This window comes from Phocoena phocoena, chromosome 15 (assembly GCF_963924675.1).
Source record: "Phocoena phocoena chromosome 15, mPhoPho1.1, whole genome shotgun sequence".
Taxonomy (NCBI): domain Eukaryota; kingdom Metazoa; phylum Chordata; class Mammalia; order Artiodactyla; family Phocoenidae; genus Phocoena; species Phocoena phocoena.
In genome coordinates this window covers 5,499,699-5,986,579 of record NC_089233.1, presented here as the reverse complement: position 1 = coordinate 5,986,579, position 486,881 = coordinate 5,499,699, and the positions used below count along the sequence as shown (strand labels likewise).

Here is a 486,881-nt window from a genome sequence, read left to right as displayed (position 1 = left end):
GGGACAGAGGGGCAGTCCCTCGTCTGTTACCTGGTCCTGGGATAATTAGGGCAGGGAAATATTGCCTCCCAGAGTATAAGAACTGAATAGAGGAGGTGGTTCAGAGTTTGGGCTCCAGATTGGTTAGTCTGTGTATGAGAGCTGTTTGCTATCCCTAAGAATTGGCAGTCCTGGGAGAGGCAGTGTCTCCTCAGATGCCAGACCTTCAAGAATATAGAAAATAAGAAAATATACTTAATACAATCAGTGATAACAAAATTTAGCAGCCTTGAAAGCTATCCCAAAACATTTAGCAAAACCATCTAAATAGTCTTTGCTCCATTTACTCTACAGAACATGGTGCCAGTGCCCTGATATCAATCATCGTGGATGCCAATTACATATTATTATTTTGTAAGGCCATATAGATTATACCCTTTTAGGCCTTTAAGCCATTCTGAAATTTCATGTCCTTAGGCAAAAAACAGCATATGTGGCGAGGTGAAGTCCGTTTTCTTGTAAACACTGGGTCAGAAACCTCACCTCATCTCCTGCCACAAAGAATTATTTCTGTCTCTGCATTAACTGAATGGTCTTGGGCAAGTCACTGAGCCTGTCTACTTCTGGGCCCCCACCCTCCCTGGCAAAGTCAGGAGCTGCTCTGAAATTCTCTGAGGTGGGGGGACCAAAAGTGGACTGTCCTCCAGGAAACAATGATGAGGTCTTTCAACCTCATGGAATGCTCCTGGCATCTCTCCAGGAAGAGGCTCGCTGCCATCAGCTACTAGACTGACAGCCCAGCAGAGCCTCCCCCAGGAGGTCAAGTGTCGGAGTCCTACAGAATGCTAGAAGAAACTTGGCGAGTGTCTCAGTGCCATGCATAATGGGCTCCATGCCAAGTTATCTTGTTTAAACTTCACATTCCTACGAGGCAGATGCTCTTATTATTCCTCATTTAATAGTTGAGGAAACAGGAGATAAGATAGGTTAAGTTGCCCAGGGTCACACTGCTGGGAAAGTGGAACCCATATCTGACTTCAGAGCATAAAATTAGACTTATTTTATGTAATTACTGAGGTGAAGACTAGATTAAAATAAGGGCAAAATAGAGGAGACATATTTCGACTCAGTACTGGGTGGGGCTTTTGAACCATGATTGTCAGCCAGAACTGCAATGGGCTGCCTTTTTTTCACTGGAAGAGTTCAAGTTGGATTACCATTTTTTTCAGGGATGCTGTGGAAGGGAATCCCAAGCTGGCTGAAAGTTGGACTAGACACCCTCCAAATGTCCCTTTGAGCCCTAAAAATTCTAATATAATTCTAAGATTGTGTGATTTGGTGTCTCACAGGAAATTCACATACAGCAGTTGGAGACCCCACCACCGGAGGGCAGCGTCTTCACATTTGGTGCATTTGCACAGAAGGACGCAAACCCCGTTCCCTCCGAGGTGCCTAGAGAGTGTGAAGATTAGAACCATCATGGGGATGATGTGGGCCCGTGTGAAGACGGAGAGGGATCCACCACCAGCATATTAATATCCCTTCTTCTACCAGCCTGAACAATGATTTCTGTCTGCTAGTGCATTGGAGAGGTCAGGGTGCTGAAATTCAAAGGGAAGACCCCATTTCCATGAAGCTGGGGAGGAGGGGCGTTCTGAGGGCTGCTCCCTCTGCCCCTGCACCCCAAAGACTAGGACAGTGAGGAGAGAAACAGGGTCGAGGAGTGTCAGAAGGTGACAAAGAAATCCTGTCACACTTGGGAAGATGGAAAGACCCAGGAAGGGAAGAGCAACTTGGAGGGACCGTGAGACCTGCCTTCCATTCAGGTGGTTCTGTAGGGTCCTGGGTGTCAAAACCAGGGTTGACAAGTGGATTCCACCAGGGGGCAGGGCTCAGCCTGATTTAGGGAAGCTCTTTGTGCAATGTCAGGAAGCACTGACATTCACTCCAAACGTATTTACCGTATTTACTGTGTTCTCCCTTCAGGCTGGGCGCTATCTTATTGCTGAGAAACAGCAGTGAATAAAACACACAAGATACACTTTGCCTGCCCTCACAGAACTGACCTACCTGTGTCTGAGCATCCAGGGAGATGCTGAGGCGTGGCGTGGGGGGCCTTTGGGTCGTTAGCCTGGATGGATCTTAACATCCTTTTAGGGGGTCCTGTAACTATCTCAGCTTTACGAAACCTAGTTTGTCTTCATATCTCTGATACACCCTTTCACAATTTGCAAAGAACCTCACCATGACTACATAGGTTTCATGGTTTCCAATAGACACAAGCCTGTGAATGAGGTCACGGACACAACAGAGCTCTGATATACTATAAAATTGCCTTTGGATTAGGAAGTCTCAGAAAAAATTCTTCACTTAAAAACAATCTCGGTCTATTTTTCAAGTTTCTTTTATTTAAGATGCATGGGGACAAGGTATTAAAATTGTCCACACGAGGAATTACTTCTAGAGAACAGCCAAGTTCCACAGATATTATTACATATTCCGTCCTTGACATGAACATGTAGAATCTCAACTAAATCAGACCCACTCTTACTGTTATCCAAGTGCTTGACAGGTTGATGCCATCTCGGAGAAGCCATGCTAATTTAAATTCCTGTAATGGCTGGGTATTTACATCCCCAAGCCCATCTCCCCCACAGCTATCTTTATTCTTTTGCACCTATCTCTTTCTGGCTTGTACTTTCCTTTGCATAGTAAACATTCTCAGGATAGACCCGGTTTTCCATTTTCATATATTTTTCCTCTCAGTGGTCTGCTGTTGTGATCTGTGTCACCCTGGAAGAAAAAAGAGAGAGGGTGAGAAGACCCTTGTGGACCAGAGCTGGAAATTCTGACATCTTTGACCCCTTCTTGCTAGAAAGACAGTGCCCTCAGGTTCCTGGGCTGCTTCTGCACAGGTTTCCTTCCTTGTAATGGACACCACTGGGCCATACCTGGCTCATTCTCTGCTAGGTTGTGAGGGTTTAGGGACACCTTCTTTGGGCCTGGCATGTCCAGGTAGGCCTGAACTCTAGTCGGGCCATTGAGAGGGCCAGAGTGCGATGCCCTGGGATGCAGTGCTCACCATGCACTTGTCTGCAATGTCTCATGAGGGGCCAAGAGGCTTCTTTTGCCAACTTGATGTGTCTTCCCAAGAAAGAAAAGCTACTACTCATCACATCCCACAAATGGATTTTAAAAATTAGCAAGATTTCCTTGTGGAGATTATGGAACACTTGCTCCCAGCAGGGCCCTTCACACCCACCCCCCACACCTGTCCCACCAGCTTGTCTCCCACCCTGTCCAGCACTCTGACCTCATCCTGAGCCCCTCTTCTCCAGTCATGCTGTACCCTTGTGCGCATCCCACCTCTGCACTTTTGCATGTGTTGGGCCTTCTATCTGGAATTCCCTTCTTTCCCTCTCTACCTGGTGAGGGATCCATTTTATTTATTCTTTTTAATTTCGATTCTATTATTTTTACTTTTCATTTTTGTTTATTTTAATTACTATCTGAGATGAATACTTTTATGAAATACACTGACCATGCCCTTGGATGTCATGGCAGCATCCAATTGCTCTTGAAATTTCTAAACGCTTCCTCTCAGTTTCTGCAATGGAGACCACCCACTGAGTGGCGCTGCTCTAGACTCTCATACGGGTCATGTCCTCCATGGAGCTGCTCCCTAGCCACCTCAGGTTGAACCAGTCGTTCCTCCCCTGGAATCCCCTCCTGTGAGAAGCAAACACTGCAGAACAGTCGCTCACAGCCTAATGGTGATTGCTGTGTGCGTCTGCCTCTCCACTGGATTCTGAGCTCCACGAGGGAGGATGTTGTTTCTTATTCATCTCTGTATCCCAGAGTACAGGCCTATTCCATATTCAGAGCTTGGTCAGTATTTGTGATTGAAGATAATGCCACTTTGGAAAACTAAATTCCTGTGGGATTTTGGCTTAGTGCTAACCCATGTACTAGTTTGCTTGCAATATCTCATGGCCACAATGGCATATCTGTGACTGATAAGGGGAAAATGGGGTAAAAGAGTGAGGATGGACCAGGACACAGAGAGCAGACCCCAGGGGCTCTGCCTCTGGGCACTGTTGGCAGGACTGTAACCCAATGACATGAAGACAGAGCAGTTGGACCAGGGCCAGCAGACCCCAGGAATAAACAGTCACCAAGCTGGAGCAGGGGATCTGCTTTACAAGGTACCTAATCCTGGAGGCTAAGACTTAGCAGGCAGAAGGAGCTGAAATGCCTCCCGAGTCTGGGTGGTGCAGGAGGCCTCAGGAGTAACCCCCACCAAGAGGGGAGCTCAAAGGAAGGGACCCCTTTGAGGGTTTTGCCCTGCAGGGAGGGGGTTACATGTTAATTGTAGGACTCATCCAGAGGCAAGCCTCTGGTTTCCTTAACTTCCTGAGCTAACCATTATTTAAGAATTAGAGAATTAAAAAGAAGATTCTGTGTCCTATTTTTTGCTCCCTCCCTAAGCAAATGGTGAGAAAAGGCTCAGCTTGAATTCAGAGGTCAGTGGGGTTATCCCTTCTGGCTACAACCCAAACTGACCCGGTCCTGAGAGAGAGAGAGCTGTGAGTGGGGGACCTTACCCTCACCAAGGGCTGACTCAACTGGATGCTTGAACATGAGGCCAGAAAAAAATTCCCAGAATCCGTGGAGATTGACCATCAGCACGTGGCACTGAGACTCCAAACCCCTGCCCCTCCCAACCTAAACCAAGTCCTTGATCATGAGTTGTCCCGGTTCATCCTAATCAGACGGTAACCTTATCAATCTCCACAGCAATTAAAATAAAGGACAGCCTGCCTTTCCACAGCACAGGGCTTGCGTGACCATGGGCGTCACTGAACTTCCCTGAGCTCATTTTCCTTACCTGGCAAACGCAGATATTTATACCTACCTCACGGTATAAATTAGAGTGAAAAACATTTACCACATGTCTGGCTCTTGTGGAAGTAGAAGAAACCTGCATTCCCTGGCTCCTGTTTCTGTAAGGGGAGATTTCTGCTGCAGCACTGGTTCTCCAACTTGCCCATATGTCTGAATCACCTGGAGGGCTGGTTAAACCTCAAATGCAGGGCCCACCCCCAGAGCTTCTGCTTCAGTAGGTCTGGCGTGGAGCCCAAGAATTCGCATTTCTAACAACTTCCCAGGTGATGCTGAGGTGGCTGCTGGTCCAAAGGACCACATTTTGGGAACCACTGCTCTAGAATAATGTTCTTTGCTTCTCACCTTTCCCTTGCTCCTCTCATGGGAAGAGGAGTGGTTTATCCTGTGCTTGGAAGAAGGAACCAGGATGGCGGGGATGAACCCCATCTGGTCTCCTTTTGGATCTACCTGCAGGGTCGATGAGCTCTGGTCATTCCTGCCCTTGGAGTAGGGGCTGCTCCCCAGGGAGCAGGGCTGTGGTTGTTCAGTTCTGCAGGTACTTTTAATTCTGGGGTGAAGTACAAGGATGCTCATGGTGGACACCCATGAATTCTCAATCTAGAACTGTATCATAATAAAACTAGCATTGTGACTTTTATGTAATTGTCTCCTGTATTTCTTCTCAATTGGTTCTGGATTAAGGAAAATAATAAAAGACTATTAAAAAAATTTCCCCTAAAATCCCACTGGTGCTCAGTGCTCAAGAAATGGTAGTTGTGATGATGATTTCCTTGATGTTAGAAACCTGAATTCAGCCAGCATTGATGAAATCCTCAGGGATGATACTGTGGGGGATATGAAAGATGAATACACACCACCTATAAACTTGCAAATGTCCCTACAGTTCTCCAGTGAAAACAAGCATGTACTGAGCACCTATCTGCCAGGCCTAGTGTGAAGGGGCAGCAGACGTGGAACCTGCCTCCCAAGAGCTTCCACTCAGATGGGGGGAGCATCACGACCACCAGCACCTGTGACACAAGTGGACGGCATCACACCTGAGAGTGCTGAGGGGGTGTTGCAGCTGAAGGGACGGGAGGCTTTGGGATCCCCATTGCATAAGGTCGGGGCATGGCAGACAGGAAGCAGAGAAGTTGGAAAGAGCAAAGCAAGAGCAGGGGAGGTGAACTTGGAGCATAGAGTCCACACCTACCGGCTGTGAGCTGGGACACGTGGCACCTCACTCCTCAGAAAGGGTTTTGGAGGTGCCTGCCTTGGACACCTGGATGATCTCCACAGAGGTGATGCCTTTGCCAGCCACGCGGTGTCTGGTGCGCAGCTTGTTCAGGGCGGTCTCCGCCATGCCGGCCCGCTCCTCGGCGTCATCCAGCTCATGTACCGTCTTCCTATAGCGAGCCAAGGTCTGGTTGGCCTGCTCCTCCTGTGACAAAGGCACAGTGGAAAATGGGGCATAAACCTGGCTTGTTCTGGCTAAACGTGCATTGTTTTCAGTTCTACATGGACATCTTAAAGAGTCCAGTCGTTCTGTAAGGCTTATTAGGAAACACAGCTGTCCTGGGTCGGGGCATCCTCCAGGTCACCACGGACACCCACCTTCAACACTTTTGGCTGATTGTTTTTGGCTTTGACGTCCATATTTCTAAATAAAATGTGCTCTGTTGCGGCTTCTATAATGTGTGGTTTTAGGCATTAGCTATTGGTACCCCACCATGGGAGATGTGGATTTGGTGCTTTCTTGAGCCCCTGTCACACATTTCCCACCCCCTCATCTTCTCAAGAGAGTAATAGTGTCATTTTGGTTAGAACCGTACTTCCTGTAAGCCTGGCCTTTATTGAGCGTTTTGGGAACAGTGTTAGGTGTGTGGGTGGATGATGTAGTCAATGTGGTGGTCCCAGAACTGGTGGCAAATGACAGCAGAGTCAAATATCTACATCCTGGGTGGGGGATGATGGTGGCGGCAGGTGGGCGTGCGGTCTAGGGTTGAGACTTGAAGCTGCCATTTGCTAACCATGTGACTTTGACTGAAATAACATAAGTACCCTACTCTGGGCTGTTTCCTCACCTGTGAAATAGATTAAGAGTATCAGCCTTCCTGCCTTGTGTCAAGGGGATCAAAAAAGGGAAGGTCCTGGTGTTTAACCTTCTGACCAGGAGGGAGAGGCCACAAGGGGCAGTGGAAGCAGGACGGAGGCACCCGAGACCTTCCCTGGCTTTAGATCCCTCCGAAGTAGGTGTTTCAGTTAGCACGGGTGTTCTCGGGATATTTTCATTTTTTACACGTTCTTATCTCCAGTGTGTCATGTCTAGTCCACTCCCCATGTGATAGCGAGGATGAAGTGCTGTGGACAAGAAGCCATCTTTTGGCCAAGACTTAAGTCCTCTCCTGTGGTTCATTCTAACCAAGGCTGGAAACCTGGGCTGGGAAGGGGGGAGAATTGGGGCCACGTGGCGGGCACCCACCGCCTCCTCGATCTGCCGCTTGTAGACCTTCAGCTTGTTCTGCAGCTTCTCCACCAGCTCCTGCATGCGCTGGTTGGTCTTGTGGTCCTCCTCCGTCTGGAAGACCAGCTCTTTGAGGCGCCGCTCATTCTTCCGCAGCGTCTTGACCGTTTCCACATGCTGTTTCTGCTCCCCGTCCAGCTCCGTCTCCAGTTCTTTGATCTGGGGGAGGAGGAGAGGAATGCGGCTGGGGGAACGCAGGTTTTTGAACTTCAGAGCTCAGTGGCCTTGGGCAGGGGTGTTGCGGTGTCCACTTCCTGCCCAGAGGTGAGCCCTGCCCAGGAGGGTTGGGTGGGCTCAGCCTTTCACCAGCAGGTGGTCAGATGCCTTGAGCCTCAAGTTTCCTCCTCTGGAAAATGGGGGAGGCAGGGGTGGGACAAGGTGACCGACCCCCTGGGCCCTTCCAGCTCTGACATTCCATGAGGTGAAGACGGAGGCTCGTTTTAAGTAAGTAATAAGAGAGGAATAATGTTGGAAACAGAGACTGGGAACAGAGACAGAGAAGAATGTGGGGAACCACTCTGCTTGGGGGCTAAGGACACTCTGTGGGGAAGATGACAGGGAGAGGAGGAGGAGAGGAGACCGTTGTAGAAATAGATTAGAGGCCCAGCTCCTCATCAGATGCTTGGCACTTTTGGGGGGAAAAGACCCCCTTCCCATCTCCTTTTTCCCTCTGGTTCAGTGCCGCCCTCACCCTGGCTTCCAGCTTCATGATTGTGCGTTTCCCTCCCTTGAGAGCCAGCTGCTCAGCCTCCTCCATCTTGGCCTGCAAGTCCTTGATGGTGACCTCGTAGTTCTTCTTGATTTTCTCCAGGTGCATGCAGTGGTCCTGCTCTTGCCGGAGTTCCTCGGCCATGCGGGCAGCCTGGGGTGGGGGGTGGGGGGGGCGGGTGGAAGCACTGGAGCTGGAGCTGGGCTCCCATCCAGGCTCCTAGTGCCTTTGAGAGATGAGGGACCTTGTCTCCCAGCCTCTGGGACACCAAGCAGTGGACAAGAGGACCCTGGCTGACATGCTGCTGGGGTGTGGTAGAGGGGGTGCCCCATGCTCCCACATCCCTCCGAGTGACGGGAGGAGGCAGGCACCTGTGCTCAGACCCAGGCCACCCAATCCCATGGACCCGCCAGCCGGCGCTCTCCAGCCAGACTCTGCTGTCTCCTCCATGAGGGGCACAGCACAGAGAGCGGGAAAAACACAGGTCTGAGTAGAAAGTCCAAGGTCTGCACCCAGCCCCAGTCATTTAACCCACTTGTTCTTGTGTAAAATATTCATGGCGGGCTTACAGCGTGCCGGGTACCAGTCTATGATCTCAGAACACAGCACCAAATAAGACCAACAATGTTCCTGAGCTCCTGGCCTTTCAGTCAAGCATAAGGAGCTTGACGATAAAATCTGTATTTCCTCATCTTTAAAGTGGGGCACGTAGCATCCACCACTGAGCACCCAAAGGGATACTAGGGTGAAAACACTTGAAGGCCTCCCTTGCTGACCTCCAGCCCTGAACCCCTGGGCACAGCACCCATCTTCCTTTCACTAACCCTCCCCTTAAGGCTGGTTCAAGGCTCCTCTCCTTGCCAAAATACCTGCCCAGATGAGCCCACTTCAACGGCTCCTTTGGTCTGTGTCCCCAGGCCTCATGCTCTAATCTCTTGGCTTTTCAGAAACCAAAGGAGGCGGCCTTCCCTGCCTAGTGTGGCCTGCTGGCCGGCAGGGGGCCTGGCTGGGGTGGGGGTAGGGTGCCCAGGCCCCGCCCGGCTGCAGCAGGCCGTGCATGCACTTACGTCTGTCATGGCTTTCTTGGCCCTCTCGTCGACCGAGCGGAACTCACTGATGAGCTCCTCATGCTCGTTGGAGATGCGCTGGACATCAGACTCCAGCTTACGCTTGACCACGAGGAGGCTTTGGTTCTGGAGGAGGAAACGAAGACATTGCCATGAGCCCAGAGTCTGCACAGCCCTTCCTGTGTCCAGGAAGAGACACCCTCTCCCAGACCCCCAACAAGAAATGGCCCTGGGCCCCCTGCTTGGGGTGAAGGTCTCTATCCTGCATTCTTCTCTGAGTTTTAGATTAGAATTTGCATCACACGGAGCCTGGGAAGAACATCATTTAGGCCTGGGGTGGGTGGTATCTCTAGTACAATCCTGAACTTGGAGCTGGGAAGACCAGGTTCAAGCCCTAGTGCTTCTGCCTATGTGTCTCCTTTTTACCCCTGGGATTGGTCTTTTTATCTCTAAAGTGGGGTTGTAATCCCTATATGTCCCATGTACATTTTTTTCTTTCGGTGAATTCGCATGAGATGGTGAGTAAGGATGAAGCCGTGCTGGTAAAGGACTGCATTGTGAGCGGCAGGAAGCACCTGCATCACCGCTGGGGTCCCTGGTGTTGACCATGGGTGAGCCACTCAACTCTTGGCCACAGTTTTTCATTTGTACCACGAATGTCGGACTTTGGAATATTCTAGATCCCTTCCAGTTCTGAAGTTCTATCTTCAGTACACTGGGCGGGGTGGGGGGATGGGGGGTGGTAACGTTGTCCTTAAAATTGGCTAAATCATCAGAATTTCATGAGGAGTTTCTAAAAGTTAAATTCTCGTGGGTCCCACTACAGACTCACTGGATCAGAATCTCCAGGGGGGAGTCGTGGGAGTCTGTCTTGAAAAGCTCTGCACTGAAAAATGGTTAAGATGGTACGTTTTATGTTATGGGTTTTTTTGTTTTCTAACCACAACAGAAAGAAAGCTCTGCAGGTGCATTCTGAGGATCTACCGAGTGGGCCTTTGAGGGGAGCCCATGAGGTTTGGGCGCCGCCCTGGCCTCACCCCAGCGCCCCGAGTGGGAGTCCATATGGCCGGTAGCTGCCCCCACCTGGACGTTGAGCTCGTTGTGCCGCTCGGTGACCTCCACCACCTCCTGCTCCAGCAGCTTGCGGGAGCGCTCGCTGCCCTCCAGGGCCGAGCGCACCTCGTCCATCTCTGTCTGCAGCAGGCTCAGGCGCCGTTCCTGCAGGTTGTACTGTTCCCGCAGCTCCTCGTGCTGCCGGGCATCTTCGTCCATCTGGATCTGCAGGTCCTGGTGGACGAGAGACCCTGGCCTGAGCCCTTCTCCCACGGCCAGGGGTTGCCTAGGCCTGAGGGTGCTATGACCTTCCTGGACCAGGCTCAGCGGGGAGCTGGGGTGAAGGTGGGGAGTGCAGGCCACAGGGGAAGAGAGTGCAAAGTGCAGCCCTGCCCTGGGGAGTTCAGGGTCTGGTTGATGCAGGGCCCAGGTGTCTGGAGGATCTGTCCAGCCTGATCAGCATGAGGTCAAGGATTTCCTGATGACGAGGACCTGGTGTTTCCAGCAGGGTCTTCTCAAGGAGGCCTTCCTCAGTGACCTTTGACAATTACACCCTGCCCTGGCTAATTCCCGGCTCCCTTCTCCTGTCTTTCTTGTTCTTTCTCCATAGCACTTCTCACAATTTTTTTTTTTTTTTTGCTGTATGCGGGCCTCTCACTGTTGTGGCCTCTCCCATTGTGGAGCACAGGCTCTGGACGCGCAGGCTTAGCGGCCATGGCTCACGGGCCTATCTGCCCTGCGGCATGTGGGATCTTCCCGGACCGGGGCACGAACCCGTGTCCCCTGCATCGGCAGGCGGATTCTCAACCACTGCGCCACCAGGGAAGCCCTCTCACCATTTTTAATACTACAGTTTTATTTATTTGTTGCTTATTATTTGTCTGCAGGGAAGTTTGTTTGTTTTATCCATTCTTGTACCCCTAGCACCTAATACAGTGCCTGGCCAGGGCGGGGCTCCAGTAAACACATGTTGAATGCGTGGGTCCAGCTATGCATGTGCTACAGACCAGGCTGATGACAGCAAGTGATAAAGCTGGCCTTCAACTCTATTTAAGATGAGTGGTCGGTATATGGGTGTTTGTTGTGTTCTTTATTTTTCTGTGTCTGTAATCATTTCTAATAAGTCAAAAATGATTTTAAAAAGCAAGACAGGCCCAAATTCCTGATTCCCTCCTTCCCTCTTTCCAGTGGTCCAGGATACGGATCTTGGTAGTTGGGGTCTCTCATTTATACAGTCCCCAAGTCTCCTGCTCCCTAGACTGCCAGCCACCCCACGTTCTCGCTCTCATGCCTTTATCCTGGCTGGACAGGCATGTCATTAGCTCCCAGTGAGCCTGCAGGCTCGGGGATGGCTGGCTTTGTGATTAGTTCTTCCTGCTTCCAGATTGCTACCTTGATTTGCTGTTGCAGCCTTTTCAGCGTCTTCACAAGTTCGCTGTTGTTCTTGTTGGCGTGGTCCAGCTGGATTTCCATCTCATTCAGGTCTGTCTCCATCTTCTTCTTGAGCCGAAGTGCCTCTGCCCGGCCCTTGGCCTCTGCCTCCAGGCTGGCCTGCAAGGATTCGATGGCCCTCTGGTGGTTCTTCCTGCAAGTCCAAGCAGAGAAGGCCTTGGCGTACTGGGCCCACTTTTCAGGATGTGCTAAACCTCTCTAGATAAGAAATCTCAGCAATAATGTGGATACGGCCACCGTGCTGTGAGATTAAACTGTATCTCCTCTTAAAGTCTTTAAGTGGGGGAGCATCATGCTTTGGGAAAAGGAATGGAAGGTCGATGTTTACCATGTGTCTTTGTGATCTCAATTCATTTAATATGCAAAACAGCCTGGCAAGGAAACTGAGGCTCCAACATGATGAAAAACACGCCAAAGATCACCCTTTAGTCCACAATGGAGTCAATTCAAGGCCAGATGCTAAGGTCTCCGCTGTTTGTTTTCATTATAAAATGTGAGCTTTGGCTATACAGGTCAGAATCTCTCTTTTCAAAGCAACAGTTAAGTGACCAAAGAAAAAACAAATAAATTGGACTTCATCAAAATTTAAGACTTTTGTGCTTCAAAGGATATTATCAATAAAGTGAAAAGACAACCCACAGAATGGGAGAAAATATTTGCAAATCATATATCTGATAAGAGTCTAGTATCCAGAATAAATAAAGAACTCTTAAAATCAACAATAAAAAGATAAATAACCCAGTTTTTGGGAAAGAACTTGAATGGGCATTTCTCCAAATCAGACATATAGCTGGTCAATAAGCACATAAAAGATGCTCAGCATCATTAGCCATCATGGAAATGCAATTCACGTCCACCAGGATGGCTATAATCAAATGGGTACTCTAAGTACTTCATATAAATGGAATCATACAGTACTTGTCTTCTTGTGACTGGCTTATTTCACTTAGCATAATGTCCTCAAGTTTCATTCATGTTATAGCATGTGTCAGAATCTCCTTCCTTTTTAAGGCTGAATAATATTCCACTGTATGGATGGACCACATTTTGTGTATCCATTCATCACTGGGCATTTTGGTTGCTTCCCCATTTTTGCTATTATGAATAATGCTGCAATGAACTTGGGTGCACAGATATCTCTTTGAGACCCTGATTTTAATTCTTCTGGGTATATACTCAGAAGTGGAATTGCTGGATCATATGGTAATTCTATTTTTAAAAATTTGAGGAATCTCCATACTGTTTTCCACAGCAGCTGTACCATTATATTACATTCCCACCAACAGTGTACAAGGGTTCCAGTTTCTCCACATCCTTGCCAACACTTGTTATTTTCTGTTTTTTGGATAGTAGCTATCCTAATGGAAGAGAGGTGGTATCTTGTAGTTTTGATTTGTATTTCCCTAATGACTAACGATACTGAGCATCTTTCCATGTACTCGTTGGCCATTTGTATATCTTCTTTGGAGAAATGTCTATTTGAGTCCTTTACCCATTTTTTTAAAAAAAAATATTTTATTGAAGTACAGTTGATTTACAGTGTTGTGTTAATTCTGCTGTACAGGAAGGTGATTCAGTAATACATATATATACATTCTTTTTCATGTTCTTTTCCATTATGGTTTATTACAGGATATTGACTATAGTTCCCTGTGCTATACAATAGGACCTTGTTTATCCATTCTGTATGTTTGCATCTGCTAATATCAAACTCTCAATCCATCTCTCCCCCACCTCCCCTCCCCCTTGGCAACCACAAGTCTGTTATCTATGTCTCTGAGTCTATTTCTGTTTTGTAAATAAGTTCATTTGTATATTTCAGATTCCACATGTAAGTGATATCATGTGGTATTTGTCTTTCTCCTTCTGATTTACTTCACTACCCATTTTTGAATTGGGTTATTATCTCATGGGGTTTTGTGATGAATCACTAAAGTACTATATTTCTAAGTGCACACCAGAGAGTGCCATATTAGTATGAGGTACCATCATTATTACCATTTCACAGATGAGGAAACAGGTTCAGAGAGGCTCACCTAAATTGCCCAAGCTCACACACGACTGGTATGTGGCAGAGACCCAGGTTTCTGGACTCTGCTCCATCATGCTACCTAGACTCAGTCTCCTGTCCCATCAGCCTCATACCTTGTAGCTTCAAATTCCTCTTCTTTCTCGTGGATTCTCCGGTCAATATCAGCTTTCACCTGAGCCAGTTCCAGCTGAATTCGAATCACCTTGCTCTCTTCAACCTGCCAGGAATGTAAACATCAGTCTTCCTGGCCCAGCAGGTGTGTGGTCCCTGGCCAAGGTCCAGCCCCCAATGTGATGACCACATGGTTACCTCCAGGGAAGACTCAGCTTCCTCCAGGGCCACCTGGAGTTCTTCCTTCTCAATCTCCAATTTTTTCTTCATTTTCTGCAGCTCATGTATACTCCGTCCTCCCTCACCCAGCTGATCAATCAGTTCCTTTATCTCCTCTGAGAAAGGAATATTCTTGTTAACAAGAAGCAATATTCTTGTTAACAAGAAGAATATTTTGTTAACAAGAAACATGAGGACTATCGGCTTCCCGGGGTAATGGCATGTGACACAATTATTCCTCTATCTTTTCTCACCTGCACCAGGAGCTGATAGGGGGTGGTAGGCAGGGACCCTCAGCAGCACCTGATCACAACCCCCCCCTCCTCTTTTCCTTCCTCTCCTAGTCCAGTCAACCTATATCTGGTTCAGCTCTTCCTCCCCAATCTTTAACTTGTATTTACTTTATGCCCAAGTCCTTCAGTACTTACACTTCTGAAATTAAGAAAGCAGAGGCCTCAAACAGTTGACTCTCAAGATTATCTCCTGTAAGCAGAGAGCTCCTCTGGGAGTGACTCATAGGACCTTGGGCAGCTTTGGGGACAATCAAGGACCATCTTTTTCTACCCTCCGTTGCAGTGATGCTACATCAACCCCCCCGCCCCCGCCAGGACTCAAATACAACCCTGGGGAGGAAGCAGGGTGGGGCAGCCCAGATTGAGGAAACCCTGCATTGGCTGAGTTTTCATTTCTGCTGCTCAGCAGAACAGGGACCCCAAAACAGTTCTTCAAAAACGGAAAAAAGTGACATCTCTTGAACACTGAGTTTGTGTTTAGGAAAACCACAGAAACAAATAATACAAATTTCATGTGGCAAGATTAGATAACCAACACTTTTCAAGCAATATCCAACAGAATGAAATTCCAGCCTGAGACTCCTATATGTAAGAAACACATATGCATACACATATTATTTACATACGGTAGATGGAAGGGCTCAATATCTAAAATCTCCTGAGCCCTTATTTGACTAGCTACTCTACTGAGCGAAGACTTAAGACATTTTTATCTTATTTCATTATCGCAACAGCCTTACACCGAAGGCAGTATTATTTCCCCATTTTACAGATGAGGCACAGAAGAACTAGGTAACTCACCTGCCTGAAGTTATACTGCTGAATGCCCACATGCTTTGACCAAGTGCTTGCCAGCCAGTCAGCAAACACTGATTGTGCACCTACTATGCGCTGGGTGCTCAGACCCATGACAGGAGGTGGGGGGGTCCGGCTGTGTCCTCGTCCCTGCAGGCCCGTCCACCTGCCCCCAGACTCACCCTGCAGGGTCTTGTTCTCCTTCTTCACCGACTCTAGGTGCTCCAGGCACTCCTCGTAGACGGTCTTGATCTTGAAGCTCTCGGTCATGTACATGCGGCACTCCTTCTGGGAGGTGTCCACCTCCACCTGCAGCTCCTCGCACTTCTGCTGCCACTCAGCCAGCATCTTGTCAAAGACTCGCTGCTTCTTGTCCAGGGCTGCAGCCGCGGCGTTGGCCTGGGGTAAGGAGGGGATGGTGTCAGGGGTCTGCCTTTCCTGTGCCTTTCCCCTCCTTCTGCCCCCTCCTTCCTTCCCTCTACCTCTCCAGTAACTCTGGTGACCCCAGACTTCTTCGAATGGGGATAGAATTCAACATTTGTGGCACAAGCACAGAATAGGGAGTCCAGAAATAATTATGTTTCGGTTCCAAAACATCTACTACTAGACATGTGACCTTGGGCCGCCCACCTTGTCTTCCCAGGTGAGGGTTTCCTCAGGTGTAAAAGGAGGGATCTGGGCCACAACAGCCTTCCTAGATTTATGACGTTCACCTAACTCCCCATAACGTATTTCTCTATGACATACTAATATATATCATTGCCCAACCCAGAGATGGGTGGGTATTATTTTTCTTGTGCATCAAAGCTCATTATTCTTAGATACCATTCTCACAGTCCTTCCATCTTTTTCATAACTCCCCGCAACTGTGTATTTGCTGCTGCACAATGTTAGACGTTGTTAATTTCTTCTTCTTTTTTTTTTCTGCTTAACTTCTTAATTTGGAGGGAGCAAAAACCTTGGGGTTTTAGGACTTTTTCCCCCCAAAGCCTCTCACATGGCTATGACCTTATCTGGACCAAGACTGGGTTGGTGTGTGCCAGTGGAAATCTTATTTAATTTTGCTAAAGACTGGCGAATCAGTCTGAACTAGGGATGCAAACGGGAATATTTAGCCACACAAAGTGTGTGGAACATGGTTTGCAGAAGAGGAAGGGGAACAGGGGCAATAGGTTCCTGGACTTCCCGGGACTGAGTTTTATCCTTGTCACGGACCTATTTAAATAGTGGCTGGTTGAGTTAAGATCTCAGAGTCATGAGCGTGTTGACACATGTTCAAGCAGTGAACAGTGGGCCTGACTGCAAACCCTGTTCTCCACCCTCTTGGGCCACCTGTTCCTTCTTGCTAACCCAACATGTGACAGTCTCATCCAGCTTCCCGTGGGCTGTTGGACCCAGCAAATGGTCAGCCTTGGAGCATTTGGCCCTCTGACCTTCTCCAAGTCGATGGTGAGGTCCTCAACTTCTGCCTGGAGTCTCTGTTTGTTTTTCTCGAGGGAGGCGGCTCGGGCCTGGGCGGCTTCAGCCGTCTCTTCTGCCTCCTGGAGCCTGGCGGCCAGTTTTCTCCTGTGGATGAGAGCAAGAGAGGCCATCAAGGAAACATAGGCACCCACGGGCAGGGGAGCCCAGCATGGCGCTGAGCTCTGGTGTCACAATGGAAAAGATGCAGATAAAAACAGGGGTGTTTGGCACAGAGCAACCAGTGTCCAGTCATCCATTCCACAAATATTCATTGTTTCTACTCAGTGCCAAGTCCTATTCTAGGCATTAGGGAAACCTCAGTGAATAAAACAGACTAAGATCCCTGCCCTCAAAACTTCTGTTCTAGGGGCTTCCCTGGTGGCGCAGTGGTTAAGAATCCGCCTGCCAACTCAGGGGACATGGGTTCGAGCCCTGGTCTAGGAAGATCCCACATGCCGTGGAGCAACTAAGTCCATGTGCTGCTACTACTGAGCCTGTGCTCGTCAACAAGAGAAGCCACCGCAATGAAGACTGAACCCAGCCTAAAATAAATAAACCCAGCCTAAAATAAATAAACAAATAATTAATTATATAAAAAAAAACTTCTGTTCTAGAGGGGGGACAGAAAACACAACAAAGTGACATAAGCACTATGGGAAAATAAAGCAGGGAGGGGACACATGTGCAAAGGCCAGGACCCTGTGGGTGTCTGGGGAAGAGGTTCCAGGCAGAGAGAGGGGAGGGTTTGAAATGGAGGTTTAGCTCGGAGTGAGAGCCTGGGGTGGGACCAGGCAGCCCCCGTAACTCTCAATAGAAAATATTAGAAAAGGGCTGGAGGGCAGGAGGTGGAGCTGCAGGAAGGCAGGTGTAGGCTCAGCGAATAAAGAGTGCCAGATAAAGATTGATGTCAGCTGGAAGGCACTGCGCTTATGCTGTCACCACAAATTCCAGTGGATGGAAGGCACCAGTGGCAGGCTGGGGTTCCCTCCCTGCCTGGCACCAGGGGCTCACACGCAGGCCTTCCCTGGGTGCCCTGGCCCACGGGCACCCACGCCAGCCTCTTGTGCAAGAGGGCAGCTCTGAGCCACGTTCATGTGTCCACTCTTGTTTCCTCAGGCCCGTCAAGCAGAGCGTTTGTGTCTCTAGTTTGTGAAGGAAGAAAGCTCAAAGGACTTGAGGGCATTCGCCACAGAGCTGGGGAACTGGCCGAGGGGGGACCTCTGCCACGGAGTGTGGCCCGTGTCCTCTCAGCATCACCGAGGGGCCTCACCCCAGTCCCACCAGGCCCATGGAAGCTTTCTGAGCACTTCAGAGGCAGAGAAGCCCTGCCTGGAGGCAGATCCCGCCCCCCCACCATCCTGACTTCCCTGCAGGGAGCCTGAGCATTTCTGGGCAGAAGATGTAGGTAAGAGAGCCCTTGAAGAGGGAAGCTGAAAGCAGTGGGGCATGCAGTGCGTGACCTGGTGAGGGCACGAAGTGGGCTCCCTGTCCTGACACTCGTTCCCCCCTTTAAGAGGAGCCCCTGAACTGCCCTCTCCTGGGTGTGGCCCTGGCGTCAGCTGTGGCTGTGGTGCTCAGACCCCCACCTTGCACCCACCCGCCAACCCGCTGGCCTCCCCGGCCCTTCTGGCGCAGGGTGACGCTCACTTGGTCTCCTCCAGCTCCTCGGTCCTCTGGATGCCGTCCGTCTCATACTTGGTCCTCCAGGTGGTCACCTCAGTGTTGAGTTTGGACACAAGGCGCTGCAGCTCCGACTTGCCTCCCTGCTCCTCCTCCAGCTGCTCCTTCAGCAGGTCCAGGTCGTGCTTGGTGTTGGCAAGACTCACCACGGCCGTGCTGCGGGACTGCGGTGACCAGACCAGCCTGTCAGGGCCCCCCAGCCTCTGTGGCACCCAGGGCCATCACTTAGAGATACACGACGTTGGATCAACAGTACAGCGGGGTAAAGGCAGGGCGGGGGGCGGTCGGGGAGACACAGGAGTCTACAACCCAAACCACCAGGGTTTAACTTTCCTTGATTTCTTCCAATTACTATCCACAAGGATACGTAATTCCGTTAATTTCATTTAGTTGCACATATAGTGTACTCTGGTTTTGTTGTTAACTCTTTTACTTGCAGTGGAATCAAATATTTTTCATGTTCCTTCTACATCTTCATAACATATGACTTTCTTCAAGGAGGCAGCTCTGTCACCCCCTACCTCACCCCCAAACCAACCTTGGACTCTTCATCCAGCTGCCTCTTGTAATCGTCCACCTGTGACGTCAGGGACGTCTTTATCCTCAGGATCTGATTAAGCCGGCTCTGGGATTCTTCATATTCCCGGCTCAGTTCACTGTTTTCAGCTGGGCGAGAAGGGAACGGGAGAAGCGTTGGGTGAAGAACTAGCTCCCCTGCCAGATCCTAAGCCTTGCTCCCAAAGTGCCCATCAGTATAGTGGCTTGGCCAGCTGAGCTGGAATGGGGAGCAGGGCGTCCACCACATCAGCTGCCCAAATCTAGTGGGCCCAGGAGGGGAGCAAGTGCTCAAGGGTCGCCACCATCCAGGTGATTTGCATGGGATAAGCGGCTTCAGATAGCGAAGCCCCTGGCAGGAGATACAGCAAAGAAGTTTGGAGAAAACAGTCGGGCGGAGAGTGTTTACTTTGAAAAAAAATGCATTTGTCACGGTCCCAGAACCTACACTCCTGTCATTTGTAGACTGCTCTCCGGAGCCAGAGGCCAGGAGAAGGTGCATGAGCCAGAGAACCAGCAAGGGTTCCCAGTTCTGCCCTGTATCTTTGGTTTTGTGACCATGGGCAAGTCACTTCACCTCACTGAGTTTCACTCTTCTTATCCATCAAATGGGGATATTGATTTTAAAAAGTATTCAGAATGTGGAAAGTAAGGCCAAAGGAGGTTCTCTGGTGTCAAACGAGAGTGTTGTCTAACTGGTGCGCCTCAGGAGCGTTAACTTCTCGAAAGAAATGCATCTTTGCTTGACTTAACTGCTGACCCCTCTTTAGAGCCCGGACTCTGCGAAGTCAGATGTTAACTTGCATATTGATGAGTTGCAAATTATTTTTGACCTAGAGATGCAGAGAATTTCTTCTGGTAGAAAAAACCCCAAATCAAACCTAGAGGTTGCAGTATTATTGCCGCATAGGACATGAACCGGTTTTGCATCTAACTCAGCAGAGTTACTGAAACATTCCTTTCCCGACTGGCTGTGTAAATCTCGGCCCCCTCAGGTGCTTTTCAAAGGCAGTTCTCCCATTTTTCTGGTTCCCTCATTAGTGACACGTGTTCGCTTTACGTGAGTAGGCAGGTCATGTTTGAAAATGTTTGAAAATTGTGTTTTGTTGGTATTGCTGCTCCTCCTGCTGACCTCACGGGGTGGCTGAGAGAACTGATAGGAAAACGTTTTGGACAGTGTTCCCTGTTTTACACTGTAAAGATGTTACTTGGAGCACTCAGTGGGAGGAAGAAAATCTTCTCGTCTAGTCACAGGGGATGTGGGATGTGGATTTTCCAAGGTCAAGGAAGCTCTGGGAGGGCACCCAGGTACTCTTTCAGTTTCCTTGAGGATCCCCACTCCTTTCCATGCACTGTTCCTTAGGAAGCTGTGGGGAGGGGAGAGCTCACCTTGGAGGCGGGTCCTGATGGCGTTGATTTCCGCCTGGTTCCGCTCCAGCTCAGCCACCTTGGCATTGGCCTCTGATAAGTTATCTTCCAGCTTTCGAACGTGGGCCTCGGCATTCATCTGCTCAGGGAGAACGAACCCAGTGGGGAAATGGGGAGGACCAGGCCAGGCCCTCCTTGCTTCCCAGCTGCGCTGCCCTAGTGCAGCCTCCCAGGCCACCTACCTCATCCTTCTAGAACATCCCTGTCTCAGAAACCTCCAGCGGCTCACCATTTTCTATTAACGTAAGCCCAGAGCCTTTGGGTTGGCACACAGCCCCTCACTTCCGGGCCCCTGCTGACCTCACTCGATAGGAAAATGCCGGGAGCCAGTTAATTTAAGGAAAAACACCAGCATTAGAGCAGGCGTCTGCAGATAAAACAGGAACTATGAAGATGCCTCGTGAGTGTCTGAAGTTTGGAGACACTAGTTGGCTGGGACCTGGACCCCCAAAGCATCATCCCTGCTCACCTTTGGAGCACCACCCGCCACTTCCCTTGTGTCACAAGAAGACTCTTCCTGTGGCAGGGGCTGGATAAATGCATGTTGACTGGCTTAATTTTACTTTAATTGTACTTAATTTTCTTTCTTGCTACATATCACTTTTTCATTGTGGCGATGATTGTTTCTCCTACTAAGTCTCCAACTCCTGGAGGATATAGTCATACTAATGTCTTGATGATCCTAATAGCTCACATGTATTGAGCTTTTCTTACGTGCCAGGAACTGTCGTAGCCCTAACAACAGCACTATGAGGTGGGGATTATCATTATTCCCCATTTTACAGATGGGGAAACCGAGGCACGGTTAGGTTGTGCACCTTGGCCGAGGTTATACACACAGCCAGTGGGGTCTGTGACGGGTCCATCTTGGTTCCCTTCACAGCATCTAGAATGGACCTCGGGCCTGTCGGGGGACTCGGGGGATATTATTCGTGAAGGCTCTGCGGGGTGTCCCCCCTCACCTTGGACTTCTGTATGGTCTCCACGCTGGCGTTGAGGTCGTCGATCTCGGCCTTCATGACCTGCTTGTCCTTCTCCAGCTTGGACTTGACCCTCTGCAGGTTCTCCACGTGCTCGGTCAGCTCGGCCATGGAGTCTGTGTGCTTCTTGCGCAGTGTGGAGGCCGCTGCCTCGCTCTGCAGGGCCGCCTCCTCCAGCTCCCGCCGCAGCTTCAGCAGCTCGGCCTCCCGCTTGCGGTTCTGCTCGATCTGGGGCGGAGCAGAAGAAGGGCTTGCGGGCTGGCCGGTGCTGGCCTCCCTGGGGCATTCAGTCCAAATCCCACCTGCATCCACTGAACCGAGGAGCCCCAGAAGAAAGTGGACTGAACCAGCCCCCTCTTGCCTATCCTTTATCATTGATTGGTTTCTCCTCAAGGGAGCCCCAGGAATTCGGCAGGAACTAACTGGTCCTTATCCCCCTGCTCATCGTCCAGCATTTGTTTCTCCATGCAGGCAGGCAGGCAGGAATTGGGGTTCCTGGACACCCCGAGGATGGTACCTGAGCAGATGTGGCTCCCCCAGCCTCTTCCAGCCTGTCACTGAGGTCTTCGAGGTCTCGGGACAGGTCACTGCGTTGTTTCTCCACCTGGGGGGAGATGGGATGACACTGACCTTGGCCGTCCAAGAACCCCTGTTTCTCTGGTAAGGATTGTGATCACCACGTGGCGTCTGTGAGGCCAGGGGCCTGTGCTTGGGGAGCTCTGCACTCTGCCCGTCACCCCCCCACACTCAGCAGAGGATGCTGTCTGTCCTTTTCCCTGCACTGGGGGGGCCTTAGTGCCCATCCTGCCACCCAGCCCAGCTGGGCTGAAGCTGGAGTTAGGTGTGTTACGATCCATCTCCCTACAGGATCCCTGCCCTCAAGCCTTCCTCCACTCCTGGCTCTTCCTTTCACACCTTTGTACCTGTGCACATAAGTGCTATTTGGTTCCCTTTGCCTAGAAACTCCTCCCCGCCTCAGCCTGTTGAATGCAGTCTTCCAGTCCCCAGGCTAACACTGCCCACTCTCCTTGGACCGCACAACAAAGAGCATCTGTGCCTCTTACGTTGTCATTAATGGGCACGTGTAGCACAGTGCCTGGCACACAGTAGGTGCTCAAGAAACAACAAGTCTTTTCCAACCGGAACCCCATCCTCCTCCCTACTGGTTTCTCAACAGGAGTTTCTGCTCGTTGTTGGATTGTGGCTTCACTGGGTCCTTTGCCTCAGGAAAGGAGGGAGGAAGCGTAGACGCATCTCACTTACCTTGGCTCTCATTGCCCTCTCAGCCTCCAGCTCTTCCTCCAGCTCCTCGATTCGGGCCTAGCAGGCAAAAAGGCAGACAGAGCGGGGCATTTCTCTCTCCTGGGTGAAGTTAGAGACCCACCCACTGGCCTTTTAGAATGAAAATGATGGAAGGCAGCTAAGTGTATGGGGGACGCTGTCAAAAGCAGAGGGAAGTGGGCCACAGAGAGTGTGTGCAATGGTCCTGAGGCAGGAGGGAGGCTGGGGTGTGTGAGACCCCGCAAGGGGCCAGAGGGGCTGAACGGAATGGTGGGTGACAAGCCAGGGAGGGAGCAGGGGCTATTGTGGAGGGCACTGTGGCCACTGTGGGGACTTGGAATTTATCCCAGCATGAGGTGGACATCAGTCAGTCTCTGAGGACTCTGTGGCAGCAGCAGATCAGCTGATGTGAGCAAAGGTGCAGGCCAGTGCATTTCAAAAGAGGATCTGGGTCTCCTCCATCCCGCACAGACAGACCTGGTGTTCCTTTAGTTTCCGCTGCAGCGTGGAATTCAGAGACTGCTCATCCTCATATTTAGAGTTGACAGAATTGATTTCCATATCTCTCCTGCAAGAGAAGGTTTGACCTCCTGAGGAAAAGCTCTGAGGCTAGACCAGCAAGCTGGCACGGGAATGGAGCTGGGGCTGCCAGGGGAGACCTTGACCCTGCTGAGACCCACTCAGCCCTGACCCCTGGCCTTCTCACCCTACAGATGAGTCGCCCTGCAGAGCCCCAGGATTTGCTCCACTGGTTTTTCACTCACTCATTCATTCACTTGTGCATTTATTAATTCGCCTTCAATTTATTGAGTCCCTCCTGGTGCCAGACATTGTCTGGGGTTCCAGGGACACATCAGTGAACAAAACGGACAGAAGCCACTGCTCTGGTGCAGCTTACAGTCTAGGGGCTCCAGAATCACACAGGTGCTTGGCCTTTTTAGGGAAAACGTTCCTCCAAAATCTTTCTGCAAAAGGCTGTCTCCTGATGTGAGTTCCACGTGTCAAGAGCCACGTGTGAGAGGTAAGATGCCAGAGACCAAGCAGGTGGGGAGGATGGGCAGGGTCACCCGCACCTTCTGGGTGTGCCTCCCAAGAAATGTGCTGAGATGCAGATTTAGCTGTGCACGCCCTCGTGGCAGCCTGTGGTACTTTAGAATTGCCCCAGCAGAATGTACTTCAAAGATGCGTTGTCCAGGGGACTTCCCTGGTGGCACAGTGGATGAGACTCTGTGCTTCCAATGCAGGCGGCCTGGGTTTGATCCCTGCTGGGGGAACTAGATCCCACATGCATGCTGCAACTAAGAGTTTGCATACCACAACTAAGGAGACCATGTGCCACAACTAAGGAGCCCACCTGTCACAACTAAGACCCGGTGCAACCATATAATTAATTAATTAATTAATTAAATATTTTTTTAAAAGATGCATTGTCCAAATTCTGCCCCCTAAAAGCTTTCCTTACCTGCCTCCTTATCACCATCCCTTCAGCCTCTTACTCAGTTCCGGTTTATGCTTGGACGATTGCAGTAGTTGTCTTCCTGCTTTCTCCACCCCACATGTGCTCCATGTTATTACCAGGGTGATATTGCTAACATATCCCCTCAACTCTTTGTGATCTTTGAGAGCCCAATTTTCAGGTTTCTGCAAAGACTCCCTGACCTCTGGGGTGGGTGCATTGCTTAGTACCTGTGTCCTTCCCAGCGCCCAGCAGGCCCTGTGTGAGGCTGGGAACTCCCTGAGAACAGGGAAGCACCTGCTCCTCCCTCCCTAATCCTCCGAGCTGAGCACAGTGTCTGGTACAGAGCAGGTTCAGGGGACATGCACTGATACACATGAAGCCCTCAGCAGAGTGCCTGCCACCGGGTGCCATCCAGGAAGTGCTAGATATTGCTAACACTGCTACCGGCAAAATGAAAGACTGCGTACTTTTTCACCACCTCCTCGAGATCTAGCTTGGACCGCTCCATCTCATTGAGATTGTCAATGGTCATCTTCAAGTCACTCTCAGCTTTCCGGCGAGCTTTTTCCACTTCCGCCCGGATTTTCTTTTCCTGTTCCCAGTTATCCTCCAGCTGCGGAGACAAAAAATACAAAAGAAAGTAGGGTGTGTGTGTGGGGGGAGGGTTGTCTGAGGCCAGAATGCAATAAAGAACCAGACTGGGCCTGGTTCCTTAGCTGTGGCATCAGAAAGGGCCTCACTTCCCAGTTTCCCAAAATGTATCTGAGGTCCCTGTGACCTGGGACAGACCTGACCGTCGAGCTATAGAATCAGACCCAACGACGGGGCATTACCTCATGGATCTGGGTGCTAAGCTTGCTGTTGTTCTTGGTCAGATGGTTCACCTTGTCCTCCTCGGCTTGCAGGTCATCAAGGGTTTTCTGGAAGGAAAGATACACGTGTGTGTCCTGTGAGGCAGGCGGGAGCAGCTGAACAGATCTGGTTCTCTGTCATCACTTCCGAGCTGAGTTGATGATGTCAGTGATCAGTTACAGAGCACCTGCTCCTGGGTGGTGGGTGAGGCCACGGTACACTGATCACCCGTCAGCCACAGGTGGGCCCCTAGGGGTCTTTGGGGGGCTCTGGTTCTCCACGAGGCATATAGGAAATTTGGGGGGTGCGGTGCTTCTGGTTGTCACAATGATTGGGGGCCTCACTGGTACTTTGTGGGTGCTTCCAGGGACGCTGGACATCTGGCCTTGCTCTGGATAATGGGTGCCATGAAGAATAATTCTGCATTTCACACACTTGCTGTCCCATTCAGCCATTCACGTAAGTAAACAACTATTTATACTTTTCTGAACCTAGAACCTAGTACCTCTTCGCACATAACTCAACATTTTTTTCATTTAGTATACACTACAATTTTAAAGAATGATCTACCATGGAAACTAAGAGAAGATTTACTTCTTGTTGTTAAAATCTCCCTGAGAATTATTCACTGTTTTGTAAAATTGCATCACTGGTAGCAACCGCACTTGGCTACCTGAGTCACCAACACGCCCTCGGGTGCCCGTCTACAGCTGTCAAAGACGGGCTTGGGCAGGCAGCCCTCCTAGATCTGCCTGAGCTTTTACACTTTGACAGCCCCATTATTTATTACAAATTACTTTCATTCATTTCTCCTTTTATATGGAAGGGCACTCTCTTGATTTTTCTGAAGTTATATATTAGTTACATTATTATAATTTTCAATTCAGGATAGTAAGAGGGCGTTCCAAAATACAGTTGATCTTCATTATCCGTGAATTATCTATTTGCCGGTTTACCTACTCGCTAAAATTTATTTGTAATCCCCAAATCAATACTCATGGTGCTTTCGTGGTCATTCGTGGACATGCGAAGCGGGGCATGTTCCCAGCTGAGGTCGGATAAATGATGCTCCGTCTCCTTGGTTCGTCTCAGACTGCAAACACGTGTGCTTTTCCCAGTCTATGTAGTGCCACGTTTTCTACATGTCAGTGCTCTTTGTTGGTGATTTCACTGCTTACAATGGCACGAAGCACAGTTCTGCAGTGCTGTCTGGCATTCCTGACGCAAGAAGGCTGTGATGTGCCTTGCAGAGAAAATCTATGTGTTGGATGAGCTTCATTCAGGCCTGAGATACAGGGGCTGTTGACTGTGAGTTCAATGTCAAGGTATCAACAATATGTACTGGGGCTTCCCTGGTGGCGCAGTGGTTGAGAGTCTGCCTGCCGATACAGGGGACACAGGTTCGTGCTCCATTCCGGGAAGATCCCACATGCCGCAGAGTGGCTGGGCCCGTGAGCCATGGCCACTGAGCCTGCGCATCCGAAGCCTATGCTCCGCAACGGGAGAGGCCACAGCAGTGAGAGGCCCGCGTACCGCAAGAAAAACAAAACAAGAAAACCCAAAAAAACAATATGTACTAAATAAGATGTTTTTCAACAGAAACACACATAAAACAAGATAATGTATTGATCACCATCATATGTATGATGTATTGATGGGTTGACGAAAACGCTGTGACTAGAGGCTCACAGGAAGATAACCCTGTATTTCCCCGAGAGCAAAGGTTCAGTATTTGCTAATTCAATGACTCTATAGAACATCGCTACCCCGAATAATGAGAACTGAGCATATTTGCTATAACAGGGGGTTCTGGGTTTGATACGATGGAGAGTCACAGTCTAAGGGGAGGTGTTTCCAGAGACGACAGAGAAATGTGCTCGGGGGACATATTGTAGATTCATGATGTCAGCAAACACAGGGATGAGGGTCCACTGTCTAGTTCTGGGCTTCAATTTGCTCCCGGCACCTGTGTCTAGGCCAGGAGGTGCTCCACGCCATGGTCAGCACTGTTGGGTGGTCAGAGTTGGCTCCACACTCAGGAGCAACTGAAACAGTCGGGTGGGCTCCCCATGACCTCAGGAACTCATGCCTGTTGTTGCCGCAACGAATCAGGGTTCCCTGGTGCTTTAGAGCTCACAGGGCACTTCCATACGCCCACTTCATCCTTATGACTCTGGGAGCATCCCTCCCAGTGTGCCTGGACCATTCTGACACATGCCTGCTGTCCCCTTTCACTCTGAAACCTGTCCTAGTTTGGGTGATAAATGATATGTTCACCCCACTTAACAAACCTGGAAGGAAGGTAGCAAGTGACTGTGTCCACTTCACTGATGAGGGCATTGTGATGTAGGGAGATACTGTGACTTCCCCAAGGGCCCCAGCTGATGGGCGGCAAAGCCGGGATTCGAATGAGGGTCTCCTGTCTCCGAGCTCCATTTGCTTCGCCAAGAGGAGAAGTGGCTGGTGCCTACCTGGTGCAGCTCCTCCAGGGCCCTCTTCTCCTTCTGGAGCTTGGCGATAGAGTCTTCTCGAAGCGAGAGGTCCCCAGTCAGGGTGCGGACCTTGTGATCCAGGGCCTGGAGATGGGGCGGCAGGGGAGAAGCTGGACTTTAAGGCTGGGAACACCCTCAGGGGGAGAAGGGGAGGAGAGTACTTGCCCCGAGAGAGGGTTCTCAGCTTGGCTGTTCCCCAGAGCCACCTGGGAGCCTAAGAGATACCGATGCCCAGGGCACAGCCCAGCCAACCACGTCAGAATCTTGGGGGTGAGGGGGCAGAGAGAACACCGTCAGGCCTTGGCTACTCAGAGCCTGGTCCTTGGACGGCAGCCGTGCCTTCGTTGGGGACTGTGTTGGAAATATAGCCCCTGGGCCCCGCAGGACCTGCTGGCCCAGAGCCTGCGTCTTATTGAGGTCCCTGTGGTTCGAGTGCACATCAAAGCTGCAGGTGCCCCGGCTTAGGCAGCATCCACCTCCCCCTGCTCGGGGACCCCACCCACTGTGAGATAGGAAGGGGGCCTGGGACCAAGGGCGAGCCAGACGGTACCAGGAGTCAGGGAGCCACTTGGAAGGGCAGCAGCTGCTTCTTTGGGCAGAAATCCAACAGCTAAAGGTGACCCCACCTTACAATATGGTTGCTTCCTCTGGGAAGGGGGAGGGGTGGACATGGTGCTGCAGAAGGATGTTCTGTGAGGGGCCCCAGGGATGCTGAGGCTGAGTGGGCAGAAGGCCAGGCAGACGCCCAGGAATCCCAGGCACGAGGAGAACCAGCCAGGCCTGGGCGTCCCCACGAGGGGAACAGCTCTCAGCCCCCTGAGTCAGCTGCTCTGTCCAAACAATGGACATGTGCTCCGTCTGCTCTATCCGACATCGTAGCACTTGCTGCGAGCGGCTACTGAGCCCTCCACATGCAGCCAGGTTGACCGAGGAACGACATTTGAAATTGTACTGAATTAAGTTAAAATAGCTGCATATGGCTGGTGGCTCGGGTCCCGGGCAGCATAGCTGTATGGGCTCTGGGTGTGGCCCCTGCAGGGCAGCGGGCTGGGGGTTCCCTGGCCCTGGGAGGAGCAGGGTCTGGCCCAGGGGCCTCCCCACCTGCTTCTCCTTCTCCATCTTGGCCAGCGTGGTCTCCAGGCCCTCCAGGTCCCGCTTGAGGTCACTGAGCTCTCCCTCCAGCTTGCGCTTGGTGGCGCTCAGCGAGGCCGATGTGCCCTCCTCCTCCTCCAGCCTCTCCCGCATGTCAGAGATCTGGCTCTCCAGCTCCATCTTGGTCTTCATCATCTGGGTCAGGCGCTCCTCCGCATCTATCAGGTTCTCTTGTTCCTGGTGGAAGAAAGAGAGTATTGGTCAAGGGCAGGGGCCGGGCACCTGCAGGGGAACGTGCTGATGGATAGGCCTCAGGCTGATGGGCCCCCAACAAACGTGTCCTGGGGGCTGGACAGGGACTGGCTATCTCTGAGCTTCTTGGTGACGAAGGCTCGTCCAGGAGTGTGGTCCCCAGACCAGCAGCAGCAGCATCGCCTGTGAGCCGGTTAGAATGCAAAATCTCAGGCCCCACCTGTGACCTGTTCATCTGAATCTGCTTTTTAACGAGATCCCAGGTGATCAGATTCACCTTAAGGCGTTAGCAGTGGCCTAGGAGAAGCCCGGGCCACTCAGGCAGGACGCCTCTGTCCGTTCAGGCTCTGCCATCTCATCCACTGATCCCATGTGGGCCTGTGCTTGCATCCGCCAACGTGGAGGGGCATGTCCACCCAAATAACTCCCAGCATTGATTTAGCACTTCCGTGTTAACAAACCCATTTCCCGTCCCTGGTTTCTCCTTATAACAACACTGAGAAGCAAGGCAGACAGGTGTCATCTATAAGCTAGGGTTCAGAGATGAGGGAACCGATATGCAGAGGGGGCGGAGTTGTCAAAAGTCACACAGGCAGTAAGTGGCAGAGGAGGGACAAGCGGCGTGTCCACTGGGGTCTCCCTGAGATGGGGTCAGTGGTGTAAGACAACAACTGGCCATGGAGTCAGAAGACCAGACCAGCTAGATGACTTTCGGTTCGTGGCATAAATTACTGAAATTCAATTCTCTGCAAAATAAGGGAAATGATCATCGTGAGGCATAAAGGGATGGAGCGCATGTGGCACTTCTATAAACGGAAGATTCTTTTATCCTTGTAGTCACGCTCGGCCTCAGCCTCCCCAAACATAAAACGAGGGTCCTAGCCTGAGCAACTTCTCGGGGGGGTGGAAAGGATGGGAGAAAAGATGTCAGAGACAGCTTGGGGAAAATGGATAGCTAATGCAAGTGGCTGACACTCTCTCGGCTGAGGAGACATGGCTGTGACAGAGCAGGAATGACCAAGATGGGACTGGACCCCTCCCAGTTGTGGGTCTTCTACTGACCGGCTTGCAACCTTGATCAAATCTCTAAAGGTCGGTCAAGTGGAGTTTCCTACCCTGAAGATACACATGAAAATCGGGCGTCTTATGAGGTGGTTGTGAAGCTCGAATCAGAGAAGGAAGGACCCTTGTAAACCAGAAGGGTCACGGCAGTGAACCTGCTCATCGTATTGGGAGTCAGGCTCCCCACAGAAACTAGGTCATATGTTCTCCCCTCTGTGTTTGCACTTGATGGGCGAGGAAAAGGAAGCAGAGAAAAGAGGGCAAGTTCCCTAGGTCCCCAGGGAGCCAGGCTCACCCCAGAGGTGCTCCTCCCACCATCTCGTGGCCCCCATGTCTGGACGATCCCCCAGGTCCAGCATGTACTGTATGTGTGTGTGCTCAGCCTGCTGCTGTGGGCGAACAGGAATTTGATGGAGACTTTTTGGTAGTTGGGTCCAGGATGACATGGTAATGAAAGAAAGAGAAGGCTGGGAATTCCCCAGCGTCTGGAAGGACACAGCTTCTTAGAAGGCCACTCTCCCTTCCTTCTGTGGGTCTGACTCTTGCCAAGGCCCCCAGCTCCTGCCGCCGCCCCCAGGGCCCCACATACTGCCTGCAGCTGGATGGTGAGGTCATTCTTCTCCTGGCTGAGCGTGGCCATCTTCTCCTCCAGATCCTTGATCTTGTCTAGCAGCTCCTGCGTCTTGGCCGTGGCGTTCCTCAGCTCCTCCTCCTTGGCCTTCATCTCCTCCTCTTGCCGAGCCACATTCAGGAGTGGCTTGACCTGGGTGGCGAGCAACACTGCAGAGTGTTAGGGAGATGGGCTTTGCCAGGGGGCTAGGTGGTGGGCTGCTTTGCCTTCAGCCAGGAATAGTCGCTCCTCTTCTGCACCCACAGCACGTGTCTGGACCTCTCTGTGCATTTGGCACTTCTCATCCTGCAAGAGTGCCTGGGTCCATTGGGTCCTCTGCCCTGCTAGACCACGAGCCCTGCCCTCTGCCCCTCCCCATCTCCCTCCTGCCCTCCGTGTCTCTACAGCACCAAGCAGAGCGGGCAGGACAGGCCCTCGGGATATTTCCTGATCTATGGATACATTATTCGGGAGCGCAAACACCATGGATTGGGGAGAAGGAATCACCTCTCTTTGAAGATGACAGATGAACCTGTCATCGCCAGCCTGGTCTGTGGGGATCTGGGATACTGCAGTGCAAAATTTGCATTAAAAGGTGATAGTGGGCTTCCCTGGTGGCGCAGTGGTTGAGAGTCCGCCTGCCGATGCAGGGGACACGGATTCGTGCCCCGGTCCGGGAGGATCCCACATACCGTGGAGCGGCTGGGCCTGTGAGCCATGGCCGCTGAGCCTGCGCGTCCGGAGCCTGTGCTCCGCAACGGGAGAGGCCACAACAGTGAGAGGCCCGCGAACCCGCCAAAAAAAAAAAAAAAAAAAAAAAAGGTGATAGTAAGTAGCACTTGCAACTGTGTTACACTTTTTATCCAGTGAAAGCCTCCCCCAAGGTGTTTTTTTCCATTGATTCAGCTTATCTGACTTAGTTAAATAAGATTAGAGCTCACTTAACACGCTAAGAGTAAAGGATTTTAACTTAATTTTATGTTTTTACTTATTGGAACAGGATCTTGCTCCGCTATGTTTAATTGGTGAAGTTTTACTTTCTGGTAAAGAGCAGAGAAGTTTCTAGGCTCTGTCTCCTTGTCATCTGTGGTCACTTATGTCTGGCTTGGAAGGAATCTTAAAGGCCGTTGGTCTGGGGCTTCCCAAAGGGTAATACGTACACTGAGGGGGCAGGTGAGATGGATTCAACCTTTGCACGGAAACCTTTTGATTTTCATTGTTACATGGTTACTTTAAAAATAATCTTGAAGAGTAATAGTTTAATACATGATTTTGAAAAATAATTTTTAAAAATGAAAAGAACTCGTGAAATCCACAGTTTTATGCATAACGTTTGCTTAGGATGAGACAGGTAAGGATGTGAAGTTTCCTTTTAAAATAAAAATTTCGAAATAAAAAACTGAGTTGATGTAAAGAAAGAAGGTCAGTCATAGAACAGGTGGGGAAAGTGCCATACTGACTAAATTTGAGAAATTTTTGTTTAGATCCCTCTGCCGTCTCAGGCCCTCCAGTGGGCCGGCCTGTGCATGGGTACCGCTGGGGATGCAGAACTTACTATCCCTCCCTTTCAATTTGTGGTCAGCATGGATTGTTAGAAAGTTCTTCCCTATGGGGAGGGGAGAGAAGCTTCTGCTTGAGTTGTCGGGGGCTCAGGGCCCCCTAAGATGACCTGGAGCCTGTGCCAACCTTCCACATAGCTGCCCTGAACACCCCGCCCCTCAAGACAACACTGCCCTCCGGCCCCCTGAATGCGGCAGCCCTGCCCCCGGGTCCAGTGCCGTGCTTCCTTGTAACAGGGACCCCAGGTGGGACGCCATAACCCCAGCGCCACTGGAGCCTCATGCAGTAGGTTGGTTCGTGGCCTCCTGCATTTGCTGAGGGTGGACTGGTTACTTGGGCGCCTGCAGCCTCCCCTCCTGGCTGACTCACTCACCCCCACTGCTGCCTCAGAACAGCCTGGGAAAGGAGAGGTCGGATCCCATGATTTCCTAAAGTCCAGGACTTCACTGAAGGAGTTGAGATGCTCTGACATGCCCAGGGGTGAGGCACTGTGCACCAAGCCCTTTTGTGGGGAGGGGGCTCTCTGCATCCTAAGTGGGTTTTATTTTGAGAGATGAGTTGAAAGGTGGGAAGACACACTATCGTTTTTCTCAGGGAGGATTCAGCCCCCTCCTGGAAGGAGGCTACACTCTTCCTCCAAGGTGCCCTCATTTTCAGACTGTCCCTGCAGCATCCCGCGGCCTCCCATCCCCAGGAGGCCCCTCCACCCAGGACTGCGGCCCCTCAGTCCTCACCTTGTTGTAGAGCTTCCACCAGCCCCAGAAACGCAGCTCCAGGAACTTGCGTGTGTTCCGCTGGATGACCTTCAGGCCAATTCTGCAAAAAAAAAAAAAAAAAAAAAAAAGAAGGGAAGAATCCAGCATTGCATGGGTTAAAATGAAGGCATGGGGGGTGGGGTGGGGGACGGGAGACTGGCCTCCCCGATGGAACCAGCTCCTCCCGGACAGCTCAGGATTGAGCTCATTTCTTCCTGCATTTCCCTCCTTCTGCTCCCTCACCGGAAATCATCCGTTAGTCTCCAAATCCCATCAGTCTGCGGTCTCTGGAATCAGCCCTCCTTGTCCCTGACAGCTTCCTTCAACTGTCATTTACTGAGGATCTTCTGTGCACTGAGTCCCACCACTCAGCCCCTAACTGGTGTCCCTGCCTTTGGCCGGGGTCACAGGGGCCCTGCTGGTGGATATCAGGACTTCATTACTGTTATTATTTATTCATTACTGTTACTATTACTAATACTATGACCACAAGAGCCAGAGTCAACCACAGGGCAGCCAGGGCAGCCAGAGCCATTTTCTAATGACCATTTTAGGGAGATGGCTGAGGAGCACAATTCTGAGGGCAGCGATTTGGGACAAGGATTTCTGGCTTCTAATCCTGACTCTTTCTGCATGGACCTGGCCCAGTACCTTAACCCCTCTGATCTCAGTTTCCACATATGTAAAATGGGGGTGCTGATCCTACCACATCCCTCTCATAGCATCTTCGTATGGATCACGTAAGGGGAAGGCTGTGAAAGTGACTGTAAAGAGAAGGGTTTATATTAGGTGGTCCCTGTTAGGAGTTGAATTGTGTCCCCTCTGAAAAGATACGCTGAAGTCCTAACCCCCAGAACCTGTGAATGTGATCTTATTTGGAAATAAGAGTCTTTGCAGATGGAATTAACTTAGTTTAAGATGAGGTCATATTGGAATAGTGGGGGGCCCCTAACCCAAGATGACTGGTGTCCTTATAAAAAAAAGGAAGACCATGTGAAGACAGACACAGAAGAAGACCTTGTGAGGACAGAGGCAGAGATTGGAGAGATGCAGCCACAAGCCAAGGAGTGCCTGGGGCTACCAGGACTGGAAGAGGCAAGACAGGCTTCTCCTCTCGAGGCTTTGGAGGGAGCTTGCCTGCCAACACCTTAATTTCAGACTCCTGGCCTCCAGAATCATGGGAAAATAAATTTCTATTTTAAGGCACCTGGTTTGTAGTACTTTGCTAATGGCAGCCCCAGGAAACCAACACAGGCCCCAAAGAGGGTTCTTTGGGACAACAAAGACATTGGCACCCTCCCTATCTCACTGCCCAGTGTCACTGGTGGAGCTGAGCACTGTGTGTGTGGAGGGGTCCCTGGTCATTCCATGTGGATGGTGTGGCTTCAGTGGGCCTGCCCCACTGGTGCTACCTTCGTTCCAGCATCTTCTTGAACTCAACCCTCATGAGGAAACCCCGGAGCCGACATTGAAGCATTGTCATGATCTTGGCCAGACGCTCGTCCCGCATGTCCTCGAGCTTGGCCAGGACGCCTGCTCGGAAGAACACCTGGGGGAAAGACACATGGATCTGAGAATAGCCCCTCTGTCACCAAAGCAGCTGCTTAGCGGGATTTCACAATGAAAGAACAAGAAGTTCCGACGGGTCCTTCAGAGTTCAGAGACCCTGGGAAACAGCTGGCCCTGGCCTGGACATCTGCACGGCAGGGCATGCCAGCCTCAGCATCTATTTCCTCTCGCTCTTGGACACTCCTGTGGGCTCTAGTCCTGGCCTTGCAGTTACTAGCTGGGTCACCTTGGACATGCCTCCTCACATCTTAGGGCCTCAGTGCCTCATCTGTGAAATGGGGTTGTTGATCCCTCTCTTAGAGGGTTGCTATAAAAATTAAATGAGATAACAGGGAAAGTACTTCTGCAAACTGTGAAGCTCTGAGTAAAATGTGATAGATCGTTTGGATCGTCACTGCTACCTATGGTGACTGCCTGGCAGCAGGGTGCCAACGGGCCTTCCTTTTTACCACTATGCAAAGCAGCCTTGGGACAGTCATGGTCCCACGTGATATGGGAGTGGGAAGAGGGAATAGTGGTTCAGCAGGGGGAGTTGACTTTCTAGAAGGGGGACAGAGTTTTCCCAGTGGTGCACAATTTCAGGCATCCGGCTCTGTTCTATGAGTGGGACTCGTCCCCAGGAAAAGAAGAACAGCTTTGCAATGCACGTTAGAAAGGGCCAGAAACACCCAACCTCAGGGCAATGCGAATTAAGGTCACAAGATACCACTCCCCCTCCCCCGCAACCTGCAACACTGAAGACTTCTGATAAAACAAGTGTTGGCAAGTATGTGAATCAACGAGGGGGTGGGTGGTGAGTAAGTACAGTTTTGGAAATTGGTTGTCACTCCCTCAGTGTGTATCTCAACCCTGGCTGCACATCACCCCCACCTGGAGGGCTTTGGAAAGATGCCGTTGCCTGGGCACAGGTGACTTCAAACAGTTTCTGGGGTGGGGAGCTCAGGCATCGGTGTTCCAACCTCTCTGCCCCCACCCTCAGTCTAGGTGATTCTCATGTACAGCCAAAGTTGAAAACTTCGTTCTAGAGAAATTCTTGCATAGGGCCATGTGTGAGGATGTTGATAGCAGCATTGTTGGTAACTGAGAAAAGAAGGAGCAATCCAATTTCCAAGGACAGGAGACGGGACAGGTGTGGCATGGCCATCAGAAGTCCTATGATACGGCTGTGACCATGAACAAACGTCACATACCAGCCAACAAGGATGAATCTTAGAAACATGATTAAGTGACAAAAGCATGTCAGATAAGAGTATATCAAGTGTGATACTTTCATGAAGCTCAAAACCAGGCAAACCTTGGGCTATGTGCATATGTGATAAAACTGCTTTTGAAAAAACAAAAAACAAAAACTTTTTGAAAAGGCAAGGGTACAGTTAACATTCAGGACAAAGGTTATTCCTTGGGGTGGGGAGGAAGGAGAGGAAAGAGATGCAAAGATGAAGTTCTGGGTTTTTAAGTGGGCTTATGGGTGATCGCTTTATCAGTGTGTTTTATAATGCACCATATTTTTATAGGCTTCTAATAGGACATGATAGAAACTTCTGGCCTCAACCTGCTTTGGATGTGCTAGGGCACCTTGGTTAAGTCACTCTCCTTTGGGGGAACGTGGTCTCGTCTCCTGTCCAGTGGGAGTGCAGGACCCCAAGTCCTTTCAGTGCTGGGAATCTCTGATTCTACACGTGGGGGCAGGGATTAGAGTCCCCAGATGAATATAAAGATGTGGATGCTTGGATACTGACAGGGAAAGGATGGAAAGGGATGCTTCTTCCCTCTGCCCTCTCCCCACCAATCGTAGGGTAGAGACATTGGGCTTGATATTTCCAGATTAATTGTGGTTGAGGTTTGGTCTTTGAGGAGCAGTGAGGCAAGCATGTGGCTGGTGGGGAAAGCCCACGTGAGCCAAAGCCAGGGATGGGGACACAGTGTACAGGCGAAGTCATTCTGTTCTCTGTTCTGCCCCTGCCGCCAGAGCCTGCCTGGCACCGGGGAGCAGAGCAGTCCCCAGCAGCCCCAGGCCTTTACCTGGACCTGAGGTGCCCCATGCAACCCTTGAACAACAGCAAGATCAGTCTGTCTGCCCAGGGGTAGCTGTGTCAGATACAAGTCACATGACATCCCTGATCCCATGACGAGGGGCCTGAGGCCTGCCCTGTCCTGCCTAGTTCTGTGAAATTGGGCATGTCACCTCTATGTCTTCTCCAGGCTTTCTTAAGTTTCCCACCCATCAAAGGTGGGGTGGGGGAAGGAGCTGGTCTCTGAGGTTCTCTCCAGCTCAGGTATTCAGTGATTCTGTGACAAAGCCTGAGAGTTCCCATAAGTCAATTTATTTCCACACAGCACGTCTCAGTGGTGCAGGAGGCCAAAGCTAATGGTTCTGGCAGGTTTGAAGGCAGTATTACAATCCTGCTAACACCAATGGCTACAAAGCAAGCTGTAGGGAGCTAGGGACTCTTTCTGTTCTGTCCACCTGCATATCCCTAAGCCTAGAACTGTGCCTGGCACGCAGGAGGCACTCCGTACGTGTTGGATGTACATGCAGCTGGGAGCTTCCCTGGGCATTGTGCCACACCAGGCCCACAGAGAAGCTGGGCCTGCCTATGCCCCCCACGAGACCAGGACGGTCAAGTGACCCACTCCATGCTGCACGGCAGCAGGCTCCGAGCCTGAGGCAAAGCCAGGGCCCCTCTTGCGTCACCCTGACTGTCACGTTAGGGTGCAGTCTGGTTCGGCAGGTGTCGATGGGCACCTCCCACCATCAGCCTGGCCCTTACAATCCTGACAGGACTCTGCGGGACCAGGAAGTGGGACAGACATGGGCCCCATGAGTCAGGATCAGGCAGCCGCTCGGTCTGAGTCAACCCTGACTTGCCTGCCAACTCAGGGCTGGGACTCGTGGTGTGGGTGGGCTGGGATTAGGGTGCTTCACCCCCGGACCTCACCCACACACGTACCGTGGTGCCCCGGTCCAGTCCAGGACCTTGATTCCGATCGGCTGCTTTTATTCTGAGAAATCTGTGGCCCATGCAGTCCTAATATTCTCCTGTTTATTGAGTACCTCTCTGTCTGAGCTGGGTTCTCACGCACGCTACTCCCAATCCTGTGAGATTGGCTTTACCAGCCCTGATTTTTCAGAAGAGGGCACAGAGGCTCTCAGCAGCTGAGGGGCTTGACCACCTGGTCTACGGCTGAGCTGGAATTCACACCCTGACACCCACCTTCTTGGGACAAGCCTGAGTGGGAAGACCCTACCTTGGTGTGTCCGATTTTGTATTCATTCACATCCAAGTCGATGCTCCCGAGCAGCAGCTCTGAGGCCTTCTTGTTGTCCACGAACCCCTGAGAAATCACGCTGGGGTTCAGCACTTGGTACCTGTTGGGAGAGACGATGGCAGTCCCCATCATCCCCAAGTTGGCAGCCCAGGAAGTCTACCCTCACAGTTATCATCGACCTGTGAGATGGCCTTCAAATCAGGGATTAGACTTGTTTTGCAGAGGCCCATGGCAGGCAGAGGGAGGGGACTGACAGGAGACGCTGGGGAGTAGATGTCGGTGTGGGTTGGAAGTTCAGCGGGGAGATGGTCTTAGAAATGAAGGTACCAAAATCTTTCCTTCTTCATCTTTTCCTCCAGACATGGGAGAACTGCTTCTTTTCCTGACCTGCCAGTAGCTCCCTTAGTCCTTCCCCAGCTAGGGACTTCAGAGGGCTTGGACAAGATGACCTCTAGTGACCCTTCTTGCTCCATCAATCTGCGGTCCTATGTTCTAGCAATTAGGGAAGGGGTCGAAGTAAATTAACCTCTTAGGTGGAGGTCTCAGTTTGGGTTCCCCCAGAATCAGACCTTGAGACCAGGATTCAAGTGCAAGTAGTTTATCTGAGAGGTGGCAGAGTTGGGGAGTGGGTCAGGGAGGCCAGCAAAAGGCATGTTATCAAGCCAGTTATCAGAACAGGTAACTGGGGCTTCAGGCTGCTGGGGGACCCTTGTGTGCTTGGAACAGCTTCCCCTGGCTCACAAGCGCCTGTGTGCATCTCTCCCCAACCCTGCATTCAGTGATGTCATATTGGTAGCTTGAAGTCAGCCATGGTGGGAGTATTTATACCATGGAAATCGGAAGATATTACAAATCAGGGCTTCTTTTTTTTTTTTTTTTTAATTTTAACTTGGAGGACCCATTGTTAAACATTTACCAACACACAGCTGTCTGAGAGCCAGTATAGAACATGCCTCAGAGTTAGCCCATCATCAGGGTGAGGGAGCTGAAGCATTTATATGCCAAGTGTCCTTAGTCATTCGTCGAGGGCTGCTCCTGGGGAGGCATTAATTCCTGATACTTTCAGCCTGCCAAGTAGCAAAGCAGGCTCTAGCAGCCAGAGAGAGCCCTCGGGCAAAGAAATGCAGGTGCTGGCTATTCAAAGTTGGGCCATTGTGTACTGAAGTAGACAGTGAGATAGTGTCCATCACTGTACCCATAGTGTCTGCTCCAATGGGACTACACTTATCAAGAGTCAACCCCTGGAGACCGAGAACTGTACTCAAGGTATCGGGAAGACACCACTCACCTCTGTTTGAACTCTGGGTACTGCAGCCTGTTTGGGAAGCCCTTCCTGCAAATACGGATGCCTTCCAGGACTCCATTGCAAGCCAGCTGGTGCATGATCAGGTGGGCGTCCACCACACCTGCCAAGAGGGAGGGCGCAGGGTGGGGAGTCACTACCCTAGGGTACCCTAGGCCACTCCTTGCCACTAAAGGAGGCTGAACTGAATATCCAGGTCTTCAACCCTAATCTCCTCCAGTCACTGCCTAGGGTGTCCCAGGTCCCCCACAATTCAGCCAAGGCCCAAAGGCTCTCCTGAGTGTGACTTCTGCCTAGGTGGGCACCACTCTGCTTTACAAAGTAGCTAGAACATGCTGTTTGGATGATTCACTGTTGGAGGTTCTTTCAATGCCCCATTTTACCCCAGTCATTCCTGGTGATTAAAAAGTGGACTTAGGGCTTCCCTGGTGGCGCAATGGTTGGGAGTCCGCCTGCCGATGCAGGGGACGCGGGTTCGTGCCCCGGTCCGGGAGGATCCCACGTGCCGCGGAGCGGCTGTGCCCGTGAGCCATGGCCGCTGAGCCTGCGCGTCCGGAGCCTGTGCTCCGCAATGGGAGAGGCCACAACAGTGAGAGGCCCGCGTACCACAGAAAAAAAAAAAAAAAAAAAAAAAAGTGGACTTAATTTGGAGGGACCCCCAACTTCACACATCCCGAGGACTTCCAGCTGGGAGACATGTCCCCACGATGTACCTGATTGCTTGAACTCATTGGGGACAATACAGCGGACAAAATGGGGGGAGGTGCTGTGGAGGGTGGCCATCAGCTTGTTCAACTGCTCCTGGGGGTAGAGGGAAAGAAAGAGTGAAGCTCGGTGTTGGTGTTGCAGGACACCCATGCTCAGGAGAGGTATTTGTTTGGAGTTTAATTAATTTAATTACAATTACGATTCAGTGCTTTGGTCACACCAGCCACTTTTCAGGTACTCACTAACCACGTGTGGCTAGTGGCTGTCGTACTGGACAGCATATTGGACAGTGGCTGCCATATTGAACAGAAGAGAACATTTCCATCATCGCAGAAAGTTCTGTCAGATAGTGATGCTCTCAAAGGTCCAGTAACTTGCCCAAAGTGACATGTTTTACAGAAAGAGGGACCCTCTGAGTTCAGTGCTGGCTCATCGTAGAATCTTGCTACTAGAAGGAACCGTAGTGCCTGTGTGGACAAATCCCTCACCATTTTTAACTTCCCTACTAGATGATCCCTCCTCTTCCACTTGGATACGTCCAATGAGGTGGCCCACTCTGCCTCAGGACAGCTGGATCCTTGGGAAGTATTGAAATCATTCTTTGTGCAACATCTCACCATTGGCTACATTTCTGCCCTTGGAATATGTTGCTAGTAGTGCCCAAACTTTGTGGAAGTTGTGCCCAGCCCAGAAGACCTGCCAGCACAAGATCTTAGGCACTGATATTTCCACTTGTTATGTTGGGCACGTCCCATCATCCTCTGGGTTTCAATCTGAAACAACGCAGTTAGACTGGACCATCTTTAAGGGTTTTTTCTGCCCTATGGTCCTGTGGTTCTGCGCCCTCTTCAGAAGGAAACGGACCCCTGAAATGAAAGAGGCAACCATAGGCATAGAAATGAAATCATCTTGTCCTGAGCCATGAGGTGGCAGCCAGACCACTACATCATTGGAAGGGATGGTTGGGGGCAGTGGTCACAAGGTGGCCTCTGGGGCAGACCCTACTTACCCTGTAGAAGTTGGAGACGGTCATGAAGGAGGACCCTCGTTTCTGCTTCTTGCTTCCAGCTGAGGAAGGGAGAGAAGCATGTTTCACATCAGTACCCAGCACAGGGGCAGGCAGCCCCATTCAGTGCTCTGTGTTAAGGACGTGCATTCTCTGTTTTGAAAAGACTTGTCTGGGGACTAGATGAGGTGGGACCCCCACACCAGGAAAATGAGATCTACCAGGGAGAGGGTGAACGGGCTGACTGTGGCATAACAGTCAGAAGGTGTGCTGTGCTTCCTGGAGGGTCTGTAGCCCTTTGCGATTTAGGGCTGGCCCAAGGCAACACACTGCTGTCATTGCCTGGGGAGGAGGAAGAACCCACACCATCTGGAGGAATTGCATGCTGGCGACGCACACATCTCTGAGCCCAAGGAGATTTGCAGTTCTTGTCCCTCTAAGTGGCGGCCCTGTTGGGTGTTCCCCTATGGGTCACAGGACCTCTACTGGGTAGGAGGCAGAACTGAGCTTGACATTTGGCTCAGACAGGAGAGCAGGGAGCAGAAGATAAGCACAGAGCTTTTGGGCATCAACTTTTCCAAAGCAATATCGCTCCACCTAGACATGATATGGGCCCAGTGATCGATTCGGTTGATGGAAGAAGCTCCCAGGATGCATCTGTACCTCTTTATTGCAGTAGCATCCATAGCCGATCTCAAGCAACTTGTCATTCATTCATTCATTCGTTCGTTCATTCATTCATTCAACAAGAGTCAAATATGAGAGTTTTTGTTTTCTTTTTTTTCTACTTCTGGCCGCTAAAGGGTATCGGCACAGAGAGACTGGACACACGAGGGGTCAGCCATACTTGGAGCCTCCTCTTCTTTGAAGAGAAGGGCTAGGAGCCCCAGGCTTGATTTCTGGAACAAGCCCACCACTGTTTCATTCAGGGGGTCTTTGTTCTTCTCCAGCCAGCCCGTGATGTTGTAACCCACCTGGAAGGGGGCAAATGCCAGTGGTTACATTTCAGGCCCAGATTCCACCTTTCAGGTCCCACAGCCAGAACCTCGACCTCCATCTCTGTCTACTCTGGGTTCCCAGGACCAACCTTCAGCCCCATCTCCTGGGACTTCAGTTCCTGTCCTGATGACTTGCCTGGAGTCCTGGGATGTCCATGAACCCCCATCTCTTGGGCATTTGCAGTTTGCCTGTCTAGGGCACCCTGTCTCTGAGCTTACCCACACACCAGGACTCCCCAGCTACTCTTTGCCAGGTGTGACCTTCTTTTACATGTCTTGCTTTGCTGGCCACACTGAGCCTCCCTGACCCCTGGGTCGTCTTCTACCCAGGTTGGCTGATCTTATTCCTGGCTCAGTGATTGACCTTGACCAGTGGCATCCCAAGCAACATGAAGAACTCCCTACAAGGGCATCTGTTCTCTCCTTGCTGAGAAGCACACATCCCCCCGCCATTGCCTGGTGGGAGTTGGGCTCCATCCATCCAAACTGGGGGCTTCCTGTGTCCAAGTAACTGGACATCCACTAATTTCTGGTTCCCATTTTGCCATGTAGCCCCAGCTGGAGAGGCAAAGAGGAAGGTGCCTTTCAGATCCTTCCGTTGAGCACGGAGAGCCTAGGGACACAGATGAGAAGACAAAACCTTTGGGCTTTCCTTCTCCTATGTGGTGTATGACATTCATAACCTCTGGGCCTCATCTTAGAGCCTTCTTGGAAGTGCATAGGCCCCATTTGACTTTGGATGTCCCATTGCTACAAACACCGAGCCCTTCTCATTTCATCGTGGAGGGTGCGGTGGAACACTGCAATTTGGCCCCAAGCCCGTTTGCTCTGGGTAGCGGCACAGTCCATTTGGCCAGTAGTTGGCATTATCATGGTTGTTGAGATCATAAAAGCCCCGATGCCCAGTCCAACAGCAGCTTTCCTGACAGCTCTGTCCTAAGCCTGCCATTTCCCCGCAGCGAAACCCAGAGAGGCTCAACGAACTCCTTGGTAACAGGAGGCATTGGCATTGATGGCAACACTGATTGTTTCCCCCATCAATTATTCAAATAAACCTGAGTCCTGGCTGCACTTAATTTCCCTCTTCCCCAAGGACTAGGTTTGTCATGAGTGAAAAAGCCACTCCGTAAATGTCACCTTGTTAGTTTGGTGGCCACGTGCTGTCAGAGGGATGAATGAGTCAACTGGGGAATAATTGATGGACTCATGGACTTTTTTTCCTTCTTTTTGCAAGTTTTGTCTGGTTTTTTTTTTTTTTTTTTGGCCTTGCTGTGTGGCATGTGGGATCTTAGGTCCCCCAACCAGGGATTGAACCCGTGCACCCTGCAGTAGAAGCACGGAGTCCTAACCACTGGACCGCCAGGGAATTCCCTGCAAACATCGCCATTTCTGACCAAGATCGAAGTTCAGCCGTCAAACGAAGGGCCATAGACAATGGCATGGCCCTGGCGGGTCTGAGGGCATGAACTGCTGGGCATCCTTGGCTAGATTGCTTTGGAACTCCCAGAGGGAGAAGTGAGGAGGAAGTACAAGCCAGAGGTCTTTTCGATCAACTGATCACCCTGTTCGATGGTGGCTGCGTTAGGGGGAGGGAGGAGGCCTCAGCGAGGGTGCGGCAGGACAGACCTACATTTGTGGAAGCTGGAGGCACCAGGCAGGTGGACACAGAGGGTGCCAAGGAGGTACTCACAGTGCCTGCATAGTGGACAAGCTCGAAGTGGGCCTCGGGCCCCTTGCCCTTGCTCCCCTTGGGCTTGAGGAAGTTGCTGGACTTGCCCAGGTGGTTGTCGTACAGGGCTGCCTTGAATGTGGCGTCGGTGGCCTTGGGGAAGACACACTGTTCCTCCAAGATGGAGAAGATGCCCATGGGCTAGAAGGGAAGAGGAGTGGATGGCATTGGAGGGGGCCAATGGGGTGACTCTGGTGCTGGCCTGTGGCTGGTGGGAGGGGTGCCCCAGACCCCACGTGGCCGGCCAGGACGCAGAACTCTGGGCAGTGACCTCTGGGAATGGTCTAGTCTTCCATGGCCTTAGAATGCCACGACCTTTTAGACTTGAAAGAGGCTAGAATTCATCAGGTCCAAGAGAAGGGAAGACTGACGTCAATGAGGGGGCTACATAGCTCCCCAAATGCTAATCCCACCCAAACAGTGGTGCCAGGCAGGCTTGGCTCTCAGAAAAATGGTGACATCATCAATGACACCTGTTTTCTCTTCTAAAGCAGACTCCTGGAAGAAAGCAACGCTTGATCCCAAAGCTCCAGCATGAGGGCATTTCAGGCTCTGTGACAGCTGGACAGGCAGGTATTTGTAGGTATTGCAGGACAGGCAGTCCACTGCCTGTTTTGGCGACTTTTCCAGGGAGATAAGCCTGGCCCCTATTGAAGACCCCTGGCTGCCTGGATGATAGCTTCTCTATGACGGGCCTGAGGGTGAACCTCGGAGACAAGGTATGTTCTTTCTTTATTTTTTAACTTTTTACTTTGAAATAATTTCAGACTTGCAAAAATGGTGCAAAGCATTCCTGTATATCCTTCATCCACCTTCTCCAAATGTTACCATAACCTCTGTACATAATGATGAAAACTACGAAATCAAACTAAGAAATCAAAGTCTGTTCGGACTTTGTTCAAATTTTGTCATCTGTCTTGTTAATGTCCTTTTTCTATCCCTTTTCTGCATTTAATCAAACAGTATACATTATTTTTTCTTTTCTTTTAAATTTTTTTAAAAGATTTATTTCATTGAAGTGTAGTTGATTTACAATTTTGTGTTGATTTCTGCTGTCCAGCAAAGTGATTCAGTTATACGTATATATATATATATATATATATATATATATATATATATATATATATATATATATATACATACATTCTTTTTCATATTCTTTTCCATTATGGTTTATCACAAGATATTGAAGATAGTTCTCTGTGTTATACAGTAGGACCTTGTTGTTTATCCATTATATATATAATAATTTGCATTTGCTAATCCTATATATTCCTGAATGAGGCCATTTTTTAAAACATTCCCTATGGTGTGATTACAGGGGAGGCTATTAGATGGCCTTGGTTAAAACCCAACTCTGCCACTCATAGGATGGATGACCTTGGATAGGTGACTTCCTTTTTCTGTGCCTCAATGTGAAATGTTTATAATAAATTCTGTGAAATGGTTATAATAAATTCCTCCCTACCGTTGGTAGCTTGTGATGATCCAATGAGTGAAGGCATAAAACAGCCGAACTAACAGTGGCCATTGCAGTGACTGTTGTACCCATTTTGCAGAGAGGAAGCTTGAGGTCAGATAAACTGAGGTCATCTGCCATGTTGCTGACTCCCCCGAAACCACAGGCCCCAGTGAAATCCCTTCCTGAGATGTGCCCCAGAGTCCCGATCTTGCTCCAAGCCCCTCCTTTGAGAAGCGTGGTACCTTTTCCAGGAGGTCGATGCAGGCCTGCAGGTCAAGGCCAAAGTCGATGAAGACCCAGTCGATGCCCTCCTTCTTATACTCCTCCTGCTCCAGCACGAACATGTGGTGGTTGAAGAACTGCTGCAACTTCTCGTTGGTGAAATTAATGCACAGCTGTTCGAAGCTGTTGAACTGTGGCAGGAAGACAGAAAGAGGCGCATTAGCCCGGATGCAGACACAGTCTCTCCCCGGATTGAGAGCTGGTCCACAAGCAGAGCTAAAGCTTGCTGAGGGCCGACCAGTGTCTGGCATTTCCCCGGATGCACCCACCACCCGGTCAGTGCTCCCATCGGCCCTGCAAGAAGCCCTTCTCAGCTACCCTCCCCTGCAAAGGCACAGAGCCCGGGCCACCCACTGCTGCTGCCAGCACCCAAAACTCAGACTCTGGCCCCATGTGGTTAATGAACATCATTTTATTTCTAGAGATGGATCATTTGAGATGCTTTATGGGTTTGACCTCCTGTGTGCCTTTAGACAGTTCTCTCTCTCTCTGGTTTTTCTCATCCTCATCTGGAGGATGAAGCTGTTTGAGGGGTTTATAATCCTTTTTATTTTTTTTAAACCAGAGGCTGCTTTCTCTGAATGAAACCCCCTGCTGAAGCCTCATATGAAAAACAGGTCAAAGGAGAGGTGCCATTGTCATCACAGAGCAACCTGCATGGAGCAAGTACGTGTGTCAGACCCTGACTAAGCTGCATCTGCTCAAAACCCTTACAAGACAAGAATGATGAGTGTCCTCATCAAAGATGGGGACACAGAGGCACACAGCTTGGAAGTGGAGGAGCTGGGATTCCAGCCCCATTTGTCTATTGCACCTGCCCTGCTGTTGACACAGGTGTCCTCCTCACTCCCTGGCCTCACCCTGCTGGCCATCAGCGGCTGCCCAGAAGTCCAGGCGGCGTGGTTTGGAAACTCTCTCTAAGGTTCTTTCCACCTATGGAATTAAATGATTCTACTGTAGACAGCAGCCACATTAGCCTTTTAGAGCCTGAGAGAAATTGGGCTAAACTATTTTTTTTTAACCCATCTGTGGCTAGTAGAAATCTTAGAATAATAGGACAGTGGAGCTGAAAAGGACCTTAGAGGTCATCTCTTCCAGCCTGCTCATTTTAGAGTTGAGACAACTGAGGCTCAGAGAGGGATCACCACTGTCCGAAGGCCACACAGCTAGTTGGTGGCCAACCCGAGTCCAGAACTAGGTCTCCCGACTCCTAATCATGCTGCCTCCAATTACAAAGGTAAAATCTTCCTGACCCACGGCACTCGTCTTATGATGAGACCTGAGCCTCATTTTTGTGGGCAAGAGGTGGGAGCCACCAGTAGTGTGCTCTCCCTCTCAAAAAAAAAAGCCTGATTTGTAGTGTTGGCTGATCTCCATGGTGTAAATACACCTCGGACCTGTGTCAACAGGATGGCAACTGGTCACAGAGTTCTTGAAAATTCACCAGTCAGTTCTGGTGAGCCAGTACAGGCTGGATCCAGCCAGCACGGCGCTCATTCTATCTGTTATGTTCTCCCCGTTCTTTGTGACTTGGCACCGTACAAATGAAGATGGAACTTTCCGGAGGCCAGAAGCCAGAAGCCAAAGAGCCAGGAGCAGACTGAGATCGGCCGGCCTCAGGTCCAAGGAAACAAGAGAACCTTGGTGAAAAGTCACTTATCAAAGGAGGGTGGCCACCCCAAAGCAGAGACGGAATGCGAGGCCAGACACACCTCAAAGATCTCGAATCCGGCAATGTCCAGCACCCCGATGAAGAACTGCCTTTGCATCTTGGTGTCCAAGGTCTTGTTGATCCTGACCACCAGCCACTTGAACATCTTGTCATAGATGGCCTTGCCCAGGGCCCCGATGGAGTTCTGGCACTGTTCCATGTTCTGGCCCTTCTGCACAAACTCGTTGCCTACTTTGACCCGGGGCCTGGTGATGCCCTTCTGGAGCTCCCCAGAATTGAGACCCATGAGATGGGCGACTTTGTCGGCCACTGAGTAGGGATGGAAGGAGCAGGTGAGTGAAAGAAAGATGGTGCCCTGCCCCAGAGAACCCCAGCACTGTATCGTGTTTAGAGAAGGGGTTGGGGGAGGGGGAGGAGACCCCCATGTTGCCAACAAGAAAACAGAGGTCTGAAGCTGTGCCATAGATATACCGTGGAATACTATGCAGCCATAAAAAGAACAAAATTTTGGCATCTGCAGCAACGTGGCTGGACTTGGTGATCATTATGGTAGGTACAATAAGTCAGACAGATAAGGACACGTACTGTGTGATATCACTTACATGTGGAATCTAAAAAATACAACAAACTAGTGAATATCACCAAAAAGAAGCAGACTCACAGATATAGAGAACAAACTGATGGCTACCAGTGGGGAGAGGGAAGCAGGGGAGGGGAAATATAGGGGTAGGGGAGTAAGAGGTACAAACTATTAGGTATAAAATAAGCTACCAGGGTATATTGTACAACACAGGGAGTGTAGCCAATATTTTATAATAACTATAAATGGAGGATAACCTGTCAAAATTGTGAATCACTATATTGTACACCTGTCACTTATAGAATATTATACATCAACTATACATCAATTAAAGCAATTTAAGAATGAGGGAAGAAAAAAGAAAACAGAGGTCTGATACGGTTTCCACACTTGCTCGAGGTGAAGGGGCAAAGAAATATAGAAGCCAAAATTATGTCTCCGACTCTGTCATGCCTTCCCAAGGATCTTGATGTCTGGATATCGAAGGAACATTCTCGGTTTACAGCGTGTCTCTGAAATGTGCAGGAAGCCCTAGAGAGCCCCGAGCCCCTACCCCCACCGGCTGCTTCCTCCCTGCATGGCCCCCGCCCCACACCTACCCTCCGTGGTGTCCACTTCAGCCTGCTCCTCTCTGGGCTTCTGCTTGAACTTCATGTTGCCAAAGTGCATGATGCCCCCAGTCAGCTTATACACGCCGATCTTCTCCTCGGAGCTGAAGCCCAGCACGTCAAAGGCTACCTGCAAGGCCACAGGGAGAAGAAAGCCAAGAAACTCCTGGCTCCCTGTTCCACAGAGTGGAGGCCACCATGGGGTGGCACCTATGGGCTGCTGCGGCACGCTGTGGACTCTGGAGGTCAGACACACCCTGACCAGAGAGAGAGAGGACTGTTTTCCTCCAAGGAGTCCAGACCAGATGCTCCATGAGATCGTCGTTGTATTTATTTAACCTCTCTGGCCTCAGTTTAGTCTTCTGCAAAATGGGTGGTGGTAGGTGATCATTAGGATAAACCAAAGTGATGTGTAAATGTTTAGTCCTGTGCTTGACACATAATAATAACCAGGAAGTAGTGTTATTCTTCCCATAATTATTACTGTTTAGGCTCCTAGCTAGGTACCAGGAGAAGGGGAAGGCAAAGGTGCATCAGGAATCAATTCGGCTGTCAGGGAGGAGAGAGTACACAATATTCCTAACAGAATTCTCAGGTGCTCCATGTCACAAAGGAGAGAGAGGGTGCCGTGGGAACTGGTGGGACTAGAGGGTCACATCTAGCTGGGCTGGGGAGGAGGAAAAGTCACTTGGAGTAGTTGGCCCCCTTAAGTCCCTATCGCATTCCAGTTCAACTCTGCAAAGAGAAGCTGCTTGCTACGACAGCCTTGGGAAAAATGCCAGCTGCAAACCCCAGAAATCTCCATGGGAGAATCCAGGCTGCTGCCTGGTGGCTCTGAGTGTCCCCCCCGATCCCCGACCCACCCAGTACTGGTGGCAGTGCCTGCAGGGCCCCAAAGTTTCCCTGTCTTTCCCCAGCCACGCTGAGTACTCACGTCTGTGACCTGCAGCTCCTCCCCGTCGTCCATGTTATCCACGGTGGTGACACCCTGGCTCACCCAGAAGTACTCCTTAGGGTTGGGGACCAGCAGCAGACTCTCTGCCAAGAGCAGGAAAGCAGGTTAGCAGCTTGGTGACACGTGGTTTTCTTCTTCTTCATTTTTAACCCATATCTCTACATGCCTCCCGTGTGCCAGGCATGGTGGTGTCATCATGGGGGTTACAGGGCTGAATACGACATGGTCCCTGCCCTCTGGGATCACCCAGAGTCAGGAGGGACTTGAACAGGGCATATGAAGAACTTTAGAGTGGCAAGAGGGTCTCTGGAACTTCGTTGTGCCCTTTGTCACTTGGCCCAGTACCTGGCACCTAGTAGGCAGCCAGTAGATATTTTTGGAATAAACGAGTGCATATCTTTCTCCTTTCTCTGTCCTGTAAAGAGCAGGTCGCACTCAAAGGCAGAAGTTAACAGGACAATTGCAGCAGGCAATAATAATCACTTGCATATAATATGCATGGGATGTTGTCACTTTTACAAAGAAATATGCTCACTTCTATTTTTCTTCAAATACGTGCCCCTCTTGGTCTATGTTTGTTTTTTCACTCTTGGCAGAGACATGGATGCAAGAAATGGGTGGGGGATGATACTCAATGCCTTAGTCTCTGGCTAGGTTAGGAGGTGTGTATGTGGAAGATTGAGTCTTCATCCCTCTCTGGACCTTAGATCCTGAGCAGGTCTGCCAGGGACAGTTGAGCAGGTTGTTGCTTGCACAAGGGCATCAAGCTGAGGGGGTGAGTGCAGTGTGCTTGCCAAGCTGTGTACTCAGTGGGCTACGTCCACTCAGAGGGGAGCCTGTTACATGCAGTCGTCCTGGGCTGACATCTCCGCTGCTGTCCGAGCAAGACGTGGGGGGTCTAAAGCCCTATATCCCAGGTCCATGTCTCAGCCATGAGTTGCAGGCATCTCAAGGCCCCATCTGTGAAATGGGCCAACAATAGTGTGAAGCCTCATAGTCTGTTGTGAAGATGGATGTGAGTAGAACTTTGAGAAACTTCCCAAAACCCCTTCACATAACTCTAAACTAAAGGGATTCATGTAGAACTGCAGGTATGACACCGAACCCTCCATACATGGGAATTCTTTCATTATTGAAAATAGAGGAAAAGCGAGTTAAGGGACAGTCAGACAGACATAAAGATCTTTACCGACAAGCTCAGGCTTCTTGTTAGAGAGAATCTGGTAGAAAATGTGGTAGCCCCTCTCAGCTGCTTGCTGTGAGATGACACGAGATTTCTCTAAGAGATCTGGAAAAGAATAAGACATGCCCATGAGTTCAGCCCATTCTCCTGGAGTTCAGGGCTCCATGAAAAGCAGGGCTCCCCTCCCCATAAATCCCAGTGCCATGGCCAGTCATGGGTCCACTCTTCTTCTGCCCCAGACCCACGGCCTGGGCGGGGGCCTGGCTCCTGATGGGGGGGAACTCGGGGCAGGGCCGGCCTCCTGGGTGTGGCAGGCTGTGTTCAGAAGGACCCCACACTTGAGTCCCTCTGCTGCTGTTTTGAAACTCTTAACACTTTTTGAACAAGGAGCCCCGCGCTTTCATTGTGTGCTGTACCCCACGCATTGTGTAGCTGGTCCCAGCCCCAAGAACCCTCCAAAAGCAGCCTGACTCACAGCTCTCGATGTCAGCTCCGGCCAGCTTGCCTGTAGTTCCGAAGTGGATCCGGATGAACTTTCCCTGAGCAGGGAGGAGAGGGGAGGGTCGTGAGGGAGCTCTAGACCAACCTGCGACCCGGGTTTGGCTGCTCCGCCCCCCGAATTCTAAGGGCACTGCAGGAAGGTAACTGGGCCAGAGGCGGCTGTATGTGGAGTTGTGGGTTTCCCAATCGGATGGGCAGCGAAGGAGGGTGTTGGAGCTAAATCTAGGGTCTGGGGGTAGCCTGCGGCTTTGGGACCTTGTGGGGCAGACGAGTGCCCCACAGGAGGGGTTCGGCTTTGAGGTAGGAGTGGTGGGAATTTGACCAGCCACATATAGGGGGCGCTGTACCACGTCTCCTTATGGAGAGACACCACATCCCTCTCCCTGACCTTTGGCAGAACCAAGGACAAACTCTCCTGGAAATAGGACTCTCTGTATCTCCATCACCTTTTGCCCTCACCTCTACTCACCTGCCCCCACCTCCTCCTTGCCCAGCCCTGTTTCCCCAGGCAGTGAGAGGCCACAGCCAGAGATGGGGGTTCAGCAGGGAAAGGCGGGGCACTACAGAGCTCCTTCTATGACCCCAGCTCCCACCAGACCAGCTTCAGAATCCACCAGGGCCCCGGGGACAGCGCCTCTCCTACATCCCACTAGCCATGGTCCCCCTGGTCGGGGGCAGGACGTTGTCAGCTTCCAGCCATTGCAAATCTCTGGCTCTCCTGTTTTAATTTCTCAGCCCCTCCATCACTGTGTACCCACATCTCTGCATTCAAGCGCCTGGATTTCAATACTGAACTGGACTCTAGTTGATATAGACCCTGACGGATAAAAATCTCTGGGAAGGAGATGCCATGACTTGACTCATCCCATTGGTAAGTTTCAATCAGCCCTGATTTCCTTCCTTGGAATGGGGTGATAATGCCTGTCCTGCCACCCCCAGGGCCACCACTGCCGCTGTCACACTTACGAAACGGGAGGAGTTGTTGTTTCTGGTGGTCTTGGCGTTCCCGAATGCCTCCAGCACAGGGTTTGCCTGGATGATTTGATCCTCCAGGGACCCCTGACCCAGAGAGAAACACAAGGTGGGGTGGCCTTTCGGCTGCTGCCTGGGGACCCAGGGCTTTCACATGACAGTGGTGTATGTGCCAGGAACCCAGGAGGGGCACAGCCTTGGGGAGGCAGGGAGAGCGGGACTAGAGGGGACCTGGGAGGAGGGCCACCGCCTAAGTAAGGACTGTCCCCCTGCAGACCCTGACATTGGAGGGCCCCTTCCAGATGAGAGGCTTTGACTCTTAGCTACTATTTCTTCCTTTTGCTCTTGGTGGAGAGATTCCTATGTGAACCTGAAAACCCTTCCTTGGGCATCCCTGGTCTTCCACCGAAGTCTTCCTTTCCTCTTTGTCAGCTTTTTTTTTGCGGTACGAGGGCCTCTCCCGTTGTGGAGCACAGGCTCTGGACCTGCAGGCTCAGCGGCCGTGGTTCACGGGCCCAGCCGCTCCGCGGCATGTGGGATCCTCCAGGACTGGGGCACAAACCCGTGTCCCCTGCATCGGCAGGCGGACTCGCAACCACTGCGCCACCAGGGAAGCCCCTTTTGTCAGCTTTTTACAGCTGCTGCTGGCCCAGCTAGTGCTCCCTGCACTCTGGGGCTGCCAGGGCCTGCAGAAGCAGCTTAACCAGGAGCTGGCATTCCCCTTTCTACCCCGCTAAGCACAAGGGGCTCTAGCATTGGCACTTCTGGGAGCAGACGTGGCCTGGGGTATCAGAGTCCATCCAGTGGGTCAGATCTGGGACTGCAGCCACCTTCTCCCTATGGGTCCCCACCCAAGTCGCTTCCCTCTAAGCCTTCGTCTCCTCATCTGTAAAGCGGCCCTAACCCAGAGAGCAGCTGTGCCCAGTCGGCCCTACCTTCCCATCCGAGGACTGTTTGCCAGTTCCTCCGATGTTGGCAAAGTACTGGATGACCTTCTTCGTGTTCTCAGTCTTGCCTGCACCAGATTCTCCACTGCAGGTGGAAAACGAGAGCAGACGAGTGAAGGACAAAGAGGAGATTGCCCGCAGAGAAGCAACACGATGAAAGGTACGGGCTGGGCATCATCACATCTCACCCATCAGGGACAGACAGGGTAGGGCAGAAGGGGACTTGGGGACATGGAGGCCCCCACCCCCCCACACTCGGTTTAGCAGATGCAGCCTTAGTCGTCCCCGCTAAGCCCACTCGCTCTCTGCCTGCAGATTTCCATACAAAGTCCCGCCAATTAATTCTAAGAAGGCTTACTGACATGTGTAAGACACAAACCTAATTATTTGTCTATAGACTGAGAGGCAGGAGGGACACTTACGTGATTAGCATAGACTGATTTTCACGCTCTGTAGGGAGGGAACCGTCAACAGGACGATGTCATTAGAAAACACTTAGAAACTCGGCATTTGGCATCACCCTAACCACACCATCTGCATCTCCCTGCATCCCACCCGGCTTGAAGAATGGCTGCAGTGGCCCACAGACACCGAAGACCTAGGATCCCATGGGGTCTGAGGCTACACGCCTGCCTCTGCAGCCCACATCCTTGCAGAACGGGCCAAAAATTTACCAACCACTCTTTCTATAAGCACCGTCCCATGAAGCTGCCTAGTCGTAAGCAACATAAAGAGAAATAGTAATAAAAATCACATTGTACTGTATGGTGAAGATTGCACAGGGAATGGTTAAGGGTTGACTTGAGTTCTGGACATTATTTAGCTTGGCATCCCATGTTTTTGTGATGCTTAGATGAGATGGGGTGTGAGGTAGGGCAGATACTTAGCAAGTGCATTCACCGAGCAATATTTAAAAAAATCTTCAACGGGTGATGAGGGGGTCAGGGTTGGGATTGGGTAGCACATGGGTCTAATACACCTGGAGCCCCAATGGCAAAGGGACTTTTCTTGCCCTGCCATGACAGCCCCAGCGGACCCCATTGCACGCACCCATGAGCATGTCGTGGTAGGCGACGTCTGAAATGGAGAAGAGGTGGGGCGGCATCTCTGTACGCTTCTTGCCTCTGTACATGTTGGCCACGCGGGCCCCATAGATGGGCAGCCACCGGTAGGGGTTGACTGTCACGCAGAACAAGCCTGAGTAGGTCTGGCGGGAGAGAAGGAAGATGGTTAGCTGGCCCTCCCTCCTGATGCCCTCTTCCCTCCGTATCCTGGCCCATCACAGAGCATCCTGGCTGGATCATCCTGTCAACCTAGAGAAGTACAGTGATGTTCTCTCTGGGGGCAAAATCTATGTCTGAGTCTTTATTCAGTCAACAAAACCAGCCTTCTCTTTAATATATACCTCTTTCATTTTCTTTTGGCTTAATTATCTGAATCCATAACATAGTCATTTGTATGGATAAATAACGCAGCAAAAAGTCCCCCAGCTGCTCAGTGACCGCCCCCTCCTCCCACAGGGAAGCTTTGTGTTGGTTTCTAATACCCCTTTCCACGGTTTTTGATGCACATATACAAACAAATCCAGAGACACGTTCGTATCCCCTCACCTTGTTTTTAAAACAAGCAATAGTATTCTATGATACTGATTTATTTTTATTTTTTTAATTAAAAAGTTTTTTGAAGTATAGTTAATTTACAATGTTGTGTTAATTTCTGCTGTACAGCAAAGTGATCCATTATACATATATATCTATTCTTTTTCATATTCTTTTCCATTATGGTTTACCACAGGATATTGAATACAGTTCCCTGTGCTATACAGTAGGACCTTGTTGTTTATCCATCCTATGTATATTAATTTGCATCTGCTCATCCCAAACTCCCAATCCTTCCCTCCCCTCCCCCTCTCCCCCTTGGCAACCACAAGTCTGTTCTGTTTGTGAATCTGTTTCTGTTCCATAGGTATGTTCATTTGTGTCGTATTTTAGGTTCCACATATAAGTGATATATGATACTGTTTTATATCTTGCTTTTTCCACTTACTATATGGGGGAGATTTTCCATGAGAGTTCATGGAGTCCTCACTATGTGGACACAATCCAACTGGTGGACAACTGGGTTTGATCTACTCTTAAGAAGAGACACCACCTTCTCTTTTCACCCCATGGCAATTTTTAAAGGAAATTATCCCAGTTTTTAAAAATCAGAGAAACCAATGAGGTAGTGAAAGAAATTATTTGAGGGCAGGAAATGGCCAAATCCATGGGTCCCAAACTTCTCCTGCTGGACACTCACATCGACCTCTGGTGCCCCCTCTTTTCACGTAAACTTTAAAACTTTCCATTTTGGTCCAAGTGGGGATACCCGCCCCCAGTTTCTCCTTAGCAGAGCTGCAATATATTGCGTTTTTAAAGGGAACCTTATTAAATAGAAAGTGATCCAAAGAAAGGGGAGCAAAGAGAAGAAGAAGAGAACCCACGTAAAGACTTGAGAGGACCATGCACTGTGTCTTATCCTGGGACCCAGGCACTGAGTCACTCTTTCCCTCCAGCCCTGTCTGCAGGGTGGGGTGGGGCAGATAGTGGACCAGAAGCTAGTTCTGTCCCTGTTTGGGTCAGAATGTAAAAGAGAGGTCCCCCGCCACCCTTGCAGGAGGGACACGAGAGGGCAGCAGTCGGGACCTTGGAGCTGTCCTGCCTGCCCCAGTTTTTCAATCAGTGGTTCAACTGAGGCGTTTGGATTTGAGAGGAGACTCCTGCCCTGGTCCCTCAGGCCACACTCCACAGAGCCTGCAGCCCCTTAGCCCAAAGACATGATGTGGCCACCCACAGGAGCAAGGGCTCAGCTGCATGGGGGCCCTGAGTAAGCACCAGCCCTGAGCTTGGCCATTGAGCCCGCACGGACATTCTCAGCCAAAGCTCCAGGCTCAGCCAGGGGCAGATGTGGCTCTTCCCAGGCTGAGGCTCAGGGACGCCCCACTGGCCTCCAGGGCTCCAGTGCAGTCCTCCAGCACTGCATGGGGCTATGGTGCTGCTGAGGGTCTGAATCTGGAACTAAAGTAGTATTGAGGAGGATAAGGCGGGGAAGCATGGGGCAGTCCTCTTGGCTGTCACCAAAGCCCAGAAGAGGAAATCCCCAGCGGCCTCTAACCTTGAAGTCAGGCTCCAGCTCACCTAGTCCTACCGGATAGCCTCTTTCCTTTTTAGTAAAGACATCTAGAGAGGCAAACACCAAAACTTCCTCATATCCCATTTTAAGTTTAGCCACCAGCACCTTCGGGAAGTCTTAGGATTTCCAAGATGGTCAGGGAGACTGATGGTAACCCGCTTTGCTTATCCTAGCACAGGGCTCAGTGTTCGTTGAATGAATGAATGGTTGGATGGAATTGGCTAGAAGGAAAGGAGAAAGGAGGGATGGAGGAAGGAAGGAAAGGGGAGATGAGTGGATGGACGAAGGGTGGAGGGACAGACAGGGAAGGACCTCTACTGAGGCCACATGAAGTCACTAGGGGGAAAATGATGTTTTGATTGGAGAGTTTGCAGGGGTGGGGTCAGGAGGAAGACTTCTGGATGACAGCCTCAGCAAAAGGTGTGTCAGCTGCCCATGGGGATCGTACCATCACTGAGATGCCAAAGCCTTGGGGTGGGAATTCTAACACGTCAAAAGCGTGGTCCCTCTGCCCTCATCCCAGACATAATGTGTATGGGTTGCTGGGGAGGGTAGAGTAGCTGCCCCCTCTCCATCAGGAGAGGGGCAGAAGATCTGCAGCCTCCCCTTCCTCCCCACGTCCAGCCCTGGCACTCACATAGATCCTCATGCTGACATAGCGTTGACGTAGGTTGTCCAGGACGCTGGCCTCATTCAGGAAGGTCATGTTGGCCATGTCGCTGACTTGGTAGAATTTGGGTGGGTTCATCTGCTGGATATCATCCTTCTTCATGGTGAGCGTCTGGGGGGGTCAAGACAGCAGCACATGCATTAAGACATAGTACTGTCACAGCCACAGTGGCATCGGGCACAGGGTACTACCCACTCTCTGGTGTCCTGCAAAAAGCTGGAATCAGTGAGTCCACCTGCTGGTCCAGCTGTGTCTCATTGACTTGGGATGGGGAGGAACTTCCAAGGCCATATGAGCCCTAACTGCCTCCCCTCTGAAGTAGGGATGACAGTGGCTTCCTTGGCTGGTTGCTGGGAGGACTATATGAACTTAAGTGGCATCAAGTAAAAAGACCTTGAAGTTCCTCCCCTACATTCAGAGCACCTCCAACCTGTGTTTCTCTTCCAGCCAAGTCCATTCTGGTAGCTGATCAGAACTTGCTCACTGATCCCAGGGACCCTTTGCAGAGATATGACTCTTGGCTCTCTGCCTTGAGAATTAGTAGTGGTTTCTAAATAGCAGTGAACTTTCCCATTAAAAATAAAAAGACATTCCCCTGCTCCCACCAAACCACCTTGAAGTATAAAATTGAAAGCAAGCAAGCAAGCAAACAAGAACAAACAAACAAACAAAAAAGACAACAATGATGAGCAGTAGATGTTTTAAGGTGAAAATAATACAGCATTAAGAGTCTGGAGCTCCTGTGCACAGGCAGGCAAATCCCATCCCCGCTCTGCACCCCAATTTTTCCTCTGTAAATGAAAACTCATGCCAGCTCTTAAATGGCAGTGTCTGGGTCCGAAGCTCAAGACATGTGATCCAGAAAACAAATATCTTTCAGCTGCCTGAAGCCTGAGATGTGAGACTTAAACACCTACTGGGATTTCTGGGACTTTAAATAATTTATGAGTCCAACAGGCAGATAATTTGAAATCTTGACAGTTCTGGAAAATCCACCCAGTAATGGTCACCACACCCCTAGTAAGTCAGGCTAGGTTTCATTCAGAGTCCATTTCTGGTAGTTGCTGATCTCTGGTCCTCGCCACAGGCAAACTCTTCTCTTACAGCCCCAGCAGAGAAATGGAAGCCTGTGCCTTTATTGCAGGAGCCAGACGAGCTGGTCTTTTCTGTCCCAAACCCGGCTGGATGGCCTGTCTACCGCAGATGCTCACAGAAGTTGTGTTGTCCTTAAATTGTACACAAACTGGGGCCTCTGGGGCTCCACTCTCATCATCCATCATTCCTGGCAACACTGCAGTGCCCTGCCTTTCTGAAAAGGATGTTTCTCCTGAGAGTTAAGCTTGACTTCCATGTTCAAACCCACTTTACCACAGCTATAGCCTCATCTTTCTGTGGCCACTCCCCTCAAAGGGAGGGGAGGCACACAGTAAAGCTTAGACGTTGCAAGTTCTGATCATGGAATGTCTCTGTTCTTTTATTTGTGAAATTAACCAAGGATTGACTTCACACTCCCCGGATGCAGGCCAACCATGGAAGATGAGGTGGTGCAGTAGAGGGGTCATGGGTACTGGAGCCACGTACAGCAAGCTTTGAATCTGAGTTCATCAATTTCTGTCTTTGTGACTGTAGGCAAATTACCTAAAATCTCTTTGATCCTCTGCAAAATAGGACCCATACATCCTACTATATCAAGTTATTGAAAGCATTAAGCAAAAGGTCTAGCGCCTCCCCAGGAGTCTGCCCCAGGGGAGGGGTTTCATGAACCAAAATTTCTATCCACTCTCTCAAGTCACGCCTTGTAGCTGAACACTGTGGACCAGCAGAGAGTGGTGTGCTAGTAAACCAGCTGCATGGGAAAAAAAAGAAAAAATCCCTGATTTGTACCATTTGTCAATTCCACCATGGCTGACATCAGGCCGCCAAAGGTTTAACAACCAGTTGCAAAGCCCCCGAATGTTTAGTGTTAGATCCTTACAAGCCAGGGCAAGCCAGCCCCAGCACACCACCTCAATACAGCAAAGGGCTTGGTGCCACCATCTGTAGCTCATGACGCTGGAGAGCTCACTTAGGTTGGCCAGGGTGTCCCGGGGCCCTGTCTCGCATTCCTCATGCCATCACGGGCACATAGCGCCACTCCTGATGGGTGGGATGTTCCTTCTCATTCTTAGAAAATAGATTCCCCATGAAAGGGGAATTAAAGATAAGATAATTTGGGGCTTTAAAGATAAGTAACTCTCCTGATAATCTGTCTCACACATGCACTGTTTTAGAGCATACAAAGTACTTTCATGTCCTATCATGTTGGACTCTCTGTTGTAAGAGAGCCAAAGCTCAGAGAGGGAAAGTGTCCTGCTTAGGGCCCCACAGCTTGAGTGTCATTGAGTCTGAACTTGAACCCAGAACAGGGGACTCGGAGGCATCTGCTCTTTTTGCCACCTTGCCTCTTGAGCCCGGGTGTCCACCACTCCTAAAGCTCAATTTCATCCTGGGGATTATTCCCCTCCCACCTGGTTGGTGATCGTCTTCACGGTGACCTGGTCGCTCTGTTCGGACTGGATCTCCCCAGAAATGAAGCCCTCCTTCTCATCCTTGACCCAGCAAGACCTCTTGATGTCATAGGGCTTGTTCATGGCTTCCATTCTCTCCTTTTCGGAAGGTGTCAGGAAGGGCATTGGATCCACGTCATCCCCACATTCGCCTCTGGATGCACTGGGCATTGTGGCTTGGCTGAGGGAGGAGCGAGAAGGAACCACGGGCGGGAACCAGGACTTCCCTGGGTGCTGGAGGGGAAAGAGAGGATAGTTTGCCAAGACTGTTGTATGGCCTGGGGCAAATGCCTGGGAGAGACATGGGGCTGCTTCTCTCATGTCACTTTGAATGTCTTGCTGCTATTAGATCTTAGTAACCAAGAATAAGAAAGAAGCTGATAACTCCTCAGAGTTGTGTACCCCTAGCCACCACAAAACACTTCTGCATCTGTGGTCCCATATGCCCGTCACACTAAGGCTGTGAGGTAGGGATCAGGGAGTCCATTTTATGGAGGAGAAGACGAAGGCCAAGAGAGGTTAAAGCATGCACTTTTAACCATGAACTGGGACGAGAAAAGAATTACCACTTGGTTTTCATTTTCCCTTAAGGTCTGAGCAGAGGCCACAAGCCACCGTAGTACCAGCACTGCTGTGGCTTGTCCCCAACAGAAATCACAGCTATTCTCCTTTCATTGTAGCAGGCATCTCCAAATATGACTTACCCTCATCTCAACTTTGAAGTGATGGTCTTATGAGACCCTCGGTTAGAAGTTGTTATTTAAATCTACTAACAAAAAAGTACACTTTTAATTGCTATATCACAAACTGATTTTGTAATATTTTGATAACTGGATTTTAATACCATTGGCTTCCTTTGTGACCCTACGTAGTTTATTTTATGCATTTAAAAACTCCAATCTGAGCAGAGGTCCACAGGCTTTACCAGATGCTAAGCGAGTCCCTGGTGCAGAATAATTGCCCCCGGTTCAATGGTTACCTCTCTTAAGATGAGGCCAGCCTGGGGTCAAGGCTGGACCTCTTGGTTTCCAAATGCAGACAAACTAGGAAGGAGGGGGACTGGGGACTTTCAGTAGCAAAGAGAGAAGTCAGGGGCGTCGCAGTTTGTCTTGGGGGTGAAGAAACTTCTTGGAGGTTTGGGGAGGATGTGGTTCTGAGCCCCATTGTCAGCAGTGCTGTTCTCAAGCCAAGGGTACAGCCTCCACCTTTAAGTAACCCAGCTGGGGATGGAGCGTCTCACGACCTATACCTATACCTATACCTATACCAAGGTATCCTCTGGGGAGCTCCAGTGTTTCCTGCCAGGGGTCGTGGTGTTTCCAAAAGAGGCTGAGCCAGGACAGGCAAGCGATGGAGGCAAAGCCAGACACTTTCTCCTCTTCTCATCTCGCTGTGGGGTCCAGCTTAGAGTTCTGATTGGAGCCTGGGTTCCCCAACCCCAAAGCTGGTCCATTTTGCAGAAAATAAGAATGAGAGAAGGGGTATGGGTGGGGTGTGGGGAGGTAGGGGTTCTGTGCCTTCATGGGCCACTGACCTTTTTGTCCATCTGGTGATGTCTGTGGTCTCACTGGACAAAATTTTAAATTCAGGTAATAAACTGTATAAGATCACCAAGGAAACAAATGATATTGAAATGTAATTAACACAGTATTAAACATGCATGATACAGCACTAGGTGTGCTTCCTAACGGCAGGTCTAATAACCACTTTAGTTTTGAAGCAACCGTGAGAGTTAACAATCTTTTGACCTCTCTGCAACAATTGTAATATGATATGAAAATATCAGTGACTTCCGTTGCTGACAGTCACAGGTATTGCTAATACGACTGTGTTAAAAAGGGGAGGAAATGATACATTTTCAGTTAAGGGTAGTGAACATCACGATGCAATTGTTTTACCACTGGAGACCCCCCAGCCCAGGGTAGGAACCCTACCTGATCCCTCCTGGGTCCCGTCTCTGGGGAGCACGGGGCTGGGAGTCCTTCGTTTCTGCTGGTAGCTTTGGACAGTATTTGTCCAGCATCCAGGGGACCAGGCTCTCACTCAGCTCTGCCACAAGTCACCGTGGGCAGCTCAGTGGTTTCGTTGTCCCCCACCCCCTTTCTGGAAGATATGACTGTGCGACATAAACTTCCTCTTGCCATTTGTTGTCCCTGATGACACCAAAACATTGCCTTTTTGTGGTCTCATTTTTGTGGTTCTGTTTGACATAGATGGAAGTCACCAGGGACATGAGACCAAAATCCACATGAAAAGAAAATGTGAGTATCAGCAAGGTCAGATTTTTAAAAATGCATTAGGCTTGTCATTAAAACAGAACAACTGCTCCTGTCTCAACGCTGGTTCCTTTTAAATTGTCCTAGTGGGGGAGGAAGGGCCAGAAATTCTCCTTTGTTTATTCCAATTAGGCTGCTTGCTTTTTTTTTTTTTTTTTTAATGGTGGTTTTGCCGTGAACCACAGGCTAAGGTGTGATGGCTGTTGCCCTGGCCTGGTGGCCTGGGGCACAGACCCCTGGGACCAGGCACTGCCTGAGGGCTGTGCAGGCCACTGACACTAGGTCCCACCCCTCTCAGTGGCCACCAGCCTCCTGCTCAATTGTGACCCCACCTTCCAGGGCACCCTGTATCCAAACCACTCCTGCCCCCTACCCCCGCCCCCAGACAACTGCTTTTCCAGGCATCTTTGATAACCAAGACCCATTTTTCAAAATCATGAACCAGAAAACATAGAAAAAATTCAGCTTGTGGAATGCAAAAGCTAAAAGGGTCCTCAGTGGGGAGAGATGCATTACAGAGTGTGGGAAGGGGGTGGTGGGGATTGAACCCAGCGTGACTCTAGCATCCCTTCAATCCCCTGGGGGGAGGCGGGTGGTGCAGTGAAGTGGGGTTGATCTGGGTTCAAATCCCGTCTCTCCGTGGAACGAGGCAGCTCTCTCCTGCCCCGTAGATCCAGATCCCGTGGAGCATTGAATGATATGCCCACTCTGCAGCCCCTCAAGAAATGCCCGCCCCCTAGTCCGCTTTGCAAATCTCTCATCATTACATCTCTTTTCCTCTGGAGGCTTCTCCACGGCACCCCCTCCCCGTTTCCCATCTCCCCCAGCATCCTCTATGGTACCTACCTGAGACCACACTGGAAGAGACTGGGTGCCCAGCAGAGGCTGGCCATTCCCTTTTATACCTGCCCAACAGGTCTGAGCCAGCAAAACTTAAAAAAGAAAAGAACCTCCCAGGTCTCCAGTGGCTCAGCTGGCCTCACCTTCCAGGGCTTGACTGAACACTCCCGGGTCCCTTAGGGGGGATCAGTGAATGCCTTGATTCTAGGACATTTGCTTTCCTCCCATTGCCCTCGTGGGGAAACTGATGACCTCAGCTCAGGGATGCAGGCTGTGGGCAGAAATAGAACAGCTGGCTAATGAGTTTTCCTCTTAAAGCTGTAACTGCACCATGGAGGAGGCTGATGATCAAGGAGTAAGGCCCTGGGTGGGCTTATCCGAAGCCTTGGGCATGGATAAGCCTGGATAACAATTGGTTGATGACTTTGTCCCTTTCACAAACTCAGGACAGAAATACGAACTTGGACTTCCCTCCCTTGATGATGGCTGTGGGCCCCCTCCAGCCCACCATGGCACCTTGGTGTGGTGCCAGAGCCCATGGGGCACCTTGGTGTGGTGGCAGCTTTGAGTTCTAAAGCCTTACCTCTAATTTTTGCGTGGTTTTCCATGCATTTCATGGCCTTGAGCAAGTCCCTGTCCTCTCTGGGCTTGTCTTTCCCATCTATAAAATGGGATGGATGGATTCTAAGAGTCCTTTGTGCCCTTCTCAAGCTTGGAGATGGCCTCTGGGGGACTTTCTTCCTGGCATCTGCCATCACCCCATCTCCACCCCCAGGTCCCTAATTCACTATTTTTTTAATTGATAAAAAAGTAACATAAAATTAACCATTTTAAGTGAATAACTCAGTGGCATTTAGTATATTCACAATGTCATGTGACTGCCTACCACCTCTATCTAGTTCCAAAACATTTTCATCAGCTCAAAAGGAAACCTACAACCCATGAAACAGTTTCTCCCCCAGCCCTTGGCAATCACCAATCTGCTCTTTGTCTTTATAGTTTTACCTCTTCTAGGGGTTTCATATGAATAGAATCATAACAATATATGACCTTTTGTGCCTGACTTCTTTCATTTAGCATGGTTTCAAAGTTCATCCACATTGTAACATGTATCAGCACTTCATTCCTTTTGATGGCCAAATGATCGTCCTTTGTATGGATGGACCATAGTTTCTTTATCCATTCATCCATTGATGGACATTTGGGTTGTTCCCACCTTTTGACTATTGTGAATTGTGCTTCTGTGAACATATATGTGCATATATTTGTTTTCAATTCTTTTGGGTATTTACCTAGGAATGGAATTGCTGGGCCATTTGGTAATTCTCTGTTTAGTTCTTTGAGCAATCACCAAACTGTTTCCACAGCGGCTGAATCATTTCACATTCTCACCAGCAATTCACAAGTGTTCAAATTTCTCCATATCCTCACCAACACTTGTTATTTTCCTTTTTTAAAAAAACTATGGGTGGGGCTTCGCTGGTGGCACAGTGGTTGAGAGTCCGCCTGCCAATGCGGGGGACGTGGGTTCGTGCCCTGGTCCGGGTAGATCCCACTTGCCGCGGAGTGGCTGGCCCCGTGAGCCATGGCCGCTGAGCCTGTGCGTCCGGAGCCTGTGCTCCGCAATGGGAGAGGCCACAACAGTGAGAGGCCCGCATACCGCAAAAAAACAAACAAACAAACAAAAAACCTATGGGTGTCCTAGTGGGTGGGAAGTGGTATCTCATTATGGTTTTTATTTAGATTCCCCTGATGACTGATGATGTTGACCATCTTTTCATGTGCTTGTTGGTGATTTGCATATCTTTGGAAAAATGTCAAGTCCTTTGCCCATTTTTAAATTGGGTTGTTTGTCTTTCTGTTCTTGAGCTGTAAGAGTTCTTTATATATTTTACATACTGGGCCCTTATCAAATATGTGATTTGCAAATATTTTCTCCCATTCTGTGGGCTTTTTCAATTTCTTGCTAAGTCCTTTAATGCACAAAAGTTAATTATTTTTTTAGTTTTATTTTTTTAATTTATTTTTAAAATTTTATTGATGTATATTTGATTTACAATGTTGTGTTAATTTCTGCTGTCCAGCAAAGTGACTCAGTTATACATATATATATATATATATATATATTCTTTTTCATATTCTTTTCCATTATGGTTTATCACAGGTTATTGAATATAGTTCACTGTGCTATAGAATAGGACCTTGTTGTTTATCCATCCTGTACATACAAGTTTGCATCTGTTAATCCCAAACTCCCAATCCTTCCCTCCCCACATCCCCAAAAGTTAATTTTAATGAAGTCCAATTTATTTTTTATTTTGCCACCTGTGCTTTTGGTGTCATATGTAAGAAACCACTGCCAAATTCAAAGTCATGAAGGTTTGCCCCCGTGTTTTCTTCTGAGTTGTATGGTTTTAGCTTTTATGTTTAGGTTTGATGCCTCAATTCACTCTTAAAGGAAAAAGGAACCCAACTGAGTACAGAGCTGATTTCCCTTTTTGTCTCTCTGGGTTGGGGCCCAGGAAGCAGCTACTTTAAACCCAAAGAATCTTTTATTTAGTATATAGTAATGTTCTGCAGATGTCTTCTATTATCATCTGATCCCTACAGCATGTTATGGTATTCTGAAAACCGGAATCTAGCAATGAAGAATCATATTGATAAGCAGTGATGACATTGACCTTTAGCAGCACCTGCTTCACGCCTGAGGATGAACCTCACTTCTCCCATGTGGGACCTCAGTTTCCCCAAAGGTAAAATCAGATTTTGACTGAGATGCCTTCATTCAAGCATGGCTGTCCGCGATGCTGCCGAGGCACCATTCCCGCCCCTTGCTGCTCTCCAGAGTCTGATCCCCTGACAGGGTTGTTTTTCATCTCTTCAGCAGCAGGACTTTTTTTTTTTTTTAACATCTTTATTGGAGTATAATTGCTTTACAATGGTGTGTTAGTTTCTGCTTTATAACAAAGTTAATCAGTTATACATATACATATGTTCCCTTATCTCTTCCCTCTTGCGTCTCCCTCCCTCCCACCCTCCCTATCCCACCCCTCTAGGTGGTCACAAAGCACCGATCTGATCTCCCTGTGTTATGCGGCTGCTTCCCACTAGCTATCTATTTTACGTTTGGTAGTGTATATATGTCCATGCCATTCTCTCGTTTTGTCCCAGCTTACCCTTCCCCCTCCCCATATCCTCAAGTCCATGCTGTAGTAGGTCTGTGTCTTTATTCCCGTCTTACCCCTAGGTTCTTCATGACCTTTCTTTTTTTTTCTTAGATTCCATATATATGTGTTGGCATGCGATATTTGTTTTTCTCTTTCTGACTTACTTCACTCTGTATGACAGACTCTAGGCCATCCACCTCACTACAAATAACTCAATTTCGTTTCTTTTTATGGCTGAGTAATATTCCATTGTATATATGTGCCACATCTTTATCCATTCATCTGTTGATGGACACTTAGGTTGCTTCCATGTCCTGGCTATTGTAAATAGAGCTGCATATGACCCAGCAATCCCACCACTGGGCATATACCCTGAGAAAACCATAATTAAAAAAGAGTCATGTACCAAAATGTTCATTGCAGCAGCAGGACTCTTAAAGGGCAGACCTTTGTGCAGAAGTCTGGTTTGTGCAGGATAAAAGTGGAGCTTTTCTGGGTAGAGCAGGGGAGGAGGCCTCCCCACCTCCATCCTCCCTGGGGCCTTTGAGGACGGCACCCAGCCAGCCAGGAGAGGCAATGGGGGGAGCCCTCCCCTGGCAGTGGTGGCCTAGAGTCCATCCTTGGAATGCAGTGCCCCACCCAAAGCCCAGGGTCCTACTAGCTTCTTCCCGTGATGATCTTGATGACCATCATCGTCTGGCTAACGAGCAGTGAGAGTGGCAGTGAGAACTGGGACCCGGCCCTGCCGTGATTCTGGGAAGGCATGTTCCCTAACAGGAGGTTTTCAGCCCGGGCCCCAGCGGGAAAGAGCCCATTCCAGTGGGATCACTGTGTAGAGTGTGGTGAAGAGACTCTTGACTAATTGGGGCAACCTTAGGGGAAACCAATGGAGGGTGGTGAGGTACCCTCCCTACCCCTAGAGAGGTGACCGCAAAGCCACCACACCCCAGATATGGCTGTAGGAAAGGCGTGGCCCTTAGGAGCTGGCACAGCTACTGCCCAACCAGACCCAGCAGCAGAGTGGGGACCTGGGGAGGCAGCGGGGAGCAGAGGGGAAGGCCAGCCTCCTGGGACACGGAACAGGGTGGTGAAGGATTGCAAACAAATCTGGAGCAAATGTAGGACATCCAGCACCTGTCTCTTGGTTTGAGCTTCTCACGGCGGAGTTTTTAATGGTCAGCATTCCAGAAAGTTCCATCTCAGTAGTGTGCTTGGGGAAGGCCTTTGAAGTAACTGTCAGGTGACTGCTACCTCCCAAGAGTAGGTGAGCGCATGCATTGTTCTCTGCCTTTAAAAATACACTAAGAGGGGCTTCCCTGGTGGCGCAGTGGTTGAGAGTCCGCCTGCCGATGCAGGGGACACGGGTTCGTGCCCCGGTCCGGGAAGATCCCACATGTCGTGGAGTGGCTGGGCCCATGAGCCATGGCCGCTGAGCCTGCCCGTCTGGAGCCTGTGCTCCACAACAGGAGAGGCCACAACAGTGAGAGGCCCGCGTACCCGCAAAAAAAAAAAAAAAAAAAAATACACTAAGAGGGACTTCCCTGGTGGTGCAGTGGTTACAACTCCGTGCTCCCAATGCAGGGGGCCCGGGTTCGATCCCTAGTGAACTAGATCCCACACGCATGCCACAACTAAGGGAGCCCATGTGCCACAACTAAGGAGCCCACGTGCTACAACTAAGGAGCCCACCTGCTTCAACTAAGACCCAGTGCAACCAAATAAATTTTTTTTTTTTTTTTTTTTTTTTTTTTTTTGCGGTACGTGGGCCTCTTACTGTTGTGGGCTCTCCTGTTGCGGAGAACAGGCTCCGGACGTGCAGGCTCAGCGGCCATGGCTCACAGGCCCAGCGGCTCCGCGGCATGTGGGATCTTCCCAGACCAGGACACGAACCTGTGTCCCCTGCATCGGCAGGTGGACTCTCAACCACTGTGCCACCAGGGAAGCCCTGAATAAATATTTTTTAAAAGATACACTAAGAATCACATTGGACTTGGAGTCATCTAGCCCCTAAAGATACCAGCGGGAAGTCTAGTGATGTCTTTCTATAGAAGGCAAGCTGACCTGAATCCCCTCGGGCGAAAAATTCCCTGGAGTCATGGGTTGGTGTTGGTTCAACCACGAAAACAAAGGCCTCCCTTGTCCATGAGCTCATTTTGATCCTTCCAACAACCCAGGCAGGTGCATAGGGCAGATGAGTAATGACCTACTTTTAGCAGATGAGAAAACAGAGGCTCAGAGTGGTGAAGCAATTTGCCAGAAGACACACAGCAAGTCAGTGTCTGAGAAATGACTTTGTTTTTCTTCCTAGCACTTAACTCACTCTCCAAACAATGCATTATAGATCTACTGGATGATTTTGGGGGTCTTGCCTCATAGAACATAAGCAAGGTGAGGGCAGGGGCTTGGTCTCTTTACAGAGAGGCACTAGAGTGTGGTGGTCAAGAACTTGGACTCAGAAACCAAATTCTCTGGGTTTGCCCCTTATGAGCTCTCTGTGCCTCAATTTTCTCATCTTGAAAATGGGGAAAGTGGTACCTACCAAATAGGCTTGTTATGAGAATTAAATGAGCTCATACAAGTGCCTGACATCTATTAGATGGTCGATAAATATTCGCTGAATGAATGAAAGCCCGAACCATGTATGGGAAACAATGACACCAAGTGCAGTACTCTGTTCGGGGGGTTGTCCAGATGGAAGTTGTTCTTGTCATCTACATCCAGAAACCCCTGGACTTAGCATACACAGAGGGCTGGGCCCTTCCCCCAAGCAGCCGGCTTAGGAAATAGGCTTGATAGTCCTTATGTGTCAATCTCTCCCCCCATCCCCCTTCTTTCCTTTCCCCAGTCCTTTGAGGTCTGTGCCAGGTTCTTTGCTACCCTAGCAAAGACACACAGTTAACTAGACTCTTTCTCTGCCTCCGAGCAGTTTGCTCTGTTGACTCTGTGCCTCTGGTGGGGAAACACTGTGCTGAGTGCTATAGCAGGAGAAGGGCTGGGGAGGGTAGACGAGATTGGGAGATAAAGGCGGGGGAGTAGCGCCATGTTCAATCCTTCTGTTCTTTTACAGCCTGAGGACCACACCCCCAACCCTGGCAGTGCCCCTGGAGGGCCCCCCAGTGCCAGGACCAGGGCCCAGCACCTCGGATGGAACAGAGTTCTCACTCAAGGTAAGTCAAAGTAAATGGGACCCCCGTTCAGATCCGCAGTCAGGAAGCCAAAGCTGTAGATTCCCTGCCGTGTGCTAGGCCCTGGGCAGGAGCCAGCTGCTCCTGGGACAACGCCCCGCCTTCCTGTGAAGCAAAGCGCCAGCTCTGGAAGACCCACAGGGTGGGCTTTCCCAGCCTACGCGTGCCACTGCTGTTGGACATTCAGTGGTCACCCCCTCCACACGTTTACTGTACACTCCGAGGGGCCTCCTGCTTATGAAGCTGGTCTGTCCATCCATGATGGTGGGAGTTTGTGGGTGGGTGTGGTCTTCTCTCCTTGTTTAAAAAGAGAAGTGTGCCCTTGTCCAATTGGATACAAAGTGTTGGCTGCTAGAACATTCTTAGAATGCAGAGACCTCCCAAGTGGAAAGAGTTCCATGACTTTGAGTCTCAGTTTTGACCTTGAGTAAGTCTTTTAACCTCCATGAGCCTCCCAGTTCTTCACTATTAAATGGGAAAAATAATAATAACAACAGGACTTCCCTGGTGGCACAGTGGTTAAGAATCCGCCTGCCAATGCAGGGGACACGGGTTCGAGCCCTGGTCCTGGAAGATCCCACATGCCGCGGAGCAACTAAGCCCGTACGTCACAACTACTGAGCCTGCGCTCTAGAGCCCGCGAGCCACAACTACTGAAGCCCACGTGCCTAGAGCCTGTGCTCTGCAACAAGAGAAGCCACCACAATGAGAAGCCCATGCACTGCAACGAAGAGTAGCCCCCACTCGCAGCAACTGGAGAAAGCCAGTATGCAGCTACAAAGACCCAATGCAGCCAAAAAATAAATAAAAATTTTTAAAATTAATTTAAAAAAAGAATAATTATTATTAAAATAATATAATAGTAATAACAACAACTACTAACTTCACAGAACTGATGAAATGATCAAATGGATTGTGGACTCGAAAATGCTTTTTTAAAATTTGTGACTAATCATCGTTAATGCAGTATATTGAGCATCTTTTCACATACTTATCTTCCACCTACGTATCTTCTTTGGTGAGGTGTCTGTTCAGATCTTTTGCTCATTTTTTTTTAAAATCAGGTAGTTTGTTTTCTTATTATTGAATTTTGAGAGCTCTTTATATATTCTAGACACAAGGCCATTGTTGGATATGTGCTATGAAATTATTTTCTCCTGTGGCTCGTCTTTAAATTGTGTTTAAGTGGTGATACGCTGCCTACATGTTAAGGATCTCCCCACGTGACTCAGAATGGAGACCCCAAGAAATTCCCCCTTCCTCCACCTCTGCTTATCTCTGGGGAGCTTCCCTGCAGCATGTTGGGCTCCTCTGAGCAAGGTCAGGTGTTGGAGCCGTGAGCTCTGAGAACTTGGCTCAGGGCTGGGGCTGGGGGGGGGGGGTGGCGTGAGGACAGAGTTGGAATATATTTATCATGCCTGGTAATCCTCAGCCGGTTTCTGCCGGTGTCGGCAGAGTCGTCGGCAGCCCGATCCCCACTCTCTCATGGGAGCGTCTCATTGCCGCCTCTCTCATCGTCCCAGCTTCACATTCCACACAGTTTGGATGTATAGGCTGGACACATGCCTCTAGGGTATCCAGGTTCTGGAACCCTCCGATCTGAGGAAGGTCAGCTGAGTCAAGCCTGAGGCTTCTGGCCCCAACTTCCCACCTTGGGCCTGGAGCAGCCCCTCACCAGGCACTGCTCACCCAGGCTCCCATCTCAGCTCCTCAGGGGAACCTCTTTAGAAGCCCAAATGCCGTTATTCTGTCCTCTCCTCCTCCTTTTTTCTCTTCTCTTTCTCCTTCCCTCCTTCAGGCATCTCTGAGTTAGCTTTGCATAGAAGGGAGCAGAAGGGGAAATTCTGCAGGAGATTGCTATTGGGATGGTCAAACTGTGAGGATGAAAAGTTGGAAACAACCTAAATGTCCATCCATAGGGGATTAGTTCATAATCTAACGAATTATGAACTAAAATAAAGTGAAATAAAGGCACAATGGGTATTTTTTAAACTGATGATGCAAATTCATATTTACTGGCATGGAACAAGGCTCACAGCAGACTGTTGGGTTTTTTTGTTTTGTTTTGTTTCTTAAGAAAGGTTATAGAACAGCTTGAGCCCTTTTTTGCAAAATGGCAGCTGTGTAAACAGAGGCACCAAGAGCTTACCTGAAAGGATCCTCAGCCAGGTGGTCAGACCCATTAGCTCTGGGCGGCAGAATTTCAGGTGATTTTTGTTAAATCTTCTTTAAATTTATCAGTGTTGCCTAAAGTTTCTCTCAATGAGAAGGACTGTTTTTAGGATCTGAAATTATTTTTTAGCATCAAAAAGGTAACAAATGCCTGTCAGAGATATCTCAAGATCCTCCCTTCGGTTTTTTGCCCCAGGGTGGTGGTTGGAGGGTACTTCCTGGCAGCTCCTGGAGCTGCATTCCCAGCTGCTGTTTGATTCCTTGGAGGAAGGGGGCGGAAATCAGTGCCCTCCCAGGAGGGTTGCCGGTTGAAACCTTGGCAGGTGCAGGAAAGTTCACAGTGTGCTCCTTGAAGGCCAAACATGGACACGGAGCCTGGGCCCAGAAATAGCCCATCGCCCCAGAGACCCTTGGAATTCTGCAGGGTCATCTTAGGGAGGGGAGAGCCCGAGCAAGCCACTGCTGGAAACTTCCTTGCAGACTCTGAAATGGAAGATGAGGCCTAAGACAGGCTCCTCTAACACAAGCTGGACCTGGGCAAGGAGTTCTCCAAAGTCAGCCCAGCTTGACAAGTCTCTGATTCCAAGTCAACTGGAGATCTCCTAATTAATCGTGAATTCTGTGGAATCCCAGAAACATGGTGGTCAAGCTTGCTGCAGATAGATTTCTCCAGCTGTGTTTCTTTCTCTTTCATACTGCATTTAGACCTATATCTCAATTTGATTTTATGTGCCATTTTCATTTCATTATCTCAAAATAGCTAAAAATTGTTTTCACTTTTTATCCCCCCCGGCATCTTTCTTCTTTGTCAAGAAGTATTTATTCTTATTTTTCTGAAGGAGAGAATCTCTGCTTTCTGTGGATCCCCCAAGGTCAAATAACTGGTGAATTCAAACCTCAGCTCAGCTGAATAATCTCTCATCCATCCATCCATCACTCACTCATTCATCTATCCAGCATCCATCCAACCATCCAGTCATGCATCCATCCATCATCCATCCATCCATTTGTTCATTTATCATTATCATCCATCCATCCATCCATTCATCCATCCATCCGTTCAACACGTATTTATGTCACAACTCCCTTTGGGGCCCCAGACTGGGGTGGCGTGAACCTTGGCCTTATTCTTCTGTACTCTGTGAGGACAGCATGTCCCCCACAGAGCCATCACAGGGAGTGGGAGTACCGTGCTGGACACACAGTGCTGTCTTTGAATACCTCCCTCCCTCCTTTATCTGGGATGATGATAATATCCATCTCACCCAGTTGTCACATGGTGAGGTGATGATGGTGGACCAAAGACCCTATGTGATTGTGAGAGCCTCGGTGCTCGAGCGATGACAACTGTGATTCTTAGTTTCTCGGCAGCAGGGACCCTGTCAGGTTCACTCCTGCACCTCGCAGAGGCCAGCACAGAGTAGGCACCCAGGAGCTGCTCCCAAAGGAGCCGTGTCCACAGCCCAGTTCCTGAGGTCACGTGGTGTCGGGGAAAGCCACACACAACCCTGGACCCTGGGTGCGACTTGTGCCTCTGCTATTCAGCGGCCCCAACGAGGAGAAAATTCACCCCCAGAAAACCAAATGCTTAGGACAATCAGGTGGATGAGAAACTTGGGAGGGATGGTGCCGAACAGCCCAGAAAATACAAATGCTTTGAGGAAATAACTGCTGTGTGGAAGGATTCAGACCTGATTTTACTGGGGAGCCTCAGACTTGATAAATAATCAATGTGGGTTCCTTTTTCTGTCTTCCTTAATATCCCCTTTCCTCCTCTTCTCCTGATTCTGGGCCAAATAGCATTTCCCAAGAATCTGAAATGAACTCCTTAAGCGTCAGCATCCTGGGAAGTTAGAGTTCCCCCAGGATCTGGGGACATTCTGACACATGTGTGCACACACACAGACACACAGGGACACACACAGACAGACACATGGACACAGAGACACACTCAAATACACACAGATACACAGACGCAACACAGACACACTCACAGACATACACAGATGCACACATACACACAGACACAGAGACACACACCGGCATACCCACACAGAAACACAGACATATACACACATACACACAAGCTCGCATGTGCAGAGGCCAAGGACGGTGACAGCTGCCTTTGTCAGGAGCCATGGATTCCCACGGAGCTGTGGATTCTCAAAGACTGACCTCAAGGACAAAACCTTCCCTGGATCCCCTGAGGAATTGTGACATCAACTCTCCAATTCTGGGGTTCTTTTTTTAATCCCTTTTACATTATTAATATAAATGAACGGGCATTTATAAATAACCAGTGATGCACGGAGTTGGGGGATGATGGAGCAGGTGGCGAGGGACATGGGTAACAAGGAGGGTCCTGACTGCAGAGGATTTAAAGACAATGAAAACCGAGTAGAAATCAGTCTGCGTTTACTAGAGCCCTGCGCTGGCCGGTGTAAACTGTGTCAACGGTAAATACTCCTCCCCCTCCCCCACCACTTGGGGGTCCACTGTAAATAACAGTATTAATGATGCTACGTGAACATGAAAAACATGTTCTTGTTTTAAAGAAAGAAATCAGAAGGAAGGAAACTCTGACCACTGCTACAACATGATGGACCTTGAGGACGTCACGTTGAGTGAAGTAAGACAGTCCCAGAAGGACAAATACTGTGTGATTCCACTTATATGAGGTCCCTAGAGTCATGACATTCACACAGACAGAAAGTAGAAGGGTGGGTGCCAGGGGCTGGGGAGTCAGTGTGTAATGGGGACAGAGTTTCAGTTTGGAAAGATGAAAAGAGTTCCAGAGATGGACGCTGGTGATGGCTGCACAGCAGCGTGAGTGTACTCAAAAATGGTTAAAACAGTCAATTTTATGTTATGGTTTTTTTTTTTTTTTTTTGGTACGCAGGCCTCTCCCGTTGCGGAGTGCAGGCCCTGGACGCGCAGGCCCAGCAGCCATGGCTCATGGGCCCAGCCGCTCCATGGCACGTGGGATCTTCCCGGGGCACAAACCTGTGTCCCCTGCATCGGCAGGCGGACTCTCAACCACTGCGCCACCAGGGAAGCCCTATGTTAAGGTATTTTACTACCATAAAAAAAGAAAGAGAGAGACAGAGAAAGAGAGAGAGAAGGGAGGGGGGAAGAAGGGAGGGAGGGAAGGAGGGAGGGAGGAAGGAAGGGAAACAGTTGCGACCCCAGCACAGGCAGTAGCACACACTGAGGCAAAGATGGGGCCACACAGACCCGGTCTTCCCATCATGTAACCTCAGGCAATTCACATCGAGGTTGGCAGCCTCAGTTTCCCACTCTGTGAAATGCGATTGGTAATTCCTACTGCATCAAAGGAGTCAAGGCAGGTTAAACAAACCAGGTAAACAAACCCATCCAGGTAATTCAATCTCAAGAATTTAACGTAAGAGTTTGTTGGAAAGGTGTAGGAACCTGCCGTCAGACCAGTGGGCAAGTGGTCCCCAGGGGTCAGCCCCGAGCAGAGTTCGGGAGGGTCGAGGAAAGGGGCTCAGTGGAGGGTGGGGCTGATGGAGGAAGGAGATGGAAGCGGGGAGCTGAGGTCATGCTCCCAGCCTGGGTGGACGGTGTGGCCCTTGCCAGTGATCGGGGCTTAGGAGTCGGAGAGGATGAAGTGACCTCCACTTGAGGACTTGGATTCCATCTGAAGTGATCTTCCTGCTGCTTTTCTGAGTCCTCTGGGTGGCGACTGTGTTCTCTGTGTGGTGAGCTGATTCGATTTACTCAAAGGATGCCAGTTCAATGCTTGGCTCGGGAAGGGTATTGAACACGCCCACCGTACACCCTGGGTACTTCCTGGGTGATGGAGGGGGGAACGCCTGGAACACAGTGGGGGCAGGGGGAGAGCCTGGCTCTGGGGCCAGCACGCCCACTTATGCATTCCACAAATATAATGAGCAATGACTCTTCCTGGCCGTGGGGATAAAGCGTCGAGTCAAACAGACAATGCCCCTACCCTCATAGAGCTTATGCTCTATTTCAGGGGTGGGGATGGGAAATAAACAAGTGAATGCATTGCATTTCAGTTGTTAGCAAGTGCTGCCCGGGAGAACATCAGAATGAAGTGAGTCAGGTGGGGATGCAAGGATGGGGTGAGGTTTGATTTTAGACAGGGTGACCAGGAATGGTCTCTCAAAACTGACACCTGAAGGAAGTGAGGGAGGCACAGGGAACAGCAGGTGCAAAGGCCCTGAGGCCAGCGTGGTCCTGATGTGTTTGCAGGACTGAGAGGAGGCCAGGGTGGCTGGAGCCAGAGTGGAGGGAGTAAGGTCAGAGGACGAGGATGGGAGGCAAGGCAGAGCATGAAGGGCCTCACGGGCGATTGTAGGGATGTTGGGAGCACTGGAGCGTTCGAGCAGCAAAGTGGTGTAACTTGACTTAAATGTTTAAAGGATCTGTGCATGTGTGTGTGTGTGTGTGTGTGTGTGTGTGTGTGTGTGTTTAAAGGTCAAAGCAGTGATGGCTGTGATGAGGTGGGAGGGTCGCCGGTCCCAAGTGGAGGTGGAGAGAGGTGGGTTGTCTCAAATGCCTTGGGCAGAACAGGGAGGCCTAGGGCAATCTCTCTGCTGGCCTTGGATCCTGTGGGAATCAGGCCTCCTGTAAGCCATCCTGACTCCCCCTTTTCTGACACCATCCCTTACCAGCCACCCCAGCTTGAAACCACAGCTTTAACTTATATCTCTGTGTCATTATCACCCACCACTGCCTCGAGTGGCTCACCGGGTCCCACCCCAGTTCTGAGCTGACGGGCCTTCGCTGTATCCCCACCTCGATGTTCTCCAGGCACCTGGATGTGCAGGTCCAACCCTGAACCCCATGCTTCACCAACTCAGAACCCCGACTTCTCCGCCCCCATCTCCTGCTGTAACCAGGGTGTCCTGGGGTCGGATACCTCCTCTTTCTAGCCCCACCTGGGAAAGAATCCTCCTCTTACCCCTTCCCTCCAGGTTAGCCTAAATATTCTAAAATGACCCACTAAGAATGTTGCTTTTGGTAGGTGTGATCATGGTATTTTGGTTTAGTTTTTAAGTCTATCTGTTAGAGATTCATTCTGAAACTTTATGGATGAAATGATATGCCTGCGATTTCCTTTATAACACACCAACCAAAATCAATAAATACATAATAAAAAAGATGGGGGGAGAAGAAAGAAAGGTGGAGTTGGTAACTGTTGGACCTCGGTGTCCTCAAGGATTCGTTTGTACTCTTCTCTCCCCTTTTACAAATTTGGAATTTTCCATAATAAAAAAAAAGAAAGTAAAAATAAGGCAAATAGGGACACAACCCTGCTGGGACCTTCAGGGGCTGCCTGCTGCTCTCCGCACAAAGTCCAAACACCTTCAAAGAGTGAGTAACAGGTGGGTGCAGCCCCCTGACACTCTTCGGAATTCCTGGCTCAAAGAGCAAACAGACGTAATTGGTTTTATCATTGATTAAAAATCCCCTACAGGGCTTCCCTGGTGGCTCAGTGGTTAAGAATCCACCTGCCAATGCAGGGGACATGGGTTTGAGCCCTGGTCCAGGAAGATCCCATGTGCTGCAGAGCAGCTGAGCCCGTGTGCCACAGCTACTGAGCCTGTGCTCTAGAGCCCACGAGCCATAACTACTGAGCCCACAAGCCACAACTACTGAGCCCGCAATCCACAACTACTGAAGCCCGTGCACCTAGAGCCCGTGCTTCGCAACAAGAGAAGCCACCACAATGAGAAGCCTGCGCCCTGCAACAAAGAGTAGCCCCCGCTTGCTACAACTAGGGAAAGCCCGTGCACAGCAACAAAGACCCAACAGCCAAAAATAAATAAGTGAAATAAATTTATTTTTAAAAAATTAATTAAAACTAACAAACGTAGTAAGGTAGATAGCTAGGGGGAAGCAGCCGCAAGGCACAAGGATATTAGCTTGGTGCTTTGTGACAGCCTGGAGGGGTGGGATGGGGAGAGTGGGAGGGAGGGAGACGCAAGAGGGAAGACATATGGGAACATATGTATATGTATAGCTGATTCACTTTGTCATAAAGCAGAAACTAACACACCATTGTAAAGCAATTATACCCCAATAAAGATGTTTTAAAAAAAATTAATTAAAAAAAAATCTCCTACAGACAGTGCAACTTCCTACTGCCTGGACCAGAGTGGATGGCTCCCTCTGCCCCTCCCCTGTCACCAGGCCATCTTTGACCAGGCACCTGACCCCATCGTCCCTCTAACAATCCTGAACAGCCTCTGTTCCCAAGTGAACCATGGCTGGGTTTTCTTGCCTCACTGCCTTTTCCTATGCTGTTCCCTCTGACTGGAGCATTTTTCTCACAATTTTTCACCTGCTGACTTCTTTTCCTACAGACGTGGCTCTAGCATCACCTCTTCCAGGAAGCCCTCCCTGACCTCCCCTGTCCTGTGTTGTTGCAATTACTCTCCTGTTCCCACTCTAGGCCCATCTCTGCTCCTGATGGGAGGGCGGGAACCAAGTCATCTTGTTCACTGTTGCACACCAGGGCCTGAAACACAGTGGGGACAATAAATATTTGTTGAAGAAATACATGAAATTTTGTTCCTATTTCCATTTCGATACGAGGCAGACCTATTCCCGCCACCACCCAATCTTTTGCCTGCCTTGGGAAGAAACATTTGTTAACTGTTCGACAGCAGCTTTAAGCCTAATCCCTCAATTTTAGGAAGAGGCCACTCAATCCAGCTGAATCCCGGAAGCCTTAAAACACCCAGAATACAAACCCTTCCCTGGAGGTAGATGCCGCCGCCCCTCGCCTATTGATCAGCCATCTGAGGGTCTCCAAGGCTGCAGCTGCAGAGCCTGAAGGTCCGCGGTGCCTCTGAGGCTCCCATCTGTACCTTGTCGGTGCACGAGAGTCACCTGGAGACCTAGGCCTCCCTCCGCACCCCACAGGCCAGCTCAATCAGTCTCTGGGGTGGGGCCCTGGCGGCAGGGTGGGCGGAGCTCCCCACGTGATTCCAAGAACAGTTGACATTGGTCAGAAACCAGCCTGGGGATGGGCCAAATGCCCCTAAAGACATGCCACCTGCTGAGAGCATTTAAGGCCAACCAGGGGGCTGGAGACTGTGGCTCCCTGTCAGGTGAGTGATGGGTGGGTGGAGGGTGCCGGGGACCTTAGAAGCTGTTTGGGGGCCCCAGAGAGGTTGCTGTGGTCATTCCCTCCCCCAAAGCTGGTGGCCTGCCTGGAGCAGTGGCTCCCAGGAGGCCCAGGCTGGGCCTTGCCCTGTTGAACTTCAGTCTTGGTCGACAGAAGCTGTGCTAAGCGGTGCTTGGCTTGTTTTCAGGATGGGTGAGGAGGGGGTGGTAGTTGGTGGGGACCTTTCACCGTCCAGAGCCCAGGCGGGGTTGGGGGGATGGCAGGGGGCCTGGGGCTGTGTCACCCGCACGGCAGCCGGCAGCCTGTAGATCCGTGTGCCCTGCGTCTTTGCTGGTGTCCTACTCCCGGAAATATCCCTCGGGATGTTCTCACCTGGGGAACAAAGCCTTTCCAAGCCTTGGAGGTGGATCATGGGAAGAAGGCCTGGTTGCTTGCTTCCTTCTTGCTTTGACACGTGCATCTCATCTTGGCCAGCATGGGCCGGGGAGGGAGGCATGGCTGTGTGTCTTCCTGCCTCCAAGGTGGTGTCAGGACACGTCTATTTGGTAAAACCGTGCAGGGAGCTGAAGAATGCCGATGGAGGGGGCGGGGGCCCTGGAACTGGAGACCACCCCCCTTCCCCGGGGGCCCACTCCAGCCCCAGCGGTGTCTGCTTGCTGACCTTGGAGCTGAGGTCGGCTCAGTCTTCCGAATAAGCCTCACTCACTCCAACCCAATGCGTGGTTTTAGCTTAAAACAAATCCCACTTTGTTTGAACAAGGGGCTGTTAGTGATGTAGATCTGAACACACCTCAAAAGATGTCCCCGGTACAGGTGAAGTGAAGAAGCACGCTGCCAAACCCTGTCTGTGATCGGCTCCCCTCCTGCAATCAGCACCTTGGGGCACGTGCAGAGTGGCTGGGACATGTAGAGGGTGGTGTGCGTTTTCAGAGGTTAACTTGGAGGAGGAGGGGGGTTATGGGGAGTTAATGCTCAGTACGCTTCTGAAGTATTTCATTTTCTTAAGCCGTGAGCATGTATTAAAATCAGAAAAATCCTGCTTTATAGAAGCCAGCTCTGGGGTGATGAGACATATCTTAATTTAAAGCCGGTTTGGGTTCATGAAAGATGCTCACAGTGAAAGTTTGACTAGACCTAGGGAAGGACAGAAAAAACCAAATGGCCTGTAATGCTCCCACCAGAGAAAGTGACCCCATGCCATTACTAAGGCGTGGCCAGGGAGGGTCCCTTGGGTGGGCTTCTGCCACCTGACACCCAGGGCAGGGGGTCTCATAGTGTGGGGAGCAGCAGAGCTGTCCTGAGGCTGCGGGGGTGGTGTCAGCCCCTACATTGATGGTGTTTGCCTATGTAACTAGTCTGGCTTTCTCTGGATCTCAAATTTAGAGAATCAATGAAGAAAGGTACTGACTTTGAGTTTGTTGCATAAGTCAAAGCCTCCAAATTAGCGTTCTCATTATACTACTGGTAAAGGATGACGGGGTAGCCAGCTCTCCTGGTGCTAGAAATAGCCATGTGAGGGGAAGGAATCACGTTTGAGCTGTGAGTAGAGAAGCCTGTGAAAGCCAGAAGGATCTGCTTTGCAGCTGGCTTTGTAGGATGTCCCCAAATGAAGTGGCGTGGCCAAATCTGTGACTTTCAAACTGCTTTCAGGGACAAGGGAGGACTCTGATCTGAAGTCAGGCTTTCCTGATTATGCCGCCTGATACAGGCCTTCCACTTGATTTTCGGTTTTTGGTTTTTGGCTGCGCCACGCAGCTTGTGGGATCCTCGTTCCCCGACCGGTGATTGAATCCCGGGCCCATGGCAGTGAAAGCACCGAGTTCTAACCACTGGACCTCCAGGGAATTCCCATTCATATTTGATTTGAAGGAAAGTGGCGGCCCTCTGAACCCCTGGATCCACTTCCCAGGTTCCTTATGGCCATACCATCTGAGATGTGGCAGAAGCATGCATGGTTCCCATGGCAACAGTCCTAGAACTAGGCCCTGCCTTGGGTCTCTCAAGGAGCAAAAGCATTTCATCCCCGTGTACCAAACCGGCCTCTGTGCACATTCAGACAGTCTCATGAGCTGAGTTGGTCAGACCCCTAACAGTGAGTGAGACGCAGCAATGAGGTGGCAACAGAGTGTTTCCAAAGTGGCCTCTGTTGTTTCCATTGGCTAAAACGGTGCGCTTTCCTGTTTTCCAACATCTCACCCATATGTTAAGTGCCACCCACGGTGGAGACTTGGTGTTTCCTAATCTGACCTTGTTACAGATTACGGCTGCAAAGTTTAGTGATCCAAAGCATGACGCAGGAGTCAGACATAGGCTGATTCCTGGCTCTGAGGCTTAACAGCTGTGGGAACTTTGGCAAATGGCATCTGCAAATGTTTCCTCACTTGCAAAATGGGGCTCTTTCTCCCTTACTGCTAATGTTGCTTCATGTTTTTTGAGTTTTTTATTAATTTATTTAAAAAAATTTTATCGGAGTGTAATTGATTTACAGTGTTGTGTTAGTTTCAGGTGTACAGCAAAGTGATTCAGTTATACATATACATATATTCATTCTTTTTCAGATTCTTTTCTCATATCCTTTATCACAGAATATTGAGTAGAGTTCCCTGTGCTATACAGTAGGTCCCTGTTGGTTATCTATCTTATATATAGTAATGTGTGTATGTTAATCCCAAGCTCCTGATTTATCCCTCCCCTCCACGTTTCTCCTTTGGTAACCATAAGTTTGTCTTTGATATCTGTAAGTCTGTTTCTGTTTTGTAAATAAGTTCATTTGTATCTTTTTTTTTTTTTTTTTTTGCGGTACGCGGGCCTCTCACTGTTGTGGCCTCTCCCATTGTGGAGCCCAGGCTCTGGACGCGCAGGCTCAGCGACCATGGCTCACGGGCCCAGCTGCTCCGCAGCATGTGGGATCTTCCCGGACCAGGGCACGAACCTGTGTCCCCTGCATTGGCAGGAGGACTCTCAACCACTGCGCCACCAGGGAAGCCCTGTATCATTTTTTTTAAATTAGATTCCACATATGAGTGATATCGTATGATATTTGTCTTGCTCTGCCTGACTTCACTTAGTAGGAAGTGAATTTCTAGGTCCATCCATGTTGCTGCAAATGGTATTATTTCATGTTTTTTAAAATGACTGAGTAATATTCCATTGTATATATATACCATATCTTCTTTATCCATTCCTCTGTTGATGGACATTTAGGTTGCTTCCATGTCTTGGCTATCGTAAATAGTGTTGCAATAAACTTTGGGGTGCATGTAGCTTTTTGAATTAGTTTTGTCCAGATATATGCCCAGGAGTGGGATTGCTGGTTCACATGGTAGTTCTATTTTTAGTTCTTGAAGGAGCCTCCATACTGCTCTCCACAGTGGCTGTATCAATTTACATTCCCACCAACAGCATAGTAGGGTTCCCTTTTCTCCACACCCTCTCTAGCATTTGTTGTTTGTAGACTTTTGATGATGGCCATTCTGACTGGTGTGGGGTGATACCTCATAATGTTGCCTCATTTAATCCTAAGTGTCCAATGTTCCTTGTATGTAATAAACACATTTTGGCCATTGCTGTCTGAAATAGGCCCATAATACTATCCTGCTCCTAATTTATATTGCCATATGTCTTACCTCTCGGAGATGTAGCATATAGCTCCTTATTTAAACCCAAATCTCGGGTTGCAGCTGATCATCCTTTTGACCTTGGCTATTACAGCAACTGGAAAACTCTTTTGCAATGGTGTTTTCAAGGGTGTCATGATGAATAGCAATGATTTACCTGTGGGTCACTGGGTCATAAAAAGCAACTTTCTTTCCTGATGGGGCAGGATTGGAGATGACTTTAAAGTAGATGAAGGGATGGGACATGGTTACTCTCTGGCCTGAGCCTCCAGGGCTGAGTGAGGTTGTCCTGCAGCATCATTCTTTCCTCTTCCTGATGTGCTGGCTTCTGGTGTATTGTTGGAGGTCGGTCTACCTCCAGCTTGAACTTTTAACCGAATTAATCTAAAGCCTGAGATTGTCTCAAGCCAACTTATACGTGGTGCTTCTCCTGGTAAGTACACAGCAGTGGAAGGGCTATGGATGTCACTGAGGCTCCTTGACTCTCTGGGGGTCGGGGTGGTGGAGGTGACCAGTGTGACTTTGTTAACGAAATGTTTAGAGCTTCGCAAATGTTCCTGTGACCCATTGTGTGACCCATTGTGTCACTCTCCACCTCTCCAGATGAGATGTGCTGTGGGGAGGGAGCAACTGGTCAATTCTGGGAAGTAATTTGCATTTCCCACTCTCAGATTTGCACACATTGTCAGCTATTCTTGCCCAAGCTCCTAAAGAGACTAATGCCTTAGAACAAGCAAAGTCACAGCAGTGAAGCCTCAGCTCTGAGGCTTAGCTGACTTGCTCTCCTATCTGTCTGGGGCTGGTGGTGCTTCTTTTTATGGATTTGTCCCTGGCATGGTAGCCGCTGTTAACCGGTAGTGCCTTTGAGGCTGTGCTTCTGTTGTTCTGTCTCAAATTCCCTCCTTTCCCTGGTCCCTTGCTGGCTCTTTGTTTTCTTGGACCCTAATACACAGGTCACCAAGACTCAATTCTTGTTCTGTTCTCAGATAGAGTTCCTCTTCTCTCTCCTTGGCTCTCTCCTCACAGAATTCTCCAAGTTGTCTACACCGTCCCATCCAAACTGATATGTCTGAATTAGTCTTTCCTACCAAAATTATTCCCAACTGCTCTGCTCTCAAGAAGAGAGTCTGTTGGTCATCTTTATCCAGTTTTCTCTTTGGTAGAATGTAGTCTGGCCCATCCTGTATACTTAGAAACAGACGAATATTCATTGCATGCTTGTAAGAAAGGTTATTCCCTGCTGCCCTGTAGGAAGTCCAAACTTGCCCTGATCTGAATAACCTCCTCTAATGGAGGGCTAACTTCCTTTGTGAGCTTATCGCTCACCACCCTCTTCTAACAAATATTTGAGTACCTACTTACTACATGCCATGCATTGTGAAGGGGCTGAGGAATCATAACTAAGACACGCATGGTCCCATTGTCCTCGGGAGTATGGAGGGGAAGATGCACTAACAAGAATATATTGAGTTGTGGTAAAAGCTATGGAGAAAATGAAACAGACAGATTGGGAAGATACTTCGCTTCTTAGATAGGAAAGAATCGTTGGGTAAAAGTGGGCTGAGGCCAGCTCACGTAGGGTGGGCATCATGGTGAACTTGAGTTTTCTTCTAAGATCAACCAGCCACTAGAGGGTGGGAAAAGAGTGGGGGACATTACATGGTCAGTTTCATTTTAAAAGATCACATGGCTTTGTGTAGAGAACAGATTGGGATAAGGCAATGGTAGAAGCAAGGAGTAGAGTTTGGAGGCAGTTGCCATAGTGTGGGTGAAAGATGATGGTGGGCTGGACCAGGGTGGAGGAAGTCCTCTAAAAAATTAGGAGTGGGACATGCTTGAGACAGTCCTCTACTAATGTGCTGGTGGATTGGATGTAGGAGAAGAGGACCATCTTCCTGTCATAGCCTGGTTGGGCTCCTCAGCATCCTGTACATATGCTCTGAACAGAACTCCTTGGACCCAGCCACATGGAAGGGTTCTGTGCTTTCCTTCCAGCCTACCCTAGCCATCAAAAGCCCAGTTCAAGCCAAACTGCCCCTAAAAAGATATCCCTTACTCCTGTAGCCCAGGGCTGGTCCCCTCTGAGTTCCCATGATGCTCATTGCCTGTTGAACTGGCATGTGATGCCTGTGGATGCTGCTCTCTGTTCCACCGTGGGTCCTTTAAGGGCTTATAGCCCGGATGGCTTTTACATAGTAACCACATACTGGGCACTGAAAATCTCTTTGGAACTGTCTTACCTACAGGTGCTTTACTTCTTCTAGTCAATATGCCGACTTCAGAAGCTCCGGAAGAGAGGCTGAGAAAATTTAAGTATCGTGGCAAAGATGCATCTGTGAGTATGAAGCAATACCTTACTCTATCAAGGATGGGCGCAGTAAAAAGCACATGGTTGAAATGCATTAAAAATATTGGAGGGCTTCCCTGGTGGCGCAGTGGTTGAGAGTCCGCCTGCTGATGCAGGGGACGCGGGTTCGTGCCCCGGTCCGGGAAGATCCCACATGCCGCGGAGCAGCTGGGCCCGTGAGCCATGGCCGCTGAGCCTGCGCGTCCGGAGCCTGTGCTCAGCAACGGGAGAGGCCGCAGCAGTGAGAGGCCCGCGTACCGCAAAAAAAAAAATTGTGGAGAGTGGGCTAGATGGGGTGAACAAGCAAGTATAGCAGAATGTTCATTGTGGGTAAGTGCATGGATGTTCATTGAATAATCCTTTTAACTTTTCTGTATATCTGAAAATCTCATAGTAAAATATTGAAGGTGGGGAGGATCAAACCTCATGGACTTGGTCGGACAACTGTAGACTCAGATCAAGGTCTCCATGTGATCTTGAAACTATTGAACTTCAGAGCCTCAGTTTCTTCATCTATAAAACAGGGCTGATACCTACCTCTTAGGACCTGAGTAGCATCATCAAGTACCTGGTATATAGATGCTTACCTGCAGCTCTGCATGTCAAGGGGGCTTACCAAGGAGCTAAGATGTTGGGAATACAGGTACCAACCAGCATGCCTTGAAGAGAAATAGGACTCAGAAGTGAAAAGTCCAGACTGCTTTCTCTACTGGGATGAGCACGAGGGCTGGGCCAGGGAGGCTGTGCTGTGTGTGAATCTCTCATTCAGCTTCTCTGGTCTCCAAGTTTTCTGTCTAGCTCTGTGTCCTATATCTGTGTATCTTGACTGACATATCAAGTTGGCTACGCCTTGGGAATCTGAACGGCAGCTGTGGATAAGGAGAGCACAAGGGCATAGCCACCCAGTTGAACACCGTCCAAAGCCAAATCCCTCTTACTTACACCCTTTCCAACAAGCTTGGCTGTCTGGCTTCCAAGACCACCGCAGATTAAAGGAAACCAATTAGAACAAAGAAATCAAACCCTCTATGGGGACAGCAGCAGGAAGGGCCAGGAAATGAGAAGGTAGAAGCCAAAGGTACCAAATGCTCTATGGAGAAGGGCCGCTTAGTGATGGGAGCAACACGACAACTGGCTCCAGAGGCCCCCAGTGTGTCCCCACCTTTCCAGATAACACCACAATGACCCTATTTTCTTTTCTTTTTTTTTTGGCTGCGCCGCATGGCTTGCGGGATCTTAGTTCCCCGACCAGGGATTGGACCCCGGTCCCCAGCAGTGAAAGCACCAAGTCCTAACCACTGGACCACCAGGGAATTCCCATTGACCCTAGTTTCACGCAAGGCTCAAATAGCTCCTTTAAGGAACCAGAAGTATCTAATACACACTGACTTCCTTATAATTAATGTTTTAAAGTCTTCAACCCAAAACTCATCTATCCATAAAGATTAGGTCATTTCCCCAGGATTCTCAATACTGTAAGGTCTGAGTTTTGCCTGATAAAAGAAGAAAAGGGGGGTTTGTTTTTAGAATTTCCATCTTCCTCAGTCTGGTGTCCAAGTAAAACTCTTGGGATTGGATCAAGGTTTGAATGACCTATAGGCTGATTCCCAACAGTGGAAATGGTCAAGGACACCTGGAGCCAGGGTGCTCCCTTCAGGTCCCTGCCCCACCTGGGTGCCCACAGCTAGAAGGCACAGGCCTGCTTCTCTGGAAGTAATCAGCAGCAATGAAGATGTGCTCAGATTCAGGGCAATGGGATGCTTTGTTCAGAGGTATCTACACCTGAGAATCCTGGCTGGCCAATGGGTGTAAATGGTCTTCCTTCACTTTGGGAGGAAGATTGGTGATCTCTCTAGAGGTGGTAGAGGAGGAGAAAGAAGCAGAGGAGGCTAACTGAGCTGACTGTTGACTAGCTGTGTGATCTGAACTCTTCCAGCCTGTTGCATCTGTAAAAGTGAAATTGGATGCTTTGAAGTGTGCTCTAAAGGCTAAACAGGGTGACAAGCTGACTTCCCAGCTCTAAGGGCTCCCTTTCTTTTCCTCCTTAGATGAGGCGGCAGCAGAGGATAGCAGTCAGCCTGGAGCTCCGCAAAGCCAAGAAGGATGAGCAGTCCTTGAAGAGGAGAAACATCACGGATGTCTCCCCTGACGCTTCTGAGCAACAGACCAAACGGGTACGTCGGGAACATGGCATTTAGAGCAGTTGGGTATAAAACACATCCTTAGTAAGTTTCTCTGCGTTGAAAATGTTTGAGTCAGAGCTTGCAAGCTCTAATGGAGTTCCTTTAAGGAAAGGGGTAGAGAGATGGTGATTAGAACTAAACTGGTGTTTCCAGAAAGCTAAGTGTCATTAGCTTTGTGGCCGTGAGTCTGGGATCTATGTTCTAACGGGGTGGAGAAGATGCTGCCTCTCATTGAAAATTCACTTGCTGCCATTCAGCTGGAAACAGGAAATGAGGAGTCATGGAGGTTCTCCCTCACTGGAGGCACAGTCACTCGACGTGTCACGTCTTACCTAGGACTTGAATGCTGTCATCTAGCTTCCATTCTCCATGCGCCCCAACCTCACTCAAGGCAAATCCTGGGGTACTTCCAGGCCAATATTGTTGTGGTGAATCTTTTGCCGAATGCCCTGACTTAGGAGGGTTAGAACTCTGATGGTGTTGTGTCTTCATGTCTTTTATGATCTGTTATGTTAACTATCCATGTGCATCCTTGCATCCTGCTAGGATTAAGCCTCTTAGAGGGCAGAGATTGGTTCAATCTGGGCAAGTGGATCCCATGATGTTCTACTGTCCACCAAATGGGATGGCTGTGATCATTCTTTGAATTGTCCTAGGACTCTGAACCCTACTGCACCCAGCTTCATTCGTCTAGAGGAGTCCCTAGGATTCCTGCCACCCAAGGAAGATGAAACTATGAAACACAACTATGAAAGAGTTTTCTTTTTTATCCTACATTAGCATGTTCCTTTTAAAATTCGAATTCACATACCACAGAATTCACCCTTTTAAAGAATATAATCAGTGGTTTCTAGTATGCTCACAAGGTGGTGAGACCATCACCACTTACTAATTTAAGAACATACTCATCACCTCAGTAGAAACCCCACACCCACGAAGCAGTCAGTCCTTACTCCTCCTTCCCCCAGCCTCTGGTGACCATGAATCTACTTTGTCTCTGTGGATTTACCTATTCTGGGTATTTCATATAAAGGGAATCATATAATACATAGCTTTTTGTGCCTGGCTTCTTTCCATCAGCAAAATGTTTGCAAGGTTCATTGATGTTGTAGCATGTGTCAGTACTTTCCTTTTTGTGGGTGAATAATTTCATTGTATACCACATTTTGTTTATTCATTCATTAGTTGATGGACATTTGGATTGCTTCCATTTTTGGGGTGTTATAAGTAATGCCACTATGAACTTTTTTTTTTCCTTAAAAAATTTTATTTTTATTTTTTATTTTTTTAAATTTTCGTTTGCACTGGGTCTTAGTTGTGGCATGCAGGACCTTCCTTGAGGCATGCGGGATCTTTCGTTGTGACACGCTGGCTCTTTGTTGCGGTGCACAAGCTTCTCTCTAGTTGTGGCGTGTGGGTTTTCTCTCTCTAGTTGTGGCGTGTGGGTTCTCTCTCTCTCTAGTTGTGGCGTGCAGTCTCCAGGGCACGTGGGCTCTGTAGTTTGCGGCATGCAGCCTCTCTTGTTGAGATGCGCCAGCTTAGTAGTTGTGGCGCATGGGCTTAGTTGCCCCGTGGCATGTTGGATCTTAGTTCCCTGACCAGGGATCGAAGCCTCGTCCGCTGCGTTGGAAGGTGGATTCTTTACCACTGGACCACCAGGTCCCTGCTATGAACGTATTATGCACAGGCTTTTGTCTGGACATATTTTCAGTTCTGTCAGGTATACGTAGCAGTTGAATTGCTGGGTCGTATGATAATTCTAAGTTTAACTCTTTGAGGCAGTGCTTGTGGTGAGCTGAATAATGTCCCCCCACCCCCAAAATCTCCCTACCCTAATCCCCAGAACCTGTGAATGTTACCTTATATGACAAAAGGGATTTTGTAGATGTGGTTAGATTAAGGATCTTCCTTTTTTTGGCTGTGTTGGGTCTTTGTTGCTGTGCACAGGCTTTCTCTAGTTGTGGCAAGCGGGGGCTACTCTTTGTTGTGGTGCGCGGTCTTCTTATGGCGGTGGCTTCTCTTGTTGTGGAGCGTGGGCTCTAGGCACGCTGACTTCAGTAGTTGTGGCACACGGGCTCAGTAGTTGTGGCACACAGGCTTAGTTGCTCCACGGCATGTGGGATCTTCCCAGACTAGGGCTCGAACCCGTGTCCTCTGAATTGGCAGGCGGATTCTTAATCACTGCGCCACCAGGGAAGTCCCCAGATTAAGGATCTTGAGATGTGGAAATTATCCTGGATTATCTGGATGGGCCCAATGTAATCCCATCTGTCCTTATAATAAGAAGGATGAAGGACAAGGCAGAGCAAAAGCAGAGATGAGCGTGTAGTGCCTTGAAGATGGGACGGGTCAAAGGCCAAGCAACACAGGAAGCCCCACTAGAGGCTGAAAAAGGCAAGAAAATAGACTCTCCTCTCAGAGCCTCCAGGAGGAAACAGCTCTGCCAACATCTTGACTTTAGGCCAATGAAACTGATCATGAACTTCTGACCCCTAGAACTGTAGGCTGTAACTTTGTTTTAAGCTACTAAATTTCTGGTAATTTTTTACAGTACAAATAGGAAACAGATAGGCTGCCAAACCTGTTTCCAAAGCAGCTGCATCCCTGTACATTCTTACATCCTTACCGACACTTGTTATTTTTCATTTTTGGATTAGAGCCATTTTATGGGTGTGAAAGGTTGTATTGTTGTAATTTTGATGTTTTCCTAATGATGATGAGCAGTTTTTCATGTGCTTACTGGCTATTTGTATATCTCCTTTCGAGAAATGTCTATTCAAACCCTTTGACAATTTTTAAAATCAAGTAATTTGTCTTTTTTTTTTAATTTTTTGAGGTATGCGGGCCTCTCACTGTTGTGGCCTCTCCCGTTGTGGAGCACAGCCTCCGGACGCGCAGGCTCAGCGGCCATGGCTCACGGGCCCAGCCGCTCCGCGGCATGTGGGATCCTCCCAGACCGGGGTACGAACCCGTGTCCCCTGCATCGGCAGGCAGACTCTCAACCACTGCGCTACCAGGGAAGCCCAATTTGTCTTTTTATTGAGTTGAAAGGGCTCTTTATATATTCTGAACATTAGACCCTTAACAGTTATGTGATTTGCAAATCTTTTCTCCCATTCTGTGGGCTCTCGTTTTACTTTCTTGATAGACTCTTTGAAACACAAATGTTTTAAATTTTGGAACAGTCCAATTTATCTATATTTTGTCTTTGGTTTTCTTGTGCTTTAGGTATCATATCTAAAAATCCATTGCCTAATCCAAAGTCACCAAGATTTATGCCTATGTTTCCTTCTAAGAGTTTTATAGTTTTAGCTCTTATGTTTAGGTCTTTCATCCATTTTGAGTTAATCTTTGTAAGTGGTATGAGTAGGGGTCCAACTTCATTGTTTTACATATAGATGTCCTGTTGTCCCAGCACCATAAAGGCTATTCTTTCTCCATTGAATGGTCTTAACACTCTTGTCAAACATCAGTTGACCATAAATGTGAGAGTTTATTTGTGGACTATGAAATTTCTACCATTGATCTATATGTTTATCCTTATGCCAGCACAACAGACTTGATTACTGTAGCTTTGTAGTAGGTTTTGAAATTGGAAAGTGTGGGTCCTCCAATTTTGTTCTTTTTTTCCCCCAAGATTATTTTGGCTCTTTGGGATCCCTTGCATTTCTATATGAATTTTAGAATTGACTTGTCAATTTTTTCACTAAAGGAAGCTCAGATTTTGATGGAGATTGCATTGATCAGTTTGTGGAGTATTGCTATCTTAACAATGTTAAGTCTTCCAGTTTATGAACATAGGATATTTTTCAATGTACTTAAGTCTTCTCTAATTTTTAAAAATAGTTTTCAGCATATAAGCGTTGTGCTTCTTTTGTTCAATTTACTCCTAAGTATTTTATTCTTTTTGATGCTACTGTAAATAAACTTATTTTCTTTATTTCAATTTTGTATTGTTCATTGCTAGTGTACAGAAATACAACTGATCTTTGTATGTTATCCTGAAACCTAGCTGAACCTTGTCTGTTAGCTCTAAATTTTGGTGTGTGGATTCCTTAAGATTTTCTATATTCAAGATCATGTCATCTGCACACAGAGAGAGTTTTACTACTTTCTCTCCAATCTAGATACCTTTAATTTCTTTTTCTTGCTTAATTAACCTGTCTTGAACTTCAATACTGTGTGGAATAAAAGTGGCAAGAGTGGATATCCTATGCTGTTCCTGATCTTAGGGGGGAAGTTTTCATTCATTTACCATTGAGTATGAGGCTAGCTGTGAGTTTTTTGTAGATGCCTTTGTTAGATTGAGGAAGTTCCCTTTTATTTCTAGTTTGTGTTGAATGCTTTTCTATTTTTTTAATCATGAAAGGGTGCTGGATCTTGTCAAATGCTTTTCCTGCAGTTGTGGAGATGATCGTGTTTTTTTTCCCCGTATATTCTATTGATATGGTGTGCTACATTGATTTTCATAGGTTGAACCACCCTTGCATTCCTGGGTTAAATCCCAGTTGATTATGATGTATAATCCTGTTCATGTGTTGATGCATTTTGTTTTCTGGAATTTGTTGAGGATTTTAAGATATATTCATGAGGGATACTGATCTGTACTTCTTGTAATATCTTTGTCCAGTTTGATATTGGGGTAATACTGGACTCATAGAATGAGCTAGAAAGTTCCCTCTTCTATTTTTTGGAAGCATTTGTGAGGGAGTGCTGTTATTTCTTCTCTAAATGTTTGTAAAAATTTACCAGTGGAGCCTTTTTTATCTGGGCTTCTCTTTGTGGAATTTTTAAAAAATTAATAATTCAATCTCTTGTTATAGGTTTATTCAGATTTTCTATTTTTTAACCACTTTTGTTTTGTGTTTCTAGGGATTTGTCCCTTTCATCTAGATTATTTAATTTTTTTGTATACTTTTCTCATAGTGTCTCTAATCTTATTTATTTCTGTTAATTCAGTAGTAATGTTTCCAATTTTATTCCTGGTTTTAGTAACTTGAGTCTCATCTATTTTTCTCTTGGTCAGTCTAGCTAAAGATTTGTCATTTATGTTGCTCTTTTGAGCCAACTTTTGGTTTCATTGATTATTTTTTTCCTCTCTATTTTTTTCATTCTCTTTCATTTATTTCCACTCTAGTATTTAATACTTCCTTTCTTCTGGTTTTTTTTGGGGTTTGATTTTCTTTCATTTCTAATATTTTAAAGTAGGAAGTTAGGTTATGGATTTGAGAGCTTTCTACTTTTTCAATACTTGCATTTATGGCTACATATTTCCCTCTGTGCTCTGCTTTATTTACATCTCATTGGTTTTGGTATATTGTATGTATTTTTTTTCCATTCATCTCAAAGTATTTTCTAAGTTCCCTGGAATTTTCTTCTTTTTATCCATTGGTTATTTAGTTTGGAGTAATACCATTTTAATTTCAATAGTATATAAAACAATACTCCTATATAACTTTATTCCCTCCCTGCTTTTGCTCTCATTATCATCCAAGTTACCTCTTTACACATCATGTGCCCATTAATATAGGCTTATAATTATTGCTTTATGCAGTTGTCTTTTAAGTCAGAAGAAAGACTTACAATAAAAAATACATTTATACTGTCTTATTTATTTATTTTTATTTTATTTTATTTTTTTTGGCTCCAAGCTGTGTGTTGGATCAGGTCTGTTCTATGCATTTCCTCATTTTTCTTTTTTTTTGAATTTTATTTTATTTATTTTTTTATACAGCAGGCTCTTATTAGTCATCCATTTTATCCAATCAGTGTATGCATGTCAATCCCCCAATTCATCACACCACCACCCCCCACCCCCTGCCGCTTTCCCCTCTTAGTGTCCATACATTTGTTCTCTACATCTGTGTCTCAATTTCTGCCCTGCAAACCAGTTCATCTGTACCATTTTTCTAGGTTCCACATATATGCGTTAGTATACGATATTTGTTTTTCTCTTTCTGACTTAATTCACGCTGTATGACACTCTCAAGATCCATCCACGTCTCAACAAATGACCCAATTTCGTTCCTTTTTATGGCTGAGTAATATTCCATTGTATATATGTACCACATCATCTTTATCCATTCATCTGTCGATCGGCATTTAGGTTGCTTCCATGACCTGGCTATTGTAAATAGTGCTGCAATGAACATTGGGGTGTATGTGTCTTTTTGAATTATGGTTTTCTCTGGGTATATGGCCAGTAGTGGGATTGCTGGGTCATATGGTAAATCTATGTTTAGTTTTTTAAGGAACCTCCATACTGTTCTCCATAGTGGCTGTATCAATTTACATTCCCACCAACAGTGCAAGAGGGTTCCCTTTTCTCCACACCCTCTCCGGCATTTGTTGTTTGTAGATTTTCTGGTGATGGCCATTCTTACTGGTGTGAGGTGATACCTCATTGTAGTTTTGATTTGCATTTCTCTAATGATTAGTGATGTTGAACATTCTTTCACGTGTTTGTTGGCAATCTGTATATCTTCTTTGGAGAAATGTCTATTAGGTCTTCTGCCCATTTTTGGATTGGGTTGTTTGTTTTTCTGATATTGAGCTACACGAGCTGCTGGCAAATTTTGGAGATTAATCCTTTGTCAGTTGCTTCACTTGCAAATATTTTCTCCAGTTCTGAGAGTTGTCTTTTTGTCTTGTTTATGGTTTCTTTTGCTGTGCAAAAGCTTTTAAGTTTCATTAGGTCCCATTTGTTTATTTTTGGTTTTACTTCCATTTCTCTAGGAGGTGGGTCAAAAAGGATGTTGCTCTGATTTATGTCATAGAGTGTTCTGCCTATGTTTTCCTCTAAGAGTTTTATAGTGTCTGGCCTTACATTTAGGTCTTTAATCCATTTTGAGTATATTTTTGTGTATGGTGTTAGGGATTGTTCTAATTTCATTCTTTTACATGTAGCTGTCCAATTTTCCCAGCACCACTTATTGAAGAGACTGTCTTTTCTCCATTGTATATCATTTCCTCCTTTTTCATAGATTAGTTGACCATAGGTGCATGGGTTTATCTCTGGACCCTCTATCTTGTTCCATTAATCTATATTTCTTTTTCTGTGCCAGTACCATATTGTCTTGATTACTGTAGCTTTGTAGTATAGTCTGAAGTCAGGGAGTCTGATTCCTCCAGTTCCGCTTTTTTCCCTCAAGACTGCTTTGGCTATTCAGGGTCTTTTGTGTCTCCATACGAATTTTAAGATTTTTTGTTCTAGTTCTGTAAAAAATGCCATTGGTAATTTGATAGGGAGTGCATTGAATCTGTAGATTGCTTTTGGTAGTATAGTCATTTTCACAATATTGATTCTTCCAATCCAAGAACATGGTATATCTCTCCATCTGTTGGTATCATCTTTAATTTCTTTCATCAGTGTCTTACAGTTTTCTGCATACAGGTCTTTTGTTTCCCCAGGTAGGTTTATTCCTGGGTATTTTATTCTTTTTGTTGCAATGGTAAGTGGGAGTGTTTCCTTAATTTCTTTTTCAGATTTTTCATCATTAGTGTATAGGAATGCAAGAGATTTCTGTGCATTAATTTTGTATACTGCAGCTTTACCAAATTCATTGATTAGCTCTGGTAGTTTTCTGGTGGCATCTTTAGGATTCTCTATGTATAGTATCATGTCACCTGCAAACAGTGACAGTTTTACTTCTTTTCCAATTTGTATTCCTTTTATTTCTTTTTCTTCTATGATTGCTGTGGCTAGGACTTCCAAAACTATGTTGAATAATAGTGGTGAGAGTGAACATACTTGTCTTGTTCCTGATCTTAGCAGAAATGCTTTCAGTTTTTCACCATTGAGAGTGATGTTTGCTGTGGGTTTGTCATATATGGCCTTTATTATGTTGAGGTAGGTTCCCTCTATGCCAACTGTCTGGAGAGTTTTTATCATAAATGGGTGTTGAATTTTGTCAAAAGCTTTTTCTGCACCTATTGAGATGATCATATGGTTTTTAGTCTTCAATTTGTTAGTATGGTGTATCACATTGATTGATTTGCATATATTGAAGAATCCTTGAATCCCTGGATAAATCCCACTTGATCATGGTGTATGATCCTTTTAATGTGTTGTTGGATTGTGTTTGCTAGTATTTTGTTGAGGATTTTTGCATCTATATTTGCATCTATATTCATCAGGGATATTGGTCTGTAATTTTCTTTTTTTGTAGTATCTTTGTCTGGTTTTGGTATCAGGGTGATGGTGGCCTCATAGAATGAGTTTGGGAGTGTTCCTTCCTCCATAATTTTTTGGAAGAGTTTGAGAAGGATGGGTGTTAGCTCTTCTCTAAATGTTTGATAGAATTCACCTGTGAAGCCATCTGGTCCTGGACTTTTGTTTGTTGAAAGATTTTTAACTACAGTTTCAATTTCATTACTTGTGATTGATCTGTTCATATTTTCTATTTCTTCCTGGTTCAGTCGTGGAAGGTTATACCTTTCTAAGAATTTGTCCATTTTTCCAGGTTGTCCATTTTATTGGCATAGAGTTGCTTGTAGTAGTCTCTTAGGATGCTTTGTATTTCTGCGGTGTCTGTTGTAACTTCTCCTTTTTCATTTCTAATTTTATTGATTTGCGTCCTCTCCCTCTTTTTCTTGATGAGTCTGGCTAATGGTTTATCAATTTTGTTTATCTTCTCAAAGAACCAGCTTTTAGTTTTATTGATCTTTGCTATTGTTTTCTTTGTTTCTATTTAATTTATTTCTGCCTGGCTCTTTATGATTTCTTTTCTTCTGCTAACTTTGAGTTTTGTTTGTTCTTTCTCTAATTCTTCAGGTGTAAGGTTAGATCGTTTATTTGCGATTTTTCTTGTTTCTTGAGGTAGACTTGTATAGCTATAAACTTCCCTCTTAGAGCTGCTTTTGCTGCATCCCATAGGTTTTGGATCGTTGTGTTTCATTGTCATTTGTCTCTAGGTATTTTTTGATTTCTTCTTTGATTTCTTCAGTGATCTCTTGGTTATTTAGTAATGTATTGTTTAACCTCCATGTGTTTGTGTTTTATACATTTTTTCCTTGTAATTCATTTCTAATCTCATAGCGTTGTGGTCAGAAAAGATGCTTGATATGATTTCAATTTTCTTAAATTTACTGAGGCTTGATTTGTGACCCAAGATGTGATCTATCCTGGAGAATGTTCCATGGGCACTTGAGAAGAAAGTGTAATCTGCTTTTTTTGGATGGAATGTCCTATAAATATCAGTTAAATCTATGTGGTCTATTGTGTCATTTAAAGCTTGTGTTTCCTTATTAATTTTCTGTTTGGATGATCTGTCCATTGGTGTAAGTGAGGTGTTAAAGTCCACCACTATTATTGTGTTACTGTCGATTTCCTCTTTCATAGCTGTTAGCAGTTGCCTTATGTATTGAGGTGCTCCTATGTTGGGTGCATATATATTTATAATCGTTATATCTTCTTGGATTGATCCCTTGATCATTATGTAGTGTCCTTCCTTGTCTCTTGCCACATTCTTTATTTTAAAGTCTATTTTATCTGATATGCGTATTGCTACTCCAGCTTTCTTTTGATTTCCATTTGCATGGAATATCTTTTTCCATCCCCTCACTTTCAGTCTGTATGTGTCCCTAGGTCTGAAGTGGGTCTCTTGTAGTCAGCATATATATGGGTCTTGTTTTTGTATCCTTTCAGCAAGCCTGTGTCTTTTGGTTGGAGCATTTAATCCATTTACGTTTAAGGTAATTATTGATATGTTTGTTCCTATTACCATTTTCTTAATTGTTTTGTGGGGTTTTTTGTAGGTCCTTTTCTTCTCTTGTTTTTCCCACTTAGAGAAGTTCCTTTAGCATTTGTTGTAGATCTGGTTTGGTGGTGCTGAATTCTCTTAGCTTTTGCTTGTCTGTAAAGCTTTTGATGTCTCCATTGAATCTGAATGAGATCCTTGCTGGGTAGAGTAATCTTGGCCATAGATTCTTCCCTTTCATCACTTAAAGTATATCATTCCACTCCCTTCTGGCTTGTAGACTTTCTGCTGAGAAATCAGCTGTTAACCTTATTGGAGTTCCCTTGTATGTTGTCATTTTTCCCTTGCTGCTTTCAATAATTTTTCTTTGTCTTTAATTTTTGCCAATTTGATTACTATGTGTCTCGGCGTGTTTCTCCTTGGGTTTATCCTGTATGGGTCTCTCTGTGCTTTCCTGGACCTGGGTGGCTATTTCCTTTCCTATGTTAGGGAAGTTTTCAACTATAATCTCTTCAGATATTTTCTTGGGTCCTTTCTTTCTCTCTTCTCCTTCTGGGACCCCTATACTGCGAATGTTGTTGCATTTAGTGTTGTTCCAGAGGTCTCTGAGGCTGTCTTCCTTTCTTTTCATTCTTTTTTCTTTATTCTGTTCCACAGCAGTGAATTCCACCATTCTGTCTTCCAGGTCACTTATCCGTTCTTCTGCCTCAGTTATTCTGCTATTGATTCCTTCTAGTGTAGTTTTCATTTCAGTTATTGTATTGTTCATCTCTGTTTGTTTGTTCTTTAATTCTTCTAGGTCTTTGTTAAATATTTCATGCATCTTCTCAATCTTTGCCTCCATTCTTTTTCCAAGGTCCTGGATCATCTTCACTATCATTATTCTGAATTCTTTTTCTGGAAGGTTGCCTATCTCCACTTCATTTAGTTGTTGTTCTCGGGTTTTATCTTGTTCCTTCATCTGGTACATAGCTCTCTGCCTTTTCATCTTGTCTGTCTTTCTGTGAATGTGGTTTTTGTTCCACAGGCTGCAGGATTGTAGTTCTTCTTGCTTCTGCTGTCTGCCTGCTGGTGGATGAGGCTATCTACTATACTGTCTTTTTTTTTTTGTGGTACACGGGCCTCTCACTGTGTGGCCTCTCCCATTGTGGAGCACAGGCTCTGGATGTGCAGGCTCAGCAGCCATGGCTCACGGGCCCAGCCGCTCCACGGCATGTGGGATCTTCCCGGACCAGGGCATGAACCCGTGTTCCCTGCATCAGCAGGCGGACTCTCAACCACTGTGCCACCAGGGAAGCCCTATACTGTCTTTTATATTTACCATTATATTTGCCTTTCTGGTGTTGCTGGTTTCTTCATGTCTTTGGTTATTATCTAGTTTCTAGTACCTGAAGAACTCTCTTCTTGTAGAGTGAGTTTGCTGACAATGAATTATCTCAGGTTTTGTTTATCTGAGAATGTCTTAATTTCTCCATTTTATTATAATTTGCCATGTATAGAATTCTAGCTTGACAAACTTGCTATCAGCATTTTAAATATGTCATTTATGCTTTCTGGGGATAAATCAGCTCTTGATCTTGTTGAGGACTTGTGTATGGTGAGTTGCTTCTCTTTTCCTGATTTCAAGATTCTCTTTTTGTTTTTGGCTTCCAACATTTTATGATGTGTCTAAGTGTGGATCTCTTGGAGTTTTTCCTGTTTGAAGTTCATTAAGCTTCTCAGAGGTGTAGATTAATTTCTTCATCAAATTTGCGATGTTTTTGGAAATCATTTCTTCAAATATACTTTCTGCCCCTTTCTCTCTCTTTTCCATTCTATTATGCATATGCTGTTGATCTGTAAGGCTGTGTTAAGTTTAATCTTCATTTGTTTTTTTAATAAAAAACACAGTCTTTATTTCCCTCAAAGGGGGTGCACTATTCCTGGAAGTACAGTAATACCTGGGTCAATGCATGGAGTGGATGGAGCAAAGTTCTCTTCCATCTCCTAGTTCCAAAAATCCATTTAATATATTGTCCTTGGATAGAGGATGTGTCAGAAATTAAACTGATAGGAATAGCTACTATTCTTGCTTCTTGGCCTTTTGGCTAAGATCTATTCATTCTTTTTTTCCCTCATGCTGCTTAATCTCAATGGACCCATCTTTAAGTTCACTGATGATTTGTTCTGTGTCTAAGACATCATTCTTATGTCTCTAAGACATCATTCTTAGACTTTCCTTTAGTTCTTTAGACATGCTTTCGTTTAGTTCTTTGAACATATTTAAAGTCTTTGTCTAGTAAGTCCAATGTCTGGGCTCCTCAGGGACAGTTTCTATTAATTGCCTTGTTTTTTGCTTGTATACGTGTATACTTTGAATGTCTTGTAATTTCTTTAACAACTAGTCATTTAAAATAATGTGGCAACTTTGGATATAAAATCTGCCCCCCCACCCCTTGCCCAGGGTTTGTTGTTGTTGCTCATTGTTCATCCAGTGACTTTTGAGTTGCTTTTGTAAAGTTTGTATTCTTTGTCATGTGTAGGCACTGAATTCTCTGCTCAGTTAGCTTAGTGGTCAGCTAATGACTGGACAGAGATTTCCTTACACACTTGGAAGCAAAAGTTCACCCAGTCTTTGCCAAGGCATTCTGTGTGCATGTTGGGGCATGCCTTCAACATTCAACGAGGAAGTTGACAATGCTGCCTTAAACCTTCACTTCCTGCTTGCACAGAGCCTCAAAGTCAGCCAGAGGTGAGACCTCAGGGTCTTCTCCATTTTTTATGAGCATGTGCAACGGTTCTATAGAGGCATGTGACCTTCTAAATTTTCAGGAACATGTTGGAGTTCTCAAAGCCCCAATGAACATCTCATTCCCAGCATTGCCTTTTAAGTTTTTTGGTTAGTCTATTGTTTGCGCCCAACTGTTATCTGACCCCCCCACCCCCCACCCCAAGCAGCTGTGAAGTTGAACCACTTCCTCTAACTGTTTTTAACAAATACCTCCAGGGAAAAGACTTTTTGCATTGTGTGAGCTCTGAGTCAAATAAAATAGAATCTTACAAATGGGATCTCCCAGGAAACTACGAGAAGCATCGAATAATAATAATTCTCTGGGAATGAGGCTTTAAGGGAGCACCAACCTGTTCTGCCTCCTCCAGTGGCTGCTGGGCTGTTGGTTTTCAAAGCTACCACAGAGCTGGGGGAGGAGTGGGAATAAGGCAAGGCAAAATGCCATAAGCCTTGCTGTTCTTACTGAGATTTAGACATTTTTCTTGAATAAACCCTTTTCAGCTTGAATAAAACAAATTGCTGCAAACCTTTGGTCAGTTTCCAGAGTTCTAAAAAAGTTGATTCTATTTTTCAGGTTTCTTGTTGCTTTTCTGGAGGAGAGAATTTTGAGGTCCTTGTTCTCCCATTTTTGCTGCCACCCACTAGCATGTTCTTACTGCATGGGATAAAAAGGTGCGGGGGATCCAAGTGATGATAGGAATTACCTATCCCCCAGAGCATGGGGAGTATCCCACAAATCAGTGAGACCACCAAATGTTCTTCCTTCCCCTAATACAGACCAGCATACACATTGAGACTTAGTGTTCAAGCCAGCTTCTTCTAATCAGATAGATGGCTAGACTAGATGACCTGTGGTTCCTTTTGGCAGAGACTCTGACTTGAATGTATGTCTCCTTGCAGGTCAGCCTCACCCTGCAAGAAATAATCAATGGTGTCAATGCCTCAGATCCAGAACTATGTTTCCAGGCCACCCAGGCAGCCAGGTATCACCAAACAGACTTGTATTATTGACAGATGCATAGCTAGAAATGGGTTCCAGCAGCCTATTTGGTTTCTTGGCAGTGGCAAAATGCCCACACAATATAAGAAAAGGCCGGTCCATCCCAAAGTGAGATGAAATTGCTCCTCTACACTGTCCTTGAGAACAACTTAAGATATGCAAGTGTGGTCAGAGATGAATGGCTTAAGTTAAATTGGCCTCAACAGGAATGGCGGCTCATAGATAATAACTAAAGGGAAAAATATTGCTTCATCACTGCAGAGTGCTACAGGCTGAACTCTAGGATATGAAGGAGCTCTGGCCCAGGGGTTTGTTTCATTTGATAGTTAGGAATGCCAAGAACATCCATAAAGGAGGTTCTTCTTACCTGCCTCACAGGACATGTTCTTGTCTTTTCTCTTACACTGCGAAGGAAAATGCTGTCCCGGGAAAAGAACCCTCCTCTGAAGCTGATTGTTGATGCAGGGCTCATTCCCAGGCTGGTGGAGTTCCTGAAGTCATCCTTTCATCCCCGCTTGCAGCTCGAGGCAGCCTGGGCTCTGACCAATATTGCCTCCGGTACTTCGGAGCTGACTCGTGCTGTCGTGGACGGAGGGGCCATCCAGCCCTTGGTTGAGCTCCTGTCTTCCCCTCATATGACTGTGTGTGAACAGGCAGTGTGGGCCCTTGGTAATATAGCAGGTGAGCCTCTCCCCTTGGTGGGGGGCAGGGGGCAAAGAAAATGGTGGGCCTTGTGAGTGGCATGCGATGGGAATTCTTTGGGTAGTATTGTAGATCAGACGTTTTAAGTATAAATACCTAGCAATGCTGGGAAGAGTAGAACGGGCCTTTCCAAAATTCAGAGTCAAGTTCAGAGACCAAAAATTGAAGCTGAAGCTAGAAGGCATGGTATGTTCTGAAGCTCCAGGCTGCCTAGGGACACCTGCCAAGACTGGGGTCCTACAGCCTCAGGGCTTAGTGGCTTCAGGAACAAAAGACAAGTCTTTGGCTCATGCAATGTGGGGATTTTATGACAGACCCGTACATCACCCAGTACCCTAAAAGAATTCTACCTTCAGTGAAAGTTGCCCAGGGAATACACACGAAAATGTCTGCTTAGTTTAGGATAAAAGTCTCCCCTGAAAACGCAATCCTAAGACTGGCCTCATGGATTTGGGACTGGGTACTGTATTCCCTGCATGGTCTGGGAAAACACAAGCTGGGGAGTGAGTGCTGTCAGGTTAGGAACTCCAGGATGCCTGGCTGAATATAAATGTGATGCTCTCTGGGGGAAACAAACTCAGTCGGGCCCCTCAGGATTTTGACAAAGTAAGATCAGCCAAATATTAGCAATTTCAAGTTCAGAAAGTCAACAATCCACTATGACTGAGTCAGCAGAAGCAAACAATGTGATTAGACCTCCAAGGACTTCAGAGGATGGAATTAGCAAACACAGAATATAAAATAAGTCTACTTTTTAAAAGCTTGCAGAAATAAAGCAACTATTACAGAGATTTCGTCTCTCATTATGCTTAGTGCAGTAAGGAACAGGCAAAATCGGGGGGTGTAGTATAACGTATACCGTGCCTGATGATTGAAGAATTACAGGCCGAGATGTCTAGGGTCTAAAATTGGTATTCTAGCCAAAGTAGCAGAAAACTGATGGCTAGAATCTGTCCATCTCCCAGACTTCGTTCTGAGTTGCATTTGGAAGTTACTGCCCCATGTCAAAGCCTTCTGGGAAGACAATTTGGTCCATAGTGGCCTTTGTCTCCTGAGAACCATGCTGTGAGATGCCACCAGCATTTAGAGCGCGCTGCCTGGGCCCAGTTGGCTGGCTCCTTGATGGGTCCAGAGACTCTGCTTATAGCAATCCCTGCTGTGTGGTGCCTGATTTCCACATCAGACCATCTATTCAACCAACATGTCAGAGACCCAGGGTCTAGTTCATGGCTATACTATCTACTTGCCCAACCCAGGAATGAGTTTTGGCCTCTCCCCCTTTGCAGAGACTTGTGAAGAATTACTCACCCACCCCAGGACTCTCTCTGTTCCCTCTTTGAGTGTCATGTTCTTGTCTATTTGTAGGTGATGGACCAAAATTCAGAGATGACGTTATCTTGAGTGATGCCATTCCACATCTGCTGACCCTGGTTTCATCAAGTATACCAGTGAATGTCCTTTTTTAATTAATTTTATTTATTCATTTATTTATTTGGCTGCGTTGGGTCTTAGTTGCGGCATGCGGGCTCTCTGTTGCGGTGCGCAGGCTTCTCTCTAGTTGTGGTGCATGGGGTCAGTAGGTGCAGCGTGCGGCTTAGTTGCCCCGTGACATGTGGGATCTTAGTTCACTGACCAGGGATTGAACCCGTGTCCCCTGCACTGGAAGGCAGATTCTTAACCACTGGACCACCAGGGAGGTCCCCAGTGAGTGTCTTTTTAATGAGGTAACCTAGTTAGGTAACAGGTTCCCAAAGTTGGGAAATGGGGTATGTAATTCCAAATCAATGCTAGGCCATGTTGTTGCTGCCCGGCCCCCTAACAATAGTAATGATGAACAAGGCCTAGGACTGAATATTACTTTGGGTAGAAGTTGATCCAAATTTGTCCTCAAGGGCAGAAGTGCTGATCTTTCTTTGCGGGGGGCATTGGGGATTAGAAGAGACCCATTCAAGTTTTTCTAAGCTTACAATCCTGCAAAAGTAGATGACCGAGCTCTCTGTTCCAGGAGTACAGACAGAAGTAGTGGCTCACCAGTTCTGTTCCTGGGTAATAAACAGGGTCTAGGTTGGAAGCTTAGGGTCCAAGTTGATTGCTATGGCAACACTAGAGGACTCCCCGGGTTAGGAATGGAATTTGGGTTCTAGATTTGCCTCAAACAAAAATGAAGAGAAGGCAGCTTCCAAAAGTCAAGGGAATAGATGCCCTGCCTTCAAGGTGAGAGAGAACCTGATATGGTTGAACCAGAAAAAGGCTGGCATGACCAAGGGAGCTTGCAAGGAGAGAGCAATATAAGATGACAAGTAGGGCAAGGGACTTAGACATCATCTTGGTGGCAAAAGGAAGGCTTTGGAGGGTTTCAAGGCAGGAAGTAAAGTGGCCTGATTTTCCAGAAAGACCATTCTGGCTGCTTGCTGTAGGATTATAGCAGAGGGAGATGGAGAAGCAGATGGACCTGGGTTGCTGCTGTGATGGGCATAGAAGGGGGAGACAGAAAGAAGTGAGGATGCCCTCGGGTTTCAGGTTAGTTTGTTTAGAGCACTGTCCTCCTAGAGATGTGGGGAGGATTGAGGGAAGAAGGAATCGGAGCCTTAGTTGTACCTATTAAGTTGAAGCCTGTGAGAGGCACCATTGCAGCAACAACAGATAGATAGATATGCAGGTCTATCTAGGTGATTGTGCATGTATGTGTCATCCAGCTGGGCAAGGTCAGCCAGAGCAGGGATCAGCCAATCTAACCTGGCCAAGTGCTTGTTTTTTTAAATAAAGTTTTATTTATTTGAAATAAACAGCCACACCCATTCATTTACATACATATTGTCTGTGGCTTTTGCAGTGTTAGAGGGCAGAATGGATAAGTTGCAACAGAGACCACGTGGCCTGCAAAGTTGAAAAACTTTATTATCTGGCCTTTTACAGAAAAAGTTGGCTGACCTCTGCTCTAGAGTGTGAGGAAAACCAAGACCAAGTCCTGAGGGCTCTGAAATTCAGAACTCAGTAGGACCTGCTAAGAAGAATGAGAAGAAACAGCCCATTTGGCAATACAACACCAGGCTTGGTGTCACAGATGGCAAAAAGAGCTTTTTCGAAAAGCTTGGATTTGGTGACTTGGAAGGAGCTGATTTCATCACTAACTCCAAAGAAGTAGGGGAAGAAACCAGACTAGAAGGGGTAGAAGAAGAAGATAGACAGTGAATACGGATGCCTCCTTGAGGATGGATTCTGAAAAATAGAAGTGGGGTGATGGCTGGAGAGGCACCAAGGGTAGGGGTTGAATGTCGCAGAGTGTGTTTCTATACTGGTGGGACTGATCCAGAGGAGAGAGGTGATCCTGGGGACGGATGGGAAGACTGATCTTCAAATAGAAGGTCAAAAACGTGGTTAGGACATGTTGGTAGAGTTCATAGGCTGGTGGGAAGACCAAGTAACCCCTGCTTGATCTCTGTTTCATCAATGAGAAATGAAATTAGGTCATCACTCCAGTCAAGTGGGGAAGGACATTTTGAAGAATATAAGGAAACCTCCATCTGACGTTTGCATATAAAACAAAGCTCATTCTCTGCGTTCCTCCTATACTTATTACCTAGAGTAAATTCCTGTTTGAAGCTCTAAGGCTTGGGTTCATGCGGGTCGATCCTACTGATCAAAGAGGGTCAGGACACATTGCCATTGGTGTTTTCCTTCTTTGCACCCCTTGCTGGAGACAGTCTCCTCGTTACAGGTCACATTCCTGCGGAACATCACGTGGACCTTGTCCAACCTGTGCCGGAACAAGAACCCATACCCTTCTGATCACGCAGTGAAGCAGATGTTGCCCGCCCTCTTCCACCTCCTGTGGCACCCAGACGAAGAGGTTCTCTCGGACACCTGCTGGGCTCTGTCCTACCTCACCGATGGCTGTGATACACGCATCGGCCAAGTGGTGGACACGGGGGTCCTGCCCAGGCTGGTTGAGCTCATGAGCAGCTCAGAACTCAATGTCTTGGTAAGTGTCCCGGGTCGTGTCGGTCTCTGTAGAGGCCTTCAGATTAGAGTCTGTGGGTCATCGTCACTCGAGCAGGTTCTGTTCTCTCCTACCCCCAAGCCTTCCCCAGCTGACATTCATCCTTTACCTGGAACAAAGCTGCTCATATGCATTTCCCTGGTCTCTGCTACTCTGTAGCCAAAGACTTGAATCGGCTTTGATCCAAAATCCTAGTGGGTATTCAGTGTCTTACTTTTTCTTGGTCTGATAACTAGAAAAGATAGAAGAGCACCAATTAAAATTGCTTATAATCCCTCCACCCAGTGAACTATTCTTTTGTGGCCTTTCATTCTACTGGTCTATGCATGTAGACGTTAACAAGTTGGTGTGCATGTTTGTGTGTCTGTGTGTGTGTTTTAACGCGAAGCTCGTAACATTTGAATTTCTTACTCAAGTATAAAAGATAATTCCCCCTTATCCTCTCCCCAGCTGGTTCTCTTAGACTACTTCAGATATAGGTGAAAAGTAAGTAAAACCAAGGTCAAATACTTGACTCTGAGACATATGTCACTTACATAATATACTTCTTGAAAATGTAGTTTGAAGCATGGGTACCCCTTTTGATTTCTATGCCTAATATTGTATATTATGCAGTCTTAGCCATCATCTGTTCTGAGATGAGGGTAGCATTCCTCAGAAGTCAAGGTTAGTTTGGGGATAGTGCCGGAATCATGGAAGGTGTGAAGACAACATCTTCAAGAAGTTGTTTATCGTGGGGGCTTGGGGCCCAACTGCGGCAGTCCTGGCAAGGCTGTGATTGGCCTATGGCACTTCTAACATCTCTCACTCGAGTAGCAGATACCTAGCATGATAGGCTAGGAAAACTCTAGAACTGTTGATGGGCTGTGCTGGGGCTGCCACTACCATGCAGAGAAACCAAAATAAATCCACAGTCAGCCCTCCTAGGACAGTTGTCTTAAGCCCAATCATAGACCCGTTCTGGGGACCTTCAAAGTTATTGAGAGAAGCTTTATGAATACACCAAAACAAAAAGGCCACTGAGATTTCACTAGCTCTAATAACATATACAACAGAAACTTTGTTTTTAAATGAGGTTAATTATAGGGACCAGCCTCATTCCCAAAGTGGTTTGTGGTGGTTGACTAGTTATTTATTTTAATTAATTTATTAATTAATTTATATTTTATTTTTGGCTGCATTAGGTCTTTGTTGCTTCGCGCGAGCTTTCTCTAGTTGCGGCGAGCGGGGGCTACTCTTGGTTGCGGCGCACGGGCTTCTCATTGCGGTGGCTTCTCTTGTTGTGGAGCACAGGCTCTAGGCGCATGGGCTTCAGTAGTTGTGGCTTGCGGGCTCAGTAGCTGTGGCTCGCAGGCTCTAGAGCGCAGGCTCGGTAGTTGTGGCGCACTGGCTTAGTTGCTCCGCAACATATGGGATCTTCACACCCTAGGGCTGGAACCCGTGTCCCCTGCATTGGCAGGTGGATTCTTAACCACTGTGCCACCAGGGAAGTCCCTACAACAGAAACTTGATACTCGTGCTAAATACAAATTCAGTAGAAATTATTACATTGTAAAGGCAACCATCAATTTACCAATTTTCCCAATGTAAGGATATGAAAAGGACAGCATCATTTGATAATATATCTCTTGACCTCTATACCACTTGAGCTGGAACTACTGGGAGGCTAGCGAGTACCTTTAAACTATGTAAACAGCCATGGATGCACAGAATTAATAAGGATCGTGGATATAATCATTGTTCACAGGCTTCCAGAAAACCATCAGCACAGCATGATGGATGTTTGGGAAGGCACGGAGCTTGATGCAATGGTCACCTTCCACGGTGATGAATTCATGGTACTTGGTGACACTTTCTCACCTTGTTCTTCCAGACCCCCTCTCTGCGCACCGTGGGGAACATTGTCACAGGGACGGACCACCAGACCCAGCTGGCCCTGGATGCGGGCATCCTAGCTGTGCTGCCCCAGCTCCTCACACACCCTCGCTCCTCCATCCAGAAGGAGGCAGCCTGGGCCCTAAGCAACGTGGCCGCGGGGCCCCGCCAGCACATCCAGCAGCTGATCGCTTGCGGTGTGCTGCCTCCCTTGGTGGCTGTTCTAGAAAACGTAAGTGGCCCACGTGACAAAAGGTTACTCTCCAGCGGGCCCTGTGTTGAACTTCTTTAGCTCTTCAGAGGCAGGCTGAGAAGCAAAACTAATTGAGATCACGACGAACCTATGAAACATTAAGTTTCCTAACTCTCCCTGAAAAAAAGAAAGGGGCATCCCATTTTGAACAATCCATTAAAAATTTAGAAGTCTCAGCAAGAATTGGCCAGTGAAAAGGTGATCCCACAGCTCAAATACCCAGAGGAATCTTGAGCTGGTAAATACTGGCTCATCTCTAGGGTTAAAAGAATGTGCCATCTACTCTCCTTGGCAAAAAGGGATGAGGTTGGCTTGGTTTTGTTTTAGGAGGAAAAACGTATCGGGTTACAGTGATATTATACACTGAAGACAGGTGGCCTTTGCAGTGTAAAAATCACATTGGTGAAAGGGGTAATATATATAGAAAATCCAGATATAACAGTAGAAATACAATAAAGCTTCCTTCTTCCTCCTGATTCCCACTTCCTTTCCCCAGGACAATTACGAGGGTCAGCATTTCTTTTTGTCACCTTTTAGTGGATGAGCTATGTTTAAACCATCGACTTGTGAAACAAGTCAGGAGTGGTGACCTGGGGTTGCAGACAGAGGTTACTGAGTAGGATGGGGAAAAGGAGGCACTGGCCGTGTCCTGCTCTCAGGTTGGCTGGTGGGTTCCCAGGTGTGCATTAGGTACAAAAAGGTAGCCCAGGTTTGCTACCCAAATCATGGCATCTTCCAGTCTATCAGACACTTCCTATCCTGCTGTGAGTCTGTACATACTCTAATCAGAAACATCTAGTCAGAATCAAGGAGTAATCTTTTTTCAAACTGTGCCTTTTGAACTATAGCTTGCTTGGAGCCATAAGTTTTTTGTTTTGGTTTGGTTTTTTTGGTTTTTTTTTTTTTTAACTTTGTTTTAAACTGAGTCAGTTTTCCCCAGCCATAAAATGGGAATAACTCCTCCTTCAAAGGGATAGAAGGATCTGTGATAAATGACTCCCTTCTCTCTGGGCCAAGTGCTTTTTATAAATGTAAATGATGCATTGAGTGATATTTCAGTGGCTTTCCTCTGTCCCCTCCAGACTGTGTGCTCAACTTTGTAGCTCTGGAGCTTCTTGTCCAAAGTTTTACTGGAGCAGAAAGACTAGAAATGTAGCCATGGGTCGCTATAACCTAAAATCCCTAATTTGTATTGATTGGGTGATGTTGGTTCTCTTTTTCCGATAACCTGACTTAAGAAAGTGAGTGTGTTTGAATTTAGAACCTCCCTCTAAGACCCCACGTGAGTCTGCCTTTCCTCCTCCTTGGCTTCTCAAAGATGCTGTCTTCTGCTCAAAAACTAAAGGCAGGTTGCCAACGGATTCTGTGTAAATTGCACGTATAGTCCTGGGAATTAGGTAGTCCAGCCTACCTAGAAATTGAACCATGTTTGCATCACTATATTTAAATTCTTCAGGATCTGTCAAGAATGGAAATGTTCTCTCTCTGCAGGGAGAATTTAAAGTCCAGAAAGAGGCTGTCTGGACAGTGGCTAACTTCACAACTGGGGGCACCGTGGACCAGTTGATCCAGCTTGTCCAGGCTGGAGTCCTGGAGCCACTAATAAATCTTCTCACCATCCCAGACACCAAAATTGTTCTCATCATTCTCGACATCCTCTTTTTTATCCTCCAGGTGAGCTGTTCTGAACAGGTGGGTTTCTAAATAGCAATCTCTTAATTAAGATGTTTAATTTGGTCCTTAAAACCTAACTAGGGGCTTCCCTGGTGGCGCAGTGGTTGAGAGTCCGCCTGCCGATGCAGGGGACACGGGTTCGTGCCCCGGTCCGGGAAGATCCCACATGCCACGGAGCAGCTGGGCCCATGAGCCATGGCTGCTGAGCCTGCGCGTCCGGAGCCTGTGCTCCGCAATGGGAGAGGCCACAGCGGTGAGAGGCCTGCGTACCACACAAAAAGAACCAAACAAAAACAAAAAACCTAACTAGGATTCTCTTTTCCTCTCTACTTCCTCACCCCCTCCCTTTGTCCACACATCCTGTGGATGACAAGACAAGAGGCCTTTCAAAGAAGGTCCATCATCTTCATTTTCTCAGATAAGTGTTTGTGTGCCCAGCACTGTTTTAGATGTTCAGGAAATGACAAAGCAAAGTCCTTGTTCTATAGAGCTTTTGTATTAGCGGGGAGGGGAACAGACACATCAGATAGAGAGTTATGGGTAAAATATATCTGAAAGAGGGGTAGTTACTGATGGCCCAGAGTGGAGAGGGGATGGTGATCTCTTATATGTAGTAGTTAGGAGAAACTTCACTGAGGAAGGACATTTGAGCAAAGACCTGAAAGAAGTAAGTGAGTCCTGTGGATACCTGGGAAAGAGCACTCTAGGTGAAGGAAACCTTAAAAAGCAAGGAGCGGGGTGTGGCCAGAGCGGAACAAAGGGATGAAAGGTGGTGGGAAACAGGCTCAAGGGACCCAGGGGCCAGATCACGGAAGGTCTGTGAGAATGTGGACTTGCTCTGAGTGAGAAGGAGAAACCAATCAAAGGTCTGAAGCAAGGAAAAAAATAGTCAATGAGCCACGTGGCTGGCTCTTTTGGAAGACTGAAACATAGAATATACTTGAAGGAAGCAGCAGGACGTTAGCGATGATAGATCTCGAGGGACCATACTAGAGTTCCTCTTCCATTCGGCTATGTGGCTGGGAAAATGGACTACAAAGGCTTGAATTAGAATTCTAGAAAAGTCTTATTTCTGAAATGTAAGTTAAGCCAATATTTACATACTATTTGTGTCGGTTGTATAGTGAACAACAAATTACTCCTTGGTGGCTTAAAACAAACATTTATTATCTCATATTGTTTCTGGGGTTAGGAATCTGGAGGCAGCATAGTTGGATGGTTCTGGCTCAGGGTCTTTCATGAAGTTCAAGATGGAAACTGGGGCTGCAGTTTCATCTGAAGGCTTGGTGGAGGCTGGAGGATCAGCTTCCAAGATGACTCACTCACATGCCTAGAAAGTTATTCTTACCACATGGATTCCCTGGGACTGCTTGAGTGCCCTCACATCATGGCAGCTGGCTTCCCCTGAAGCAAGTGACCTTAGAAAGCAAAGTGGAAGCCCCAATGTCTTTTATGACCTGTGAAGGAGGTTATTTCAACAGCATCCTATTGGTTACACAGATCAGTCCATTTCAACATGGGAGGGGGCTACACAAGGGCATAAATACCCAGAGGCTGGGATCATCTCAGGCCATCGTGGAGGCTGGCAATATTCATTTGATTAAGGTCTTTTTATATGTGACTAAGCCATTTGAAAAGTTTTAAAGTAACACCAGAGGACTCCTTTTATTTATTTATATTTATTTATTTTTGGCTGTGTTGGGTCTTCATTGCTGTGTGCAGGCTTTCTCTAGTTGCGGCTACTCTTCCTTGTGGTGCATGGGTTCCTCACTGCGGTGGCTTCTCTTGTTGCAGAGCATGGGCTCTAGGCGTGAGAGCTTCAGTAGTTGTATCACATGGGCTCAGTAGTTGCGGCACATGGGCCCCAGAGCATGTGGGCTTCAGTCGTTGCGGCTTGGGGGCTCTAGAGCACTGGCTTAGTTGTGGTACATGGGCTTAGTTACTCCGTGGCATGTGGGACCTTCCCGGACCAGAGCTCGAACCTGTGTCTCCTGCATTGGCAGGCAGATGCTTAACCACTGGACCACCAGGGAAGTCCCCAGAGGACTCCTTTTAAAAGCTCACTTAAAGCATCCTTTTCATGTAACAGTCCTGGAAAGAACTGACCTGAGTCAAGAACAGATTGGAAACAGCCCAATTAGACGCTTAGACTTTGAGCAAATCACAGACACAGAGTACCCACTTGGCAGCCAGAGGCGAAGTTGGACATAAAAAATGTGTGAAAGCACACTTGGGGGGCTATAGAAATTTAAGTTGATCTCATTCATTTGAATTAAACACTTGGGATTTTTTTTCTTGGGAGAGTCTGGGAAAATCCCATCTGATGGACCAGTGAAGCCCCTACATCAGATAGTGGCACGTGGGACACTGAGAAAAATCAAGATGAGATAGAAAACAGTTTCAAGTGGGCAGCAGAGTGCAGTTGTGGTTCTCTGAAGTAACTTGGGGGCCATCTGCTGTTCTGTCAAAGTCCAGAATCCTTCTCCAGGGCTCCTACTGCCCTGGGGCATCCCCCACTTCCCAGTTTTCTTGGAGGCTCACCTAGCACATTGGTTCTTACCTCCATTTTTTCACTGAAAGCTAAGAGCTCATTTTGGATGTACAGATAGGACTAGAAGGTATCAAGGCTTAGATAAAAGTGAAAACTCTCATCAGATAAATTATGGCCTAAACAATATTTAATTTGATCCATAGGAAGGTTTGGGATTTTTGTTCATTTGTTTGTTTTTATTACTGTTCACAAAATAGTCAGCAGAACCTACAGGATGCCAAAGTTGTTTCTTTCTCTCTCTCCACTTCCCCCAAACATTCTGTTTATCTGGACCACTCCCTTTTCTATAAATATGCAGCACTTATTCCCTCACAACTTTGTCCTTGCCATTCCTTCTCTTGGGGATGCTGTTACCCTGTGATGGACCCTGGCACCGTACTATCCATTAAGAACTTGATACTTTCCAAGCCTCTTGTACACATCTTCTTTCTATAAATTAAAACTCTGATCGTTTATTATACTTTCTTTTTTTAATTAACTTTTTTATTGAAGTATAGATGATTTACACTGTGTTAATTTCTGCTGAACAGCGAAGTGATTCAGTTATACAAATATATACGTTCTTTTTTATATTCTTTTCCAATATGGCTTATCCCAGGATATTATACTTTCTATACTACAGCAAGTATTGTCTCCCCTGATAGTGTGAGTTATGAAAAGGCTTTCTCTAAATCCTACCTTTATTTCTAGTTTTGTGTTCCTTGCTCGTAGTATATGTACAAATGTTGAGTGAGTGAATACCCATGGATGAGAAATCCAATGATCAGCATTGGATGAAATCAGATCACATCATTTGTTTCCAGGGACCTCATTAGTTGCCATGGTGTGGCTTCTGTCACCCAGGGTCTCCTGCCCGACCCCTCAAGGCTTTCCAGGGAGTGCAGGGCCAGAACATCTGCATTTACATAGCATCACCTGAACATTCTTTTCTCTGTTTTTAAAACAATCTCTATTAATTAGAAGGGAGATACCTACCAAATAGTGTTTAGTGATGGATATATAGATGATGGCATATTCAGCAAAAAAAAAAAACAAACAACTGTATTTTGTGCAATGAAGATAAACCTCAATAGACAGATGACAAATATCCAAAATGAGAGGAAGACAATGCAATTTTAAGTCAGTCTGGGAAAATAACACTACAACTGCCCATTCTGGAGTGGGTGGCTTTCGTCCGATTCTGCTGAGGTGAAGCCCCACGTCCTAAGCGCTTTGGTGCAGAGTCTCACTCTTCTACGGCCCACAGGCAGCAGAGAAGATTTCTCAGAAGGAAAACATGTGTCTGCTGATAGAAGGACTCGGTGGGATTGATAGAATTGAGGCTTTGCAACTTCACGAGAACCGTCAGATTGCCCTGACTGCTCTGAACATTACTGAGAGACACTTCTCTGAGGTAAGTGCCCAGACCTCCTTGGCAGCTGATTACCTGGCAGGTACCTGAGCTGTTCCTGGGATGTGGGTGATGAACAGGCGGGCTTCTCTCATGACTCGGCCCTGAGTTTCTCCCCATCCATGTTATCCAGGCCACCTTTGAGTGGCAGCTTCCTGGCTCCTGGAAGCTGTTCTAGACCCATTAATCTCTTAGAAGTTTGTCCTGCTCCCTCTGGTGTAGAATTTCACTCGTTTTTGTTTTTGTTTTCCCCTACTCGCCTCTCTTAGGGGAGGGAGAGGGGGAAGAAAGGAGTATGATGCTAAAGTGACTTTGTACTGAGAAATACAAACAATGAAGGCAGGCCCAGCTTTTGAACAAACTTTTTTGCTACTTACTGCATTTTGTCTCTTTCCAGAATACGTTGATTGGGAATGAACTCAACAAAAGGCTCCCAGAATTCCTGCAGGAGCAGGGAATAATGATCAGAGAGCATTAGATACTTTAAAAAAGCTTTTTATTATAGTAAAACATATGTAACATAAAATTTACCTTGTAAATCTTTTTTTTTTTTTTTTAATTTTTGGCCACACCCCACAGCATGTGGGATCTGAGTTCCCTGACCAGGGATCACACCGCAGCCCCCGCACTGGAAGGCAGAGTCTTAATCACTAGACCGCTGGGGAAGCCCCTACCATGTAAATCATTTGTAGGTGTACAGTTCACTGGCATTAGGTACATTTCACACTGTTGTGCAACCATCACCACGTTCCATCTCCAGAACTTTTCCAAAGGAAAACTCTGTCCCCATTAAACAATAAATGCCCCGTTTCCCACCCCCCCACTCCCCGCCAGGCCCTGGTAACCACCATCTTACTTTCTGTCTCTGTGAATTTGACTACTAAGTGCCTCGTAAGAGGAATTGTATGGTATTTGTCCTTTTGTGACAGGCTTTTTTCACTTAGCATGATGTCTTCAAGTTTCATCTGTGTGCTGTAGCATTTGTCAAAATTTCCCCCCTTAAGCCTAAGTAATACTCTATTGTATGGATATACTACATTTTGTTCATCTATTCACTGATGGACACTTGGGTTGTCCTTTTGGCTATTATGAATAATGCTGCTATGAATATGGGAGTACAGATATGTCCGAATTCCTCCTTTTATCTCTTTGGGGTAGATACCCAGAAGTGGAATTGTTGGATCATATGGTAATTTTGTTTTTCATTTTTGAGGAACCACCATATTGTTACCCATAGTGTATATACCATTTTACATCAACACACAAAGGTTCCCATTTTTCAACATCTTCACCAATGCTTGTTTTCTGTTTCTTTTTGTTGTTGTTGTTTTGTTTGTTTGTTTTCTTGTGTTTTGTTTTTTGATCATAGCCATTTTAATGGGTATGAAGTGGTATCCCATTGTGGTTTTTCTCTTCCAGTTTTATTGAGATATAATTGACATAAAGCACTGTATACGTTTAAGGTGTACAGCATAATGATTTGATGTACATACATCATGAAATGATTAGCACAATTAGTTTAGTGAACATCCATCATATCATAGGTATAAAATAAAAGAAAAGGAAAACATTTTTTTCCTTGTGATGAGAACTCTTTAAGATTTACTCTAACAACTTTCGTATATAACATACAGCAGTGTCTTTTTAATTAATTTATTTATGTATTTTTGGCTGCGTTGGGTCTTGTTGCTGCGTGCAGGCTTTCTCTAGTTGTGGCGAGTGGGGGCTACTCTTTGTTGTGGTGCATGGTGTCCTCATTGTGGTGGCTTCTCTTGCTGCGGACCATGGGCTGTAGGTGCGTGGGCTTCAGTAGTTGTGGCTTGTGAGCTCTAGAGCGCAGGCTCAGTAGTTGTGCACACAGGCTTAGTTGCTCTGCGGCATGTGGGATCTTCCTGGACCAGGGATCAAACCCATGTCCCTTGCATTGGCAGGCAGATTCCCTTGCATTGGCAGGCAGATTCTTAACCACTGCACCACCAGGGAAGTCCCAGCAGTGTTAATTATATTACTTATGTTGCACATTACATCCCTAATAACTATTTATCTTATAACTAGAAGTTTTTACCCTTTGACTGCCTTCATCCAATTTGCCTTCCCCCCCCCACCTCTGGTTACCACAAATCTGATCTCTTTTTCTATGAGTCTGCTTGTTTTTGAAGTATAATTAACCTATAATACTATGTTAGTTCCTGATACACAGTATAGTGATCTGATATTTCTATGCCTTTTTAAATGTATAGGAAATGATCAAGGTAAGTCTAGTTACCATAGGTTGCCATACAAAGATATTACATATTACTATATTCCCCATACTGTATATTTCATACCCATGACTCATTTATAACTAGAAGTTTGTACTTCTTAATCTCCCTCACCTATTTCTTTCACCCCCCTTCCGTCTGGCAACCACCTGTTTGTTCTCTCTACCTATGACTCTGTTTCTGTTGTGTTTGTTTTGCTTTTTAGATTCCATATATAAGTGAAATCATACAGTATTTGTGTTTGTCTGACTTACTTCACTTACCACAGTGCCCTGTAGGTCCATCCATGTTGTTGCAAATGGCAAGATTTCATTCTTTTTATGGCTGAGTAATGTTCCATTGTGTGTGTGTGTGTGTATATATATATATATATATATATCATATCATATCATTTATCCATTCATCTATCAGTGGGCACTTAGGTTGCTTCCATATTTTGGCTATTGTAAATAATGCTGCTATAAACATTGGGATGCATGTATCTTTTCATATTAATGTCTTCATTTTCTTTGGGTATATACCCAGGAGTGGAATTACCATATCATATGGTAGCTCTGTTGTTAATTTTTTTGAGGAACCTCCATACTCTTTTCCACAGTGGCTGCACCATGTTACATTCCCACCAGCAGTGCATGAGGGTTCCCTTTTCTCCACACCCTCACCAACACTTTTTTTTTTTTTTTTTTTTGCGGTACACGGGCCTCTCACTGTTGTGGCCTCTCCCGTTGTGGAGCACAGGCTCCGGACACGCAGGCTTAGCGGCCATGGCTCACGGGCCCAGCCTCTCCGCGGCATGTGGGATCTTCCCGGACCGGGGCACGAACCCATGTCCCCTGCATCGGCAGGCGGACTCTCAACCACTGCGCCACCAGGGAAGCCCCCTCTGCCCATTTTTAATCAGGTTTTTTTTTTTTTTTTTTGATGCTGAGTTATATGAGTTGTATATTTTGGATATTAACCCCATATCAGATATATCATTTGCAAATATCTTTATCCATCCAGTAGGCAGCTCTTTTCATTTTGTTGGTAGTTTTCTTTGCTATGCAGAAAGCCTTTTCATTTTCTATAGTACCATTTGTTTATTTTTGCTTTTATTTCCCTTACCTGAGGAGACCTATCCAAAAAAAATATTACTAAGACTGCTGTCTGTGTTTTCTTTCAGAAGTTTTATGGTTTCAGGTTTTATATTTAAGTCTTTAATCCATTTTGAGTTTATTTTTGTATATGGTTTGAGAAAGTAGTACAGTTTGATTCTTTTGTATGTAAACTGTCCAGTTTTCCCAACACCCTTTTTTGAAGAGGCTGTCTTTTCCCCATTGTATAGTCTCGCCTCCTTTGTCATAGATTCATTGACTCTGTAGTTTTCCATTAGATATTTTTCATATGAGGAAGGTGAGATCAAAGTTCCTAAGTGGCCAGGTAAACATGGGACTAGGGGTTTACACTCTGTTAGGTGTCAAACTTGAATCATTAGCAAAATCCAGAGCCATACAGTAAATATGACCAGATTGGTAGCTCTTCCTAATGAGTGGCAGCTAATCTTAGTTTGGGACCAAGAGGATGCTCTCAAAGCAGAGAAGACCCAGAACAGTGATTAGCATCTTCTGGGTTAAAGCCTCCTAAGAAAACCTTGTAATTAGGAAACTCATCCCTTAAAGGGGAGACGGCTCCTGAGGACTCCTCCAAGGGCTCCAAGTTAAAGACTTCTGACCTAGAAACAATTGCTACACCTATCATACCCTTAACTCAATGTAAGGTTAATGTTCTTTATAGCAAAACTGCTTTTAAAAATAAGCCAGACACAGGGGACTTCCCTGGAGGTCCAGTGGTTAAGACTCTGCCTTTCCAATGCAGGGGGTGCAGGTCTGATCCCCGGTTGGGGGAACTGGGTCCCACATGCCACGTGGTGCGGCCAAAAAAAAAAAAGCCAGACACAAAAGGACAAATACTGTATGATTCCACATACATGAGGGACCTGGAGTGGTCAAATTCATAGAGATAGGAAGTAAAAGCGTGGTTGCCAGAGGCTGGGAGGGAGATGGGAATGGGGAGTTGTTTAATGGGTACAGAATTTTGGTTTGAAATGATGATAAAGCTCTGGAGACAGATGGTGGTGGTGGCGAAGTAATGCCACTCAATTGTCTACTTCATGGTGAAAAAGAGTATATTTTACGGGATGTATGTTTCACCACATGCCCAAACTGCATTTAAGGTCCATCCTGAGCAATAGTTCAATGCTTCTCTCCTTTGATCTCTCCTCTGAGGGAGCCTCAAGTCTGACAGGGCAAATTCTAATCCACAGAAGATGTGAAGGAGTCAATTGTGCAGGAATAATGTGCTGAGAGCCTGGAGGTATAACAGTGTCTCTTCTCCCCTGAAGGAAGAAGAAACTGGCACAACCTTACCAGCCCGGGACCAAGGTCACGAATTCTTAAAGCACTTAACAAACACATACCAAAGCTCCACAACTCCTAAATCAGGGACCAGACCCTAAGAGTCACCTCTTTAAGAACCCTTCCCCTTGGTGTACCACAGGTATAAAGCTTTTAAAATTTGAATGATAATAAAAATTTCCACACTTTCACCTATTTTTATTTGCCTATTGTACATAGTTTGGGTGCAGAGAGATGGTGTTAGTCACCTTCTGGCTGGAGGCCCGCGTGCTTGGACTAGGGATGTTGCAGTGACTGGCAGAGAAACAGACAGGAAGGAAGGGATAACTGGCTCTGTCAATTTCACTATGTAAAAGCTAAACGGAAAAACTCTGACCCTCATGCATTTACCCCCAATTTGTTATATACCGTAGAAGAAATGTCAGTCTCTTGGTTAACCACGTACGATCCATAATTCATCTGCTGTTTTTCTGAAACGTGGAGTGACTGTTTAACCATAATAGCACGTGACCCTTTAGGCATAGCAGAGAAGATAACTGGACTTGAAGTCGCAAGCTCTGGACTCCAGACCTGGCTCCTTTTCTAAATCCTCTGCTCTCTTTGTGCCTCACCCGTCAATTCTTCTCGTTCCTTTGGTCTTCAGGTTTTCATCTGTGAAATAAGGATTAGATAAGTTAATAGTCATATAATGTTTGCATGTATTTTATCTTACATGAGACTCATGACCTGAGAAGTAGGTGAGGCAAAAATGATCAATTTCCAAGTAAAGAAGCTGGAGCTCACAAGGTTATCTAATTTGTCTTGCATCTTTTAGTAAGGGACAGAGCAGGGCCTCAGGTACCACCTGACCGCAGGGCAGCTTGCTTCTTCCGGAACAAGTGATCTGAGGGTGTGTGCATGGGAGAGAAAAAGAGAGAGTGCCCAAGACAGAAGTCACAGACCTTTATAACCTAATCTCAGAAGGGATATAGCATCCCTCCTGCCATCTGCTATTGGTTGTACAAACGAACCCTCATAGAAAGTGGGAGGGGCTGCACAGGTGTGTGCGACCAGGAGACAGGGATCACTGGATGCCACCTTGGAGGCTGGCTACCACGTTATGCTATGCTACCATGTGTTCGCATTTTAAAAGACCTCATTTAGGTGATAGCCTAGAGCCCGTGAAGTCTCAGCAAAGAAATAGAAGAGATGAAGAAGAACCAAATGGAAATTTTAGAACTGAAAAATACGATAACTGAAACAAAACTTTACTGGATGGGCTCAACAGCAGAATGGAGGAGACAGAGGAAAGAACCGGGCGACTTGAAGAGAGAACATTAGAAAGAAGCACCTAGAAAGAAGCACTTGAAGAGAGAACATTAGAAAGAAGCACCTAGATCCAACTACCAGTTTACAGGAAATCCAGAGGACAGAGGAAAATGTGAAGCTGCACTTCAGATATGCCCTTGGCAAAATGCAGACGGGAAGAAACTCTGCAGGACAGACAGCTCAGTTTCCTCATTTAATAAATTTCAAATAAAAAATTGCACATTGAGGGAACCTATAAAAGACATATTGACCAGCTGGAATGTGTATTTGTATTATTTGTATTCTGATTACAACAAATGTAAAAATAAAACACATTGGACATTTGAGACATTGGAAACTTGAACATTGAATTGAGGTTTGATATTAAATAATTGTTAATTTTTTAGGTTTAATATTAGGGTTATGTTAATTTAAAATGTCATTTTAAAGAGATATGTACTGAATGATTACAAATGCAATGATGTTTGGAATTTGCTTCAAAGTAATATGGGATAAGGGAAATAGAAAAGAAATATATTTTGTGCATCTGACAATGTGGTGATAGCTGGTGATGGGTCCGTGGTAGGGGTAGTTATTATACTATTCTGGGTATTTTTTTGCCCTGTGTGGATATTTGAAGTTCTCCATAATTAAAAGTTAAAAAGAAACCCTTATGTCCTCTTACTCCAGGGGGCTGAGCATCTGACCCTTCCCCTGGCAGTAAATTGGAAGTTTTCTCAATTGGGTAAAAAAGGTCTTTGTACTAGAATACATTGGGCAATGTTGAAAGCAGATTTATCATGCTGAATGCAGGGGAATTAAATAAATTACATAGGGAACAGTGAGCACCCCCTCATCCCCACACCCCACTGGTAAATGGAATGCTCTCAGCCAGGTGTAGATCCTCCAAGTAGGAGACTAGAAGATCCTTCTCTGGGAAATCTGACCACCCCAAGAGAAAAGACCTAAAGACACTGGTGCTGTGGGCTCCACAAGGAAACAACCAGTCAAATTATCCCAGGGTCTCAGAGCTTCCGATCAGCTTTTTAGCACCTCACTCTTAAATGAACAGGCCAAGGGCCACCAGGAATCATCAAACATTTGAGGAAGGTCTTTGACATAATAGAGGCAAAACAAATAGCACTGGTGGGAGATTTGGAAGAAAAGTCATACAAAGAAAAAAAATTAAACAATCCTGGTATCATTAGTATACTCAAGAGATTAGCTATTGCTTCCAAGAAGCAAAAATAGGATGCTATTTAAAAAAAACCCAAGAACAAAAAGTACTCTTAGAAATTAAAAATACGTAGTAGAAATGAAAAACTCAACAGTAGGGTTGGAAGATGAAGTTGAGGAAATCTCTCATAAAGTAGGGCAAAATGATGAAGATAAAATAAAAAAGGTTATATAAATCTTGGAATCTAGGAGGTCCAAAATCTGAATAGAGCTATTCCAGAAGTAGAGAATGAAAAAATACTGAAAAGAAAATTATCACAGAAATAATTCGAGTATTTCCCAAAGCAGAAGGAAACATTTCCAAACTGAAAGGATCCAGCAAAATGCATGAAAATTAACCTATGCCTAAAGCACATCACTGTGAAATTTCAAAACTCTGGTAAAAGAGAAGATCCTACAAATTTCCAGAGAGTAAAAATAAATCATGTATAAAAGATCAAGAATCAGAATGACTTTCTTCTTACTCAGCTGCTGGTCATGAAACCTTTTATCAGACCCAGTCAGCTAATCTATTCATGGGAGAATCCTAATGGGAACACATAGATGTATATATATAAGAAATCTGAGCCAACTGTTCAGAAAAATTAACCCAGGCTCCTGTTGTTAAATTTGCATGATCAAGAACAAGAAGAAAATCAGCATGATGAAACAGAAAGGCCAAGGTGAATGAAACAACAACTTTCGCTCGAAGACATATAATTCAGAGAAGGTAGGGGGAATTAAATCTCTAATTTATATTCTCAACAGATTTGAGAAGCTAGATATTGCAGCCATAAAACAAGAAGATTGTATGAACCAGGAACAATCTGAGAAATTGAATGATTGCCGGGAAAAAAAATCCAAGAGAGTGGTTTGAAGATAAAGATAAGGAAATCTTTCAGACTACTGACCAGAAAGTTACAGAGAGATGAAAAAGTTGGGAGAAAAATAAGAGACAGGATCGATTCAGGAGGCCCATCATCTGAGTACATGGAGTTCCAAAAAAAAAAAAAAGACAAAGGAGAAAACACAGGGAAAGACATTACCAGAGATATCATGAAAGAAAACTTATCAGAATTGAAGGAATCTCTAGGTTGAAGGGCTCACTGGATGCCAAGCAGAATAAATAAGAAAAAAGACCAATACCTACATTCAATGCTGTGAAATTTCAGAATGCCAAGAATAAACAGAAGATCCTAAAAATTTCCGGAAAGAAAAAATATTACCTTCAAAAGAATGAGAATCAGACTAACATCAGATTTGTCTCTGGGAACACAGAATGCTAGAAGATTATGGAAAAATGCCTTCAAAGTTCTGAGGGAAAATTACCTAGAATCGAGAATTCTGTATTATGATAAAGCATAATCATATTTTCAGATATAAACTCAGAGGGATTACCTTTCAAATACTAACAGAGCTGTTTGAGAATGTACTCTTTCAGAAAAGGATGAAAACAATCTATCTCCAACCCCCATCAGAAAAAGAGCAAGACATAAGATACAAAAAATGGTGGAACCAACCCAGAATTCCAATTAAAAGGAATCCCAGGATGAGAGTTATGGAGTGAAGCTGGAAAGCTCTTTGTGCCATATTAGAACAGAAAGGCAGAGACCTTCAGGTAGAACCACTTCAACAAGAGGAATGAAATAGATCCACGTAATAGGATGACTAAGAAGCCAGATGATGTTAATGACATGATGAAGAAAATATGTCTGTTTCTCATCAATAAGAAAGTAAGTAAGGCAATTAGAAACAACAGGGGAAAAATTGTGTAAGAAACTCATGACCAAATGTGAAGCAAACAAGATGTGGTGTGATTTTGATCTTGATTCTGAAACAACTCATGAAACCAACAGACAAAACAGGCAAGTAACTCTGCATGCAGAAGAGATGGTGAATGTTGTCCTTGACACTGTCAAAGTTCAGCAGACCAAAGATGCAGCTGGGGGACTTCCCTGATGGTCCAGTGGTTAAGACTTTCTGCTTCCAGTGCAGGGGACAGGGGTTCGATCCCTTGTTGTGGGAAGTTCCGCATGCTGTGGGGTGTGGCCAAAAATAAATAAAATTTAAAAAAAGATGTAGGTGGAGATGTAGAGGAGTGGAGCAGAAGGTAGAGTACCAATATCTTCCTTCATCTAACTTGGAGGGGTCACGTGTTTCAGGCTGACCGATTGAAAAGCAAAGACAGGTTCAAAAAATAATATTTAAAAGGACAAATAGAAGAACTGAAAACAGTAACTACAAAAGTGGGGGCAGGAGGAGGGAAGTGCTAGCTACCTAACTCCTCATCTTTCATGATCGGGAGTCAACAGATGAAGTCTTTTTTTTTAATTTTTAAATTTTTTATACAATTTTTAAAGGTTATGCTCCATTTACAGTTATTACAAAATATTGGCTCTATTCCCCATGTTGTACAACACATCCTTGTAGCCTATCTTACACCCAGTAGTTTACACCTCCGACTCCCCCACCCCTATTTTCCCCCTACCCGCCCACCCAGTTTGTTCTCTGTATCTGTGAGTCTGCTTCTTTTTTGTTATATTCACTAGTTTGCTGTATTTTTTAGATTCTACATATAAGTGATGTCGTACAGTATTTTTCTTTCTCTGGCTGACTTATTTCACTTAACATAATGCCCTCCAAGTCCATCTGTGTTTCTGCAAATGGCAAATTTTCATTTTTTATGGCTGAGTAGTATTCCATTGCGAGCACACGCACGCACGCGTGTGTGTACTACATTTTCTTTATCCACTCATCTGTTGATGGACAAGATGAAGTCTTAAACTGGTGGTGAATCAAGAAATACCAGCGTATATATATATGTTATTATTTGTAAGAATATTATATATCTGGTAGCATATGTATAGAAAAAAATTCTGGGAGACTAGTCACCAAACTGCTAACCTCTGGTAGGAGATAGACAGGATTCCCAATTTTGTCATGGGTGGTTTTTTTTAGTAATAATTAAAAATTTAAAAACCTCAGAGAATTAGAATTGTGTGATCTCCTGGTGTGTCGCGTGAATATGGATTTGAGTCCTAGATCCCTGAGGCACGACTACATACAATGAAAGTCTGATGAACAAGTTGGGAGTTACCAGTAATAAAAAGGCACTTTAGAGTGTAAGCGTCTCTCCTCCAAAGTAAACACCGTTTCACTCAGTTTGGGTGAATCATAATTGGGAAAATATTCCAAATTTGTGATTTGCTTGTCTTTGAAAAATGTGATTGTTTAGAAAACGTTTAAAGTGGTTTTCTTTGTGTGTGGTGGGGGGAGGGGGCAGAGAATCATAACATTTAACAATTATTAAAAATTAGGGGAATTTTTATTGTTTATAAAGTCCTGGTCATTACCTGCACATTCAATTAAATAAATACACTTAGGAAACCAAAATCCCTCTCTGGAAGCTTGCAGGTTTAGACACAAATGCCCCTAGATTAAGAACAATCACAGGACACCTTAACAGAGTATTTTTATAGACATGTTCCATACCGGTAATGCTGATAATAACAGTATGTTATTGGTATTATATCTATTTTATAGATGAAGAAGTTGAAGTTCAGAGATTTAAGGGAATCACCCAGGATCCCACAGCCAGCAAACAGGGGAATATTTAAACCCACTCTGCTGATACCAAGTCTAATCCAGCTCGTCTGCCTAATGTGGTGATTGCCAGGGACTTAATTGCTCTGGGGTTTATCCTGGTTCTTACATGCCTTGGGTTTTTAGTTCTCCACGCATTTTGAGGGAAGGAAACTCTGATGATTGTTAAACAATTCATGGCAAGTCTCTAGTTTTGAGGAAAGGTGGGGAAAGAAATGTTGGGGTGATCAAGAAATTAGAATCCAAAGGAGGCTAGAAAGTGATTTTCATGGGACTTCTCTAGAAGGATTTCTGAGGAGCATAGCCACCCTAATAACCCCGGTAGACTGTAGACATGGGCTTTCTCTTTGACCATGGCCATAAATCTGGCTTCTGAACTAAAAATACTCTTATATCTAAATCCGAGGAGTGGGAATTCCCTGGAGATCCAGTGGTTAAAACTTGGCTCTTTCACTGCTGAGGGCCCGGGGTTCAATACCTGGTCAGGGAACTAAGATCCCGCAAGCTGTGTGCGGCAAAACGAACAAACAAAAAACCAAAACAGCAACAAAAAATGCAGGAGTTTTCTCATCTGAGTGATCAGGGGCCAAAGCAGCAACTCTTTCTTTGAACTTCCAGACCAGGTCTTCCCAGTAGAAGAGAAATAGCTCTTTGGCAAAACAATCCAGTGCTACCCAAATACCATATTCCAGGCCAATGGCAGGTTCATAGCTTTCCTAAGTCATTCACTGTTGGCGCCGATCCCCTCTCACCCTCTTATCCCACCCACTTAGATACGAAGTATTCTGCAAAGGATTGCATTCAGGGGATGGAAACTCCTTCAGGGAAAGGATGTGTCAGCCAGATGAGTTTCATGAAACATCTCTAATGATACTTAGCCTCACCCTTTTTCCAACACAAGCTTCTCCTAAGACCAGCCCATTAGTATCAAAACATTCCATCCGGATGCAATGTGGTTTATTTAGGATAACATTCAAGTCTCTTAATTTTCATCCATGAGTTGAGAATCTAACCGGAATCCATAAATTCAACTGCAGTAAGGGCAGTCTGTTTTCTTTGCAGCGAGTACTTTCCAGAGCGAACATCTAACTGTTTTCCCACTTGATTCCAAGGACTCTCACTTTTAAAAGAGGAGTATGACAGCCTTGTCCTGTGCTCAGTTAAGACATCACAGGCTTTGCTCTCTGAGCAAATTGCAACGTCTACATTGATTATACCTCTAAGTGACAACCTGAGATGAGAATTCACGGCAGAAATAGACGTGGCTTGTGGAGAAAGCTGCTCAAGCCTTTTAAAAAGAAGCAAATGTTGGAGGGCTGCCTTATGAGAAATGAAGTTACCAACCATACCTCCCAAGTATATTTATTTATTTATTTTTTTAGCGGTACGCGGGCCTCTCACTGTTGTGGCCTCTCCAGTTTGTTTTAAATCACGGACTTCCTTTCTTCTTGTTAGGCTGTCTCCATCTTCCCATGAGTCAGTGTGTGCTTGGGGAATCAAAAAGCGAGCTCTAAATTATTGGTATCCGTTTAATCAAATAAGAGGGAATGTTAATCTGTGGCTCTCCTTCCCCCTTGTGTTCCTGAGGCAGACATTAGGCTTTTGGGGGCTGTTCAGTTCTCTTCCTATTAGGGAGAAAGAACCTACTGTGTATAGTTTGGGCAGGAGGCAGCACTCCAGTTCCCACTATGCAGGTAAAAGGGGCTTCGTTTTTCCTTCTCACTGTCCCCAGACAGCCAGGCTTTAAACTCAACCAGCTGGGAACTCCTTCTAGAGCATATAATCTTTTAAAAAATTTTTTTTATTGGAGTATGGTTGATTTACAATGTTATGTTAGTTTCAGGTGTACAGCAAAGTGAATCAATTATACACATATATATATATCTACTCTTTTTAAGATTCTTTTCCCATATAGGCCATTATGGAGTATTGAGTAGAGTTCCCTGTGCTATACAGTAGGTCCTTATTAGTTATCTATTTTACATATAGTAGTGTGTCTATTTCAATCCTAATCTCCCAATTTATCCCTCCCCCCTGGTAACCATACGTTTGTTTTCTGCATCTGTTACTCTCTTAGAGCTTATATTCTTGAAAGATAAGGACAGATGGCATTAATTCCTAGGGGATCAGGGGTGGCATCCTGGCCACACTGTTTCTGATAAAAGAATCTGCTTCTTGGCTGTTCAGATGTGTTGATCATGGCCCATTGTTTAATCACATTGTTTATAGAGCTACTCCATAAACAAAATTACCTTTTTAAATGAATAATAGCAGTTCAATTATTTTCTCATTTTCACTCATGACCTTACCTGTTTCTGAACATGGACTGTGGGGTTCAGCTATGGTCTTTAAAGAAAGACTTTGGAATTATTTTTCTGCAGTTGCCCCTAATTACTTGGCTGCATCTATTTGAAGAAATAATCTATATCTCAAATAATTCCACAGCCATAAAACAACTACACACCTATCAGGTTGGCTAAAAGGAAAAATAACACCACCAAATGCTGGCAAGAATGCTGAGGAGCATTGCTGGTAGGTAAGTGAAATGCTACAGCCACTCTGGAAAAGAGTTTGGTAGTTTCTTGTAAAACTGAACATGTAATTTCTTTATCACTCAGCAATTATACCCTAGGGTAGCTGTCCCAGAGAAATGAAAACTTCTGTTCACATAAATACCTGTACACAAATGTTCATAGTAGTTTATTTGTATTAGCCAAAAATTGGAGTTAGCTCAGGTGTCCTTCAAAGGATGATTGGTTAAACAAACGGTGATACATCCATACTGTAGAATGCTACATAGTAATAAAAAGGAGGGAACAATTGATACATGTAACTACCTGGATGACCCTCCAGGGAATTATGCTGCATGAGAAAAAACTATCCCTGAAGATTACATTCTATATGATTCTATTTGTGTAACGTTCTAAAATTGACAACATTTAAAAATGGAGGACAGATTACTGGTTACCAGGTGTTGAGAGTGGGACAAAAGGTGTGGGTACAAAAGGGCAACATGAGGGATCCATGTGGCATTGGAACTGTTCAGTATTTTGACCATGGTGGTGGATACTTAAACCTACACATATTAAAACTGTATAAAATTTAATACACACACACACACACACACACACACACACACACATCAGTATAAGTAAAACTGGGAAAATCTAAATATCACTGGATTTTATCAATGTCAGTACCCGGGTTGTGATATTATATTGAATACTACGAGTTTGCAAAATGTTACCATCAGGGGAAACGGCAAAGTGTCCAAAGGATCTCTCTGTATTATTTCTTACAACTGCATGTGAATCTACAATTATCTCAATAAAAATTTCAATTAGAAAAAACAAAACACCTTACCAATGATAATAATGTACTAAGACTTGCATCAAGTTTAAGTTTTAATTTAGAGAAAGATCCTAAAGGCTTCTGGGCATAAAAGAATAAATAAATGTGCTAATTAAACATGATTTTATACACCCTGTTGTTTTAAAAATCTGATGTTTAGGTGAAAAGTAAAAGAATACTAGATGCCAGATCTACGAAAGACCTTAAAGTCCAGTCTGATCTAGCCACTGGCCTCAGAGGCAACAGCTCAGGTCCAGACGTGTCCTCAAGAGGCATTTTTTTTTTGCGGTACGCGGGCCTCTCACTGTTGCGGCCTCTCCCGTTGCGGAGCACAGGCTCCGGATGCGCAGGCTCAGCGGCCATGGCTCACGGGCCCAGCCGCTCCGCGGCATGTGGGATCTTTCCGGACCGGGGCACGAACCCGTGTTCCCTGCATCGGCAGGCGGACTCTCAACCACTGCGCCACCAGGGAAGCCCCAAGAGGCATTTTTTATAGCTGTCTCTACTCCCACAAGGGATCCTCTGCACACTATTCCAAACAGATTTCCCTAGGGTAATAGAACTTGCAGGTTTTGGAGCAAAGACTAGCACATGCATTTTACATGTACTAATAAGAACTGCCATTTACCGAGTGCCTGCTGTGTTAGACTGCTAAATCTACACCCAAGATTTAACTTAAGCCTCATGATAACTTTGAGTGAGAGGTATTTTTATCTCCATTTTACAGATGAGCAAAGTGAGACTTGGAGATTTAATTAACTTGCTCTGGCACCAGCTGGTAATAGGATGAAGCTAGGGTCCATTGTAGGTCTGTGTGGATTATAGCTGCCCTCTTTTCGGCATACCCACTGTCTTCAAAAGGAGCTACTGCTCTGCAGAACACATACATATTGGATATTCCCAATGCTATTTGCTTGGTCGTTGCCTTTAGGTTAGGAGTTCTTAATCTAGGGGTGATGGGAAATTACAGGATATACAAATTGGCTTCAGGAGATCATGAACCCACTGAAATGGGATGCAAAATTTGGTGTGTATTTGCCCATATGAACTTTTCTGGAGAAAGGCTCCATTGCTGCCATCAGATTCCCAAGAGGTTTGGGACTCAAAAAGAGGTTAAGAACTGCTGCAGCTAGATCCAAAGAGATTTTTTCCCCGGCTGGAAAACCTTTCAAATGCCCAATAACACTGACTCAGGGAAGTGATACATCTGGGGCAATAAAATCAGCTACTAAATCCTACACAGAAAGCAGGGTCAAAACTACATTTTGTAAAGTCATTGCAAAGAGGATACTTGCAGAGACACTGAATTCCATCTCTGCCTCAGCAGAATTGTTTGACATTTCCCATCTATTTGTTCCAAATATCTTTAGTATAGTCATCCCTCCCTATCTGTGGATGATTGGTTCCAGGACCTCCTGCAGATACCAAAATTTTCAGATGCTCAAGGCCCTTATACAAAATGACGTAGTATTTGCATGTAACCTAGGCATATCCTCCCGTATATTTATTTATTTATTTATTTATTTTGTGGTACGCTGGCATCTCACTGTTGTGGCCTCTCCCGTTGCGGAGCACAGGCTCCAGACGCGCAGGCTCAGCAGCCATGGCTCACGGGCCCAGCCGCTCCGCGGCATGTGGGATCCTCCCGGACCGGGGCACGAACCCGCGTCCCCTGCATCGGCAGGCGGACTCCCAACCACTGCGCCACCAGGGAAGCCCTTTATTTATTTTTTAACATCTTTATTGGAGTATAATTGCTTTACAATGGTGTGTTAGTTTCTGCTTTATAACAAAGTGAATCAGCTATACATATACATATATCCCCATATCTCCTTCCTCTTGTGTCTCCCTCCCACCCTCCCTATCCCACCCCTCTGAGTGGTCACAAAGCAACGAGCTGATCTCCCTGGGCTATGTGGCTGTTTCCCACTAGCTATCTGTTTTACATTTGGTAGTGTATATATGTCCATGCCACTCTCTCACTTCGTCCCAGCTTCCCCTTCCCCTTCTCCATGTCCTCAAGTCCATTCTCTATGTCTGCGTCTTTATTCCTGTCCTGCCCCTTGGTTCTTCAGAACTAATTTTTTCTTTTTTTTTTTAGATTCCATATATATGTGTTAGCTTACGGTATTTGTTTTTCCCTTTCTGACTTACTTCACTCTGTATGACAGACTCTAGGTCCATCCACCTCACTACAAATAACTCAATTTCGTTTCTTTTTATGGCTGAGTAATATTCCATTGTATATATGTACCACATCTTCTTTATCCATTCATCTGTCAATGGACACTTAGGTTGCTTCCATGTCCTGGCTATTGTAAATAGAGCTGCAGTGAACATTGTGGTACATGACTCTTTTTGAATTATGGTTTTCTCAGGGTATAGGCCCAGTAGTGGGATTGCTGGGTTGTATGGTAGTTCTATTTTTAGTTTTTTAAGGAACCTCCATACTGTTCTCCGTAGTGGCTGTATCAATTTACATTCCCACCAACAGTGCAAGAGGGTTCCCTTCTCTCCACACCCTCTCCAGCATTTATTGTTTGTAGATTTTTTGATGATGGCCATTCTGACTGGTGTGAGGTGATACCTCATTGTACTCCTGTATATTTTAAATCATCTCTAGATTACTTATAACACCAAATACAATGTAAATGCTATGTAAATAGTTGCTGGTGCAGAGGAGTTTTGCTTTGGGGAACTTTCTGGAATTTTTCTTTCCAAGTATTTTCGATCAGAGATTGGTTGAATCCACAGATGCAGAACCCGTGGATACAGAGGGCTGACAGAATTTTTGACACATCTGATACAGAGTGAAAGGGTATCAAGGTACATCTTAAATTCAATATAAGGGCTTGCCTACAGCCTTAACACAAAATTGTGGGTGATAATTTTTTTTTGCGGTACGCGGGCCTCTCACTCTTGTGGCCTCTCCCACTGCGGAGCACAGGCTCTGGACGCGCAGCCTCCATGGCTCATGGGCCCAGCCGCTCCGCGGCATGTGGGATCTTCCCGGACCAGGGCATGAACCCGTGTCCCCTGCATTGCCAGGCGGACTCTCAACCACTGTGCCACCAGGGAAGCCTGGGTGATGATTTTTAAGTGGGCAAATATCTTTTATCATCTCTATCAACTTTTAATGGAGTAGGGTGTAAGGAGAGAAGATCCAGCAGCTACGTGACTGCACTTACACTGAAAACTGCGCTGGGAAATGCATTCACTTTCCTGCCTTTGCACATGCTGTTCCCTCTGTCTATAATGCCCTTCCCCACCTCTTTGCCCAACAAACTTGAACTTAAACTTGCCTCTAAAGCCCTAGATCAAGATCCTCTGTGACTCTTCTAAGCTCTTCCCATCTCTCTCCTCAGGTAGAATGGTCCTATTCCTAGCCTCTGTGCACATCTCTATCACTGTATCATTATCAGTTCTTGTCTGCTTCATCCAACCAACAGAGCCTCGGAAGTGCTGGAGCTCTGACTTACTTATGTTCCTTGTCCCTAGCCATGTATTACTTGTTAATGATAAACGAAATGCAATCCAGTAACCTCCAGAAGTGGTCTGACTCAGCTGTTGAGGAAACAAGAAAAGGCCCAGACATCTAGGAAGGTAAGAAAACAATGAGGTTAAGAAATGAAAAAAAAAAAAAAAAATGAAAGGTTTTCAGGTAGGAAACAGCTGAGATAAGAACAGGGTCCCACACTCAGGTAAGCAGAGAAAGAAAGACGTTTAGTCTGGTTTACAGAGAAGAGACTTCTTGAATATGCGAACAAAGCAGAGGGAGAAATACTGACTGGACTAAAAGAAGAATGGGGATTACTCGAGGCATTGCAGGCTCTAAATGGATTGATTCAGATTCAGGAACTCAGTGACAATTGCCTCAAAGAGAAACAGCTGGATTCTGGATCTACTGCTCTGTTGACTCAACATAGTTTGTATTCTTGGATATTTCACTAGAATCAAAGTTTGAGCTGCAAGGGGCCATAGAAACGATCTAGGTCTGTCCTTTTATGTCACTGACTGAGGCTGGGAGAGGCAGCCTTGAATCCAGGCTAGGAGAGAGTCTTGAGCTCAGCCTGAGTAGGTGGACATGTCAAGGGGCTCCAGGAAGAGGGATCTATTCTGAAGACTGTGACCCCAAGACAGGTCTCTGGCTGCAAGGGATGGCTGCAAGGGCTCAGAGCCTGGTTTCCTTAGGACACAAACCAAAAAAGGCATTCAAAGAATCAGGTAGTTGGTCAAAAACAAGTCTGATAAACAAACCCAGCTTTTCCTCTCTATCAACACAGTATTTCCTCTCTGTAACGGGTTAACAAACAGAGGAGTCTGTTTGCTGGAGAAAGCATAATGGGCTTTTAGTTCTACCCTGCGACTGTGGGAGAAGTGTTAACAGAAGGCAGGGAAACACAGGCCATAAAGCTGCCTTTTTGCTTGGCTAAACTGTACGCAGATTGGATAATGACAAACATCTTATCTACCTCTTTATCCATCTCTCGCATCTTGTTTACCGTGTCCATATATGGCACTTTCTGCGATTCTGGCAACTTTGTTATGGGTCAATAGAGCGCACTAGTTGCCCAGAACACACCTAGGGGACTTTGTCTCTAGAAGTTCCTCCCTTGAAATTGCGTTGTCTAGATGCTCTTTACTAAAAGTAAATAAACTGGGATTGCATGCCTATTCGTGCAAAGTGCTTGGTGTAGTAACAGGCCACGGTTTCCTGTAAGCCCCCCTTCAACAGCTCTCAGGAGCTCGGAGCCTTGAGTGAGAGACCTGGAAAATCGATTCCGTTCTCTGAACCTCAACGTCCGCATCGGCAAACCGGTTCCCTTCGAGAATGTGGCGAAGACCAAAGGCGACCACGCGCTGGCCCAGCCGTCCCGCCCGCCTAGGTGTGTGCCCGGCGCTCGCTCCCGGCCCCGCGGCTCTGCACACCGCGCCGGGTTCCGCGGGCCTCCGAAGCGCTCGGCCCCAGCACCCGATCTCCTCCTCCCGCCTCCCGGTCCGACGGGTGCCGGGAACCCGGCCACCGGCTCCGGACCCCTAGCGCCCTGGGCTGAGCGGGCGACGCAGCCGCGCGGCGCGCCCCGCCCAGACATCCCCGCGGGCGCGCGCACGCACGCAGGCGTGGGGGCTGCACGACCCGGGCGCGCGCAGGGCCGGGCCGGCACGACGGCGGGAGCGCGCGCGGCTCCGGGAGGCGGTGGCGGCGGCGGAAGCGGCGAGGGCGGCTGGCGTCCGGCTCTGAGGTGGTGGTGGTGGCGGCGGCGGCGGCGGCAGCGGTGGCGGCTCCGGACTGGGCTCGGCTGGGAGCGAGCGAGGGTCGGGGGCGCCGGGTCGAGAGCCGATCCCCCGGCTCGACCATCCGCCAGCCGCCCGGACGCCTGGGCCGCGGAGTTCGTGTCCCGGCTCGGACCCCGGCGCCCAGCCCGGAGCCGTAACCTTGAGGCGGCGGCGGCGGGGCCGGGCCGGGCCGGGCCGGGGGGCGGCAGCGCTGGATCCGCGGCTGCCCGATCGTTGGCGGGAGATGTCGAACCCCGGGACGCGCAGGAACGGCTCCAGCATCAAGATCCGTCTGACAGGTACGGCCGGCGGGAGGCCCCCGCCGACACCCGGCGCCCACTCGCACCCCGCACGGCCCCTCATCAGCCCCGGAATTTCCCGCAGGGCGCCCTGGGGAAGTGGCCCTCCCCCACGCCGGCCGTTGTCCCAGGACCTGGTCGCCCCCCTCGGCGAGTGCCCCTCGCTGCTCCCTCCGGCCCCGCCCCCTCGCTTCTCCCCGGCCCCGCCCCCTCGCTTCTCACCCCCACCCCACCCGCCCTCTCGCTTCCCTTCTTTCCCCCTCACCTGCCCCCTCCTCTCGCTTCCCCCCTCCTGGCCCCGCCCCCTCACTTCTCCCCTCCTGGACCCCCTCCGTCTCCCTCCCCTCCATTCCTCTCGCTCCCTTCTCCTTCTAGCCCCTCGCTTCTCCTCTCCTGGCCCCGCCCCCCGCTTCTCAACCCCTTCCTCCCTCAGGATTTCTTCCCTCTCCCCTCACCTGCCCCCTCTCTTTTCCCTCTCAGTCTCTCCCCTCGTTTCTCGCCACCTTCCCATTCTCTGGCTCTTCCCTGTCTCTCCCCCCACCTGAACTCTCGCTTCTCCCCTCCCGGCCTTGCCTCTCGCTTCTCCCTCCAGGTCTCTCCCCCAACCACCCACTGACTTCTCACCCCATCCCTCATCGTTCTCTTGCTTTCCCCACCCCCCACTTGCCCCCAGCTTCTCCCCTCCGGGCCCCGCCCCTTTCTTCTCTTCAGCCCCGCCCCCTCACTTTCCCCTAAACTCCGCCCCTTATTTTCTACCTAGTCCCGCCCCCGCTTATCTCCCAGCCCCGCCCCCTTGCTTCTGTCTGGCGGCCTCCACCCTTTCCTTCAGCCTCGAATTCCTGAATCCTATCTCGTAGCTTCTCCCAGTCCTGTTCTCATTTCCCCTCTGGTCCAGACCTCTTCAGTCTAGTCCACTTCCTTTCTCTCTCAGGCCAGGCCACTACCTACTCTTGACTGTGCTTCTTCAGTTCTTTCCTTTACCGTCACCCCTCTCCCACCCGCCAGCATCCTTGAAAAACCTCCCCCCCACCCCCGCCGCCCGCACCCCACGCACACTCTGGAGGCTTTGGCAGCTGCACTAACGCAGACTCCTTGATTCACTCTCATTGAGTCTTCAATGAAATGCCCGTGTCTCCTAGGTGGCTCATAGTGCAACCTTCAAGGGTGAGCGCGAAGCTCTGCTCTGGGCATGCGGCGTGGTGGTTCGGGTGTGTGTAGCTGCCAGCGGTGTCTGTCGGCTTGCCCCTCGCTAGCGGGCTCCAGAGATCCTGGACCAGTCTGCACCCTCATCTGCTCTTTCTCGCTCTCCCCATTCCTGCGGGTCTGCTGCCCCGTCTTCCGGTTTAAATTCACACCTGAGGCCAGATTGTAGTGTTACAAATACGGTTCTGCTGGGGGACTTTCCAAACGTGAATATTTCCCGCTCTGGAAAGGAAATAAAAAGTTCAGGCTAATCCCTGTTGGGGATTTTCCCCTGGATTTTTCTGTTCAGTGACTGGTCTGATGATGACTTAAAAGTCAGTCTGGTCAGATTCTTTGAAAAAGAGAATGATCATTTTGGACACTTTATGGCAAATGCATGGCCCTCAATCATTGGTGAAATCCCTGAAAACAGCAATGGGTGATTTTTTTTTTTCCAAACGAAAATTTCCTCTGAGAGTTCTTAGTTGTTGCATGATCCATTTTTTGTTTCAAGGAAGGGGAAATAGTTTTTTTTGTATAAAGATGTCAGATCAGGTTATGACCAGATAATACAATCACATCAGATAATGATTTGGACCCAAACCCAGACTCTGGTTTTGTAAGTGACAAGTATATCCTAGGGATCTTTGTTTCTGGAGAAACATAATTCTTTATTCCAGGGCTGGTAGGAAACTCTCACTCACCATAGATACAGTATATACATTCTTATTTTTATGGTTACATAAAAGCCACGTTTCTGACTTTGTAATGCTTGTAAAACTTTAATTACTGACAACTTTCATTTGGTTCTCATTTACAGTGTAATCTATAATTGACATCAGATTAGTTTCAGTTTTCTTGTTAAAAGCAGAAGTAACTGATTTTGTGAGTTGGGGTAGAAATGTGATTAATGTTTTAGAAGGACTAGGTTTTAATTACAACGTTTGTGTCAGGTGTATTTATATATTAATCAAGCCTAGTTGGCAGGTCTGGATGTGAGCCTTTTCCTCCTGTAGTGGAGGTTTTGTCCTTCCTCCCAAATTATTTTTGGACTCAGAAATTTAGATGTCATAGATGCAGAAATGCTTTAAAGAGTTTTTGGATGGTGTTTGCTATCGCAGGATCAGGTGATGAGTGTTCTTTCCAATACTCCTTTTCCCTTTCCCCCAGCTGACGTTACTCATGATCTAACGGGCTTTGTGAGTGTGGTCCTCCCTGCAGCAAGGTTGAGAATTTAGCATTGATTGCAGACACACTTGATGCCAGTTGTCTGATGAACGTTAATTTACGTGGAAACGTCAGAACTAGATATTTGTTGGCGGTAGAATAGGTTTTGGCCTCATCTTTGAGCTTGTCGGGGGGAGTTTGAAATCTCTGCACTTCTGGCATCTTGGGAAGCCATCTTTCAAGAGGTGTGTACTTTTGTTACGGGTTTCAGAGTTTATTTCTCTGTGTGATATTTGAAAAAATAATTTTTTAAAACGAGGGCTGTTCTAACCAGTCAGCGAATACCACACAGGGCACAGTTCAATGGAAAGTATGAAGACGTTGGATTATGAAAGAGTATTTAGAACTTTGGTGTCCACAGTTGTATTAGGCAGTTGGTGGGCTTAGAATTAGGAGACTTGATTCTGGTAAGATCAGCCATTAACTGCATGATATAGAATAAATTATTTAACCTTTCTGGGTTCTCAGTTTCCTAATATATAAAATGAGATTTCAACTCCATTATGATGTTCTTTCCTTCTCAAGGATATGTCAGTTTGTCTGCCTATTTATTCCAAATTACCGTTTGCTTATGCTTGCTTTTGTTAAGTGTCAGTCCTGATATTCAGAATTTGTGTTAAAACACAGCCCTCCTGTTTGATTTATGTCAAGCATTACTTTTGTGTATTGGTTACATTTATGATTTCTTCTTTTCCCCTTCCTCTGGAGCCCTTTTTGTTTTTGAAAGCTATTGGGTCGTATGTTGCACTGCTTTGGAAAGCTGGCCTAAACTAGTAGAAGAATGTGTGAGTCTTTATATTGAAATGACTATGATTTTAATGAGTGTCTTTGTGGTATTTTAACAGGAAAATCATTTTTAAATGGTTTCAGTAGGTTTGGGGCATAATATGTACAAAATCAAGTGATCTTGGTTGAAGAGCATTATCTTGCAGACATTGTAGAGTCCCCTGGCAAATCAAACACTTTGGAAACATTTTTATTTTAAATTCAAGCAGAATTTGCAAAAACTTTGTTCTTACATGGTGCACATATGAATCCCAGATACATTATTTAGGTCACTTTGGTAAAAATGGAATTTTGAGCTCAGGGTTCCACAGTGCTCTTCAAACAAATTAAATTTTATTCTAATGTTAACCAGTTAGTTGAAATACCAAATGCCTAAACTTTTTCTTTGGTGCTTTTATGCCTTGAAATACTCTCATATTTCCTTGTGTTTTTATATTTTTTGGAGTGTTGACTGTATATTGGGAAGGGAGAAAAATTCTAATTCCAAGTAGACAAGGGGAAACCTTCTTGATAGCCTATGGAAATAGAATAGAAAATAGAAACTATTTTTAGAGTTATAGCACATGTAACATAAGGCTGACTTGTTTTTGGCATCCAGATGATCCAGCTTGGAGAGAAGTAGTTTGTAGTCATAACTGTTTATAACGTTAATTGATCAATCACAGGTGACCTAATTGATTTGAAATAGGTTTTTCTTAAGAAAGATTAAGAAATCTGTGAAGATGTTGCCTGTGTCAATTTGTACCTGACTTATGTAAGGCGGGCAGAACTCTTGTTTTAACAACTGGAACTCTGATAAGAAGGAATAAGTCATCACTAGTTACCCAACATTCACCCTCCACCTGAGTTTGCCTAACATTTTCCTTAGAGTCGGCCTCAAGTTCATGCAGGTGCCGCCAAGGTACTACTTTGAGCCGAATCATCTAAGGATGTGGGATGGGCTAGATCAAATGCTACTGCAAAACCTATACTGCAGTTATACTTTAAAAGCAATAACCCTCTGCCAAGTACACGTTCTGGTATTGATTTTTGGGGGAAAATGTTTATTTGGCTGCTTGGGGTCTTAGTGGCAGCACACGCGGAATCGAGCACGGAGTCTTAACCACTGGACCACCAGGGAAGTCCCTCTCGTGTTGATTTTGTGATTTGGTCACATCTATGCTGTCTTAAGAAAAACCTTTTCCCCCCCCTCAAATCCATTAAAAAAGAATCTTCTTGACCCACCTAACTGGCTTGAGAAATGAACTATTTCATATGCTGTATCTCTATTTTTATAGTAGTTGTGGTTTATCAAACTAGCATTTTTTATTTCAATCCTATTTCTTTGTTAGTTCATAAACTCCTATTTTTGCAAACATGAAAGTTGTGTCTGAACTTCAGGTTTTTTCTTCTCTTCTGCAGATTTTCCTTTTCTGTTTGGTCACATTGGCCAGTTCTAATGTGGAACATTGGGTGACGAGGAGGGTCCTGGGGCCTGAGTCACTTGTGAAGAAGTATTTCCTCCTGAATTAAAAAAAAAAGACTGACCCATAATATTTCAACATCAGCTCACTGATCCAGTTCACTAGCCTGGCTGTTCTGTAACATGTTTGTGGGCACTGGTTAAAAGTTAAAATAGCTGAATCGTGCATTTTATTGAGTACTCAGAGCAAAAAGGAAGTTCAAAAAACCTTCTGAAATGGATGAAATAATTTGGTGCCTGTGCCATGCTCTAATTTTCTGGGTGAGAAACCCTAACCTTTAGGATTCTCACTTAAATCAATTTTTTGTTATTTCAAAACCATTTCAGTGACTAAATGTTTTTAAACAAAGAGTTAGTAAAAAATACGTGGGTTTGTTATGTTTGTTTTTTTGTCACCGAACAACTCAAATGACTAGTTTGCTTGTTTTGTAAGTGAATTTTATTGAGAGAAAGCCCCTCACTTAAAGTGGCTTGTTGTCGCGGCATCTAGCTGCCCAAAGTCCCTAAGGCCATTCTAGTTGAGAGCTGTCGAGCTCTCTCGAAAAAAACCAAAAGCTCATAACCCTGTGAATCAGACATATCTTGTTTTTAAAATGTTAGAATTCCTGTTGTGTCTACAGATGAAATCGAATCCATTTAGACACTTAAACTAAGCGAAATGGTGTTTCCATATTTCTAGATTAAAGGGGAAAAAATCCTCTTATTGTCTTAAAACAAGGCTTAAATAATGTACAATCAGTGCGTCTGGTGATGGCCCCACTCTGTAATTCCAGCTGTGTTCACCTCCATTGCAGCTGAAAGGAATTCTAATTGGCTGAGGAATGTCGGCAGCATCATGTATCACGGAGAACGGACCTATTATGCTGGCTGCTGGGTGATGCATTTCAGATGTTTTAGGCTCCTGAGTCCAACTTGGAGGTTGCTTACAGGGAGTCTGGAAGAGAATGTTGTGAAGCCGTAGCGGGGGTGAGGGGGTTGTAGAAGGCAGCCTGCTTTCTTCTTTGTACATTGGGCATCTGCTCAATTCTCTAAAGGCCTTGGTGCTTTCTTGTGGCTTAACCACCGGACTGGGATTCAGAAGGTCTGATTTTATTTCTAACTCCCAAAAGTGCCACAGTGAAGAAAGGGGGTGGGTGGAGTTATAATCTATTTGTGACTCAGTCTTCCTATCTGTAATGGGAAGTACCTGCCTTTTTATATCAGGCGAGGACTTGATACGGATTAAATATTTTGATGAGTAGTTTTGAATTATTTCTAGAGTAGACAGTGTAAATCCAAAGTCATAGATTCCTGTTATTTCTTATTCCTAAATAATCACGTAAGTGCTAAAGCTAGTGATGTATTTGACACTGAAGAAAATCAATGGAATCTACTGATAAACATGGAAAAATAATACTCAAGAATGAACTGTTAAATTCTCTATGCATTCAGAAAGTTCCTTAGAGAAGTCACGAGCCAAAGCCAGCATCATTTTTTTTTTTTTTTTTTTTTTTTTTTTACGGTACGCGGGCCTCTCACTGTTGTGGCCTCTCCCGTTGCGGAGCACAGGCTTCCGATGCGCAGGCTCAGCGGCCATGGCTCACGGGCCCAGCCGCTCCGCGGCATGTGGGATCTTCCCGGACCGGGGCACGAACCCGTGTTCCCTGCATCGGCAGGCGGACTCTCAACCACTGCGCCAGCAGGGAAGCCCGAGCATCATTTTTAATTGTGAAACCTTGGAAGCATTCCCATTAAAATCAGGAGCAACACGGATGTACACTGTTAACAATTGTTATGAACCAGAGAAAGACATCAGAAAGCAAAATTCCTATTATTTGCAGGCAGTATGATTTTATATCTTTTAAAATCCAAAAGAAGCAGCTGAAAAACAGGTATAAAACATAAAAAAACTTTAGTAGTTGGATAGAAAATTTCTCCATGGAAAAATAAAGTGGATAAAAATCGATAGCCAAAGACAAACTAGGAAAAACAATTTGTAATCTATATATTATGAAAGTCAAGCTTGTTTAATATATAAAGAGCTTTCACAATCAATTAGAAAAAGGCCAATAACCTATTTGGCAAAGGATGCGGACAATTCACAGAAAAGAATGAAAATGGATTTCAAGCATGTGAAGACACTCAGCCCTATTCAGTCCAAACAAAATACCAATTAAAACTAAGGGTGAGGGACTTCCTGGTGGCTCAGTGGTTAAGAATCCACCTGCCAGTTCAGGGGACACAGGCTCAAGCCCTGGTCCGGGAATATCCCACATGCTGCGGAGCAACTATGCCCGTGCACCACAACTACTGAGTCTACGCTCTAGAGCCCGCGAGCCACAACTACTGAGCCCGTGCACCACAACTACCAAAGCCCGCGCACCTAGAGTCCGTGCTCCAAAACAACAGAAGCTACCGCAGTGAGAAGCCCGTGCACCGCAATTAGAGAAAAGCCCGTGCGCAGCAGCGAAGACCGAACACAGCCAAAACAAACAAACAAAAAACAAAAAAACTAAGGGTGAAACAGTTTGTCATCTAGCAGATTGGCAGAGACTAGAGTTTGAAAATATGTCATGATGACAAAGGTGTGGAAAAGCAGAAACTTTTACACTGTTGGTTGAGAATATAAATTGGTACAATGTAGTAAGAAGGGCAGTCTGATATCAGATAATAAATGTATACATCCTTTGATCTGACAATTCTACCCTTAGGAATTTTTCTTACAGATATATTCACACACTTATGTAAAGGCTTATGTGCAAAGTCATTGTAGCACTGTTTGAAATTGTAAAAGACTGAAAACAAATATGCATTAATAGAGAACTAGTGAAATCAATTATGATATATCCCCAGGGAGGTGTAGCTGTTTAAAAGAATAAGATAGTGCTTTGTGTTCTGATATGGAATATTCTCCAAGGTATGTTATTGAGTGGGGGAAAAGCATGATTCAGAAGAGTGGAAATTGTACATACTATTTGAGTAATAAAACAAGATAAAGATAAAAGGGAAACTTATAGATCTATCTGCATAGATATCACTGGAAGGACTCTGTCGAAATATTGATTGTGATTTCCTCTGGGGAGGAAAACTGGGGTTGAGGGTCCAGATGAGAGAGAGAGACTTGGTTTTATTGTATTCCTTTTACTATTTCATCTCCCCTCCTGCCCCCTTTCTCTCCCCCACCCCTTGAGCATGTATTGCTTTTCAACAATTAAAAATGTGAAAAACAAACAAAAAAAAATCTACAACTCTTAAGAAGAAAAGAGTTTCTTAGAGCAACTAGTATATTAATTGCTAATTGTAATTGTTTTCAAATGTAGGCGTTCTGAAAATGCAAATTGTGCCAAATGTATTGTAAAGGGCTAAAATAGCATCTGAGGGTATATATCCATGTTTATATACATTGCATTGCAGGTCTGAACAGACATTCTTCCAGAGAATATGTTCATTCTGATACTGAGAATACTCCCCCGAAACAAATGCCCTTGTTCTAGCATATTAAAAACTTATTCCAGCCTGAATGATTCTTTCCAGATTCAGGAATCTAATCCTACTTAGACCTACTTTTTATAGAGAGCCTTTTGAAAGACTGGGGTCTTGATTCTGAATAATAGTGCTGGTTTATATCATTTATTTGGAATGTCACTTGGGGTTATCTCTGACCTGTTTTTGTAAAATAACCTCCTCCCTAAAGTGGGATAAAAATGTTGACTTGCATAAGCCAGCAATAATAATTTGGTATATTTCCCAAGTATTTATAATCAATACGTTTATTTTGAACTTTTAAAAAGGCCTGTTTGTTAATTTTAGTGGTGCCTAAAAAAGAAATATTGCTATCTGACTCTGTAGAAGTAGACAAAGTTATAGCCACATGTAATTTGTTGCCTTTTTATTCTCTTAGATCTTTGGGATCAAAATCTTAGTTTTACTGTATTGTATTTCTACATATATTACCTACAAATCATAGGTCTGATGATTGCTTGATGGGTGTTCGTACGTATGAGTATTAGTAATGCCTTATATTGTACGGTGTTTCATAGTTTCCAGAGAGTTCTCATAAACATTTCCTCACCTGAGGCAAGATACAAGCCAGCCTCAAAAAGTTTTTTTGGTTTGTTGTTTTTTTAAATGTGTTTTTGTTTCTAGGTTAAAAAAATAGCATGCAATTTGTTTTAGTCTTTAAAAACACATTTTACAGGAGAGAGAGGATAGTTTCTCTCATCCTAAATGGATAATCATTTCACGGGCCGATACAAAAATTCTCAGAAGCACACTTAATCCAACTATAATAAATTCGTATGCTTTACAATAATCAATACTCATATGCAGAAGGCCTGCATGTACTCATGGGATGTTGATTTAACTCTTCTCAGTCTTTATTGAGGATAATCCACACTCAAAAAATTAGGCAAGTTTTCTTTGGGGGTGCGGTAAGGTAGCATTTTTTTCTCCACAGTTATTTGAGGTTGGAAACATGACATTCTTCTTCTCCCCCAAACATGCCTAGTAGACTAAGCTTAACGTGTCCAAAACAGTCTTCTTGATCCCCTCTCCCCAGAAACCTTTCTCTCTAACAGTCATCCCCACTTCATTAAATCTACCCAGTTGCCCAAACCAAAAAACGAGCCTCATTGTCATTCTTCATATCTAATTTATCCTCAAGTCCTCTCATTTCTGTTACACAGTTTATCTGGAATGTGTCTCCTCTGGAATGTGTCTCCCCTTCATGTCCATTGCTCTCATCCTAGTTCCAGCTGCCACCATCATCAACTCTTGCTTGGACAGCTGCTGCTTGCCCTTTTTTATTCTAGTGTTACTTGTAACCAAAACCATCCGGCTGCAGTATTAGTTATTTCTCTATTTCAACGATGTTAAATAATTTATGATAAAAGTCCTTGCTTGGGGAAATCCTCAAGTGGAGACGGAAAGAGACTGGCTGACATTGCCCTTCCTCCTGGCCAGTGTGGCTCCTTCACTCCTGCTTCTATGTTCACTGCCTCCGGCTTCAGCTCTAGGCGCCTTGGTGAGGATGTCCAGTTGTCTCTGTCAGGGTTACATGGAGCTTCTCTTGGTCTGATGATTGAGGGATGGCCAGTGACAAGTTGAATTGTGTACTACGGTGGAGCTGGATCAGGAAACCCAGTTGAAGACTACGATTTGAAAGAGTGAAGAATGGGAAACATATAGTCTCTATGGTCCAGAGCACATGTTATGTTCTCCTGTACAAGAAAAGCACATTGGCTGCCTCTGGATAACTCACAATTTGATCACCCCCCGCAGTCATTCCCAAGATGCTCTGACCCTAGTCTGGCCCATCTTTGTGATGTCTTCAACCATTCGGCTGTTCAGACCAAAAACTTGGGTGTCTTCCTTGGTTTTCTTCTCTCTCGTCCTCTAGAAGTTGTCAGCTCTGCCTCATGTACTATCTCCTGCATCTTTCTACTACTATCCATCTTCACTTTTACCGCCCTAGTCCCAGGCATCGTCACCTCTCGTTGGATGCTTGCAATAGTCTTCCAAGTGGTCTCCCTGCTTCTGTATATTGAAATATCATATACATACAGAAAAAGGCAGTGTATGGTTTGTTGATATCTTATAAGCTGAACACACTTGTGTAACTATCTTAGATCAGCGGTTCTCAACTGGGGAGTAATTTGGCCCACCAAGGGACTTTTGGCAATGTCTAGAGACATTTTTGCTCATTACTACTTTGTGGGTGTTACTAGCACGTAGTGGATAAAGGCCAGGAATACTGCCAAACATCCTACGATGCACCAAACAGACCCTCACAGCAAAGAATTATCCAGTCCAAAATATCAGTAGTGCTGGAGAAACTCTGATCTAGATCAAGAAGTAGAATATTACCGGTATCTGGAATACCCACAAGCTACCTTCCCAGTTTCTACCCCCCACCCCCAAAGATAATCACTGCCCTGTTGTGACAGCCTGCTTTTGAACTTCATGTTAATGGCACCATACAGTAGACATTCTTTTGTGACTGACCTCTTCAACATTACATTTGTGAAATTCACCCATATTGTTGTGTGGTTGTACATTATCCATCCTTTTTGCGGTAGAGTATTATGTCAAACTAAATATAATTGATCCCTTTACCAGTCGATGGGCAATTGGGTAACTTCTAGTTTTAGCTGTTATGAATAGTGCTGCTATAAACATCTGAGTGTGCGTCTTCTGGCGAGAGTATATATGCATTTCTGTTAGGTGTATACTTAGGAACGGATTTGCTGGGTCACATGGAGTAGGCATATGTTCAACTTTAACAAAACTGCCAAACAGTTTTCCAAAGTGGTTGTACCAGTTTACATTCCCACGGGCAGTGTGAGAGTTCCAGTTGCTCCGTATTGTTGCCAATCTTGGTCTTTTCTTTTTTTCTTTTAACCCTTTGGGTGAGTGTAGCATAATATCACATTTTGATTCTGCTTCCGCTTTCACTTTTCTCCAATCCATATCTTAAATGGAAGCCTAAGACATCTTTCCTTTCTAACTTTTTTTTTAATTTCTTTTTTTTTTAGGGAAGGTAGAGCTTTGATATAAGCCTCATAAGCTAAGGTTTTTTTCCTCTCCCAAGAAACAATTTTCACACCCTTCTAGGCAATATTATCCTGTTGAGAATGAATGACCTACCCTAGTATGTGTCAGAATCGCCTGTGGGTTGTTAAATTTCAGATTGCTAGGGCCACCCTCAGCCACTAGCAAATATATGTTTATATTAAAAACTCTAGGTCTGTATTTGGATGTAATGTGAAAAAGGTAAATTTTTTAGTCAGAAACCTTAAAATCTTGTTTCTGTGAATAATTTGTAATTTATACGTAGGTAATATTTTGTCTACATACCAGGTTTCCTTCCTGAGATCTCCTGTGTAGGTTCAGACTTGTTTTCTTTGCAAATAACTTGTACTGTATTAAAATAATATTAACAGAGAACCATATAGACTAATATATTACAAACCTAAATTCAATATTCTTGTTCCAAAAAGAAATAGATGCACACTCTTCACACATTGCCACGTGAGTTCTATTTAATCTTTCATTATCATAAACACATTTTTTCTCCCTAAAGCCCCGAATAGAGTGACTTGCATTTTGTGAGTCAACTATTATGAGTTTTATCTTAGGATTTGTTTAAATGTGATTTAGTCATGCTTTTAGCTTTCTTATTTATTTACTTACCTAAATTGAGGTATAATTGGCATATAACACTGTATCAATTTCCGGCATACAATATAATGATTTGATATTTGTAGACACTGTGAAATGATCACCACACTAAGTCTAGTTAACATCCATCACCTTACACAGTTACAGAAAATTGTTTTTGATGAGAACTTTTAAGATCTCCTCTCTTAGCAACTTTCAAATTTGCAAAATATTTTAAACTTTTAATTGAAGTAACTGTAGATTCATAGGAAGTTGCAAAGAAATGTACAGGGAGGTCTGTGTACCCTTTACTATGCCTCCCCCATTTTTAACGTCACGCATTACCTATGGTATGATATCAAAACAAACTGACAGTCAGCATTAGTACAATCCCCAGGTCAGATTTCACCAATTGTATGTGCAGATTTGCATAACCAGCACCCCAATGGAGATGCAGACTTGTGCTGTGCTGTCCTTGGTGCTCTCCCTTTAAAGGCACATCCACGCCTCCCTCATCCCTGGGACCCCTGGCAATCACTACTCTGTTCGCCATCTCAAACTCTTTTCAAAGCAGAAATTAGATCATGTCATTCCCTTCTTTAAAGTCCTCCAGTGGCTTCCTACTCAGAATAAAATCAAACTCCCTGTGTGATTCTGCCCCGGCTGCCTCTCTGGCCTTGTCTGTGTCATTTTCTCCCTTTGTTCTCGAGGCTGCAGACACCCAGCCGTAAAACATGGCAAGCTTGTTCCTGCTTTAGGGATTTTGCATGAATTATTCCTTTATTTTTCTCTTTTCTTCCTTTTCTTCCGCGTCTTTGTTGTTGTCTTCTTTCTTAATGAAATGCTCGAATGCTCTTCCCTTGATTGTTTTTTTTCCATGGTTGGTCCTTCTTGTCATTCAATTCCCAGTCCAGGTGTCACCTCCTCAGGAAGACCTTTCCTGACCACCCCATTGAAGTAGCTCCCTCACTGTCACAGCAGCCTTACTTCCTAACCAGCAATCATCACTTCATGATATTTTTGTTGGGTGTTGGTATAACAGCTAGCTGTCTAGTCGACCGGATTTTCTCTCTGCTCCTAGTATGTAAGTTCCATGAAGCCCGCGGCCTTGCTTACAGACGTCTTGTTTATGTCTGTGTTCCCACTGAATGTTGCTTGGTACACAGCAGTGTTCACAAACACTCGCTGGTTTGAATTAATGACCTTCTTGTAGATTGGGTTCCATGGCCACATCTGAGTTGGACACTGGAGGAGACCCCTCTTGGGGGCAGAGTTTGTGGGCTGCTTCTTTTTGGCCACAGAGTGAGATAGCGGCTGGGAACTGGGCAATCAGAGCCTGCTGTCAACTCAGCTTGGGAGGTCTGTGACCATATGACACCCCCAAACCTAGTCTGCTCCTGGACTTTGGGCAATTCCAGGGGTTTGAACCAAGGCCTGAAATGTTCCCAAGTCTAGAATTTGGCCCATCTTCATAACGTTTGGTTTCCTCGTTTTCTCCTTTGCTTTTCCCTCAGGGCTGTTGGAAATAAGTGGTTGGATGGAGGGACATCATGAATTTGTCTCTTGCCCATGGGATGTTTTGCAGTAACATCTCGAATGATGTTTCCCATTTTCAGGCTGAGAATACCTCACAAGGGTGTTTGGGGGATGCCTGGGGGTCAGGATTCTTTTGCCCACCCTACCCCACAGTCTTATCTCTTGCCAAGGCTACCACTTCCCTCCCTCTTTATCCTGTTTTCTCTCTTCAAATCTCTCGGTCCCCTTGGATTGCGATTTGAAGCAGAAAGGCCCTCTTTTAGCAAAGGCATATTTTCCTCCCTTTTCGTTTTGTCTCCTCAAAGATCCTTACTAAATGCTGTGAGTAGTCGGAACCTTGCATCTTTCCTGTTGAGTGCCTTAATGTTCCTTGTAGTCTTGGTGGGCACAACAGGCCACAGGCCACAGCCTGATTGTTTCTTTTCTCAAAAATAGTTAAATGCTCAGGCTGGGTTCATGAGGTGTTCATTGAATTTTACCCTGTCTCCTTTCTTCAGCCAATTTCACATTTTTACTTCTGTCTTGTATTTACAATACCACACTTCCTGATACTGACTTTTTATTAGTTTTAAAAAACAGAATGCTTTCAGATGTAAGTAGCAGACAACCTAGCTTAAATTGTCTCAATAGAAAGAATTTCCTTCAGTAAATTAATAGAAAAGTGCAAAAGTAGTTCCAGTGGCATGGCAAGGACCTGGTTTTCCCATTTCTCAGTGCTGTGACCTCAGACCATTCTTGGCTGTCCCTTCCCCTTGTGTTCCAAAGGTAGGACATGGCTACCAGCAGCTCCCATGGCTGTTTGCTTCTGGCTTTAACTAGCAGAGATGTTAAGAGAACACTTCCCCAGTAGCTCATACCTAGAGTAGAAGTTCTGGAGTTGAATCTTCTTGTCTGATTGGCCTAATTTGGGTCACGTGTCCATCTCTGAGCCAACCACTGGCTAGGATGATGGGAATTAGGGTCCATCTTGGAATCCAGTAATGGTGTTAGTCTCACCCAACATATAGGACTAGGACATTTGAGGGAACAGGAAAAGAAATGCTAGGAAGGCAGCCAACAAATAAGTAGACAATACCATTTAATGAACTTCTGAAAAAAAGAATGCCCTCTTTGTAGTAGTGTGAATTAAAAGATGTATTTTTGTAGAAGTGCCAAACATTTTTGCCAGGTGTTAGGAATGGTAGCTTTATATGTGAACTTACCCCAACAAATTTCATTGTCGATTTGTATTATAGAATGTTTTCTGGTTTGTTGTATAGTGTTGTTTTATTTGGGACTATTTCAATACTGATTTAAATAAAATTTAGGTACAGAACATAGGAATGCATTCTTATATCATTTCTCTAGAGATAATAGAATATTTTTAGGGAAGAAAAATACATGTTAATTATAAGTTGAATTCAGGATGTATAAAAAGAGAAAAATTGGTTTTTATGCAAGAGTATAATTTTTCTCAGAAAGGTGATTACCAACCCTTCCTTATAATAAAGGCTTTGAATTAATTAATATCTGTTCTTGATATCTGGAGCTCTGTATTTTTACTCCTATATTCCTTCGAACCCATGCTCCAAGGAATGGTTGGGTCTCTCAGACCCTCAAGCTCTTCCCTCTGTGGAGTCAGTGAGGCCGGGTGGTTAAGAGCTGGACTGGAGCCAACCTCATCTCTTAGTTTCCCCAGCTATAAAAACGGGGAAAATAATTGAAGCCACATCAGAGTATTGTGAGTATTAAACAAAATAATCCACATGCAGTGTCTGGTACACAGTCAGTGTTCAATACATGTTAGCTAATATTAACATTGTCGTATTTTGGTGACTCTAAGATGACTTTGATTGAAAGTCACACCATTGTTTTATATACCACTAAAAAAGAAACATCAGTTTTTACACTACAATATGATTCATTTGAAGATTTCAGAGATGTTAAAATATGAAGAAATGTGTCTTAGAATCAATGATATATGGTATTACGGCTGCCTCTGACTTGAAAGTCCTGGAAATTGTTTGTATACCCACAAATTAATGCCATCTGTCTTCAGTTTAAACATAACACAGTGGGATCTAAAGTTTCCTTTCCTTTTTGTTTTTGTCCTAAACATATATTGTATTTGGTCTCACATGTTGCAATATTGGCAATTTCATGACTGCTAATTCATTACGCAGGTTGAATAGCGGATGCTACAAGACCCACCATAGGCTTTGCAAACTTGGGTTATTCTCTTCAGTGATTCAGAAAGAAATTTGAGATACGTTTTTGGAATTATTAATATTGGTTGAATAAACCTATTTGGAAGCTCAAGGCAGGTTAAATGGTAGTGCACATAACCTTCTAGAAAAGCACAAGTTGTAGGCAGAAAGCCAACTTAGGAAGGCACCTCTGGTACACCCAAACACATTCGGTTTAGAAGGAGTAATATTGCTGTTTGAAAGAAATGTGTGGTAGCTGATTTTCCACTAAAATATAAATGCGGACAGTATATTGTAGAACTTGAGAGACAGCCACAGACTATTTAAGCACCAACTTGGTGTAGTAAAAAGTAGCTATGTACTATGCTTAGCATAAATTTAGAAGTAAAACCCGTAAGGACATCACATAACTCGATAGAGTGCCATTTCTCTTGGAAATTCTCTGGTATTTAGAGTGTTGTGAACGGGGTTGTATAAGCCTATTTTTTTGTTTGTTTTTTTAAGGCCTGTTTTTGATATTAAAATTGAAATGAATGATAGAAGTCTTTTCGGAGACTCGACCTGTTTGCTTATTGCATTATTTATGGCTTACTTCATCAGCCGAATGTCAGCAGGATTCTACTCTTGTTGATGACAACTGAGTGAGTGGAGCAGATGTGCTGTTGGGTTACCTTGTCACAGCCCTAGAGGCAGTCCCCTGGCACATCTGGCACATGAAGTATTTAAATGTTATTTGAGGGTGTTGCTCGTGACTGGCAAAGACTGTATCTCAGTGCAGTCCGTATTTTAATGCGTTCTGAAACAGCAGTGTTGTTCTCTTTCAGGGAACCCAGGAGACTTTGTTTGCTGTATTTGGTATAGAATTCAGCGTAACAGTACCAAAAATAACACTTTTATTTTAGAAAAGGAGGTTTACTTTAGAAAATAAAGGGTACCTAAATTGAAATAACAGGAAAATTATTTCCAAAAGCAGACATTTGATCGGCTTCAGTACTTTTCTCATCACCTACATAGTAGTGATGTTTATATTTAGCATAGAGAGAAGCCAGTGCAAGATCTCTCAGCAAGGCTTTCCTAAAGGATGTGATTATGTCAGTGTTACTCCAGGTGTTTAATTTCAGGCAGTGTGAGTCAAGGATCTGGTGTTTCTTATGTTAGAATAGATTGGACTTGATTCAGAAAGAAAAAAATCCCCAAACAACCCATTAATTTGAAGTGTATAAATCACAGCCTAAAAATGATTTTAGTTAGAGTTTTAAAATAGATGACCCATGCATGTAATAGAAGAGGGTACCCATTAAAAATGCCTTTTCCTCCTCCCTGCCCCTTGCCAACCATCTTGCCTCCGGAGACGCAGCAATTATTGCCATGGTATTATTAATGTCTCTAGTAGCATTCTTTCAGAGGTTTTCTGTTCCCTTTTCTCTATCTCTTCCTCTCTCTTTCTTGTTAACACAGGTGACAGTGTACTATATGCACTGTTGTGCACCTTGCTTCTTTCACGTCATCAGGGACTGCTCTACCTTTGGAGCTCCAGAGCTGCCTCTGTGGCAGAAACAGCGCTGCTCAATGACTGTCCTTGTGCCCTTCAACTTTTCCCAGCTGCCTGGAGGTTATGTGGCACCACGTGATTGATTCTGGCTAGTGAACCGTGAGCAGCAGTGATCTGTCTCACTCGGGGGCCGAGGCCATAAGCACCTCCAGCTCTACCATGGAGTACCCTGAACCGTGTGTGTATCGTATGGGGGGGATGCTCCATCAGCCTGGGTCCCTGAATGATTATGTGGAGCAGAGGGTCCTCTTCTGCCCTGGCCTGAGCCCCAGAGCCAGGCTATGTTGGATAAAATAGTGATAGCAGGGGCTTCCCTGGTGGCGCAGTGGTTGAGAGACCGCCTGCCGATGCAGGGGACACGGGTTCGTGCCCCGGTCCGGGAAGATGCCACGTGCCGCGGAGCGGCTGGGCCCGTGAGCCATGGCCGCTGAGCCTGCGCGTCCGGAGCCTGTGCTCCGCAACGGGAGAGGCCTCAGCAGTGAGAGGCCCGCGTACCGCAAAAAAAAAAAATAATAAAAATAAAAAAATCGTGATAGCAAGGAATAAACCTCTGTTTCTACATCATATCAGCCTCTCCTGATGGATGTAGCCTGGTTCTTAACAGCGCTGAAATGCATAACACTTGAAGGAACCCAGTTCAGGGTATCTGATAGTTTGTTAAAGAATAAAAGGGCTTCTAATTAAAGAATCATCTTTTTAAATAACCAAATACCAGAGAAAAACATTTTACCCCAGTGTATTACTACAAAATGCAGCATATCTATCTATCTCTGTAGTATTTTTTTTTTGAGGAATATATAACTGTTGAAATATATGCAGAAGAAATATGCATTTGATTATTTTAATGAGGTTTGATTATTTAACATTGAAGCCCATAATTTTCGCATTCGAGTTTGATGTTGATTTTCTAGTCAGATTACTTCTAAAGGAAGATAAGCCTCAAGCCATCTAGACTAGCTTTACTCATTGTTGAGCATGGTGCTTAAGGATGGGAGAGGCATTGCAGAAATAGTCATCTCTGCCAGGAACCTAACAGTACCTAGGGAAGTGAGACGTTCTCTAGAAACAGTTAAGCTCTGTAGGAAAAGTGCCAGATTGAACAGGAAGCTCCTTGTGGGCCAGAGAAGTGCAGCTGCTGGGGAGGCCCAATTTTAAGTGGCTCTGGAAAGATCTGGATGGGGAGAGGGACCATGCGGTAATAGCACATGCAGAAACAGGTGGAATGGAGCGAGAGAGTGGCCTTTTTGAAGGTCAGACTGAAGTAAGAGATGCCGGACGGGTGGGCCTGGAGGACTCAGGCTGCAGTGGCAGCCTGGATGCGGGTGGGGTCTGGGTAGCAGTGGTCAGATGTCAGGTTTGATCAGGAAGTGAGTTGATAAATTCTAATTTCTGAGGCCTGCTGTGTACAAGGGACTCTTGTGCACAGAGGGCAGCACAGGGTCCAGTGAATGGACTAGGTGGTGGCTGAGAGCCTAGGTGAGGGAGGCCTGGGTTCCAGTCCTAGCTTTGCCACTTTCTTGCTGTGGAAAGTGCTGGGAAGGGTGCGCAGGGTAAGTGCTTAGAGAACATTAGTTGTGATGCCAACTGCCGCTGCAGCCTAGGAAGGAACTTGGTAACAGTGAGAACTGTCTAATGAGGGAATAATGAGAGGGGCCTCATTCTTTGGAGGCCCCTTCACAAAGTAGTTAGTGCTGCGTTACAATGTTTATGCAAATACTGGATGATAGTCTTTCTAGGGTGCTTGATGAAGGATCCTTCGTTGGGGCCAGGTTTAGGCTACATGGTCTTCAGAGTTTCTTTTAACCAATGTTTATTGAATAACTACTATGTGCTAGGTTGTCTGGCAAGTAGCATAGTGGACGTTCCAAAGGGTTAGAGGCCAGAGGAAGGAAATACATACTGTTTATGCAGTCTCTGCATTGTTCCAAAGCTGACATCAGATTCCCTACTTAGCCCTAGAAAAACCTTCCCAGCCAGAGGAGATACGAAGGGGCTGTGAAGGGAGTGGAGTGTTGTAAGTTCTAAATGATGTTGGATTCCCTGGCGGTCCAGTGGTTAGGACTCGGCAGTGGGCGCTTTCACTGCCGGGGCTGGGCTTCAAACCCCGGTTCCCCCAAGCCTCGCGGCGCGGCCAAACAAACAAAAATACACTAAATGAGGTTGGGCATCCTGATAAAATGCTGTGGGCATTCAGGTGTTTGTGTGGTGGGATTTTAAAAAAATTTGTTTGTTTTTTGGACACTGGGCCTCCTTCCATTTACAGTCAGGTACTGTTTAAAATCTTTTTGCAGGCAAAGGAGGTCAAACGTAAAGCACACAGGAGGGAATTGCACCTTGGTAGGGGGCAGACCCAGTGGAAGGTCCTGTCCTGTTTCCCTTCCCATAGCTCTGCCCTGGATTACATAGGCTGGGGCTGGGCAACCTTCACTGCCAAAGTTTGGAATCTGTCCCCAAATATTCTAGAATGCGTGTCTGCCAAGCGCTGGCTTTAAAGCGTCAGTGTTGGGATGTCATTCTTTGGAATGCCCCTTCTGTCCTGTGGCCTTTCTTATAGAAATGAGGTCAGGTATGCAAACTGCGTGCCGTGAAACTAGGGAGATCCCCGTGCGCAGAGTATGGCTTTTGGAGCACAGCTGACATGGGTTTCAGTTCCAGCTTTGCTGCTCAGGAGCTGGGTGACCCTAGGGAATAATAATCAAGCTATCTGTCCATTAGTGGCTTTTTACTACTTGCCAGGCGGACACTATGGTAAGCAGTTTTCATGAGGTCTGTTTCCTCCTCTCAATAAACTTACCAGGGAGGTACGAGTCTTGTCCCCATTTTGGAGATGGTGGAGTGCAGAGAAGTCAGCCAAGCCAGTTCTACTACATACCAGTGGCCTTGGGCAAATGACACCTTTCATCTTCTAGCTGCAGACAGTACCCACCTCCTAAGGTTGTTGCCAAGAGGAAATGAAGTAACCAGGTGCCCAGTGTGTGGTAGGGGCTACCTCCCTAAGGCTTCACTGAGGATCTAGTAACCGCACTAAAGTCTAATTGCTCTGTTACTTTGCATCCTACTTCACAAGTTGGTGTCAACGTTGTTTCTGAATCTGGTTCTTTTCCTTTTTGTCTCCAAATTAAGGCCTTCGTTAAACATCACTCCGTGAGGAACTCCCACCTTCCACTGACCTTCCGGAAAGCGATCACTTCAGGGGTTGTTATATGGAGGGGGAGATGGCCCTGGCGTTATTGTGACACAGATGAGTGACAATGTAAAAAGCAAAGAGTATATTTGTTCTCCCCAAATTTCCACCACCTCTTACCAACCTAAGATTTCTTTTTTATTAGCCATTTCCTCCTTGGCCTATACCCCTATTGATTATTTACTAAACATCAGCATCAACTGTGCCTTATTATTATTTATCACATATATATTACTGAAATGTTACTCTGTTATTACGATTCCACGGAAAAAATAAATTTCTGGTGACTTCCAGAAGCTTGCACATTCTTGGTTTAGGCTAACCCGGTGCTGTTTTTCTAATTGGTTTGGCCCCCAGGTCTCCCCACCACCCTCTCTCTGTGAAGGAACTTGGCATTCTGTTCAGTGTCATGAAGCTGGTGTCGCTCTGAGATCGAGCGTTCTGTGGTTTCACGTAATCTGTCTATGAACTCACGAACCAAGTGTAGGAGAGAATTTGCCAGTACGGATAATTGTTGGGTCTTGGAGACATTTTGAACAGCACCCAAACACAACACCAGAGGTGGTCCAAAAGACACAAGAGAAATGATGTGAAATGCTGATTCTGTAAAAAAGATGTATGGTGAATGTCAGTGTGACCGAGTCAGCCTTTTTAGTAGTGCAGGGACCAGGACATTAACATTTCAAAAACACTAAAAAAAACGGGTCATTCTAGTTGTTTTCATTGTGTCCTAACAGTATCAAGCCTCTACTGAGGTGACACCATAAAAGAAACATGCCCAGTGGCACAGAGAGTGGGGATTTCTTCCCCTCCCCTCCCTCCTTCCCGCAGGGAGTAGGTGCTGTTGGGAGCTCTTTTGAACAGTAATTTCCCCCTGAAGTTCGAGGAGCTTTCCTTGGGTGTGGTGCTTCCCTCCACCATTTGTATAGTTTCCAGCCTGCTATGATTTTATCTCTCAGCAATGTTCCAGGAGGTTTTAGTGAAAATATAAAATTGCCAAACCGCCTATCAAATGGAGTTTGAAAAGAGACCTCTTGGGAAAGGACAGACTGAGTATTCTAAGTGGTCTACGATCCAAAGCATTTCCTGGGTTGAGTGTTTATCAAGGCTGAGCTTTACTTCCAAACTAAGCTTGAGAAGAATCTGGGACTGCTTCCCAGCTGATTGGGGGCGGGGAGAAGAGGAGGATGCAAATCTGAAGGAACGAAGGAAATCTCACTCTCTGTTTGTCTCTTACACAGTTATCTGCCGAAATCTGTCTAGAGATATGGCTTGCAGAATAGAACCAGTTTTGGAGCATGAAGTAGGATGAGGCTGTTAAATGTTAATTTTAAAATTATATATAATATTTTAATTTTATTTTGGGAATGGAACATTGGAGAAGATTAGCTTTTAAATGGCTCAGCCTTACTCTTCAAGGTTAAAAAAATGCGTAGAAAAGAGCATTATCTCCCTGTTAATTGTCGTTAATCTCAAATCTTACCAGTTTTGTTTTCTTTCTTTTTTTTTTTGTTTTTTTTTTTGTTTTTTGCTGTGTCTCTTATCATCTTAGAGTTCAAGGTCTAAATTGACACATTTGGGAAGAGTAAGGTGTTGGGAAAGTAGTACTGGCAAGTAAGTAGATGGTTTTTCCTTCCTGTCTGACTCAGTGTTAGAGAACTTGTTTTCAGACAATATGTTGATTTCAATACCTCGATGCCAGATTATATCATGACAGACATCCTGATATATAGAGTAGTTCCTTGCTCTCTTAGTAGAAATCTTATAAAGAAAACCTGTCTCCCTTGTTTCACTGTTTCTTTCCCTACAGAAGTTTTTGTAGTCACTACTCCTTTATCGAGAATTAAGATGTTGGTGGTACCAGAAGAAAACTTCTTTGGGCTGATTAGTTCCAGCTTCACTTCCCTCAATGGTGACACATTTTTATGTATTTTAAAGTTGTTTAACCCCCCACCCCCACCCCCCGCTATGCTGCTGGGCATGTGGGTTCCCTAGCTGAAGAGGCTGGCATTCTTGGTGAAAGACTTCAATCTAAATTTAGCTTCTTTTCAGAGGTTTCATAGAATACTTCCTTAAATGAAGTCACAGACTACAAAAGCTGCTGCTACGTGGGGCTTCCAGGTTTGTTATTTTTTTCTGCTCTAGAAATAAAGAAGCAGGGCAGGAAGGACCAGCTCTCACTCCCAGCTGCTCCAGGAGGTTCTGCCGTTGTAGCCAGAATCACTAGCAGCCTCTGTAGGGAACTTAAAGATGAGAAGATTTGGTGGTAATCTGACAGAAATGGGAAACAGTCATGAGTCTCAGGGAGTCTGGGTGAAACAAGCCCTTTGTTTGGGTTGTATTGTAGGTGGTAGTGGACACCGATAGGACTTCTTTTTGTCTGACACCTGTCAATGTACCTGGAGACTCTTTAGCCATGAATTAAAGCAGTATATTTACTTCGGGGGGTTAGGTGATACAACTGGAAGATCTTCAGAATCAAGAGAAAGAGTTGAAAATAGGCCTTTGGACTGTAATTGTAATCATGGGTGTTTTATACAATCTGTCTTTCTTCTGGAATTACAGAAAAGGTCTTTTCAGGAAGGTTCCTTTCGGTATGGAGAGCTCCCTTACCTGTCAGTGCCTGAGGAGCCCAGGTTGAGATCTTAAGTGGGAGGAAAAAGGAGCCCAGGTTTCCTGCCCCGAGGGAGTCAGGGGTCCTAAGGATGGCTTGCTGTCACAGACTCAAACAGCCTTTCAACTTCTTATGTAAGCATCACGCTGTTTATATAATCTTCCATTTGGGAAATGTGTAATTATACTCTAAAAAAGTATTCCGATATCTGTCATTGTTAGATAACCACTTGTAGAATCTCATTCCCAGTTGTTTTCCACCCCCAGCATGGATCAACAACCTTTCCATAAGCATATTTTCATTATATAAGCACCCCTTTATTTAAATTTGTATTCTTTTAAAAAGGTTAATTTGTTTTCTTGGGGGAAAGGTAATATGTAGTGTGCACTTTTAAACTGCATGAGAGGGCTTCCTTTGAAAAGGAGAAGGTCCTCCACACCTACCCCTGCCCTCAAATTCTCTTCCCCAGGGGCAGTTCACCAGTAACAAGTTCGTGTGAATGTTTGCAAAGACGTGTTAGGTAAAAATGCTTATATGTATATTCTTCCTCTACCCTGCCCCTACCCACCTTTTCCAAAGGGAGACCATATTGTTCACAGTCTTGCTTTTTTCACTAAATACCACATCTTGGAGAGCTTCCCATATCAGTATAGAGAGAGTTGCCTCATTCTTTTTTTTTTTAATTGAAGTAAAATTCACTGTGTGTGATTCAGTGGCTTTTAGTACATTACCAGTGTTGTCCAACCATCACCCCCAAAAGAAACCCAGTACCCATTAAGCAGTCATTCTCCATTCCCCCAACCCTAGCCCTGACAACAACTAATCTGCTTTTTGGCTAAGACTTTGCCTATTCTGGGCATTTTATGGAATCATACACTATGTGGCCTTTTGTGTCTGGCTTCTCTCACTTGGCGTAATGTTTTTCGGGTTTATTCATGTTGTAGTGTATGTCAACACTTCATTCATTTTTATGGCAGAATAATATTTCATTGTATGGATGTAGTACATTTTATCTGTTCATTGGTTGATGAACATTTGGATTGTTTCTGGTTTTTGGCTATTATGAATAATGCTTCTGTGAACATTCGTGTCTGAGTTTCTGTGTGACCATGTGTTTCAGTGCTTTTCGGTATATACTTAGGAGTAGAAATGCTGGGTCATATGCAAGTCTATGTTTAAATTTTAAGGAACTGGTAAACTGTTTTCCACAGTGATTGCATAATTTTACCATCCCACCAGCAGTGTGTGAGCGTTCCAATTTCTCCATATCCTAGCCAACATGAATTTTAGGATGAGCTTGTCCATTTCTGTAAAAAAGGCAGTTGAGGTTTTGATAGGAATGCCTTTGAATCTGTAGATCCATTTTGGGGATTGTTGCCATCTTAACATTATTAAATATTACAGTCCATAAACATGGGATTTTTTCTATTTAGTTCTCTTAAAAATTTTTATAACAACGTATTGTAGTTTTCAGTGTATGGGTCTTGCACTTCTTTGGTTACATTTATTGCTAACTATTCTTTCTAATGCTAATGTGAATGGAACTGTCTTCTTAATTTTATTTTTGGATGTCCATTGTTGGCGTATAGAAGTACAACTGATATTAGAACGCTGATCTTATATTCTGCAATTTTGCAGAGCTCATTTATTAGCTCTAATAGTTTTTATGTGGATCCTTTAGAGTTTTCTGTATATAAGGTTATGCCATTTCTAAAGAGAGTTTTACTTCTTCCTTTCCAATCCGATGCCCCTTATATGGCAAGAGCAGCCATTCTAGTCTTATTCCTGTTATTAGGGGGAAACCATTCAGTCTTTGACCACTAAGTATGATGTTAGCTGTGGGTTTTTCATAGATGCCCTTTATCTAGTTGAGCAAGTTCCCTTCTGTTCCTAGTTTATTGAGTATTTTTGTTTTTGTTTTATCATGAAAGGGTATTGGAATTTGTCGAATGCTTTTCTTCTGCATCAATTCAGATGATGTTGCTTTTTTCATTTTATTCTTTTAATATATTACATGGACTGATTTTTTAAAAAATTTATTTTATTTATTTATTGGCTGTGTCAGGTCTTCGTTGCTGCGCACGGGCTTCGTCAGTGTGCGGGCTTCTCATTGCGGTGGCTTCTCTTGTTGCGGAGCATGGGCTCTAGGCACACGGGCTTCAGTAGTTGTGGCTCTTGGGCTCTAGAGCGCAGGCTCAGTAGCTGTGGTGCACGGGCTTAGCTGCTCCGAGGGACGTGGGATCCTCCCGGTCCAGGGCTCGAACCCATGACCCCTGCATTGGCAGGCGGATTCTTAACCACTGCGCCACCAGGGAAGCCCCTTGGGCAGTTTTGATGGTTTATGTGTTTTTAAGGATTTGTTCATTTCCTTAGGTTGTCTAATTTGTTGGCATACAATTGTTCATACTATTCTCTTATAATCCTTTTTATTTCTGTAAGATTGGTAGGAATGACCCCAGTTTCATTCCTCATTTTAGTGATTTGAGTCATCTCTCTTTTCTCCATGGTCAGTCTAGATAAAGGTTTGTTGCTCTTGTTGATCTTTTCAAAGAACAAACGTTTGGTCTTGTTGATTCTCTCTACTGTTTTATACTCTATTTTGCTTATCTCTGCTCTAATCTTTATTATTTCCTTCTACCTGCTTTGGGTTTAATTTGCTCTTTTTCTACTTCCTTGAGATGGAAGATTAGGTTATTAATTTGAGATCCTCCTTTTTCAATGTAGGCATTCAAACTATAAGTTTCCCTCTTTGCAGTGCTTTTGCTGCATCTCATACATTTTGATGTGTTGTATTTTCATTCATCTCAAAGTATTTTCTAATTTACCTGGTGGTTTTTTTCTTGACACACTTTTTTTTTAAGTGTGTTGTTTAATTTCAATGTATTTGTGAATTCCAGATTTCCTTCCTTTATTGATTTCTAGTTTCATTCCACTGTGGTTGTAGAAGATACCTGGAATTGTTTCAGTCTTTTAAAATTTATTGAGATTTGTTTTGTGGCCGAATATATGGACTGTCCAGGAGAATGCTCCACATGCACTTGAGAAGAATGTGTTTTCTGCCATTCTTGGATGGAATATTCTATATATGTCTGTTAGGTCTAGTTGGTTTACAGTGTTAAGTCTTCTGTTTTCTTGTTGACCTTCTGTCTAGTTGTTCTGTCCCTTACTGAAAGTGGGGTATTGATGCCTCCAACTATTGTTGTAGAACTTTCTATTTCTCTCTTCAGCTCTGTCAGTTTTTCCTTCATATATGTGGGGCTCCATTGTTAGGTGCATATATATTTATAATTGTTACATCTTGATGAATTGACTCTTTTATCACTATATAAGGTCTTTCTTTGTCCCTTGTAACAATTTTTTCTCTTAATGTCTGTATTGCCTGATACTAACATAGCTGATACTACAGCTGTCTTTGGTTACTGTTAGCATGGAATGTCTTTTTCTGTCCTTTCACTTTCAACTTATTCATGTATTTGGATCTAAAATGATTCTCTTGTATGGGAATTCCCTGGTGGTCCAGTGGTTGGGACTCGGTGCTTTCACTGCCCTGGCCTGGGTTCAATCACTGGTTGGGGAACTAAGATCCCAAAAGCCATGTGGTACAGCAAAAAAGAAAAAAGAGAAGGAAAAAAAAGAGTCTCTTGTAGACAGCATATAGTTGGATCATGCTTTGGTGACCACTCTGTTCATCTTTGCCTTTTAATTGAAGAATTTTTTAAAATTAATTAATTTATTTTTGGCTGTTTTGGTTCTTTGTTGCTGTATGTGGCTTTCTCTAGTTGCGGTGAGCGGGGGCTACTCTTCTTTGCGGTACATGGGCTTCTCATTGCGGTGGCTTCTCTTGTTGCAGAGCATGGGCTCTAGGCATGTGGGCTTCAGTAGTTGTGGCACATGGGCTCAGTAGTTGTGGCTCATGGGCTCTAGAGAGCAGGATCAGTAGTTGTGGCGCACGGGTTTAGTTGCTCTGCGGCATGTGGGATCTTCCCGGACCAGGGCTCAAACCCGTGTCCCCTGCATGGGGATTCTTAACAACTGAGCCACCAGGGAAGCCCCTGAAGAGTTTAACACATTTATATTTATCTACTTGCTGATAAAGAAAGCTTTCTACCGTTTTGATATTTGTTTTCTGTATGTCTTTTTTTTTTTTTTTTTTTTTTTTTTTTTTGCTGTACGCGGGCCTCTCACTGTTGTGGCCTCTCCCATTGCGGAGCACAGGCTCCGGACGCGCAGGCTCAGCGGCCATGGCTCACGGGCCCAGCCGCTCCGCGGCATGTGGGATCTTCCCAGACCGGGGCACGAACCTGTGTCCCCTGCATCAGCAGGCAGACTCTCAACCACTGCGCCACCAGGGAAGCCCTCTGTATGTCTTATGTCGTTTTTTGGTTTGTGTTAAATCAGTTGGATCTCTCTGATGGACATGTAGGATGTCTCTAGTCTTATGCTTTTACACATGATTCTGCACTGAATGTCCTTGAATATGTGTCATCTTACACATCTGCAGGCATATCTGTGGGTAAATGTCTGCAACTGGAAATCCAGTTGCTGTTGGAGTGATGCTGACAGAAATAGGAAAACAGGAAGTAAGCACTTTTTTCTTCCTTTCATCTTTTAGCCTTTCTCTAGGATTTCCCTTTGGCAGAAATGAACAGGGAGCCAGCCAGCATGGGGTCCTGGAAATGTAGATTACAGAGCTCCAGCCCCAGCTTCACAGAGTAGAGTATAGCAGAAGGGGCTTAGAGAGGTTAGAAGGTGGGTAAACAGTTGCACATAAGAAATCATCCTGTCCCCTTAACATCTTATTTCCAAATGTACAGACTGATTTCTAACTTCTTAAAATTCAATAATTTTTTAATATCATGTTAGGATAAATCAATCTCATAAATTACAGATCACATCACAGATTTGTTAATCTTGTTATTCTGAATCCTATCCCTTGTTCTTACTAACCTTCTCTCTTGATTCAAGGTGTGAATATTACTTTAGACTTGGCGTTTTGTCTTTTGTGACTGAATTGAAAAAATGACTCTGAAAAGTGTTATGCATCTAATTGCTACTGTGCCCCTTTTCAAATCAGGGATGAGGAAGAATGCTGTCAGTTCCTGCATTAGTTTATTGGCCGAACAATATATTTCAAGTCTCAGCTATATTTTACTTTCCTTTTCCCCCTGTTCCTATTATTCTGCCATTATCAAATACAGGCATACCTCGGAGACATTGTGGGTTTGGTTCTAGACCACTGCAATAAAAGTGGATATTGAATAAAGTGAGTCACGTGAACTTTTTGGTTTCCCAGTGCATATAGAAGTTATGTTTATACTGTACTGTAGTCTATTAACTGCAGTAGCATTACGTCTAAATAAACAATGTCATACCTTAATTAAAAATACTTTATTGCTAAAAAATGTTAACCATCATCTGAGCCTTCCGTGAGTCATAGTAACATCAAAGATCACTGATTACAGATCACCATAACATATATGGTAATAATGAAGTTTGAAATATTGTGAGAATTACCAAAATGTGACACAGAGACACAAAGTGAGCAAATGCTGTAGGAAAAATGGCGCCGATAGACTTGCTTGACACAGGGCTGCCGTAAACCTTCAATCTGTAAAAACAGGCAGAATCTGTGAAGTGCCATAAGGCAAAGCACAATAAAACAAGGTATGTCTGTAGCTTGCCTGAGGAGGTGACTTACTGCATGTTTTGGCATCTAGAGCACAGCAGAAATAATCTCTTAGACCTGGAAAAAAGTTTTATCTGGTGGGAGTATTCTAGAGCAACCATGCTTTCTGCTTCTGCCTGGAACAATTCTGCTTAACCTTTTGTTTAAACCTATTGTCCTAGCATAGTTAGGTACATAATAGTACCTTTTCTTTTTCTAAAAAGGGCTCCCATTTGGTTGATATGGTCACTTGATATAAAACTTACCTGACTGGTGATCAAGCCAATTTCTCTGGTATTGTTCTATTCTTAGAAATTCTGAAACTTAACTCCTCAGATGTTTAGCTTCGTCATAGATCACCATGCGAAGAAGTCATACAGAGGGAGCCTCAAGTCTGGGGTCGGGATTAACATAGGGCCTGAGGCTAAAGGTGTATGTAGATACATAGGCATAACATATACAAGATCTTCAACATATGTGCTTTGGCAGGATGTACACCCGTACATCCAAATACATGCACATCTCTATAAAGAGATTTTCCTGTCTTCAGTGTATTAATCCTTTAAAAATTGAAAGTCTTGGGCTTCCCTGGTGGCTCAGTGGTTGAGAGTCCACCTGCCGATGCAGGGGACGCGGGTTTGTGCCCTGGTCTGGGAAGATCCCACATGCCGCGGAGCGGCTGGGCCCGTGATCCATGGCCCCTGAGCCTGCGCGTCCGGAGCCTGTGCTCCACAATGGGAGAGGCCACAGCAGTGAGAGGCCCGTGTACCGCAAAAAAAAAAAAAAAAAAGAAAGAAAAAAAAAGAAGAAAGTCTTGAGTGCAGGGGCATATCAGGGAATACCTGGTATGGGCCAGTTGTGAAGACTCCACGCAGCAACAGTGGCCAGTGTTGTTTAGGTTGTGAGCAGGGTGTGAGTTCCATTATGGTTTGACGAGGTCTGCTCTCCTGGTGCCTTTCACATATTTTCAAGGGATTTTCTTAAACTTTTCAGTGAGTTTGGAGATGTCTGTTATGAATGATTTTTTAAAAATTAATTTATTCATTTTTGGCTGCGTTGGGTCTTCGTTGCTGTGCACGGGCTTCCTCTAGTTGCGGCAAGCGGGGGCTCCTCTTCGTTGCGGTGCACGGGCTTCTCAGTGCGGTGGCTTCTCTTGTTGCGGAGTGTGCGCTCTAGGTGTGTGGGCTTCAGTAATTGTGTCACTTGGGCTTCTGTAGTTGTGGTTCGCAGGCTGTAGAGCTCAGGCTCAGTACCTGTGGCGCACGGGCTTAGTTGCTCTGCGGCATGTGGGATCCTCCTGGACCAGGGCTTGAACCTGTGTCCCCTGCATGGGCAGGCAGATTCTTAACCACTGTGCCACAAGGGAAGTTCCCTGAATCAGTTTTTTAAAAGAGAGGAATGACTTTCATTTTTTAAATTGAAGCATGGTTAATTTACAATGTTGTGTTAGTTTCAAGTGTACAGCAAAATGATTCATATATATATATGTGTGTGTGTGTGTGTGTGTGTGTGTGTGTATGTGTGTGTATATTCTTTTTCAGATTCTTTTCCATTATGGGTTATTATAAGATATAGAGTATAATTCCCTGTGCTATATGGTAGGTCCTTGTTTCCTTGTTATTTACTATTTTATATATAGTAGTGTGTATATGTTAATCCCCAACTCCTAATTTACCTCCCCCCCAAAGAAAAATGACTTTTGAAAGTGTTCTCATATAGGCAAATTAGGTTAACAACCTTATTCTTCATCCTTTTCACAGTTTGGGGATATTTGTCACGTATTTTCTGGGTCAGCTATGGATAAATGCAAATAAGCTTGCTGTTGAGGTGTAATAAAATGTCTCACTCCCCTGATGTGGTTCCTCATACTCAAGAGGGCAAGTGAGATTTTGTTAAGGGTACTCTTTTCTCTGGGAAGACCATTTGATGCCACTTTGGAATTGGCTTTGGGAAGGCTGGGGCCAGCTTAACATTGCTTCCTTCCTATAACTGCCCTGTATTGTACAGGGCAGCCCTGCAGCCAGGACAGAATGATCCTTTCCAACCGGGACTGTTGGAGGCCATTATCCACCTTCCTCTGTGTCTGAGAACAGTTGTCTTCCTGTCGTTGTGTTCGGTGCGAGGGATTTCCAGGAACTCCTTATGAGTCTAGATCATGAGGAATCAACCAAGCCCAATCAGGAAGATCACAGTGTAGGTTTCATATTTTTTAAAGTAAGGCTTTCGTTTCCAGGAAAGAATGCATGCTTTGAGATGCTCCCACCGAGGGTTCCTCGTGGCAGGGGAGTTAATGGGTCACCCAGTGAGGGTGGGGAGAGCCCTTTCTGTGTTTGATGTGCAGGTGGTGTGGGCAGTGGGTTGTCTTTGTTAAATCCTGTTCCTTTTGGTGACACAGGACTGCACCTTTACCATAAACCGATCACAGAATCTGAGTAGATTATTTCCATGTGGTTAATAACTATAACTACATTTGGATTTCTCCCTACCATTTCCCACAATTACTTATCCAATCTGGGAAAAATACAAAGAATAATATGTCATCTTCACTGCAGTGATGAGCAGGTAACAAAAAACATGCCCAGAGCTTCTTAGCTTTGATTTAATCCACAAATCACTTGAGGAAAACCATCTGAAGGAAGAAAAGAGATCTCAGAAGGCAATGGATTCATCACTGGGGGGCTGGCCACCAGCCTGCTTTGCCTAAAGTGAAGACCCTCTGCTGGCTGGCTCTGGCGGCAGCCAGAGTGTAGGCTTTTTCCTTGTGGTTCGTGTGACCTTGTGTTCCCAATATTTACCAAATATTTGGAATAGTTTTCCAAAAAGTTTCCTCCTTGATTTCCCACGGTGTGCACGTTCAGACCATAGAAGCACCTACTGAGATAAAATTTCACAAATGAGAGTGTCTCCTAATGATAGGTTTTTAGATTTAGATTTACAGGGGCTTAGAGTAGTTTAACGATAGGCTAAGTTTTTCTAAGTCTTTGATAGTTTCCATTTGCTTCCTTAGATAATCCGTCTTGACGAAGAAGTCTTCACAACCTTGATTTATTTCCTTAACTTCAGTAGTCATGAATCGAGCATCTACTTCTTGCAATAACTTTTTTCTATACAGTGGAGGATACCAAACAATAGAAGGGAGTTGATCAGATGTAGTCCCTGCTTTCTAGACTCTTACTTGGGGAGGGGAGGGAAGGGGAGGAAAACTAGCAGATTGTAATACATGTTCCATTGGAGGTAAACAGAAGCACAAGTATATAGGGGGCCAGCAAATTCATTCCATCTGGATGGGCTTGAGGAAGCTTTGTGGAGGATGTGGCATTCAAACTTGGCATTGCGTTACTGGATGGAAATAGGTAGAAGGGTGAGGGGGTGGGAGGGCATTTAAAGTAATGGAAATAGCTTGAGTGAAGGCTTACTAGCGGAACAGCACTTGGCATTTGTTTGTGGGGAGGGGGATGATGAGTTCTGTGTGTGGGATCCTAGTCTTGGCCAGAGAAGCTACAGTAGAAGACGAGGTATTTATTGGAGTCCATATGTGTGGTAAGTATCCTCTTGCTGTTTTAAGTACCAACGATGACACATAATAATAAAAATGTAGGGGCTTCCCTGGTGGTGCAGTGGTTGAGATTTCGCCTGCCGACGGAGGGGACGCGGGTTCGTGCCCCGGTCCGGGAGGATCCCACATGCCGCGGAGCGGCTGGGCCCGTGAGCCATGGCCGCTGAGCCTGCGCGTCCAGAGCCTGTGCTCCGCAACAGAAGAGGCCACAACAGTGAGAAGCCTGCGTACCGCAAAAAAAAATAATAATAAAATAAATAATAATAATAATAAAATGTAATATTTGAGCAGAACTCAAACATCTGTCATTATAAGACAGAAATCAAGATGCAGTAAATATGGTGGTTAAGGACACAAGATTTTATTTATTTATTTATTTATGGCTGCGTTGGGTCATCGTTGCTGCACACGGGCTTTCTCTAGTTGGGACTACGGTCCGTTGTGGTGCGAGGGCTTCTCATTGCGGTGGCTTCTCTCGTTGCGGAGCGTGGGCTTTAGGCGCGCGGGCTCAGTAGTGGTGGCTCGCGGGCTCTAGAGCGCAGGCTCAGTAGTGGTGGCGCACGGGCTTACTTGTTCCGTGGCATGTGGGATCTTCCCGGACGAGGGCTCGAACTTGTGTCCCCTGCATTGACAGGCGGATTGTTAACCACTGCGCCACCAGAGAAGTCCCAAGGACACAAGATTTTGAAGCTGGATTGCCTGAGTTTGAATCCTGAATAGCTGTGTGGCCTTGGGCAAGTTACTCAGTCTTTCTGATGCCTCAGTTTCCTCACACATAACATGGGGATAATAGTAGCTACTTACAGATTTATTGCAAGGATTAAGTGGCTAATATGTAAAGCATTTACGACAGCGCCTGGCATGCAGTAGAGTGGTATATAAGTATTAGCGACGAGTAGTAGTAATAGTAGTGGTAGTGTGATGATAACATTAGTATCTTTTTTTAAATTAATTTATTTTTGGCTTCATTGGGTCTTCATTACTGCACGCAGGCGAGCGGGGGCTCCTCTTTGTTGTGGTGCATGGGCTTCTCATTGCGTTGGCTTCTCGTTGCAGAGCACGGGGTCTAGGCGCGTGGGCTTCAGTAGTTGTGGCTTGCGGGCTCAGTAGCTGTGGCACACGGGCTTAGTTGCTCCACGCCATGTGGGGTCTTCCCGGACCAGGGATCGAACCTGCGTCCCATGAATTGGCAGGCAGATTCTTAACCACTGCGCCACCAGGGAGGTCCCTGATAGCATTAGTATTTGGGTATAATGTGCAATTTGAGTTTTTTCCTCTGAGAAAGATTAGATTAGCCTTTCTGTAGGTGACATATTCTGTGTAATTCTGCATCCTAGGCCTGTAAGTGCACGAAGACTCTTGTGAAGTCTTTATTTACTGGAATAAAAATGTCTCTCTGAGAACCTGGGTGCTTCGCATTGCAGCTGTCTAGTTACCGACTGCTTCCTGGGACGCAGCCTCTTGTGAAGGTTGGTTGGTTGTGTAGCTTATTGTTTGTGTGTGTGCAATGGCATAATAAGGAAGAGAATGATGTTGTGTGTGTGTGTAAAGTGTTTTGGTTACAAGCAACAGAAACTGAGTTGGGCTAATTGAAGCATCAGATAATTTATTAGAAGGCTGCTGAGAACTCCTAGAATGGCTAGAAGGCTGAGCACCCAACTTGAGAAAAGGCAAGAACTGAGTAGCCTGGGTGTTCAGGAAGCACGACAGCCATTTCATAGGCAAATAGCCTGGTCTGTGTGCAGCCCTCGTCAATGTCACTGAGATTTAAGACATCCACCTTCCACTCCTTCCATCTCTTCGTGTAAGTGCCCCCTTATAATAGCAAAAAATTGGAAACAGTTTAAATATCTGGAGATAGGGATCAGAATACATTATAGAACAGCCATGTAATGGAATGCATTGTGACCCTTAAACATTTTATAGAAGAATATTTACTGACATGGAAACTGTCATACATTCTATTAAGTGAAAATGGCAGGTAGCAAAACTATATGGGTAGGATAATTATATTTAAAAATTCAGTGAAGTAGCTGCTATTATTATTCCTATTTGTCAGACGGGCACAGGGATAGTAAGTGGAAGAGGCAGGATTTAAACCTGGGAGCTCAGAACTAAGTGGCACTTGGCTACTTCATTGCATGCGCTCTGACAAGGACACACTCCAATTGAAAACAGTCATAAGGGTTGTGGCTAGGTGGTGAGGTTATAGGTGCTTTTATTATTTACTCTGACTTCTGTGATGAGCATATGTCACTTCTGTAGTGACCAAACTGACTCTTAACTTATTGTAAAAATTCTAAAGTTTTAGAAGACTTTTCTTCCAGTTATGTATCCAGAGGTGTCCACTGTAAATATGTTACAGATATGTTACAAGAAATCTCAAAAGTTATCTCCAGCAATTTGTGAATTCCCTCTTTGAACTTGTATGTGTTATACAGTGTGTGTTTACCATTAATAGAACAAGTGGTTACCATCATCAAAACCAGAAAATGTTATTGGGATTTTAAACTCAGCATTGCTGCATTTTCAGGATTATATCAAAGCATCAATAACATAGTTTGTGTTTTAAATGGAAGATTTAAATCTGTGAAGCTTTTTAAGATTTGTGTTTGTCACGTCTTGGCACGAGTTTCTCGTTTGTAGTCTGGTTATGAAAAGACTCCAGTTTCCATATGTATATTTAAAATACTCTGAGTCATGGATTCAGATGAGTAATAGACATTATATCTGTATCAGATTTCTGCTTTGTCATACCTTAACATGAAGGCCATGCATTTATTTTAGTACTTGGAATACCAAACATTGAATTGGCAAACTGGGATTAGTTTTAAATACTCTTCCCCATGTTTTTTTTAATTACTTTACAAAAATTACTTTGTTGGAATGAAAATTGATATTCAGTTTCACAGGAAGTCAGGGAAAGGGCCCATGTGTACATGCACACAGGCATATATATATGGTGCTGGGTGGTGTGGGCATAGTTGTTAGAAAATTAAAAGCAAATGTCTCCCATTTCCTCATCCTTTTTAATAAGTCTCAACTCAAATCTCAAACCAGATTGATTGTGAGATGTCATTATATGCACCACTAAAAGAGAAAAAATGCTGTGAATTAAATGACAGTGCTTTTTTATTATCTATAATTTTTATTTATACTATTGAAGGAGAGACTTAAGTATAGATTTTTTTATCATGCTGTATTCTGCATTATAATTAAAAAGTATAAGTAAAGTAGATTAAAGAATTCCTAAAATATCATCACATTCAGTGTTTACCTCTTCTGAGTGAACTGTTTGACCCAGAGTCAACGGTATTTGTGTATTTCTACATGCTAGCCATAAGGAGTGTTGGCAATGGAACTTTTTTGGAAGAGTGGTCCATTCTTTTTTGTTTTCCTCCCTCCCTCCCTCCCTCCCTCCCTCCCTCCCTCCCTCCCTCCCTCCCTCCCTCATTTATTTATTTATTTATTTATTTATTTATTTATTTATTTATTTATTTATTTATTTGAGGTATAGTTGATTTACAGGGTTGTGCCAGTATCTGCTATACAGCAAAGTGATTCAGTTTTACACATAGATACATTCTTTTTTTTTTTTTTTTTTTAATTTTATTTATTTATTTTTGGCTGTGTTGGGTCTTCGTTTCTGTGCGAGGGCTTTCTCTAGCTGCGGAGAGCCGGGGCCGCTCTCCATCGCGGTGCGCGGGCCTCTCACCGTCGCGGCCTCTCTTGTTGCGGAGCACAGGCTCCAGACGCGCAGGCTCAGTAGCGTGGCTCACGGGCCTAGTTGCTCCGCGGCATGTGGGACCTTCCCAGACCAGGGCTCGAACCCGTGTCCTCTGCATTGGCAGGCAGATTCTCAACCACTGTGCCACCAGGGAAACCCTATACGTTCTTTTTAAAATATTCTTTTCCATTACTCCTCCTGGTTTATCCCAGGAGGTTGGATATAGTTCCCTGTGCTATACAGTAGGACCTTGTTTATCCATTCTAAATGTAATAGTTTGCATCTACCAACTGCAAATTCCCAGTGCATATCTCTCCTTCTCCCCTCCCCCTTGGCAACCACAAGAAGAGTGGTCCATTCTTATGTCTAAGTTTTTAAAAACCACATTATTGAGATAAAATTCACATACCATACAATTCTCCCATTTAAGTGTGAAATTCAGTGCATTTTAGTATATTACATTATTAATTAAAAACTGTGGTAAAATGTATATAACAAAAGTTAAGTATACAGTTCAGTGGCAACCATCACCGCTGTCACCACTATCTCTTTCCAAAACTTTTAAAAATCACCTCAAACCATTAAGTAATACCATTTCATTTCCCCCTCTCCCAACCCCCCCAGGAACCTCTAATTTACTTTCTGTCTCTATGAATTTGCCCAGTCTAGATATTTCTTAAAAGTGGAACCATATATTATTTGTCATCTTGTATGTGGCTTCTTTCACTTAGCATAATATTTTCAAGGTTCGTTCATGTTGTAGCATGTGTCAGAATTCCCTTTCATTTTATGACTGAATAATATTTCATTGTATGAATATACTGTAATTTGTTTATCCATTAGCCAGTTGATGGAAACTTGGGCTATTTCCACATTTTAGCTGTTGTGACTAGTACTACCATGAACATGGGAGTACAAGTATGATTTGAGTCCCCGCTTTCCATTCCTTTGGGTATATATACCTAGGAGTAGAATTGCTGGGTCATATGGTAATTCTATGTTTAGCTTTCTGTTATCTCTCTAAGTTTTAATGCTGTTACTTTTGATCTCCACACACACACGGGTAATGACAACTACATCCTAGTTGTCACTGGCTGATTGTAAGTGCATCTCAACTTCAGAGACATTAAAATGCAGGTCTTAGAATTGATATAAATATTGTATTTTGATATTCTGTAAAGCTGAGTGCCTTTAAGGATATGGTGGGTCAACATGCCTGTATTAGAAGATTTTCATCTGAATATATTCTTTAAAATCATTAAAAATAATACGAGTTTCCCATGATAAAGGAATATATCCTCTTTGTACAATATTTGGGAAAAAACAGAAAAATATGAAGAAAAAAGTAACCTGCCCATTCTTCTCTCTCTCACCCAGAAATACTATTATTAACCTTTTACTGATTTTGTTTCAATTTTTTTTTCCGAGCATATATGTTTTAGTTAATATTCTTTATCGTTAGATTCCCTGACAAAAGTAATATACACTCAATTTTTAAATTATAGAATTATTTGCTATAGAAAGTGAAAGCTGCCTGCCTATCTTACCCCTGCCCCACACCGTCCCGCTATTAACCCATGACTATTGATTACAGAGTGAGGAATGTGAGCCTACAGATTTTGTTCTAGGCCTAGATCAACATTTATTGCTGTTATTTTGTCGTCACCATATTCTACTGTCATGGGATCATACTAATGTTTTCTAATTTGTTTTTCATATTAGAAACAGATCTATATGTAGGGAAATCTAGCAACTTCACTTTATTCTCAAAATTTCTATTTAAAAAAAGTTAATACCTTGCATGTGGTAATAAATAAAATAATAAAGAAGCACAAAAGAGATTAGGCTGAAAAATGGACAATATCGTGCTTCCCTGGTGGCGTAGTGGCTGAGAGTCCGCCTGCCGATGCAGGGGACGCGGGTTCTGTGCCCTGGTCCGGGAAGATCCCACATGCCGCGGAGCGGCTGGGCTCGTGAGCCATGGCCGCTGAGCCTGCGCGTCCGGAGCCTGTGCTCCGCAACGGGAGAGGCCGCAGCAGTGAGAGGCCCGCGTACCGCAAAAAAAAAATTAAAAAAATTGACAATATCTTTCCCTTCCTTTCTCCTCTTTGAGTTTTCTATTTTTAGTTCCTTTGGTTACTCCACATAATACAGTATACTTCTCAATGTCTACTTATTTTTGCAGAACAGCGTAGCTACGCTGTGAGAACTTCCAGGTTTGCATAGACTCGGTTTAAAGGTAGCAGGTGTCTGTAGTTTTAGCTTTTGTATGATTGTCCTCCACCCACTTTTGTTTATAAGTATCACATCTGCACATTAGACCAGGGTATAGTCCCTGCTCCATTATTGAATTTCTACCAGATCTTTTCCTCCCTAGTCCTAGGTTTCTTTAACCAGTGACTCCAGGAAGATAACACCCTTCCCGTCATATGGCATGCCTTTGTTGTAATATTCACATGACTATTGAGTAGACATTTTCTCTTTCAAAACTCTTTAGAGACAGATGTATAGGTTGTTAGTAATATATACAAAGAACAGAAAAATATTGAGATGATTCCATTAAAACATCAGCGAGATTTTAGAATTGGATATAGACATTTCAAGTTACTGTTTATAGAAGATCATATTTTGCCTAAATTTTGTGTAGATTATAGATTTAAATGGGATCAGAATCCTAGTATGTGCCTGTAAAAGGCAACTTGTGATGCTGTATTACAAATTTTCAAATGCACACCATAATATCATATTTTATTTACCCCCATAATAGCATATTAAAAGTCTTTGAACTTGCCTAGATATGGAAATGCAAAATGAGATAAACTGAATTATTCTGTATTTTTGTATATATCATTTTTTTCCCCTTTAGTGTGAGATTAAAATCTCTGGACTTTCAGATGTGGAATTGCTACCCCCATTTACAGAAATTGATTGTACCTCATACAATAGATTAAATATATGTATTGTGTTTCAGTTTGAAATTTAATTGTGCCTGTCTCCTGTAGTGTACTTATTTGTATGTCTGAACTTCCGATCCAAATGTGAGCCAGGAACATGGTACCTTAGTTTTTAAATTAGTGGAAACTGCATGTCACGTTGATGCGACATTCTCATCACTATCCCCCACCCTGGACCCCAGATTTCTTCAGGACATAGCATTGCTCCTCAACAAGAATCAAGTTCACTGGTAACTTTTCAGAAGATCGAACTGAATTCTAAAATGGAAATAAATGGCTGAAAATTTTATTGAGTGAGATTGAAAACTTCTTCCTCTAATTACTAAAAAAAAAAGTCTCAAAATCACTTTACTGAGAGTTCTTTTTCTTACCAGGTTTATCTCTGGCCATTGTTTCTTGGATCTGGATTTAAAATTTGATGCGGATTGTTTTATATCTCTCTCTGACTTTGAAAATTCTTGTTGCTTCACAGGGTGTGGCTGAATTTCATCTCTTCCTCATCCCATATCAGGAAATCTTCTGTTTAAGCCTCAGTTTGATCATTGATAGAATGTTTCTAGTATTAACTTCTAAACTATGGCTATGAGTTAATGATTGTTGTTCTAACAAAGATATAAAACATATTCAAATAAATGTGCTCCTTTATACACATCACCTGGGAAGGCTGGATATATATTTCTATGATGTTGGGCTCAGAACTTGCAATTCGCATTTTTATATTGAGGCTCTTGTTGCTCTCTTCCTTTTTTACTAAAGTGCAACATCTTTCCAGGACTAAATTCATAGATTTCCTGCCATCTGGCCTGTTGCTAACCTCAGTATATTCAAGTGACTATTTGATATTTATAAGCCTCAGTTATTAATAATGATCGTGGACCAATTGTTTAAAATAAAAGGCAAATAAAACTCTTTGAGATTTAAGCATAATTTGCTTCAAACCCTCTGAACAGAGGAAATAAATGGCTGTACTTCCATTCTGTCCCAACTGATTAAGTTGTTACAGCCCATGTCTTTACCACATACTTTTCTCCCCCTTTGTTGTTATTTAGCCCACATGCCTGAATAGCTCTGGACTTTGTAAAAACAGGGACTGTTGATCAAACTGAAGAGCTTAGCTTGGCAGTTTTAAAATAGATTTTATCCTATATATTTAGAATGAGTATAACATTCTTTAAGGTTATTTAAGGTTAAAAATCTTTCCTAGAGTCATATCTCTGTGCTGTTCACCTCACCTTTGTGATGATATTTTGGTTCCGTATTCTTCCAAATAAATCTTAAATTGATTGTTTATAGAAGGGAAAATAACCTATCAACACACGCCAATTTAGTTCATAAACAATAGGTGGGTACCATCAGATATATATAAAACAGCTTTACTGAGATATAATTCAGTACCATAAAATCCACCTTTTAAAAGTAAAAAGCATGCAATTCAGTGGCCTTTGGTATATTCATGGCGTTGTACAACCATCACCACTATCTTATTTTTGAACATTTTCATCACTCTAAAAAGAAACCCTGTACCCATTAGCAATCACTCCCTATATCCCTTCCCCCCAACCCCTGAAATCTATTTTTACCTTTTCTGGGCATTTCATATCAAGGGAATCATACAACGTGTGGTCTTTTTTTTTTTCATTTAGCATAATGTTTTCAAGGTTCATCCATGTCACAGTATGTATCAGCAGTCCATTCCTTTTTTTTTGCCAAATGATAGAATAATATTTCATTTTACGGATATGCCATATTTTGTTAGTTCATTCATCATTTGAATTGTTTTTACTTTGGGGCTATTATAAATAATGCTGCTAATGAAAATTCATGCACAAGTTTTTATGTTGACATACATTTTCAATTCTCTTGGGTATACACCTAAGTGTGGAATTGCTGGGTCATATGCAACTCAATGTTCAACATTCTGATGAACTGCCAAACCCTTTTCCAAAGTGGCCGGACCATTCTACAATCCCACCAGTGATGTTAAATGGTTCCGATTTCTCCACATTCTCATCAGTGCTTGTTAATGTCTTATTTATTGTAGCCATCCTAATGGTTATGAAGCAGTATCTAAATGGGGTTTTGATCTGCATTTCTCTGATGAACATCTTTTCCTGTACTTATTGACCATTTGTATATTTTCTTTTGAGAAATGGCTCTTCAGATCCTTTGCCCGTTTTTAAATTGGTTGTCTTTTTATTGTTGATTCGTAAGAGTTCTTTATATATTCTGTATACAGGTCTCTTATATATTTTCAGATAGTTTTGAAGTATTCTGTGGATTATCTTTTTACTTATAGTGTCCTCATACACAGAAGTTTTAAATTTTGATCAACTACAATTTATATATTATTTCTTTTGTCACTTTTGGCATCTAAATATTTATATCTAAATAACCACTGGCAAAACCTAAGGTCAGAAATATTCACTCCTATTTTTCTTCTAAGAGTTTTATAGTTTAACTCTTGCATTGAAGTCCATGATCCAACCATTTTGAGTTAATTTTTGTGTATGGTATGAGGGAAGGCTCCAACTTCATTGTTTTGTGTGTGGATATTCAGGTATCCCAGCACAATTTGTTGAAAGGACTATGGTCTCCCCATTGAATTATGTTGGCACTCTTGTCCTAAATCAATTGACATAAATGTAAAGATTTATTTGTGGGCTCCCAATTCTAGTCCATCGATCTATATATATGTCTACCTTATGCCAGTACCACACCGTCCTGATTACCATGGCTTAGTCATAAGTTTTGAAATTGATGTGAGTCTCCAGTTTTGTTCTGTTTTTCAAGATTGTTTTGGCTTCTAGGTCCATTGAATTCCCATATAAATTTTAGGCTCAGCTTGTCAATTTATGCAAAAAAAAAAGCTGGAATTTTGATAGCAATTACAATCAATAGTAGATTGCATTCAACTTCTGGAACAGGTCTTAGTTATTGGGAATATGCATAGGAGATTTGTATCTTGGTGCAAGTCCAAGTCTTTTGAAGAAACACTGAACTGGCATTATCTATGTATTAAACCCTTTCCTTGGTTTCATTATTAAAAATATAGATGTGGCATCTTCTGGTCAGGATATTTGCTTTGCAGGTTTTTTAACTCTTCCCACCGATATTTTGAGACGGTGAAAATGTGATAAAACAAAGGCGGAAAATTTGTGAGAAGCAGCGTTCTTCAAGGTCTTAGCTATGTATTAGAATGGTGTGAAAGGCATTGTCAGAGTGTACACCATGTGGCTTCTTCTTTTTTTTTTTCCTTATCTTGAGAAAGGATTTTATGCCTTAGAAAGCAGGAAGGCACTTCGTAAGAAAGTTAGGTCTTTTTCTCTTAGAGTCAGTTTAGTTCAACATTATCTTCTCTTACTATACCCAAGGCACTGTGCTAGCTGCCGCAGGGGGAGGGAAAAGTAGAATAAGACCTCCTTAGACTTTTCAAACAAACTCCATATAGGTCAGTCTTCCTGCCTCCTGCCTCTCCCCTTTCCTTCTCATTTTCTGCTCCAGTACCAGAGTTTATAGCTTCCTAACAAAGTCTGGCTCCTGGTTGCCCAGGTTCTAAAGTCTAAAGTCCTGAGCCTTGCAGATAAGACCTTTTTCAGTCTGGCTGTAGCCTTTCCTCTTGCTCCTGAACCAAGCGTCCCATAGAAGCACACACTTTGCCCTGAATGCACCGTGCCTCCCAAACATGTCTTCATGTATGTTCCTTCTCTGTAGAGTCCCCCCCTCCTGCTCTGCAGAGGCCAGTCCCCCTTCTCATCTTCCTACAGCAGTGTCTTCAGAACCTTATTTGTATTACCCATTTTCTTGTCTTTGCTGCTGCTAAAGAGGCAGAGACTCAATCATCTCTACTTCTCCAATGGCACAGGGTTTGGCCATTGACATCTTATTTAAGGTAATTGCCGATTCATTAACATTTAACTCATGGCCAACCCCTGTGTAAGTCATCCTGGATGAAGCTCATCTAGCACACGTGATTTTTCTGTAAGGCACATCACCTTCTTGAGTTTAGGAACACTAGATAGCACTTCAACACTATACCTCGGGGCTATTTTAAATAGCAAAATCACCAACAAAAGCACAAAAGTATGAAAATGTGGCACTAAATAGACCACAGAAAGGACACTCGTATATATTGATAGTATGACACTTGAAACAAGAAGGCAAAATATCACCTGTTCAATCTCAGCTGGGAATGTCACACTGGGTGACAAGTTACTGCTCATGTCACTCTGCGTGTGTCTATGAATGACAAGAAAAGTGCCACAGGTATTGATTTTGGGGTCACAAGCATATTTTAACAAGTAGGCGCATTCGCAAATACCGAATTCACGAATAATGAGGATTAGCTGTACTTGAAAGATTAGGATTGGAGTCTTGACCCCACCACTTAACAGATGTATTATCTTTTTAAAAAAATTTCTTTTATTGAAGTATAGTTGATTTACAATGTTGTGTTAATTTCTACTGTACAGCAAAGTAATTCAGTTATACATATATATATTCTTTTCTGTTATGGTTTATCACAGGATATTGAAAATAGTTCCCTGTGCTGTACAGTAAGGACCTTGTTTATCCATCCTATAGATAATAGTTTGCATCTGCTAATCCCAAACTCCCACTCCATCCCTCCTCCCCCTTGGCAACCACAAGTCTGTTCTCTGTGAGTCTGTTTCCATTTCATAGATAAGTTCATTTGTGTCTTTTAGATTCCACATATAAGTGATATCATATGGTATGTGTCTTTCTCTTTCTGACTTACTTCACTCAGTATGATAATCTCTAGGTCCATCCATGTTGCTGCTGCAAATGGCATTATTTCATTCTTTTTTAATGGCTGAGTAATATTCCATTGTATGTATGTACCACACCTTCTTTATCCATTCCTCTGTCAGTGGACATTTAGGTTGTTTCCATGTCTTGGCTATTGTGAATAGTTCTGCTATGAACATAGGGGTGCATGTATCTTTTTAAATTATAGTTTTGTCTGGTTATGTGCCCAGAAGTGGGATTGCTGGATCATATGGTAGCCCTATTTTTAGTTTTTTGAGGAACCTCCATACTGTTCTCCATAATGGCTGTATCAATTTACATTCCCACCGACAGTGTAGGAGGGTTCTCTTTTCTCCACACCTTCTCCAGCATTTGTTATTTGAAGACTTTTTAATGATGGCCATTCTGACTGGTGGGAGGTGGTACGTACCGCATTGTAGTTTTGATTTGCATTTCTCTAATAAGTAGTGATGCTGAACATCTTTTCATGTGCCCGCTGGCCATCTGTATTAGACGTGTTATCTTAAGCAAGTTACTTAACCTCCCTATTTCTCTTTCCATGTTTGTAAAACGGAGATAAATATAACCTACATCAGAAGTGTGTGAACTTCAGTGAGTAAGGTCACTGTCACATTGGGAGACATAGAGTAAGTCCTTGATAAGTGCTAGTGGTGTTAGTAATAGTTATTAAGATAGGTTAATAATAATAGCAGCTGTCTTTATTGAGTACATCCAGGTGAGGCTGGAGGGTGGTTAGGCAAAGAAGAATGCACTTGAGGGAGGAAGGTTATGCCTGTTGTCCAGAGGTGGAGAAATTAAGGGCAGAGGTAGAGCCCAGAGTGATCCAAGTGATCATACCTTAGATTGGGGTAGAAGTCAAGGGCGGCTAGAAAGAGTAGGCCTTAGCTAGGGTTCAGCTGGAATGGGGATCTGGGCAAGGAACATTTTGGTTTTGAGGAAGGTGGTGAATTTGAGACCCTTTGCTATCAGGTGCTTGTGTCGGTCATCTTCCTGGCTGTCCAAAACTGGACTTGTAAAGAACGGCACTTAAATTTGCCTTCCTGTATGTATTTCTGACCTTCTTAGGTCCTAACGTCTATAGGAAAGTTAGCATTTTGTGAGTGCTCTCTGTTTCTAAAGTTCTCCAAATGACTGGCTTGAGAGTGTTCTTTGCCTCAAAGTCTTACTTATTCCAGACAGGGGTCCTTTTTTCCGGTGATTTTAGGGAAGGGCTTCTCATACTCACACAGTGTTTTGTAGGTGAAATGAACTGGGAGCCGTCCCGGCTCTTGGAGAGCCCTAACTGGCCCTTTGGTAAGTGGAGGTCTCCCAGCGGCACTTTCTGCTCCCCGCTCCCAACAGCGGCAGAGGGGTTTTTCTGAGCCAAAACTCAGCAGGGTGCTTTGAATGCCCAGAAGCTCAGGGACACACATGGAAGTTTTCTATCATTTTCTGCTTGTAATCTGCAAACATTTTTCAGTAGACTACAACACAGATTGCTATGAAGATCGAAAGGAAGGCTTCTTGGTGTTCTTGGGGGACGATTATTTCTTACATCTGGTTCAGGTTTGGTGGGTATGTGCTGCATGAGTTTCACTGAATTTTGTTTGTATTTAACATCTATAGAAATAAATGAATAAGTAGAAGCCAGGGTAGTGTTTTGGGGCTATGTTTTTCTGACTCCATGAATCCCCAAGAAGTTTGTCCACCGAGGTTATTATGTATGTACAGTCAGTAGTACTGTGCATTTGGAGCAGGTGCTGGCAACCTTCTGAAAGGCCCAGACAGTAAATATTTTATGCTTTGCTGGCCAAGAGTTGGTCTCTGTTGCAACTCTTCAGTTCTACCATTGTAGCCACAGACACTGAGTAAACATACGGGCGTGGCTGTGTTCCAATAAAACTTTATTTACAAAAACAGGCAGTAGGCCTGTTCACAAAATTTGGCTTCCAGACCATAGTTTGCCAGTTTCTGATCTAGAGCATAGCTGTTATTTAAGACCTTCATAACATCTTTATAGGATTAAAGCCTAGTAGATTTTTGTGAATGTGGCATTTTAAAGTTGGCATTATAACCTTGGGCAGTGAAAATAATGTTATATAGAAAACCTATCATCTCTTATGAATTCCACTTTAAGAAAAAGATTCTAATACCAGGGTATTAAGTTCATTGAACCGTTTTTGGTTAGTGGTGAAATTAAATACCAGGAACTCTGACAACTTGCACACATCATATTCGTTTTTCTTCTAGTACAAGTTGTGCATTTAATGAAAATTTTGGGGGGTATTTAATATATTAGGACAGAAGGTGGAGAATGCTAATTTATTTCCCCCCTAAAATGTAGTGCAGTCTCTCTCCCCCTCTTCCCCTTCCCTTTTTTCCCTCTCCCCATCACCCCTATGTGCTGGGTTAGAGGGGTTGCCTATAAGGGGGTGTGGATTTATGTGGGAGGAAGAGACAAGGGGTCCTGACAGCAAGATGTCCCCACCTCCAACCCTGAGAGAGCTTTAGGCTGTAGGGGAAGAAAGGGGCAGGTTTCCAGCTCTCAACCTGTGATAAGTTGTTTCACCTCCACGGTGGTTTAATCATGATCACTTAGTAGAAGATCCATTTCTGAAGAGCTGTGTTTTCATGCCCCCTGCTCAAAACACTTGAGATTACACCCAGAGCTCAGGCCACCTGGTCTAGACCACAGAGAAGGCAGGGTGTGTGTTCAGCTGCTGCTGGGAAAAATGGCGCAGGGTCAAGGAGCATCAGCAGTTATCCCCGGGTTTCCCACCACCGCTTTCCAAACTGACTTTTACTAATTCATGTCCATGAACATGTGTGTGTGTGGTTTTTTTTGTTTGTTTTTTAGTTGCCAGGCTTCATAAATTCATGGTTTGGTTTTTTTTTTTTTAATTGAAGTATAGTTGACTTACAGCGTTGTGTTAATTTCTGCTGTACAGCAAAGTGATTGAGTTCTACATATATACATTCTTTTTCATATTCTTTTCTATTACAGTTTATCACAGGATATTGAATATAGTTCTCAGTGCTTTGTTTTATTGTTTTTTTTCTTCAGGGTGTAAGTCCTTTTATATGCTATCATGTGAAGGCCACACATCCTTTAAGCACTTGGGATAATATTATAATAGGAAGAATGAGCCTCTTTCTACTGCACACACACTCTCCTGTTGGAGATTTAAGTTGAGTGAGCAGAGAATAGTAGTGTGATAAAAAGATCCATGCAGGTAGGTTTGCAGAAAAGTTAACCCCAAATCCTATCACAGGTGAGTAACAGACTGAAAACAGACTTTTGATGGTGTCTGTGCAAACCTCGAGTTAAGTGGATCAATGCTAGTTTACTTTCCAACATTCTTTTTTATTTTTAAAATAAATTTATTTATTTTTGGCTGCGTTGGGTCTTCGTTGCTGCGCGCAGGCTTTCTCTAGTTGCGGTGAGCGGGGGCTACCCTTTATTGCCGTGCGCGGGCTTCTCATTGCGGTGGTTTCTCTTGTTGCGGAGCACGGGCACTAGGTGTGCGGGCTTCAACAGTTGTGGTTCGTGGGCTCTAGAGCGCAGCCTCAGTAGTTGTGGCGCACGGGCTTAGTTGCTCCAGCGGCATGTGGGATCCTCCCGGACCAGGGCTTGAACCCGTGTCCCCTGCATTGGCAGGCGGATTCTTAACCATTGAGCCACCACGGAAGCCCTTTCCAACGTTATTTTGAAGAATAGTGTAAAAATCTGAAAGGTTTCTGAAGACAAAAAAACTAATAAATTGCATTTTAAAGATTCAATCTGTATCTGTGTCTAGGTCCTCCTAGCGAAATGCAAGCAATTGACACATGGATCCCGGGTATGCCTCCTCGCGCCTGCCAGCCGGCTCTGATCTGACAATAATTCCTCTCCATAAATCCAAAACCTACCCATCCTTTGAAACTCACTTGTCTCACTTACACAAAAACAAACAAAAACCACCTTTCTTAGCATTCCCACAATAATATTGTGTTTCTCTGAATTCTTGTGATCTGTCTGTACAGCTCACTTTGAAATCTGATTCCATGTGGTGGAGTTTATTGAGTGAGATGTTAATCTTAGATTCATTTCTGTCGTGGATCCTGCTTTCAGTTTAAAATCTGTTTGGAGAGGTATATAAGTAACTAATAAAAAATGTAAGTAACTCAATAGGGCAGTAAACGATAGGGGACAGATGATAGGAGATGGGAGACTTGAACTGGAAGCAGAGATGTGGATGGATGAAGAGGAAGAGGAGGGCAGTGGGAGGGTCTCAAGCAAAGCAGAGCGTTAAAAAAATCACGAGGGGGAGGGGCAGTGGGGGAGGGGGGCAGTTTGGGATTGACAGATGCAAACTATTATATAGAGAACGGATAAACAAGTTCCTACTGTATTACACAGAAAACTATTTTCAATATCCTATGATAAACCATAATGGAAAAGAATATGAAAAAGAATATATATATATATATGTATAAGTGAATCACTTTGCTGGACAGCAGAAATTAACACAGCATTGTAAATCAATTATACTTCAATAAAATAATTTTTTTAAAAAGCTTGAGAGAGGGCTTCCCTGGTGGCACAGTGGTTGAGAGTCCGCCTGCCGATGCAGGGGACGCGGGTTCGTGCCCCTGTCCGGGAGGATCCCACGTGCCGCGGAGCGGCTGGGCCTGTGAGCCATGGTTGCTGAGCCTGCATGTCCGGAGCCTGTGCTCCGCAACGGGAGAGGCCACAGCAGTGAGAGGCCCGCGTACCACCAAAAAAAAAAAAGCTTCAGAGAGATCTGGAAGACAGTACAGTAGTCTGACCGAAGGGGAAGAGCTTTATGGGCCGGAGGGGTGATAAGACCAGAAAGTGGGTAGGACAGGATTATGGAACAGCTTTACATGCTAGATGCTAGGAGTTTATACTTTCTTTCTCTCTCTCTCACTCTCTCTTTCTTTTTGCGGGGGCAGGGTGGACGGGGAGGACTTTATATTTTATTTTGTAAGCAGTGCTGAGCTCAGAGGTTTATGTGTGGGGGGGGTAATAGTGTTTCATTCATTTAGCCAACAAATAATTATTTCATGATTAAAATGAATTCTAGAAAAGAGATGCGAGAGCCTATTGTCATAACCCAGACAGGAGACAAGAGTGGCTTGGAATTAGCAACAGCAGCGGGACTGGAAAGAACAGATTTCAAAGATACGACAAAGGATGAATTGATCTGACTTGATGAGTAATGAACAAAAGGGAACTGCTTTGCACGATTGTTTGTTTTTCTTGTTGATTTATTGTGTCTGTTGAGCTAGTTTAAAGAATTTATTGACACTTGTTACTCCATACAATGGGGCATTTTAAAACGGTGTCCTATAACTCCCTAATAAGATAAAGCTAAGACTGCAGGGTATGTCTTATGAGGAACAAATACCACTTCCATTAGTCCTCAAATCACTATTGCATTTAATTTTTTAATTGATATATAGTTATCATACCATCAACTTTACCCTTTCAAGTGTATGGTTCAGTGTTTTCAGTATGTCATGGAGTTGTATAACCAATTACCATCTAATTTTAGGATATTTTCATCACCCCCAAAAGGAACCCCCACATACTTTAGCAGTCACCCCTATTCTTCTCTTTATCCCCAGCCTCTGGAAACCACTAATCTACTTTCTGTCTCTATAGGTGTCCGTTCAGGCTGCTATAACAAAATGCCATAAAATTGGATGGCTTATAAACAACAGAAATCTATTTCTCATAATTCTGGAGTCTCGGAAGTGGCACCAGCAGACTTGGTGTCTGGTGAAGGCCCAATTCCTGGTTCATAGATGGCCATCTTCTTACTGTGTCCTTCTGTGGCTGAAGGGGCAAAGGAGCTCTCTTTTATTAGGGCACTAATCCCATTCATGAGGGCTCCACCCATGACCTAATCACCTCCCAAAGGCCTCACCTCCAAATACCATCACACTGGGTGTTAAGATTTAACATGTGAATTTTGAGGGGACACAAACATTCAGTCTGTAGCAATAGATTTGCTTATACTGGACACTTCATATAAATGGGGATCATGCAATATGCGGTACTTTATGTCTGGCTTCTTTCACTTATAAAATGTTCAGGGTGTATCTGTGCTGTAGCATAGATTATATATCAGTGCTTCTTTTTATGGCTGAATAATATTCCATTGTATGGCTGTACCACATTTATCTATTCATCAGATTATGGACATTTGGGTTGTTTCTACTTGTTGGCTATTAAGAATAGTGCTGTCATGAACATTCGTGTACAAGACTCTGTGTGGCCATATGTTTTCAAGTCTCTTGAGCATACCTAGTAGTGGAATTGCTTGTTCATATGGCAACTCTATGCTTAACATTTTGAGGAACTTCCAAACTGTATTCCACAGTGACTGTACCATTTTACATTCCCACCATCAACGTATGAGTGTTTTAGTTTCTCTACATCCTTGCCAACCCTTGCATTTGTCTTATCTTTTTTATTTTAGCCATCTTAGTGGGTGTGAAGTGGTATCTCTTTGTAGTTTTTATGTGTATCACCCTGATGGTTACTGGTGTTGAGCATCTTTTATGGGCTTATTGGCCATTTGTATATTTTCTTTGGAGAAATGTCAGTTCAGATCCTTTGCCTATATTTTAATTGGGTTGTCTTTTTATTGTTGGTTTGTAGGAGTTCTTTATATATTCTGAATACAGGTCCCTTACCAGATTTTATAAATACTTGATTTATATATATCTTCTCCCATTCTGTAGTTTGTCTTTTCACTTTCTTTTTTTAATTTTTTTTGCGGTACGCGGGCCTCTCCCTGTTGTGGCCTCTCCCGTTGCGGAGCACAGGCTCCGGACGCGCAGGCTCAGCAGCCATGGCTCACGGTCCCAGTCGCTCCACGGCATGCGGGATCTTCCCGGACCGGGGCACGAACCCGCGTCCCCTGCATTGGCAGGCAGACTCCCAACCACTGCGCCACCAGGGAAGCCCTGATAGTATCTTTTGAAGCAGAAAAGTTTTTAATTTCAGTGAAGTCCAACTTACCTATTTTTTCTTTTGTTGCTTGTGGGTTTGATGCTACATCTAAGCAACCACTGCTTTGTCCCAGATGTGAAGAGTTATTTAATCAGGGCTATGATTTCTTCTAACTTTTATATATAATGTGAGGTAGGGGTCAAACTTCATTCTCTTGCATGTGGCTACTCAGTTGTCCCGGCACCATTTGTTGAAAAGACTGCTGTCTTCCCATTGTAGTGGCTTGGCACCACTGTTAAATCTGAATTTTCATAAGTTTGACAATACATTCATGAAATAAGGTGCAGACATCAATTGTTTTACCATATTGACTTTAAGTAAAAATTATTATTTATTGGGTTTGAATTTTACAGAGCTTGCTTCAGTTAGTGGTTATTGCGGATTTGGAGAGTATTGGGACTTTTTCAAGCAACAGCACGAGAACTGCTGTTAGTGTCATGAAACTTGTGTTCCTTTCCAAAGCCACAGGATCGTAGTCAGGAGGTGTTATGGCACGAATCTCCCTGTGTTTATGGGTTGGCTTGGCGTTACCCCTGATTTCTTCTGATCTTTCTGATAATTTTATGGATTGCTTCAATGAGGATAACTTCAAAGAATTTAGTTTTGGAATTTTCACCAGTGTAGTAAGAGTTCAGGACTCGTAGGGTGCTAGTGGTGTCCAGTTCTGGCTCCATGTAAACTGCAGGTGGGTGGCACCATGATGGCTAGGTTTGCTGTGGGTTGCACACTTAGGAACTGGGCACTTGCATCCACTACAGTAGACACAAATCCAATAAATGACATAACCTGGATTAGCCTCGAACCCAGGTTGCATGCTTTATGGGACAAGGTTGGGGTTAGAGAGCTTGGGATACATGAGCCTCTTTCTCCTCCATAGCTCCCAGTACACTGCAAATCACCCATCTGGCTTAACTGATGGCTGCCACTAAACAGAAAGGCCACCCATTGTCTTCTAAATGGATGATAAGAATTTTCATTAAAGTTACTTTAAACATTAGGTAGTATTACTTCCCAAGGAAAGCAGTATGGCTGCTCAAAATAACTTTGAGTATATTTAAGCCCAATTTGTAAGACATAAAAATGTGAAAAAATAAAAAAACAATGCAAGGGCCACAGACAGGGAGAAAATGTTTGCAAGTGATATGTCTGATTGATAAAAGGACTGATAATCCAAAATAATAAAACTCTTTTATTTTTTCTTTTTCTTTTTTTAAAATTGAGTTATAGTTGATTTATAATATTAGTTTCAGGTGTACATAGAACGCTTAAAACTCAACAGTAAGAAAACAACCCACTCACCCACCCAATTAAGAAATAGGCAGAAGACCTGAACAGACATCTCACCAAAGAAGATATACAGGTGGCAAATAGGTGTATGAAAAGATGCACCACATCATATGCATCAGGACAATGCAAATTAAAACAACGATGAGATACCACTACACACCCATTAGAATGGCCCAAATCCAAAAACACTGACAACATCAAATGCTGGCGAGGACGTGGAAGGATAGGAACTCTCATTCGTTGCTAGTGGGAATGCAAAATGGTACAGTCACTTTAGACTATAGTTTGACAGTTTTTTTGCAACACTAAACATACTCTTGCCACGTAATTCAGGAGTTGTGCTCCTTGGTATTTAACCAAAGGAGTTGAAAACTTACGTCCACAACAAAAACCTGCACGTGGATGTGATGAAATAAAATTATTTTTGAGGCAGGACAAGAAAAATTTTAAACATAAAATTCTCTCTCTGCCCTTTTGAGCCACTGCCCCCTCCCCTTTAGTGAGCGCTGTGCCTCTGCATTACACATTAACCAGATCCCCTTAGAAGACACAGGAATGCCTACTCGCCAAAACAAAAAGCAATTTCCCCTGGCGCCAGCAAGGTAACTCCTTAGGAGATAACAGTCCGTTCTCAATCCTGTCAGGCCGGGGTCCCCAACCTCTGCGCCGCACAGCAGGAGGTGAGTGGAGGGCGAGCGTGTGAAGCTTCATCTGCCGCTCCCCATCGCTCGCATCACCGCCTGAACCATCTCCCCACCCCCGTCCATGGAAAAATGGTCTTCCATGAAACCGGACCCTGGTGCCAAAAAGGTTGGGGACCGCTGCTGTAAGGGGTCACAGTAACCCACTACTGGCCTTGTTGGACTATGAAACTGTCAATATGTTATTCTGATGTATAACCCTTCATCTCAAAAACTTATATAACTGTGCCTTGACCTCTAAAAGGTGGAACAGTCCTCATAGCTTTCTGAAAGACTGTCTCTTGGGTTATAATTCTTAGGTTGGCTCAAACAAAATTGTCTATTTCTTTCTTGGATTGACTATTGATTAATTCTTTTGTTGACAGTTGTTTATTACAGTTTTATTCATAATTGCCAGAACTTGAAAGCAACCGTGGTCCATCCAGACAATGGAATATTATTCAGTACTAAAAGGAAATGAATTATCAAGTCATGAAAAGACAAGGAGGAACCTTAAATGCATATTACTAAGTGAAAGAAACCAATCTGAATAGGCTACGTACTGTATGATTCCAACCATATGATATTCTGAAAGAGACAGCACTATAGAGGTAGTTAAAAAGATCAGTGATTGCCAGGAATTAGTGGGGAGGAAAAGATGAATAAGCGAAACAGAATTTTTCGGGCAGTGAAACTGTTCTGTGTGATACTATGATGGTGGGTATGTCCAACCCCGCAGGATGTACAGCACTGACAGTGAACTCTAAGGTAAACTATGGACTTGGGGTGATAATGGTGTGTCTGTGTGGGTTCATCAATTGTGATAAAGATGGCACTCTGGTGAGGGATGTTGATGGTGGGGAAGGCTGAGTCAGGGAGAATATGGGAAATCTCTCTACCTCCCACTCAATTTGGCTGTGAACCCAAAACTGCTCTAAAAACTAAAGTTTACTTTAAAAATACAGTTCAGGGTGGTACAGATATGTGTCAAAGGCAGGAAGTCCTTTAGAAGTTCAGAGAAAGGAGAAATCACTGATGGCCTAACAGGGAAAAAATAAGATTTGAGCTGTAACCCAAAGAATGAGTAGAATTTCAGTGACCAGACAGCGGTTCTTTGTGTGCAGTCTTGGGTAGGTTACTTCTTAGACCCTTAGTTTCTTCCTGGGGCTTGTGGAAGGATTACAGGAGGTTGCATAGGTGACGTGCTTAGGACAGAGTCTAGCATGAAATAAGAAGTAGAGCTCTCAGCGGGTACTGACTGGACACCACCTACTCTGGGCCATGCACTATTTTTTTTATTTGTTTTTTTGTTTTTGAATTTTTATTTTTTTATTGAAATATAGTTGATTTACAGTGTTTCAGTTGTACAGCAAAGTGATTATATATATGTAATATATATATTCTCTTTCAGATTCTTTTCCATTATAGGTTATTTTAAGATACTGAATATCATTCCCAACGTTTGTCTATTTTATATATAGTAGCGTGTATCTGTTAATCCCAAATTCCAGATTTATCCTTCCCCCCACCTTCCCCTTTGTTTGTTTTCTATGTCTGGTGAGTCTGTTTCTATTTTGTAAATAAGTTCATTTGTGTCATTTTTTAAAAAAGATTCCACATATAAGTGATATCATATATTTGTCTTTCTCTGTCTGACTTCTCTTAGTATGATAATCTCTAGGTCCATCTGTGTTGTTGCAGATGGCATTATTTCATTCCTTTTTATGGCTGAGTAGTACTCCATTGTGTGTGTGTGTGTGTGTGTGTGTGTGTGTGTGTGTGTGTGTGTGTGTATGTCATATCTTCTTTATCCATTCATCTGTCGAGGGACATTTAGGTTGCTTCCATGTCTTGACTATTGTAAATCATGCACTATTGTTGAACTCACATTCTGGTTCCGAAAAATACTGCTTAGATGTCACAGAAAGAGGACAGCATGCAACAGGAAGAAAGGCCCAGAGGCAAAAATTGCTACGTAGTGGTCTGGGTCAGGTTCAGTAAAACCACACTTGGGTGATAAATTTGGTAAAGTAGCTCAAGAGAAATTTTATTTTGTGTTTTGAACTCCAAAGAAAGCAGTCTGTGCAGTGGAGACCCTTGAGATATTATCAAAAAGGATTTTGATAATGTTTTAAGAATAATTTGAGTTTGAGTCAACATAGGAAGCAGGGATTTCAGTGGAGACTATTCCGATAATTTTGAAATCATTGTAGCAGTCTTTAGTTGGTTTGTTTAATGGGCAGGTTTTTTGTCGATCTAAAATGTACTTGATCAACATTATAAAAGTAAACAGAGGTGTTTTTTGTTGTTGCTGTTGTTTTTTTCTTTCCCTAGTTTAATATTATGGCAATCAGACTTTGTTTCAGACTAATTTAATGGGAGTTAATATCTCCAAGTGAATCATCAGTCTTAAGCACTGTCTTTGACTTTGGCCTGGGGAAATGGACCTCTTTGCTTCTGGGATAAATGAAAAAGTACAAAATGCAAAGACTTTATCTACTCAATAGGGTTCTCTCTCTGAGTAACGTCTTTAGTGAGAGAGAATTCACATATCATAAAATCTATCCATTTTAGTGTATCATTCAGTGGTTTTTAGTATATTCACAGACTTGTGTAACCACCACCACAGTCAATTGTAGAACTTTTTATGACCCCCAAAAGAAACCCTGTACCCCTTAGCTGTCACCCCCAAATCCCCTCATTTCAAGCCCCTTTGCAACCACTAATCTACTGAAAAAGAAATTTAAAAACAATTCCTTTTAAAGTAGCATCAAAAACAGTAAAATATGTAGGAATAAATTCAACAATAGCGGGGCAAGACTTACACCCTGAAAGCTATAAAGCATTGTTGAAAGGAAATGGAGACCTAAGACATGGAAAGACATCCATGTTTATGAATTGGAAGACTTAACGTTGTTAAGTGCCCAGGCTCATCTACAGATGCAGCATGGAACCCATCGAAATCTCAGGAGGCTTCATTTGGGGAATTTACAGAATTTGATCTTAAAATTCATATGGAAATGCAAAGGATCTAGAGTAACCAAACAGTCTTGAAAAAACAAGAACAAAATTGGAGACTCACATTTCCCGATTTCAAGACTTACTACTAAGCTATGGTAATTACTACAGAGCGTTACTGACAGTAAGGATAGAAGTACAGAGATCAATGGAATAGAACCGAGAGTCCAGAATAAACCCTCACATTTACATTCAACTGATTTTCAACAGTGATGTCAAGACAACTAGATGGGGGAAAGAAAGATCCTTGCAACGAATGGTGCTGGGACAGATAAAAATAATTGGTGGCAGGGATGCAGAGAAATTGGAACCTTTATACGTTGCTGGTGGGGATGTAAAATTGGGCAGCCACTTTGGAGGACAATTGGGCAGTTCCTCAAAATGTTAAACATGGAGTTACCATATGACCCAGTAATTCTACTCCTAGGTGGATACCCAAGAGAATTGAAAACATATGTCTACGTAAATCCTTGTTATGTGAATGTTTACGCATCATTCACAGTAGCCCAAATGTGGTAACAACTGAAATGTCTATTATCTGATGAATGGATAAATGAAACGGGATATATCCATATAACTGAGTAGTATTTGGCAACAGAAAGGAATGAAGTACTGATACTTGCTGCTACAACATGAATGAACCTTGAAATCACCATGCTAAATGAAAGAAACCAGTCCTAAAAAGCCACATATTGTATGACTGTTACCGAGTGCAAGCTCGCTCTGCTCGCCGCACGACAGGCCAGCGAATCTGAGACGAGGTGCTGAGGTAAGGAACACGACTTTATTCGGAAAGCCGGCAAACCGAGAAGATGGCAGACTAGTGCCTCTGAAAAACCATCTTAACGGGGTTTGGATGCCAGTTTCTTTTATAGCACAGAGAGGGGGAGGAGATGAGGAAGTAAAGTTAAAAGGCGGTAAGTTTTGCAGATATCTCCTGGAATGACCAGCCTCCCTGTGGGGATGTGTTAGTTTCTTTTTTGTTGCAGCCATTCACAGGTGGGCAAGGTTCCCTGAGGCAGGACATTATGTATGATTATAATAACAAAAGCAACGAAAAGCAAAGGTTAAAGTCAAAGAAACGATCCAAAGTGGAGTCGATTTAGCTCTTCCCTGTTACATGACCCTGTATATGAAATGTCCAGGGTGGGCAAACACATGGAGACAGAAAGTAGATTAGTGGTTGCTAGGGGTTGGGGAAGGGGGTAATGAGGGGAGTGACCACTAATGGGTACAAGGCTTCTTTGGGGGATTATGAAAATGTCGTGAAATTAAATGGTGGTGATGGTTGATCATTGAATTCATACTTTAAAAGCATGAGCTTTATAGTTGTAAATTATAACTTAGCAAGTTGTTGTATTTTAAAATGTATCCTTAACGAGATACCACTGCTTTGTAACTATTTTTTTCATTCTCTAGTTAGAAGTAGGATCTAGCAGAGTTAGTTCCCTTTTTACTTTTTTAAGTCATATTTGTTTGCTTTTTAAACAAAAATATGTTTCTCTAGAGTATTCTGGCTTCCTTATGTTGTATGTCAACTTGTCACCATAATTATACCTTTTTGAAACATACTGTATCAGAGTACATGCAGTAGAGAATCTGGGCTCTGGAGTCAGACTCAAGGAGGAAATTTACAGGCTCTCTGGTCTTGGGCAAGTAATTTAATCCCGCCTAATCTTGGTTTCCTTATCTGTTGTGAGTACTAAATAAGACATAATCTGTAAAGTTCTATTAATAATGTTGGCACAGAATAAGCTCAATAAATATTAGCTATTGTTACTGTTAGTTTTACAGTTAATCATTATTAAATCTCTCTCTAGATGTCTAGATGTATCTGTTCATATTAGGGACATGGCTTCCTACAGAATAAAACCTAGAAACTTTTTTGAAAAACAGATCTTATTGCATTTATTTTTCCCCTGGTTTAAAAAGAAGATAAACAGAAAAAGAAAAGAAAAGAAAAGAAAAGCACCAGTAAATAGTTTAGATAGCCTCATACCTGTTTAAAAGGGTGGTCTCAAGAGCTCTTCCAATCCAAGATTCTACGAATACTGAGATTCTTCTCCTGATGTTAAATTTTAAATTTCCTCCCTTTTCCCCTCAACTTTTCTTTCCCCTTTCAAGTTTTCCTTCTTCCACTCCTCTGTCCATTTCTTTGTCTTTTTTTCTTGGACCTATGAGATTTATTTTTAATTAAGAAACAATATATAAATGCACTCTCCGTAAGGAAGAACAAAAACCATAGGCTACAGACCCCCTTGCCCACCAGTTCCAGCCCTGGTGTTCTCCTGCACCCTCCCTTATACCCACCCCCATTCCCCAGGTAACCGTTATTGAATTCTTGCATGTGTTCATCGTGCACCAGTGGAGGCTGTTTTCCACACGGTTGTTAGGATATCAGAGCTGAGAGAGGCTCTACCGTTCCACCATACGGTGGCTTCAGGCTTCACCGAGGCACGAGATCTCTTACTAGTTATTCTAGACTTTGACCCGGAAGTGAGGATGCACACCGCTTCTGCTAGAAGTACTGCAGTCACGTGGTCCAAGCCAACTCGAACCTATACTTTTTTTTTTTTCTTTTCCTGTAGTTTCTGGTTTTAATGTGAGCCTCATAAACTCAGTTGGAGTGGCTTCTCCCCCCATTTTTTTTTTAATAAGATGGGAATAGTTTTTATGAGGTGGGAATTATCTGTACCTTGAAATCTTGATAGAATTCTCCAGTAAAACTATCTGGGCTTGATGCCTTGTTTTTGTGGGTAGATTTTGAATTACCATTTCAATTTCTATGGTTATTGGTCAGGGTTTTACTATTTGGGGGGGGATCAATTTTGACAATTTACATGTTTCTGAAAAAAATGTTCGTTTTAGCCATTGTTTTAAAGTTGTGCCTTTGGTGCATAGAGTTATCAGACTTTTTGACTTTAGTTATTCTAGCGGGCATGTGGTGGTACCTCATTTGTGGTTTTCATTTGCATTTCACTGATGATTAGTGATGTGGAGCATGTTTTCATGTGTTTATTGACCATTGATTCTTTGATGAAGTGCCTATGTTTTTTGCCCATTTTTAACTTGGGTTGTTTTTCTTATGATTATTGAGTTGTGAAGAGTTCTTTATAAATTCTGCATACAAGTCTTTTGCCAGATACACGCACTGTGAAGATATTCTCCTGACTGGGAGAATTTTCTCTTGCTGTTGCATTCTCTTTTTCTTTTTAAAATTTATTTATTTATTGGCTGCGTTGGGTCTTCGTTGCTGCGCGCAGGCTTTCTCTAGTTACCAGGAGTGGGGGCTACTCTTTGTTGCGGTGCGCGGGCTTCTCATTGCGGTGGCTTCTCTTTGTTGCAGAGCGTGGGCTCTAGGCATGCGGGCTGTGGTAGTTGCGGCACGAGGGCTCAGTAGTTGTGGCTTGTGGGCCCTAGCGTGCAAGCTCAGTAGTTGTGGCACATGGGCTTAGTTGCTCCATGGCATGTGGGATCTTCCCGGTCCAGGGCTCAAACCTGTGTCCCCTGCATCGGCAGGCGGATTCTTAACCACTGCGCCACCAAGGAAGTCCCACCTTTGCATTTTCTTAATGGTACCTCGTGTTTACGTTTAAGTCTATGCTCCATTTCAAGTCAATTTTTGTGTATGATGTATGGTAAGGGTTGTTTATTTGTACCGCGCCCCCCCCTCCCCGCCCCCCCCCCCCCCCCCCCCCCCCCCCCCCCCCCCGGCAAGGGTATCCCATTTATTTCAACTGGATGACCCATTTTCCAGTCTGGAAAAGACTATCTGTTTTTTGCTTTTTCCTCATTGGATTATCTTGGCACCTTTGATGAATATCAATTGATCTCATACCTATGGGTTTATATTTGGGCTTTGTATTCTGTTCTATTGATTTTTATGATTGATTTAGAAATATTTAAGTGTAAAGCTCACTGAATTCTCACAAACTGAACACACATGTGTAATCAGTGCCCAGATCAAGAAGCAGAGCCTGGCTAGTTCCCCACATACATTATTCATGATTGCTTCTAGTTATTACTTTTCCTGCTAAAGGATAATCACACCTGACTTCAACAGTATACATTAGTCTGACTGTTTTTGTGTTTTGTATAAATGACATCATACAATATATTTTATGTTTTTCATTGAATATTGTGTTTGTGAGACTCATAATTCTGTGTGTAGTTTGCTTTTCTCATTGCTGTATAATATTCTATTTTATGAATGCCACAACTTCTTTATTCATTGTACTATTGACGATCATCTCAACGGTACATGATGAACATATGTCTAAGTGTTTTTCTGTTAATTACATACATAAGTAGGCATTGCTGGGTCAAGATCTTTTTTTTTAATTTAAATGATCTTATGAATCCAATACTGACCATGTAGACTTAAAATTTTTAATGTTGTAACAAATTGTTTCAGTCTTAACACTCAGTCATCTTAAGGAGCATAATTCAGTGAGGTACGTGCATTTCATTCATGGATGGATCAAGTTCTTGTCTCCATCACTAACTTTTCAAGGTCACCTTGAGCAAGTTGTTCAATCTCCTGCTCTTCTATTTTTCTTGACTAAACTGAGCATGCTAACTTTACCCTGACTTATGTTGTGATGTGAATAATGATTCGCTTTATAATTATAGAAGATTTTATGATAAAACCATGCCAAATGATACCTTTAAATACTTCAGTACTTTAGAAACTAGCACTATAAAATGATAATAAGAAAGCAATGATACGGGACTTTGAGGCGATTGCGTATTGTGGGGTTTTCATAGCCATGTGTGGGGATATTTGCATGTGTTGCTTTGCTAAACTCTGTCCTCCTCTTTCGGTTTTCTGTTGACCTTTCTATGCATCAAATTAATAAAGCCTCATTTGTCAGCTCAGTAACTGAAAGGAAATGTGGACAGAACTTTCTCTGGCTATGATTTATTAATTAATTATTACTTTTTCCTTGCCTATTTGTTTTAGGTCGGGACTGATTATTAGGTTGTAGATGAGTTTGCTTAATTCTAGCTTTCTTCCCAGGAAATCCCTCCATTTCCCCTTTACCCTCAGCAGTTATCACCTTGTTTAAAATGACTTAGAAGAGCACAGCTTCATTGTATATTAACAGGTCTTTAGAAGTCAGGTGGGTGAGGATGTTTGGGGTTATGCGAGGTTCTCCTCCCTGTTAACCCTGGATTATCTCCTGTTAATGGAAATCGTTCAGTTTCCTTCTAGGGTGATAATCAAATATAATTCACTTAATGACAAGCTTTTTGGGGTTAAAATTCATCTCCTTCCTGACAAAGTTGAGTTTTATTTTACAGTGTATAGCCTTAGGGAGATAGTTCAAGTTTGAGAAGTCAATTTTAAGCAGTTCTTTAAAAGGGGAAAAAAAAGAAAAGAAAAGATGATCTTAGTTTACTTTCCTTAAAAGTCAAACCTTCAGGCATGAGAAGTATTCCAGGACAAGCACCTTTTTGTTTTGTTTTGTTCTTCATGGAATTCTCAGAGCTTGAAACAGGGCTTGGCCAATGGTGGGTCATCAGCGGGTGTTTGTTAAATGGATAAACGGATGCACCACACAGAAGCAGCAGCTTTTACTAACTGACTTTTGTTGGTCAAGTTATGTGATCTTGTAAAGCCCCAGTTTTCTCATCAGGAAAATGAATATAATAGTAACTATCTCATGGAATTGTGGTGTTGAAAAAACGGGATCATGCTTGTCAGACACTTAGGGTTGTGCCTAATTACCTTGTAAGCATCTGATACATTTTAGCTGCTGTTATTAGGTCTAGGAAGGGGAATTAGATTGTACTTTGAAAGTTTGGCAAAACAATGACAAAGTTTCCAAACCTTCCAAACCTCCCACTGCGATTCCATTGATAGATTTCATCCAGTGTTTTTGGCAGATGAATTGGTCAGATGGTTGCCTGGGAGACAGTCTGCTTTCCAGGGTGGCTTTGGAAGCTCAAGTTGCAAATTGCTCCTTAGTTCCTGGTTGTAAAATCACCATGAGCTTTTCAGGAAATGAGATACTAGACATCCGGGCTGAAGTCTTGGAGTTTTATTTTTTAAGTTTGGAGTTAATAAACGTTGTCATCACATATGGCTTTTGAATAAGGACACTTGAAAGAAAAGTGTCCTTATTCAAAAGAAAAACAAATTTAGGGAGACAACATTGATAATTAACTGATCAAAGGAACTGATTAATTTTGGAATATAACTTTAATTATTTAGATAAAACCTTCTCTAATGAAAACCTGAATTTTCCTATATTCTTAGCAGGGGAATATGCTTCTACCTAGAAAATCCCCCTAATTCTTCTTGAAGTCTTTGTTCCACTCTGATGTGGTTGAAAAACATCCCATTTGGTTTATTTAAGACAGAAACAGGATCTGGAGATAGAAATTAAATGAGCTATTTTTCTTATCTTCCAAGGCAAAGGTGCTTAGCCTGTAATAGTTGGGAAAAGAAAAATCAAACAAAAGCCAACAGTAGCTTTGGAAACAGCTAGCCAACAGTAGCTTTCCTCTGAGGCCTGTCGTCCTCCTTCACCCAGGAAGAAGTCATCCTCCTGTAGATTTTGTGGGGCAAATCCAGGATGTCAAGAAAAGCAACATTTTAAGATTAAAGTTAAAATTTTTTTAAAATTTAAGTTTAAAAAATTTTTTTAAATGTCCCTCAGTTATAGATTTTCTTGGAATGTAATATCCTCATCAGTCCTTGAAAATCATCCCTTAAGTTGTAAAAATGACTTCGTTCATTAATGAGGGCTTTGTGCAAATAAAAAGTTCCAAACGCCCTCTGGACTTCATTACTTGTTTTTAACATGTACTGCATTTCTCCCTCACTGTCATATAACCTTTGGCTTGGAACTGCAGGGGGACATTTTTATCCTTAGTGCCAACCAAATGTCACTAATGATACCTTATGAAATAGCATAAACTCATTCTGAAGAACACGATCTATCAGGTGGCCGAGTGTGTGAGCAATCTGCCAGGCCCTGGACCCCGGGTGGAGTGTGGGGTGGCAGTCAGACACCACAGTGGAGGCTCCAGCAAAACTATCTCATTCATTCATTCATTCACTCACTCATTCACTCACTCATTTATTTCAGCAAACATTTATTGAGCATTTAATTTATGCCAGGTCCCGTGCTCCATGCTAGGAATGTAATGGTTCAAAAAAATAGTTTCTTCCTTCTTAGTGCTTATGTCCTAGTCAGTAGTTAGACAGTAAAGGAAAGGCCGGGGCGGAGGGCGGGGGGGAAGGTTATTACCTAATAAACCTAATGTTTACTCAGCAAATATTGTAAAAGTTAACCTTTCTGTGCCAGGCACCATAACAAGCTCTGGACACAGTAGTGCCTACGAAAGACACAGTCTTTGTTTCTGTGGACGTTTTTGTGGGGGAGAGGCAGACATGAAGCGGCATAAAAATAATAGAGGATTTAGTTTCAAGCTCTGATAACAGTGACGATGCTGCTGTGATAGTGTAATATGGAATGGGGTAGAAGTGGGGCTGGCTACTTAATCTTTCTGAGTCTTAATAATTTAGCCAATGAAAGTGGAGAAAGTGACAGCTTCCCTCTACGTCCACTTGCCTCATCCTGTAAAGGTTAGGTGGAAAACAAAGTAGGTAAAAGCCCCAGGGGCACAGGCATAGGAGCGGGCACAGCCCCTGGTCTTTGGAGCTGAGCACTGCCCCATGAGAAGAGGCAGAGTCTCTGCCACAGCAGCCCTGCCTCACCCGCGCCCCCCGCCCCCAGCAGGGTTTGGGAGTATGGGCTGAACTCTGCCACACTTCTGAGCTCAAATAATTCACGGTATTTTGTCATTTATCTTTTATTTGAATACACGTATAGAAGATGAAGCTACAACACGTTTGGAAGCCCATCTAAGGACTGTCAGTTTCCCAGAGTAACCCTCACCTCCAAAGCCGACAGGGACAGCTTATGGTTGCTAAAGTGTGTTTTGTTAACTTAGACCATTTTCCCTGCAGAGAAGAAATCATTTTATTTATTTTTAAAAAATTATTTTATTGAAGTATAGTTGATTTACAATGTTGTGTTAATTTCTGCTGTAGTAGAATGATTCAGTTATACATATATACGTACATTCTTTTTCATTTTCTTTTCCATTCTGGTTTATCACAGGGTATTGGGTATAGTTCCCTGTGCTCTACAGTAGGACCTTGTTTTTTAAGAAATCATTTTATCATCGAATGGTATCTGAAGAGTGGAAACGTGTTTGTGTCTTGTGTGTGTGTCTAAACTTACTGAGAAGGATTTATTGGTAAGAAAGAGTTGTTTATTTCATTAAGCAAATAATGGAACAGAGTTCAGCTCTGTATGGATTGAAGACTTTGGCATTTTGAGTCTGTTGATATAACTGAAATGTGATTTTTTCCCCCCCACTTAATGTAAATTTGAGGATTTCCTAAAGTATGAGAATTGATAGATGAGTGACTCTGGCCTAGAAAATGGCATGTTAGTGAAAACACACTGATCAGGAAACCTTCCTCTTTGTCTTTAGCCAGGATTCTGTTTTTACCCCTTTTTGCAGTTTAAAGGATTTCCCCCCCAAGTTGATTAAAAAAAAGAAATGAGGGCTTCCCTGGTGGCACAGTGGTTGAGAGTCCGCCTGCCGATGCAGGGGACATGGGTTCGTGCCCCGGTCTGGGAGGATCCCGCATGCCGCGGAGCGGCTGGGCCTGTGAGCCATGGCCGCTGAGCCTGCCCGTCTGGAGCCTGTGCTCCGCAATGGGAGAGGCCACAACAGTGAGAGGCCCGCGTACCGCAAAAAAAAAAAAAAAAAAAAAAAAGAAATGAGTTTTAGACTTAAAAGTTAGATGAGGGAGGCTTCCCTGGTGGCACAGTGGTTAAGAATCCGCCTGCCAATGCACGGGGTACTGGTTCGAGCCCTGATCCGGGAGGATCCCACATGCCGTGGAGCAACTAAAAAAAAAGAAGTTAGCTGAGGTAGACAGGTAATAACATACATTAAGTGCACATTATATGCTGGCACCTATCCTAGGTGGGAAATTATATTTAATGAATGAAAATTTCACTTAGATGTTTAAAGTTATTGAGATACGTTAGTTTTCTATATTTTTATCACTGTTTCTCTCTTTGGCTTTTTGTTTCTGGTTCATCATAGTCTGTGTTACGTGCCTGTTGGGTGACCAGCACCACGTGAAGCCCATGTCTAAAGGGGTGGAAGACAGAGTCGGGGCAGGGGTTCCTTCTTCAGAAGCACTTAGCTGGGGGCACAAAGCCACCTGAATGCAGAGACCTTGAGTGCTCAGCTCTGTGGCCCTTCAAGTAAATGGGAGCAAAAAGAAGGAAGAGATTGCTGGTGGTTGGAGAAGGGATTCCCGGATCAGTCAAAACATTTATGTAGGGCTTCCCTGGTGGCGCAGTGGTTGAGAGTCCGCCTGCCGATGCAGGGGATGCGGGTTCGTGCCCCGGTCCGGGAAGATCCCACATGCCGCGGAGCGGCTGGGCCTGTGAGCCATGACTGCTGAGCCTGTGCGTCCGGAGCCTGTGCTCCGCAATGGAAGAGGCCACAACAGTGAGAGGCCCGCGTACAGAAAAAAAAAAAAAAAAAAAAAAAAAAATTATGTAATTGTGGCTATCAAGCTAAAATTGCCAACTTTTTGTCATACCAAGTCATTGTTGAAATTATCACCATTTTTTGTTACCTCATTTCATTAAGGGGAAGCTATTTTAACATGAAAAAAAGAGAAAAGACATTACACTAGAACAAAGGGCGGGCATTTAAAATAAATTAGTTCAGTTTTATGAAAACCTCCACGATAGCATCCTTATCTTTTTAATTTTGGCACTAGTGAAAATGTTATCACAGTTGGGAAACACTGGCCTGAATGAGACGTCACTGAGAAAGTGGGCTTTGCCCGGACCAACCACAGCGAAGAGAGAGGGATTGTCAAGTGCATCAAGGAGTGAGAATAATCACCTGGAGGTGGTAATGGCTGGGGCCCATAGGAGGGGCAATGAAGGATAGCGGAAATGTAAGTGATACTAGGGAATGGGGCACTTTAAAACCTAGGGAGAAATTCAGATTTGCCGTAGAATACAATGCAGAGCCATTGGAGCTTTTTGAGCCTCAGAACATGAAAATGGCATTTCAAAAGATCGATCTGGTGGCTTAATGTCCTGTGAACTTGGGAGGCTTGAGTGGGCCTGGGGGCCCTGTTGCTCTTAGATTAAGTTGCGAGTGGGTGGAGCCCAGAATAGGAGAGTGGGTACACAGGTAGGGGAAAGGTCAAGTTCAAGAAACTTCAGAAGAAGGAAAAGATAGGACTTGGTGACACACATAAACATAAGAGGAGGGAGGACTGAAAATTACAGCCAAAGTTTCTAGCCTTGGAGAAGTGAAAAATAGTGGAAATATTGACACAAATTAGAAAATATGTGTAATTTTATTTATTTATTGAAGTATAGGTAATTTACAAAGTCATGTTAGTCTCAGGTGTACAGCACAGTGATTCATTTATATATATATAGTTATGTATATGTACATATATATGTTCTTTTTCAGATTCTTTTCTCTTACAGGTTATTACAAAATATTGAGTAGAGTTCCCTGTGCTCTACAGTAGATCCTTGTTGGTTATCTATTTTATATATAGTAGTGTGTATTTGTTAATCCCAACCTCCTGATTTATCTCTCTCCCCGACAATTTCTTAGTTGATGTAATAAAGTACTAAATTTGCGTTGTTGTAGCTTATCCTGGGAGTGGGTGAAACCACAAATAGTATTTTCGGGACCCTATGCTTCTGTCAGGGACCTGGTAAAGAAGCTTGATTTACTAATTGAATGTTAGCAAAACATTTCCTTCCCATGTGTTTTCAGAAGCTAAGTGAACATTATGTACTTTGTTCTTTCTTTATCCCCCCAAATTAGGAAACTATGGTATGTGATTAGGAAATTAAGGGATTTAGACATGATTTGTCCAAAGTAGAGGGGCACTTCAGAGTTGGAGCTGAAGAAACCATGCGGTAGTATACTCTGAAAAAATAAGCTTCATTTTCTCTAAGAGTAAATGTCTCTTTTGCTCACTGTTGTAGCCTCAGAATCTCACTCATAATTGGTGCATAACATATTTCTTTAAAAATTAGTGGTAGATCTAGATAGAGTGGGATTTTATGCTGTGTAGTAAATTATCTTTTATCATATCTGGTAGAGAGGACAAAGAGAATTCTATCTCAAGATCACAAAATTTTTCTACTAGGAGAAATCATATGCCATGAACTAAACTCAGTGTGACCCTAAATGATCTTTGCACAAAATCGAGGCAAAGTTCTCTTTGTGCTGACTCTGTTGAAACCCTCTCCACTTTTTGATATAACCAAATTCTACTGGAATGACCCTTAAATCAAGACATTGCTAATTTTGTACATACGAACAATACATTGCTAGTCTTATACATGTGAGCATATGTACATAATCTTTTTGAGATGTTACCAGAATTCTTCCAGTCAGAAGCAATCCAGCATTAGCACCTTGGAAAAACAACAGGCCCAAGCTGGTTGGATAATGTTTGAGGCTGGAGGTGAGGGAAGCTGGGCTCAGAGCCTGACAGGTCTGGAGTTTTGCAATGGGAAACCACTGGGGAACTTCTAAAAAGGAAAGAGACATGAGATTTAAAATTTGAAGAGATGACTTTGTGGTAGCTGATGTTGGGAGCTTGAACAAGGGTGGAGATGGTGAGAAGTCAGCACCCCTGAGAGAGGCTGGGAAGTCAAAGCGTGGCGCACAGATTCTGGCCTGTGCAGCCGATGGTGTCGCTGATGATCTGAGTTCGTGAACCCTGGGCGAGGACCAGGATTCTAGGCAGATTGCGAAGATTTCAACTTAAGTTTTGGAAGCAGCTGTGTAAAAGCAAAGGGAAGTGGAAGGAAACAGGACATCACAGGCCTATTTGAGGAGAGTTGAAAAAGGTGGCAGATTTAGAATTATCGTAAGAAAATTAATCGCTTTCCTGTAACCAAATAACAATTGAAAAGTGCAATGAAAAAAAAAAAAAATAACAGGTATCTCGACGATTTAAAAAAGGAAAAAGAAAGTGCAATGAAAGGAACTCTCCCATTTACAATAGTAACAAAACCCGAAACACTTAAGAGTAAACCCAATTAGAAATGTGGAAAACGTTTATGAAATATACGTTATGAAAATGTCACTTAAAGGCATTAAAGAAGAATTTAATAAATGGATAAAAATGCTACATTCAAGAATGGGAATACTTAATACTGTAGAGGTAAATTCCCCTCAAATTTATTCATGAAGTCATTTCTTTTAAACTTGCTGAAAATAATTCTAAAGTTAAATGGGAAAAAATAAGCATGTGAGACTAGCCAGGAAAATGCTAAACAAAGAGTAATGATGGGGTTGTAGAGGCATGCAGTTTCTATTTACACATTTGTGAGTTTTCATATTTTCATAAGTACATATTACCTTTGTAATTAGAGAAACAAGAAATAAAACACTAACAGGAGCTGTAATAAATTATGATCTAGCCACAAAAAAGATGGAAGAGTTTGTGTGTGTGTGTGTGTGTGTTTCCACTGGAAAGCAATGGTATAAGGATTACACTGAGGAGGAAATATTAATACTGACTATACAGAAATAAAAAGGATTATCAGAAGATACTGTAAACAACTGTGTGCCAACAAATTGATAGGTGAAATCGACAAGTTTCTAGAAAGCCATAATCCTACCAAAACTGATTTGAGAAGAAATGGAAAATCTGAATAGACCTATAGAGAGTAAATAAATTATAGATTAGTAATTGAAAAACACTTTCTACAAAGAAAAGCCCAGGCACGGTAAAAGGATCAGTTATGCATCATATAAGGTGGGCTTTATTGGGTTGGCCAAAAAGTTCGTTTGGGTTTTTCCATAAGACGTTACAGAAAAACCCGAACGAACTTTTTGGCCAACCCAATATCTCAGACTGTTAGGTTGGTTTAACATTGAAAATCAGTTAATGTACTACATATATCAATAGGTAAAGGACAGACACCAGATGATCATCTCAAGAGATGTAGAAAAAGCATCTGACAAACGCTAACACCTCTTCATGATAAAAGCACTCAATACGCTAGGAACAGAAGGAAATTTCCCCAACCTAATAAACGGCATCTATGAAAAACCCACAGCTCCCGCCATACTCAATGGTTGAAAAATTGAATGCTTTCCTCCGAAGATCAGGAACAAGACAAGGATGTCCACCCCTTCTATTCAATATTGTATTGAAGGTACTGGGCAGTTAGACAAGGAAAAGAAAGAAAAGGCATCCAGATTTTGAAGGAAGAAGTAAAATTATCTTTATTTGCAGATGATGTGATCTTATATATGAAAATTCAAAAGTATTAGAGATAATAAAGGAGTTCAACAAAGTCGAAAGATACAAGTTGAATACACAAAAGTCAGTTGTATTTCTGTACACTAGAAATGAACAATCTGAAAATGAAATTAAGAAAACAGTTCCAGTTGCTGGCTTGCAACTTTGGGGAGTTTCAAGCAGCCGCAGCGACGGCAGCAACCCTGGACGCAGGAAACATCTGGTCCAGCTCTGGTAATGAGAGGCCCTGAGATCCCAGAGGTACCATATGAGAAGTCTGGAATGTGTTGGGGACTTGGCTTCCTGCAAACATGGGTTAAGAATCCGCCTGCCAATGCAGGGGACACGGGTTCTATCCTTGGTCTGGGAAGATCCCACATGCCGCAGAACAACTAAGCCCATATGTCACAACTATTGAGCCTGAGCTCTAGAGCCCGTGAGCCACCACTACTGAGCTCACATGCTGCAACTACTGAAGCACACGCGCCTAGAGCCCTGCTCCGCAACAAGAGGCCACCGCAATGAGAAGCCCGTGCACCACAACAAAGAGTAGCCCCCACTCGCTGCAACTAGAGAAAGCCCGCGCACAGCAACGAAGACCCAACGCAACCAAAAATAAATAAATAAATAAAATTGATTCTTTAAAAAAAAACAAACTGTAACTTTGCTTGAATTACTCCGAAGTTGATATCTTCTTCAAAAATAAGAAAGAAGAAATATTGCAAAATTAAAAAAAAGGAAAACAATTCCATTTATAATAGCATAAAAATAATAAAATATTTAGGAATAGATTGAATAAAAGAAATATAAAATGTATACTCTGAAAATTACAAAACAGTTAAAATTAAAGAAGACAAAATAAGTGGAAGAACGTCTCTTGTTCATGGATTTGAAGATTTAATCTTGCTAAGATGACAATACTCCCTCAATTCACCTACAGCTTCAGTGAAATCCCTATCAAAATCCAGGCTGGGCTTCCCTGGTGGCGCAGTGGTTGAGAGTCCACCTGCCGATGCAGGGGACACGGGTTCATGCCCCGGTCCGGGAAGATCCCACATGCCGCGGAGCAGCTGGGCCTGTGAGCCATGGCCACTGGGCCTGTGTGTCCGGAGCCTGTGCTCTGCAACGGGAGAGGCCACAACAGTGAGAGGCTCGTGTACCGCAAAAAAAAAAAAAAAAAAAATCCAGGCTGGCTTTTTTGTAGAAATTGACAAGCTGATCCTAAAATTCATATGACAGCTGAACAGATCCAGAATAGCCAAAACAGTCTTGAAAAAGAACAAAGTTTGAGCACTCATACCTCCCAGTTTCCAAACTTACCACAAAGCTATGGTAATTACTGTGGTCTGAATGTTTGTGTCCCCCTCAAATTCATAGGTTGAAACCCTAACCCCCTAAAGTGATAGTATTAGTAGGTGGGGCCTTTGGGGCAGGTACTTAAGTCATGAGGGTAGAATCCTAATGAGTAGGATTAGTGCCTTATAACAGAGATGCCAGAGAGATTCCTAGCCCCTTCTGCTCTGTATAAATAAAACGAGAAGTCTGCAAACTGGAGGAAAGCCTTCACTCAACCATGCAGGTACTCTGATCTTGTACTTCCAGCCTCCAGAACAGTAAGAAATAAATGTTTGTTGTTTATAAGCTACCCAGTCCCGTAGTATTTTGTTATAGCAGACCGAATAGACTAAGACAGTAATCAAGACAGAGTGGTCATGGCATGGGGAGAGACCTGTAGATCGATGGAATAGAATTGAGTGACCACAGATAAGCTCTCACATTTACAGTGAATTGATTTCCAACAAGGGTGTCAAGATAATTCAATGGGGAAAGAATAGGCTCTTTTTTTTTTTTTTTTTAAATAGGCTTTTTAACAAATGTTGCTGATACAGCTGGATATCCACCTGCAAAGGAATGAAGTCGGACCCCTTCTTCACATCAAATACAAGAACGAACTCAAAATAGATCATAGACCTAAATGTCTATTTAAGAGCTAAAATTATAAAAGAAAGCTAAAAGTATAAAACCCTTAGAAGAAAATATAGGAGTAAATCTTTGAGACTTTTGGTTAGGCAAAGTCTTACTAGACATGACACCAAAATCACAAGCAACCAAAGAAAATAGATGCATTGGACTTGATCAAAATTAAAAACTTTGGTGTTTCAAACAAAGTATAAAGCCAGCCCACAGAGTAGGAGAATATTTGCAAATCACATATCTGATAAGGATATTTTATCTATAGATACGTAGATATTTATATAGAGTTGTCTCTTGGTATCTGCTGGGGATTGGTTCCAGGACCACCCCCCCCCCGCCCCGATGGATACTGAAATCCATGGATGCTCAAGTGCCTTATATAAAATGGCATAGTATTTGCATATAATCTATGCATATCCTCCCATATACTTTAAATCATCTCTAGATTACTTATAATACCTAATACAATGTAAATACTATATAAATAGTTGCCCGGGGTACAGCAAATTCATTTTGCTTTTTTGGGACTTTCTGGAATTAAAAAAATATATTTTTTCATTTCATGGTTGGTTGAATCCATGGATGTGGAACCTGTGACATGGAGTGGTGGCGGGGTGCAACTGAATATAGATATCTATAGATAAGGGTATTTAGAATATACAAAGAATTCTCACAACTCAATAATAAAAAGGCAAATAGCCCAATTTAAAAATGGGCCAAAAAAAAAAAACTAAATAGAAATTTCTCCAAAGAAGATATATCAATAGCTAATAAAGCACACAAAAGGATGCTCAAAGTCATTAGTCATCAGAGAGATGAAAATTAGAACCACAGAGATATAAAACCACGGAGACCGACAATAACAAGTATTAGTGAAGATGGGGAGAAACTGGAGCCCTCATACACTGCTGGTGGGAATTTAAAATGGTACAGATGCTGTGGGAAACATTCTGCCAGTTCCTAAAAATGTTAAACGTATAACTCAGCAACTTCATTCATAGGTTTACAAGAGAAATAAAACTATAAGTCTACACAACAACCTGGACAACGTTATTCACAATAGCCAGAAAGTAGGAACAAGCCAAATGCCCATCACCTGATAAGTCGATAAAGAAAATATGGTATATCTATACAATAGAATATCACTCAGTCATGAGAAGGATTGAAGAACTGATTCATGCTACAACATGGATGAACTTTAAAAACATGTTAAGTGAAAGAAGCCAGTCACAAAATACCACATATTCTATGATTCCATTTATGTGAAATATCCAGATAGGCGAATCCAGAGACATAAAGTAGATTAGTGGTTGCTAGGACTGGTGGGGTTTGAGGTTAAATAAAGAGTGATTGCTGATGGGTACAGGATTTCTTTCTTGGGGATGATGGTTATACAACCCAGAGAGTATGTTACAAACCAATGAATTATACACTTCAAATGGATGAATTGTATAGTGTATGAATTATATCTTGATAAAAATTGTTATATAAAAAAATACTAAGTGAAAAGTTTGCAGAACAACATATAATATGAATATATTTTTGTGAAATAGTGTAAGTTCATAATAAAATATTATATTCTTAAAAATTAGCAAAATTTGTGAAGTTTGCGTAAGTGTAAGAGACATTAGTGATATAGTAGCTTTAATCATGTAACAAATCTGGTGACAAGATTTCTTACCAGTAATCGATCACCCCTCATTAATAAAATGCTAACAACACTTAGTACTTATTGCATTCTTTCTGTATGCCAACATTGTGCGAAATTCTTATCATGCATTTTGTCTTTGTTTTTCACAACACTTGATGATGGCCCCATGTTTTCTGTAACTCTCCCCTTTCTTTCTCCAACATACCAAAGTTTACATTTCCAAAATTGTATTATTTATCAGAATATCAAAAATGGACAGTTCCTTTTATTGTTAGCAGTAGCTATGAAGGTAAATACTGTAGGTCTTAATTGGAATTGGTATTAATGTGATCCTGTGAGTTTTAAGAGCACATTGATAAATCCATCTGCGTGTGTTTAAAGATTTTAAGTTTAAACTAAAACATTTTGCATTTGTTATAGTTGATGCCCAATGGAAGGAGAAAAGACTTTTTGTTACTTGTCAGCTTTTTGTTTAATGTGATGCTAAATTTGGAAGACAATCTATGGCAAAGATAATTTTGAGGGTTTTTTTCCCCATTGCAAATATAGGCTAGTGCCTCAGTCAGTTTGGGCCGCTATAACAAAATTCCATGAACTGGTGGCTTAAACAACAAACATTTATTCCTTGTAGTTCTGGAGGCTGGAAAAGCCGCAGATCAAGGTGCTGACAGATTAGGTTCTTGGGGAGGGCCCTCTTCCTGCCTTCTTTCTTGCTGTGAGAACAAGCTCTGTGGTCTCTTTTTTATAGGGGCACTAATCCCATCATGAAAGCCCCATCCCCATGACCTCATCTAAACCTAAGCACTTCTCAAAGACCCCACCTTTAAAAATATCACATTGCAGGCTAAAGCTTCATCATATGAATTTTGGGTGGGGATACGATTCCGTCCATAGCAACTAACTATGATGGAAATCTTGTCCATAAGTGCTAACCCTAGCATTTTTTTGTTTGTGTTTAGTATTATGTGCCAAGAACCTTGCAAAGAAAGACTTCTTCAGTAAGTAAAACACCCATTTTTGCTCTCTTACAATATTAATGTTCTTCACATATTTTTGAAATTTAAAACTTAAAAAAAAAGCAACCCTGGGAGTATTCTCCTAAAAGTCCTGCCCTTTGCTGACTAGAAATCCACAGTTTGACAAGCTTCCTTTCCCAGTTGACTACCACATAGAGACTCCGTAGCTCCAAGGCACAGAATTTATAACTCATACGAGAACAACTCTCTCTCATTCCCTATTCCGGCCACCACCCTGTTTTCTCTGTCTTTCCATCCATTAATGTATTGCTTTCTGCTGGGTGAAGTCTCCTCAGCTCCAATACAGACAAGACATTTTTCTATAAAACGTCTGGGTTTGAGTAAAATTGTTGGTCAAATTTGATCAATTAAATCAAACTTTAAAAGCCTTGTAATTAAAGGAATTGTAATAAAAATATAAATGGAGGGTCCTTTTCTAAAGGAAGGAATCACCTCATAGGAAGTTCACCTACTCTAAAGTAGGCGCCTGCAGCATGATATTTTTCACACTCTTTCTGATCCTCACAAGAATGCTGCTCCGTTCCTAAGTGGTTCGTCTCATGCTTTAAAGGTAAAGAGACTTAGGTTCGCAGGCTCTATTCAAGTAGCTAAGAAGCTCCAGAGTGATGGCTCACGTCCAGGTCTATCTCTAAAACCCTTACCTGGCCACCTCTCTGATCTTATAAACCTGTCTGATTCATACTCCAGCATTTAGCAACTTACCTAATTAAAACCCGGTGAATACTTGCTTCCAGAGGTAAAATAGACGAAGACCAGTAAACAAGATTTCTAGGTATTATTATTTTTTAGAAAGTATAAATATAAATAATTGTAGACACCTTCCCCTCCATTTAGCTAGCCCCACTGAGTGATCATCAGAAATGGAAATTTGAATTTAAGCCTATTTTTAGAGTTTTCATTTCTAGCCTCTAAAAATCTGAGGAGGATGTCATCCTGGGTTGTCTTTCTTAGAAAGCTTAATGGAAAGAATTTATTTTGCTGATTGAAACTAACCTTAAACTTGAGAAAAAAATATACCAGGGTAGTCTTCTTAGTCAAATAGATGACCTTGAAGCTCGCTTTACTTGCAGGACTGGGTTCTGTCTTCTCATCCAGTGTGGCTGTCCCCTCTCCTCTAGGACTCCCTGACCCCTTTGCAAAGATTGTTGTGGATGGATCTGGGCAGTGCCACTCGACGGACACTGTGAAGAACACGCTGGACCCGAAGTGGAACCAGCACTACGATCTGTGAGTTGGTTATCCTATAAGCCACTTGGGGAGCGGCAGGAAAGTTGGTATCTAACTTGTAAGAGAAGCATTTAATTATTTTTTTTAAAGGGATTATTAAACTTCTTACTGATAACAAACGTGGATGGCCAAACAAATACATACTGCCTACTTTTAGAATTCATATACTTGGAAGTTCTTGTGTTTGACATTTTCATATATTTTAATGGTTTGCTTCTGTAACTGTGGTCTTCAAACTTTCAATCTCCTGGCCATACTAACAGGAAAAAAGGGCCATAGTTCAGGTCCTCTATATGCTACTGTTTTTTTCAGCAAAACCCAGAACATGGTTGTAAAATGCATTATTTGAAATACATTATTATTATTCTTTTAGATGTTGGGGGTAGGAGTTTATTAATTAATTTATTTTTGCTGTGTTGGGTCTTCGTTTCTGTGCGAGGGCTTTCTCTAGTTGTGACAAGCGGGGGCCACTCTTCATCGCAGTGCGCGGGCCTCTCACTATCGCGGCCTCTCTTGTTGCGGAGCACAGGCTCCAGATGCTCAGGCTCAGTAGTTGTGGCTCACGGGCCTAGTTGCTCCGCGGCAGGTGGGATCCTCCCAGACCAGGGCTCGAACCCGTGTCCCCTGCATTAGCAGGCAGATTCTCAACCACTGTGCCACCAGGGAAGCCCCCGTTATTATTATTTTACGTATTTATGATACAAATATATAATATATATATATTTCTGTTGATTTTTTAAAAATTTTGCTTTTTAGTACAAATATATTTTCTGCAAGCGAAAATAAAGTTTGGTGTGACTGGAGGTATGTAAGCCCACACACCATCAGACAATTTCTTATATTCATTTGTTAAGTGGATCGCACTTTGAAAATCTATTTTATAGGCACCTATGTTTTCATGTCCCTGCTAAGAAATTTTTGTCCAAGTAATGCTGAGTGATTATTATTGGCTTTTTACTAACACAAATTGAACTGGGTTTGAGTGGGATTTTTAGTAGTTGGATCCTGAGGCTCATTTGCAGTTACACTGTGACACTGGAAGTAGCCTGGAAAGTGGTTGTCAGTCCATGTCCCGAAAGCTCCCTTCTGTGGTTGACCTCCACTGAGAGACAGTGGCAGGTTTCCTGTCTGAGTTAGTGCCCTTTTGTGTACTTTGGATGGATGTAAGTAGTCCTTTGTTGCAAATTAGTATTCTCTATTAAGCCTAATTGCTGGGGTTTTGTTTTTGTTTTTGTTTTTTTTTGTCCACACCACGCGGTATGCAGGATCTTAGTTCTCCGACCAGGGATTGAACCGGTGTCCCTGCAGTGGAAGTGCAGAGTCTTAACCACTGGACCGCCAGGGAAGTCCTGGTGGGAACTTTTGAATCCTGCCATTATCCTCTGGAACTATAAAAATATAGTAAATCTCTGTTATAAGATTATTATCATTATGTGGTTGTCTGCATGTGTTTCTTACATAACCGGTTGTAGTCCTTTCCCAGCCCATTGAAGTTAGTAGATATATACTTATTAAGCGCCTGTTAGCTGTGGATATAGAGCCAACATGATTTTAAAAGGATTCTTCTGGACTAACAAGTCAATCAGATAAAATCTCAATGGGCTATGGCAATTGAGAAATACAATTAAAAATGAGTTTGCATGTTGGTTTCAGATATGTTGGGAAAACGGATTCTATAACCATCAGCGTGTGGAACCACAAGAAAATTCACAAGAAGCAGGGAGCTGGCTTCCTGGGGTGCGTGCGGCTGCTCTCCAATGCCATCAGCAGATTAAAAGATACTGGATGTAAGAACCCAACGTTTTTCTGCCTCTTAATGCAACTGAAGAAGGCTTATGGGGCATCATTTTTTATTTTATTTTTTTGAATACTGAATACAGAATTCCTGCCTTCCTTTCTAGCTAACATTTCCCTGGGTTAAGTTTTGAATTGTTTGTTTGCAGACCAGCGTTTGGATCTATGCAAACTAAACCCCTCAGATACTGATGCAGTTCGTGGCCAAATAGTGGGTAAGAACTTTCTCATCTGTATAAAGAGATAATTTTTACAGACTTAACCTTCAGCTCTTCATCACTGAGAAAACACATAAAGGCACTGACCGATGGTGACGTACTTCGAAGGACAGGCCCCAGACAGGGGCCATCTCTCCAGGACTAAACAATTTCATCTTATGTGGTTTTTATTATTTTATCTAATTCCCTTCATTCTGTCATTCAAGGTGGAGTTAAAATGACTAAGGTACAAAAAGATGTAGGGTTATAATTTGTAATGTAATTTTAATCATCACATGAGTTGACAATTTGTCATATTATCCAAGTGCAGATGATAAAAATGGTGGCCACATATGCAAGAGTTAAGAAATAGTTTCTTCAGGAGGACCCATCATATATGTAAAAGGCAAAGAGAATTTCTGAAGACTTCCACGTAATATGATTTTACAGAGGACTGACTTATTTAGAATGAAGAAATAAAATGTGCTCATGTCATAAAGCGTTGACTGGAGGTATTCCATTGGAAGTAATTTATCTGTTAAGTAGCTCATCCTGTTATCCATCCCATTTTTATTAGCATTTCAGGGTCACCCAAATATTGACTGTATGCATTGCAAGCAGTCAAAGAAAACAGTATTTCAGCAGCACACCAGAGTGACTTATGGCCCCAAATCTTTCAGGTATTGTCTTATGTAGACCTGACCCAAGGTAAAAATGGACAGTGGATATCCATCTGAAAACTCCTGTCACGACAGAGTTCCCACTTACTGCCTTTCTTTTTGTGATTCCTTCTTTTCTTTGTGGAGGGATGTGCCGGGGAAAAATGAATAACTGGAAGCAGCTTCCTAAGTGTCTTTGTTGTTCATAGTAGGGACAGAGAATCGACACGTAGGTGCATCCAGGCCTTGCACATACTGACAGTGCTCTCTGTGTCCTTATTAAACATAAGTCAAAATCTTCTTAAAATATAAGGTACCTTGGAGGAAGTGAAATTGTGTTCTGTTATTTTGATGAAGAGCACAGACAACACAGCATCTCTTTCTGCTCCACGTTTACAAGGAGTGTTCCAAGTGGTACGCGTTCTGTGCAGCCAATGAGGGAGATGCTTCATACTTGAAAGCATAGGAATGTATATGTGTATGTATAGACATATGCCTCACTTTTTAAAATAATATCATACATAAATTACACATTTGCAATGGCTCACTGTGTTACAGTTGTATAAAATACCACTGGATTTTAATGCAGGATGTTCTTTTCTTTTTAGTCAGTTTACAGACACGAGACAGAATAGGCACTGGAGGGTCCGTGGTAGACTGCAGAGGGCTGTTAGAAAATGAAGGGTACGTATCACTGCAGCGATGCCCACTGAGTTCTCTGCTGCCCAGGCTCTCGCACTGTGTGAAAGTTTCCTTCACACCTTTTCAATGCGTTGAATACTTGAGGTGCAGTCTTGGGATAACACTGGGATCCGGTTTCCTCGTTTGTAAAGGAAGCTGTCAGAACTAGTGGGGTAGTGCCCCAAAGGCTCAGGATCCAATTTACAGAGGTTCCCGCTGGCCAAAGAGCATCAGTAAAGAATTATAACTGCAGTGGATTAAAGCAATCCATTGAGTTCATAATGATACAGGGGGAAATAAATTCTAAAAAACCCAAAAACCGAAAAACACCCTCAAAAATTCTCATTGGTCACTATCACAATTTTTCAATTCCCCAATGAGTTAACTATTAATGTCATTAATAGTTGCTGACAGCATCATGAAAGAGGGATAATCTGACACGAACTTACATCTTGGAGGTCCAGGGGACGGGAATGGGTTGCACAGCCCCGGGGATAAGCTCCATCCAGAGGGGGGCACCCTGTAGACTGTAGCAGACAACCTGGTGTCTTCAACAAATACACTGCAAGAAAAATAACTAAAAAGGAAGGAAGAGAACCTATAAGTTAATAAAAGAGATTTAAGGGACATACCTATTAAATGCGGTGTGTGGACCTCGTTTGGATCCTGATTAATGAGACAGTTGACTGGAGAAATTTGAACACTGACTGATATTTGATGATATTAAAAAAATTAACGTACATTTTTGGGGTCATGATAATGGTAAAAGGCCTATCTTCCAGAGGCCTGTGCTGAAATATTTAAGGATGAAATGGTAAAATGTTGGGATTGGTTTCAGAATAATCCAGCTCAGGGGGGAGGAGTTGGGCGCGTGGCCACGAGACAATCACTGGAGCTGGGTGATGAGTCCAGGGCATTCACTGAACTAGTCTCTCAATTTGTGTGTCTCTTTGTACTTTTTCAATGTAGAACGTTTTTCAGAAGTACTTGCTTATAAGGGAAGATAGCCTATTAAGGTAAATTGTCTCCACAATTGTTCAGGGGATCAAGATTTATGTTAAAAGTCACTTTTAAAGTCATTGTGGTATTTTATGTAACCAGGAGTTCTATTATAGAATAAAATGACAAGGAAAATGGAATGTTTGGATCTGATTCTGAGTCAAGAAAACCGAAATCTCACTTTCTGAGCTCCTTATAGAACAAGGTTGGTGTTTTCCAACCGTTTGCCTCTGCCTGAGGATGAAATCCTACGAGTGGCCTCAGTGGCACTTTACACATGGCTCCCTTTGGTCACTGGCTCCTCATGAAAAAGTCTGGCTTTCCAATTAAACAGGACAGGACGAATTATATGAAACTAAGCACTGGGGACATTCTATCATATTGCTCAAGAAAAGCAAAACAAATGGAAGTGAGAGTGTGGCATGGAACTTATGGGTGCTTCTTGGTCTTCAGCCGGTGTTGTGATGTGGGCTTTGGTCTTCCCCTTCTAGAACTGCGTATGAAGACTCAGGGCCTGGAAGGCCACTCAGCTGCTTCATGGAGGAACCAGCCCCTTACACGGATGGCACTGGGGCTGCTGCTGGCGGGGGTGGCTGCAGGTCTGTGGAATCCCCGAGTCAGGATCAAAGACTTCAGGCCCAGCGACTGCGAAGTCCTGAGGTCCGAGGGTCGCTCCAGACGCCGCAGAACCGACCTCACGGCCACCAGTCCCCGGAACTGCCCGAAGGCTACGGTGAGGGCATCCACCCCGCTGTCCCGAGAGCGATCGGTGATGTTTCAGACAGCTTTAATGTTTTCAGCTTTTTTTAGTGACTCGTACCTGCCAGAAGTGCTGATGTTTGCAGAGGTGTGCCCCACGATGGTTGTGTCAGTGTAAAGAAGAGTAACCCGAGATGGTTGACAAATCTTTCTTGTCATGAACTTGTCCGCAATTGCTCCCATCTCCCAGTGTAGCAGTTGTATGAAGATTTTAGGCAAATGAATATCAAAGAAAACCGAGAGGAGTGGGGCAGGGGCCTGGATGGGGGTATTTGTAGTGCCCTGGGATTTGAATGTGGGGAGGACGGCCTTGGGTACGAGTGAAAGGATGGGATATTTTGACAACCACAGAGGGAGCACCTAAATGCAGGAGGAATCCAAGTAGATGTGGCAGATCAGACCGGAAGTAAGAGCTAATGCAGGGGCGGAGGTCAAGGTAGGGTCGGTCCCGAGGTGGCAGGTCCAGGGGTGTGGCCGCCCCTCCAAGTGGGAACAGGAGAAGTAAGGCCCATCAGGGCTTGTGACTCGCAGATGCCAGGCAGAAGTTAACTGCTGCGCTTCAAACCCTTCTCTCGGTGCTTTTAAAGACTGTTGGAAGGAAGCTGGGACGCTGTGCTTACAGGATTGGTTGAAAACTCTCTTTGGAATTGAATGTAACTACCGTATCCCCCACTCTCTCATGCAGAACAGAGAACAACGGTGCAGGGGCAGGTTTACTTCCTGCACACGCAGACTGGAGTTAGCACGTGGCACGACCCCAGGATACCCAGGTAAGTTTCCTAAAATTCTCACCATCAAGGCCATTTTCCAGCAGTTGCCTGGACCCCCCACCCCGAACTGTGCGTGATAGAGCCCCTTTGGTGTGAAGATGTGAACTTGGAAGAGCAGCAGCACAAACAGAGGGACCTGTAACAGGGGTGCTGGACTCAGACTCTCTGGGCGACGGTCCCAGCTCTGATGCCACCCCCCCCCCCCCGCCCCCGACTCTCCAGCTGGTAGATCAGCAGCTGCCGTAATGCAAGGGGGCCCTTTAGAAAGCAGTCCTGGATCTTGAAATTAGATCATGTAACTGCAAAAGACCCTCACCCCTAGATTAAATCAAATGCACTTACTTAAAAAGCCGATAAACCCTTAAAGGTGTGTTGCTCTCATTCTAAACTAAAAATATTGCTGAGTGAAATGATGTGATGTCTGATGTGATGCTTTAAATAATCGGGGTGGGGAAGCCAATAGGGGAGCATTGGAAACAGGTTGGCGATAAGCTGGTAATTGTTAGAGTTGGTTATTCACTATGGTCTCTATTTTTTTTATATGCTTAAAATTTTCCACAATGAAAACCTAAAAAGGAAATATAAAGACCCTATTACCCTCTCTTCTACTTTACTCTTCCTATTGCCTCAGTCCCTTGGGGACTATTCCTGGGGGAGATGAAGCTTTTCTATACGAATTCCTTCTACAAGGCCATACATCTGAGCCCAGGTCAAAGAGACCCCAGCCCCACCCCCACCCTGTAATGGAGTTAAGTTTCTTTTTTTCTCTTTGCTTTGCTTTCCTTTTTTCTTTAAAAAAATTTTTCTTTTGTTTCAGAATAGCGTTACTTCCTAATAACGTTTTTAGTAATGCTCATTTCCTTTTTATTCATAATTTGTTTCATCTGAGAACAAGCTTCCTGTCTTTGATTTTCCAAATCTATGTTGAATTTACAATTCAGTATCTGTAATTAGAATGGAAATATTACCTGCAAATGAATGAGGTGTCTCTTTAGTACTCACTGGAAGGAATGTCAGGCTTTGGTCCTGATTAGAAAAGCATCTTGGTCAGTAATGCTGTGCTCCCAGATGACCGTGGAGTATACTGAAATAATCAATCAAGAGGTTAGAATTAGAAAGACTTGCTTATTAACAAAGCCAACTCAAAAAGGAGATGGCCTCTTCCCGGTGCAGATGTCTAGAATTGGAAGATTTCGAATGCATGTTCATACGTCCCCATTAGCTTGAAAAAACGTGTACTGTTTGGGAGCTTTTCCATGCAGAAACCTTTCTGACCTTGAGCATTTAATTGTGAATCCAGAGTTTTCCAGCAGCCTTCAGATACTTCCTACTATTTTGGCCCTCTTTCGTGGAAGGAATGGTACTCCCCGGGCAGACCACATTCCCTATCATGGTCACAGGCTCTGAGGGTTGCGGTTTATCTGCGGGACTGTGCTGCTACTTGCGGCACAGAGGCCTGGGCTCAGTGCAAGTCTGGCGTAAGTAGCGCCGCGACTGTCCCTCTTAGCAGGACCGGGACACGGCCCCTGGATAAGGGGATGCCCCGGGTTCTCTCACGGAAGTTTTGGTCTTAGGCCTCCACACACAGATGGACAAACCTCTCTGTATCTTCCATTTTGGTAGAGACCTTAACAGCGTGAACTGTGATGAACTTGGACCACTGCCACCCGGTTGGGAAGTCCGAAGTACAGTTTCCGGGAGAATATATTTTGTAGATCATAATAACCGAACAACCCAGTTTACAGACCCAAGGTTACACCACATCATGAAGTAAGACTTTTACCAAATCTTTGTTGACCTCGTTAAAATTTCATGTTTTCTACTAACTTTTTTCTTCATTTCTTGATTGCATTGTTGGTTAGCAGAGAATAAGCGTAAGCAAGGTATGATAAATACTTGGTGGACAATTGCGTTTTAAACTCCCAGGCCGCTGTGAGCAGTCCTGAAGCCCTATGTTGTTGTCACTCTGTTCTAGCTTGCAGCCTAAATAAAATCCCCTGAGCTGGCAGTATGGGGCAGCTTCACTCACGAAGCTTCCGTGGGCAGCACTCTGATGGGATACATGGCCTTAGAGAAGCAGTGAAGTGAGGCTTTCCTTGGTGCCCGCTCACCGCTGTCTGGGAGGGCTGGTCCAGAGCACTGCTTGCTGGAACCTCTTCCCGGGCCATCATTCCCAGGGGCTGTGGACCTGGGTATGACCTTGGCTCCCACACTCCACGTTCCAGGTTTGCTGTGTCCTCAGAACATGAGCGCCCACGGGGCACTTGTCATTGACAGCTGATACAACCGGCAAAACTTGAACAGGACAGATGCTACTGTGTCCAGGAGGTCCCTGGACTTCTGCCTTTGATGAGTGGGCTTGGAAATCTCTTGGTTATGAGTAGGGGTAGTTACCACTGCATTTCACTTGTTTGCTCCTGGGCATTTTGCCCCCCTCCACGGTCATCTGCTTTGAAAGTTCTCTCATCAACTCCGTTTAACTCTCACCCCCAAGGCACACCTAATAGCGCGTTGGTCAGGCTCACAGATATGCACTAGATGCACGATGAATGCTAGCAGTTTCTGTTTTTACTTATGGCAATGATAATGTATGAGACACGGAGATGGAGGGTCTCCTTGACTGAATCCTAGACATCTATTTAGCCTGAGGGTGGCCACCAGCAGTTTTTCCATAAGAAATTTTTTTTTTTTTTTTTAAACGTCTTTATTGGGGTATAATTGCTTTACAATGGTGTGTTAGTTTCTGCTTTATAACAAAGTGAATCAGCGATACATATACATATGTTCCCATATGTCTTCCCTCTTGCGTCTCCCTCCCTCCCACTCTCCCCATCCCACCCCTCCAGGCTGTCACAAAGCACCGAGCTAATATCCCTGTGCCTTGCGGCTGCTTCCCCCCAGCTATCTACCTTACTACTTTTGTTAGTGTGTATATGTCCATGACTCTCTCTCGCCCTGTCAAAACTCACCCTTCCCCCTCCCCATATCCTCAAGTCCGTTCTCCAGTAGGTCTGCGTCTTTATTCCTATCTTACCCCTAGGTTCTTCATGACATTTTTTTCCCTTAAATTCCATATATATGTGTTAGCATACGGTATTTGTCTTTTTCTTTCTGACTTACTTCACTCTGTATGACAGATTCTAGTTCTATCCATCTCATTACAAATAGCTCAATTTCATTTCTTTTTAAGGCTGAGTAATATTCCATTGTGTATATGTGCCACATCTTCTTTATCCATTCGTCCGATGATGGGCGCTTAGGTTGTTTCCATCTCCGGGCTATTGTAAATAGAGCTGCAATGAACATTTTGGTACATGACTCTTTTTGAATTTTGGTTTTCTCAGGGTATATGCCAAGTAGTGGGATTGCTGGGTCATATGGTAATTCTATTTGTAGTTTTTTAAGGAACCTCCATACTGTTCTCCACAGTGGCTGAACCAATTCACATTCCCACCAGCAGTGCAAGAGTGTCCCCTTTTCTCCACACCCTCTCCAGCATAAGAAATTTTGACTAGCAGTTTGGTGAAATGACTTCCCCTCTCAGTCCCTTTTGTGTGGGTGCACTGCTGGCAGCAACCTTGGCCGCCGCTCTCGGGGCGACCTCGATGCTTCTGTTCTTCTCCAGTCACCAGTGCCAACTAAAGGAGCCCAGCCAGACGCTGCCACTGCCCAGTGAGGGCTCCGTGGAAGACGAGGAGCTTCCCGCCCAGAGATATGAGAGAGATTTAGTCCAGAAACTGAAGGTCCTCAGACACGAGCTCTCGCTTCAGCAACCCCAAGCTGGTCATTGCCGCATCGAAGTATCCAGAGAGGAAATATTTGAGGTACGGGGCTCGGGCACAGAATCTTCCTCCCTGTCAGTAGACAGTGAGTTCTGCTTTCTGTCTGGTGTTTCGGAGATTGATTTTATCGCTCAGTGAAACGCAGTTCCCTCTCTCTGAAATGAAATGCAGAGAGAGGGAACTGTATTTCCTCCTGTGGTAAAGGTTTAAAAATCAATGACTTCTGAGTGAAAAGGTAGAGATCTGTACAGAAACCAGTACTAAATAATATTGTAAATCCCTGTGCGCGCGTTGTACAGATTCTACTTCCTGCCATCCGCACGGTTTCCTAGAATCAAGCATTCCTTCTGCTGCAGCCTTGCATGCAATTTCCCCTCGTGGCATTGCCTCCTCAGAGAAGCTAAGTGGCCTCCCTGTTGTCCCTTCTGGAAGGAGGAAGAACTGATGGTTCCGGGCAGGGTTCTGGCCTTTGTCCAGCTCCCCTGCGGGATCAGGGTCCCTAAACAGGCAGGGCTTTTGGTAGGCAGGGCCCGTTTCTCGGGCCCACGATCATGAGTAGAATCTCAGCTGTGTTTGGGCCTTTGTGGAATCCTTGGCAGAAATGATCAAACGAGACACAGATTCTCACTGGGCCACAGCAGCTGAGGGGGCCGCGGAGGGACGGAGGCTTGGGCACAGCCCGATGAGTGGATCAGCTGAAGTGCCTGGTTTTGCCCACTGAGCGTCGTAAATGTTTGTCGGGGATAGAGAAGAGCTGAATTCTTGAGGTGCTGCCGCCAGATCGTTTCCACTCAGCATCCTCTTGCCTCTTGGGATCCAACTTTTGAATTACATTAAATTTGAAGCAGGAAAAGATCCTTAAGTGCCTTTTCACTGAAAATACCTACAGACATTTAGCTGGTTCCACTCCAGATGCTGAATCTGAGGGACTATTAGGCTGACCACATGTTTTCTGTGTCTGGTAAGCTGCTTTATGTCTTACTTAAACTCTCCTTGTTTTTTTTTGACTCTGTGGGAAAGTGTGATTTTTGACTTCAGTTGTAAAAGCAGGCTCAGAATTCTTTTAGTATTCAGACTCTCTTGTGATGTCTTCATTTTGGTTAAAATATATCAATTATTTATAGGACACATTGGAATTAATTTGTGCAGAGAAAATCAACCCTAGCGAGGATGTTCAACTCTTAAGTCATGATTGTGCTGAGAATAAATGTGTGTTTCCTTTAGGTACAGTATCACCTGCCATGTGCTTTGCTGTTTCCGAGGGAGAAAAAGTGAAGGAAGCAGCAATGTCCTAGATGCCAACTAAACATTCTCAATAGGAACCAGACAAAAATCAGATTCAAAGGCTTAAAAATAAGCTCAGATGCTTATTTGTAATTGAGCTCCATTATAAATAACCTTTCATCATTTTATAACTTTAAAAATAAGATTAGGTCTTCTCCCTGAAACTGTAATTTTGATGTGCAGGAGTCTTATCGCCAGATAATGAAGATGCGACCAAAAGACTTGAAAAAGCGACTGATGGTGAAATTCCGAGGAGAAGAAGGTTTGGACTATGGCGGGGTGGCGAGGTGAGAGGCTCGCGTACCCCCCTCCCTGCTGCGTGGATTTGAGCGCACCTGTGAGCAAATATTTGCAGAGAAGTCGTTTGCCCCTTTCTGGTGCTGGTCTTGGAGCAGTCAGGACTTCAGGTGTTGCCATCAGAGAGCGTTCTTAGAAAAAGAATTCCTAAGAGCGTGTGCCACGCTAGCATCTTGCCATGACCCATCAGAACGCGCGTGCGCTTCACCATCACTTTCCTTCTTAGAAAGTATGAATTATTAAACTTCTACCCTTACTCCCTTCTCCATATGGCCCAACTGAACCCGAAGTTAACACGGAGGCAGCCTTGCTTCTCTCACTAGAGGACTTTCAGGGGTGGGAGGAAGGCATATACGTTGCATTTGTGTCAAACAAGTTTTGTAAAATGAGATTTTGGTCAAAATAGTTCATGCAAATGATTTTAAAGATAGTAGCTTTTCATGATTATATTCTGTTTCCTGTCTTACCTCTTTTCACCTTTGAGACAACTGTTCTTCTGCTCTTTAAACTGTTTCTTCTAATATAACCAACCATCTAGATCACCAACTCGATCAAGTTCTGATGTTATCTACTGATTTTATGAGGTATGGTCATAGGCACAGATAGACCAGGTAATGGTTGTGGTGAGGATCTAATTTAATACTCCTCAGTTTTGTAATATCAGTATTTTTAGTTCTTCTATCATTGTCTTTGTAACTTTACATAATGTTTTTTCACCATTATTTCTTCATGGTCAGCTAGAGGCATTATCTCTTGACCTCTCTTTTTCATACGAAAAGGATACGAATACTCCTGACTTTCCCTTCAGCATTCCAGCATTCCTTTCACCTCTTACCTCTTGCATTCTGTCATCTGTAGTATCGCTTGTATATTGTCAAGGTTGAAGATTTACATTTTGTTCTGTCACCAAAATTAAGTCAGTCTCTTGTGCTTGTCTACCTATTATTTATAGGAATTGAAAAATCAGTACATTGTTTTATATTATTATGACAATGTAAATATTGTTCATTGAGGGATTAAGTGGTATTCTATCATTTAGTTTATCCTTTCGAACAAATTTTAATTTTCCCAAGAATTTCTTCTTCTTTCTTCTTTTCTTAGAACCAGGTCTTGTCTCTGTTGCCCCATTAAACTTCACCTTTGGCCATCCTCACCCACCCCCTTTGCTCCATGTATCTCTCTTGTGGAGACTCTGTCCAGACTGACTGTTGATTCTCTGGACCTGCTGCAGTTGTCTTCATGGGACTTCACTGCTTTCTTGGCCTAGAGCCATTGTTGTACGGGTCCTATGGCTTCCTCTTTCTTGGCTTACTCCATTATGTTACTGGACTGTATCCTCAAGTAGCTTTCTTAGAAGGGGTGTGTGGGGGGGGGAGGGGGATTTTCCAAGATCGTGAGTCTGAAAATGTCTTATAATCTACAGTTTGACTGGTAGTTTAGCTCTTTATAGGCTTCTAGAAGGAAAACAGTTCTCATTCAGAACTCTGAAGACACTGCTCCGCTGCTTCTCAGCACCCAGAGTCACTGTCAGAGAACAGTGTGGCTTTGGGCACGTCTCATTTATTTGACCCCATCCATGGCCACCCATCATCCATAGGTTCCACCACCTTTTCTCTGTTTTTCACGCCCCTCCTGTCTTCACTTCCTCCTTACCCGTAATCCACCATCATAATCGCTCCCTTATGCCCCCTCATAACTTCCTTGCCTCTCTTTCCGTTTGCTGTGCTTACCTGGCAAAACCCCAGCTCTGAAGATCCCCTCCTCAGGCTGCTCTGAGCATTGCCTGAGCGGCTGAATGTGGCTGGAGGCGAACACGCTTCCATGCTGCTGGCCTTTCTCTGCATCGATGGCCACCGGCCGCGAGGAGGGTTCAGCACCTACTTCAGTTCCCCCGTAGTTCTCTTTCTCAGATCTCTGGCGTCACTTCCGCCCATCCTCACTCTTAGCTGCTGACTTTGCTTCCTATTTAACTGAGGAAACGGAAGCAATCTGAAGGGTCTTTCCTCACCGTCACCACTAGATATTGAGTCTGCCGTTGTCTGTACTCGTATGGTCAGACTTCCCTGCCGTGGCCCTGCGTGGCACATGCATGTCCCTGTATAAGAGCAATCCTGCCCCTGGCACAGTGCATCCCAGGCCCTTGTACTTCTCCTGTTATTTCACATCTATTTCTTTTCATCAAAATGTCCCTTTCTCTTGGGTCATACAAATGTGCTACGGCAACTCCCCTTCTTAAAAGAAACAAACATGCCGCCCCCCAACCTTTCCTAGATACTATGTCCCCTTCCTGTTGAAGCTACAATAAAGGAGGCAATAAAGGCAAAGAAAGCACAAGAAAAAGAAAAACAATTAGAAACTCCAGGAAAGACAGAGATGCGTTCAAGAATGCATAGCTCAGTCATCGCCCTGTTCCTCTGTTCTCTTTGTAGCAAAACCCCTCAGAAGAGTTGTGTGATCCCAATTCCCGCTTCCACATCCTCGTTTTCTCTTGAACGCATTCTGAGCAGATCTCTCTGCCCTCTGAAGCCCTTTGTGTCGAGGCCCCCGCCTGACCTGCGTCTCACCAAACCCAGTGATGACGACTCAGTCTTGGTCTGTCAGCAGGACTCGTTGTAGTCGGTGGCCCCCTGCTTCTCGAAACACCTTTGCCACTTGGTTTCCAGGGCACCTGGTTTCCCTCTAATCTCCCTCTCAGGCTCCTCTGCCGTGCGTCCCCCTCCTCCTTCCCACTGGACATTGCGGGCATCCGAGCGTAGCCCTGGAGCCTCCTGGCCGCCCCTTCTCGCCCCTCCTTCAGCTCCAGACTTGTTTACCAGTTGCCTCTCATCTGTGCTTGGGTATTTAGCCTCTTAAACCTAACAGTTCAACATTTCGGGTTGCCCCTCCCCCCAACTGCTCCCTGTTCTTTCCTGCCTCACTGAACTGCCCACCCAGTCCCTGTGGCTCAGATGCGGGTGGTCCTCACAGCCTCCCTCTGTGCTGCATGCGCCCCCTCCCCGCCGGAGCCAGTGCACCCTCGGGCCCTCAGAGGGAGTATTTTCTGTATTTATTCATTAACCAGTAAGCATTGAGACTCCACCGCAGACTGGAGTGAGCAAAGCAACGTGTCCCCTGACCCCTTCACCCCCCCTCCCCCCGTGCAAAGGAGTCCTCAACCTGACGAGGTCCAGACATAAATCATAACATTGCACAAGTGACCACACCGCTGGCAGATGCTGCCAAGGGGCCTCGTTCCCGAGCGGACGTGTGATAGTGGCCCGGCCTTGGGGGCCAGGGGACAGGAGAGCCTCGTACCCTCACAATTTAGAAAACACAAGTGGATTCTCAGCACTGCAGCAGTCAGCACCAGCAAAATTAGGTTCTGAGAAGCATTATAGGGGGTCTCACCAGGTTTCTGGGTGGAATTGGGATTTTTTTCAGCAGCCAAAAGTAAATAATTACAAAAGCCACGATGCGCCCTTGGGCCCCAGAACAGAATCAGTCCTCCAGCCTCTTCCCATCGCTGTGCTCTCAGGTGATCTTGACTCCGTCTGGGATGAGGGATGCAGAAAATCCCGGCCTTCCTGATAGCGCGCTTGCACTGGTACTGCCTCTCCATGGGAAATGCTTTTCCTTTCCAGGTTGTTCCAAGTTTCTTCCTTGATCTTCTCAATATTGATTCTAGGAACCATCTTTCTTCTGGCGAATGTAACTTCTGTTTGCCCTTGAAAACACGAATTCCGTTTCCTGACTAGGGGTTTAGGTTTTCCGTCCCCCTTTTCAGGGAGACTCTTCCTACTTCCTCATTCATATTTGTCCTAAATTCAAATCAAACTACTTCCATTTTCTCTTCTCTACCTTTTCCTTTGTAGTCTCGAGATATCTCAAGAGTCAGTATCCTGAACTGTTTTACTTTACGGTTGCTCCCAGGTACAGCTGGGGTTATAGGTTCCTAGGCGCGCACGTGAATAGCTGGGTTAGGTTTGGTCTGGTTAGGAGGTCGCTGTCCTCTGCATTTTCCGTGGTTATCAAGTCTTTGTGAAGCTCCTGTGATTAACATGATGCTACGGAGGGAAGAGCTGAGAAGCCCTGCTTTTCTTTTCTGCCTCCAGTCTGATCTCACGTTGTTTCAGCTGAGTCTTCCTCGTGGCTGAGTGGCTCACACCTGTCGTGTAGGGCTGAGGAGAGATGTCAGTTACATGTATGTTACACATACGTGTGTGTCTGTGTCCCTTATGTTGGTCGATGGGAATCAGTCTATGCTTATCTCCTCAGTGTTTGGCTCTGAACCTTTTCCTTTCTCTCCCTCTTCTGCCTGTGTAGTTAGCTCTTCCCTGACCACTTCCAGAACATACCTCGTGCTCTGTACCTTGTCCACAGCTCGGTCAGGATGTTTGCTTGTATTTTAATCACTTCCTGTCTAGACAGTGGCAGGTCCTTGGCATTTATGAAAACAATTCTTCGTAAATCCAAACTCCAAAACTTGGGGATAAATCAAAGCACGAGAGCTGGGAAATTCTGCCTTCCTAGTAAAGAGGCTTCATAAGATTTGGTGTCTGTCTCATCTCTTCTGGTAGTTCCTTCCTGTTCTTTTGAGTTGGATACACAGCTTTGTGTTGGTGTAATCATTTTGTGTGTATTTTCACAATTTTCTCAGACAGATGATTTGCACTTGTGCTTATTATCCTTTTCGTATTTTCTCAATTCTGTCTTTTCTGTTTGAAGGAGTAAGAAATTCCAGAGTAAAACTTGGGGCAGCTATCTTAATAAGATTCGTCCATTTAAAGGAGTTTTGAGTAGAAAGAATAAAAGGCTACACAGTGTTGTATAGACCCCCATACCCGGGCTTATCACAATCTGGCCACAGCAGCTGAGTCATACGGGTTCTGTTTAGAGTGCTTTTTTTTTGTTTGATTGGTTTTGATTTGGGGCTTTTTTATAATGAAATAATTCAAACACAAAGGAATTCAGAAAACAATCCATTTTATGTACCCTATCCAGATTTTTAAACTCTTAGAATTAACATTTTAAGATTTTAAACTAGTCCTTTAAATTGTAAAAGTGATAATGCTTATGGCAAAAAATAAGAATTCAACAGGACAGAAAATTATGAGGACAAAAGTCGTTCTTAAATAATCCCTGTCTCCCCAGACTGGGAAATGTTTTCTCCTTATTGAAACATTAATAACATGATACCATCAGAAATCTAAAAACTAGAAAGAAGTGAAAAAAAATTAGACGCCCAGAATGCAAATTCTCCAGTTACCTACTGTCAACATGTTAGTATAAATCCTTCCTGTCTTTCTTTACGCTCTGCATATATATTTTTTCTGTTTCGTGTATGTGCACACGCATTTTTGACAGCTTTCTGTTGCACTTTTGCTGGTTTTTACCACATTGTTAACATCGTCACCTGAGATCTTGATCTCTGCAAAGTAGCAGAGAAAACCTTAGCTGGGGTGCAGGAAAGCTGACAGACTGCGGAGCACACGGTGCCTCCGAGCTGGTACTGATTCCAGGCAACCACAGTTCTTTCTCAGCTTCAGAGTTACTGGACTTTTGGCCAGAAAATCCATTTCTGACACCACCAGAAGCAATTTTTTTTACTTCATTAAGCTTATTTGCCCAATCGGCACAAATCACATCCTCTCAGAGCCAGGCAGCCTTACCAGTTTGGCTTTCTAGGACATGGTGAATCAGTCCTTTTGTTAAGATCTGAAACTAGGAAGTCTTAAAATGTCTTGTTGTTGTTGTTTCTAGGGAGTGGCTTTACTTATTGTGCCATGAGATGTTGAATCCGTATTATGGACTCTTCCAGTATTCCACGGACAACATTTACATGTTGCAAATCAATCCCGATTCTTCCATCAACCCTGTAAGTATTAATGAATAGAGGTCGGAGACTTCGTTGGAGAATTTCTTAAAGGGATTTCCAGTTTCAATCTCAATTCTTGGTTGATTCATTGTAGACTTACTCAAAGTCTATGGTAAATAAAACATTGCAAGGTAGAGTGAGAGCTGGATTAAGATGGATGGTTTCAATCCCGTATCTTCAGTGACTGGTTATCAGTGAGTCAGTGAGTACGTCGTTTCAGGGGAACTCTGGCTTGACGGCTGTATTTGTTGATGGTGTCATTCTGAGAAGTGGGTTACGAGGTACATCCTCCTCCCAGTCGAAATGGGAATATTCCCATAATTGGCCTTTTTGGCCACCGGTGCTGATGCTCTTAGCTGCTTGTCAGAGAGATGAGGAAATAGGCGGTGTGTGTGTGTAACTGGTCCGAGGGTGGCCAGCGGGTAAGAGGAGGGCTCTGACATGGGGCCGCATCCTGCACGTGGCCCCTGACGAGCAGTCGATGTGACAGGACCTTTTACCAACATGGGAGCTAACTCTGAGTATAATTCCAACCTAAAAGTAGAAACAGGAGGTTCCCTGGTTACAAACCAGAACAGCGCTGGTTTTAAAGTGGTTCTCTTACTGGGGTTGTTCACAGTTATTTTCCTGTGTCCCTGCCTCAACTCCCTTGGGATTTTTTCTCTTCTCCTTTTTTGTGGGATGGGGGAGGGATGGCAGAGGAAGAAGGGGGATTACCTTTTGCCCTTTATTTCCTCTCGGTGCAGTGGGAGGGAGGGGCCGGCGGCAACCTGTGCTAGCACCGGGCCCTGTGTTGAGAAGGGACCAGGGTTGGTTGATTCTCTGCCATCACCATGTTGATATTCTCAACTTTTGAATAAGGGGTTCTGCATTTTCAGTTCGCACTGGGTCCCACAAATTAGGTAGCAATTCTGAGAAGGTGTTTGAATCAAGGGCATAATAGAAGGTATCCTTCGGATGACCTCTCCAAAAGTCATGCGCTAAATTTGACCTCCTATGTAGCCGTCTTTCATCGGGTCATGAGTGCAGCCTGTGAGTGACTGATTCAAGAAACCTGGAGAAAGTACAAGATACCCATCTGCCTTGGCCGGTCATTTTTCTCACGAATTCATGTTCTATGGTGCCCCCTACAGGACCACTTGTCTTATTTCCATTTTGTGGGTCGGATCATGGGTCTGGCTGTGTTCCATGGACACTACATAAACGGGGGTTTCACAGTTCCCTTCTACAAGCAGCTGCTGGGAAAACCCATCCAGCTTTCTGACTTGGAGTCGGTGGACCCGGAACTTCATAAGAGCCTAGTGTGGATTCTGTAAGTACTGACTCGGTTAACTGAAAATGCATCCATCGTCATCCGTCTTAGCGTGCCCCAAATCCATCTGTGTTGTGTAGCGTGCACGTGGGTGTGTATTTGGGGGATGGGTGTGAAATCAGAGAATAGAAAAACTATCAGAAACATAAAAGTAGATTCAACAACAATACTTAGCTGACATTTTCCGCGTAACGTCTGCCCAGTTTCTCATCATATGGACTCGTTTCTTTTGCTGTTTCCTTGACTTAAGTTATGATTGTGAATGTTAATCCCCAGGCCTGGTGGTTGGTTGGTTTGTGACACTCTGGGGTGTCTCCAGCCAAGGAGGTATCCAAAATCACCCAAATATTTAGGTGCCTTTGTTTTAGGATTACCCTAAAACTCTCTTAAAAGCAACAGGCACAGTTACATGGTCACCGTAGGTGTTGGGGGTCCTCGTGAGGACCGATTTCACGGGAATGAGAGGTCCAGGCTCTGGGACCGGGGGACAAGCCGAGGACTCGATCGTGTCCTGTGTTCTGTCCACCTCCTTCCACGTGTCCCAGCTTGAAAGGCAGGTCTGCGGGGGGGGGGGGGGGGGGCGGGGGGCAGGGCCTTCATGCTATAGAGAACCTCCCAGTCTGTGTTTCCAGAAACATGGCAGATGAAGGAGCCAGTTCTGACTTTCAAGTGCTTCCTTGGACTGATGCCCTTGGAAAGGCTGCCTGGAGAAGGGGGCGCCGTATTTTCTTGGCGAGGCTTCCCTCCTGTCCGCTCAGGGTACAAAGCAGTCGGCTGGCTCTGTCCCGGGAAGTCACAGGGTGGTGTCACTACTGTCACCCCTCTTCTGCAAAGGAGGAGCCGGTCCCTCTTCCTACCGATTGTTGATTCAATGTTCCATGTGCGCCCGCGCGGTGGCTGAGGCCTAAGTGACATTCATCTTCTATCCTAACTTCCCAGAGAGAACGACATCACCCCCGTGCTGGACCACACGTTCTGTGTGGAGCACAACGCTTTCGGGAGGATTCTTCAGCATGAACTGAAACCCAACGGCAGGAATGTCCCTGTCACAGAGGAGAACAAGAAAGAATACGTCCGGTAGGTAATGCTCTGGGGCACCTGGGGGGTTGCCGCTGGGACTGGCGGGGCCTGCGACTGTCCTGGGCACGGGGTGGGGGGGGGCATGTTTAGGTCGTTGGAACGCTTGGACCAGAGTCATGGTAGCGGCAGAGACTTCCAGAAACCGGCGGGGTCAGCGGTGGGCTCCAGGGTTGACCCGTTAAAGGGGGATTCATGACCCCAGAGCCCAAGGGGTAGCTTTCCAGTGACCGCCTGATTGTGGGTGTGAAGGTGGTATAGCCACAGGAGGGAGGAGTAGGCCTCCCTCAAGTTTGGGGCAAGCTTCCTTGAGCTTGGTGTGATGGAAGTCCACCTCTTTATAGTCTGTTTTCCCACCTCTTGAGGCAAATAAATGACTAGTGACTTCCATGGGAAATTTAGACACATGGGCATGTCTGTGCTCAGGCTGTCAGACTGGTGTGTAGTTCTCACTGTGCCCTGTATTTTCTTTTCAAACATATTTTTAAATTACGGCACCTGTAACAGGTCAGGTTACATCCTACTGCTATTTCAAGCAAAGAATCAGAACATCTGATTTAGTTTTAACCTGACTCTTAGGCTGGGTACTGCCCGCCAGTGGGGTTTTCCTCCCCATTAGGGGAGGATGGTGGGCAGAGTTCAGCGGATATCAGAACCAACTAATGGAGAAAAAAACGACGTTCACGAACCATTTGATACTGCTTCTGACGTGTGAATTTTTCTTTCAGGTTATATGTAAATTGGAGGTTTATGAGGGGAATCGAGGCCCAGTTCCTGGCTCTTCAGAAGGGGTTTAATGAACTCATCCCTCAACACTTACTGAAGCCTTTTGACCAGAAGGAGCTGGAGGTGCGTGAGCGCCTGCGGAGCCAGGGCGCGTGACGGGAGCTCCTCGGCTGCTCGATCCCCGCAGGCCCAGGGGCCGCCGGGGCTGCAGGAGAGCAGAGGCAGGGCTGGGGGCGGAGTGGGGGGTCGGGGAGGCCTGAGCAGTTGATGCCAAGGCCTGGTGCCCGCCTGGCGGCAGGGAATCCGGATAACTCTTGCGACATCCTGCCGGCGTTCCCAAGCTCCCCAGCAGCACAGCTTCCTAAGCCCCTCCTGTGGGGTCACCTCAGATGGAGGAAGTTATCATGACCAGCTGCTTTGTTTGATTCTGGCTGTTATTAGGCCCAGAACCAAGTATTACTGTCGTTTCTGGTCCCTCTTCATGGGTGTGAACAAAGCCGAATTCCCGCGCACCCCATCCGCTTCTGGTGCCAAGTAGCCCTTGCCTTTCAGGCTGTTCCCGGCCTTTCTGGCCCCAGGGCGGTGCCAGAGCTCTGGGCCCCGAGGTGCCTCCCCGGGGGGAGCGATGGCTCCAGAGCGGGTCGCAGCAACAAGCACGTCCCTGACCTGTTCCCTCCTCCTCAGACTTCAAGCCCCACGCATCCCTGGGAGGCGGCCCCACTTTACATGTGGCCCCGTGCAGCCGTTGTGGCTGGTCCTTCGGTCCTCCGTCCTCCCCAGTGCAGTGCACACATATGCACACGCACACGCTGCTAAGGAAACGTCACATGAGTAGCCACCAGTGTCCTCGGGGTGGCAGCCGGCCCGGAGGTGCAGACAGAGTATGGGCCTCAGGCCCGCTGTGTACCTGTCTGTCGACTTGTCTGAACGCGTGTCCGGTTTGTCGGGACGTGGTTTGTAACGCTCTCCGTGTCCTGGGAGCTGGGCACCCGTCGGTTTGTACGTCGGGGAGGTGACCTGCCTTCACGCCCTCATAGCTGATCATCGGCGGCCTGGACAAGATCGACCTGGACGACTGGAAGTCCAACACGCGGCTGAAGCACTGCGGGGCTGACAGCAACGTGGTCCGGTGGTTTTGGCAGGCGGTGGAGACCTTCGACGAGGAGAGGAGGGCCCGGCTGCTGCAGTTCGTGACGGGCTCCACGCGGGTCCCCCTCCAGGGCTTCAAGGCGCTGCAAGGTGACTGACGTGGTGGTGGGGCTGGCGCTGGGCCGGGGCGCGGGCGGTCGTCCTGGGGCGTCGCCAGGAGACGACATGGCCTCGGGTCCTTCATGACAGACACTCGGCGCTGCAGGGGTGTTGCCTGGCCAAGGGGCTGGAGAGACCCTCTTCCTTCCACATGAGCCATGGCCTTCCGGTTGCCCTTCTCTCTGCTGCCCCCAGGGCTCGAGGCTCTACTATCCTTTGCCCAAGGTGAAAGAAAACATCTGGAAAGATGTAGGAGGGCATGTCCATCACACAGAGCCCCGCCCACCTCAGACCACCTTTCCCAGGGCCTCTGAGCCACATGACACAGCAGTGGTGGGTGCCGGCCGGCTGGTGCCCACACAGGGCTGGGTCTGGAAAGACCTGAGCCACGAAGGCCCAGGGGAGCCGGGGCGTCCGCTTCCCTCCCTCAACAGAATTGGTGACAGAGAGGGGGTACAAAGAGCAAGGCTTTGGGGAAAGAAAGCCATTTAAAAATGCACCACGGGTTAATTTTTGAACCTTCTGACAGCAGCTCTCTAACTGCAGTCCTGAGTCTCTGAGAGCACACCGCTGCCGTGTGGGTCACAGCTCCAGAGGTCCTCCCGGGCCCTTGGTTTCCTCATCTGTACAAGGGGCCTGCCTGAGAGGCTCCCCTGTCCAGTTAGGTCCCCGTCCTCTCATGCATCCCTTTCGGCTCTGGCTGGGTCTCTGGCTCACCTGGGTCTGGAGCTGGGGGCTGGAGGAGGAGGGGGTGGGAGGCTGTCCACAACAAGGCTTCTGAGCCTCTGGAGGGGCTCGTGGTCAGCACAGCCAACTGGGAAAGTCCTTGAAGGCCTCTTTAGGGCTCTGTGATTTGTAAAATTTGGGGGTTTTGTCACCTGATAACCCTGACAACCGGCAGAAGGTGAAGAACCTTAATATATTAAAACTTAGTGGGAGCAGATAGATTTCACGTGTACGTTCCCTGTGGCCGACTCCTCCCTCTTGGAGTGAGAGAAGTTACTTTTCGTCCTAGGGCTTTGGTCCCAGCCTTTGTGTCTTTCTTTTGCCACTGGGCCTCTGCCTGGGGAGGTTTCCTGACTCCATATCCTGCTTGCTAGACATTTCTGTTAAAAAAAAAAAAAATCACTGGCGATTGAAAGATTTTGCTTTCAGATAAGTGCCCTGGAGCAGGCTCGTGGTCGGGTGAGAGGAGAGCGGTCCCTGCCTTTGCTCTGCCTTGCTCCTGTGATTTTCTAAAATGTCTGGTGTTAGTCACTTAATGGTCATGGTAGGTGCATCCTGAAAGCGGGCAGAGGCTCGTGTGGCCGTGTGAGCCCCATGACCTTCTGGCAGGATGGCCGCCTAGCACCAGGGCCTCGGGGTGGCGACAAGGGCCCAGCCTCGGCCTCTGAAGCGTGTTAACTAGAATGCTGTCTTGTAAGGCTCTACAGGCGCCGCAGGGCCGCGGCTGTTCACCATCCACCTGATCGACGCGAACACAGACAACCTGCCCAAGGCCCACACCTGGTAAGGACCAGCGCCCTGGGAGCCTGTCTCCGTGCGTGACTTTTCTGAGCTGTTTTCTTACTTGGACTCTGCAGTGGACAGCACGCACGTGAGGGTCAGCACAAGGCTCTTTCGTGAACCCAGTTTTGTCTGGAGACGTGACTGACGTTGGAGCCGCTCCCCGGCCCCAGTCGTCACCTCGCTGGGTCCTGCCGCACATGTGCGTGTGTGTGTGTGTGTGTGCGTGTGCGTGTGTGTGTGTGTGCGCGCACGCACGTGTCCAGTGTCAGGAGGGAGCACTGCAGTTTTAAGTTTGGAGTTACTGGTCTCCTCTCAGAACTCTGCGTATGACAGATGCACCTTGTGTATTGAAAAATGTTTCCTCCCTTGATTTTCACTTAAACAGTATCCGTAGTGGGTTATTTCCTTTGTGGTTTAAAATCAAATCACTTACATGCACTTTGGGAGCCATTTCTGGAGACGAGAGCCACCTCTGGTCCACGAGAGTCAGTTCCAAATGTTGCCGGGGTGCATGGTGATGTGATGGGAGGTTTTTGGTTGGGAACCAAGGCTGTGGGTTCCCACGCCGTCCATGACATCAAACTGGATTTCCATGTCCTTGAGATAGAGGACGCGCCCTCCCCGGGCCCAGGGTCTGCGCCCAGCATGGCCATCCCGGGGTGGCGCATGCTAACGCACAGGGCTGCTCCCACCCCAGCAGGCTGTGTCCTCTAATGGTTTAGTGCTTTGAGTAAAATGGACGTGAAGAACGTCCAGTGCTAAGCCCCCTGAAAAGCCCCCACACACTTTAGCCCGATTTCTTCTTGACAAAAGCCATCCTCAATCACTTAACCTCTGGTAATTCAAGAGGCACTCTATGTCCTCTCAGTCAGAATCTCGCATTGTTTGATTTGTTATGAGGTAATATTGTCTACAAAGGTGTCTTCTGGGCATAGCTTTGGGAATGAACTTCCCTGAGGAAATGCTAACCCGGTCGTTTAATCCTCTCTCAGGGATCTGACGTTTTATTATTTTTGAGATACAGTTTCTGTTTTTGCAGGAAATACTCCAGACTGCCCCATTTTGCGCTCAGATCTAAGTCACGGGATTAGATACACAGGCAGTGAATTGTTAGTGGTGATTTGATTGCAGCCAGCCTGGACTGCAGTGCTCTGCAAACGTGGTGTTCCTGGTCTGAGAAATAACTTCTCCCCAAAACAACAGTGAAAACAAGTTGAGAGCTTTGTCCTAATCTAACCAGTACATACTCACTTGGAAGATCTTAAAAGATTTGTTTTGCTGTGTGTTGACTGACTGAAAATCTTTGCCTAAGAAGCAGGAAAGCACCAAAGGAGAGGGGAAAACTCTCATCCATCTCCCAGAACTAGGTGGATGAGACGCTTTCCCGTCCTCTCTGCCCTGTCCCCACCATGTGTGTGCTTGTGGCCGCAAAGGCTCCGCTGTGGCCTGGCCCTGACCCTGTCCTGGGAGCAGGTCCTCAGGCCAGGCGGCACCAGCAGTGAGTCTCTCACCTTTCTGTCCCGTTCCAGCTTTAACCGGATCGACATTCCACCCTACGAGTCATATGAGAAGCTCTATGAGAAGCTGCTGACAGCAGTGGAGGAGACCTGTGGGTTTGCTGTGGAGTGAAATGCAGCCCAAGGCGGCAGATGCTAGCTCACGGCCACCAGACCCCAAGCGCCGCTCTCTGCGCCTCCGCGAAGCCGGCTGAGGCCCTGGAATCCTAGAACACCCGAGGGAGAGGCTTGTCTCCCCTGCTTCTCGTTGGGGGAGCAAAGGGGGCGGGGGGACTTCAGTTGGTGGCTCTCACCCATATTTTCCTCCTGACAGAACCCCCCCCACCCCTTCCATCACCCATCCAATAAACGCAGCCAGGTTTAGCACTGCTTCGGCCACACAGGATATTCTGCTGCGGCTGTAACGCTGCTGGGGACAGGCTCACTGCCCCGTGGGCTTTAGGGGAGTCTTGACCCACAGTTAGGGACCTGAGCGGGGCTGCCTGAGGGTTCGGCCCTGGTAGCTGGACTAGCTCTTCTGTCTCCAAGCAGACCTGAGGTTTTCAAGTTCAGCAGCCTGCTCTGGGTAGCAGAGTGATTTCTACCTGAACAATAACCGTATAACAAATGCTTATTGGAGTTCTGCCACTGCAGGAAGCTGGCATCAAAACTGTGCTTCCCTTTTGGAAAGGTGAGGGAATCGGGGCAGCTTGTGCTGGAGGCCTGGGTATTTATTTCTTTTCAGGGTTTCCTGGCTGAAAAATCTGTTTTGCATAAAGAAAAATGATCTTTCCTTTTAAGAGTCCCTTTAACCACGTTATCTATCCAGTTTGAAATATTTTCCCAGCGAAAACACCACATAACAGAGCTTATAAACAAGCAGCCCAAACCCAGCTTCAGATGCTCGCAGCCAGGCGCAGGCTGTGGCTACTGCCCCCACCTGTACTTGGAAGGGCGTCGACTGGGCCACGTGGATGCTAACAAACCATTCTGTGGAAAGCACTAAACTAATAGAACAAAATTCCATCATTGTAGCTGCTGGCTTGGTGCAAACTAGCTTGAAAGGGAGAGAGAGAACGGATAACCTCCATGACCTAAATCCACCCCAGGTTACTCGTTTACAAGAAGTAGGTCGTGGATGGAAACCCGAAGGCAGAGAGGGGCCACTCCACCGTGACACGTTCAGCCCACTTCCCCAACGTGTGATGGTGACACTAACAACTGCTGCCCCATTCACTTGTCCAGATACGAGCAAGGCCAAAGCAAGCCTTGACCCTAGGTTTCTACCACCATTTCCCAATTTGCACAGAAGATCAAAAAGTATTTTAACAAAGTGGTTTGATTTCAGATAAAGTTCAGCAGAAAAACAGCAGTGGCAGCAAGTTCTCCCGTATGGTGGTGGTTTTTGTTTGGGGGGGCGAGTGCAGGGTAATTCATTAGCAAGACCTTTCACTGTTGAAGTTTTGTTGTAAGGTTCCGAGTTCAGTGCTGGGATCCAGCTGTGCGTCTGAGGTGGGTTTGGAAGGAGCTTTCTGGCCGACTGTCCCGTCTGTTCTTTTTGTTACTAACGCCTGTGGACGGTGCTAGGTTTGGAGGCGCACTTACTTACCCTCTGCACCTTGCTGTGGTTCTTCGGCTTGACCGGGAAGCAGCCAGTGGTCTGACGTTTGGCGGGCCGGAGTTCGCTGGCTGGAGGTTCCAGGAGCAAGAGAAAGCCGTGCTTCTGGGTGACTTGCTGAGGTTCTAGAATAGGAAGGATGCCTTGGCTGCAGAAGGAGAATGTAATCCGTTCAGAACATCCAGGATGGACTGCGGGCTGAGTCTTTCCGAAGTCCCGCCTTGCCCGTTGGGCTTCTCCTGTGTCTCGTTTACCATGATACCTTCTGGCGTCCTGGAAGCTGGCTACCGTGGGTCCTCCTCTGGAGGAATGAGGAAATGAATGATACAGACAGACCCCCACGACTCTCACCCGCCAGACAGGTCTCCTCTGTAACATTGACCTAAACCGCAAGGAGGAGACTGCCATCTGGGAACTGAGGCCCTCAAGACTGAGGGGGGAAGGCCCACCCAGTTATCCTGTGGTGTCGGCCAAAATCCGCAGTAAGTTAGGAAGGAAACAAGGGTCTAGTGGTTGGAAAGACTTGGAAGCAGGAATGTGCCATTTGCCTCCTTTAAAGCTGCCTTCCTGCTGATGGCGGAGGCTGGGGGGTGGGGTGGGCAGTGCCCCTGCCGGCCCCAGGCCACCCTCACGTGTCAGGTGTCACCTCGGCAAGCTCCAGAGGCTCACGTCCTGGCTCCTCCACGGGCTGCTGGGGAAAGTCGACTTACCTGCCCGCAAGGCCTGGGTCTCCGCTTTCGTACTGGGACGCGGGTACCTCACCAGCTGCGTGGGTTGTTGTGGAGCCTGGCACAGCAGAACCTTCCGGAGCTCCAGGTCACTCCTGCCAAACAGGGCTGTCGGTGGCACTGCTCCTAGAACCGTAACTGTCCACAGTGGGTTGGGCCTTTGGAACACTCCCCGACCACCCCCACCAAAGAATAGTGTGGCAAGCCGTGGGTTTTGGGGTCTGCGGGAGCCTCGCCATCTGTCGCCCTTCTCGGGAACCCCAGCGACCCACCTGGTCCCCTCAGCTCTCTGCCCAGATGCTTCAGGGCCCGACTTCCAGGCTTGCCTCACCAGCGGTCATCAGCTGACCCTCAGGGATGTAGCAAACCACCGCTCTGCCAGTGCTGTGGGGAGAATGGAGCGGCCCCGGGGTGACAGTGGGCGGAGCTCTCCTGACTCCCGCAGGGAGAAGCGCCTGGAACTGCGGCCCCAGAGCTTGCCGGGCCGCGTGGTCCAAATGCAGGTCAGGTGGTCCTCCGATCGGAGCTGTCCGAGAAAACGCCCCTCCGCCCCCGTCCGCAGCCAGGTGTGTGCCGCACGGCAGCCTTCCCAAAACACAGTATGAATTTTAAAAATTTGTTTATTTTTGTTTCTCAACCACTTTATAATGTATTTTTTAATTTATTTTGTAATGTCTTGTTTTTAAGTATTGCTGCTATCCTTGTTATCCTTCCCACTGTTTTTATTGCTGATTGATTTATTTTGTGAAAGTTGTACACTAAATGTTCTGTTTTATGTCAAAATCAAAAGTATTTAAAGAAATACTAGTTCTATTTAATGTGGTTATAGAACCAGCTGGAAACACAAAACAAACAGTGATTGTACAGCAGGCTGGGCCCCGGCGGTCAGGTTCATTTTGTTACACATGCAATAAACTCACAACTTTACATTTTTGGCGTCTGATATTCGGTGTGGAACAGCTTTTTTTTTTTTTTTTTTTTTTAAATCCCATAAGACAGGAAGTCAGTGGTCTGGCAAGGGTCTTCTAAAGAAAAGGGGCAAACTTACAGTCAGAATTGTAGGAGAGATTGATAACACTTTGGAAAACAGTGGAGGGTCCTCAAAAAACTAAAAATAGAGCAATCCCACTCCTGGGCATATACCTGCAGAAAAGCAAAAATACCAATTTGAAAAGATACATGCACCCCCATGTTCATAGCAGCATTATTTACAATAGCCAAGATATGGAAGCAACCTAAGTGTCCACCAACAGACGAATGGATAAAGAAGACGTGGTACATATATATATATAAAATATACATAATATAATGGAATACTGCTCAGCCATGAGAAACCAAACTTTTGTGCCACAACTACTGAGCCCGCGTGCCACAACTACTGAAGCCCTCGTGCCTAGAGCCCATGCTCCGCAACAAGAGAAGCCACCGCAATGAGACGCCCGCGCACTGCAACGAAGACGAGACCCCACTCGCCACAACTAGAGAAAGCCTGCATGCAGCAACGAAGACCCAATGCAGCCAAAACTAAAATTAAAAAATAAAATAAAAAAGAATGCATAGTCTAGTGCAAAAGTAATAATGATGTATTGTGGAGTTAATATCATATATAGAAACAAAACATGTAAACAATAGCACCAAGGATGGGGGGTAGAAATGGAAGTCTACAGTTGCAAGATTCTTACATTATAGGTGAAGTATAATATTTGAAGGTAGACAGGTAGGTTCAAGATGAATATAGTAACTAGATAATTCACTAAAAAGAATACATGTTATGCAAAAATATAAAAAAGAATAACAACTAGGTTGTGTTGCACACAACTGTTTTATCATATTACAATTATGAAGCATAGGGGTAAAAATAGTCCTGAATTTTATTTGGTGGTGTTTTATTTAAGCTTTTTTATCTATACATATACATGATATAGGCCCACACATTTTTGGGGGGACTCTTCATTAGATTTTGGAATTAAATATAAGCTACAGGTGAAAAATATCTTACACTATTTTAGTGATAAGGAATCTCATATAGCCATGAGATGTTTAGACTAGTATTTCCCAAACTTTTCTGTTTTATAGACCAGCAAAATATACTTACCAGATAAAAATCATCTGTATCACCAACATTTCATTTAAAAAGGACATTTAACATCAAAACTTTTCACAATAAAAGACTATTGTTTTGGTTGTCTTTTATGAAGACCTCACTTTGGTGCACTGGTTTTTCTAATGATGGGTGAAAACTTCAGCACCAGCTCACGGTGGCTCATAATCCAGTGTTCGTTACCCGTGGTTCTGACCTTCTCCTCTCCCCTCCATCCCAGTTAGCTGGTTCATTAGCCAGAGGTGGCCCAGGTGCCCATCGAAATACTCCTTGGTCCCTCCTGAAGTATCTACCACCTGTGCAGACTGTCTCCTGGTTCGCTCCTGTCTTTTTCCATGTTTCTCAAGTCCCACCTTTTCTTCAAGACCCAACTTACATCTTTTATTCTATCCCCCCCCGCCATGATCCTCTTTTTAAGTGAAGCATTTCAGAGAGCTCTTACTTGGTTCTTATCATTCCTTCAAGAAACTAGACCGGGGCTTCCCTGGTGGTGCAGTGGTTGAGAGTCTGCCTGCCGATGCAGGGGTTCGTGCCCCGGTCCGGGAAGATCCGACATGCTGCGGAGCGGCTAGGCCCGTGAGCCATGGCCACTGAGCCTGCGTGTCCAGAGCCTGTGCTCCGCAACGGGCGAGGCCACAACAGTGAGAGGCCCGTGTACCGCAAAAAAAAAAAAAAAAAAAAAAAACTAGACTGAAGTTTCTCTTTTCATACTTTTTACCACGTTCATCCAACAACTAAAATGGTTTTTTTCCAAAGGAAAATTTTGCCAACACTATTTTAAAATAAATGGTTTTCTTCCTGACTAAAAACAAACCAAAAAACTGCTAACACTAAAAAATGAATTTAGCAAAGTTGCAAGATAGAAAATCAACAAACAAAAACCAACTGTGTTTCTATAATGCTAACAATGAACAATCTGAAAAAGAAATTAAGAAAACAATTCCATTTATAGTAGCATCAAAAATAAAATAGGAATAAACTTAACCAAGGAAATAAAAGACTTGTACACTGAAACTATAAAACTATAGGGGCTTCCGTGGTGGCGCAGTGGTTGAGAATCTGCCTGCTAATGCAGGGGACACGGGTTCGAGCCCTGGTGTGGGAGAATCCCACATGCTGCGAAGCAACTAGGCCCGTGAGCCACAACTACCGAGCCTGTGCGTCTGCAGCCTGTGCTCTGCAATAGGAGAGGCCGTGATAGTGAGAGGCCCGTGCACCATGATGAAGAGAACCCCGCTTGCCACAACTGGAGAAAGCCCTCTCATAGAAACGAAGACCCAACACAGCAAAAATAAAATAAATAATAATACAAAAATTTAAAAAAAAACCCTATAAAGCGAAAGAAAGGAGACACAAATAAGTGGAAAGACACTCTGGGATCATGAGTAAGAAGACTTACTAATGTTAAGACATCATTACCACCCAAAATGATCTACAGATTCAAACACAAACCTATATAAAAATCCCAACAACGCTTTTGCAGAAAGAGAAAAATCCACCCTAAAACTCACATGGAATGACAGCGGTCCCCAACTGGCCAAGACAATCTTAAAAAGAACAATTTGGTGGGTGGTCTCACACTTCCTGATTTCAAAATTTACTGCAAAGCTACAGTAGTAAACATGGTAGGATGCTGCCAAAAAGGCAGACATACAGACCAATGGAATAGAATAGATAACCCAGAAATAAACCCTCGTATGTGGCCAAATGACTTGACAAGGGTGCCGAGATTACTCAATGGGAAAGGACAGTCTTTCAACAAATGTTGCTTGGAAAACCAGATATCCACATGTGAAAGAATGAAGCTTACCTCACACCATGTATAAAAATTAACTCAAAATGGATCAAAGACATAAATGTAAGAACTAAAACTATAAAACTCTTAGCAGAAACACTTTGAAAAGCTTCATGACATTGGATTTGGCAATGATTCCTTGGATGTGAAACAAAAAAGCACAGGCAACAAAAGAAAAACTAGATAAATTGAACTTAAGAAACATTTAAAACTTGGGCAAGAAAGGACACTACCAACAGAATGAAAGGGCAACCCAAAGAGTGGGAGAAAATATCTGTTAAGTCATGTATCTGATAAGAGCTTAATATCCAGAATATATAAAGAACTCCTACAACTTAAAAAAAACAATGAACAATGGATTTGAATTTCTCCAAATAAGACACAAATGGTCAACAAGCTCATGAAAAGATGCTCAACATCACTAAAAATGAGGGAAATGCAAACCAGGCCCACAATGAGACAGATACTGCTTTACACCCATTAGAATGATTCTTATAAAAAAAAAAAAAAGGGGGGGTTTTATTTTTTTTTAAATCAGAAAACAAGTGTTGGCAAGGATGTGGAGAAATCGGAACGCTTGTGCACTGCTGGTGGGGATGTAAAATGGTGCAGTCACTCTGGAAATCTACATGGAGGTTCTTCAAAAAATTAAAAATACAACTACCTTATGTAATCCAGAAATTCCACTTCTGTATATATCCCCCAAAGAATTGAAAGTTGGGAGCTGAACAGGTATTTCGACTCCCCCCAAAACAGCCACGTTCATTCCAGCATTATTCACAATAGCCGAACGATGGAAGCAATCCAAGTGCCCATCGATGGATGAATGGGTAAAGAAAATGTGATATATATACACAACGCAACATTATTCAGCCTTAAAAAGGAAGGAAATTCTGTCACATGCTACAACATTATGCCAAGTGAAATAAGCCTGTCACCAAAGAACAAATATCCTGTGATTCTTATGTAAGATTACCAGAGTAGTCAAATTCATAGAGACAGAAAGTAGAGGGGTGTTTGCCTGTGGCTGCGGGGAGGAGGGGGAGACAGTGCTTAGTGGGAACAGAGTTTTTGTTTGGGATGATAAAAAAAAGTTCTGGAGAGAGCTGCAAGGTGGTGATGGTTGCACGATGATGTGAATGTGCTCAATGCCACTGCACCGTACACATAAAAATGGTTAAAATGGTAAATTCTGTTACGTAATATTTTACAGTTAAAAATTTTAAGTCTGATAATCGTACTAACTTTGAAACAGTGATCGGAGAATCAGAGGCATCCGTGTGTGGTTCCCCACACCACCTCTTTCTCTGACCTTCCTTGGTTCCTGAGGACCCAGGCCCCAGCAGTGCCACATTTGGGGAAGAATGCAGAGGCTCCTGGTCACTGAAGCACTGGCTCAGGACTCCCAACTCCGACTTACAGGCAGCACTCAGGAGATGCTGGGTCTCCAGTGGGGAACCCTCTCCTGCTCTGGCTCTTCAGAGGCTGGTTTTCCTAGGAACCAGGGTCAGTGCCTGGGACACAGTGTGGGCGAGCCTGGCATGGGACCCAGGCCCTTCTCACCAGGATACCGACTCCAGACTCCCAACTATCGAGGCTAAGAAATAAATGTTCCCTTCACCCAACTGCCATCCACACATCTACACAACCACCAGGCTCCGCGCCAACTCTCCAAGCGCACAAGGGCAACTCAGTGGCTTGTTTCAAATGAGTCCTGACCCCGGCTTGCGAGACCCTGTTACACAGTGAGGACTGTCAGACAGATGGGCGTCTTCCCCGTCCAGCCTGACGGCACGATGACACCTGTCATTTTAGATACAGGCTCCTGTCATCCTGCAATCCAAGATGCTTTCTCACAAAAACAGCCAAGTATTTGTAAAATGACTCATAATTAGCTCCAAAGAAAGAATGGGAGAGGGACTTCCCTGGTGGCGCAGTGCTTAAGAATCCGCCTGCCAATGCAGGGGACACGGGTTCGAGCCCTGGTCTGGGAGCATCCCACATGCCGCGGAGCAACTAAGCCCGTGCGCCACAACTACTGAGCCTGCGCTCTAGAACCTGTGAGCCACAACTACTGAGCCCACATGCCACAACTACTGAGCCTGCGCTCTAGAGCCCGCGAGCCACAACTACTGAGCCTGTGTGCCGCAACTACTGAAGCCCGTGCACCTAGAGCCCGTGCTCCACAAGAGAAGCCACTGCAGTGAGAAGCCCGCGCACCGCAACAAAGAGTAGCCCCCACTTGCTGCAACTAGAGAAAGCCCACGCGCGGCAACAAAGACCCAACACAGACAAAAAATAAAGTAATTTATGAAGAAAAAAAAAAAGGAAAGAATGGGAGAGTCCAGTCAATTGGGCAAAACCCGGCCCCTCAGCCTCCATCTGTGCTCTAGGGTGTGGCCTCGGGGGCCAGAGTCAAGCTGGATGAGGTTTAGGCTGTTCCTCCACGACTGGCTCTGGGACTCTGGACCGAGGAGGAGCTGCTCACCCTGATCTGCACCTCTCTGCAGTGGAGGGGCTGCGGGCCCACCTGTTTCCCAGGACCGGAGACCAGCACGGTGACCTCAAGTTGTAGCCGTCGGTCCCACCCACCCCAAATGCACTGGCACCCCAGCCCTAACCCAGCGCCACCACAGTCTCAAGCTTTCGCTGCTTCTAGCACGTTTGTTTACGCCCCTGGACTGGATTTGTAGTGAGGTTTGGGTGAACTCAGCTGCAGGCTTCACCCTGTGCTAGCCTGGGACACTGGGGTACAGGGCAGGCCTCGGGGTCGAGGGCCCCGACCCCGAGGGGGCCTTGCTGTCTGGGCCCTGAGCTGTTCAGAGGCTGTCCTCCTCACTGCACATGTGGTACACTTCCCAAAGGGGCGAGTCCTTCTAAATTCAGAATCGTAATTTTAAAGTCACAACCCCTTCCTCCGTCCTGCCTCAGTTTCTCGTCCTGCTGACAGCACGGCCTGTGCTGGGGAACCATCCCTCCAGTGTTTTCCAGGGCAGGGCTCTGCTTCTTGGTTCACTCCGTACCTGAGGTGCCGATGGAGGGAGGGGCTGAAGGCCAACGAGCTGGTGGAGCTGAGGCGAGGGGTGGGGCTCCAGGCACCGGGAACAGCCCCGCCAGGGACGCAGGTCCAGGATGAGGCCTCTGGGCGTCTCCCCTTCGCACACAGGTTACACAGCAGCAGCCCTGAAACACGTGAACACAGCTGAAGGGACCAGATCCCTGGGCATCTCTGACGCCATCAGTCGGGACCAGCACTTCTGGTCAGCATCACAGCACACGCCGAGTGGTTCAGACCCAAGTCCCAGCCAAGACCCTGCCTGGACGCACGTGACCGTCACCGTGGAGCCACACTGGGGCACAGGCCGCGCTGGCCTGGGGCCCTGAGGGGCAGAGGGAACACCTCACGGAAACAACTCATCCTTTTATAAAATATTTATTCTAAAAAAATCACACTGTACAAATTCAGATAGAACATTCTCAAGGCTCATATTTATAAAAATGTGAACATAACAGACCGGAGTTAACGAACAAACCTTCGTTGCTTCTTTCTAAGTTAAGAAGGAAAAAGTGTTCCTTTTTTCCAAGTACAGTGACAGCAAATGTCTAGAAGACATCCAAAGAGCCAGCCTGCAAAGTAAGGTTCACCGCCAGCTCTCCAGTTCTGTTTCCCCAGAGGAATCCGACTCCGAACGCAGGGGAAGTGGGCGGCCCTTGGGGCCCCGGGCCTCATCCATCCAGTCGGCTGCTCAGTGAGGCTCCCGAGGCTGGTTACGTACAGCGTAAAAGTTTGTGCTCAGAGAAAATCCAACACAGTTCGTTCGTAATTTCCTGTTCTCCAACTAAGTGGGTTTTCTGTACACTTGTTACGAAGTTCTGTACAAAAGCACGAAGCTCCTGGGAGGTGTAACTTCTGAAAGTTAAAAATGACGACACAGAAGCGTTTTCTACAGTTCAATCTGTACATTCACACGGAGGGAGGAACTCAGTAAAAAAGAATTCATAAATTCTGCACGAGGGAACCCTGGCGTCTTTACTTGAAAAGCTGGGGGTAAGTCTCAGCTCCCGCCTCGAACGGCCTCACCTTCCTGATGCTCGTCCCCCTCCAACTGTCAGGCGAGCAACCGCCCTCCCGGCCAGCTGCGGCCGCGCTCACAGCCAGGGGTGCCAGGCGGGGTCCATGCGGCACAGGTTGTCCAGGCTGTTGGCGGCGGCCACCAGGGTGTTCACTTTGCTCTCCCCGCCCTCGAACTGGGCAAGGTTGTGCAGGCGGGTCATGATGGCCGTGACGGCCTTCTGGACGAGGGAAACCAGCTGCTGGCTGTCCATGTTCTCGGGCTGCCCGGCGGCTGACAGAGGAGATGACGTGTCCTCCTGTGTCTTTTTGTGCCAAGCGATGATCTCGTCCCGAAGCACGGTTTTCAGGATGCCGTCCACCTGGGTGGGGAGAGAACAGAACGGTCCGTGCTTAACCAACAACAGCCCCGAGGGTGGCTCCCCAAGTGAGGGGCTCAGCCATGGCGGCCGACGGGCCATCAGCCTCAGCACCCGGGGCCAGGTGCCACAGGCACGCTGGTGGGGCCACTGCAGCCAGACACGCGTGATGACACCCCGTGGATTCTAAGCTGAAGAAAGAGGGAGGGGGAGGGAGGGAGGGGCCAGCGGCTGCCGCTCCCCCTGGGGTCAGGGAACTGTGGGAACTGGGTCCACAGGGTAGGGAGGTGGTGGCTGCAGCAGGAAGGTGAGAAGCACCCGGGGGAGGGGACTGGAGGAGAAGGGCCGGGGACCCAGAGGCCAGCGGTGGCACTGACATCACCGACAAGATGGCGTTCCCACGACGGACACACCGTGCACAGGTCCTCCTGAACCACAACATGGGACCTCAGCCCATCGTCACCATCAAAGGACGCGGGAGCTTCGTGAGGCACCAGGGCTGCTTTAAAGTAACTTCGACTGACATGCTGAGGGTTTTATTCTGTGTTACTTGGCCCCAACAGAATGTGTTTTTAAAGGAGATTCCCACACAGCATGGTCTCTATATTAGCCTAACGTAAAGGCAGTCACTACATTTGGGCCCAGAGTTTGGAGAAGGCCCAGTTCCCTCCCATCTATACCAGCTCAGACTGTGTAGAGTAACCCCCAGTGTTTTTCCAAGTCGTAACAGGTCTTTAATATATGGAGGGCCTTCTTCACTCTTTCTAAAGTTTTCAATTAAATGCCACTCTAAGAATTACCCTGATTGCGTAGAAACAGTTGTTCTGGAAACAAACGAGAAGTTCATATTTCAAGCCTTAAGCCAAAGTGGATAAAAGTGCACTGCTGTTCCCTGCATTAGAGCAGACTCCTTTCTCAAGAAGGAACCGTGGGCTCTTTGTTCTCACTCATGTTCATAACAGCTCATCACTGTATCCCCACAGCAGCACCCTGCACCGATGGGCACGTGCAACCGAAGATTAAAAAGAGCACAAAGTTCTGGTTCACAGTTAAGAGATTATCCCATAATGTAAAACCTGTTCTATGTAAGTGTTTTGCGAAAGCAACTGGTGTCTGCAGCCTTCTCTAGACACAAACTGCTTATCTGGGAAAAAAACAAACAAACCAATAGTTATACAGCTGGTCTCAGAAATTAAAAGAAAAAATAAATTGTGTTCCGTCCCCAACTGTGGAGAGACAGGATCAGGGTGAGAATGAACTGGATTTGAATCCCTGTCTGTCCTCCCCGAGCACAGCCCTGGCGTGGCCAAGGGCATCTGCCACGTGGCATCTCATAGGGGTTCACTATTTGCCTCACGTGTCATGTCTGTTTAGGGCCTGTCACCGTAGCCCCAGTAAGACAGGAGCCATCCAACACGGACACACCTGCCCTCTTAAGCAGAAAGGTTTGCAAAATGAGAAACTGAAGGTAGCTATAAAATGGAGTAAACAAAACTGACACACAGAGGTAGTAGCTGGGGAAACTACCCGATAGAGGCTTCTAGATTGCTCTTTGTAAACTGGTCCAGCATCCTAAACACTCATGCACAGAGAACATTTTAACCCTTTTCCCCAGTGAACGTGCTGTGAATGCTCTTCCCTCCTGCCTTGTCTGCAGATCCGGGGCTCCTGTGAGCCCACCACGTGCAGAGTTACCCAGTCTGTGCTCCTCACAAGACGACCCCTTACCTACCTTGAAGTTGGGCTGGGCAAAGCACCGGGCGACGGCGATCATGGATGCGGTCAACGGGCCAGAGACACCGATGGTGGTCAGAAACTCAGATATGTTGGGTGTGAGGCGAAAAGGGACAGGACGGTTGGCATCTAAGTCTCCAGTTGCATCGTTTATATCAAATCGAAAGTAGGCCACGTTCAGTTTGCCGGTGTCCTAAAGTTCAGAAGGAGACGCTTCAGACACTTAAAACAGTAGGACGCAGATTCTACAGGAGGGCTGGTCGCTCACGTCAGGTTACCTGAGCGATCTGCAGCATCTCGGGGTTGAGTCTATTGAGATGCAAGACGAACTCCGCAAAGCCGATGAGGGCAAGCTGGATGGTGAACATCTTCCGGAAGGTCCAGTAGTCGGTGGCGTTGGGGAAGGTGTGCAGAGCCCACTCCTTAAGCATGCTGCGTGGCACCATGTTGCTCTGAACTTCCTTGAGGATGTCTCGAAGGACCTGAAATGACACATCACTCCGTGACTCTTCCGTCTAATTCACTTACTTTTTTCCTTCAGAAAGAAAACTCTCATACTGTCATTTCCTTCTTGCTTAGCACCACCTGAGTGAACTCTGCTGACAATACGTATGCTGTCATCTGACTAACCACGAGGGTGCCCCAAATTGTCCATTTCCCTCCAAGGTTCCATGTCTTACGCCCGAAGCAACAAGGGAGCTCCGTGAGTAGAAGCCTCAGCTGCGTGATGTGTAATGATCCATTTCACCAAGAATTTAGGTCATTAGCTGAATACTATAACTCACCAACCACAGAACACACCAGGCCGATGGACAGAAGATCAGAAGAATAGTTGGATACTTCGTAACCAAGAATATTAAAGACAAAAGTTTTATAAACTGAAGGAGCTAGTCTTAAAATGAGATTAGATGTTACACAACACTTTAAACTGAATTCTACACTGGAAGACTCACAATACTGTTTCAAACATCACATATTTAGAGATGGTCTCAAAAGAGAGTTTGTTGAGTTAAGCTGGCTCCTGTTAGACCAACTGGTAAAGGTATACAGGTCTCTTCTGGGCTAAGCCACACCCATGTGCTCTGGATGACCGCTAGTATGCAGGCCGTGAGCAACCAAGAACCACGCAGACTTCCAATCACACGTTGTCTCTGTTCACTTCATCAGCAAAATGGAAAGAAGCCCTTCTGAGATAGCAGAGTGAGGACTTCCAAAATCTACTGCTCCGTAAATGCAATGAGAACACTGGCAAAAACCATCAAAACAAACTTTTCCACAACTCTGGAAATTAAAGGCTTGCGACAATCTGAGCAACTTTTATTCAAGAAAAAGAAGGCTGAATCTTGGTGAGAACAGTGAGCTTCATGGCAGTTTAATTGTCCTATTCCCATCCCTTCCTCCCCAGCTCCACAGTGGCCCTGAAAACCAACAGCCTTGTATCCTTGGCAGCTGTAAAAACAAGCAGGCTAACAGCCACTGGAGTGGGCAGAATCGGTGTGGTGACCCCAGAAAGGCCTGATCCCCAGAGGACGGTCACTGGTGACCTGTTGGCAGCCTCTGGAAAAAAAAACCCATTTACTGGGCTTGTCTGTTTGAACTCAGAGCACACAAGAGGGCGGCCAGACCAGGGAAAAGCTGGGGAGTGAGACGACGTGGGGGCTTTGAAAAGCTCCACCACATTCCTGGGAACCCTGAAGGCCAGCCTCATGCTCCTGAGAAACCTCAGAAGGCCACGCTCTCACTCCTGGTTGACGGCGAGATCCTGCACAAGCAGGCGGTGAAGGCTACGGCAGGGCTGTGAGCTACCCCCCCACACACACAGGGGCCCTCAAAAAAGGCCGAAAACCTATTGATTCAAGGCATTTGAGAAAATCTCTATATGTGACTGGTTCAAGATGGCAGAGTAGAAGGACGTGCTCCCACTCCCTCTCGTGAGAGCACCAGAATCACAACTAACTGCGGAATGATCACGGACAGGAAGACACTGGAACTCACCAGAAAAGAAACCCACATCCAAAGACAAAGGAGAAGCCACAGCGAGACGGGAGGAGGGGCGCAATCACAGTAAACTCAAATCCCATAACTGCCAGGTGGGTGACTCACAGACTGGAGAACACTTATACCACAGAAGTCCACCCACTAGAGTGAAGGTTCTGAGCCCCACGTCAGGTTTCCCAACCTGGGGGTCTGACAACGGGAGGAAGAATTCCTAGAGAATCAGACTTTGAAGGCTAGCAGGATTTGATTGCAGGACTTCGACACGTCTGGGGGAAACAGAGACTCCACTCTTGGAGGGCACACACAAAGCAGTGTGTGCACTGGGACCCAGGGGAAGGAGCAGTGACCCCACGGGAGACTGAACCAGACCTACCTGCTAGTGTTGGAGGGTCTCCTGCAGAGGTGGGGGGGTGACTGTGTCTCACCTTGAGGACAAGGACACTGGCAGCAGAAGTTTTGGGAAGTACTCCTTGGCGTGAGTCCTCCCAGAGTCTGCCATTAGCCCCACGAAAGAGCCCAGGTAGGCTCCAGTGCTGGGTCGCCTCAGGCCAAACAACCAACAGGGAGGGAACCCAGCCCCACCCATCAGCAGACAAGGGGATTAAAGTTTTATTGAGCTCAGACCGCCAGAGCAACAGCCAGCTCTACCCACCACCAGTCCCTCCCATCAGGAAACTTGCACAAGCCTCTTAGATAGCCTCATCCACCAGAGGTCAGACAGCAGAAGCAAGAAGAACTACAGTCCTGCAGCCTGTGGAACAAAAACCACATTCACAGAAAGATAAACAAGATGAAAAGGCAGAGGGCTATGTACCAGATGAAGGAACAAGATAAAACCCTAGAAAAACAACTAAATGAAGTGGAGATAGGCAGTCTTCCAGAAAAAGAATTCAGAATCACGATAGTGAAGATGATCCAGGACCTCGGAAAAAGAATGGAGGCAAAGATCGAGAAGATGCAAGAAATGTATAAAAAAGACCCAGAAGAATTTAGAAGAAACAAACAGAGATGAACAATACAATAACTGAAATGAAAACTACACTAGAAGGAATCAATAATAGAATAACTGAGGCAGAAGAACGGATAAGTGACCTGGAAGACAGAATGGTGGAATTCACTGCTGTGGAACAGAATAAAGAAAAAAGAATGAAAAGAAATGAAGACAGCCTAAGAGACCTCTGGGACAACATTAAACCCAACAATATTCGCATTACAGGGGTCCCAGAAGAAGAAGAGAGAGATAAAGGACCCGAGAAAATATTTGAAGAGATTATAGTCGAAAACTTCCCTAACATTGGAAAGGAAATAGCTGCCCAAGTCCAGGAAGCGCAGAGAGTCCCATACAGGATAAGCTCAAGGAGAAACGCACTGAGACACATAGTAATCAAATTGGCAAAAATTAAAGACAAAGAAAAATTATTGAAAGCAGCAAGGGAAAAACGACAAATAACATACAGGGGAACTCCCATAAGGTTAACAGCTGATTTCTCAGCAGACACTCTACAAGCCAGAAGGGAGTGGTATGACATATTTAAAGTGATGAAAGGGAAGAACTTACAACCAAGATTACTCTACCCAGCAAGGATCTCATTCAGATTCGATGGAGACATCAAAAGCTTTACAGACAAGCAAAAGCTAAGAGAATTCAGCACCACCAAACCAGATCTACAACAAATGCTAAAGGAACTTCTCTAAGTGGGAAACACAAGAGAAGAAAAGGACCTACAAAAGTAACCCAAAACAATTAAGAAAATGGTAACAGGAACATACATATCGATAATTACCTTAAATGTGAATGGATTAAATGCTCCAACCAAAAGACACAGGCTTGCTGAAAGGATACAAAAACAAGACCCATGTATGCTGTCTACAAGAGACCCACTTCAGACCTAGGGACACATTCAGACTGAAAGTGAGAGGATGGAAAAAGATATTCCATGCAAATGGAAATCAAAAGAAAGCTGGAGTAGCAATACTCATATCAGATAAAACAGACTTTAAAATAAAGAATGTTACAAGAGACAAGGAAGGACACTACATAATGATCAAGGGATCAATCCAAGAAAAAGATATAACAATTATAAATATATATGCACCCAACATAGGAGCACCTCAATACATAAGGCAACTGCTAACAGCTATAAAAGAGGAAATCGACAGTAACACAATAATAGTGGCAGACTTTAACACCTCACTTACACCAATGGACAGATCATCCAGACAGAAAATAAATAAGGAAACACAAGCTTCAAATGACACAACAGACCAGACAGATTCAATTGATATTTATAGGACATTCCATCCAAAAACAGATTACACTTTCTTCTCAAGTGTACATGGAACATTCTCCAGGATAGATCACATCTTGGGTCACAAATCAAGCCTCAGTAAATTTAAGAAAACTGAAATCATATCAAGCATCTTTTCTGACCACAACACTATGAGATTAGAAATCAATTACAAGGGAAAAAACGTAAAAAACACAAACACATGGAGGCTAAACAATTCATTACTAAATAACCAAGAGATCACTGAAGAAATCAAAAAATACCTACAGACAAATGACAATGAAAACACGATGATCCAACACCTATGGGATGCAGCAAAAGCAGCTCTAAGAGCGAAGTTTATAGCTATACAAGCCTACCTCAAGTAACAAGAAAAATCGCAAATAAACAATCTAACCTTACACCTGAAGAACTAGAGAAAGAACAAACAAAACCCAAAGTTAGTAGAAGAAATCATAAAGATCAGAGCAGGAATAAATGAAATAGAAACAAAGAAAACATTAGCAAAGATCAATAAAACTAAAAGCTGGTTCTTTGAGAAGATAAAATTGATAAACCATTAGCCAGACTCATCAAGAAAAAGAGGGAGAGGACTCAAATCAATAAAATTAGAAATGAAAAGAAGTTACAACAGACACCACAGAAATACAAAGCATCCTAAGAGACTACTACAAGCAACTCTATGCCAATAAAATGGACAACCTGGAAGAAATGGACAAATTCTTAGAAAGGTATAACCTTCCAAGACTGAACCAGGAAGAAACAGAAAATAGGAACAGACCAATCACAAGTAATGAAATTGAAACTGTGATTAAAAATCTTCCAACAAACAAAAGTCCAGGACCAGATGGCTTCACAGGTGAATTCTATCAAACGTTTAGAGAAGAGCTAACACCCATCCTTCTCAAACTCTTCCAAAAAATCGCAGAGGAAGGAACACTCCCAAACTCAGTCTACGAGGCCACCATCCCCCTGATACCAAAACCAGACAAAGATACTACAAAAAAAGAAAATTGCAGACCAATATCACTGATGAATATAGATGCAAAAATCCTCAATAAAATACTAGCAAACAGAATCCAACAACACATTAAAAGGATCACACACCATGATCAAGTGGGATTTATCCCAGGGATGCAAGGATTCTTCAATTTACGCAAATCAATGAATGTGATACAAACCATATGATCATCTCAATAGGTGCAGAAAAAGCTTTTGACAAAATTCAATACCCATTTATGATAAAAACTCTCTAGAAAGTGGGCATAGAGGGAACCTACCTCAACATAATGAAGGCCATATACAACAAACCCACAGCAAACATCATTCTCAATGGTGAAAAACGGAAAGCATTTCCTCTAAGATCAGGAACAAGACAAAGATGTCCACTCTCACCACTATTATTCAACATAGTTGTGGAGGTCCTAGCCACAGCAATCAGAGAAGAAAAAGAAATAAAAGGAATACAAATTGGAAAAGAAGTAAAACTGTCACCGTTTGCAGATGACATGATACTATATATGTAGAGAATCCTAAAGATGCCACCAGAAAACTACTAGAGCTAATCAATGAATGTGGTAAAGTTGCAAGATACAAAATTAATGAACAGAAATCTCTTGCATTCCTATACACTAATGATGAAAAATGTGAAAGAGAAATTAAGGAAACACTCCCATTTACCATTGCAACAAAAAGAATAAAATACCCAGGAATAAACCTACCTAGGGAGACAAAAGACCTATATGCAGAAAACTACAAGACACTGGTGAAAGAAATTAAAGATGATACCAACAGATGGAGAGATATACCACGTTCTTGGATTGGAAGAATCAATATTACAAAAATGACTATACTACCTAAAGCAATCTACAGGTTCAAAGCACTCCCTATCAAATTACCAATGGCAGTTTTTACAGAACTAGGACAAAAAAATCTTAAAATTTGTATGGAGACACAAAAGACCCCGAATAGCCAAAGCAGTCTTGAGGGAAAAAAGCGGAGCTGGAGGAATTAAGACTCCCTGACTTCAGACTATACTACAAAGCTACAGTAATCAAGACAATACAGAACTGGCACAAAAACAGAAATATAGATCAATGGAACAAGATAGAAAGCCCAGAGATAAACCCACGCACCTACGGTCAACTAATCTATGAGAAAGGAGGCAACGATATACAATGGAGAAAAGACAGCCTCTTCAATAAGTGGTGCTGGGAAAATTGGACAGCTACATGTAAAAGAATGAAATTAGAACACTCCCTAACGTCATACACAAAAATAAACTCCGAATGGATTACAGACCTAAATGTAATACCAGACACTATAAAACTCTTAGAGGAAAACATAGGACGAACACTCTTTGACATAAATCACAGCAAGATCTTTTTTGATCCACCTCCTAGAGTAATGGAAATAAAACCAAAAATAAACAAATGGGACCTAATGAAACTTAAAAGCTTTTGCACAGCAAAGGAAACCACAAACAAGACGAAAAGACAACCCTCAGAATGAGAGAGAATAGTTGCAAACAAATCAATGGACAAAGGATTAATCTCCAAAATATATAAACAGCTCATGCAGCTCAATATTAGAAAAAACAAACAACCCAATCCAAAAATGGGCAGAAGACCTAAATAGACATTTCTCCAAAGAAGACATACAGATGGCCAAGAAGCACATGAAAAGCTGCTCAACATCACTAATTATTAGAGAAATGCAAATCAAAACTACAATAAGTTATCACCTCACACCAGTTAGAATGGGCATCATCAGAAAATCTACAAACAACAAATGTTGGAGAGGGTGTGGAGAAAAGGGAACCCTCTTGCACTGCTGGTGGGAATGTAAATTGATAGAGCCACTACGGAGAACAGTATGGACGTTCCTTAAAAAACTAAACATAGAATTACCATATGACCCAGCAATCCCACTACTGGGCATATACCCAAAGAAAACCATAATTCAAAAAGACACATGCACCCTAATGTTCACTGCAGCACTATTTACAATAGCCAGGTCACGGAAGCAACCTAAATGCCCATCGACAGATGAATGGATAAAGAAGATGTGGTACATACATACAATGGAATATTACTCAGCCATAAAAAGGAACGAAATTGGGTCATTTGTAGAGATGTGGATGAATCTAGAGACTGTCATCCAGAGTGAGGTAAGTCAGAAAGAGAAAAACAAATATCGTATATTAATGCATATATGTGGAACCTAGAAAAATGGTACAGATGAACCGGTTTGCTGGGCAGAAACAGAGACACAGATGTAGAGAACAAACGTATGGACACCGAGGGTGGAAAATGGCGGGGGCGGGGGTGGGGGTGGGGGGTGTGATGAATTGGGAGATTGGGATTGACATATATACACTAATATATATATAATGGATAACTAATAAGAACCTGCTGCATAAAAAAATAAATAAAATTCAAAAAAAAAAGAATATCTGTAAATCACTGGCTGGCCGCTGGGCTAACTGAGGAGACACCTCAGTGGCTGCACTTGTGTGAGGAGTGGTCACGTCCTCTAGGGAGAGTTGATGAGTTTGGTTTTGGATATTCCTCAATGGCATCCTGGAGAGAATCAGCCCAGGAAAGTCACTAAAACAAACAAACAGCAACAACAACGAACCGTGGGGGGAAGGATGTGATTTCTAGAGTTGCCACATTATATTATCCAAAACATCAGTTTTCAATAGAAAGTTATGAGGCATGAAAAGAAGCAGGACAACATGGCCGATACACAGCCAAGAAGGTGATATCACCTGTATCAAGGCACTTACACCCAGAACATATGAAGAATTCTTAGAATCAACAATAAAAAGACAAATCACCCAATTTAAAAACAAGCAAAGGACCTGAACAGACTTTTCTCCCAAGAAAATATGCAAACAGCCAATTAGCAAATGAAAAAATACTCAGCATCACTGGTTATCAACCAAAATGAGCTAGCACTTCACACCCACTAGGATGGCTATAATCAAAAAGACAAAAAGACAGACAATACTAAGCACTGTTAAGAATGTGGAGAAATTAGAACCCTCATATATTGCAGTCACTTTGGAAAACAGTTTGGCAGTTCATCAGAATGTTAAACATAAGAGTTACCACATAACCCAGCAATTCTACTCCTAGGTATATACCCAAGAGAAATGAAAACACAGGCCCGCACAAAAACATGTACACAAATGCTCACAGCAGCATTAATCATAACAGTATAAACAAGCTAAAGTCTATCAACTCGTGAACAGATAAATTAAATGTGTTATATTTATACAAGGGAATAATCAGCAATAAAAAGAAACAAACTACTGACACATGCTACAACACAAATAACCTTGAGAACACGCTCAATGAAAGAAGCCAGACATTGAAGACCACATGTTGTATGATTCCGATCACATGATGCACCCAGAATAAGCAAATTCACAGAGACAGAAAGATCTGTGGTCACCAGGGGTGGGGACAGAGAAGAACAGGGAGTGACTAGAACAGGTATGAAGTTTTTTTCGGGTGATGAAATGTTTTAAAGATAGATAGTGGTGATGACTAACTGTGAATACTGAAAACATTAAATTGTACTTTTTTTTTTTTTGCGGTACGCGGGCCTCTCACCGTTGTGGCCTCACAGCACAGGCTCCGAACGCGCAGGCCCAGCGGCCACGGCTCACGGGCCCAGCCGCTCCGTGGCATGTGGGATCTTCCCGGACTGGGGCACAAACCCATGTCCCCTGCATCGGCAGGTGGACTCTCAACCACTGCGCCACCAGGGAAGCCCCTAAATTGTACATCTTAAAGGGGAAATTTTATGGCATGTGAATAATATCCCAATTATAATACCCAAAGGTGTTATAAAAAACTGCAAAGGATGAAGCAGCAGAGTTAATAACAAAACAAGCTAGGGGACAAAGACTAAGAAGAGGGAATCAAGCTGGGATTATTTGTATTGTCAGCATCTCCAGCTGGCCCAGCAGGACCCTAGCACTGTTTCTACACTGGACCAGTCATCAGCTCCATCTTTACAAAGCGATAGGGCATTCTGAGGTAGCCATGTATTTGCAGACAGGAGTTGATGGCTTTCACACTGTGAAAGGTACATGCAGCCTGAAGAATCCAATCCATTCATCTCCCACAAACACCCCAAAACTGCCCATGCTCCACAGAGGCCAAGCAGAACACAGGAATCCCACCTGCTTTACCGGCAAGAAGGTGGAGGCTTACACAAGACCCTGTGCCCTGAGCACTGCCGCAGTGGGTGAAACGAGCACCTGTGGGCTCCATCCTCCTAAACCAAGTCCTCTGGGACCCAGATTAATGTAGACCAGTCCCCGGGAGAACAGAGGCAAGTCACAGCTTCCAGCTCTGGGGTGTCTCTCCTAGAAACTGTGAGGCCCTCTCGGGAAACACAGGAAGGACGCCAGAGTCATCCAGAGAATGGCCCAAAGAGATGCCTTTTGGTGACGCAGACAATTCTGGATAAAACTTTCTCATCCAGGGGCCACTCCTGCCCTGCTATCCGTCAAGGGCAGGAACCTGCAGATGGAGAGGGACCTTCGTCCACCTGACGGGTGCGGCCGAGAGCCGTCCAGGACTCGGCAGGGGGCACTGTGCTGCCACCCTAGGCGACAAAAGCAGCCGGCCCGACGTGTTGCAGGGTTCCCCACTTTGTGTATTTTAGAACGTACATGTGGTACAGAGACTGTGTGGTACCTTAAGGCCCTGCAGCAAACCAGACAAACGTGAACACTACGTGGGGAGACAGCCTCCCATCACCTAGACCTGGTTTGTTGGCCAAATGAACCTGCCATGAAGTTACTCTTAAAATTCTGATATCTGGGCCTCTCTGCAAGTGCAGGTAAAGGACTGTGAGGCTCTGCAAGGTTGAAACGTACCTCTCTGTCCTGTTACAACAAATGGTCTGCGGCAAACGCCCCTTCACCAAGGCCCACGGCCACTTCACCAGTCCAACTGGACCCCCTGCCCGGCCCCGGTGCCCCCGCACCTGGTGGCTGGCCTGCGTCCCGCGCGCCTGCACGGTGGCCAGGCGGTCATAGTAGCGGGAGATGGGGTTGTCGTGCTCGATGCCCTTCTTGGCACAGCGCTGCTTGTAGATCTCCACCAGGGAGAGTGAGGATGGGTTGTCCTCCACCAGGCGCATCTGCGGGGACACGGCCACCACGCGTGGGACTGAGGAGAGAGGGGAGAGACGGGCAGATGAGAGCAGGGCTCACAGGCCAGCACTGGGGCAGAGGCGCGGGCGAAGCCGGGAGAGCGCGGTCACACGGCGCGGTGGCCTCAGCCCACAGCCTGAGGCTCTGTCTAGCAGGGCCGTAGCCCAAGCCGCCCGTGACCTGCGTTTAAGGCACAGGTGACCAGGAAGGCCTCACTAGGCAACCTCACGAGAAGAACAAGGAGGCTGTGCCGCCAAGTGCTCTGGAGCTGAGCGGCGCAGCTCTGAGCCGAGTCTGCCAGCCTGCGGGGGGGCGGCAGGCACACGACGCCTCTGCCTTCTAATCGAGAGTTGATTCAGTCTAACGCCAGTTAAAGCTTGGCTACTGGCCCGTTGCCATGGCTTCAACCCATGAAGAAATTCCTACAGGATTCCAGGGGACGTACACAGACCACCACCTGGAGCTAACCAGGAGCTTGTTTCTTTGGAAGCAGCAAAGAACAACCAACTAGCACAGCTGGGACCAACACGGTAGATCACGTTACATTCATGTGAAAATGCACACAGCTTTCTATAGACCTGTTTTTTTTTTTTTTTTAAATGTACTTCTTATTTTGGGGATGTTGAACTTAAGGAGATTTTAGGTCAGAATAGGCTGGATCACAACTTAGCTAGCAGACAAAAGTTCCATACAGGACCAGATAATGTGCGTTGCAATGGGCTCCAAAACTGGAGATTAATGCTGAAGTGTAACAATAGCTCCCTCCTCTGGGTGGGATTACAGGCAGCTCATCTACACCCCTTACTACAGACTCACAATTCACCCACGACAACTCGGTTCTGGGAAGACCTCACTCAACGTTGCTGGTTGCTGCCTGCCTGAGATTTCTGTGGCCTGCCCGGGGCTCCTTGACTCCCAGGCAGCACCTCAGGCGGTGCCCACACACTGCAGGCTGTGTCCCGGAGCAGATCCGAGACTGCACTTAAAAACTGCCACATGCCGTGAGCACACGCCTTGCAACAAGCCCTCTGCTCGGCCGGGCATCGCCAGAGCCTGGGAAGATTCCTGGGGAAGTGAGGAGGGCTGTGTGCACGGGCCCAGGGCCTCCTCCTCCAGACAAGTCCTCGTTGGGCGCCCGTCCTGCGGGGAGGAGCCTCAGGCCCCAGGGGTGGAGGTGTCCCCTCCCTCCAGGTGCAGGGCGCCTGCAGGCACCAGCCCTCAGCCTACCGCCTGCCCCCACCTGGCGGGCTTAGAGACTCGCAGTTGCTGACGCAGGCGGCACAGGCTGCCGGGCAGTTGCTGACGCAGGCGGCACAGGCAGCCCCTGGGCCGTGCTGGTACCTGTGAAGAATAAGTGCCTCTTGGTGGTTTCCTTCCTCTTTTCCAAGCAGGGGTTGAGCAGGCGGAGCAGCTGCAGCACGCGCTCCTCCCTCCGCGACTCCGTCAGGCAGGCGTCGTTCATGACCAGGTACGGGTAGATCTTTCCGTTGTGCCCGCGGATGTACAGCCTCCTGGCTGCCGTGTTGTGCTTCTGCACAATCTCCACCCGGGGCATAAACCTGCCAGGAGGAGTGGACAATCAGACACCAACGCCCCGAGCCGCAACTTCCAAGCCTTTCCTTTGAGAAGAAAATGGAGCTCTACAGAAGCGGCTGTCAGAACCGTCCTGGAAAACAGACTGTACGACAGTGGCGGTTTGTCATTTACACCCCACCTCACTGCGACAAGGTAGTCGTGCCACAGTATCGGAGGGAAAATGAGAGGAGGAAGAGAAGGCGAAGCTGAAAGTTTCAAACAGGCACGCCTAGGGTCCAGCCTCAGCAGCCAGAGACGGGCGCTAACCAGCCCAGAGGAGTCCAGCAGCCACGACGGCACGGGCCCCACTGGCTGGCGCTGGGGCAGAGGACCAGGTGCCCGAGGAGCGAGCGTGGGCCTAAGCACACTGACGACAGGAGGGGGAGGGGGCGGCCAGGACGGGTCAGGTTTGGAGGAAACACCTGACCATTAAGGGTCGCCCCTTCACAGCTCACTTTACATTTTAAATGAGATGCAACTTGCTTCGCTCTGGTAAATTTTTTTTTTTTTTTTTTTTTGTGGTACGTGGGCCTCTCACGGCCGCGGCCTCTCCCGTTGCGGAGCACAGGCTCCGGACGCGCAGGCCCAGCGGCCATGGGTCACGGGCCCAGCCGCTCCGCGGCACGCGGGATCCTCCCGGACCGGGGCACGAACCCGCGTCCCCTGCATCAGCAGGCGGACTCTCAACCACTGCGCCACCAGGGAAGCCCCGCTCTGGTAAATTTGACCATTGTCTGATTCTTTTGAATCCTGTGCTTTGAGTTTACAGAAGACTGCGAAACTATACTTTGTCAAGTTCCATGGGGATTCAGAAAGGGTTCTTTTGAGAGCAAACACAAGCTTGGCTCAAACAAGACACTGAACCCAGTGGTTAGACCAGACCCTTTAAAGGTACTCATATACTAGAGCAACACTGTGTCCTCTCCCGTTTCGGGGGAAGGAGTGCAGAGAGGAGGGAATTACAGTGTGACCCGCTGGCCAGGTCTGCCTGGGGGGTCTGCTGGGGAAGGTTTTGGTGATCCCGGGCCAGGTCAGGCTCACTCACCGAGCGATCTTGATGTAGTAATGTGTCGGCTTTGGCATCAGAAATTCCCCAGGAATTTCTACCTCAGCTGTCTGTGCTGAGAAATTGCTCAAAAACCGGCACTTTTCTTCTATGAGGAAGAATTTTGGAAGTTGCTTGGTTTTAGCCTCCAGAATTTTGATCCACTTTTTCAGTTTAGAAATAAGATTATGAAGCTTCATGGAACCTGGAACACTGAAGTCAAAATCTGCAAAATAAAATGATTAGAAACATTTTTAGTCATTTGGGCTATTTCTAATTCACTACAAAAACCACAGCTCAAGCACCTCCCAGGTAGGAAACAGACACATCTCACGTTGAGTCTGCAGCAAAGCACTGTAAGTCACGGGACGGATATAAATAGCATGGACCCTCAAGGATTAAGTTAAACAAGGTAGCGCGCGTTAAGGCCCTCAGCACAGCACGCGGCTACTCCAGCAGTTCTAATCATCACGCCCACACGTGACCTCAATTGTGTACAGGGTCATCAGTTTTATGAAAGTCAATGTACTTTTTTAAAAAAATTACATTTATTTATTTTTGGCTGCGTTGGGTCTTCGTTGCTGCACACAGGCTTTCTCTAGTTGCGGCAAGCGGGGGCTACTCTTCATTGCAGTGCACGTCGCAGTGCACGGGTTTCTCATTGCGGTGGCTTCTCTTGTGGTGGAGCATGGGCTCCAGACGCATGGGCTTCAGTAGTTGTGGCACACAGGCTCAGTAGTTGTGGCGCACGGGCTTAGTTGCTCCGCGGCATGTGGGATCTTCCTGGACCAGGGCTCGAACCCGTGTCCCCTGCATTGGCAGGTGGATTCTTAACCACTGTGCCACCAGGGAAGCCCCTGAAAGTCAATGCACTTTTATTGTGTGGGGTTTTTTTCACAGCATTTCTCTGGTTTCCCTTTAACTCTAGCATGACTTCACACAAGCGGGTGGCTGGAGAGGTCCCCATGCACCAACACGAGGAGGCAGGTTTCCACCCAGGCTCCCCAGCAGAGGCCACCCAGCCAGGACGCAGGCAGCTGCACACAGGGGCTGCTCCTTCTCAGCTCTGGATCAGGAAGGTGTTACCAAGCTCAGGCCTAACATTCATGTAATGGATTTTTTTTTTTTTTTTTTTTTGCGGTACGCGGGCCTCTCACCGTTGTGGCCTCTCCCGTTGCGGAGCACAGGCTCCGGACACGTAGGCTCAGCAGCCATGGCTCACGGGCCCAGCCGCTCCACGGCATGTGGGATCTTCCCGGACCGGGGCACGAACCTGTGTCCCCTGCATCGGCAGGCGGACTCTCAACCACTGCGCCACCAGGGAAGCCCCATGTAATGGATTTTTGTTTGTTACTTTTCGTTAACTTTTATTTTGAAATGAATATAGATTCACAGGAGTGCAAAGAAATGTACAGGGAGGGCCACACACCCCTTTCCGAAACCAAGGCATTGGCACAACCCCCAGGGCTGATTCAGATATGTGTCCTGTGTGTGCGCGCGTGCACGTGTGTCTCCGTGAGATGCCGTGTGGGGAGCGCCGAACCAGCACCGTGACCAAGATGCTCACCGTCCATCACCAAGGACGCCCGAAGCCTCTCAGAGCCACAGCCACCTCCCCCCCGCATCCCTGACGCCTGGCTACCACTACTCTGGCCTCCATCTTGATTATTACGCTATCTCACAAGTGTCTCATAATTAAGCAGCGTGCAGCAGGAATCCTTTTGAGGCTGGCTTTCTGCATCCAGCGTAATGTCTTTGAGGTCCACCTAAGCTGCTGTTAACTCCTCTTTATGTGCTTTACATGAGTATGGAAATACCACACGTTGTGTATCCATTCTCCTTAGAGGGGCATTTGGGTGGACTTCAGTTTGGAGCTATTACAAATAAAGCGGCTGTCAACACTTGGGTATAAGTTTTTGCTTGTAAATAAGTCTTCTCTGGGATAAATTTAATGTACTGTTTTGAACTCCCTTCTACCTCCTTAAAGACTTGGAGCTAGTAGCCAATGCATGCAGTGTTGCTGGAGATGGAGGAACAACTCTCCTCCACTTTCTAGCCCAGGACACAGTGCTAAAACCCAGAGACGGTCCTCCCTGGGGGCACATGACGAGAGGCGTTGGACAGCTCTTGATTTAAGTATCTGAAACTCGCTACACGTTGTGGTTGGTCAGAGCCTCATAGATGTCCTTCTTTCAAGTTTCAGTGTTTGTCATTTTTTTCGCATCAGAATCCGGATGATTTGTTCCACTTCTAATTCTCTATTTCAGACCACATTTGATTTAATGATCTGGACATTTTAAAATAAAGATACACTAAATATCACTTCTTTTAAGTAATATATGATGGTTTCCATGAAACTTTCATCTCAGACTCTTCCTTTTTCAGAGGATGACAGACCACACAAGCACGAGCTCCAGGGGATGCAGCTGTGCCTGTGTGTACACTGGGGGGACGAGGGTCCCTACGACAGATGAGGATTTGGGCTGAGGGAGACTGGACCGTTCACCTCAGATCATGCAGAAAGAGGTGGGGCTCCTGTGGGTCTGGGGAAATGCATGAGCCTGAACTGGGGACAGGATTAGAAACACAACCTCCTTATCATCTTGCCACCAGAATCCACTACAAGTCTGAACCTTACCTGTCACCTCAGGCCCTGCACCGTTGGGTCTTACTGCCTCACCTTACCCTGTTGCGTTTTCCCATGAAAACCAAGCAGAATAAGGGATGGGGGAGCAGAAGCAGATCTGTCCTAAAACCCTGTGTCTAACCTGACAGGGAGCCCGGTGCTCTGGCCCTGAAACCTTGACCTTTCACAGGAGGGAAGGACGTGCAGTCCCAGGCGGGGAATGTCAGTTTCCTTGTGATCCAGTCTGTATTTTAAACACAGTCTAACCAGCTCGCCCGGTACTGTGCTCATGAAAACGAATGGATGTGGTTAACTTAGATGCTAAGACAGAGGAAAAACGTTGAGTGGGAGCTCCCTTGGATCAGGACTCACCGGTTGTGAACTGGCCCTTCAGCTTCTGGAAGACAGGGTCCTGCGCGGTGGCCTGTGCGCGCCGGGCCAGGGACTCGGAGGCCGCGCTGGAGAACATGGTCGAGACGTTGGACACGTTCTCCAGACCCACCCCGAACGTGCTCACCAGCTTCTTGACGAAGTTGAGAGTATGGGGCGTAATCTTGGCATCTGACACTGCTCCGCTTTTCTCAAATGCAACAGAATAGCACTTCGCCAGGCCCTGCTGGAGCTGCCTGAGAACCTGGGGGAAAGAGACCCGAGGCAGTTCGCACAACAGAGCTCTCCATTCAAGCAACCCACCCACCAACCAAACAGCACCTGCCCCACCCACCCGGCCCCACCACTGACAAAGCTCTTCTCGGCACCTGGCGCACAGCAGGCGTCAGCACCAGACTGTGCGGAACCAGGGGTCTGCCCAGACACTCATGCCACGAGCTGTGTTCTTAACAATGAGAAGCAACTGTCCTGAACATTTAAAGAAAAAAAAAAAAAAAGACCCAAGACCCCACTTTTTGCATCATACACATACCTTTCTGTTGAGCAACCAAGGAAAAAAACCTATTTTCAGATCACTTCAGTGTACTCTGCACACACACAAAATAACACAGTACTAACGAGGGGGCTTGTGGCCGCCCAGACAAATATCTGGGCAACAAAGCCTGATTATTCTATCACCGCCACTAAGGTTGTGGCCTGAGAACCAGCTCCCAGCTCCTGAGCCCTGCCCACACCACCGCTGCTCCCTGGTCAGTGGTGGCATTTCAGTGATTAAGCTCATACATGCGAACAAAATAAGCATTTTAAGGCCAGAAGTGGCTTTCTCAATCTCATCTTCTTTTGAAGTCTTCTGCTTCCAATATTAAGGCAGCGCTAGCGTGCAGACATGAAATATTTGCTGTCCCACCGTTCAATCCAACAACAAACATACACACAACCAGGCAGGTAGTCTCAAGACAACACAGCCATGAAAGCATTCCAAACGATCCATCCCCTCCGCAGGATGCCAGCACCCCCGAGACCACATCACCTACCTCCTCGTGCCAGTTTTCCCGGAACCAGACCATCTGATCGACGATGCCTTCCAGGGAAGACAGCAGGGTCGGGTGCAGCTCCCGCTGCATGTGCATGATTCGGCTGCAGCGCCACATGGGGGCCGTGGCTCTTATGGGCCCTGGATCTGATGCAGAATGGGACTGGTTACCCACTGAACTTGGCTGCTGCTGTCCAGAATCTGAGAGCAACACACACAACGCCAATGTCAGCGCCAAACTGACCGATGGGAGAGTCGGTGCTCTAAGGACCCACCGGCCAAAGGAACGCTGGTTCCTGCCGGCGTGGGACACATCCCGGGGCGCTTCCCAGGGGCTGTGTGGGAGGCGCCCTGGCTCTAAGGAGAGGGCACTGCGGAGAGCGCAGCCCCTACAACTGGGCTTCCAGTGGTTCCAGAAGGCGCATGTGTTGAGAGAGAAAGCAGGTATGGCAGCACGTAACTGGTGGGTCTGGGTGAGGGTGTGCAGGCTTCACTGGACTCTCTAACTTCAGTGGAAGTCTGAGCATTTTTTTAAATGTCTGGCAGAACATTTCAAAATTCATTCCTTGTATTACAGCTCAGAGAATCTAGAAGTAGTTAACAAGTCAGCCTACATGTTTTCATCTAGGTAAGCCAAAACACATGTATAAAATGCCATCTTTGAAAAATACAGTCACTCGGGCTTCCCTGGTGGCACAGTGGTTGAAAGTCCGCCTGCTGATGCAGGGGACACGGGTTTGTGCCCCGCTCCGGGAAGATCCCAAATGCCGCGGAGCAGCTGGGCCCGTGAGCCATGGCTACTGAGCCTGTGCGTCCGGAGCCTGTGCTCTGCAGTGGGAGAGGCCACAACAGTGAGAGGCCCGCGTACCACAAAAAAAAAAAAAAAAAAAAAAAAAAAATACAGTCACTCACTATATAAGAAATATGTTGTAGGGACTTCCCTGGTGGTGCAGTGGTTAAGAATCCACCTGCCAATGCAGAGGACACGCGTTTGAGCCCTGGTCCGGGAAGATCCCACATGCCACGGAGCCCGTGCGCCACAACTACTGAGCCTGTGCTCTAGAGACCGCGAGCCACAACTACTGAAGCCCACATGCCTAGAGCCCGTGTTCCGCAACAAGAGAAGCACTGCAATGAGAAGACTGCACACTGCAAAGAAGAGTAGCCCCCACTCGCCGCAACTAGAGAAGGCCCACACGTAGCAATGAAGACCCAAGGCAGCCAAAAATAAATAAATAAATAAATTTTTAAAAAAAGGAAAAAAGAAATATGTTGTAGAACCCCCTTTGCTCATTCTTTTAGCTTCAGCTCTCTTAGAATAAAAAAATCTTAACTTTCAAATGACCAAAACACGAATCTACCCAGGTACCCAGGAGGTTGGAGCTAGCACGCTGTGCAGTCCTCACCCACCCCGCGCAGGACCAGGAGATGCTGCCACTGTCCAGTGGATGGAGTCACCTTCCTAGCCAGACTCTGGCCTCGCAGCATAAATGTCTACATATTAAAAACGTGGTAAAGCAAGTAAACGTGGTGTTTACAAAGCAGCATGCTTAGTGGGTAACTGAAACCATTAAATTATTTCTTTACGCGCCAGAGCTATTCAATATAGATTAAAAACCTCTATTTCGAGTACGTTTTTACATTTGGTGAGATTGATTTCTATGCTGATTCCCTGACAGCTGAAGATATTCCTTATAACATCGTAACTGACATTTATAATGTTTACCAGGATGCATTTATAACTAATGAGGCAAGTTCAACTTTATAATTATCTATACCTCAAAATTTCATATATTTTTTTCTATTTAGGGATCGAATCACTCAGGTAGATGAACACCCTATTACGCTGCGGCGAAGGAGAACCAGAAACTTCACTGGGAGATCAGGTTTTATCTTCCAGACCCACTGTCCTCTCAGGGACTAAACACAAGACCAGCCCACATGCTGGAAAGGAGCTGCAAGCGAGCATGTGTCCGCGGCAGTGGGGACCTGGCCACTGCACCCCCCGGAGACGTACCGCTCTTGTAGCGCTCCCGCTGCTCTATCTTCAGGGTCAGGTACAGGGTCCGGATGGGAAAGTAGACGGCTTGGGGATACACTCGTCCAACCTGCTCTGAGACAGTCAATCATGAGCGGGATGCTGGCCTGCACTTGGCCACACCACCGACCTAATACACACGAGGCCGGATTAAACAGCAAGTCAAACATCTAGTTTAGCTTTAAAATATCCAAGAAAGAGCAACGTGGTGTATTTCATCAGTTCTGCCCCAGGACTACTGATGACAGAGGGAAACCACACTTTCATTTGACTCAGTTAATATGAGGATGACAAACACTCAAGTCCCTGGATCTCACTCGGGCAAATGACAGGAAAACACAAAATGACACCAGTCTTTATTCACCGGGAACTGTGAGCTGATTCTAACTGACAACAAGGCTCACTAGCGAGTAACTTTACTCTGCATAACTGCAGGAAGGAGGAGACTGAACTTTTGCTCTTTAAGGTAAGACATGCCGGTTTTACCAAATTGGGGTTATATGGCTCCTTCAAAAGGGCTGAGCAGACATTACCCAGCTCTGCCACAGGGTGGCTGGCTAACGTCCATTAAGAGATATTCAATGAATGACAATACCAAATAAAGGGAGTCTACACCTTGACAGATCAACTCCAGGCGAAGTAACAGTCAGTACCCAGGAACATAGCTGCAAGCTCTCAAGGGAAAAATAAAACCACTTCTGGGTACCACGCAGATGACGCACCACATGTGAAGAACAGACAGAACGATGAACAAGTAGCATGTCCCCAAATGCTTGGTGACGACGCTGTTCACGTGTGAAAATTATATATATGACTCTGTAATTTTATAAGCAGCAGCACAGTCAAAGGCACTCGATCCCAGACCGACTGTATCCAAATCTCTATTGTTCAGGCCTTTCCCCTCTCGGTCTTTTTGCAGGAGAGGGACAATCTGGAGCCACTCTCAAAATAAGGGTAATGAAAGCCCTTCTACAGGACCCCGGGCCCCAGTCTGTCCGACTCCCCAAGCCCACCCAGTGCACACAACTTGCAGCCTCGACAGCTGCGGCTGAACAACTAACTGTACAAAGGGCAATAAATACCACAACTGGGCTGAGTTTTCTTCCGAAGGGAAGCTCTGAAGAGCAACTAGCACACGATGGGATTTCAGCCATAAAGTATCAACCAGATACACACTCACTGTGAGTAACTCTGAGTACTCACCAGTGACCTTATACTTTAAGAAAATGTTTATTTTACGTGTATCTTATGTGGCAACACGTTCAAGGAAAGAAATGGCCATTTTAATACTGTAACTCTAGCAGATTATTCCACGCCAACCCTGATATACTCTTCAGTCACTTTCAATTGTGCTTTTTATCAAGTGATATCTAATTGTGTACATCTTCCCATCTCTCTTTGAGCATGCGCATTTCCTTTCTGGAAAAAAAAAAGGATGTGAGATGAAGACAATTTTTTTGTGATCAAAGATGCCTTGCTATTCCCACCTGGCTAATCAGGTTCAAAAGCAGCTTTCCCTCGGAGCCAACCAGACAGGTGAGCAGCTGTGGGATCCAGGCCAGCCACTGGATGGGTGGCACACCGATGCAGTACTTGTCGACGGCATCTGCCAAAGTATTTTTGTCATCATCAAAACTCAAGAGCCACAGCACCTAAGACAGAAGGGAAAATTCTAGAGTTGAATGAAAATTCTAAGGCTCTGATCAAGTGACCTTTCCTCCCACATTAAAATACCACATAGAGTAACTTCACTGGCATTGTGGGAAAATATCTATAAAAGGCCCAACAATATTGCTAAACCTAAACGTAAATCTTATAAATAAAACTGAAAATTTAAATATAGCTTTCATCCAGACTTAGCTTTAATGCCCACTAGTAACTGACCCAGTCGGCTGACTAGTGGTGGCCAGTGTGACCCCAAGGGGTTTCAGCCTGCTACTCCACACTTGCAATCTCCCCAGAACAAAATGGGCTTCTGCTAAAGATCCCAGGTGACAACCACCCTAGTATCAGGTAGGCCCCGTGTTGGCAGCCTGGTGTCCAGGGACGTCTGAAACAATTAACATCTAAAAATAAGCAAACCTGGAGTCAAGACAGTGAGGTGGTTTCCTGGTGTGACTACAGTCAGTCTGTTTCTATAGTCGGCTTTAACTACTAGGTGCTGACGTTCAATCCAAATTTTGATGTTAAATCAAGGAATTCTAAAAACTCCTAACCTTTAATGGATAAAACATAAAAGCAGAACTTATTCTTAAGTTTCTGCAAGAATGGAGTCTGGGTTGTATTGATGTGTTTCCCGAGAGGGCTGAGAAGGCTCAATACTGGGGAGGACACTTGGGCTCAAGCGGCCCCCCATTGGGCCCAGGTCAATACCGGCCTTGTGCCCGGCACTGTACTGGGGGTCCCGCGGATGACACTGCAGGTGACTGAGACCTCACCCTGCAGTGTGTGCAGAAACCAGGGGATTCAACGTCACCTGTGACTAGAGCTGACAGGCTCCGTGACTGTGTGCATGGTCCCTGCAGGTGAGAGATCAGAATCTAACAGGAGTCTAGCAGGTAAGCTCTCTGGGCAGACCCCTCAGCAGTCTGCAGGAATCTTTGTCCAATGTGAGGTCCCACAGCAAACACTGGACTTGAGTCCTAAGACCTAGACTCTAGGTTCAGTTTTGCTGCTTAGAAGTCCTTTGACTCCAAGTATGTCCAGGCCTCCATTTTTCAGCTTGAAGTAGAACTGTGGACTATACTTCAAAAGGTGAGGGGAAATGAGAGGTAAGGCATGAAGAAATGCCTCATGCCCAGCACAGATCAGTAAGTTGCTGAATTTTCATCTAAACTTAAAGGCTACCGGGTGGTCTTTGGTCAAAGCTAATTCTTTCAGTCTCACCTTGGCTAAGTATTTTCTTGATTTGCTCTCATTCTGATGCCGGCATGCATGCAGGTAACAGGTAATGGCAGACACTCCAAGATGCAGCTGCCGCTCCTTCACAAAGATGTTTTCCAGGTAGTCGCCCCACATGGCCCAAGCTTTCACCAGCACATCATGCATCTGCACAGCTGCAGAAAAGGCTTTGTTTGCTTCCTCAGACCTGTGAAGACACAAAATCAAAACAAATTTTTTAGGTGAACATCATTTAGCATGAAATCAGCCATTTTAAAGTGAATAGTTCCATGGCATTTGGTACCTTTAAAATGTTGTGCAACTGCCACCTCTATGTAGGCCACAAACATTTTCATCACCCCAGAAAACCCCGACCCATGAAGCAGTCACTCTCCATGCCCCCAACCTCCAGCCCTGGTGACCACTGACCTGCTTTCTGTCTCTATGGATTTATCTACTCTGCACATTTTTTATTAATGGAATCATACATTGTGATATTTTTGTCTGGATTCTTTCAATCGGCATTGTGTTTCTGAGGTCCATCCACGCTATAGTACATGTTAACACTTCATTCCTCTTTATGCTGAATAATATTCTAATGTCTGTACACACCACATCTTGTTTATCCATTCACTTGAGTTGTTTCGATATTCTGACTATATAGTAAACAGTATAGTATACTGTTTACTATAGTAAACTGTTTAGTATAGTAACAGTATAGTATACTATGGTAAACAGTGCTGCTGTGAACCTTCACGAACAACTACCCGCTTGAGTTCCTGTTTTCAACACTTTTGGGTAAATACCTAGGAGTGGAATTGCTGGGCCATATACTTTTTTGTTTAGTTTTTTGAGGACCTGCCATACTGTTTTCCAGTTGACTGACCCCTGCTCTAAAGCAAGAATCATCTCCATAAAAGCAATCAACTCTGGGGGCTTCCCTCGTGGCACAGTGGTTAGGAATCCGCCTGCCCATGCAGGGGACACGGGTTCGAGCCCTGGTCTAGGAGGATCCCACATGCCTGTGCACCTAGAGCCTGTGCTGTGCAACAAGAGGCCACCACAATGAGAAGCCCACGCACCACGATGAAGAGTAGCCCCTGCTTTTCGCAAATAGAGAAAAACCCACACACAGCAACAAAGACCCAATGCAGACCAAAATAAATGAAATAAAATAAATTTATTAAAAAAAAAAGGAATCAACTCTGTTCCAAAATGGCATGCTGAGAAACTGGGGCAACGAATCCATGTAATCAGCAGTTCTCTGTTCAAGCAATTCATGTTTAAAAAGTTTTCTAAGTACTGCACTCAAGCTGGCCCGTCAATTTGCTGCAAGTTATTACCTTCCTAGAGGTGCAATATTTGAAATATCATCCCTGACAACTGTCACTAAGTCATATCAATTTCTAGCTTGATCTTCACATTGGCTTCAAATTATAAATAACTATTTAAATAATCTGATGAGTCTTTCTCTTACCCTCCACCTATATAACATACATACTTGTTGATCTGAGCCAAGAACATTCCCTTCAGTGCATAAAATTCAGCCGTCATCTCTTTCGTGAAGTATTTTAAGTTTGTAGATTCAATAACTTCAAGGCCCTGTTTATTAAAAACAGAAAAAAAGTTCTTGAATTTTCTAGACAATAATATAAAAACCTCATTAAAATACTGATCTATGTAGCAACTCCGAAAGGTCATTGACAAATATACTTTAAATTGACAACAGGCTTGCCCACCATGAATATTTGCTGACTAACAAGTAGTATTTAAACTCAATCACTAAATGCAAATTCAGTTCTAGACACCATAATGGTATTATTTTCTCCAAAGCTTTACCATATCTAGTCAGTTTCATTGTTTTTATTAATATTCCTCTGAACATAGCCCAAATCTACCATATACCCTCATAGTTCTGCAGTTTTTAATTTTCTTTCCGTAACTACATTAACCAAGTAGAATAGAGACCATCACATATAATTCATTCAAATACTCAAGCGGCTTCCTGTCCCTTTCTTGTTTTGGCAGGACTGTTCCCCAAGACCAGAGCTGTGTTTGTAAAGTTCTAGCCTCTTTCCCTGTTGTCGGGACCAGGCGTTTCCACATGGACCCTTCATTCCTCCCCAGACCTCCTGGGCGTGGGCGGGCAGGCACGGGGTCCAGCTGGCACTCTACCTGCATACACTCGTTCTTCCCCATGACGCCTGCCAGTTGCAGGTAGCATTTGACTTGCTGCCGAATCTTCTGGAAGCAATCCACGATAGGGACGGTTGGTATAGTATGAATACGACTTAATATATCCAGAGCTACGTTGACCAGTCCCTGTTTTCGGGCAATTTTTCCATACTGGATGATTGCTGAAGCCGATGCGTGAACCCCAAGCATAGCATTGTTTGAACTTGGATCATGCTGAGAACTATTCTCATAGGCAGTTACAATAGCTAGAGAGCAAAGAATTGAGTTTTCAGTCCATGTCAAACATTTTTCAAAGTGTTCCACAATAAGGCTTAAATAAAAAATGAAAAACAAACACACATGGCTTATGCAATGGGAAGCTCTGTGATAAACCCTCATTACTTTTCCTCGTATTCTGTATCAAAAGGAAGATCTAAGAAGCACTAACTCTTGAGTTGGGTGTTACCGTCTTGGCTGACTAAACCATGAAGGTCGCTCTGAACAAACAGATGCCTGGCAGGTTGAGGGGAAGAGCAGAGGGGACCAGGGAAGGCGAAAGAGGCTACACGCTGCCACCTGAGCGCAGCTCTCCCTCAGGGGGCTTCAAAACACAGAGGGCCACAACCCAGGCTGTGATCCCACTGGCCTGCGCCCCTGGTGCAACAGTGTCCAGCAGCACGTCTGTTTTAGCTGGAAAAAGGGAACAGGTAGGGGGAAATTCTTCCCATCTTTCACCACCTTCATCTTTACCCTGTCATAACAACCACCATCTACCATGCCAAAAAAGAGAAAATCCGGTAAAAGAAAAAAAAACAAAAACAAAAACAAAAACAACAAAACATAACCAAGACATGAAACCAGAACAGTGGGGTGTCTGGAAAATTACATGATGAATGCATGCCGGACCAGGTAGGTTTACCCTGGTAATGATGCTGCCGCCACATGAAGACGCTGCTCCAGTGGGACAAATCGTCAGACACGATGGGCAGCCGGTTCCTCCAGGTCTTCACCACTGTCTTCATGTCATGCAGGCTGTTGTTCCTTCCCAGGTTGGTGGGCTGTAAGCCTGCGTTAATTTGAGCGGCTTCCTGAAGTTCAATGATTTGCTGGGCTGCCTAAAAGGGACCAGCGTAAGAGATTCCACAGTGAGCAGTAAGATTGAAGGAGGATAACAAACCAGAGTCAGTCAGGAATCCTCATTGTGAAGAGCTCACGATTCAATTACCAAAGGAAGCGCTGCGCCTCAGATGCCACGTTTAACTTACTCCATACCTCAAACGCTACTCACGTGGTCCCTGTCCCCATCCCCCATTTTAACACCTTTGCTCTGTGGCTGCTGTGACACTGGGGCCTGGAGAACACCGACTCCCCCCGCCCCCCCATAACTATCCTTTTCCTGTTCCCTTTGCCACCAGCTAAGTGTGGCTCTTTGTCTACCGATGCCTAAGACCAGAACAGCCTGGTCCCCCTGCCCTCAAGCTTTACTTCCACGAACATTTGAAGCCCGGAGCCACGTCAAGCATCTCAGAAGACGGTTCTAATGATCTCTTTGGGCTGATACATGCATTTTCATCACATCCCTATAAATCTGTCCAGGTCACTACCCTTTAAACCCCAGATGTGCTGCTGGCTCCAAATTTATGGTGCCCTCTCCTTACGGGGAGGCCTTGGCCACAATTCCGAGCCTATTCAAACTCTACCTGTCAAGCTTCACCTTCTGCTCTCCCACAGGGATTTTTCCCTTCTCTAAATCCTTGTATTTATTTTCTGTCCTACCACATGGCACTGAATCATAGACTCCCTCTTAAAATTTTGCTTCTTATGGCTATGTCACCTCCCTCCAGCCTAATTCTCTTTGGAGGCAGAAAGTTTTAAATTGTTTGAATCCCCAAACACAGCACCAAGTTCAGTACTCAGTATCCTTCTGTTTCATCTTAATTTTAAAAATTTAGGAATTTATGCTTTCCATCTATACTTCATTACATTTAAGTTTAATTCATTACATTCCGGTTTCTGAAACCTTTATCTCATCCTTCCACCAAAAGCTTACCGAAAATAGAACAATGGGATATTTGTTTTATAACAGCTTTACTGAGGTATAATTGAAACATCATCGAAATCACCTTTTAAAGTGTACAGTTCAGTAGTTTTTAGGACAAATCTTCCTCAACTTACCATGGGGTTATGTTCCAATAAACTCATCCTAAGTGGAAAATACCTGAAGTTGAGAATGCATTTAACACACCCAACCTACCAGACATCCTAGCTTAGCCCAGCCAACTTGAATGTGCTTTCAAACATTCACACTCTCTAACCCAAAGTCTATTTAATACTAAAGTGTTGACTTTCTCTTATAATTTAGTAACAACTGTACTGAGAGTGAAAAACAGAACGGTTGTATGGGTTCAGAATAGCTGTAAGCATGTGCTGTTGACCCTCGTGACTGCATGGCCGACCAGGAGCTGAAGCTTGGTGCCACTACCCAGCACCACGTGAGTATCATACCACATACGCTGGCCTGGTCAAAATTCAGTGTTCAACGTATGGTTTCTACTGAATACAGATTGTATATATATGTTTTTTCACACCATCATAAAGTCAAAAAATTGTTTCACGCCATCATAAAGTCAAAAAATTGTAACTCAGCAACCATGTATATTTGTCCTAGAGCTATATGACCATCAACCCTATCTAGTTACAGAAAGAAGCCCCCAGGTAGCCTCTCTCCACTCTTCCTCCCCTAGAAGGTGACAACCACTAATCTGTTTATCTCTATGGACTTGTCTATTCTAGACATTTCATATAAATGGAATCATACAACACGTGGCCTTCTGTCTTGCTTCCTCACCTAGCATACTTTCAAGGCTTGCCCACGCTGTAACACACGCTGGTGCTTCATTCCTTTCTACTGCTGAGTGATACTCCACTGCATGAGTACCACTTTAATTTACTCATTCATCAGCTGATGGCCATTTGGAGTATTTCCACATTTTGACTATTATGACTATTAACACTATAGACATTTGTGTGCGGGTTTTTGTGGACATAAGTTTTAAGTTCTCTTGGATTTACACCTATGAGTGGAATTGTTGAGCCTATGGTAATTCCATGTTTAATATTTTGAGAAACTGTCAGACTGTTTCCAAAGAGCAAGCACTATTTTACCATCCTACAAGCAACATATGAGGATTCCATTTTTCTCCACATCCTCACCGATACTTGCTATTACCTTTTTCATTCTAGCTATGCTAATGTGTATAAAGTGGTATCTCACGGTGGTTATGATTTGCGTTTGCCTAATGACTAATGATGTTGAGCATTTTTTTCATGTGCTTACAGGTCAGATAAAACTTTTTCAAATATTCCTGAACTGGGCTTCCCTGGCGGTGCAGTGGTTGGGAGTCCGCCTGCCAATGCAGGGGACGCAGGTTCGTGCCCCGGTCCGGGAAGATTCCACATGCTGTGGAGCAGCTGGGCCCGTTGAGCCATGGCCACTGAGCCTGCGCGTCCGCAGCCTGTGCTCCGCAACGGGGGAGGCCACGATAGTGAGAGGTCCACGTACCGCAAAAAAAAAAAAAAAAAAAAAAAATTCCTGAACTACTTCTATAAAGTCTGTAGTCTTTGTAGAATGTAACCACTAGAGTCTCTGCTCAGTTAGCTTACTGGTCAGCAAATGATTAGACAGAGATTTCCGTAAAGACCTGAAATGATAAGGCTCTGTGTGCCTTTTGCAGCATGCCCTCATCCCTCAGTCAGGCAATCTTCAATTCTGCCTCAGCCTTTACTTCCCACTTATACAGAGCCCCAAGGTCAGCCAGAGGTGAAAGCTTAGAATCTTCTCAAGTCTCTCCTGAGCATGTGTGCACAGGATGTATGTGTATGTGGTCTTCTAGATTCCCAGGAATACGTTAAAGCTTTTCACAATATATAAAGACATCTCATTCTCTAATCTTCCCTTTCCTGGGACTGGTGTTGCTACCTCAGGCAGCTGTGATATTAAACAACTGCCAGGGACTATTTTTGACAAACGCTCTCACATATGACTTTCTCCACTGAGCGAGCTCTGAGTCAGGTCAAATAGAGACAAACCCTGTGAATAGGGTTTTTCTAGGAGCTGTAGTGCTGGTTAAACAGTGCCAGCATTCTGGGGCTGGGTTCTTTTTTGGGGGGGTCTCTAAATCTGTACTGTCTTCCACTGGTGGCTGCTAGGCTGGTTTTCACAGCTACTATGGTTGGAAGCCGTTGGCTTTCAAGGCAGAGCTGGGGAGAGGGGTAATGGGAACAGGACAGTTAAATGCCACAAACCTTGCTATTCTTACTGAAATACAGCTTTTTTCTTAAATGCTTCCTGGATTACTGCAAATCTTTAAATTTCAGAGTTGTGAAAGGTTGGTTTTAACAATTTCCCCCGTTGTGCCCATTGCTGCTATGAAGAAGTAAAACTTCAGAGGCCCTTATGCTGCTCTTCTGGACAACATGACAGCAGAGTCACTCCCTCTGCAACAGCGCTCAGACTCTGTGTTTCTTCCTGACTAGTGGCTGATCCAGGAGCCCAGTACTGGTGTTTTCAGTAGGCCAAAGGGGTAGACGCACCATCTAAAATCCCTATCATAAGTCTGGGGTCCTGGAGTCAGTTAGACAGGAATGTTGCTGTGCAAAAGCACCAAAACTTTTCCCCTCAGTGATTTTTTTGAGGGGTGGTAGTTGAGGAGGAGGGGGGACAGACACAAGCTGTAGTTCGAAATACATTATTTTATAACTTATTAAAACATGATAAATATTTCAAAAAATTAGGCATTGTTTTAACGTTTATACGTTTCGAAAAAAGGTACTTACATTTTTTAAAAATAAACACTTCTCTGAGCTCATCCTTTCTACCTCCTCAAACTCCTCAGACCCTAAAATTAATAGTTACTGAATGATCAAACTGAATCGTTTCCATAAAATCATTCTTATGTCTTTGTTTTCTATAAGATTTCTCAGCTATGCTGGTTGATAGTGCTACTTGGGGGAGGAAGTCATCTCTCTAAATGCAGTCAGCTTTATAACCAAACTAATCAACAAATAACTGAGTATCAACCGTGACCACAGCAGTGGAAGAGAAACTGCCTTTAATTTCACTTCCAAAATTCCTGAATCAAGATTGTCTGAAATACTGCATTTTATATTCTGTACTTTGAATATATAACCACACAATAATTTCTATTTATTCACAACTGTATTATTCATAGTAATACTTAGTCATTCATCCATAATAATACTCAGTCATTCTCAATATTTCTTGCATTGGCAACTTTTTCCTATGTTCATGCAATAACTTTTTTCCTAACAGCTACGACATGCAACCCATCTTTGCACTTTTAGAGGATGTGGAAGAAAAAGTCCACTTTAAATAAAGGCTTTAGAATATCTTAATAACCTAGATTAGAGATGTTATATACCTGCAAAATAACACTACCTTAGTGCACACCTTGAGAAAAAGCCAAAAATAATAGATACAAAAAGGAAAAATATCAAAACAAAGCGATTAATTGCTTCAATGAACTTGTGGTTCACTATGACAATGACAAAATAATCTAAGTATATTAATAAATAACTATATCATTTAAAAAATCTATAAAAAACTACACTATAAAAATCAACATAGCAGTTTAAGGCTCAAAACTACTCTTTCAAGAGGAAAAAAGTATGACCATTCTGCCTATAGTTTTACTCATTCAATAACACTGGGAGCTGCTCCATGCCAGGTGCCAGATAAAAGAAGCCAAGAGCTGACCCAGCCCTTCGTGTGTGTGTGTGTGTGTGTGTGTGTGTGTGTGTGTGTGCGCGCGCACTGGGGCTGGGAGGATGGGAAGAAGCATGTTCCATGGAGAAGGGCAGTGTGCACAAGGCGCCGTGGGGAGAGACCCTTTAGATCTGAGCCACTGAATGGTGGCTAGTGTGGCTGAACAAATTGTCAGAAATGGTGAAGACGATATACAAAGGAAGAAGCCAAGGCACAGCCTATTTCACCGCAGTCTTAAGAGTCTCAAGAGGAGGAGAGACCTTTTCAGACTGAACAGTGGCATCACACTGATGGTGGTACAGTGGGCATTAAAGAATATTCCTAAAGCAAAAATGAAAATCATCAAGATCACTCCTGTGGGACGGCTTCTGTCACTTAAATCCCTTGGAAGCACCAAAAATGAGACGCAACATTTTAGTCCTCTCCATTTTGACTCTGGCCTTCCTTTCACCGAGGATGAGTTTAAATGGGAAACGACAAGTGGAAGGAGTTTCCTCTCCCGTCCAGCTCAGCTTATGGACCTAAGCCTGGACAGGAGGAGCTCTGCTATGAGGGACCCACCTGGAGAAGAGGTGTGTGCACGTGGGACACCACATGGGGCAGCCGCCGCCACTCGCGGATGGCCAAGCTGCTGGCCATTTCCACCAGGCGCTCGATGAAGCTGAGCTGCTGCTCCTCAGGGTGGCAGATAGCCAGGTATCCACGGTACATGTTGACCTTCCACGCCATCTCCTTTGGACAACTTACTTCTACCTGGTTATGGAAGAATATCACATAGGAAACAAAGGGTATACTTCCTCTCAGTGGAAAGAGTCAGAAAGTAAAGTCAATTTTTTGGTAGCCAGTTTGCAAAGCAATAAACAGAAATTAAGCTATAAATAGATACTCATTTTCTTTAGAGACGTCATCATGCTTTAGATTTTTTCTGGACACTCTCCTTTGCCGAATACCAATGAGTGGCCAATCTCTCTATCTATGGAGGTGCCACAGACTCCTTGCTTTAAGGTCACTAGTAGTTCCAGAAAGGGGAAACCGATCAACACCATTATGACGGACCAGATGAATAACGTACAAAGTCAGCCAGTGAATTTTCAAAGGATTAAATATGTGCTCATCTCCTCTCTGAGAAATATCAGTATAATTTTGAATTGTTTCCAATTCACACTGTTATCCTGGGAAACTAATCTAACTTGTTCCACATTATATAAGGAAGCTGAAGGCAGCGATTCAGGCTTATAAGAATATGAGCGAACATTCATAAATTTTACTGTCATTTAGGGCTTCCCTGGTGGCGCAGTGGTTGGGAGTCCGCCTGCCGATGCAGGGGACACGGGTTCGTGCCCCGGTCCGGGAAGATCCCACATGCCGCGGAGCAGCTGGGCCCGTGAGCCATGGCCGCTGAGCCTGCGCGTCCGGAGCCTGTGCTCCGCCACGGGAGAGGCCACAACAGTTAGAGGCCCGAGTATGGTAAAAAAAAATAAATAAATAAAATAAAATTTTACTGTCATTTAAAAGCCGCACTTTATTATCTACTATAAACTTTCCCCCAGATTTCTCATATCTTGGTTATCAGTTCTGATGAAGTGGACAGAGCCCAGAGCCATCACGTTTCCTCCCACTGGCCCTAAGCCCAGGTAGAGGATCCAGGTGTGCCCAGGAAAGCACCTGTGTTTGCCCACCACTTTCTAAAGAAGGCATTAGAACTCATTGCATTTTATCAGCCTTTTACAGAGCATTTTTAAAAATGTAAATTAAAAAATTAAACTCTTTTCAAAAATAATCTCTTTGTGTATAAAAAAATGAAAGAATATAGAGATATTCTTAAAAGAATTTTATAGGACTTGCTGTAACAAGATCAATGAGACATTCATTGTGAAGCACCTTTGGGAAGTAACCATAGAAATTACACACGTCTTAGTCCCATGCTGCTCTCTGTACAAACGATGTAAGAGCAGTGATGGTAATAATAATGCACTGACATAACACCTGGCCTTGTTTTCTGACATCTGACTTTTTCACAGCAGAGTCACATCGATGGCCCCTCTTAGTTCTCAGTAATCCGGTGATAAAGAAATTCAGGGAGACAACCTTGTAAACACATCTGCTTCCTATATGATCCTCTAAAATTACACCTAAAATCTTACATTTTCTGGACTTAAACACTATTTAAGACAGACTTTTGTCAATCACACCTGCCCTCTGTAACATTAAGAACAAAGGCCTGTCTTCTAATTTCTCCTCCACTGAAAAAAATTACCCCATTTATTAAATCAAACCAAGAAATGAACTACTACAAGCAGCCCCATAATCGCAAGACCCAGGAGGAAAAAGAAAGGTAATTTGATTTTTTTTCTTTTAAATACTGGTAAATGAGTAAATAAGTTAGTACTATCAAGACCATTTGGAATTAATTTACTGCAGATTACCCAGAGTGCTTATTAATATACTTTGAGCTTTTTCTAACCAGTAAGTGCTTTAAAATTTTGGGAAAGTAATCAAGAATTTGTGAAAGAAGAAGTTCATTTGTCAGACCTATGGACGGTATGATACTGCACATATCCTGCTAAGTGAAACCTTGGAAAGGAGAAAAAGAAACCATTAGAGTGAGCTATAAATACTTATTTATAATATAAATATTTTTACACCGAGATAAAATAAAGGAGAATGTTTATCAGAATAAAGAACAATCAACTGTAAATGCAACCTGTCAGCAAAATATTTATTTCTGTTTACCTACATAAGTGATTGGTTATTTCTCAGAGTAACACCAGCTCCTATATCAGGTGAGCCATTTCCCAGGTCCCATCCTGAGAGCCCAGACCCTGGGCTCTGTAGCCACTCTGGAGTTAACAGCTTGTGACTACTTCAGTTCTTCGATCTTTTGCATTTTGTTTAAAAGCAGCAGAAGTAACAAAATAAGCATGGTATCCACAATACAAGTTAAAATTTTAGGTTAATCCTTTCAAACAAAGTGGCCTATAATCTCAATGTGCTTTTGAATCTCCATACTAAGGAAGGAGAATCATTGGTGTGACTGTAAATAAACCCTTACTAGGTAAAGGGGGAAGGTGAGAACAGGACAATAGTGTAAACCCCTAAACCCCATAACACTGACACCACATAGAAAAGGTCAAAAACTGAGGAGCAGCAGCAAAGAAAAGGGGCCAAGGGAGAAAATCACAGAAGGGTACAGATGCAGGAAAAAATAAAGAGCAACAAGAATAGCTGCTTTCACAGACCACCCAAGGCTTTGATGATGGTGATGATGGTGATGATGGTGGTGACAGTGATGATGATGATGATGATGACGATGACGACGACGACGACGACGTGGGGTTCAGACAACACAGCTGCACTGTCTGACACCATAACTTCTGATGCCCTGACACAGGCTTCCCAGTGTGAGAAAGGAAACTGTACCTCTGTGCCTGCTCTCCCGTCATGCACCGAACTCCTCTGGACGGAGTTTAATTTTTGAAAATGCAGCGCTCAACCACATCGACGGCTCACGTTCACTTACACTGCACAATTACCACTTCCGTAACGCAAGACATGCTTTGAACGTGCTACTGTTTTCATGTAACAAACTTACTAACAGCAGCTACTGTGCCAGGCCCTGGGCTTGTACAATTCACCTTTGCTGTACTCACTGCTGCAGAGCTTCTGCCAAACCAAGTCCACCTGTACAATTGCCTCTGTTTTTCCAAATTTCTCCAGACATTACTGTTTTCTCAGAGAATCCAAGGTCTCCACCTGATACTTTTTGTAAGTAACTCAATAATGAACTAATACTTAAGTTATAATTTAACTCAAACTCAGGAAAGATGTTCGTGATAACCCAAAATAACTCTTGCTTTCCAAGCGCTCTCTTTCATCTGTCAAAATGCCCAGCTTGCTGTGAGTGAAGGGAAATCTCCAGAGACTCACAGCTTTGGCAACAGGGCCCCACTCAGCTGTGGAGACTGTGACCTGAGCATGGACGAGTCACGGGGTGGGCAGGGAGGGGTGGGGTCTCACCTGCACCAGCGCCTCCTTCATGGCGGTCCAGTTGGACACCCGCCAAGCACACTCCAGGACCAGGTAAGGGTTAATGTGACCTTTGGACTGGCCGTACTCCGTCAAGGCTTCCCACTGGTTCAGCTCCTTGGAGCACCTAGAGACCAGGGATCCAGGGCCAAAGCTCAGTGACCACACCCACAGATGGGATTTTAAGTCACTTCCATTCCACCGAAAGGAAAAAGTGTTTCCCCCAAACAGAGAAGGGTGGGCTTCTGCGGGATGCTGAGGTGCCCCAGGGCAGTAAACTATGCGTGCCCCTGGAGCAGCAAGAACCGCAGCCCCTGCAGCACAGAGCTCAGAGCTCCGGAGCCTGTGGAGAGCAGGAGTCATTCACTGTTTCTCCAACACACTCTCAATTACTCAAGACTTTAAAAGCTATTTATAGGTTTTTGTTTGTTCTTTTCTTCACGGGGCCATAAAGAAAGCAGCAAAGTTCCCTCTTAAAAACACTCATTATGAGAAAATTTCAGAGATTCTCACTGGTTTCCTTAACTGATTCTTGAACACGTCACTGTTCAGCTTACCGAATCCAGTGGTCCTCCCAAAGCTGGTATTCCGGGAAAATAGCAGGGGAGGCATTACTCCTCTCATGTTCTTTCTTGGCTTTATCCATTGCCTTTTCATATGATTCTTGTGCCTAAAAAAGTTAAACTGCTTTCAAACTGCGGTTTAACTAGAAACTTTTACATGGCCATTGCTCAATTATTTAGGGCAAGTTGCATCACAGACCCAGGGGTGTCTCGCTGCTCTTCTCTAAGGTCACCCAACACCCAGAATTCTCCATTCAGAGAATAGAAGAGAGTGGAGGAGAAGGTGCACAATTCCCCACATACAACGGAAGGAGCGGGAGGGAGACTGCCCAGACCCTGGGTTCATTTTTCCATCCGTCAGATATGAGAGCAGGGGCCACAGCCCGTGCCTCTGCCTCTGGAGTTTCTGTGGCTCAGTGTCCTACACGCGGCTGCGACCATACCTGCGACAGTGACCCACACTACAGTGAAAGGACAGGCATGAGGATTAAAATCTCACACTGATCACAATCTACCTACTACTTCCAACAGGATCAATGACTGTAGATAAGAAGCATCCACATTAGCAACTAGCAGTAATGAGTCAGGACTGAGCTTTAAAAGTGTTCACGTCACATACGTATGTTTCTCTGAAATTGAGACTTTAATCTAAGAGTCTGTATGTGGATAAATAAATGCTTCAAAGAAAACAGTAAATATCTTATTTAGACACGAACTGACTGGAGGACATACTGAAGAACCACTATAAACGCCTTTCACCACCCATGCGACCTGGACGTCCCGCCCGACGGCACTACCTGCTCGAAGAACCCGTGCTGCTCATAGGCGATGGCCGTCGCTGTCTCCGAGTACTTGCAACGCTTCTGCCACAAGCCCGCCCACATGTCTTCCTCTTGTAACAGAGAGTAAAGCTCAGCGAGGGAATCCAGAATCTCCTGAAACACAGGTCCCAGTTTCTGAGTGCTCATGACAACTGCCTTCCCCCTGCCCCAACAAAGCAACTTCACGGTACCTAATTTAAAATCACTGGGGAGATGTTTGCTGGGACCACGAAGTCACCAGCAAGGAAGACGTGACCAGCAAAGCAAGGCGGGGCCTCACCTGCTGAGGCGGAGTGATGCTCTCCTGCTCATAAAACTCGGTCGTTTGCTTGGGCTTAATCTGCAGGCTCAGCCCTTTCTCAAAGGCCTGGTGCTCGAGCATCAAGGTGGAGCGGAACCAGAGGTTGTGGGTCTTCCCCAGGTACTTGAGCACGCAGGGCCGGATGGGGATGGGAGGGACACACTGGGACATGGCCTCCACAAAGCAGTTGAGAGCGCTGGGCTGGCAGTCCCGCTGCACCTGGTGGCTGCCGCTGCACAGGAATGGGCTGATCTCGCCCGCCAGAGCCTGAAACCCAAGAGCAGGTTGACCTGGGTCTCATGCAAAAATCAGCCTGTCTTTACTCTCTCACTCAGCATCTGGGATATTTTTGATAATTCACTCTTGGAGAATACTAGTTTCCTCAGCCTTTGAAACTTAATCAAATACCTATCAAAAGCTAAAACTATATTTTTCAAAAGAGGACTGAAAAAATAGACTCACATGCTGCTGTCTGTCAGACAGGATTTTCCACAATCTGGGGAAAAGCTGGACCCATGTCTTTTCGGCCAGCGTGGTGGAGATGTGGCACAGCTGGACGAAAGCGCTGAGCAGGGCTCCAGTCTGCAGAGAGGAAAGACCGGTGTAGCAGGCAAGGGCTGGTGCTGAAACCCCTGCCATGCGGCTGCCCCACACGTCCCCGGTCAGGAAACGTTACTGCCCCACCTTACCACACGCTCCTCCACTTCCAAACTTTCAAAGACCTGAACAAACGTCATGTCACAGTGAAACACAGATTCTGAGCACCACAGATCCCCGGTGTGCTTAGCAGCTGAGCCAGGACCTGGGTAAGGGGCTCACCAGTGACACACCTACATTTTTAACTTCCAAGGGCATTTCGTATTCCCGATTCCACCAGGCCCGAGAAGTACGAACACAATGCTGATGCTTAAAGTGCAAACGAGAGGCACACAGGCGCCATCAAAGCAGAGGCTACTGAAGACATGAAGAAGAAACAGGAGAAGCATACACATACGAGCTAAGCTATTTGCCAACAGGTGTAATTCCGAAGAACAAATCAAGAACCATGAAAGTTCAGAGTCTCTGCAACTGACAGCAGGCAAGAGTGGGAGAGGTGCCTGGAACGCACAGGGCTGAACCGGAACACCCCACAAATGGGGTCGGAGTTGGAAACCAGGGGCCCAGAGTGTATATCAAATCCACAGATGCGTTTGATTTTGTCCACAGCTCCGTGGTTTTTGAAGTATGAATTTCTTATAAACAGCCACGTTTCTGGCTGCTTGAAGCCCAGCTCCCCATGTGGCATCAAGAAGCCGGCGCTGAGGGGCTCAGGCACACACTTGCCGTCCCTCCATGGGCCCTGCTGCCCAAGACGGAGACACACACGTCACAATCACGTTGTCCTTTTTACCCAACAACAGGTCAAGAAGGGAATTCACTCTCATACCCACATCTCTATTAAAAATGCAAAACCCAAGGATACAAATATTCCAAGGAAAATGGAAGAAAACATTTAAGTGGAAAATACTCCTACTTGCTACTCAGGCTGCCCAGTGAGGAAGGCCATGATGAAACGAGCCTGGCTGACCTCATGTGGCTGCTCCCCTCACCCCGGTCAGGGCGCCAGGTGCCTCCTTGCTCCAAGTCAGCGTGGCAGAGGCCAAAGTACTCAATGGCCACGAGTATCCACAGACCTGGCTATAGAAACGATCACCTCGAGCAGTGAATGGGGGAGTCCATGGGTTCATGGACTGTTCAAAATGTTCAGGGGCAGGGGGAGAACCACAACTATCCCCCCAAATTTGCACACACCTTCACTTCCCGGAGCGTATCAAGAAATTTGTCGTGTCTGTTGGTTAACATATGCAGCTGGTTTCCAATGTCCTTTTCCGAAAGTTCTTTGGTTTTGGGCGTGCTGGTCTGATCTCCAGGAGCTAGTTCAATATCTATCTCCACATCCTAAAAAACAGAAACAAACATGTAAAACCAAAAGGTCAACTGAAGAAAATCAACAATCACAACTCCTGTAAACTTCTTGTTACACTTTTGGTAAATAAAATTTTAGTTTCTTGGAAGTTTATGATTAAATAATCTTGAATTCTAAAATAAAAAACAAGCAGATTAAACTAGAACAGACGTAGCTCTCTTTCTTACATGACACTATAAAAATGTCACCATTTTGCTTTCGTATGTGGATTATGGAAAGCAAAGTTAAAAAGAAATTACAACTTTAGGGATTTCCCTGGTGGCGCAGTGGTTAAGAATCCATCTGCCAATTCAGGGGACATGGGTTCGACCCCTGGTCCGGGAAGATCCCACATGCCACGGAGCAACTAAGCCCGTGCGCCACAACTACTGAAGCCCACACACCTAGAGCCTGTGCTCCACAGCAAGAGAAGCCACCGCAGTGAGAAGCCTGCAACCCGCAACAAAGAGTAGCCCCCACTCGCTGCAACTAGAGAAAGCCCGCGCGCAGCAACGAAGACCCAATGCAGCCAAAAATAAATAAATAAAATGCAACATAGCTGCCTGGCTGTCTTGCTCATTCAGATTAATAATACTGTCAGGCCAATGCACAGAACCTTGCTGGCATGGTGTTTTACACAACACATCCCCCAAAAAGAATGAACCTTATTTCCCTCTGAATTTTCTGAGAAGTCACAGTCAAAAGTCCAATCATCAGACTAGGCTCTAAGTCACGCTAGTGGCCATTTGGTGCGCGCCCTGAAAATGCAGAAGAATCACTTCAAAGCTGGCAACTTATTTCACACGGGAGGACAACAGAAAGAGAAAACGGTTCTATCACCAAATGACCTAGTGCTTAGCAACTAAGTGAAGAAAATTTTTATTTGTAAATAAAATAAGTGGATGCCTCACATACAGAAGAGGGTACCAACTACCCCTTTTAAAGCAAAGAGGGTACCCTCCTCCTTCAACACTGACTGGCTGTCTTCTAACACCCAACACTGCAGGCAGACTGAGCTTCCAGGGGCCAACACCCTAAAGGAAACAGCTTACAGACCAACACCCTGCGTGGTGTCAGCCACTCCACACGGGGTACTGACAGTCAGCAGGACCAAGGCTCTGCCCTGCCGGTCGGGTCTGGGCTCCACAGCCGCCCCTGCCAGGACTGGGTAGAGACACAGGAGGTTCACAGTAGGTGGACCGGGGAGCCAGCTAGAGCCACAGTTCCTTCATGACAGCGTCACTTCCTGGAGCAGTGCTTTGTAATAAACACGGGCTACTCCTGACTTGGGGAGAACAATTACCAAAGAGTCAAACACCCTTTGCTCAGCAGCGCAGCCCATGACAAAGTGATCTCCCTCAAAATTTAACGACGAGACAAGGTGCTTGTCAATTCTGCCTTTAAAAACATCTAACTGAATGGAAATAACCAAGTGTCCATCAACAGATGCATGGATGTTATTCAGTCATAAAAATGAATGAAACCTTGCCATTTGCGACAACATGGATAGGCCTTGAGGGCATTATGCTAACTGAAATCAATCATGTGATTTCAATTTTATGTGTAGAATCTAAATACACACACACAGGCTCCTAAATACAGAGAACAGACTGGAGGTTGCCAAAGGCAGAGGGTGGCAGGCAGGTGGAATGGGTCAAGGAGTCAAAAGGTACAAACTTCCAGTTATAAGATAAAGAAGTCCTAGGGATGTAACGTACAGCATGGGGACTGCAGTTAACAATGCTGTACTGCGTATTTGAAAGTTGCCCAGAGAGTAGGTCTTAAAAGTTCTCCTCACAAGGAAACACTTCTGTAACTATGTGTGACGATGGATGTTGACCAGACTTACTGTGATGATCGTTTCGCAGTATATACAAATGCCAAATCATTACACTGTACACCTGAGACTAACAGGATGTATGTCAATTATACCTCCACATTAAAAATAGGAAAATATAAGTATTGAACACAGTACCACGTTCAGAGCTTTCAGGCAGAGACAGGTTTTAACACATTGCTCTTGCCCTAAAAATATTCTAAGGCTGATACAAAATTCTCCAACAGGGATGGGAGCCCCGCGGTGGAACGGTGGCACTGTGCGCTGGGCGTTACCTCCTCCTTGGACTCGCTGTTCTCCCGTTCCCGGGGCTCCTGCTTGACGTGTGTGACCATGGCGAAGGCTGCGCGGTCGTGGCTATCGGCCAGGTTGATGACGTTGGTGATGGACGGGAGCATGGCGCCCTGGCAGCTGGTCCCGATGGGCGTGCTCTTCTCACATACAGCCAAGAGGAGCTGGACGGGGTTTGCGGGAGAGAAGACAAACCTGGGATGCACGCCTGGTGCTCTGGCGTGTGGACCCCATTAACCCCGAGTTGCCTCGACCAGCACATGCTGATGACCCCAGTCCCCAGTTCGCTCTACACCCTCCAGCTTCGAAAGGAGTCTGGCCCTCTCTCCCAGCGTCCCCACTCAGGTACCCCTGACTCTGTGTCTAGGCGTAAACTGGGCATCTCTCTCCCTACCAGACAGGACTCCTCCCCTTTCCTCTCAGAGGCGTCACCCAGGCAGGAGTGCAGCTGCTGTTGCTCCATCCGCCCATTTTCCCGTCTCTCTCGTCTCCCACCCACCTCACCGGGTCCTGCCGGTATCACCTCCTGAACAGCCAGGCAGCCGTCACCTCCTGCCCAGACACAGCTTCCTAACTCATCTCGACTTACTCTTCTCAAACTCATCTTATTCCACAAGCTGACCTCGGCACCCCCTCCCGACACCACCAGGGGCTCCGCACAGTCCGCAGGGGATGGTGTGAGCTCCCTAGCGGGGCACCCATGAGGTAACAGTCCCCACGTGCACGCAACACCCCCGAGACTATTCCCCGAAGCCCCGACCCGGCTCACACCACCCCCGACCCAGCCACTCTTGCATTCTTACTGAACACCCACTATGTACTGTGTAAGGCCCTGGAGATTCGTTTGTCAACTTCACAGAGACAGTGCCCCCGCCCGGTGAGGCTGGAGTGTCAGAGGGAAGGACGAGACCAACACCAACACATAACACACACACACGCTCATCGTGATGACGCAGCCCAGGGAATGGGCAGGCAACAGAGGATACAAGGGCGCCTGCTTCAGTTCAGCGTGGGTGTCAGGAACGTGGCATGTGTGAGAACCCGGGAGGCCAGGGAGGCTGGAGACTAACGAGCGGGGGCAGAGGGGCAGCACAGGGCTGGAGAGGGGCCAGCGAGACGGTATCCTGGAGGTGGGGTCTTGTGCTGGGTACAAAGGCAAGGAGCGACACAGTCTGCTTTACTCTATCAGAACAAGTTTGCAACAGTAAGAACTGTGGCGGGCAGGAGAGAAGGTGGGTGAACACTAAGGACACCATTCCTGTCATCTTCGTGAGCCAGAGAGGGGAGGGAGAAAAGCGAGTGGCCTTGAACTGGTAACACCTGGCGATGGACCAGACACACAGGACGAAGGAGGCAGGACAGCAGGTTCCTAGCTGCGCCCTTCAGCCTGCCCTGTCCTCTACATGGTCCAATGTCTTTTTCGTCTTTGTCACTTCCTACCCCAGGGCTTGGCACCTAATAGCAATCGGTAGTCTCGTGAAAGAATGAAGAATAAATCAGGGAACTCTGCCCACTGTGTTGCCATTTGTGAAGTTCCAGATACTGCTATTTACAGCACTAAGAAAACGTACACTCAGCACCAAAGGAAACACGCCAACAAGCTCTCACTGAAACCCAGGGCCACGATTCCCTTCTTTTCCCTCAAAGAGAATTTCACAACCTTGTCTCATTAGACAAAGTGGTCTGGTAACCTATTTGCACAGCATCGGTAACCTGCTTCAGAAAACCTAGGTGGCCTGATGCAGTATGTTTGTTGGTGATTAATCCAAAGAATGAAGCCAGAAGTTTGACTACAATCCCGTGAACAACATCAGAGACCATCTGAACTGCTGTCCACTGAAACAGCCTGACCGTTCACGCAGAGCCTCATCTCCAGCACCCTGGCCTCTTGCACTAAGGGGTCAGAGCCCACAGCGTTGTCAGGCTGGTCTGGCCTGGCTGCTCTACCCTTCCTGCTTTAAGCCTTTTCCCTTCCTACTAGAGATTAAAGCGGTCTTGTGGTAGAGATGTCTAATCTGTCTTTGCGTGTGTGGACACCCGGCCCCAGGCCCCCCACACGGACCATGAGCTGGGTCCGTCCTACCTCAATGCACTGCTTGATCCAGAAGTGGCTCCCCATGGCCTCCCAGTTCTGGGAGCAGGTCACGTAGAGCAGGCGCTCGTAGACGCGACGCTTCATAGAGTTGTCGAAAACCTCGAAAAACTTGGCCCTGATGAGTGGCTGGGCGCAGCGCAGCCCCGAGAGAAAGGCAGGCTCAAGTTTCGCAGTCAGCTCGCTGCCAGAAAGCGTCTCGTCCCTGCAATCCAAGGAACGACACCAAGATAGCAGAGCTACGCAGGACGGGGGACCCTCAGGCCGTAAGCAAACGAGCAGTGAACAAGTGGACACCAGCTTTCCGAAAAGCCTCCATGAAGGCCAAGAGTGTGTTCCAAATCGTCCTGGGCTGATGCAGCATTTGAGCAAAAAGGCTCATTAACGATGCCAAAGTATGTTATGTGATTTAAATGAACATTTAAAATTTAGATATAATGAGAGGATTAAAAAGTCACATTACTGGCTAGTCAGAGGGCAGGCCGGGGACTGACACGAGCAACATTTGATTAATTGCTGTGATTACCTGTAGACGTAGTTAACAAGGTCTAAAAACTGTGCATTTAGTTCGAGGTCTTCTGGAAAACGCTTTTCGATGTAGGTCATCATTTTCACAAGCAAAATGGACTTCTCCCGGAGTGTTGGTGTCTGTACAAATTTGTTTTTTTAAAAGAAAAGGTCAATTATTTCTGTTTGAAAAAAGACATGCTCCCAAGTATTTCAGCCATATGCTCTTCCAATTTTTAAGCTCTTACGATCTTGTCAGGTAAAATAAGACAAGGCTGTTTCTAAATGGTTCTTCGGATGCTTAAGATCAAGACAGGTGCCAACATAAAAGCAACTAAACTAAAAAACAAATCAGAAGTTTGAAAGCATCTTACTAAATCAAATAATAATCCCCCATCATTATTATTTTTGGCTTAACTTCACCACCATAGAAGACTAACAAGTAAGGTTCATTTAACATTTTAACAGAAGTAAAACCTTATAAGATAAGTGACCAGTTATTCCAAATTTCTGTTTAAAATCTGTTAAGCACAGTGAGAAAAATCCACCGTAAGGGAAGATTCGGTGAACGCAAACACTGGAGAAAAAAATGTTTTGTTTGAGAACTTGCAGAAGAGCTTAGAATGCGACACCTGAATTCCCTTTTACACACACAGGAAGATCACCTGGCCAGAGCACAGCCCCTCTTCGCAGCTCACCTGATTGGCTGCCATCGGGGAATTATTTTTAACCCATTCTTCCACAATTTTAACCACGGCCCGGAGCATTTTGGCATCGGGGGATTTCTCAATGAGGGAGGTCAGGATGGCCTGGATGAAGTTCTTCCTCATCTCCATGCTCATCACAGCTAGGCGCGTCTTCACCAGCTCCAGACTCAGCATCACCAGCTCACTGGTTCCTGCTCAAGCGGAGAAAGAGCCCAACGATCTCTACCAACTCGCCTGAGCAGGCAACCAACCACCCGCACTGCAAGGCACTCCGGATTCTGCCCATTTCCTCCCCAAAGTATCTTCTGCAACTAGAGCTCTGGGATTTGAAGTGCCTCATGGCTTTCTGACTACCCCGCCTTGCCAGGGGGGCCCTATAAGAGCCTCCTCACAGGGGAAGGGATGATGGAGCTGGTGGGACCACTGCAGGAAACCCCGCATACAGCCAAGCCCTGAAGTCACATGCATGGCACTGGTGCTCCGAGGGGCAACTGGCAGAGTGACAACCGCAGCTCCCTGCCGCACACCAACATTCATCGCCGATTCCTGAAGCTCACAGCTCAGATCTGGAACCAGTGACTTAATTCTTCTTCAGAGATAATAGTTCTGATAATAGCAATCTCTGTTTTATAGCAAAATTGTTAGATAACTCTCATCTAGTGATGAATGTTGCTCAAATTTCTTCATTCTGACATTCACAATCTTTAAAAGCAGTTCATTTTAAAAGTGACTCTTTTTATGGTTGTAAATGAAATGCTCCGAACCTCTTTGTGAAGAGCAAATGATACTGAACTGCATAAAAACAACAGACATTCGTGTTGGCTTTAGAATCTAATCACAGCCGGCACGTTTAGGTGTTGAAGCCTCAGGGAAGAACACGGGGCCGAGCCTGTCACCTGAGGTTGCTTCCGTGCTGCCCGAGGCGGCCTGCGGGCTCAGGTGCTCTCGGACCATCTTCTGCAGGGAGCGCATGAAGACCGAGATCAGCCTGTCGATGTAGCTCGGGTTGTTGCTGCAGGCAGACTTGAGGATCATCAGGGTCCCTGAAAGGTAGAGAGTGACAGGTGTTTTTTGAGAAAGGTCTTAAAAAAATTGAGTAATTCACAAAAACGTACAACTCAAAACATTAAAAAAATGTGCTAGACAAAAATGTGCCATTTCTGACAAAAGTACAGGTTAATCCCAAATGTCAACATTACAGGTGACCCTTAAACCACACAGGTCTGAACTGCATGAGCCCATTACGCATAGCTTTTTTTCACTAGTAAATACTACAGTGCCACACGATCCGGGGTCAGCTGAATCTGTGTACAAGGGGCTGCGGACACGAAGGAACCATGTAAAATATACAGAGAGCCGACTGTAACTCATAAGAAGATTTTCGCCTGCAAGGGGTCAGCGCCCCTCGGCCCCAGAAGGAAAAGCTCATCCAGTGCACAGCTGGACCACGCTGGGAAAACCACGATGGACACACGCTCACCAAAGAGCTGGGAGGGGTTGGCGCTGGTGGCCTTCTCGTAGTTGGTGAGTCCCTCATAGATGACTTTGCCCACCGCCGCGTAGAGGCACTCCAGCTCCTCGTACTTGGAGGCCACGCTCGAAGTGCCTGAAACAGTAGTGGGAACCTGGGCTCTGGGGTCCGGCTCGCGGGCCCGGCCAGGCTCTGGGACGCTAACTCTCCTCAGGCTAGCATTGAGCTTGGCTGTCTGGGACCTGCAGTGACTGACACAGGCACCTCTCACCGCAGGACGCGTGGTTCCCAGTTTACAGAGCTCAGTAACCACCTTTCATGCCACCAAGCCTCGCCTGAATACCCTAAATACACTTACATATGAGAAGCCAAAATTCTATCTTGTAAGCTGTTCAACAACTGACAACATATTTTAACCTAGCTTCCTTTAAATACCATATGGAAATGGTATGTTCAGCTGATGAAGAAAACTGTATTTCCAAGGCAGACACAAAACTGCTAATGCAGACTGCTACCATGAAGTTTTTATGTCAATTTCTTTTTTTTTTTTTTTTTTTGCGGTACGCGGGCCTCTCACTGTTGTGGCCTCTCCTGCCGCGGAGCACAGGCTCCGGACGCGCAGGCTCAGCGGCCATGGCTCACAGGCCCATCCACTCCGCGGCATGTGGGATCCTCCCGGACCGGGACACGAACCCACGTCCCCTGCATCAGCAGGCGGACTCTCAGCCACTGCGCCACCAGGGAAGCCCTCAACTTCTTTTAAAGAAAGTTTAAAGGTACAAAGAAAAGCAGAATAATAAAATGCTCACTATAGTAACAGGAGGAAGAGCATTCTCAGCTAACAAGCTCTGCGCCCACCCACCCACTTGGAAAGAAAGAAAGGTGCCAACAGCAAAGGTCACATACTTGGCTCCGTTGGGAAAATACTCATGAGGCGTGAAAGAAGGCTGTGGACGGCTCGTAACACTTTGGTGTTTCCGCACGTCATGCAGGCTGCGATTCCACGCTGCAGGGGTTTGAAGCTGCTCAGGATGGCTGGGGACTGCAGCACTGTCAGCAAGAAGCTCAGCACTTCCAATCCTGTGCATATGTTTCCATAGTTCACTTGACTGGGCTGCTCCTGGAACGGAGAACACAGGCCACACACAGATGAGATAAACAGTACAGCGAATTACAAACAGAAACCAAGCGAAATTAAAACTTCACGTGTCAATAAGTACTTGGAAATGAAATAAACAACCACTGAAGAATAAACACATTAGATATATAAATGACCACCATATTTTATTAACACAGTAGGATTTCATAATCTTCCTTTTAATAAGTTTGCTTTAAATATTTAGTCAAACTTCCCTTAAGCTCATGAAAGATATTAATATTCAATATTTAGTACTAAAATTTTGAAAATCACTAAAATCTGGTTTAAAAAGGCAACTATTGCAATGAATTTTGCTTTTTTCTCATGTTTTTAGTTAAAATACATATATCCTTCCAAAAGGAAGTATCTTTGAAACTGTGTATCATGAAATCAACCGAAGAGATTGTCAGCATTAAAAAAGAAAGAAAGAAAAAAAAACCAAAAGAATAAAATAGAAAATAGAGTACAAGTTTTACAGTAAGGATTTAAGTTTGGCCTCACAACACGTGTCTGTGGCTGACGCACACACATGCCCTGCAGGTACACCGTGTGTGTGCACTGCTGTGAGGCAGATCATGGGGAAAGGCAGGAAGTCAGTGTGAGCAGACCCATCGCCCTCAGAAAACGTCAGCCTGTGAAGGGGCTGAGCTTGATTCAATGGTGACTACATTTGATAGGAAAATAATTTGACCTTTCAAAGAGAAAAAGAGGAAAGAAATCTGCAAATAAGTTAAGCAGCAAGCATGTGCTGCAGACTCAGGGGGCCTATTACTGTTTCCATAACACAGGTTAACCTGTGTAACCTTTCAAAAAACTTGAGCAATGATGCTAATCTTTGCAGCACAAAACAACAAATGCTTACAGTAGGTATGATCATCCTGAGAGCAAAAGCTTTCAAATTTCACCACAGAACTAGATAAACTGAACTGTATCCTGGTAATGAAATGGATAAGGCAAGAGAACAGCTTCTGCAACCTCCAGAAAATTACAGAATCGTGGTTTTTACAGAAACAAAAACAACCAAAAAATCCAACAAATAATCAGCCATCTGGGGCTATCTCTAATTACCTGACTATACAGTGCTATGTCCATCATTCAATCTATTTTAAAAATTCAACTTAAATTAAAGGTGGTTGCATAAGTCAACTAAAAATGTTTATTCCATGCCAGCAGGTAGGTGGGTTTAAGAAATTAATCTGTGAAAGGCAAGAGAACTATTCTGTTTTCAAAACTCCCAACTCTCCCTGGGGTGGAGGTGAGAGCTGAAGATTTAGAGCCATTTTCAGCGAATGAAACTCCCTCCTCATCAGCCAGTGGCCAGGGGAAGAGGCGAAAGGGGCCATGACCAGCCGCGGGCAAGGAGATTGGGGTTGGTGGCCCGCCCGTGCCTGGGCCCTCGCACCTACCACGCTCATTAGCAGCTTGTCGAACCACTGGAGTTTGAGCTCCGACTTGGACCACATGTCTGGTCGCAAGGCTGTCTTCAGGAGAGTGACACACCGGCGGGACAGCACCTCCCCAGGAGACCCCGCAGTGCTGGTGTTGTCGTTAACCTGGAAGTTCACTCACGTTCAAGCCCGAGTTTCCCAGCACACGTGTTCACAGGCCTCTCGCCAGCTGCTGCCCCGCGCCCTCCCACCCCAGCGCTCCACCTCCTCTCCTCTCTGACTCAACCTTGCTTCAACCCAGCTGTCTCTGCTCCCCCTGGGGACACTCCCTCCTCCCTCACAGTGGGTCAGTGGTGATCTGCACTCATTTGTGCGATTAATCCATCAGCTGGGCCTCCCAGGCCGTGCCCAGCACGCTGCAGCACACAGGAAAGGACCGGTTGAAGCGTTTAGAAGACTGTTTTCAGTAGTTGGAGATCCTCAATAGTGTTGCAAGATATACTATTTTTTAATAATTATAAAAACTACTTTGTAAGGGAAATTTCAGTTACAAGCTTTTTTGAAATATAAAAATGAAGTTTCAGGAATTGATTCCCAACAACTCCATGAAAATATATTACTGATTTGAATGATAAATGCAAGTTATAAAGCAGCTGAATTACTAATGTTGTCCATAACTTATGTAGATTGGGTCATCATTGACACAGATAACTCGAAAGTCAAGTGATCTGCCCAAGATCACTGAACTGCCATGTTTCCCCAACACCAAGATGCTATTATAAGCTATACCATTACTTCATCACCACTAAAAAAAGAAATGTTTTTTTAAATCGTATTATAAAACACAGGCAGATTTCAGATATTAGCAAGCCACAAAATAAACGGAATTTGGAATGAAAGGGGCAAAACTAGCTCTCAGACCCTGGTTTGTCTATTTCTTTTTTGACCAAACCATCACAGACAATCAAACTCACTGGAGCCTATCAAGCAGCCTTGTTCGGAAGGATCCCCAACCTGAGACACGCAGATACCACACCTGACAGGCCACGCGGATGAGGAAGTTCACCACGGTGTCCGCGTGCTGCTTATCAATGGGCTTGGCAAGGAGGGAGTCCGCACCCGGCAGAGACTGGCTCCGCCCAAACACCTGGAGACAGCAGGAAGAGAGTTCTCAACAGCGCAGCCCACTAACTGCAGGCGGCCCTCCTCCCCGGGGCAGACCCCATCCTGGACGTCAGGGACACCACTGGTGGGCATGGTCTCTGCAGAAGAAGGACAAGCAAAGTAGCCGTGGAGAAAGTATGGGGTCACGTGCGTGAGACTGAAAGGGCCCAAGGTCCAGGAAGCCGGCAATGTGGGACATCGTGGGGTTTCTAGCTGTGGGCGCAGCCTTTCCCAGCTGTCCTGCTGGCGTGGCGCCGGGCACTCGGCCCACATTCAAAGTTTGTTGGATAAATGAACCCGTAAAAGGCGGCGCTCGCAGCCTGTGCATGTGCTCTTACTGCGCTGATGGCTCCCGTCGCCGTCCTGAAGCGCTTCACTTCCTGTGCAGAGTCCACCGACAGGCCTCTTTTAATGGAAGATGAGACAGAGTTGACTCCTTCTCCACTTGTATTTGGGTCCATGTCTGCATCCGGCTTAAAGAAACACACACACACTTAACCTTCCTGACTGTTCTCCAGGGAGAGGCATAAAGAACAGTCAGGGAAGACTCGAGGGGCTGACGCCCTACCTGCTGGTCCTTGATCCTCTGCAGCTCCCACTTGATGACGACTTCGGACAGGTCCACGGCCAGCCGCCTCTGCTCGATGGTGACGCTGGGCGTGAAGCCCAGCCTCTGCATGGCGCTGACCATGTGCTGTACCAGGTGGTGCCGCACCGGGTAGTACACCTGCGGGCGCGGGCCAGGTCACACCAGGGACACTGCGTGCCGCCCCGCACGCACGCCCACGTAACCCACCTCGGCCCCCACACACACAGCCCAACCTCCTGCCCAAGAACTCTGAACCGTAACTTTAGCAAAGAAATTCTCATCACCTTTTGTATGTGTGTTTGCCACTCCCCCTCCCCCCTACTGAGTCCCAACATAAGAGCGTGTTTCAGCCTTTTAGGACCATCTTTAAAAAACGCTGAACACCGAATTATCTTTAGGTAGGCAAGTCAGGTCACGTGTGTTAAGCTTCAGACTTGATGTCATACAAATTAGCCATGCCAAGAGGCAAATTCCCAACTCTAAAAGAGCTGGCTGTAGAAGAATTAGCTTTTAACTCAATCCCTTCTCCTTTACCCAAACATCTACAGGAAATATTTACATATAAATAAATCCAACAAAGGGGGTGATCTGGTTATAGAGAAGGAGGTGCCAGCAACACCTTCAAGCCAAGTTACCAAAATCTAGAGTTAATGACAACTACCTCCCACCTTAGAGTAACAACTCATCTGTATTCGTGGACAACTGAGTACAGCTGACCCTTGAACAACACAGGGGTCAGTGGTGCCCACCCCTGACAGAGTCACAAACACAAGCATAAACTTTACAGTTGGCCCTCTCCATCCGTAGTCCCACATCTACGGATTCAACCAAGCGCAGAGCATGTAATACCGTAGTACGTTTATTGAAAAATATCTGCATGTAAGTAGACCCACACAGTTCAAACCCTTGTTGTTCGAAGGTCAACTGTACTTACAAGAAAAATGCCATCTTAGCAAAAAGCTTATACCAGGGACACATTCTCTAAACTACAGCAATTTCCATGTTGATTAGGCCATACACATACCCATACTAACCAATGGATCAGAATTACCTTTACTGAAAGATGTATGACCACCTTATTATTGCAGAAAACGAAGACAGGTGAAACTTCAGAGCAAATGCCCGACAGGGTATTTGCTCTGAAGCAATCGCCATCAATCTGCAGTATTTCCTACACACCTTGAAGTGCTGCGCTATCAAATGCAAAATGTGAACCAGCTGGGGGACAGTGTGCCCCTCCTCCACGATGATCTTCCTCGTCCAGTGCGTCAGCATCTGGTGCCCGTCCTCCATTCGGGCAGGCACCGCTGGAGTCAAAATAGCCATCGCCTGCCTGACAATTGCTCGGGCTTCCATTGCATGGGCCTTGAGAAGACTGTGAAAGACCTAAGACAGGACAGAAGTACTGATAGAATGAAGGTTTTAAAAAACAAGATAAAAACAATCACTTAGAACTAAGGCATGATATTTCTGCAAAACAATTTAAAGAAATTCCTTAGGGCTCTCTTATTAGGAAAAACCGCAGTAGTTACGTTCTCTTTTCATTCGGTTTTGATGAATATGCTTGCTCTAACATTTTCTGAGCACCTACTATGTGCCCGTGCTGAACTAGGGTGGAGCATACAAAGACGAGCAGGACCCAGCTCCTCTGGCGTAAGCAGTGGGAAGTCGGTTGAGGGATACAGATCATTTTACTCCAGCCCCAGGGTAGAAAGTGGAGTGAAAGGGGCCACTCTCAGAGACAGTGCTGAATTAGTTCAAGTGAAGGTCGGATGGAAGTGAGGTCATGGGAACACAGACCAGCCGACTGGCACTGTGGGTGGAGGGGACAGGACGGGGGCTGGAAACAACAGAACTTGCTGAGCCTGCACGCCTGGGAGAATGACAGGGTGTCACAGATGCCCCTGGGGTCTCTGGTCCAGAGAAGTTCCCAAGAGGGAGTGGTCAGAGGAAACAATCAAGAGTGACTCACAGGACAGGACGAGAGCCAGCACTTACCAGGTGCTTAATGGGACAGACAGGCTGAGTGCTCAAGTGCATGATTACATTTAACTCTCACACAGGGACAGTGACGAACTCAGGAGTGGAAGAAACAAAACTCAAACTCAGCCTGCCTGACATCAAAGCCTAACCCACTGAGCAACGCAAGGAACAAGTGCTTCAGGTCATCAACCCGAAGAGGGGTTAGGAGACAAGGGTTCAAGAGCGCCTACTGTCTGTCTTTAGCTAAGGCGTGGGCCGGGGCCCTCGACTGACACATTTTCACGCAACGGGTAGAGAAGCATGAGGAGAACAAGGCAGACACTGTCTTATTTCAAAAGCAAGGCTGCAGAAGAAGGAGCGGGCAGAGCAGGAACAGGGAGGAAGGGTGAGAATGAATCGTCGTGGACGTTTCACAGTCACAAAAAGACGGCAGAGAGGAGCATTTTTTTTTTTTTTTTTTTTGCGGTACGCGGGCCTCTCACTGTTGTGGCCTCTCCCGTTGCAGAGCACAGGCTCCGGACGCGCAGGCTCAGTGGCCATGGCTCACGGGCCCAGCCGCTCTGCGGCATGTAGGATCTTCCCGGACCGGGGCACGGACCCGTGTCCCCTGCATCGGCAGGCTGACTCTTAACCACTGCGCCACCAGGGAAGCCCAGAGAGCAGCATTTTTAAATGTACTGGGAAGGACAATAAATAGGGAAGCAGGCTGCGGAAGCAGCATGTGCGCGTGGTGTCGGGTGGACGGGAGGGAGCCCGCTGAGTACCTGCAGGACTATCTTCTTGTGTATCGCGAACTTGGCGATGATGTGGGCCAGCAGCAAGTGCCCGCTGTACTTGCAGGCGGGGTCCACGCAGGCCTTGGAGAGCAGGCAGGGCCACGCGAAGGTCATGAGGCGGCGCAGCTTGCTGTTGCGGTTCTTGTTGTTGTCGTGGACGTGGTGGGGTGCGTGCTCCACCAGCAGCGTGGCAAACTGCAGCAGGTAGATGCGCAGCGAGTCCAGCATGTCCGCCTGCTTCTCCGGGTCCAGGACCTGCGAGAGCACGAGCACAGGATGCACTTCTGGTCTGCTACCTCTGAAGGGTCACTCGACAAGTCTAAGCCTTGAAACACACAAACTCTCTCTCTCTCTCTCTCTCCACACAAAATATTAAGCTCTACCGTGATGGACTCAATGACGTCACATCAATTTTCCTTTATTACATACAGATGACAAACGCGATACATTTATTTTAATGCTGAAAAAAGGGGCAGGCTTAGAAGTCAGAATGCAGTGGGCAAAGGGGCTTGAGGTAGAAAAGGAATACTAGCTCTTCAATGTAAGGTGATTCAGGACTGAGTTTCTTAATTTCCAAGTAATTGAGAATTTTTTTCTAGTCAACCATTAATTACCTTGTCCTTATTTTTTAGTATTATCAGAAAATGTTACCTACCAAAAAATCTGTTTTTTAAAAAATTGTTATGCTTTCCTATGCAATCAAGTATCTGACAGATTTTTACATGTGTTTCATGAATACAAGAAGAAAATGCGCACTCTGAGGAACATGTTACACGTCCCTAGTGAATCAAGCATACTGACTGCACCATCCAGTAAGTACCCTAACCTTCTGCCTCTCAGAGGACCTGCCAGAATAAAGTCTTCCACAATAACTGTGTTTTCACCAGGGCCCCCTCTCCCCTGGATGTGCTGCCTCACGGCAGCCCCTCCCAGGGCACCAGCCTGCCCCGCACCATTTATCCCCATCGACGCTTGAGATCCCAGCTCCTCACTTGTGCCGAGTCGGCAGCGTCTGGCCCCAAGGACACAGCCTAGAGAAGGCAGTACACGGGAGGGGCCGAGTCCGGGTCACCATCTCCCCACAGCTGCCCAGAACAAGGCAAATATCAGTATGTGGACCAAAGATAATTCCTTGGGCTCAGCTCTCACTTCCACAGGAGGGTGGGCGTGGGGTCAAAACTGCAGGAAGGAGGGCCATCCTAAGGGACAAAGACTACAGGAGGCCCAGGGACCTGTCCATGTGAACAGCACTCCCTCTGCCTGGACCCCAGGATGGAGCAGTGAGGAAACCACTGTGTCCTCTCCGAGGGTGGTGACTTACCGGTGGCACGCTACAGGCGGGAATGCCCACGGTTCACAGTGCTCCACCACCAACCGTGCACAAACACTCAGTGCAACAACCCCAAGGCACACTCGGCATCTGCCGGTTAAGTTCAATAGCCTAATGGCAGATGACAGCCGAGGCACCATGGGAAACACAGCACAGGCATTCCTCAAGCAGACACTTGATTCCAAAAGCCTCACTAGTGCAAACTGGAAACACTACTGTAAAAGTGCTGAGATCCAAGCTAACTTCAGACACCCTAGTGCCACAACGACGTTCATGAACTTGGCAGCAAAGGGGTACAGCGGCAACTGGATCCAGTCTAATATTCTCACTGGCTTCTAGGGGATTCTTTTGCAAAGCTAAAGATGTAAACAGATCTTGAAAACTCTACTGACCAGCAATAGAGGTTTCTACAAAACAAATATGACATCTGAATTTTTCACTGAGATATATTGTTTCTCACTGGAATCTATCAATGTGGAAAAGATAATTCATTCCAAATGGAGGCTGCCTTAATAAATTCACTAGTAAGAATTATAATGTTCTGCTATAAATTAACGCAATCATGAAAAATAAAAGCCTTAGGGAAATAAGCTTATTTCCTTGAACCTGTCACATCTCCCAAGTTACTTTTCAGGCCAATGCATGGTTAGTGATGTCACCTTGGTTATAAACACACTGGTGATGCTCTCCGGGTTATCGCCTTCTGGATTGGGAGGTCCTAAGAGCTGCTCTCCTTCCCCCTTCTCAAAGCTGTATAAGAAAGCAGGATTCAAGATATGCTGCAGAACCTACAAAAAAATTTTACAATGAAGGAGAAGGAAAACAAAGCCACGCTCTCTATCTCTTTCACTAGGTGGCAGGACCACCAGCTTGGCTATGCCACACCATCAAGTGAGACTTCAATCAAGAGAGCAGCTAATAATCCTGTCTTTTATTACAATGGCAACTGTAAAGGCAGGTTTAAAAACTTGAGGGAAAGAGACAGTGGCCTGGTTCACTCTTCTCACCTCAAACAAGCTGTTTTATAAAACCAAGGGAACTAACAAACTACTCGTCAACACTGGTTCACGGGCGGACCTGCCTTAGGTTTCCCAACAATGAAATTTTCCTCATAAACGGCCCAGACGAGGAAAGGCACAGCAGAACACGAGTAGTGCCCTTGGCTCCCTAGAAAATGAGCTCAAACGCCGTGGCCTCTCCCGCAGTAACAGGGGGACCCACCTTGGCTTTCAGTTCATCTCCGAAGTTGGGGTCATTGAAGTCCACAAAGCGAAAAAACAGGGCACGTTTTTGAGCAATGCTGTAATTTTTGGGAATCTCCTCCTCCGTATACTCTTTTAAGAACGTCATGTTGCAGAGGAAACGACCAGTGAAGGCCCGGAGCAGCTGGAACAGCAATTCTATGTCTCCGTAATTCCTTCTGAAGGGTCAAAATAAGAAGGCAGGTTAAATTATGGCAAATTTCATAACTATGTTTGATGTCCGACTTGCTTTTGAGCAGCTCAAAGTTACAGCCCGTCCTCTACAACAAACGCGATGACACACATGCAGTGAGCCAGCTATGCAGAGCTCAGGGAGGAGGCTTATCGGGGAGAGCAGGCCACTTGGTGCAGAGCGCCCAGGCGCACCCACTTGCAGTAATTCAGCAGACAGTAGGCCAGCAGCTTGGGCTCCTTCCAGTTGGTGGCAGCCATGTTCTCCTTCCGATGTCTTTCTTGGAAGGTTTCGCTGACCCACACACGTCTCAGCTGGCTCACCAGAGAGTGCTGATTGGCCAGCCAGGAGTCATCGTTTTTAACTATAATACTAATGATCTGTCAAAGAAGAGACAACGAGGATGCTGACAGGGTTCTCCCTGAGTCTTGACTAAACGTCTAAGACGTCGGGTGCCTGAGAGAGAGCCGTGCTACCTTGATGGCCTGGAACTGCAGGTCCAGGCGCAGGGTGCTGGTACTGGGTGAGCCAGGGCGCACGGCAGTCTGGGTGCCGCCGGGCAGCAGCAGCGTGATGAACCGGTTGGGGTTAGCCGCCAGCACGTCTCGAAGAGGTCTGGCATCTTTGTGCTTTAAAAAACTCTGAAAACAAAGCAAAATAAACAGCTGTTTTAAGTTAATCAAAACGCACAAAATGTAGAAATGATATAAACTCTAAGGTTCTTCCTAAATCTCTCAAGGCAGGCAAAAAAAAAATAAAATCACTGTAAGCACCCTCTTTAAAAAGTGCTTTTTAGACAATAATCACACCCTGAGTTTCATAATCCTAGCAGCTCATTCGTTCGTTACCACCACCAAAATCCTACAGAGAGGGATTCCTGGACTTGAGCTTTTCACATACACAACAATGTTTCTAATACTCAAATACATTAGAGAAAAATAAAGCCAGGACACTGAACAGCGATATATAAATTCCAGACTGTCGAGCATGGTGGCAGGGACCCCGACCCCAGCCCCGGGCTCCCACCATGAACATCCTGCTCCACTGGGGGTCGTTCAGCGTGGCTTCCATCATGAACAGCTCCACCGTCTGCGAGGGATGGCGGGTCAAGAACTTGATCAGAGGCTCTCTGAACGGACTGCCGGCCTAGAAAACATGTGGTGAAAACTGGACCTTCTGGGGGTTTGAGGCTTTTCTGTTCTAGCAACCTCACACGGTTCCAATGTGCATTTCTCCCCCTTGTAACTGGAGTGCACCCACCGTAATCAAATATTAACACCCAGTATCTTTATACTGTTAGATTAACCCATCTAAAATATGACAGTGAAAACATTACAAGCAACAGATGGAGGAAGAATTAGAATTAGCCCGTGTATGACCATTACCTCGATCAACATAGCACGTTCTGTTTTCATTACGACCTCTAACAAAGGCTTGACCAGAGTTTGAGGTGCAGCTGGGATCAGATGAAAAAGGTTTATGATTGCCGAACAAATTTTCATTTCCTAATGAAGAAGACCAGAAATTATAAAATAGGCCAATTAACTTTGCCAGCGAGAGATACCAACATCACTACAGACCCTGCTAGGCTCTAGCTACATTTGCAAGGTTAGCCAACAGAAGCAGAGTTAACATGTATCAATAGAAAGCCACAACTCACCAATCTCAGATTACAGCTGTGGCCTAAGGAAACTACCTGCCCTTGGCCTTCAGATTTCATCTGTCAGTGGAGGGGAGAGGGAGCTGACTGTGCACCTCGGTGATGGTGCTGCTGTCTTTGCTTTCACGCACACTGACAAGTGTTGGAAGTGACCTTTCGGGCTGCCGAGGTGAGCCCAGCAGGGGCGGGGGGTCATGCCCGTGGCCATGAGCATTAGGATTCCCTCACGTTGCCATGACATCACGGGGTCTTCCCAATGCACTAAGTTCTGAGGGCACAGACTTCTTTTACCCTCAAAACTTAGCACAAAGTCCTCAAAAAAAATACTTGAAGTATTTACCCTGGAAATTAATTATCAGCGTAAATAAATGACTGACTGTGGTTCTAAAAATTTATCAAGCAGGCCTGAAAATAAAGCTGACAAACTGCTTTACGGAATCATATGCAAAACGTGGGATGCCAAGAATTTTGCATTTTTTAACGTGCTAACAGCTCAGCGGCCAATTACTGAGTGTCATTCCGACTTTCCATTCACAGTGTCAGTTCCCACGGTTTTGTGTCTGCCATTCAGGCCACAGGGAAGGGAAGACTCCCTGATGTCCCATCCTGGGTGGCGGGTAATAGGATACCCGTGACTCTAAACCAGTAAAATGGGGATGATAAACGCCAGTCAGGAGGGACCACGTCCCGGCAGCACTGGAGATACTTCTCAAAATGTCTCTTTAAGCCAAAAGGCAAAACAGTGCGACGGGTAAGAAATGAGAAAAATCAGCTCAGCGTTGCTCCCATGCCTCCCTCTAGAGTTCTCTTCTACAGTGTTTCCAAGTTTTCAGGCAGATTAAGTTCTATCCTGAAATTAGAATAACCTTCTAACAATGGTACTTTCATCTTAAGGGTTTTCGTTTTCAAAGCACTGTCATGAAATCACTTCTGGCCTTCACGTCACCACCGGAAGGCAGGAATGACAGGTATTACCATCCCCATTTTACAGAAGAGGGAAAGCTCAGGGCTAGGCTGTTCAAAGTCAGTGTCGTGACCACCACAGTGTGGTATGCGTGAGAGACATACACAGGGGCCTGGGTGCAGGGGGAGCAAGGAGGTTTCAGTTTGAGGCAGCTGGTCAGTCAGAGGAAATAGAACTCCTCCCTATTTCTAGCAGGTCTAATGTATTCTTTGTGGCATTTCCTCTCAAGAGGTTGTTAGATGCATGAGTTCATACAAACATTATGAGAGCAAAACCCGGCTGGATCAGAAATATTGAGATATTGCAATTCTAGCACGTAGAAAACCAAAGAACTTAGAATCTTGCTTAAAGACGTCCTAATAGAAAACATGCGTGGCACCCGGACAGTTCACGGCAATGGTACTAATACAACTCCGCCACAGACAGACAGTACAGCTCACTGCACTCAAAGGCACGACACACTCTGTCCACCACAGAACCACAAGTCACAGCAAAACCAAGTACAACAACGACCCCTCCTGCACTTCCACTGAGATTCTCACCTCTACCCCTTCCACGGCAGGCTGAACCAAAACAAAAATCACAGCATGAAAAAAGGCAACGGAAAGGTAAAAAGAAAAGAAAAGAAAAGAAAAGAAAATATAAACTGTTCTTCACATTGCAAGTCATAAACTGACTTTTAATAGGTTGTTCTCACCTCAAACTGACAGAATGGAGACAAGGAACATCTCCCGCACTCTGAAATGCTTTCCTGAGGATGGGGAGGAAAATCATCTTTTTTTCTATTTATGTTATTTACACAGAACTTCCCATATACTCAATACACAGTAAGGATTATTGGGGTAAACAAGACAGTAAAGACACAATTATCAGAAAGCACATAATAATTAACAAATGCTCAACAGCAAAAAATACACCTTCCACCCTTCAGATGTCAAAACGGCCCTTCTGATGGTGTCACATGGAGTGTATTCTTCCCTGAATCAAATTTTTAAAAAAGGAGTTTTGGAATTCTTGTCTAAGAGGAGAAACTGTAAGACCCTGCTGTATGCAAATACATTAAAAAAAACTGTTTTGTTTACAGTGAATAATTCAAGATTATACGTGAAGTGCTGATATTTAAAAAAACCTCTTTCCCAGCTGGAGTTGGAAGAGGACCGGGGGTTTAATCCCCATCAATTAGGCATGTTTGAGGCCAGAAGAACCCAGAGGCCGTGATGCCACTCACTGGATACTTAGGCTATCCTGAGAAGGGGGTGTGTGTGTCTGTACACATAGTGTAACAGGTGGTCATGAGTTTTCCCCTGTAAGTTCAATGCCAAACAGGTAAACCTTCCTAAACGTGATGACAATGCAAAACTCTGATCATCAGGGGTACCCGATGTTATGGGGAGCTTTTATTTATTTTTATTCAACTTTTAACATGTCATTGGTTATAGTTTCTCAACTGGGCAATGTTATTTGGGGATCTGACCAAATAAACTACTTTCCAAGACCCATTCCTAATCTGTGGAGCATTCATAAAAACTATCAGAGCTCAAGGGCAGAAAGGAGGCTTGGCCCTGAGCTGAGGTCATGAAGCTGTGGCCACACTGTCTTGGACCTCAAACACCATAGCCCCTGAGCTGAGAGCCGCGGCCTTCCTCAGCAGTGGGATGTTCCCAGGCTCTCGGGGTCATGCTCATATGTTGATCGACAGGCTTCAGCAGGAAGGGGCTCAGGGACCTCCCAGTGCCCACGGCCCCACCCCCTATGCAACTGACCCCCCATCCCACATGAGCTGCAGTAAAAGTTTATCTTTTTGATCGAATGGAAGTCATTCATCTACCCACTAGGGTTTAAATGTTTATTCTAGAATTGGCTATATGTTTCAGAGAATTAACAGCTAACTGTAAAAACAAATAATAAATTTAGAGCAAAAATACCTAACAGATGAGAGATGGGGAGGGAAAGTACAGAGGCACTTGCACCTACGCCCAGGAGCTTAGGCTTTTAAAATACACTCTGCTGTCCCCCATGAAGATTTCCTGATTTTTTCCCTATATATATATAAAATAACAAACCTTCAGAGAGGTCATGGATGGTTTAACACTCCTAAAAAAAGTTTAAGATCCTGTTTTAGTTTTGCTTGTTGGCTGTTTAGAAGCAACAGGAAACAAGACTCACATAAACAAAACACCTTGACATAGAATGGTCAAGACAAAGCATAATAAAGCCAAAATAAATAAATAAAATACAAGATGGGATGAAACACAGCATCCAACAAATAGGCACAGGAGGACAAAAAGCCACATTAATTATGCCTCTGAAGAGCTCGAGGAATCCCCTCATTAGGTACTGCTGTACAATTTCACTGGGCGTAACAGGAGCTTGTGGAAAACACAATCCCACTGAGAGGACAGTCATCAAGTTTAAAAATATCTTAGAAGAATATTAACATATACAAATAAGATTAAAAACAGCAAGAACCATTCATTTTTAAGAGACAAAGTCTTTAGTGACCAACATCGGATACTGAAAAAGATTTAACTAAAGCGGTTTTCCCTCAAAACCGTAAAAAAATGTGTTTTGAAGTACTGGCCATTTGGACTTTCAGCAAACAACTGGGGTGGGGGATTTGGACCTAGAAAACATACATGCCAATATTTATGCGATGCTTTATTACATCCTCCTTAATGCTTTTATGAAGTCCTAAAACCTTTACTTGGTTTATGAGGCAATGATGACGGAAAGCAATGGAAAACAGCAGCTGAGGACTGTAGCCTGTGCAAACAAGAGCTGCCAGAACAGTCTAGAAAGTACACTTTACTCACTTTCAAGAAAAACTAATACAACTGAAATACATTTCAAGCTTCCCAGAATTCTCATCAACAAAAACATCATGTTAAAGTGAACAAAAGGGTGATTTTAAAGAAACATAAAAAGGAATGTTCAACAATTAAGAGAAATAAAAGCAAAATGTAATGCTAACAAAATATGTTTAACAATTTACATGGACCATAGTCACATAAAACTAGATTTCTGACCGGAATTTTAATTAAAAGCACCGCTCCGACATTAGCATTGGTAACGGCAGTGCACAGTGGGGCTGCCCTCCCAGAAACACACAAGTCACTCACGTTTCCGTCGCTCCTCTGGCCCCCTTTGTGGGTGAGGACCACCACCTCCATCCACTTTCGCAGATGTTGCTGTGAAAAAATACATCCTTAGCCATTTTTTCTTGACAACAGGAGCATCTCAACTTCAAAATGCAGTTCTTAGGTGAAAACTCATATGTAATCATTACTTTCCATGCTATTTAATGTGAGAATGGCAGTGATTCTATTACTGAAATAGCGCAGCCACCAAACCAGTGATGAGAGTAACTGGCATTTGTTTATGTTCTATAAATAGAAATTTACCCTGAATTTACCTGAATTTACCCTGATACAACAACAGAAAATGTCCTGCAACCCGGCCATTCCAATACCAGGACTTTTACTCCTGTTACTCTGTGCTGCAGCTGTTCCGGGAGCGCTGCCCTGAGCCAGCAACAAGCTAGCCGTCGGGGCAGAGACGTGAACAAGCAGGCATCATCCCTGTCCCTGTGGCGCTCCAGTGACAGCGGGGGAACACAGGTGCCTGCTGTGTAACAGAAGAGCAGGAACCAGCTACAGATGAGGGCCGAGGAGTCCGGGAGGGCCCTGCAGAGGCAGACAGGCCAGAAGCACAAGGAAGGGTACTCCAGGCAGAGAAAAGGAGGGAGGCCAGAAACGGAAAGGGTGGCCACTGTGGCCGAGGGTGAGTGGGCACAGGGGGAACCCCGGGGGACGGGCTGGTGAGATGAGCACGGACCCCACAGTGCATGCGGGTAGCAATTCCCTTCCATGCGGAATGAGGGCCCTCGTTCTGTGAAAAGACTGTGCTGCTGTAGGAGCAGAAGAGCGATCCCCAGGCCACAGCAACTCAGGCTGACCCAGCCTGTGGCAGCCAGGCTCCCGCCCTCAACGGGGTCCAGCAAAACCCAGCGACAAGCGCTCAGAGCCCACGCTAAACCACACAGGGGCATCCAAACAACAGCTTCATGATCCTACACTGTCCAAACCTGTTCTTCAAAACACTGCCCTGCAGGAAGTTAACAAGCTACTTTAAAAAGGACTCCTCAGTCACAAACAGGCTCGGGGACAGATGGTTCAAATACATCCACTTTTCTCTGAGCCTTTAGTGTCCACAGACCTTGTAAAACTTCAAGAGGGGAACACAGTTAAGTGGTGCTTCCCAAACTTACTTAGTTACTTACTGTTTTTCACAGAAACCCTATATCTTCTAAAGCCAGTGTTCCAAGGAACACACATTGAGAAACATTAAAATAATATACATTTCTTCAAAGAAACTAAATACACTCACAAGATTTTACCAGTAAAATTCCTTGAAGGATACCATCAGAATATATATTCATAAAACCTCTATTTTACTAGAATAGCTATTTATGCCAAAGATATGAGAGTAACAAAATTAAAGGTACAGAAAACGGCCAGATGCTTTCAGATTTCCCAAAGGAAAAAAATAACACTGATTGGTATATAAAGCTCACTTTTAGTTCAATAAGGAGATTTCCAAAACAACTAACCATATAAGAAACTTCAAGATCAAATGTCAAGCAGTTGAAATTATAAGAAAGGAAAATGTTCAGGGGTATCTTTACGAATGCCCACCCTAGACAGTAAGGTGTCCTAGCTCTTAAACTTATGCTGAAGGCTTGAGCTGTTCACCCCAAAAGTGTATCAAATGAGGGAAAACAGAGGCTGATGACTGAGCCCAGTTCTGAAGAACACGGCTCAGTAAGGACGAACGTGGCAGACCACAGGGTCCATGCGCAAGGCCAGCACCACAAACGCAGAAGCACCACAGCACAGGACCTGGCTGGACTTGGGCGAGATGGCTGGACAAACAGAAGCCTCAGTTATTCTGTATCCAAGTACATCAGCACTCTCTGCTTTCAGAGGCATTCAACCACTCAGAACGTGGCTAGAATGTCAGAGAAGGAAAAAGAAAAATCCCCTCAACAAACCAGAAACAGAAAACCCATGTACTTTAAGGAAGAAGACTCTTGGCCTCAGTCAGAAACTACAGATGTGATACAGTCCTGTTCTTTTTTTCTTTTCTTTTTTTTTTTTTTTGGCCGTGCTGCACGTCTTGCAGGATCTTAGATCCCCAACCAGGGATTGAATCCGCGCCCCCGGCAGTGAAAGTTCAGAGTCCTAACCACTGGACCACCAGGGAATTCCCTGTTTACTCCGTTCTAAAAAAATCTGGAGAACAATGTTTACTGAATGAATTCCCAGCTCACAGATCTAACGGGTTAGGCTGGAGTGAAAAAAAAAAAAACAACACACAAAAAGAAAGTTGTTTCAGGCAGGCATGCAAAAGCAGCAAGAAATGACAGCCTACAGAGGGTAGAGAGAGACCCGTTTTAAAAGGAGACAAACATAAAAACACTAGGAGATTAGAACACATGCACAGATCTCATACATGAAAGAACCAAAGGTCATAAGATGAGGTAAGATGTGTGTATTTGATGTGCTCTGACTGGGAAGTGATATAATTTCATTTACTTTAACCATGATTATGAATGTTTGTATGCATGTAAATTGATAGGTATGTATGTGTATTAGACATGGAAGCTTAAAGGGAAAGAGCCTTTCAATTTGGAAAATTACACTCTACTACTAGGGCATCACTTAAAAGTTTTAGGACCAATCATAATACTATCAATTCCCACTTAGGTATTTGGGCCATTGTTCATTTCTTAGGCGTCTGTAGATACAAAGAAACCAGCATGTGAGGTTAAAAAGCTGCATAAAAAACACATGCATGTTTGCAGTAACGTACCATGAAATTAAGTTAATAAATTATTTACAAACGTTTATTTACAGAATGCAAAATAAAGTTAATACTTGAAACCCCCTTTCATCTGTTTACACCTTACGTTTAAACACTGTCAGATCTTTTCTTTGCATAATTATTTCCTTGATAACTGTAAAAACTCAAAGGACTTCTAATGCTCTTACAAGTTTTTCACTGCATCACTGTCTATAAAGGCCAAAGGCTGGGAAAAAGCTAGATGTTCACCAAGTGGGGAATGATTCAGTACATTCTGGCATGTTCCCATCATGAAATATCATGTAGCCATAAGACAGAATGAAGAAACGCTTTATGTACTGATATGAAACGATGGGATGGTAAATGGAAAAAGTAAGATGTATGTATGTATTACACTTCCCTTTGTGGGAACTAAGAGACATATGTCCCACTACAAATGGGAAACATCTCTAGAAGGACACACAGGAAACTTAACACTGGTGGTCCCCCAGAAGAGGAACTGGGTGGCTGGAGGATGGGGGTGGGAGGGAGGCTTTTCACAGACACCCTTTTACACCTTCTGAGTTATAAACCATGTAAATGCATTACTCATTTAAAAAAAAAATTTAATTTTTCAGGTTTATCATAGAATTTGTATGCATTTGGCTTACCATCATCTGATCACAAAATTTATCATTGAAGGAGTTTGGGAAGAGCCTGGTCACCGAGGTCAGACGATTCACGACGTTCAGTGTCAAGCTCCGATAATCCCCCAGCATCATCAACAAAGGTCTCATATGAGTATGGATTTGATCTACTTCTATGGTAGCACCTTCTAAAAACTATTTTAAAAAAAGGTTACAAAGGAAAACATATCAGAGTATACTTCATAACAGAATGGAACTCATATTCAACTCTAGCAGCAAGTTTTTGCTTTGCTTGGGAAAATGGAGTATGAAACCGTATATATTCCAGAAGTTTATGATGAAATGAGGAAGACTAGTCATTACTGTTTACTTTTTAAAGGGCTCAGGATGACTATGAAACAGATAGAGACACTATTACAATCTGGTATGTTATTAACCACAGGCCGACTCCCAGGATACAGACAAGGTCAACAGGAAGAACTCAATGCAGAACTCACACCCGCCCAGCCCTCGCTCACCTTTCTCATACAGGCTTCCCCGGCCTCCTGGAGCTCACTGTTGGTTGAATTAAGGGCTTTGAAGAGGGCAGCAATGATCTTCTCTCTGGACTGAGGAAGGTAATTGCAGGCAGCAAGCGCATCTTTAGGGAGAGAAATCAATATAATTTTCATCGTTAGCCTGAAAAACGTACCATTTCCTAGTATAAAGGCTCTTACCAACCAACAAATATATGAGTCACTAAACTTCTTTCCTAGTATCTGGCCTCTTGAAAGACAAAAGCATGCACGGCCTTCTACTCACAGGCTCACTATTATCTAAGAGTGAACACTATTATCTAAGAAGGCAACAGCCTGCCAGAAAGTCCATGATAAATCTTACTGCCCAGATAAGATGAAGAAGGGCTGAAGGACAGAAACAATGGGAAAACAAGGGCTGAAGGGGGTCCCCAATGCACCCATGCCCCCAAGACATCCTCACAGGTGAGAGCACGGCTGACCTGTGGGCGGACACATGCTGAATTAGCCGAGGGTAGAGCCTCAGACTCTGGTGATGAAGGAAATAGACACACACAGCCCAGCGTGTCTCCACTATTCAAGTCTAATCAGGTGGTCTCCTCCCAACTTGGGGGGTTAAAGGCTTTGAAAATGCAAATATCCTTAGGCAACACGACATGCCTCCAGCCTCTATGTTAAAGGTTAGTTAAGGGGTAACATTGTAGCAAGAGCAATGCCCATGCCGTCTGACAGGAACGCCTGAGAGGCACCCACCAGGAAGCGTGAGAAGCTCCCAACGCCCCACCCACCCCAACTCTGGCTAGCTTGTCTTGAGCCCTATCCTCAAGCTCAAGTATTATGGTCTGCCTCTCAGCTCCTCTACCTCTAATTCAAGGAGGATTCTGGTAATATTTTATTAAGTGTATAAAAGTCAACAAGAGACAAAGTCAACTAAGCAACTTGTATTGGGTATTTATCAAAAAAGGGGGAAATGACTGTTTCTAAGCATGAGGGTGAGTACTGATCTAGTATACGTTCCTAAACTATGTACAATTCCTGTGCTAAACAATGATAACACATTCTTAATGAAAGCCTAGAGACAGCAGGAGTCTCAAATGCTTCTGAATCATTAAAAAATTTAAAAAGGTCTAAATACTCCAATTCAGATGAAAATGGCAAGATAGGAATGGTATGACAACTGTCTTAAACCAGTATATTAGAGAGATACATACTTTAGAGATATATATAGTTCCCATAAGACAGCTATAAAGAGCTTACTACAGAGTAAAATCCAGTTTATTAGGGTAAAAACAATTATTTAAATCCTAGCAATCTATATAATCCATTGACGTCTCACTATGTAGTCTGATAAATATACAAACATAATTTTTTTTTCCACCTTAAAAAGACCACAAAAAGTCAGAAAAATTAGACAACAAAAAAACGCCACTGTCTCCCTTCACTTTTTTTTTTTTTTGGCGGTACGCGGGCCTCTCACTGCCGTGGCCTCTCCCGTTGCGTGTGGAGCACAGGCTCCGGACGCGCAGGCTCAGCGGCCATGGCTCACGGGCCCAGCTGCTCCGTGGCATGTGGGATCCTCCCAGACCGGGGCACGAACCCGCGTCCCCTGCATCGGCAGGCGGACTCTCAACCACTGCCCCACCAGGGAAGCCCTCCCTTCACTTTTGTACCCGTAACTTGTCTCATATTTACATGAACTTACTTAAGGCTGCAATTCGTAAAGGTACGAGTGATGGAAGGCTTTTATAACAGGGCAGTTTTGTTAAAGCTGAATCTTCAGCCTCGCACAAATTCAAGAGCTGCAAAAGATAGAACTTAATTTAGCCTGCTCTCACTGTGAAGACACAATAACCTTGCAAGTAACAGAACACAGCGATGTGCCACACACAACATGATTAACAAACTAAACCCAAATCCCAAAGCATTTAAGTATCGAAATGTGCTTGAGCTTCCTTATTCTAAAGCAAAACTCAGTCAACCTCTGTGACACTTTCTGACCCACTCTGATACCGTAATGTTTTTTCTTTACACAGAGGATCACTTCATCTAAATGCAAATTCCAAGATGGCGGGTACAACTCCTCCTCGTTCAGAGCTGCTTCCCAATGCCTTGGGCCAGTGCCCAAGAAACATACATGTTATAATTCAAGAGTTTGAGCAGTAATCCTTTTTTTTTTTCTTTCTTTTCAAGTACAAAGTAGCATAAGCAGGAAGTATTTCGCTGGAAATACCATAACGCATACACTCCAGTGGCTAGCCTTCCAGATACTTTAACAGACCAGTACACATTTATATATCTAATATCTAAAATATTATATATGGTGTTCTATTACTACTTTCCCCTTCTGTTGACATCCTGGAAAATCGTACCGTTTTTTCCCTTAAAGTTTCCTACCTAGTAAAATATTTAAAACAGTAGAGGAGGATGTATAGATAAAAGCATTTCAACCACCCACCCTATTCCACTCCCCAGAGGAAACCTTCAGTGACACTCTCCTCATATATAACATATTTGTATACACACACATATATAGATCCCTCTATCTACATCTAGAGAGAGAGAGCATCAGAAACTAAATTCGAAAGCCAGACTTCCAAACGTGGCCACACCAGAATCACCTGGGAAGTTTTTAGGCAGTAGATTCCCAGGTCTGACCCCAAATCTACTGAACCTAAATCTTCGGGAAGAGGACTCAAGAGTTTCTATTTTCCGAAAGATCCTCACATGTTTTGATGCAGCTGGTATCCTGATGAACACTTTCAAAACCAGTTTAGATTCCTGAAATTTAAACACTCACTACCAGTTTCTGGTCTCCAGCTCCATGAGGAATTTTCCCCATAGGTTACAACACATCTGCCTCTGAAGCCCCCAAAGGAAGCTCCCCTCCCATTCTCCAGGGGCTCTCCTAGACCCTCCATCAAATCTTATGAGTGATGTTATACAAGGGATATAACAAGGTATAAATGATCTCAGCTAGAACACATGATCAATGACCTTATGTCCAAGCAAAAACATAGGACTTTAAGAATCAAGGGGTAAATTTTTCATAATCGGAAATTCAGACTTAGTGTGGATAAGGAGGAATTTGCTTCCTTACGACTTTTGCCTCAGTTCTCTGACAATGCCTCCAGAAGTATGATTCATGTCTCATAAAAATTTCAGATTAGGACTAATCAACAGCCCATTACAGAGTCTAAGAATTAATGCTTCTAATTTGACTGTATTTATAGTTTAATTTCTATTTATCACTGTCTAATTTCATCCCACACTGTAATATTTACGGTGACAAACACGTATAAAGTGCCACCCACCACTGCCTGTTACCTTGGGTCAAGGGGCAAGTCAAGTCCACTAAACAAGAGCCCAGCAGGACAGCGGCATGATTAGAAACCAGGCTCTACAACAACCGTGGTGGTTCCACCCTAAGCTCTCCAGCTCACCTGCTCTGTAGTTTTAGGTGTCTAACAAACCCTAAGGCTCAGATTCTGCATCTTCAAAATGAGAATCATCAGTATCTGTCCTTCATGGGGTGCTGCCAGAACTAGGTAAGGGCACTCACGTGAAGTGAGTTCTCAACTGCAAACGGCACGTTCAAGGGATTGATAAATTCAGTACACTGGGCACCTACTGATACGAGAGTGATTAAGGTAGATGCTACAGTCTCATCTCTAGAATACAAGCTCAAGGCTCCCTGTGGAGGGCTAAGAGAGCTCGACAGACTCAGAAACCCCCCACATTCTACCGGACATCTCTAGTCACCATGCCTACCTCCTCGCCAATCCCGGACGTAACATACCTGTGCCGGGGCCTGAGCCAGGCGATGGCCGGTTACCATGGTCACCACCCATGCCTTCTGAGTGCTGCCTGACCAGTCTTCGTGCACAAAGACAGGTTACCAGACACACGTCATCACCATCCACACCACGCCGCACCACCACCCCCCTACCTCTGTGTAGAACACCTTATGCTCCACCACGTTAAGGTCCATTGTGAAGAGCCTGGGCTGCAACGTGGTACAGAACGTGTTCCCCTCCATCAGGCCAATCTGCGCGTTGGCAGGCTGGTGTCGGAGCAAATGCTTCTTAGGTGGGACCATATCCTGGAGAACCTGGGAGAGGCAGGGAGGAAGCATCACTGACCAGCCGCCCCTCAGAAAGCAAACACCTCTCATCACAATGTTCTAAGCCAATTAGCAATTTGAAAACCATAAATGAGATCAAAAGTTACCACAGACGTCCTTTAGTTAGGAAAGGGAGGCCCTGTTTCATATGCTGACACTGGGTCATGGAAAGATGCACGTCAGATACGTTTAATTCCTACGGGTCCAGAGTAACCTCTCTCACAACCACCACCACCAAAACAAGAACAGGACCATCAGGTTGTGCTCTAGAGGCCCAGGAAACCAGCACTCTACTCCCCTGACACTCACAATTACTGATACAGACATAAACATAAGCATGTTGCTGTCTGCATGCTCTCAAAAAGAGCATATGTAATAGCACTGTTTACTGGACACAAAATTACAAATTCCATATCATCTACAAGTCAAATTTGAAGGAAAAAAAAGTCTTCAAAGGTTTCAAACTAGGTTTCAAACTTCAAACTCGGTTCCAATAACCCTAGTTTGGTGACAGACGTCTCACCTCCTTATGGGGTTCCATTATCACGGTCACGCTTTTCCCGGTGACCTGGGCCAGCACCTGCAGGGAGTGCATAGCCTGCTTCCTCACGGTCGAGTTTGGAGACGTGACTTCCCGAACCAGGTCATGGGTCACGTGGTGGAAGGACTTCTCCTGGGCCGCCATGATCTCCTCAGCCCTCTCCTCGTCCTTCAGGGGCGTCGCACACCTCATCAGAAGCTGCTCCAGGGTGGTCTTGGCCATGGCGACTGCCCCATTGGAAACCTGCAGGCCAGGGACTCCTTAGCACGAAAGGGGGCGATGCTGCCCACAGCACCCACATCTCCTGCACACACTACCCCCAACAAACGCTGTCACTGGGGGCACACGCCCCTCACGCCAGCTAATGTATCAAGTCTGCTTCATTAACGTCCGCGAGGTATTCCGGTAGCTAACTCTCCGGCTCATAGGTAATTTCTGTCTGTCATTCAGAAAAGAAAATGCGGATCTAGACTTGATCCTTATGTTTACCGAATGGATTTAAGCAGGCAATGCCCACCATCTTCTATTTGTTTGTGTTATATCTGCACAGAGGTTCATAAAGAATGTGACTCCTATAGAAACTTCTGGCCAGTTAAGTACTCTGGCCAGGGGCTGTTCATCAAGACAGACAAGTATTTAGATCCTCAAAGAAAGAGAACCTGAGGGCTCTGATCTGTCCTTTCATTAAAGATGCTGTAATGTTTTCTAAGCTTCTAGGAGAGCATATTTGCAGAACCGTCTGAAACCAACTGTGCTCCAGGCAAAGCATCATCTTGAACCAGGATGGTTAGGTCTGGGGTCACCCATCACCTACCTCTCCAGTCAAGTCCATCATGACAAAGAGAAGAGCTTTGAGGAAGGTTTGCTGGTTCTGCAGAACCCAAGTGAGAGGCAGCCGCTCCATGAGGAACTTAATGGACACCACACCCCCCAGCTTTGCGTACCAGGCCTGCTCGTAGCAGCACGCGCACAAGCGTTCCACGATATAAGAGAAGAGGGGCAACTGGCACGCCTGGAGAAAAACGCACACAACCCGTACGGCGTTACTCAGTTCTTACACTGTGAGTGATTTCCAGAACGACCACCCTCAAGCACAAACACGCCCACACAGACCTCAGTCCTTCCTTACCCTCTCCTTTGAGCCCAGGATGATACTCGCAACATCAAATATCACAGCAAGGGCCACCTCCCCGATCTTGCAAAGTTCCTTTTCTTCATACGCCATACAAATAGCTATCGCATCAATGAGGACCAAGGGGTCCATTCCTTTCGACCCGTTCTCTTCACTGTGAAACATGGCGGTACTGGGCTGGCTGCCCACCTGGTAGCAGGGGAGCAAGAAGGGACCTGAAAGGAGATGCAGAGGGCACGAGGGAAAGTCGAGTTTAGCTCCACATTCTCGTCCCTCAAATTGCAAAACTACCTCGTGTTTTTCCTTGAGGTGAGGAATTTAATAAAAGCCCAACCCTGGTACTCCAGACCAACTGCTGGTAAACTGCAGTTATTTATAAACTAAGTGATCTGACTTGCACTAAGGCTATTTTTCTGAATGTTTTCCATTACACACTGATATCTTCACCCTTTCTCAATCCCAATTCAAAGATGTATTAGTTTAAAATGAGAACCACAATCAAGTATCTTCTTTAAAAAAAATCATCAGCGAGGCCAATACGGGAACAATATGGGAATGACCATGGGTTATGCTCTGGACACTCCTGACATACAAGTAACAGTAAAAAGCACCAACATCCACCTGCAAAACCTAACCCCCACAGAGAACAGTCTGCCAGCAACCGTTCATTCATACCTGGCAGGTGCCCAGCATGAGGCAAAATGGGAGTTACTGAGAAGCATACAGGTCTGCTGGAAACACTGAGAAACAACCTAAGTGTTAAACTGTACAGCACTGACTGTCCAGGCAGGAAGAGTTAAAAAAAAAAGGAGGGGAAGTTCTGTGTTCTGCAGTGTCTGGATAAAACTACTCATCGATCGAGGGTGAGGGGCTCCAAGGACCCAGAGTGCTACTCAAGTGTGCGTGCCCACTGACCAGCACTGAGATTAAGATGAGATTAAGTGTTCAGAAACTTAGCAATTGGCGGTGTGGTGACATTTTTACTGTCTTTTCCAAAATCACCAGTCTGTAGTGGCTTAGAAACACAGAGACAAACAAAATGGGTCCTTCACCACCCAGAGCCTGAGAACCCGGAGCAGAGGTGAGGAGCGCCCAGGCAGGACGACGCCAGGGGCCCCAGGAGCAGAGCCTGGAGACCGAGGAGCGGCCAGCGGGTGACGCGGCAGAGCGGAGGTTGAGGCTTGGAAACACCGCCAAGGACAGGGGACCAGCAAGGGGTGCGACCACAAACTGTCCCTGTTCTACACACAGAGGGTCCAAAAGTACTCAGCCCCCAGGATGAAAAACAAAGGGCCAAAATGTTAAACTCGGTGTATTTTATAGGTAAAACTTGGTGACAATTTTCAAGTGAATACAGCACCCACCGCTGATATACCAACTATCTCCGTCAATACAATGAGTGGAAAACTATGAAACAAAAGCCAAAAACCAATCAGCCAAACTCAGCTTCTCTGAAACACAGCGTCTGACCGAGTTTTTGAAGCTCCCCGAAGGCCTCAACCCACCACTTCTCTGTCCCACTCACCGCACTGCTGGGCAACTGCCACCATTGTGTAGTGGCGAATCAAGCTGGCTACAAAGGGCAGGGCACTGGGCCGGAGGTCTTTAATGACAGCGGACATGAACGCCCCGGTCAGAGCCTGCTCAAACGTCTTCCGAGCTGGAGTGTCTTGAGCTTTGTAGCGATGTGATATGATGACACTGGGTATGGTCTTTTCTGTAAAGCTGCAAGACAACAATTAAATCCATCATCACGACAGTCAAGTCCTGAGCCAATGATTCCACTACAACTTACTTATTTTCAACCTGCCCACTTTCCTCTCGTGCAGATAGGCCTGAGTGAATTAATTTCTCTGCTTTAATTTCAGCAACACTTTGGAATCAAACATGATGAATTCCATGATGAATGTTTATAGCCAATGGTTCAAGAGACACCAAATACGTTCTACCTAATATGAGCACAGGTAATGAATCAGAGGTAAATTACAAAAGGAGAGCACATTCAATATTTTTGTAATTATTTTCTATTTTAAGAAATTTGATGTTTGATGTTAATCTTTTATAATTAAATAAGCCAAATTGTAAGAAGTATCAATGATCAAAGAGAGATGAAAAAAAGCTATTACTTAAAGGCAACTATATACCTTTTATATGTTGAAAAGTCACACCACTAGGTACAGAATCAAATGGGGCTATGGGTCTAAATGGATAAAGGATTTACTGCCAATTATATGAGATTAACTAAAACCCAAGAAAGCAGAGTCAGGGAAGCACACATCAAACACAAGGATAAGAAATGGTCATCAATATTTAAAAAATTTTTAGTTTCTTCCAACCATGAACTGGTCCAAGTAACAAATTTCTTTCTGTGACCAGAGTCTGCCTCTAATATTTGCCCACTCACTCTCTGGTTCTTCCCCCAAAACTAATAAAATACACAGGCCCTTCATTTCCACGTGCAACATCTTCAAACAGAGGGAAGAGTGGTGGTCACACTCCCCACCCCACACCTGAACGTCTCCTCAGCTCTTTTCCAGATTGTAATCATGCTCTTTAAAAGGCCACTGGGTCCAACTAACCCAGACAGACATCTGAGTCCCACCATCCCCCCGGCCTGCTCTTCCACACTGTTCCTGACACCCCAGTACATGGCTCCTCTGGCTTAAGCCAAGACAACCTGCGGTCAGCCAGAGTAAGTCATAGCCTTTCATCCACTTCCTGTGAAACACAGGGCGAAATCTAATGTCTTCTTGGTGTTCCCCTGAGGCCCTAACTCAGCCCCATCCCACCCCACACTCCCTCCCGCCCAGCGCACTACTTAGCCTGCGATGCATAGTAGCACTTATCACTAGCTGAAATACTATGCATTTGTTTCTTTCTGCTGTTGTCCGTCTACCCCACTAGAATATAAATTCCTTGAAGGCAAGAATGCAGTCTTCCACACAAACCTTGAACAGAGCCTGGTTCTAGAAGGTACTCAATCTGTGAATGCAGAGATGGAGAACAAACAGTCTTTATAAATAAGTGGGTCCTGAATATCCAAAGGGCAAAATATAAACATGGACCCCTACTCCACTCCATTCACAAAAGTTAATTCTAGAGGATAAAGATCAAACTGCAAAGGACAGAACTACAGAGCTTTTAGAAGATAATACAAGAGTATCTTCACGATGAGGATGCAGAAAATGATTTCTTACAAACAATATAATAAAAAGCATAAAACAAAAGGAAAAATTTATCACCTTGACCACAGTAATATCATGAACTTCTGCTTACCAAAAAATTAGGCTGAAAGGCTTAGAAACAATGAGCACACCTAGCAGAGAGACCTTGGTCTGTGTCCATTTCTTCAGGAGCCCTCATTCCTTTGAAAGGGAATGGTGACTCCAGGGCTGGGGGAGAGAGGGCACGAGGTGAGCCAGGAACATCCCGCTGAGCTACAAAGGATGCTCAGAAACCGATGGGGACACGACACAGGAATACAGGAGCCAGCCAGGAGGGGCTCTCAGTGACTCAATCTAGACAATCTGGTCACCAAATTAATGGACTGTCACCCTTTAAATAAATTAAGAATCCATGAGTCCATACTACTATAAACAAATATGAAAGGAGACAGAAAAAGCTCTTCCTTTGTAAAAAAAAGAGCACATGGAGGTAGAAAATCACCATTTTATATCCATACAAGAGAATATGATTCAGCAATGAAAAGGAGCAAACTACAAATTTTGCATCATGGATGAGTTTCAAAAGCATATGGGACTTCCCTGGTGGCGCAGGGAATCCACCTGCCAATGCAGGGGACACAGGTTCAATCCCTGGGCCGGGAATATCCCACATGCCGCAGAGAAACTAAGCCCATGTGCCACAACTACTGAGCCTGTGCTCTAGAGCCCACGAGCCTCAACTACTGAGCCTGCGTGCTGCAACTACTGAAGCCTGTGCCCCTAGAGCCGGTGCTCCACAACAAGAGAAGCCACTTCAACGAGAAGCCCGCACACCGCAATGAAGAGTAGCCTCTGCTCACCGCAACTAGAGAGAAAAGCCCGCACGCAGCAACAAAGACCCAACGCAGCCAAAAAAAAAAATTTTTTTTTCAAAATTATATTAGAAAAAAAGAACCGTACAATATGCAGCCCTGGGTTTGGCTTCTTTCCCTTAGCCTGGTGTTGGAAATGATCTATTCATCTTGGAACACGAGTCAGTAGTTAATTCCTTGTTACTGCTGAGATTTCGTTGTATCCACACACCACGGATGACAGACATCTGGACTGTTTCCAGTCTATTATGATTCTTAAGGCTACAAGTTTCCCTCAAAATATAGCCTTAGTTGTACCCCAATTACATCTGACCACATATTGCCCTTTTCTTCGCTCTTCATTCCTGTGGGACTTCAAGCAACTATGCCACTTGACACTATTCTACATGTCTCTTAATTCTTTTTAAAATTTTTCATCTTCTCTCTCTGCACACATTCTGGATAATTTCTTTTGACTTATCTCTTACCTAAAGATTCTCTTTCTCCTTTCTTTTCTTTAATCTGCTTGGGCAATTTTTATAAGGTTTGTAATTTCTTGGAATGTTTTCAAGTTTGTCTTTCATTTATTTTAAATACAGCAGAAGCACAGTTATAACCTAGCTGTGGAGATCCTCATATCTTCAGTCTGAGTAGATCTCTTTCTGCTGATTCTGTGGGCTCTTATTCATGCTGCCTTATTTCCTTGTGCACTTAGCTATTTCTCACTGCTCTCTCTCCAATGCTCTTTCAACAACTGAGCACCTACTATACATCTGGCATCATCTTTGATGCCGTGAGAAACGTAAAAATACAAAGAAAAAACCTCTTCCCTGAAACCTGTAACACAGAAAGATGACAAACATACATTACCACAAAAGATCATTATATAAAGGTCACAGCCTTAAGTGATATGAGCGAAATAAAAATGTCACACAAAAGGATCACTCTGGATTGGAAAAGCAAAAGATCCCCTGAACACCTATCATGTGCAGGTGCTGCAAATGTAACGGTGAGCCGAAGGGAGAGAGGACTGACCCTTGATTCCTGAAGCTTGCGCCCTAGTGGAGGAGGCAATACTAAAGGAGGATTACGACTGAGAGAAATTCTAACTCGCAAGCACCCAAGGTTCTTCCCGTTTTCTCTAAAAAGCAAGAGAAGCATTGCTAAGCAAACAACATGTCATTTTCCTGAACTGAAGAAACATACTTAAAACACTAAGAGATCTGGGAGGTCCTCTCCATCCCTAATTTTCTCTGCCCCAGCACAGAGAATTAAATCATCAGCATACTTAGGGTGTGCCAGGAGCTGGTAGAGTGCGTGTTTATTGTCCTCCAGACTCATCATTGCCACCAGGAAGCACCTGATCACTTCCCACGCCTGTCTCCGGTAGTAGGGCTCCGTGTTGGCGCTCTTCAGGCAGTCCAGAGCCGTTTCAATGGCCTACAGCAAAGAAACGCAAAAACTGTAGTCTGTGCTGAAATGACGTGACTCTGAGAAGCTTGCACGGAAAGCACGTGCACCACGCAGGAGAACCTGAATGCGTGCTTGCTCCTGAAGAGAGCACAGGGGGCCTGCAGACAGGCTAGCAGGTGTTCTCCAAATGAAACCTCCAGAAAAGGTGACAGAAGTATTATGACATCAAGAGCTGCCATGGTTCAAACTGAAATGGGACGTGGAGTTCACTAATTTCATGCTTAAGTAGCCAATGGGAGATTCCAGAGATTAAGTGAGCTCAGAAGGCCTCTTGTGGCAGATTTGCTGGATCAAACTACCATCTGAGTCGTCTCAGTTCAAAACTAAAAGATGGCTTTCCTAAGCTTTTACTAAACTCTCTCTTTAAAAGAGGGTTTACTTCATTTTTGCAGAAAACCTACAATAGCTACATACACATTTTAGCCTTTTCATTAGGTTGACCAGGAAGGCAGGGAAGGAACAATCACACACAAAAAAACACTTGGAGTCTTTAACAGCTAAGATGTTAATGTTAAAGATACTTATATACCTAGAAATCAAAGCCCCAATCTGTGTTGAAGATTAAAGATTTATCCCGGCCACGTGTGAGGAACCAGAGCTGACACGGACAGGGGCCCCACCCTCCAGACGCAGCCAGGTGACACAGCACAGAGGGTGACAAGGGCCCCTCACTGCATCACTCCCAGCTTGCGTGTCCGAGCTCTTCTGGGGCACCACAGAAGTGCCCTTTCTCCTGCTGCCTCTGACCTGCTCGGGGTTATGTAATAAATCATGCAAGGACAGTCTGAGAAGTGTTATTTTTAAGAATCAACATAACCTACGAGCCAATTACCTGTCCCTTCCCTGCCAAAAAAGGGATTGTAAAGTATGCCAAAAGCAGAACTGCTGTCATGTAAATACACTGGCACTTGCCCTGCTGGTCATCCCCTTCCCTGCTGGTTCCTTCAGCCCTGCAGGGTGTGCCACGGCCCTCAGGATGCTACCTGCTGGGAAAAGGGCTCCGAGAGCACCACAGAGTCCCTGGGAGGGTCCAGGAGGGCCATGGAAGCTTGTCTTCAAAACCTGGTTTCTTCCACGCTTTAGATGCTTTGGGGAAGAACTACTTCTACAGGGATTTTCTTGCTCTGCTTAATCTATGCAGAGGTCAAGTAAAAGTCAGATGTCTTAGTTTTCATTCTAATACCAACCCTGCCACTGATGGGGCTAAAGCAAATAGAATCCTAACTTAAGGAAACGACCTAAAACGTGGCAACGGGCTAGATTCACCGGTTCACTGTGGTAATTTTCAAGGTAAAGACAGAATTTTAGTTGTATTTTCTTACACGGAAACTAGTGTTTATTTGGCAAGTATTTAGATAAAGGTTTTGATGAGAAGCTAAGATTGGAAAGCGACACCGTTCTATAGGGTGGGGCTGGGAGAGGGGTGGACACAATTTGTGTGCTTGAGAAACTTGGGGGGAAAAGGTGTGTGTGTGTAGGGGGACAGGTGGACTGAGAGACGACGACAGGAAACGACTCCAGACTGACATTACCCATGCTGGGTACCCTTCCTCACAAATGTTCAGTAAAGTCTGGCTTAAAAAAAAGAATTACAGAAACCACTACTGTGTGCAAGCTCCCTATAGAGAAAGGTAAACAAGCTGAGTTCTACAATACAATGCATCAGGACGGAGTAGAGTGCGCCTGAGAAAAAGGAGGGCTTTGAGCGGTTCCAGGCCACAGGGTGCTGTTAAGACCAGGCCTGCGAGGAGTTCAAGAATCCCAGCCAGCGTCTGGCTCACTGAAATGGCTGAGTCACTCAGATACACGCGAAAGGCTTCTATAAAACCCTTTCCAAAAATGCACATTATATTAACGGCTAGATAAGTGTTCTGAAAAGACATGGTAACAATAGCTGTAACGCAGGCAGGAAGGCTGGTCATATAATAAAAAGGGGAAAGTCGAATGTGACAACGTAGATTGTAATAAATACAACCTTAGCTGTGTGACAAAGGACCAGGAGGGGTCAGTAAGGTGAAGGGGCGGTGTTCAGTAAGGATCGTGCAGAAGCAGCTGAGTGCTCTAGAACACGCTGGGGACAGTCTGCTGATTTTTATACAAGGGCAGAGGCGTTCTAAAGGGCACACAGAGAGAAACCAAAGAGCTGTCCGTGGTGGGCTAAGGAGCCATGTCTGGATAGAGACTGGGAGAGAAGCAGGTACTCAGGAGTGACGGGAATGAGACAGGAACGGGACTAACCTGGGTTCTAAATGACACAATGTAAAACCTATTGGACATCAAAACAGACTAAGTGCAAGGGTGGGGTGGGCTGGGCGACACCTCCTGGTCCATCAAGAAGGACAGTCCTGTCCAAGGGTCCAACGTCCTCAGGGGCAACACCACCCACTGGCCTCCTGGAATGATGGAAGCTCCAACCGACCAAGCTGGGCCCCAATAAATCTTCATCTCCTTTGAGTTAGAAATTCCCACCCCAAAAGTATATGTTCTATTTCCATGTTTTCAAATAGAAATTAAATGTCTTAAAATGAAACTTACTCCCAGAGACTCCAAAATTTACCTTCTCCATCGGGAGCTGAAGAGATGCTTTACAGTCAGAAAACTCCACTGTGATACTGGGGCCTTGAACTTCAGTCACGACGTAGTGCAGCTTCTGGGACTCCTTCAACATCTTCCTGTTACTGCCACCAAATTTACCAAGGACACGATAGGCCACGTGCGAAATGCTGTCTGCAGGGTTGCGTAAAGTGCGCCACAAAGCCTGAAAGTCAGTACACTTTCATTAACCCTCCGAGGCGATGCAGTCCCACGGTCCCCCAATCCCAACTCAAAAGTTATGAAAGACTACACGGCAAAAACTCCTCCTCCCGCCTCCGTCCCCCAAACACACAGTTCCCTTCTGGAAACCAACGATGTTAGTCAGGTGTGTCCTTCCAGAGAAATCGTATGACTTTACAGAAAATGCACATATAAATATAAATGTTCTTCCATGGAAGAACAAATGGTAGCATGTCATAAACAGTGCAGAGCTCAAAGGCGAGAAAACTGAACAACACATTGTTTGGGCAGATATACAAAATGGGATGGGGGAGCAGAGTGGAAAACACGATTTGCTGCCACAGTTCTTGGCCTGGGGCTAGACGGTGCCTTCTCAGGTTTTTACTTCTATCATTAGGCTTTATAGCTTACAAACATGATACACAACTACCTTTTACATTTCAAATCTGATATTACAAAGGACAGTGAAGAGGGAAAACAGTGATCATAAAGGGACCTGCATTACGGGAAAAATGAGTTACTGTGTACCTTGTACTCACAATTAGTATAAGGAACAGAGACGTACTCAATTGTTCCAAAACACTCTGTCAGTTTTCCCACACCTTTTCACCTAAATTATCATAAGCCCTGAAAATCACCATAGCTCACTATTTAAACCTATTTTCTTAGACCACCTTCTGTAACAATGCCAGGTATTAGTGTCCAACGACAGTCAACATAAAATCTTGGAATTCTTCTTAAAAGCAAAATTCCAATTTCTCTTACATTCCTGTAGGTCCAAAGAGGCTTCCCTTCATGACTGTCGAGAGATGTAGTCTAAGACTCCTTACCCTCCACCTGGCCCACCCAAAGCTCACGTATCCTCAGGAGAGGGGTCTTCTGTTTACCTCCCCAGGAGTGGGTGGCACTGGGAACGGGAGGGTCCAATCTCCCAGCACTCGCACAGGTTCGTAGCGGGTTGACGGTACTCTGCCAGTTGTCCAGCAGCTAGGGTAACTGTGCCTCCGAAAGCAAGAAGCAGCCCTGACCCAATTCTCCCTGGGGCTGTCTGCCTCACAGAAGGGCAAGAGGCCCAAGAACCCATCCTTGCCTCCTCTTCCCACAGGAAGCTCACCCAGGCTTGGGTCGGGCCCACGGCCTGCCTTCCAGAACCAACGGTCCTGTTCTCCGCTCAGGCTCGAGAGTCAGTCAAGCCTCCAAATGACTGGACTTGGACCTGGAGGCTCCAACCCAACCTCTAGGCCATGCTCTCCTGCCTAGATGGAGCCCAAGATCTAAATTTCAGGACTGGCAAGCGAGTCCTGGTCGCACCTCCAACCTACTGTCCAGAGACTCCTGTACTTGAGTTACTGCCCATCACAGAAAGCTGGCATTTGGACTACCTACTTGGGGCCAAATACTCTACACCAAAGGGGCAGGTGAGTAAGCAACAGGCAGCCTGAATCTCGAACAATTACCAACCACATTACAAATCATTACCATCAGCAAAACATGAAGGAATAACCTGATATCTGACACTGAGCTCTAATGACCAAAAATATAAAATGGCTTCAAAACTGCCTCCTTTCTTATCTGCTCTGTTTCCTTTGGGGGTGGCCAGACAGCTCTACTTCCTTTACAAGTTTGCATCTCTACTGTATAACTCAACATCTCTCCTGGATAAAGAGAGGATCTCCCTGGAATAAACAGCAGCCATTTAACACCTGCCTTCCCAAGTCATCAACTTCACGAGAACATGACACTGTGAAAGCCCTCTGAAAGGGGATCAATACTGCAAAACAAATATTCACTCAATACCTGCAATATTTCTTGACATCGTTTCATAAGCCAGAAGACTCACACAGCAAGTTGAAGGCTACACCAGTAGCCCACCAGAGAGCAGGGAGCCCACCACTCCGCACGGCGACCTCAACAGTGGCCAGTCACTTCTGAAACTCACAGCCTAAAATCCTCAGTGAGAACTAGATATGTAAGTCCTGGCGCCCTCTGCTGGCAGCACGGAAACGCAGACTTACCTGCATGAGCTCTGCGCGTACCGGCTGGATGTGGTCATAGAGGAAGTCGGGCTGCAGGTTGTCCACACACAACTCCAGAGTCCTCAGGCCTTGGCTGACCAACGTCTGCGACCCATTGAGAGCCGACACCAAGGGGTCCATCAACATGGGCAGATAGGGCAGGAGCGAGCTCAGCCGCACGGGCACCGTGAGACACAACTCCACGAAGAGGTCCTTCATGTGCTGCTTGTGGAGGCCACTCTGCAACATGTTCAGCCCTAAACACAGGGTGTGAGGCCGTCAGGGGGAAGTTACTTCCCAGACACATGCCCAAGTTAACTGTACAAAGTGACCCACCTTTTCACATAAACATCAACCCGATAGTAGGAAGGCTTTTTACGCCTTATAATTTCTGTATTAGCTAAATCTATTCTGTAACTGTACCCTGTGACCTCTTCCGTCTACCTTATTCGTGGTGACAACAGCAGGCTGCACAGAGTTTCAGTTACAATTAATACTATTTAATATTGATTAAATTAATATTAAGGACTAATAAATATTATACATCAAACTTTTAAAAATCATGTCATGCGATGAATAAGCCCAGTCTAAAGAAACAGACTCCAATATGACGTGTCCATATCAAGCTTGATGTTTATAACCTTACGTGTTTTTTCAGATTTCCAGTAAACCACAGGTGATGTCTATGCTCTAAAATAAACATTAAAAAAAAAAAATCCACTTTCGGTTTTTATAAATGGGAGGAGCTTCCTGCTCATAAACACAACCCCCCAACTTTTCACAAGGGTAACCAAGTATTTACTGAGCCCCTTCCTAAGACATGTCAGATCAGCACCTGCCCACAGAACCTTAAAGACAAGTGGAAAGAGAAAAGCAAGTAACAGTGGCCGCAAAGGCACATCCCAGGCAGCTGAGGCTGAAGAAAGAGGAGCTATCAGGGAAGGCCAAGGCATCACACAGCAGCCACACCAGATTCAGAATCCAAAGGAGAAGGTGGGTGAGGAGAGGGCACAGCTAAGTTCCCAAGGAGGGGATGTACTTGAACAAAACCAGGTGGGGAGAAGTAAGGCTGGGAAGAGCGCAGGAGGGAAAATCAGACTGATCAGAGCAGAGGGCGCAGGCTGGGGAAGACTGGGGACGGGGTCAAACACGGACGACAGAGCCTGACTATGGGCCTCTTTAAGCACCTGGCCTGGGGGATGTAGGGCCATGTTACATTCATCATTTTCAAGGATTTCCCAGTTGTGAAGATTCAATCCCTTGCCAAGCGCTCACCCTTACAAAAAAAAAAAAATTCCTAGGATAGTGTTTCTAGTCAGTTCATACCTGTAAACATTCACTGGACCCAATATCCCTTTTAGTTATATATACCTTGAAAGCATTCCTAACACACAGGAATAAAAGAATTCTGTCTATGCAAGTTAGCAACTAGATAAAAATATGAACATATTTTTATGTATTTTATATAAAGCTTATATCAGCTTTGTAACTTGTTTTTTTCCCTTCTTGTTCTGATTCTCTTTCAATCTAGGGATCCCTGACCTTACTAAACCACTTTCTAGAACTGCTTATCAAACGCTACAAAAATGTAACAAAGTCCTAACCGGGGTAACTAAGACCTTCCAACTCCCATTCAACTCTGAGCAGGGAGAAAAACCCATCCCTTTAAAGATGCACTGCCTTTAAAGAGAGGACACAGGGATGGACACACACATACACACACTGCAGGGGACATGTACATACATCCCCTCACCATGACCTTCACCAGGTGCAGAGCAGGAACCCCAGCAACCAAGGGAAGCAAGACCCATGCACGCACACAAGACTAAAAGGCAACCAACATCACTGCGCTGACCTTGCAGTAGGTTTGGAAGGAGAGGCAAAAATTCCTGATACAGGAGATCATGGCTACCTCCCCCGATGGAGCGGAACAAGGCTCGAAGCAGCAGGAAGTAGTTATAGGGTTCTTTGGCAGTCTGGGCGAGCTCCATTGAGCTGTTCACGATCTTGTGCAGGTGAGGCTGCAGGATGGAGAAAAGGCAGGTTAACAAGCTCTAAATGAGGAGGGTTCACTGCAAAAAGATAGGAATGGAAGGTAATTTTGATGAATTTATTCTAAAAGGAAAAACAAAACAAAAATTTTCCAACTGTTATTTGATTCAAATTAATTTCTTTTAAAACATATGTATGCTTCCACCAGTTTGGCTGTGGAAGAAGCATTTACTAGGTTCCCATCTTACTATGTAGGTACATGATGCTGAGCAGACACTTTGCAACAGGAACTGGAGGGCCTGTGAACTCTACTGTTCTTGTGAACAGTCCTTCATGAGACCAAATAATCAAGTAAGATGAGGGACTTCCCTGGTAGCACAGTAGTTAAGAATCCGCCTGCCAATGCAGGGGACACGGGTTCAATCCCTGGTCTGGGAAGATCCCACATGCTACGGAGCAACTAAGCCCGTGAGCCACAACTACTGAGCCTGAGCTCTAGAGCCCACGAGCCACAACTACTGAGCCCGTGTGCCACAACTGCTGAAGCCCGTGCACCTAGAGCCCGCGCTCTGCAACAAGAGAAGCCACTGCAGTGAGAAGCCCACGCACCACAACGAAGACTAGCCCCCGCTCGCCGCAACTAGAGTAAGCCCGCACGTTGCAATGAAGACCTAATGCAGCCAAAAATAAATAAATAAATAAATTTATAAAATAAAATAAACTTTAAAAAAAAAATCAAACAAAATGAAAGAAGCCTGTTCCTTAACTATCAGAATGCAAAATGCAACCTAAAGGAACTGAAACTTCACTACCAAATACCATACATGCAAAGTTTGGAAGAACCTCAAAAGACCATTTGAGATGGTAACATTTTAGAAGACTTAATCGAAAAACGTGTTCATGAGCATTTTATTAGCTTATAGTAAGTTTAATCAACATTTTAAGACAGATTAGTTTTTTATCTTGTACTTCAAATCCTAGTTTTGACATGTGACAGGTTAAGTTTGACGTGAATTTTTTTGCAGGTGTATTTAAAGTGAACTGTGAACTGTAAACTACCTGTATAGTCAGTGATACAATTACAAGTCTGTTACTGTATATGGCAAGATATATTTCTTTTATGGATAAGTCACATATATTAGTCTCATGACAAAACGTTCTATGAAATTATTCTTTGAACATCTTTCTTGAACAATATTCCAAAACCCCATCATTAGACTTGTCTAATCTATTAGATTTTATTCTTTTTTGTTGGTTGTTGTTCTACATAGTTGTCCCAGATATCGGCAAAAATGCAATTATTTGAAGATACCAAATTATGTGGACAAAGACTATTAAATATTTTATATCTTTCTAAAAATTTGAATATTTTCTTTTTATACTAACACAGAAGTAATGTCAAGGTTGTTGACAACTGATTACTATATAACTGAAAAAATGGAGGAAACTGTCACATAAAAGCACAAATTCCTGGTGCTTTATATCACCACCTATATATTTACTTCAGAAAAAAACAGATCTTTTCCCCTATGGGAAAACATCTCTCTTCAGACAGAACTGATGATAATATTCAACCTTCTACAGAAATTAAGTGGAAGAGAATTTTGATAAGGTTTTTGTTCCATCTACTGCCTTTAGTGGATGATGTAACCATGCATTGGTTTCTGCCATTTGCTAGAATCAAATAACTGATGAGATAAAATTACACGTATAGGATTAGTCATCTATAAAAATGTGTTATGAGACACATCCCTCCCAGATGGTCTTAATAAAGGACACAAATTGGCTAGAGCTCTTTATTCAGAGGGGAAAAATGAACAAATAGGCCTGAAATGGGATGTTTATGTGCTGCCACAGAAAATATGAACACAGAGAAGATGTGCTGTGGAAGATGGGTATGTGATGAGAACTGTTACACAGCCAACCATTTCCCATTGGATCTGAGAGGTAAGATGTTTTTTCCTCTTATATTCTTCTGTGTCACTCAATTTAAAAAAAAAAAAAAAAAGCACAGTGTGCTCCTACACTACTTGTGTGGTCCACACAAGAAATGAGTTTAAAAAAGAAAATCAGGGTGCCAAGACTAATGACAACCCCTGCCTACCACGAAAGCTCTGAAGTGTTCATTTTGGATTAGGAGACAAATAGATTAAGCTCTGCTTTAGAAACACATGAAATGTTTTCTACACTTGGCCCTGATTCGTTGTAAACATTTATTAATTCAATATTACAATATTTATAAATATAAAGAGCAACGCCAGTTTCTGTTCAAAATGAAGAAAATTAAAAAGCAACAACAAAAAAACCCAAACACAATGCACAGCTTGGATCTGAGTTTACCTTCAGCATTTGTTCGTTTTCAGCTGCAAAGAGGGAGACAGAGCCAAAGACCAACTTGAACAGCTTGAGGTACAGGTTGGAGAGTTCCACATTGGAGCCCATTTCTGGCAGGCGGTCCAGGAGATATTCCACCAGAATTGTAGCAAACAGAGCAGAGGTAGTAGGATTTGCCAAGAAGGAATTGGCAACAATCTGTCAAAACAAGAAACACATGTGACAAAAATCATTACTTCCAAAAAAAAAATCCCACAAGGACTCAGGGGCAAAAAATACACAAATCAATTTTCACTGCAAAGTAAAGGAGCTGTTACCGTGGAGGATTCCTGGACTGAATGTCAATATTACAACATAGTGTGAGTGTGTGAGTGTTTGGTAACTGCAGTCATTGTTGCTTTTGTTGTGGTCATCCATTTACAATGCTTGGTGTCAGTCTATTTATCTCTTGTAAAAATAGAATACAGTGTGTGTGTGTGAGTTGTGAGAAAAAAAAAAAAGAAAGAAAAGAAAACTACCATATGGCAATTGTATCAGTTACCTATTACTTTGTAACAAATTACCCCAAAGTGCAATGGCTTAAAACAACACACATTATTTCACAGTTAAAAAAAAAAAAAAAATCATTACTTCCCCAAAGCAGATTCAAGAAAAAATAATGAACTTTCCAAAATTACAAAATCAAATCTGTATCAGACACTTCAAGAAATGAATTATCCACCAAAAGAAAAAAAACAAAACCGATTTGAGCACTGAGTGGAGTTCACTTAAGTACTTAATCTGTCATTTTATTGTCACCATCAAGGACCAAGAGCCTACAGCTAACACGTATTTAATTTCTACTATGAAAGGAAGTGGTCCAAAGCATCTTAAACTTTTGAAATTTTTTTTTTTACTACAGCCTAATAGTTCTCTAAATTTTGCTCTACAGCACTATCCTCAGGCATATCACTTACAAAATAAAAGGAATACCAAGTACTCGACACATGCTGAAAGAACATAAGAAAAGAGTGTCATACCTGAAGAGCGTAATTTTTTGAGATTCTTTCCACCATATAAGGGACTGTAGTCTGAAAGATTTCTTTAAACGTTAATGGGTTCATCATCGTGAAGACGCCGGCAAAGTGCTCCAATACCTCCTTCTCTTCCTTCATTCTAACAGTTTGGCAGTTTGCTACTCGAATGTATGTCTGTCCATTTCCTGCTATCTGGACCTAGCATGGGAAAAAAACCACGGGAATTAAAACTGAATATCTCTGAATATATTCCAATACACAATCAGATCAACTGAATACTTAAAACAGAGTATTTGAATTAGATAACAAATCTCCGCCACCTCCCCCTCCCAAATCTTTTAAATTCTCTATTTTCACCTTAAATTTGCAGGGGGAAAAAAAAAGACCTCAGAAAACAAAAACCTTCATTAGGTGTTTAAAACAGTAAGAAATTTAGTAAAATTAAATATCGTTTCTATTGCGTTCCCTTTACACCATCTGCCCCTCAAAATACACTGACACTTATAGGAATTCTCACCATAAATGCAACCCTATGCTACAGAACAAAAGCAAACCTCGGTATATGAATACTCTAGACCATCCAAATAGTAACAGATTTCTGAGACCCCTTCCATCACTAGCACCTCTAATTCTAAGAGGCATTTTCCACACTCAGGAGCCTGGTTTGAGGGCACTCACTGCCTTACCTGATAAATATCTAAAGCCTGCATTGCATATTTCACAAGTTTTATGTAAATCTGAGTCTCTTTGGGCTGCAACTGCTTGTTGGGAATGAACTGAGCTTCTGGAAAAGAGAGCACAATAAGTTAATGTGAATAAAACCCACTCTATGAAAAACATCATTTGTCGAAGTGATTCAAGAGCACAATTACCACCAGGCGCTTTGCACGACGTTATGCCCCACGTGATTGTCTTGACGCCACAGACCAAGGTTTTTACCAAACTCCGGCAATCCGTGACTTGGAATGTCTGCTTGTCTTCCTTGTCCTTTTCTCCTTGCTTCTCAAAGGGAGGCACGGGGGCTGGCGTCACAGGGGTGGCAGGGGTGGGGGGCAGGGGCGGGGCCGGGGCTGGGGCGGGAACGGGGGCTGGGGAAGGGGCAGGGCCGGGAGCTGCGGGGGCCGCGGGCACCCCTGGCAGAGCTGCTTCCACGGCTCCGAGTTCCGACTGAGGCTTGCACTTCTTAAAAATGGCAGAGAGCTGGTACCTCGCAATGGTGTGGAATTTGAGAACAAAAACCTGTCAGGAAGAGAAAGTAGAGGGGAGACAAAAATCATTCCTCTTCAATAGGCCAACAACCCTTCCAGAAGACAGAAAAAAACTCTCTCTGAAACCACCTGCTGAAGTTGGTGCTTTTCCCCCACGGGTACTACAGCAGGTGTCACCACCTCCACTTCACCCGTGGAGAAGCAGCTCAGGAGAGCTGGGTGACTGGCCTGATGAGCAGGGCCTGGATGTGACCGGGGACTGCTCCGGGATCCACACTATCTACCTCTGACCCAGGCACCCTGGGTATCCCTCCAGAGAAGTTCACAGATAAGGTAGCACTTGGCTAGGCGGTGTCCCAGAAAACACCTCTCCTGATTACTCGCCAGGAACTATGCTAAGAGCTCACGCGCTGCCCTACTCATCTCAAACAACCCTAGGAAGCAGACACTGTGACTGTCCCTGGTTAGAAGACAGGCAGACCAGCAACAGGCAGGTCAAGCATCTCGCCCAAGGATCCTTGGCTAGTTGATGGGGTAGTGGGGGTTTGAACCCAGGTGGTCTAAACACCCAGGACCAAGCTGGCAACTGGGCGGCCCGTGAACGGCCAGCAAAGCGCTCATGTGAGTGGAGCGCCGTGCGGTGAAGACGCGGAGGGAACCGGTACCTCCAGCATCCGCATCAGCACGTCCCGCCCATTGCCGCTCTCCTGCTCGCTCTTGGAGCGGATGCAGTCCACCAGGTTGAGCAGGAGCTTGCAGGACATGGTCTGGATGCTGCTGGGCAGGGACTCGTCATCAATATTCTTGGCGAAGAGCTGGACGGCGAGGGAGAGGTCACTGAGGGGCAGGTGCTGACGGACGTGGTGCACAAGGTCGGCCAGCGTGCTGTAGGCGAGGGGCCTGAGGGCAGAGACCTCTGCTAGTTCGCATCTCAGCAGCCCCACCCGCCTCGGCTGTGGGCCACCATCTCCACCACTACCTGCGCCCCAGGAACACCCCCAGTGGGATGGCTCATCTGGGGCACGCTTTATAGGGTCCCAGTTTCCCCCTTGTTACTTCCTCCCAGCTACATGATTAGAAGGCTCAGGCCTTGTCTTTTTGCTTAAATCTTTACTTTCTAAATTAAAAAGGTTAACTTTGTGCGCATCATGTTTATACCAGCACATCAGTTAACCTGAGCAGAAGTGACTACCAGCTTGATTGTGCACTAAGTGGGTTCTGCGGCTCAAAGCGGAACAGCCTCTGTCAAGTAACACCTGACATACCATATATTTTATTGAGCCGCGACAGTAGTGTTCAGGCCACCCAGCACTTTCACTCACTGAACGTCTGGACACCTGCCATGTGCCAGACACTGCGCCCAGCACCAGGGATGCCAGTGACCCCAGTAAATAGAGCTCCTGTCCTCAGGAAGCTTATTTCCGGGGCGGGGGGGAACACACGAGTAAAGAAATCAACTGTGCAAGTTGCTAAGTGCTGCAGGAGATGTGAAAAGGCACAAGGAGAAAAACTGGTGTGGGCCAGAGAAAGCCCCTCCGAGGTGACATCGGCTCTGTGACCTCAGCCAGGGACATTTCCATCTGGAGGAAACTGGCAGGTCAAGGCCCTGATTGGGAACTGCCTGGGGGAGCCGAGGAGCCGCAGAGGCCCGCATGGCCGCAGCAGGTCAGGCAGAGAGAGCAGAGTCAAACCCCGCGGGGGGCCGCATGCCATGGTCAAGAGTCTGGGTTTTGTCTAAGGGCGACCGACAGAAACCACTGGAGGGTATCAATCTAACATCCATTCAGGCGGGTTCAACCCCAAGTTATAAAGAATGTCTTACTCGATATTTTACAACAGTGTTTTATACAGAAAACACAGTGAACCGTCTACACCATATTCAGAATATTCTGCATATTTTTCATACGATCAATCACACCTCCCTTGTTAGAACCAAAAAATGACTAATGTTGATCCATTTTACATTGTGAAAGATGATTAAATGTTAATTCTTTCCTTTAGAAATAAGAAGCATGATCACAACTATATTTATTTTATAAAATGCATGAGAAATAAAGACTAGGAGGAAACAGTTCAAAATATTAGCCACGTTAGTTGATCTCCTTATGGAGAACCAAAGTTTTCTCTCCTTTCTTCTTGGTAGGTTATCAAATACTCTTTTTTTAATAAAAAGGTGCATTTACTACTTAGAAAGCAAAACAACTAACTAGTCAGATAGTTCTACCTACAATTTAAATCAAGACAACTACTCTGATTAAGCCAAGGCACTAGAAGCAAACTAAGGCGTTTCCGAAACTTCCTGCAATTCTAAATCCAATGGGAGAGGAAAAGGCCCAACAGTCCACGCTCGTTGAAATGCTAAGGAAGTGTCAGGATCCACGGTCCCTGGCACTGAATAGACCAGATATCACGGGTTCAACATCATACCTGAGAGTCTCTCGAGCAGTATATCCTGAGCCAATTAGTATGGATTCATCGAACAGCTTGTCCATGCAAGGAATGAACTCTGGAACACAAACATCCATTGCATACATCACCAACCAAACCAGGGGTGTGGAAGTCACTTAATAGTACTTTCACAGGAGCCAGCCTGTACCAATGAGCAATCCAGATGTGGGGCAGCGTGAGGAACATGAAGGCACACGAGCTACTTTAGTCTAAGACGCTGGCTGTGCTGGGCCACACCAGCCACGTGTCACAGAGACGCGGTCAGGACCACATTCAGTGTCAGAGAATAAACTAAGAAACCGTGAGCCTCGTATCGCTGGAGGGGAACTCGCCCCCAATGCTTCAAGGGAGGTGCTGTCCACTGTCCTTAAAAGCTGGCATGATCCACCCAAGGGGACAGTATTCCCTAAAGGCCCCTTTATTCACTGCCCTGAAGTCGTCCTTCTTCAAGACTGTGAGGTTAGTCATTACGGAGAAATAAGGATACTTCTCCATAGGAATTACAAAGGTCTAGGACATCCTAGTGTTCTCATAGGCATGGGTCACAAGTTAGGGGTCCCAGGCAGAGCCACCACCAAACCTCCCCCCGCTCCTCTGCAGGCTGAGGCCCTCTCGGGGTGGAACAGCTGGTCCCCACTCAGGGACAACCGGCGTTTCCGAGGTTGCGCACACAGGGTGGCAAACAGTAGAGCAAACAGTACATTCTTCGCCAGCAAATAGCTACTGAGGATCAAAGGTACAAGACACATGCACACTGGAGAGATGCCTCCTACAGCCAGGCAGCACAGGAAGAAAAACGAGAGAAGCCACAAGTAGTCCCTGAGGTCGGAGGAGGGGACGTGCCCCGCTACCCACGGCGAGGTGGCCAGGAGGAAGGAGGCACAAAGGAAAGATGCAAAGGGCTGAGACCCCACATGCCGGAGGGCCGGCTGCGGGGATGAGTGATGCGTGCAGAGAAGAAATTAAGTTGCATGGCACTGGCTTCCAGATCACATTCAAGACCCAGAATCAGGGGCTTCCTTGGTGGCGCAGTGGTTGAGGGTCCGCCTGCCGATGCAGGGGATGCGGGTTTGTGACCCGGTCCGGGGGGATCCCACATGCCGCGGAGCAGCTGGGCCCGTGAGCCATAGCCGCTCAGCCTGCACATCCGGAGCCTGTGCTCCGCAACAGGAGAGGCCACAGCAGTGAGAGGCCCGCGTAAAAAAAAAAAAAAAAGACCCAGAATCAGATTTTCTAGGGAAACAGGTAAATCTGTTAAACAGTCAGGTTTTCCCAAACTACTGCTCCTCAGGATTAGCACAAATGGGTGACCGTCTGGTATCATTTTGGATGCCAACAAAGGAATGTTTTCACTAACATTTGGTAGTGGATGTGTAAATTTTAAATATATGCATGCATGTTTTGTATTTATAATATGGCTAACATTTAACATGATTCTTTATAGGTTTCTTTCAATGAAAACTTCTTGAGATGTCATGATGTTACCTGTTTAAGTCTGGGAACCACTACAGGCTTCAAAATAAAGCATCTTGTTTAAAAAAAAAAAGCAACAGCAGCCTTTAAAAGCTGAATTAAACCAGCCTAACACGATCTAACCTTGGAGAGTAGCATCTTGGATATCTGTCAATCTTTGTAGCGTTAACAAGACTGAAACCAAGCTTTATGGTCTCAAAAGAGGGCCTGGTCGTGTGTGACGGATCAGAGGTTATCTGATAACCATGAGAAGGGTTTTTAATCTGTCAGCACTTCAACAAGGAGAAACCTCCTGCTCCGTGGCTCCCCAATGCACCTCCAAAGTCCTTATTATTCCAATGGCAGGAATACCGAAAATTAATCTGACAATGGTGCTCCAGACACAACTCAGTCACTTCAGTAAACAGATTTTAAAACATCCCATTTAAAACTCTTCCATCATTTTCACAACATGGAGAAAGAAAACACTGTTTTCTTCTCACCTTTTAAAGATTGCTGGCTGTGAGTCAGAAAGCAAATGGCTATTTGCAATGTCAAAAGACAGGCAGTCAGAAGGCAGAGAAGTACTAAGAGATACCCAGACCATAAACTGTGCTAAGGAAATTATCACATTAATTATGAAACTGTTGAGAAGACAAAGGGAGAACCCTGGTGGCAGGCAAAAAAGATGGGGAGAGAGACAGAGAGAGAGAGAGAGAAGGAAGGAAGGATGGGCAGGCAGAGAGAGGGGGAGGTAGAGAGGCACATAAAGGAGAAAAAATACATCTAAAATAGCAATAAAGAAAGGACACACAGAGCCAAAATACTGAGCGAGCTGCAGGCTCAGCACACAATGGACCGCCAGCAGGCCCACATTCACAGACAGGCGAGTGGCCAGAGGCAAGACAGACGTACGGTTTCGCAGCTCGGTAGTGAGGATGTGCTTCGCGGCAATCAGAAGCTCCTTTCTGAGGTGCGCAGTTTCTGCTGGACAATTTGAAAGTAGCTGCAACATTCCTTTTACCATTTGCTGAGAGTACTTAGTCACCAACTCCTGCAAAAGAAAAAGGAAAACAACACAGTTATACTGATGGGCGGTTGTTAAGAAAAACCCAAGTTTTATAAACTTTTAAAAAATTCAGTAAGACTAAGCTTGGCTCAAAGGACCCTCAGAAAGTAATAGGCCTAACACACAAGTACTATCCGAAAAGTCTTAGCAGTTTGTGTGCACAATGCCACCCTGGGAGGAGGGGCAGCCACATGGAGCAGTTTCTTTTACATCATGGGATCATGGAGGCCTTCCTGTATTTTCTGTATTTTCCCAACTTTCAACAGTGAATATGTATTGCTTCCCTGTTAGAGGGAAGGAGGAAGAAATAAATATTGAAGTTAAAAAACAAAACTATTTACTGAGTCGTCCCATTGATGTAAGTTGTGAATGACACCAAAGACACCTTTAATCAGCTCAGAATGAGCTCCAGTCATAACTGCCTTTTGAGGTGTTTCAGGAAGTTATTCACAATAACTCAAGCTGACTAAAATATCAAGGGGTATCTAATTCAGATTTTTTTTTTTTTAACAAATGTTCCATTTTCTTAGTGTAAGTTATCATTATCGAGATAAACACATTAAAAAGGGAGGGGGGAGAAGGCTACAAATGTTTTCAAAGGTAGTTTAGAATAAAAACAATTGACACACACATTTTCATTTTTACTTTCCTGAAATAAAATCTTTAAAAAATTGATCAATTATAATACAATTCCATTGCTCTAGAATAGATCAGGACTAAATTTATTCCATACTTTAGAATAACCACCTCTATACAAGAGTTTTATTCAAAAAAACTGTAAGACTAATGAGAGATAAGGTATCAATTTTTTCCTTCAAGTTCTTATGATTTAAGTAAGAAGAGACCACAGCTCCAAGTGGGAAAAACAAAAATAAAACTACTCTACAGGTTCCTCAAAAAAGCCTCCAAAACCTCTTTATCAGTTTTACTTGATAATGCCATTTTTTGAAGTTCCAATCTCTCGCACATAATTTGCTATAACACACAACTTCCAATAACAGCAAAAGTCAATAAACCTCATACATCCGCATAAAAATCTGTGTGCAAATATTTATATAGCTTTATTAAGCCAAAAATGAAACAGGCAAGTCTATAAAGACAGGAAATAGTGGTTGCCAGGGGCTGGTGGGTCAGAGAAGAATGGAAGTCACTGCTCATTGGTACGGATTTCTTTTTCGGGAGAAAAAATTGTTCTAAAATTGAATAGTGATTATGGTTGTACAAATCTGTGAATAAACTAAAAACCATTGAACTGTACACTTTAAAAGGGTGAATTTTATGGTATATGAATTATATCTTGATAAAATGCTTTAAAAAAATTGGAAATGATCCAAATGTTCATCAGCTGATGAATGGATAAACACCATGATTACACCCATACGACAGAATACACCACTATGGCCTGAACTGTGTATCCCCCCCAAATTTCATATGTTGAAGCCCTAACTCCCATTGTGACTGTATCTGGAGATAAGAGTCTTTAGGAGGTAATTCAGGTTGAATGAGATCATAGGTGGGGCTCTCGTCCAGTAGGACTGTGGCCTTATAAAAGAAGAAAAGGAGATCTCTCTGTCCCCCTCACCACCATGGGAGGACACAGCAAGAAGGTGGCCACCTTCAACCCAGGAAGAAAGGCCTCCCCAGAAACCAAACTCTGCTGGAACCTTGATCTTGGATTTTCCAGGCTCCAGAACTGTGAGAAAATAAATTTTGGCTGTTTACACCTAGTCTATGGTATTTTGTTATGGCAGCCTGAGCAGACTAAGACAACTAACCACGAATAAAAAGTAACAAGCCACCAATAAAATAACAAGGATGAATCTCAGCATTACTGCTAAGTGAAAGAAGCCAGACTCAAAAGGTTACAAATACTGTCCACCAAGTGATTAATCTCTATGACATTCTGGAAAAGGCAAAACTATGGAGACAGAAAACAAACCAGTGCTTGCCAGGGACTGGAGGTGGGAGGAGGAAATTGACTACAAACGTATAAAAGGAATTTTTTGGATGATGGACATGTTCTGTATTCTGATGTACTGGTGGTTAGGTATGCATTTGTACTGTATACATTTGTCAGTCAGCGAACTGTACACCTACAAAAGGTGAATTTTACTGCATGTAAATTACATCTCAGTAAACCTGACTTAAAACAAAAGTCAATGAACTTACCTGGTAAATTCTGATGATATAAGCTAAAAATGACAACGTTTTGATCTGAGCAGCAATGAAATCAGCATATAACTCCTTGTTGTAAAGCTTATGTTGCCTAATGAGACATGAACAAAATTAACAATATTAGCTCTCAACTCTTTCAGTGATGTTACTATTAGTTAAAAGCCTATAGTAATTACTAAGCGCAAAAGGTTGATTTCTACACAGCAGCAACAGTAAACGCGCCTACACTTTTATGCAGTTCCAACTAACTTAAAGGCCTTAAAGGCATGAAGCAGGCAGATCTCCAGGCCGCCGGGCAGCAGCCACAATCTGAATCCCCACAGCCAAGGCGAGACTGACCTGCTTCCCCAGAAGACAGCACGAGGGCACCTGTCTGACCAGTGGAAGACCCCTGCTGTGGCCACAGAGGCTGTTAGGGCTGATTCACCCTCAGCTCTTGCTCTCAAGTGACTTAGAGACAGATAGGCCGCAAGTCAAGAGAGCAAGTGACAAAGATCTTAGGAGGAATGCTGTGAGGCTGGAGAAAAAGCTTCACTGGGAGGCTTCAAGGATGAGTCAGTGATTAAGGGTGATGGGTGAGGAAGAACGAAGGGGGTAAAGAGCTTCCTAGCCCTCATGCTGAGAGGAACAGCAAGAACAAAGGCTTGAAGGTGAGAGAGCCTGGAATATCCCAAAGCTGTAATTGAGGACAGTAATGCCTAATGATAGTTCTAAATTTACAAGACACCAAAGACTGAGACATGTCACCCATCATCGAAATACAACTTCAGGAAGCCAAAAATACATATAAGTTTAACCAAAATTTTATCACTCAAAATTTTCTTGTCTTACAAATGACGACAGCAAGTACATTTTTACTTGGATTAAAGAACTATGGTAGTCAGCTACATCACTGACCAAAGAAATCTCACCTGGCTTGTGCAGATACCTGAATTGCAATGGTATTCATGATCAAGGGCACAAATTCAGCAACAACATTGTGGATATTCAGTTTGTAGAGCTAAAAGCAAACATATCAGATTGTCATGCTTTGACACTCTGCTTATAGCAAAATAATTTGGCATACCAAAGAAACTGTGATGAGATTCATTAGTTAGCACATGTGTATCATACACATCTATTTGCCACAGAAAATTAGGTGTAAACTTTGTTGTAAAATAGGAAGCCCAAAACCCAAGAAGCTACTAAGCAATATGCATACCTGATACATTAAAACAACAATAATGGGCAATTCTGCCAACACTTTCAAAGAAAGAGATCCTCTTGGAATGATGGAATGCTGCAAGAGAGGAACAGGAGGACTGAGGTTATCCCCGTGGCACTTAGAATAGCCCTAATCAGTGTGCCACTACTGCACATCACCCCACTGAAATAAAGGCAAGGGAAAATACTGACACGCCTTCATAATTATCTGTGGTGAAATAAACTATTTTGAAAACAAAGTACATAGAACTGTTATTTAATATAAAGGTTTTCATATTTTACAATGTCATACCTGTAGTAAAAACCTCAGGAAAATTTGTCAAAACTTAAGAGATTCAAATCACAGGAGAAATTAAAAAAAAATTTTTAATCTATTATCTTGCTTACTTGCAAGAAAAAAGCAAGAAGTACAAGTTTACCTAGTTTTATTCATAGGTATTTATAAACAGGAAAAATGCTTACAATAAATATAAGAAAAAAATAGTCTTAATATATAAAAACTCAAACAGGTAAGGAAAATGTCAGACTCAAAATACAAATGCGTGATAAATGGATAGGAACAGACAAGCAAAAAAAGAAACACAAAGACTGATAAACAGAAAACAAGTTTCTAATTCAGGAAGAACAAAGGAATGAAAGCTTCATTCAAAATGTAATTTCCTGTTTATCCTAGCTCAAAGTGAAACATTCTGCAAAACCATTTCAGTAAAACAAATACAGATGATAGTCTTGATTCAATCATAAAAATACAGTCACAGTAAATGCTCATACATGTTCCCTATGGGGCAAATACTACAAATCTAATGCATTAGCTGCAGGCAGTACCAGCGTTACCTTCACAAAACTCCATGAGACTGATTTTTCAGATGAGAGGGAAAATAAGGTCAGAACTACGGTTCATGAACTTTCCTACAGTCAAAGAATGCAAGTGGTAGAGCTGTAACATCATCCCAGAACTTCTGTCCACAGAGCCCACACCGTCAGGCACTGAACTACAAATTTATATGTAGCTTAAAGGGACTTCACTAATGTTGAAGCTAAGGACAGAACGGAGGCCCCCTTGCCGGGTCAGCTGCTCTTTCTGGTTCTGGATTCCACCACGATGTTATCTTTGTATATTTGGTGAGCAACAGCTCACATGCATACCTGCAGAGCACAATCAGCGACACTCTCTTGCACGCGCACACACGTTTGTTTGCTTATTCTAAATCCCTCCATGTGTGTAAGAAAAAAACAAAAAACTTAAGTGGTCTAAAAAGTCAATACCTCATTTTTCCTCTACCAAGGGCAGGAGACGTGGATAAAAGCAAAGCAAAAAGCAAAACAACCGAAACACTTACTGTTCTCGTCTCACTGTCCTCACGCTCAGGATTGACTTTCACAGCAATCGTTGTGATCATTCCAACCATTTCTGGGGGGGGGACTGTGTTCTCGGGGATCACCTGAGGGTTCTCAAAGTAGCGGTTCTACAGAAAAAAAAAAAAAAAACAGAAGTCATTTACACCTGACATGTGGTGAAGAAATCGAATGTCCTACCCTTTTATACTGCACCAACCCCACAGTACTTGGTGTTCTTTTTTTCCAGGACTATGAAGATAACATGACAGACACACCCGCCGCCTCCAACAACAGAAAACAAACTTGCCTGCTGTATTTTCTACTATTTTTTCCTGGCTGATAAAAGATGAAATGTATGTCATGTTATATTACCACCTCAGTGAGGCGGAAAGGATGTAACCCATCTCTCCAGTGATAAGAAACTAGGAGCTGATCCCTACTGAATTAACTTTCCACATAGTCTCCTAAATAGAGATCAAGTATGGAACAGAAACAAAGTACAGAAAACATTTTAAAAGGCCAGGACCTCACTGGCATCCTTAGTTCTCAATAAAATTTGGGCTTCATGTTAAAAAAGACAGCTTCGTATGAAAAGCAGCTCTTCTTTGATCAAAATGGTAGTTGACACAATGATAACTTGATAACTCAGAACGCAACTTAAGTTTTATACACTATTAGCAGGTTAAAATCCTTAAAAAACCAAAAAGTCAATTTTACCATGTGTTAATTTAAAAAAAAATTTAAGCTTAAAAAAAAATTGAAAATAGAAACTCTGAAACATAAACACATTTATGCACAATGATTTTTACCAAAGTATAATTTGTGACAGTAATGAATTGAAAATGGGGGAAACCAGCAATAGGGAGATGGTCAAGGTACATGCATATGACAGAAAATTATCGGTCGCTAAAAATTATGACTGCCACAGAAGAGTCTTGAAGGACGTTCCCTTCTGTAACAGTGATTCCTTCCAGTAAATGAGAGCATGGTAGGGAGGAGCCTTTCCTCCTCCACTCCACACACTTTTATATGGGTGGCACTGCTTGGAAACAGTTTTTTCAATACAGGAAAAAATTTTCAAGATACAGAAAAATGCTGAAAGTATACACCACTCCCCCAAAAAGCTTCAAGAATATGAGGGCAACCATCTCTACAAAGCACAAAGTTAAACTCAAAACAAAACATCAACGTCAATGGTTGCTTATAAGTGAAAAAATAATTATGGATGATTTTCCTTTTTTGCAAAATTTCTACAATAAGAATATATTGCTTTTACGTCAAAAATACAGTATTTAATCTAAACAATGAAATGAAAAGAACTCTTTTTTTCTAAGGGCTAATTTATCAACCTAGATTTTAACCATCACTAAATATTCCCCATTGTAAAATTAGCATCCCTCCAATTATTCCTTCAACCCTTTGGAATGAGGAAGTAATAAATAAATATAAACAGTAAATTCAAATAATATTAAAAACAGCATACCACTACTTTTGGAAGCTCCTTGTAAATCTGTTTCACAAAATCCAAAAAATGATGAATCTAAAAAAAAAAACAGACCGTATTAGGAAGATATTTATAAACAGAAAATGCTTACAATAAATAAGAAAAACATCAATAGTTTCCATATGTAAGAACTCACAAAACAGGCAAGAAAAATGTCAGACTCAAGATACAAATAGGCAATGAATGTGAACACACACACAAAAAAAGACATAAACAGAAAACAAGTGTTCTAATTCAGGAAGAGCAATGGAATGAAAATGATAATAAATGTCACTTTTTGCCTTTCAAAAAGTAATAGCACACCATGTTGGAGGGAGTGCAAATAAGGAGACACCCCCCCCCCAACCATACTATACTATACTAAGGGAAGCTTAAACGGCTGAAGCCTTTCTGGAAACCAATGTAACAATATGTATCAGAAGCATTAAACATTAACACCTTTGATCTGGTAATTCTACTTCTATAAACCCAGTCTACAAAATAATTTGAATTGTAAACAGATATTCAGTTTTAGTCATAAAATAAAAATTTTGAAATACCCTAAATATCCAAGAATATGAAAGAATATTATATATCCATTAAAAATTAACTTTACAAAACATTTTTTATCATTGGGAAAACGCTTACATAGAATGTGAAGGGAAACAATCAGGATATGAAATGTCATCCACAGTAGTATTGTGATTATGTAAACATACAAATACATAAGGTGGGAAAAAGGAAAAGAAATCACCAAGACATTAAATATTGTTTTCAAGATGGTAGGAATTCTATTTCGTCTTTCAATTTCCAAATAATCTACAACAGGCATTTACCAAGATTATCATCAGAAAAGACAGTATGTTAATTATGGCTAACAGACTGTTTAATGCTGACTCTGCAGATGCCAATCACTGCGCTAAGAACTTTTTTTTTTTTTTTTGCGGTACGCGGGCCTCTCACTGCTGTGGCCTCTCCCATTGCAGAGCACAGGCTCCGGACGTGCAGGCTCAGCGGCCATGGCTCACGGGCCCAGCCGCTCCGCGGCATGTGGGATCTTCCCGGACCGGGGCACGAACCCATGTCCCCTGCATCGGCAGGCGGACTCTCAACCACTGAGCCACCAGGGAAGCCCAAGAACTTTAACTTTTATATTTAATTCTCCAAGCAATCTTTGAGGATATACTGTGATTGTCCCCATTTTACAGAAAAGGCTCCAAAAGGCTCAGAGCTTACCCACTGTCACACAGCTACTCAACTACACACTGAGATTCAAACCCAGCTCTGACTTCAGAACCCACATCTGAACCCTTGTATAAAAGCCATTGGAGCCTTGGGGCATCTCAGACTTGTAAGTACCAGAACCACCCAAAGAGCCCTGCCAGTTTGGTTGGTTAACACATTTCAAATACTGAACAAATTCAGCAAAATATTCATGTACACATTCAGAAAAAAGTCACTGTTTAACCCGCAAAGAATTTCCCCCAACTTAGGCGATATTTTTTATGACTGAAAGCAGCATATGTTCTGTCAACTCTAAAAGAGGGTAAAAAATTCACACAGAAGCAATTTGTCAGCACAGTTTATAAATGCTATCAAGATAAACACTTACTTCTTGGGTGATGGGTGGCCTGAACTGTTTGTGTAGTTCAATAATTATTCTTAGACAAATAAGAACATTCTCTTCATTTTCCGTCTTAAAAAAAAAAGCATTTAAAAAGAGTTATACTTCTGAAAACTTATTTTAATCTAAAGACTATTTTCTAAGCATTTTCTGCATATACACCCTCCATCAACCAACTTAGATTTGGTTTGTAGAAAATTCATAAACCCACAGAACACAGCTGTCCCAGAGAGGAAGCTTTCGCAGTCTTTGGTGGACTGTCTGAAGTATAGCCCGCCAGTAGGTCCTGTGAGAGTAACACTCAGACAAATGAGTAACTGGCAATTAAGGCAAGTCACACGACGAAGCAAGGTCTTAACGGCCCAGCAGACACGTTTCATTGTTTGAAAATATTGCCAAAAGAGCAATGAGTGAGCAGCCACCATGCACTGGGCCCTGTGCTAACACTTTACACTGTCTGCATGCGGGGTGCCTTCCACATCTTACTACGAGGAAGCGAAGGCTTGGGGCAGGAAAGAATGGGGCTGACATGACAGAGCTAATACATGGCAGAGCCAGGATCTGAACTCAACTCAGTCCCCCTACAGAGCTCATCTTTCCAAGGGGCCCAGAAACATGACAGAATTCTAAACACACCAAGACTAAGGACAACAAGAAAACAATTTCAGAGGTTAGCTTAACAGGTACCAAATGGATTAACCCCAAGAATTTGAGCAACTCTTTGACTACTATGCATCTACTGCGCCTGACACACAAACATAGAGGCACAAAGCCAATGACCCCTGTACTCGGAGTCTGTTGACCACCACCCACTTTCAGATTCCCACTATGTCTAGTCAATCCCTCAGTGACTCAAAAAAAAAAAAGATTTTCATTTAATAATCTTTCTTAGTAATCTGGTTGGCAAAGCGGAAGAAAATGGACATTAAAAAAATTTCTACTCAAGTGAATCAGAACTTTAGTGAAAAGGTTGTATAATGCAGGATTTTACAGTAAGAAAATCATTAAAAGTTTTGAATGTGGCCAAATAAAAATTCTCAAAAGTTACCTCCAGAAAGCGAAACATAACAGACAAAACATTTTTTGTATGAGGACGAAGATGTTCATTGGTTGGTATTCTATGAATTATTTCAAGAACGAGCTTCCGCAGTTGCTGTTGAAGAGAAACAAAAATGTAAATATGAAATCCTTCCAAGAGTTCCAAGGTAACTCTTTGGCATCCTACAAGTGTCACACAGCTGTACCCAGCACTGGTAACCACCATACAATAAGATGGAGCCCATTTTAGAAATGGTTCTGTAAATTATTTAAATGTAATCCAAAGCATGTACTGCAAACCAGTATTTTCAGTATTTCTACAACTGTGTACCAAATCAAGTAAGCCAAATTTTCCTCTTTTACACCTTATCGGTATTGCCAGGAGGAGGACACTAATGTGTGCATGTGGGGTGAATTTAAGATGAAAAGAGCAAAACACCAAGTGAACTTCATTTGCAGTCTCCCTTCATAAGCTCTGTTTAGCTCCTCTGACGTACTCTCCAATTACCTTGGGCCTAAGGACTAATTACATCATAAGCTGTGCTAATCTTTCATGATCTTGTCTATAGAACTGACAACTAAAAAAGTAGGTCAAATAGGTAGATCTTGAACTGGTACCACATAAAAGTGCTTTGTTTAGCAATTAACTTTCACTAGTGCTATGGTAATTTTTAAAGTTATTTTTAAGGGATACATGCCGAAATATTTATGGAAAGAAGTTATGATGGGACTGTTTTAAAATAATCAAGGCGAAGAGGGGGGAGGCAAAGAGTGGGTGGGGGTATAGATAAAACAAAACTGGCCAGAGTTACAAGAACTGAAAATAGTAAGATCAGAGCTGGGTAACAGGTATGGGAAGGGTCATGAAACTGTTGCTCCCTCCTATATATACACATGAATTTGGCTATAATACATAGCATATGCACACGTCACTGGTCAGTAAATGTGAAGAATTTAAATTGTGAAAGAGATGGCTATGAGGAAATAAAACCAAGATATTTAGCTGAGGAGGCAATGGCCTTGGACAAAGTTATCCTTATATGACAAAATTTCTTTTGTTTTTAAGGGGAGCCATAAGTTTTTTGAGTTGTTTTCATTCTTAAGTGCTTGCACTAGTACAGCAGGACATTTTTTTCTCATTATATTTTTGAACAGGTTTACCTGGGCTGGTTTCTCCTGAAGGAACTGAACTTCTCCATCTTGAAGAAATGTAAGAAATCGAGGGATGATGTGCTCCAGGAACGTAGAATATTGAGGAGATGAAGTGACATTCTAATTATGCAAAAATAAAAGAAAACCCCATAAAGGGTTGTGTACATATTCAAATTCACATATTATAATAACCTCAAAAGGAAAAAATTGTAGCAGAGCTGACAGTAATTTTTAATACTTTCAGATGCTTTAGTGATAACATAGTTTTAAAGAAGTTAAGATGATTGCTGCTTCTGATATCCAATTAGAGAGAACTAAACGCTAAAATTTACTGGTAAACCTAGAAACACTCGCACTGTGGAGAATGTTCACCTAACTAAGGGAACTGAACGATGGGGCATGACTGACTGGATGGAACCAATGGCAGAGACCACCTTCCCGAAGAAGTGATGCTGACACTAAAACCTAAAAGGCCAGCAGGAGTTAACCACGGGAGAAAGTGGGAAAGGTTCTAAGGAAAGCACATGCAAAGGCACAAAATGACGAGAAAGGCTGAGTGTAAAAGGTACATATTGAACTTTTTCTAGTTCAATATGGCAGGGATGGGAGTATAAGAGGAAGAAATTTAAACTTTTATTATCATGAGTCTGAGAAGCTGGTGAGTCAAGGCATCTGGGCAGCTAAATGTGTCTGGAGCTCCAGACACTGATCTGGGAGGAAGATAAAGACATGGGGTTGTCTATTACCTGAGTAGTCTATAAAGAAGGAAATACAGGCAAAAACCAGAAAAGAGTACGCTGCCACGGGAGCAAAGAAAGAACCGCCATTCTTGGGATGCGCACCTGAGCACTGGTCTCCCACGGCCAACCCGGAGCTCAATTCCAGGGGCCCCGTGCCCACAGCACGCTGTGTGTCAAGAGGCACCCCTAGGAGCCAGACAGCACCTCACCAGCCCCTCCCCAAGCAGACTGCGAATCCACTGGGGACAAGAACTGTATTTGTCACCTTTCAACCCCAAAGGGTAAGACTTTTTACGAAACACCCACATTCAAGGATTGAAGGAAAAGAGGGGTAAGAGTCATGATGGAACATTATCAAGGTTATCAAGAAATCAAGCTCATCTGCACGTCAGCCCATACCATCCAGATTCCACAGCCTTCAAACATCTAAGTTTCAAATTTCTCCCACAGTAAAGATTCAACAAGGTGCCCAGTTATTCTGCCAGTATTTCAACTTAGCCCCTGGCTTTTTGATCCATACGAATGCTTCCTGTGACTTCTAACTTCAACATTTCTTTATTTTCTGCCCTGGGAAATGGCCCATGTGATATTTACTTAGCCTGGAATCTTATCCCTAAGTGGTTAATGAAATGAATTTCTAAGATTCCTTAAACCACTGGGAATTTTTAATTTCACTTAAATATTTTGTTCTGGGATAACAGTGGTGGTAATTTAGAATTACCTACTGGTGGTCATTCTAGTATTTCATTCTTCGAAGGACTCAGTCATCTGAATTTCATTTAAGGTAAATGCCTATCAGATTTCAAAAGGCACTATTTGGAAAAGCCCCAAGTGTTATTACTTTGCTAACTTTTAATTCTGTTAATTTAATCAATGCATCTGAGACCAAAGCCAGGAACTAACTTGCTAACTGCCAGACCCTAAACAGGAGAGAAAGGGTTGAGACACTTAATTGAAAGAGCCCCACGCCCACACTCGGAGGATCTACAGGCAGCTCCACAATTTCAGCCTCTCAAATAAACTTTAAGGGCTGTGGCTCTCTCCTAGCAGTTCTTCCAATAAAATGCAGAATGCAGGCCTTTCCTGTTCTACCGCCCACCTCTTTTTTTTAGCTTTATTTATTTTTTTTTTTTTAACAATTTGCACTAACAGCTTGGGTGGAAGAGAAAGCTCTTTAGCTCCATCTCTAAATATCTCAGGATTTTTTTCCACCTCAGTTCAAGGCAACAAATCCTGGAAAACATCTATTTAAATAAAAACAAAAAAAACAAAAAAATTCCCTCAGCAAACAAAAATACCATCCATTACTATAGAGAGTAGGGTATCTAATTCGATCCCACAAACATTTATTTAATGTTTAGTGATTCAAATGACCATGACAGAGGCTAGGAAACATTTTATCTATTGTTCTTAATCATATTAACTCTGAGAAAGGTTTTATCATAGCCACACTAAAACAAAAGCGAGTTTCTCTTCGGCCTTTGAGACTAACTGGCACCAGACTAACCATAAAGTAGGACAAAATATGAGAGAACAGTTTCAGGTGCTGGACCAGAGGCAGTGCAAGACCATGATCTCTAGAAGAAGGGGAACTCACCAACTGTGCCCCACCTTGGCTCTCTGCCTGGGTACAGTTTCCCAACCAGGCTCAGCAGGCTGGAGCCCAAGGAAAGCGTGATGGTCCTGCTGAGCTGAGGTGCAAATACCAAAGTTTGCAACAGCTGAAGTGGCCGGAATCTGGCAAAGCCCCAGAGAAAAAGGAACTACAGAAGGGGGTGTGGATGGTCTCCTGTGAGTCCTTGACTGAAGACTGGGCTGTACTTATAGGTAAGGGAAGGTAAGACTATCTGAGGCTTACCAGGGAGTGGGCACTTGAGGACTGAGAAATGAAGAAAGACATCAGAGGTTTAGCAATGTCAGAGGATGTTGTGGGTCCAGCCTCGACACAGTGCAAAGACCTTAACACCTTGATAGCACCTCATACATTCAGCTGAGGAAGGACCGTGCCCCAGAGTAAGGCCTAGTTTAGCCCCAGCCCAAAAGAGTCTAAAATCAACCTCTGATGAGATCCACAGAAAGATGGGGTTTGGAGGTTGAATCCTACAAAGTCAGAGGGACTTGGGAAACCCCTTGGGATTCCCAGAGATCCTCTCTACCATGGCATAAAACCAAGCCTACACAAGTTCAGTGAGATCAGCCAGCACCTGAACTGCTGACTATAGTGAAAATATCAACACTCTTCCAAGGGAGATAACAGAATCCAGGGTCCTTACATGTCACACACAATGTCTGGTGTACAATCAAAAACTACCAGACATGCAAGGAAGCCAGATAACGTGACCTGTAGTCAATAAAAATCCACCTTTATAGAGGATTGTATTTAGCAAAGACCTCAAAGCAGTTATTATAAATACGTTCAAAGAATAAAAGGAAAACATGGTCTCAGTAAATGAAGATGGGGAATCTCTACAGAGAAGTGGCATCTAAAGAAGAACCCAATGGAAATTCTAGAACTGAAAGTACAATAACCAAAATTTTAAAACAAAAATACAAATAAACTGAAATTTAAAAATAACATCCCAGCAGATGTGGAGATGACAGAAAAACAGTGACTCTGAAGGCAGATCAGAGAACAAAGAGAAAAAAGACTGAAGAAAAATGAACAGAATCTGAGGGACCTATGGGTCAATATAAAATTGTAGAATGTAAGAGCCAGAAGAGAGAAACTGTTTGATCAAAGTTGCAGAAGTTATAAACAGGAGAGCCAAAACTGCCAGCCAGCTCTCATTCCCATACCATCCATTACCTAACATAACAAATCCACAACAAAAGTTTGAGTGTATCCTGAAAGCATATGCCTAAAAGGGCTACCATAGTTGAAAATGAAAAAAATGTCAAGGGGATCCCCTGGTGGCGCAGTGGTTAAGGATCCACCTGCCGATGCAGGGGACATGGGTTCGAGCCCTGGTCCGGGAAGATCCCACATGTCGCAGAGCAGCTAAGCCCACGCGTCACAACTCCTGAGCCTGCGCTCTAGAGCCCGCGAGCCACAACTACTGAAGCCCGTGCACCTAGAGCCCATGCTCCGCAACGAGAAGCCACTGCAACGAGAAGCCTGCGCACCGCAATAAAGAGTAGCCCCTGCTCGCCACAACTAGAGAAAGCCCGCGTGCAGCAATGAAGACCCAACGCAGCCAAAAATAAATAAAATAAATTAAAAAAGAAAAGAAAAGAGAAAAAGGTCAAATAACCAAAACAAAAGCAATATTCCTCAACACTGTTCGGGAGTCACTATCACCAGTGTGAAGAAACTGGAGAACACTGTACAAATTTCAATTTTGAAATACAACAAATTACATTAACAAAGATAATTTTTAAGTTACTAGTAAAAAGACTGACAGGGAAGCTGTAGGAAAGCACATGTGAATACTTATCTCAAAATGAAAAGCTCATATCTCAAAATTTAAAGCTTTATAAAATACAATATAAAATAAAATATAAAGCTCATACCTCAAAATTTTCACTAACTTCTTGCATCATTTTTAACTTTGTTTCATCAGCTGTAAATGGCAAAACAAACCATCAGATTAATTGAGAAATTATGTTAAGAATGTTCCTAAAATTACTGGATCTAATAATTTAAGAGAAGCAATCAGATCTTATCAGTTTGACTGTCATGGTCTAGAAGCAGGCACATAACTAGTTCCCTACAAACAGTCACACTCACTCGTACTCCCAAACATACACGTGCACGCACAAAGACACAGATACACACATACGCGCACCCACACGCGTGCCTCTTTGGGGCTCCAGCCAGAAATGCTCATCACTTTGCTTCTCCACGAGGTAGAGAAAGGGGAAATTAAGATAAAAGTTAATGTGACTACTTATCTCAATGTGCACATCATTTGAACTGAGATGAAGGAGTCACATCAACACATTTCTTAATGACGAAAAGCATCAACTCACGTGTATTTACATCCGTGAGAGCTGCCACAAACTGAAGGTATTTTTTCATCAGAGTGGTTTGGTCAACCACCGTGGCCCCTTGTGTTGCAACAAACGCCATTTTTCTTTTGAGCTAGTTTGTTTCTCAAGAGAAAAGTATTATAACCATGAGTTTGCCCAGCCTACAAAAAGAAGCATATGATTAACCAACTTACTGAGGGCACAGGTTCATGATCGCTAGGAAAATCTTACCTAAATGCCTGTGTTAATCTAAATAGTTTTCCATTAATTCAGAAAACAACACTGCTCCCTCTGCTTTTTTGAAAATAAAAGTTACTTAAGTCCATACTGTCTATTAATTTCTAAACAAGATTTTTATACACAGATGCTTTTCTTTCCTATGGTATGTCCGTCTTTCCCTAGGCTAGGGGCCAGCAAACTCTCTGTAAAGAGCCAGAGAGTAAATATTTCAGGCTCTGTGGTCTGTCCCAACTCCTGAGCTCTGCTGAAGGCACAAAATAGCCACAGACAACTTGTAAGCGAACGGCCATGGCTGTAATCCATAAATCTTTATTTACAGACACTGAAATGTGAATTTCATTTGAGTTGTATCATGAAACATTATTCGTCTTTTGATTTTTTTCCCCCCAACCGTTAAAAAAATGTAAAAACCATTCTTAGTTTTTGTGCTGTATAAAAACGGCCACCTGGCTGGATTTGGTCTGCTGACTGTAGTTGGACCACCTTAGGTGAGGGGTTCTCAAACTTCACTGTGCACTAAAATCAGGAGCCAAAGGTGGACTCCCAAGCACCATCCAGAGACCTTGGTTCAGGGAGGCGTCCAGGAAGCTGTAAATTCTGCTTGCAACTGACATAAAATAGGCTAAATGCTTCAAAAAGCACCTCAGTGAGTTGGAAACAGGTGTGGATGACCACACTTTGAGAACTGCAGCTCCAGGCTGAAAAACAGGAGACATGGTCTCTATTTTAAGAGCCCTCTTAAGAGAACCTAGTGAAATTGCTCTTACCCATCCTCCCCGCGAATGTAACAGTCACATTTCACTCTACATTAAGGAGCAGTTTCATGACTTGCTTTTCTTCTTTCTTCAACAAACACACCATTAACTCTTCTGCAGGCCTTTCAACGGCCCTGCCTACCAGATACGCTCCCTTGCAGCTCACACTCCTGCCCCAAGCAATGGGGACACCCTGACGCCACAGATCCTCTTCCGCCCGCCCTCTCGAGACACCAAAAGCAGAGAGGGTGCCTGCCGCTGTTCCCGCGCAGCCCGCCGGCTCCGGGGGCAGGAAGAGTCACTAACGAAACCAACCGGAGGGATTCTGGCAGCCCCGCTGGATGACCCGACTTCTGCTTCCTCTTCACCTCCCATCACCGAGACCCAAGACTCAGGGTCACGGCCACTCCCTACCTAAGAAACTTCGGGTGGGTCGTGCCCAAACTTTTTAAAGGCTTGGATCCACTTCTTCACCGAAGGCGTCAACCCCCCATTTTCCGAGACCCCGAGAGGCCAGGCTCCGTTATCCGCTGGGCCGGGGGGTTGGAGGCCCCGAGGGAAGACGTCCCATCCCGCCTCCAAGCTGGAGAGAAGCTCCAAGACCCCAGAAGCCAAGGGCCCGGGCCTGGCTTCGGTCCCGCCCCCGCGTCCCGGCCCAGGTTGTGCGGGCCGGAGCCGGTGCCCCGCCCGCTCCCGGCAAACGGCGCCGCCGCCCCGCCCCGCCCCGCCGCGCCAGGCCTGAGGCGGCGGCGCCGGGCCAGAGGGGGCGCTGTCGACGCCGGTACCTTCACTCTGCGCGCCGGGCCAGGCGAGCCAGGTGCCTGCGTGGAGGCCGAGAGGGGCCAGGGCAACAGGAGGCGCCTCCGGGGGGAAGGGGCCCCAACCCCACACTCTAGCTCCCCGGCCTCAAACAGCCCTCGGCTTCCCTCCTTTTGTCACCCTCTCCGGACACCCAACGCCCGCCTCCTGGGCCGGGCTACGGCGGGCGCCGAGGGTCAATTCCCGCGCCACTAGCCTTCCGCCTCCCGGCGATCCCCGGCCAGCCCAGGCAGCAGTGGCGGCGGTTTGAGAGCCGCCGCCGGGCCTCGCCACCCGGACTGGGCCCCGATGGGGGGCGGAGGGACCCCGGGTTGCTCGGAGCCTCCCTCCATCGCTCCGCTGACCGCGGCGCCGCAGAGGCCTCCCCACGCCCGGGCCCCGCCGCACCCGTTGGGGCCGCATCGCGCGCCTCCCGAGGCCGTACCGCCGCCGTACCGTGCCTGCCCACACTTACCCCGACATCGGCGGCCGGCTTCCTGCAGCCCCAGCCCGCGACCCCACCTAAGCCCTCTCAGCCGCCGCCGCTGTCGCGCCGCAGCACGCAGTCCCACCCCCGCTTAAAGCGGCCGCGCCCGCCGCCTGAGGAATAGGCCCCGGCGCACCGCCTCCAAGTGGGTGCGGCCTGGGCGGGCGGCGGGAGTGGGGAGAGGCGTCACGCCCGGGTGCGCCTGCCTGGCCCTTTAAACCTCTGTCCGCGTGGGCGGGGCCGTAGGCCGGGAGGGAGGGGCAGGCAGTGACAAGCGTCTTTGGTTCGGCTCTTTCTGCCCTAAGTATCCTGGCAGAAGCCTGGAGGCTGGAGAGGGACGCTTGGGGGTTGCTGCGAGGCGGTGGGCACCCGCGGGGCTTCCTTAGCAGACGGCGGACGGGCCCGGGAAGAGGCCACCCCTGAACTGAACGTGGCATGCTGGGCGGGGTTTTCTCCCCAGCTTGAGCCCTGGGGTCCTTCTTAGCCCGGGGAGGGGGAAGAGGTAAGGAGGGTCTTTGGGAAGGCGAAAGCTGCAGACAGATGGAGACCCTGTAAGCAAAGGAGAGCTCAGGTGTTCTGCCTGGAAGAGGCCGGCCTGGTCATCTGTTGCAGCTGCATCACTCCGAGGCTAGACCGCAGTGGACCGCTTTTCAGCGCCTACGCGACGGGGCAGGTGCCTTGGCTCAGAGCAATGATGAGAGGGAGGGGAAAGTGGGGCCCGGATGCCCAAATGAGGTGATGGCTGGACCAGGAGGCCCTGTCAGGCCTCACCTGCAGACTCCATCTATGAGACTGGTTGAATGATGAGCTGTTCCTGGAAACACGTGGTAATCATGGTAAATGGACAGCATGAAAGTGATAACCTGACCTACCTCCAGCCCCTCCAGGACCTAGCTCCACCTCCTGCCCCTTCCTGACAGTACTTCCCCATTGCTTGCCCCGCACCGCCCCACCGCCACCCCATCATCACTAACTCACCAGAATCTTTGTTTTCCCTTCTCAGACAGATATATTTCACACCTGGTAATAAATAGAGCTTGCAATTCCTACAAGATACGTTCAGAGACATGCTCCTTGCTTTTGTTTAATGTTGCCACTCAAGAACAAGCCTCAGCTGAAGCGCTGAGATTGTAAGTGGATATATATAGTGCCACTTATTTCTGCCGCAGGAGAAATATAGTGGGTCAGAACACTCCTTCCCCCATGGAAGAAGTTGCCCACCTGCAAGCAAAATCCTCTTTGCTCCTACCACCGCCAACCCCCAAATTTAGGAGGTCCAAAATTGGGTAAAGTTGAAAAATCTAAGGGCTGGAACCAATGTGCCATCCGAGGTTATTTAATATTGTTGGGGGAGGGGTCGAGAAAAAAAGCAGCAGTACACAAATCCTTTGATAAGTTTCCGTTTAATTGCATGTGATAAAGACCTACAGTTGTGGGGGCAGGGAGGGTAACATTGGTGAAATTCACATGCTTTCCCATGGCCTTAGCTTCTCCTAGAAAGTACCCATCATGCTGCTATGATTTTTGCCTGTTTTCTTGTCTATCTCCTGAATTAGATGTTGGGGACAGTGTCAACTTCATCTCTATCAGATAAATGAGATCATGCACCTCCTCTGCTTAAAACCCTCCAAAGACTTTTCAACTTATCCTCAATCCCTGGGCCTGTGCACCTCCCAGCCTCATTTTTCATGTTCCAGCCACAATGGCCTTGCTGTGCCTCCTGCCCACCTAGGACCTTTGTAGCTAATTCTCCTGTCTGGAATGTTCTTCCCTGAGAGGCACAAAGCTGGCTCCTTGTCATCCTTGATGAGCTCAAATGTCACCTCCTCAGAGAGGCCTTTTTAAGGCCCAATATAAGAAAACCATTGCCTGCCGCCCCCCCCCCCACTAGCTCTCATAATACTGGAATTTTCCTTAGAATCAGAAATTATATTTACTCACTTATCATCTTTTTTCCCTCCTAGACAGAAAGCTCCTTTTCTTTCTTTTTCTTTTTTTTAATATTTATTTATTTGGCTGTGCCGGGTCTTAGTTGCAGCACGCTGCATCTTCGTTGCCGCGTGCGGGATCTTCAGTTGCAGCATGCAAGATCTAGTTCCCTGACCAGGGATTGAACCCAGGGCCCCCTGCATTGGGAATGCAGAGTCTTAACCACTGGACCACCAGGGCAGTCCCTCTGTCTTTCTTTACCAATGTATTCCTTTTGCCCATTGGGTGTTGTCTTAGTCTGCTAAAGCTGCCATTATAAAGTACCACAGCCTGGGTGGCTTACCCAACAGAAATTTATTTCTCATAGTTTTGGAGACTGGGAAGTTCAAGATCAAGGTGCCACCAAGGTAGGTTTCATTCTGAGGCCTCTTCTGTTGGCTTATACGTGGCATCATCTCAGTACGTGCTGGCATCATCTATGTGCTCACATGACCTCTCTGTGCTCTCTCAAGAGAGAGATCTCTGGTGTCTGTTCCTCTTCTTATAAGGACACCAGTCCTATTGGATTCGGGCCCCACCCTTATAACCTCATTTAGCCTTAATTACCCCTTTAGAGGTACTGTCTCCAAATACAGTCACTTTGGGGATTATGCCTGAACATATGGATTTCTCAAGGGACACAATTCGGCCCATAAACAAATGTATAAATTTGTACCCTGTTTGGAATAATACTGTATGAACCCATAGGATAGGAACAGCTGGAACACTAAAAAGAATACAGGGAGCCTCAAAATATTCACTCTGGTGGGCAGGAGCAGTCTGCACAAGTGGTCTCTGCATGGAGTGGTTCAGGGCATGAGGCCTCAGTCTGACCTTCTGAGAGCCACCAAGAGGCCATCCTCCCTCCCCTGTCCCCTGGTGTGCTGGAGTCCCTGCTTACCTTTGCCTCACCTGTTGGGCTTCTTGGAGGCTGGCCCTAAGGGCTCCACCCCTATGAAGAACCTTTCCCCCGTGATGAATTAACAAATCCTCCCTAGGTCTCTTGTGGGTTTCAACAGGGTGGCTGGGTGTCCTGTGGTTGAAAAATTCCAGCAGAAAATCCGGTAAAGCTGAGATCTAGGCCTGGAGCCATGGTAAATTCAACAAGAGATCACCCTGAACTCCCTTTTGCCTACTTCAAACTACCATAGAATTTAACCCCCAAAGCCTCTCCAGAGCTGATCGGGGGTGATTGTTATCAGCTCAGTGGCCCCCACTTCCCACAGTTACATTTCCAATGCAAGATAATGAGGATTTGTGGCAGGAATATTAACACTAGGGCTGCTGCCCTTCTGTTACCAAAGGGAAATCAATTATACCATTTTGCTAGGGCCAACAGACCGACTAACCTGCTTTAGAAAGATTTTCAGTGACAAGAATTGACATCAAGACAGGTGCTGTGAGAGCCCAGAAGAAGGAAGGTTTCTGGGGGAGGTGATACCTGTGGGGAATTAGACAAAGAAGGGTCACATCAACATCAGCTTCAGAGTGGCCTTGCAGGTGGCTTCTGTTACATAGATGTGACCATCTATGGCTACTGTATAGTTATTCAATGTAATAATGTTACACATGAAAAAAACGTAATAAATGTTATTATTCTATTTATGCATTTAGTACATTACAAAAACCACTAACAACCAGACCTTTGAAAAATGTGAAATAGTCAAATATTTGAAACTCAATTTATAATCTTAATATACTATTTTCTTCTCAAGCACAATTTTCTTCTCAATTCCTGATGGACAAGTGAAACTCTCCCAAGTCCTTAAGCAATTCTAACGATGACAGCCAACACTGATTACTTACTATGTCCAAGCACTGTTCTATGTGTCAAGTCGTTTTATCCTTACCACAGTCTCATGGGGCATTATTATTATTTTAAAGAAAAGTGAACTGAGGCACCAGGAGAGTTATGTGACTTTCTCAAGGTCACATAACTCTCAGAATCCAAAGTCTCCTGGTTCCTAGGCCTGGTATTTGTCCCCACAATGGTGACTGATGCCACCAGGGAGTGGCTAGCACTTTTAACTTTCCTAAGGGGACTCACTCAAATCTGTTCTCCCCTCTATCACAATGAGATGGCAATGGGGCGTTCTCAGGGGACCCCACAGCTGTCCCAGAAGTTCTTTCACTCCCATGCAGCCCATCCTGCAATTGTGGTCGCATCAGTGCCGGCCAGGTGAGACCAGCCATCCAACACCCCCTCTGGGTGGGCTCCCTTGCCAAGGATAAAGTAGAGGCAGAGCTGGGACCAGGATCCAGGCTGCCGGTGTCCAGTCTTTAAGATCAGCCAGGCCGGCCACCTTCTAGGAGAAAAGACATGCTCTGTTCCGTTATGGCAGATGGAAGCCCCTGCTTAGGCCAAGGAGTGTCCAAGGAGCAGCCTGGTCACTCCTTATCTTGGTTGTCTGAGTGTCCCAAGGCCCTCAGTGACAGCGTTGTCGCTGTGGGCCCAGGTATGACCACAAACCCCATTTTACAGCAGGTGCAGAGAGGGTAAACTGAGGAATGGCATCAGTCCCAGCGCCTGCACCTGGGCACCTGCACCCAAGCCCTTCTCTCCGGAGGGACACAAGATGTTCCTAGGCCCACTGCCCAGCGCCTTGCACACAGTAGGTGCTACACTTTTCTTGAATGAAGAGCCGCATCTCCAAGCCGTGTGCGTCATGAGGGGAGAAGCCACCTGGAGAAAGAGCCCAAAGGGGCCTGCTCTGGGCTTCACACTGGTGCACGCTCCTCTAGGGACGCTGAGTCAGAGCCGGCGGACGCGGGCACAGACGCAGGGAGGGGAGGGGGCGCAGAGTGAAGGAACGGTGACCGGGGAGGGGAGGGGAAGGGAGGGGTCGAGGGGAGAGGAGGGGCGCGGCGAGGGGAGGGAGGGAGGGGGAGCAGATTGGAGAAGCGGAGACCGGGGAGGAGAGGGGAGGATCGTGGAGAGAGTGGAGGATCGTGGGGAGAGGCGGCGTGCGGCGGAGTGAGGGAGGGTGCGGGGAGGGGGCGCGGCGCGGCTGACGTGGGTCGGGGTCGGCGCGGCGGGCTGTGGCCGGCGGCGGCGCGCAGAGACACAGCGATCCGAGGCGAGGACGAGCCGGCGCCGCGCCCGTACCTCCCCGCAAAGCCCGTGCCGTGCGACCCACGAGCTGCAGCCGCCGCAGCCGAATCGAGCCGCGTGCCCTCCACGCTCCAGCAGCTCCCAGCGCCGCCATGGCCCCGGCCCTCTGGCCGCGCCTCGGCCGCATCCTCTGGCTGGCCTGCCTCCTGCCCTTGGCCCCGGCTAGGGTGGCTGCAGGTAAGGCGCTGCGCGAGCCGGCCGCTCGCCCTCCCCGAGCCGCAGCGCGCCCGGGGCCTCGGGGCGGTTCCGGGCGGGCGGCCTCGCCGGGAGCCGGGGCTGCGGAGGTGGCGCCGTGCGCCCTGCGCGCACCTCCCACCTCCCCGCAGGCAGCGAGCTGCGGAGCGGAGCACGGCCTGCCGGGCGCTGCGCAACCGTCTCCTCTGTCCCTTCTCCCCTCTCAAGTCACCGGCACTTGAGGGGGCTCCCCGCGCCCTCGTTCCTGCTGCCACCTCCAGATCGGCCTTGCCCTAGGGACCGCGCGGTGGTCGGCGCATCCATCCCGACGTTTGGAAACCTCGCAGCCGCTGGAGGTGGGGGAGGACGCTGAGGGGAATCTGGGAATGCTCGGGGTCGGTCTTCTCGCCACAGCCCCCAGGGAGCGCGGCCAGGTTGCCCGCGGAGCAGCGTTTTTGCCTTAAAATGTGGCCTTATCCAGAGAGGCTTTCTACCCTGCTTGTGTTGACTTCGGGGAGTATGCGATTTTAGCGCCCAGGAGGCCGGTCTGCCATTTCCTCTCTGGGAATGATTTCCAAAATGGAACCGGAGCTGGTTCCGCTGGGTCCTACCCGGTGTCCCCCGGATCGTGCTTCTAACATCCCCACCTCCTCAACGCCCGAAGGCCAACACCCACTTTCCTGCCCCATTTTGGCGACAAAGAAGGACCCAGGGTGGAGAGTTTTAAGGGGACAGTTGGGATGTGGGCAGCTATTGGGTGGGTGTTAAATATTATCCAAGATTTTCATTACCCCCCCCACCTTGAAAGAATGGTAGACAGAAGAAGAGATCTAAAGCAAACTTGTGAAATGAAAGCCACAAGGTAAAATAAAAAACCTGCATCTTAAGGATGAATTAAGGGAATTGTGGGAATTGGCTTGGTCAGGAGCATCTGCTTGCCTCTGGAAATGGGGTCTCTTGTCCATTAGGTTTACATGTGTCCAGAAATTATCAACACGGCCTAAATTGCCAAAAACAAAAAAAGGTGTGGAGGATTAATTCTTTGGAAGTCATGTGTGGTTCCCAGCCTGGCCTCTTGCATCCATGATACAGTCCAAATAGCTGGGAATGGGGTTGGGGAAAGCTCACAGGAGAAAAAGAGAGATTCAGAAGCCCTTTCCACCCTTCCTGGGTCTGGGTCAGCCTGCACGACATGCTTCCTACACCAGGGGTTGAAGTCAGAAGTCCGTGTCCTGGACCGTTCATTAATTCCAGGTTGTGTTGTCCAGACTTCAGAGGTACCTTGGGAAGTGTTTTGGGCTGTGTACATGTGCAGTGAGAAAAGGCTGATGCAGCCCTTTTCTAGACTGTTCTGGGGCCCTACAGGCTGTGTGGTCAGGGAGAATGTGCGTGCTCCAGGTGGAAGCCCAGGGAGCCTGCTGGTGGACATTCTTCCACGGGTCAAACTTTGCGGCTGCTGTCACTTCACTTTTTGCTTTGGCCCTTTCAGCTCTGGGTCACTGGGGCACCTGTGGCGCCCCTGAGCCCCTGACTGGGCTGCTCTGTACTCCAAGGCCATGTCATCTGGGCTCCCAAACTTGGAAAGATGGATTTGCATGGGTAGGTAACCAAACCTGGGCTTGGTTCCTTCAGCCACAGGTGGCAAAGCCTTCCCGGTCCATTTCAGCCTGGATGTTCTGGACGCTTTCTAGGCCCTGAGGACGAGGGGCAGCATCACCCGGGGGCTGTGAAATACCTGCTTTTTAAAAACAAGCCTGAGAAAAGTGCCCTTGGAGCCTCTGGCGTGTGGACAGGTCGGGATGGGGGGCGCTCCCAGGAGCCGGGCCAGCGTCTGCTGCAACATTGGCTGTAGCCACAGCCCCTCCCCACCCCCACCCCATCCCGCCTCCTGGCTGAGCTGGCTGCCCTCCTGATTCTGTTCCCCTGGCAACGGATCTGCGTCGTGCTGACATGCGCCTGTCTTGCTGCAGACGCTGGATGGCCATTAGCATGCAGCTGAATGTCCCTGCCACCTGCCAGCCTCACTGTGGCCCACGCTCCTCTCCTGGCGGGTGTGGGCAGGAGCAAGAGAGGGAAGGGAGGAGATGGCCTCTCCTCTAAGCACCTCTTTCTGCAGCAGCCTGGCCAAAGGCTGCCTCCCAGCCAGAGGGACTCAGCCTAGGGCAATGCAGATTGCTGTGTGGTCCCCGGCAGTAGCATTAGTCCCTGGGGACCTCTGGGGACTCAGGTCCTTCAGTGTAAAATACATACTGTGTTATCTTGGAGAAACTTACGTGTCTGGAATTCTCTCTTTGGGATTAAGGTGCTGCAGGTCCCTTTTGCAATGCTAGCCCAAATGACTTTATAATCCAAATCATGGCCCCAAGGAAAGGGATTCAGAACAGGGAACGTGTAACTTGGGTGAGCGAAAAGGCTGGAGCCAGAGTCCCCAGTGGGGGCAGGCAACATCGCCGCAAGGCAAATGGGGTGCAGTTAAGGACACACTCGCTCACCTCCCAGTTTTGCTGAGTCCAGCAGGTCTCTCGTGAGCCCCCTGAGAGCAGGGAGCACATCCTGTACTTCTGGGTCCCCCCAGCAGCTGCGGGTTGGGGCTCAGTCCATAGCACTTGGGTGAAGAGTTTCCTGGGGCAGTGCCGTGTGGCCTGGTCCCTCTGCCACACCCTTCTCTCCAGGTGCCTCTCCACAGCATAGTGTTGAACCCCTACTATGTGCCAAGCACCTGGCTAGGCTTGGGGGAGATGGGGATGACCCCTGCCCTGCCCTCAAGGAGCTTGCAGTGCAGTGGGGGAAATAAGGAAACCTTTATCCCAACCCAGGGAGACAACTGTGTGCTCAGGCTGTTGGGAGAGTGCCGAGGAGGTGGGGTGGGGGGGTGTCAGGGAGGGCTTCCTGGAAGAGGTTATATCCACAGACAGATAGGTGAAGAAGAGCAGTGGGGACAGTGTGTGCAAAGGCCCTGAGGCTAGGAAGGACAGAGCATGTTGGAGGGAACTGCAGGTGTTAAAGGGTTAAAGCTACAGCATGGATGTACTAAAATGTGAATGTGGTCTCCCTCCACCCCGAGGCTGGCCCATGATCAGATTAACTGTGCAGGAAGCTGCTTGTTGGGGTGGCTGAAGTTAGGGCAGGACTGGAGGCCAAGGGTCACGTTCAGGATGTATCGGTAATCCATCCGGATGGGGCAGAGTGCTACCTTAAGCAATGCTGGTAGTAACGGAGAGGGAGAATTAGTGGCAGAGGCCCGGGGGTTGATTCTTGGGACAGCTGGTCCTCTGACCCGGCAGAGAATGAAAGGTGAAGAGAATGGTAGGTTTGGGAGGGGAGAAATCCAGGGCGTCTAGAGCATCAGTGGCCAACAGAATTTTAGATGATGGAGGAAATGATCTATATCTGTGCTATCCGGGAGAGCTATGGCTGTTGAGCGCTTGAACTGTGGCTCTAGTGCAATGGGGGGACTGGAATTTTAGTATTATACATTGAAGTCATTAACTTTGATTAATTTAAATTTAATTGCATGTGGTTAGTAGCCATTGTATTCTTGCTCAGTAGAAATGAAGTCTGTTACTGGCTTCTATCAGCATTAAGGAGGTACTGGAAGCCAAGGGAGGGGGCGTATGTTGCCAGGAATTGGGGTGGGGGGGAGTAAAATGAGCAGAGGGGGGGCTTGTGGGCCCTCCTCCCTTCCTTCTGCATCACCTCTTCTGCCCAGGTGTGCACTGTTAGACATTCTCTAACCTCAGGCCCTTCAGAAGTCTCACCTGAAAAAGAAAATTACAAATCACAGGAAAATAGTTAATAAGACGTGCAGTAGTGCTATTGATAGGAGTGAAGGGTTCTGGGAATTAAGATATGCCTGCTTGAGGGATTATCATGCAAATCGTGAAGTTCACGTTAGTGCCGCTGCAGACATCCTTCTGATGTATTGTCAGGTAGAGATAAAGTAATTCAAAATTGTGTGCAGAGGCTGATTCTGACTAAATTTAAAACTTCCGTGCGTGAAAAAGAGCTGGAGGACAGCAATATGAGAGCAGCTGTTGTCTTTGGGGGGTAGGGTAATAGGACACTTCTAATATTCTTTATGCATATGTATTACTTTTATGATGGAAACAAATCTGATTTTTAAAATCTTACCTTCTGAGTATGATAAAATCTGCAGCTATCTAAAGCAGGTGAAGAATAATGACTTAGGAAAATGCCTATGATACAGAATTGAAAAAACAGAAACAGCAATGGAGCATATAATCTCAGAGTAAGCAGCATTTAAAAGAATAGTAGGAAATGACCCAATATAGTAAGTGGTTGTTACTAATTATTTAAAAACTATTTTTTAATTTTATACCTTTCTCTATTTTCAGATTACAATTAGTCTTACCTTCAATGTGTTGGTCAGATGGGGAGTGTTATTGAAAAGGCCTCCTATTTGGTCTCCATTCCATGTGCTCCAGGCCCTATTCTCTGCTTGCAACCTAGAAAACTAATTCCTGGGTTCCCTGTAAGAGCTGCATCCCCAGTATTTCAGTTCAGGTTCCCCAAGGAGTTGACCCAGCTGGAATCACAGAGCTCCAGCATTGGCCCCGGCAGGAATCCTGGAGGTTCCCTAGAGCAGTGTAGTCCAGTGGAACTTTCCGTGATAATGAAGATCTGTATCCACAGTGTCCACTATAGTGACCCTTGGCTACATGTGACTGGCCCTTGAAATGCGCCAGTGCAACCGAGAAAGTGGGTTTTAAGTTTGTTTCACTTTAATTGACGCTTAAGGAGCCACACGTGGCTAGTGGCTACCATATTGGACAGCTCAGATCTAGAAACTCTCACCTTACAGATTTATAAACTGAGACCAAAGAGAAGGGGGCTTGGCTTGGATCACAGTGGCCCTTCCTCCCAAGGCTGGCCTACCACCATCAAGGTATTAGGCCTTAACAGGGTCCAAACTCAGCTTTGTGTTTCCAGCTGGAATTTTGTTTCACATGTGAAGGTTAGTCCAAAAGAGTGGGCATTTCTTGGCATCAGCTGCAGTGGCCCCTCCTGTGACATGCACTGGCCATCATTTTCACAGCTACGAAGCGGGGCCAGGTCAGCATACACATGCTCTGTAAGGCCCTGCTTGGCTGGCATGAAAAAATAAAACAAACTGGAGACACGGGAAAGGGCGTGGGATTTGGAGTCAGTTGGGCCTGGGTTTGAATCCCAGCTGGGCAATGAACTAATCATATGACCCTTGGGCGGGTCACTTGACCTGCCTGGGCCCCAATTTCTCCACCTGTAAAAGAGACTCACGGAAGCCGGCCCAGAGGGTGGCGGTGGGTTTCCTGGCCACGCCCCTTCGTGAAATGCGGACTTTGTTGCCTTTGTTTCTGGGTTCCTAGGCGTGTATGAACTTCACCTCACCCCCGATGGCCCTGCCACCACGGGGGCAGAGGTGACCATCACGGCCAGCCTGGTGGCCGATGACAATGGCAGCCTGGTCCTGCCCGCCAGCACCCGCCTTTACCGCTTCCGCTGGATTCACACCCCATTGCTGCTCACGGGGAAGACAGATGAGGCTTTCAGCTCCACCATCCGCGTCGTGGGGAACGTGCCCGGGGACTTCCCGGTCTCCGTCTGGGTCACCGCCGCTGACTGCGGGATGTGCCAGCCTGTGGCCAGGAGCGTCCTCGTCCTCCCCATTACAGGTGAGGACCTTTCCTACTTGATTTGTCTTCAGACTCCTGGCTGGTAATCACATAAATGCAGATTAGACCCATGGTTCCTTCGCTGCTGTCAGTTAACAAAGGATCAGAAAACGGTAATATGCACTGCTGGCAGGGTTGTGCTGAAATGGACACTTAAAGTACCTATTGCTACTCGGGTGTAAATTAATACAACCCTTTGGAGAGCAGCTGATACATATGTATCAATGGTTATAAATTATTTTAGTCTTTGGCCTCTTCTTTCTCCTTCTCTCTCGCTCTCCCTCTCTCCTTCTCTCTTTCTCTCTCTCTCTCCCCCTTCTCCTCCCTTCCTTCCTCCCTCCCTCCCTCCTCTCCCATCTCTCTCTTTCCAAGAAGTCCCTGCTTTCTTGGAGTTTACAGTCTATTAAAGAACTTATCTTCAGGAAATAAACCTCCATTTGGGTAATGGTTTATGCACGAAGATGTTCATCACAGTTTTTATAACAACAGAAGAAAACAGAAACAAGCCAAGTATGCAACCATAAGGGGACTGGTTAAGTATACTGACACAATTTGTATAATGAATAATAATGACCTTTACAGAGAGTTTGTTGTAGCCTGGGGGAGTACTCATGGTTGTAAAATTTAAAAAATCAAAACAAAATTCTATAACCAGTTTGATCAACTGTGTTTAATATGTGTATACCTTAAATATGTACACACGTATACTTTGCAATTCTTCAAAACATCAACAATGCTTGTGTTTGCGTGATAAGCAGTTTCTTTTCTCTTCATTCCACTTTTCAGCAATTTCCAAATGAGCTTTATTGAGCACACCTCACTTTCTGCTTAAAAAATCAGCTTTTAATTTTTTTTTTTTAGAGGAGGCAGCATGGAATGGTGTTCCTCACCCAGCCCAGCCCATGGGGTGTGGACCTGCGGTCAGTAGAACTGCTCATTTTTTCTAGGCTCATCTAATACTTTGAAATATTTCCCAAGAGTTGCTTTCAAAGCCTGTGTATTTCCTTCTGGTCCTGGGCATCTTTTGTGCCAGAAAGTTCAGGGTCTTGGTGAAAGGGGTTCAGGAGCAGAGCTATGCATGTAACACATGGAGTGAGTCTTCACCAGCGTCCACGGAGGGGGCATATGCCTCTGTGTTTGGTGACCTGCAGCGTCCCCTCTTGCCACCACCTGGCTGTGACAGCCAGGAGGTCGGGTGGGGGAGAGGCTGCCCTGCCAACTGGCACGTGGCTCTGCCCTCCTCCACTTCAGTGGACTCACCCTCCCGTGGTCTCTGTCCCAGAGTTCCTCGTGGGGAACCTCGTTGTCACCCAGAACACCTCCCTGCCCTGGCCCAGCTCCTACCTCACCAAGACAGTCCTTAAAGTTTCCTTCCTCCTCCACGACCCCAGCAACTTCTTCAAGACCGCCTCGTTTCTCTACAGCTGGGACTTCGGAGATGGGTATGTCCTTACCCCCCTTGATGCCCCAAAGTCTTGGCTCATGGCTGGTGGCCCTGTCGTCCCAGGCGGGGTGCTCTGTACTCTCCCATCTTCACCTGCTCACTCTTTCTCACTCCAAACATGCCTTGTACACCAGCTCTGTGCCAAGCTCGGGGTCCATGGGGACCAGGGTGAGCCAGTCATGGGACCTGCCTTCAAGGTGCCTGCAACCTAGTAGAGGGGTCATTGGTGCCCAAAACAGCCCTTTAAGGCTGGTCAAGGTAGGTAGATTTTTCTCTGTTTGACTCTGGAGGGACCTGGCCAGCCAATGACACACGCTGTTATACTCACATGGTAGAATTCAGGTGTTCCAGCTTCATTCTCCTTACACCTCCTCTCCAGACAAGCCAATTGCGGGAGGCAGGTCGGGAAGTAGGGGCCGGTCAGGCATATCTGGAAATGGGCAAGATCCTGCGTGAAGAAAGCTACAGAGCTACTGAGAAGTAGCAAAGATTTGTTTTTTTAATTTGTTTCATTGAAGTATAGTTAATTACAATGTTGTGTTAATTTCTGCTGTACAGCAAAGTGATTCAGCTATGTACATATATATATTCTTTTTTAAAAAAATTTTTTTTGCGGTACGCGGGTCTCTTACTGTTGTGGCCTCTCCCGTTGCGGAGCACAGGCTCCGGACGCGCAGGTTCAGCGGCCATGGCTCACGGGCCTAGTCGCTCTGCGGCATGTGGGATCTTCCCGGACCAGGGCACCAACGCGTGTCCCCTGCATTGGCAGGCGGGCTCTCAACCACTGTGCCACCAGGGAAGCCCTATATATTCTTTTTCATATTCTTTTCCATTATGGTTTATCACAGGATACTGAATATAGTTCCCTGTGCTATACAGTAGGACCTTGTTGTTTATCCATTCTATATATGATAGTTTGCATCTACTAAGCCCAAACTCCCAAGCCCTCCCTCCCCCACCCGCAGAAGTAGAAAAGATTTGAGTAAATGGGTATGAACACCATGTCCGGGATGGTGAGTCTTAATATTGTAAAGATGTCCGTTTCCCCCCAGTCATTCTTTAAGTTTAATGCAAAACCAATAAAAATCCTAATAAGAATAATTTCTGGAACATGACAAAGATTTTACAGTTCATCTAAAATTTGTGTATAAATACACAGTTTTACACATATGTGCACATACATGTATACATATACGTCACATATACACATAATGTATATACATACATATATACATACATGTATACAAATACACATATACGCTTATATATATATGTATATATATGGTTTTATAACATAAAGAATATTTGTCTCAAACCAGGGCACAGCCTCCATATTTATTAGGGGCATTTATTTTCACGTTAAAGAAAGTTATATTCACTATTTCTTTCTCTTTTTTTTTTTTCTTTGGTTGCGCTGCAGCCTGCAGGATCTTAGTTCCCCGATCAGGGGTCGAACCCAGGCCCTTGGCAGTGAAAGTGCAGAGTCCCAACCACTGGACCACCAGGGAATTCACTATTTCTATTGCAATTGAACATTTTTGACTAGGCAATGAAATAAAATAAGAAAAGTAAATGAAATATAAATGTAAAGGAGGAGACAAAAGTCATTGTACACAGATGACAGTACTGTTTACCTGGAAAACACAAAAGACTCAACTGAAAAATCTTAGAACTAAAAAGATTTTAATAATGTGGCTGGTTACAAAACAAAGATTCTTATCTTCTCCATATAATGGCTGTCGAAAAAATCTTTCATAATATTTATAAAAACGGAGAGAATAAACTTAGCCTCAAATTGTAGGATTTATGTGAATAAAATCACAGATTGTACTGAGAACCTTAAAAAGACTTGAAAAATGATGAGAATTTCTCAATATTGTAAGAAGAAAGAGAAATGATCAGAAAAGCAGAATGATGATGAATGGTGATGGGGAAAGGGGCTAGAAATACATACATAAACGTATTTAGAAAGCTACAAATAATTTTCAGCAAGAAAAGGCAGCTCAATGGAACAGAATAGAAAAAGCAGAAAAAAAACCTAAGTTTATATACACATGTAGTGTATGATAACAATGTTACTTCCAGCCAGTGAATAAGGATAGATTGTTTGATAAATGATACTAGGGTAGCTGGTTAACTGTTTGGGAGAAAAATAATCTAATCCCTAACAAAAGCTATTCCAGATAGATTTAAAATAGTAAACATAATGAACCAGGACTAGATTGGAATGTAGATGATCCCCTGAGATTGGATAGTTTGGCGGTGGGGAAGGCATTTCTGTAAATAAAAGGCAGAAACTAGAATGGAAAAAATGCTAAATTTGGCATCATCAGATTTAAAATTTGAAATGAAAGAAGTAAATCAAACCAAAGGATAAAGGTTAAACTGGGAGAAAATATTTGGAAGATATGTAATAGGTAAAGGTTTGATAAACTTCATATATAAAGAGCATCAACAAATCAACAAAAATATTTTATTGTTACTAGAATTCCTTTTTTTTTTTTTGCGGTACGCGGGCCTCTCACCGCCGTGGCCTCTCCCGCTACGGAGCACAGGCTCCGGACACGTAGGCCCAGTGGCCATGGCTCACGGGCCCAGCTGCTCCGCAGCATGTGGGATCCTCCCGGACCGGGGCACGAACCCGCGTCCCCTGCATCGGCAGGTGGACTCCCAACCACGTGCCACCAGGGAAGCCCTAGAATTCCTTTTGAAGTGATTCAGGTAATTGTAGGGAAAAAGCATGATGTTACACACTTAATATGTTATATCATAACCTGTGATGGAGGTATGACTCTTCCTGTTTTTCAGATGAGAAAAGTAAGGCTTAGAGTTACGTAAATAGGAATTCTGGAGCTGAGATTTAAAGCCACGTCTGTCTGAACTCCAGAGTTCATACTTCTCCCCTCCCCAGATTGTCCTTGTCTAACACACAGCCTTTCCCAGTTTCCTGGCTCGGGGTGCAGAGCACTTCCTGGCAGGTGACAGGCACCTGTTGCTAGGAGTTCTCCTACCTGTAACTTACAAATACAAAGACAACCAGCAGCCACTCTACCAGGTACAGCTGACCTCATGCCCTGGCTGGCTCTGGGGACTGATGCTGGGATGATGTTTTTGCTTGCAAGGCGTTGGTCTGAATGTGTCACTGTACGACCACTCTAAGAGGGCACGTGAGTCACTTCTGTCATCTCCTCCCTGTCACCTTATAGCACCCAGATGGTGACCAAAGACGCTACAGTCTATTATAACTATTCCATCGTTGGATCCTTCACTGTGAAGGTCAAGGTTGTGGCGGAGTGGGAGCAGGTAACACCGGACGTCGGGAAGGGCGTTCTGCAGAAGACGGGCGACTTCTCCGCCTCGCTGAAGCTGCAGGGTGAGTCTCTGGGGGTTGGTGTGGGTTGAGCGTTTGGCCCATCAGGGAGCCCTGGGTACCACTCCTTCCAGGGCTGGGTCACTTGCAGATCAGGGTGGCTCCAACTGGGCACTGGGCTGAGCTCAGATGCACAGCCTCTCTTCTGTTCCCCTGGCAGCCCTCTGAGCGGGTCTGTCATTCCCTGCTTCCAAGAGGGCACTGCAGGCCATGGAGGAGGTCAGGTGGCCACCAGGTGGCAGAGCCCAGACACTGCTGTGATTTGGCGCATCCCCATCACTCCTCGTTCCCGGCTACATCTGCCTCCCGTCAAGGACCGTCCTGTTGGGGCTGGGACAGCCTCAGTCGGCTGCACAGGGAGGGAACAGCCAGACCGGCTTTGGCAAGAGGGGATGCTGGGGCAGCTGCAGCAGATTTCTTGGTCGTGCTAATGGGGTGCTGCTTCCCCCACCCCACACACGGAACAGATGATGCGGGGAGGCGGCGGTACCCTAAGTCAGCCCCAGGTCCTGCTCACCAGGGCCCTGCTTGCTTCCTCCGGCTCCCTCACTCTAAGCTGGCTCCAGCACCTGCTGCTGGCAGGGAGGCGGGACCCGGGTATGCCCCGGATGTGACCTGTGACCTGCCCTTGGGGAGGGCCAGGAGGAGGACGGGGTGATGGTCACACAGCCTCGGGACTCCACGAGCCCTGATACAGCTTTCGTCAGCCACCAGATATAATGAGGTCTTCTCTGCCTTTCAGAAACCCTTCGAGGCATCCAGGTCTTGGGGCCTACCCTAATTCAGACCTTCCAAAAGATGATAGTGACCTTGAACTTCCTGGGGAGGTGAGTGAAGCCCAGAGCACACTGCACGTGACCTGTGGTCCTGCCCGTACTCCCCCTCCGAGGCTCCTGACCTTTTGCTCCATCCCTGAGGGGCCCCAAGTTAAGGAGCTCACGGAGGGATGATGCCACCCTTGACTGTGCCACGGGAGAGTCACAGGCATGGCTCCATTCTCAGGGTCCAGAGGAGGGAGCAGTGGCCTTTTGGGGCTGTCGGCAACATGGGCATCAAGGCAGAGGCAGGTGAGAGACCACTCCTGTGAAAAGACCTGTATGTGACTTGGGCCTGCTTTCCAGCCCCCTGGAAAGCAGGCCATCTTGGGTAGGACCTGGCTCAGCTCCTGCCAAGAACACCATCAAGCTGAGTTTGTAGTAAGTGATGAGATGAGGAGATGCTGGGTGTGTTCTCCCCACAAGGGAGCCCCTCTCTGGGGCCACTGGGATGGACGGGGCTGCAGAAAAATAGTGGTCAGGGCCCAGCCCTCCAAAGACTCGAGTGGGGAAGACCAACCCCACCCAATCCCCCGACAAGGGGACATGTCAGGGGGAAATAAGGCTAGACCGGGAGGGGGCAAAGTAGCCAAGGAAGGAGGAAGACAAGCCAAGGGGCTGGAGGTGGCTCCTGAAGCTTTCAGGGGGCTTTGGAGATAAGAGCTCAGTACTTAGAGAGCAGAGGGGGAAACTACTTGTGCTTGGTGGACCTGATCGTTGAAGTGGCATGAGTGTGTGTTTTACTCTGGTCTACGTCGTGTGAGATAGGAATGCTCACTTGGAATTCTTTTTATGGACCTGCATTTTCCAGATTCTGAGCCTGTGCTGTGGCAGGTGGATAGTTTGGAATGCCCTCACCCCTTCAAACCTGTCAAAAGCCGACTTATCCTTTTAGGGCCTACTCAAATGCCACCTCCTCCAGGAAGCCTTCCCTGACTTCCTCATTAAGAACACGCTCCTCCGTCCCCTGTGCTTCCACAGTGCACCAAGTGCGTCACTGGGGCACTCATTCTGCCTCCTTCAGCAGTCTGTGTATGTCCCTGTTTGCCTCACTGACCCCCTCGGAGTCCCGAGCCATCTCTTATGTACTGTTTTGTTCCCTGGAGGCCAGGGAAGCTGGGTGTTCTGTCCTGGAAAGGACACTGAAGTTCATGACTGCCTGGGCTTTCTTGGACTTAGTCTATGCTCACACTCCTTTCTGAGCCATTGCTAAAAAACTGCCCCCATTTCCCTGCAGCCCCCCTCTGAACGTGTGCTGGCGTCTTAAGCCCGAGTGCCTCCCGCTGGGGGAAGGGGAATGCCACCCTGTGTCAGTGGGCAGCACGGCTTACAACCTGACCCACATCTTCAGGGATCCTGGGGACTACTGCTTCAGCATCCAGGCCGAGAACATTATCAGCAAGACACATCAGTACCACAAGATCCAGGTCTGGCCCTCCAGTAAGTGACACTTCGCCTCTGCTCTTACAAAGGCAGCAAAAACCAGTCAACCCTGCCACCACCGCCAGTGTGCTGCCACCAGCCAGCTCCACCAACAGCCATCAACATCAGTCCCAACAACACAAGCATCATCAATAACCCTACGGTCCCCAACCAACGCCACTGACTGACCACCCACAGCACTAGAAACTCTGTAGTGCCATCAACAACTGCTCTAGCCCCCACTACCAGAACCCCTCAGTTCCACCACCACCACCCTCCACACCAGCACCACTAGCAGTAACAACAGACAGCTCAGCTACTGCCGGCTAACTTGCCCAGCGCCACTGCCACCATCACCACATGCTACAGACAGTTCTTCTAGCATCTTCAATAGCCAGAGACGGCGCTGCCGTTGCGACCACCCTTACCACCATCAGCACTGCCGTTAACACCCCTGCCACCAGCCCCTGCACCGACCATTTGGACCGACACCATCCATCCCGTGCTACCCCAGCATCATCCCAACTTCAGCTCTCCTGTTGCCGCCACCACTGACAGTGGTCAGTGTCTCTCCATACGTTAACCACTGCCACACTTGTCCCCGACACGAACCCTCCCTCCTTCACTGCTATCACCGCCACCCCATCACCTCCATCTCGGCGCTGTTGCTGCCACTAAAACAGGCATATCCAACGGTGACGGTGCTGGACTCACAGGGCTGTTGTGAGTCTCCCAGGGAGGGTAACCAGCTCAGAAAGTGCAGTACAGTCTCTCTCGTTCATAAGGGTGCCCAACCATCGCCCCTGGAATACCCTTTCCCCAACACATCATGAGGTCCTGCCACTGGCTTACAGCCACAGGACTGGCTGATGACAGCGTCAGGTCCTACCCTTCATCTCCGGGGAGGGGGGCTGTTCTGTGACCCCAGAAAAGAACTTTCTTACGTAGAGGAGAAAGTAGGATCCCAGAACCCTAGGGATGGTCTTTCAGATGCCCAGCCAGGTTCCATGCCATACAGAACAAAAGGGGACACCCCGCCAGCTGCACTCATCCCCGAGGTTGGCCCTGTAAGTGCACCAGATGCTGTCACTGCCCCCTCCAGTCTTTCCCGTCCCTCTGAGACCTTGAGCAGACACCACTCTCCGCTCCTGGCCCCGGCTGATGTTGTGGGCCAGGCAGACTCTGTGACCTGTTGGCATCATCAGCGGCCTTGGGCCCCACCTCCCCCAACATCTCCTGGGCACTGGGTGTCTGGGATCCCTCTGAATTCTGCAGAGAAAGACAGCACTACAGGTAATCAATGCCGCCTTTTCTTGGGAGACAGATCCTCATGGCGTATGGCGGTGGCTCTACCAGGAGGAGGGTGGGGGAGTAGGGAGAAGGAACCCACACTTGCTGATCGCCTGCCTTGCACCTGCCTCACCTGGTTGCATTCCCGTGGCAGCCTTGTGGGTCAGTATTGCCATCAGGTCACTGGTCAGAACCAGGATTCGAACCCAAGACCCCCTGGGCTCTTCCTGCTCTGCCATGCTGCTTCTTGGTAACAGGATAAGGGAGTGAGCCCAGAGCTGCCAGAGGTCACGGGGCTGTTTGGGTGTCCTCACAACTTGGCTTCCCTTCCCCAGTGCAAGTCACCCAAGAGAGACCAAGGAGGAAGCTGCTGGGTCTTTCATGGCATAGGCTCAGAAGTTGTACGTCATCACTCTGTCTCATTGGGAGCAGCCCACACTCTGGTGGGAAATTTAGTTGCACCCCTTGAAAGTCACTCTCAAGTAAAACTTGAAAACCCTCACATACCCCAGCTTGGTTTTTGTGAAATCCTGGATTTGCCTGTTGGGGTTGCCTAGTTGGGATGCATGAACACAAGGAGGAAGACAGCTCTGGTGGGCTGTGTTCTCTCCCCTGTGTCATCTCCTCCTGAAGGCTAGTACTCGGCACCAACTACCCAGGCTCGTGACTTTAGCCTGTCTCACTCCCAGGCATCCAGCCTGCTGTCTTCGCTTTCCCGTGTGCCACACTCATCACCATGATGCTGGCCTTCATCATGTACATGACCCTGCGGAACGCTGCTCATCAGAAGGACATGGTGGAGGTGGGTGCTTGGTGGGGTGGGGGCTGGACTCCTGGGCCCTGACAGGAGAGGATATGCGGAGAGGGCAGAGGGGGCTAGACCAGGGAGCCTGGAGGTGGTCTGGATGTCAGAGCAAGGCCCTGAGGCTGGGGGTAATGTGCCCAAGAGGCATCCGTAGATGGGGCCCGATTGATGATTTAGCTGCTTGCCAATGTGACTTACCTCCTTCTATGCTCGCCCCTTGCTTGGCAGCTGTGCCCGTGAGCTGTTAAGGGAGAGGGCAACCGAAAGCAGGAAAGACCCACAGAGCAGAAAAGCCAAAGGCACAGGGAAGCGCTGCGTGGCTCCAGAAAGGTGTTTCTGTGCACGCTGCCAGCAGGCAGCTGAGCTCAAGGCCACCTAGCCAGGCAGCTGAGCTCCTAAGGCCACCTAATGGGACTCCCAGTGGGCGGGCGGGTGATTGACCAGTGGGGTTTTGTTCACCATAGGTGGCTGATTTTGACTTTTCCCCCATGTCTGACAAGAACCCGGAGCCGCCCACTGGGGTCAGGTGCTGCTGCCAGATGTGCTGTGGGCCCTTCTTGCTGGAGACGCCATCCGAGTACCTGGAAGTTGTCCGCGAGAACCACGGGCTGCTGCCGCCCCTCTACAAGTCTGTCAAAACTTACACAGTGTGAGCGCCCCCCATGCCCGACCCGGTTTCAGCGTTAACTGACTGCTGACTGGGAGTTTCGGGCAGGGCGGGGCAGGGTGGTGCACGCTGCCCAGCAGGAGGGGTTCATGTGTGCAGGGCTGTCCACCCTGGACGGCCATCCATTTTTACAGTCCAGCTGCCTCCACAAGCCCCCCTCCATCACACCCCCTAGCCATCCATCCATCCATCCACCTATACGGTTGTAAGCCCCTCTCAGTCAGTCCCACTCCTTGGCTTTGAAGAGGCCCCAAGTGGGGCTGCAACACCAGACGTGGTCCTTGTTCTCTCCTAAGTGTGCCTGGCTACTCCTCGTCCATTCCTCCCCTATTGGCACATTTGCTGTCTATCTTGCGTTCACAGTTCCCTCCCCCAGGCAGCACTGCCCAGGTCAGAGAGCTGGAAGGAAGGTCACAAATGGATAATTTAAGGCTGCATCACAAAAGGCCATACATACAGAGACAAGCGTGCACACACGCCACACAGACATTTCAGATGATTTCCTCTGTATCAATTAGGTGGTTGCTGGGAAGTACCCTGAATCAGCACTAAAATGAAATCTGACCTTTCCCACAAGGCCCTGACGGCTCCTGGGCCTGGTTCCTCCCTTTGTGTGCTGTCCCTGTGGCTACTGGGTCCCTTTCTAGGGACACCCTGTTCCCTCTCTGCTTGCTGGGGGTTGGGTGGGGGCAGGGCTAATGCTTTGTGAGTGCAAAGTGCTTTATAAATAGCACCTTCTTTTATTGAGTCCATGTTAAACTTTCATTGAAGAAACAGCTTTGCAGCAAAAAAAGAGTCAAGCCACGGGGACTTGGGTACCCGGAGGGGGAGGGGACAGTGTTCTTGCCGCCCCAGCTGCTCCCAGGGTGGCCTTGAGAAGGAAGAGGCAGGACTGGATGGAACCCGGGGCGGGGGACCAGCCCACTCCTCTTTCTTTGTTGGCCCAGCAGCCTGGGGGAGGCAGAGGATGTGCAGAGACTGTGTTATGGGTGCAGAGGGAGACCACGATTAGGCCCCCATCGAACTGTGCAGGATTAGGGAGCAACCTGGGCCTGCCTGGGGAGGGGAGGCAGGGCCGTGGGGGCTGAGCTTCGTTGCTGTCATCGTCTGCTCTCAGACTTTGTGCTGAAAACAGCGTTCCCACTGTCATGCAGCTCCGACTCATGAAATACTGCCATTATTGCCGAATAAAGCCTGTGTGCTCTGAGTATAGCCAAGCATATGCCAGGTGGCCCGAGTCTCTTTCTTTTCCGTGCGTGGATGTTTGGGCCTCGCAAGCAGCAAGAGGATTTCTTGGATGAAGCGGGACGTTCCGTCGTGTTCTCTGGCAAGTGCCCTGGATGGAGCCGCTGGCTACGACCTCAGGTCTGGGTCAGTGGTTTGGGTCAGTGGTTCTCAAACTGCCTCTTAGGCTGCATCACAGACAGTCTGGCTCCTGAGGGCCTCCCGGAAGTGGGTCCAGGCGCCCCAGGTGACTCCAATGTGTAGCCAAGTCTGAGACTCTGGGGTGGACTCTTGATCAGAGGGGGATGTAGGGCACACCTGGGAACTTGGAAATGCAGATCCCTGGGCCCCATGCCACACGTGAATCAGCTCCCGGGGAGGGGGCAGCCCTGGTGCATCAAGTGTGAGAACCTCCCATCTCCAGCAGGGCTTCTTGAACTTGGATGTGATGAGAGTCACTGGAGGTCTTGTTAAATGACATAGCTTCACGCAGGGTGTCTGGAATGGGCCCTGGGATTCTGCATTTCTAACAAGATTCCAGATGCTACTGATGGTGCCGGTCCCAGGACCTCACTTCGAGTTGCAAAGCTCTGAGTCTACACCCTTCCTGCGCTCTTTTTCTTCTATAAGAGGTTCAGGATTTTTTCTTAATTGCCTCTGCTCTCCCGTCGCCCCCACCACCCAGCACCCAGCGGGTGTGCACCAAGATTTGAGGAGCTGGACATAGGTGTGGGTAGACCCTGACCCCACCCCTGCTGTGCCACCCTGGAGGCCCCACTTTCAATGAGCAAAGTCATTTAGGGAACTTTCTTGGACTTCAGCATCGCTGGCATGTGGGGTGGATACTGCCACACACACCTTTCCTCTGGCCTCCCACCCGGGGGTCAGCTATGTCATGATTCAGGGCGGGAAGGAACCTGGGTATAGCAGGGCACCCTCATGCCCTGGATAACTGGTTAGAGGATCAAATGAAACCTTGAGTTACTTTAAAGTATTCTTAATAGACAAGGACAGAAATCATTTTAGAACCACTTCCTGCTGGCAGAAGACACAGCTCCCCATCTCCGCATGCCTTCAAGGGAACCAGGATAAAAAAATCTCAACTCACCCAGAAGAATTTAAAAGTGGTGTTTCACGCTGTAAAGGGAGCTACATCTCTGCAAAAATGGGGGTAATCAGGTGTTTGTCTCACAGAAGTTAAATTTTTTTTTTGAAAAACAAATTGTCAGCCACATTTAAGAGGTTGGGTAGAAAGAACCCTTGGGATAAAAAAAAACCCCAGAAACCTGAGAGCTGGGGAGGGAAGCTCACTTTGCCAAGCACAGATCCACCAGCTGCAATACAGTTCAGCAGAGTATTTGACTTGCAAAGTTTGGGAGCACGCAGGCTGTTGGGCAGTCGGCTGGGTCAGGCAGCAGAGTCAGGCTCTTCCAGGCTCCCTCCTAACCCCAGGCAAGGACACCTTCCAGGGCCGTGCTCACTGATTTGCTAGGCTGTCTGGAACGTTCCTCTGGAGGATTGCAGGAGGCTTCCAGAGCTGTAGCCCAAGTGAGGAGCCTGTAGGGAACTCACTGTATATCCTTACCAGCCCCTGGTCACCGGCCCATTCCAGGCCTGTAGCAGCGAGTGTCCAGCTCTGTCCAGCACAGCTACATCTCACCTGAGCATCCTTATAAGCACTGTCATGATTCTCTATTAGCCTGCCCCACAACCACACCCCAGGTCCAGATGGCAGGAGGGCTGGGCAGCTATTCCCATCAGCCTACAGTTCCAGGAGGGACCAGATTGTTGCTGATGAGAGGCTGTGGGTTCCCATGACCACGGGGTGTCAGGAGCAGAATCAATTGAATGTATTTTTGCCGGTACCTGATAAGAGCCATGTTTTCCTTTAAGAAGCCCATCACCCTGGACATACTCGGGTGTTTTGGAAGGGTTCTGAGGGTTTAAGCCTGATAGGATTAAAGTGGGTGTCCAAGGAAACGTACACGAACTCACCTATACTGGGTTGAATAGTGACTCCCCCTAAATTCATGTCCACCCAGAACATGTGAAAGGGACCTTATGTGGAAATAGAGTCTTTACAGATGTGATCAAATTAAGATGAGGTCATACTGGAATAGGGTGGGCCCTAAATCCAATGACTGGTGTCCTTATAAACAGAGAAGAGACACAGAACAGGCCACGTGATGGACCCAGAGGTTAGAGAGATGCATCTACAAACTAAGGAATGCCAAGGATTGCTGGCCACCCCAGAAGCTGGAAGAGGCTCGGAGCAGATTGCTGTGTGTTAATACGCTCCTGCTGCCATCCCGAAGTATCACAGTCTGCGTGGATTAAACAACAGAAATCAATTTTCTCACAGTTCCAGAGGCTGGAAGTCACAGATCAAGGTGTTGGCAGGGTTGGTTTGGTTCCTTCTGAGGCCTCCCTCCTTGGTGTGTAGACAGCCATCTTCTCCCTGTGTCCTCACCTGGTCATCCCTCTGTGTGTGTCTGTGTCCTAATTTCTCCTTCCTATAAGGACACCAGTCAGATTGGAGTAGGCCCACGCCAATGACCTCGTCTTAACTTAATTACCTCTTAAAAGGCCTTATCTCCAAATTCAGCCACATTCTGAAGTGCTGGGGGTTAGGACTTCAACTGATGAATTCTGGAAGGACAAAATTCAACCCATAACACCTTGATTTCAGACTTCTGGCCTCCAGAACTGGGAGGGAAGAGATTTCTGTTGTTTTAAGCCGCCCAGTTTGTGGTGTTTATTTCCGCCGCCTCAGGAAACAAATACACTTTGCAATGTCTATCCTGGCAGCTCTCTCAGACTCTGCATCCATCCAACAGGACGTCCTTCAAAACAGATCCAGAATCGAACCACTTCTCCCTGCTTCTGCCGCCACCCGCCTCCCTGGCGGGGCCATCCCCATCCTGTTGGCTTCCACTGCCCCTCATCTCACCCCAGCTATGTTCTCAGACCCACACGAAGTCCATGTCCTCTACCCAAACCCTTCAATGTCTCCCAGCTCAGGGGCCTTCCAGGGGCCTTCAAGGCCCGCACGACCTGGCCCTCTGACCTCACTTGCCTCAGCTTGGTCCTCCTCAGGGCTTCCCTAGGGCCGTTCCCCCTGCCGGGAGCTTTTCCCTACACATGCCTGGGGCTCCCTCCTTGCCTCCTTCACATCTGCTCCAAGGTCACCTGCTCAGTGATACCGACCCTGACACCCCCCCACCTCCCGTACCCTACGTCCCTTACCCCCAAGAGCACTGATCATTTGCTAACATACTATTAATTTTATGAATTTATTTATTTACTCTGCCTCCCTCCATAAAATAAAAACTCCAGGAATGGAGGGACTTTGCCTACTGTGTCCAATATTTCTATTTCCAGCACCTAGCATGATGTCTGGCACATAGCAGGTGTTCATTAAATATTATCGAGGAAAGGAGGAGAAATGCCACCTCCCCATTCAAATGCATGGCCTGGCAATGTCTAGGATTTAGGAGAGGAAAGAGAAAATGCTGAGGAAAGGACTCAGTGTCTCCCCAGATTGTCCAGAAGGACAAATGGCATGGAAGCCCTGGTTTGGGCCGTGTGGTGATGTCCAGGTGACAGGATGCTGAGGCCTCTGTACCTGTATCCTGGAGAGAAGGACCACTGTCTGGGGGTGTCCTTCCCTGCCCAGAGGACCTGAAGCTGCCCCAAAGTGTGATGGTGTTCCGGAAACCAGCTCTGGTGCTTGTTCATCATCAGAGTGGGAAGCCCCTGGCTGTCTTCTGAGTATGATGCCTCGTTCTGTGTTGGGGGGGGGGGTGTCAGAGGGTAGTGGGGAGCCAGGCTGTGGAGGCCACAGCAGGGGCCGAAGGAGCAAGCTGGGTTGGAACCTGGCTAAGGGGCTGAGGAGGAACTGGGGCCACCAGCCAGGATGCGGGCCAGGGGCTCTTAACCTGGGGTGCCCGACCCCCAAGGGATCCATGGAGAGAATTCATGAACTTGGATGGGAGAAATGACATCTCCATTGTTACAAACCTTCAATCCAATCGAGGCATTTCCTTCCACCATAGTGGCCCCAAATGGCAGTGTTGTCAGCAGTTCCTGTGACTTTGCCATCAGTAACAATCAAAAATATGTTCACATCACACTCCAGTTGTGAATCTCTCAAAATGTCATTTGTGCTGATCATGTGTTCAAAATTACCGTTGCTATTAGACTTGCTTTTGGATCTTATTTCACTAAGCACATATATTACAATTGCTATTCTGATAACTGGTTTCCTTTGAAATCCTATTATTTAATATTATGCTTTTAAAACCCTTATTCTGATGGCTTGATCTGACTGGAGGGGGGCTCATGGTACCAAGAAGGCTAGCAGGCCCCTGTAGCTGTTCTCTGGGGAGATCCTCAGGGGCACAGGGGTGACAGGAGACTTTGTTTTCTTCGGGCCAGAGGGAAGGATCCTTCCCTTGGGTATCTGACCCAGGAGACCAGGTGCCGGGTCCCCACAGGCCTGCAGTGCTCAGCGCAACCAGCAGGTGGCAGCCCCGCTCAGCCACGCTTCTGTAGTTTCCTCCTAGTGCTGGCTGTGGGCACCACAAGAATACAGGGGACACGGATAGCGTGGGTCCTGGCAGCTGTGGCACCCACAGACGCACACACGCTACATGCATGTGCACGCTCACACTGACAGCTGGAGAAGCCTACCTGGGAATCAGCTTCCAGAACATCCTGGCCCTTCCAGGACTCTTGCCTTGGGAAGTCCTTTCAGAAGAGGGGACCCCCTTTGTTCTTCCTCACCTTCTCCTTCCCTGATATCTTTTCTGAGGCGTCCACAGGTCAGCACAAGCCAGTAACTCCAGCCACAAAAATAATCTAGTTGCAGCCAAGGTAGGGAGTGGGTGGAAGAAGTGGAGATCTGAGGTCTTGCCCAGACCCTGGGCAAGTGACTTAATGTGTCCAAGCTCTAGTTTCTTTGTGTTGCACAATTTGTATAAAGAGTGAACTCTTACAACTCAACAACTATATGACAAACCACTTAATGAAAAATGAGCAAAGGACTTGAATAGACATTTCTCCAAAGAAGACATACAAATGGCCAATAAACACATGAAAAGATGCTCAGTATCATTAGTCATCAGGGAAATGCAAATCAAAACCACCCTTAGATACCACTTCACGCCCAATAGGATGGCTATAACAGACAACACAATCAAAGCGAAACAGAAAATACTAAGTATTGGCAAGGATGTGGAGACATAGGAACGTTCGTACACTGCTGGTGAGAATGTAAAATGGAAGACAATTTGGCGGTTCCTCAAAAAGGTTAAACACAGAATTACGATATGACCCAGCAATTCCACTCCTAGGTATACACCTAAAAGAACTGAACACAGATACTCGGGTACTTGTTCACGAAGGTTCATAGCAGCACTATTCACAAGAGCCAGAAGATGGAAAGAGCCAACATATACATCAACAGAAGAATGAATGGACAAATTGTGGTAATACACACAACGGAATATTATTCAGCATTAACAAGGAATGAAGTACTAACCCTGCTACAACAGGGATGGACCTCGAAAGTATTATGCTCAGTGAAAGAAGCCAGCCACAGAAGGCTACACACGTTTATATTAAGTGTCCAGAATAGGCAAATTCATAGAGACAGAAAGCGGATTGGCGGCTGCCAGGGGGTTGGGTGGGGGAGGGAGGAAGGGGAAGGGATTGTTTAAAGGGTAGTGGGTGTTCTTGGGGAAAGTGAAAAAAGTTTGGAAACTCCGGAGAGCTGGTTGCACAACACTTTGAATGCACTGAATGCTGCTGAACTGCTCACTTTAAAGCGATCAATTGAATGTTATGTGAATTTCATCTTTTTTTTTCAACATATTTTTTTTTCCCAACAAAATGAAAAGAACGAATGGGTGCGTTTTCCAGGCAATCATTGAGAGAACGTTCGGGCAGCATCGACAAGCCCTGCACAGGGGCCCAGCAGACCCCGGACACATGCCCTTCTTTCCCGGCACGCTGGGCACATTTCAAAGTCTGAGTCAGTGGTGAGCTAGGATTGTAGGGGCCGCGGCAGCAAGCGGTCCCGGCGCACCTCGCAGGGGGACGCAGCCATTGCTTTCTTTTCATTTTCTTCCCCAAAGCCCCGGTGTGCTTCCAGGAATGGGCAGCAGGGGGTGCTAGAAGCCAGCTGCAGAGCAGGGAATGGACGGCCTGACCACCCCTCTAGACTCAACTGCTCCGGCTCAGGCTGTAGTTTCTGGCTGGTCACCACACCCCCAGACTCCCAACGGGTGTCGACCGGCGCCGGACCACTCCTAGCCCGGGTGTGGCAGGTGCTGATATGCTGCGTCTTCTCTCAAACAGAAACCGCAGGCTTCTGGCCCCAAACAGGTGGGATCAGCTCAAAAAGCTCAAGGGCTCCCTACAACCTTTAACACCAAGTCCAAACTCTCCGCCCTCAAGCTGCTCCCACTTCTCTCTCCAGCCTTATTCCCTATAGTATGGATTCACCCTTTCCCCACGACGCATGTGGTCTAAGCACGACCCCCCGCCCCCCCTCCACTGCTGTCAGGGCTCACCTTCATCCATTTGGCACGTGTGCACGATGACCGATGCTGGGATGCAGCCGCCAACCAAGCGAACCCGGCCTCTTGGGCCCTCCTGTCCTGTAGATGACCAACATCCGGCCATAAACCACGGAAAGAGCCACCAGCTGTCAGGGGCTGGTGCCTCTTCTTCATGTCCTGCCTGGGGAACACGCCTGAAACCTGCCCAGTGGCCAGCATGAGGCCAAGTTTCCTGACTCCGGCCCAGACCAAAACCATGAGAGCTCTGGTGACCACATGTGGCTCTTCTGGCAGAAAATCACGAGGCTTCCCCGGGAGATGCTCTAGGATTCTGAGCTCGAGGGGGTGAAGCAGCAAATAGCCCAGCAGTGCCTCATTAGAAGCATCAACATAAGCTCTACCCAGGACGACTGACTGCGCTTCTGCCTGGTTTTAACGGTTATTAGCAAAAAGGTTATTGCCTGTGATCTATTTATTCTTCTGTTTCACCTTGGACACAATTAACATTCTTGCTACCTTCAGCTTCAACCCACAAATGACAATAGTGTCCTCATTCTTGACAATGTTAGATTTTACAGGAGCCTTGAGCTCCTGGGAAACGGCAGAGGTTAAAGGGACCCCACCCCTGCCCCACACTTTGCTTGGGGAAAATGGTTTATTGCAAAGACCCACCCTTCTCCGCCCTCCACCCGTTTGCCTGTGACAACACAAGGCTAGATGCAGATGCTCCAAATCCCTTTTCTTTGCCTCATAATGATTACCTGAATTGCTTGTCTCCGCTGGCCGATCCTTTTGAACAGAATCTCTCTTCCTGTCTCTGGATTTATTTTTATTTGACGTGCTTGGGAGACAGCTGCTGATAACTCAATGTAAGTTTCAGGAGGTCTGAGCAGGTGATGTCAGAACCCTGCCCACCCACCTTAGGTTCTAAACAGGAGCTTAGGTTGTTGGGGAGAAGTGCTTTTGTGTGGAAACAGGCAACGGTGCTTGATTCCTGGGAACATAGCACAGCTGAACTGCATCCACCCTCTCCCACCCCCATCTGCCCTGGTGGCCTGGCCCAGAACAATCCCCTCCCATTCAGCATTCGCCATAAAAGCCAGGAAGCAGGGATTGTCTCATACAAAAACCTGAAGGCAGAGGGACGCAGAGCCTGCTCTGTTCCCACAAGAGGGAAATTAACAAAAAGAAAACATAAATTAATTACTCAGTGATTTCTCCTGCATAAGTAGTTTGCACAAGTTTGCAGAGCCGGGCTGAGGCGGTGGGGCTGGGATTTGACTTCCTAGCTTGCTGGCTTCCACCCGCCCTGGTGGGCTCCCCAGCTGTTGGTCCTCAGGCTTTCAGAGGGGCCCACCTGTCCCAGGTGTGGCCAGGATGGAGGTGGAGCTGCAGGGACCGACCACCAGGGGACACCAGGGCTCCAAGGAGGGGGAAAGGAAGGCCCCTGCTGCTGGGCGGAAAGCAGAAGTGGAGAGTTCAAGGCCCCTCCCCCACATTCTCGCATCCTCCTAGCAGCCCTGCAAGATAACCCAGGTGGGGCTGCCTGGCTTCAAACCCTTGCAAGTATGTGACCTTGGACAAGTCATTTTGCTCTTCTGAATCTTGCTTTCCTTGTCTCCTTTGGGGGAAACAAGGGTGCCTTCCTAGAGGACTCTGCCACGTACTCTGTGGTTAGGACCCAGTAAATAGTAACTGCTATGTGTATAACTGGATCACTTTGCTGTACCCCTGAAACCAACACAACATTGTAAATCAACTAGACTCCAATATAAAATAAAAATTAAAAAATATATATAATAACTACTACTACTACTACTGTTATCAACCCACTCTACAGCCAAGGAAACTGAGCCCCAGAGAGTCAGGGTTACAGGCACACAAAAGCTGGAATTAACCTTCCCACCTGGATATGGCTCACTATCCCGTTGGCAGCACCTCCCAGGCACGACCTCACATGAAGTTCCAGAACCTTCCAGGTTCCCTGAACCAGAGATCTATGGAGGTGAGGGAGCTCCCTGCATTGTGTAAGGAAGGCTGGAACCACAGAGACAGAAGGAGCTCCGGGTTCTCCCCCCACTAGGGCACATGCAGCCGCTGACGTCTCTGAGCCTCAGTTTCCCCAGAGATAATGCCTGGGAAGTGGCTGGGAATTAGGTGCAGGGATGTGTATGAAATCCCTTTGTTCCCAGGAATGTTGACCCCACCTTGGAGCTCCAGGAGGGCAGGGACCAGGTCGGAGGTCTGGACAGGGCATCTGATGTGTGTGTGGTGACCAGGTACCAGTATGTGCAGCCACGTCCAGGGAGGGCAGAGGTGGGGAGTGGATTGATAAAGAGTCATCTGTGTGGCCAGAGGTGGGAACCTGGAGGAGAGAGGAATGTGTGGAGACAGTGGAGGGGGTGGGGCAGTTACAGCATCTCCTCTTGGAGAGCGTGCAGCCTGGCGTGCTGTCGAGGTCAGCAGTGTCTGGGGTCACAAAGTACCTCGGCCAAAGGGACACGGCTGGGGACACTGCAGAGAACAGAGGGCCATGGCGGGATGGAGCTGTGTTCTAGGAGCTGCACCCAGGACCTCTGGCTTCTGATGGGTCCCAGCCTGTGGGGTCCAGGAGGTGCCCGACCAGCTCTGGCTTTTCCCCTAAGTGCTGGGTGACCTTCAGAAGATTGCTCTCTGTGATTTTCCTCACAGCCTTGCCTGCAGCTCCATCTTTTAAAATAGTTGCAGAAAAGCCCATTGCTTATTCAATGAGTTCTTCTGTTAAGAGACAAAACAAAACTCTGCATCTTTGGTTTGTTTAGCTCGTGAAAGGCCCGAGTATTAAAGTCCCTGCTCATTAAAGAAAAATAGGATGCGGGGAAGGAGTGGGAGAGGGCGCGGGTCGGGGAGCCGGGCTGGGCTGTGGCCACTCAGGCTCAAGCCTCGGTCCTCTCTGGAAACTTGGGGCAAACGTCCCACCTCTTGGAGGCTTAGTCTTCTCACATGTATGTTGGGATGATGATAATAATGCCAAGTCCTGGGATTCAGAGCCGAAGAGGACACGATCCCTCCATCAACCGTCCTCTCTCTGGCTCTGCCCGCACCCCACCCTCCCATGCCCAGCCAAACTTCTGGCAAGAATTCCCTCCCCCATCCCCTCTGAAACTGCTCTTCCCAAGGTTATCAGTAATGTTCACATGGCTAAACCCATGTTATTCAACAAACACTTGTAGAGCATCCCTGAGAGTCAGGCTCTGTGCCCGCAGATTTCCCCCCTCATCCCGCCTGGTGCTCAACAGCATTGGGTTCTCCTGGGCAGCAGCTGGTCCTGCCTGAAACCCGCAGACCCTACGCTCTCCTTGGTTCCCTCCCACCCGGTTGGCAGTGCCTCCTTTCCCCTCTTCCTTGGCTTTCTTAATGGAGGTGGCCGGCTGTCCATCCAGCCTCCGTTCTTTCCATTTTCCTTAGGGCGAGGGTCCCAGTTTTGTTTGGAACAGCCTTGAGCCCAACTAAGTGACTTTTCCAGTCCCCCGTACATTCTGGGGGTGGCTGATGAGATAAAAGCAGAAGTTTTGGCAAAAAGGAACCAGAGACTAAAGGGAAATGGTATGATGGAATTTGCAGGTCAGCCTGGAAATCGGCAGAGGAAACTGGAGTCTGAATTAGTTTACCCCTTGCAAAGACCGAGTCTTCAGAGGATTCCATAAAAGATGGGTTCCCTGGGAGACCTTGAAAATATGAATCCCGGGAAAATTGGGAATCATGCCTTTCCCTGTTGAAAATACGTCTGGATGGTAATAAATATCTTCAGGAAACAAGAAAAAAAAAAAAGCAGAAGTTTTGGGTGAGATGTCTGCAAAACCCCCTTAAATGGGAGACAAGCAGTTTTTCTCCATCCCTGCAGCCACCACCCTAATCCAAGCTATGGTCATGTCTGATAAGCTCGATGACAATGGCTTCCAGTGGGTGTCCCGCTGCCCCCATTCCCCCCAAATCGACGGTCAGAGGGATCCTTGTGAGGCAACCATGTCTCATTGTGTCATTATTCTGCTCAAACACGTGCTGTGACTCCCCATTACCCAGGAAGATGTTCAAACTCTGTGTTGTTAACGAAAAATGAATCAATAGTCAACCCAAGAGAGAAATGGAAATTTTTATTCCAGGCAACTGGAGGATTATAACCCGGGAGACAGTCTTTCAGAAAGCTCCAAGGACTGTTACAGATCAAGGCACAGTTATCTAAGTTTTTGAGACAAAGTAATATAGTGACAGTTTACATAGTGTAACAAGGTGAGTAGTGAGTTATTGTGACCCCTTACAGGATTGAGAAAGGACTGTTACCTCCTAAGGAGTTACCTTGCTGGTGCCAGGAAGAAGTTTCTTTTTCTCTTTCTTTCTTTCTCTTCTTTAAAATTTTTTTTATTTTTGGCGAGTAGGCATTCCTGTGTCTTCTAAGGGGATCTGGTTAATGTGTAATGCAGAGGCACAGCGCTCACTAAAGGGGAGGGGGCAGTGGCTCAAATGGGCAGAGGGAGAATTTTATGTTTAAAATTTTTCTTGTCCTGCCTTAAAAATAATTTTATTTCATCAGTATTGAGCCAGCAAGACTTCCATACCTACTGCCGACCTCTCAGCTCACCATCTAGCTCCCTCCAAACCTTAGAAATACACTCAAGTCACATATGTTATTTTAAATGCTCTAATGTCCACACTAGAAAATGAAAAGAAACAGGCCAGATTATTTCAATTCTATCTTTTCTTTAGCACACTATACCCAAAATATTATCATCCCAGCATGTAATCAATGCAGAGTTTATTAACGAGGTCATTTAACCTTCATGGTTTTGTGCTGTGTCTTCACGGTCTGGTTGTGTACTTTCCTCTTATAGCATCTTCCAATTTGAACTGTGTTTAGATTTCATAAAATGTACAGTTGGAAAAGTAGATCCACATACCCGAGTTCTTCCAAATATAATGAAGAGTCTTCCAATGACTGCATTAAAGATCCATTTTAAAATGTTAACTAATTGAAATTTAATGAAATAAAAATTGAAATTCAGTCCCTCACTGGCACATTTCAAGCGCTCAGCAGCCCCACCTTGTGGCTTGCGGTTGTCACAATGGACAGGGCAACGTGGGGTCTCGCTTTCTGCAAATGACAAAAATGTTCAATACGAGTGGCATGGGTTTTGAGCACTGAGGAACTGAACTTTTAACTCTGCTTAATTTTCATTGATTTAAGTTTAAAAAGCCACACGTGGGCGTGGGTATCCTCTGGGGACACTGCTGTCATTTCTCAGTCTCTTAGCATCCCAGCCTTGGCTACCCGCTGCTCCCTCTATCCGACCTCCCCTGGTCTTCCTCTCTGCTGAGTTTTAAACATTAATTTGTTATGAGATCACTGCCCCTCCTCTGTGGTCCTCCATACCCTATTTTGTTTCCCATCCCAATAATGACATTTTTATCACAATTAATTATTTAATTTTCCATCCCAGGTAAAGAGTGAACTCCACAAGGGCATGGACCACATCTGTCTTGTTCATCACTCTCTGTGTCCTGGGACTAGTACAGGCTGACTTCAGAGATATTGTGGGTTTGGTTCCAGACCGCTGCAATAAAGTGAATATCGCAATAAAGCGAGTCACATGAACTTTTTGATTTCCCGGTGCATATAAAAGCTATATTTACACTATACTATAGTCTATTGCATGTGCTATAGCATTATGTCTAAGAAAACAATGCAATGCCTTAATTTTAAAATGCTTTATTGCCCCAAAATACTAACCATCATCTGAGCCTTCAGCGAGTCATAGTAGTAAAATCAAAGATCGCTGATCACAAATCACCACAACAAATATAAAAATGAAAAAGTTTGAAATATTGCAAGAATTACCAAAATGTGAGACAGACACGAAATGAGCAAATGCTGTTGGAGAAACGGAGCCGATAGATTTGTTTGACTCAGGGTTGCCGCAAATCTTCAATTTGTAAAAAATGTAGGATCTGCAAAATGCAGTAAAATGAGGTATGTAGTGGGCATTCCATAATAGTCATTGAATGAATGAATGATGGATGAATGAATATTCATGAATGAATGAAGTGCCACAGTGGCTGGAACCCACTCTTAGAGAGTGATTTACTTCACGGCTAACCATTGCCTTTCTTTTCCTATGAAACCCACGTGCTCCCTTTACAGGCCAACAAATTCCCAACACTATAATAATAGTTACTATTTACTGAGCACTTGCAATGTGTTAAGAGAATTGCTAGAAGCACTTTACCTCCATTAATTCACTTAATCCTCACATCAGTCCTATGGTGGGGCAGTATTATCAGCTCTACTGAGGCACAGAAATGTTTAGCAACCTGCTCAAGGTCACACAGTCAGTAAGTGGCAGAACCAGAACCAAGGCAATCTGACCGTGGAGGCCACGGTCAAGTCAACTACAAGAAATGACTTTCCAGTTCTTCTGATCATGATCCACAGTAAGAAGTACATTTTACATTCAGAGCCAGGACACCACACACATACCCCTGAAAAAAATTTTCACTAAGTATTACATTATTATATGTGTTACATTCTGGTATGTTCTAGCCTGTTCTATTTTATTCTATCTTATTTTTACTTTATAAATAAATCTATTTATTTATTTTTGGCTGTGTTGGGTCTTCATTGCCACGTGCGGTCTTTCTCTAGTTGTGGCAAGCGGGGGCTACTCTGTTGTGGTGCCTGTGCTTCTCATTGCGGTGGCTTCCCTTGTTGCGGAGCACAGGCTCTAGGTGCACGGGCTTCAGTAGTTGTGGTGGGCAGGCTCAGTAGTTGTGGTACATGGGCTTAGCTGCTCTGCGGCAAGTGGGATCTTCCCAGACCAGGGATCCAACCCGTGTCTCCTGCATTGGCAGGTGGATTCTTAACCACTGTGCCACCAGGGAAGTCCCTCTATCTTTTTTTAAAAAATGCTAGTTGTGACCCACTGCATTGATCTTACGACCCACTCCACTATACTATTTCTACATACATTTTACTAGAGAATATTTCAAACACATAAAAGTAGAAAAAAGTAAATAATGACAACCACCCCCCCACAAACCCATCGCCCAACTTCAACAATTATTAGCTTGTAGCCAATTTTGTTTCATTTCTACCCCCTGCTCACTTTCTCTTCTGTGTTATTCTGAAGCAACTTTCAGAGTTTGTTTCATTTAATTTGTAAATATTTCCATTCTTGTCTTAGTCTGCTAGGACTGCCATAACAAAATACCTATGATTGAGTGGCTTAAACAACAGACATTTATTTCTCACAGTTCTGGAGGCTAGAAGTCCAAGGTCAAGGTGCCAGCAGATTTGGTTTCTGGTGAGGGCTCTCTTCCTGGTTTGCAGATGGCTGCCTTTTCTTCTAACTGTGGCCTCAAATGGCCTTTCCTCTGTGCATGCATTTAGGGAGAGAGAGCTCTCTGGTGTCACTTCTTATAAGGGCACTAATGCTGCCAGATCAGGGCCCCACCCTCTGACCTCATTTAACCTTAATTACTGCCTTAAAGGCCCTATCTCTCAATACAGTCATTTGTGGGTCAGGGCTTCAGCATATGGATTTTAGGGGGACACAAACATTCAGTCTGTAACAATGCAATAGTTTTAGCAAAGATGTCCTCCTTTGAGGGGGAGGAGGATGGGGCTGTGGAGTACTTTGGGGACTGGAGAGAAGAGCACACAACAGGACAGGAAGGTACTAAGCTCTATCCACCTCACGGTCCCCACCCCTGCTGAGAGGGGAGTGTGGGGGCACAGGAGGCATCCAGGCAAGAAAAGCTGCTCACTAAGAGAGATGTTCTTAGAGGATTCAGGGTGTTTAAGGACCCCCATCCCCCTGCCACAGTCATGGCTCTGTGCCTGGGAGCACCTGCTGGCCCCACAGGCTGGGATGAAGCCCTCACGCTAAGTCAGGAGACCTGGGCTCCCCATTCCCTCGGGGAGACACTGACTCATGGCATGGCTTAGGCAAGCTTGTTCTCTCTCTGGCCCCCTCTGTAAGACGAAGGATTTCGGATCAGGTCGCCCGGCACACACATTCCTGGATTCCCACTACTGCAGCGCAAGTTTGGGACAAACACCAGCAGGTGGCTCCAGGTTGTTTCTAGAAGGACCAAAGGAGGAGGTGCCTGCAAGAGGGCTGGGAGGGCCCCCAGAGCTGGTCTGGGAGGGGGGCACATTTCCGACCCAAGTGGTTCACCAAGCTTGTAGATCAGGCAGATTCCACTTAGGGTTGGGATGGGGGATTGGAGGGGCAAAGGGCTGGGGATGGGGGAGGGACCGTCTTTGTTTTCACAAACCCCTGGTGGGCCATTCTGATGGAAAGAGCAGCCTTGGTGAGTTCTGGATGGGAGGTGAGGGTCCCTGGCCAGGAAAACTCCCAGAGGAGGATTGGCCATGGCACTTCTTGGGCCAGGGTTGCTTTGTTTCACTTTAAAGATGTCGGAGGCTGAGATGGAGGCTGGAAAATGCCCCCCACGGTAGTGACTCCCTGAAGCTGTGTGAATGTGATGCCTGGAGGAGAAGGGACGACTGGCACAGGGCAGGTGGAGGATTCAGAGAAAGCCGGAACTCGGCGCCAGGTGGGACTGGAGCCATGTCAACCTGCAGAGGATCCCCAGGGAGCGGCCGGAGGCTGGCGTCTCTCCCAGACCCTGGACAGGGGCCAAGGCCAATTTTGTGGAGATGTGACAGGACAAGGTGACCACAGCTGGTCAGTGGGCTTGGGGGTGATGGGAGAGGATGGCAGATGGGCAAACAGTAGAAAAAGCCTATGCTGTGCTCTCAGCTGGGCTCCCCACACTCGCCCACACGCTTACACCTGTGCAGGTGTGCGTACGGCAGGCACATCTGCAGACACGTGCAGACAGGCTCGGTGGCAGGCTCACCCCCACCCCAGCTACTACTGACATTTCTGTTCCTCGAGGCGTGCTGTCCTAGAAATCCCTTTCCATTCGAGGATTTCTTCGATGCTGCAGCCAATTTTCATTCCTGCCGTGGAGTTCCTCCGCAGACCCTGCCAGGAATGTCTCTTTTTCATTTATTTTGGGTGCCGGAGAGTCAGAGAAAGGAAGCGCCTCCCTGGTATTTTCATGCACACGACAGCCTCCCAAGCACGTACACCCTGGAAGCCAAGGCTGCTGCAGAACCGGGTCTTTCTGCCTCTGGACCAGAGCCTCTACCTGGGAGGCAGGGAAGCAGGGTGGAGGTGGGTGTCCCAGTGCCCAATACACCTCCATTCCCAACCTGATCCTCCCCACCTGCCCCATTCCCAAATCTTCTGTCCTGTAAGGCCAGGGGCCACATCTGCATGGTCCACATTTGTAGTTTCAGCACCTAGCACGGTGTCCGGCCCACAGAGGGTGTGTAAGTGCAGGTCCACTGGCAACCAGATGCCAAGATCGGGTTATATTAGGAAATGTCTGGGTAGTGGGTTGAATAGTGTCCCCTACCCCTAAAAAATTCATGTCCACCCAGACCTCAGAATGTGACATTTGGAAATACGGTCTGTGCAGACATAATTAGTTAAGGTCCTCAAGGTGAAATCATCCCAAATGCAATGACTGGTGTCCTTAGAAGAAGAGAAGATGATACAGAGAAACACAGGGGAGAAGGTCATGTGACAATGGAGGAGGGATTGGAGTGACCTGTCTACAAGCCAAGGAGCACCAGGGATTGCCGGCAGTCACCAGAAGTGAGGAGTGAGGAATGGGATAGCTTCCCCCTCAGAGCCTCCAGAAGGAACCAACCCCATAGACACCCTGACCTTGGACTCTGGTCTCATGATCTGTGAGATAATAGTTTCCTGTAGGGACTCCCCTGGTGGTCCACTGGCTAAGACTCTGTGCTTCCAAAGCAGGGGTCCCACGTTCAATCACTGATCTAGTCGGGGAACTAGACCCTACATGCCGCAACTAAGAGTTTGCATGCCACAACGAAAGATCCAGCATGCTGCAATTAAGACCTGGCACAGCCAAAAAAAAAAAAATTCCTGTAGTTTTAAGCCATACAGTTTGTAATGATTCATTATGGCAGCCCCAGGAGACTAATGCGGCTCAGATGAGAGGAACTGGGGAGGGAGCTGGAAAGGCTGGGATTTGTACAATCTGACCCCAAGGGAAGGGGAGAGGGCGGGAGGTTTGCAGGGAACTGTGCTCAACTGGTGTGCAGCCTCCGGAAGTTTCATTGAGGGTCTTAAGGAATCCTTGAGCCAAAGTTGGCTGTCGGCCCCAGGGTTGCCCCAGGAATGGGTCTGCTGCAGACAGTGGTGGCTGGGAGCCGTCTGTGGGAAGGGAGGCCTGGGCAAATGCAGCTGTGGGGTTCAGAGCATTGCAGCTGTTAGGGGCTTCCGGGCATATTCTCATGGCCACCACGGTCGTTGATCAAATGAAGGGGAGCTGCTGTTGGCCTGAGAAGGACTGAACCCTTTGGGGGCAGGGAGAGCGGCTATGGCAGAATCCACTAGAAGGGAGAGGGCTTGTATTTGTTTCCTAGGGTGGCCATAAAATTACCACAAACTCCCAGCTGGTGAGCTGCAGAGCTGCTGGGGTCCTAGCCCTGAGATTCTGTTGGCTTAAAACAACAGACATGTATTCTCTTCCAGTCCAGGAGACTCATTAGGGATCAGGTCACAAGTCCTCACCTCTGACCCCATGGCAGAGTCCAGGGGTCTCCAAGACCACTCTCATTTCTGACAACATTTGCAGATTTGAGGACCACAAGGCCACTCTCTGGTTTGATAATTTGCCAGAAGGACTCACAGAACTCACTGAGAGCTGTCGTGCTCACAGTTATGGTTTATTACAGCAAAGGATATAGCCAAGGGCAGAGATGTTCAGGGCTGAGTCCAGGAGGATGTGTGGATGTCCCATTCCAGTAGAGTCATAGACAGTGTGATATCTCCCAGCAGTGACAAGTGACCACACACGTGGATACAGCCCACCAGGGACACTCACCTGAGCTTGGTGTCCAGAGTCTTTACTGGCGCTCCATCACATAGCCACATGTGGTTGACCTCTTATGCGGCTGACCTTGTTTGCCAGCCCCTCTGGAGGTCAAGCTGGTATTGCATGCCTCAAAGCCCCCACCCTAAATCATGTGAGACTTTCTGACATGGTCCAAGGCCCCCAGGTAAACAAAGACACCCTTATGGGGCAGGACATTCTGAGGGTTTAGAGATCACCTTCTAGGAGCTGAGAGCAAAGGCCAGACGTCTCTTTGGATGAGGCTGATTCTTTACTAGACACCTGCCAAGGACCTCGGACGAGATACTAAACTTCATGGTACCTCAGTTTTCACAACTGCAGAATGGGCAGGCAGGCATCGTCCTTCCAGCGTTGTCAAGAGGATTATGTAAGATGGCATCTATGAAAGCCCCCAGCCCAGCCCCCTTGCACCCAATTGGTCCCCAAGAAGGGGAGGGTGGGCTGGCTCAGCCCCATGTCTGACTCACAGGTGATTCATCCCCGGCCTCAGGATGACAAGATCTAAGTGTCCTCAGCCAGGGTGTGGGGTTCTTAAAAAGTGAGCTGACAGCCCTGGCTGCAGAGTAAGCGCTGAGCTCATTATGTGTGGCCTTTTTGATAAATTATAAAGCGCCCGAGCCTCATGCTGACAAAGGAGAGGGAGAGATGTGAGGCCACCGGCAGACGTATACATTTTACTTCTGAAGCGAGAGGAATTCTGGTTCTCTACCGGGAGAGCTGCACCTTCATGCAGAATGACCGAGCAGGCTCAGGGCTGAGAGGGGCTGAGTCAGGAGAGAGGGGTCTCCATCAAGGGGAAGGCGAGAGGCAGGACCAGGTGTCAGCTGTTCCTTTTAGGGGACTCTTGCAGTGTCAGAAGTTCGGGCTGTGGTATCTGCTGGCAGTGAGAAGGAGTCACGGTGATCGCCTCCCTGAAGGTGTTTTTCTCTCTCCCTTGAGAAATATGCTGACAGGCATGGGCCTTTGCAGGAGTGGGTGGCCTTGGCCTTCTGGTGGGGGCTCCACTGGGCAGCCCTTCCTGAAGACAAGTGCTTAGAAGACAGATGGGTGGTGGGCAGTGGGCATCGGGGTGTCCTTGGAACTCCCACTTCCCTGCCCTCCACCCTCCTTCCTGTCCTGAAATGGGCTCTCAACAAGATCAGGGTGAACCCCTGGCCACCTTTCAGCTTTGGTCCCATGCGACCCGCTCCTCCCTGCCTTCCCATCCCAGTTGGTGGCAAGTCCATCTCTCCTGTGTCTCAAGCCAAACCTTCAGGTCGCCCTGGACCAACCTCTCTTTTTCAAACACTACATATATTTGTCAACAAATCCCAGTTGAGCATGGGGCTGGCTATGTGCCAGGCCCGTCACTAGTGTTTTTTTTTTAATAAATTTTATGTATTTATTTATTTATTTTTGGCCGTGTTGGGTCTTCGTTGCTGTGCGCAGGCTTTCTCTAGTTGCGGCAAGTGGGGGCCGCTCTTCATCGCGGTGCGTGGGCCTCTCACTATTGCGGCCTCTCTTGTTGCAGAGCACAGGCTCCAGACGCGCAAGCTCAGTAGTTGTGGCTCACGGGTCTAGTTGCTCCGCAGCATGTGGGATCTTCCCAGACCAGGGCTTGAACCCGTGTCCCCTGCATTGGCAGGCAGATTCTCAACCACTGCACCACCAGGGAAGCCCGGGCGCTACTCTTTGTTGCAGTGCGTGGGCTTCTCATTGCGGTGGCTTCTCTTGTTGCAGAGCACAGGCTCTAGGCACGCGGTCTTCAGTAGTTGTGGCGCATGGGCTCAGTAGTTGTGGCGCAGGGGCTTAGTTGCCCCACGGCATGCAGGATCTTCCCAGACCAGGGCTCGAACCCGTGTCCCCTGCATTGACAGGTGGATTCTTAACCACTATGCCACCAGGGAAGTCCCTACATGCTTTTTGAGATCCGTCTGCCTTAATCCTGACAACGACTCAGCAGCATGGGGGCGTGATCCCCATTTTACAGGTGAGGCGACTGAGGCTGGGAGAGGCTGAGTAATTTGCTCCATCGTCACTCAGCGGCAAAGCTGCAGAGCTGGCGCTGATTTCCACCTGCTCCCACTGGTCCTCACGGGGCTTTTTTTCAGAGGCAGAGAGACCTGCAAACTCACGGGTGTGCCAGGGACACCCCTCCCTTCCCCACTGCGGGGTGCTGGACGCACTGGCATTCCACCTCGGACCTCTCAATCCGTCTAGTCCCTTCCCTTCCACATTTTTCACAACCTGCCAAGCCCTGTGCTCCCAGGACTGCCCGTCACAGTCTTTTAGCGGCCTGGCCATGCCTTATCCAGACTCTCCAGGCTCTACCCAGGGACCAGTTTCCAAGAATCACATTGGCTCCAGCGTGTGACTGAAGGGCAGGGCAGCTGGGAGTGGGGGGCGGGGTGGGTGTGGGACTGTATGAGAGTCAGCTGGCAGCTCTGGGATGGGAAATTTTACCCAAACTCCCAGAGACCCGCTGGACCCACTCCCAGACTCCCAAGGACCCGCTCCAGACACCAAGGCCCATGTACGGGGATGGGTGGCTTGGACATCTTGTCTCCCAGGATCTCGCCTGTAATCTCTGTGGGTTCCAGCAACAGTGAGAGAGCTATTTCCCATTGTAAAGGCGGATCTGTGTGTGGCGCCATAAAATCTAATGCGTGAGCCACGGAGAAGACATTTTAATAAAAGCTACTACACACCCTTTTCAAGACAGGTTATTCTGAGGAATAGCTCGGAGCAGCCTAATAAAGTTGTAGGTGAATGGAAATTAGGCTTTTAATGTGTCCAGTAGCAGCTGAGGACGGTTCGCACTGCCTTTGTATGAGACTGGGATAGAACGCCCCTCCTTTATTTCTTCAGTTCCAGCCTGCTGCAAATGTTCAAACAGACCTAGAATGTTCCGTTAACCCTTCCCAATCCTCCAAGCTTCCATCTCCCTTTAGATCCAATGGGCCGAGGGGACGCTGTTTGTCCCAGTCTGCCTCTGACCAGCCCGTCCCGGCTTGAACAGCTACCGGGCTCAGCGCTCACAGCATCCTTTGCTGATGACCTGGCGAGAAGTGAATGGAGCGTGGGCTGCCGGGTGCAAAGGAGGAGCCGGTCTGCATCCACAAGAACTGATTCTGTTTGACCAACTCGCCCTGAGTCTCCACCACGTCCCGGGGCTGGGCCACACGCTCCTTGGCAGGCACCTGGAGGAAACCGTCCTAGACAGGAACGTTAGGGCCTGATGGACACATCAAGGCTGGAGGGTGAGGGCGTGGCTGGACTTTAGAGGCGCGCAGTCAGCTCAGAGCCCGGGTGGGAGGAGAATCCTTCCCCCACTTACTCCATGCATGAATATGGAGGATGCTGTCCATCTCCAAACCACTTTCAGGTGCTACCTGGATCCCCGCTGGGCTTTCCATATACAAGCCGGGCCCGAGGCCTCCTCTTCTCCTCCTTCAGCCGAAAGCAGGCCCGGGCACGGTGTTTGCAAATGTTCCGGCCAGTGGAGCCTCATGGAGCCGCCTATAGCCCGCGGAGTCGTTGTACGTGGGCACAATCGCGCCCCTCCCCCCAAGCACCCCAGGCGGCCCCTGGAGGAGAGTGGGCGTCTGTGTGCTGAGGCAGAGCCCGGGGCCGTAGAGGCAGGAAGTTGCACAACCAGAATCAAGACCTCGACCTTTCGGCTCTCCCTGCCCCACCGCACCATTGCCTTCCTGGCAGCGAGTTTCCTTTGATCACGCGAAGCCTCTGCTATTTTATATTTCCATTGAGTACTTGACACAGAGCCTGCGGTTTTGCGGGGGCATTGTGGTTGCTTGCTGTCTTTTGTAGACCCATCATCTTGACCCACTTGGGTTGCTGTAACAAACTACCAGAGACTGGGTGGCTTATAAACAACGGAAGTTTATTTCTCATAGTTCCCAGGCTGGGAAGTCCGAGATCAAGGCAGATTCAGTGTCCGGTGAGGACCTGCTTCCTGGGTCACAGATGGCTGTCTTCTCGCTGTGTCCTCACGTGGCTGAAGGGGTGAGGGAGCTCCCTGAGGTCTCTTTTATAGGGGTGCAAATTCACTTGTGAGGGCTCCACCTGTATCACCTAATCACCTCCCAAAGGTCTCACTTTCAAATACCATCGCATTGGGGGGTTAGGATTTCAACATCTGAATTTGGGGTGGGGACACAAACGCTCAGTCTGCAGCACCGCTAAAGCACTTTGTGTAAATTAGGGTGAAGGAAACTGGAGACTCTTCTTAAAATGACCAAAAGTAGCTACACACAACTTTTCAGAGCACAGATGTTCATAGGGCTTCAGTTCCCCAAAGGGTCAGAGGGTTTCAAAGCTCCTTCTTTTATGTTTGGGTAACTCAGTGGAGGTTGCAGAAAAAGGGAAGTTGAATGTTCTCCACTAGTTGAGAACTTCTGATCATTTAGATTTGACTCTGGAACTATCTATGAAGAGGCAGTCTGTCACGAGAGCGAATGGTGTAGACAAAATTGCAGGGAGAAGGTGCATAAGTTACTTTTTCTCGTTTTTTTTTTTGGCCACATAGCGTGGCACGTGTGATCTTAGATCCTGACCAAGGATTGAACCTGCGCCCTCTGAATTGGAAGCGCGGAGCCTTAACCTCTGGACCGCCAGGGGAGTCCCGAGTTGCTTCTCCTAAGGCAGTGTTTTCAAGCACCGTCGAGAACTTTGCAGTCAATGGATGAGGCCAGTCGGGGAGCAGGCTGGAGACCGGCAGCAGCAGAACGACACTGACTGCCCAGTGATATGATCTGAAGGTTGACAAAATCCCAACGCTGCTGTCCCTAAGAGACTCCGATTTCATTGGCCTGGGGAAGGGCCTGGGTGTTGGGAGTTTTAAAATCTCCCTAGATGATTTCACTGGCAAAGTAGAACAAGGCTGGTGTGGAAATCAGGACAGCTGTGTTCTTCCCCCTCTACCCCTGCCTCGCTGGGTGACACTGAGGACAGCTGGCGTCCTTTCTGAGGCCCAGTTTCCCTAATTTTCCCTACATGGAGGCAGAACTACATACACTGTGATCAGTTCTACATCACTGGAGACACTGATGGTCAGTCGCCCCCTGGCTACCAGAGACGGGCATTCGAAACCTCCCAGAGTGAAAAGCCCCAGGAGGCAAGGGTTTCTTTCCTCTTTCCTCCACCTGGAGATGCTCCCCGCTCAACAGCTCTGCGGGATCCCTTGCCTGCGCCCTGCTGCCATAGCCCGAGACTAGCATCCCTGCCACGTCATAGCTCACAGCCGTCTGGACACAGGGCCTGAGACCTCCTCAGGGCTCTGGGCTCTAAGAGCCTTCCCAGTGCCTGAGGAAGGGGGAGATGTGCTTTGGCCTACTTTCCACGGCTGCCCTGGGGCCAAGGGAGCTTGTGATCCAGTGCAGTGAGCCTTTGGTCTGCACCCTAGTTTCTCCAGCTTATGGGTTCCAGCTGCCCTCCCAGGGCCTGGAAAACCAAAGCCAGTGACCCCCTCTAAAGGGGTGGGTTTGGTTGCCACGGAGACGTTTTACCGCTCAGCCAGCTGATTCCTGAGCTCTGCCCCTTGCATCTTCCCAGGACAGAGTTGGCCCTGCTGGGCAGAATTCCACACTCAGATGTGGTCCCTGCCAGGGACACAGGGAGAAACATACGACAGTAGGGAGTCCAGCTTTGCACCAACGGCAACAGTCACGGTAACTCAGATGGGCTGAGTGCTTAGCCCAGGCCTGGCTCTCTGTAAGCACCTCTGTGAACTACCCGACGTGCTTCCCCTACCATCCTGGGAGGTGGGTGCCATCGGAGGACAAGGCTGCAGCCACAGACCCTGGCCAGTCTCCGCTATGGACACCTGGGGGACACTGCCCCGAGCATATTCAATGACCCAATAGCAATGCCCGGCCAGTGATTTCCCAGGTGAGATGTGGTCCTGGCGATTGTTAGAATGGCTGTGTGGGTCAATGGTGGGTGGGTTGTGCCTGCTCTGGGCCCTTTGTATATGTTCCCGTCCCTCTGGCCAGTGGGCAGGGGACCACATCTCATTCACAGTTCTTGTATCCTTGGCATGGGTAAGGGATGCAGGCTGAAGCTGAGTTACAATCTTCCCACAACATTGCCGCCACCTCCAGGGGAAGTCCCAGGCCCTCGGCAGCCTCGTCAGAGTGCCCAGAAAACCTCAGCTTCATGACCCTTGTGGCCACCAGGCAACCAGCTCCCATGCCCCACGGGCCTCAGTCTTTTGGAAAACTAGAAGTCGGATTTTTTTTTTTTAACCTTCTGTTGACAACCCGAGAATCCTGTGATTTATTTGATTAATATGAGAAGCGACATCATCACTCTGTTAATATATTATTCATTTCACTAGTGATCTATTCTCTCCACACCCAGCTCTGAGAGTCAATTTTCCCTCCCTGCTATTTTAATAGGCCCACATTTTAAATGGCGAGAAGAGTACATTAAACATGTAAAAGATGTAATCTCATTTGGGATGCGCTCTTCCAGCGGATCTGCCTCAGGGGCGTACAGACAACAATGCTGCCTGGTCTTGTTGGGGCCGCCCGGGTGGCCAGCTGGGAACAAAGTAGGGTTCTAATTAAGGAATGTGTTAAAACTTCCGATTTGGGCTTTAAGCTCATCCGCGGGCGCATCACCTCTATCCCCAGCTGCTGCGATTGCAGAGGTCCTGCCCACTCTCGATGTGGCCCCCACTCCTTGCCATCCGCGCCTCTGATGATGCCACGTTTTGGGGAAGAGGGAAGGAGGGGCTCCTCTTTAAGGGAGTTGGACCCTCATCTTTCGCTTAATTAAGAAGCAGTTGGGATGACTGTGGCCTTCCTGATGAGCTCTGTTCCCTCCCTTGTAAACCATAAATCAAATCATAAATCCAGCCCTGGGGCTGCATGGGAGCCCCGTTCATGCCCATCCAAACCAGCCTGTGTTGGTGGAGATGTGTTCTCCATGCAAGGTCAAAGGGGAGATGTATGGGAGCTTTGTAATGTTCCAGAAGTGCTGTTACATTGTTACTGCTGTGATGGGGGGATATGAAGAGCCCAGGTAATGGGTCTTGACCTCAAGGAGCTTCTGGTCTGACCCAGATTGGTGACTCACCCCAGTTTGGAGCTGGGCGGTGCCCTAGAGTCTGGCAATGGTGCTCTAGTGGCACAAAGATGAGAGCAGTGATTTTGAGGCCACCACTGAAGGCTTCCTGGAGGAGAGGGTGTTTTGATGGCACAGAATAGGACAGACAGAATTTTACCAGCTTGGGTTCACTGGGGAGGTCAGTAGGACAGCTGCAATGACATAAGTAACAGCATAGAAGTGGGGGCGGAGCCAGTTTACAAAGAGCCTCTCTCCATGAGCCAAAGAGCTTGGACCTGGTGCAGGCAAAGGGGAGACGTTGCAGGTTGCAGAGCTAAGGAGTGACCAGTCAGAGCCGTACAGGTTCACATTTCAGAATCCCACAGCTGAGTGACGGGTGCTGGTGCCCAGGTACATTGTGCAAATAGTTCAGGGCTAAGATGGGGGAGGTGGTGCTGCCGGGCTTCCCTCTCCACAGACAGACTATTTATCCTTCAAGACCTCGCTCGAGTGGTCCTCTGCTAAGCCTCCCCTAACTCCGTTCCCTGTTGCCTGTCTGCAGAGAGTGGCCAACAATCAACCCTGGCTCTCAGACTGTGATCCACAGAGCAACGGGTAACCACTGAGACCAACGGAGTCTCAGAATGAGGCAGGATGGGAGCCTGAGTTTGAGTCCCCCTAGAAGCAGACCTTGAGACAAGGAGTCGAATGCAAGTGGTTTACTTGGGAGGTGTCCCAGGAAACACCAGGAGAGGTGTTTGTGAGGCGGGGATTGGAAGGCTTCAATAAAAGGTGAAGTACCCAGTAAATGACCACTGCGGGCGTCTGAAGCTGAAAGCTGCTGTGAAGTCGTGGCAGATAGCATGGAGCGTGCACGTTGCCCCCACTGCAGGGCAGGAGAGCTGGGGTATTGATGCACTGACACTCTCAGGGCTCAGTGGTGGACAACTGCCCCTGGGGACTTCTGGCCATTTGGGTGTCCAAGAGAAAGCCCTCTGGCCACAAGACGCGGAGGCTGGCAGTTGGAAGCCTGCTGGCCTGCGTGGCAGTGGTAAGACGTGAGGGGACACAGGTGCGATGCTGGTAGCACCTGCCATGGAACCTCGCCGACAGCAGAAGGTACAAGTGTGCAGCCACCAAGCTGGGACTGTGGAGAGACACGAGCTGGGGGCACATGTCTAGCTCTGTCCTGCCCTGTCTGTGGCTTGGTCACCACACAACTGTCCTCTGCTGGGAAACTGGCCCAGCATGCCGGCCAGGACAACTCACCTCTCCCCTTCCAATGCCGGGTCCCACAGTCTCCTGCCCTGGAAGTGCTCACAGTGGCAGCCGGGCAGTAGCCAGCAGCCTCCCGACATCAGACGTGAGAGGGCTGACCTGACATCATGCTTCCCACGGGTGGCTCAGCCACCGGGCCTGTGCTCAGTGGCACGGCGGCTAACCGCTGTGATAACTCTGTCATCACCAAGCCCTCGGTTCAAAGCACGGTTCTCCCTTTTGCAAGCTCTGTGGCCTTTGGCAAATGGCCTCATTGGCTGTTACCAGTAAAGACGTGAGAGAATGGCTGCCCAGGGTGAGCAGGGACCCACTGTCTACCTGCAGTTCACCGGTAGGCTCCCTCCCTGGGGTGGGGTCTGCCCTGTTTTCAGGAAGTGTGAGGCTGTGGACCAGGGGGCAGGAGGGAATACCACAGGGCGTGGTAGTGAGGTTTACGTGGGCTAGACTGGGATCCTGGCTGTCCATGTGCCATGATGCTGCCAGCTGACTTACCAACGCAGTGTGTGTGCCCCAGGCAGATCTGGGGGAGGGATTTGTTCTCTGCTGGGCCCAGGCCGCGGGGGACGGGTGTCCCAGTGTGGATCCGGCCTCCTCTGGAGCCGGCAGGCCTGCACCCACCTGCCCACTGGACAGTGGTGAGCTGGAAGAGGCTTTGGTGGGTGAGAAGCGCCCTCTTCCTCTTGCCTTCCTGGCGCCACGTGGACCCACCGCATGACCCCGGGGCCCAAACTTTCCTGCTCCCCTGGGGAATGCGCTGTTGTACTGAGTGGCCTCTCAGTTGGAACCCCACGATCTAGAGGCCCCCCAGTTCCCCATCACTGCTAAAAGGCTGCATCTATGGGTGCAGCCCTGGGCTCGGGAAGTTTGGCCTCCTGGGTTCAGTAAGTGGCAGATTTGGCTGTTTGGCAGGAGAGACGCTTCTGCCCTGTGATCTGGGTTTGGAAGCCCCCGAGCCGGTCCCAGGGCTGCGCTGTCCCTCTAACTTCCTCCTCTCTCCTCCTCTCCTTTTCTCCCCACCCCTGCTCCCTCCCCATCACCCCCACTCCACCCCATTAAGGAGAGTCTAAGGAGATGCCTCGCCTTTCCCACTGGCAGAGGCCCTGAGAGACAACACTGCCCCCCCGCCCCTGCCCAACTGCGTGTTTGGCTCTGCTAAAGTGCGGACTTGACTCATGGTTTCCATGGCAATGGCACTCACATAACAGCATTGGCTTGTTGCCGTGGCAGATGACAACCACGACAGCAAGTCAGACCTTGTCCAGCTGCGCTCACAGCCAGAGGGGACAGGATGCTGACTGGGGGCGGCCCTCCTGCCTCTGTCTCTGCCCATCTAGGGTCCTGCCTGGAGTACCGTGCCCCAGGTGGCCACTCCTCTTGCCTGGACAACCTCAGCAGGGAAGTGAGGGTGCAGGAGGAGCCCTGGATGGGGACCAGGGCCTAGGAGCGGGCCAGACCGTGCCGCTGCCTTACTGTGTGAGCTTGGGCAGGACCGTGTCCTCTCTGGGCCCCGCTTATGCTACAAAGCTGGGCTGGGCCACCGAGCTGCAGGGCCCTCAGGCTCCTGGGAGGAACCACCTCCCCTCAGTGCAGATGTGAGCACTGTCTGTGCCTGCAGCCCTTTCTCCTCTGCCCAGCTCCAGGCTGGGCGTGGGCTGTGGCCCCTCCCTGTGGCCCCGGGAGGGCCTGGACCCGGGTCATTGGGCTGAGGGGCCTCTCTGTGACACTGCTGGCTCCAGTGGAGGAGCTACACCTCTTGATTCTTCTGACACAGCCCAGTGTCCCTGCAGACCCTCATCAGAAGGGCCACCTATGGGGTCACGCCAGAGCCCCCAAGCTTGCAATCTCTTTGGGCCCTGCTGCTGGCAAGTCCACAGTTCTTAGTTCTGAATGTCAGAAGGGAGAGCGGAGCGGAGGTGGTTGGAAATGGGAGCCTCCTACACCCGTGCCCTGTTCCGGACCCTCACATGCTTCTTGAACTCATCTCCCGTTGACATTTCACAGGTGTTCTGGCAGAATTCAGCCCTGTGGGACGGAGAGCATAAATCACTGCTGTTTCACTTACCTATGGCCACGTCACGGACCACCCCCAGCCGCATCCTTTTATCTCTCATGGTGCCGTGGGCTGGCCGGCCTCAGCATGGCAGTTCTTCCTCTGATCCCACTTCAAGCCTCTCATGTCGTTGTCAGACAGTGGCTGGGCTGGTGTCATCCGTAGGCTCGCCTGGGCCCGGGCACGGCTGGGCTTCTCTCTGCTCCATGTAGTACCAGAGTCTCGCCTCTCCATGCTGTCTTCCTGGAAGGGGCCTGGACTTTTAGGTGGTGGCCCTGAGCACCCCAATGTGCAGGACCCAAGAGGGAGGAAGCTGAAGCTGGCAGGCCAGACCTGGAATTGGCATACTTCTGCTGGTTTAGCGTGGGAAGGACCCGCATGAGGGTGTGAACTCTAGGAGGCATGGCTCACCCAGGCCGTCTTAGGAGACCGCCCACCTCCCCAGCCCATGCATGAGAGAACTGGGTGCAGATGGGTTATGTGATTTCACTCCTGACTCAGTGACTGGTGTCCCTGTGGGAGGGGAAGGGACCCAGACTCACGTGGGTGTGCATGCGTTCGCGCACAGGCGCGCGCAGACACACACACACACACACACACACACACACACACACAAAGCCGTGTGAGGGCAGAAGTCAAAGGTTAGGTGTCCAAAGTGAGTTGTTTGTGGAGTGTGGATTCCTATCCAGATTGCTCAGGCTCCCAAGCCAAGACTCTGCCACATCTCCATGGCGAATTTCAGGGGACCCTGTGGCAGCTGTTCTCTGCAGCATTTTGAAGAAAGAAAGGGCAAAGTTGGGGGTGACAGAGGAATAGGGACTGGGAAGGACACTGGACGTGCTGCCTTGGGTCCCTGCTGCCTCCTGGTCTCCTGGGACTGTGCTATTTGCTTACAGAGAGCCCAGGCTGCTGCCTCTGCTGCCCTCGTAACCTCTTCCATCAGTACCACGGGCTGTCCTGACCCCCCCGTGGGTGAATGCATGGCCCGGGCTCCCCCCAACAGTCACCTAAAGGTAGCAAGCGATGCACATGGCAGCTGGGGCAGTTAAGTCCCATGTGTCCAACTTTGGCTGAAGGAGATGGGAGATGGGATGAAGCTGGCAGATAAATTCTTCTCCTTTCCTCCTTTGGAAATGTCATTCTGAGGCTTGGCTGTCTTTCTGCAAGCCTGGCGGGAAACATCCCTGGGGCACCTCTTGCAGCGGGTGAAGCAGTGGCGCGCCTAGGAGCGTATCATTTTATGTCTCCACTATCCTCTGTTGTCTCACTCTCACCGCCCTGGGACTGCACCTTCCAGTAACCCCTTAGCACTCAAGTCTTGCCTCAGGTTCTATTTTCTAGAAAACCTGGGCTAGGACAGCCCCGGTGCACTGCTTACGCTGTCCTCCGTGTCCCCGAGACAATGGATATTTCTCCTGAGGCGTGATTGCAGAGAACTGCCCGAGCTTCGACATTGAAGAGTCATCAAATCCTGACTCTTCATTTAGTGACATGGGACCCGGACCACGTCTCTGAGCTTCAGTTTCCTCATCTGTAAAATGGGGATGTACGTATTCGTTTGCTGGGGCTGCTGTAACAAATTGCCACAACGTTAGGGGCTTAAACAATAGAAACTGATCCTCTCACAGTTCTGGAGACCAGAAGTCCGAAATCAAGGTGTTGGCAGAGCCACACTTACTCTCAAGGCTCTAGCGGGGCATCCTTCTCCCCCTCTTCTGCCTTCTGGGGGCTCCCGGTGACGTGGTGTTCCTTGGCTTGGAGCTGCATCACTCCAATGTCTGCCTCTGTCTTTATGTGTGTGTGTGTGTGTGTGTGTCTTTGTGTCTCCTCCCTCTTTTTTTTTTTATAAATTTATGCATGTATGTATTTATTTATTTATGGCTGCGTTGGGTCTTCGTTGCTGCGCACGGGCTTTCTCTCTAGTTGTGGCGAGCGGGGGCTACTCTTCATTGTAGTGCATGGGCTTCTCATTGCGTTGGCTTCTCTTGTTGCAGAGCACAGGCTCTAGGCATGCAGGCTTCAGTAGTTGTGGCTCGCAGGCTCAGTAGTTGTAGTGCACGGGCTTAGTTGCTCCACGGCACGTGGGATCATCCCGGACCAGGGCTCGAACCCATGTCCCCTGTATTGGCAGGCGGATTCTTAACCACTGCGCCACCAGGGAAGCCCCTACTCTTTTTATAAAGACACCAGTCAATGGACTTAGGAGCCTCCTTACTCCAGTAAGACCTCATCTTAACTAATTACACGTGCAACAACCCTATTGCCAAATAAGGTCACGTTCTGAGGTCCTGGGTGGACATGAATTTGGTGAGGGGGGGGACACTATTCAACCCACTGCAGGTGTTAATGAGCCCAGCCTCACAGAGTCCGTGGAGGATGGAATACGATCGTGAACACGTGTGCTGAGCACGGGGCCTGCAGGAGATGGACACTTAGTAATGGTCGCTGTTGTTACCCAAAATAGAGACATGAAAAGCTTTACCCCTCACCTTCCCAGGGAACTCACGTTTGTAGAAGCCACAAGGCCAAGCTCCAATTTGATTCAGATCCCTACTTTCAGGCTTAAAGGATTTATATTTCATAGAGTTGGGTAATAATCCCTAACATTTATCAAGCACGTGTCACATGGCAGAAACTGTGCCACGTAACTTAGATGGGTTATTTCATTTTATCCTCACAATAGCCTCGTGAAGAAGGTACAATTATTACACCCATTTAAAAAATGATGATGACAAAACAGGCCCAGAGACGTTGAGTGCTTGTCCAATAACACACAGCCAGTGAGAAGTGGAGCTGGGACTTGCCCAGTCTGAGTCCAGAGCCCTTGTCTTTCACCAAAACCAGGAGAGACTCCCCCTGCTCTGCCTGGCAAGAAGCATTTGTCTTCAGAAAGGATAAACACTTGGTCTTGGCTCTTTGACAACTAAAATGTCCTCCTTTTGAGGTAGTGGGTTCCCCATCACTAGGGGTGTGTAAGCAGTAGCAGGGGCTGAGTTGCCCAGAGCAGGGATAGATGTTTGGGTTACAGATCTAGGCAATGGACCGCCTTTTAAACTTTAAACATCTCTTTCTGTGATGTGCTATCTCAGTGTATCCATGGCTCTCCCAGGAAGACACGTTATTTTGTGGCACCCAGTTTATCTGGGAGGGCTCTCTGTTCCTCCAACCTGGGCACTATCCCCCACTCTGCACCCCACCCCCCAATGCACCCCCTTTCTCCAGGCTCGGTCAGGGCTGAGCATAGCAGTCAAGGCCGATGCTGGGTGAGGGAGGGGCTCTGGGCATGGAGAAGGTAAGAAGCTCGGTTCCCTGGCAGTGTCGGAAGACCCTCCCTTCCAACCCAAGGTGGGGCAGGGACACTGAGGGCGAAGATGGAGCCCGGGGGTGCTGGCCCACACGTGCTCTTGAAGACAAGAGCGTTTCTGAACCAGATGTGGTTTGGTCCAGCTGCCTCTAGCTGGCAGAACCCCTCCTCTGCCCTCGGCCCACCTGCTTACCTGTTTGGAGCAGTGGGGACTGAGGGCGGGTGTTCCAGCCTGCCTGCCACACATAGGGAAGGCTCTGGACCCACAATCCTTTGCAGGTCGCAGGGGTGCTGCCATGGGTCCCCTCCAGTCTTGTTTCCACAAGACGCCCCCTCCTGAACTGCTGTGCTGGACGCTGAAGTGTCCCAGCCCCACCTCTCTCTCAGCAGTGGCCTCCTCTGTGCAGGCCGCTGCCTCACTTGTCCTGTGGGACCCCACCGCTGCTGAGGCCTCCAGCAGGTCTGGGGTCCTCAGGTGCCCCCACAAGGAAGCACCTGCCTTTTCCTGCCTCTCCTTTGGTTGGAGCCGTGCTGCTTATGGAGCCATGGGAAGCCCTCAGGTCAGCTGCCTTCTCCAGGCCCCCCAAGAGGTACCATGAAGCCAACAAACCAGTCTGCAGCTCAGGGCCTCCCCACAAAAAAGGCTACTTCTCACTCACGTCTCAGCTGGAAGTGGGCTTTGTGGATGCTCTGCCCCACGTGGGTATGCAGGGACCCAGGCTCCTTCCATCAGATGACCCGTTTTCCCCTAGAGACCTGGAATCCAAGGAAGGAGGGTGTGATCGGCCAGGCCTGCGGGGGGGGGGGGGGGGGGGGCGGGTAGGTACTTCACTTTCCCACCATGAACCGCCATCTAGCTGTGTGTCCAGGAGGCATACACTAGGCAGTGTCTATTCCAGGCACCGCTGACGTGTGGGGATTCCCGCCTCCAGAGCACAGACCTGGACAGACCTGGAGGGGAGAGCTGGGGGGAGGGCCCCAGGGAGGGCTGGAGGGGAGGAGCCATCCTGGAAGGAGCAGCAGGAAGATCTTGCCTGCTTTCTCGCCCTGGGTCCTTGGCCCCATAGCCTGTGCCTCGTGCTCAGGGCAAGTCGACTTTCCATGCCCATCGTCTGTTCAGGGGCTGGGACTCCGACACTGGACCTGGGGCTGGGGGGAGGCAAAACTGAGCCGTGGCCCCCAGACTCCCTGCTGTAGTTTCCAAATCTCAGCCCTGGGCAAGCTCGCCTGTCTGCTCCCCTCTGAAGCCCCCGACACACTCCCAGCAGCCCACCCTACATGCCAGAGCCCCCAGAGTCCCCCAGCCAGGCCGGAGCATGAGCCCTCTGCCCTCGCACAGGAATCAAATCAAATTCCCGCCCCCTTCCCCTTGGAATCAGTCAGCATCTGGCTCGGGACAGGAGCCCCAATCTGTGTGCACAGTGTAGGGGCTGGAAATGAACATTTCTCTCCAAAACAATACCATCAACAGCAACCTAATTCAGACCAAGCCTGGGCCCGCTGAGAGCCTTCCGAGCCTCCCTGAGATGTCTGGAAACTGGGCCGAGGCCTGTGGGCAGAACCGAGCAGCTCCGGGGAGGATGGACCCCAGCCTAGGGAAACGGGGAGCGGGGATGGACGGGGCCGCTGAGGGGAGGCACCCACTGCGCAGGCCCTGCGTTTCGCTCTCCGTGGCTCACCGTGAAAGGATGTGCCCAGCCTGGGAGAGCTGGCGCCCTTGCTGGCTGCTGGCCTGCTGGCCGGTTGGCTGGATGGCACAGCTCTGGATCCAAATGCTGGTGGGTGTGTTCCACTGTGTGTTCCCTGCTTCTGGGGCAGGGGCAGCTCCTGGGCTTTCCAACCAGCAGCGTTCGCTGAGCCTGGTGTCTGAGAAGCTGCCCACGGGGACCCTGCCGCCATGATCGGGGGCTCCCCGGCTCCTGTCATCCATCCGCCACGCTCAGGGCACCACTTCAGTTTCGGACCTCGGGGCTGCGTGATGTGGGAGGGTAACGTAGGCTCAGATCCTGGCCCCACCTCCTCCCTGCTGTGTAACCCTGAGCCAGTCTCTCAGCTGCTCTGAGCCTCGATGTTCTCATCCATAAAGTGGGGACAGTAGCAAGTATCTTGAAAGGCTGTCTTGAGGGATTAGAAATCACATGTAAAGCATTGGTGCCTGGAACACCTCCAGAGCTGGTGGCTAGTGCTGTCATGGCGAAGAAGATGCTACAGAGGACAGCGGTGGCTCCCAGACCGGGTCCCTGCTGTGCTCCCCTCCCCCACCTCCCGCCTGGCCCTGCCCAGTTGGCTTCTCAAGAAATGAAAGGAACAGGACCTGCCTCCCCAAGATTATTCATTTTCAGAAAACCTCTCCTGGCGCCCAGCTCATCCTTCTTGGGCCTCATCTGGGAAGTGAGTGGCGGGGGCGAACCCGGGCACGGCAGCACCAGGAGGTAGGTGTCCCAACTGCCAAAGGGCCTCTGAGCAAAGCCAGGAGCAGGACCCCCGCACAAAGCCCCCAGAGCCAACTTGGTGGTGGGTGGGAGGGCGGCAGGGGGCACTTCCCACGTGCCGAGCTCTCCAGGTCACTGGGCAGTGCTAGCCAGGTGACCACCCAGGTGTCTCCCACACTCCTAGAGCTCTGATGTTCCACTACTCAGGACATGCTCATTTTTCACACAGAACCATAAACGTCCGCTGTCCTGGGACAGCCCTTAGCGACCATCCACCCTCATGTGACAGAAGAGGAAGCTGCCGCCCGGGGACTGGGACGGACAGGCCTGAGGTCACGCTGAGCCACAGCCCATGGCCCTAAAGAGGCCCCATGGACGCAGAGCTGCTCTGTAGCCCTCCTCACGGCCACATCTGGTCCTTAGAGCCCTCCGCCCAGACCCAGTGTCCCCACCCTGCCCACCTCTGTCCCCACATGCAGTGACTGGCCTGTACCACTCACCCCCTCCCCTGGCTTCTGTCACAGCTGGACACAAAGAACGGACACAGCAACTGGGCCTCCTTGTGTGACATCGGTCTCGATGCCTCCCTGGGGCCTTGATCTCTGAATTTAATCTCACATGACAGGGACCCAGAGCTCTCTCTGCCTGGGGGTTTACTGAGACAGAGTGGGGCTTCTTCCAGACCCCGGGTGGGTGGCCGCAGCACCAGGACCCCTGGGCCAGCCCACTCCGGGTTTGCCCAGGCACAGAGAGGGTGCCCACCGGGCCATGCTGCCCATCCCAGGGAGAGCAAAACCCCTTAACCAATTCTGAGCTGCTTCATTTGTACTGTTAGTAAAATACACATAACATAAAATGCACTGTTTTAACCATTCTTAGGTAAACAGTTCAGTTTAAGGCATTAAGAACACTGACATTGCTATGCAGCCACCTACACCATCCACCTTTAGAACTTTCTCATCTTGTAAACTGACACTCTGTCCCCATTACACACGAACCCCCCACCTCCCCCTAGCCCAGTCCCTGGCGCCCACCCTTCTACTTCCTGTCTCTGTGAGTCTGGCTCCAGAGACCTCGGGTAAGTGGAATCTTACAGTATCCGCCTTTCTGTGGCTGGCTTATTTCACCCAGCATCACGTCCTCAAGGTTCACCCATACTGTGGCATGTGATACGCGATTTCCTTCCTTTTTAACGGTGAATAATACTCGCTGGTGTGGACAGACCACACTTTATCCATCTGCTGATGGACATGTGAGCTGCTTCCATCTTTTGGCTGCTGTGACAAATGCTGCTATGAACATGTGTGTACAAATAACTGTTCAAGCCTCTACTTTCGATTATTCGGGGCGTGATCCAGAAGAGGAATTCTATTTCTCACTTTTGAGGCACTCATCCACCTCTTACCTGCACTGCCACTTGCGAACCTGCAGGGAAGCGGGTACCAAGCAGGAAAGGTCCAGCGTTTCCTCCCAGAGGTACTGGCAGCGTGGCACGGGGGCGTGGAGGTGGGCTGGACCTTTCTGCCTTCTCACTTTCTTCAGGCGTTGCTGGCAAAAGCTGACACTTTGATTTCCAAGAAAAAGAAGAAAGGAGCGTTAATGGGTAGCAACATGACACGGAGGCTCCTCGGGAGAAATCTCATGACTGGGGAGGGAGAGAGTTGGAGGGGGAGCTTCTGCTCCATTCTGCACAGTTCAGGTCCTGAAACTTCGCCCCCAGTGCGGGTCCTACAGCTACTGAGATCCAGCAGGCAGGACGGGAAAAGAATAATTCCATTATTCAACAGTATGGCTTATTCGGGGCAAGAGCCCTGTCTGTGCACAGCGAACAAACGCGGGTGATGACACCACTACGTCAGGACACAGGGGCAGCAGCCAGTAAAATGCATCAAACTGCCTCGACTCAAAACGCCTGCTCTCATTCACCCAGACTCCGGGGGGCGGGCGTGTCTACTGCAATCCAACTTTGAAATGTTACCAGAAAAGCCTTGGTGGTGTTTTTGCTGCAGTAAATTATCACCAATTTGCTGATGGTTTTGGAGAAAATCTTCTGCTTGGTACAACATGTCAAGGTTCTAGGGAAGATAAGGGCAGAAGTGTGTGGTGGGAAGAAGGGCCAACAGATGCCAGGAAGCCCCCGCCTTTGACACAACGATCATCAAAGCCCTGTCTTGGGCTCAGGCAGATTTTTAAACCCTGTGGGGAGAATAGGACATGACCAGAAAAAGAGTCATGGAGGTGCTTTTAAGCCACTTCTTGCCTTTCACTGAAGCCAGTTCACCAGAAACCCAACCCCTCTCTCTTCTGATCCCTCTTGGGCTGCGGGGAGCCCCTTTCCTGGGTCTGAATGGCATCCAGAGAGCCTATTTCTGGCCTTTGGGAAGGTGTCCCTTCCTGAGCAGACGGTCCTGAGTGCCTGTGGGGTGTCCAGATCAGAGAAAAATCTCCCAATAGCTTCAGGTCAGAAAAAGAAAAAAGTCAGAGGGGCAGAAATCCCTGTCTCAAGGACCCAATGGAATCAAACACGGGAAGGCTGTGTCATGAATCTCCTGCTTGGCATCATTCCTCCCCACTTGATGATGTCAGCGGGGGGCAGCCCGGAAGGAAGGCAGCGACACCGGGACCCCTGACGTGGGCTACGGGGCCCACTGACACTGCTAGACTGGCACCAGCTGTTGGCTGGAGGTGGGGAGGGGGGGAGTGGGCCTGGGATTCCTGTCTCAGGGCGCGGTGAGCCCACCGTTGGAAGCCCTCAAGGAACCGTAAGCTAGCTCAGCTGAGCCAAGCCAGAAATGTAGGGTCGCGCAAGGCTGCGAAGTGAATTCCTTCCTCCCTGGAAGGATCAACAGCGGAAGCCCAGGGTGGCTTCCCGGTGGAGAGAAAGGCTAAGATGCCGGAACTCGGCAGAGTTTTCAACACTCTGTCTCTGCTTGCCTTCTCAGCCCCCCACGAATCGCACTCGCCTCTGTTTATTAACCACCTTCACCGTGTCTGGCGTCTCTATGCAGCATCTGATTTGTTATGGGCTGAATGATGCCCTCTTAAAATTTGCACATCGAAGTCCTAAGCCCCAGTACCCCAGAAGGTGACTGTATTTGGAGATGGGAGGAGATTAAGTTAAAAGGAGGTCACTGGGGTGGGCTCTGATCCAGTACGACTGGTGTCCTTATGAGAAGAGGAGACTAGGACACAGACACACACAGGGAGGGACACGTGAGGACACAGGGAGAAGACGGCCATCGACAAGCCAAGGAGAGAGGCCTCAGGGGAGACCAACCCTGCTGACACCTTGATCTCAGACTTCCAGCCTGTGTGAAAATAAATTTCTGTTGTGTAAGCCATTCAGTCTGGGTTAGTGTGTTATGGCAGCCCTGGCAAAAGAATCCATCATTTAGTCCCCTAACAGCCCAGGGAGGTGGGTGACGTGAAGAATGGGGAGGACCAGCCTCGGTGAGGTCAGACCCTTGCCTGAGATGGCCTGGCAGCGCCAGCGGGAGCCAGTGGCTGCTGACTTCTCCCTGTGGCCTCCAGCAGGGTCAGTTCCTTTCTTGGGATCATTCCGGGCTGGCAAGGCTGCGGCTGGGTCAGCTGGGGTCTCCCTCCGCGTTGACCTGTGGCTGAAGTTCGATTTCTTCTCCAGCTACACCCGAAAGCACTGCCTGTGTCCTCGGTTACCATTTGGGCTGGATCAATGTCTCTGCCTCCCAGTTCATCCATTGCAGGCAGCGAGAATGATGGCCGGGCAGCTGGGCCAGTGTCCGAGGCAACAGCACTGCTCAGGGCAGGGAAGTCCCAGCCAGAGGGTCCCTGAAGGGTCCAGGACACAGGATGGCAGCCAGTGGCTTGGCTCAAGGGCTAGGGGCCAGGGCCAGACCTATTATGTTTCATCCCAGCGTGTGGGTTTGCATTGCGGGTGGTGACAGTATTTTGGCACAGAGAGGGCCCCTCTGCTGTCCAGGCCGAGCCCCTGCTGATGAATGCCAGACCTCTGGCTGCTGGCCGTTAAAACACCGAGTGCTTCTAAAGCCCTAGCTTAGGAGTTTTCTGTTCGTGTAAGTTATAGTTCACATCAGTCTTAGGACCCCCAGAAATCACCCCTGACCAGCATCCAGCATCTCCAGGCTGCATCAGCATCTCTGTGACATCCACCTCCCCAGGAGTCCCAAACATTTGTGACTCCTTTCCAGACACCTTAAACCCCCCTCCCAATAATCAACACCTGACACATTGACGAGTAAGCAGGGAAGTCCCCTCCCTTCCTGGGTCGTGTTATTTACTGTGTGTTTTCCTAGTTGATCCCTGTCTGCTTTCTGGGGACAGTGTCACGATGGACACTTTCAATATGCAATTTCTTTCCTGGGCTCTGCACGCTGGTGGTAAAGTCAGAGACGGGTGACCTCCCCTTAGAGAAGAGAAAGCACATCTCTCCAGCTGCCCTGAGGACCCATCACAGCACATCACATCAGGGACTATTTCCTCAGTGGAGCTTCTGCAATGGAACAAAATTGCTTACGTGTTTGTGTTGCAGTCAAGTGCAGGCTGCTCCTTCATCTGTAATATTATCTTCAGATAAAAAGGGGAGTGTCAAACCTCTCTCTCTCTCATTCTCTCTCACACACACACGCACACACACCCCCCCGCGGGCATTGAGACAGGAGAAAATGCAATGTGTTGGACAGCGGATCTACCCACCTTTGAACCCTGGGTCCGCTACCGACTTGCTGTAGGTATAAACTGACTTGAACAAAGCTGACCTGGCAATTAGCTTGAGCACAGAGAGGTTTATTGGAGGGACGGGTGACCAGAGGGGCCAGGCTGGAGATGGGCAGGAGGTGAGGAGCGGCTGGATCTCGGGGGTCTGCACAAGCCCTGAAACTGCCCGCAACAGCGTCCGTGCGCCTGAGAAAAGCGATGCGTGCGGGCAGCCGTGTGCATCTGTTGGAGGAGAGTGTCCGTGGCGCTCCTCAGCGTCTCAGAGCACGTCTGTCACCACCCCCTCCTCCAGGAAAGGCTCAGAATCACTGCTTGAATCAACCTCCCTGGCCGCTCGAGCCTCCCCAGCTTCGTCCCCGTGTGGAGGCATCTCCCCACCCCTCCTGCCCCGTGCGCTCCACCCTCCACAGCAGGCAGAGGGGTCCTCGGAAAAGTTACAGCTCCTGTCACATCACGCTTCTGCAGGAGACTCTCCAAAGCTTTTCCTGCCTCTTAGCTCTAAGATCTGCACCTTCTTCCCTGGGCTGCAAGGCCCCTGGCGATGCTGCCTCTTCTCAACTTCCCTCCCCCCTTCGCCCTACTCTCCACTCCACAGCCACAAACAATCTCCTTCATGCTCTGTCCCGGGGGACCGACCCCCCAGGTTGCCTGGCACGATGGGCCTTCCCAGCACCTGGGGCTTTTAATGCTACAATCAGGACAGTCCCAGGCAAACGGGACAGCTGGTCACCCTAGTTCCATCCTCTCCTGCCTTTGGCAGCCCTGCTCCGTCCTCGTTTCTGACCACCCACCCCACCCATAAGGAGTTAGGTGCCCCTCATCTGTGCTCCCACAGGGCGCCCTCCTCATCTGTGCTCCCACAGGGCGCCCTCCTACCTGTCACAATGCCCGCCCCACTGTACTCAAATTGCTTACTTGATCATGTCCCTTCCTGCTGCCTTATTCACTGCAGCATCCCCTGCACCGAACACATGATCTAGATGAGCTGAATAACGTGTGTGGTCGGGGCAAGAGGGAGCAGATGATGCCATCGTGAGCAAGCCCGCTGCGCAGGCAGGCCGGGAGCTTTCGCTCCCTCCCTGCCTGGAGACCTGCCTCACAAGGGGCAGCTCTTGGTTCTGGTGTCAATCAGGAACATCTGACTGACAACGAGACAAAAAAACCTTCTGAATTCAGTAAGCCCCCAGAAGTTCTCAGGAGGTTCTGGGGGTAGATCAGAGAGTTGAAGGGGGAGGCAGGAGAGAAGTTGCCCACAGGAGAATTACCCAGTCGGTGGAAAAGGGCAGGGCTCACTGATGGCCATGGGAGTCACGTTTCAGGGAGGGGGCACCTGAGTAGCATCCTGGTGGTGATTGACACTCTCCCTGTAGGAGTTTGCTAGGACTGCCATTAAAAATACTGCAAACCGAGAGGCTTGAACGCCAAAAATGTACTGTCTCTCAGCTCTGGAGGTCAGACGTCCAAGAGCAAGGTGTCGGCAGGGCTGTTCTCCCTCCCTGTAGGCATTAGGGAAGGACCCGTTCCAGGCTTCTCGCCGAGCTTCTGATAGTTTCTTGGCTTCTGGCAGCATCATTCCAATCTTCGCATGGCATCCTCTCTGTGTATGTGTGTCTGTGTCCAAATTTCCCCTTTTTATAGGGATACCAGTCATATTGGATTGGGGCCCACCCTCCTCCAGTATGACCTCATCTTAACTAATGACGTCTGCCATGACCCTATTTCCCAGTAAGGTCACACACTGAAGAAATGGGGGGTCAGGACTTCAACACATGACTGTGGGAAGGGGAGACACGATTCAACCCATGACATCCATTGGGACAGAGTTCAGGGGGCAAGGTGGGCCCTCAACACAGAACAAGGGTGCCATCCCTAGAAAAAGGGGGAATGGATGCTGGGCTGTTCAACCACAGTTGCCATGGTGTAAAAGACTCACTTAGGGGATCAGCTGTCCGAGGGCCAGCTTGCTTTTTCCCAGCAACACCCTTGCTCAGGCTGTAAGAACCCAGACTCCCATCAAGTCTACCCAATGCACCTGCTAAACAGGTGTTCGCTGAGCACCTACTGGCGGCCAAGCTCTGCTCAGGGCACATGGACTATAGCAGTAAAGACAGATCAAGATCCCTGCCCTCCTGGGGCTTCCCTTCTAGTGACAATGCCCCCCCTACCCCCAAACATCTGTTGATTCCCACCTCATCTTTCCCACCGTGGTCCTTCCTGCTGTGGCTGCAGCCACGTGATCCCTGCAATGCTTCTGGCAGGGACAGCTACCTCCCTAGGTGTCAGTCAGCCCCCATCCCTAACCCCATCCATCTGCCTTCCCCCTCCCCCTGTGTCTTTCTTTGTCTCGGGAACTAAAACAGGAAGTGAGTTTATCAGACTCAAATTGCTCAAGGACCTCATTCATTTTGTGCAGTAATTAAATAGAAGCTGTTTGGAAATATAATTATAGATTGGCCCATCAAAGCAAATTAAATCTTTGAAGAATAATGGCCTAATTAGCTTCTAGAGGCTGCCATTGAAAAAATCCAAATGCCCTGTTGTCCCAAACCAGGAAGTATCAGGGTCCGGCTGTGAAAGGCATCAAAGGGACATTAATATCAGGTGGTTGTGAATTCTGAGAGGATGAGGGGCTTCGGATGTAGACCCAGTTATTAAGATTAAGCTGGCTGGCTAGACTTGGGTTTCTTATTTATTTGCTTCCTGCGAACAAATGAGAGAATTAATGGAAAGTACTTGCTGTGGGGTTTGCTGCAGGGCCTTCCCCCCACCTCCCTGCGCCTGGAGAGCCGTAGGGTGTGGGGTGCTGGCAGCAGAACCAACAGCCGTCAGGAGTGGTGAGAAAGCAAAGCTGGCCCCCACTGGAGAGGAGATCTGGTCCAGAGCCCTCGGAGACTCAATCTGAGGTGCCCCACCTTGGCTGGCAAGTGGCCTTGCTGAGGCAGAGGAAGAGAGACTGGGCTGGCCTCGGGCCTTCCCATCTCCAGCCTCCAGCAAGAAGAGACCCCAGCCGGGAGGCCCTGAGACCTTCCTTTGACCAGAGCCTGGAACTATGTCAATTCACAATAGATGAGAAACACAACTACCATGGATTTAATAATAGCTTGTGGGGAGGCAGAAGTACTGCGCTGGAGTTGATCACTGGTTTTAAGATACATGTGGAGTTAAATATTAAAATGTGGGAGGAAAGAGAATCTTAGAATCAAGGAAATACAGGCATTGAAACCCCTCTGCAGTGGGTTGAATTGTGGCCCGCAAAGATATATTCAGTCCTAACCTCCAGGACTTGTGAATGTGACCTTCTTTGGAAAATGGGTCTTTGCATATGTAATTAAATGATCTCAAATGAGATCATCCTGGATTCACTGAGTGGGCCCTAAATCCAGTGGCAAGTGTCCGTATAAGAGACAAAAGAGAAGACACAGACTTATGGGGGAAGAAGGCCATGTGACGACAGAGGGAGAGATTGGGGTGTTGCTTCTGCAAGACAGGGAATGCCAAGGATTGCTGGCAGCCACCGAAAGAGAAGGGAGGCATGGAATGGATTCTCCCTCAGAGCCTCCAGGAAGAACCAACTCTGCTGACACCTTGTCTTTGGACTTCTGGCCTCCAGAACTGTGGGAAGATGAATTTGTCTTAAGCCACCCAGTTTGTGGCCATTTGTCATGGTGGCCTAGGAAACACAGCTTTCAGGTTGGGGAACTGTTTTCCAGGAAAGCACTCATGGGGTTCTCAGAGCCTTTGACAGAGGGGTTGTGTGTGCAAAGATGACGCCCCAAGCAGCCAATGAGGGGAAACCTCGTGCCCATCTCCAGGCCCAGAAACCATCAAGCAGGTTGGCCCGTCAGCCAGGGCCCTCTGGGCATCCCGCCTGGCTCACTGTTCCCTGGAGGGCAGATGGTGTCAGGAAATAGCCATCCCTGGAAACGCCTAGAGTGGCCGGCTAAGGCAGAAGCCCTGGGGACTGTGGGAACAGCACCTCCAAAGCCCCATTTCATTATGGTGCAGGATCAACAAAGACACGTGCTGGACGTGATGATTCTGGACGTCGGTGGGGGGGGGGGGGGTCCCATTACACACTGGGGTAATCTCCCGTGAGCCTCGCCCCAGCCCAGCAAAAGGACGGGCTGTACTGTCCCCATATTTCAGCTAAGGAAGTTGACCACAGAGACATCGAGTAACTTGCCCAAGGTCACACAGCTGGCAAGAGGCAGAGCCAGGGACGATGCCTCTGCTCCCATTTCCCCTGCACTGTCAGGGGTGTTAGGTCAGGGGCCGCTGCTAATGACCATCTGCCCCTGGCCACTTCCCCCTACCCCTCCCCAGCCCCACAGGGCCTCCATTGCCTCACTTGAAGTAGGGATGCTGGACCTGTTTCTTAAGATGTGCCCCAGAACCATCCGGGGAACTTCCACAAGACCTGCCTGGACCTCACCCAGGGCATGGGAACCAGGAGTGTGCATTTTGTAAAAGTCCTTTGGAAACACTCCCAGGGTAAGTCTTGAGAACCCCCAAACCAGGAGAATCCTCTGATCCTCCTAACACCCCAAATTCCTCCCCATGAGGCAGCTGGAGCTGAGAGAGTTTGATTTATTCACGTTACGGGCGAGTTCACAGAGCTGTGGGGAGGACGGGCTGGCAGGCCGGTTGCAAATGAAAACCAAACGTATTCTAAATTATGAAAGGCACAAAAACCCCCGGAAACCAGGCTCTTTCATTCAGATCCCAAGGACTGGATGCTGTATCCTTGGTAACACAGTTTGAGGAAAACAAGTCTTTCTCCTGCCAGCCAGCCTTGCACTGAGTTGACGGGGCTTCCATACCCCCGTCCTGGGATGGGAGGCGGGGGCCTCTCTTTGGCCTCTTGCTCCTACAGCCCCTCAGGATCAACCTTATTCATGAGTATTGATCTGGGGAGCTGGGAGGGAGGGAGGAAAACTGCAGAATTCGAGAACCTTGCTGGACACAGAGTGAAAAATGCAGAACCAAAGGGTCACGTTGTTATAATTTCCAGAACTGTCGCAAACCAATTCCCATTCCCTGATTTCCTTAATCTTTTTGATAAATGGGCCCTATAATTACATCTTCTTTCTAGATGTCCAACAACAAAAACTCCAAGCCTGGGAGGTCAAATAGTTTTTTGTCATCGTATTATTCAAAGGCAACGAGGAAGACGTTCAGGTTCAGTTTTGCTTTTCATTTTATTTACTTCATCTTGATTTCCATTAACGTGATGGAAGCAATTACCTCCGAGCTAATTCTTAGTTAAAAAGAAATTAAAAGTGACTTGGCGTAGACATTGAGATCTCGGAGCTTTATGACGGAAAGAGCAGTAGAGATTGGGCATCTAGCTGCCGTTTATCTTCATGTTCTCAAGTGGAATCCAATAAAATGGTGCAAGATTTGCGGGCGCCAACCCACGTGTGGGGGGTAACTCCCATCCCACAGCCACGGTGCAGGGCTGGGAGGGTGATGTGAGGACCCCTATTACAGGTGGATACCCTGAGAGACTGGAAGGTTAAGTGTCCCAAGATGGGTGGGAGCTGGGGTTCTGTCTCCCCCCGGGAGAGGTCACACGTCACCAGCAATGGCTCCAAGTCAGCAGTGAAGAGAGCAAACTGGCCCCCTTGGGGGGTGTAGCTTGGGCCTCCTCCTGGCTCGGGGGGATCCACCTCATTCATTCGCTCTGCAGGTATCATGATCGCTGGCCCAGTCCTGCCACAGGCCAGGCACTTGCTCGCCGGCAGGCAGACAGGTGACTCTTAGGAGATGGGTTGGGGGTGGCTGGGAACTTTCCAGGGTCCACAGAGGAGGCAGATGTGATGCCCAAGGAAGGATGGAGGATGAAGGGATGTGAAAGCTGAGCAGGATGCAAGGACGACAAGAGCAGGTGGAACTGGCCAGGCAGAGCCAGCTGGCCCGCCCTCAACCCGCAGCTTCTGCTTTACTGCCTGGGTGCGCGAGCGTGCAGGAGGTGGCCAGGCTGTAGTGGGTGGAGTGTTCCATCTACCAGGCCTCATAGGCATGCGGCCCTTGGGCTGTAGGATTTTCATTATCTCACAGCCTGTGAGATAATGGTTAGGAGAGTTATGGCCACAGGAGGTGGCGAGAAAGCATGGGAGACAAACAATGGTCACTCCAGGTGCTATTTGATCCCTGCTCGGCCACCTGAGACCCAGCACCACACTTTTTTTTTTGTTTTTTTTTTGCGGTACGCGGGCCTCTCACTGTTGTGGCCTCTTCCGCTGCAGAGCACAGGCTCCGGACACGCAGGCTCAGCGGCCATGGCTCACGGGCCCAGCCGTTCCGTGGCATGTGGGATCTTCCCGGACCGGGGCACAAACCCACGTCCCCTGCATCAGCAGGCGGACTCTCAACCACTGTGCCACGAGGGAAGCCCAACACTTCTTTATTAAGAGACAGGGAGCCCACGCAGCCTGTGCCAGGCTCATTACCTTGTGCGGCCGTAGCTTTCCCTGATTCAGACCCAAGGTGTGTGCCTTTGTTTTGCTTGAACAGGTGTGTCCACGGCCCCCAGGTGCCCTCCCAGCTTTCTGTATTTCTGACCCCCCAGGGGAAGTGTCGGGGTCCTCCCATTGCTGCATCCTTGTGGAGTGGGATCCGGGCCTGTGGGTGGATGAACCTCAAGGGGCTGGAGAGTGCACTCCCACTCCTCTCCTCTGCTGCTGTAAGAAAACGCAGCGTCACTTGAGCCTGCTCTGGAGGGACACGGCTGGAGGTTCCAGGAGGATCTCACGAACATAGTCAGTGTTGAGTGGAGTGAAAGGCAGGAGGGGCCCTCCAGGTGGTGGACAGGCAGAAGCTCAGGGGCACAGGAGAGCTGCAAAGAGGGAGCTGCTGAAGCAAAGGGTAGGGGAGAGGAATCAACAAAGGGAAGGCAGGGCAGGCTGGGGGCCTGTCCCCAAGGTCAGGCATTGACCTTTGTTCTCCCCATGTCTCCATCCCTACCATACTCCAGAGCCTTGGAGGACGCTGGTGGTGCTCGAAAGGGTCTTTGCTGACCGGCAGCCCATGCCCCTCGGCCGGACTTCTATGGGGCTCTACAGGGCTCCGTTGGCCAGGGCCGGGTCACCTGGCTGTTGTCCTCAGGGCACCTGCAGGAGCGGAGGTGGCCAGGCTGTAGTGGGTGGAGTGTTCCATCTACCAGGCCTCATAGGCATGGGGCCCTTAGGCTGTAGGATTTTCAAAGGCCGAAGAAACATTTGAAACCTGGGGAAAGCAATCATTGGCTGCGAAATATGGAAAAGAAATTGCAAAATCGTAATCAATAGAAGTTTAATGAAACATCTACAAAATGTCATGTAAGGCTGCTAGTCGGCAGGGACATGGTTTGACTCCTATGTTGTTGGTTGTAAGTGGTACTTAATGAGGGACAAAGTTGCTCACAAGGTGGAATGGCCTTGTCTTAGTTTCCTGGGGCTGCTGTTAGAAATGACCACAAACCAGTGGTTTCGAATAACAGACATTCATTCTCTTACAGTCTGGAGGCCAGGAGTTCAAAGCCAAGGTGTGGGCAGGGCCATGCTCCCTCCAAAGGCTCTAGGGGAGGAGACTTCTTTGCCTCTTCTGGCTTCTAGTGGTCACATCACTCCAATCTTTGTCTGTGTCCGTGCATGGCCACCTTCTCTGAGTGTATCTTTTTGTGTTGTCTCCCCATCTTAGTATAAGGACACCTGTCCTTGGATTTAGGGCCCACCCTAATCTAGTGTGTACTGAATTTAACTGGATGACATCTGGAAAGACCCTATTTCCAGGTAAGGTCACAGTCTGAGGTTTGGGGTGAACATGAATTTTGGGGGGACACTTATTCAATAAACTACATCCTCCAAGGTGAGAGTATGTGGGGGCCAGGAAGGGCTGGAAGGGTCTTAAGAGGAGAGCAGGGGCTGTTCCTCAGACCTCTGAGATGCTGAGTAGGTATGGCCCTGGCCAGGAGTGGACCCCACCTGCTGGCTCCTTCCCGGGCTGCCAGGAGGGGAAGGGAAGGATGAATGAATGACTGGAGGTGGTCTGAGCGGTTCTGCAGGAAGGGACAGTGGGGACAGAGAAACAGGGCACACTGAGATCGATGAGATACTAATACTAACAACAATAATGTTAGTCAACTTTTTTTGAGTTCACCTGGACCAGGCACAGCTCTACGCTGTGACAAATTTTAAGTCATAGGAAGCAGGTGCTGCTGTTACACCCATTTTACAGAAGGGGATACTGAGGCTCAGAGAAATGAACTTGCTCAAGGACACATGACTAATAAGTGGCAGAGGCAGGATTTGAACCCAGACCCCTGGCGACGTGGCTTCCAAGCCTGTACCCATCCTAGTGGCCCAAGGCTGCCTCTACAAGGCAGGTATGGAGATGGCAGGTTGGCTGGGGGTGTGGAGGGGGGAAGATGGGGCGTGGTGGGAGGAGTCACTTTTGGGTGTGCTGTAGGGGCAGGGAGAGAAGTCCATTCTGGGCAGGTTGAGTGGGTGGGACCTGTGGGATGGGCCGTGGGACACGGTGGCCACGGCTTGGCCAGCGGCCAGGCCTTGGGGAGACCGGAAGTTGGATGTGGACAGTTTGCTGGGCGTTCGCAGATGGTGACTGAATTCATCAGAACAACAACTCCTCTCCTCCGCCGCCGCCCACGCACGCACTCGCGTTTCTCAATAGCCCGCCCTAGCTCCAGCCTCGGGCTCCGCTTTAATAAAGCTCCCTTGACGACTTGCCTCCCTCTGCTCCCGTGCACGCAGCAGCCATCGGGGACTATTTTAGGACGCGCTGCCTCTTCACGTTATTTCTGCTCCCACCGGTTCTATTCGCAGCGGTTGTTTGGCACAAGGTTTTGAATTGTTGGGTTTTGCACTAAATTCATTTCCCAGAAATGTCAAGCATCACCAAGGCCAAGAGTGGGACACGCACCGTTCTCTGTCTTTTGTTCTGAGGCTTCTCTTTTCATGCACGAATGCGTTATTTCATTTGGCAGCGGCGCAGGGAACCTCTGGACCTTGAACTGAGCCGAGAGCTGCGGCCCTGACTACCACGCACTCAGGGCTGCCTCCTGCCTCGCCCAACCACATTGAAATAATACTTGATGAGGGACAAGTGTGGGGGGCAAGGTTCTCAAAGCCCGACTGAATCGTGGGGTCAGGACACGTACCTGCTGGGTGGACCTGGATGGATACCTGCCCGGGGCCCCTGCCAAAGTGGCCACGAGTCTGTGTGTTGCCTGGGCGAAGAGAGGACCGCTCCCTTCCCCCAGCCCTCCTCCTAAGCTGGCCCCCACGGACTTCACAGCAGCATGTATAGTGCCAGCCTCCTGCCCCAATCCCTTAAGACCCTGATATCTGCCGACTCAGCCCGGGCGCCTCCTCCTTGGGCGTTTTTTGATGTTAAATCCCATGTACGTTTGTAAATGTTACCAGGGGACGGTGGAGCGTTGTAACTCTTATGATCACGTCTACAGCACAGCGTGGAGGCCGCTGGCATTCTGAAAGGAGACTACTGTTGTCCTTCGATTGTTCCTAGGTGGTTTTTGCCTCTTCCAAGCTCAAAGACACAGAACTAGACCTTCACTTTTGGCCGTGGGACTGGTAAGCCTGGCAAGCAGCCGAGATTGAGGACGGGATGAAAAATGACTGTTAGGTGTCCCATTGGGACGGCACCAGCGCAGTGGCCAGCACTAGGGTATTCTGAGGGTGGAGACCATGCCTCGATACATAATAATAAATATAACAACCACGTAATTAATCCTCACAACAGTCCTGCTAGCGACCAGCAATGCCCTTGTCTAAGGCAGGATCATATGCAAGTGTTAGGGGTTGAATTGTGTCCTCAGAAGATGCTGAGGTCCTAACCCCAATCCCAGTGAATGTGAATTTGGAAAGAGGGCCTTTGCAGATGATTCAGTTAAGATGAGGTCATTAGCATGGGCCCTCATTCAGTATGACTCGTGTCCTTCTAAAAAGGTGACATTTGGACACAGGGACATGCACAGAGGAAAGACCGCCTGAGGACCCAGGGAGAAGGCAGCTGTTGACAAACCAAGGAGAGAGGCTGCAGAAGGAATCCACCCTGCCAACACCTTGACCTCAGACTTCCAGCCTCCAGAAACAGGAGACAATACATTTTTGTTGTTTAAGCTGCCCAGCCTGTGGTACTTTGTGATGACAGCAAACAAATAAAAACAGCAAACAAATAAAACAGCAAGTGTTTTATTAAGGGAAGTCTCCCATGGGAGGCTGGTAAGGCGGTGGGGGAAACAGGAAAGGGAAGGGGAAGAAGCCAGCAAGGGTGAGATTTTAAAATCTTGTTCGGGGGGCCATAGGAGTATGGGCCACAGACACCACCTGTGGCTCATTTTCGTGATATGAAACTGATCTTAACAGACCTTACATTATATAAATTGTGACCCAAGCAGAGACCCCTGGGAGGGGAAAGCAGGACTCTCAGCTTCCAGCCTTTGTCCTTGAGTCATTCATTCATTTACTCCCAAAAGCATTTATTGGATGTCTGTTATGGACTAGGCTTGCCTAGTCCATTAAAGAAACTGGAGGGGAATTTTTTAAAACTTGGAGTAACTATTAACTATTTTTTAAAAAAATCTCTTCTGTATGGTTATGTTTTCAGTTTGATATACAGTGTGGTCCATTTATTTATGTTCCTAATTATTTTTAGGCATTTCCCCCAACCTTGTTAATTTTTGATACAAAAGTGAAAACCGTATTAAAAAGGTGTAGTCAAGGGGCTTCCCTGGTGGCGCAGTGGTTGAGAGTCCGCCTGCCGATGCAGGGGACACGGGTTCGTGCCCTGGTCCGGGAGGATCCCACATGCCGCGGAGCGGCTGGGCCCGTGAGCCATGGCCACTGAGCCCGCGCGTCCAGAGCCTGTGCTCCGCAACAGGAGAGGCCACAACAGTGAGAGACCCATGTACCGAAAAAAAAAAAAAGAAAAAGAAAAAGAAAGGTGCAGTCAGAGAAGTTTCCCAACCAGCCCCAGCCCTGTGCGTAACCAATTTCATTAATTTTGAGATTATCCTCCAGTGTTTCTGTTTGTAAAAACTAGCAGATACATGTGTATATGTGTTTCTTTTCCTTTCTTTCTTACACAAAAAATAACTCCACAGTAAATACTCTTTTTTACCTTGCTTTTTTTTACTTCACAATACATTCTGGAAATCCCTCCACATCAGGACATAGAGATCTTCTCTTTTTTTTTAAACAATTACATAGCATCCAGTATGTGAACAGACCGTAGGTTTCTCGACAGCTCTCTGTGGTATGAGTGTTTCTACAGATCGTGCTACAATCACTTCCCAGAATTTCTGTGTAGTAGTGTTGGATGTGTATCTTCAGGGTTGATTCCTGGAAGTGAGATGGCTGGGTTCGGGGAAAATGCCCGAAGTTCTGTTAGCTGTGATCAAAATTCCTTCCGTGGGAGGGTTGTACCACTATGTACTCCTGTCAGCAGTGTATGAAAGTGGCTGATTTGGGGGGATGGGGTGGCAGGTCAACACAGAGACTCTTTCTGTGATGCCCTGATGGGCATCCCTCCACCAACAGGATGAGTGGGACAGGGGGATGTCAGAATAGTTGTGCCACATGCCATGGCAGGGTCCAGGGTTTTGCAGGACCTCTGCCAGGCCAAGGAGGACCCCCTTATAACTGAAGGATCAAAAGAAGGTTTGGAAAAAAAAAAAGAAGGTTTGGGATTTCCAGGGGTGTTTCTGGGATGGCCAGGACAGCTGGGTGGCCCTCAGAGAGCTTGGAGCAGAGGCCATTTACCATGTCATATTCCAGTATGTAGACAACCTGCGGAGTGGTACGAGAGCACACTGGCTACTTTAGTCATCTCTTGCTGTGTGTATCAGTTATCTATTGCTGCATAACAAATTGCCCCAGAACTTACCAGCTCCAAATAATAAACATTTATTATCTCACACAGTTTCTTAGAGTCAGGAATCTAGGAGGGACTTAGCTGGGTGGTTTGGGCTCAGGGTCTCTTGAGAGGTTGCAGTCAAGATGTTGGTGGGGTCTGTTGTCTTCTGAAGGCTTGACAGGACTGGAGGATTGGCTTCCAAGATGGCTCACTCTCACAGCTGTTGGTGGGAGGCCTCAGTTCCTCACGTGTGGACCGCTCCATAGAGCTGCTTGAGTGTCCTCATAACATGGCAGCTAGCTTTCCCCAAAGTGAGCTATGGGAGACAGAGACAAGGAAGCTGCAATGCCTTGTATGACCTGGTCTCAGAAGTCTTACACAATTACTTCCACCTTATGCTATTCATTAGAAGTGGGTCACTAAGTCTAGTCTACATACAAGTGGAGAAGAATTAGGCTTCGTTTTCTTTGGAGGGGAGTGTCAAAAAACTTACAGACACATTTCAATCCACCACATTGTGTGACACACCACCCCACAACCTGCTGGCTTAAAACAACCACCATTTATTTATTCTGTTATCTGGATAGGGCTCAGCAGCATGGTTCTTCTGCTGGTCTCATCTGGGATTCCCCAAGCAGCTGCAGTCACCTGGAGGCTTGATTGGGGTTGAAAATTTCCAGATGGCTTCACTCACATGCCTGGCACTTCAGCTGGGATGGCTGGAATAGCTGGGGGTTGGCCGGGCAGATCTCTCTCCCCAGCAGGGTGGATTAGGGTTCCAAAAGGGAATCTTCCAAGAGCACAATCCCTAATCTGCATGGTCCTTTTCAAGACTCTGCTTGTGTCAAGCTTGCTAACATCCCATTTGATCAAAGCAGGTCACATGGCCAAGCCCAGAGTGTATGGGAGGTGACCACACAAAAGTGTGAATGCTGGGGGCATGGGCCACCGGGAGCCCCCATGAAACCGTCCTCTCGCTGGCCACGTGCCAATCTAGAGCAGAGGGAAAGAGAAGGAATGGCTTTTTGACTAGACCTCCAATTTTGTCTCCCCTCCCCCTGCCCCACCTCCACAGGCCTCTGCGGGTCCTAATAACATTTCATAAGTAGGCCTGGGTCTGCGGCTCCATGGGGGAACCTTGGTAGAGAAATTCTAGAGTTCTTTAAAAATACTATGACAAAGAGACTCCTTTGACAAAACTGACAGAAGCTCGAATTTGGGGGAACAGAAATATTCTCAAAGTTACATCCTTAGGGGAAGCAGGTTTCCCATGAGTCTCTTGGGAGGACAAGGCCTAGGGGGTGGATTTGGAGGTGATTGGAGTTACCTTAAAATAGAAGGCAAAAAAAAAAAAAAAAATAGAAGGCAGAGTGGGGTGCTACCTACATGGCATGTATATGGCTGAGGCTGGGACTAAGGGGGTTGTCTTTTTCAGGCAGGGACATGTACCCCACCCACAGTGAGAAATGCTGCAAGTCACAGAGCAGAGGCCATGGATGTGTTGTCCATGTCCAGTTACAGGGAGGAAAGAACTGGGAACAAGAATCCAATCCACCCCAACATCTCTGGTGGAGACCGGGACCTGTGACCTCCCAATGCGAAGAGCAGCCAGCATGCCCTGGCTTCCAGCCACCTTTGCTCTCAGAGCCCTTTGAATGAGTGACCAGGAGAAATGTCAGACCCTCCGATCGATCGCTGGCACTGCTATTGTTATTGATGAGGACGCTGGCATGGGTGGGCGTGGGGCTCTGCCACTCGGAAGATGTGGGTGCTACTTTTCCCTATCTTCCTGGGCGTGGTTGGGGATCTTCTGAGAGCCTTTCCCACATTTTCTGCCTTTGGAATGTTTTCTAGATACGACAGGAAGAAACTTGCATTATGCAATGTTCTCTGAGTTGACACAGAGGGTTGGAGTCGAGATTTTAGCCTGTATCCTTAGCACAAGAAGCTTTCACTTCAAAGCTTCATTGAGCATTGTTGGTGTGTGTATGTGTTTAAATAACGACCCATCACCAATTCTGAACAAAGTATAATAAAAGTGACAAATACTGGTCCACTGTACACAGGTTGTCACTTTGGATTTACTGCCCCCCAACTTTTTCTTTCAGTGAGTCACACTAAATTCACACTCTGGGCCTTAATCCATCACTCTATCTTTTAATGAAACATCTAATCTCACCGTTTCTTTTCCTCCCTTAGTATGACTTCTCTTGAGGTGCATTGGCAGGACTGATTTTTATCATTTGTTACATGTTTAAAACAACGCCTTGGATATAAATCAGAGCCTTTACTGGGGTGCTCAAGAAGTCGCTTTAAACACAGTAAATTTAGTGCCTTTGACTCATCCTGGGAAGTATGACGTAGGGAGAGTAACTGAAGCCCCTTTGAACCCCAGGGACAGGAGAATCATCCCTTCAAGGAGAAAATCAAACGTTTTCTCTGACCTCAAAACTTCCATTTCTTGAAATCAGGATTCAGGAGCAGATAGCCAACAGTGGGTTGGTAGAATCCACAAAGGGCCAGAGAAATCTGTGTTTGAACCCCAACTCAGTCACTCACCAAAGTGTGACCTTTGGGTAGTCACACTAGATCTCTGAGCTTGTTTCCCACTTTTAAGATGGAGATAGACTGCTTACCTCAAGCTTGTGAGAATTAATGAAGAGGCCTGTGGAGGTGTGCCAGCACATAATAGGTGCTCAATACATGTTCCTTTACTCAGGAATCAAGGCCTCCCTCCCTGATAGGCCCCTGGGACCCTGTTCCCTGGAGGGAATGAAGCAGCCCCGTATATCAGTTGGGTGGAAGCCTCAGGGTCCATCCCTGCAGCCCTTGCTCCTCCCACAGGATGGAGGCGGGTCTGCGGTCTGCCGCCTGTCCAAACTCAGAGCCTGCTGCTGGGGATTGTGGGGCTCCCAGTCTCCTGTCTCTGCCTCTAGTGCCTTCCCTAGGGTGACTCCAGGACGTCCTGGGGCCTCCAGGGAGGTTCCTGCCACCCCCAGTCTCTTCTGGAAGGAAACATGCCCCGGCCCACAGGGCTGATTACAAGAGCCAGGTTCTCCGAGACCTTCACCCCCACCCCTGTCTCCACTTTGGACATCCCCCACCCCCAGCCTCCCCATCGTACAGAGGAGGACACCGAGGCCCCCTGCTGGGTGGGAGGGGTACCTGTGTGTCAGGCAGGCAGGAAGGTACCAACAGCCTCAGTTCATCACCAGGGTCCTGACACCCAGCTCCCGACAGCCCTGGAGGGGACTCAGGGAGACAAAGGCAGGACTCCATGGCCACCCCACGCTCACAGCACTGAAGCAGACACGTTTCAGGTCCAGAGCATAATACAACCACAGTGATGCCTGGACAGGGGCTGTCTACCCCACACGTATATATCTATCTACCCCTTCCCGATTCATTCACCTGCCATCCTTAAGGCTCCTACTATGTGCCAGGTCTGTACTGAACACGACATGGATCAGACCCAGGTCCTGCCACTTCTGCTGGTCTCCTTGCTGTTTGAACACACGGAAGAATGTGGGAGCTCAGGGCCTTTGCACTGGATGTTCCCTCTGCTAGATGCCTCTTCTCCCAGACTCCCACTCGGCAAGGAGTGTCCAGTCTAGAGGAAGGATACGCTGGACACAGATGCTCCCAGCCCAGTCGGGACAGGGCTGAGGTCAGGGAAGGGTGAGGGGCTGGGACCCCAGGGGGGCTGAGGGCTCTGCCTGAGCAGCGGGGCAGATTTGAGGGGGCAGAGATGGGGCCTGGGGGAGGAGGGTCCTTCCCTTCTCTCTCTCCTTCCACCTCCTCTCCCTGCCCCACTCATGTTCTTCCAGACCTGTTTGCTCACCGTAGGCCCCCGCAGCTTCTTGCCACCTTTCTGAAGTCCCTGGTCCTTGGGGACCTGCTCATATCACACTGTCTCTGGTCCAGCTCAGCCCAGCACTCCCCCTCCATCGTTTCCAACTGTGAAGTCCTGAGATGGCCTTGTGAATGGCTACGAGCGTGATGCCATCTCTTGAGAACCCGCCCGTGTACATTGCAGGTTTGGACGGCCCTCCGGCAGTTGTGTGGCCAACCTGCCCCCTGGGCTGCATGAGACAAGGCTACCTCCGCTGGACAGCTCCTTCCAGTAGCAGCACAGCTGAAATTAAGGGGGTAAATGGCTCCCGGCATTGTTATCAGCAAGACGTCTGGGGGGACATACATTTCACGAGGAATTAGTCACTCTCAATTGCTTTATTTGGTTTTAACTTAGAATAGCGCCTAAATTATTCAGCTAGCGAGGCAGGGGAGGAGGCAGGCACGGGTTGCCAGTCCCTGCAGCAGCGCCAAGGAGTCACGGGCGGGTGGGAAAGTGGCGACATCTGTCTGGGGGTGGCCGTTGGTGTAGCTTGTGGGCCGCCTGGATTCCTTCTGAATTTGGTAAAATCACGACTTTGCACTCCACAGTGTGGCTTCGAAGGGGAGGCGGGGAACGGGGTACTCCTGCCACGTGGAAACCCTCCCTTCCCACCCTACTTCCTGCTCCAGCTTCTGCCCATCTTCCTGCTCTGCTTCGCAACAAGACTCCCCCAGCCTCCAACGCTCTCCCCGGCCCCCCCCACCTCATCTCTTAAACCCCTTTCCGGGTAGGTTTTGCCCACACTGATCCTCGGGAGCAGCTCCTGAAGCCCCACGACCTCCCCGCTGCTAAATCCGACAGTTCATCCCCGGCCCCCGCCCCCCACGCTGCCCCTCCCCCTCCCCCACCCCCTAACTGGGCCCCAGGGCTCGGACCTCGGGCCTCTTCGTCCGACTACACTCTCCCCACTTGGTGAGCCTCAAAGCCATCAATTCATCAATGACCACTCAGTGTACTGCTCTGGACCAGACCTCCCCTGAAACTGCAGGCTCACAGGTACAATTGCCTCTTCGACTCCTTCACTTGGATGTCTCCTTAGACATCAGCCCGCAGACTGAATTCCCAATACCTCCTCCCCCACCCTAAGCCTTCCGCAAGGACCCTCCATCTAGTTCATAGTAACTCCGGTGTCCAGTTGCTCACGCATATCCGTGGCAGCTGTCTTGATTTCTCCTCCTCCCCTCACACGCCCCACCGAACCCATCCGCAAGTCTCACGGGCGCCACCTGCAGAGCGCATCCAGAATCCCACCTCCCCCGCTCCCACCCCCGCCCAAGCTGTCATCCTCTGTACCCCAGACCGCTGCATTCATATTTCCTGTGTCCACTGCTGTTCCCACAATTGAATCTCAGCGGGGCAGCTGGAAGGAAAGCATGAGGTAGGTCGTGTCCCTCCTTCCTGCTTTTCTGTTCAAAACCCTTTGAAGGCTCATGTCACAGAGCAAAGTCCTTACAGGAGCTTTGGGTACCAGCAGGAACCCACCTCTGACTTCTCTTCTCTTTGCTCAAGCCATTTCTCCTGCTATGAACATCCCTGCCCAGACTAAGGCTCCTTCTGCCCACCAGTCTGTGGCCAGATTTCTCGGCCGAATGATGAATGCGGGATTCTGGGATGCTCAGAAAGCCCCAAGCTAGGTCCCACGTCGGCATCAGGGACGCCCTGGGATTACAGGGATCAGAGCAGACCCGGGGCATCCCCTGCCCAAGGCCTGATCAGGCTCCCAAGTTGGCAAGTAATTAACTTGCTTAATGAAGGCGTGCTTCCCTACCCGGGATGCTCTGGGGAGCTGAGTGACATCCGCCGCAGATAGGGTCTCGTGCACTGTTGTTACAGCACATCAGGGTGTGGTGGGAGAAAACTAATTAGGAAGGGGGTTTCAGAAGCGCAGCCCCTTGAAGCAGAAGCCTGGGCGTGCTGCTGGCCTGGGAGAAGGGCTGGGGCGCTGGGTGCTGGTGGGGTCTGGGGAGCTCCGTCTCCCTGTGATGCCCACCCCATGTGGGTGTGGTAATGGAGGGGAAAGAGCTGGCAGTGCCCCCCCAGGCATTTCTCATCCACCCCATTACGTGCTGTTCCCAGAATTGTGGCGGCAGCCCCTGTTCCTCCTGAGCCACAGGCATGAGGGGGAAAGGCTCCCAAGCTTGCTGGCGCCCGTCCCTGGACCAGAAGGGCCTGGTCCCATGGTCTGTGTAAGGCAGAGCCAGCCCCCAAGACTTGGGGCCTTTGTCCCCACTCGTCCCTTGGGACAGAGCTCCCTCTGCTCTGTCTCACTCCTTACCCCTCTGCAGAAGCCTTGACCACTGCCTTACTCTGTCGCCGTCACCTCCTGCCGCCCCTCCCTTGGTGCTCTATACTGTGGGGCTGTCTCTTCTGCCTGCCTGCCTCAAGGCACTAACAGTTACTCAGCAAACACTGAGTGCCTACTGTGTACCTGGAGGCTGCAGATGGCAAAGAGAAAGACAGTCCCTGCCCCTGGGGAGCCTCCATCCCTGTGGTCCTGGATGCTGCAACAGCATCGGTATCAGCTGGGCAAAGCAGGGCACTGGAGGAGGAGGAGATGAGAGGAGTTGTTAGGACATGGAGTTACATAGTGAGAGCTGGGGGGAAGCCCAGAATCACTTACTCTGAAAGGAAGGGTGTAGCTGGAGGCTGCTGCACCGAGGCAAGACATTTGCTGCTGGGAGATGATGCAGCCGTGCTCCGAGTCCATTCTGGAGGGGACTGGGAGGTCTTCGGAGCCTGGCTCCCTGGGCTGTACCATCTGGAGCTGTGAAAAGGGAGGCCTCAGAGAGATTCCATGTACAGCATCTCATTCTCCCTCCCTCAGAAAGCAGGTGAGAATGTTCACTTAGGTAGGGGGCTCCTCCACTGTGTGGGACTCTGGGCTAAGACTGGGAAGGTAAGGGGCCAGATTTTGATTGGGGACACTCCGAATCTATGGATCAATTTGGAGGCAGTTGACATCTTTACAATATTGATTCTTCCCATCTGAACATACTGTATCTCTCCACTTATTTGATCTGCCATTTCTCAATAATATTGTATGGTTTTCTGAGCAGTCTTATATCCCTTTACTTTTGAAAAAAAATTAATTGAGACATATTTTACACACCAAAAAATGTACTATTTTAAAGTGTAAAATTCAGAGTTTTTTTAGTATATTCACAAGCTCGTGCAACCATCACCACTATCTAAGTCTGGAACATTTTCATCACCCCCAAAAGAAACCCATCCCCATTAGCTGTCCCTCCCCATTCTCCCCTCTCCCCAGCCCCGAAACCACTCATCTACTTTATGTCTCTGTGGATTTGCCTATCCTGGACATCTCAAGTAAAAGAAATCATACAACATGGGACCTATTTACGTCTGGCTTCTTTCACTTGGTGCAGTGTTTTTTTGAGTTCATCCATGTCATGGCATGTGCCAGTAGTCTGTTCCTTTTTATTATCAAATACTATTCCATTGTATGGATGGACCACACTTTGTTTATCTGTTCATCCACTGAAAGACACATAGCTTGTTTTTATTTTTTGGCTATTATGAATAGTGCTGCTATAAACATCTGTGTACAGGTTTTTACGTGGACATATGCTTTCATTTGTTTTGGAGTGGAATTGATACGTCACATGCTAACTCTATATTTAAGGTTCTGAGGTCACTGTTTTCCAAAGTGGCCACACCACTGTATATTCCCACCAGCAGTGTATGAGGACTCCAAATGCTCCATGTCCTTGCCAACAGTTGTTTGTTGTTATCTGCTGTCTTGTCCTCTAAAGTAGTTGAATGGATAAATGATGATCACTTTGAAAGCGAGTCCCTTTAAAACCGAGTTCTTCTACTGAGTTTATGATTACCCTCTCTATCAACACATTATTACCTTTCTTGTCCCAAAATTCTTACCCTCAAGATTGAGGAGTATCAAAGAAAAGGGGGGATTGAAACCATATACAAGCCCCTGTGTCCCTGTCTTTTGAAGTAAAAGATGTAGAAACAAAGAATACAGTAGCTGTTGGGCTGGGAAACTGGTAACAATTTAGACTATAAATCAGCCACATAGCAGTCATGGAACTCCCAGTTCCCTGAAAGATATAGATAAAGGTCTGACACACATTCCTAAGTTGTTCTTATAGGAAGCAGATCCTGCACTAGATGAAAACTACTGACTGCAAGCACGTAGGCCCCAAATGGGTTGAAACCAGAAGATTGGTGATGCTTGAAACTTCACCTGGATCTAGCCAATCTGAGAATTTAGCACAAGCTGATCACATACCCTGCAGCTCCCTCCGTCATACTGCCTTTAAAACCCCTTCTCTGAAAGCCTTTGGGGAGTTCGGGTCTTTTGAGCATAAGCTGCCCGTTCTCCTTGCTTGGCACCTGCAAGAAACGCTGTACTTTCCTTTACCATCACCCAGGGTCAGTAGATGGACTTTGTTGCATGTCAGGCGAGCAGACCCAAATCCAGGTTCAGTAACAATTTCACAGATGAGGAGACTGAGGTCAGAGAGGGGAGGCAACTCACCCACAGATGCACAGTGAGTGATGGCAGAGCTGGGATCAGATCCCGGGTCCATCTAATTCAAATACCGCGCTCTGTCCTCACAAAAAACATTCCAATAACCAGGGTCAGGGGTGTGGATCCCGCGCAGCATTATGAGACTTTGAGTCTCCCCGTGGGAGTCAGGGGTCCTGGAGGAGGAAGGAGGTGGAGAAATCAAAGGGTCTCTCTGCCGAGCCTAGTTCAGGGTCCCAGGCTCAGCTCTTCCTGGACTCCAGGTGGGAGGCCATGAGCACAATAGTGGATGGAGCACAGACTGGGAGTCGGGCAGGACTGAGTGTGAATTGCAGCTTTGACCTTGACCTTAGGCAAGTTACTTAACTTGTCCCAGCCAGTTTCCTCATCTATAAGGTGGTAGTAATAATACAGACCTTGTAGGGATTTTGTGCAAAGTGAAGGAGATGGTGCATATAGAGGGCTCAGGCTGGTGTAAACCCTCAGTGAGGGACAGCTGTGATGATTATTACAATCACTGCAGGGTCCCCACATGCCATTGTACTTGCATGGTCTGTCCTCCACCCACCCCAACCCAAATGCAGGACTTCCTGGGCTGGGGTCCCTCAGGCCCAAGGCTGCCCTTGACCCAGCACCAGCAGTAGCCAGTATTGTTTTCTCTGACTGACAGATCCTCATACCCTTGGGGAGCTTCATCCCAGCCAGATGTGGGGACATGCTATCTGACTTGCTCCCATGTCCCAGCAAGTCCTCAGGGCCCATGGCCTTCAGGGTCCTTCAGAGGGACCGAGAAGCCTGACTCATAAGGCACAAGGTACTTGCATTGGCCTTTGCTGGGAAATATAAGTCATCTAGTTTACCTTCACTTAATTGAGCTATGAGCCCACAATCTGCCAAGAGAGAAATAAACACGGGGCATCAAAGGAACACAGATGCTCTTCAAGTTGGTACTGGGAACAGATGTGCAATTCCTGGCCGTTCCAAGCTGTCATCCGCAGAAGTGAGGGTCAGCTGTAGGTATGTTTTGCATATTGAGAAGGAATAAGGGCGGGACACACCCATGGGATGTGCCCATGAGATACACCCACGGGAACCTTTTAAATGGCTGGGGGAAAAGGTCAGGAAAGAGAATAACCCTATTGCCAAGAGCAAGGACCTGATTTCTGGTTAAATCATGACTCCTTGCTGCTGTGTCTGCAGGCATGTCTGAGGCTAGACACAGGCTGGCCACCTGGTGCCTCCCCCCTGCTCTGTCAGGGAGCCCCCCAAATAAATGGCCCCCCCATCCCCAGCAGATGACTGCAGACACCCGCCTTCCCTCCTAGCCAGCAGCTGGTGGGGCCCGTGATCACATGAGACTTCTGGCCGGAGAGAGGGGAGGAGCGCAGGGGGGACACTGCTGAGAAGGTATTAAAACACAGCTTTCAGAGGCACCATCTGTAACAATGGCCTGGATAAAAGCCCTGGCCCTGGCGTCTGATGCCAGCCTGCCTCTCCAGGGGGCAGGTTGGAACTGTTTAGAGGCGCATAGGAGCCTTGTAGGAGCGGCAATTCCATGGTAGAAGGGCTCTGGCCACCACCAGGGGAAGCTGCGATGCAGGTTGGGTGCTACTGTGTTATGGGTTCAATTGTGTCTCCCCCTCCTCCATTCATATGTTGAAGTCCTAAAGCCCCCTACCTCGGAATGTGACCTTACTTAGAGATAGGGTCTTTACAGAGTTAAAGTAAGGTAGGCTCTAATCCAATATGATTGGTGTCCTCATAAACAGGGGGAAATATGGACACACACACACACACACACACACACACACACACACATACACACACACAGAGAATAGCATGTGAAAATTAGTCACCATAAGCCGGAACTTCAGAAGGTAAGAGAAAGGCCTGGAACAGATCCTTCCCTCACAGCCCTAAGAAACCAACCTTGCCGACACCTTGAATTTGGACTTTTGGCCTCCAGGACTGTGAGACAATACATTTCTGTTGTTTAAGCCCCCAGTCTATGGTATGGCAATATGCTCAGAGTATTGTCACACATTATGGCTGGGAGGGTTAACGGCGTCAGGACTTCTCGGGGAGAGGATGGTGGAAGCTTCACATCTGGATACCTCCCAGACTTGGCAAAAGCCAAAGCCTTCCTTTGGCTGGTTCTGACGTGTACCCTTCTGCTCTAATAAAACTGTAATTGCAAGCACAGTGCTTTCCTGAGTCCTGAGAGGTGTTCTAGTGAATTATCGAACCTGAGAGAGTTTGGGGGAATCCTCTGAACTTGAAGTTGGGGGTCTCAACCTTGAGTTCGGCTAACTCCAGCTACAGCCCAACACCACCAGGGGGCAGTGGGGGGGGCAGACTGGGGCGGAAGAGCCCCCTCCCAGAACAGATCAGTGTTCACGCCCCAAATAAAGGGAGCACCCGACAAATCTCATGACTACTTTATCCAGTTGAAGAAAGCTGTATTCTACCACAGCAGAAGGCAACAAGAGTCCCATGGTGAGAATGTTTTCCGCATCACCAGCACCTTTCCCTGTACCTCTTTTTTTTTTTTTAATTAATTTATTTATTTTTGGCTGTGTTGGGTCTTCGTTGCTGCACGTGGGCTTTCCCTAGTTGCAGCGTGCGGAGGCTACTCTTCGTTTCAGTGCGCGGGCTTCTCATTGCAGTGGCTTCTCTTGCTGTGGAGCACAGGCTCTAGGCACGCGGGCTTCAGTAGTTTTGGCACTAGGGCTCAGTAGTTGTGGCTCACGGGCTCTAGAGTGCAGACTCAGTAGTTGTGGAGCACGGGCTTAGTTGCTCCGCGGCATGTGGGACCTTCCCGGACCAGGGCTCGAACCTGTGTCCCCTGCATTGGCAGGTGGATTCTTAACCACTGCACCACCAGGGAAGTCCCTCCCTGTACCTCTTTAATTATTCTTTAACAATATTTATGGAAGGAGTTGTTTCTAGGCTCAAAATGTAATTTTTTTTTTTTGCAGTACATGGGCTTCTCACTGTTGTGGCCTCTCCTGTTGCGGAGCACAGGCTCCGGACGCGCAGGCTCAGCGGTCATGGCTCACGGACCCAGACGCTCCGCGGCATGTGGGATCTTCCCGGACCGGGGCACGAACCCGCGTCCCCTGCATCGGCAGGCGGACTCAACCACTGCGCCACCAGGGAAGCCCCACAAAATGTAATTTTAACCCTGAAGATGCCCTCATGATAGATTAAGTCACCACATAGCAAAGACCAATTGGAATGAATGACGATCTATGCCTGCAGATCATCATTAAGGAACTGGTTTTCTTTGGCGGTGGGCAGGGAGTGGGGAATGTCCCCTTTTCTCTTTCCTGCATGGCCTGGACTCTGGACAGAGAAACACGGACAATTCCTTTTTAACGCATCCAAGCCCCCTTCAGCTCCCATAATTCTGTGGTCATTCAAATAGCATAGAACACTAATCACACCCCAAAATCTCCACCTTGGAAAATTAATTTCTCTCATTGTTTGAAAATTTTTTCTGAGTGTTTCCTGATCGATTTAGAGCCAGCTCAAGTCCTTGGTTGGTTTCTTTCATGTCCACTCATCTGATGGATTCTTCTGAGAATTCCACTTTGAAAATGTAATTGACCGTATACAAAACAAAGGCCCTGCCGGGGGAGAGTGTGTATACACTGATATCTGATGAGCTAATTTTTTTTTATAGTTTTTTTTTAACAGCTTTATTGGAGTATAATTGCTTTACAATGGTGTGTTAATTTCTGCTTTATAACAAAGTGAATCAGCTATACATATACATATGTCCCCATATCTCCTCCCTCTTGCGTCTCCCTCCCACCCTCCCTATCCCACCCCTCTAGATGGTCACAAAGCCCCGAGCTGATCTCCCTGTGCTATGCGGCTGCTTCCCACCAGCTATCTCTTTTACATTTGGTAGCGTATATATGTGATGAGCTAATTTTACCTCATTTTAATTACAACACTGGATGGCATTATAAATTTGTGTTCAATTAGGCTCAAGCCATCAGCTACTGAACACATTATAAATTTTGTTAAATCAGCTCCACTGATGGTATAAGCAGCAGTGTCATATCAAGCAAAGATACTGACTGTCATCAGGTTAACTTAACCCCCCCAATCCCCATTCAAACTTGTAGGCGTAGCCGTAAAGTTGGTTAAATAAAGAAATAACAACCTTATAATGAACATGAGTGTGGACATAAAATCAAAGCATAGCACAAGGCCCCGGGTTCAATCCCTGGCACCTCCACAAAAAAAAAAAAAAAAAAAAATCAAAGCATAAAGAGTATAGCAAAATTCACAGAAGAGCTGTAATGCTTGCAGCCAGCAATGCTATAAGCTATAGGAATAGAGATTTCATTCAGGCAAAAATCAGTCCCCCTGGAAGAAAAGAGGAGGAACGGAAAGGTTCAGATTGCATCTCTGCCAATCGGACCCACCTGGCTGCGGCAGGTACTTTGAGTGAGGTGTCCCAGTTGGTTCAGTATTCTAGCTAGAAAGGAAAAGGGGGTGAAGAAGTGGGGTGGGCGGCGTGAGAGTTCACCAACCTCCTGCTCTCCTCTCCTTCCCCACCCTCAGAGGCTGAACCTAGGCTAGCTGTGTGATCAGATCTGGCCAATGATATAAAAGAAGTGGTGTGTGTCCCTTCCAAGTTGAGGCACTGAGAAGATGGCCAGTCTGTCTTCTTTCCTGTCTCAGGGACCGACAGGCCTCCATCAGCCTGGATCCCCGAGTGACTGTGTGGAGGCCAGCCCCTCCCCTGGCCCTGCCTACCTAGACCTACACCATGAGCAGGAAGGAAATCTGCACTGAGTCACGGAGACGCTCATGTTATTTCGTTAATGCGCAAAGCCTTTCCTATCCTGACAAATGCAAGAATTTTAAAATAATGGAAATATGGTAAAACTCAGAGCACCGAGTTGGACCATCAGTGTGGTGTGTCTCCGCTGAGAGAGTTTTAAGGAAGGCACTGCAGTCCCTTGGGGGGCTTGGGGTTATTATTGTGACCCTTTATGGTTAATGTACACATCTGTGTCTCAAATCTGTCCCTTGACACCTGTGCTGCCCTGGGCCGTAGTTTTGACCTGAACTTCTTACGTCCTGTGTTTGTAAATAGAGCCTAAATTTCATTCATCCATTCATCCATTCATCCATTCCTATATTCTGAACAGCAGGACGCGTTAGGGACTGTGCCAGGAGCTGAAGTGGGAGTAATAATAATGCTGGTAAGAATAAGAGTTAACAGTTATTGGGAGCTCGCCGGGGGGCGAGTAATGTACCAAATGTTTCACGTGCGTCGTGAGCTTTAATTCTCACCCCACTGCACGCGGCAGGTTCCAGCCTCACCCCCATTTTACAACAGAAGGAACTGGAGCCTAAAGGCGAAAGAAGGTGCCACCCCAGAAAGTGACAGCCGGGACTTGAGCTGGTCCAGGTCCCTCCCCCCAGCCCCTCTCCTGAAATACCCTCTGTTCTTTTTGCTTCTCAGCTGAAGCCCTTCAAAGTCTCAATGCTGCTCTTAGGATAGTGACCTTCACCCTTGCCTGCTGCAGGGCCCCCTGCTTCTGCCATCCCCTCCGTCCCTCTGTCTCACCTGTGTGACACTTGTGTCCACCTGAGGAGTCTTCCCTCCATCTGGATCCAACTCCAAGGCTGCATCTTCTGTGAAGCCCCTGAGCCTCTACTGCCTGACCCCCATTCTCTCCTCCCGACCACATAGGTGCCTGGTCCCACCCGCTCGATGTCCGTCCGTCCTTCAAGCAACATCATCATGATTTACTCCTGGTCTGTCACCCCACGGGACCAGGGTCCCTCATCCTTGACTCTCTGGCCCAGCGTGGCACACAGTGGGGTTCAATGCCTGTTCGGTTATATCCAAACCCACCTATGGGAGGCAGGATATCCTGGCAGATATGGGATGGCAGTCAGCTCCCCATGGGGCAGCCACAACCTCGGCGATGACAGCCCCTGTACATCCCTAATCACAGGTCCGGCAGCTCCCTGGAGGCCCTTCCCCCATTAACAGAGCGCGATGGCCCCTGCAGCCGATTAGGTGCCATTTAATCCTAAAAACCAGCCGTTAGCACTCATGGTCCTTAGTGGTTAAAGAGGACACAGCTGAGGGAAATGTCGAAAGGCCACTTCTTTCCATCTGAACTCAGCCGGGTTCCTGGATCCCCACAGCCCTGTTTGTCTAAACAGGCCCACCCAGGAGATGACGGCTGTCATTCAAAGGGTTCCCCAGGGGCTGAGGGGAGGCCCAGATTCCAGAACTGGAGACCAAGCAGGTACACCCTCCGCCATCTTCCCTCCTTCCATCTCCACCACCTCCACCACCAAGACAGTGGGGAATTCCCAGGGGTCACGAAGCTGGAACGTTCTTCCCAGAGGTGACCATCTCTCCCGGGGGGAGCTGCTCTCTCCATCCTGCTGTGCACTTGAAGCCTAGACTCAAGGCAGGGCCCGGGCATCAGTATTATCTTAAAGCTCCCAGGTAAGTGCAGCGTTGGGAGCAACGTTGCTCCAGGTTGGGAGCAACTCTGCTAGGGGTGCTGGGGGGAAGACTTCCAGGCAGGAAGCAGAGGGAGGCTGGGCTGACCCTTTGGAAGAGGGTCCTGCTGCCTCCTCCCCGCCTCCACAGCATCCGCCATCAGTGATGCTGCTGTCAGAGGAAGCCAACCGTGCACCCCGACGTTACAGCAGGTGTCAGAAGACGCACTGTGCTGCTGGAGGCAGCTCTGTGGGACGTCTGTTGATCCCAGGGTGTACCAGCCGGTCGCAGGCTGACTGAGCCTGCTCCTCTTCCTTGTCGTGGCTTCCTGAACGTCAACTCCATCCTCCCTCTTCCGGCCTCACTGTGACGTAGAGGAAAGGGCCCGGCTTGGAGTAAGAACACCTGGCTTTTGATCCTTAACGACCAGGCCTGTGATCCCGGGAAATGTAAGGAACCTCGATAACCTCATCTGTAAAATGGGCATAAGATCGCCCTTGCCAGGCTCAGGCAGGACTCCAATGTGGTTGTGCTGGTGACACGCTGATAAACGGCATAGAACACGTCTGTCACTTTCCTGTTCACTTGGCAAACATTTGCATAGCAACTACTGGGGACCAGGCAGGGAGGGAGCTGGCTGCTGGGTGTTGAGAACCACCAGCGATTGTCAGAGAGTCAGTCCATTGATTGGACACGCGGTGAGGTCACAGGGTCCTCCCTCTCCAAGTCAAATGATCGTGGGTCAGTTGGGGAAGACATTCCAGAGACAGACCGGAAAGGTGGGAATTAAACCTCATGGACAACTTCAAAAGGGGCTGAGCGGAGGGGGTTCTCTAGATTTTAAAATTAAATGGATCTGGCTTTTAGCTATGACCACTTCCTCCTCTCCCCCCTCTCCTCCTTTTTCAGCCTCTTTCTTCTTCTTTTTTCAGTACTGAGACCATTTTAATGTTATCAGCTTTATTTCCTATTCACCATTCTCCTCCCAACAATAAAACCCTCCTTGGTGTCTCCGTTTACAAGGATATCTGGAGTTATTTGCATTCTGACAGCTGAAATCAAATATTTTAAGACCGGTCATGAGGAAAGCAGTAAATCTATAACTGGGCTGCAGCCCAAACAAATAATAAAAAAGATCTCACATCAAAGTAATAACAGTAATACCGGCAGCTCATTAGAGTTCAAGATTCACAATCGTGATGGACAAGTATTTTAATAAAAAGGGAAAGGGTAATGAGAAACCAGAATGCTTGTTTTTTTTCCTTTTATTCAGTCTCTTCTCTTTTTTGGAGGGGGGAGGGCTCATCATTGTGATTTTAGATGATTAGTTCTTGGGGTGGAAGAGCTCTGAGGACTTCTGGTTTTGATTAATAAACACAGTCAGAGGTACAAGGAAAAGAAACGCCATAGTGAGGAAATCACTGGGTGAGTCGGAGTTGTGTCAAAAGACTCCTTCTGTTTCCTTACTAACACCCCACCTTGTTTTGGGCCAAATTATCCTCTGATAGTCTATGATTAGGCAGGGTCTCATCCTGGTGACTCTCTTTGTGCTGGGGTCTCCTGAGCAGGTACGGATTCAGGTAATGTATTAGTTACCCATGGCTGCATAACAAATTATCTCCAAATTTAGCAGCTGAAAAAAGAAATATTTATCACCTCACACAATTTCTGTGGGTCAGGAATTGGAGCACAGCTTAGCTGTGTGAGTCTGGTTCTGGGGTCTCTTGTGAGGTTCAGTTAAGACGTCTTCAAGTCTGAAGGCTTGACTGGGGCTGGAGGATCTGCTCTCCAGGGGAATGATTCATGTGGCAGGTAAATGAAGTGTTGGCTGTGGGTGGAGGCTTCAGTTCCTCACCATGTGGACTTCCCCACAGGGCAGCTTGAGTGTCCTCACAGCATGGTGGCTGGTTTCCCCCAGAGTGAGTGATTTAAGAGAGAACATGGTGGAAGCCATGACACCTTTTATGATCTAGTGTCTGAAGTCACTGTGTCATTTCCACAATATCCTATTGGCTGCACAGCTCAGCTCTATTCAGTGTTTGAGGGGACCACACCAGGATGTGAATATCAGGAGGTGAGGACTGTTAGGACCATCTTGGACACTGGCCACCACAGACACATCTTCCCCAAGCTACCTCTGAACAAGAAAGGAAATGCTTTGAAGAGCATCACGTCAAGCCACAGAAAGGCCAGTTCCTAAACTTTCAGGGAGTTTTTTTTTTTTTTTTACCAAGAAGGAAAGGAGAAAGTCACGGGCAAATAGACTGTATCTTGCCTGCTTTTGCATGTCCATTGGCAGTGGCTGTCTGGAGCAATGAGACGAGAAGAACACTGAGCCCCAATCTGGGCTCAGCAGCAGAGCATGGCAATTGATTGGTGATGTCTGCCTCGGGCACAGGACTGGGAACTGGTAACACAGATGTGCCTTCATTACTCTTACTTACCAAGGCCAGACTCTGCAGGGAACACAGGAGCAGTCAGACACGATAACAAGCCACAAGCACTGGGTTGATCACGATGCAAGACAGAGTCACAAGACCTTTCCACCACACAGGTGTGGAGATGACCCTCCCCTGATATTCTGGTCCCTGAAGGTCCCAGATTCACAATCTCATAGAGTATAGAACCAGAAACGTCCCCAGAAGCCATAAAGTCAAGTGTATTTCAAACAGTTTTTGGTTTAGATTCCCTTTTTCTCTCCCTCCCTCCCTCTCCCACTGAGGCCCATGACCACAACATACAAAACAGGTAAAAGTGGGATTGTTTGGGTGCAAGTGAAGGTGGGCAGTTTGGAGCCCCCTGGATCACCACAGGGGCCTCTGAAGTGCCTGTGCTAGAGTTCCATGGGGCACAGTTTGAAAACCACTGATTTTTCCCACTTCTCCCATTTTACAGATGAATAAACTGAGTCCAAGAGCGCGAAAGGGATTCTCAAGAACACCCTGGGTAGGGGGCTACTGCCTTGGTTTGCAGCGTTGGGTCTCCAGATGGTCGTTGCTCAGATGCAGGTGTTCCTGAGGTGGGGAGGAGATTTGGGCATCCTGGTGTGGTCGGTCCTGCGACTGGCTGACTCTCCTCTGCAGCAGTGGGACTTGAGGACAGCGGGGGCTGTCACGAGGACCGGCGCCTCCCGGGCCGGGAGCAAAGGCGCCTCTCCTTTCCTGCCTCCACTCTCAACATCCTCTGCGCACGCCTGTGCGCACGTGCACGTATGTCAATTATACCAAACCCGTAGAACAGACGGCCTCCGGGATTCTTAAAGCCTGATGAGACAGTGTTCAAAGTGTGTCGTTACCTTTTGCTTCGTCGCCGAGTTAAAGTAGCGGGAGTGGGGGTGGTGATGTTGGTTCTGCACAGCTTCCGCAGAGGGCTAATGTAGTTGTGATTTGTGGCGAACATTTACGGTTTAATAAAGTGACTTTCCAGTGGCCGTGTGGATCACAACTCAAGTGAGGAGTCTCCCTGGGGAAGCGTCTGGTGGCGACGACTGTTAAAATAAAACATGTCGATGAGCCATCTTGTCAGGCTCCTTCAGTGTGACTCAACCTCCCCCAGCCAGACGGTAAGAAAAGAGTGAGAAAAGTCAGGGGTGGGGAGGCGGATGCCCAGAGAGGGACTCCTGTCTGGGAGCTTCTCAGTGGGGCGGGAGAACAGGGCGCACGGCGCCCTCCCCGTGACTCAGGGAACCACCCCACGTGGCGCCTCCTTAGACCACAGAAGCGATACCACTGTCATGACCACGCTGTTTGCAGAGCATGTGGAAATGACTTTGTTGCACTTTCTTGTGGGTTCCAGGAGTCCACAGGAGCCCCGAATGCTGTAGCATTTGGGCTATAGGCTCAATTTCAACGAATGGGGACCCACAACTCTTTGGAAATAAGAAATTTCTGGTTGCACATTGTTATGGACTGAACTGTCCCTCTCTCCTATTCATATGTTGAAGTTCTAGCCCCTAGGACCTCAGAATATGACTGTATTTGGAAATAGGTCCTTTAAAGAGGTAATTAAGTTAGAATGAGGTCATTAGGGTAGGCCCTAATCCGATAGGACTGGGGTCCTTATAAGAAGAGAAGATTAGGACACAGACACACACAGAGGGACAATGACATGAGGACACAGGGAGAAGACAGCCACCGACAAGCTAAGGAGAGAGACCTCAGGGGAGACCAACCCTGCAGACACCTTGATCTCAGACTTCCAGCCTCCAGAACTGGGAGAAAACCAAATTCTGTTGTTTAAGCCACGTGGTGTTCTGTTATGACAGCTGAGTAACACGCCAATGACCAATGGAGAGATTTAAAGCAGTCTGTTTGTTCTTAAGGATTAATGCTACTGCTTGTGAGAGGATGCCGAGGATGATCTGGACAGAATTCTCTCCCGAGGTTAATGTTAGCAAGGACTTTTAAAGTAAGTTTTCCAGGCCCTTGGGGACTCCTAAGGGTTGTTGCTGAGAAAAGGCTCCTTGCTGAGAGCTGCTGTCTTCCTCACTCAGGACAGGGGGCTGGAGCAGTGTTAATATGTCTTCAAATTCATTCATTCATTTCTTCATCCAGCAATCACTAATTTAGCACCTAGTGCTCTAGCCTTCTAGAGTTGACTCTGGCCGGCAGAGGGGTCCCTTTTTCTCAAAATGTGGCCTTTTGTTTCTTTTCATTTTTAGGCCACATTATTTTATTTAGATCCCTGGATAATCCATCTTTTTCTTTTTTGGCCGCACCGGGTGGCTTGCAGGATCTTAGTTCCCCGACCAGGGATTGAACCCTGACCCCCACAGTGAAAGCGCTGAGTCCTAACCACTGACCACCAGGGAATTCCCGTGGGTGTTCCGGAACAGTCTGTACGGTACATCTGCACGTTGTGTATATGCACGTGAAAGGGAAATGAGGAATTTAAACAATCGGCAGATTTTTTTTTATTTTAGTTGATTTACAATGTCGTGTTAATGACTGCTGTACAGCAAAGTGATTCGGCTACACATATATATACATTTTTAAAAAATATTCTTATCCATTACGGTTTATCATAGGGTATTGGATATAATTCTCTGTGCTATACGGTAGGACCTTGTCGTTTATCCATTCTATAAATAAAAGCTTACATCTGCTCACCCCGACCTCCCGCTCCATCCCTCCCCCAAGCCCCTCAAAATGTGGCCTTAAAACCTCCTGTTAAAAATTCAGACTGTGGGGCGCACCCAGCCCTGCCGAGTCAGAACCTCTGGGGGCGAGGCCTGGGAATCTGCCTTTTGAACACACTTTCTGTGGATTTTGGTGCAGATGAGCGTTTGAGAGCTTGTGTCGCGTGGTATCCCTCAGGCTGGCCTTTGTGGCCTCTGCTCGGACACGGCCAGTGAAGGGCTTGCCACCTCCCGAGGGTCCTGTCTCATACATGCTCTCCATCTTGGAGGTGAAACCTGCATTCTGCAGCTTCTACCCTGGGGTCCGGCTGCGCCTTCCAGGCCCCCTTTTCCCTACCCCCTCCCGGTATTTGAGGGCACACGTGCGAGCTGCAGAGGCGGGACGAGAAGGGAAAAGCAGGGCGAGAGGAGGGAGAAGGTTCTAAACAGCAAGTACCAGAGGACAACTGATGTTTCCATTCCCAGGGAAGGGAGTGATGGGGAACCAGCGAGATGTGAGACGATGTTTTAAAACCTTCACCTTTGTGCTTTTCCTTTCTGGAAGCTGGGAGCCTTCATACAGCCTGAGGAGAATTTGAATTGTTGAGGCTGGATTTCTGAGAGAAGTTCGGCCTCAGCTTCCTGAACAGGCTCGTGAAGGATACAGAGGAAACAATCCTGGTGAGAGCCGTAGATTCATGAGAGCCAGGCCTGGTGGGCCAGGGAAGGCTCTAGAAGAGTGCCGTCCAATGGAAATAGAATATGGGCCGCATTAGAGAAAAATATATATCTTAAGTATAGGATACATATATGATAGATCTAAAGGAGATCATCTCCCCATGCAATCAGTATAAAGAATCGTGACGGAGATGTTTATTTTTCTTGTAAGTCTTTGGAATTGGGTGTGTATTTTACACTCACAGCACATCTCAGTTTGGATGGGCCACTTTTCAGGTGTTCGGTGGACACACGTGGCCGATGGCTGCCATGTTTGACGGCAGAGTCCTTGATAATCAAATGGGGAAGCCATCAGGGCATGGAGTATCAGCCATGATGTGTGAACAGAGCGAGCTGAGAGGGTAACTTACCACCCTCCCCGGCCCCGCGCACAGGAAGGCCTGCGGGGGCGGGGTGAGGGTCTGACCGCAGAGGAGGGCCAGGACTAGGGTCGGGTGAGTGAGGCACTCACCTCACATGCCCAATTTAAGGGGAGCCTCAAACTCAGCAATCATGACAAATAATATGTTAATGTAATAATTTTTAAAAATTAAAAGTGATGAAAAAATATTCACAATGAACAAGACAGCAAAATTGTAAAGACAGGATCAGACCCTGCCTGTGTATTCACTGCCCTCACTCACCTCCCCTTCATCCCAGCCCCATAAGATCCATGGCACCAATGTCTCATTCCTTCCTTCCCTTTCAGGCCTGTGGTTTGGGTGGGATGGCCCACAAGCCTGGCTCTGGGGTTAAGCTCGTGACTGGGCCTTTCCAATGAAAGGCATCATTTGTATTAATTACCTATTGCTGCATAAAAAGTGACATCAAACTTAGTGGCTTAAAAGAACAAAGAAACACCCATTATGTCATGGTTTCTGTGGCTCAGGAACTCGGGAGCAGCTTAGCTGGGTGGTTCTCGCTCCAAATCTCGTGTGAGGCTGCAGTCAGGTGGTCGGCCAGCCTGCTGTCACCTGAAGGTTTGACGGGGCTGGGAGAGCCACCTCCAAGAGGGTTCACGCATGTGGCTGGCACCTTGGTGTTGGCTGTTGGTGGGAGGTCTCAGTCCTTCTCAACAACGGCCTCTCCACAGGGCTGCTTGAGTGTCCTTATGACACAGCGGCTGGCTTTGCCCAGAGTTGGTGATCTAAGATGAGCAAGGCAGAGCTACAACGTTCTTTATAGCTTAGCCTCAGAAGTCATGTTCCATCATTTCCACAAATCCTCTTGTTTACACAGATCAGCCCTATTCGTCGAGAGATGGGCTGACATCGTAAGAACACCAAGAGGCAACAGAGATTGGGCACCATCTTGGAGGCTGGCTACCACCCCGTCTCAGTTTCGGGAGCATGTCTGTGGCCCATGGTGGATCCAGAACTTTCTCTGAAATCCCTGGGAAGCAGGTGGTCTTCTTCACTGCAAGGCGGTAACTAGATCGAAGGCCTGCACAGCATTGACCCTAGAGGGCTTTCTCAGGCCTTCTCATGCCTTATGTCTATACCTAACATATTTTTTGATTGATTATAAAAAATAATACATATTCTTTATAAAGATATTTTAAGATTATTCCCAATCTTGACACTTAGAGGAAATCTTTGCTAACATCTTGACGTGTTTCTTCTTTTCTTTCTCCTGGTCTCTGTCTGTCCATGTCTGTCTGCCTTTTTCTCACTTCCCATCCACCCTCCCTCACCCCCATCATCCTTTTTATAGCAAGACATTTAGGCTGATCTCGTTACTGCACATCTTCTGTGGCATAAAACTAAAAATAAAAGCTAATGAGTCATGGTATCTCCAGGCCCTGGTTCCCCAAGAACCTGGATGATGGGGGGCTTGGAGCAGCCTCAGTGACGGCTCCTGAAGAGTCATCTGGACCCTGGTCTACCTGCTTCCCCTGGGGTCTTTAGCCTCTGTTGGGGTCAGTGTTACAGCCCAGAGGCCCCACCCATTATTATGCCTTCGGCCAGCTTCGTGTGGGGAAGGGGCAGCTGTGAACACTGTGAGTCCCAGGGCCTGGGGGAGGCCGGTCTCTTAGGGGGCGGGGCTCATGTTCACCCTTCTGCACTGGGTTCTAAGGCTTGGTCTCTTCCCTGGGGTCAGCTACGATGGGGGCACTCATGGACCAAACTCCCGTCGCCTCTGGTGGCAGCTGGATTGACCGACCCTTCTGACCCTGCACCTAGCCACCCTTGTGACTCTGCTCTCTGGGTTCCAGCCTCTGGTAGCCACGTGGCCTAGTGGCCCTCCACCCTCTGACTGCAGCAAAGCTGGGTGCCCACCATTCTGCCAACAACCTTCTCGCCCTGCTGGAGTAGGAACAAGCAAACGGAGGGGTCTGTCTGGCCGACCTGGGGCTCCTGGTCTGGCCGGCTGCCCCCCTGATGCCAGCCTCAGCCCAGCCTCCCTCTCCCTCCTCCACCTTTGGTGCCCAGGCCCACTCCCCTTCAGGCCCCACCAGCTCGTGTCCATTTCTCCGTCATGGCCTCCCCCTCCCCCATCACTCCTGCCCCTCCCGCCCTCTTCCAGAAGCCCCGGTCACTACCTGCTATGGTCATTTCTCCTCCACACCTGAATTTACACTAATGAGGTGACCCACGTGGGGCCCTAGGTAACTACAGGATGGGGCTGGTCACCAGAAAGAGCAAACATTGGATCAGAGGGTGGGAACTTTCAGCCTCACCACCAGCCCCAGATTTCTGGGAGAGGAAGGGGGCTGGAGATTGAGTTATAAACATGCAAACAAGATTTTGTGAGTTTCCAGTTTGGTGAATACGTTGACTTCCTGGGAGGTTGCTGCACTAGAAGACATGGGTGCCCCACGCCCCTCCCCCATACCTGGCCCCGTGCATCTCTTCCATTGGCAGTTCCCGAGTTGTATCTTTTATAATAAACCAGTAAACATAGGGACTTCCCTGGTGGTCCAGCCGTTAACGCTCCACACTCCCAATGCAGGGGGCCTGGGTTCGATCCCTGGCCAGGGAACTAGACCCCGCACGCTGCAACTGAAGGTCCCGCATGCTGCAACTAAAGATCCTGTGTACTGCAACTGAGACCCAGTGCAGCCAAGTAAATAAATTAATAAAAAAATAATAATAAATAACTAAACCAGTAAGCATAAATAAAGTATTCTCCTGAGTTCTGTGAGCTGTTCTAGTGAATTATCGAACCCGAGGAGGAGGTGTGGAAACTTCTGGACTTATAACTGTTTGGCCAAAAGTATAGGTGGTTCCTGGACCTTGCCAGGGGCTGTCTTGTGGGGCTGAGCCCTTAACCTGGTGGGACACCCAGTTCGTGGGTGGAGAGCCGGAGAATTGGTTGGTGCTGGAGAAGACATCATATTTTTGGTGTCAGGAAGAAAAAAGGCATTAGAAAGCCCTAGCTAACAAACACATTTGGAAATGGATTGGAGGGAGATTTGGGGGCTTCTGATGTGCAGTGATGGGCCCCACTCCCAGCCCGTGCACATTTACACCCTCCTGGTTCTTCCTGGAAGGGGCCAGGGCCATTGGCGCTGACAAAGGTGCCATCATAGTGTGTGAGCAACGGAGCTGGAGACCCTGATGCTTCGCTTGGGAAATTTATTGAATCAATTGAGCCGGCAGCCCTGCCATGCAGGAGGCCAAGTGCTACCCTCCTTCTTTTGTTGTTGAGATTCTGACGCTAACTCTGCTAAATGTGTCTCATGCTGCAAATATTTGGAAACTAACTTTTTATGTTGCTCATTTAGAGAAGAACAAGGGCTTCCTTCGAACAGAGGTAATTATTAAGTCACAGCCAATACCTCAAATTTGCAAGAAAGCAGAAGCTGAGCTGTTAATTTGAATCTGGTCCAGCGGAGCCCTTGGTAACCTCTCCCTCCGTTCCGCCATGAGACCGTGCTCCTGCACAAATGGGGTCCGTTTTTCCCCCAAGTAACTCTTGGCTCTGTCAAAATAATAATATACCCCCCCCCAACATCTCAGCATGAGTTCTGGCCAAGAAAAGCAAAGAAATTTCTGCTCTCAAATTCTTCCCCTGAGCTAAGTAGGCCAGCATTCATCAAAAAGTACACAGAATTCATTTCCTTAAAAAAAAAATTGGTTTGCCTTCCTTCTTGTTCATTCAAAGAAAGAGCTTGTTTACCAAAGGAGAAAGAAAAGGAGAGAATGAGGGATAAATGAGGAGAAAGGAAGGAAAGAGAAGGAAGGAGAGAGGGGGAGGGGGGGAAGTGGTTGGATGCTGATTAAGGCTCAGAGCAGGAGCTCAGACAGCAAACAGGTCTGGATGGAGGGGAGGGGTGGGGGTGAGGGAGAAAGGAGCCAGAGACCCCTGGGACCAGCCACGTGTCCTATGACATCACAGAGTCTCATTTCCTCGTGTATAAAATATGAGTTATCAGATCTACCTCAAGGGTACAGGGCTTAAATAGGAAAGAAATAAGAGACGTGTATAGTTAAGATTATCATACTAAGTGAAGTAAATCAGACCGAGAAGGACAAATATATGACATAGTTTATATGTGGCATCTAAAAAAATGGTACAAATGAACTTCTTTACAAAACAGAAATAGACTCACAGATATAGAAAACAAGCCTATGGTTACCAGAGGGGAAAGGCGGGGAGGGATAAATTAGGAGTTTGGGATTAAAATATACACACTATTACATATACAATAGATAACCAACAAGGTCCCACTGTATAGTACAAGGAACTATATTCAATATCTTGTAATAACCTATAATGGAAAAGCATCTTAAAAAGAATACATTTGTGAATATATGTATACATATAACCGAATCACTTTACTGTACACTTGAAACTAACACAACATTGCAAATCAACAATACTTAAATTAAAATTAAAAAAATTTTTAAATTAAAAAAAAAGAAATGTCTGTAGCAAGAAAACAAAAAACTCAGTTAAAAATGGGCAAAAGATTTGAACAGACGCTTCACCAAAGTAAGTACACAGATGGCCAATAAACACACGCATAGATGCTCAACATCATCTGTCACCAGGGAAATGCAAATTAAACCACATGGAGTTACTATTCCACACCTATTAGCATGGCTACAATTTTAAAAAGAGAGAGAGACACAGCGAGAGAGAGAGAGACAGAGAGAGAGAGAGACGAGACAGAGAGAGACAGAGACAAAGAGAGACAGAAGCAACCAAATGCTGATGAATCTGTGGAGCAACTGGAACGTTCATTCATTATTGGTGCAAAATGGTACTGCCACTTTGGAAAACATTCCTGGAGGTTTCTTAAAGAGTTAAAGCCGGGCTTTCTTACCCTCAGCTCTGTTGACATTTGGGCCTGATGTTTCTCTGCTTGGGGCCTGTAGTGTACACTGTACGATGTTTAGCATCACTCCCCTCCCGTTCCCCATGTGTGACAACCAAAGATGACCCGAGCATCCCTGAATGTCCCCTGAGAGTCAAGATCACCCACAGTTGAGAACCACTAAGTTAAATGTACTTAGCATCTCACCCAGCCATCCCATCCTGGACATTTTTCCAAGAGAAACGAAGACTCAGTCCTCTGATCTCCATAGCAGCTCTAGTCATCACTGCAAAAACTGGAAACAACCCCAAGGTCCCTCAGCTGAGGGACAGATAAACGATCTGCGGGACACACATAAAATCGCATATGTATTCTGCTGGGTGAAAGAAGACAGACCCAAAAGGCAACATATTGTACGATTCCATTTATGTGACAATCTGGAAGAGGAAAAGCTCTAGGGATGGAGAACACATCCATGGTTGACAGGATGGGGAAGGCAGAGGGGTCGATTCTGAAGGGATGAGAGGGAAGTTTTTAGTAGGATGGAAATATACTATATCTTGATGGTAGCAGTTACACACTGTAGGTGTTTGTCCAAACTCACAGAAATAAGCAAGATAGGAATGTACAAGAAGAAAAGTGAGTTTTATTGTATGTAAATTATGCCTCAATAAATCAGGTCTCAAAAAAAAAAAAAAAGAGAGAAAGAAAATAAAGGAGAGAAGGAAGAAAGGGGGATGGGGAGGGAGAGAGACAGAGATTGAAAATCATATTACCCTGGGCCCAGGTGGCAAACATGTAAATAATTGAAGCTTTTAAAATCATCACTTTTAAAAACAGACAGCCAAGAAGACAGGGACCGTTGGGTAAACCTAGTGACCTGACAAAGCCCAGCATTAGACTCTGGTTTAGGGTGGAGAGCTGGGAGGCACCCACCTGGGGGAGGTCCAAGAGTCAAGAACACTGGGGGATGAGCCCCCCTACAACCCAAAAGTTTCCTGACATCATGCATCAAGGAGGCACAGCTCTAGAAGGTGAGTGTCAGCGTCTGGGGAACCCTTGGATGTCTGAGTCTCCCAATCCCCACATATTCAGGTGGGAAAATATGGGTATCTTTGTCCAGAAAAAATAGTGTGAAGGGCCACAGCCAAAAGGCCCACCAGATCCTGAATCTCCTTTCCTCCTGCCACATCTAGGGCTTGGATTTCCTTTCCAGAGGGGAGGGTGGGGTCATTTATCTGCATGCATCCCCTTCCCCATGGTGAGGCCCCTGAGGACAGGAGACCCATGGTCCTCACCCCTGTGTCACCTGGTGCTTGGTACAAGGTGGGGGTCGTAGAGGAGGTGGAATCCAACGAGTGCTGCATTCTCCACCGACTTGATGAATAAAGAAATGAACACATGAATAAGTTAGTCGATACACGAAATGGGTTTCAGCTCTACTGATGACAATCTCCAAGTAGCTCTCTTAGAATCATCTCGAAAACGGGCCAGCTGATGGTTGGCACCACAGAGGCAAAGCCTGCCTGGCCTCCCACCTTCAATCATTAGCTTGGGCATCACACAGTTACAGCCATCGTGGGCTTCCCGGTTCAGCCATCTGCCACCATTCAGCATCACAGTGTCCCCTTCCAAAATCCGAGGAAGTGCACTGGGCAGGCCCTGGCGACAGAGCAGAGAGAGGTCCAGGCGAGGCAGCCCTTCTTCTATCCAAATGCTCACGTGGTTGGTGTTTGAAGGCAAAATTCAGGGAGCCCCTGCACACTTGTCTTAACTGGGGCACATGGGGGCTTTAAGGGAATCAATTTCCCAGACTGTTTTCAGCAAAGGAAAGCAGCTGGAATCAAGACTTCCCTTATCAGCCACGCCTTCCAAAGACTCCTTTTCTCCATGTCATAGGATAAAGAAACGTCTCTCTGCCTCTACTTGGAAACCTACTCAGTGCAGAGGGAAAAACAGGTGCAAATCAGGGTGTTTCCAACACTGAGCTTTCAGTCCAATTTTAAAAAGGCCAATGGAAGTGTTTTTGATGATGGATCATTACGTTCATTTCGGCACACGACTCTGAAGGAGTTCAAATCATTGAACAAAACCCCTTCCATTCCCATCCTCTTATTTTATGAACCAGTATATTTTTTAAAGCTTGCATTAAAAAAATAGAAAAATTGATTCTGAATTCTGGCTCCTCATAGCAAGAGAAATCCATGGATTCATGAATTAACTGCGGGGGGAAGAAAAAGACAGCCCCATCTATCTCATTGAGAGATGCAATTCTAACAAAATTTTATGCTTAATAATTATTTATAAAAATGTGTAGTGAATTGGTTTTGATAGATTGGCTACTCATAATTGCACTGTTAGCTCAAACCTAGAAATCAAAACATTTTTTAACTCCAGAACTTTATGGTCACAGGTAATTTTAAAAATGTAATATTAATTTCTAGGCTTTTTGTTGAGAGAATTATAATAGGGTGATTCATAAAATACTTTCAAGCATTAAAATATATTACATTAGAATACGATGTCAGTGGGGGAAATGGAGTGGAAGTGAATTCAAGGAGAGACATGAAAGTTACAAAATTTTTGTTAGAATAGACTTTGTCCGGGTATCTTCTAAATGAATGATGATAGATGTCAAATTACCATGGCCTTTAGACTTCATTGGATACATTTAAAAGAGTGATACAAGTTTTCTTTTTAAAATGTCAATATTTACAACGCATAAGAAATGCAACCGTTTGCATTTATGAAATATTTTAGATGTCAATTACAAATATGTGAAAGTATACAAAATGTTTCAAATTCTGAGCCATGGTGGAGGATGGTACATAAACAAACAATAATAATAACAATAGCCCTGGAGAGTGGTTCAGACTCTTACATGGACACTTAACTCTTTTTTTTTTTTTGCAAAAAGTGCTAACAAGCTTCAGTTATCTTGCTTCTCAGCCCACAGCTACTAGAAGCAGCAAAATAAAAAGGGGGCAGGGAGCAAGGGAGATGGGATGTCTGCCTTCAGGAGGGATACCTACAGATGTAAACAATAGCTACCCTGGAGCAGGAAGGAGGAGACAGGGAAATTCAAAATCAGAACCCAGTGTCACGTGCACCTGGCGCTTTCAGCTTAGAGCAGACATTCACCACCTCTCCGTCTCACAGGCTGGTCCAGTGACAGGTGTGCCCAGCAAGAATCATGTGACGAGAATCACTGTGTCAGCTACAAGACCGAGCTACAGTCCCGAAACTATTGGGGAATATGTAACACATTCCAGAAACATTTCCATGGAAGGTCTAAACACATAGGCATTTCAAAGGGCAAGCTTCATTGCTCCAGAAGATGTTTATTCCAACAAAATCTGGTTGACGTTTTTGCTTTATCACAGGTAGGAACGGGCGTCTGTATAAGAGATGGCCCTTCATCTCCTGGGAGCTTCATGAAGCAGGCTCCAGTAGACGACGGTGAGGCTCCCAGCCCCAAGGACAGGGGGGGCTCGTGAGACAAACATGGGGAAGAGGGAGCTGGGGGAAATTCAGAGCATGGCTTCCGGGGCCAGGCTAAGGTATCAGATTCCAATTCCCTGGGCTGCCTGGAACAATGGGAACAATAGATGGAGATTTCAAAGTGCTGGGAGCAGTTTCTAAGCATTTCACATGTGCTAACTCACAGAATCCTCACTCCTAGTTTGTGAGGCAGTGTTAACGGCCACCCAAAGATATCAGGTCCTAATCCCTGGAAGCTGTAACTGTGACCTTATAAGGAAATGGATCTCAGTAAATGTGATTTCATCAAGGATATTGGGATGGGGGGATTATCCTGAATTATCCAGTGGGCCCTAAATACAATCATATGTGTCCTCATAGGTAGGAGGCAGAGGGAGATCTGAGGCAGGCAGGCGAGAAGGGGATGCGAAGTCAGAGGCAGAGAAATACCAGCAGAGGAATAGCAGCCCCTGGAAGCTGGAAGGGGCAAGGAACAGATGCTCCCCTAGAGCCTGCAAGGGGAATGCAGCTCTGCCCAACGAAACCATGATTCCAGCCCAGTGATACTGATCCCTGGCCTCCAGAACTGTGAGAGAATAATTTTCTGGTGTTCTAAGGCCTCAAGCTTGTGGTCATTTGTTACGGCAGACACAGGCAACTAATAGACCAGCTGCACTGCACTCTTGACTCAGGCTCTGCTGCTGGGAAAACCCGGCCTCTGACAGCAGGCGTGGGTCCCAGACACATGGGTCTTGATGGATGTGTTCTGGGAGGCCGAGGGTCCATTTGAACAGAAAGCCCTTTCAACACACGCAGCACAAAACTCGCAACTCCTGGGCACCCAAGTCAGGTTGGTTTGATGAATTGGACAGATGCCCAGGTCCCATGGGAACACTGGCCCCCTCAACTCAAAGGGACGTGCTTTCTAGTACCAAGCTCAGCCTTTCTGCAGAGGCAACAATGCATCTTGACCCACTAACAGCTCCTTTATAGCCACGGCTTCAGTTAATGCAAGAATCAGTTAAAAACCGCACCTTCAAGAACCAGGATGCACAGCAGTAATTAATAAAGCCTTAGTGGCCAGGGATGGAGTCAGCCTCAGTGACACATGAAGGGGCTGAAGGGAAGCCCAGAACAGTCAAATACTAATTGAGAAGCAGCTGAGAGCGTTCGGGAAGGGCGGTAACCTAAAAGGGGGCTGAGGCATCGTGGGAAACAGCACAGGGATACCAGTGAAGGGAGCAGAAGCATTCCAGTAAAATTATTGCAAAGCGGGGTGTAAACATTAGGACCAAGGTCCTCGAGCTGGTTATATATATATATATGCTATTTAATAAACATAAAATATTAAACATATATTTTTTTCCCTGGGGAGAAAAAATCAAATTATTTCCCAGAAAAAAGTCTGTTGTTGATCAGCTATTTCTAGCAAGCCAATTAAAAAATTTACTTCTGAGCTTGGTGAAAAAGTCATTACTGGTCTGTGAACTTCTTAAATTAAAAGAAAACTTCTATTATGGAAATTTTCAAATATAAATAAGAAGAGAGAAGGTAAACCCCCATGTCCCCACCTCTTAGCTTCAATAAGTAGCCAACTCATGGCCACTTCTGTTTCAACTCTGCCCACATACCACACCCACCCTTCCCCCACTGGGCTGTATGGAAATAGACTCCAGGCATCATCTTTCATCTGTAACTATTTCAGTATGTGTCTCTAAAAGATAAGGACTTGCTTTGTAAAAACATAGTCCCAGTATCATAATCACACTTAAAAATTAACTATGTCCCTAATATCATCAGATATCTTGAGTCTTCAAATTTCTTATTTCCCCAAATGTCTTATAAATGTGTATATATATATATACATTTATATATATTTAGATATAAATATATATTTACATTTATATTTGTTTATATAAATATGTATTTATATTTATATATTTTACAGTCTGCATCAGAATCCATGCCAAGTCCACACAACTGGATCATACCTAAGTCTCTGATTCTAGAAGATTTCCCCTCCTTTGAGCTCTCTTCTTATCTTCCCCCCCACACCCTGCTTTGGGATTTATTCATCAAAGAAACCAAGTCACTGGTTCTCCTGGATTCCCCCCAGCCTGGATTTTGCCGACTGCAGCCCTATGGTGTCCTGTGACCTGTTCCTCTGTCCCCTGTATTTAATCTAATCAGGTAAATCCAAAGACCTGCCAGAATCAGGCTGTTTTTGGCAAGACCACTTCATGAGGGACAGTGTGTCCTCCCATCAGGGACATGCTTTATGTTTGATGGCCTCTTTTTTAGATCATATAATGATATGATCTAAAAAAGATCATATCATACTGCTTAGCTTGCAGTATGGGTGATACTATAAATTTGTGCTTTCTTCTGCATTTATTAGCTGGAATATTTCTACAAAGGGAAAATGCCTCTAACTATTTGGCTAGTCTGAGGAAGCATTTATTCAGAAAAGGAAAGATGAATGCTTGATTTTTCCTCCTGTTTATTTACCAACTTTCAAAGTCATTAGTTATTTCTATCATTACAACTATTTTTCTTACTCATGCTCAACTTGCCCTCTCTTAAGAAAGCAGCTATTGAATGAGGATCTTGGAAGAGAGCAAAAAACAGAGATCAGCTGGGATGAGTTTTGTGGAAAGGGTTTCCATTCTTCACATGAAGACAATATTTGAAAATGGGCCTGATCTAACCTGTTATTGGTGTGATAAACAGCCTCACGGGAGAATTCTCAAAGGTTGTTTTGCCTCAAATGCTTGATCCTAGTTTTGGACCAACCTCAGGTTAAGGCAATTCACCTTTCTTAGTATAATTATCCTGTTGTGTTAAATTCAGTAATTTCTGACTTTTCTTTCAACTGCCACACAAAACTATGTGCTTGGATTTGATAGGTAAATGATATCATATAATGAAAATGATCACTAACATAATATGTAACTCTAACAAGAAACCTGCTTTTGTTGCATTACAGAGAAGTGGATCATTTTGCCAAAATGTTACGCTTTGGTGAAAGTGAACAAACATCTTTACCTGTATTGTGGGTTGGTTCTGCTAATTTTGAAATTGAAATCTCAGCGGAACACAAAAGTCGTTTCCTGAATTTTGAAACACCGTACCCTTAAACTGAGAAACAGCTGTTCATATCTTTAATGCATTCTCGTTGCTGTGTGACAAAATCATTCCTCAGTAATGGCTGTAACGTCAATCCGTTTATTTAATTTAAATGCTTAACTATATTTTCCTTCTTGAAATAAATGGGACCACATGAAGTATTTCTTTACATGAAGTCCTGTGCATGATGTGATTAATTTCCTGCCTTGAGATGAAACACAAATCCCAGCTATTAATAATCCGATGGCATGGGAAAGAAATCGCTCATCACTAAGTGAAATTGACCTGCAGGTTTTATTTATGGACAATCCTTCTTTCTGGTGTCAAAGTGTCAGCTAGATTCCCCAAAACACAATTCAGTAAAAGGATTTTGTTTCACGGCAGAACATGAGTAACCATTAAACAGTATTTCTCACACTCCCAATTATTTCTGTAATTTTGGTGTGGCATATGGAGGATTCTCTTAAAAGGAAATCGCCCCTTTCCTTTCATTTGCGTGTTTAATGTAAGTGATAAACTTTGACTCCAGCTTATTATGGAACGACTAATGAGCATTTGTCTGTGAGCCACAGAGATGGATGATCACCGAATTATGGGAAAATTAGACTTTTCCTACTTAAAATGTCATTTGGTTTGAGATTTTTAAAATACATCTGAGAAAGAAGCTCAAATCTTAAGGTTTATGGTTCTTTTTTGTAATTGTAATAACAATTCAGCTAAACAGAAGATTCATACTTGTTTATGTTTGAAATAGGTTGGCTTATTGACTTCCAGTATGCTAAGCTTGTTCCAGAAAAGATGTGATGCTCTAAGGGCAGCAGATTTCTTTTCTTTTCTCCTTTTTTTTTTTGGCCGCACCCCACAGCTTACAGGATTTTAGTTCCTTGTCTAGGGATTGAACCGGGGGCCACGGCAGTGAAAGCACCAAGTCCTAACCACTGGACCACCGGGGAACTCCCAAAGGGCAGCAGATTTCTAAAAATTCCTGTATTTCATTCTCAAACATGTGATACATGGCAAATTACATGTATAATTTTTCTTTCTAAACGCAGTCACCTTTGTTGATAAGTACCTATCTGACATGGCTTCTCCTATTAAGATGTAGCCAGCACCAGAAATGCTGTAAAGTTTCACTTATATGAAGTTGAAAACCAGGGAAGACAAATCTTAGGCAATAGAGGTCAAGATAGCAGTTACCTTTAGGGGTGTTGACTGAGAAGGGACATAGGAGTCCCTCTGGGGTGACAAATGTTCTACATCTTAATCTGGTGGCGGTTACATGGGGCACACACATAAAAATTCATTGAGCTGTGCACTTAGGTCTGTCCACTTTATCAAAAGCTATATCTCCTTTAGAAAAAGTGGAAAGAAAGGAGAAAAAGAGAGGGGGAAGGGAGGGAGGGAGAAGGGTGTGCTGCCCTGAATCCGCTTTACATATTTCAACACCTAGCTTGGGCTTTGTGCAAACCAGAGCTCAGTATCACCCATCTCCATGTCAGAGGGGTCAGCTTTCCTGACCTCACAGCGTCAGTCAAATTCCCTCTTAGGATGTGCTGAGTCCCCACCTCCTGTGCCCAGCCTCCCAAGAGAGCACCTGATGATAGCACTTTGGGCTTGTAAACCTTGAAAGGCAATGAATTAAAATATCAAGGCAGTAGAAATGAGTATTTAAAACACGAAATGCACCCGAACATCAGCCTGAGTTTGGAAATCAAGTCTGACTTTCTCCAGCCTCGATGTTAAGAGCTTGGGTAGCTCCCTTTCATGAAAGGGCCGTTGAAATATTGCATGCCAGCCCCCATCTCCTCGGGATTCGCGGTAGCCTGCGTTTCATCTTCTGCCTCCATCAAAGGCGGGATGGCTTCATCACAGATTCAGAGCTTGTGTGTTGTCCGTCCCCTGGGAGTCAGCCCACAGAATTAGCATTTTCTACATGTAACTGATGAAATGTGGAATAAAATAAGGCAGCCACGATGAAGAGAGGAATAAGGGCTGCAGCCAACAAACGCTGTGGCTTTTAGGAGAGGGTGGTCCCTGTGGTGGATGCAACCAGAGGAGGCTTCCTGGAGGAGGTGGAGGTTGAGATGGGATCCTTTAATAATAATAATCATAAAGCACCCGGCTAGTGCTTTATCAGTACTTCCCATTTCCTCCTGGCAGCATCCCACATGAAGGCATTATATGAGGAAACCCAGCCCCAGAGACGGTGAGGGGCTGGCCCAGATTGGAACATGGGATTGATCCCCAGTCCATGTAAGCGACAGGGTCGAACCACCGGCCATGCTGAAAAGTGTGGGTCATCTTCCCTGCATCCTCCGTCTCCATCCACAGCTGTTCTTTCTCATCCTACCCTCTACTCCAGACCTGGAATGTCCCCAGGACAGACTTTGAATCCTGATCAAGGAAAAGGTATTTTGTATCCGAAAAGAGAAACACACTCTTGGGAAAAGCACCAGTGACGTAAACGATGGAAACAACCTAAGTGGCCACCAAAAGATGATGGATAAACTCAACGTGGTCCATCCATATAATGGAATGTTATTCAGCCCTAAATAGGAATGAAGTACTGACACACACAACAACACGGATGATCCTTGAGGACGCGATGCCAAGTGAGAGAAGCCAGACACAAAAGACCACATTCCCTATGATTCTACTTAGACGAAATATCTAGAATAGGCAAATTCGTAGAGTCAGAGAGTAGATTTGAGGCCACCAAAGTCTGAGGAAGGAGGGAACGGGAACTTATCGGTTATGGCTACAGGGTTTTCTGTTTGGGGTGATGAAAAAGTTTTGGAAATAGATGGTGGTGATGGTTGCACAACATTACGAATGTACTTAATGCCACTGAACTGTGCACCTAAAAATGGTTAAAATGGTAAATTTTATGGTATATACATTTTATCACCATTTTTTAAATTTGAAAAGTGTAATATACCCCAAACCATCAATTGTACACTTCAAGTAGGTACACGGGAGGGCGTGTGAATTATATCTCAATAAATTTGTTGTTGTTGTTGCTTTTTAAAGCCCCCGAATCAGGGGCAGGTGTTGACACAGGAGGCTGGCCTTCAACTCCTGCCTACTCTGCCATCGTCCTACAATTCCTGGAAGGGGAAGCAGGTCCTTTTGAGGGCGAGGATCGTGTTGGTGGTTGCCATGCCCAATATGACATTGGCCGGTCAGGCAAACTTTGGGATTACAGGGCATCCCTTGTAGGGCAGGGCTGTGGATGGGGTGGAGAGCACCACAGAGCCCAGAACACCATGCTGGGACCAGGAAAGGGTCAATAACTGAGAGGTCCCAGCTAGCCCTGGGCTTTTAGAACCCCGGCCCCAAAGTCACGCTGCAGAAGAGCTCGTGGGACAGTGTTGCAGCTCTGTTTGGAACGTACAGTCTGCCTCACCGTCACTGTACTTGAGGCTACACACAATCTCCAAATGCATCATCACGCTGTACACCCTCCTCTGCCTCCGTCTCTCTCCCTTGATGCTAAGTCTTGGAACAAGTCTCGTGGTGAGGCTCCCTCCGCTGCTTCTCCTGGTGGTGAGGAGGTCACACTAACCTTAGCTACTCTCCACGTCTGCAGCATCTGGCAGGGTCCTCGTTGCGTCCTCACGTCGTACTGGCCAGGCCTGTGCTGCAGAATATAAGCAGAGTGGAGGGTGAGGTGTCATCTGAGGCTGTGAGACAGCTTCAGGGCCTCTTTCTGCACAAGCAAAACTTGTTCTGAAACAAAGAGCTGACAGCGTAGCAGCCTAAGAGAGGACCTGCCTGACCCCCATCCCGATAGAGGGAGCGATTACTGGGGAGGGCAGGATGGAGGTGTCTGGGCTGAGAATGAGCTGGAGTGACCCCGTGGTGCCTCTTGTACAAGTATGTAACTCGTCCTTGCTCCCGATCACAAGGTGTCGAAATCCGTGTCCCCTAGTAAACACTGTTGTTTGGGGATCAGGGCAAAGTGGAGGAAGCCCAGAGCCTTGGGGGCCGTTAGCCTAATGGTAGACCACCAACATAGGAAGCAAATGGTCTCATTTGTCCCGGACGTCAAAGCTATTAAGAGATGATAAAAAACACACAGCTGGTCAGAAGACATGGCCAGAGGCGTTGGATTTCCCTCATCCCACCTTGGAAGAAGCAAGGGACGGAATGTTAAAACCTGGGCCTATTGAAAGGTGAACCTTGGCCCCTCATCAGAATCAAGAATTTGTTACTGTTGTTTGAAGAATAGCACTGGTAGCTAGAAACAGACGTACTGAGAAGTTAATGAAATCCAGGCTTCAGCCCTCTCCTTTGCAAGGGCCCATCCCAACACCTGCTCCTAATTTTTCATGGTATTTTGTCTTCTCTTTTTAAAGAGAGACACCCCTCCCCCCCCAAATCATATATGCTTCAGATCTGGCAAAACCTGGGCCCACCCCTGGGAAGTGCTCTCCCACAGGGTACTTAAGGACTGTGGCAAGTGCACGGTCTATAACTTTGAACCTTCCAGCAATTCCCAAAGGACAAATCCTGGACAAACCCACACAGCTGCATTTTCAGTTAGTGAGCCTTTGTTTGTTTGTTCTTATTTTGTCAGGAGCACAAAGGTTAGTGAAGGGAAAGAAGCTGGGAAATGGAAAATGTATTTGCATGCTATCAGATTATTAAAAATAAATCCTTATGATGCTGTGTTGACTTCCCAAATCCAAACGCAAATGAGGGCAGAGATCCAGGCCTTGGAAGACAGCCCTCTTAAAAAAACGGCAATTATAAGATTTCATTTTCGACAGTGTCTTTTATTGTTGAGCCCTTTGGCAAAGAAGTTGAAAGCAAGCCAAGCCTGCAGTGGCCGCAGTGACTGGCAGCATGCTAATTCGGCGGTTCTCATTCTGACCAAGAAAGTCACAATCTTGGGCGTTCCCACTACACCGGGAATTTGACAGATTCAGTTCTCCCCTGGGACTCATTCACAACCCAACCTACCTTGTGTTCAGTGCTGTGCCCTAATTGGGAGGATAGAAATGGACTTGGCGGATGTGGCTGATGAAAGAAGAGGAGGAGGTTGGGTGACATCAGGATCATAGGCAGGACCTGGGGAGGCTGGTTCAGAGTCAGCTACAGGCCTGGCTTAGTGAGGCCCCTGCTGCTGGACCCCCCCAGAAATCCAGGAGGCTGGCCTTCACTTCCATGTTTGACACAGGTCACTGGCCTCCGGATGTGGCCACTGGTACCATGGCAGTTACTGTTCCCACTGATGCTAAAATGGGAACTGGCCTCACTTGTTCCAGCCGTCAGCTCCCAATGTACAGATTGGGCTGGGTGCATCTGATTGGTCAAGCCTAGATCACATGACTACAATTGAGTTGCAAGGGAAGCTGGGAAAGTGACATCAGGCTTTTTTGTTTTACGTGGGAGGCAGGTTTCAAAAGCGTTAGGAGTAGACAAAAGATTTGAACAGACCCTTTACAAAAGCAGATACATGAATGGCCAATAGGCACATGAAGAGATGGTGAACATCATTAGTCATCAGGGAATTGCAATGTAAAATCACAATGAGATGCTACTATATAGCTGCTGGAGTGGCTAAGATTTAAGACTGACAATGACAAATGGTAACAAGGAGCTGGAGCAACTAGGATTCTCATATGTTGTTGGTCAAGGTGTAAAATGGTACAACCACTTTGGAAAACAGTTTAGCAGTCTATCTTATAAAGTTAAACATACACTTACCACACAACTCAGTGATTTCACTCCTAGGTATTTACCTAAGAGAGATGAAAATATATGTCCATACAAAGACCTGTGTGTGAACGTTCATGAAAACTTTGTTCATAATAGCCTAAATCAGAGACAGTTCAAATGTCCATCCACAAGTGAACAGACAGACTTACAAATTGTCATGCATCTGTGAAATGGAATCCTATGCAGTTTTAAAAAGGAATGCAGCCACATGGATGGATCTAAAAATACTGAGGTGAGTGAAAGAAGCCAGTCCTGTAGGAGTACCTACAGGATGACTAGATTTTCATGAAACTCTAGGAAAGAGAAATCTACTGCCTTTTGATAGAAAGCAGATCAATAGTTGGCTGCAACCTGGGGTTAGGAGTGTGTTTAGACTGGGAAGGAGCTCAACAAGGGAACCTTTGGCAGAGATGGAAATGTTCTGTATCCTGATTCTGGTGGTGGCTATATGTGTATATACAGTCAAAACTCATTAAACAAAAATACATGCATTTTATTGGATATAAATTGCACCTCAATAAAACTGACTTTAAAGAAGGGTTAGGAGAACACGGGGCCTGCTTTCAGATAGTTTACTTATTTTTAGGGGAGTCAAGGGAAACACACATTACTGAGCCCCTGTGATGGGTCTTATGTATTACATGTGTGATCTCATACCATCTAATCCTTCATAATAACCCCTAAGAGATATTTTGTCCATTTTACCAATAGGGAAATTGAGACTCTGGAAAAATTGTCATCCACAACTAATAAAAGATTAAATTATTAATTAATTCATTGATTTGAAAACCATGGTTTATTTGCTCAACCAACATTTATGGAGTGCTTACTGTGTACAAGGCTGTGTACCAGGGTTCTGAGCTCCCACCTCCAGGAAATCCTATGTAGAAGACGGCAGACAGCAGGAATCTGATGGCAGAGGGATGTGTGGATGTGGGAGCAGGGCCGGACAGATCAGGAGAGGCTCCTGGAGTCTTGAAGAGTGAGCAGGAGGGAGTTATTGATTTGAGAAAATGGCAATGCGAGGGGGTACTTTCAACTGTCCAGAGCTACCTGGATGGGTCTAAGCACAGCTTCCGCATGGATGGGGATAGTCTGGACAGATGGAGGAACTCAAGTTCCACAGTCTTGGAATTGTTCTGGCAGGACATAGAGAGTCATAGCAGGTGTTTGAGCAACATGGTGATGTCATCAAGGTGCAGATAAATATCTTCCTTATAATGGCGTTAGCCTGGGAAACTCCTTCTCGTCCATGCTGGCCCAGCCTAGATGCTACCTCTTTGGAGAAACTGTCAAAAAATCACAGTGCAAGGGAGATCAGTTTGGTGCTTTGTGTCTACCTAGAGGGGTGGGAGGGAGATGCAAGAGGGAGGAGATATGGGGATATATGCATATGCAAATTTTTGATTATGAGAGCAAACTTCTATTGGTCCTAGAGGGTCACCTATCAGGACCAACAGGCTTGCTGATCCCTTGTTGACAGTTTGTCTGGCCCTATAGTTTCCAGGGGGATGCAGCCAGGAGCTGCATTGCCACCCTGCGCCCAGGGCCACTCTGCTAGAGTGTGGGATTCCCTCTCCTGCCTCTGGACCCTCTTCTGTGTTCTTCCACGCTGCTCTCTGCCCGGGCCTGCCTGTGCGGCCACACCTATTGTCTCCCTACCCTCCGGCTTCTCATTTGGTTCAGCGATGGGGAGCCCAGCAGGTGATGGAGGGAGGGGAGGGGTGTCTGTGTATGGAATCCTCTGCCCTCTTTCGGCAGAGTCACCACAGGCTGGCTGCAGCCTTTGACCAGGGCGACTGGCCCTCTCCCCTCAAGGTTCTATGGGGTCAGTCTCAGTGACCACGGCTGTCCCCTGCACCCACAGGCCTCTGGGCAATCATGGGGCCCAGGGCACTGCCTCAGCCTCCTGGCTTTCTTAACCCCTGCTCACACCTTTGACAAGTCTCTGGTAAGCGCTCCTCAGATTATCCTATCATTTTGTGTCCCTAAATGCTGTCGCTATCAGCACAGCCCTCCTTTCTAACCGCACTCAGTGTTTGCTTCTCCTGGTGTAGTCCCTTGAGTTGGTACAGATCTGGGCCAGCCACCTATGCCAATCAGGTCCCAGCCAGGTTGGTCCAATCAGAGCAGAGCACAGGACACTTTGACTTGGGTTGTGGGAAGCTATTCTCTTGCTCAACCTCTGCATCCTCTCCCCTCCCCCCAACACCCCCAGCCAGGAGAAGGATGACAGCTGCAGCTGCAAGTCTCATGGCAGCCATCTTTTCACCATGACGGAAACTGGCAGGAGGAATAAGCCAACAACCAGAGGAGGGAAGATGAGAGAACAGCAGAGAAACTAGGTCAGAGCCTGCTCGGACAGCCTGCTGCAGAACTCTTCCGTTTCATAAGATAACAAACCTTCTTTAGCTCAAGCTAGTTTGTATTGGATTTTCCACCATCTGCAAAATATACCCTCAAGAGATTTACTAAGGACAGTCCCTAAACCTCTTTACCTTCCTCATCTTTATCCTAATGGATTCTACTCCACTTTTTACCCATTTGCATTTCTCTCTTAGATACACAACTGATTATTTCACTTCTAGAATGAAAACCGGTGCTTATCTTGTGTAAGTAACCACTTTCATTTCAGACCTTTATTATCATGTTTATTCTTACCCCAGAGTCTGGAACCATCTTCCATTAACGTGTCAGCGTCGAGCTCCCTGAAATAAAGTACTGGAGCACAATTGAGTTGGGCTAATTAAAGATGTGTATCATGGGTGAAATTGTCTCTTTGGAACCAAGAAATTCATTATGTTTCTTTGGCCTGGTGACCAGATTTGGAAGACAAACTAAGAGATACACATAATCGTTTGCTATCTACAGTCCTCCCAATAAATTTTCTCCAGTCCTCATTTGCTTTTCCACATTCTGTGGGTACCTGAGGATGGATGTCTGATGGGATCTACAGAGACTGACTTCAGATGGGAGGTTTTCGGAAAAGCTCTCTTTCCTCCCGGGACATGTGACTGGGGAGGAGAAGCAGGAAACTGGAACCAAAGGGTGAGACTCAAAGGGCCATGTCCAAGGAGGGTCCATCTCCCTGTGCATCAGAAATGGGTCTGTTTTTTGCCGAAATCAGCACAGAGAAGTGGGAGTTTCTGTAATGGGATCCAGATGGCAGCGACCTGAGCTTCTGAAGAGGAATAGTTGCTAGAAAGGGCCCCACGGCCCTCCTCCCCCATCCTCCCTGGAAAGGGCCCTGTGGGACTGTTCTCCAATCCTCCCCCATGTGCTCCATGACCAGGTATTTGGTGTGAGCCTTGGAGAGTCATTAGGAGAACAGCCCATAAGACCACTCTCACTTCCGACACCAGTGGTCTCCAAGACCACCCTCTGGTTGGATAATTCACGAGAAGGATGCATGGAACACACTGAGAGCTGTCACATGCATGGTCATGCTTTATTACAGCAAAGGACACAAATCAGTGAAAGGGAAAGGCTCATGGGCAGAGTCCTAGAAATTCCAAACATGGAGCTAGCTTCCAGTTGTCCCAGCAGAGGTAAGGACATCCAGCAGAGGTAAGGACAGTGCTAGCATCTCCCAGTAACAACATGCAACAACCTGTTGTATCCTGGTGGTATACTGCCCGCCAGGGAAGCCCCCTGAGCCTTGGTGTCCAGAGTCTTTATTGGGCTCCATCACACGGACATGGTTGTCTCCCCACATGGCTGACCTCAGTCTCCAGTCCCTCTGGAGGTCAAGCTGACCACATGTGTCCCCAAGCCCCCACCTTAAATGACATTGTTAGACTGTCTGGCATGGCCCAAGGCCCCCAGGTAAATGAAGACACTCTTATCAGGCAGGACATTCCAAGGCTTAGAGATCACCTCCCAAAAGCCGAGGGCAAAGGCCATACCTGTCTTTGAGCAAAGGTTAAAATCCTTCACTATACACCATTCTGTTGTGTTTTTTTCCCCCCAATTTTTATCAAGTTTTAACTTACCTACAGCAAAGTGCACACAGACCTTAAGAGAGCAGCTCAATGAATTTTCACACAAATACAATCAGGCAGCCACCACCCACATGGAAACACAGAGTGTTTTCAGCCCCTAGAAGGCCCTACATGCCCCCCACCCAGTCAGCATCCCCCCACGCCCCACTCTGCCAGAGCAACCACTACTCTGGCTTCTATCACCACGAAATAGCTTTACCTGTGGTTGAATTTCAAATAATCACCCTGCTGTTTGGATGCCTCGTGCTTGGCTTCTTCGGCTCAGCGTCTAGCCTGTGAGATTCATCTGGGCTGTTGTGTCTATTAGTACTTTTTTCCCTTGTGATTGCTGAGTGGTTTTTCCAATCATGTGAATGTACCACAATATGTCACGCATTCTGCTGTTGATGGACGCTTGACTTCATTCCAGTTTGGAGAAATTCATGCAAAAGCTGCTGTGAACACTGGTTCCCCAAGTCTCTGGTGGCACGTGCAAACTCCGTCACGTTTGTGGAGTGGAATTGCTGGGCCACGGGGCGGGGTAGACTTTATTAGGTACTGATGGTTTTCTAAACTGGTTGTACCGATTTACTTATCAGATGCTGCTTGGAGCCATATCCTGGGATGAGTTGGGGTAAAGGGACCTAAAGTCAGAAGTGGATTAATTTGCTAGTGCAGGTGGAGCCCCCCCTGCTGGAGGGGGGTGTAGGCCCCAGAGAACCAGGAGACCAGCTCCTCATCAAGCCCCACTTCTGCCATAGATTGGCCTCCTGGGGGAGGATACCTGAAAACAGGTTCCTTCCAGGCTAGCCAGGCCCAGCATCTTGAGTCGATCACTGGAGACTTTCTCCTTCTTCCTTCACTTGCCTTGAGGAAGGTCCTGGCCCAGAGGGGTGTCCCAGGAATGTCTGGCTGTGACTTGTTTCCTTAAGGGAACCCTCTGCTCCAAGTAGACACCTGGCCAAAATGTCCTTGGGCCTTTCCCACTTGCAAGTCTTTGCTCACACTACTTTCCTTCTCCAAAATTCCTTGTCTCTATCTATCTAACCAATCCATCCAGCTGGTGAGGTTACCCCAGCCTGCCTCCTCCTAGACGGCCTCAGAGACACTCCTCAGCCTGGCCCCCTCCCCATAGCCTCCCCAGAGGGCAGCTGACACAGGAGGATCTTTCTTCTGCAAAATCAGCTACAAAAGGCACTGGGAAATCTGCACAGAAGACTGCCCCAAATGGTCCAGTTCATCCCCAAAACAGACCCTCCAGTGTTTCAGAGTCTACTCAAGTGCCAGGCTGAGTCAACCTGACTCAGAGCATTTCCCCCAGAGTCATTGGAGCACGGAGTGGCCAAAATGTCCTGGGAATCTAGTTCTCAGACTTTTCACCAAATTCCAGATCCGTTCATACAACGTGGGTCTAAGACAAGCTACAGATGTCATGTCCTAAAGAGTAAATAGGGGTTTTAGAATTTTAGGGCATCTTACAAAGAGAGAGCCCAGACCAAATCCCTCATTTACAGATGAAGAAACTGGACTCAGATGAGGGAGCAGGCTTACTGCCAATTCCTCCCTGCCAGGCTCTATATGTTTGCGGATAGAACCGGTAGTAAAAGGGTTTTACAATTAATGTAATAAATGTCATTCCGTGGGCCTTCTGCAGAATTGTCAGCTTAGAAAGGCTAAAGTGAGATCTTTTCTGATCACATTTTAAGCTCTGTGATTAACCAACAACATGGCTTGAAGCCACGAAAAGTACAAGAAATGCTCCTAGCCAGCACGGAGATTTCATGGACACTGGCAGTTGAGATGTGGAGAAACCCCCAAGATTGGGGCACTGCCTGACTTTAAGAAGGAAGGGTCAGATTGGGGAATAACAAAAGAGACCCCAGATCACGGAGTTCGTGGAAGCAGACACCCCATCACGGCAGCTTTCACGCATGCGTGCTGGGCACCGAGCATCTTTTATGACTTTGTTGTTCTTTTGCATTTGCTACCAAAAGCGTCCTTTTCAGCTTTAGGTCCAATTTAGGGATACACATGTATAATTACACTGGCATTATATGGCTGCACATAAAACCTGGTGACTATGGAATCTCATTAGTTTTTACTTTGGTAAATCACCATCCTTGGTTAACTCACCAAAGAAACGGTGTGTTCTCTAAGTAGCCGTCGGCTGCAGGTCTGCCCGCCAGAGCCTCCCTAATTATGAAGCGCTCTCAAGAGCTCATTAGGAACTAAATTATATCCTAGTCACTGAGGAAGCCGAGCTCTCATTTTGCAAGGACGCACGCTGGTTGGATGAAGGAGCTTTGCTACATCACTCATTCATTCATTCATTTGCACAATATCAGATTGGAGATTTCTTCCTCTGCCTGGAATGTCCTTTCCCGGGAGCAACTCCTCTCTCCTGCTCTTTCCAGACTCAGCTCATGCCTTCCTGACGGAAAGAAGACCTCAGTTTAAGGTGGCATTCAGGGATGAGAGACTGAAACAGAAGCAAAAACGGCCAGCCTATCTGTAAAAGCAGAACTCATCCAAACCACGGTCTGCTTCAACCAGCCCCAGACAGCCAGGACTTTATCCCCTGGCATCTTCCCTAATTTTGTCCCTGCTTCCAATTTAGAGCCAACCAGAGAAAGCCAAATATGCTCCCCTAACAAATCACATAAGATGCTGTCTTCCGTGAGCCTCCCCCAGCTTCCCCAGGCCGACTGGGGCATGTCTGCCCCTTCCCTTTGGTCCACTGTAATGCTTCCGAGTCTCTGCCAAACACCAGTGACAGGGGCTGACTTGCTATAGGAGGCTCTGAATGCACAGCCTTTGCTTGATCTCATTGGTTTCCTTGCTGATCAGTGCCTCCACCACCCAGCAGCCTTATCCCCAAGCCTGAGGTCTCACCCCCTCCCCAGCTCATCTCCATCACCTCTGTCTTCTTGGCAGGTTAGAGTCGCCCATTACGTGTCTGTGTCCCCGGCACTCGGCACAGGGGCTGCCACGGCCAGTACTCATCAAGCGATGGAATGAGTGAAAGATGTGAGTACTTACCCACTTGGTGTGGCAGTGACAGAATGCCAGAAGCCCAAAGTCCTTTCTCGGCACCCACGTAGGCATTAGGCCTGTGAAGATCAAAACGTGTGCTTCCCTGGACTGTGAGATGTTCGTGTAACAGAGGAGAACTTGAGTGCTCTTCCGTAGCACGGAGCACGATTGTGAATTTACACGTCCACGTGGTTCGGGAGTGACTCACAGCCTCCTCCTCTAGGCTATGAGCTTCAGGACGGCAGGGATGTGGCTTTGTTCGTGTTACTTGGCATCTTTATTTGTACCCGGCACATAGTAGGTACCTATTAAATGTCAGAGGAAGGAAGGAAGGGAGGAAGAAGAGAGCAGAAGTTGAGCAGAACCTTGGGGTGTCTAGGTACCCCTCTCCCCCTTAACCTTTACCATCTTCACCCCTCCCCCCTAGTTTCTTCCAGCTTCTGCAGGCACATCATAAAGGCCAACCAATGGGACTTCCCTGGCAGTCCAGTGGTTAAGACTTCGCCTTCCAATGCAGGGGGTGCAGGTTCGATCACTGGTCAGGGAGCTAAGATCCCACATGCCTCGCGGCCAAAAAACCAGAACATAAAACAGAATCAATGTTGTCACAAATTCAATAAAGACTTAACTAACTAACTAAATAACAATAAAGAGCAACCAACACAGGGCAGTTGTGAGGATTCTGAGTGAATGCATGGAGGAATAATGTGTTTCTGAGCATCTTTAAGTGGGGTTGTAATCCCATTGCTGGCCCGAACCACCCCCCCAGGGGGGCACCAGTGAGACAGTCCCCACCCCCCACCCCATTCCTCCAAGGCTGGGCCTGACCCCCAGGCAGAGGCTAGGACGGGGCATTCATTCTGCCAAGGCTGGGAGCCTCTGTTGAAAACAACACCAAGTGCCAAGCGCTACCAATTATTCTGTGAATTTTGCAGGAAACATAAATATTACATAGCGCATCGCTTCAGTTCTGCCAGCCCTGGAAGCAGGTGCTACACGCACTCCAACATGGTAATTAGGCGGACCTCCAGACTGGTCATTAGGAAAGACCAGGGTGAGAAGGGTCCGGTGTCAGAGAACATCCGGAGTCGACTTTTCTGTTGTCTCCTAAGAACTCCAAATTTTATTTTAATTCTGGTGCTATCTGAGGCTGATAACAGCCTCGCCAAATCCAAATTAAATACATATTTTAGGGATTTTAATCTAAGCCATACCAGCAAGTGTGCCACTTTGGGAATGAATTATTTATTTGTTTGGGGCTGAGGGGAGATTCGCACAAGCAGACCAAGGCCCTGGAATAGCAGCCGTTACATTTAAGGGGCAGCCTGAGGCCAGCACAGAGTCTGGTCTGCCACCTGCCTGATGCCCTGACAGCCCACCTGGCTACCCTCAGGTGTCACAGAAAGTGGACCAGGTGGCCCCACCCAGGAAATGCTTAAAGATGTGCTTGTCTCAGACTTTGCTTTTCCACGTGCTCTTGGAAGCATGTCTCTGAAAAGCTGACTGAAATTTTTAGGTTTTGAATCCCCACCTAGGAAACAAACTTCTAGAGGGAATATCGAATCAATCTGCTTTCTCATTCTGAGCTGGGAAGGGTCTGCGTGTTCTCACCCACGCTATTTACAGGATTTTGTCTGGGTTTTGTCAAAGCATCGCAAGTTTAGCTGGGGGCATTCTGGGGCCACGTGGAGCGTGTGACCTGATCCCAAATCCCTAAGGGTCTGAATTAACGTCCAGATGGGTCTTCATCGTTAATCAGTGCTCCAGCCCAAAGAACACGAAAGCCTGGATTTATTCTGTCCAACAAAACTTTCTGCCCCAGTGGAATATTCTCCGTCTGCATCATCCAGTACAATGGCCACCGGCCACATGTGGCTACTTGAAATGTGGATAGTGTGACCAAGGAGTTGAACTTTTCATTTTAAAGTTTCATTTGTTTTTAGTTCATTTTAATTTTAGAATAGATACTTGATATAGTTATCGGAAAAACCTTAAGAATGCTTGGAACAACTTGGACATGTGGATCTGCTTTTTCAACTGCAAATTTTATGAAGTCTAAATACAGACCAAGAACGTCTGATGAAAATTTAGGTCTGAATTGAGACATGCAGTGAGTGTAAAATATTTCATTCATCATTCTTATATTGATTATATGTTGAGGTGATAAATGTTTTGGATAGGTTGGGTTAAAGAAAATGTATTATTAAAATTCATCCCTTCTATTTCATTTTGTTGTTTTCACGTGACTACTGGAGAATTCAGACCACTCGTGTGGTTCATGCAGTGACTGGTGGCAGTGTTGATGGCCCAGCCTCAGCCGGGTGCTGGGCATGGAGCTGATGAAGTCCTCAGCAATCACGGGGCTCAGGGCTGTTGGTGAGACAGACAATAAGTAAGTAAGCAAGCATGAAAATAGCAGGAAGGCAAGAATGTTCTGAAGAAATCCTCCATATGCATGGAACCCTCAATGACCATGTGTCTCCAACCTGAACAACTGTACATGGTGGACCTGCTGGGGGCCCTGGACACTGCTCCCTAAATCAAAAGCAGAAAAGTCAACACCCAAGGCCCAGGGGAAGTCCTGACACCAAGGCCTCAGTGCCTCAGCTCTTCTGGAAAACATGGACATCACATGTAAGATCACCTGGGTGGAGAACACTGTCCCCCCCCTCCCAGTGCACCTCCTGACCTGGCCCTGCCCATGGTTGTCACCACAACTGCAGGTTAATGGCTTCTGTTGCAGCAGGGAGTCCCACTCTTTGTAATGGGAGAGTCCCTTGGTAAAGTCAGAAAAATCCACGGGGGCAAGGATGGCGGCTGTGCTCCGAGCATCTGTGGATTGAGACACCAGTAGAGAACAAAGAGTGAATGTGAATTAATTCAGGCACGTTTAAAAACTAATTTGAAAGTTATTTATCGCAGCATCTACATACATTTGAAAATTAATACCTGGTGGGGAGACTTTGTGCCAGCTGCAGAGTGGAGTGGCAGGGGCAGATTCTGGAAGCCTGGTGGTAACTCCTGGCCTCAGGCTGGGAGCAGCCACTTGGGCTCTGGTGAGGGGAGGGATCTGTGGGCAGGAGGGAAGGGGGAGGAGGCCGAGGTGAAGTGCAACCAGCAGGTCTTAAGTGCTGACACCTCAGCTTGGATTCAGGAGGCATTTTTTTCCTCCCAGGGGCCCCGGGAGGAGGTAAGTTTCCTGCGGGGTATGTTACCTGAAGGAGAAACTGGGCCCAGGACTCAGGCTCCATGGGGCTGGACAAGCTGTGTCCAGACATGCCCTGGGCAGAGACCACAGCTAGGTCAGTGATGCTGAAGCAAGGCCATGGGGCGGAGCCTCTGAGCCCTGCCTGTGCCCTAAAGTTGGGGTCTATAGAAGCTGACTGAAACAAGAATTTGAGGACAAGTGGTTTATTGGGAGGGAAAGTGATAGGATGGGGAAGTGAGATGCAGGGATTAATCCCATGGGGGGACCCCAGGACCCCGCATGGAACACCCACCTCACAGTTACCCCATTAGAACGCAGTGCTGTCTGGTGGGGTATTTATACACTATATTAGTTATCTATTGTTGCAGAAAAAAATCATCCCAACCCTTAACAGTTTAAAACAACGAACACCTGCCATCACGCTTTCTGTGCTTGGGGAATTCAGGAGCGACATAGCTGGTGGTTCTGGCTTAGGGTCTCTTAGGAGGCTGCAGTTAAGATAATGTCTGGAAGGTTCAGCGGCTGCAAGAGGATTTGCCCCTGGGGCTTCCCTGGTGGCACAGTGGTTGAGAGTCTGCCTGCCGATGCAGGGGACACAGGTTCGTGCCCCGGTCCGGGAAGATCCCACATGCCGCTGAGCAGCTAGGCCCGTGAGCCATGGCCGCTGAGCCTGCGCGTCTGGAACCTGTGCTCCGCAATGGGAGAGGCCACAACAGTGAGAGGCCCGCGTACAGCAAAGCGCTGGGGCTCAAAGGAAGTAGGAGTCTCTGCCCAGGAATCCAGGAAGGCTTCTCAGAGGAGGTGGCTGTGGAGAGAGGTTTTCCAAGGGAGGAAGGTGCTCCCACCAGGGGGACACAATTCATCAACTGGTTGACTTCAGGAACTGTGTCAGGTGCTGCGGCCGAGGGGAGCACAGTGCGGGGGGTGGGGAGGGGAGATGCCACATGGCCTCATGGCCAGAGGTGGCTGAGAGCACAGGCTGTCCTGATAGTGAATTTGTTTGTTGCTACTCTGTGTTGAGCTTGGTTCTGAGGCCCTCTGTGTATGATCTCACTTAATGTTTATAGACACTCTAAGACAAGTAATACTACTAACACCCCCAGTTTACAGAAAGGGAAACTGAAGCACAGGAAGTTAAGTGGCTTGTGTGCAAGTTCAAGCAGCTTTTCTTTGGCTGAGGGAAAAGCAAGTGCAAAGGCCCTGGGGCAGGAATGACCTTGGGGGTTAATGAGAAAATCAAATAAGTGAGTCAAATCTGGTTATAGGTCAGGTTCTAGGGGTGGGTGGGAGCTGGTAGAGGGAGAGATGGGCTGAAGGACAGTTATTCCTGGGAGTGGCTTAGCCCAAAGACCTCAGAAGGAGGGCTCATGTGTCCTGCAAGAGCCTCTGATTTCCTCCCCAGATCCAACCCCACTTGGGGAGGCTGATTTCCCAAGAGAACCAGCTGCTTGGTATCTGTTTGGATTTGCCATTAGGACACTAATACTTCTAACTTAATTTTTTTTTTTTTTTTTTTTCATTACGCGGGCCTCTCACTGCTGTGGCCTCTCCCATTGCGGAGCACAGGCTCTGGACGTGCAGGCTCAGTGGCCATGGCTCACGGGCCCAGCTGCTCCGCGGCATGTGGGATCTTCCCGGACCGGGGCACGAACCTGTGTCCCCTGCATCGGCAGGCGGACTCTCAACCACTGTGCCACCAGGGAAGCCCTAATTTTTCCTTTGTGTCTCTCTCCAGGTGACTAACTCTGAGTCATTTCTAAGAAGAACGTGCCAGAGGTGAAAATCAGCGGATTTTAAATGAAAATCATGCCGGGCATCGACCCCGTCTGGCCTGGGGCGGTGCACACAGTCGGTGCTCAGCATATGCTGAGTATGTGTGAATGACCTCACCGGATAGGATGCTCTGTCCTGTCCCTCATAGACCTTCCTACTGCAAAGGAGCATTGGGAGGAGGGAGGCCCGGCCCCAGAGGTTGCAGGACACAGGACACGCAACAGAGTGAGTCCGGACGAGCATCAGGCCAACTCCCTAGTGGTCGTGGGCATCTCCTAGAGTGGTGCCCCAGCCTGAGTTTCTGGAGCACCTGCCATGTCCCACTCGGGACACAGGGGTTGTGGCTGCTACCTCCACATGACCCCGGTATGTGTCCACATTGCTTTCCCAGGACGCGGGGCTGATGGGGTTCCTGGGACACAAAGCCCCAACCAGGAGTCTTGGGTGGCCCAATGGTCAGTCTTGTCCACTCTCTCTCTCGGTCCTCTGGGGGCTATTTGAGGAAATCGGGCCAGATAAGCAAGGGCCAGAACAGGAATTCTGCCTGCATGGTCTTCTTATTCCCTGGTTCTCATCCCCATAGGACCCCAGGGGCCACCCTGGCCGCAGACCTCAGCTCCAAAGTGAAGCCACTTCCGCTGCCGGTTTTTGCCCTCTGTATGTGAACATCAGAGCAGAAACGAGATGCTTCCATGGCAGGATCAGCAGCCTCCAGCTTTCTTTTCATCTTTACAAAAGAAACACAAACACAGTAAGTGGGGGTCGGAGTAGGGGTGGGGAGGGTTCCAGCTCCACGGGGGAGAAGGCGGGCCGGCATGCATCTGGGTTATTCCAGCTCTGTGATGCTCCCAGACAGGCCTCTCACTGTGGCCCCAGGAGGCTGATGGTCATGTCCCTCCTCTGTTTACTCTCTGCTGTCACCCCCGACAGGCTCCAAAGGAAAACAGGTTAGCAGTTCTCACCCTCCTCAGCTTCAGACCTCTTCAAGTAAAACTCCAAGCTGCCTCTGCAGGGATTTTCAGAATATATTTCTGTGTAATTTGGGATAGGTCAGTAATTTTCCAGAAATACATTACCTAGGCCCGCTGCCTACCTTTCACGTAAATATTGTTTTCCCATTGTAATAATTATAATGATATTTACTATGTATTAAATACTTACTGTATTCCAGGCACTGCAATTCTGGAAGGGAGGTGTTCTTATTGTCCTCATTTTCCACATGAATAAACAGAAGTTCAAATAACTCCTCTGTGCAAGGTCGTATTCTAAGTGATGTGGCCAGATCTGCCTGTCTCTGTCAGGCAGCGAGGATCTGATGCCTAAAGCCATTCCCAACACCCTTTCCCTTGCCTTCTTCTTCTAAAGAGATGGAAAGCTAAAATACTCATCTTGCCAGACTTACTTTGCAGGTAGAAGTGGACAAGTGACCAGTTTTGGCCACCTGTATATAAACAAAAAGGACTAGGCAGAAGCTCTTGGAACAGATTCAGCCATTTAAATTTCTCCCTTTATTCTATCTGAAGTGTAGATATGATACCCGGATGCACAGCAATCATCTTGTGACCGTGAGGTCAAGTCCACATGCCAAGAATTGCTGTGTAGGAAGGTAGAAGTAATTGGGTTCTTTGATGACATCAGTGGATTACCTTCCCCAGGATCCTTGTTTCACTAGGCAAATAAACTTCTTACTTATTTAATATACCACTTATTGGGTTCGTGGTTTCACGCAAACAAACAAAATCATAACTGAGACCTGGCTTCCAAAGCCCATAGTGTTACCCAATTTTGAGGCTGCCCATCCAGGGGACTTTGGGCTGAGCCCTGGGAAACAGCATTAGAATAAATTGCAATTTGTAAAAAGCCAAGGATTCTGACCCACAAAATACTACCAGAGTGTCCAGAGAATTTTAGGGGTGGACCAACAATGTCATTTCTGGGGTCAAAGAATTTGAGGTCTCTGCAGAGGACCTGCTTCCCACAGGAGAGTTAGGAGGCTCCTGCTTGGAGCACAGTTGGTCAACAAACCTTGTGCTGATTTCAGGTCATGCCCTCCAGGCTGCTTTTGTCATTGTCCCTCTCCCACTTTGGGGAAACTGTGGCAGTGCCATGTTTTCTGTCATACCTAGGCCCCACAGGATTCTGGCAAATTACTCAGTGTCTCAGCTGTTCGAACTGCCATAACAGAACAGCACAGCCTGGGTGCTTTGAACAACGAACATTTATTTTCTCACGGTCTGGAGGCTGGAAGTCCAAGATCAAGATGTTGGCAGGGTTGGTTTCTGGCAAGAGCTCTCCTCCTGGCTTGTAGAAGGCTGCCTTCTCTCTGTCCTCACATGGTCCTTTTTCTATGTGTGTCCCGGGAGAGAGAGGGATAGAAAGGTCTTCTGCTTCTTATAAGGACACTGGTCCTGTTGGATTAAGACTCCTCCCTATGACCTCATTTAACCTCAATTACCTCCTTATAGGCTCTGTCTCCTAATATAGTCACATTGAGGGGTTAGGGCTTCAACATGTAAATTTAGGGGGGACACAATTCAGTTCATAACACTCAGCAAAGACAATGCTGTGGTCCAGGCCCAGCCAACTTTGAGGGGAATCCAAGAAGCTTAGGTCTGCTCCCTCTGTCTCTATCAGGGCAGTTCATCTGGAGGTGGCACTAGCTGGATGGCTGTGCAGGTCTCAGGCAAGTCACTTCATTTCTCTGAGCCTCAGTTTCCTCATCTGTAAAATGGGTATGAAAATAACTTCTATATTACAAGATTAGCATAAGGATAAAATGAGGTAACACGTGTGAGGTGCTCAATACAGCAGCTGTAAGCACTTTAAAATTTTATTCTATTATTTTTTAAATGTTATTTATTTTATTAGTTATTATTATTATGTGTTGTGAGGGACATTACTGCTGTTTCTCACTCTCCATCCCTCTTCTCCTTCTGGACCCCAGGAGGATGGCACCTCCCACCCCCTTGAAGTGAGGCATGGATGTGTCATTTGCATTGGCCAATGAGAAGTGAGCAGATGGTCACGTGACCTTCCATGGGGAAGCACTTCAAAATCTAGTGTGTGATGTTCCCAGATCTTTCTTCCCTGGGAAGATCATGCTGATGGGGAGGCTACACAAGACCAAAGCAGCTCACGTTGGGACAACACCCCTATGGGACAACACGTAGAGGACAGTTGCCTGGAAAGCCACCTGGACTGGAGGTAGAATTTATGTGAACAAGAAATAAACACCACCTGGGTGAAAGCCACGAGATTTGGGAGCTGTTCATTACTTTTCAAAGCCCAGCTTAACCTAATACACTCTTCCAAGTAAACTCTTTAATAAACCGATAATAAAATCTTCAATAAACCATCCTGGCTGGAGTGGTAGCTACCATTGCAAATGAAACATTGTTCTAAGCCTTTTGTTCCTAAGGTAGAAAAAATGACCCTCTATTCCTAAGAGGGAGAGCTGGGGATACCCTGGAAGGAAGATGTTGGTTCTAATCTGCTCAGGGGGCCCTCACAGGCACACAAGCCAGTGGCTCTGGCTGGCTGATGCACAGGATACAAAGTGGCTTTGCCGAGGGCCACCTAGCCTGCAGAGGCACAGTCTACGGAAGCTCTTCTGGGCATCCACGCCCAATGGGCAGAGAACAGAGGTGGAGCCCCGAGGCCTGGGAGATAGAGCAGGAGGGGTGCTCTGGGTCAACAAGGTCAGGAAAGCAGAGGACAGAGGCAAGAGCACAGGGGCCACTTGCTCCCTCAGTAGAGAAACAGAGGCAGACACCCTCCCAGGTTTGCAGTGGTTTCGTGAAATCATCGACAGGTATTAGAGGCAAAAGGGCCTGAGATGAGGGGCCACATGACAGGGTCACGTGGCCCTGCTGCCGCCTGCTCTTCCATCAAGATCCCTGATGAGCACGATGGGAAGGAAAGAACAAGGATCACCCATCAGCCATCAGAAGGCGAGGACCAGGTGCTACCTCCCCCCAGCTCCCTAGGAAGTGCTCAGCTCTGACAGATGCCAGCACTGGCTTTGGACCTCATAACACCAGAGGTCACACGTCACTGTCCCCATTTTACAGATGAGGACACTGAGGCTCAGAGATGCCAAGTCCCGACCAAGTCACATGGCCATTTGGGTGGTCGGAACAGGTTTTTAAACCCAGGGCTGCTGGACGGAAAGCCTGTTCTTCTAGTAGGTGGCTGACGGCTGACAGCTCGGAGGGGATCCCTCTCTCAGTGATCCAGGAGGCTGGTAACAGTTTGGGGGAAATGACCGTGGCCTCAAAAGGGATCTGGGCAAGGGTCTGGGACAATGATTTAGGCATGAGTCTGAAACCCCAGTGTGGTCCCCAGACCTCCAAGCCTGCATTAGTCCTGGGAAGCAGAGAGAAACCCGGAATATGGGATGGAGTAGACCCAGCCCCGGCTTCTGACACCCGCCCTGCAGGGGACAGATGGTCTCGGGTGTTTGGCTCACCCCCCCCCCGTGCCTGACATTCCTTCTACAGCCTGTCATCTGAAGGCCTGGCCCGTTTCCCTTGGTACCTTTGCGTTAAAGTATTGTCTGCAAGATGGTGGGGAAATGAATGTCCCTTTTTCTTTTTGGTGTTTTAATGACTTAATATGCAACAAAAGGAGAATTTTTCTCCTGGGAGATACTAACAGATGCTGCTATTTCAATCCGGGCTGTGCTTTCCCTTCCAGCTGCCTATCCCAGATAATGTAGACGCAACACTCCCGTGTCAGAACACGATCAGGATGTAGCTCAGCCACGTGGCGGGGACCGCTGGATCCAATCTGGGCTGTTGGTTTAAAGGAAGGGGGTGGAATTCAAGTTTCTGTCAGATGTTCCTGGTTTCCTCCCAAACTGAGATGACAATAGAATCAGTAGGGATGCCAGCTCAGCACAGTTGTCTTGGGGACTCTTTGTCTGGCTGAAGAAAGCCCCTAACAGCCTTCCTGGCTCCCGCTTGGTCCCCCTCTGCAGCCTGCATCCCAGCCTCATCTCTGTTCAGATGGTGATATTTGTAGTAACTTCCCACTGTGTTGCATGATCAAGTATTTGGCTGCAGACAGGAAATCTGGTTGTAAAGTGGTAACAAGCGAGGGCTCAGAAATGAGCTGATCTAAGGTTTCGAATCCTGTTCTGAGTGACCTGGGCGAAGTTCCTGTATTGAGCTGGTAAAGCAGACATTTTGACATCTGGAGCCATGTTGACCTTGGAGGGACTGCCCACCCAGGGCTCACCAATTCCTAAAGATAGTAAAGGACTCACCTGCAAGTGCATCTTCCATATGCAAACCAACCAATCCAGAGCTTATACCCTCAACACCTTCCTCTATGAGGCTCTCGCATTCTGGCCCAGAATCCATCTGCCCTCAGCACCCCAGGGCCAGGTGCCAGGCAAGTAGGGACAGCTCTTATGCTTCAGAGCCACTGAAATTATCCAGATTAGCCCATCCTAAGTCTGCATCCCTGTGGAAACCACAATAAAGCTCTTGCCTGTGATGCCCTCTCATTCCCTCTACCACCTGGCTGACCCTGATGCTCCCCTGTGTGGCCCTATAAGACATGCCCCCTCCTCTTGGGATCTGTGTGTGACAAACTATGTCTTCAATGGCAGTCATCTCTTAAGCTGCTGGCCTCATCATATCTGAATAATAATAAAACCTACATTTTAAAGCAGTTCCTTAACCATCTGGACCTTAATTTCCTCATCTTTAAAATGGGGATAAAAATAGTATTTTCCTCCTAGAGTTGTAATTAGGATCAAAGGAGTTAATGACTATAAATGCTAAACACCCAGTTCAGCACATAGTAAGTGCTCATTAAATGTTAGTGATGATGATTACAGCTCATAGTATGTCCACTGTGGCATTATCGTAGAAACAGCATGATTCTGAGGCCAGCGGTTCAATTCCTGACTCGACACTCCCTAGCCAGGGTGACCGGCTACTCAACCGTTAGGGCTTCAGTTTTCTCATAGCGAAAATGGAGATTAAAACCATCAACTGCACCATATTAGTGAGAGGATTAAATCACCTGAAGTCTGCTGAATGCTGGCACATAGACCCGCTGATAAAAGCGGGTGCTATGCTAGAAACAGTGATTCAGTGTGATTTTGGCAAATAAAAAAGAACAGGTTTCAAGTCCAACATATTGGTTGAGAGTTTATCAGTCCACAAGGGGAAGAGTTGATCTTTCTTTCATCCCTGGGCCTGATTTTTGCCACTTGGGATTTCAGAAAGCCAGATTCTTGAGGGATATGATAACTCATGCTTCCCAGCACCTGGTGGTTATAAAAAGCTCTCATCTTCTCGAAGAGTGACTCAGGGTGCCTGCTGTAGAAGCACTGGGTCTGGGTTCAAATCCTGCCTCCAATGCCCTGAAGGTGCCATGTGGGGAAGGTGACTTTAATCTCAAAGTGCCTTGGTTTGCTCATTTGTAAAATGGGCTCTGGGGAGGCTGAGATGGTCCATCCGTACCAAGCGCTCAGAGCAGCAGTGGCCTGTCACAGGCCCTCGTGGATGTGGCTCGGCACCTCCTCTGGCCTTCTTGCCGTTCCTCAGAGACTCTGAGCTCAGAGCACTGCATGGCATCGAGCGATGTTCAGCATTCTGCCCCATGTGTGAAACCGCAGGACCTGGGGTTGCTTAGCCTGGAAGAGAAAAGGCTCTGAAACAAACAGGCAAACATTTATTGAGCACCTACTATGTGCTAAGAGCTGTTCTGGGTGCTGGGGCTTCAGCAGATGAGCCCAATTTCTGCTCACACGGAGATGAAATACTATCAGAGGAGACAGAAGATAAAGAAACAAATAAAACCCACAAAACCATCACATAATGACAAGAGCTCTGGAGAAAAGAAAACTGGCTTGTATGAGAAAATGACCTGGAGGGGACAATGGGAGATGGTGACATGAGGGAGGAGAGCGACCAGGGTTGAGGCTGTGACCCCAGGTGACCCAGATGTGAGTCCGATTTCTATGCTCAGCTTGTCCTGGGAGTGGGGCAGGATCACGCCGACCTTCCCTGCCAGGGCCTCCAACCGGGTGTGGGTGGAGAGTCTGGAAGGCCCTGGGAGAGCAGGAGAAGCCCCTCAGAGCTGTTTTAATTGAAAGATGACTTCTTCCCTGTGTTCTCTGTAGGCAGCAGGGGCTTTGAATTAAACATGAGCGGTGATTTATTTATCAAGTCTTTGAAAAAGTCTCTCTCCGACCATGATTCAGCACAGTCCTCCAGTTAACCCTTCCTGGCCTCTGATCATGGGTGGCTGAGAGCTTGCACATCAGGTCCCTCTGCAGAGATGCTGGGGGAGGGGAGGGGGGTTGATGCTGACTCACCTGGGAGGAGGTCAGAGGAGACCCGAGAGGGCATCAAGCTGCTGGCTGCTCTCTTTAATCGCCCCTCCCATCTCTACCCCTCCCTGGGTTCCGGAGCCTGATTCTGCAGACTACCCCACCCTCCCCAGTGGACTGACTTTACTGGTCAGGATTCTTCACTCCCCTGTAGCAGAAATGCACTGCCACACCCTTGCCAGGGCCTGGGGGTAGACGGAGTGGACTTGCCGCCCATTAATTGTGGGCGTGGCCAAGAGGAGGCTAAGGCAGGAGATGCACAGAGGTTCTAAATGTGCTTGCGCAGCTGGGCCTGCTTTCTTGGGCTTCTGCATTGCATGGGAAGAACACACCCTGGGCAGCTGCGGCCCCTCAGCCTGGGCCACAGAAGGAGATATGAGATGTGGGAACAGAGCTGCCAAGCTGTGAGAACAAACGATTGTTATTTCAGCCACTGCAACCTGGGGTAGTCTGTTACCAGCATCATCGCGGCAATATCAGACTAATACCCTCAGGCTCCACTGGAAAGCACCAGCAGATCAGAGAGCTGGAGGAGGTGTCGGGATAGCGTGGCCCCATCAGCAATGGCCTTTCTCCCTCTGTGCTTTGTGGTGGTTCTAGAAGCTACAGTTCCTTCTGTGTAGCCCCAGACAATCCCTGGGCTCTGCAAATACCCTTCCCTGTCCTCGCCCATCAGGCCGGGGGGTGATGATGACTTTCCATTCTTGGGAGTCTCTGGGTATCACCCTTCCTGATTCCTCAGTCCTGCCCCTACCTCTGAAAACAGCCCCTCATTCAAAAATCCCAGGAAAGTACACCCATGTTCACTGCAGCATTATTCACAATAGCTAAAATGTGGAAGTAACTCATCCGTCAACAGAGGAATGGAAAACCAAAATGTGGTCTATCCATATACAATGGGATATTGTGCAACCTTAAAAAGGAAGGAAACTGTGACACACGCTACAACATGGATGAATCTTGAAGACATTACACTAAATAAAATAAACCAGACATACACAAAAAACCGAATACTGTATGATTCCACTTATATGAGATCCCTAGAGAAGTCAAATTCATAGAGACAGAAAGTAGAACAGTGGTTGCCAGGGGCTGGGATGAAGGGGAATGGAAAGTCAATGTTTAAGGGGTATGGAGTTTCCTGTTTCCAAGATGAAAAGAGTTGTGGAGATAATGGTAGTGATGGTTGTACAACGTTATGACTGTATTTATTTATTTTGGTTGGTGGGATCTTAGTTCCCCGACCAGGGATCGAACCTGAGGCCCTGGCAGTAAAAACACCGAGTCCTAACCGCTGGACTGCCAGGGAATTCCCTGTTATGGCTATATTTAACACCACGATAAATTTTATGTTGTGTATATTTTACCACAATAAAAAAAAATTGGAAAAAGAAAATCCCAGATGAGGGTGTTCCTGTTTCCTGTGGGGACCATGTGTGACCTGCGGGGTGTGCCCTCCCTCATCTCCAATCTCCGTCTCCCATCCCACCTGAGGACAGGTGTCAGGGCCAGAAGCTGAAAGGGACCACGTGAGACTCCAGGATCAAGCAGGGCTCTTTAGGGCCTGAGTACCAGCCAGAGCATCACTCTCATACATCTTTCCAGACCCTTGTACCCAGCCACCGAGAGAGCTCAGCTGTAGCCTGGACCCAGCCTGCTGGAGCAGCAGGTGACACTTGTCACTCTATGATGGACTCTGCCCCGAGGAGCCCAAGAGTCATGAGAAGCAAGGTGTGAATTTGTCCCTGTGACGTGGGAGGCTCTGGGGATGCCCTCAGTGGTGGAGGTCTTGGGGGTGCCTGCAGCTGTCCTTGTGGGCTGCCACAACCCATGATCGACACTGGCCTGGGAGTCACAGAACTGCTGGGTCCGCTGTCAGCGAGAACAGTTGAGCTGAAGGACGGTATAGGTCAGAGCGTTTTAAGTTGTGAGAAGCGGAAACCTCATGTACACGTCCTTGAATGAAAAGGGTCTTTATTAGCTCACAAAACTAAAAAGTGCTTAGGGGGTGGGCTTCAAAATCAGTCTCCATTCAGCCGCTTGACCACACCAAGGACTCGGATTCTTCTGTCTCTCTGCTTTGCCGCGGGCTTCACCCAAGGTGGGCTTCCCTGTAAATGGAGGAGTTGGGAAGCCAAGGAACTTGGGTGTGTGTTGCAGAGTGGAAAGGCGCATAGTCAGCAGCCCTGCAGCTCAGAAAGGCGGTTATTCTGCAAGTTCTTGCTTCTGTGTTGACTGCCTCTCCCCGCCTGGAATATCAGCCCTGTGAGGAGGGAAGCCTGTCCAGCTGGCCCGCTGCCTGTGTGTTTGGGGGGGGGGGGGGCGGTGGGCGGGCTGGGAGGGTGCCGAGCAGGACCCCGAGAAACGTGGTGGAAGGGCAGCCGTCCGGGTGTGTAGCTTAAAGGTGACGGGGCGTAAGAGCTGGTGGAGGGTCCTGACCAAAGCCGCCCCTCCTGGGCGTGGGATGACAAATTCCCAGGCCCTACTGTCCTGTTCCCTGGCCCTGCATTGGTCGGAGAGGGCCAGATGGCTCCCAGGGGCGGCGAGGCATGGCTGGGCAATTTGATTAACTTGCCCGATGAACTCTGAATTCACTCTATTTTTCCCCCATGACAACTGTATTTTCTCCCTAAAGTCATTATTGATTCCTCATATGTGGAGACGTAGGTGTGACAGGAAAGCATGTTCTGCACACAGCCGACAAGAACCAACCAGTGGGGGTGGAAGGAGGCAGAGGCAGGCGGGGGGATGATTTTAGCCAAATGTGGTCGGATGGCCTCTTCGTGAGGCTGTCGTGGACCTGGCCACGAGTCCTGGTTGCCAGAAGCACGTTGAGGGGTGAGCAGGGCTGCCAGATTAGCAAATAAAAATACAAAGTGCCCAGTTAAATCTGAATTCAGATAAACAGAAAAAATGGTTTCAGTGTAAGTATAGCCCATGCTGTGACTCTCATTCATCAGGTAAGGAAAAGGGCAGGGAAGAGGCTCGCTGAAAGGTGGCAGAGCGGGACCCCAACCCTGGCCCCCTGGACACATAGTCACCTCTACAGTCTCCCACAGAGGGTCACTAGTGTCCCAGCTACAGTGGATCAGGGTGGAAGGGGGACAGAGGGAGCAAAGCAGAGTGGGTCAGGGTGCTGACCCTCTGGCTAAGGATGTCCCCTAGGGGTGGGCTTGGGGGCACCTGGGTACCCACCTGTTAGTTTCCTGGAGCTGTGGGAATAAAGCACCTGAAAAACTGGGTGGATTAAAATAACAGAAATTTATTCTATCACAGTTCTGGAGGTCAGAAGACCACAGTCAAGATGCCGTCAGGGCCACGCTCCCTCTGAAGGCTCTAGGGAAAGACCCTTCCCAGGCCTCTTCTGGCTTCCGGTGGTTCCCGGCAGCCATTGGTGGCCTTGGCTTGTAGACACATCACTCCGATCTCTGCCCCTCTCATCACCTCCCCTTCTCCTCTGCATCTCTCTGTGTGTCATCTCTTCTTTTTTTTTTAAATTTATTTATTATTTGTTTTTGGCTGCGTTGGGTCTTTGTTGCTGCATGCGGGCTTTCTCTAGTTGTGGCGAGCGAGGGCTACTCTTTGTTGCGGTGCGCAGGCTTCTCATTGCGGTGGCTTCTCTTGTTGCGGAGCACGGGCTCTAGGTGTGCGGGCTTCAGTAGTTGTGGCACGCAGGCTCAGTAGTTGTGGTGCATGGGCTTAGTTGCTCCGCGGCATGTGGGATCTTCCTGGACCAGGGCTCGAACCCGTGTCCCCTGCATTGGCAGGCGAATTCTTAACCACTGCGCCACCAGGGAAGTCCCATCTCCTCTTCTTATGTGTCACTGGATGTAGGGCCCACCCTGATCCTGTAGGATCTCATCTTAACTAATTACACCTGCAAAGATCCTATGCCCAAGGTCACATGCTCCAGATAAGCGTGAATTTTGGGGGGACATTCTCCAACCCAGCACACCGTTCAGTCAGGCACTGGTATCTCCCTCCTTCCCAAAACATGCTGAATGCATTTTCCCAGGACTCTACCCTCCACATGTTCTTTCTGTCACCAGCAGCTGCCGCTCAGTTCCTCTGCTCTCCTGACCTCTAACCTGTAGTGTCCAGGACCCAGCGGCTCCCTCTCCTCCCTCCAATGCAACCCCCATGCCTGGGCCTCTCACATTCCTATCCCCAACCTGACTCTCTCCCAAATTCTGAACTCTGCACACACACCTGCACGCACCTGCGCACACCTCCACCTGATTCCTACAAACACCTCCGTCTCCAATGCCGACACTCGACCACGTCACCCCCCCCCACCCTGGTGCGTTGTCTCAGCCAATGGCATCAGCGTCCCCCGAGCTCTGGCCCAAATCTGAGTCATCCTCACGCCCTCCCCCTCTTGCACCCACAGCCAATCTGTCAGGAAACCCTGTCAGTTCTACTTTCAGAACCAATCCAGAATCCAAGCCCTTCTCACCACCTCCACTGCCACCTTCTTGCGCTCAGTCACTGTCATTTCCCTCCCAAGTTGGTAGAACAGGCTCCTCGTCCTCTCTGCCTTCTTTCTCGGCCCCTATATCCTGTGTCTGCAGCAGCCAGGATGGTCCTGTTAAAACCTGTCAGATGATACCGTGGTCTGCACCCTCCAGTGGCTTCTATGATACTAAATGAAATCCAGAGTCCTTACCTGCAGTATCGAGGTCTCAGAAGCTTCGGCCCCGCAGACCTCTCCCACTCATGTCTCACCACCTCCCTCCTCCTGCCACATGGGTCCTTCCTACCCTGGTGTTACTCTCAACTCTGGGTCTCAGCACCTGCCATGCCCTCTGCTTATATATATAGCCTGTTAGTTCTGTTTCTCTAGAGAACCCTAACTAGTACAATTACCATCTGACATTCTAAGTATTTTACTACATCTATTGATAGATAGATAGATTGATAGAAAAATAGTTAGGTAGATGATAGATAGATAGATAGATACTGCATACATATTACTATATAAATTTATTAGAATATGAACTCCATGATAGGAGGAATTTCTTTTAATTTTGTTTCCTGTTGCATCCTCAGCTTCTGAAATAGTGCCCGGCACATAGTAGGTGCCCCACAGTGTTAGCTAAAGGCATCGTCATTGTCTTATTCAGCCCAGGCTGTCATAACAGAATACCACAGACTGGGCAGCTTAAACAACAGAAATTTACTTCTCACAGTTCTGGAGGCTGGAAGTCCAAGGTCAAAGTGCTGGCCCCGTAGGTTTCACTCTGAGGCTTCTCCTGGCTTGCAGACGGCTGCCTTCTTGCCGTGTCCTCACATGGCAAAGACAGAGTGCTCTGCTGTCTATTCCTCTTCTTCTTTTTCTTAAATTTTATTGAAGCATAGTTGATTTACAACGTTTGAGGTGTACAGCAAATGTTCAGTTATACGTACATATATATATATATATATATATTCTTTTTCAGATTCTTTTCCGTTATCGGTTATTGCAAGATATTGACTATACTGTTCCTCTTCTTATAAGAC

General features: G+C 46.8%; 5 protein-coding genes and 2 non-coding genes across 11 annotated transcripts; 3 read left to right on the top strand and 4 right to left on the bottom strand.

The window, feature by feature from the left end:
* Positions 1 to 6,103: 6,103 nt before the first annotated feature.
* LOC136134470 (myosin-16) lies at positions 6,104 to 58,940 on the bottom strand. Its single transcript, XM_065892055.1, has 42 exons — positions 58,731 to 58,940; positions 56,191 to 56,334; positions 53,433 to 53,589; positions 52,805 to 52,832; positions 52,371 to 52,467; positions 51,430 to 51,522; positions 50,438 to 50,501; positions 49,969 to 50,067; positions 48,759 to 48,862; positions 47,816 to 47,954; positions 46,677 to 46,945; positions 44,925 to 45,095; positions 43,182 to 43,361; positions 41,341 to 41,467; positions 40,497 to 40,555; positions 39,493 to 39,580; positions 38,765 to 38,882; positions 37,456 to 37,576; positions 34,050 to 34,186; positions 32,617 to 32,698; positions 30,302 to 30,475; positions 28,408 to 28,635; positions 27,286 to 27,390; positions 24,796 to 24,882; positions 24,430 to 24,575; positions 22,981 to 23,071; positions 22,486 to 22,542; positions 21,740 to 21,826; positions 21,205 to 21,450; positions 20,204 to 20,321; positions 18,798 to 18,925; positions 18,227 to 18,423; positions 16,552 to 16,684; positions 15,301 to 15,517; positions 14,010 to 14,146; positions 13,814 to 13,917; positions 11,609 to 11,801; positions 10,247 to 10,450; positions 9,164 to 9,289; positions 8,079 to 8,249; positions 7,346 to 7,546; positions 6,104 to 6,304 (listed from the first exon to the last, which is right to left on the bottom strand). The coding sequence occupies exons 1-42, from the start codon at positions 58,938 to 58,940 to the stop codon at positions 6,104 to 6,106; spliced, it is 5,838 nt and encodes a 1,945-aa protein (XP_065748127.1).
* Positions 58,941 to 77,412: 18,472 nt separating this feature from the next.
* On the top strand, positions 77,413 to 116,440 carry KPNA7 (karyopherin subunit alpha 7). Its single transcript, XM_065892283.1, has 11 exons — positions 77,413 to 77,515; positions 83,396 to 83,484; positions 85,545 to 85,670; positions 99,048 to 99,130; positions 99,560 to 99,828; positions 101,215 to 101,297; positions 103,568 to 103,831; positions 105,723 to 105,956; positions 107,469 to 107,651; positions 111,449 to 111,595; positions 116,234 to 116,440. The coding sequence occupies exons 1-11, from the start codon at positions 77,431 to 77,433 to the stop codon at positions 116,345 to 116,347; spliced, it is 1,677 nt and encodes a 558-aa protein (XP_065748355.1). The 5' UTR covers positions 77,413 to 77,430; the 3' UTR covers positions 116,348 to 116,440.
* Positions 97,284 to 97,473, bottom strand: LOC136135755 (U2 spliceosomal RNA). Its single transcript, XR_010656600.1, has one exon. It is a non-coding gene; the product is annotated as a U2 spliceosomal RNA (small nuclear RNA).
* Positions 116,441 to 122,229: 5,789 nt separating the features above from the next.
* Positions 122,230 to 230,636, top strand: SMURF1 (SMAD specific E3 ubiquitin protein ligase 1). Its single transcript, XM_065892336.1, has 20 exons — positions 122,230 to 122,242; positions 130,462 to 131,415; positions 196,995 to 197,036; positions 204,755 to 204,793; positions 205,951 to 206,059; positions 207,713 to 207,846; positions 208,003 to 208,068; positions 209,318 to 209,393; positions 210,881 to 211,122; positions 211,834 to 211,918; positions 213,542 to 213,688; positions 215,544 to 215,742; positions 217,168 to 217,271; positions 223,021 to 223,135; positions 224,269 to 224,447; positions 225,387 to 225,524; positions 226,253 to 226,373; positions 227,288 to 227,489; positions 228,923 to 229,007; positions 230,537 to 230,636. Exons 1-20 carry the CDS (start codon positions 122,230 to 122,232, stop codon positions 230,634 to 230,636), a joined length of 3,150 nt encoding a protein of 1,049 aa, XP_065748408.1.
* Positions 230,637 to 240,162: 9,526 nt separating this feature from the next.
* TRRAP (transformation/transcription domain associated protein) lies at positions 240,163 to 349,384 on the bottom strand. 3 transcript variants are annotated; one of them, XM_065893131.1, is made up of 72 exons: positions 349,224 to 349,384; positions 348,765 to 348,814; positions 344,524 to 344,634; positions 343,373 to 343,477; positions 342,313 to 342,396; positions 340,701 to 340,757; positions 339,220 to 339,345; positions 337,878 to 337,955; positions 337,588 to 337,676; positions 336,671 to 336,767; positions 334,348 to 334,486; positions 331,960 to 332,038; positions 330,198 to 330,432; positions 329,197 to 329,563; positions 329,011 to 329,108; positions 328,328 to 328,522; positions 327,315 to 327,506; positions 324,838 to 325,003; positions 322,983 to 323,239; positions 320,750 to 320,950; positions 318,008 to 318,159; positions 314,230 to 314,429; positions 312,702 to 312,919; positions 312,387 to 312,584; positions 311,555 to 311,815; positions 310,858 to 311,019; positions 308,614 to 308,710; positions 306,915 to 307,036; positions 306,421 to 306,591; positions 303,028 to 303,096; positions 300,606 to 300,659; positions 300,451 to 300,471; positions 298,670 to 298,789; positions 298,311 to 298,430; positions 297,761 to 297,925; positions 297,483 to 297,664; positions 297,072 to 297,270; positions 296,510 to 296,638; positions 294,509 to 294,775; positions 292,941 to 293,147; positions 291,741 to 291,899; positions 291,511 to 291,645; positions 291,045 to 291,155; positions 290,027 to 290,173; positions 288,389 to 288,602; positions 287,492 to 287,617; positions 286,908 to 287,054; positions 286,003 to 286,202; positions 285,324 to 285,445; positions 284,789 to 285,002; positions 282,690 to 282,869; positions 280,424 to 280,570; positions 279,095 to 279,214; positions 278,612 to 278,899; positions 278,308 to 278,445; positions 277,505 to 277,617; positions 276,939 to 277,074; positions 273,483 to 273,674; positions 268,056 to 268,251; positions 267,137 to 267,402; positions 266,463 to 266,563; positions 264,968 to 265,169; positions 263,569 to 263,733; positions 262,061 to 262,151; positions 260,045 to 260,244; positions 258,993 to 259,254; positions 255,995 to 256,220; positions 254,716 to 254,933; positions 253,206 to 253,390; positions 243,189 to 243,392; positions 242,909 to 243,103; positions 240,895 to 241,179 (listed from the first exon to the last, which is right to left on the bottom strand). In XM_065893131.1, the coding sequence occupies exons 1-72, from the start codon at positions 349,321 to 349,323 to the stop codon at positions 240,895 to 240,897; spliced, it is 11,625 nt and encodes a 3,874-aa protein (XP_065749203.1). In that variant the 5' UTR covers positions 349,324 to 349,384. The 3 variants fall into 3 exon arrangements, with proteins under 3 accessions (XP_065749205.1, XP_065749203.1, XP_065749204.1); XM_065893132.1 differs by lacking the exon at positions 300,451 to 300,471 and having other exon boundaries at positions 260,045 to 260,190; positions 268,023 to 268,251; XM_065893133.1 differs by lacking the exons at positions 300,451 to 300,471; positions 300,606 to 300,659 and having other exon boundaries at positions 240,163 to 241,179; positions 260,045 to 260,190.
* On the bottom strand, positions 348,900 to 349,095 carry LOC136135777 (small nucleolar RNA ZL1). Its single transcript, XR_010656620.1, has one exon. It is a non-coding gene; the product is annotated as a small nucleolar RNA ZL1 (small nucleolar RNA).
* A 7,250-nt stretch (positions 349,385 to 356,634) lies between the features above and the next one.
* On the top strand, positions 356,635 to 373,459 carry TMEM130 (transmembrane protein 130). Of its 3 annotated transcripts, none has more exons than XM_065892713.1 (8): positions 356,635 to 356,760; positions 362,124 to 362,429; positions 363,712 to 363,871; positions 367,080 to 367,246; positions 367,986 to 368,070; positions 369,296 to 369,498; positions 371,460 to 371,572; positions 372,076 to 373,459. In XM_065892713.1, the coding sequence occupies exons 1-8, from the start codon at positions 356,676 to 356,678 to the stop codon at positions 372,226 to 372,228; spliced, it is 1,272 nt and encodes a 423-aa protein (XP_065748785.1). In that variant the 5' UTR covers positions 356,635 to 356,675; the 3' UTR covers positions 372,229 to 373,459. The 3 variants fall into 3 exon arrangements, with proteins under 3 accessions (XP_065748785.1, XP_065748784.1, XP_065748786.1); XM_065892712.1 differs by having other exon boundaries at positions 356,676 to 356,760; positions 372,040 to 372,228; XM_065892714.1 differs by lacking the exon at positions 362,124 to 362,429 and having other exon boundaries at positions 356,676 to 356,760; positions 372,076 to 372,228.
* The last annotated feature ends 113,422 nt before the right edge of the window (positions 373,460 to 486,881 follow it).

Excerpts from the sequence above, each read along its gene's own strand:
- SMURF1 (XM_065892336.1), top strand. Across the intron at positions 206,060-207,712 it reads TGGAACCAGCACTACGATCT|ATATGTTGGGAAAACGGATT; the intron begins GTGAGTTGGTTA and ends TGTTGGTTTCAG. Across the intron at positions 209,394-210,880 it reads GGGCTGTTAGAAAATGAAGG|AACTGCGTATGAAGACTCAG; the intron begins GTACGTATCACT and ends TTCCCCTTCTAG.
- KPNA7 (XM_065892283.1), top strand. The coding sequence starts at position 77,431 with ATGGGCCAAATGCCCCTAAAGACATGCCACCTGCTGAGAGCATTTAAG. Across the intron at positions 77,516-83,395 it reads AGACTGTGGCTCCCTGTCAG|GTGCTTTACTTCTTCTAGTC; the intron begins GTGAGTGATGGG and ends TCTTACCTACAG. Across the intron at positions 85,671-99,047 it reads CTGAGCAACAGACCAAACGG|GTCAGCCTCACCCTGCAAGA; the intron begins GTACGTCGGGAA and ends GTCTCCTTGCAG.
- TRRAP (XM_065893131.1), bottom strand. The coding sequence starts at position 349,323 with ATGGCGTTTGTTGCAACACAAGGGGCCACGGTGGTTGACCAAACCACT. Across the intron at positions 318,160-320,749 it reads TTCAGCTCCCGATGGAGAAG|GCCATTGAAACGGCTCTGGA; the intron begins GTAAATTTTGGA and ends TCTTTGCTGTAG. Across the intron at positions 298,431-298,669 it reads AACGTGCTATGTTGATCGAG|GCCGGCAGTCCGTTCAGAGA; the intron begins GTAATGGTCATA and ends CATGTTTTCTAG.
- LOC136134470 (XM_065892055.1), bottom strand. The coding sequence starts at position 58,940 with ATGCCCAGTGCATCCAGAGGCGAATGTGGGGATGACGTGGATCCAATG. Across the intron at positions 34,187-37,455 it reads ACAAAATCGGACACACCAAG|GTGTTCTTCCGAGCAGGCGT; the intron begins GTAGGGTCTTCC and ends TCTTTCCCCCAG. Across the intron at positions 13,918-14,009 it reads AAGCTGAGTCTTCCCTGGAG|GTTGAAGAGAGCAAGGTGAT; the intron begins GTAACCATGTGG and ends CATTCCTGGCAG.
- TMEM130 (XM_065892712.1), top strand. The coding sequence starts at position 356,676 with ATGGCCCCGGCCCTCTGGCCGCGCCTCGGCCGCATCCTCTGGCTGGCC. Across the intron at positions 362,430-363,711 it reads CCTCGTCCTCCCCATTACAG|AGTTCCTCGTGGGGAACCTC; the intron begins GTGAGGACCTTT and ends TCTCTGTCCCAG. Across the intron at positions 368,071-369,295 it reads ACCTTGAACTTCCTGGGGAG|CCCCCCTCTGAACGTGTGCT; the intron begins GTGAGTGAAGCC and ends ATTTCCCTGCAG.